The sequence below is a fragment of the Chiroxiphia lanceolata genome, chromosome 4 (assembly GCF_009829145.1).
Source record: "Chiroxiphia lanceolata isolate bChiLan1 chromosome 4, bChiLan1.pri, whole genome shotgun sequence".
NCBI lineage: Eukaryota > Metazoa > Chordata > Aves > Passeriformes > Pipridae > Chiroxiphia > Chiroxiphia lanceolata.
This window is the reverse complement of record NC_045640.1, coordinates 50,161,172-50,665,993: the sequence shown is the minus strand read 5'-3', so window position 1 is coordinate 50,665,993 and position 504,822 is coordinate 50,161,172. Positions and strand designations below refer to the sequence as shown.

The window sequence follows — 504,822 nt, the reverse complement described above, 5'->3', positions numbered from 1 at the left end:
ATGGAAATGGTGGCTCAGCTGTTTTCCATCCTCAAGAAGAAACACATTTCTGGCACAGCCTTTTTTTCTAGCACCAGTCTTGTGGGCACTCTGAATATATGGTCCTTCTCTTCTGAGACGGGGGTGAATTGAAGAACAGATGCAGAAGTTTTCTCCAAATTCCCAAACTAACTTCTTTTTTATTTCATAGGTGGAAGAAATACGTGAAAACATATGGAAATGTCTTGTACACATCCACAGCAATAAAAGCATACCTGCACCCCTTTGCCTGGAATCCCTCATAACCCTTTGACATCCTTTGAGCTACAAATTATTTCATGAATTCTCTAGGACCTGGGCTTCAATTTAACCTGAAAGCTGTCTGTTTGTACTGCCATGATACCAAATCCAGCTGCTCTGAGCTGCAGTTCATCTCTGTGACTTCCAGCAGTGCTAGGCACCCTCCTTCCTTCCTCTACAAATGGTCACCTTTCTGCTGGCACATATGTACCATTCCTCCTTCTCGTGGTTGCGGCCAGACACCTCCTGTTCACTCCCTCATATCTACCCCTGCTGCTTTCCACACATGCAGCCAGCCCATCCCAGCTATCTGATGAAGGGGGATGCCTCGCTACTTGCCAGCTACTCTGGAGTTCTCGCATCAGTAAAGGGATAGTCCAGGCACAAACTAGTTTTTGTGTGCTGCAAGAAAAGACACCCGAGAACTGCTGAAAAGCACTATCTGCCAGAAAAATCAGGATAAACCCATCCATTAGAATGCCTCTCTTTCACATTACTGAAAACTGCACTCCTTGCTTTTGTTTGAAAGGAAATGCAGCAATTACCCCTATTACAGACATCTACAAATATTTACTTAAATTATGTAGCAGAGGGATTTTTTAAAAAAGTTATCACAGCTTAAACATTCCCATCACTTTGAATCTGGCTTGATTCTGTGTCAGGTACAGCCACTTTCCTGATTCTTCGGGGGCAGGATTCCAGACTGCCGATCTCCAATTATGCCGACTCCCAGAGGGCTCGATCCGTCACTGATGCAAGTCAACGTTGCAGCTCTGCATTTGATAGAATGCTGCCAGATGAGGAACAGCAGTGCTTAGGAAAAACAAAACCCACAGTGATCCTTATACTGTTGATATCAGGATCCTGATAGGACAAAGAAGGGGAATTCTGAAACCTGGGTCTAAAGAGCTGGCTACTAAAACCACCTGAGTCTGTTTAGACCACCTCAGCATCTCTCTTCTCTCTGGCTGACAGCCCACGCATTGGTGCCACAGTTTCATTTCTTAACATTTCTTAAAAAACGCCCTTCATTGGACTGGAGCTGGAGTGGCTTTTACCCTGTGAATGCTGTATGAATCTAAATGTCAAGCCAGAGATGTCATGCCAGCAGCTATCAAGGGGGTTTAGAATAAGCATTCCCTGGCCAGTAGACAGTAAGCATGGGCTTGTTCACCTAATCAGCTTTTGGGCTCCTCAGTGCTAAGGCTGTATTCTGTTTTTGTCAAATGGCATTGTACCAACACTCCTCTGGGGCAGGTACTCAGAAAGTGTGTTTGTTCTTTCAGGGCTTGCATGTCCCAAAAAAACCTGTGAGAAAGGTTTGAATCATTGCAGCTAGTTCAGGATGGCTGACAGTTTTTCTTTCCTTTTGGGCCCTATTTTCAGATACTTCTCAATTTGTCAAGTTTCACCTCTTTGAACTAAAAGTTCCCTGTTTGAGAGGTATGCAGTCTCTAAAACCATTCAGCTGGTTTCCAGACTTCATTCTTAACTAACACATTTTCTGTGCTAAAATAATAACTATTTAAGAACTACTTTTCTAAGGAGCTGTAATGCCTTTGCACTTAGAAGCAAAAAGTTTAAAATTTGATCATTGTGAACATACCTCATTTGGCCAAATTGCACACATTTCTGAGCTATAAAAAAGAAATCTTAGTTCACACACAGGAATTGTTAGAAGTGCAAGAGGGAAAAATTCTCCGAAGTGTCTCTTTTTGGCCGATCTTTGAAAAAGATTCCCTCAGTAAACACATTCCCTGTACTGGAACTACTAAGTGATATGACAGTTGCAAAAGGTCACCATCAGCCACCGAGCATTCAAATTTAGTGATCTCTCTTATCAAATTATTAAAATGTGGATGATCTCACTTCTAGAATATGGAGACAGACTTGTTGATGCTTGAGAAATACATAGGTATCACAGAGATAACCTGTAGAAATTTTGGAATATGGAAGTGTGGAGCTGGGGAAACTCTATGAAGGAAGAAAAGGCTGATGGTGAGAAGGGACCATGGACTAAATAAGGAAACAATCCCATAGAGAGACTAGTATGCCACTAAATAAGGAAACAATCCTGTGGAGAGACTAGTATGCCACTAAATAAGGAAACAATCCTGTGGAGAGACTAGTATGCCATCAGGTGTATGTAGCAAGCTAGTAGAGTAAGGATTGCATGGATAAACTCAAGAGAGCATCTCCTAGCTTTTGAGCCCTTCAGTCTTTGATCTTTGCAAAGATTCTGGAGGTTTCTATCCCCTGGGCTTGGCTGCCTTCTGAATTGTGGTACTTGTCTTGGAAGTGACAGGTTTTGCTTTACCTCTGTATGTAAGTTTTTGATGAGATAGTTCCATTTTCATATTTAATAAATTGGAGAGAGTAAAGACTTAATTAGAAAGCAGAGTTTTGTCAATTTAACACCATCTTCAGATGAACAACAGCCATCTTGTGCCAGATTTTCATATCACCGTGATCAAACACCTCTGGTAGATAATAGCAGTGAGAAACCAAGCTCATACCACCATGACTTTGGCCCTGTAATGCCCAGGATGGCTACATCAAGCTATTCCATGTTCTATTAGTCTGAAAGAGCATCCAAAACCAAAATAGGAAGTACAGCAAACTTTTTTACTACCTCATAAAACAACAAAAGAAAACAATAGCAGATGCTTCAGTTAATTTCTATAGGAAGAGAAATTTGAGTAAGACTTTTTCTCTATAGAAAAGTCTTTTCTCTGTACTTGTGATGTTGTATAGCTTTGGTTACCTTCTCATTGAAATAGCCAGAGATTTTGTTATCTCCTCAGTTCTCACACTCTAAATATACACAAAAGACGTGTATATTTTACTATCCTGTTTTGTTAATGCTTTGCTCACCTCTTCTGTTGTCACATTTCCACTGTCAAGGCTCGTCTGGAATAAGCTTATGGTTTTTTAAATACTTGATTTCACACACTACTACTATTTATGGTTAAGGCTTCATTGGGAAGAATGACAATCAGTCATGACTCAAAGATGGTCTCAGTGCCAGAAGCACTTGTATCCTTCTACAGGCCATCATTCTGACTTACAATAAGCACTGGCAGGCAGTGGATGGTCATTTTCCTTACTGTTCCCTGAGGTCATGTTAATCAGCCCTTGCCTTTACTGTCAGAAGGCATAAAAATGGAACTCCACATGCTGCACAGCATAGGACTGATGGATGACCCCAGAGGAGTACTTCTGATCCTCTGCCGATGTCCCCAGAACTTCCTTCTTTCTCTAATTTCAGAGGTATCCACAGATGAATAGGGGTGCGGAGGGCAGCTGGCTGCTCCAGTTGTCAGGTGGTTTAAAAGATGCTGCAAGTAGCTGGAAGCTGACAGCACAGTGTCTGTCACTTGGATGACCACAACTAAGCACCTCCTTTGTAAGTCAGGACACTCAGCAGCAGGTATTGTCTCACAGAAAAGGTTATTGCTGTGGTTTAGATAATACCATTTTATCACTGTTACCCCAGTTATGGGTGCTTTCAATATTCACCTACTTACAGCTGTGGACACAGAGGTTGAAGAAAGAGTATGCTGGAAAAGGGAAATGATATCCCAGATGCCAGTGCATGGTCAGAAGAATACACTACAATCCCAAGAATGGCAACAAAATGTGAGCTACTGGACTTGGGAAGAACAAGAATAAACACAGTGAAAAGCAAACAATAAAAAGCTGGTAAGAGAGGAAGAAATGTGGATAAACTGTATTGTGAGGATTTAAAAGGAAAATCAGGGCAGAACAAAACACAGAAGGTGCCACAAGGGACATGAGCAAACTTTCTTGTTTCAACAAGATAGCTATTGTTTCTCATGCGTGTGCAGTCCTGTCCAAATGTGCCGTCACACAAATATTTTAAGTTGCTCTCTCCTGCCAGCAAGAGAGTTGTTATCATGGCAGCCGGTGCTGTGCTGCCGAGATGAGCCCCCAGAGAAAGCCCTCTCTCCTCTCACTCACGCACTGGCATGCCAGCCAATTCCCTGCACTCCTTCCTACGTGCTCGGAATGACGGTCACGTTTCAGTCAGTGCTTCAACCCTTTCTGGGTGTAACTTTAGCCCCCTTGAGCAGTGACATACCTGCTTTACACTGCATCTGGAGAACAGAAGAAACAAGGCCCTGAGCGCAGAGATCTTGTTAAAACATGCTATAGGCAGACCAAGAGATATTATCAACCAATTGAACAAGGACCAATACACCTCCATTCTTGAAATTCTGTTTGTTATCCCTGCTCTGCTGAATCTGCTTGATTTCAAGTTGCAAAAGCATTATCCTAAGCAGGATGACAGAAATGCCCATTGTTAATTAATGTTATTATTTTACTACTCTTGGTTCTTAATGGCCCAAGATATTTTAGCTGATAATTGGGATCAAGTAACAGGGTTATTTCTTTCGTACCTGTACCGTATGTAGTTATATATATATCTATGTGTATATATATGTATGTACGTATGTATGTAAGTATATAAAACCCCTATGCAAATACTTTAGGGTAGAGATCACTCGGTATGTGGAGTTTTCCTTAACACTTCTCAAGTCCATTTAATATTCATGTTTGCTGTTACACAAAGCAATAAACTGACCCAAAACCAATTGGCTTTATAAAGTGAACATTAAGACTTTAATCAACAATGCTGTCAAAGTATCTAGAAGAAATTAGTTTATCATGCATAGCAAAGATAGGTTTCTTGAGACTTCTAATGAAAGCTGATATAGCCATTATCTGATTACTGTAACATACACTCAATCATTAATACAAAAGTACTCTTTCATGATCTTCACTTTATGGCCACAGCCATCCTAGGAGGAAGCCAGGAGGTGGGAAGAGGAAAGTATTGCTTCCTGCTTTTGTTCATGCCAGTTCTAATGGGGTTGTGACACTGAAGAATGCTAATTCAAGACTGATGTGTATTTCTTGGCCCTGATCACAAGATGTGGGTCAGACTTATAGGGGGTCAGCAGTATTTGATGTCCTGAAGGCAAAACAATGCTATTCAAGATTAATACAGAGGCTGTGCCAGTACTCTCTAGTTCCAGTGACTGCCAGTTGGCCTGTTGAGAAGGTGTAAATCCATGTTCCCCATCGCAGCTGTGCTGAACCAAGTCCTGCTATGAGTAAGGAGCTGTGCCCTGGCACAGCAGTAGGACAAGAGGGCACGGCCTTAAGCTGCGCCAGGGGAGGTTTAGGTTAGACATTAGAAAGAAATTGTTTACAGAGAGGGTAATCAGCCATTGGAATGGGCTGCCCAGGGAAGTGGTGGATTCTCCGTCCCTGGAGGTTTTTAAGATGAGGCTGGACGTGGCACTTAGTGCCATGGTCTAGCAACTGTGGTGGTAGTGGATCAAGGGTTGGACTTGATGATCTCAGAGGTCCTTTCCAACCCATCTGATTCTATGATTCTATGATCTGCACAGAAGTGATGATACTGCTTTTCAGTAGCAAAACTATGGAGAAAGTAAAGATGCGTAAAGGGTCTGGTAATTATTTCTCAAGTTTGTTATAGCAAGCTGCACTCTGTTGTTATTTTGCTGCTGGCTTCTGCTAATAATTTGCTCTCAGTTTTTAAAGAATAGACCCCAAAAGAAATTTGTTGGCATCTGGCTCAATCAAAATGGAAAAAGTCATAATAAGGAAACTATCTTTCAAGAAGAGTGAAGACTGTGTTCTCTGAATGTAAATTTTTTTAAATTACTTTGGATTTTGCAGATTGTAGTCATTATACAGCTATTTATGGAGAAGTAATATTGTTGTCTTTGTCATGAAAAAAAGCCTTGAGAACACTGACTGTCACCTAGGATTAGTATTGCCACAAAATAAAGGTTCTCTCAATATTTTTGCAGACATTTTCACAGGATCATTGGAGAACCTGAGCCCCACTATTACTGAAAATTAAAATTACTTAATAGTGCTGCCTGTGATAGGGTGTTTGCTTTATAGTTGTCAAAAACCTCAAATATTGATCATTCTGTTTAATGATACATTATTTTTTTTTAGTACTTCCAGACATATTGCAAGTGTTATGATTCTTTAAATGTCTGTGTTATTGTAAAAGTAGTAGTAAGACTGAATAAACAGTTGCCTAAAATAGGTATTGATTTTGCATCTTTAAAAGCAAGATACTGAGAACACCAATTATATGTTTATCTCAGAAATATTAATGTCTTCATGTACCATTCAATTCATGCTGCAAGTTGTATCTTTTTGGAGAGAGTTCTTACTGCATATCATATAAGTTTCGTGTAAACTTGTAGGTTAAATGGTAGAACAGTTTGGTTCTGAACAGACATTAAAGGTATCCTTTGGGAATGTTTCTAAATATCTTGACTTTAATGACTGGAACATTTTAGTCTTTTTTTTTAGTTAAAGTCAGCCTCAGAATTAGCTTTTTGTTGCCCCTCTGCCTCCTTCACATCATTCCTTCTCTTATCTGGAGAATCTCAGCTGTTAAAACCCACCACTGCCAAATCTGCTCCCAACTGTGGACAAAACAGAATGTTCAATGAAACAGGAACACTCGAGCTTCCTGTTCATGCTATGCTGTGACTGTAAAACAATGGACTTGCAGCAGTCCTGTAGACTATGTAGAAGAAATGGACCTTTAAGGAATGTATGTATTCACACATTGACAGGGGTACTAAGCCCCCACGTTTTCCTACCATATGAAATTCATCACTGTGTATAATTCTGTGTACATTCCTGTGGTTCACTTCCTGCTGCAGCTATGACAAATGCCCTTTTATATTTAGGGATTTTAGGGTTATTCATCTTTCATTTCTGTTCTTATCAAATCTGTACTTCAAATATCTGTCTGCATCCTGCTCATTCCTGTGTGATGTATGAGTCTACAGATAATATATGCACCCCATGCTTAAACACATGCATAGAAGCCTCCAAAATTGAGTTCATGGTTCTCCCTGGCTGATATTCTTCTTTGGCCACCGCACCCACAACAATCACTCTAGTACCATCAGTTCACCTGACCTTCCTCTGCTTTTGATCCAACTCAACAAACCCATTCATTTTTCCTAACAGAACACTGGAAGTTTCCAAATGATTTTTGCTTCCTAGGGTAGACTTCAACATGAATACGTGCCTATACATATGTACATTTACATATGTATAATGCCATTTGGGGGAGACCAAAACTGAGCTGTCAATAATGTAATCTGCTGTAGAGTATAGCTCACAGATAAGTCTGAATGGCATCTCAAGGATTCTTATCCATCTCTCTTGACTCAGATTTATATGTTAGGAGGTAAAAACTGGTGATGTGAGTCCAAATGATAGTGACGAAATGGTCCATGTGCAATAACAAGGCTCATGCATCAGATACTGTAAGACATGCAGGGAAACAGGAGGTTTCCAAAGCACAATCCAAGACTGATCCAGAGAAGACCCAAAATTCAAAAACTGATCAGATTTATGGCAGACTTAATTTAAGATGCAATATGATTATGAAGGGTGGGAAGCAATGAAAAGGGCAAGACTGGAGAAGATCTGGGCATTAGTATTACAGTCATTTTTTCATAGCAACTATGCACAATGGGGTGAATCAAAGTAGCTTTGGTTACTACTAGGTCTGGTTTATGTATGAACTCTTTAACTATAAATAAAATCATCTCTCCTTAAATTACCAATCAAGCTAGGTACCTTTGGCAAGGTGTTTCTTTGAGGAATCGCAGTGAAAAGTTTGTTTGGAAGAAGGACTTAAAAGGTAGATGCAGCTGGCATGGATTAGAGATCCTTATGGAATGAAAGAAAATTAACACTGTCGTGGGAGGAAAAGGTGGACACAATTTACCTCACTGCTCTTCCTTCTGTCTAGCAGACACATCAGATCACTCTGTCACTGTAGAAGAGCCTGCTCCAGTTGTGGGATCGACCATATTACCCATTTCCAGGAATTTCTAGTATGTAAGTCTTACTTTTTTCCTCCATCAAACACCTGTGAGTATTTCCCTCATAGTAAATCTTGCGACCAAGATGAATAAATATATTAATAGTAATGTATAATTATTGCAAGTACTCTAGCTCAGCCTGTACATCGGCTCTTCAGGAAGTTTCACAACAACCCATTCATGTACAGTCACGGTGCATTCTCCATCAACCCTGACACATTCCTCACTCACAGCATTTAGGAGGGAGAAAGGGATTGAAAGAGGAAACATGCAGAAAAATGTGCTGGTCAGAGAAAGCAGTCAGGTTGCAGAAAAATACCCCAAAGAACTATTGTTTTTCTATTTTAACAGTTTCCTCTGGCTCAATTGAATTTTCTCTGTTCACTGTTTATTTTCTCTGTAGTGTTTAGTTTTTTACTATTCATTAACAGGTCATTCAACAAGTCAAGAGTTTGTCCTTGCTATGTTTCCACTTATTGAATTTAAAAAAAATATTACACTTAAAAGTTCACATTTACTGTTATATTTACGAAATCTCTCTTGCCTCTGAGCAGCTTAAATGCCTGGATGTTTCCTCCCTGGTTTATGCGATTCTAAGTGATTATCCAGTTTGCCAATAATGTAATTAAAAAGACAAAAATCACAGTTATTCCAGAGTGAGAAGCTGTCCTAGAGCTTTAGATCATCCTGATTTGGGGTGCTGGAGAATTCAGTGATGTAATTAAGAAAGTCCTGCAGTCTTCATAAAGATCCCAAGGTTATCCTCCCCAGACTTCTGCTTTTTCCTTTCCTTGCCACTCCAAGCCCAGTCCTTGCCTGTCCCATGCTACAGGGAAAACAGAACTCTCTCAACTTGTTTCTGCCATGCTTCCAGCAATCTCTGTCAGCTGGACAAAGGATACCGAGGGTGGCTTTAATTTATTCCTTCCCTTTTATTTGGTGTAAATGAGCAAAAGGGTTGAAACTCTCACCTTTTCTCCCTGTGTTAAGGATAATGTAGTCAGAACTCTCATAAGAGAAGCGTCTAGTACTGTACATGTGTCGTACCAGGGAAAGAGTGTTACCTCTTGCATTGCTGGAAAGTCTAAACACATTTAAGTCAAAGGCAACCAAATTTCCAACACCTCCTGCAGTCTCCATCTCGGAAGAGGAATTGCCTTAAGAGGTACTAATAAAGACTGCTCAATGAGCAATTTCTGGAGATCACTTCTGTACACTGGGTATATCTTTTAAAGGGTTTTTCAAATTGTTAGTAAGAGCCTTGAAATATATGGGAATCTGCATATACACGTATGTCTCTAATACCACTTAATTCCTTCAGTGATTTTTACCCAAAAGGATTTATCTTGTAGGCTGTGAAACAGACCTAGCGAGCAGGGAAGTCTGCTGGCTCAATAATAGCGATAAAAGTTAGATATCATAATGCTTCCATTTCATTAGGAAGCTATCTGCCTCCTGGTTATGACCCAGGAAAAAGTGGATACATGGCTTGATACAGCACAGAAAACATAAGGTATATATTAATGATCACATGCTGTTTCTCTCAAAAGGACATTTCTCTCTGTTCTAGCTGCATATTGTTTGACTTGGCAGTAGTAGGAAAGGGAATAGATGATTCAGTTGCTATAATTTGTAAAAAGCATCAACAATTTTAACCTGCATTTTCCCTTCAGTCATACTCTCATCTCAGCTAAAGCTTTTTGTTTCATGTTTTCCTCCACTCTGACCATTTTCTAAAACACTTGAGATGAAGTCAGGTAGGTAAGTAGAATATGGTACACTCTACACTCTGTGTACACTGTAACAGCATTAGCATACATCAGCGAAGGGAATGGGTTACTTCCCCATTCAACCTAAACTCATTTTTGTCCTTGAGTGCCATACACATATGGCAGACTAAGGACAAAGAGGATCCAGTGACATCAATTGCATAGTTTGGGGTACCATTTAGACAAGTCATAGCAGATAATTAGACAGATAAAGTTTTGGTTTAGATGTTTGTGTGTTGGTAGGAAAGTACAGTGTATCAGTTGGTCTAACGCAGTCTCCCCAGTATGCTTTTGGTGAGGGGGGTGTGACAACTGCAGTGCTTTACCTCAAGTTCATGGTTGAGAACCATTTCTTAATAAGACAAAAAAGCTTTCCCTGCAAAGCCTTGCTACTTTTTCCATATATAGAATCTATATTAATGTTCAGTCATATTGCTCAAGAAGAAAACAATACATCTAGCAGCTAATCCCACATATTCACTTTGCATTATACCTTGCTTCCCATTTATTATAAATTCCTCTCCCTCTGCAATGAATTGATCCATTTTTTTTCCTTTTCAGTTTTCCTGATTCCAAACCTCTCACTAAGCTTGATTTGCTGCTTCTGTTGGGCCACCTAAACTATGCCATGTGTATTATACCTCAGGGTAGATCATTAATTCCTACCTCTTTGATTTAGCTGCACTCTCAGTCAGATTCCTGCATCATTTTATCTCCCTCGATTTTTTCTGCCAGTTGGAAACTCGGCTTTGGTTCTGCCTCCTTAAACACTAGAAGAAAGTACATTTCTTTTTCTTTTGACCTCATTTTCTCACCTGACAACACTCGGCTTTTTTACTGATGTCGCCCCAAATCATGTTTTTTCCATTTAGTACTAAGGTTAGCATTTCTGTGTTTCAGCAAAAGCAGCTATTTGCGTTCCTATGATGCTCAGAGTCATCCTATGCGTCTGCCTGTGCAATTCTGAGTTCAGTGCCAAAACAATTTGGGAATTTGTATTAAAGCTAGAAAGCCTTCTTACTATCTTGATAGCTTAGCTGTATTTGCTGTCACAGTATTAATACAAGCCAGTTGATTCTGGATTCCTCAGTACATTTCTGCAGACTCTCTTGCGCTCTGGATCATGGCTGGCCACTGTTTTCTAATCAAACACGTTCATATGTAATGATACATTCATCAAATAGCTGGTAACATTTCTGCTACTATGCAAAAATTCAGGCTAAACTTTCTAAGTAACTTTCAGGCTAAATCTACAGTTAAACCATTTTCATATTTAATTCAATACTAACTTCCTTCAGATTCTACTCATTTAGTTTGAGTTCACATTCATACTCTCCTCAGAGTCACGTCCAATACTGCACAACATTAGCAGTCCTTTCAGCAAAGTTAGGGTAATGTATCTTTCTTTTATCAAATACTGCCACCAAAGCTTAATTGTTAATGCTCTTCAGCTTAGAGGGTCCACAATTGCTTGTCTCAGTAGTTTTAGCTCAGTGTTATACTCAACAAACCAACACATCCACTGCGGATTCATCAAAAAAAGCACCTGATTTAACAAAAGCGGAAGCTGGCTTGGCAGCCCTGGAGATCAAAGTACACTAATGTATTTACAGGAGCTGAACATGAAACCGTACAATCTTCGACCATATTTAACTCTGTAATGTGTATCACTTTTTATTCTGGAAGACTGCTTTTACAGGTCAGTCCTTCAGTTCCAGTACCCATTTAGTCCTTTTGAGTCCAAAAAGCAGATCATGTGCTAGCAGTTATGATTTAATTTCATTTTGTGCATACCTGCTCATCTTTAACCCTTATCAAGGCACACAAAACACATCAAAATATATAAATCTTCAGTTACCACTAAATGAAGCCACCACAATATTGATCTCCTCCATCTCCACAACCATCATCTGCTTTTTAAATTAATATATAAATCAGAAATTTTTTCTAATAAAAAAATATGACTATCTACTACATAGCAGGGACGACTTGGGAGTTCATTTTCACAGAAGTACTTTGAAACCCTCCTCAGCATGCACTGTAGAGATTTGTGCCTAGGAAGATTTTGTTCTCCTTGAGGAGTTTGCCTTGTGAATATGGCTTCAGTGCACAGACAAAACAGACTGTGATAGGGGACCAGAGGTAATAAATACAAAAGGGTTTAGTAGGACAGCAAATATCTCAACTTGCCATTTGGTCTAACCAAAGTCAAAGAGAAGCAGTTCAAAAGGTTCATGGCAGAGGATTTTTAAGGAGAGAGGTACAGGAAAATGAAATGCCATTTAGTTGTTTTGACTAAATGAGACAGTATTTACCAGAGCAGGCAATGGGCAGGTTATCATGAATGTCATTACCAGCACAGAGCAGGCAGAAGCTACTAGTTTTTGGCACGTGTAGTGTGACAGATGGGGTGACACCATCCTCTGGGCTGTAGAATACTTCTCCTATTCTGCCTCCCTTTCTGTCCCCAACACTTCTTCCTCAGTGTGGTTGGTTATGTTCTCATCACCAGTGCTCACAACCTCAGCTGAACAGGCATCCTGGCTCATGGGAGAATATCCCCTGTATTATCTTGGGCTTTGCATTACTGTAATGCACTAAGAGCTTTTATTTTATTTGTTTTGGCTGGAGAGTGGGTGTGGATTAACAGTGCATAATACTGATTTACTCCAAGGCTGTGATCTCCTGCTTTACAATCCAGATATTGGTAGGAATTTACCAAAAAGCCTTGTACCCCTTGCAGCTGGGATGAGATTTTCGGAAGATTTCTTCTCCTATGTAAGCATCTAAATAAATGTCAAGATTTTTCCAGACCTCTACATGTTCAGTTCTGTGTGGACTGGCACTGTGAGACTGTTTGTGATGCTTTTTAAAATGAGACTTAAAATTATTCTCAGTATTTTCAGTCATTAGAGATCATAAAGATCTATGTGCCATATAAGCAACTACATCTCTGCCTGTCCCCCCCTCTCTCTGCAACTCTCTGTAGATAGTTCCTTCTGACTCATCTGTGACACAGAATCCCTACATTTCATAAATGTTTCACCAGAGGTAGTGGGGAAGACTGTGGATCTATAATATAGCTGGCAGAAGTGTTTGAAGCAGTGGCTTCATTTCCACAGCTGACACTTTACTTGGGGATCCTTGCTAGTGAAGGATGCTGGGTTTGTATAGGTTATTATTTATGCCCTTATGTCAGTCATATTGTTCAAATAGATTCAAATAAATTAGTCTTTCTAAGACTTGAGCCAATTCCTGAATTACTACATAAATTATTAAGTAGTCTGCATTCAAACTTTTTACAGTATTGCCTGGTTCATAGTTTGTAGGAAGGATTCCATTATGTAGGAACTGCACATTAAGTTTACATTTAATAGTGTTATTTCATTGCTTCTAAAACTTTTCACACTATCTCATTTCTTGTAGCCATTCTTATTTCTTGTAGCCATTCCCAAGTCATGTTTTTATCTGCCAAGATGACATATTCAGAGAGCTTTAGCAAGGCTCCTATGAAAAACTTGTATGAAAAATAATACGTGGAGTAGCCCTCCCCAAATGTGAAAGAGATACAGCAGAGTGTTTTAGAGGCCCATCAATTATGGAATAATTCCTGCAAACTGTGGCAGTAATTAATGAGTGAGTAACATGCACTATTTAGAAGTGAAAAGCAGTTAGCAAACACTATGCATCGTTTTGTGACTGTAATACAAGACACAGTCCTGTACCCATTTACTGATTATGGGTATTAACAGATTCCTCTAGTTAATGATGTGTCTTGTACTTATATCACTGAGTTCTAATCTAAAATGTGACTACATTAGAAAAATAGCACTTTTTTGCACGCATTCACAGGAGAGAGAAAAAAGTTTCTGTAAGAATTTGCTTGGGTTGAGAAACCAGCTATGGTTAATTCAGAGGAGACAGTGGCAGGACCACACTGACTCAGAGAAATAAATCAACCACATCAGGAACAATGCATGATGTAACTGGAGGACTCAAGTGGCTTTCCTCTTACCTGTTCCCTGGGGGATACAGGGGACTACATCCTTTCTATAGCCTTTAAGCTTTGTGAAGCAGCTCACACACAGCCCTGAGAACAGAATGAGTGTCACCTGCTCCCATAGCATGTCGTGAGGAAGGTCTCCCTGGCTTCCACACACATCTCAGGCCCGGCTCTGATCTGGCACAGAATAAACTTTTGCAATTTGTGCACTGTCAATGAAATTTTCTGCTAGCTTGCTCAAGCAAATCCACCAGCCAAAATCTACTGACAACATCACTGACCTGCAAGGCCTATTTTAGTACATCTCCATCAGCTTCTTCTGGATTTAGATCATCCGGGAAGATCTTCAGGGAAGGCACTGTTTCTTTCACTATTTTTGTACAGCACTTAGGACTGGAGACAACCAGTATTAATTGGAAAGTCTATGAAATAGTTTACTACATCTTAAAAAAAAAAAGGTAATGATGAAAAATAAAAAGAAGAGGCAGGACAACAAGACCCCAACCAAATTTGGAGAACTGGACAAAGAAACGTAGTATTTTAACTTTTAAATGGAAGAAAGTTTATGGTTTACATCATTAGTAACATACAGAAAAAAACCCAGAGAATACTTTTACATAGAGTGTCACTATGCTTTAAAATTCAAGGTTGTTTTAGCATTGCCTTTGAAAGATCCCAAAGAGAATCAGCTTATTGAAATGCATTAAGACTGGTGGTTTTCCATTAACTACTTTCAGTCGGATGAAAAAGTAACAGAAGAAAGGCAGTCTTTTGTGAGGAAGCTTACACATTATCAATACAGGCTGGGGGATGAACAGACTGAGAGCAGCCCTGCTGAGAAGGGGTTGCTGGTGAAGGAGGGGCTGGACATGAGCCAACAATGTGCACTGGCAGCCCAGAAAGCCAACAGTGTCCTGGGCTGCATCAAAAGATACATGACCAGCAGGGCAAGGGAAGTGACTTCGCACCTCTACTCTGCTTTGGTGAGACCCCATCTGGAGTGCTGCATCCAGCTCTGGGGTACTCAGAACAGGAAAGACATTGATCCATTGGAGTAAGTCCAGAGGAGGTCCATCAAGATGATTAGAGGGATGGGGCACTTACCGGGAAAGGCTGAGAGAACTGGGTTTGTTCCGTTTGGAGAAGAGAAGGCTTCGGAGAAGCCTCATTGCAGCCTTCCAGTACCTAGAAGAACTAAGGAGCCTACAAGAAAGACAGAGACTATTTAGAAGGGTGTGTAGTGATAGGACAATGGGGAATTTTCAGACTGAAAGAGAGTAGGTTTAGATTAGATATTAGGAAGAAATTCTTTACTGTGAGGGTGGTGAGGCACTGGAACAGATTGCCCAGAGAAGCTGTGGATGCCCCATTCCTGTCTTCAAGGCCAGGTTGGATGGGGCTCTGAGCAACCTGGTCTAGTGGAAGCTGTCCCTGCCCATTGGAAGAAAGTGATCTCTAAGGTCCCATCCAACCTAAACCAATCTATAATTCTATGACCTGCTATCCAGGGTGCCTGTCAATCCACTGGAGAATGTTTAGGTGTGTTCAAACTGGAAAAATTGAAAAACACTGCTAGGACAGCACACCTATTCACCCAAGAAAGGTATGCAGAGATTTGTAAATGCACTATATATTCTTAATATTTACTTTTTTTAAGCCTTAAAGAGCTTAGAAAGATCAAAAGGTCCCACAAAGAGACTTAAAGATCATCTAGTTCCAAACCCCCAAAGCAGAGGAGTTGTAACTAGATGATCTTTAAGGTCCCTCCCAACCCAAACCAATCTATGATTCTATGAAAACTTTTGGGTTCTGACTTCTGTAATTTGTCTTACACCCTCCTTTTCCAAATTGAGAGCATCCAGAATTTTGCTAACAGTAGTGAGGACTTCAGCTCATCTGACTGTTCTGATTCTTCCTAACATGTCCTGAAATTTCTGTCGCATCAAGAAAGCAACCTTACTACAAAAATACTTTTAGATTGGAATGATGGACTCTTCAAGGTGCTCAAGTCACAGCAGACTTCAAGGCAACAAGCTCTCTTCCCAAGGACACCTGTGTTTTGCTCTTGTTTCATGGCTACAGCCTAGTGGCCTTGGAACTGGACAGGCAGCACTTGGCACCCCACTCTACATTGAAATGGGCCCAGTTTTCAGATATGAAGAACTGCAACAGTTCCACTGAAGTTGAATATTTAGGTGCTTGCCACTCTGGATGGGTGTTTTTAAGTAACTGAGACTGGTTATTTGGATTTTTTAAGACCCATGAATCAAGTGTTATGTGTACATTATTCAAAGCAAAACGTGATTCACGCAGTATTGTCAAAATATTTACCAGGCGACCACTAATGAATCTAAGTTCCCATCTATGTGTGTTTTTTTCTTAAGCATATTAACATTTGGCAGGAGGTGTCAATCTGAACCCAAAAGAAGGCTCCCAATTCCTTCTTGAATAGTGGAACCATCAAATATGAATTACTGACAGGTTAAGATTAATCTGTCACAAGGGCATTAGGAATTTATTGTTTATTTCTGTTAAAAAAAAAAAAGCAAGCTACTTCTATAGATACCCAAACTGCTTTTATTTTGTCAAAGAAGAAGGACAAATGCTACGTGTATGTAAAAAAAACCTGTGGGACTGAATTTCTTTTTCTTCACTTTATTATGGGAAGGAGAGTGTTAAGCTGCCATCCACTAAAAGCAGCGATTTTATGCTGAGGTCTCCAAGTCAGTGAATTTACATTTCGTAAGAACACCCTGAGGGGCTTTCAGCTACTTTGCTTAAAAGGTAGACAGATACATTTACAGCAGCACATGCAGAGCTCCATGTGCGAACATGGCCACAGAGCTGTAGATTCACTTTCTGGCACATGTGTGTTAGGGGTGACTTAGTTCTAAGCAGGTAATGCATCAGGACACTTTTATGGCTTGGCTGGGAATACAGATCAGTAAAGAATGTGACTGTAATTACCAGTAACGAGGGTATAAATTTCTGATCCCTTCTTTGTTGGTTGAAATTTGCTAGTGTTTCTAAGCATTTACATTTTACAATTGCCTTATTTATAGTCTGAAATTTGGTCACTAGTTTTTCATGCATGTGAAATGCTTTTTATTGCATGTCGTAGGAAACTACCGCCTTCACAAGCTAGCCTTTCATAAAAATATTACAACCTATTTAGTTTAAAATATTTTAACGATGTAATAATAGACTATTGGAGATTTTTAGTTGGAACACATGAATTCTATAGATATTATTATTATTATTTCAAACAAATAAAACCCCTGCATCATGTTCAAATTCATACAATTGCTACAAAGAATTAACTCGTAAATAAAAAAAGTATGCCACCTATATTATTATCCCCGAATAAGGCTATATCTGCTTTGTGGAGTTACAATAGGAAATCTGGCATATTAGTTCACCTATAGCTTCAACCACCCAATGTGCAAGACTGCAGTTTTTCATTTCTATTCCAACACCATTCAGGCAACTTGCCTGTGCAAATCATTCCATCCACTTCTTCATGTGGGTCAGGTTTGGGGCCAGGCTGCCATTCAGAGCAGGACATTTGGAAAAGTGTAGTTTTTTGACTGGTGAGCTTTCCAAGATGAGATACTTGGAAGGTCTGCATATTGCTGGCCTTGGACAACTGGGCACAAAACAAAGATCTCCTACAAGTACTGTAATTGTGAACTAATACCTGAATATTATATGGCCTCCCTGCACATGGAAAAGTGTCTGAGACAAAACTTGTCCTTATTCTCTGTTTTTTCAGCACCTATCATACTTGCATCACAGTCTGGGACTAGGCTGCCCAGTCATAATACATTCCAAAGATGTGCCCTTCTGCAGTTAGAGCAATGCCTGTCTTCAATAACATAACACTAAGAATAGTTGACTGAAATCAATGCTTTAGTGGGTCCCCTTGCCTCATCAGTCAAGTCCTAAATCAAATTATCAAATTAATATGAAGGTTTGGTGTTGACATGGCTTTCCTCCACAATGAATCAGGCCTTATTTCAGTTTTAGTTCTTGCTTTCAGTAGAGTTGCACTAGATTTATGCACGTATTGGGAAGAGCAGAGTTTTCTTCTTCATACTTTTCTTTGAAAACAACTTCAATGGAAATGTCTAAAGGTGAGTCTTAGATTCTGTGTTTAAGTGGTTTACCATGCCAGTGATACCTGATTCTCTTGGAAATACTTGCTGTGGGATAGGCTACAGCTGGCCACAAAGGGAGGAAGGAGAGGAAAAAGATGAGATCACAGCTTCTGTATGAGCTGTCCATGGAGCAGTCTCTTACAACAGCAGGACCCAAGAGGAGCCTGCTTGCCTCTTCCCACTTGCTTCAAAGATTAAATAGCATGAAAAGAGGCAAGAAGGAAGTAGACTACAGTCCTGCTTCCCTCTGCTTTGATACATAATTGAGTGAGAATGCAAGAGGGTGTTCTTGATCTGAAAATCTGGGTGAAAGCACAACTGGGCATTGTTCATGCTAACATTCTTTTCATTAGCATACTACACAACTCAAACATAGCAGTAGCCAGAACCCAGCACTGACTTCAGTCATCTCTTTCCTGTCTTCAAAGTGAGGCTAACTTTTGGCTTTTACTACAAACATCACAACAGCAGCTACACCTCATGGAAGAACCTGCACCATCTTCAAACTGTGGAGAAGAGCATGTGAGTACAAATGAAGATATTCCTTGGTAGGCAAGATTTCCCCCTCTGCTCATCCAAACACATAAAACCTTCTCCCTGACTCCTAGTAAAGTCTGCATATCAACCATGCGTGACTGGATCCAGCATCTACTGGACTACAGCCTTTTCATTTTGGTTTTACCTGATGGACAGTGTACTTGAGAAGTAATATCAGGAATATAACAATTTTGTTTCAGGGACAGGAGGGAAAGCTCAGTTTCAGAGCTGACTTTCATTCCACTGTTGAATAAAAATGTTTTTAAAGTGAAAAACTTAAGAGGGACATTTGGACATATCCACCACAGGAGTGCTAATAACAAGGTGACCAACTTGCAACCAAATTTGCTTGTTTACAAGTGGGAAAGGTGAGTTTAAATTCATTGTCCTGCCTTTATCCCTGTAGGGGACTTTGACCTCTGTCCTCTATGGTGGATAGCAGGGGGATACCACTGATCTACAGAGTAACTCTTTGGACTGGAGGGTGAATGATGCATGCAATGAAATACCTCTGACAAGGCTGGGAGAAAGTGGGAGAGGCAGGTAGGTAGGCAGACATGCAGTACAAATCATGTCTGCACCCAGGCTGGACAGTGCATGGTCACACTATTTCCCAGGTAGTCATTTTCTCCTCTCTTTTTTTTTTCCCCCTAAAAAATTCCAATCTAACCCTTAGAAATTTTCCCTGAGAAATTTCCATTGAAACTAACACACTTCCAGGAAACATTTTGTATTTTTGTAAAATGCTGTATTTTGACAGAAGAATGTTTTCTACAAGTTTTTTTTTTCTTCAAACAATTGTCATGACAAGCTCTAATGGAAGCTAGGGGTGGTTTTGACAATCTAGCTAATAGAAACATCAGCTCGAAAGCAACATCAAATCTTAAGGCCTGATTCTGGAAGAGCCCATTGCTCATACTGGCACTGTGACTGCCAAACTCAGTAGAACACCTCAGATCATTACCCTGCCATTACCATGGGATAACACAGAGCTTTTGGCAAACATGCCATCCTTCTATGCCATTGCACTACCTTTACAAGTAAAAACCTCCTTCTCAAAATATTTAACACAAAATAAAATGTAAAATTGATACAAAGAACAGAGAGCTAATGTCCCTGACCACATGGACTACCCATAGATACCATATCCTACTGATAACAGTTTCCTATGGTACCAACAGCTATGTTGGCCCAAAACTTAAGCCACAAGTCTGAGGACGTTTAGAAGGGATGACCTTTCGTGCAGTAAAGAACTTTTCAATGTAATAGTAGGAAAAGAAATCGTTTGCTTTACTCAAATCTCAGGACAGCAGCTTTTCATCCTATGTTCAATCAGGCTCAGCAGAAACATTTGAAAGGAGAGAAGAAAGGCTTTGTTTTCACATGGCCCTAAAGCTGCTTTTCCCTCCTCCTTCTCCTCCTCTCCTGTACTTCTGACAGAATTTTAGGCTCCGTAACATCAAGCAAATTTTATTAGACTTGGAATTACCATGATTTTATGGGCAGGTGTCTACCTGTAGAAAAACCTACCTTGTTCAACTTTGCATATTTAAGTAAATGTGACCTTCTTGAAAAGTCAGATTATTTTCTTATACTTGATTTCCATGTAGTTTACACCAGGAGAAGTGTGATCGAAGTGTAATTTGCAATATTCTGAGCTGCTTTTTAAAGGGGCAAAACCTGCCATATATGGGCTTCCCTGGATTTCAAGTTGACTTTTGATTAGCTTTTTTGTGCAGGTATTCCAGGTGTTGCCATTAGTTAGACATTCTGATTCTTGCTTTCTAATTATATAGTCCACAATTACTACCACCTTCCATTTCATTTTTGACATGACATAATCTATTTGTAGATACATTTTAGGTACTCCAGGAACTAGAGCTCCAGCTAGGTATGATGCGACACAAATTGCGTGTGGCAAATTATATGTTCAGGTCCCAGGAGCACAGCATCATTTGTCAGCCTCCCCTGGGGCTGGGAAGTGTAACAGTGACAGCCACTTACCTGTTCAGTGAGAAAAGAGTATTGAAGCAGCTGTCCCTCTTCTGCAACAAAAGATGGGTGGAAAGATGCAGCCCACGATTTGATGCTCTGGCTGCTACTGGAGAAGAAGGACACAGGGAACTCCTTGAGAAGGCACGTTAGCTGTAAAAATGAGGAAAAGCCAACTGTTCCAAGCTCAGCGTTGAGCTGAGTAGTAAGAGGACAACCAGGACCCTTTAAAATCTTTCTGGCTGCAGTGGTGGCAGGCTGGGGCAGGAACACAGGCAGACAGCGGTGTGGATACCTTGTCTAACTAGGATTCCAGTGTAAGTCAGCCACATAGAGAAGATTTTCAATGTCATTTCTACACAAACACTCAAAATACTTCCTTCCTCAGTAATCCTGACCAAACAAAATACGCTATAATCTCAGAGAATTTTGCTTGCTATTTTGGTTACTAAATAGCATCAGTTCTTGAGACAAAACACTGCTATTTCTTACACAGGCCCCTACCCACCTTCTTGAAACCAAACTACCAATGAAGCTGTATGTCTTCCAATGTGGAAAAGAAACAGTAGATGCTGCGCTAAAGTACAATCATGTAATGCTTGCACTTTAACATAAATACCATAACATAAATAACATAAATATTTAGTACCCTGTAGCCACTAAAAAACACCTACACTGGTTGGCAGAAAGACTTTTGATAGTCACACACCAAATCAAAGAAAAACACAGACAACAAAACTAAAAAAAACCGAAATGAGTATTTCTGTATTTCTTTTTCAGAGTAAGTTGGAAGCAGTTCGTGTCCTGAGATAGACCAACATACTTTAATCTCTAATGCTGTATAGTGACATTTCCACTACAGAACATGACTAAGAGCATCAGAATTTTTTTTCCCCTCAAGTGACATCATGTTTTACATTATTTATAGTTTTGCTGACTGAAAAAATTTAACTGGGAGTACAACTGTGTACAGTAGTACAACACCTTATTTCTATTTTGAAATAAATTTGGAACAATTTTAAATTTAAATTGAGAAAGACTTGGCTAGAGCTGAGCATGTCTTGTGCACAAAGAATCAGAAAAATATTTCTGGGTTTCCTTGCCTTCCTTTTTCAGTTCTAGATGTCTCTAATAGAGTGCACACATCCTAACAAAATGTTATAAACATCTTTAGGACATACTGTGAGACTACTGTTTACCAGGACTTAAAACATATGAAAGGACAGCTCCGCAAAGGTTAATGTCTAGATCTGACTCCACAGTTTCCAAAATTTTCTTTCTGGGTGCTAGTTAAAAGTGACAGCCATTCTGGCTAGCTAAAAGTGACAGCCGTTTTGTAGGAGCATGGACCATTCTGTTCATCTGTCCTGTTTGGCTTTGCTGCTGACATTGCTCAGGTATGTGGTGCTGGGTGTCCTAGGTAGAGCTGCAGTAAGGAGCAGAGCTGCAGAAGGCTCCTGCTCAAGCCTCACTGGCTTGCAGACCACTGCCTCACTGTGGTTTGTTTTGTAGCCAGTGTCACATGAGAGTGTACTGGTTCACTTTTGAGTCTTTTACTTGACAATTAAAGAGCTGGCTTTCAGTCTGAGTCTAAGGTTGAGCTCAAACTCAGGCCTTTCCTCTTAAAACATTCTAACTGCAGGTTCTTTTGGGATCAGGAGTGAAGTTGGGAAGTAAAAGAAGAGGAGGATATGAGGGCAAGCCCCCTGGGCCACTCTATGCAGACTGTCTTGATCTCCACCAAATCCAACCCAAGCTCTCCCCCAAGTTAACACCCACATCTAAATGGTGGCTTAAGAGAAGCAGGCAGGAACACAGCTACAGAATCTTAGTCATGTTTCCAAATGAGAATCTGACCCATATTGAAAAATGAAACCTGGGATAAACTAGGTTGTAGCAAAGTGATATGGACCTACACTGGAGATGTACTAAAAGGAATGTATTGTGCGCAATTTGACCGGGAAGGAGGTGTGAAGCACAGCATGTATGAAGCAAAACATATAAAAGACCACGGCAGTGATAGTGGGAGACTTTAATTATCTAGACCTCAGAGTGGATTATGTTAAGTGGAGGAAGCAAAGCTTGATCTGGTAGAGAACGGCTTTCTAATTTAATGTGTACATAAACCGACAAGGAAGGGAAAAACGCCAGATGAGGTATTAAGCAATACAGAGAATATGACTGAGCCATTAAGGTACAAAACCAAAACAAGGTAGAAGGAAAAGTGACTGCTAAGCTAAAACATCTTCTGCAGCAGCATTCTCTACTCCATCTAGAAGATGTACATAAGCCTCCCAAACAGAGGGCAGAGGTACAAGCTGTCATGCCTACACATCGTTGCTGGAGCAATAGCTGGTATCACAAAACCCCTCACCTCCCTACACAGCTCTGCTCCAGTGCAAGGCACTGGTACAGGTACTGTGCCTTCTGCAGCACCCTGGCAAACCTGCACATAAGCCATCTTTCAAGCAGGCTACGGAGACCTCACAGATAAACCATGGTTGTTTTATGTCACCTCTAGCCATTCTTGATCTGCTTAATAACCTGCAAAAGCGGGCGAGTGGTGCCTGCAGGCTTGGGGGCCTGTCTCTCAAAGGTGCTTTCCGGGTCACAGAGCTGTTGGGAGTCACCTTGGTTGCACATCAGAAACATCCCTCCCAAGGCAACTCCCTCTGTGCCCTCCCTGCATATGGAGAGCAGCTCTCTGACGTGTAACATCTGCATGCATGAAAGGAAGAAGTTTATCAGAAGGGGACTTGAGCTTGTAGTGACAGTGGAATGGAGCATGACACAGTAAATAGAACACAGCTATGTAATCAAACACAAAAATGTACAGAGGTGCCACAAAAAATCTAATATAGACATACAGCAGTTAAAACCTTCTAGGAAGAAAACGGGATTTACTTCAGAACCAGGTCAGATATTTTTCTTCATGAGGAAACACAAGCTTTCTTCCCAAAGGTGTTCTGGCAAGTTTCAGGTTTCCATGTGATTGCCCTACAAAATGTTGTTTAGAGCTATTAACATAGCCAGCATGGCTGCTATGCCGTGCTAAAAAGCCTCAGATAATTTATAAGCTATTTCACATACAAGGTCAGATTCTGGTCTCCTGCTACACACTGTAAAACTAGAGCCACTTCCACTTCAATATATCCAGATCCAGAGAAGTTTGTCACCCAGGTCCCTACCACTGGTTTCAGTTTCCTCTATTGCACTGTTATTATATTACTTAGCAGGTCTGCCGATGACATTGCTTTCAAATGGAGCAATTATAAACACTGGCAGGAAACGCTGGAGTAAAAAATGCTTTTTAAAAAAATGGCAAGGATGTGAAGAAACTCAATGGAGATCTTTCGTCTGATATATGAAAAGCAGATGACCAGGGACTGAATCAGTGGGGCCACGAAAGGGAATGAGTGAGAAGTCAGTGACAGATGAGACCAATGCCGCGCTGAGCCTGAATTAATATCCTTTGCCTGAGTATTTACAGAAGTTGAAGGTCACATCCCGGAAACAGGGATCCATTTTCATGAGGGGAAAAAATGAAATGTTAAAAGGCTTTATGATCCAATCTGGACAGGTAGTTAGTTAATTAGAACTATTAAAAGTTGACAGGACCTGAGACTTAGATTAACTGCATCTTCAAAGTTGGAAGGAAATAGCAAGGGAAATTGGCAAACCTGTAGTAATACTGCTTGATAGCTTCCTGAGGATAGTATATCTGGAGATGCCTAGAAAGTAACTACTTCAACTTTACTTCTTAAAAATAATAATAATATTTAAAAACAAAACCATTTTCTTTTTGTTTTTTTTTTTTATATCAAGGGAGGATTTAGGAATCCATTCACCAATAATCCCAACTGCAGCCACAGAATGGATATTGGAAACATTAATATGGGATGGGGTTATGCAACATGTAGAAACAGCCAGCCCAGGGAAGAAAAGGCAGCTGGATTCATGTCATGCCTGTCAAATGTGCTTTAAATTCTCTCAATACATTTCTCAACAGAGAGTCAAAAGTGAAGTGACGGGCATAATTTATCCAGATGGAAGAGATTCATTTGGTGCTGCACCCGACACAGAGAGATTGATCTGTAGAATCAGTAAAGACAGTACAGAAAAAGCACAATGGCAAATGGTTTCAGGATTATCTGTGGGACAAGAAGCAAGGTGTCAGCAAAACGGCATGGTTCAGGGTGACTAGAGGGACAGGAACAAGGCAGTAGTCCCAAATTTCAGCACCATACCCACATTTATTCAACTTTTATATAAATGGCCTGCAGGGGATATAATTTTTAAAGTGGAATTTTTTGCTGATAGCACATTAAGTGTAAAATGGTGCACAGAGCAAGCAAATTTAAAATTATTTGAATAAATTAGGCTTATGGACAGATAAAGGGCACATCCAGTTCAGTGCAGCAAAGTAAGACATAATGACTGCAAGGCACCAAATATAATCATAGGCAGGAAAAAGGAAGGAGAAGAGGGAATACTGTCCAGGGGAAAGGATATAAGATAATTACTGATCAAATACTAAGTGAATGCTTAGAATAACTGGGAAAAACAAAGATGGGCAAATTCTTCATGCTTAAAAAGACAAACAAATTCTTCATACTACATGCTGAGTTATCTCTTCCATAAAGCTGAATTGAGACACCTTTTTCAGCATTCTAAAAATGCTGAGATAAAAATCCAAGAGTTTTAAAGAGCTGCAAACAAACAAGCAAAATTACTTTCTTGCATTTTGAATGTTAATTTGGGGTCTATTTCTGTAAAAAAACCCTAGCATAAATAAATTGAAAGGTAGTTATTACCGGTGAAAACAGCCTTTTTACTGCAAAGGTTATGACATTAACCCAGGGAAAAATTCATGAATATTCACAATCACCATTTGTCATTAAGAATCATAAAATTAAATGTTGAGTAGGGCTTTAGAAAACTCCTCCAGCCTACTAAATTCCCTCTTCACTACTTGCTATTATGCTAGCATACATCCCAACTTTTTTTTTTTAGTGCATTTTAGAAACTGCAAGTTTTCCTTATCCATCTCTACAAAGAAAAGAAAATCAAGATAAGAATCATAAAGACCTGTAGAAACCTGATAAAAAATGAACAACTAAAAATTCAGCCAAGGACTTCTTCAGGTGTTTGTAACCAAAGAAAGGAATTCCCCCAAAGAAACACAAGTATTAAAAGAGGACAAAGTTACTGGATTTGCTCCTAAATATCTCAGAAACTATTTTGTTTTCACATTTGCACCTGTCAGGTTTGTTACAGCCACCAGGTGCTACGTAATGTGTGTGCAAACACAGTGGAGAGACTTTTGCAAGGGAATAAAAGGACTGGAAGCCTGACTGAGCGGGAAAAAACAAACAAGGAAGCAGATATTTCTCAACCAGTAGAAGCCATAGGCAGGTAAAAGGGTTGAATAAAAAGAAGAAATTAGGTGAGGTGCTTCAAATACAATTTCAATAGGCAAATGGCTTTGCCAATATTCTGCAAAGCAAAGAAATGGCACAGGCATGGAGCAGAAAACTGGGGGCCCGCTTACTGAGTAAGAGCAAATTCTGTGGAGGGCCACTCTAACGCTGGAGGGAAGTGAGGAAAAGCCATAAATGAAGAGCCATAGTTAAAACAGAAACCATATGCATTCGGTGAGCAAAGTGGTCTCCCACATGGAGCAAGAAGTCCATGTGTGGGTACAGACACAGAAACATACAATAGCTTCCGAAACATTTATGAAAGATTGGCTGTTTATCTACATATCCATTCATCCTCATACTACGAAAAGCAATGTGCCAGTGGAGGCCTGGCTGTCAATCAGCAAGGAAAATAGCTGTCCCCAGTGCTAAAACATCCCAGGCCATTTGCATGTTTGCTGTGCTCAGTGATTAACCCACTGAGAGGGTGACAGGGCCAGGATAATCCACAGAAAGAGAACAGCTACACTGCCAGAGAAATGGGGAAGGGTACCCAGGCATTTAGATGAAGGACAGGAAAAAGGGAGTGCATTCCCATCTGCCCCTGTGTTTTAGAAATAAGGGAAAGCACAAAGCAGGGAGTTTAAATCCTGGAAGACTGAGCCACGTCACTGAGCTGAGACTTGCTGCCACAGCAGCCTAGGTTTGTCCAGCGGGGGCAAGGGGTAACTCCCTGCCATGGAGAGCAGCTGGAGTTTTTGGAGTCTTCCATCTGTGGGCTGCTTTCTAACCCCAGTCAATAAAGGCCACCCTGATGATATGTTATAACGTGTCCCCAGCTGCTGCACAGGCAGAGCACTGCTGGTTATTTTTGCAATGTTAGCTGCATGTTACCTAGTCCCACCACCACCATTCCCTGCTACAACCTCAGAATACCTGGGCTGTCTTTGGGAGGCACATTTCCTAAATGCCTGAACAGCCCTCTCTCCCCAGAGAGAGCAAGCAATGCAATCAGATGTCAAAGTCTCATCCTACATCCACATATTGCTGATGATAGAGCTCACCTTCAGTAGCTAGCACTCCTGTTGCATTCACATCTTCCCTCTGGCCTATTAATATATACAGGCACTTGTGCTCATTGGCATGGTGACTGTGCTTATGTCAGTCATGCTTCTTTGTATTCTCCCTGCTTAGCCACTCACTGTTGTGCAAAGGATGTGTGCATCAGGCTCAACACCTGCTAGAAACCTCTGAGCTCTCTCTGCCTTTCCACTCTTCCCAAGCACTCTGTCCTCACATCAAATATTTTGTATTCTTTTTCCAATCTGATCTTCATTTTTATTACTTACCTCACTCTTATTTTCCAGCTATCCAGCCATCCCGGTATTTCTTTCTTTGTTACATTTGCTGTATCACTCAGGGTTTGCTGTGTTCAAGTTGCAGCCACTCAGTCACATTGAAGGACAAAAAATTAAAAAACACTTGAAAATCCCCTTCCTTTTTCACTACCTCCCTTACTTCCCAGAAAAAACAAAAAGCTAAAATCCTGCAATAGCAAAAAGGGAAAGACAAGTAAACTGAAATTGTTGTCTGTCCTGTCTGACTTATCAACATGATGAATCCTAAAAGCACTTCACACAATGGTAACCAGGAGTCCTTGCTGCTGCCACCTGGGCAGTAGTACCCTGCCCCCTCCAAGGTAGCCACTTGATCCCTCTCGCTGGGACCAGCATGCATGAGATGGCACAAACAAGCCTGAATCCTCTTCCAAAACCTGATCCAGCTTAAAAACAAACCTGGCTAAAATGGACACCTATTTCCAGCCGTATCCAACTCTTACTGCAGTATAGATCTAACTACAAATGTATTCTCAGTCATAGATAACCAGAACTGAGTATTTCAGTAAAAGAATTTTGGAACCCTGACAAAGCTTAAATGCTCTGCAGAGACATCCCAGATTTTGGCAGTGTTTAAACTGGGAAGGTTTCTGGGGTTCAGGGCAGAACCTTAGGTTACTTAGAGGAAGACTCTAATTGAAAACCTGGCCCTTGCTGCATAACACAGATGTTTTGATATGAAATAACATCAGGAAAACATTTGAAAAATGGGCTAACTACACAAAATACATTTCAAACCCTTACCAATTGTTTTGCCCCCTGAATTCTGTGTTCCTTTTTTTTTTTTCTGTATTCATTTAGATCCTAAATGGCACAGAGCTACTGGTATGGGTTTACACAGTATATATTATTATGATATGTAGTATTATTAATGTTTAAATATCTTATTAACTCTCAAATAGAATTTGCGTCCCCCCACAGGACTCCTTTCTCACAACAAAAAGTAGAAATGCCCTGCAGATATATCCATGCAAAGCTTCCCCCTGCATTGCCCTTCTGAATTGCCCAGAGAACAACATGGAGCCCTGAATCACAACACAGGGTTCAAAGCTTAACTTTAAGGAATTCACTTTGCACTGCTCCTATCACCTTGAGAAGAGCTGCACCAGGCCACCCGCCACCATTCATCATTTCCTTTTTTCTGAAAGATTTTTCTTTCCTCCATTCGCTTGCTGCGTTATTTCCCAGAGGACTGCTCCTGGATTGACTGGGCTTTAATTGCTCAGCCCTGCCAGGATCAGGGTGGAATTTCACCTTCGCTTCTCCCCCTCCCCTGCCTTCCGGAGCTGCTGCAGCTCCTGGTGATTTCCGAGGAACCGCGATTAGCAATTCACTAAGTTTGTCCCTTTATTGCCTTCATGTGGATACGCACGATGTAGGCCAGCTGATTTGCATTTATTCCTGCTATCCCCTCGATGCTTTCCAAGAGCTATCTTCCTGAGATCTGTATTACTTCCCAATCTTCCTTTACTCTAAAAGAAGTTCAGTAGTGTTATGACTTTACTCCTCATCCTTTCCTTCTCCTCCTCAGTTATTAATGGATCCACTTTTTGTAAGCATCAGTCCTCCTGATGATGCATTTGTACAGTCGGTTCTCATTCCCCAGACCAGCTTTAACCAACTTCACTACTTTTTCCCACCCTCACCCACACAGCTTTTTCCAGGCTGTGCTCTAGCTTTCATCTGCCTGCTTCTCTGTTGACAAAAGGGTACCTTATGCCCTCATATATACAAGTCATCCTTCATGTGTCTACAACAGGTAGAAATTTGCTGCCACATGAATCTTTGGCACAAAGCCGTCAGGAAAGCAGGTAAGGTGAACAAGGAGTATCTGCATTATCACAAGCCTTGATACCCCGACAGCATCCATCAGAAATTGCCTGTATCCTTTGCTATTAATCATTCCTCAGACTCCTCACAATGAGACTGAGTTGGAAGCAAAGGCTCTCCAATGGGCAAAACACAGCATTGTGAAGAGAGGCCCAGCTGCCTTCTTTCTGCCTCTTTCCTATCGTCTTAGAGCAGCTCAGCACTGTCAAGGGGCCAAAAACTGGGACCAGATTTCCTTGCACTTCCCTGTTTGTGACTGGTTCTAGTTATCCCTCCTTACCATTGCTCAATGGGCATTCATTTTGCCTGTGCTCACCCGTCCACCAGAAGGGTCTGGCCTGGACCCTTCTGCTCCAGGACACAAAGACTGCCCAGTCAGTCCCTTTTATCCTCCCAGTGCTACAGGCACAGCATCTCCAACACATGATCAAGTAGGTCCAAGCCAAAGGTACACCATTAGTATTTTATGTTTTCACATGGTCTCAAACTATGCAGCCTCTAGCTGGAAGCCCAACTTGAAATATAACTTTGGGAAGGCTTTCTAAGAGGGGGATTAGTTTCAGTGATTGTCTGTGAGAAAGTGAACTTCCCTTTGCCAGCTCTTGACTCCTCCTCTTAGTTTTCCTCGTTGCTTTACTCTCCCATGAAGGTATATCGCGCCTGCTAAGTACGTGGGAAAAACACAGGGATAAGCAACAAGAATGAGGGCACACCAAACAAAAGTCTAACATATGAGAAGACCAGAGCATGGACTAATATCTCATTCCCGAGTTCTATGAAGAGCTTATCAGCTTCCTGCTCTTTGTCTAAACCTGCAAGCTCCTTTATGAAAGAGGGAGGAGGCTAGACACACACTGCTCATCTCCAAGAGGTCTGCACTCTGAGGCCAGCCTTGCACAGAGCACCCTCACTTCCTCACAAGAACACAACAGTCTTACACGAGAACCTCAGGATGGCAGCAGGATAGCCAAAACCTGGTATCATCACATAAGGCTGCATCTGTTGTGTATGTTCAGTGGAGCAGGGGAAATAGCCAGTGAAGATAAGGAGTAAACATGAAAGAAAGGCATCTGCATGAAAGCAAAATTCAGCTGGAAAGACCTCCAGAAGGCAAAAAATACAGGCTTTGGCTGCATAGCCTCTGCTGATGGGCTTGCACAAAGGGCCTCAGCGTGCAGCAGGTATTCCAGCGCTGTCATTGTGCAGATAATTAAAAACAATAATGAAAGGGAGGTTTTCTATGCCTGCACTCTAGGCACAGCCACAGCTCCTGAGCTGCAGAAGCTGAGTGGTCCCACTGCAGCAACATTTGCATTACTGCTAATCTGTAATTGGGATCCCCACTTAGTTCTATGACTCTCTCTGACCATTTTCAGACCTTTACTATTCAAGTCAAGAGGCTTCTTCCTCTAGAAATTATATTAAGATTTGAAAGCATGTTTCCTAATTTGTTTTAACAGGCAGCAATGATTTCTGTTCATATCTACATGAGTGCATTGTTTTCCCAGCATGCAACTCAAAAATAAAAGAAGAATCATATCCATTTCATAATTCCTTCTAAAACCAGGTATATGTGAATTAAAATATGTTGATATTGTTACATCTGTCTCATTTAGCAACAGGAAATAATGATGAGGTCTTGCTTTCTCCCTAACGCACAGCAAGGACCAAACTCACAAACAAATCTAAGTGAATTTGAAGTATAAGTAAGCTACCACTTACTTTAATTTCTATCTTCTTACATCCTTCTGATTGCTGTCTTTATGGCTACACATCTCTTTCAGCCTCTCACCATGTAAATTATTCCATGTTAGACTACTTCAGATTCAGTAAGACCAAGAGGATTAATTTCAGAGCTGACGTGTAAGAAGGTGTAAATTCTACACTGGGGTGTGAGAAGGGACAAGATTTTCCCTGCAGGCTTTGGCTGTCCTCCTCCTGGATTTACATGAAAAAGAATCCCAATCCCTTTATCACTGTCATGAAGAGGCTGAGGAATCTAGAAGTACACAAGATAGCAGCTTAGACTTATTCAGGTTCATCTCTTAGTTTGAGCCTGATATTAGTATTGGACAGACTTGTCCCTTCCAAATTTAAGGCTTTGCCAGGAAATGGGGAGAGGGGTTGTCTCTTAGGGAGATAATTCTAGAGTTAAACAAAACCCCCAAAAGGACATACAAAGATACTCCACCCCCAGTATAATTTAGGATATCATCAGATCTCTAAATGTAAGCTACACAAAAGTTCACTGGCACCTAACTTCATTTTTATCCACTTAAAGGGGGAGCTCAATGACTAGAGCTGCTGTGTTGCTACAGCTTCCACTGAGCCCTGTCTGTTCACAACACACCTGGAAGAATAAAAATCAAGCCATTTATTTAGGTGACTTCTTACAGGTGGAGGTTTGTATTTTCAGTTTTGCAAGCCTGAATGCGAAATAGATATCGACTAAAATCACCTCAACATTTAGATAGTTCCTGAAAGTAATAAAATGCCCCTACCAGAATGATCAGTTTTTTACTGGTGCAGTTCAGCCTGCAGATAACAAGCATGACTTTAGAGATGCCAGTGTAGCTAGCCCCAAGATAAATTTGGACCTGTAAAATCCAGTCAGAACACAGAACCCCAAAAATATTTCAGCCTTGCTGAAAAGACCATTCCGTCTGCTCCTAAACTTTGCAAGAACGCAAAAGATGGATGGCAAACCCTCAGCCCGCTGTCTCAAGTGAAAATTCTCACTTGCAATTTTTTTGAACTTCAGAAACTTCAACCATTTAATATGCTGGAACCTTTCCCCACTGGGCAACTGAAAATTATCACCACCTAATGATTATTCAGTGACATCTGCAAAATAAGTTTGATGTTTTTGGGCCAGTTTCTCTTGGACAGATGTCAGTATCATAAACTATGCTATCACTGGCACTAATTGGTATCATTCTTGTCAAACAATCTGCAGTATGGCAAAAAAACAGAAGTAGAGCTTACATTAAATTTCCCTTTCGCCTATGCAAGTTTTTTTTCTTCATGTTGTGGACACTTTCTCTTACCCCAAACGTTCCTGTACCTTCAAAAAACAGAGGGCTCACCAAGGAAAAAGCTCAGGCTCTTCAAGCAGCATTAAACGCAGCATTCTGTGTGTGGATTTCTGCAGAGAAGACACAGACACTAAATCTCATTCTAAACTGTGTTTACTCTCAGTAAATATTTCTTCTTGCAAAAAGCATTGCCATGGCATTGTGCAAAGCTGTATAAACAGTTGTAATTTTGTCCTACTTCTTGATCCTTGCAGCTTGCGTCCAGGTTGCTGAATTGTTCAGTTGTCAAGGACAGGCTTAAAAATTTTATGCATCGGCATAGCATGTGATGTAAGCTCTCATGCACCTGACATCTCACACATGAATAAGTCAGGCATGGCTTGTGATTCACTGTTGAATTTAAAGACAAATAAGAGTAGCTTTTCTATGAGGATACAATGCAGTGAGCTCAGTTTTTCAATTAGGAATTAAAAAATATTTTAAATTGCAGATTTTGTTTTAAAAAATCTAATAATCACTGAAAAGCTGTGTAACTTTTACTGTGAAAATACATGCACATTGTGTCCTTTGCCTATCCTAGATGTGCTGTAATCTACTCCTGAGTGACTTAGTTTTTACTCGTCCCTATGCTAGTTACAGTGCTCCTTGTTCTTTCTGTGCTAGCCTCATATAATCCTCTTATGTCACACAGTAAAGTGCTGTCACAGTGATGAACTTATGATTTCTCTTAAGACCTTCTAGGTCTACAGTGGGTATGGTACTGCAGGACAGGTTAGAAATTTAAAAACACCAATGTTTTAGACCAGTCACAAACAACTCTTACTAGCTCTTGATGCATCCACAAGCAGCAGGCAGTTGCAGAGTAGTTAACAGCTGCAGAAAGTTATCAGTTTAATTTTGCCACATAAGCACAAGATCAAAACATGCAGAATAACTATCTACTGTCCAGAATTTCCTAGTTCACATTTGTCTACATCCCAAAGCTGCAAATAAAAGCATGAACTCACTTTCCATCTGCAAGCAGCACCCTTTCCACTGCTTTCACAGAAGGCATTCACATTTAACTGTGCAAGTTTGCAAAATTAGAGTCTTAATTTGGGAGCACTTGATAATTTTTCACAGACAGGCCTCAAATTTGCCCTTCCTAGCCTATTGGCTTCAGTGTGAATTATATATGAATTTCCAGGGGCAAGATAAGGGCCACAGTCATTTCTCTCTTCTTGGTTTCCAGTGATTTCATTTATTCCACACCAGCAGTTACAAAAAGTGGTCTGGGGATTGGAGTGCTGTTCTGGCAGTGAGTAATAGGGAGTCTGGGTTTGTTAATATGGATAGTCTTCAAAATAAACAGGTAAACTGAATGATACTGGAGGAAAATTATTATGAGGGGAAAAGAGGGATTTATGTCTAGCTTTGACAAACTGCTAATACCAGCTCTCTCAACCAACAGCTAGTTCACAGCACTTTGTTCCAAGTTCTTTTGCCAGGGAGACATTTCAAGGCAAAATTCCCAGAGAGACAATCACTCTCCCAGAATAAGAGACACGAAGTATATTAGAAAAACTGAAGGCTGACTGAAAGCAAAGATTTTAAAGGGCAGTCAAATTCCTTCCTATAGCAAACTGGGACATAGTTGTCATCTTGTGCCTTTTTTTTTTTTTTTTAAATCTCCTGGACTCATAGTTTAATACCTTCTTTTTTAAAAAATGGGGGTTTTTGGTCTAATCAGTGATTATGAGGTAAAGACACATTCATGTCCTTCAAAAAAGGTAATAAGCAAAGAGTTTCCAATTACCCTTTAATTAAAGTATTAATTAATTAACAAAGTGTATTTATGGAATAATTATATAATTTCACACACCATCGATTGTATTTTAAACAAATTCATTTAATTAAGTTGACATGTACACTGCATGCTCTCAGTAGAGTTATTCGGAGAAACCAGTGCACGTCTGCCTTTAAGGAGATTCAAACTGCATGGGGGAAGTTCACAATGGCCCACAGTGGTATTCAGCAGAGAAATGAAGGCACTTCATACTTTTAAGTAAATTTAATACCACTGACTGTATCCCCAAAGGCTAAAGTCCCCTATCTGCATAAAAGGCACTGGGAAGGCAAGAGCAGCACGAGCTTTCTCAATACCAATATCCCTCATTCTGACCTAGAGGGGCTGACTTTAATAAATGGTTAATCATTATCCTCTTCGCCAAGCCTGTTAAGCAGCTTAAGAAGCTTGGCATTTCTGTGGTGGGACTCAGCTAAGGCTACCAAATCATTTCATGCAGTCTGCTGAAAGCCATCACATGCAGATAGCACAGTGTGCTGGGGCAGCATTTAAAGAGAGCTCTGTGTATGTTTGGCACATTTCCCCTTGGAGTCATCGGTTTTGCTCTGCCGCCTGCACTCCCGTGGGCTTGTGATGGGCTGTGGCCCCAACTGAAGGGATCACCACCTTCGTTTTTCCTTCCAGAATCTGCAGTCTGGTCTGCCTCTGCACTGTGGCCTCCTCCATCCATCCTTACTGTTTCTTTAACTCGGGATAGCCGACAATTCCTATTCACAGTTTGGGTCTCTGATGCCCATTACAATCTGTTTCTGAAGGAAGGATTCCAAATTATCCATGTAACATAGTCTTAAATCTATACGTTTCAGGCGTCCCTCTTTGTTTTGGCCTCTCATAGAAAACTAATATTTGTATTACATGTAGTTGCATAGCTTCATGCTTTCCAACTGCAATATTCCTCACGTTTCTGCAGTGGCTTGCTAACAATTTCTTACTCCCTCATTGAGCTTAATGTTAGCTTGCTGAACAAGCCATATGAGTAAAGCTACCTGCCTATTGCTCATAGTTCCTTTCGACTTCATAGAAAAGTGTTTGCTGAGCTGCTTTTCAGGCATTCAGTGCTTTTCTGAGTACCTGTTTCCTCGGAGTCCTTAGCTGCTGTTTTGCAATGCTCTCCATGCACAAACTCCCTTCCTGCTCCTCCCCACAGGGGACACCTCAGAGAGTCCTTTGCTGCTTGGTCAAGGACTACTCTGCACTTGCAGCCATCTCCCCACGCAGCAGCCAGTACTTGCCACCAGATTCCAGTATATACCCACTGGTGACAGCACTCACATCTTGCTGTATGTATAACACAAACTTCACGAAATTCATCAAGCAAGTTCAAATCTGTGTAGAGATGTTGACTTTAACTGATATTAGTGAAGTAACAAGAATTTTACCCATAGGAATCTTGTCCCAGTAATGTCACCGAAATGGGCTATTCATGAATGTGTATATTAGAAGCTGAATCTGAGAAAAGACAATACAGTGTCTGGATGTTTACAGTCATATATTTCAATCCTTTATGTTTCCTTATGTCTTTAAAGTAATTTTTTAGGTCATCAGAATCTAAAAATTCAGCTGTCACTCTTTTACACTTTTGTTCTTATTAAGAGTTTATCTATAATTTAATGCAAGTTGCAAGGAATTGAAGAAAGGAAGAAAGGGAGCCCTCCAACTCCCTTAACCAGCCCCATTCACTTATCCCACTTCCAATTTCTCATGGCATCACTAGTCAGAATGAGGGGACTGGTGAAATTCTAAAGAGCCTCTTAATGTTGCCTGGATTCTTTAGTTTTTGTTTGGTCGTAGACAAATACAATAAAAACTTGCATTAAAATTGGTATTTAATACCATAGGTGGTATAGAATTTGAGTTCAATTTTAGGCTGTACATGTCTGAGGAAAGTAGCCAAACACAGAAACAAATTATGAGACTAACAACACAGATGAGAATATTATCAGTATAAAAGTGCTTCTCACAAATGGGCACTAGTTTTTAAATCATTCATTAGAAACCAAGATGAAGCTGATTCATAACTAAAAACATCCAGGAATATTCTGCATTAGCAAGGCTTGCAAGAGCTCCACCGACTTCTCTTTCCACTATCCCAGATTCTCCTGTTTTGAAGAGCGAAAATCTGAGTTGGTGACAATCTACTAAAACAACAGTAATCTGTGCCTTTTGCCACCCAGGCAAGTGTGATTTCCAGACATTTACACCAGCAACATAAGTAGACCAAGTTCCCTGCTCTGCTTCTCTTTCTTTCACACATGTAAAGTTGTGCCCTTAAATCCATGTTTAGACTCATATAAGTGGCCTGAGATTAAATTGTGGTAAGTGTCCAGCACTTACACAGTGCTGGACATGAATTAAATCACCACCCTTTTTACCTTGTTAAAAGTGATCTCTATGCAAAGCTCTTCACACTGCCTCTTTGCAAAAGGCCTTTTCTATCTCTCCTTGAAGATTTCTGAGCATTTTACCGACGACCAAATGCACCTTCCCAGCTGAACAATTCTCAGTCCCTCAAAAAGCATTTTCTTGCTGTCATGGCCAACCTCTTTCTCCCATCTCTCCCTTCTTTTCACAGCCTCTGCCTCCTGATTCCCAGCCAGCTCCTAGACTTTCCACATAGGCTGGTTGGGACTGGCCCAGCTTTTAATCTTAATATAGTAACCCAGAATTGCAATTACCCTTTTCCCCTTACTCTGTGTTTCAGCCCCTTTGTCTTCAGTCTGGGCCTGGGAGGTTGTTTCCCATCTCTCAATCTGTTCACTATATTCTCTCTCTCAGTTTTTTCCCTCTGTCTTCTCTGTAAGTCCTTAATCACACCTCTGTGTTCTCCCTGCTTCACCTCTTTCCCTTTCTCTTTCCCTCTCTCTTTTTCTCTCTCCTGTTACAACTCTGCAGGCAGGGTTTACGAGCAGGGATCTCTAGTGATGTCCTACAGGAATATGTCTTGGCACACTGTCTGGACTCTTCAAGCCCTACTGCACCCCTGAGTGCCACAAAAAGCTCTACACAGAGAGGCAGAGCAGAAAAGTAATGCTTTACAGCCACGTCCTTGTATGCTATTTTTTTCTTTCGGCACCTAAGGAAGATTTAGGGGGCGGGGAGGAGGGAAGAGCCTCTATTTACAAACAACAATTAGGCAGGTAAATATTCTGGAGCCAAGGGAATACGGAAAGAGGGTATTTAAGGAAGAACCAGCCAGAGTCCCTTATGCTTATAACTGAGCTAGCAATTTCAAATCCTTCTGGTGTGTCACCCAATTACCTCAGTACTAATAATATCATACCCAGAATCCACTTAGCCTTCTTTAGAATTAATTAGTATCATACAGCTCAGGCTGGGCTGGTGAGCTGAGTGCCTGCTGAGAGATGTTTTGAGTTAGGGCACTGATAGCATCAGGTCGCACCACTGAGATCACATATACGAGAGATCATAAACATAAAATAGCCTCAGCTACATTTTCTTTGCCAGTTGATTTTAGAAGAACACTGATGTCACTGTGATCAAAACTTCGAACGAATTTTTAGTACTGGTCATACCTTTGTAAGAGATAAGCACAGCTCCCCATCAGCTCCTGCAGAGCATATCCCTTGCTGTACCCAGTGGAAGAAGCTAGACTGGCGCAAGTGGAAATGGAGTACTTCACTGAGCTGTGTGGTCAAGTCTAGTCCACAAGGCCCAGAATCATGCTCAGGATCTTCCCTCCCTCCCTTGCTTCAGTGCTGATTCCTGATATGACAGAAATCAAGAAGGAAGGAGCATGTCTTTTCTGATGCATCACTGCATTCTGCATTACTGCCCAAAAGGCCTCTGTTATTAACGTTATGGTAGAGGCTTAACCCTCTCACAACTTCTTTTAACTTTCATCTATGAGCAGTGGTCTCCATTTAGACTTTGAAAGGAAGCAAACACCCATTTCTAAAGACTGAGACATGTCACTTATTTTATGCAGCTTCACAAAGCAGACAAAATGTTCAGCATCGAAGCGGAGAACGTCACAGAAAAATTTTGGCTCACAAGTAAACGCCAGTCAGAAAACAGAAACACTATTTACTGCCTCCCAAACTGAAATTTTGAAGTATGCTTTACACGGCACTACTTTGCTGTGAAGTAGTTTACATTGCACTGCAGAGACAGGCAGTACAGGAGTGCCACCTATAACTGAGTCCTTAACAAGTTACTGAAGCATCTAACCTTCCTCCCCTTTTAATCATACTCTTTGAAATCATTAAAGATTCGTATGGAGTGCAAAGAAGAGTGTTGTTTTGTGTTGCAAGAACCAACGCTGTTGCAACAGCCCAGAAACTGCAACTCCTAGTCACATATACCAATGCAGCAAAAATAACCTGTGTGTTTCCCTATGAAACTTGAGAGCCAGTGAGTTCTGACTGTCACTGAGGGTGGCAGTTCCTTCACTGAGCAGCTCTCCTCCCTGCCTGCATCCACAGTAATTGAGCATCTATCATAACAATTGATTACTGAGGTGAAGATACTGAATCTATTACTTCTCTCTCTCATAATGAATTCAACATTTCTCAGGACAATGAGCATTTAAACTGCTGATCATATAAATGGTGGAAAACAGTCCATAACTCATTAACATATGAAAAGAACAAAAAATACACCCAAGTCTATGAATTTTTTGTCAGTGACAATACAAGCCACTTGTACAAAGCTCCGAAGAAAAAAAAAATCTATCTGTACACTTAAAGGATTTTATTAAAGGATTTTTTTTTCCTTAGTAAGTCATGGTTAGTAAGAAAAAGAAAGTCCCAAAATCTAGTATTTTAATTAAACAGTGTACATTTCTCACTGGGTTTGTTTGCTTTTCTGCATATGGATTCCTCTAAGGTCCCTAAAGCTAGCAAACCTGAATGCTTTTAAAGATGTTCCCCTGCAATATGTAATTGAAATTCCTTAAAATATTTAGAGTTCTAGAAGGGAATGTTCTGCGCAATAAATTACTGTAGTGTCATGGTAGCAACATACCAAGAGGGTAGTTTTTAAATTCCTATTCTTAGTCACTTATGATTTTGTCTATATGTTGAAATTTTTTAGCATTAACTCAAATTTTACCCTTGGAATGCCTTTTTTTCTCCCCTCTATTTCAAAATTTGGTTCAGCATCATAAGCCAAAAGCAGATCTCTCCTAAAACTCCAAATTTGTCAGCCTAGGACTGAATGAAAAAGGTTGGGTTTGTCTTTTTAAAGGAATAGAAGACTGAAATACCTTCATTGGGTAGGAGTATTTCTGTACAGCTTGAATGCTTTTGCCCCAGCCTCTGAGATTTTCCAGGCTGAACCAGGATGTGCCTTGACCTCACAAGGGACATACACGTTCCCACCTAACCGAGCATGGGGATAGTCCTGTATAGCTCTACATGTGTTCAGAGCCAATCACTTCACAGGATACAACTTCCATTTACAAGATATTTAATTCATAAAGTAGGACCTCTAACATCCCTTCTCACTCTGTATTTCTCAGAATAAACCAGTACAGAGCCGTACAGAATTTAAATCTTTACTATAATTTCCTGGGTTTATGATTGATGAGACAAATCTTAAAGACATGGAGTGGAAAGTAACTGTTCATCCCACATTTTCATATCCTGAAACCGGAGATCACTTCCCTTTCCAGACTGCTTAAAATCTGAGTTATTTGAGATCATATTTTAAGATATTTAGGTTCTCAGTTCCTATGCAGCTGCTTAACGAGGTATTCAAATACGAGAGGCCTTCACAGCACTTGAGAGGCCATTCTGTGCTTTCCCTATTTTAACTGTGTTTCAAGCTGTATTTCTCCTTTTGCTCATTCTAGACTTTCCTTGCTTCTGTATGTAGGACTTTCCAGGACTTCCCAGAATGCCCCAGGGTCATTTCCACTCTTCCCTGCAATCTGATTTTGTGCATTTTAAAGAGTTATTGGGCAGACTGCTGCCCTTCCTAATGGGTAATGCCAGCAGATCCAATGTTGTAATAGGGTGTTGAAGCAAAGCCACAGCCTCTGTCTTGGGTGAACCAGTATCCCTGAGATACTGTTTCCCTGAATTCCCTGAATATATACTCACAGCAGAGACTGCTGCTCTGCTACCCTTTACTTTTCATTTAGGAGGAGTTAAAATACAGGGTGGGAGTTAAATGCCTGAGCAGAAACAAATATGTTATTTTCTGCCAATTTTTTAATGACTTCTTAAGAAACAAACCTGCTATAAAGTAAATTTACGTGTGTATATAGCTAACAGCACCTGCAGAGCCTTACTTTAGTATAGGCAATAGCAGTTGAAGCTACAGGGGGAAGAAAGGGGGGAAGTGGGAAAGGGGGGGTTTCCTCTCTAATCTGCTAGTCCTCTCTGAGGCTGTGAGCCAGAGCAAGCAGCGAACACCCAAGAGACACGCAGACTGTCATCCCGGCAAGAGAAGGTACCCGGCCCAGACGGCCCTGCCAATCCCAGAGCACGAACGATGCAGATGGTGGGGTCGGGAAGGTGCCCCGGACACAGGGGTAACCCCGGTGAGCCGTGTCCCTCCGGCAGCTCCAGGGATGCTCCGGCCGGAGTCCAGGGCAACGCCCCCTGGGCTGCGTTATAAGGAGCCGCCCTCCCGGGGGCAGTGGGTCAGGTTACCATCTTCTATTTCTCCTTCCTCAGTAACCCCTTGACATTTCTCAGCAAACTTAACAGTATCCATAATAACAACTATTCCTTGAGGAAATTTTAATTACAACATTGTTTGGAACTGTTGGTTGTTTATTGTGACAAGACAAAGAACATGGAAGGAGAAGGTTCGTTGAGAAACACGCTTCACACCGGGCTGAGGAAAAGGTTGCTTTACAATGACTTCTGATGCATAAATCCCCCACATTAGAGATAGGATGGAAAAGAGAGATCTAAAAAAAAAAAAAAAAAAGGTAATGTGCCTGCACCTAGTATTGCTGTCAGAAAAGTGTTCATGCTAAACAAATTACAAGGGAGTTGAGGAAGCTGGAAGGAAGATGCTCCAGTTCCAGACTAAAAAGGAAAGTAAAAGAAAAATCAACAGTGCTGGATTTTTCTGGCACCCTTAACCATACAGGCATTTATTTCAGGGGTGCAAATACTGAAAACAGGTATTAATGCAAATAAGAGTCAAGACTACATCACAACTTAAGAAGAGCAAACAGCAGTGCAGACTGGGATGTGTATTAAAGGAAAAAGAAACCAAGGAGGAAGGAAAGAGAAACTAATAATAAAAACATTTAAGGGTAAGGAATATCACTTAGAAAAATAGGAAAGAAAAGATGTGCACAGTTTAAAAGAATGTATGGATGATTATTCCTCCCCACTCCATTACCAGCATCTTGTACAGAGAATAAATCCAGTTCCTTTCTGTGAACAAGTGATGTAGACAGACATTCACATTGATTTTAACATGCTAATTCCATGTGTAGGAACAAGAGTGTATTCTTAATTAACCCTGTAAGGAGCAAATACAACAGACTGACAACAGCACAGACAGACTAGAGAAGCTACTTAAAGTTATATATGAAAACAACGAATGGTACTGAAGTCATTATTTGAGGATCAGCTACATTTTAAATAAACCCAGATTTTAGACAAGTCAATTTTATACCAGTTATGGAGTCCCTATTTCACGTAGTGACATCCAGAAGATCCAGACATGCTTCAGAAACTTCAGAATTGTGTCCTCTAACCACTGAGCCATTAAGCACAATCTGAAATTTTCAGGCTCTGTTTGCTCTAGCAAACTTTGACAACCATCCTACCAGGATACAAGTAGACAGGGCACAGCCATAAAAGAAGCAACCCTCAAATAGTCCAATATTTTATCATGCCTTATTTTGTCATTGTTAAAATCCTTTTAGGAGTATAATATACCATAGGATGCTTCCCAATTAAAGATCCCAGTTGGGGCTTTGATGTCAAGAATATCAACTCCCCATGCAAGAATCCAGAGTAAGAAATTTCAGAGGAGGAAAAAGCATGCTGCAGAAATCTCAGGAAACAGCCTTTCAAAGCGAGGTAAGATCACAGCTTTCTATTCTCCTCCAAGTTAATTACTTAACCTCCTAGAAAAAGCAGCAGAAAAAATTGCTTACACATGACCTACAAAGAGCAGGCAATATAGGAGTGAAAAAGCAAATAAAAACTGAGAGAATGGGTTTGTTTAGATGCTGGGCAATGGTGGTGGGAGACACAGAGTTACAGTGTTTTTACTGTTGCTGGCACAGTGGCACGCAGATTTCTGAACTGGACTTCTGGCATAAATATAAGGAAGATAAAGAACAGACAGATGCTGAGCTTCCATTTCAAAAACAGTTAATCCACTTTAATTTACCTGCACCATGTTATGTAGTTTAGCTCCCCTCTGCATGCTTCTTCGCACTCAGTTTATTTCCTTCGTCACACTCCAAATTTCTGTTACTTCTTCAACTACAGAGTCTTCTTCGCCTGCCCAGGAGCAGACACAGCATTATATTCAAATTCCTGTTCTCATTTCGTTTAGTATTTCAAGAAAGTACACCTCTTGTTTCCAGGCTGACAAGTGTGGAGGAGTGGGCAGTGCCATGGAACGCGGCCCACGTACCCAGTGATTTCAGGTAATTTGAAAAGAGAAAGCTATTTAAGGGAGGGGAGAGAGAGAGGGGAGGAGAAAAAGCAAAAGGCAAAAAAAAGAAAAAAACACCTTTCTTATATTTTTCTTCTCTGTCAAAACTGAAAAGCAAGAGTCAAAAGCTTAGCCTTGTGTTTTGTGTCAGCGCTAATTACACCCCTGCTGCTGCCGGCCAGTTCCCAGCACAGCATCCCACCGAGAGGGAAGGCCTCTGTCCCTGCAGTGGGCAGACCCTCCTCTCCCACACCAGGAATGCCTCCGAGGGGGAGTGTGCTGCTGTTTTGACAATCCCTTTCTTTGCTGCCTGGCAGAGCTCCATCTCATTTCAGCAAAAGCAGTATTTCCACGCTCTGTCCTATATTCGGCCCCAACTTCACAGCATCCCATGTTCTGACAGCCTTTCTCATTTTTGGTAATCTCTCTTTTTCAGCCTGTCTCACTGAAACAATGGAAATGTTAGACCCTATAAACATTGCAGAGTATGGACATAGCATCTTCACTTCCCTGACCCTCACTGAATATGAACAGAAAATAAGCAGAGTGACGTTCTCCTCCACACAAGTGAGAGTGGCAGATTCCAGCTCTTTGATAGCTGTCGATTTCAAGTAATCCTGGTGGGTACATTTAAATCCTTGTTAAGGGCTTCCACATTCATTCGGAATAAATCCAGTAGTTATTTGGCTCTGTAATTATTGGGGATAATTTGCAATTAAGCAATTGGCCTCTGACGAAGGGACAGATAATTGATCAGCTGGTCTGACATTTTAGAATGGGGTGGGGGCTAATTAAGTAAATCCAGTCAGCTAAATGTCTTCCTTCCCACTACGTCTTTTCCCACCTTTAAATGCAAACCAGACCTCATGCAGCTGTGCAGGCCATGGGAGTCTAAGCCTATTAAAGAAATCTTTTAATGACTGTAAAGCTACCACTAATTGAAATAAAAATATTTTCACACTATTTTCACATTGTGCAAATGGATCCAAAAATAATTCTTAATGCAATACATGGTGCACAAACTGCTCTGCCTGACAAGTGCAGCATTTAATTTGCACTAATTAGTCCAAAGCGGGGGCAGTGTGAAATTAACATGATTCATTAATTCTGTGGTTTATGTTTTACATACTGTGTGTTTACATTTCAAAACTATTAGGTTCTCTGATACCCAACATGCCACACTTCTGAAATTATCAGGTTCAAGAAGTTCTTCCCGCATCTCTTTGGGCACATTCAGATTTGATTTCTGGATTTGCAGCTTGTCTATTTGCTTCAAAACAATTGGTTGCTTTTATATTGCACTGTTCCTTCATTCATCCTAATCTCAGCCTCAGCTTCTTTCTGACTAAATACTCTTTTGGGTGGCTCAGGTCACTGTGGGATAAGCACGAACAGAGCAGCAGGTGAAGAAGCAATTTTCAAGAAGCAATTTTCAAACTACTCTATGAACTAAAAAAAATTTAATAAATCCTTCATATCAACAAAATCTGAAGTTTTCATGATGCTGTTCCAATATTTGCTCCCATAATGATATCAGGAGATGTTCATTAAAGATCTAATCCAGAGCCCTGTGAAAGTCAACACACAGACTTCCACTGGCTTCAGAAGGCATAAATATACCAGCTTCTCTTTATGCTGTAGAATATAGGACTCCAAGAATTTAGCATTGGTCAAGTTGTCTTACAAAATAAATTATCTTCAAGTGAATTATGTTGAAAAGCATTTTAAAATATATCAGATGTAGCTAAATACTACATTTCTGCAAATTAAGGTGCAACAGTTGTATTTACATTTTTGGACACACTTGCAATGTCAAACTTGGTCCATTGTTTCCCAGGATACAGGTTACATTTCTACAAAGACCCAGAGCTATTACAGCTAGAATTAGGTGTATTATGGAATACACTGTGACTTTGTTTACTTGTTATCATTAATGACGGGTAATGAAGAGAGCTCTAAAAATCCAGCAGACACTTCGTAAACATCTGTCCTCACAAAGAGGTGGTGGCTGGCCTACCCCTGCAAATACCTCTCCAGTAGTCTCAGAAATACAGCAAAAGGATGTGCTGAGATGTACCCGTCTCCTGCAATCAAGAAAAATTGAGGCTGTTTTCCATACCTGAAGGTGCTGTACAAGGTACCCTGAGGCATGAAAGAGCAGCTCCCATAACTGGTGGGAGAGTGGCAGGACAGTGCAGCAGAAAGGATGCCTGGACTGGGCTGTACAATGTACAACAAGCAGGCATTGAGCACTAAATGTCTGGCAGAGCCAGGAAGGCAGCACAGGCCGAAGCCTGGCCACTCAAGGAGTGAGAAGTACCTCAGCAAAGCTGTGGTGAAGCATTACAAACTGTGAGCTTGCTCAGCTGGGGTTCCTGGAGGTAGGGTAGGAAGTGGTCATTTGAGGTTCTTCACAAAAAAAGGGGAAATCAGGAGTGACATTCAAAGGGTAACAAAAGAGAAAGGAGACATTTTCAATTATATAAACCTGACAAAAACTAATGCCCTCCATAATACCTAAGTAACCTGCGAATGTAAGAACCAACTGAAGCAGAAAACAGTTAGATTTTGGAAGATTCACAGGTTCTACAGTTAAAAAAAAAAAAAAAGGCAAAAAAACTCTCAAAAAACCAAACCAACCAACCAACCAAAAAACCACTTAGCCGCTTTGAGGGCAGTTTTCATCTTCTGTTTGAGTCGTCTGATTTTTTTTCCCCAGTATAAAAACTGTGGTTTTTTGGTCAGTAACCAAAGTCAAATAAGGAGTAGGAGTAACAGGACTATTTTCTTTCTCATCGGGACAAATGAACCTCATGCTGGTCCCATGTTGCAGGTCAGAATATGGACATATCAGTTACCTTGTTGAGAATAACAGGGACAGACCAAATACATATACATAGCTTCATTGTTAGCACGTCTCATTAAGACAAAGCCATAATTTAAAAACATAGAAAACTGCTTATACACAAATCTTCCATTTAGCAAGATTTTCTGATTGGCTGTGCACCTTTAAATGACTTATTTGTGTCAGCCTGTTTCAGGATATATCTGGAGCACACAATGTCATCAAGAAGTGCTATTTGATTACAGTGCAGTACTTTGGGTGGCTTTCAGAAAGCAATAAATTATAGCATTACCATGTACCATGCATAACATCTCTATGCCACTTAGCAAGTATGAGGCCAAAATGAACACTCTAACCTTGAAAATACATGATTAAAGTGCTGCCTCGTGGATTGATATACAAAATGGCTAAGTTTAGTGATCCTTCAAATCCTGGTTCCCTGGTGAGCACAAAGGGTTCTGATGTACAAGGCTCTGCCAGCAATTGTATAGGACATAAAAGATGTGATACCTTCAGGAGTACCTGGGCTACTTAGAGTAAGAAAAGGCACTTAGAAGAAAATTGGTATCCTTTGGTAAGGTGCAGACACTTTCCAGCATAAATTTAAGCTGTTCTTAAAAGTTGTAGTCAGGCAAATGTCCCTACAGGTAAACAGTATGGTACTTGAGAAAGCTGGGCCAATACTGAAACAAGAGGTATCAGTTTAGAAGGTAGGCAGCTTCATTGCTACAATCAACTAAGTAAATGTCTTGTTATTTAAAATGGAGTTTCTGCACACCTTGAAATAAATAACACACAAAGATTTTTCTAGCACCATTAGGAGATTCAGCAGCCAGCATCTTTTAAGTAAAAGGAAGTACAAACTCAAAGCATTGTGTCATGTAAGAAAGCTACAGCTATTTAACACAGAAAATAGCACTTTTCCTGATATACTTTTATCAATACTTTTGCCAGAATAAGAAGTTCATTCACATTGTCTGTGTCCTTAAGTCACTTTCTGTTTGAGTGACTCAACCATCGCTGACTCCAGTGTGCTGTTTCTGTATTCTAAACATGACTGGCCTACAGCCAAACACTTTTGATATATATTAAATGAGTTACATGACCAAATGGTATTGGGTTTGTTTGTGTGTAGATAAGTTCAGACAACATTTGTGCACTGTTCTGATTCTATTTAAGTATGTGAAGAACTTAAATCTCTCTTGAGGTACCCTTTTACTTTTTCAAGTGCATCTTTTTAATTCCCCAAAGTGCCTGCTTAAAAACGTTCTTTTTTATCTGCATATGCAAGTGCACATTTGATGGGCAGTAGGGTCTTATTGTTACATCTGCACATCTATGGATGTGGGCGCCTGTCTATCTGACTACAAGCAATACACAGATGGTCTTGTGTCAGGGCCTGCTTGAGACTCAAACATGAGAAAAGGGGTATATTCAAATCTGGTATGTGACTGGGGGGCACGGGGGTATTTGTAATTCCACACTATCCCTTTCTGCTGGGAAACTTGTAAAATCTCACTTGCAGTCCTGGAAAGCATTTGCACAGCTCTAATAGAAATGCTCGACTAAGATAGATGGGTCTGGGAGTGTCACATGGCCTTCCTGAGCATAAGTTATGTTACTAAATCAGCATATTGATCTGGGAACAGAGCGTCCTGGAATTCTGAAAATGTCAGGCACAGTCTCAGTGCTTCACTTCTTTAAAATCAAATTAATTTAGCCAACTTACTCTGGAGAAGAAATGACGATGTCAGTTCCTTGCAAACAGCAGGGTGTCGGGCACTCCAAGTCCCACTGCCTTTGACCATTTTGAAAGGAAGCCCCTAAAAGAAAATAGCTGGGTTATCACCTAGCTCTCCCTTGGTGGAAAGAACCACCACCATAGGTAATGCGGGTCTCTGCTTATGTGAACTCGGGCATCCTGGGGCCTCACAACTCTCCATGGATCTTTGGGGATTCCCAAAGTGGGGATAATCAAGGGAGTTGAGAGGTAAAATTATATGGTTACATGTGATGATACTAATCATTCTACCTTACCCATGGGGTACATTTAAGATTAAAGGCTCAGACAGTCCATGGCCTTGCACTGTGATCTCCAGTTCTGTATGCATGTTTAATCAAGCGTGCTAATCCACAAATGCATGGTCAGGGTTGCAGCATTTGGTGTGAACAGAACACTTTCAGCAAGCAGGGCCCATCAGCATGAATAAATCTGTAGACATTAGCCATGTATATTTAGTTGGTAGAGTACTTACATATTGGCACAAATTGCTTCTGGGGAAAAAGGGACAGTCTGCCAAAACATATTATACAGTGTGGACTTTTTCTTCTTACCTGACTTGACAAAACATATAAGGCAAGTGTACAATGTATGCAAGGAAAAGGAGCAACTGGAAAGTTTCAAAGAACAAAACTGATCTATGTTCTTGACTAGAAGTACCAACACATCCTGTTCTGACCCCACAAGACATCGCATGGCTTTGATTCCTACACCACAGGGACCAGGAGCAGCACGGGAGCCCCAAAGAGATACAAATTTCAATCCTGCCCTGCCATACACAAAGAGTGGGGCTGGAGAAGCTCTGCTGGTAATCCACCCTGCAGAGCTTGGTTCAGCTCCCTGGCAAAGGAGAGGTCACTATGACAGAAGCCAGATGCAGACCACTCACTCTGACCTCCCACAGCTTCTTGTTCTGGTTCCCCAACCTACAGGCTTGTCTGATCAATGCTATTACAGACATCTCTTTCCGGGCTTTGATGTACTCGAGCTGATCACCCCTTTCCTATGTTGAAAAGCTCATTAAAACTAAAGGTGACATAGGCATCACTACAGGGATCTGAGGGTCACCAAGACAGAGCCAGATATATCAGGAAGCTGCAGCCAGAGAAAGAGACAGTAGGACCTTGTCTGACCTGTACCCTTTGAGGATGAGGTGGGTAGGCTGTTATCTACTGCAAGTGAAAAATGCACAGCCACAACTTGCTGATACTGTGAGCTAGGAAAAGAGGGGAGAAAAAAAATCTTGAATATGTTATCAAGACAACTACAGTTTCTTCACTAGATTTCAGCAGAGAAAATCTGTACAAAGGCATCCTGGCAGCAGCCCTGCCCTTCTTCTCTAAGGTAATGATGAAATATAACCACGCAAATTTCCTTGCTAGAATAAACTGGAGGATTCATATTATTCATATTTGAAACAGGATTATGCAAAGGAGAGTTGGATTGTAAATTGATTGGGAAGTGGGAAAAAGCAGTTCTAGGTCCCAGCAGGCCAAAAACTCCTTCAAAATAATATAACAAAAGGTGATGATGTTTTCTCTGGAAAACATTATATGTGGCAAAATTCTGTTTAGCATTTACAGAAACTGAGCAAAAGGGAATACAGACCCCAGGAACTTATAAGGTACAGTGAAGAGAGTGGGTAGTAGGCAATAATGGACAGCATAACATGCAGCACAAATGCCTGTGTCCACTGCAGCCAATAAAAACACCTCCCTCATACACAAGTTGCTTTTAATTTGTTCTTTTCCTCTCAGAATCACACCTTGGCTTCACTAAATACAGAAAAGCCTTGATGTGCATCAATAGCCAGCCTTAGTGTAAGCTTTCTGCTTCCCATTTCTCATGGAAGTGAGAGTGGTACATGACATTACTCAGGACCCTGAAATTTATGTCCTCCTCTTTTCCTGTGTGAGTAATTACCCATAGTCCCACCAACTCTGCTGTGCTTTGGAATATTTCTCCATGTCATGGTTTAACCCCAGTCAGCAATTAAGCTCCATGTAACCACTTGCTTACTCCCCTTCAGTGGGATGGGGGAAAGAATCAAAAAGTAAAAGCGAGAAAACTCATGGGTTGAGATAAAAACAGTTCATAGAATGGTTTGGGTTGGAAGGGACCTTAAAGATCATCTAGTTCCAACCCCTTGCCATGGGCAGGGACACCTTCCACTAGATCAGGTTGCTCAGAGCCCCATCCAACCTGGCTTTGAACATGCAGCACAAATGCAAAGGAGAGCTGGATTGTAGGTTGTTTGATGAGGAAGTGATAAAAGCAGTTCTAGGTCCCAGCAGGCCAAAATCTCATTCAAAAGAACATAACAAAGGGTGATGACATTTAACAGGTAAAGCTAAAGCTGAATGCAAGAAAGCAAAACAAGGAATTCATTCATCACTTTCCACAGGCAGGCAGGTGTTCAGCCATACCCAGGAAAGCATGGCTCCATCACAGTTAACACATCACAGTTATTTGGGAAGACAAACATGATCACTCTGAATGACCCTCACTTCCTTCTTCTTCCCCCAGCTTTTAGGCTAACCGTGATGCCATATGGTATGGGATATTCCTTGGGTCATTTGCAGTCAGCTGTCTTGGCTGTGTATCCACTTAATCACAGAATATTCTGAGTTAGAGGGGACCCACAGGGATGGATCACCAATTCCAACTCTTAAAGGAATGGCCCATATGGGGATCAAGCCCACAACCTTGGCATTATTAGCACCATGCTCCAACCAACCAAGCTAACCTCAGGGTACCTTCCCAAGTCCTTTTGCATCCCCAGTCTCCTTGCTGGTGGGGTGGGGTGAGGAACAGAAAAGGCCTTGAGACTCTGTGTAAGCACTGCTCAGCAGTAACGAAAACATCCCTGAGTTGTCAACACCATTCTCATACTAAATGCAAAACAAAGCACTGTACCAGCTACTAAGAAGAAAATTAACTCTATTCCAGCCAAAACCAGGACACTCCACATCTTCCCTTGGCTAAGACGAAGGCAATTCCCCAGAAGAGGTTTCATCTCCACCATCAGGAATTTTTTCAGTTCTGGCTGCTCATGCAAACAAAGATGTTCCAAAATATCATTAAATCAAAGCTAATCAGCTGGCTCCCTGTTTGTCTCAAGACACTGTTCAGACTTCTTTATTTAAAACCCCACATAGATTTGGCTTAATCTGCTTCGCAATTCTTTCCTTTCCAATTCCTCCACTTGCCTAAATAACGCTTTTTCTTTGTCATTTCCCTCGCCCTTCCAACACAGCCTTCCTGTAAGTTTTCACCTCATCTCACCATTGATTTTCAAGCCCTGTCTGAGGATGCATTCCTTTTCTCCTCTGTGTCTTAATTTCTCTCCTTGAAAAGCAAGATCTATTTCAGCTCTGCTGCCTCTGTGAAGACAGGGAACAACACAAGTGTGCTACAGCCACACTTGTGTCCTAGCCAATGAGGGCATTCCTTACAGGATAAATTGAGATGCCACAACACAGTCATTCTCCTCTGAAGCTTTATATGCTCCTCGGGTGGTCTTGTGCTGGACTCTCCACACAAACCTAGATTTTAAAAATTGCAAGTTGCTTTTGATGCTACATTGCTTAGATCTCACGTTGAATATGATAAATCATTCCCATTCCTTAGTCCTAATTATTTTCCCTCCTATATTGCAAAAAAATAAGCTGGTATTACCATAAAATACGAAATCCACAGAACTGTATTTAGTATTTCTTAATTTTCATGCCCTTCCCCCACCCACACTCGCACATTGAACCTCCTTTGTAGGTAGTCATGGATTTCTATCATCTGAGGATCAGAGCGCTGTGCATCCATCAAGAAGGGTAAAATATTCACAGGAAGAGACTACAATATGAGGAAGAGGTCCAGAATGCATAATATGTGTCAGAGGAACAGATGTACACAGAAAATAAAAGTTCTGCAAACCGCAATAAAAATTTCCTCCATGACAAGAACTGTGCATTTTTCCATGGCTGTCATAGATTTCACGGAACCCCTGAAATCCAGACATTTTCAGAAATCCCATGAAATTTACCTTTTCACCTGAATCCACATGAAATTGGAATTTTTCCGTAAGAGCCCCTATAAAATTGGCATATTTTCTTAGAACATCCCTTGAAATCATACAGAACATTGCAGTTTTTTTAGCCTAGCCTCTCATTGCACATCTTAAAACTACAACCGCAGCTATTGACTTTTTGCATTTCTTCCTTTCAGAATAATAGATTATACAAAAATACAATAGGAATGAAAATACTCTCCATAGGAAAGAAACTAGAAGCCCTCATAAATGTTTTATAATTAGCACAGAAAGTTTGAATTTATACACAGTGAATTTTTACCAGCTCAAGAGTAATCTCAATTGAACATTCTTCTTTTGACTACAGAAAAATTGACATCATGGAAACTGTTAGGTACAAAAATGTGCACAAGTTTCTAATGATGCTCCTTACTTCTTTTAGGGAAGCAGGTAAAGGATGAATCTACCATTGTGGCACTGACCAACGCTGAAGAACTGCAACTGAGAAAGTGCCACCACAAACGAGCCACAAACAAGAACTTCAGGAGGTAAATACAGTGCAGTCAATTTACTCTTTAAACATACTATTCACTAAAATAAATTCTTCATCTCTAACAAAGAGGAGCAGACACTGTGACATAAGCATTCACTAAGTTCCCCGAGTGACAGCTGAGCTATTTGTTCTATCTAAAACAAGTCAATACAGCAGCTCAAACCCCACCTTACACGAGTTGGTCAGCAGGCATCCCAAATCACAACCCAGGTCAGGTCCCATTATTGCAGTTAGTTAAATTCACACTTCAGCAAAACTACTGTCCAAGTAAGAACCACAAATCGAGGTTCTTTCCATAGTCTCCAATTAAGCCTTGATCAGGGAGCAACACACCAATTGATGATAGCAGGATTTAACTCTGGCAGTTGACCCAAACTCAAGAGATCTCATGGAAGGTAAAAATAAACAGTTTAGGAGAGATGGTAGTGCTGCTGAGAAACTTCTACAGGACATAGATTCCAGTGCAGACAAGGAACAGAAGACAAAGTAGCCATAAGATAATGGCCTAAAAAGAGCAGATTATAATGCCCTTAAATAAATCAGATGTCTTCAGATTGATTGGGTACAATGAATTTCAACTCATGATTCTTACATGGCCGCTTGCTCACTCTCTGAATCACTGGACAGTCACCTCTGAGAATACACGAATAGAAGAGGAGGTACCAAAAGGCTGGAAAAGAGCAAACAATATCTAGCTCTACAAAGAGGGGGGGAAAGAACTAAGGAGTTACAAGTCAGTCAATTTGCCTTCAATCCTCAGAAAACACCAGAACAAGTAATCAAACTATTTGTAAGTGTCTAGAAGATAACATGGAAATGAATAGCAGCTAGTGTGGATTTCTAGAGAATAAATCCTGTCAAATCAATGTAATTTCCTTCTGCCATATGGGAACAGGCCTTGTTGCAGAAGCAGAGCAGGAGATGTCACGTTTCTTGATTCAGTAAAGCTTTTGGTGCTGTCTCAAATGTCACTCACATGCACACTAAGAAAACATGGTCTGAACAAAATTGCAAGAAGGTACAAAAGTGGCTGGACAGAATGTATAGAGAAAGTTATCGCTTGCCCATAGTTGGAGTAAGGCAACCAGGGGGACAAGAGGATTAAAAAACACTGCTGTGGATATGATTCTGTTTAGTATTTGATAAATCATCTGGTCACGTCCATGGGTTTCAGCTGGGATAGAGTTAATTTTCCTCACAGTGGCTAGTGGAGGGCTACGTTTTGGATTTGTGCTGAACACAGGGTTGATAATACAGAGATGTTTTTGTTCCTGCTGAGCAGGGCTTACACAGAGCCAAGAACTTTTCTGCTCTTTGTACTGCCACACTGGCAAGGAAGTTGGGGATGCATGGGAGACTGGGAGGAGACACAGCCAGGACAGGTGACCCCAACTGACCAAAGGGATATTCCAGACCGTATGACATCATGCTCAGTATATCCCAACCCATGAGTTTTTTAGCTTTTACCCTTCCAGTTCTCCCCCCAGTCCTGCTGGAAGGGGAGTGAGCAAGCAGCTGCGTGGGGCTTGGCTGCTGTCTGGGGTTAAACCATGACATCATGAAGCAGTACACTTCCTGTTCTTGCAGATTGTACAAATGGAATGCACAGGACAACTGCAAGTATGAAGGCTCAGAGTCTGGAGAGCTGTGGACAAATAACATCAAGGTGTCAAGGAAAGGGCTGAAATTTAATGGCAGATGGAGAGGAGAAGAGTGCAAGGCAGAGATGGTCTAATTGGAGAGTCCCTGAAGAAAACAATGGAAGTGACCAGAGGTCCAGAAAATGTGCCCAAGGGAAAAGATTTGAAAAACTTTGGGGTCTTCAGAGAAAAGAAATCTTGGGAAGGTAATTTTAAGGCTTTGAATGCATAAAAGCTTGTCACACACAGGTTCTTGCATGTTAGAAAGTTTGAAGAATAACAGCTTTATTTTGCAGCAAGATGGATGCAGGTCAGACATTACGGAAAAACATTTATAATGAAGATAGTGAAGGATTAGGACAGAGCCTGAGAAAGCTATGGAATCTGGAATCTCTATCACCAGATGTTTTTAAGAACAGCCTAGAAAAAAATTCCGCAACGAATGACATAAATATAACCAATCCTGCAGACGGGGGATTTCTTGAGGTCCCTTCCAGCCCTATTTTTCTAAATGCCAAATGTCCTTCTATGTTTTAAGGCCTCAAAACACAGTGTATATAAATATACAAGTAATTCAATTGACTTCAAAGCAAGTATACATGGGATTTAAGAATGTGTATATATATATATATATAAAACTTGCCAGATCAGAGAAGCCAAAGGAAGTATCTTGCAAAAGTAGCTGCATTTGTTTAAACTGCCCTATATATATATATATATATATATCAGCATTATATTTAAAATCTGGTTTCCTGGATTTCAGTGACCGTCTGTAGGAGAACATGGATTTGTGCTACAGCCTTCTAAGCAACTGTTCATTAGCATGAACCTTGTAATACAGTGTCTGTATTCACTGAAGCTGGCTGGGGATGGGGAAAAGAAAAAAAAAGAAGAAACAGGCAAAAAAGGTCCAAATCGGAAATAACATGCTGAGAATGGCAGTATTTTCTATTCATAACAGCACTTTTTTTTTTTTTTTTTTTTTTTTGTAAGCCAGGTTGCATACAGACAGTCTCAATATGCAGTATCTATAATGTTATGGACACTAGGTTATAAACATGTACAGAAAAGGGGAAAGCTTCTTCAACTGTCTCTCACACCTCCTTCCATATGCTATCACCAAATGTTTTATTGTATGCCAATTTTCTGCAGATATCATTGGAAACAATATTTATTTAGCACAAAATTCAGTAAGACTTGCTATAAATTATTAACTATCCTCCTCCACTGTCTCTACCATATTTCTACTTTTTTTTAGGGAGGAGCAGTGTGTGTGAGTCTCACCCATCAGGTCCAAACAACATCAGGTTGTTCCACCGTGCAGGATAAGTGCGGCTCAATGCTAATTCATTTGACCATTGCATTGGAGTTGAGACTGACACATATGTTACAGAAGACTGAAGGATACTTTGCTATGCCTTAAGAACTCGTTGGGCAGGAAAAACTTATTACAAACTGAGCCCTTCCCTTGCCCTGGCTGTAACCATTGCCCTTGACCTGTTAACCATTTATTTTGTCCTTGATTCACACAATAAATCCACAAGGACATGTAGTGACAGGACAAGGGGGGATGGCCTCAAACTGATGGAGGGTAGGTTTAGATTAGATATAAGGAAGAAATTCTTCACTATGAGGGTGGCGAGTCACTGGAACAGGTTGCCCAGAGAAGCTTTGGATGCCCAGTCCCTAGAAGGGTTCGAGGTCAGGTGGGATGGGGCTTTGAGTGGAAAGTGTCCCTGTCCACGGTGGAAACTAGATGATCTTTAAGGTCCCTTCCAACCCAAGCCATTCTATGAAATTACACCCACTAGCAACAACATATCCCTTTCTAAACAAACACCTGACTAAAGACGAGGCACTTCTCTGCTCTCTGTAGCCCTATGCAAACCAGCTCTCTTGGATGGGGAGAGAAGTGGATTTTCAGAGTATGGGATCCTATAAATACACACATACAGGGAATACCTCCAACACTGCCTCCTCCAGCAGGCTGAACTCTTTAGTACTGTTAGAACCAAAGACACCAACATGCTGCTCCAGATTAGTAAGGATATCTCACAGCCAAAAGTCACATCACCTAAGACTGTGAAAGGAAAATGTGAAGTCTGGAACTGCGTCTGGAACTGCATCTGGAAACAGGCAGGTAGCCACCAGGGTTGCTGAAATACTGCTCTTGTGTATAGAGAAATTCCTGTAAAAACAGAAAAATCAATGCATTTTTGAAGTTTTTTCAGGTAGAGGTTAAGACAAGTTTCCCAGGAAACCATGAATTCCCATAAAGGCAGGAAGAATCTCAACTGCAAAGAACAACAAGCTGATTCAGGCACAAATAGAGTGCAAATGAAACAGGACATGGAGAAAAACCCCTGCCTGCATCCAGCTCTGCCAGGTTCCAAACAAACCACCAGTTCCTTCTACCTGGTCTACTAGCAGCTTCAACTTGGCTTCTTAATTCCCAGGAGGGGAAAACAAACAAACATAAAAAAATCTCCCCAACTCCTCCAAATGCAGAAAAAACCTTCAACACTTTTTTGTCAGGTTTATCTTCATCTGAAAATACTGACTGTGAAACGTGCAGCCCCACACAGAATGCCTTCTGCCACTCATGTCCCCCTCTTAAAAGATCTGGCATATACTTAAATGCTTGTGCTTGTGCCCTGACATAAGAATTTCTTGTTTGCTTCTAGAAATGATTTAAGGGTTTGCTATCCATTTTGGAGCAGTGTACTTTTAACATATTTTATTATTATGACTTACAGTCAAGATGCAGAAACAGAACAGCTCACAGAACTATCATCTAAATCATGATATTTCACGTTTCACACAGCTAATACAATCTTTTGACCTACCAATCCAAATAACGTTTAAAAGCTTGAATGGCAAGAGGATGGCTGCTTAGGGCTGCTGATACAGAAAGTCCCTGTATAAATCACAATATCACAGAAGTCACGAAAACTGTGATTTTTGGTGTCAGCTGTGAAAATATTCCATCTGGTTTCTGTCTTGTAGAAAAATGTTTTAAATCTGTCTAAGTACAGGAAGTTTATTTTTGCTTCCTCAGTGCAGCAGAAGTAAGCAGTGTAAAACTGGTGAATAGTACCTCAGAGTTCTGATATTTCTCCAGGTGCTTGTGAAATTTCCAAAACAACATTCTGGGTTTCATTCAGACATCCAACCGCACTATTGAATTTCATGCCTTTAATCCAGACTGAGCAACCCACCAAGTGCATTTCTAATAGTTCCACTTGAAAATATAACAAAAGCAATAATAGGCCCCATAATATAAATTATCTAAAGCCAACTCTGACAGCATATTCTGGGCAGGGGGGTGGTGTTGGGAATACGTCTACATCAGTATGCATTTGCTTCCCTTGTATGTTAGATCCCTACTAGTAGTAAGTCACTACTAAGCCAGTCAATCCACATGAACACCTACTTGCAGATTCTGGAGTTTAGGCAGCCCGTTTCAGAAGGCTGGGGCCCTGACCCTCTTTATGTAGCTCTTGACAGGGACTGATTTTGTGCTTTCACATTATTTCTCTTTTTCATTTAGGTCATTCATCTATTTAATGGAAACTGTATAGAAAAATTATTATAAAAAATTACACGAGAGATATATTACTTTTTAAATCCCCATCACTACCATTACCCCATCCCAGCCAGTGTGACATTCAGCAAAGAGCCCAATATTCATTTTATTTATACTGTGTCACCTCCTCAAGATCCCCAACAACTGGAATCTCTGTTAGTGTGAGTTAGATCCAGTATAAAAAAAGAACAAGAAGCCAACATGAGCAGGAAAGAAAAAACAGTGGAGCAAGAAAAATTCAAGTTTTCCAAGGACTAGGCTTTTCAAAAGTACTTAGAATGGACTCAGAGCTATTTTCAAAGGAGCTGAAAAAAGACCAGTGCCCAACAGGATTTAGCTTGCTTACCCCCTTTCACTTCCCCTCCACCAAAAGCCTCCCTTTTTCTCTGGCACCCCAGCAAAGGCTTTAAGCATGTAGTCAGGTGGAGGGATCATTTCATAGCTCACAGCGGTGGCGTTTGGATGGAAAAGCTTGATAATCCCTTCTAGGTCAAACACCTGTGAGGGGACTGTCTGGGATCAAGAGGAACTTTTGAAAGAGTTGATAATTTAACAAAAAAATAAATGACCTAGTTATCTAGTTACCTAAGCCTTGCCAGTCCTGGGTTCCTGCACCACAGCAAGACCTTTAAAACAAAGTATAAACTCCTCCTCTTCAATGCCACCCAGAGGAAAAACTCATTGTCACAAACATTTTAATCCAGGGATAGAGGCGCTGCTCCTGCAGCTCAGTACAGCCTATAACTCTCCTGTTTCAAATACTCTGTTATCTGGCTGTCTTGTTCCACACCTCCACCCACTCTAGCCGGTGCTTAGTTCTCCAGGGGATTGTGTTTGCAGAGGCCAAAGAGTGACTGGAGTAGGCAGGAAGCACCTACCACAGTTGCTTTTCTTTCCCAGGTGGCTCCCAGGTTTTTTCTTTTCCTACTGCACTTTGTGTGCAGGAGAAACACGGGTAAAGAGGCCTTTAAAAGATACTAGGGAACTGTCGTGGTGATTTCAAGATGGAACATGCAATTGCTATTTTTGATTGTGTTAACCCAGCCATAATTATGTAATTATCCACAAAAATTTAGTCAGAGTTCTGCATATCTAAATCATTAACTTTAACAATTGACAGGCTGCTTTGATTAGTATTTTCACAGTCTAGCATAGCATACATTTGTCAGCTTTCCTATGATTAGTTGCAATTTGGAATTTGTTTATGCAAAATGTTTTTATTGCTTGTTTGGGGGGGAGGAAAAAAAAGAAGGGTAGAGAAGACATGTTTATCCTGTCAGGAGATCCTACAGAACTTACTAGGGATGCTGCAAATGTATTTTTGCTGTGCTTTAATGTCATTAATTTGGTGAAATGATACAGCAAACATTGGCCTGTATTTGTTAATGGGAACATGAACTCTGGGTGAGCACCTTTTGCCATACAATGTCTTTGATTTTTTTAATCAAAATTTCAGTAAATGAATTCAGAACCACCTAGCACTTTATGCAACACCATTATTGCTTTCCAGAAACAACAACTGGTGCACCATGCAATCAGCATAAACATTTTAAAATGCTGCTTGTGTCAAATACTATAACACCAGCTCAGCCTTTTCATTCAGCATTGTAATCAATATCATAATTTAAGATGCAGTTTGTTAAGCTAAGCAATAATAAATGATTCCATCCCGCACCTGCTAGTGGATCAGTTTCTGTGTTAAGCACTCTGAAAGAGAAATCGAAAAGCCACACAGTTCATCCTTCACAAAGCAAACTCTACTATAACAGAATTGTGTTGACATGAGGTACCCCAATGACTGTGAAGTACTGTGGTGTGGAATCTGGTTACCCAAGAGAGGTAAAGTGACGGAAAAGTTCTCACTTTCTTACTCTGATTCCCAACTAACGGTCACATGTGACAAAATGCATCTTAAAACAGTGCAAATACTATTTCTAGACATTTTGACTGGATTAGTGCCACCACTTTTCAGTGGCTGGTGGGCACAGCTTTTTCTCTGCCTGGGGAGTTCAGGTACGATCACAGTTCTTGCCTCGCACCACAGTTAAGACTCCCACATCTTGAAGCACTAGTATGTTTTGTGTTATCCTCTTTCATACAAATCACTAAAACAACTGGGTAAACTCACTTCTTTTTTGAAAATTCTCCTATCCAGTAGCCTCCACCTGACCAGTTCATCAACATTTACACTATTTCTCAGAGAGGCAAGGGAAGCACGCTTTGACTTCATAACCAATGACAGATTATGATTTACAGCTTCATCTGCTCCATGGTAGCTGCAGTTTGGTAATTACAGTTTAAACTTGCCCACTTCCTACATAATCTTCAGAGACCACTGTGATGGGCACAGCATAAATCCTGGCTTTGCAGATCCCACATTTGTCTAATAACCTTGCCTAGTCAGGCTTCAGTTTTCTCCATCAGAAGGGGAAGTCTGCTTCAGAGACTCATGAACAATTAATGTGAAAGGCACATCAGATGATAATTTTTTTTTATCCCTAAATCATTTCATATATATATAAAAACTATCACGCTCTCATTAGTAGATTGTCTGAGCCCATCATCCAACGGTCTCTGCTCAGGCACCTGATGCTTGTTTTTAAAATCTTGCTTCCTAGGTATAGCTGACTGCTGGCATATTCACTGCATCAGCTCTCAAAAGGCTTGCTCGCTGTTTGGAATTCATGGGGAGCAGCCCCGTCTGTCTTCGTAGGAATTTTGGCTGCATGACTGAGTACATGAAAATCAGGGAAGCCAGAAGAAAAGAATGATCTGTTACCTGAGTTTCTTTCACCATTTGAAATCCACTGAAAGGGAGCCATCTTTGTAGCACAAGCTGTTGGTAACTTCTCTCTCCAGAGTGTATCATCAGTCCCAAGCTTGCAATCTTTTATTCTTCTAATTTTAATGGTAGCTCCTGCCTAGAAACCAGTTGGGAATTGAATTGCCTGTGTGTTCCCCATGCTCCAGAACAATTGCCTGTATATTCCATGTGCCTCCAAGCAGCTGCCACCCTGCTCCTCATTCTTCCTAGTAAATGCCAGTAATCTGTGCACTGGTGTGTAAAACTTACAGTACTTGATTACGTCAGGAAGAAGAACAGCACAAAATGTGGTGTATGCTGCTATTTTCACCTTACCTTAGTATACACACTCTGCCCCAGCCTTTGGCCTCAGTGCTGTGAGAGCTGTGAGAGCAGCTCATCTGGAGGGAGGGGAAACATCTCCAGATGACCTGCTTCTAGATTTGCACCAGCTTATGGATGGTCCAAAGGAATTTCCCGGAGTTCTATTCCCCATTCCTCACCTGTCCGTCCTGCTAACACTGACATTAAGACAGCTTTGCACTGCTTTCATCCTTACACCAGGATTAACATCCCACAGAGTGTTTGCTACTGCAGGGTCACTGTTTCCCCACGAAGCTGAACAGGTCTCAGGTTCTGCCTGGAAGGGAACAATATAGCACTACTGCCCTATCATCTCTTCTCCCTGAGCCAGGTAAAGGCAGAAGTAGGCTAGGCTGGGTGGCAGGGATGAATAGAAGCTGTTAATTAAATAGCTCCTCTGCCCCTTTTAGAGCCACTTGTTTATGAACCCCATTTCAAGATGAGTTGTTTGTCCTGCATTAAGCGGGATGAGTTAGCACAAGAGAGAAACATGTATAAGAAGGAAGGATAGCAAATTTGACTCTTCTATGATGTGCTCTTGCTACAAGCACAACTTTCAAGCAAATGAAAAGAAAGAGGAGTGACTCACTTGCTCCAAGAGAGAAGAAAATGTTACTCTCCGAATTGCCAATCTGTGCAGAGCTCCTGTCAAAGCTCCCGTTACACATCACTCTGGACTGAGCCTGCAGGCCAGACAAGCCATGCAGAATCAAAAGGAGATTTCTAATGTTTGATTATCAGGAGATGCAGTTGTTCACAAAATCCAAATTAAAATAGACTGCGTTAAGTACTTGTTCAGAGACTGATCACCGTATAGGAGTCTCTGTGCATCAGACACTTTTGCAGCCAAAATCAGAAAAGTTACCCAGAGCTCTTCAGTCTTTTTCTGGGTCATGAGGATACTTTCATCTGTTCCTCACTCCTTTGCATTCTTCTCTGCATGCTGCATTTTTCTGTGACTACTCCAACAGCTTATCCCTTCAGCAGACAACGGAAGAGCTACAGATATCATCCATGTGGACATTTCTCAGGCCTTTGACACAGTCTTCCATAACATTCTCCTCTCTAAACTGGAGATACAGATTTGATGGGTAGACTATTCAATGGGTAAGGAATTAGCTGAATGGTCATACTCAAAGAGTTGCAGTAAATGGCTCAATGTCTGCATGGAGATTGATGACAAGTGGTGCCCTCAGGGGTCCATACTGGGACCAGTACTGTTTAACACCTTCACTAATGACATAGACAAAGGGATTGAGTGCACCTTCAACCAGTTGGCACACGACACAAAGCTGAGTGGTGTGGTTGACACACCTGAGGAACGGGATGCCATCCAGTGGGACCTGGACAAGATGGATAAGTGGGCCCATGGGAATCTCACGCAATTTAACGAAGCCTAGTTTAAGGTCCTGCATGTGGCTCAGAGCAATGCCAAGCACAAATACAAGCTGGGCAGAGAATGGATTGAGAGCACCTCTGAGGAGAAAGACTCGGGAATGCTGGTTGATGAGAAACATAACAAGGCAATGAGTACTGGCAGCCTAGGAATCCAACCATATCCTGGGCTGCATCTAAAGGAGCGTGGCCAGTAGGTTGAGCAAAGTCATTTTGCCCCTCTAATCCCCTCTGGTGAGACCCTCCCCAGAGTGCTGTGTCCAGCTCTGGAGTACAGGAAAGACATGGCCTTGCTGGAGGGAGCCCAGAGTAGGGCCATCAAAATGATCAGATGGCTGGAGCACCTCTCCTATGAAGACACACTGAGAGAACTGGGAATATTCAGCCTGGAAAAGGGAATGCTCTGGGGAAAACTTATAGCAGCCTTCCAGTGCCTAAAGGATGCTTATAAGAAAGATGGGGACAGACTTTTTAATAGGGCCTGTAGTGATAGGATAAGGGGGAACAGTTTTCAATCAAAAAAGTTTAGATACAGACTAGATATATTAAAAAATAAAAATAAAATTTACTGTGAGGATGGTGAGACACTGGAACAGGTTTGCCTGGAGAAGCTGTAAATGCCTCATCCCTGGAAACATTCAAGGTCAGGTTAGATGTGGGTCTGAGCAACCTGATATAGGTGAAGATGACTCTGCTTATTATAGGGGGGTTGATCTATATGGCCTTCAAAGGTCCCTTCCAACCCAAACCATTCTATGATTCACTTTTCTCACCTCTAATTGAGTTGCCTCCTGACCTATCCTCAGTTCCTATGACATTAGCCTCCCCATAATGCAACCATTTTTTGACCTGATGATGAGGCAGCCACACACTGCCTAGTCTTATTCAGTTTAAAAACTGCCTGTTTCAAATCCTATTTTATCCTTCTGACACCCAGAGCCTTCCTACTTTAGTGTACTCAGAAGGCCTCAGAAGCAGCAGTTCTCTGCAGAGTTCTTCTCCCTGAAATGCCAGCTTCATAACATTGTTGGTTGTATTTTCCTTTATCAAGCAGCTCCAAAGGGGAATCTATATTTAAACAAAGATACTGTCATAAAGAGATATCCTAGTCAGACAGTAAATCTCAACTCTTAATGCAATCTGAAGCTTCTAGAGCCATTCATTAACTGTTATTTCTAGTGCAAGTCAAAATGCTTTCCCTTTAAACAATTTGGCTGTGGGCTTGGTTTAGGTTCAACAGTGTATAAAGATGGTAATTCTTCACTGTATCGAATTACTCAGTAGTTTCTTGAATAGGCTGGTATGGGTTTTGTGAATTACAGCTACTTCACCTCCCAGACTCCTTCCTTTTACAGAGTGAGGAGCTATTTCACCCTGCTTTGCAGAGCTCACTACCTCCCTGTATTCATCAGGATGAGGCGCCTTTCATTTCCTGCTGCTTCATCCCCCTTTGCGCAGAGAAGAGCATCTGGCATTTCTCTAGGTCTGCTGCTGTAATGTTCCTGCTGCTCCTCCCCGTGACATGAGTACAAGGCTTGCTGAGAAGAAGGGATGGTACAAAAACAGACTTACTTTCTTTCACCCATCTGCTTACCCAAGTAAAGACTAAGAGTGGCTCTCCTGTTAGACCTAATTTCAGAGTGACTAGGACAGCTCTGGCATTAAGTTACAGGATTCCTCTTCATTTTTGTGCAGTGTATTGCACACTAAACTAATTCAAATTTAATATCCTTTTTTAGCCATTCTTTTTAAAGGCAAACAACTTCTTTATGAATTTCTCACTCCAATTTCCTCCTTCCTGACCCCCAAATTCCCATTCAAGTAAACTGCAGCAGAGTTAAAACCTAAAGTAAGACACCTTCACAAAAGGTCCTGAGGTGGACCGGTATGGTACAAAATATCATTCTGTCAGTAATGCTGTTCAGTAGTCATCCAGTAGTTTCCATCAGTGGGAGTGCTTTATCTCAAGGAGAATCTGACCTCTGAAAGAGGCACATTGCCCATTTATATGGGAAACATACACTGTGTCCTATGAGCAAACTGGTAGACCAACTTCTGAACCACAAGCATGTCATAGGTGGAGAATGCAAACAGTGAGGGATTTACTTGGCACTGGCAGCCAAGCTGCCCTCAGATGAAGGAACACTGGGCTTTGAACCCTTCCTCCTAAGAGCCATGGTTGAATCTCCCAGTTTCTAACACACTGACAGAATTCTATGCTCTTTTCTCTTTCAGACATTTAAAAGGAACTGTGTTTTCTCTTCCATGAAATTTGGGAAAGGAGGGATATGTCTTTTCTTGCCAGCAGAAAAAGTGAGGGCTGTCAAGACATCTAAACCTGATCATCTTCGGTGCACTAGCAGGGCAGGGTTTCGTTGGGTGGTTGCAGTAACACTGTATAAAAACCACGTCAGAAGGAGCCATTTAAACCCATGTAAATCATGTTCATTGACGTATAACCACATCCATCACTCCTAAATGATATGCCAATCCAAAAAGTGGGGCACCAGATCCTTCCATCGTGCTCAAAATGAATACTAACTTACCCTCCTTGCCTCTTCAGGGAGTCATATGCTTCTCAGTTTAACACAGGTCATGGAATGTGACTCTCTGGTATTAAGCAGAGCCCACCACAGGACCGGGGCGGCAGTGTTTGCAACGTCGTTCAGATGTTCCTCACTTGACAGTGCCCTTCATTTATAGTTAACGATAATGTGACAGCCTATTCTCCTGGCATACCGTCTAACCACACGCAAAATTCTGCATGTGCCTCAGACTGGAATCCTATTTTTATCAGAATAGACATGTGCACTGAGGCTTTAACCAACAGCTGAGACAGGGTTTTAGCGTGAGATTTTCAAACCTGTCTCAGGTATTTAGAAGCACAAATTGCACTGAAAGACTAATTGAACTGTGCTTCTAAATCCCCCAGGTGCTACTGAAAATCTCTGCCTTAATAACTTGGAATCTCCTAAAGAATAAACCTCATCGAACTTAGATGGGTATGTAGATCCTAAGGTTAAGATTTTGAAAAACGCTCTGTACTGGCTTAACTCCCATTGACTTCAGTGGGAACAGAATTAAGTTGACATTGAGCCTTTTTGAAAATTCCCCTCCAGGTGTGTTTTCTGCCAATGAATTTGAATAATCTGTTAACTGCTGAGATTGCTTTTTGATTTATCAGTATGAAGAATTTTACAGGAGTTTCCCCCCTTAATTTTTGGTGAAATGAGACTCAAAAAACTGTAACGTACTTCCACAAAGACTCTATCTGCTAAATCTGTAGAAGGAACTATGCTTATTTTCTGTATGTGCTTACTATTATTATTATCATTATTATTATTATTATTATTTGTCCTTCAGCAGCAACACAGGAACTGAAGCCACAGACATTATTGTGGGAGGTGCTGTGCATGGTCTGTTAAAATATTTGTATGATACACAAGCAAGCCGTCTAACTTAATACTAATAGTCAGACTCCAGAGAAACCAAAGAATCATAATGAATATCCCCAGTAGGTGTAATTACACAGCAGCATTTCAGTTACTATTTCACCTCCTTGCAGATATTATCAGGAGACAGGGATTTCCTTCAACTCCCCTGAATATTTTAGTTTACCTTTTAAATTAGGCCTACATACAAGAATGAGTAAAGAGATTTCTTTTAATGCTGGTGTGTCCCTCACTACAGTTTTGCAGGCTGCACTCTTCTCTCTGAGATGCACAAAACATAAATTTTTAGGGGTACAAACCGTATTTGCTTTCAATTTGAATAACACATTAGGGCACCAACTTTGCTTCTGAGATGCAGGTTTTAACAATATGAATAAAAGGAAATAGACAGTAAGGAGCCCTCTATTTTGCAACAGCATCACTGAGGACAGACTCTCCATGGTCCAAATTCCTTTTGAGAAAAAATAGCTGCGTTAATGCCGCTTGCAAACAGCATGATAACCACTCCTTTGTTCCCACCAAAGATACAACAGCAGAATCCTGTAAGAGAAGTCATCTAATATGTCAGCTCATTAAATTAGTCAGAATGGGTGAATGGGGAAGAGGAATATACCACTGTAAATGTATGTTAATTAACAAATGCTATAAGAGAGACATTTAAATGTATGAAAATGAATATTAATGAGATGAAAACACCTAATTATTGTGCATCTAATGGTATTATCCAGAGCATCCAACAGAAAACACCTAATTGTCATGCATCTAAGGCAACAGTGCAAACCTTCAGACACAAAGATTCAGTGTACATATAGATCATGCTATGACATTAATTATGGACCTTGCAAAATATCTGCACTGAAACTTGAATTTGGAAGGATTTAAAGTTTTATCTATTTTTTTTAAAAAAAGTTAGATTTCACCTATTTCTTATATCATTCTTGCACTTCAAACCTACATTTCTTTGTAGTGTTTCTGAAACGTTACACTGAAGTGCTTCAGCATTTCTGCCTGCACATCTCCATTTTGCAAGAATATCATCAGAAACGGTGGGCTGCAAACTGCCCTGCAATGAAGTTCTGAGGAATTTTTCATGAAATTACATGAAGCCAAACTCCATCTGGATGAAATGTCTTCCTTTGCAGACAGCTACCAAAGGAGAATCCTGAGTTAAAAATAGTGTGAATTCCTGGAATTAAAGACTGCTTCATAATGCATATGCATTAGGAAGCTGAAATAAAATTATACAGGCCACTTGAATTCTATTATTTCCTAATTACTCAGTGGTTGGCTTTACAACTTTAATGTTCTTTTAATGTAAGTTTTTCAAGGTGCTTTTTTTTTTTTCTATTGTAACTGCAGATAGAGAGCCAATCTCTTGATCCCAGCTAGAAGGACAGAAGGAGTTTTGCTTTACAGAGAAATTCCAAAGTGGTACAGCTATGCATGTATTCCCTGTCCAAGACTCTAGGGTGTATGCCAGGGAAACATCCAGAGAAGGATATATTTTAATGACTACTCTCTGAATGGTATTTAAAGTCCCAACAAGACTAATATCATTCACAATGAAGTCTTAATCCTACCATCAAAGCAATTAATGAAACTAGACCGCCTTAGCCAGAATCGATTCCTGAAAGACAGCACTCTCCTCTCTCAAAACTGAGTCATTAATACGTATATAAGCACCAATGTGACAAGCACTTCAGATATACTCTGACATATATATTTACAGTCATTCAAAATGACTTACAATCCATCATATTTTATAAAATATTATATCTTATCCATGCTTCTAATTTTCTTACAAGACTGGAGTATGGAACTATATGAAAAATGTCCATGAAACGGAGCTACATGATTCTGGTGGATTACCTTATTCACTAAGCTTTTTATCCTATCAGAGAAAGAAATTAAGTTAGTTTGTATTATTTACTTTTAATAAATCCATGCTGCCATCTATTTACTGCTCGTATTGCTGTAATTGCTTCCGAACTGATTACTTTACTAATAACTCCAACAATGTGCTTGGTACTGAATTCAAGTTAAATGCACTTGTTTGAAATCATCAGATTGTCTCCCGTTCCCATTTGCAGGTAACTGCTGTTCACCTGAACAAACAAAAGTTCGAGTAACAGCACGGGTGTATTTTACACTACTGCATGTGTTAAATTTCTCAGAGGGATTTCCCAGCCTCATACATACAAACCATCAAAGCGCTTCTGCTACCACAATTAGCAGAGGGCAGAACAAATCTGTCAGCAGTATTTTGCACTGCCTGGAATACAGTCGGAATTACTAACAGGAATAAAAAAAAAAAAAAAAAAAGAGTTTCCCAGCAGCTACAGTTAACAGGGGGGTGAGTTTACAATCTTCAAGTTACAGCTACTGCAGGGAGGAGAGCCACGTTGTAGTGTCATGGCTAAGCTACAGGGGAAGTTGTATTAGCATCTGGTGTGTGGTACTAACTCAAGTTTTTGCCTATACTCTCTGGCTGTGCAGACTTCAGTAAAAGGCACCAGTGTGCTTCAGTTAAGCCAGCTCAAGTTAAAAATATTAATAGTAGTGTATTGGCTTGCAAATAGCTACACTTCTCATTATTTTTCTCTCGTGTCTGTTTGAATCTATAGCAATAAATTGTATCAATATGGGTTGGTGCATTTTTTACATGTGACTTTTTTGCAAGCAACCAGAGTAACCCTACAGTGAAGGCAAGGCCTCTTAAAAACTGAGAGCAAATCATTCATTTACTGGACTGTAAAACTGTTCACTATATGGGACAGAGACAGATGCCCTCAAAATGACAAACAACAATATCAGCTCCGTCAAAACTAAAATTTTGGATCCTGGGAAATTATCCATTTCATACACAGGAAGCAGTCCTGAGTGGTGGTTAGCACTTTGACCTGAATGGAAGCCAGTCATAAGCTGTGGTAGCCCAGATTTTACAGAAGAAATTTGGTTCCTCATTCTCCCACAGAGAGTAAAGAATCATAAATCACATTCTCTATAGAAAAACACACTGCAAATTCAATCTGACCAAACCAGAAATACATTTGTAAACATCTGACTCACACCAAAAAAAAAATAAAATTACCCCTTTTCAGAAGGTTTACATAGTCAATATTAAACTACTGAGCAAAAGAGCTGAAGATATTGGTAGCCAGTAATGCAGACAAGACTGCTGTTAATTGTTAACATCTTCTGGGCTACGCTTCCTATGCCCCTGCACAGATGATGAATAAAATTATTTACCCATTCAAGTAATGAGAGCTATGCATTTTGATATCCACATACACAGTAACTCAGGCCTCCTCTGAGACCCCTACCTGTAATTAGGAACAGATGTAGGATCTTGTTCCTGAATTGATAAAAACAAATTTCAGCCCTAAGATGATATATGGCTTAGTGGCACAGTTAATGGGAAGAATACCTCTACAGAAGGATTCCCCTTTAGGCACTGGATCTAATCAGCTCCCCTCTGCTCAAGAACCCTACTACTTTAGATGCAGTGTTTTTCCACCACTGATTTGGGACACTCACTAAAGCATTCACCGGTGACACAGCAAGGGCATAGCAAGAAAGTGATAAGCAGCGTTCATATGGCTTCACCCTGATGAAGAAAACCACATATCTTACCCTTCAAAACCACAGTAATTATCTAACACTTCTCCATGATGGAGTAATTTAAAATTAAGTATACACAACATTATGTGCTTTCAGCAACAATTCTCACAGTTCAGCATGGGCAGCTGGGGAACACTCTTCAAATTATTTCATGAGCGAAACTCAAGATGACATTCAGCATAACATATTCTATTCTCCAAATGTCACACTACTGCAGGAAAACATGCCCACCACAAAGGTTTCATGAACTGAAAGTAGCTGCATTTTTTACTTTGCATCAGCTGGCCAAAATAACCCAAGAGGAATAGGTACCTGCCCATTATCTTGCTCTCTCACATAGGCACCAATACCTATGTACTGGCCCAGCAGCAGTGAATGCCCTAAAGGGAATTTACCATCTATAGATGCTGCAGGCTGACCCTTCCCCAGTCAGATGCATCATTTGGTCTACCCCATGTGTGCTTCTGCTAACCCCACTGGATGCTCTGACAGCAACAAGAAGACACTGAGGGTCTGTGGCTGGCTCAACCATTCACAGCACTAGGCCTGGAGAGCTTCAAAGCAGCTGCTGTGCTCATTTTCCTCGAATGACAAGTAAAGCTGCCTTCTTTCATGTTCCTTTCTTGACCACTAAATGTCCCTCACTTGATTTACCCTCACCCAGCAAAGCTTATAATTCCCACTGGCTATTGGCATAGGTGACTAGAATTATGCCTTGTGAAAACCTAGAAGAGCTGCGGCTCCTCAAGTCTGTAGAATAGAGACAGAAATTTGTATTTACTGAGGTCATCTCAGTACAAGGAAGTTTCACCGGTTTCATTTAAGGTCTGACTGAAACAATTCCAGTTAAACTGATGCAAATGCCTTCATACATCTTTATTTAAAGATGTTAAATGGGGGTTTACTTGATTTCAAACCTAATCCAAATCTAAAAGAAGCAACCAGATGAAATAAGACTGTCCGTGCCGCATTTTCCATCAGTTTAACTAAGCAGGCTTACCAGTAATCTTAGTGCAACTCCCTCATGTATACAAGGTCTGAAAATACATTCACTCTCCAGCATTACCCTGTTTCATGCCAGGAGAATTTGCAGCTGGAAGGGGCTCAGGGGAACTTCAATGCCTAGAAATAAAAGAATTGTTGGGGAGAATCATAGCTGCTGTGCTCACCAGCCCTCCATGGACATTGCCTAAATTACAGTAATTAATATAGGGGAATATTTCTGGGCTCCTCAGCAGTTTATAAATGTTACAAAAAAAGGATTGCTTTATATGTCCCCTGATGGGTTTTAAATGTTAATAAATGATGTGCAAGAAGGTATTTTACATCTCTCTATTTAATAGTGAGCTGACAGCTGCAATTATAGGCCAGTCTCTGACCCTGATAATCCTTCCAGGAATCTGAGGAGTAAATGGAGTAACTTTCTTCCAGAATAAGAGAGTGCATTGGGATGCTGACTCAGCATTTAAACATCCAGACATAGAACCAAGGCAAGACTTTTCTGACACCCTCGGATCTCCCCTTCACTGCAGTATGCACTTGCCAGTCACTGGTACCTGCTTACTTTGTCACCAGAGACCCATTTCCACTCTTCCAGAGGTGGCAACAGCTCTTCATCTTACAGGTACAGGAGAGTGACAGGAGCAACCATCCAACTTGCTATATTGCTCCTCTGCTGTGGACTAGAAGAAGAGCTTGTCTGTAGCTGGCACATCCAGGACAGCACAGGTAACAGGGGTATCACATGTGTCACTGCATGCTCTTTCACTCTCTTTTTGGCACAAAATCTATTACCACTGAATCACTGCATCATTCTCACTAGTACGAGGTTTCTGTGGCTACACACCTATCCTCACTATGATGGAAAGTCTAGGACGGGCATGCCTACCCTTTCAAAAGGTAGTAAAGTCACTGCTCAATAATGCATGCCCCAGCAGAAAGCTCCATTAGTTTTTATTAAGCCCAAGTTACTACTCTTCCCTTCTGCTCTGTCCAGTCCTCACCAGCAGAACAGAGCCTCTGTGAAGTTTAAGGAAGTTTGAAGCAATATTTTAGCTAGGTGTGTTTCAGGTTACAACCTTTGTTGCAAGGTAATAGGAGAGGGAGAAGAATCCTCGCTTTGTACCAAGGCCCTAAACCTGCTCACAACACTGTATTCCTGCACACCTGTATATTTTCACCTTCTGTTTTCTCTTATCCAAAAATAACCTTTGGCCTTGATCTTTAAACTGGCTGTGTTCACAGTTGTACACAGTTGTGTACACATTCATTATCCCTTTTAACCACTGAGGTACTGCCTAAGGCAGCACACAGCTGTTTTGAGGCACTTCAGTCCATGCTATATGCGTTGCTTCACTCCATAGGAACTGCAACCCACTGACAACAAAAGGCAACTCTGACACTGAATGAAACCAAGCAGAACTGTGAGTAGCATCTTGCATTTCCACTACATCATTGCAAACACAGGGGAAGGGGGTTTACAATTCTATTAAAATCCAACAAGGTAGCATTTTTGCCAATGAAAACCTCTTGGGTTCTTTTATTTTAGAAGGACAGAAATTTAAAGCATAATATATCTGATTTATTAGAAAAACTACATTTTTCATTATTTACGACCCCTTTTTTTTCTGGTTTTTTTTTTTTTACATGCAGGGTTGTAACTAATTTCTTTCCTCCTTCACTTTCTAGTGTAGGATTAGAACAGGGCTTGTTCAGCTATTACAATTATAGTTTTCTCTCAATGAGTGGTTTCACAAGTGCACCTCTGCAAAATTAGAAGAAATCTTGGGTGGAAAGAGCAAAGCTTTTTTTTAAAATTTAGACAGAATTAGGTTAACATTTTCACAGCTTTTATGCTGTATCCAATTACAGACAAACACCATTTAACATTTTTAATTTATATATTCCTTCTGTTTTGCACAAAGGTTTCTCAACTGTGTCTTATGAATGGGTCTTGTTTATTCCTGTTAAAGTCTGGGTCTTTAGTACAGAATTTCTTGGACTAAGTTATAGCTATTCTTCAATTCCTGTCTGTATTTGGTTATACATTTCTTCTGGTTTGCATTAACTCATATATAAATGGCTATGACCACCCGTTCATTCTTCAGAACTTCACCATTATTGATTACGGCCAGGATCTCGGAGCTTTTGAACAACAAGGACCACATGCTACTACAGAGTTTTTCTTAGGCATCATGTTCATCTCATTCTTGATGGCATATGTCAAGCACATTCATATTAAGTCAAATAATATTGCTTTGGCTACTACTAGAGTCAGTATTTATGATGAAGCATGGCAGTACGTTATTGTATTTGTCTGTCTAGATATTATAATTGCCTGTTAATTAAATTTAGCTAATAAAACAGGGATAGAAGCAGGACTACCATATGGCTAGTCATGTCTCCATGGAACAATGGCTGTAGGTCCTGAAACTTAGCTTGAGAGTCAGCAGCCACAAGCATGTGGTAGAAGACTTCTGACCAGCGATACCAGAACTCAAGCAGAGACAGGCAGTGAAACGTGTGGCACCGGGAAGTACACCTACCTGGTTCTGCTGCCCTTCAAAGCCAAATTCCACAAGTGCTGGAAGCTACCCCCTCACAGGACCCCTCACTCAGCCCAGTCTCTGAGAAGCAGCACTTACAGCCCTTGCTACTTTTATAGTTCCAATTCAAGGTGGGGGAAAATAATATTGTGCACAGCTCCTTGAAAGATTGCCAATCCCTGCAGCCAGGAGATGAGGTAATACGATAAGGAAGGCCAACAGCAGTTCAGAGAGCTGGATCTTCTTAGCCCTCATTATTGTGCAGCCCCATCTAACCACTTGCTGTTCTGCTGTCAGCCACAGCCAACATTCAAGACCAAAGAACAGAGATTACACATCCCTTCTCAGTTTTTTGTGCTACAGTACTTCAATGACATTCACAGGGTATGTCCTAAAAGTGTCTCACTCCTGTATAATCACATCAGAGTCATTCAGCAATGGTTCATTTGCTGAAACATATAAACATTGCACATGTCTTGTATTTGAAAGAGTGGGATTTTTCTATAGGGAAAAGCTATTTGTCACAGACTTGCCTGATTTGGCAACTTCTCTGATTATTAATAAACCATAACCCTTTCACATTTACAAAATACAGTAAAATAATACTTACCACCTTACGGGCTGCTGTGAGGCATAAACCACTAATTCTCCTGAAGTGTCCAGGGATCCTCCAAAGAATGCAATCTGAAAATAAAATTGTCATTAGTACATGTGGGGGTTTTACCACATTCATCTTCATTCTCCATTACACAAATGACTGATTTGGGGGTTTCAAGTTTGCTCTTGCATGAGAGCAAAAGCCCACCACTTTTTGGTATACCTTAGGGATACCAGGAATCCCATTACTCTTAACAGTATTTCTGCTTTTTTACTCTTTTCTCTAAAACAATGTGTAAGACCTTCAATTAAATATAGAAGCCTCACTAGGCAAAATAAGTTTGTGGACTTGTCAAACACACAAAATTACGTAATTCCATAATAGGAAAGACATAACAAGCGAATTTACACATTCACAAAGCAGTATCAGGCCCTGCTAGACACACGCTGAAGGTGATCTGAACTATTGCTTGGACATAACTATTTCTTTCCATTGGATTTCAAGTGAATCCACAGTAATTAAGATCACTAGGTACATCACCAATATTAGGAGTATGTACACTCCACAGATGCAACAGAAACTTTAGATTCAAACTTACTTCGAACTAGACAGAGTGCCTTCAGACAAGTAGAATTCCCAAACTTTGCTCACTCTTGAAGGTGAGCACATTATAAATCAGGGGGGTTAAGTTGGATTCCCATGTCTGCTACAAGACTTCAGTATGACTCTGAGGCAACATCAGAAAAGGAATTTTCTGGCATCCCAACCACAGGTAGGGAGCTTGAGTCACCTGGAAATTTCCACTCCGATCTGCAGCTTTGAAAAACTTATTTTAATCCCTTTCTGCCCCTGTAAATTGGGGGTCATGGTTTTTCTCCTTTCCTTGCTTGCCATTTGCTTAGTCTGGGAATTCTCATGCATTGTTTCTGTCTCTTATATCATGTACAATTGGAGTGTCTAATACAGTGGGACACTGATCTTAGCCTTTATGCACTCAGTGAAAACAAGCACAATGATGACACCTCAACAGCGACAACTACGTATCTACATGCTGCTCACACAGACAGAGAAAAGCATCCCCCAATTTCATCCCCCAAATACACAGTCTGAAGTGCCAATCTTTGTTGAACAGGCTTGCAAGCTTAAAAAATGCCCTTCTGGGCCTCCCTGTTTCTTGTCCCTCAGTAATTTCAGCACATACATTCACTACAAGGAAATCAAGAGTAGAAAGAGAGGGCATTAATTAAGCTCTCCTGCTCCACAGTTTTTGCTAGAAACTTGACTCAAAATAGGCTTTTAGTCCAAGAATTGCATTATATTTTTTATTTCATGCTTTATGCATTCCTAGACCTCACCTAGATTAGAAGTGGATGAGCCAAAGCAAACACACATGTGCATACACACACACTGAGTGCTAGGTGCATTTTTCTGCGTGAGAGAGAGTTAGTTTGCTTTCCCAGTCTTTCTGCATCTGTAAGCAGGAAGGCTTAAAAACCTTGCAAAGAAAGTCTGTTCCCATGAGAATTCCTGCCTCACTCTCTGCAGATTAAAAGAAGCAATCTCTGCCTACTATGCATGGGAATCCCAGTATTTTGGCATGGTTTTAACATCAGCATCATTAGAAACATTGATTTATTTTAATTGTCACCTTATACCCTACACTGCCAAATGCAGTCGGAATGTCAATTCTTTATCAATGTGAGCTGTTGACATGGAAACAGATCTGCTGAAATGGAAGCAGTAAGAAAAAATGTGTTACTCCTCCAAGTTATACTTAGAAGTGGTAAATCTGTGTGTGCTACAACAGATTTAAATACTCAATAAACTACACAGAAGAAATAAACTATTTGGGGTGACAGTCATTTTCGTTGTTTACATCACAGACTGCATTTAGAAAATCTCCAGTGTTACTATGGTAACAGGTTTTGCTTAAACGTAGTTGTGGACGCACTTAAGGTATGATCTAAATTAACCGAAGATGGAGGAACAAAACTGGGCAGCAACTGCTGAAGGAGTGACTGGCTGCTTCCTATCAGCCCATCCTATCTGCAGCAGGCAAGGGTACAACCAGAGTGCTGTGTAGCATAGACACCTTGGCTCATCCCTGTCTGTGCTCTCAGAGAGCACCTGAAGCAGCTGACAGACCACACCAGGTAGGTTTTAAAGATAACAAAGAAAAACAGAACTCCTTATCATCCCCACACAGCTTGTAGTGCACCCCAGAGCTGCTTGTTCCCTCCCTCTGGTTACCAAATAGGTGATGGGAAGAGGAGGAAGGCAAGAAAAGGAGCCTAGAAGAGCAGCCGGAGGCCTTGTCTGCACCTCTGGCAGATTTTGTGGCTTTCCTCTTTGGGATCTTTCCCAGGGAAGAGAACAGAGCTACAAAAAGGCAAGTCTGTAGCACAAGCTTTCTGCCAAAATTCGTGACTTGGAACGGACACTGCCTCACAATTAACTTCACACAGCTAAGAAACTGTCCTAAAAGATGCAGTGCAGACCTTTGACCAGCACTACATTTCCACTAGAAAGATTAAATCTCTGTGCTGCTAAAGCTAGTTTCATAGTCATAGGGAACAAGGCCAGAGGGGCCACTGTGATCTGTTGTTCATAATAGGGATTAAAGGAACCTATGGTCTCCTGCACACCTGCCTCCAACCTGAAAGCAAACGACAGGGAGATGGAGATCACTCAGCAGAAAATGGAGGGAGAGGCTCCTCTGCCCTCTTGCCAGATGCCAGGGCAAGGGGCAACAGAAGGAACAGACACATTTGAAACAACTTCTCTGAAGAGGATCATGGAGGCGTTTGGAGCCAGAGACTGTTCAAAGCTTGTGGATCCCGGCAATGCTGTGAGGCAGTCCAGTTTTGAACCTGCTCAGAGCAAACCAGCCCTGCTCCCACTTCGACTGTGATAAGACAGCAAGGCAGGCAGATTTTTTTTCTTTTCTTCTCTTTTCTGCTTTTCACATTTCTGCATGATTACATTAGATAATGATACAAATCTCCCAAAAGCTTGTGCGTCAATTAACAAGGCAAGGAAGGACACACATCATTAATTACACACCGGCCTCTGAAACACGGACATAGGATATGGCATAACATTCTAAAAATAGCAGGAAGGCCTGCCTTGTTTAGGCAAGTTTTATTTGAATTCCCATAATAAAGCATTTGATATTAAACAACGGAGCGGAAGACGCACCACTGTTTAGCCTCAATGGGTGTTCCAGACAGATCTGTTATAACTTAATCTGCACAGTAAAAGGCAAAGCCAAGGAATGTAAGTTTATGTGAGTAGGAGACAAAATAGTGCTTTAAACTTCTACAGCATTTATCAACCCAAATTACTCTACAAACATATACTAACTTAAATGCTTCCATCTGTATTGTTATCTTATTCCATCTGTATTGTTATCTTGTGTTTGGGTGAGAGTCATGAAGTGCTGGGTTAGACACTGGGCCAAATTGCTGACAGAGCTCTATGCAGTCAGAGATGAGGAGACAGGTTGCTGGCTGTCACGGCTGTTCACAGAATTCTGCTTTTCTTAAATAGGGATGAAGAAAGGACCTGCAGTGCATGTCTCTAGGTACAACTGCTCTACATCAGCTTTGCCCTGTGAGAGAGATAGCATAGTATTTCTAGATAATTGAGGCATGGATATTGGTGGCACACATCCTCCTGGAAAGAAAGACATCCTCTGTCTCAATCTGCTTGTAGGGAAAGTGGAACAGACTGATGAAGGAGGCATAAAAGCATCTTGCTTATACCCAGTATTCACACAGGAAATAGTAATTTGCAGATGACGACTGTTGCAGACATTCACATGCACACACAAAAAACCCCCAACAAAACTAACCAACCAACAACAAAACGAAAAACACAAAACCCACAACTTCCCCCAGAATAAATCAAAAGACTTCACACGTGCATCCACAAAGCCTCCAACATTCTTCTTCATCCTCTGGAGTGAATTGTGGTTGCCAGAAATACATATTGCAAAGGGACAAGGAAAAAAGTATAGTGGAACTATTATTGCACGCTCATACTCTTTTGAAACATGCACCAGGGGCAACTTGGCTTGCAGTTAGAACATACAAGATCATTATATTCAAAGACTCATCTGAAAACATAAATTATCTTATCCTATACTAATAGCAACAGAAGTGGCAATCTTCTGTCTGTCTCCATCTTCAACATTAGAAACCAAAGGTATTGTTTTCTAATGTCCCTTATACATCTGAGGAGCAGATAATCCTGAAAGCCACAGTTTTTTGATCCTACATAAATTGGATGTTTTTGACAATGTCACCCAGAATTTTCATGTCAGTCCCAGGAAAACATAATCTAAAACAGAGGATCATTTTTATCTTCCTCCTGACTCAGCACCAGAGAGAGAATTATAAATGGAAAATGAGTGTTTCATGAGGGTAAATATACCTGCTGTAATCCTACTGCCAACAGAATTAAGATTTGCCTGCTGCAGCAAGGCATATGTTAGCTGGAGGAAAGGTAAGACTTGCCGGTTTTCAGAAGTCACTGGTGGTCCTTTCTGTGTTATAATTCAGTATTTTAGAGCATAAAAAACAATGGATGGATGGAAGAGGAGAGAGAGAAACAGAAGAGACAGAAGAAAGAAAAGTGTTTCTTGCCTGTGCCTGTGATTATAAGTGACAGCAATAAAGGAATCGAGTACCACCACAAGAAACTGGAGAGGGTGGATTCTCTTCACAGAACTACAGAACCATTGTGGCTGGAAGGGAAGATCATCTAGTCCAACTCACCTACTAAGGCAGGTTTACCTAGAATCCACCTTGGCATCAAATCCAAATGATTCTCTTACTGACTGGTAAGATGAAGCAGCTTATTTCCTCAGGTGCTCTTCAGACTAACCATGACTTCCACCTCTGGAACTGGAAGAATTCCATATGACAAGCAAGCATAGACAGGCTATCATTCGGCAGCAATAGCTCAATACTGACTGAAAGTTTCATTTGTCAGGGGGAAGAATTGTTGGTTTTCTTTTTAAATTAACACAGAAGAAGAAAAAGATATTTGTCCAGACCCAGGTGCTTTTTCATTCCTCCAGCAGCTGCTAGTTTGAGAGAATTTTAAATGGTTGGCTTTTATTAAATGAATTGGTAATCACAGCCCTCTGCCTCACACATAGCAGACTGAATGATTCAAGGGACTGGTAATAGGATAAAGCTTTTCACCTCAAAGGCTGCAGTTCAAATTCAGAATTCTTAACTTCATAAAAACCATCACTACATGATGGGCATTTGACTGTTGTCATACAATGAATCAGGTGTTTTTCCTAGCAGAAAAGTATTCATGCCACAGACAACATACTAATTATTGTCAATAATTAGCAGCTCTCTGGGCAGTGGCAGTAGAGGGACCTGCAGAAAATTACCCATTTGTTCATCCCTTGGGTGTTGTCATCTCAAGGCAGGGGGTCAAGCCCTTCAGGCAGTCACTGCTGTGATTCTTGTGGCTCTTTTCCACCCTGGCTACGTTTTGAGGATAAGCAGAGTTCAGCCTTAAGAGCTGCCGATCTACCACTTTTATTACCGCTAAATTACTTTTGTTTCAAACGCTGGAGGCAACTTTGAATGCCAGGTCTAATTAGATTGTAATTGTTTGGAGACCTGAGCAATTGTGGCAGATTTGGGTGGAGACTTTGGTGGCTTTTAATGCTTGTGCAAATAGGTTTCACAAGCACAAAACCTACAGTTGCTTATAACAGTGGGCATTTTCTTTGAAAAATTACACAACTAACCATCTAAGGCAGGCAGGAAAAATTTTGAATTTCTATATGCAAACTGAGTGATCTGCAAAAGCCTCTGTCCAAGGAGACAGCTTCATAGGTTAGGCGGTTTTCAGGAGCCCAAGATGTTTTGGTACAAACAGAAGAAGGTGAGTTTAATTAGGAACAAATATTTTTGTACAAACAGAACAAGGCACACCGACCTAAGCAAGAACCCATAGCAGAGAAGAGGTATATATGATACCATGTTTTCAGAACAATTAAAAAAAAAAAATCAAACTAAAAAGAAAATAAATTTCAAATATACATAGGAGTAAATCCTCCTATTTAGCACTAGAAGCCTTATCTTTCCCCTAGGGGAAAAATACTCATGAACAGTCCAGAAACTTCATGCCCTGTTGCTGAATACCATTATTCCTCTGCCTTCCTTTGGGAAAGCATAGACCCCGCAACACTTCAGCCCCCTCTAATATAACACAATCCAGAAATCTGCAGGGAATTCCTAAAGATGTGAGAGTGAACATTTAAAGGCCAAGGAGCTTCTGCTAGGAGACCCCATGCTTTTGTGTAATCTCCTGAGGTCTACCTGTCATAATGACAACATTACCTCTTTGTGCAGCTCCAGGGAGTGTTGTGCAAATATTGGATTATCTGGTTCAATGGCCAAGCAAAAAACAATCATGGGCACAAAAAATTTTCAGTTGAATCTACCTGAAATAAAAGCCAAAGGGGGTGGTTTGGCTACGGGAAAGGAGAAAAAAAACCAAACAAACCAAACTCACAGCAAAGGAGGAAATGTTTGCCTTTAAAATAGTAAATACTCTGCTCAGTATTTTTTACCTGAAAAGGAAAAAAATGCTCACAAAACAAAATCATTTTTGTAACATTTCCTTTCATCCTCTTCTTCGATTTTGGGGAGGTTTTGTAATAAACCTCATCAAATTTCATGTCACACCAAAGTAGATCTGTCTCCCTGAAAAATTTGTTTTCTTTAGCAAACCTACTACTTAAAACATTTTGGTGAGGTCTAACTCTAGGAAGAACTGTACAGTCTGAACTACAGAGATCCAGTGACCACGTTTTTGTTTAAGAAAAACCAAGTTTTTAAGTAAGAAAACTAATCAGTTCCATCACTATGGATCAAAAATGTGATTGATTGATTGACAATTTTTTTCCCACAAAGGCACAAGAGGACCAAATACCATCCTTGGAAGGAGAGACAAGCAGTCTCACTTACCATAAGTACTGACCCCATTGTTTTGCTTTCCTGTAAGCTCCTGCTGCAGTACCTATGTGAAATGAAAGGTACAGATGGATTCCACTGGCAGCAGTAAAGTCCATGAGATACCACTGGCACATTTCCATAAGTTTGTGTAGCTTGTTACATGTGTGGCTGGCAGTGAGCACGCTTGGAAACCATTCTAGTTACCTGTTATCCTACAGCTCTGTGAGGAGTGGTTGGCTTGGAAGTTGACTCCTCTACTTCCACAGAATAATCTAAATTGGATTCAAGAGCTTCTGCAGCTGAAATGACTTTGATAAATATTAAGAGATTCCCTCTACTACATACAGGAGTAAAATTAGAATGAACTTTGCTCAGGAAAACAAAAGAGAAAAAAAATCTTAAGTCTGTAGACTTATGAATTCAGCGTATACCAGAACTGCTGCTGGTAAATATGACCAATACTATTTACTAGAGAAAACAGATATTTAAATCTATATATGCCAAAACTGAAGCAAAATTTGCTCAGAATGGCAGAAGTGGGAAAGATTCAGAAGTGTTCAGGTCAATCCTAAATCATAAAGACTGGTGTCCCATACTTTATTAAGTTGCTGTTGAATATAGCAGGAGACAGGTAGAGCTTTAAAGTTCTTTCCTCCAGACCCATGTTATACGCACAACAAGGCACTGGCCAATATTTATGCTACATTCTACCAAGTACTGTCCACAAAAGATGGATCACAAGACCATGGATCACAAGACCACAATGCAAGTTGTTGTTTATCAACCCATCTTCACAGACCTTCCTTACACAGTCAAGGCTTCAAGGAACAAATTATTAAACCTAGAGAAAGACAGTTACTGAGTACAGCAGCCAGCACAGCACTTGCATACGTGTTAGAGGAATATGAGCCCACACCTCTGGGCAGCAATGCTACAGATGTCCCATTCACAGGATGACACTCAGCTTCTTCAGCATTTGCAAATGCGAACATTCAAAATTAAGAAACCTTTCACACTGCAGTGACCATCTCCAGGTGATGCTCAGCTCCAAACTGAAAAGGCAACAGGGCATGGGCAAATGAAACACCCTAGAAGGCACAACTAGAAGAGAGTCCAAAGCTCTTTCAAACTTTACCAGCAGCTTTGTGCAGGAGGGGAATGTTAAAAAGTGAAGCTGTGAAGGGGAACCTGACAGACAACACTAAGAAGCCAGAAGACACAATGGCAAAGCAGAACCAGGACTTCAAACAGCCAGAGAATGACAAAGAAGAAATTAGAAAAGAACTCCAGAAGGTAAAGGCAGAGGCTGGGTGGGAGGAAATAAAAACTTGATGGATTTTGAAAAGAGAATAGCTAAAAAGGTATTACAATGTGCAGGGGGTAGGAGCACAAGATCCAACAGTAAACACGCAAAACGGGAAAATAAAATTTTTGTTGGAGAATTCAGGGCGTTCTTTGATAGCATAACAGCAAAGATGAGTAAATACATTCTTCCTTTCCATTCTAGGTGACTGTAAGACACCAGAGAAGAAAGCATGAAGGTGTTATATGGGGAAGAAAGTTAATGGAAAGAACCAGAAAAGCTATTTAAATACAGAAAATAGCTAGAAACACCTGTAAAGCAAACCTCTTTAAAGCACGTTATAAGCAGTGTTTTCTGTAAGAAAAACAGAAGCAAGCATTTGAGAATGGAGTACTCTTAGACGACAGGTTTACCTCAAGTCCAAATGCACAAACAGAGGAGCAGACTAGGTAGTTTCTCCTCAAGCCTGTTCCAGGCTCATGTAAAGGTCAGAGAACCACTGTCCCAGTTCAATACACAGCTATTTGCTGGGATCAGGAAGCATGTTAAAGTGAAAGGACAGAAGAAAACTTCATCAATACTGCTAATACACAACAATAGCCCAGGCAGTGGTAGAGCTGCCCAGTTCTGTCGAAAATGGCACTCCTACCTGTTGTAAAGCACTGAAAGAGCTCTTTACACATTACACTATGGCACTAGCAATCAGCAGAAGGTGTAATGTATGGCACCAGTGATTACAGGACCCACCTAGAGATATAAATCTGCCCTGAAAAAAAGAGCTACCTAAGAATATGTCCATTAATCTTGCTTCAATAGGTTATGGCACACATCAAGAGACATGCAAAGGCAGGTCCCTGTAAAGCCAATCCATGTCTACAACATGTCTTGCAGTGTGTCTAATACTGTAATTCTACATCTAAGGATCAGATTGTGGGGGCTCTGAGACATCATTAAAACCTGTATGTACATTCATGCCTCACACTGGCTCAGGAGACCTCACTGCCTTCTCGGCCGTGTTCAGCCAGAGACCAGCAGTTGCAAGAGGAAGAACATCTGCTTCTCAGAAACTCTGCTTACTATGGCTGAAAGTAAGGTGCCTGCCTTATTCACCACTACTTCATTATTTTTATTTCTCCGACAGTCAGCTGCATCCGTTCACAGACATGCACAATGGTTTTGTGCCACATAACTCTTCTTTCAGTAGAGTTAACTCTAGATTTACATCTGTTTAAAACGAGTGTGAAAACAACCTGAGAGTCCAAATCTTTAAGACTGAGCTTGAACAATCCATATTTCTGCTTCTGGCCAACCTGCAGAAGCATGCAGCCCCCAGAAAAACTAATTTGTGTGCTCACATGGAGAGGAAAAAATGAGTGCTGACACAAATACAGAAACAGACAGTGGTCAGCTGATAATACAACCTGAGAGCAGGGCTGGGAGCCAGGTAAGCCCCAGTATTTCTGCCCCATTGTCCCAAACACACGCACACATTGCATTGGCTCTGGCACTTGAGGTCCAGGGGCCCTGCACAGCCCAGGAGCAAAATCAGTGTGCACCCTTTGTTCAGAGAGTGCATAGAGCGAAGAAACTCCACCTCTCAGACAGACCCCAGGCAGATGCTGTGAGAGGGAAGAAAGGACACTTGGCAGCTTCTCCTACTGACCAGGGCCATGCTGAACTCAACTGCCCTCCTACACCACAGGAAGAGCTCTGATGCAACCTCTAAAGTCACTGGTGTTATCATTGGAAGCACTGGTACCTGCACAAGCACGTATTTAGGGTCTGATCCAGTTGTTCCATGCTTTCCCCTCAAATAGCGCCTAGCCACAAACAGCCTCTCCAACAAAACACCGACTTCAACACAGCCTAGGAGCACAACCGGCCTGCCAGGCAGCGGCCAGGACACGACCAACCTTGCGTTTACTTAAAGCAGGCTCCTGCAGTGCCCCGAGCCCAGCCGCTGGCACACTCCGGCCAGCAGGGACCACATCCCAGGGATCCCCATCCTGCCCTGCGGGGGAGCCGCGAGGAGCCGAGGCATCCCTCGCCTCTGCGGGAATGACGCCAACGCTTGCATGCGCAGCGCCTGGTATACGTGCGCCAATTAAAAGGCACAAAGGAGCTTTTATCGCTTTATTATTAACCCCCGGGGGCGGCGGGCGCCTCTCCCGCACCGTTCCGCTCCGTCACCCTGCCAGGGGACAACATGGCGGCCGCGCCCCCCGCGGCGGGGAGGCGGGCGGGAGGCGGCGCGGCACAGCGCGACCCGCCCGGCGGCAACACCTGCCCGGCTGCGGCGGCGGCGGCTCCCCCGCAGAGCCGGCGGCCGCGCCCGCCCAGGAATTACGAGCCGGCGGGGGGATGTCGGAGGATTATGGAGGAGCCGCGCGTCGGCTCCAATTAGGATCAACGCTCCCGCCGCCCCCGCGCCGCCGCCGCAATGGCGGGGCCGCAGCGCCCCCTGCCGCCGCCCCGCCCGCAGCACCCGCTTGGAAAGCGGGGGGTGTTTGTTGTGGTTTTGAATGATTCTTAAATGGAAACCCCAGGGCGCCCCTCACACAATGGTTTGGATGGAAGGGAGCTCTGTTTCCAAACTCCCTGCCATGGGCAGGACACCTTCCACTAGAGCAAGTTGCTCAAAGCCCCAACCAACCTGGCCTTGAACGCTTCCAGGGATGGGGCATCCACAGCTTCTCCAGGCAACCTGTGCCAGTGCCTCACCACCCTGACAATGAAGCATTTCTTCCTTATGTCAAATCTAAACCTACCCTCTTCGAATTTAAAATTTGCCCCTTGCCCTATCGCTGCAGGTCTTCCTCCATCTTTCCTATATGCCCCTTTTATAGACTGAAAGGGGTCAAAAAGGTCTCCCTTGGCCTTGTTGAACATCATGAGGTTCATCCAGGCCCAGCCCTCCTGCCTGTCCAGGTCCCTCCATTCCCTCAAGCAAATCCACTGCATCACTTTGCTTGCCATCATCCACAAACCTGCCAAGGCAGCACTCACCACATTGGTAAAGATATTGAACAGAACCAGTCCCAGTACGAATCCCTGAGGGACACCCCTTGTTACTGATCCCCATGTGGACATTGAGTCATTGACTGCAATTACTGGATGCAGCCATCCAGCCAGTTCCTTGTCCAACGAATAGTCCATCCACCAAACTTATCTCTCTACAGTTTAGTGACAAGGATGTTGGCAGGGTCCTGGCCTGCCTGGCCATCGCTGATGGAGGAGGATGGTGCTTGTGGACAGGAATGACTGGCTTTGAAAGCATGAGTCTATTACCCCGAAAGCTTCATCTGGAGCATTTAACATGCTGGCCAGGGCCACTGCTGGCCAGGGCCACCACTGGCCAGGGCACAGCTGGTAGTGTGGGTGCAGGGTGGCCAGCCCCCACCAGCACTCATGCTCGCTCACTTTTTGTCTGCCTGCATTAGAAGAATGTGTTCCCCCCAAATTACTCAGCAAGTAACAAGCAGCAGCAGCAGCCGCTATAGCAATATAAATCCACATGAAAGGATTTTTCCCCTCCCTTTTCTGAGATAAAAATCTCAGAACAGCAGAGGCTACACCGTTGACTAGGCTATTAAAGTGGTATTTATGAGGCAATCACTTATTTTAACTGCCAGCTACATAAAATTTATCAGGGAAAAAAAAGACTCCGGGAATTTTATAATTATCATTTACATTTTCTTAAACCTATTTAACAAATCAAATTTGCAATCCCTCCACACAAAAATATATCAGAAGGAACAGAGGAAGAGAAGCAGCGAATGGGCAGTTGGCACATCTCCCATATACGGCTGCAGGGGTACTTCTCTGTTTGTCCAAAATGAGTCCCTTCTCTGCACAGGAAAGGCTCTTAAATGGGGCTAGAGAGCAGAGGGTACAAGTCTGATGCACCCCAAGCAGTACCTTACGGTGCCCCCAGCACTCAGAAACCCAAAGGAGGAGACTGTGATATGCAGAAGTAAGGAACAGATGCTCAAGTAGTCAACACAGTTGTTTTGCAGTGAAATACACTGTTTTGTTGCTGTCAAAAAGTATCTTCATTTCTGCAGGAGGGTTGTTAGAGAGGTGAGAGCAGGATCCTGACTGCTGGCCCAGGCCAGCTTGTGGCAAATGAGTAGGGGTGAGAAAGCTTCACTCAGGATCCTTCTGGGAGAGATTCAGGTCAGGACTTTCTTGGATCACTTTAGGTCTAATGGAAAAGAGATACTCATGGGGAGGCTCTGCAAGCCAGACATGAGGAAGGGCTCAATGCAACACAGAGGCTCTGCCAACCAGACAAGGGGCTTCCATACAACACCCCCACTCAACCACCCCTGAACACAGCAAATGTATGCAACATGTTTCAAGTGTAGATGTTGCTTGATAGCAGCACACCTACGCAATGCCGGATCATCTCATGTTATGCTCCTGGAGGGTATTACACCTCTGTGCTTACAGACAGGGAAAGGGGGGTGGAAAGTCATTGAGGGACACAGGTGCAGCCCCACAGGAGGTCACCAGCAGAGCAACGCTTACTGTCAAGATTTTGGCCAGTGATTGATTCTACACCAGATCCCTGACTATGTGCAGTTTAAGTCTGGCAGCTGATAGGCTGGGGCTAGGGACCCTCAACCTAGAGAAAGTGAAGGGAGGCCATGGCAACAAATGTGAGAGGGGGTCGAAGACCATTCAGTCAGCCAGCCAGCTATCCATTCATCCTCTCCAGGGACTACATGTTTTGTTCTGGTTTCTAGCTCTCTCTCCTTCATCCATGAACACTTTCACTGCCCCTCCCCGGGCCACTTGATCTCTCAGGCTTTGCAAGGGCGAGTTACAAAATAACCGATTAAAATGGAGGAAGGAAAAACAAACGTATCTCATGTCTTGCCTCAATGAGGATCTGTTACACTTTTGGATCTTCCCCCACACACACCTCATCTGCACAAAGTAGGCATACTGGATTGCACATTGGTTGTTGATAAGAAATTCATATTAATTCAGCAGGTCTGCAGAGCTAGAAGTTTGCTATGCCACATGCTTGATCATACTTTTAAATTAAAACTGAAAGAAAACAACTATCTCCCAACTATGCAAATCAGCTATTTAGAGTGCCAGGCTGCTTGTGGTAGTTCTCCGATGTTCTCAGTGTCGGAGCACATTTTTGTCTTTTTGGAAAGCATTACAATTATTTCTTGTACTTTTTAAATACACTTTGTTATCCTTTTGATTTTAGAAGGGCTTCCTGAGTATGCTGTGTAGGTAGCAGCATGCTGGAAAGCAAGAAGTTTTGATTTCAATATTACTAAATCAATTTAGTGTTTGCAGAAAAAACATGTAACTTCCATGTGTCTGTTTACATGTAAGCATCCAAACATTTCCTGCGGAGTTTAATGCCTGTGTGGCAGCAGGGCTCTTCAAGTTGAATGTGTCCTGTAGGGACAATCTATGGAAATGATGGCTTCAGTATGTGGTAGATTAGGCCATCAGTATGTGGTGGTGGTGGTGGAGTTTTGTCATTAATAAAAATACATCACCTGCAGTAGGTGAGCCTCCTTCAGGTACCAAACATTAGAAAGAACCTTATTTCATTCATTCATTCCTGCTTCTGCTGAAGTGTACATTTGTCACAAGACAAACTTTGCTGTTTTAAAGGACACTAAATCTTTGCAAAGGGGGATTTCATTCTGGAGGAAGGAAAATTGGGCAATACAGCTGTACGAGTCATAGAGCAGAGCGTATAATGACTCATTATTTATCAACAAAGACACAACCATGAGCAGGATGTGATGGTCTGGGATGGGCTGATGTCACAGCAAGGAGTGGGAAGATGGCAAAGACAATGAGACTATTATGACTATCTTTAACCACATAATACAATCAGACACTTTATTACTATTATTAGTCACTGCAATTCTGTAATTCTACAAACCCACTCCAGCTATGTAGGAAGTTGTGAAAAGTTTTTGTAGCAGATCATTATTTTTTCTTAAAAATTCCTTCTCATTTCTAAGAGATGTCTAAACTGGGCAAAGAAGTTTTGGAAGAAAAGCTCTGAAGTTATCCCTTGGGGAGAAAAAATACAGTATTGGCAGCACAATCCATTCAAAAGAATGAATCAGCCTCCTGGAGAAAGGAGTAGTTCAAAACAGAGGACTAAATGAAAAAAAAAACCCTCATACTCTTTATATTTGCTTCTCTTGCTTTGCATACTTTGGGCTCAGACTTTCAACCTTTTCTTTGCAATCACAGCAGCTGGAAACTTACTTTTTTCAATGGAAAATGAAAATCCAGCTTAATCACATGAGTCCTGGAGCTGGAGTTTCAAGGAAAGCTCTATTTCCCCTTCAGCTTGTGATTTGGCAGTGCTAAAGGTACAGACAGACAGCTCTGCGACTTACAGAGACAGTCCATAAGAGATAAGCATTTAATAAGCAATCTCTGGCAATACTAATGGCCTCCATAGGAGCAAATTTTCATCCCTCTAGGAAGAGCGAGCTGAGCACTACAATCTAACATTTTTTCCTTTTTGAATCACGTACTAGAAAAATGTGGCAGACTGTAAAAGCAGGCAGCTGGAGTATAAACATCTTGCAAGGCTTAGCCTTTAAAGAAAGAGGTGAAAGGCTGTCCAGGATCACTCTTGTGCCTTTGAAAAAGGGCCATCCCCAGCCCTCTGCTCATGCTCCAAACCTGGAGCACAGATGTCCTAATGCAACCCCTTTTCTGCCTTTGCCTGAGGGTCAACAAACCAACAAAGTCAGTGTCTGTCCAGGTTCCCCCTGGGCCATCATCTGGGTACCATCCCTTTACCTGGGTGGTCACACCACAGGGAAGCATGGGTGCTCCTAGTCTGTGAGGGACCTGACTCTTAAAGGCATGTGGGTGTTTGTTTTCCAAGTGAGTGTGGTACTGTCTCTCTGATGAAGAACGTTATCAGCTGTAAGTAATTTGTGCTGTCCATTGCAAAAATCTAAACGAGGTTATTACAATTCATTTTTTCAATTAATTTCTCCACAGTTTTTTTAGATTGCTGCTGTTATCTTTCATATTCATTTCAATAAGCTGCTTCCAAACAGTTAGGTGGCTGATATATACAAAGAAGTTAAAAACCAGTAACTCTTGCAAGGAAGTGGCCACAGAGGGTCCATAGCCCCCACTGTGCCGTAATCATGATTGAAATGAAGAACAAAATCTTTGATGCTTTTTACCCAGCAAACTGGAAATCAGTGGCACCATAAGCTTTAAAGCATGGCTTGTCAATGTGGCAAGATTTTCCCTTGTACATTACCCCAGTCACATCCCCAATAGAAAAATAAATCTGAAGCCTAACCTCAGGGGAGCACTCTAAATTCGGTGGTCAGTGCTGGGCATCAGGGAGAAAGCACAATGTCTGATTTTTCTCTTGTCTTTTCTTTCTGGGACCCAGCACATATTTCCATCCTCTCCTCTGCTTGGCTATCATTTTTTGACACAACTAAACTCTGTAAAAATGAAGCCATTTTTATTGACTTCTGGACCCACATACTATATGTGCTCTAAACTTTTCAATTAATCAGCACATCTCTTCATCACACCCACTTTAACCTCTACGTAATAAGTCACTGGCACCAAAATCTGTTTTACCATACTTTTCCCAGATTTCCCTGTCCCATCTGATTGCATGCTGGCACCGTTAGCCCCAAGTAGAAACTTAGGGCATTACGTGGGGCCCTGTACAGGGGATTTTCCATTGCCAGATGTTTGAGTCAGCACAGGGAATGCGTTATGTCAGGGGGACCTGGTGACCCTGTTTCTGCACAGCTGACCTAAGTGAGTCAAGGGAAGCTGTAATAGTGCATCAAAGCAGGTCTCTCCCATTGCCTCCCTTCTGAAGCACTTGGTCTAGTTAGCGGGGTGGGCAGCCCAGGACTGGGGTCGGCATGGAGGCTGGCTGGATCTGGTTTCAGCGAATTTTGCTTCATGAAGTGCTTGGGCTGTTTTACAGCACAGGTTCCTATCCCACACCAGTAATACGCCCCAGCCAGCAGTGAGCAGTGGTTTTTCTGCCCCCTGTAAAATTAACACATGGTGGCATGGCACACATTCCCAGGTAACAGCACACCCTGCCTCTGGAAGTCCCACGATCTGCTGCAAGGACAGAAACTGCTGCCTGCGCCTACCCTGCGGTAAAGCAGCAGGCACACAAAATGAGTTTTTTCCTCCTTTTCAATTTAATAGTCTCTTGGCACTACTCAGGTAATTATACCAGTGTGTCTCTTTGTAAGCTTTTTTTATTGTCCCTAGTATTCCCCCTGGCAAAGAACTAAGGAAAACGTCAATTTTCTAAAAGCACTCTGGCTTAAGCTGGCTGCCAGTGAAGTAATGTGGCCATCCCTAAAGTCCAGAGTGTATAACTATAACCAAAATGGAGTTCTTTCTTGTTTCCAGAGCAATTTCTTTAGCACTATTAAGAAAAAGTCTGCAGAATAGAAAACATACACTGAACCGCTTTTCTTTTTTTTTCCCCCATGAGTACGAGAAAACATTTTTGAGAGTCTATTCTAAAAAGTATTTTGGTAAAATGCTTATCTAACAAAACTCAGTGTCTATCTGGCCTCTGCCAGCAGGAAATGCATATTCTCAGCCTTAATGCTTCTAGCAGTAGTTTTGGATTGGTGATGAGGACAGTATTTTTGTCACAACAAGTCCCTTTAGCATTTATCTGCAAATGATGGACAAAAGGTTTTTGTAGTGAAAGGAGGGCAGCAGAGCAGCACTATTTAAGAGAGATGATGTCCAGTTTTGGAATGCTCAGTAAGATAACAATACAGGGTTTTTTTACTCATCTCTTAATAGATATTTGAAATTACAGAAACCAGTCCTTCCAGTACAGGTACTAATGTTAATGCTAAAGAATAAAATGCATCAAAGGGCTTCAGCTATTTGATTGCCAAAATATCTAATTTCACTCGTCTGAATGAAGCTTTTCTTTTTGGTTTTAAACAAGCCAGATATCAAGCTTTATAGTTCCCACAAATCCTCACCCCATCTTGGGACCACACATGGCTGGTATAGCCCCTGCCCTGGAATCTGCGGGTGAAATTATACCCTGCCTCTGCAATCCACCCCACTGCTCCTCCGATCCATCTGACCACCTCTCAACAGCCACCCTCCCCTACACAAATGGCACCAGCCTCACTCACACCAACTGAGAAATGGCATCACCTGCTCCCTCCACCTTTCTTGTTGTGCTGCTTATAAAACAAATGTCTGCCCTAAATAGGGTTCTATATTTTACCTATCGTGCTGCTCTTTGGTCTGGTTTACACTTATATATTACCACTTTGTGCCTATCAGCAGGAGACAATCTCCTTCAGTCCCAATTAACTCTGAGGGCAAACAGGCATATGGAGAAGTTACTGTGACAACCAGACAGCGTAAAACTCCTTATCTCTCCTTTCTGGGACACCTCAACAAGTTCATTTCTTTCAGACATACTCTAGAAATTTTTCTTTGACAGTCTCCCAGGCTTAACACCTCATGGTTTATTTTCACATTAACAGAATATGTAGAAAGTCAGCTCATCCATCCATGCCAGTAAAGGGGCTCAGGTTCTTCAGCTCCTTCTCTAAGGAGCATCCTCATTCTGAGCCATGGTCATCCATACACCCAGGTGTGTCCCAATCACCCTATCCCAAGCTTTTCCTAGATTACGGAGCAGTGATACCATTTTATTCACCACATGCAATGAGTTTTCAGTCAGTGTGCACACTAGCATTTGATACAGAGGTGCCTGGATGAAGCTGGGTCCTCTCAGCAGCAGAGATGAACTGGCACTGCACAACCGTGCTGTGCTCTTTCCTCTCTGACACATAAAGCTCCGCCCTATCAAAGCTGTATTGCACCTAAAGTGCCTTCAGGGACTGCCCTCAAGGCTGGGTCATGCTGTGCAGACATACACCATTTTTGCTGGTGTTTTACTCCATAAACATATTTGCTCTTGACCTGCATTTAAGAAACAACAAACAAACCAAAAAACCCCAAACAACGACAACAAAAACCGAAATAGGAAGGACGAATCACTATTTAGGTTTGTTAAAGGCTCAGTAGTATTTCCTCCTCTTAGCTGATTCTTGGTTTAAAAAAAAAAAAAAAAAAAAAAAAGAAGCAAACTGTGGTAGGCGTAATGTTTTTAGATGCTCTATTACCTCTTTATATTCTTTCTCACCAAGTTCTCATGGAAAATATAAGTCTTTAGGCACTCAAAATGCTTTCCAGCCAATGGTAGGAAAACAGCCTTTGCTGAGCTGCATTTTCTATAGCATTTGCATAAAAATACAGTTCAATTCTCAGTATATGCTGCAAAAATCTGACTCTTTTATTTCCATTAAGTTGGAAACTGTCCATATTGCCATATGTAGCCATTTTATCTTTCCTCATTCCTTTCTTATAAAGCACAATCCTTGATGCCAGCTTGCTTTATGTTTTTGCCATTCACGGGTAAGTGAAAAATAGCAGCATGATTCCTGAAGAGACAGCAGCAGAACAATAACTTTGCTTAAAATCTAGAACAGCAAAAATTCACCAAACCTAACCATTTAAACTACCCCATTGCAAAATCAAGGTTCAAACTCTGTTTTCCTAGTGACTGCTGATTTGCAAGTGAGCTCTTAAGATGTGATAGCAGTTTCCCAATATCTCACAAAGTGGGGTGTTTATGATAAATACTTGATATTCAGTCATTTAATAAAACAGAGCTTCCTATTTCTGGTTTTATGTGATACATTGTACTAAAAATTTGCACAACAGTGATGTGCTTCTGGTAGCGAAGTGGAATATTTGCAAACATTTACAATATTCTAGTATAAAGTTGGCTCCCTTGCTGTTAAGGCTGATTTCATTCATTCATACAGACAGAGATCATAGCATCAGCTTTAGTGAAGTTACAGGAAGGATAAATTCAGCTCTTTTACTTTGTGTTTACAGTCATGCATTTTTTATAGTTCTACAGGCAGAGAGATTTCTGTTTAAAGCAGCATTTTCCTGGAGAAGACTATGGCACCATCACATGTTTAAGGTGTTTATATATAAATGAAATAGAGTCAGAAATTCAGAAGGCAGCCCCTTATATTCCTCATGATGAGCGGGAGACAATGATAAAGACAGTGTTTGCAAAAACGTTGAGCTTAAGAGGAGAGTTGTTTTTACTAGTTGCACTGATTTTGGTCTGAATGCTGATTTTGTGTCCAGCTTTACCACTAACAGACCACACCGGCTCCTCAAAGAGATCCATTTTCCATGGTTTTACACATCTAATGGCACTCACTACTACTCAGGAATCATTAAGTCAGGTCCTGTGTCAGCCTTATGCCTTGCTTGCACTAAAAATTAATTATTTACACCTTAAAAACATCTGACCTCTTGTTTCTTTGCTTTGACCACACTGTGACATTAGAGAGCAGAGCTCAGACGAAAACACTTTCATTTGACTCATTTCATTGTAACACTCTGTCTCACGGGGTTTTGTTTGTTTGGGTTTTTTGGTTTGCTTTTTTTGGTTTTGTGTATTTGGTATTCTTTTTTTCCATTGGATTTTTGTTTGTTTGCTTTTTGGGGAGGCAGAGAGATGCCTCCTTAACACCACCGAGAGTGACTGGAAAAAGCAGGGGCTTGGTACAGCACTCTGCATGTGGCCAGGTGTGGGGCCACACTGACTTCAGCAGCATCACACCGAGATCCCCGCTTGGTTTTGGACAAGTCTCTACAAAATTACGGTTGCTTCCCTTGCACATCTGCAGGGGAGTCCCTGGCTCCTTGCTGCAGCCCCAAGCAAGCCACCAGCAGGCACAGGCAGGGAGGTAATCTAAGGCTGCCAGTAGTGCTGTGTGCTGAGATGGGGAACAGCCGAGCAGAGAGAGAGGGCATACCACTTTGGGAGAGAGTAATGGTTGGATGGAGAGGGAGGGAAAATGTTATTTCCTGAATAAGTCACCTCGAATTAAAGCCTCTGGGTTGTGTACAGCAGCTGGGGCTGGTGCTGTCACTCAGTGAGTAATAAAGGAGATGCCAGCTCCTGTCTGAGCTCATTTTTTATTCTGGCTTTCAGGTGACTCACTCATCTCAGTAGCTCTTTGCAGCTTTTGCTTGTCGCACATGCTGGGTGAGGGCTGTCTGTCCCAGAAAGGCAGATACCTTCGCAGCAAATGGGGAAGCAAAGCCAAGCCCAGAGGAGAGAGGTTTGCCCATGGTGTTTGTTCTGGAATCTCCTCTCTCAAGTCCCTGTACAGGTAACTCCCTGCTCAGCAAACCTTTCCCTCTTAGACTCTCACCCAGGCACAGACTCAAGCACAGGAGGCAACAGGAAGGATAATCTTTACCCATGCCAACTCTAAACTCTCATTTGCCAAGGGAAAAAGCCATTTGCCCTCTCAGGCAATAAATGGACATTAATTATTTTTTTTGTTGTTGCTCTTCAGCAGCTACCTACTTTCTCTGTAAGCAAGAGCCACCGCTTTTTAACATTTTTCAGTGTGTCATACAAGAATCAACAATCTGACACAGCCCTGCCCAGCTTCAACAAACACTGCTTGGATACAGTGTCACAATGTAAACAGGGAGCTGTAACCAATGCAATTTTGGCTCCAGTCATTTTGGCACACTGGAGTCCTGTGGGCAAGGTCCCCACTCCTGGTATATTTTTAATTTTTCAAACGAGAATAAAGAGAAACATCATCCAAATTGCAAAGCTTCCCAGGGAGGCACACTGCCAGTGCTCCTTATGGCCAAACTGGGCAGAGGAGCAGGAATTTCCCTACAGCAGCAAAGGCACCAAGACAGGCAGGGGCTGGATGAGATGGATTTCACTGAACAATAACAGATGAAAATGGAGATTTGTAGAAAGAAGGAAAAAAAAAAAAAAAGAAAAAAAAACAGGGAAAAAACCTAAAACCAAACAGAAATAGCTTTTGAACTTTGCTTTTAGCACCAAACACTTCAGCTGGGATTTTTATTTAAATGTGTTGATTACTTCTGCACTGAAATTGCAGCACAGCTACAAGAATGTCTTGCACTGACTTCTGCCACGGTGATGCTCCTGTCCTCCTTTAGCAGGCCTACCTGCATGCTGCCCCTGTTCTGGAAACTGGGTGAGAAATGTGAATCTCAGCACAAAGAAGTTGAAAGAGAGTTTCTGGTTGCTCAAAAAGTAATCAGAAAGCATTTTAAGGATATTTTGAACCTGTATTTTAAAGAGAGTGATCAAGATCCACAGCTGTACTATATCAGCTCAATGACAGCAGTATTAAAAGAGGTCAAGTTATGCCAGGCAGATCACTAACCCTGGATTTTAAATAAATGCAATATACAAGTACAGAGATCATTCATAGAGGGAGTGATGGAGTAAGAAATTGAAGTGCACCTTGTTTGCTTACATGTGTTTGTGCCCAGCAGAAGGTAAGTCAGCAAGCACTCCATTGAGGGTGCTGTCTCACGTGCTGAGAAACAGCTCGTGATTTTCATAATGGTAAAAGGATAAAGTCCTCCCTGAATGACGCTTGAAGTGACTGTGCAGCCTTGGAGACATCAAGCAGGTAAACCAGATTTTGCCACAGGGCTAAAGAATGAAGGTCAGTGCTGAGCAATTAACATAGGTGACAGCATCATCCATGTTTCTTTTTCATACAACAGAATTGACTCAGAAGAGTGAGGAAATGTAAACCGATTAATTTCCCCAGCTGTAGTTCGCTGACTTTGTCAGCCATGATCTAGATCCCTAAAATCTCCATGCAGAGTGCACCAAACTTGTTCCCCTGATGGCCACATGTGTGAGCACGCAGGGGATGCCATCAGCAAGGAAGGGTGAAGTAGGCAGTTGGAGGACATTACTCTCTGCTAGTGGGATGAGCCTGCACCTCCCCATGTTGCTGCCACAGCTCCAGCCTGCACCACAGATGCTCACTTCCTCTCCTCCAGCCACCCTGGCCTGCCACGCTTATGTCTTGTCTCCAGCATTTAAGGGGGAACATCCTCCCTCCTTCACCTCCTGGTGAGCTCTGGTCTCCTTCGCTTGTGTGTCACTATTCTTTGACCTAAGCATAGGCTGGGCAACTGCCTGGCAGCTTTGGGAAGCACAGGTTTCCTACTAAAGGCACTGGGTTGACAGGCTGTTTCTTCTTGTTTCCTTACCATTTCTTCCAACCAGGATATTTTTAAAGTTTGGGAAAGGATTCAAGTCAAATGAGGAAAAAACCCCAACCACTTCTAGGCATATTTATACAATATGTAGGTTTTTTGTTTTGTTTTGGGTTTTGGGGGTTTTTTTGTCTACTTGGTTATTTTTGCACCAGCTGTCCTTTCATAATGAGATCTTTTTGCTTGTTTTGAGAGTTTGTTTTGTTGTCTTTTTCTTTTTTTCAAAGGAAACCAATGAAAACAATCATCATCCTAGTGGCTAGTAGTTTTCAGGTTAGATATGAGATAAAACTAGAAGCAATGATACAACTTTTTGGAGAGCATACAGAAACAGAAACACAGCTCATTTTAGCTGCTGCACGGTTGCACATTTGTGGCAGGGGCTGTGGTCTTGCTGACCGCATGCAGGCCTAAGAGCCCATATCTTTGGTACGTAACTGGAGATCATACTCTAATGCTCTGCCTTCCTCTCCAGAGCCAACAGCATTTCTCTGCCACAGGCTGGATTCATTAGTAAATAAAGTTGGGATAAAGATTATATTTTCCACTCCAGGTTTTTATGTCAGTCCCTCTACTAGCGTTCAATGTACAAATTTACTTTCCTGAAAGCTTTGCTGATGAGCAGGTTCTCTGTTCCAGCCATAAAGCCCATCTGACAGCAAAAACCTGTGACCCTGCAGACCCTGGGAATGACCCAGCCATCCTTATTCAGACTGATTTCAACAAACCAGTCAGTCTGAATTTGCCCCCACCTGAAGCAGCTACACAGGACACCCCAAGCCCATCACTCAGGGGGTACCCTTGGCCACTGCGCTGTGCCTGGCTCCTGCCACCCTAATGCGCTGTCAAGGCTTGGGGCAACCTTTGACTGTCTTTGATGAACGTTACATGTATTTGCAGGCAACAAACCCCTGCTGTGACAAAAAATACAAAACAAGGGAAATAAAATTGCATAGGTTGTTGTTTCAGCTCAGGATAATGACTCCACCAGCATCTGCAGGCTGACACACTGCTTAGATTAATGTTGCTTTCAAGAACATGGCTTGATTTTTCTTTTAAACATTTGTCTTTACCAACAAGCCCCTCACCTTAGCACCAAATAATTTACTCTTCCTTGAAGATACTAGAGCTTGTCACAACACTTTAAATATTAGGCTGGCTGCAGCTCTCACAAAGTTAAGGGAAGCAGTCGAGGAGCCGACAACACTTCACCTCCCCGTGCCATGGTAAGGTTGGATGCCCTGAACCACCAGACACCCTGCCGGTGTGGCAAGCAGCTCCTCACCACTGCTCCCAGACTTGGCTGCTTAGGCTTGCCAAAGCATATCAAAGATCAAGCATTTCCCCCAGATCTGCCTGGAGAGACGATAAATGGGACGAAAATGACTGTTTGTCATCCTACTCCCCAACAATGCTAAGCCTGACAGCTCTTCATTGCTTTCTTGCTTTCTAGAAGTTTTTAATATTTCAATTAATAATTTAATTAATAATTTAAATACACTTCAAGTTCCCTCATAAAAGTGGCCAAGCGCAACCACTGTATAACAGAGCCATATATTCATTTTCAACCACACACCAACCATCTTTCCGTGCAGAAGAGAACCCACACCAACAAAAATTATCTTGGCTAAAAACTACCTTATCACTTTCTCAAAAGAGAGATTTTTCAGTGTTATTTAGAGCACGAAAATGAAAAAAGAGAGGAAACTCTTTAAAGTCAGCAACAGAAAGGTAAGATCTGTTCAGATAAACATAAACGTGACAGCACAATTTTCTTTGGTCTTCTTTCTATCAAATCTAAAAAATTATTTTTAATTGATTCTCGAGGCACTATTTGAAGTTCAATAAATGCTTCAGAAATCAGTTGGGAGTCCACAAATGTTAATAGTATTTAGCTCATTTCAATAAAAATGGCCTCATTAACATGCCAGCTGCTAAAACATGTGATACCAACTGTGTCCTTCTGCCAGCCTGCAGAGAAGCATTGCTACTTACTACTCAGTTTTGCTTTAAGAGACCATTTAGAAAACATACCAATTTTACTGTATGCATGCATCTAGATAATAATTACTTCACGAGTGCCTTACGCCCAATAATGGCTTTAAAAGTTGCTGGCAGCCCTTCCAATGAGCTGAGATCAGGCTGGCTTTCTTTATGGATTTTTTTTCTGCAGGCAAGTAAAACCTCATTCACTTTCCCATCCATCAGCACAGAAGGAGCCAGGTGAGCACTGCGCCCGTCTGAGGCAAGAAGTTTTTCATTATGGTTCTGCTATGTGGAAATAAATAATCTTCGCTCAGCTCTGCTGCTGTCAAGCCATAACCGGCATCTGCAGCTCGCTTGACTGTGTGTAAACACCCAACCTCCGTCTCCAAAATTTGAAAGTCATACTACAGTTAGCATTAGAGCAAGTGCCTGCTGCCTTCACCCATCTACGTGAACTAAGGATGACCCACATTTTGGCTTTATAAACATCTTTTCAACTAGTGTTTGTACACTGTGGTTAGCTTTCTGAGACCCCCTGGATGAGAGCCATTAGAAGCTTTCAGGAGTGGGGTAGTTGCCTGTGTTTGAATGGGCATAACATCCAACCCAGGTTTGGGGCACAAATAACATTTGGAAGCTCATTTTGAAAACTAATTTGCTGCTTAAGCTCCTTAAGCTAACTGCTGCTGCTGCCACCTTCCTGGCCAGCCCTGGCACGGTGAGGGCTTGAGACACCGCTGAGGTGCTTTGAGGGTACAGTAACAGTAGCAATAAAAACGATGTGCCAAATTACACCATGTCATTAGGTCACGAGGGAAGTAGTAGTACTAGGTAAGTATTTCCAGAGAAAATGTGGGACATTATTCAATAAAGTACTGATCAAGTCAATGAGATTGGCAAAATCCAACTCAGAAATGTCACCAACAGGTGGTAACACCAAAAATTTCTACATCTAATACATATCTCTGGCATAAAGCTGCATTAATAATTCAAGACCCCGGCTCAGGAAAAACAACACACTCTGGCCTTTGAGAACCAGGTTTTGATTTTCGGATTATGAGAATGCCTCTTCCTCGTGCTTACATTTGTAACTGTGCTTCCAGCTGGCGCCCTACCTGCCGAGCAAGCTGTTCACACAGTTAAACGAAGCTGGATGTGCCAAGCAATAGTCATGTTACCCAAACCAGCTTGGATGGCAATACACATGCCAGCCTGCCTGCAAAGCCCCGTCCCCTCTCCATTACAAATCAAAGGAGTATGTGACTGGCTGTGCCACAAGTGCCCCCCAGCACATACAAGGCCAGAGGAGATGCCAACAGCCATCCCAAAGAAGCCATTTCCTCAGTGTTTTAGAGCATCCCAAATGCCTTATTGTGACAATTCTTTCCCATAAGAGCCAGCATAGAGGCTGTGAAGCCATCATCATGCTCAGGTATGCCTTTGGTGAGAAATCACAGAGGGAACTCAGCCCCTGTGGCCACAGAGCAGCTCTCCAGGATGTGACCCTACAAAGCAGGCAAGGACCTGTGAAAGGCAGAGTAATGATAAGCAAAATTAAGCAGCAATCAGCAGCCTGCTACAGCAGCAGGTCCTACACATGGGTACTCAAAAGCTGGGCCCACAATCCCTTGTCATCCTGCAGCTCCTATCCCAGATGCTGGCCCAGCAGGATGCAGCTCAGACAAGTCAGTGCAAGAATCTGAACCTACATTACTGGTAGAAGTGGATTTAAATTAACCACGAGTCATGAAACGGGCTGATTTGGCTCTATTACTCATGCTGCAATGGGAAAGAGGGAAAACAGAGAGTCTTGAGCTCCTTGTGCAAGTGGAAACAGTGTCATATGCCTGCCTTCATCCTCTTTTCCACCTACTTCCATCTAGGACCATTAAAAAGGTGATACTCTGACATGGCTTTTCTACTGCTCACATTGACACCCTGCTGGGTCAGAGGTACAAGGAAAACCTCTCATCCCAGCACCTTCAGACCCACACAGCTGCAGGAGCCAGCAAGCACCACAGAGACATCCTACCTGCACCCCAGATGTGCCCCAGCCTCTGTGAAACCTTGCCAGTGAAAAGATAAAGTCAGTGCTTTGGCTCAGTGCATTGCCAAAATTTAGGCAAAGTACAGCAGTGAACAGCGCAGAAGAGAACTGGAAAGTGAAATGTGTCCTGGAACCATGGTGAGCATAAGGTCAACAAATCCCATCTGCAACTCCATGATTTTGGCCAGAGGCCACTGACTACTTGGTACCTTTCAGCAGAGGTCTGTGATTGCTGAATTAAATCCCACAGTCCTGTGGCAGGTGGGGTGAACACTGGGTGACTGGTGCCACTCTGTTGGCTGTCACCACCCTGGGCAGCCTGTGCAGGGGAGTTGAAGGTGTCAGCCCCTCCCGCAGTGATCAGAGCTTCTGAAATTACTCCACTGCCTTTTGGTAATCAGAAAGTCTCAGGGCACCTCAAGTTCACGTATAAAGCACAACTAAAATAGAAAGTGTGACAGACCACAAGCAGAAAAGGCCACAGTATGACTGTGATTAGAAATATGCAGTTCTTCTGAATCCACTGTGAGATGCTGAGCCCAAAGCCTGGCCAAGATCCTCCAAGGCCACACAAGGAATCAGAGGGTCTATTGGCACAGGTTTGATCCAAAGGTTAAAGCACAAGCAGCTCCAGAAAGTGCTTAGAGATGTTCACAGAAGGCCAGCCTACCTGAGATCATGGGGCATAAGTGCCTCTGTGTTGTCCTTGAGGACGTGTTTGATGACCAGAGCATGGCTGCATGTCCACACACTGGCTGGCAAAGACAGGCACCTCTAGCGTAGCACTTGGCAGCAACTGCCCGTGAAGCCAGGGGAGAGGGCACTGGAGAGGCCTCTCTGCCTCTGGTTGCCCTAACCACAGGCAGAAGGTGTTGACCTGAAGGTCACGGTGGTGTGTGGAGCACACTGGGGCTGTCCAACCTGGAATTTCAGCTGCAGAGGACAACTTCGCAGAGTTACAAACATTTTGCTCAACAACTAATTATATTTTTGTTAGATTTTCATTTACCAGGCTCTGTGAAAAAGGTGTCTCAATAGCTGGAGTACTTTCAAATTTCTCAGCTAAGTTTTTTTTAAAGTGTAGTTATGCTTTTTTGCCATTGCAGACTGACCCGAAGGCGCAGGCAGCAGGTTAGCGTTCTCCAGACCTACACATTCATAGACTTTGCCCTGCAAAGCATCACTCTCACCCCTGTCCCTGGGGCAGAAACCCCTCTCTGGGTGCCCACTATGGACCTACGAGTCCCGAGGGAGGGGCAAGCGCCCCTCTCCCCTTCTTCCCCTCTCGGTTTTGTTTCGGGTCACCCGTATTTCACTGGAGAGGTCAGAGTGTGGCAGCACAGCCGCGGCTGAGGCCCTTCCCGGAGGGAGGAAGGGAGCGCTCAGAGCTTTTGAAGCAATGATAAGAGAGAACACCGCAATTAGGGGCTCGCAGTTGCTCCAGCGAATTTGCATTTTAAATTACGCTTTGGTATAATTGTGTTTCATCTTTCTTTTCACTCTGACTTCTGTAACTTTCATTATTTCCTAAGGATGATTTGAAATGCTGTATAAGACTACAATTAAAAAAAAGAAAAAAACAATTTTATATCAATTTTTTTTCTCAAAATATTCCTTTGAGATTAATCACTGGGGGGAAGGGAAAAGTCATCTGAGATGAGGGGGAGCTAAATGAGGTGACACTGAAAGGCTCCCTCAGGAGGGAGCTGTGGGTTCTGGCTCATTACCCCAGACTCTGCAGAATGCAATGGGGGCTGTAACAAGGATTTCACCCCAGCCACCTCCTGGCTGGGCAGACACCCTGACCCCACCACAGGAGGTAATCCCAATTACCAGCTCCTTCACCCCAGGAGTTCACAGCTCGGCCTCAAGTGCTAAATCCAATTATTTCTAGGTCCCACTAAGGAAAGATACCTTGGCAGCTCTGCTGTCAGGATAGATTAACCCACAGCCAGATAGACCCCTGCATCCCCTCCACACTGTTGCTGATTGTCTGAAAAGTCAAACAGCACCAGTGTGGCCGATCTGTTGCACCTTCATTTCCCATCCCCTCCACACAGCTTCTTGCCACTCACCAGATACTCAATGCTGCCCTCAAATCTGGAGCAGGGGGCTCGGCTCCTGACAGCACTACAGAGATGCTGAGCCCCCACAGCTGCCTGCAGGGTACAGCCTATGCTGTGGGAAAGACAGCTTATGTAGGAGAATACCCTCAGCTCTCTTGATACATGAAAAAAAGCATATCTAGATCTCTCCAGCATGCTCTGAAGGGGAAAGGAAAGCTAGTCAAAGGAAAATGCGCTTCAATCTGTAATAAAACAACACCACTGCCGCTGTTAGGCACCTGAATGGAGATATGAAGGTTAGATGAGCCTATGTTATATTTAGTGCTGTCAAATACTGTTTGAACATGAAGTATGGCTTGTGTTATTGCCACACTCCCTGCCTGCAAGGCCATCCTGCAGTCTAAAAGGACTCCCAGCATGTAATGGGCTCATTTTTTCATATTTCCAGAATTCTAGTTATGAAAATGATGGGAACTTCATATTTGAATGTCACCTCTGATACGTTGTGTTAATTTTCCTCTTTTAATATCCTCATCTGGATGCTAATGCCAGACGATTATGTTGGTATATGAAATGAATACAAAGAGGTCTAAGTAATAGGCCACCAATTCATACGCCATCAGGACAGTGGTCGTGGGTTTATTGGCATACCAGTCCCAGTTTTGATCTGAGTTAAGCCGAAATAAATTAAAAGTAAAAAAACAAAATAATAAAAAAAAGAAATTTGGTGGCTGGTAAGGGGAGGTCCACGATTGGTATTAATCTGCATTTCTCCTCTGAAGGCAGTCCTTCTGCAGAGACTGACCCTGACTGTACATGCCTGTCGCAGCCAGGCCCTCTGAGGTCACGTAGGACGTCCCACGGCTGCTGCTGAGGCAGTGCTGAATGCTGCTTTCAGCCTTGTTTGCAGGGGTTTTTTGGTAAACTAGTTTAGCTGTTTTATACACACTATGGTCCTGGCAGAGGGAGGATGAGTTTTTCCTCCCTCTTCCCCCATCCTCCAGCACAAACAGCAGTTTCACTATGTCTAGATTTTGCCACTATAACACCCCCATTTGGGGGGTTTGGTTTTTTGGGTTTGGGCTTAGGTTTTTTGGTGGTGGGGGGAGTTTTTTCGAAGTCTTTTAAGGCAGGAAAAAGAAACAACTCAATAAATAAGTGCTCTGTTTTACTGCACTTGCTTAAGATAATATCCTTAGGATACTATTAATTAATGATCCAACTTTACAGCTTTTCCACAGTAGAATAAAAGTTGGCAGAACAGAGAAGCTCCAGATGGAGGAAATCTTCTGCATCAGACAAGGCTTTATGAGTGACAAGCCCCTACCACTCACGTTTAAGGCCACAGGCATAAACTGTTTGTTATGCTCCAAATCAGCTAAAAATACCCTAAATGCAAACCTTTTTCTTCTCAAAACCACCTGTTACATCAGAGGCTCTCAGAGTCTAACATTCAGATTTGTGTGTAGAGAGCACCTTTTTTATTATGAAAGAAAAAGTTTAGAGCAGTGCAAAATACAAGGGGAAAGGATGCACTGCAACTACAGCCCAGCTTCAAGCACATCCTGTTAAAAGTTCATGGAATAAAAAGTTACACAGCACTAGCAGAGCACCTGCAAGCTTGTACTGGGGGAAATTTTAATCAGATTGACTCACCTTTTCTCTTTTCTCCCGCAAAAACTGTAATTTATTCTCTCTTCTAAGCCCTTTGGAGAAAGCACCTCATGTAGGTTTGATGCCAAGTGCCCTGTAATACTACTAATAATACTAATCCAGAAGTCATAGGCAAGAGCACAGAACTCTTTACAAGAGCTCCAGTTCATGGGCGGGAGACCTCTAAGCCAGTACCTGAAGGGCTTCTTAAGAGAACCAGTAAAGTTGGCTGCAAAACCTTTACAAAAGAATTATTTTTAGCATTTTAATTTATGAGGGTGGTAAAACAGAATACAGAGCATGACTAGCAATCCACCACCACATGAGCCTTATCAACCAACCCACCTCCTTGCAGCACTTTGGACCCTGCTTCAGCATCACAGGGACATGCATCGCTTGTCCCATTCCTTCGAGTTATTGAAACATTTTGCGCTTTACCTGCATAAGTAGGGCCCTTTGTGAGCCAGGATCTCAACTTACATGGTCAGGTCCAGAATTCACATGCACTGAACCCCCCACCCCAATATTGAGTCAAACCCAAAACTCCTACTCACATCTTCTGTTGCCAGCTCTCACAATCCCAGTTTAGTTAGGTTGTAGTAACCACTTAAACTCTCTCCTCAAAGTTACGTAATCTTTTGTGTTATTGAAGTGGCCTTTTTTCAACTGATGAAGATTAAGTATTTCATTTTGCCTCTTAAAATCTGTGCTCTGTATCATCTCATGGTTTTAAAATGCCTAGTAGGATTAAACTCAAGATTTTTCTCTATTAGGACAACTAAAGCTTTTTCAGTTTGAATCTATGGGTTTTTGATAAGACAAGAGGATACCATATAAATCACTGGAGCCTGTTATTTTTAAACAGTGCCCTCAACCCCATCTTCAGAAAGGAAAGGATAATTTGAATTTTAGATTTTAAACACTGATCTCACTCGAGACTTCTTCTATCCCAGATAGTGATGTTATGCTTGCTGTCTAATTAAGGAAGAGATGGATTAAGTGATAGATTTATCACCTACCTTGGAAATTACCATAACCATTATTATAATAGTAATGTCTACATCCTGCAGGATCCAAAAGTGCTTAACCAGATGAAGAAATCCTGTTTTCACTACACACATGTAACAGCAGTGGCATCTGGAACGTCTCCAGGCTAAAAAAAAAAAAAAAAAAAAAGAAAAAAAAAAATCAAGCCAGAATTCACTCTAGTGTGTATTTGTGTTAGATGTTAAGCACACGTGAGGGGTCCTCACCCTTCTGAGTTTTCAGTGTAATTCATAGATTTAAATATAAATGTGTACATAAGAAACAATAGCAGCCCAACCCTCAGAAAGTAAAAAAAACCTAAGAAAATCACTTTGCTAGAGAGGATTTTAGATTATTTAAGTGCCTAAATCCACAGCCAGACTCTGAAATTCTCCCTTTAGATGTTGTGGAAGCTCTGCATGCATCTCTTAAAAAACTGCAGTGCTCGTCAAGAGTCTTCCAGAGAGACAGGAGTAGTTCAGCTGTGGCAGAGATCATGTTGGTGTCCTACATGCAGCAGGGCCCAAGTGGGGTAACGAAATAATAGCTGATAAAATCTCATGTGCCCCAAGATGATGGATGAGTATACCTTGTGAGGCAAAGAGAAGCCAGTGCTGGCAGCTCCTGTGACAAGGAGGGGGCTCAGAAATTGTTTCCCTCTAACCTCATCACTCCTCATCCTTCAGGCCAGGAGGCAGCTGCAGAAATACACCACCTTTGTCTGATGGTTTCTGGTTTTTTTTTCAGAGTCTGCATTCCCATCCCATTTCCAAAGATAATTTTAGAGATTCCTTAAGGCAGCAACTGTAAAACCTTACACCTCCAGGGCAACAGAGCCCTGTAACACGAGGCAGTAAGACAATACAGGCAGGGTAAGCTTGACAGGATGCAGGGCTCTCCACTAGAAAAGCAGTGCCTAAAAACTGCTGGCTGCACCTGGAAGACAGATGCTCAACAGGTGTCTGTTGTAAGGAAGAGGGAAAACCTAAACATTGCACTTAATCCTCTCAACTCAGAGGAACACAACAGAGAAGATGTTTTTTAGCAGAGCATGTAAATCACAGCAGTTTGCAACTGTAGCTAGCTTTATCAAATTGTGTGCTAAAATCAGTAATTCTTCCAGGCCAGGAGGAAGATTATCATCTGTTGTAAATTGTCATACTTCAAAATAGCACATTAATTGCTGTGATAATTTACACCAGCTGAGAATCTCCCCTGGGGACTGTGTTTATCACTCAGCTTTGTGTCTCAGACAATAGCGGTCTCTATCAGGGATTGGGTCCTCTGGTACTTTCATCATACCCATAATAATGGAAAGCGATATAAACCTTATGTCTTTCCATTTTGGATAACCAATGCATCAACTGAATTGGACTTAATTGCATAACAGCGGAAGTGGAGCCTGGAAACACTGATGGAAATCACCTATGGGGGTTTTATTCCCTTTCCCCCCGGTTACCTTTTAAAAAATGATCATCCATCAACCTATAATGCTGTGGAAAACAGAGCATTTTCTTCGTGTTTCAGTGAACAAATAGGCAAGCTACATTTTGTGCTTTACAAAACCAATTTTAAAAGGTGTGCAGGGAGCAGAAGAGGAGGGTGCTTTGGGGGTTAAACTGCTCAGCACTGAAATTTACCCAACTAAATAGTGAAAACATTTTTGGCTCACTTCTTTGAAATATGACCTGTCAGTTGTGTTCAACTTGCTAAGGTCTTTTAAAGCTAAAAGTAGTTGAGTGGGTAGGGCTGGCAACACCCTGCAAAGTTACTTTGGTTTTTCTTTTAAAAGTTGAGTGCTGCAAAACATTCTTTATTAATGCTGTACATGTCTTACAAAAAAAAAATTGCAACACAACTAACCAATCTGCAGTGATGCTCCAAGAAAAATGCAGTGGTTGGGGGGTCCCAGTCTGCCTCTCCATGCATTCTCTCCTCTGGGTCTCAAGCTTTGGCTCACTGCAGCCTGGGACAGGACCAGTTCAACGAGATATGCTCACAGAGCTGGCAAGTCCCACATACCCTTTTCATCTCCCAGGCACTGAGTAGAGGCTGCCCCATGCTTTTAGTCACACATGGTCCTGCATGTGTGTTTTCTGTAACCAGTCCACCTGCAGACAAGCTGAAGAGCACTGGAAGATTTGTAGGAGCTCTTTTGTTCAGTGCATGGCCCCTTTTCTCCTGCCCTAATGTAAACAGGCTCTTGATGATCTAAACAGCAGCTTGGGAATGTTTAGACCAAATGCATTCCCAGCAGCTGTCAGAACTGTCACCACCTGCCAGGCAGCTGTGGGGAGCAGGGAGGGGAGCCAGGTGGGCCTCCAGAGGATGGTCAGCACCTCCAGCTTTTAAAGATCTCCTGCTTTTCTGGAGTGATGGAGATGCCTTTCCTACAACTCATGCAGGTTGCACTTGGTCATCTGCATGCTGGCAACCAGCCCCCTCCAGAGAGAACCATTTCATCTGTGTTGTGTGTTCCCATTTCTGCAATGCTCCTGGATATCAAGAGCAAAACTGCTTCCTAGTGAAGTGGTATTACTCAGCTTCAGCATTATATTTGGACACAGCCCTAACTCAGCACTGTTACCAATCTAAACTCTGATGTCTGTATTTGGAAAAAAAGTTTTATTGCATAAAATTTGAAAAAAAGTTGGAGGAAGTTAGAGGTGTGCTATGAAACAGCTGATATTAAGATAATTTCCTTCCAAATCCAAAATGACGGTAGCAACCGTAATTTGGCTCACTCTGAGTTCCCTTCATTACCATGATAAAAAGCCTTCTCCACAGCCCCCAGCTTTTGGCAGGTTCATCCTTGCACTGTGCCAGGCTGAGGGAGAGGACACCATGGGGCAGTGTGGGGCATGAGGTATTACCATGACATCTTCCCCCACTTCCCACTGGTCCCATCTCCAGCTGTAGAGGCACGAAGTTGACCATGTTTCATGGAGGTGTCTTTTGTATATGTGGTGTCTTTTGGTTGAAGGTGGCCATGGTGGTTTGATACCTGGTGGTGACACGCTTCTGGCAAAACCAGTTTTTGGAGGCGCTTTGTACATCTTAGTCACAGTCACTGGCCCCTCGGCCCTGTGTGCAACTCCTCTATAGACCCAGTCCACAAAATGGTACCTCCAAAGGTACCTGCACTCTGCCAGAGCTTGCTCTCATAGTGGTATATGGGGGGGGGAGAGGGGTAGGTGTGTGGACAGGGGCAGGCTATAGGGGAAAGGCATGTTATCACAGCAGATACCTCAGGGTTTACCCCTGCTGCACCTCCAAGGACCAAAGTCAGACTGATGTTGCTGAAATAGCCAAGGGATATTGCAACTGATGAGAGCCTCCCCTGCTTTTTACTGCATGGGTTGCCCAGGCACCGTTCACTGTTCCTATTCGTAAAAAATGTCTCACTTGGAAAACATGCTGCAAGATAGCTTTGCTTTTAAAAAACTCAAGGCAAATGAATTAGCCAGGATCCATAAGTGGGTAATTGTCTCCAGAGACACCAACTACCCCAGAATGGACAATGTAAAGTCACTGTATAAATGGGAATGAATATTCATAGGAAGCATCACACTATATTCACCCACTTGCTATAGAGCAGGTCTTTCCACAAATCCTGAACTTGTTCCTGTGATGATGATCTCTCACCTTGCTCTGCAGGTGACAAGGACTAAGTTGCCCCACACCTTTATTTTCAGTAAGTGTTGGGTAATTATTAGAAGTTTCACTTATTGTTTCCAATGCAGCCCAGCCTGACAAGAAAACTGGAAATAGTGGTGACATTCCAAAGTTTAAAACTTTTAATTTTCAAGAGCATCTGCATCAGCTGGGATGGTTTGGACTGCCAAAGCAAGGAGGGTTGAGGCTGATGAGCGATGCAAAGGGCACGAGGCTGTGGGAGCAGCCATTCCCTCAGGTTTGTACATGCCTAATAACTAGTAAGCTGTTGCACTCAGCAAATTGTTGGTCTCAGGCTTTTTATTCCTGATTGTTGAAGCGCAAACGTCATTCCCCATGAAAACATGTGATTTTGCTCTCAACCTGTTGGTTCAGGTTTGTGCTCTCGGTACAGCCTTAGCAAAAAGCTAGGAGGGAAGTTGCTATTAAGCTGCAGGGGCCTTTGATCTGCTCTATTATGTTTTACAAGGCTTTGGAGCTGGACAAAAGTTAGGTGCTCACACCTCTCATCCACCACTGCCTTGGGAGGCAGAGGAGCAGCAAATGCAGATGGACAAGCTCCACCACCCTGTCCTACGTGGAACCTTTGGCCTCCCTGTTTTATTGGGGATGCATCACAGTCAACCTGGGGACCTGTGGTGGGAATTACCTCTGGGAGGACAGGGCAAATGACAACCCTGTTCCATCCCAGCTATGCAGCATTGCTGGCAGGACACCCTCACTCCCTCTGCAGAGGAAGTTTTTGGGGGCTGCAAGAGCAGGATGAGGCAGCAAGGATGACAAGCATCCCTCTCACTGGCCATTTTTTGCTTTTAAGGGTTTGCTTAGGTGGACTTTGCCACCACGTGGCTTATCTTGGAGCTTGGTTAAAAAAAGACAGCCTGTCTGACCTCGCCCCAGTGCAGTCCATTCCTCTCACGGTATGGATGACACATTTTGATACAAACTGAAGTGGTTCAATTGGGTGTTTTTAATACCTGGCAAGGTTTCCTTCTTGAGTATTCCTACAACACAAATCTCTTTGAGAAAACTTGTTTTCTATTTAGCAGAAAATTTAAATATATTCAGAAAAAAAATAATAGAAAATTGTCTTCAAAATAGCTCTGGCTACTGGGGGAGCTATTTGTGCACTTTAGAAAACACAGCCTCCTTTGGGCTGGGAGAAATAATATGGTGAGCACATTGCAGCAAAGAGGTCAGAGAATGTGGCTTTTTTCCTCCCTTTTGTTTTAAACATCTACAAAAGCAGCTGCTGTTTTTCTCACGCATCAGTTGTGGCGTGCTCATCCTGCGGACTTGTTTCAGAGCTGCAGAGGATCCTGCCAGGGCCCGGGGCAGCCAAAGCTCTGCACCTCTGCGAGCCAACACCAAAATGACTGGCCCTGATGGACACTGCACCACATGTTAGAGGCTGCTCCTGAAAGAGTGGGGCTAAAGGGATCAAGTTCTCTGCTGCAGAGAACCATAAAATCAGTCACAACAAGCTTGGAATGTATTATAGTGGCCTTATCCTAAAAAAAACCCTTATAATCTTTTGTACAAGGCAAGCCCTCTCTGCTCCAGGGAGACACACAGAGAAAGCTCAGTCTCTAGTATAACATGCTCACAGAGTTTCAGAGAGTTTTGTAGCATGCAAAAATATCCCAACTATGGTTATGTAATAAACGCCTGGAAAAGCAGATTAGATCGGTCTGATAAAATGCTTAAATAATATCCCAGGTTAATTTTAGTGCAGTGAAAATTTCCTGCAGCAGTCCATTAATGGAGATGTCAGTGACATTTTACTGTATGGTATGTCTTGCAACAGCTCTCAGTGACTGTCGTCAGCCCCTCTCTTACCAGTCCTTGTAATGGCAGCAAGTTTGCATTGAAGCATCCCTTCCCCTGCATCAAATCCCATAAAATAACAAGGAGAGCATCTGATAAAGGCCTGAGCTCTCTTTTATTTGACAGTCTCACATTAACATTAATGTGGATGACTCTTGCTCAGACTGTAAACCAAGTGGGTAAGCTGTGGAATTTAGCTATGGGCAGAGGCAAAGCAAGTCCTACAAACAATAAAAATCATGATCAGCTGTCAATTAAACTTAATAATGTAAAATAATAATAAGCCCTTTCATACATTAAGCATACTAGTCCTTCCTCATCATAAAGTCTTACAGACACATCCTGTGTCTGTACCTGCTCTGGCCAGTTTCCCTGGTGGAGAAATCCTCACCATGTCCCTAAGCTGCCCATCCCCAGAAAGGCAGCACGGGTGCCTGCCTGCAGTAAGTCATGATTCCTGTGCACCATGGTGCCCTGATGAGAGCATCCCCACCCCATCTGCACCTCCAACAGAAGGGATTTATGGTGCACCTGAAGACAAAGGCAGATGTAAGGAACAAAGACACTAAGCAGGAAATGCAGGTTACAGGTTACATTTGTTCCCTCAGGTTAACAGATGGGGATTTCAATGCATGAGAGAGGCAGAGAGGGTACAGAGTGTGGCCACCTCTTTCTTTCCCATGCTGGAGAAAAACAGAGCAGTGCCCTGTTCTCATTAGCACCTGTTCAACACCCCTTTCCATGCTCAGCTCTCAGCTCAACCCTCCCAGTGTCCTGGTAGAAAACTCCTTCTCCAGCATGGACCCCAAAGTAACCCATTTGCCCTACTTAATAATAAGGCAAAGGACATATTCTCCAATTGAAGGGAACTGATGTTGAAAGTCTTGCCATACATTCCAGGGAGGAAAGCTGAACTCTGCCTGTTTTCCATCTGAATTGCATCCATCAGAGCCAATTCTGCTGTGCCAGAGGTGGGGATGAGAGGTACAATTTGTTTCTGCTCAGTGTCAGTGAAAAAAAAATTCTCATATAAGTAAAGAACATTTCCCCATGTACAAATAAAGACTTGGGTGAAGTCTCCGGGTAAGATACATGTGTGGAAGTTGCTCCAGTGGATGTGGAAATTTGTTGAACATTTCCATCTGCTGAGGAGTCTGGCCATCAACTTGTCCTTCTAAATTCTTAAGTTGCATTGGACTTCCAGCATTGAAAAATGGGATACCATATTTGTGGGAATATCCAAACCCATAAATATTGCACAGACATGCACATACTCACACAGAAAAAAGTGTGGCAGGTAATGACCGGGATTGCTCTTTCCAATTAGTGTGAGGGCTTTAGGAGTACTCACAAACTCTTCATGAAAATGGCCTTTTAGGCAGGCTGACATCACCCAGATGTTTTTAATTACAATGACTCTGGGAATAATTTCTCAGCTTATCTGTTACTGCCCTCCAGCACTTGTTCCTGTTGATTAAATCTGCCTCAGTAACAGAGCACAACTTTGGCTGCAGTTATTCAGTTTCCTTGCTATTGGATGTTAAGGCTTTGCAGCGTTTTCACATGAATTAACAAAAATAGTGGAGAGCAGATCCATAACATGCTAACTTCAAAGTGTGTTCCTGTCCCTTTCTCTTCTCAAAAGTAGCCCTACGTATCTGATAACCCCACAGGTCAGAAGCCGGTGGCCATGGTCTCCAGAGGTGACCAGGACTTGCAGTTTCATGTTGAAGAGCAAGAAAATCACCTTTAAACACAAGGTCCTGTGTCCTGAATGGTGGAAATAGTTCATCCCACAAGTGCAAGCCCTCCTCTCTTCCACAGGTGGAAATCTCACAGGTTTCATAGTGAGTTTCATAGTTGGAGACTACATGTGTTGTTCTACTCAAGTCAGTGAAGGCATTGCTGTTGAGCTTAGCAGGGCTCCTTCCCTTGTTTAGGCTGTAGTGACAAGGGACAGGGAACATGCCCTGCTGTGAATGACATTCAGTGCTGTGGCTGTACTTTCAAAAGAGAGGTTTGCAGGAAGCAGATTGCCAATGCACACACTCATTCCATGTGGAAGGCAGTGCAACCCGCACAGATATCCCTAGATGCCGGCTGTGGGCAGGTACCTCAGCTCCCAGGGATTGCCTTCCAGCTGTAGCCAAGGGCTTCACACACATCACAGCCCTCTTCCAGACTGTGCCTGCTGGGAGAGGCTCCTCTTGTCGTGGGCAGTGCAACACTTCCATGGTGCAGAAAATGATCATTTCTCTAGGCAGATGGTTGCTGTGCTCAGAGGGAGGGAGAGAGAAAGTTTATGGACTGAGGCCCTGGCTCTGAAGTGGAGCAAAGCAGCCATACCAACATAGCCTGACAAGAAAGCAAAAGCAACGCGAATCACCAGCAGCCTAATGTGCCAGCAGTAGCCAACAAGTGGTAGTTTGTCTTCTAAACCCTTACTGAGTCTCCAAGTTTTGGAGCACTTTAAAAACCTTTATGAATGTGGACCGAGATTTCAGTTTATTAAATTAATGTCATTTTATTTTGTTTTAAATCTCTGAGAGGACATCACATCAAAACCTGATCTTGAGAGATATTTAGCATTATTAATTTACATAGGCTTCGGTGCAGAGGTGTATATTGCATACATCTTGGAAACAGTTTCTCTGAGCCACCTTAAGAAAGACACAGAGAAGAAATATCTCTCCTTCCACAGGTGACCCACCATGTAATGGTCCCACTACGTGGGATCTAGGGTAGTCTCTATCTCTGTTTTAGTCCAAGAATTTCCTTTCCAGAGCAACATGATTGGCTTTTATGAACTTCTCTTTACATATTTAAAGTGACTGTAGTTCCACTAATGACTATAATTGGTCCAGACACCCATTAATTTTGATTTATTAACTTATTCAATTTCCCGTATTGTAGTCTTGCCCACTCTGTAAGTAATTTACTGTTTTAATATTGTGGGTCAATACTAATCATATCATCCGTAAGTTGTTTAATTAATAACAATTAGCACCTCCCATCAAGAGCTCATTTTCCTGCATGAACACTGTTAATGTGATTTTTCAGAATCATTACCTGTACCCACTCCCAACTGACTATTCAACTTGTTTCACCAGAAAAGATGCTTTAAGCAGCTACAGTAGCTTGCCATCTCCCATGATTTTATCAAGAATTTCATCATATTTACTTTCCTTAAAGCCTTGGCCCTCCAGCTGAGTAATATCATGTGAACCTGGTTTTCAATATAATAAAAAAGTGTTGATACAGCATATGAGTGTAGGAAAAGACCTTGCAAGCATAAACAGCAGTCTCAAAATCCGAAGGGTAAATAAGAACTAAAATGGTGTCTATATATATATGTATGTGTATATATATATGTGTGTGTGTGTATCTATCTATTTATCTATCTATCTATCTTACATTCATTCTTATGATTTTAAGCTGGCTTCTGTTTTTTCTGAATCTACTATTATTTTTTATTGGCCACTAGTATTACTGCAGTATTTAACAAGGAAGACACCAGTATAACAGTACTTAAATTCCTTTCATAAAGATCTCTGCAACCCCTCTACGGCATGGCCACTTAGTCTTTCATGTCAGCACAGCAATAAACACAGAAATTAATATTCAAATTAGTCAATATCTATTTGCAAACAAAATACTAAGCTTCTAGCAGTTTTTCCCCAGGAAAAAAAAAGAACAAAAACAAAACCAAAAACAAACAACAAAAAACACACAAGCCAACCAAACTTAAATATGGCTTCTGAAGTTAAACTGAAACTAAACCCCCAAAAGCCTCCACATTAATATGAAGTGACACAGCACAGGCAATGAGCTGGTACACATCAACAGGCAGGAATTGTTCACACTCATTTTAACATAGGAGCTAAGTGGGAATGGAAAGGAACCAGCAGCAGTGTGTTGAAAATGGGAAAGATACTCCTCTGCACAGTGGCTGGCCAAACCTGGCAGCAATCTCTTGTGTGCCAAAAGCTTACATAGGCTTGAAAAAGGATCAGATGAGCTCCTACAAGAGAAATCCTTCCAGCACCATTATGGAGCACTTTTACTGGGGAAGTTTTTGCTGGAAAAGCCCATTGTAGCTCTGCTTTCCCCTGGGTGCCTTGTCCAGAGGACTGCCGCTGTTATGCCCTCACCTATTGCTGGCTGTGATTCCCACCAGCAGGTCCTCTCTTGCATGGCTTTTAAATCCAGAAGTATAGGCAAGGGATCAAAGATCCTCCCGGAGGGTAGGCACTACCTGAGGGGCTCAAACAAGCACTGCTAGCACCAAAAAAACCCCTAGCATCAACAGAAGCAAAATAAAGCACAAAATATACATACAGCAAATTTATACAACATGTTTGAAACCAAAGCAATTGTTTCTCATCTGACTTCCTACCAGTATTGCACTATGGGGAAGGTATCTGCAAGGTGTAACCAGCTTAAGTCGCTCACAAACCACACACTGCTTTGGTTGCCACATTAGCATAAACCGAGACTTTCCATGTGGTCAACAGAAATGCACACAGGACAGCACACACAGCAGCTCTTACGTTCTCTGCACCTCCTGAGCCACCCCAGGAAATGTGGTTAACCCTACACGTGGTACGGCAACGCTAGCAGTGGCATAGCAAATGAAGCAACATGGAAAAAAGATCAATATTACTATTTTTAAACAGATAAAGTAATGTAAAGAGAGGTGAATGAAGAGCTTGAGCACCATGGAGAACCCACAACAGACCTGAGCCAGATCCTCAGAAGACTGGTTCAGAGGGTACCTTGGGAAATAGCCCTTGAAAACAAAGGTGTCCAGGAGGGATGGACATGCTTCAAGAAGGAAGTCTTGAACGCGCAGGAGCAGGTTGCCCCAATGGGCCGAAAGGCAAGCTGGTGGGGAAGACGACCAGCCTGGCTGAACAGGGAGATTTTGAAGGAAATTAGGTAAAAAAGAGAGCTTATCGACTATGGAAAAAAGGGCTAGCTACTCATGAAGAGTTTAGGAATGTAGTTAGGTCATGCAGAAAGAAAATTAGAGAGACAAAGGCACAATGTGAATTCAATCTAGCCACTTCTGTCAGCAAGAAGTGTTTCTGCAAATACATCAAGCAAAAGGATGGACAAGGAAAACCTCCATTCTTTATTGGACATGGGCGGGAACATAGTCACCGAAGATGAGGAAAAGGCTGAGGTACTTAACACCTTCTTTACCTCAGTTTTCAACAGCAAGACAGATTGTCCTCAGGACAACTGGCCTCCAGAGATGGTAGACAGAGACAGGAAGCCAAATTTCCTCTGTAATCCAGGAGGAAACAGTTAGTGACCTGCTGAGCCACTTGGATCCTCAAAAGTCTATGGGACCAGATGGGATCCACTCAAGGGTGATGAGGGAGCTGGCAGAAGAGCTCGCCAAGACACTCTCCATCCTTTACCAACAGTCCTGGCTCACTGGAGAGGTCCCAAATGACTGGAAGTTGGCAAATATCATGCTGATCCACAAAAAGGGCAGCAAGGAGGACCTGGGAAGCTACAGGCCTGTCAGCCTGACCTCAGTGCCTGGCAAGGTGATGGAGTAAACCATCCTAAGTGCAACCACACGACAACTACAGGATGGACAAGGGATCAGACCCAGCCAGCACTAGTTTAGGAGGGACAGGTTCTGTATTACCAACCTGATCTCCTTTTATGATCAGGTGACCCACCTGGTGGATGAGGGGAAGGGTGTGGATGTGGTCTATCTGGACTTCGGCAAAGCCTTTGACACCATCTCCCACAGCATTCTCCTGAAAAAGCTGCAATCCATGGTTTGGACAGGGGCACTCTGTGCTGGGTTAGGAACTGGCTGGAGGGCTGGGCCCAGAGAGTGGTGGTGAACGGTGCTGCATCCAGTTGGCAGCACCACCAACTAGTGGTGTCCCCCAGGGATCAGTGTTGGGCCCAGTTCTATTTAATATCTTTATTGATGATCTGAATGAGGGGATCGAGTGCACCATTAGCAAATTCGCAGATGACACCAAGCGGGGGGGGCATGTTGATCTGCTGGAAGGCAGGAGGGCTCTGCAGAGGGACCTGGACAAGCTGGAGAGATGGTCTGATTCCAACATAAGGATAAGGTTCAACAAGGCCAAGTGCCGGGTCCTGCACTTTGGCCGCAACAACCCCCTGCAGCGCTACAGGCTGGGCACAGAGTGGCTGAAGAGCAGCCAGGCTGAAAGGGATCTGGGAGTTTGGATTGACAGGAAGCTGAACATGAGCCAGCAGTGTGCCCAGGTGGCCAAGAAGGCCAATGGCATCCTGGCCTGGATCAGGAACAGTGTGGCCAACAGATCCAGGAAAGTGATTCTTCCCCTGTACTCAGTGCTGGTGAGGCCGCATTTGGAGTACTGTGTCCAGTTCTGGACCCCTCAGTTCAGGAAGGATATTGAGGTGCTGGAGCAGGTCCAGAGAAGAGCAACAAGGCTGGTGAAGGGACTCGACAAGTCCTATGAGGAGAGGGTGAGGGAGCTGGGATTGTTCAGCCTGGATAAGAAGAGGCTCAGGGGAGACCTCATCACTCTCCACAACTACCTGAAAGGAGGTTGTAGCCAGGTGGAGGTTGGTCTCTTCTCCCAGGCAGCTATCAGTAAGACAAGAGGGTACAGACTTGAGCTGTGCCAGGGGATGTTTAGGTTGGGTATCAGGAAGAAATTTTTTACAGAGAGAGTAATCAGGCATTGGAATGGACTGCTCAGGGAGGTGGTGGATTCACCATCCCTGGAGGTTTTTAAGATGAGACTGAATGTGGCACTTAGTCTAGTAACCACGGTGTTGGATCAAGGGTTGAACTTGATGATCTCAGAGGTCTTTTCCAACCTGGTTGATTCTATGGTTCTATGATTTGCGTGCTTCCTCCTTGTGCTCTCATGCATGGGAAGTCACCACTCCTCACCATGTCCTCACCTTTCCTCCCCTAAAACTGGCTCTTCTGCAGCAGGTACCCATTCCCAGTTTGCTCTTTCCCAAAGGAAAGGGAGGCAAGGGAGCAGTTAATACAAATACGAGTTTTCAGAAAAATACCAGACATGGGGGTTAACATTAACTGCTCCCAGAAAGCTTTAACACTGTCAAAAAGATATTTACCCCAACATAGCTGGAAAAGGTGTTACAATGTGATCCTTGGCAGTTGCTTTATCTTCATCTTTCATGTTAAAAATTAAAGACTGTATAAATACAATGTCAGACTTACTTAATAGTACTCTTTTATCAAGTTGATATGATGGTAGCTAATTATTAAATGAGTTAATGTATGTTTTGTTATTTAATCTACCATGACTGATAGTGAACTGTGTCAAATACTTATTAGACACTCATTCCCTCTACACCTAGCTGACACTAACATGGCCCACAATTAAACACTTGCACTCTCTCACTGCCAGGCACAATCATGCTGTCAAACTTGATCTCACCAGATATTCCTTGCTCCTAAATGGGAGATGTGTCATTCTCCATTTGTCTGGTCCTAGAAATTGCCCAAGAAAGGAAAAAGCAGAGAAAATATGATGAGAATTCGTCAAACTGGCTTTGGTATGCCCAGAAATAGCCAAAACCATCAGTGAAGGGTCAGTGTCAAAAGTGACATGGAGAAAAGTCACCCTTGTTGGGTTGGAGGTTTCTGCTACACATTGTTCTTAAGGGGATGTTGAGGTGATATCCGGGCTAGTAAATGGATGGACCAATGGCAAAAAGCTTGCAAGCCTGCGAGCTGAGCTCTCCTTCCCACCAGGCAGCATGGATTTCTGCTCCATGGGCGCTGTCTCAGGGACCACAGATGGGCACAGACAAGGGTTGAACCCAGGAAACTCACTGCAATTCAACATTGTCTGGGAGCAGTGACACTTGGCTATATGGTGCACATATCCTTGTCACGCTGCAGTGACTATCCTTCAAAGACCCCCTGTTCTCAGACAGCATGGGGAGCCCCCAGAAGCAATTGTCTCTGCTCCTGTCCCCATGTCCCAGCAGCTGAGAAACTTCCTCTTGGAGGTCCTTCACTGTCCAACCAAGAGAATGGCAACAAACACAGCAATTTTGCCTTATATTGATGTTTCTTCATCCAGTTCAATATCAGCTTTTTCATTAAGGTGGTAGCAGCAACCCAAACACAGAGAAGATGCTTAAGAAACTCTAGGGTTCATCAGGCCCTAGAAACTTCATTGAAACATTCTTGAAGCTTCATTGCAAGCAGAGCTGCAACCCATTCAGATGTGGCTTTCAGTCACAGCACTGCCAAGATAGATGTTTCCTTTCACCACAAGAGGTCTTGCCTTGCCAAGGGATGACTGCCCCTCATCAAGGGGCAGCTACCACACGGCCACAAAGGACTTCTCAGAGCAAGAAAATTTCTTCCCCATTCCTGGAAGTGTTCAAGGCAAGGTTAGACAGGGTGTTGAGCAACCTGGTCCAGTGGCAGGTTGGAACAAGATGGTCTTTAGGGTCCCTTCCAACACAAACCATTCTATGATTCTGTGATTCTTGGACCACACTCCCATTGCCTTTCTGCACCACCATTTAGTCCACCCTTACTCCCAGCATCAGCTAGACACAAAAACCCCCAGAATTAAGCCACCCACCTAGCCTCTACTTCAGCCAGACCCACTGGCCACCCCTTTCGAGGTTGCCATTAGGGCCAAATTGAGCCTTGAGGTATGAGTGGTGAATGCTGTTGCACTGAAGCAAGACTACTGCTCTCAGGGCCAGAAAGAATGGAGAAGAGGAAGAGCAAGATGCAAAGCTCAACATACCTGGTTTGCTTTAGACCTTCTCAAATTACTGCTCTCTGACCACTAAAAGAACAATTTCCAGTCAAGCTGGCAAGCCACCTCCTATTGCGTTCACTTCACACATCAAAAAATACGTCCTTCTCTAGATGAAGCCTCTGAAATTTCTCACAATCACCTCAACCCACCAATACAGCTGAGAGATTTCAGACAGGCGAGTGTTTTCTGAACACCTGCATGAGCCATCCTGCTGGCTCATGAACCTGTCCCATCACTTCCACTTTGTTTCAGGGAGCTGAAGCTGGGATGTCAAAACTCTTGGCTTCATCACTCCGTAGTGGAGCTGGCTTTGACTCATGCCCACTTTCAAACATCCTGGCCAGGGAAATGTTTCTGCAAGCAGCCTTGAAGTTCTGCTTGTGTGTTAGCCTGCTAAGCACGCGGGGTGCATGGGGTTTAGCAAGGCATCTGTGTGTCTGTTTATACCTCTGGAAAACATCCCAGTGGGCTTTCATAGGAATCTGAAGGCTGGGAAATCGAAGGTTTTGAGTTATTTTCACACTACTCTCACTTCTCTGGAGAAGTTTGCATAGCATCTAGCAGACTTAGGACAAATCTTTGCCAGGGCTTTTGGCATCCAAGTTCTAAGAAGGCCTTGTATGATGCTAGGGCATGTTGAAGTTCTTTTTACTGTGGAAAATCAAGGATGAAACAATGGGGTATTTTATTTTATTTTATTTGCTGACTTACTTGAAAGAAAGGGTAGAACTCAGAAAGTATAATATTAAATAAATTCAGCTAATACAAAGTCTCAGGAAAAGGTTTAGTCCTAAAAATGGAAGAAAGTTGTTTGCTCATAAAAAAGTCAGTTGAAAATACATTAAAATACAGACTGTATAAGAACAGCTTTCTACCTGCTTGTGAACGCCTAAGGGAAATTACCTGAAAATGCAGAAATTGTTATACAGATCAAACAAAAGCACTTATCTATAATTACTGGACTTATCTGTTTGTCTCAGGACTAGCAGCAACAGCTCTCGTCGTCAGGAATAAATGTGGTGCTGTGATTCATATTCTCTTCTTCTATCTCTTCCACCAAGATCACTCAAGAAGGATTAGTTTTATTTAAAATGTTATTTTATTTTAAAAAATTGTTTCCTTAACTTTACTAAATAAAGGCAGATTGAAGAGATTTGGCCAGGTAAATGAGGGAGAGAAAGAGAGCAAGAAGGATAGTGAAAAGCTCTTTACAGAAGATTTTCTTTACTTTTAATAACTTTGGAGCTGGACCTGCTAGTATCTCAAAGACTTCGGAAAATCACCTGAGAAACTCCTCATGTTTCTGCTATGTCCTGGCTCTCATCCTACCTATTCAATAAATAATTATTAAAGTTTTAAGCATTCACAGAGGAAACTTCCTGTTGCTTAGACTGAGCAGGCTGCTGCCAGCTTGATGAGCCAACACTGCACTGATGATACCAGCATTAAAGCCAAAGGATAATTATATGGTTTATATGAAGCTGAAGGAAGTGAGCGCCCCTGCTAGTTTGTAATTATACCCTGTTGGCCAGTGGCCACAGGGATTTGCCTCCATTGTACGCCCTCAAGTTTACAGCTTTCTTCTGGGAAAAGATGTGCCAGTGCAGCTCCCACTCAAGGATGGACCAAGTGGATAATCATGCTCTATTAACTGTATTAGAGTTAGAGAGGCAGTTTTAAATAAAATACAGTAGCAGAAATCTGTCTGCTGTCTCCTAGGTATGCTGAAAATACACCTTGAAACAGAGCAGCATGGACAGTGCACAACACTGGCATCCAGACAACCCTTTTGCATCACACTTGGCCCTACACATAGTTAAAGACCCTTCCTTCATGAGTTGTTGCACTTCCAAGTGAAAACACTCATGACCCTACAGTTGCTGAAAGAGAACAGGTGACTCCTGCCTGAGCTACTGCACAGCATCACTGGATCCCCAGTGTCAGCAAATGCTGAGGTTCCTGGCGAGAAATGAGATGCCTGTGCCCCAACTCCTGGACTCACCAGCCACTCCAGCATCTGCCAAAACCTCCCTTCTTGCCTCGAATGCCTTAGCATGCAGTGTCAGACCAGGCACGGTCCTTGTGCTGGGGCAAGGGTGTGAGCTGTTTACCCTGTCTTTATATCACATTTACAGATGTTACAATGAGCTTCTCACGTGCAAGCAGGCAGCTCCAAGGATGGAGCGTGGGGCTCAAGCCTGGGGGACAGCCAGGGCTGAGAGGGATGGGGATGTTAGAGGGATGGGGTGGGAGTGGCCCCGAGGTGTAATCTGCACAGGCAGTGTAATCAGAGCTGCTCCCAGTAACTTCTAAGCCATGAAACTGTCATTTCAGAAAGGATACAATTGTTAGAGGAATTAGTTAATCATTGGGGGACAGATGAAATGGAACTGCTGTTGGCTTAACTGATTATTTCTAATTTAATGCATATCACACACTCCCCCTCACACTTTCATCCACTCTCTTGCTGGAGGTGAACATGATGCCTGTGCCTGGATGAAATATTCGATGAATCCCAAATCAGTGTTGCTGCAGCCTTTCAGGGATGAGAATTTAGCTATTAGATATTTCTAAGGACTTCATTATACCTTTAGGTGCAGCACTGACCTCGTCCTCCAGCCCTCTGGACAAGAGCAGGTTCCAGAAAATGCTGATCCCATTATCTATTTCCAAGGATAGCTCCTCCATCTTTCTTCCTTTTTCCACAAAGGTAGATAGAAAGTGCACTGAGGTGCATCAACAGTGAAGTGTGGTGCTCCTTCTTGGAGAAAAGTCCAAGCTCCGTTCATCTTCCTCCCACTCACTTCTCAGAGGAAAGGTGTAAGTAGATAAACACATGCATCTTGGCACTGCAAGTCTTCAGACAAGGGTTAGGATGAATTGCTGAATCAAACACAGTTTGAGGATAAAATTATATTTTCCACTAAGCAATTTTTTGCAAACATTTGGCAAGCTTGCTTTTTCAATAAAACATCTAAATGAGAATCCTTGGATGAGGAGGAGGGAGAAAGTGAGAAATTTGGGCTATAAAGGTTTATATTTTAAATCTATCTCTCTCAGGAGCTGAAAGCCCATCCCAGGTTCCCTGGGCAGATATTTCTGTGTTTTCCATCACAAACTGTCTCACACATCCCACCAGTAACGCTGGAGGTGGTGCTTGAAGGAGGTGCACCTGCTTAGCAATGCAACACTGTATGACAGACACACAACAGCCTGTGGAGATCAAGGAGGTGAACTCCACAGGTCAGTTTCCCAGGATACAGCCACCATCTCCCCTTGCCTTCACCAGCATTGAGCCCAGCCTCAGCTGCTAAGGAGGAGCACTTCCTCATGCACTACAGTCAGGGAGCTGACAGGGAAAAAACATATGGGAAGAAAACCTGGATCCTGATAGCTCTGGAGACTTTCTAGGCAAGTATTTTTATATTTGTAAGAAAACTCGCTTCTGTCTGATGCAGCTGTAATGGTTATTTGGGCCAAGTTATGGCAGATGTAAAAACTATCAGTTTGCCTCTGCACTCTCCCATCCCATGGATTTCAGCCACTCCCCATCAGCCTTCTCACCTTGCTTTTCTCCAGCCTCACTGCAATTTCTTACAAAACAAAATGGTGCACACTGTGAAACAATTATCAAAATTTAGCCTTTTCTGTTTGTTTTTTTTTAACAATGGCTACGTTCACCAGCCAGATGTATTTGTACAGTAAGAGTGCAGTAGACTGTGCGATGTCAACATTTTCCCTTTCGAAGGCGAGTGATACTGAAACTAGCCTTTTCTTCTTAACTTCATCTATTTTTTGCTAGCTTTGTTGGTTTTTTTTAATATGCAGTAGAGAGTATTTTAGGAAATGTTTTATCTTCCTAGCTTTTTTTTTGTCCTATAGTAACCCTGTTTAAAATGCTGAGTATATGCTTGCTCAGATAAATGTGTATCTGAACACACAAGCAATTATCCTATTTTCATATAATTAATTTTTTCAAGTTTCTATATGCATTTCCTGCTCATTTGACCATGCAATAATTAATTAGCATTAATTATCTTAGATTGTACCTTCTCCATCTACACACACACTCAATTAGGCAGGCTTTTCACAGCACACTTCAGAGGGAACACCACAAGCAGTGAAAACGTATCTGTGGTGAGGACACATTTCACACCTGCTAGAGTATTCTGAGAAACTATTACTATTTTTTGAGAAATGCTAAAGCCAAAATCTAAGCCAGAAAACCACCTAGTCTCTACCACATCCATGCTAGAGTCTGGTCTTTCCACCCTCTCCCTCATCCTTCTCCACATCCATGCAGATATTTCCTTCCTGGAAGAGAAGATATTTCCTTCCACTGGATACATCTGTACTTTCGAAGTCTTCTCGCTCTCTGGTCCAATTTCATGGCTCTTTGATGTCCACTTGCCCATTTCCCATCATCTTCCGTCATCTCCCATATCCAGCCAGTGCTTGCAAACACTCAGTTTAAAGCCCTTATGCGCCTCACCCTACTTATCTCCAGAAGCTCTTTCTTTCCACCTCGGGAGCCGAGGACCAATATCTAGCTAGCTTTACTGCTGGTAGCTGAAAGGGTTTCACCTCTGTGCTGCTAAAAGCTGACTATGTGTTTTGTCACTCTGGGTGAGCACTTTGATTTCCTACAGCGGGGGCGTGCCCGCTCAATCCAGGGAGAGGTGTCTGGAGAGACTTTTCTGGTAGTATAAGACATTTGCAGCAAAACCATTTTACCACCTTCAGCCAAGTCCTGCAGCAGTGAGACTGAAGGATGCTGTGGTTATCCTCATCCTCACTCCTCATGGCTAGGCTTTGTGAACAAAGACTTGGGAAGGGCTCTACCCATGATTGTTACAAGCACGCTGGTGGCTAAAAAGGCCAGTATGAGATAGACATGTCCGGCTGTAAAAGGCACAGCAGAAAGACTCTTTAGGTGGTATATCCTGCAAGACATGATTCTTTCTGCGTTGTCTTTCCTCCTCAAGAGTGATCCTGCGTGCTTTCTCAAAAGCATCAGCAGCGTTACAGATGGTGTGTCTCCAGACCTCCCGATTGGAGGCCAGAGTAGACCAGTTATGATGATCAATGTGGCCAAGGCTGAGATATTGTTTCAGGTAGTCCTTGTATCTCCTCTTCAGGGCTCCTCTCTTGTGGCAGCTGGTGGCAAGTTCACCATAAAGCAGGATCTTAGGGAGGTGGTGGTCCTTCAACCTTGAGACGTGCCCTGTGCAGTGCGGTGGTGTTCTCAGCAACATGGCCTCAATACTTGTGACTGCTGCTTGTTCTAGAACAGATGTATTGGTCACATAATCTGTCCAGTGGATGTTTAGGATTGTACGGAGACAGCGTTGATGGAAGTGTTCTAGGAGTCGCAGGTGGTGGTGGTAGATGACCCATGATTCAGATCCGTATAAGAGAGCAGACAGCACAATGGCTCTGTAAACACTGATCTTTGTACTTTTCTTCAAGTGTTTATTTCGCCAAACTCTTTTATGAAGCTTTCCAAAGGCACTATATGCCTTAGCTAACCTGTTGTCTATCTCTCCGTCAATCTTGCTGTCCGAGGAGATGAGGCTACCTAGGTAATTAAACTGCTGGACTGATTTGAGCTCTGATTGGCCAATGGTGATATGGGGATGAAGGAAGACTTCTTTCCAGGTGTGGGGCCAGGCGGCACCGTGTGCACGCTTTCGGGCGCGGGGCTGTGGTTATCACTGCCCTCCTAAATTATTAGGGCAAGGAAATTTTCTTGCCAAGGAAATGGCAAGGAAAATTGTCACTCCTGGATAGCTAATGCTATCTGGATGCCACAAAAAAACAACCATAAGTCAATATGAAAGGAAAGAGCAAAGAGTGCAAAAAGCCCAGATAGTGCAGCTCAGCATGGAGGAAGGGAAGCGGTGGCACGATTTTCCTGGAAGACTGACTATGGAAGACAGCGTTCCTGGGACTGAAACTTTTGAAGCACCAGCATGAGGAGTTTAATCATCTGGGCATTGGGAAAAAAAAAAAAAAAAAAAAACAACCAAAAAACCAAAAACCAAAACAAAACAGAAAAAAACCCAGTCTAACCTGCGACTGTGCAGATGAGCGTCATACTGATGCTGGAGATGAATCATCTGCTACCTGCGCTGACTCAGGGCCGTGCCATGGAAGCAGCCAGTGCCAAAGGCAGTGCTGCTGAGCCCCTGCACCTACACACTGGAGGAAAGTGCCCTAAAGCACCGAGGAGGGAGGGAGGGAGCCAGGGATGGTGGGGCACGTGTGCTTTGACGTGACATCTGTGTATCACTGAGTCAGACACTGTTCACTGATAAAAGCTTTGGGCACACATGCTATACACATGCATATGTGTGTGCACATAAATCTGCATATATGCAAGTATATGCATGTATATTGGTGTGACTGCCTATGCAGTCATACATATACCCATAGACAGCATGCATAATTAGGCAGCTATTGGCACTGAGACTTCTGAGAAACTAAGCATCCTTAAGCTACATGTCATAAACCTGTCACTCAGAGGATGGAGAGGAGTTCTCCTCAGGGCACACAAGCAGCTTCCCATCCCTAGCCTTCCTGGGAGGGCTTGGTCCAGCCACCCTCCCCTGCCCTCTCTCTGCACGGGGGATTAATTTCCCTGGCAGAGTTTTGTGGTGCTCCTGAGGTATCTGCTTCCTTGGAGAGGAGCTGGCAGTGAGGTAAAGCCCCTTCCTTCTGGGAGATGGGCCCCTTCCTGTGGCAGGAGCCATTTCCTTCCCAAACAGATGCTGCAAGGAATGAGCCTGGCCTCTAGGCACAGCTGCAGGTGTGAAGCCCCCACACCTGCCCACGCAGCCAGAGACTCAGCTGTGGCAGTGAGGGCACCACTAGCACCCCTCTCCCCCAGCAACACTACAAGGAGATGGGAAGGAACGGGGAAGAGAGGTGCAGGGGCTGCCATTTCAGTGTTTCAGTCCAGTCCTTTGTGGAGCAGAGTGAGGAAGCCCAAGGAGCCCAAGAAGTAAGAAAAAGGAAACACTGAGGAGGGCTCCATGTGGCAAATCCCTTCATTGAAGAGATTTTTTCTAATATTCAATCTAAACCTCCCCGGTGTAACTTGAGGCCATTTCCCCTTGTCCTATCACTAGCTGCCTGGGAGAAGAGACCAACCCCCACCTGGCTACAACCTCCTTTCAGGTAGTTGTAGAGATTTGTAAGGTCCCCCCTGAGCCTCGTTTTTCACAGGCTAAACAACCCCAGTTCCTTCAGCTTCTCCCCGTAGGACTTGTCCTCCAGCCTCTTCACCAGCTTTGTTGCCCTTCTCTGGACATGATTGAGCACCGCAACATCTTTCTTTTGGTAAGGGGCCTAGAATACATGTGTATTTTTATATACATCTATACCTGCACTGTTCTTGCTTGAGTTACCTTCATGTTCCCCATTGCCAACACCGCAAGCATGCAACCCTTCCCTCCTGATGGTTCCATTAGCTTCTTCTCCTCCCCAGAGAGCTGCTATGGGGAGGAAAAGTAAGAGCTGTTGTCACTGCTGGTGTCCTCAAGCAGGGAGGTGCAAAACTGGCAAGAGGGGGAGAGTACAGCCAGCTCCCTTTCTGTCCCTCCCTGGAGTACATCCCTGGGCCCACACCTCTCCTGCTGGCCCTGGGACACTGCAGTCCTGACAGGAGGGCTGCCTCTTTTTCAGGTGGTGTTGTTCTTTGATGCTTTCCTGGAGGAAAGTCATCTAACTTCTGCAGCTTTTCCTTTCCAGTTTCCCCTCCCCACACTGCCAATAACAGCCTTCTTAAAAATAGCAGGCATTTCTTCCTTGATGTCACTGATGGCTAGGCTAGTTGGCATGGCAGCACCTGTGGCAGAGGACCCCCATATCTCACATCAACTTCTGCTTTGGGTAAAAACGATGCAGTCCCACCCTCATGAAGATGGGGGATCTCTGCTGATCCTGGGGGGGATCCCTGACTGCCCTCCGTCACCCTGATTGATTTTTCACAAGCTGAGAGATCAAATCTACTTCTCATGTTTCCATGTAACAGAGAGATGAAGAGGCTGACCCTGCAGGAAATTTGTGGTCTGGCTGAGGAAGAGCATATTGAGGCTGTATCTTGGAAGTCATTAGCCTTATATTCAACTGGTGGTCTTAACTTTGCTCCTGGAGCACTTCAGAGCATCTACCAAAATGCCCTTTGGTTCTCCCAGGCTTCCTACATCTACCTGAGGATTTTTAGTGGATGCCCCCCTGTGAGTACAGCCATTAGGCAAGCCCAGCACTCATTTGTCCCCTCAGCCTCCCTTGAGACCATTTTTGGTAGATGATATTAAACCAAACTGCCCCTAAACCGCCCAGCAGTTCTCCATCCCACCATGCATGTGGGAACGAGTCCCCAGGCCAGGCCCATCCCCAGTGCACAGAACTGAAGAAATGAGGGAGGATAGTTTTCACATGTTGGTGGGAAGTAGGTCATAGCATGTATCTGCATTTTGTGGCTTCCCAAACCCCTTCAGAAAAAGTGTCTTCCATGGAAGAAATATACTCACCAAAGCATCCTGCAAGTCCTCAAGCACGACTTAGGCATATACGATGGTTCTCCTCAACCAGGGATGTGTGCAGCCCTCTCTCAGGAGGCTGTCAAGAGAATAACTGTGGTTCATTACTGGGATGTGGCCCTGAGGGTCAAGATTTCACCAGTGGTTGCAGGAGGGGCTGATGGGAAGAGGGGGTTCTCCCTGTTCCCCTTGTTTTATGTCAAGAGGAGGAGCGCAATAGTTTGAGGAGGAAGAATCTCACTGTTCATCTTAGAAAAACACCTTCTCTTCACCTCACTTTCCCCAGGAAGATTTAAGTTTATCCTTGTGCCTAACCCAAACCCCAGCTCCATGAGAGGGAGCACCCTGCTGTGTCCCTCGTGCTGTCCCCTTGCACCAGGAAACCCCCCCAAAAAAAAGCTTGTGCCTCCCTCAGCTGCGGGAATGCTGGCATCTCCTTCTGCCATGTATCCTTGGAAAACAACAAGGGACAAGGACAGAGGATGAGGAGGGTGGTGGGAGCAGCACACTGATGTCTCCCACACATAACAAGGCTCACCCTTCCTCTTGGTTGTCCTTGCTGTGGACTACACCAGCCCAAAATCAGACTGCTGTTTCTCAGCCCCAAGGGAGATCAAGCTCTTCTCCAATCTGCCCTCTGGGAACCACGACGTTCTTGTCAGAGCAAAAAAAAAGCCAGAGAAATAACCAAAATGTCCCAACCCAAGCACTCTCAGACTTGTCTAGATGAGAATTTAAATGTCTGCTAGCCTATCTGCTAATAGCAGAAAGCAGATTGCAAGTGTAACAGAATGCAGTCTAGTCAGACAATTCCAGGGAGAGCACCAGAAGGCTTAATATTAGGACTACTGGCATTCACAGCCTTTGCTAATGACTTAACAACTGTTTGCACTGATTTGGGTTGGCTTCGATGTGTGTAGAGAACAATACTTTCTGTTCAAAACTGGGAGAGACCATCAGGGCTTTTACTGACTATCTGATGGCTTCTTTCTAGTGTATTTTCAACACTTTAATGTTAAATGAATGCATCAACAAAATGAACAAACACTCCCTCCTCCCCCAAAAAAGTCAACTCCCTCAATTGCCCTCTCAAAGGATGGGCATTTTATAGGCAATTTTCCACCCAGTAGTATTACTATGAAAGAAAAAACACACCTGCAGGACTCAGTGGGATTTAGTGCAATTGAAATCCCACAAAAAGCACCAAAAGAAGAGGTTTCTGCTGCCTAGGGCTACCTCTCTCTGCAGGGAAATCCTTCTCTAAATTGCCCATCTTACAACTCTTGCAGTGCAGGCAGGCTGGGCCACACTGCTACTCTCTGAGATTGCTCCCCTGACTTTGAAGTGCCCGTGTATTTAAACTAAAAGCATTTCTCCACCCTTGGGATGTCAGTTTGGTTGCTCACTGAGCTGCACCATTTGGTGTCTGTCTTTTCTCAGGATGCTCTGCCTTTAAGGTTTATCCTGTGCCAGCACAGAGGTGCTTTGGAAAGAGGTCCCAAACCCTCACCTCCGGAGAAGGAGCACCAAACACAGTAGGCACGTGGGGGTGGCCACCACATGTGTGTACACTCCCAGCACATGTATGAGACTAATTAGCATGCAAAAGGCAAGTAAAGACAGCTCAGTGCCTATTGTTTAGCACCTAACAGCAGGAGGAGTGTCAACATCTTTTTGGGGAGGCTTGGAAATAGATGTTAATTGTTAATTCTCATTTAGCACTTCCCTTGGGATGAGGCCTGGCATACTGCGAGTATATTTTCAAAATCCGCTGGCAGAAAGAAAACCCAAAATTTAAGTAGGGAAAAGTGCATGGGGGGGGGGGGAGGGATTAAACCCCTTGAAAACCTTGAAAATAACACAGCATGCAATAAAATAAATCTATTAGGGGGGACAACCCTAGCTCCTCAGAAGCCTGCCGCATCCTGCCCAGAGCAGGTTTGCTTCTCCTCCCCTCACTGGGCAGTAGTGCTGACAGCATCTTATTTTCCCCACGCTCAGCCCAGCCAAAATTTGTGGTATCTTAAAACAGGGATGGTTTTAGAGCATGAGGAAAAGGAGATGGATGCAGGCCTCCTGCTTTCCCAACTGCCCTGGGGAGGATATGCCTTAAAAAGAAGCTTTCCATAGCTTGCAGCCTGTGGATGCTGCTACAGCTGTGGTGATGGATGCCAACCATCTCCACAGAAAGAAAAGGTTGTTGCTTTTTTGTGGGACCAGAGGGTGGACTGGAAAGGTGACTGGGAAAGGGAGGAAGGGATGAGAAGGAGGGAGGTCCAAAGGAAAATGGGTCCAGGACAAGCTCTTTACCTGGTAGGTTTCATTACACCTCACCCTTCATACCCAGTCTGTACAACCTCGGGACCAACCCTGACCCACCTCTGATCCGCACTTACCCCAAGAGCTAAACCTTTGGAGTCATCTGGTTTCCCAGCATCTTCTCCTTTGAAGGGGGCCCAGAAAGCTGCAACTCAAGATGCCAGTTTTGGAGAAAATTCAAGCAGTCCCAAACCCCAGATGCTCAAATCCCAGATGGTTCAACACAAAAGTGCAAAAGGACAAAATAACATTTTTTAAACAAATCTCACAGGCCTTTGTTGACCAGATCATGGAGGTTTGTACTATTTTAATACCCGACAGGGCATTCGTACACTCCCTCGCTAGTGGGAGTGTACAGCTAGGAGGAAATAACACTCTATTCAACATGCCTCTGCAAAACCCTCCCAGAGCAGATATATCATGCTCCAGGCTACTACCAGGCTTCCTGGTGGCCTCTGCCATGGGCAGTCCCACCAGGAGCACACACAGGATCAGCCTCTAGGGCACTGGACCATCCATGGAGAGAATGGGGAAACCACTTGGAGCAGGAAAATGCTTCTTCCAGGCCCCAAAGGATGAGGAGACAGCCAATGCTTCCCTTCAAATTGTCTTCAACTACTAAACAGAAGCAAACCATGCCTACACACTTCCCTCTCATGCTGACAGGTGAGTTTTTGCCTTTTGTCTTTCTGTCCAGCACTGTTCTATACCCAGTACTATCACCCAGAGAGCACCAGCCAGGAGCTGAGGCTGCATCCCCGAGTGTGGCACCGCTCCCGCTCTCTGCCCCTCAGTGCTCTGCCAAGGGGCAGCTCTCTGCCTTCACTGCTGCCATACCTGAGAACTGAAAACAAGCCGGGAAAGCAAGACAGGACGTAATGAGGGAATTGTTAAAAAAATGCAAACTCCTTGCAGCTGTTGGATCAAGAGAACATGCATACAAAGTCTCTGCGTTCCCATATTGCTCTTCTCCACACTTCCTCATACACAGGTACTGCCAACAGACGTGCATGAGCCAAAAGGGGTTGGAGGTATCACTAAAACACTGTCCCCTCCATGCACCAGGTGATGCACTTCAGGCACAGGGATAGCATGAGGAGAGAATAGGGATTTTTACCTCCCCATTGCTGCTGATTTGCACATAGCAAAACCATGGACTTGGGAGAAAAGTCGCAATGAGTTTAAATGGACTGAAATACAAACAATATTATTACTGAGTGATGTTCAGCTCCCAGATTCTGCCCTCCTTGCCTTGGTAAAGCTTCTCTTCAGTGAGACTCACAGACTCCCACCCGCACTGAAGCCTCCATTGACAAGACATGATTTGTTGCTCAAGAGCTTTGCCAAAGCAGATCAGTATGAAAGAGCCAGTACATTATGTGGGACAGCATTAATGTTATCTTCTGGGCAAAGATTGCGCTTGAAATGCAAGAGGAGCAAATGAGAAATTAAGAGCTTGTTTGTCGACATGCAAAGTGTGAGTCTCACCTAAGTTTGGGGTGAAGGAGTATTATGTTCATCAACTGAAAATTTTTAAGCTAAGATATCTTTCCTGAGAGTATATGTATACACTCCTGGCACTAATCTAATATAGACACATATGTACATATACGGTGTCCGCCTTCATTTGAGAGAAGTGTCTTTGCCTTCAGTGCAGCTGACCTGGCAAAATCTCCCAACAGATGCCCAGAGCTGTTACAGGCATTTGCTTCAGCAAACATCAGCTCTGTTGCCTGTTCATTCTCTCTAATGCAATTAGAACAGATTAACATGGGTGACTAGAAGTGAAAGACAAATGCATCTCACCATTTCTGTCCCACCCACATTTATTAATTTGAGTCCTACCCTTTTCATAAACTTATTGCTCTCTTGACCTCCATCAGATGGAATACTCTTTTCTTTGTTGCTTGAAAATCAAGAAGAGCTCTGGCAGAGAGGGACAGCCAGCTGAAATACTCAAAGCCACAGGAGTTTTGCAGCAATAGCCCACAAAATTTCTTTTACAAGCAAGATATGGGTGGAAGCTTCATGAGCTCACTAGTGGGCTAGCAGCTGCCTCTCTTGACTCCTACATCAATCTCTGGCTTCCAAAGCCCTGAAAGGACTGTGAAAGTAATACTGTTACAATTCTTTTGCATGGGACATCTTGCATTTTATCTCTTCACTCTCGAATGCCAGATGTCTGCTCACTGGATAGACCTCCAGCAACAGGGCAGACATCTTCAGGTTAACTGCTTGTGTCATGCACAGGAACAGCACAAATGAACTTAAAAGCATGATCTACAGACTAAATTGGACCACACAATCATCTTTTCTGACTTCTCATAGAGCACAGCCTGTAGGTAACCACCTGAAGCATCATGATATGTCTTTTAGACAAATCCTTGATGGAAAGGCTCTGCAACTTTCCACAGTTTAGGAAAAGAATGCCACTTGCTCTTAAAAATGAGAACCTTTTGTACTGAACTTCTCTAGCTTTAGCCCCATCTTCAGTGTTTTGTTTTGTCTTTGTCCAATCGATTAAAGAACTTGCAGCTACTGAGAATGTTTCCCTTTGTAGACATTTGAGGACTGTATCTTAACCTTGCCTTTATTAAGATAAATGGGTTGAACTTATTTGCATCTTTCAGAGGGAGACAAGCTTTTCTGACCTCGAAAAAATAAAGGTCAGAAACTGATGGGGAGTTTGCAGGTCCTCTGTGAACCCTTTCCAACCTGTTAGCATCATTTGGATGTACATCGCCCGCCTTCAAATGCGTATAACTTTCCAGTGATTACTTTGAATTTCCCTGCTTCCCTGTGTAATTCCCATCAGAATTTTATTTCCTTAATCTGACTTTACATCTATTATTTTTTTTTTTGTATTGAAGTAATTTAAAATACTTCTGAAGCTTAGCTTTGTTGGACTGCCATCTCTATACATCAAAGAACCTTCTCTATTCAAGTCACTCCTCAGTTTACAACCAGTCATATTTTTTTAATGTATAGGTTAATATTCCATGTTCACTTCACTCCTCGGCATCCTAGAAAAGAACAATGAAAGTTCTGCCCCCTCCTTCACCTATGACAATGTGTCCTGTAATTCTGTAAGTATGGACAGCCCAGCAAATGGCACATTTCCACTATTTGTCTTACTTTGAGCAACTAGATTTTATTTTCTGCGTGGTCTCCAAGTAGGATTCTGTTGCTCTTCCTGAGACCCCTAAAAAAGTCTGTTATTTTCTTGGCATGATGGAAACATGGGTCTGAGAAGGACTGATGCACCCTTGGCCTGTGTGGGTGGATGTTTCCTGACCGGTCCTTGTCCTGCTGAGCCTCTGGTGCAATATCTTCTCCAGGCAACTTTTTTAAGTGCAGAACAATCTTTACAGTCAGAAATTACTACCTTGGCAATAGATGTGCATTGCTGACAATTAGCACAGGTTTTCCTTGTTTTATTTCCAGTGGATGTGAAGGGCAGTCGACACTCAGCATTTTAACAGAATTTAACATGGACCAGATGACTTACCATGTCCTTGCAGCTGCCAAAATCCCAATACAGCAGTTCCAAACCCTTCTGCTCAGGGGAGAGCCTCGCTGTATAAGCTGTCATTCCTGCAGACCATCTCTGAACTCCCTCATCTAATGTATTACTGGAAGCACGGCTCTCCAGCTGGCTACATTTCTCCATCTGAAGCTTCACCAAGCTGTGAACAACAGAGGATACCTCCCAATGGCAAACACCACAGGGCACACTTAGCCCTTGGACAGCACCATCTGGCTGCTGGCCCCAGAGCAGCCTGTTCTGCTGATGCTGAGCATGTGCTCAGGGGGACTCTGTTGACCCGCAGGCTGGGGTCCTTCATTACCAGTGGGTGACTGCTTAGCACCTGCTTATGCAGCACCTTCATAAACATCTCCCTTCCAACCAAGTGGGCTGTAACAAGCCTCCTCTTGACAGCCTCCTCTCTTCCCTCTTCATCTGTCTCCGAACAAATTCAATAAATCTTCCTCTTGCTTTCTTGTGAATGTCAGATGAAGAACAGCTTTTTCCAGCATTTGTCGCAAAATTTAACCCCTGTTTTCTCTGCTTGGTTTTCCTAAATCATCCTTGCCCTTCATATCCATCTTTCCGAGCTGTAATCTGCCCCCAGAGTCTCTGTGGTGCCTGTTAAATCCTGGTTTGCTTCTGTGCTGAGCGTCCAAATACTTCCTGTTTATTTTCTGTACTTCTGGCATGATTTCTGAAGGAATTAAAACCAAATCTGTTTATCTTTGCTAAATCCCTCTGCTGATAAGGGTATTAGTGTTCTTATTTACAAACAGAAAAGCAAAGCAAAGTGGGACTGGAAGTAAAAATTCCTCATCTGAGATGTCCTAAAAGCATCCAGCAGATGAATTTTCTGAAAATGCCAAGTAAGTGTCCCCTAAAATTCGTGCCCTTTAAGCTGCTTCACTTTAGGAACTTCTGAGCAGTGGCCCCCCCACTTCCTTCATCCTGAGGATGCTGTCACAGAGATTGGGAGCTCATCCTCAGCTTTTTCCTGGAACAAAATAAGATAATACATTGCAGGTTATGTGGCAATCAGAGTCCATGGTCACAGACAGTCTACTTCTATCACAGCAATTGCTTTTTAATATATCTCCTATTTTTTCAGAGATGGAATTAGCAAGGCAGAGATCATCCCAATAGCTATATTTTTTTGTTTTGTTTTGTTTTACCAGCTTCATAAAATCCTTTTTTCCTTGTCTCTCAACATCCCATTAAAGGAAGGAGAAGACAGGGCAGGTTTTCACCACCAAGAAGCACTGCGGCTATTTTTCATTTTGACAGCCAGTGGCATGTTGCATTGAAAGCTGTGGCTGCATGGAAAGGTGCACAGCGTCAGTTTAAGGCTGACCACCCAACACATTTTGGCCTCGAGGCCTCAGCCCTGTCCCGAAGGACCCGCTGATTCCAGCAACCAAAAGCCAGTCCCATCTGCATCACCCCACTGCCATTCAAATATAGACACAGGTTGGTACGTTTTGATGACAGAGTAAACCTTGCAGGAGTGAAAACTTCTCCAATGAGCCAGGAAAGGCAGCTTCCTTTTCTTCACTGTCCAAATATCCTGATAGAAGAAAGAATTTGTGGGGTTTTGTAAGCTGCTCAGGGTGTCAAGGGCTTCTGCTGGTGCCTCAGAGCTGCTGAGCCCTGTCAGTCTACACTTCTTGTTCTTCAAATCCTCAGATAAAAATGTAATTCTTAATATAATGTGGCAACTGTGTGTCTGATGTATGTTTGCATCTTTCAGTAGAGCTTTCCTATAGCTTTTTGAAGAAGGGCGTAAAGGCAGCTGTATATAACAACCCCACATTCACCCAAAGAAAAAGGACTGAATGCATAGCTCCTTCCTTGAGCTGCAAAACCTCGGGCTATTGCCAGGTCATATCCAAACGTGTCTTGCCCCCATGGAGCTACGGTGCCAACTCCCTGCCTGAAACAGTAGCAGCAGGTAAGAAAAAATCAAAGCAAGCTGACAGCTCAGCTAGGACCATGTATGAATTGCTCTGTCACAGAAGGAAATCAAAAGAGACAAAGACAGCTATAGCATTTCTCTTCTTTATACATTGCTTCTAGATCAGAAAATCCGCACTAACGAGACCACGGGTATGCGTGCATCTTCATTGCTTTTGAATGCTATTTAGCTGCTTAAATGCATATTGCAAAGCAGTTAGCTTTGCACATAGCTTTTATTTATAGGATAAAATTGATTTAAGTAGAATTTAACTCAATATAATTGTGCCTGCACTAAGGGTACAAATGCAGAAATGGTATGCTTCTGCTCAGGGGCTGAGAATTTCTGAATCACGGCGGCGATGACAACCCCATGATTAGGTTTGGGCTCTCATCTGGATTTACTGTGAGAAAGGAAAGCAACAAGCAGAGTCCCACTGAGCTTTTTAAAAAGGCAAATGATTAAAAATTAAAAGGTAAAGCTCTTTGAGTCACACAGCCTTGCAGCCCCTGCCTTTCCTAGATCCTGCCCAGACACACAGCTAAGGCTCCTTCCAAAGGCAGGCATTTGCTGCATCGCAGCCCAGGTCCCTGTGTATCACCCCATTTACTGTTTCATCAGTCCCTGCTGGTTTTCCCTTGGTGCTTTGCCCTTTGCAAGACTTTCTTATAAGCCAGCTTTCATTATATGCCAGGAAATCACAGGCAGCACTGCAAAAAGTGGCACATCTTCTTGACTTCTCTGAGTCAACAGCAAGACCTCTTCCCTCCTACTTGAGAGATAAACCATAGAAAATGACCAAATTCCTGATATCTAAAGTTGTATGTGATTATATATATATATACATGAAAATATCTAACTAAAAAGGACCAGTACTGATCCCTGAGACTGTCACATAGGTCACCAGTGGACATCAAGCTCACCTGAAACAAAGCCACCTTCCTCAGTGCTACAGGTACAGGAAGCCTTTGTTCAGATGCCTAATTTGAAAGTGTGGTTTCAGGACATCAGTGCTCAGTCACTCCTTCATCTTCTACCCTGATTTTTCTGAGGAATTCGGAATCAGTTTCCAAGGAGAAAAGACACTGAGCCCCTGTCAGGGAACTGCATCCATAGGAATTTAGACCTCCATCCTTTCCCTTCAATTCATAGTCAACAAAAAGCCATGTTCAGTGTCAGAGGATAGAGTGGGCCCTGAAAACAAACCAAACTGGGACACTTCATGGTAAAGCTGAGAAGGCAGAGCCTGAGAGCAACACTGTGTTGGCTCAAGCCAACGCTACTGATTTCTGTATTCACAAGTCGCACTAATGCCTCCTGCACCCATCCCTGCTTTACACGGGCTCTGTTTATGCAGCTACTGAGGGCTCATATGCAAGTGATCCCCCTCCATCACTACTACTAGCAGAGATCAGGAGACTCCATAGCCTTGTCTGTTTGCCTGCTCCCTTAACACTGGTGTGGAGCCATAGGGAAAGGGCTGCCGGTGAGCGAGGTGATGCTGGGCAGCAGGCAGTATGGAAAGATGCATGCCAGAATGCTGATTGCAAGGATGTGGAAGGCTTTAAAGATAAGGAGAAAACCAAACATCAGTAGAGAAGGCAGGGAAAAAACATCAGTAAAGGGATTTGGCAGCTGTAGGCTGCCTCTTCTGCCCAGTCCACCAGAGCCCTTAGCTATTCATGCAGCAGTAAAATGCTCACAGTTCAGGGGTTATCAAAAGATTTTAATTCCTCCAACAATCAGAGAATCGACGGATAGAGCTACCAAATGTTGCTCTAGCCCAGAAAGGCAGGGAGAGATACACACTGTCACATACAGAACCTGACACTGGTGGAGCACTCCTGGTCTCACGTCATTGCTTTAACAATTCTACAGAGGGCTAATGGTGCATCTTTCCTCCCCAGAGCTGGATTGGCTGATGGTGCGGCTTCAAGCCACCTGATGGCTGCGTAATGTACTTGACAGAAACACAGCACAGCTCACCACACTTTGCCATGACAGAGATTTCAGACACAGCAAGCCTGACTGATGGAGCAAGAGCAGTTGCCCTCTGCTCATGGAGGTAGGTCATGAGGAAGGGAAACCACACATTCTGTTCTTGTGTGGTCTGTTCTGCATATTTTGGTCTGTGGCACTGGGTTTATGCATTTGGCTCCCTTACCCCTGCTCCTCTGCCAGGGGCTTCCTTGCCCTGGGGCATTAATCCCAACCACAGACCTGGGGGCAGGAGTTGCCCAGTGGGTGTCTGGAGTGCCCAGATTCAGGCTTTCCAGCCATAAGTGCCTGAGCAGTCACAAGGCTACAGTCACCTGCAGAGCCATAAACACTGAAGAGCAGCATAAAGACATCTACATCTATTGGCAAAAGCCAAGGGCTTAAAAGTTGAACCGTCTACAGCTCTTCCCCATCACCAAGAGACACACATCTCCCACCAACAGAATGACAGCACTGGCAGATAACACACCGCAGTATTGATATCATCCCAACAGGCACCTCGCTCCCAAAACTCCTGCAAACAGACTGGGCTCCCCATGTGTTCCTGCACTTATCTGCGTGGCCTTGGAACAGCCCCCTCCTGTCCAGGATGGGAATGCAAAGAAATGACAAATAGTGATCTTTGATGAATTCAGGAGAAAAAAATGAAGTGGTGTCCTGTCATCAACATGAGACTGACTCATGCCAGACATGAGTCTCTCAGGACCACCCCCAGTTGCCTCTTCACACGGCAGCAGCCCCAGCATCAGTGTGATCCCTCAGCTCTGAGGCTGGGCTCTTGAGCTCATGGACAAGCAGATGTCTCGGGACCTGAAAAAGTCCTGCTGAAAATATAAGCCAAAGCAAAACCATAGATCACTGAACAGATTGTGTTGCCTTTCACACACCTAGGGCTTCTGGTGGATGACGCTGTGATGCAGATGGCCCCATGAGAAATCAGTGTACCTCATGACAGAGTAAAATGCCCATGTGGAGAAAGGACATGAGAGATTTTCTGCAGGCCCATCATGTCACAGTGGACTTTGGACTCCAGAGGTTTCCTGAGGAGGTGAAATGGGCTATCTAGCACATTTCTTTCCTCTCATCTCACATAGCTGTTCCTACTTTATCATGGGGGAAGAAAACATGAATAAAACAATACAAAGAGTTGCAGTCTCAGTAGAAGCAATTTAATTATGGCTCTGAACTGGTTTTTGCACAGAAATTCTAAGTCGGAGTTCAAGTTGGTCCAGCAAGCTATGTGAAGCGGGTAGTTAATACAAACCCCCTTATTCTTCAATGCAGGGTACAGGATGAAATATTATTTGCACTGTACATCTCTCTGAATGTTTCACGTGGGGCTTTGAGGGGGCCAAGTACACTACATTCCTTCAGTAAGTCAATCAGGTTTGCTCACTGCAGCTTTAGGAGGAAACTGGCAGCCACTCGTGCCCTGACACTCTTCATGGGGAGCAAGCTTTCCCTCTAGTAGAGGGGCAGGACCCACACTCTTTGAAACCACTGGACTAATTGTGTGTAATTAAACACTGTACACACAAATGCTCTGATTGCCAAGTGGCAGGAATCTTTTTACCTATCATTTTGCCCATGAAGTGTTTCCCCTGCTGCAGTGCCTATTGGGCAAGTACAAAACAGTGCTCCAGTCATGAGCTTCAGTGACCCCCCCAAAACACAGTCCTGCAACCACACCATGTGATGATCAGCCTCTGGACTGTCCTGCTATTAACTCTCTGCAGGTTATTCTGTTCCCAACAGATCTTGAAAGGAGCAAAAGCTTTTCCTGAAAAGAATAGCAGTAAACACACATAGTCTGGAGTGGGCTTTTTTTTGGTAGGATTCTTAACTCCATGCATTTAAATCAGTTGAGATGTCTTTTTTTTTTCATTGCTTACAGATGCAAAGACCAGCCAAGAAGAAAAATGGTGTCACTGGGATAGCTCTAGAAACAGATCCAAAACACCACCTGAGCTAACTGCATTTCAGCACATTTCCGAGGAAGCCGCATATCTGTTTCTTTACAGCAGATACTTGTTTTGAAAAATGCATACAACTTAAGGCTGGGAATAGCATGTGTCAGAGGTAAAAGGCTTTCCCCCCCTCTCCCCCCAAATCTTTAAGGGTGAAAGGGTGTGGGGGATTTTAAGCCACTTTTCGCTTGGGTCATGTTCAGTCATTTTTTCTCCCCATTTAATAGATACAGCAAAGCAAAATGGATCAAAATTTCTCATTCAACAAATACATTGAAGCCAACGCAACTACTCCAAGGGAGAAATTATGTCCATGTCCCTCTCATTAGGCTGCTAACAGATACCAAGAGACGTGCTTTGTAGAGGAAGCTGCATTTGACAGAGAAGCGCAACAGAAAGCCAATGATTTGGAAGCCAAAAGATCCTGCGTTTTGTCAAAATGTGGCAGGACTATGGGATGGCACCAGGTCAATTAGGAGGCTTGTAGGTCAAGATAGCTGAGCACAACCCCGCAGATCAGGGGAGGCTCCGGTAAATGTGCCTTATGCTCCGGGAGGCAAGACAGTACTGCTGGTTCAGCAAGACTGCTCCTGGGTTTATTGAGCCTGGTGATTACAACAGGCTGACATTAGGGTAGTAAAGTTTTAAAGAGAGAGAGAGAGAACCACACCTATGACAGGAAGCATTTAAAAAATGCACCCGTCTCTCACATTCATACGTGCAGATCGCATATGCATGAGTGGTCCCTTATCTTCAGCACAGTAGCACAATCAGAAAACAAAAGAATCCCAGCTCAGTTTCACACTCCTGCTTGTGGCTTTCGGGTTAGTGGTTGTTGGAAGTTTTTTTTTTTCTTTTTTTCCATTTTACCCACCCAGTCGGTTACCCAGGTCTGCAGCTTGCTCATGCAAAGGGAAGAGAAAAATGTGCTCCTGCTGAAACCGAGAGCTGGTGCGGCACGGTCCTGCCAAAACTAGCCACCTGCTTTTTCCAGACGGAAAGGGCGCGCGGGCACGAGAGGGATTTGAGTCATGCAAAGGAGGGTCACCTCTCCCAGTGCAATGCAAATACTGGAGAAAAGCACGGAGAGAGAGCTCTGGTTAAGCAGAACAAGACGGTGCAGAGGACGGAGGTGTCTCTGAAGGTGCTATAAGAGCAGCTCAAGGACAAGGCAGCACTTCGAACCCGCTGAGAGGTTGAGCATGCTCATTCCTTGTAATGTCAGTTGGATGCGCCACACCAGTGGAACAAGCAACCCCAGGCTTTAATAAATTCACAGACTTAAAAGAGTTTGAAATACTGATTAAAGCCTGCTGGAAATCAAGCAAGTGCTGTGAAAGTACAAAAAAACCTAGCAAAATTGAGACAGACCTTGACCATTCTTTGCATCTTTTGCATTTCTTTTGCATTTACTCTTCCAAAAACAGACGGAGACCTGAGACTACTTGCACAGATTTAGGCTGCACAAAATGATGCTGAAGTCAGCTCTGCAGAAGTAAATGCAACGATCTTTGTCAGAAAACCCATGCATTTTCCTACAGGATAGGGCTGGAGAGAGCGAGCTGCCTGGTACAGGTACAGAAGTGACTCTGCCATCAGCGCAGAACTATTTTAGCAAGCCATAAGCGCTTTTATCTCCATCATGCTTCTGAAAAGTTTCACAGAAATTAAAGTAAAACCAAAACTCAGAGAACAACCTGTGATGTGAAAAACAAATTACTCAGTGATGACCTGAACTTCCTAGAAATCACTCTGCTCTGCATCGAATGCACTGGATTTGTCATCTTTCTGAAATCCCTTTTTCACCAGCCTGCCTTTGCCGGGCAGGTGACAGATGGGGATTCAGCATCTCCCGGGCACCACTGATGAACCCAGAGCTTGCCACCCCTGGGGTGAAGGACCCGGGTCATGCCGGGAAGCTAATGCTCTCCTGAAATCGCCCCCAGCCCCGTACACGTCCCGGGCAGGCCGGAGTAACTTCGTGCAGAGCGGACGGCGCGGCGCAGGGGATGCCCCCGGGTCAGTCCGGCGCTCGGGGCTCCGGGCAGTGTCTCGGCGGTGTGAAAGCCCAGCACCGATTCCCAGAGAGGTGGGTTTGTATACTCTTACTTCTGCTCCCCGCAGCTGCCCGGCTGGAAAAGTTCCAGCTCCTTCGAAGAAGGGCGGCGAGCGGTGGGGATGGCAGCGGGACGCTGTTCCCCGCTGGCGAGAGTGGAGGGATGGGGGACACCGAACGCCGCTCCCGGGGCTGCGGCGCTGAGATCGGTAGCCAGACCGCCTTCTGGGGCTCCAGCTGCCGCGGGCACGAAACCGCAGGATGGTGAACGGTGCCGTGAGTCCCGCTCGTCACGCACCGAGCCGCGGCGCCGCGGGCGCTTCCCGGGATGGGTGTCCAGCCGGCGCCGCGCTGAGCAACCCCCGCTGGCGGCCCGGTGTCTGCGGGCACGGGACTTCGTTTTGGAGAAACCTGGGGAGATTTTGTCGATTTTTCTTTCACGCTGTCAGCTGGCTACCGAACATCACCGAGCCGCTCCCCCAGTCCCCCCGCCTCAGCCGGGGGAGAGCGCAGCCCAGGGACAGCAGGGCCGTGGGAAAGCGCCGCCGGGCCGCGGGCACGGGCAGGACGCGGGACGCGGGGTGTCCCACGGGGGGCGGCGGGGGCTGGCGCTGACGGGCGCTACCCCGCGCCCCGCGGCACCGCGCGGACCCGCCGGCGAAAGCAGGAAAGGCGGGGGGGAACCCCCAAAAGACCAAAAAAAGGCGTCAGCAGCCGGGAAGAAAGCCCCGCGCGGCGGGGGCCGGCGCTGCCCGCGGTGACGGGGCCGCTGACGGGGCCGGGGGCGCCCCCGCGCCGCGTGCCGGGGGGAGCCGGGGGGGGGGGCCGTGCCGCGCGCGCGGGGCGGTGCGCGGGGCGGGCGCCGACGTCAGGGCGCCGCGCGCATATTGATGCGGGGGCCCGGCCGCGCTCGCCAAGGAGCAGAAGGAAGCAAGATGGCGGCGCAGTAGGAGCGGGGAGCGCGGCGCCCGGGCTGTGCGTGCTGGATGTCGGCGAGGCTGAGGGACGCGGCTGAGGTCAGAGCGGGCTTCCCCGCGCCGGCCGCCTTCTCCGGCGCGCATCCCCGCGAGGTGTCGCGGGGACCGTGCCGCGCGGCGCCGCCGGGGATGGGCGAGGAGGGGGCGCCGCCGCGGGTCCCTCAACATGGCTGACTGACAGGGCCCCCTCCCCGCGGGGCCGGACCCGGGCTTCGCCTCGCCGCCCCTCCCCGCGCCTTTGTCTGCGCACGGGGACGGCGGCCGGAGGCGTCCCGGCTTTGTGCCGCTCCCCGGCCCCCGGCGGACACAAAGGCGGGCGCAGCCCCGGGGAGAGGGGGAGAGAGGCGAGGGTCGTGTGGGGCTTGGCGGGGGCGAGGCGGCGGGAAGCGGAGCGCGGTCCCGGGGGGCTCGGGAGGGAGAAGTGCGGGCTCGGCGGGGGACTCGGTGCGGGGCCTCCCTTTTTCCGTGCAGTTATCCAACACGCGCGTTTTGTCCGCGTTGCTGAACCCCGCCGTCGGGGCCACTTGCACGATGTGGCCGCGGGATGAAAAGGAGAAATCACTTTCCCGAGCGTGTTCCCCTAAAATAACGCTGTCGGCGAGGTCGAACTTGTTCCCCGCCAGATGACAGACAAGAGCAACAACCTCCCCACGCCTGAGTCGGACGCGGCGGTGTGTGCTTGTGCTCGCTCGCATCGTGGCGTGGATCGGCGTTAAATCACCCCTTAGACACCGGCAGCCCCGGGTTTAAAGGAGGCTTTTCGGCTCGCGGTTTGAATCTTGGAAATTCGGCAGACTCTTTTCTGCTAAGTAATTTTCCTTTTCGGAGCGAGGTGAAGGGAGAAGTGATGTGCTCTAGCGTGCTTTTATCGCAGCCGAAAATCTCATCACAAGATTTGTTTTCCATGATGAGCGGCATGCCAATGTGCGGGCTTTGAGCAGTGATCAGAAGCACTGAATATCAGTCCGGCATCATTTTCTTTTTTGTTTCTTCTTTTCGCTGTGAAGTTTAAGAGTTTCAGAGATGAGGAGATACTGTCCCTAGTGAAAGCAGGTCAGTGGGTGTTGTTTGTCGGCTAATGAGGCCATTCTATTCGCATGTTAATGGCAGGTTGACTTACTGCAGCAGGGGGTGAGTGCAGTCACACGTACATTCACTCGTGTATCTGCATGTGTATTCCACTACGGCACTTTCTCTGGAGGTTGTAAAGTGCAAAACAGGACGTGGTTGCCGAAGATACTCAACGGAGAGATGTCAATGGTCTTAGTCTTGTATAAACTCATGTCTAATAGTCATGCATAAATTGGAGTTGTAGCGGGATCTATCTGACTGCTGCTGTTAACACTCTGAAAGAATGTACCCATTTTGGATTTTATCCCGCAGAAAAAAAAGCAGCTTGGAACCAATGAAGATAAATCACTGTTGGGCAGTATTTTGTCTCTTTTTCTCACTGAAAGTGAATCCTGCCAGTGAAGTCAGAAAACATTTAAGTCGAGCAACCAGGGTGTAGGGAGGAGGAAAAAAAGGGAGGGCAAAGATGTGGAAAATAAGAGTGCTTTGGTGATAGGACTAAACTGTTCACGTGAAATGAAGAACTCAAGTCATCCTTCAGTGGAAATAGTTCATTTTGGGAAGTGACTTAAAAAAAAACACCTCAGCGAATGCATCCAGGGAACCTCAGAAAGTGGTTTTCTATTGCTCATTTCAAAACTAATTCTTAACAAATCTTCAGAAGAAGAAAAGGTTGAACGGGAGACACTGAGGCTCCGAAATTTGCCGAACTGTCACTCTTTGTAGTAAGGCTTTTAACGAGAACTTTGGCATTGTGCTGATTCCTGGCTTTTAGCCAGGAAACTGGTATTGTTTTGATATAGTATGCGTGGTCCTAGATTTTGCCATGTCAACATTGTTTAAAGAACAAGAAACGTGTGCTTGCTGAGGAGTTATTATGACGGACATCAGATATCCAAGGTCTCTCGTTGGCACCAGTGCTGCACTGGGTAACAGAAACAGGAGGTTGTAAATGTTTTGGCTTCTGCATGCAGAATCGGGAGACCCTGTAGCTGCTGCTGGAACGGGGATTTCAGCTGCCAGAGTTGGATGGGACTGTTCCTTCTTGCCCCAGGCACTTCAGATGCTGCTGGGACTCTGTCTTCCATACAGTTCCTTTAAATATTAGCAACAGCCAGACAGTGCTAAAGAAAAGAAAAGAAAAAAAGACCAACCAAAACCATCTCATCAGTTTTTTGAACAAGTCTGCTGCTCAGATGTTGAAAAATGTGAAGTTTGGGTTGGATTAATGCTTCCAACCCTGTTCAGGATTACAGGGAATGCTTCGCTTCTAAGTTACTTGCATGGACAGTTTGTTTCAGTGTGCCAAAGCACTGACTTTAAATCCCTTGCTCCATTTTAAGTCTGAGGGGGAGATGTTTTGTGCTTTTATAGGAGCCAAATAAGGTCTTTTTTAAAAAGCTGATAATTTTTCAAGGTGGAATTTCAGAAGAGCTGTCAAATTTGGCTTGTCATAGTGAGTGACCCCTCTACCTCTCTCACTGGGCTGCTGCACAGCAGCACTAGGCATGGTAGCAGCATCTGTAAGCCAGCTTCACAACTGGAGCCTGAAAGAGGTAGAACAAAGTTGCCAAGTTTCAAGTAGAATTGGTGGTTATATTGGAAACTGTGCTGGAGAACACAACCACAAATGATTTTGCCAAATAATATACAGTATTTATTTAGTCCAGCTCTCTGATTGCTGTTAAGGCAGTCAGCCAGCAGCAGTAAGTGTTGTGACATCATTTTGAAAGGAAATGTGCTGGTTCTGAAATGGAGTGGGATGTACTATGATTCATTATTAAAAAAAAAAAAAAGAGCTGTAGTCTGAACAGAGATAAAGCATATGACTGCATCATGGCTGAAAGCCAAAAAGAGAATTATATGAATCAATCACACTTGAAGCATTTTTCTCATCCCTTACTCCATAAGGCAGTGAATACCATCTTACTCATTTAATGATATTCTGCAGCAAAAATATGCTTTTGAGCACTGAACAAGTAACTAGTAACAAGTTGCCATAGTTCCGGTTGTTAGACTTTCAGATCATCACTGCTTGCACATTCAATTTGCATAGCTTGTCCCAATATCCTAGATAATAAAACCTTACAAATGGAAAGCACCATGAGTAACCACCCTCTCAGTCACCCATTGAAAAGAAGTCACTTCTACCTTCCCTTAGGATAGATAAGTCTGTTTAAAAAAAAAAAATTATATATGGAAAAATTAGTCATTTTGTCAAGGAGTTGCTCTGTGGGTGGACACAGTGGTGGTGGGGTTAAGGAATAAAATTCTGAACCTCCAGCATCAGCTGGACTAATCCCAAGGACAGCTGATGACTGACCCAAAAAGGTTGTTTTGATTAAAATATTGAGAATGTGCCTTGCATTACGTAGCAGGGAGTAACAGAAGGAAGGCAGAAAAAAATAAGGTTTGAGAAATAGAACAGCTAACTAATTTCACCCACATATCTAACACTGTTCTTGAAATGAAGAAAAAAATATGCTCTAATTTATAGGAGGATCAGAAAGAGTGTTCCACTAGTTTTTCATAGTAAAGGATTTTAAATCTGGGGTCAGTTTAAAGAAAGTTGCCATGCTTTGAAAAAATTGAGAGAAAACATTAACGGATAAAAGCCATAAAGATTTAAATTCCTATCTGTCTTTTCAAGGCTTGTTCATCTCTGTCAAACACCTTCCAGAACTCTGACTCATCTTAGGAACCTGAACAAAATTCAGGCTGTCCTTAAAAAGCAAAGTTTTCTGTGGAGGTGTGGATTCCAAGTTGGAGTGCTGTTACCCTGTAACATACATATGGCAAGAAATCCCAGTAGGATTATTCTGACAGATAAATAAAGGCTTCCAGTATTTGACATAATTCCAGGTGTGTGTGCTTTTCTTCTTGCTAAAAAACAAAAGCAAACAAACAAGGCATTTCTATTGCAGTGTGGAAAGGAATAGGCTCGTTCTATGCTCAAGTTAAGCAAAAAGGGATAATTCAGCATTTTAACCCTAATCGAGTACAGAGATTTGTTAAACCACAACAGACAGTTTCAAAGAAGTAGCAGAGAAGTGAGCAGGTGAGTGTTTAGATAGCTAAGATAACCAGGAGTAGCTCAATAACCAAATACCCCTTGGAAGTGTCTTCCCCAGGTACAGGGCAGTAGCCCCCGCACTCTGAGTAATTACTGTGATGCAATTTAGACAACTTGAAATAACCTTCACGTGTTCTACAGCGTTATCTCTAACCTCAAATATATTCCACGTGGTTTCCCAGCATATGAATATTGGTTTCACCAGGTGTGTGCATGGTGAAGGAGAAATTTCTAGGTTTAAGCTGAATTTTTTGCAGATGTATAAAGAATGACTTCTTTATGTGAGCTACCTTGTCCTTAAATTTACATTTCAATGACTAAAGTTTAACCAACTTCTCTGCCTAATTTCCTTTCTAATAATGCATAAGCAGTCCAAGTTTGTCTTCCAGTGTCCTGGCGTGAGCTACTTTAAATCACGTCGTGTTGGGAAAGGATTTGGCTTCATTGCAGTAAAACCCCGGCTTACCAAGTGGGTAGACGTTTAGGTCAGGACGATGACTCTCCATGTGGTTGCGCGCACGTGGTTACAGTGTTTACAAACAGTGTCCCAGCATCCTCGGCAGCTGCCTTGACGCAGCCAGTGAGGACAGAGTTCTAGGAATGTCCCTGGTCCTCACAAGCGGCGGAGGAGGGGAAAAGAAATAAAAAAATGCACAGTTTTAAGAACCCATATCGCAGTTTGGTTTTTGGCTGAGCTTTCTGCATCTGTGTTGCATTCTGGATCTCTGGGTCCTTTGTCGGATGCCGTTGTTTTTTCCCTCAGCACTCGAGCGCAATCTGGGCTGTGTTGACGTGTTTGTCTGGAACGGACTGACCCGAACTATGAGATGGGGGTTAAGGGAATTGTTGCAAAGGTTTCAAATTATTTTTGTGCCCCTCCTTTCCTTTTAAAAAATTTTATAATTCAATCCCCAAAAGCTTTTATGACAAAACAGCTCTTTGCAATACAAGAATCCCACTGTAAATGGTTATATATTTTTTCCTTAATTAGGCATGACTCACTGCCTGTTAGGGTACTAGAACAATTCCCTTTTTAAAGAACAAAAAAGAAATCATGAATCCTACTAACTTTATAAGTAAAATCAAATAGGTGAAAGTCTTTACTACTTAATTAGACATGTTGACACAAAGAGGCGTTGCTGTTACGAAAGCTGATACCACTGTAAGGCAAGTTTTGGATCTCCATTAGACACAAGAAGCTTGCTGGAGATTTCTTCATTTGCTCATCCAAATGAATAACGCCACCAATCTCTTGTTCAAAAAAAACCCCAAAGGATCAGGGCCAAGTGGTAGTAGTTACCGGGGATGCCTTGCACAGATGAAAATTCTGTGATTCTGTGAAAACACATTGTAGCTGGTCAGAAGCACTCAAGTGGCAACATGTTTCATGCTCTCCCCTGTGGACCTAAACCAAAGCTGTCAGACAGGTTTTAGTCTCCAGAGACACTTGAAGCCTGTGCTCTTGCATGCACTGTGGGACCTCGTTGTCAGATGTTCTGCTCCTCATCCAGTTTCATGAACATTTTTCAGACTTTCTTAAGCAGCTTTGCAGCAAGTGCTCGGAACAGTGTGCAAAGCACATCACTTGCCTTACAAAATGAATCCTAAGATCTGTTTTTAGCTCACAGGGAGGAAGCAGTTGGTACAAATGTCTCTTCCATATTCTGAATTTGTCTAGATGAATCACAGTATTCAGTCATGCAACAGAGTATGAAGGCTGATCCACAGATCTTGTTATACCCATGGCTTCTGCCAGCAGTGGTATTCACATTGGTTGCTTCCATTTTATGTTAATATCTATTACATCACTGTATTGTTGGTATTACATTGCAGCGTTTTCTTGCTCACCTGTTGTCTCATTTGTGAGACACAATTTTTGTGTCATATCCATATCCATTGTTTCCTTACTGCCTTTCCTTTTCTTTTCTGACTTCTTTTTGACCCACAGTTCCCATTACTCTTGCAGCAGCTGTGTAGCAGAAGGTAGCAAGCGAGAGTAAAGAATATATGATAGAATATGTGACAAAGGTATTCCTGAGTTTGTATTGAGTATTTGTTCCTTCTCTTGCCACTTCTGGTGCTGTTGGAGAGATCAAAGGGTAGACATTAACCCTGGGCCTGATGCTGGAGGAGAGTTTTGCCCTCAACTTCAGTGTCCTTTAGTATCTTTCCATATTTGTCCTTTTGCATGAGAGACAACAACTGTTCATGCTGCACTCACCCCCATTTCATGCCCCTGGTGGTGTTTTTCATCTTTGTTTAATCTGTTTGTTCTTTCAATGCTACTTCACTTGTGTTTGAAGTCACATTCTTTGAAGTTATACAATTTTTATACTTGCCAAAGGACACAAAACTCTTTCAGCTCTTGTGTAAGCAAAAAGGAGAAAAGAATGATTGCATATTTCCTCTTGTGTGCAAGTAGCATTACTGTCCTGCTCACGGTAAAATGAGGAAAAGGAATTGTTGCAGTAAAGCAGGAGTTTCTTCCATTCTCCCAAACTTAAAGTTCACAGAAGTGAGATATTTCTGTGAAGCTTGAAGTGCATGTACAGCTTAATAAAAGGAATGCCATTTATTCCTAAAAGCGAGCATATGAAATCTGGAAAATACATTGGACTCTCCTCTCCCTGGGGTATGGAGAAGTTGGGGTGAGTGTATGCATGTATTACAGACTTTAACATACTTTCAAGTTACCAAATTTTTGTTCCCTCTGTACTCCTTTGCTTGCTTGTCTGATTTCAAGTTTGTCTGCCCAGAAAGCTCTGAATTATTACTAAAATGGCAATAGTAAAAATCAAAAACATGAAAGCTGAACAACTGGAAGGGGTCAGATTTAACACTTATTTAACTTAGTGGAACTAGTAGACATTTTGGGGGAAAGAAAATCTGTGCTAGTGAGTTTCCATTCCATGCACAGTTAGTTGCAAGTGTACACATTACATACCCAGAGGCAAGTGAAAATACTGACCAAATAGGGGAAAACACTCCTTATAAAGACAAAAAGTGCAAAAACCAGAAAAATACAGCCTTTCAGTTCTCTGTTGTTTCTATGGTGCTCTCCGTATTCTACATGGAACATTTGTTTTCCTAAAGTAAGTTTAGACCTGTGCTTTTCTGCTTCCCTATAATCCTTTATGCAGAGAAGAAACTTCTGTAGGTGTGAGAAGGCAGTACAAAAAGAAAAATTGTGCTGATCTGGGTTTTTTTCTCTCTGTTACTGTGTGTAGTGCCTGAAAAGTGAGAGACCATGCAGGAAGACAGATTTCTATCAATTTTCCCACTATGCCTGTGTGTGCAGCTGACAATATGTTAAGTATAGGTGGCTTTTCCCCCCCCCACCCAGTGTTGTGAGCTGGGTTGTGATCCTGCAAACTGATGGCAGCCCCTGCCATTTTCACAAAGCCCTGTTCATTTTCCTTGGGCTCAGAGAACTGTAACAGAGACACTTGTAGAAGTGAGGCACCTAGTCAGCCTATATTTTGTAGTAACTGGGAAAAAAAAAAGTATTTTTGGAGCTATTCTTTTCTTCTTTGAGGGGACAGGGAGAGGAAGTGGATGGAAAGGCTAAGAGGCAGGTATAGAAGCTAAAAACTGATTTTTATGTTTAAAAAAACCCCAAGTTTTCAAAGCAGTTGCAAGTTGACATGTATTTTCCAATAAAATATAAAGTCTAGCTGATGGATTAGAAAGAAGTTTTGCCTCTGAAAGAGCGAATCTAACTACTATGCTTTTTCTTGAAACAACTAGCTCATTGAAGATACTCTGTTGGACAAGCTGAAGCATGAGTCTAATTCAGGATGGCAACTCTGCTGCTTCTAAATATAAGGAGAGTGGATGGAGTGAAATTAATTATTGCACATTAGGAGGCACCTCATATCCCAGCCATGAAACAGAATCCCACTGTGCTTGGGGCTGTACAAACATAAGCCATTTTTGTTCCATTTTGCTGTTTAATTCAGTAAAGGAGGCAGGGAAAAGGGGTCTGGCAGCACACAAGGGGTCAGAGTGTTAGTAACTCTTGCGTATAGCAGAGGCAGGCAGCTCCCTTCAAAAAAACTAAATATTTGCGGTAAATAAAGCAAAGCTGCTATTACTGCCTGCTCTGTATATGTGTGTAAGAGGAGTTCCTCACCAGCACTGCTGCAGTCTTTTCCCAAGGGTGCTAATGTTAATGAGCAGGCAAAACACGAAAAGAGTAAGAGAAAGGGTACAAAATTAATAAGAAACAACTGAGAGCCAAAGCACACAGAGATCATGCATTGTAGTACAAACCCTGCTGGAGTAATTCATTTCAGTGTCTTTTTTTTTTAACCCTAAAAGACCTACAGGAAAGCTGTGGTATAGCTAGGAACTGAACCCATATCTCCTAAACCCCAGTGCTTTACCCATGATATCCTCCTTCCTGCTCATTCAGAGGTTTACAGATAGTTTTCTCTGCTTACTAAGATAACAGAAGTATCAATTTTAAGAAACAGAAACTAGACACTTTTCACTTTTTTTCAGAAGTTGGTTTTCAGTAGCATTTTCTGTTTATTGAGGTGTTCTCTTTTTGCTGCACAAACCTTCAGACCTTTAAATCAGCAGTGCTCATCCAAAACAACCCAGCATATTAAAATTAAATAAATCTCCTCAGGGAAGAGGATGGCTCCTTTTGTGCACTGCTTTGCAGCATTGTTTAAACCCCACTCCAAGTGAGAAAGGGTGCAGGAAAGGATGTTATCTCCATTTTACTGGCACTGTAGATGTCTCCATGCACCTCCAAACAAATAATTAAAGTAACAATAATTTAAAATAGTATGTTGTGTCAGTTAATCACACTGTGTGAAAGAGTTATGTAATGTCATTTTAATAAGTAGGTATTCTAATAACTCCCTTTAATGCCCTCAGGCCTCCTAATCATTCAGGCAAGATTTCCCACAGTCTGTAAACTGTTCACGTACATCAGCTCCAGCCTAGGACACAACTCCCATTTGATCTGTTTTACCAATTAAAGGTGTGTCAGGGTTCACAAGCCCTCATGTTGACATCACACTTGGTAGCAGAGCTCAAAGGAGGGGAAAAACCAAAACAAACTTTAATTTGTTGTCAGAAATCTCTCTGCTGGAGATGGGATGCAGAAACCTGTGCAGGTGCCACAACCTTAGAAGCACTCATACCTTTCTGTGCAACAGTCACCTGTTATCTCCTAGACCTGAAATGGAGATGGTGAGTTTTAATGTCTCCCTCTGGCCTCTGAGAGTTCCTGTGCTGGGGGTGATAGTCACAAGCTCAGCCTGCCTGGTGCAGAGTGCGTTTCACCAAGAGCCTACCCTATTTAACTTCAGCACATTCACAGTCTTGTGATACAATCCATGATAAAATGCATTTGGAAATAAAATCCGATTGGTAATTTAGCTCGTGCACCATCTCTGGATGCTGGCAGAGCCAGCTGACCATGAAGGACAGATGGATTTTCCCCTGCTATGTTTAGGGATCCAATAGCACTGCAAACTACTTTGGAAGATGCCGGAGTGGGGGCATTCGCACTTGCCTCCGCCGTTGCTCCCCTCCCTAGGTTTGGAGGTTCAGCCCTGCTGAACATGGCCCTGCTGTTTACAAACACTCTCCCAGGTGTCCCGAGGCACAGCGATGAGCTGAGGGTGCCCCGCTGCAGGGCCGGGTTCCCTTCGTGCAGCTTGCGAGAGCTCCTCTTTGAGCTCCTGTTTCTCACCCATGCTCGTGGCTGCTCGTAGCAGGGCTGTGACGGTGGAGAGTGCTGGCTTGTTTGGGTTTGCTCATTTTACATTCAAGCAATATTCAGGCCAGGGGTTTAGAGCAAGGTTGTCCACAGTGAGTCAAAAATAGAAACTTTATTGCTCGATAGAGTCGAGGCACTGGGGAGCGCTAGCTAGATATACACGCAGCAGCGAGGAAGGTACTTTTCTGCTTTCCAGAGACACTGCTAGGGAATTGGGTAACATTTACAGTAGGGCAGGATTTCAAAAAGCCTGTGGAAATGAATGGGCACATTTTTTTTTCATTTCCCACTAACAAACCAGGGACCGCTTTTTGTCCAGGTTTAAGAGATGGGGCTTAATGAAACACAAGTAGTTTGGAGCAGCTAGTATTTGAAACCACAGTTGCATTATCACTCGGAGAAGACTGCCTTGGTTTTGCTTTGTTTTAGCAGGCCATTGGCATACAGCAAGAAAGAGGTTTGAACAGCTGTGCATTGCTGCATTAAATGGCCTCCCATAGCTGAGGCACAAAAGACAAAGCCTGCTTCTTTCCAGCCGCTCAGCTAAAATTGTATTGACTTACTTTTGCTGCTCTCCTCACCAGTTCAGAGTTCAAGGACTCATATATCTACTGTACCTTGAGTCCAGATAACAAGATATAACTACATGGAGGGAAACAAACAGAAAAGTTCCTGTTCTTCAAAGACGATCATTTTTCTGTACTTGTTCCCCTGTTTTGTTTCGGGGTGTGCACAGTTTATTTTTCTCCTTTTGTTTTACTCTCCTCCCTGCTCACCCTCCCTCTCACCCTCTGCTGTGTGCACACCCTCTCCGAGCCGCCTCTCTGGCCTGCCTGGCTGAGAAATGCAGACTCAGCAGGGACTGGTAACACTTTAACTCTTTGTCCTATTCTCAGCTCTCTCAGCAAAGGTCAAAGCAAATGAGACAGCTGCACTTGAGACAGAGCTGCTATAGGAGAGAGAGATGTTGACCACAGACTGTATCCCCTATCCCACTTTTTTTTTTCTTGAAGCATATAAAGTATATGGCCAGGGTGATATGAAACTTTGCACAGGTTTGGGTGGCTGGATCTGCTCATTTCTCATTAAGAGGAAATGAAAGACTCGTGACTTTGTTTGTACTGGCCGTATCGTGCAACCTCTGCTGATAAACAGAAATAATTTAGGAGCTACTTCCTCAAACGCCTGAAACGTGGTCTTAATTTCATCAATGCAAAGCCAGCAAAAAGCTATTACAGACATGAAGTCTCGGTTATGTGTCTTTGAAGTAATTTTGGAAACTGTGGCAGTATGCCCTTATACGGTTCTTTTCCCTAATAGCCAGAGCTTTGCATTGTGTTGTGGGACCATGTGGACTCCAATTTCAGTGACTTAGGACAGAAATCGGTTTTACTTTTCTCGAGAACAATTCAGCACTGCCATTTGCTTACCACTGAGAGATGGACCTGCTGGGCCATCACCAACATTAGCGCATGTCCACATGTGCCACGAACAGGAAGAAGGTTCCCCTTTGCCCTTCAAACCACCCGCCGCGGTGTTCCACAGGGCTGTGAGGGGTGCGCGCCAGCGGGAGAGTCGGCGCTAGTTGGCTTAGCGACATCGACACTGGCGCCAAGATTTACCTCCCGTCTTGGCACTCCAGGTCATGCTGGTGTCTCGCCACGTGCTTACGCGCACATGGCAGCAGTGTTTACAAACATGACCCCAGAACTCTTACGGGCAGTTATGAAAGAGCCAGCAAATGCCACATCCCGCGCGCCAGGGTGACCTAGATTGCCAGTGCTGGGAGTGAATAGCGAGGCACTCATACTGAACACAGGCTGAGAGACGTTCAGGGCAGATGATTTGCTCCCAAACTCTTTTGAAATATCATTGCCACCATGAGAGCGTTTTATACCATAAACTAAAAATAGCTAGCAGGAGCAGCGGATAAGTGATTCAGCAGCTTGGGGATAGAACTGACTGGGTTCTTTAGCACCGTAAGTCTGTTGAACTAACTCAGAAAGTACGTAAAATTTTCGAAACGGGAAGGAACTGCAAAGCTGACTTACTTTGGCTAAAAGAAAAGAACGCTGCATGATTGCGTGGTTCCTGATTGACCGTTCCTTTTTTATTCCTTTATTAACACTTGCACTTGGGCACTAATGAATGCTTTGTAGTCAGGATATAACCATCCATTTAGGAAAAAGATGACTTAGTAGTTTCAAAATAAACACCTCCATCTACAAAATATGAATACCACTCTATGACTGACTTGGTTTTTTTGACATGGGCCTTAGGGGAAAAAATCATAGCTGGAACTCTCCTTTAGCAAACCAAGGACTGTATGCTCAACTGGCACATGTCCATTATCTTCACATGTATATTTTTTACAGTAGATATCTACTTCAAAAAAAAAAAAAATCCCTTCTTTACCCTTGAAGTTCTGTAAAGACATTTGCATTCTATGCCAAATTACTCCAAAGCAGTTTGCTTCCTAGAAGTTAGCAGTTTATACTAAAGTGGAGTATATGGTCAGACAACTAGTTTTTGACAGATTCTAGCATTCTTGGTAGTTGTCTCAGAAATACATTTATGTGGAGGAAGACAGATTCTATAACTGTGAGTAGTTTCCAAAGATAAACAGAGCTTTCTTTAAAAAGCTGCTAAATGAGCAAAAATAACCAACACTTGTTAATAAATCAGTTCCAGGTTCCACTTTTGGAATCAAAGAATTTAATCTCAGCTTTGCAAAAGCCTACTAAATGGTGAAAAATTCTTTTTCCCTTCTCAAGTAGAAAGTTTGACCTTTCAGAAGCAGATGAGATGGTAAAAAGATGGTAGTTCTATTTTATATTAGTTGCTATAATACATCTCAGTGTTTGTAAATAATCATAATGACAAAGCCCATGGGAAAGACACACTATGAGCTTCTCCATCCCTCTCCTCCAATACAGTTCAATCCCGTTATTGAATAAAACTTGTAAGTATAAAGCTAGTCCACAGTCTTCATCTTTTCCAACCATACCTATGGCAGGTCTGCATTGGAGTTGTCAGAGTTTATGCAGACTTTTTTTGCTATGTAAACAAAACAAAACAAAACTAGAGAGGCTGACACATGTCCACTCTGGCCTGGTCACTAACTCATTTCTTGTGGTCAGGCAGCTCTACTCCGAGCAGATGAAGTGCTCTGCAGGTCAGCCTCTAACCCGTCACTGGTTTTGCCCAGTCTCCTAGCTACTTTTAATCTTGCATTGAGAATGTGAGCAAATGTACTCGGTCAGTTATTGATGTCTTTTCACAGCTGAATGTTCATTACAATGTTCATTACACTGTATATAATGGACCTAGAAATAAGAATGGAAGTACTGAAAATAGGTCACTGCCATGTTCCTATTTTAAGAGCTCTTTGTAGCATTTCTCCTGCCTAAGGAAAGCAAATCCACCTTACTGTGAAACTGTACAAGTATGGGCAGACTTGGAGAAAGGAGAATTAGAGCCTTAAAGTAAAATCATCCCTTAATGTTTATAGCTTTCTCTTGGATATGTCGTTGTACATCTTCTGGAGTCTTTCTTCAGAAGCCCTGAAGCACTTTTTAAATTGTTCTTAATCAGAAAGTACTGAGGTTTATAAGGACTGGATTATTAGTATTTATGATGTCTGTGGGCTTCACCAGTACGTTTAACTTAACCAGTGTAAGGTCCGTACAGATACACAAATTCTATCTGGTGCATCTTTGACTCAGAGAATCTTCTTACTGTTACTGTTTATGATACTTTCTTATGTTATACAAAGATCTTCTTTTAGCCACCCAGTGAAGAGAATATAAGGGAAGAAATGCTGCTTATGATAAAGATTATTTTATCCCATGCTTTCAGTTGGATCAGGAGGGAAGGAACACTGTAAGATTACCATTGTATGCTACAGGGTGAATACTGCCATTGTGTCAGTTTAGATGAGTATCTCAAAATAAATACAGACTCTGTCATGGGTTTGTCCTCTAGGTAAAAAAGCAATGGAAATCTTGTTTAACAAGTTCAGCGAAAGGCACACCTAAAGTTTAATTACGTCTTCAGATGCATGGGTGCAAGTCTTACTAAAGAGTTTTACAACTCCCAAAGAACAGACTTGGGACTTTTGATTTTTCTTATACTGAGATTTGGTGATCAACAGTCATGACAGTGCATAGTTTGGGGAAGAAAATCCCTTGGCATAATAAACAACTATTCCTGGCCATAGCTTTCTCTGGCATATGTGTGTGTGAGAGTGAGATTATTCACCAGTTTATAATTTGCTGCCAATCTCCCTCTTCCCTCACCCTTTTGAAAAGCCAATCTGCCAAAATAGCAGGGGAAGTGGAGAAGAGATGAAACAGCACCTTGGTATTTACCTGAGGGATTTGTCATTAATGTCTTTTGGAGCTGGGAATCTTGGATAGGATCTGAATTGCGCTACCAAAATTTGCAGCACTGAGTGAGGCAGTGGGAGGACTTCCTGACCCGAGAGCTACACAGTCTGGGGTCACACTGTTCCTCTATCTCTGTTACTCATTGTTTTCTCAGCAGAAGATGGCTCCTTAACAGAGCAATTGCTTATTGCTCTTGTGCAGAGAGAAGACAACTTACAAAACACCCTGCTTGACAGTACATTAAGTCACATTAACAACTGCCCACAGCACTCAAAGGAAAGGTGGGAACATGCAACCAACCTGTAGAATATCTGCTCAGCACAAACCACAGGCAGAAAATGTTTCGCATCACCTTAAAAACATAACAAGTCCTGTTAATTCAAGAGTTACAAGAACTATGATATGTGCAAAAGAGAATAGAAACAATGAAAAAAAAAAGGCAGCATTTTAGATTTTTACAGTACTGGGGAATGTAGAGGGGAAAATGCCCAGAGATGTTCTCAGGAAAGCAAGAAAATAACACCTTACAGAGTAAGTTTAAAAAAAAAAAAAGTTGTCTGAGCCATACCAGCAATGGCTTCTTCATGTTCACAGGATTAAGCCAATGTGGTGCTGAGGTTTCTTCCTCTGTCTTTCAGTCCTACAAGAAACACTACTGTGCTTTGCCCACCAGCCTGACTTTGGCCATGGCCAACCTCCAAAGCTTCAAAATAGAATGAAACCTCCATTTCTAATAGTCAAATTATACATCAATAAAAGAAAACAGCCTTTACTATTTAACAGGCAAGCTGCAGAAATACTGATTTATGAATTCAATAGAGATACACTGGAAGCAGCAAAATCAGACCTTCTCTTCTACTCATGTTCCACTATCCTAGCAGCCTTTTTTTTTCCTAATTATTTATCCTTGCTGAAGGCCCACAAATGTGGAGAGAGTATGGTTGTCTCAAGCACAGCAAATACCATGAAATTCCATGTAAAAGAATGTCATGCTCCAGTGTAAAGTTTTGATGTGGAAAATTTAGGTTAGTTTAATTTTGAGGGGAAGAGTGGCCAGCATGTTTCCTTTGTGAACCTCTTTATGGTCTGTGCAAACTTGCTTGCACCCTTATCCAGGAAAATTCTCATCAGGATATACTAAATAGTATTTCCCTGTACCAGTGCACAGCAGTGAGAAAGATGGACAAGTTGTTCCTAAAAGTTGTATGAAATAGCCATGGAAGAGACCATTTATTCCATCTTCTTCTCCCAAGTCAGCCAAATCATAACTGTCATTTTGACAAATAGTTGGATAATCTGCTCTAGAAGCCCTCTGCTAAAGGAGATTCTGTACTCTGCCAAGTCTTCTCATTTTGATGAACATTTTTTCCTTTTGGACAGATATAGCATTCCAGTTGAAGCCCTGCCAAGGCTTGAGAAGAAAGGTAACAATGTCTGACAAAGCCACACAAAGAGGACTTACAGCCTGTGCAAAAATTGCCTTTTTTTCTCAAAAGGACTCACGTAACTGTTCAGCTTGATGTTTAGTGTAACTCCAGGAACTCCTGTTCCTCATTCAGTGTTTGTGCTTACAATTGTTCCTGCCTTTTGAGATACTGCCCTTGGGTTTTGTATTCGAGAGACCTCAGAAGAACTTCAGAAAAAAAGCTGGTGTGTGAAACAGAGAAGTTGGCGTCATCAAGGAGGAGGAACTGCATACTGGGGGAATCTTAAAATAAGTAATTACACATTTTTGTGAGGGTCTGGTGATCCATTAGACTGTGAATTTTTTGGCCAAGGACCATGTCAGTGTTATCTGGGCACACTGCCGCTATTCCGTGCATGATGCAAATGCTCTCTGCTGCAGAAGATCTGGACAACATAACGAACAGCTTAAGTGTAGGCACTTGCTCAATGTGGCAGTTACGAGAAGTTGGAAAAACAAATCCAGTACAGTACTTAATCTTAGTATTATTTATGGGTTTGTTAAGCTGTCTTTGTGGATGAAGATAGAAACATGTTTGAGAGAATGCAAAATACTAGAAAATATTTCTCTTGAGCTGTAGTGCCAGAGGTGTGTGGTTTGTCCATGGGAAAATCTGAGTTCTCCTATTCTTTCTTGTTCCAGTGAAATTTTCAGATGTTCCCATGTATTCTGACTCCGGGGTCCAGGCCTCAAAAGGGAGAGCAATAGTATGAGGGAGTAAGAAGTGGAACACAGTGAAAATAACTCTGGAGTGTGAGCTAGATACCATGGGCTAAAGGCAGAGAAGGGGGCTCAGGAGCTTACCTTTGGCTCTCTAGCACAGTTTGAAGAAAGACAGTATTTGAAGAAGGTAACAGCCAACGGATTTCAAATTGCTTAAAGGAAACAAATATGACGGGTGTGCTTAATCTAAGGACCTTGCTGTCACAACCTGCTGCTGATGCAGGTTCTTTTGAAGGTGGCAGGCATTTCTGTGAATTAGGACCGTGTCTAGGCACCTGCTCCTTGGGATACAAGTGATAGGGGGTTTAAGTCTCATGGTTCTGGCTGTGAGCTGGAGGTTGCTGAATGCATTACTGAGCGATTATACATTTCTCTGAGGCATTTGCCCTTTAGCAGACTATGATAAAAACAGACAGTTATTTGCTTCAGTGTGGCACCTCTCAGCTGCTGCTGGCTCTCCCCCTGCGTGCTCCCTCCTCCAAAGACTTCGTATGTCTGAAAGTACTGCTACAAAAACGGGGTCCAGAAAATCTGTTATTAGGAACATACACAAACTGAACACCTACCCCAGGAAGCTGTACTCTTCATTTGTTTGTAATTGCAACATCCCGGAAAGTTGTAGTTTATGCCACTAGCAGCTAGTGTGGTCACAGTTCTTTCTAAAGCAGTGGCACGAACTGTTAAATTATCTAAAAAGAGCAAATAAGTGTGGGTTTTTTTTCAAAGATTAGATTGAAGGAACAGGGAAAAGCTCTCTCCTGTAGTTCTCTCTTCTTGTCCTCTTGTTTCTAGTTTTAATATTTAATGAACATGTGATATTGTTTTAAGCTAGTCCTGATGGTCTTATGAAGTTAGTATTTAAAGCAGATGGCTGCAGTTCTTTAATAAGATGGTTACTATAGAAACACAGCACTGTGAAAGCAATAGTTTCTGTATTGCATGGTTTCCTCACTAAACATTTTAAAGACTTCTGATCTACATGTAGCAGGCCCAAAGAGGACTCACCAAGAAATGGAAAAGATAGTATGCCTGTATGGAGTATTTACTTCAGCTGGGGTCCACTTAAACCTAGCTGGATAGCTAACATTTTTGTGGATTGCTAAAGAGCTGCTTTGAAACAACATGAAACATGAGAAGAGAGATAAGCAAAAATATCGATGAAGAGATGACTGTGGGCAGGAGACAGATCGTTGCAGTTATCTTTTTTAAGAAGGTGAGTTGGATTTAAACATTAATACAAACAAATTTAAAAGTGGAAAAAAACCCCACAAACAGTTAGCTAATACACCCAAATATTTACTTTGCAATCCCAGGCTTTTTGTTTACATCATCCTTGCATATCCGATGCTGGCTATCAACACACTTGTTGCAGCCTAGTGCATGGGGAAGGACACATTGTGTACTTTCAGGGATTTGGGTTTTCTTTATTCTGCCAAAACTGTTTTAACCTCAAAGTACCTAAATTCCTCTGCATTTGCCAAAGAATTTTATAGGCTATGACACACACTTTATAATCCTTTTAAAATGTTAATTATATATATGAATGTGAGTTTGCACTAAATCGGGATATTCAGGGGGGTACATGAGAGTCTTTTTGAAAGAGTTACTAGCTCTGCTGTGCAGAACTGGGCAGGAAAGTGCTGCCTCATCTGGCTGTGTCTCTCCCTCCAGGAAATTTAGAAGTAGTTTTCAGCAGTCACAGAGGATGAGTACATGGAGATACTGTTTGTAGAACTGTGGAAACTATGAAGCAAAGAAGGTTTCAAAGTAACACTAACCTCAGGTAAAGATAGCACTTGTGAGAAATAAAATCTGTTCCATAAAATGTGGGCATCCTGCAGAAATTCATATATTGCAGTATAGCCAGCACAACAGTGCTGACCTGGACTAGGTTCTGAGGGAACTGGAGATAACCTGGGCATTTTCTTTGTTTTATCCTTTCTTTTGTTTCTTTCTGTTCTCCTGAACTCAGCAGGTGTTTGTGCTTGCATGTTTTTGCACTTTAGAACACCTAAACTGGGCAGGTTCAGTTGCAGGGTTTGCCTGTGTTATGAAGCTGAACACATCATCATTTCAAAAGAAAGAAGGGGAAAAAAGCTGTGAGAAATGCTCAACTAATAGGGTTTTCCTCTACCCCAAGACTTAATTTCTTTCGTCGGTTCCTGTTTCTGTATGGTCATATCTGAATCCTTTATGGGCTTTTTCTATGACTTAAAACTTTCAAAGAAGGAAAACCACATATGATCTAAAACACCTCCCACCTTTGTGCTTTGTCACTGTGGCCCTCACCACTGTCATTCTCTACACACCAAAGTACATCTTACCTACTTTGCACTGCCCTTTAGTTTCCTTCCTTGGAAACATTCAAATATTATACCTCATCTCACTTGTGAGGCTTAGCCTGCCTCATTGCTCATTGTATTTCTCTCACGCCTGCAAAGTATTACTGCGAGCAGCACTGCCCACAGCTTTGCAAGTTTAGCAAGTCTAGAAGTCAGAGGTATTCCCTGCCCTGCTTTACATACCGTCTGCTTTGGTTTAGATGTATTTATAGTGCAGTAGTAGAGCTAGAGACAGATATTCAGAAACGAGTATCAAGCCCTTATTCATGACACTATGACATTAGATGATCCTTCAGTACAGCGTTCACGCTCCGTGGAGGAGGAAGCTCACCCTCAGACTTACTCCACATGCACTTGCACATACATTAAACACACAGGCACAGCACACAAAACCAGACATCTCTGTCTCTGTTTTCATAACAGGAATATTTTTAGGCATGACAGATACTATGAAGGAACTCTGCTCAGCTGCACTCAGGATGGATGAGGCAGGCTATTTTAGGTTATTACATAACAGTTCTTAAAAAAGAAAGCTTTGTAACATTCAGGCAAAAGCTTAGCGGGGAAATCTGTCCCTCGGACACCAGCAAGAAGAGCTATAGGGGAATGGGTAGCCCTGTGGTCTGTATGAAGATTAAGCCCTGGACCCACTCAATGGCCTCAGGAGGGCTTGCTTGATCCATGAGCACGTGTTTCTAGTCCTAGCCTGTGACTGCTGCTCCACGCAGGATTGTGGTCCTTGCACTGAAAAGCTCTTTTCCCCTTTTGCCTTTATGAACAATAACACAAACATGAGCACTTTTACACAGTGCTCATTAGTTAATCTCAGAAATAATGTCATTGGCTGCAGTGAGATCACATGTATGATCTTACATGCATCCATATATGAAACTCAGAATATAGCCCTTTAGGAAGAAACAGATAATAGTGAGGGGAATCATAAGCCCATTACATTTCCTTACAATGTCTGAAGACATTACTGTGGTGCATAAATACCACATAATTATTTTTTCTGTATGGACTTAAATTATTTGTAAGTGCAAATACTGGGTAGAGGCACAAAGCTGAGGTTCTGCACCAAGTGAGACAGTGTAAAGTTGAGAAAATCCTTGCACCCTAGACCTTAATATTCTGCTTTTATAGTAGAATGTAAGAGTTGGAAGAGGCAGAAAGTTCTTTGTAAGACGATAACAATAAAATACTCCCCAAACCTAGGCTTAGCATGGCTTGTAATAGGGACATTTTGCCACTTGTCTGTGGTGACATTGGCTTTTTCTTCACACAAGCAGAAGTAGAAAATAAGTCTGGTGATCACAACCCCTGGGAGATTATCTCATAGCACTATCAGCGTTATTCCTAAAGGGCTGGAAACCTTTTACATTGATGTAGTCATAATTAAATGTGATCCACTGCAGACAGTGGAGCTATTTGTGGAATTAACTAATCATTGGTATGAGTAAGGGGCTCACAAGTCAGCCAGAAGTTACTGTGGGAAAACCTCTGTGGGTTAAACTGAAAGATGTTGAGAAATGTTGATATTTAAAGGGCAGACACAGTAGCTCAAGAACATGGGGAATAAGCAACTCTGCTTCTAACATTTCCTGGCATATGACAGTTTTGATAAGGGGATTACTCTAAACAAAATTCTCAGTCTCACATATGTTCATAACTTTAATTAGACCAAGCATAGATGGAAATTTACAGTCTGCTTAACTTTCTATTTAAATCTCTCTGATATGTTCCCTTTGCACACCTGTTTGAAATAAAGTGTGAGCGGAAAGAACAACCTCATGGTGCTCCTTCAGGCTTTCATTATACAAGATAGGTGGCTGTCTCTGCTTAATTTGCCTTAGTTACTTAGAATTTAGAGTAATTTTTTACTAGACAACTGGTATTAGTGGGTACAGTGGGAAACTGCAGGGAGGGGGCTACAAGAGGATACTGTAACCTAAGTAGCGTGAAGACTCTCCACTAGCTAAATCTCATAAATTGCTATGATAATGTGCATACATAATCCTGTCGCAGTTCCATCTGTAAATTATATTTTCTTCAGTAAAACTATACTGTTCACTCTTCTAAAACCACAATTTTGAATGTTACAAGCTAAGGGGGTTACTGCTGGTAAGCAGGACCTACCCTCATAGGTGAAAGTGTGAATATCAAGTCTCTAAATGTGATTTCACATTACTTTTTCAATATATTCTGTGTTTGATTTCACATTAACTTTTCAATATATTCTATGTTTGATAAAGGGGTCTTAAGTTTGTTTAATTTTGAAAAAACTACATGTAAGGGGGCCGAAGATCCTTACTATGAAAGAAAGAATTACTATCGTGTGGTAAAATTAAAGGCCTGAAGTGGCAGCTGACAGATTCCGGCATCACAAGGATTACACAGCTGTACCCACCACACCTATCAGCCTGATCGAGTAGACCACAACCCACCAGCTATGTTCTAAATTACAGGCATTGCATATGTGCTGACACTCTTTTTTTTTACAAAAATTCTAAAAAGACCTTCTCACAAGAAGATGTAACCACATGAGAAGACTCTATTAAAAAAAGAAAAAAGTATGCTCTGTAAATGACCCTGCCACACCCCCAGTAAAATGGTGCTTTTTTGAACTTAATCGTAAACCCACTTAAGTGACTGAAACAAATCTGATTTCAGTGGTCTTGGAATCAAATCATTAAGTTTCATTAAGCAAATGCTGCCTGAGTGCCCAGGTGCAAGTATATGAAGAACTCTATCGACTTCTCAGTAGAAGGCTCTCATTAAATTCCCACCTGAGTTGTGTTTGTAATGAGCCCAACAACCTTTGCGATCAAAGTTTCTGATTATTTTTATTTTAGCAGGAAGCTTGCCTGGACACTGAGTATTCTGGTTTTTCTGCCTGCTCAGTTCTCCCCTTCTCCTTCCCCCTTTTACTCTTCTTTTCCTATCAGTATGTGCCAGTGTACTGTACACTGTGCAGTTCAGTTGCCATTTATCTGATGGAGCTGAAAGCCTAGATCTTTCTCTGTAACTTTTATGAGCCAAGCTTTAAAAGCTTCTCCTTCTCCTCCCCCTTCCAGATCCCTTCAGGGAAGAAGCAATATGAACAAGAACATGCACAGATCTCTCAAGAATACAAATTATGTTCTGAACAGAAAGTTGGCTCATGCATGTCAATTACTTGTTACAAAGAATAAAACATTCACCTATAGTTAACCTTTAGAGGGAATGAAAAACATAAAGTTGTTGGTTGCTATATGCTTTTTACTAAAGTGGCAACTGGCAGGATGAACTGTGGAGGGGAAAAAAAAGTTGCTCTAGAGAATTCTGGGAGAGTAATTTTGAGCCATCAGAGAGAGGGAGAGAGAAAAAGTCTCACAGCAAAGGACAAAATTGATTTGTTGCCAGGGTGTGCAACATGGGAAGAAGAGACATGCTCAGCAGTGGTGTTTAATTGTCCTTTTTATACTCACTGCACTGTTTGTAGTCAGGAAAAAAAAAAAGCCCAATCCTGAGTCAACTAATGCAAATGCAGAGGAGTTTGTCCTGCCTGATCTGATGGCCCTGCTTAAGCTCAGTGCCTTTGTGTGTTAATAAAACACCTGTGGTTTTGGTTCCTAGGACATGTGCTGTAAATTATTTGCCTCTGAGCATGCTTGTTTCTGGTGTATCTATTAGTACGTTACTTTTCAAAACTCTTTTGTGTATTCATTTTTGCCCTTTATTGCATGCTCTCAAAGCAGTAGTATCTTCAGGAGAAGACTGCATTGGCCTGTAGTGGCACAACTGATGGTCTGTCACTCTCATTAGACAGGATTAGCATACTCCATGACTTACTAATGTAAACATCTGGAAAAGTAATAATTAGGAGACCAGGGGGAATAGAAGTTGCCTGGCCAGAGTTGAAAGCATCAGAGCTGATGGACAAGGCAGTGAAACATACTGCCAGCAGAAATCAGATAAACATTTTTTATGAAGATGCAAAAATACAATTGCAGTACATAAGTCTGAAACCTTTTTTTTGGTCCAGTATTAATGAAAAACTGAGCTTCAGTTCTCTCCTTGCCTTGAACTCATGCTGCTCCACAGTGCTGGGGAGAACAGACTGATATCCTTTGCACTGAAGGGTTGTGCTGTAGACCTCTTCATACGTGGCAAGGACCAAAACATCCATTGCAGTTTAGTGGATAAAATAAAACCTCTTAGAGCACATCAGAAGCTACAAATAGTGATTTAAATTTTATTTTTTTTTAATAATAGAAATACTTCCTTGGGATCTCTCTGGTGTCTGTGTATGGGTATAAAGCTGGCTTAATAACAGAAGCCAAAGGCTTCTGTGTTCACAGTTCAGACCCAAATGGGAAGTTGACATGTGAGGTAATTTAGTAGTCTAGATCCTGATCTGATGATGTGTACCTAAAAGGCACGAGGAATAGTTCAGTTCCACACTTGCTCCAGACACTCACATTCCTGACAGAGAGAGGCTAGTGCATAACTGTAACACTACCCATGGTGACAGTCAGGTGATGGGGTTGTGGCTGGGATTGCTCAGGTCTTTATATTACTCTTGACTTATGGTCACCTTCTGGAGGTGAAAGCAGAGCACTTGAGCCAGGCATCCAGCTAGACCACTGGGATACCAAGGGGTATAGAAACTATGATAAGTCATTCCTGGTTTGTCTGGGGTGGAAGGTGTTAAACGAGGGCATTTCCTTCTTCGGGAAATGGGTACTTGCAATAGAAAGTTATTTTTAGTCACTCTGTGCTGCAGGAGCTGATACACAGAGCCCTGACCTGTCTGCTGATAACACATTACCTCATTTGCAGCTCCACTGTTGACGTGTGCTCCACTGTGTCCTTGCTTGAACCTGGCAGGCACTGTATGGTACAGCTGTCGTGGCATCGTTTGAAGGAGTACACTGCAGCAAGGAGGTTGTTACTTTTCAAGCTGACGCAGAAACCCCAAACAAACGCTCAATAACAACGTCTCTTAGCAGTAAGGCACGAGGGGACAGGCTTACTTCTGTGTTACACCAGGAATATCTGGAACGGTACCATTTTACAGCAGCACAGTCACACCGTCTCACTGTGCTAATGCCACTGCTCAGACCTTGAGCTAAAACTCAACCAGCGGGGCTCTGCTGAAATCAGTGGATCTACCCTCATCTATAGCAGTGCAACATCTGCCCTTGTCTCCCCATTTCTTCCAAAATTACCAGATATTTTTGGCAAAGCAAACAGGGCATCTTTAGCAAGTGTTCAGTCTCTTTATGAAGCTTGGCGCAAACACCAACGACTACCCCACCGACTCCCTTCCTTCTCCCTGCCAGGCTTTCACTGCTGCCAGCACAGCGCCACATCCATCTGGACAGCCAGACAAGTTACTCCCTTCGAAGGCAGCCCGGTTGCCTTTCCACGAATTGGCACAGGGATGGCATGGCGCCGTGCCGATGGACTGGAAGCCTTCCGCCGGGAGTACGCGCGTCACCTCTGTGGCACGTTCGACATCCCTTGGCCCGAGGCCCATGGCCTGCAATCCCGAGTCAATGCTCAAACTAGGTTTGTCACCCAGCTGACAGCGTAGTGACCTTACTCCATGACACAGATTTGGTTCCATGGGTCACAGAAGAGATATCGTATAAGCCATTTGATCATTTTGAATGGGGCATTCAGAGCAGCTATTATGAACTAACTAGATGGGTAAATTCATCCTCATGTGTATTTTTGCCTGTATAGTCACTAGAGATGTTTTTGTCATCATGTCCATCACTGTTACCATTTGGTCACACCACGCTAGCTCTAGAAGGAAGTAAGAGCAAGAATGTCATTCACAGAAAGCTGTACTTTACAATTTTGTTAATGTTTAGCTTTAAAAGGAAGAAATCAGAAGGTCTTATTTTCTTGCCTGTATAAACTTTGTTTCACCTCTCGCTTGCTATGTTCACTTTCTGCAACTTGAAAAATATCACTGCTTTATTTCAAAACTTGCTTTTGTAAGCTTTTTCTTCCACTACCCAGAACCTCTTTTTTCATATCTAGCCTTCCCCATTTCACATTCTTACTCATCTATTCTTGCCCTCCTTTAACATCCTTCCTTTGATCTCACTGCTTTTTTTCCCAAAGAAGGCCAGCCATCTGATTAATCTAACCAAGGACTGCATCTGTGTCTGGATACCTACAGCACTCTCCATACTCGATTCTTGGCAGCCTGCTTGTGTGACGACCCTGCTTCCCTTCGTGTCCTTCAAATTTCTCTTTCCAGTTCCCACCAACAAACTTTGCAACTATCTTCAACTGTTTCCAAAACAGTTCTCTTCCCAAATTAAATATTAGGCAGGGACTTCTAACACATTCCCAGCTGCCTGCCCCTTTTGGTTCTGAGGCTTTCCAGCCTTTCACATATATGTCACTTTGATGTGTGTGAAATGTTCCCTGGGAAAACTTGTTGACTGGCACGAAATTCTTAGCATGACTTAGCATGCATTAAAACAACACAGAATTTTTCTAAACTGCACCACCTCTCTGCCCTACCCCTTTCTGAAGCATTGCTCTGGGCTTTACTTCTGATTTACTGTCCCCAAAACATCACTTACTAAGTTTTTCTCCATAGAAGACAAAAAAGCTGTCAATACAAAGTACTGTCCTCTAGCCAGTCCCAAATTACAGTAAGTCTGTCACTTCAAAAAGGCTTGCTTGGTTTTACTTCTTACCTTTTCACCTCCTTCTGTGAACCCAAACAGGGAGTGTCTTCTGTGAACCTGTTCCACTTGCCTCCAGAAGAGCTCCTCACATAATCCTCACTGGGGATTGTGGGGTCCAGGAGTCAACTACTGTCCAGGCTTGTTTAAAAACTGGCTTTCTCTGTTGTCTCCTCTCCACTTCCAACTCTTACAGATAGTGTTCCGTGGTGTCCTCAGACTTGTGGTTAAGGTGGTATGTCTGACAGCTTTCTGCTTTTTAGTTTGAACATATTTCCCTCACCCATGAATACCAGCAACCATTCTGCTCACTACCACAAGCTACTGCAGTCATATATCCCTTGTGTGTCTAGAAAAATACATATTAAGCTAGTGTCCCAGCAAAATGGGTAATATGGGATGATACTGTGCATATGCACCTGCCCATCCCCCACAAAGAGAGTCCAGTGCAACTGTCAGTTTTCAGCCATATGTGACAGATTTAGTGCTCCAACTGTTGTGAAGATCGGAAGCTGGGCAAAGGGAAAAAACCCTGTAAACATCCCAGCAATGGAACAACCAATACATAACTTCCCATGTTATTAAACGCCAGAGAACCCTCATGAGAGAGAGCCTCTAAACATGTTCCAGCCACAGGAGAAGTTTCCCGGAAGCAGGAGAGTTTCACTGCTGAAACTCCCAGTCACTCAAGGAAAGCAAACCCAGCCTTCCTAATCTCAGCCTTCCTAAGGCTTGCTGCTCCTGAAACTACCTCCTTGGAAAGCATGACCTGGGTCCCAAATCAGAAATAGTTCCCATTCCAGTCAGAATCATTTAGCATTTGCATTTCTGCTCAGGAGTAACAAATACTGGTCCACAACATGTGTTCTTATATCTCAGAATACAAGTAATGGTATTGAAACCCCTTGGAAAGATGTTATCTCTTAGGTTAGTGTTTAGGTATAAAAAGCTCTGTAAGGAATTCTGGATAATGACAGATATGTACCAATTCTGGAGAAACCATCAGCCTGTTGGGGTTTGATCTACTAATTTCCACATCATAGCACTTCTTCAGCATAGCATTTATACTTCTTCAGCACAGAGGTTTTTGTATAACCTGCTCACTGCAGAATAACCTACTTCAGTGGGATAGAGGTACAGCTTTATAGCATCCTAATAAAGGTATTTATTCAATAGAAATTGCAAGACAATCTGAGAGGTCTTGAGGAAGTCTCAGACTATGTATTCATACTGAAACAACTACCATAAAAGGCAAGAAAAAATTCTTTTACATAGTGCTGAAGTGATTTAGAATAACCTATGCAAGGCTCAAGGGAGGAAGGAAAGCACATGGCTGAAAACACTCAGGAATATTTTGGCTTGCACACAGTGTCATGCCCACTAGTACAGTTATTCACATTTCTATATATAGCTCTGTGTATCCCCAGGATTGTCAAGGTGTTTTGTACAGTTTATATAAATAAAAACCCAACATGTAAAGATCACTCCCTTCAGTTCCTGCCCTTTCCTTACTCTGAACAAAAATGTAGTTAACTATTTCAGAGCAAGACAGATTTTGTGCCTGTAAATCAAGTTACTTCATCTTTTTGTGTTGAGGGTTTGGTGCTGACATAAAGGGAAGGTGGTTTTACACCTGGAAATATGAGTCCCACTTCCTGCTGCATTTGGCTTTTCCTTGTAACAAAGTTAATTTATCTGCTTAGCAAGGGAGGTCCAGTATTGCAGCTCAAGGTGGAATTGTACTTTTTGGAATGACTGCACTTTTTTTTTTTTTGCATAACACTTTGACCTCAGTTTCATAAGGCTGATTCTGGCGACTGTCCACATATTGGCAGGATCTCGTGAAGGTCAGCAGCAGTCCCACGAGCCACGTATGGGACTGCCAATCAAATGCCACAGGCTGGCATTACAGGGAGCAGGCTACCAAAACACCAGCTACCAAAACACCAGTGCTACACACAGAGGTCAGGTGCCCTGCGGGAGAGCTGCATCCAGGCATCTGATCTGTGCATCCTGTGGTCACCAAACCTGCACACCTGACTTCTGATAAAACAGGCCCTAAGGACCATCTCTCCAGAGGTGTTTAGAAGTCTGGAGAGTCAGATGGGTGCTTCTGTAATTCCACAAAGTTTCCAGTTACCTTTGTAAATCCCCATGACGTGCCTCTCTGCATGTCTTATGTGCTTAAACACCACTGCACGTTTTGGCCCGTCTTTTGATAATTTCTTCAGTCTCACACTCAAGTTTTGCTGAGTGCCACACTGTTGCCCCTTTGTAGCCTCAACAGGAATAAACGTGGCTTCTCCTCCATGTCCCTGCACGTTTCAGGTGCTCAACCAGCAGCCTGGCTGCATGTGGAGTGGAGAGCTGCTTCCTCAGCAAGTTCCTATCAGGCAGCTGGCTCAGACCCAGCGAGGAGGCTGCCTCCAAAGCACGTGGATGCACATGCAGCTTTTTCCAGCACAGCAGAGCTATTCCTCTCCAAGTCTAGAGATCAAGGTCCTCACAAGGAGCCAACTCCTTTCTCCCTTAGGGATTTCTCCATTCTGCCTAAAGAAAACTCTTATGCGCTTGAAAGTTTCACAGTGATTATTCCCAGGTTTAGACAACAATGAATCCACATGCAGTGGAGTGACAGTGAAAGCAGTTCCTCAGCGCTCCATGTACGCACAGAGCTGCTGTTAGTCACGCACAACAGCTAGATAAAAATCCAGCCTGTTGCCTCACGATCTCTGATCACTGTGGAAATCGTTCTGTTGCCTGGTTTGCAGCAGTCACCTCACCATTGCATTCTTCTGCATTTGCTGGTTTTCCCCATTACACAACCCGGTTAGCTATTTTTCCTGAATTAAAGTTACTCCCATTCCTTGCATGCTTCCATGATTACCCCACGATTATCTATGATGTAATTAAGAGCTCTGCCCATTTGGCATCATGTGTGCACTCTGGAGTAATGCACTTGGTGCCTTCTGGTTTCCAAGCAAGGCCATGGGAGGACAGACATTCAGCTGAGTGGAACCCAAAGGGTTTTCTCACTGAGACCTACCTTCCTGGCTTCATGGAAAATCTGTTTATTCTCCTTACAAATACCCAAAATACTTTTGGGACAACAGAAACAGAATTCTTATGCTTAAGCATAGTTCCTCCTTTTTCACTATAATTAAGAGTTGCCTGGAATGACTCACCTTTCCCCATACACCCCCTCTTAATGACTTCCTCTTGGATTGTACCCTCCCAGCAATGCAGCCATCAGGGTGAGAGAAGAAAGGGACAACCACCCTTGGTATTTTCTTCAGACAAAACTGTTCCTGAAGTGTTCTTTCCTTAGTGTGTTCGTTATTGTTGTCCAAAAAATAATGAAAGGAAAAACGTGCCTATGTTAACTTGTCAGGGGAAGGAAGCAGGGCAAGAGGCTTGTTTTTAATTAGTCATTTTGTGAACATTTGTGCAAGGACAGAGTCTGCTACCAAACAGCATCTCAATTAGCATGTCCCTGTGGGCAGACCTTGCTTGGGCTGATCTGTGGTTTACAAAGGTGGCAGAGAGAGAATCTTCTTTTATGTGTTGCTAGGATAGGAGACTGGTACAGTGGGTGCTGTCTAACTGGGAGCAGTGACCCAGTTCAGTAAACCTGGCTTGGCTTCTGTGGGACTGCAGTGGGGCTGTGCACAGGAGCAGGCTGTGGGACCCCACCAGGCATGGAGCAGGAAGCTGTTTCTAGTGCTTTGTTAGGGAAGAGAGGTGAAATGTGAAGCAGTAAGACATGGATGAGGCAGGATTTGAGAAAGTAAAAGTACACTGAGCAAAGGCATGCAAACCCAGACAGCAGTTTTTGTCACCGCCTGGTATTTCTTTGCAAAGACCACTGTTTTTATCAAGTTCTCCAAACTTGGAGGGAATATTGGACAGGGGAGGGCTGAAGGAGAATTGAAGGAATATTTTTTTATTCAGAAAATTAATGAAGAGTATTTTTTCCTGGTGAAAACAAGGTATGCATCCAGGCTTCAAAAAACACAGGATATTTTACCACAGAAATATTTTAAAAGTTTTGGCATTTTTGTCACACAGCAGAAGCGTGTTTTGCATCACTGAAACTCCCTGAGGAGTGCAGTAGCATTTCTCAGCATGTTAATTGTCACACAGTGCAGCGGGTAGCTTCTGCTCAGGAGAAGGGGTTGGCAGTAAAGAGATTAAAATGATGATTCAATCAGGAGACTCTCAGAAATCTGCCTAGTGACTATTTTTTTTTATAAGGACTCAGGCTCTGTGGCATAGTTACAAAGGAGGAGTCTTAATTAAAATTAGCAGGCAGAAGAAGCATTTGAATGGGCATCTTTCAATTCTTTTTCCCTTTCAGCTCACAGTAAACCCTCTTCTCCTTTTCTGTCTTTTCTCACAACAGCTTAAGTTTGCTTGAACAGTTTTGCTTGTCCATTTTCTTTCCGTCACAAAAAAAAATCCCTTAAATTATACTCACTCTAGAACGTGATGCAAATAACTTGCATTTCTGTGATTCCTTTCAGGCAGGAACAATTTAGAGGCAGTTCTGCCTCTTATCAGCCTGTGAGTTAGTCTGTGTATCACTCACTATCCCCCGTTACAGCTTGCGAAACAGGCACAGACATTAACTTAGGGTCTGCATCATAATTAGCTTTTGCTGGGTGTCCATAACAGAAGTTACATGTGGTTTATCTGCACGTTTATCAGATCAGAACAGAAATGTTGCTCAGCTCTGGCTTCAGCTGCTTCTGTTTCTGACACCTGTTGACAGTTAGGAATAAATTTTTATGCACTAGGAAAGGCAAGCAAAAACTCTAACTGTGAAGATCTTAAAGCTAAAATAAGCCCTTGAGCTTTCCTGTATACATATACATATGTATAAAACATGCAAGATTTCACTGCCACTAGCAAAAATCATGTCATACTACATGAATTCAGATATAGGTGTTATAAATAAGGGTAATCAACAATTTAATTTGCACCTTCTGTTTCACTACCCATTCATCATGCAGGAAAAGCAGGCAAAGCTCCATTGCCTGCTTTCACCAGAGAAAACTCAAACCCATTTCATGTGTACGGTGTCACTTCCTTAAACCAGATTTTCCTGACAGAGCAGATAGCAAAGAAAGCACATGCTCTTGAGTAAGTGACAACATTTAAAGGACTGACAAATGAAATTTATTTTTTTGATTATCATCATCATACAGTTAAACAGAGCACAAAGCCAGGTAACTTAGCTATTAAGTTCATTACATTCCTAGATTTTGGAACAACTTTCAGCTCAGCAACTTGCTATGTGTGTACTTTGCCAGGCAGAGCAAGCCAGCTCGCTGTATTTCTTGCTGGGGTTTGGAATTAAAATGTAGATTCAAAGCAGATGGGGATGTTTCTGCAGCAGCTGAATAGAAATACACAGAAAATGAGAAAACTCCTTCCCTTCCCCCTCCCAATTAAAGTCAGCGATCATCTCGTTCGGACAAAGGCCTGTTCTTCTGCAGACCACATAAAATTATCTATCTGGTGAAGCTCTGACTTTCCGTGGTATCGGGGCCGTTTGTGAAGTGCCGGCGAGCCCCCGGGCCAGCGGCACCCACAGTGCTCGCAATTCCGCTGGTAGAGAGGAGCAGAGCGACCTCTGTTCAGGAACTGCTGCAACGCTTGCTTTACATACAAAGGGAGAGGAACACAAAACAACGAGAACCAAAATCAGCGAAACAGAAAATTATTTCCTGGATGGCTGGTACCTCATCGGCATTCAGTCTAACCTGTTCTGTACTGGAGCAGCACAACAAAGCCATCCTCCTGGATTAGAGGTTAGTAAGTACAGACAGCTGGTCTCCCCCTGGATCTCTCCCGTACACTGACCTTGCATAGGGAATCCCTTCCTCCTTTATCCTTAGATAAACTCCCATCGTCCCTGAAACTGGAATAACTGTGCCATCTCACAGTCACATTGCTTCTGCATCTGTCATGCTTCATTGTGAACCACCTTTGTTTTCAGCAGGGAGTTTCAAGCCATTACCTGCCTAAAACAGGATTCATTCAATGTGTTAGTGACTCTGAGGGTTTTCTTAACCCAGGCACAGGAAGATTTCTTGTATTTGCATTTTTCTTCTCTATTAACTGACCATTAAAAAAAAACCAACAACAAACCCTCATCTCACCCTTTTTTCTCTAGAAGGCCAGTAGTTTCATATCTGAATGGTGATTTATGCCATTCTACCCCTGGTGGGTGCACTTTTTTTTCTACAAACTTTGGATCCCCCCTTCACTCTTGCTGTTTCTTTTTCTTAGTCTTTTTGGTGTAATTGGTCTCAGCTTTGATACTATATCCCCCCCAAAGAGTTTCGTTCCTTCTCTCCTTAAAGAGTAATTTACCTTTTAGGAAAACACAACTGCCTCCCCCTGTGATACTGTCCTTATCTCCTCCATGCACAGTTAAGAACTAGAATTTCTACTTCTTGAGAAAACACCCATAAGCTCAAGGAGAGAAAAGGTCAGCTGTGACAAGGATTATGCATTTCTGTAACTCCTTCTCCTGTCTAAAAAGATTCCTATTCTATGTCTGAACTACAGAACTAGGGTTTACCCTTTCAGAAACAAAAATCTTGCTACACCACTTGTATCGCCTGCTACAAGGTGAAGATACTGCTCTTTATTATGACAGAGGCCTGTTTTTCTGAATTGCTGAAATGCCATTGAAAGCTAAGAAATAATCTCTTTCTCTCACCCCTTAAGATAGCCAAGAAAAATCTTAGCTCTGTTTTAAAATTGGGAAGAATAAAAGAAAAAGGAATATAGAACTTTTTCTGTAGGACAAGAAGTAGAAGCATGAGATTTGCCTAGATTTTTTTTCTTCCTCAGCAGCTCTCAAATACAGCTAATGTTGAAATGAAAACAATAAAGCAACCAGCTGTGAGGACTGTAGAATGGAGGAAAGAAATATTTTTGCCCATCCATTACTGATTCAGTTTCCCACTGTAAAGCATTTTGCAATTCTGCTTGTAAGACAGACACTGATCATGGACCGGAGTCAGATGGGGTATGAATATACATATCTTTCTGGGTGTGGGGAATCTTTCAGGAATATCTCTCTTATCTAAGACCCTGTGCTGTCATTTTGACTTTCCGGGGCTTTGAGTCAAATGCTCAGATGCTAAATTGTCATGAGCAAAAATGCAGCAACACAGATGAGCAGGATTTCAGAATGTGCATTCAGGAGCAACATTGCGGAGGGCAGGAAACTAATGCAACTACTTTGTGCATTTAAAAGTCACCGAAGATTTTAAGTGAAAAAGCACAGTTTCTCATTTGTCATCTTGGGTGACTTGACTTTAGCTGAGTGTTGTGTCATGACTAGGAGATAACAAGTGACAGAACTGTGTAAATCTTCCCAGCAGATGATCTATTTGACAGTGTAACTTTGTCAAATGCACTAACTGTAACACTGAAAGAGAAAGCTGATGATCTTTGCTCTTTGGAGGTGTCAGGTACTTAATATTATCTGTCTTCTTCATTCAGCTACTATAAATCTGGTTTTTTCCCTTTAAGAGAAGATTAGAATGAGATGAGAAGATGAGAAATACATAAACTAGACTTCAAAAATAAAGGTTTGGTGTTTTTCGTTATTTTTTAAAAAGGCTCACAGAAGAGCTTCCCTTCAAGCAAAAAACACAAAGAATGCAAATAAACATTGTCAAACCATGAAAGACTCAGTATTACAAAAGAAGAGCTCTGTGGGAGTTACTGGGGCATGACCAATATACAAAATACCACCGACTACTTTTCCTGTTACTGCTTGTAGCACCTCTGAGTTACTAGAGTCTGTAATGTTTCTGTGTAAAATCTGGTCTGTGGTCCAGACAGTGTCAGTTTTCCAGTCCATTGCAATGGATGCAAAAGTTTATGGTCCTCTTTTCCATGCAACTGTAAGCAAAGTAGCAAATCACTTTGCACTTATTAGAGTAGTTGCACCTAAAACTAAAACTAAATTATAAGGCCACAAGTAAGTACAAAAAGTTAACAGATGTTACAGCTGCTCCTCTTTTCAGTCTGCTTATTGTAAACCCACTAAGTCTCAAGCCGAGAAAGTTCATTTAAAACTTAGAAGTATAGCTATTGCTTTTACAGTGCCTATGAATAGTTTATCCCCGAACTTCTGGTCAGAAAAAAAACACCTTATATACTGTACTGTGTGCTCTACATGTTGCCATGCCAAGCTGTACACAGTTCACTGCCTGTGGCCACTCCTTTACAGACACACAAGCAGCAATTTGAACAGGCAAATGCACAGCCTCTCACTTCTCATGTTACTCCTAAGTCTCCTAAGTATTCAAATGAAGAATGGTGCACAGATACAGACATAGTGCCCAAAGAGGAACCAAAGGTGGGAATAGCATTTTGCAAGCTGCATTCCCCGAGGATGGAAAGGTGCTGGGGTTTCCCAGCCATGTCAGTCTGGGATGTGGTGGCAGTCTGGCTACCCTGAATCCTTCAGGGAGAGTTATTGCTCAGCCTAACATGCACTAGTTACTGTTCTCATGTCTTCTGTGTCTTCTGCTTCTGAAACATAATGTTGGGAGTACTTGCCTTAATTAATCTGTTTCCGTATATTATAAATATGTATCTGTACCTTAACAGAAAGAGGCAACAATGATACTCAGAATGCTTAAAAAATGTGTTCCCTGCATTTCGTACATTGTTATGTATTGGTTACTGTAGTTCCTTGTGAATCTGTATCTGTGGCTGTGACCTGTATAAGCAAAATAAATGGTAAGGGCTGCTGCCTTGTTCAAGCTGGAAAGTAAATGAAGGCAAAGTGGTGTCACATGCAAGCCCCAGTATCATTCAGTAGCACACTACTCACTGCAGGGAAGGGGAAGGCTCTCCAGAGTGTTAGCCTTAAAGATGTGGTTTTGTAAATGCAATAGCTGGAATCTCAGGTCAGATGAGTAAGTCTGCTGGTACCAGGCTAGACGGAAGGAGAGGATTTTAGTGCAAGTTGGCAGAATCAAGAAAGCATACAGAGCTGCTCTGCACTGGGAGATACAGAGGGTCATGCGGGCAACTTCCTATAAAGACTGATTTGAATCAGATCAGCTGACTGATCAAGGGGGAGCCTCTGTAATAAACACCTCACAAAGGTCACTGCCTGCCAATTCCAGGGTGCACATGCCAATCCCAGCAGGTGCCGCAGGAACATCCCAACAAGGGGAGACTCGAAGATCGTGTCTGTTGGCAGTCCTTGGTAATTTCATCTCCAAACACTACTTTTGGTGTTTGTACCCATTAAAATCTTTAGCTCTAATCTCTAGGTGCTGCACTGCCTTCCTCCAGCTTCAACTTCCTGCAGTTCTGTGGAACACATTCCCTCATCCCCATCCACTTCCTCTAGTTAACCTTGTAATGGAAAATCTCTCTCTAAACCTCTCTTTTCTTCCCTGTTGCTACCTGAAGTACATCGATCTTTCCTCCAACACAAATACAGTCTGAGACAACAAAAATCTGAGACAAAAAAAAAAAAACAAGCAGAGGGAGAATTATTACTGCTGACTGCATATTTTAATCTTTTCTAGCAATTTCCTTTGTAATCCTGATTGAGCTTTTTAGTATTCGGTAGACGCAGGTTGTCCGCAATGGGTCTGTTGTAAAGGGGACTGCAAATCCTTGAGCTTTCTATTTTCCCTCCTCAAAATTTAAAGCAATAGCAATACTTACTACCATTTAGTTATTTCCATAATAGCCTGTTTGATAAGTCAGGATTTAAAACCAAACATCAAAGAAGCATCTTCTATATCATGGAGGTTTGATTCATTTGCAAGGCAGTGTACATTGTTAGAAAGCAGTTCGTCAGCCCACAATACCAGACTGGTTTTAGCATAATCTCAGGATCATTTCTCAAGCTCATTGGCAGCAGCACCGCTAGAGTTAAAATGTTTTGGTGTTCTGTTTTTGCTCTAACATCTTTTTGCTGATTTCCGAGTATCTTGTTTTACAATAGCCTCCTTCAGGCAATAGAGTCCAGAGCAAAACTTAATCTTCAGAGAACGTAACAAAAGAAATCAGCCTTAGTTACCAAAAGATCATTAAGTAGTACCAGCTGTTTTCAAGACATTGAATTTTTTCAATGAAGCCAGAAAAAATGAAGCATAGACTAAGACTTTTGTGCTGCCTGGTTATATTGCAGTGTATGAGGAAACTTATGACAGGTCTGAAGACATATCTGCCTCCACAGCTCTAGGAACAAGGGCTGGGGCAAGGAGCTCAGGCAGGGGGAGGTCAGGAGCTGCTGGGATTCCCATCAGTTTCCAGGATAGGACTGGGGCCCTGCAGGATGGTGCTGACACACGCCCTGTATCCACTGCATGCCCAGCCAGCCCCTTTGTTTGAAGAGAGGAGCATGGTTTTATTTGGATTGGTCAGTGAAAGGACTTAGAAGTGCTAGAGGGAGAAGGCAGGAAACAGGATGGGCTTGGAGGCATCAGCCCCCTGAACACAAACTCCAAACAGCTTCCTGCCATAGTTTCTGTGATGGACAAGACATGCTGCAGAGTTGGTGCACAGCAGTATGGCAACACAGCCTGTCTCTAGCATTCACCTCATTTGCTTTAGTCCTTCACATGCTTTTTTTAAAGGTTAACTGGAGGTACTCCAGCATATTTGTTTCTGCTTATCTCATTTTTAGTTCTAATTTTACGTGCAACTAACTTTTCAGAACATTTGCATAATCATCAATACTTATCATAGACTTTTAAGACAGTTTTGATTTGGGGAACTGAGGCATGCATCTGATTTTTTAAACATCATTTCCGTGCAAGCTTTTGTGAGCTAGATGAGGATGTTAGGAAGGTTTGTTTGCTGGTGAATGTAATGAGCAGATAAACTTTGCCATTCACCATTGTCCCCCACCCTTTCCACAGTAAAACTGTTAGCTCATTTTCTCATAATCAACCTGGCTGACCCTCAAATGTTAACAAACCAAAACTAAAATGCCCTTATATGCATTTTGACAGTGGCATGCATGTTAGCTTAAATGACTGCATTAGACATATAGTATCCTGATAGCTGTGTCCTTGCTTCTCCCAACCCTGCCACTTTTTTTTTAAGAAAAAGCAGCTGTCCATTGCCCCCAAAGGCTGTGTAGAAGTAATACTACCAATCCCAGACTGTGCTTTATTTTCTTCTGAGCAAAAATGGTTGCATATATCAGAGCTTAATGCCTATCAGCCTTGATTTGCCCCCAAAACTGTTCTCTCCCTGGTGTGTTTTGGGGAAGGCAGGGGTGAAAGAGGGAGTGTAGGTTTGTGTTGGCAAGAAAAGCAGCGACTGCACTGTGCAATCACACTTCACCTACAATGACACGCATACGCTTACGGGAACTCAACCAGCGCAACGCAAGGTGTTCTTACCTACACCTGCGTTCCTCAGCTTAAGACCACTGCAGCTGTTAGGCTGCTGGCTGAAGGACTAGCCTGGCAAACACTTTGCATAACCTTGCCAGCTAGGAGCAGTTCTAGAGGACCTGTGGGATCAGGTCCTCATTGCTAGAGGTGTGGATTTAAAGAACAAAAACTCACCTGACCCTTTTGAGGAGAGTTCACCTGCTTAGGTCTTCTTAGGAAGACTGAAGGGAGGCATTTAAAAGGCTTCCATTAATTTTCATTATCTGGAGTAAATACGTTTACTTAAGCTGAAAAAAAAGTCTCAGCTATGATTTATCAGTTTCATTCAAAGTAGTCCCATATCTTAATATTTGTCTGTAGTTCCCAGCTTTCTAAATCCAGTTGAGTGTGTACTTTATAATGGCGAGCTTTTCATCCACAGTGCTTTTTTTGTGCACTAAGAGCATGACTGTGTTGTGGACAGACAATAATCAATTAGTGAAACAGTATCTCGTGACTGGGAATATGAAGTGGGCTTTGCGGGAACTGACAACAGCTCTTTTAGCTCACATGTTTCTGTATGTCTCTTAAATATCCCAGAATATCAAAGGTCTTTCATTAGAGCTTCAAACTCTCTCAAATCCATGCAGGCCACTGGATACCTCAGAAGACCATGAACTGATGTGAGCCGGCAGCAAATGGCGCGTTGCCAGAATGAAGAACAACCGACTGTTTTCAAAGCTTTGAAAATATTTGAAAAGGAAGGACAGAGAGAGAAGTGTTGCAGTTCCCTTCAGGACTGCTCAAACACCGCTCTTCCAAGTGTCAGCTGTGGGAGTCTAAAAGTCTTAGTGAGAGTTAAAACACAATCTGCCAGTTCCTCCCGCTCCTTTTAGCTTGGCAGCAGTGAATTTTCTGCCTCTTCATGTTGAATCTCGCCACAAGGAAGAAAATTTAAACAGGAGAAACAATGTTGCTTTGAATTATTGGAAATTAAAGCAGGGATGCCTGCATGTTCTGAGATCCCAACTGTTTCTTGGCACAGGAATCCCAAGTTTCTATCCAGTCTTTTATTTTGGTTAAAGGGAGAAACTTCCATGTTAGAGCTGTGTTTTTAAGCAAACATCCCATTCAAAACATCTAGGCTTGTTACTGGTTTCCAGTTTCCCTGAAACACTGAAGGGAGATTCCATAGAAAGGAAAAAGCCTGTCTCCCTGTAATAAGCTTTTTTCTCTAGTAGTTCTCTTAAATGTTTTTTTGCCACAAAATACATAAAACTCCCCATACACTGCCCATTTATACTTAAATATTATGAAGTTTTAAATGGCTATACATTAACCCCACATTCTTTGGAAGCGAGGATATAACAAAAAGGAACTTGGAAATGGCCTCAGTTGTGTGGAAGCATGAACTGGAGCCTATCACTTAGTTCTCAGAACAAGATTAATAGTGGCCTAAAGAAAAACCTGAAAACTCTCTTGCACGTGATACAAAGCTAAAATTAGAAAGGGGGGGGAACTTACTGTAGCCAAGATGGTAACTACAGAAAATCTGTTTTTCAAGGCAGTCTTAAGAAGCTAGGCTCAATAAATGCTAGCATGGTGTGAATTGGGTGTCTTCTTGACTTAAAATTTATTTGGGCCTGGGCCCTTTTGTCTGAGATTAGCCAATGACCAAGTTCTTTCCAAGTTTCTATGCTGACTATTCAAAGTGAAAAGTTGTCCCACGTCTTCAACCTAAAACTGAAGGGGATGTCAACAGTACCCATGCCAAGCTCTCTTGTGTGCTTAGAACTGCGGCAAGGCAGTGCCGGCTCCCATGTTTCAGTTCTCTCCCAGGGTTGTGCTTTTATCCAGGTTAGACCTCGACTGCTCTTAGGTTGTCAGCTGGCTCTGGTCATCAAAAGCACCTTGTCTTTCATCTCTTTAACATCTGGAGAGGCAACTGCAACTATTTTCTCAGATCTGGGTTTCAGCACAATCCATGCCATTGTTGCATGTAGATTGCAATAACCCACATGAAGACTGCTCCTGAAGACCACACACGAATGCAGAAAGAAGCTGAATGGCAACCATAGCTCCAGGGAGCACCTTCTAATAGACCTCTAAAAATGCATTAGATTCTTATCTTCTGTGGTTCCTCAGCAGCAGTGGGAGTCAGAAGATATGTTTGTGCTAGTAGCTCACAGGCCTCAGCATACGGAAGTCAGGTTTTGAGGAAAAAACCTCCTCTGTAATGCTCTGTTAGAAGTAACAAGCCTGTTCTTTTGATTTCAGTGATTTACACAGTGAAGGAATAAAACTGATCTTAGTTACTGGGGGGAAAGCCAAGGTAATTCATACAGGTATTTGGAAGATTATATAGGCACATATTATAGTTGCTTGTATATCAAACATCTGAATTTGGAGAAAATCTAGCAGACTGTGGCATGTGCATAATGCCTCCAAAGAACAGACTGTGGATTTGCTTTGTGACCTCTGTGCATCTGGTCAGGGAACAAACGGTATGGATATAGATCCACCCAGGGAGGAGATCGGATGTCACGAACCGGGTTGTTTATTGTGTCTAAGAGGGGAGCATTAATGACAGTCTTCAGTTACATAGGGAGAAAGAAGCTGTAGCACAGAAGGAAAAAAACCTGCTCCGCATGTCTGTGGCAGATGGGATGAGCCGGTCTAAGCTTATGTTTTAAATGGTAGAAGCTTTCTAATAAGCAAGATTAATAAAGTACTGCGTGTAACTGTGTGTTATTATGCAACCCTCATCATTAGAGACTTTTGAAAACAGGTTGGAGTGGACTGGTACATGTCTGGCTGGTGTTGCCCTGAAGCCAAGGAACAGGGCACCAACAAACCTATATTTTCCATGTGTTTATGAGCAGTTGGTCTGGTTTGTAAGTCGTGAAAGGCACAAATTGGAAGGAATAAAACTAAATCACAAGTGGGCATGAAAACACATTTTTAAATCAAATCATGCAAAAATTAAAACAGCACAAGATCTTTCAAAAGCAGGTACCCTTGTTTTGGCTCAACTTCTCCACCTTCACTGTCTGGAAGCAAATCCCCAGAAGGACATGCAGTGGCATGCAGCATTTCGCATATGGACACGAGGTATCTCGTGGCTCACCGCCCCTGGCAGGGATCCCCAGCACCTGCCCCTGGGGCACGTAGGCATGCACAGTGTACAGTGTGTAGTGTGGGAGCTGCCTCTGTGCTACCTCTCATTTCCCAAAGCATAGTTGCCGAAAATTGAGTTCACTACAGGATCTCAGCCTAGGTGTGGCAGAAGCATGAGAAAAACAGAGGAGGAATGTGTAGAGGGGTGTAAAGGCTACTACCATAGTGAGGCCAGTGAAGGGGCTGAAAGCTATGCTTTATCATCTGGATGTGCAGGAGCACCAGTCAGAGTAATCTTTGGAGTCATCAACCCTTCTCTTTGCATTCTCCTCCCTCTCCTCTCAGCACGACCTTCAACTTTTGGAGAAGAAATTTAAGAAAACTGCATTTCATCAAAAATTCTGTTTTCAACAGAACTGGGAGACCTACAGGATTTGAAGTTCAAAGGATAATGGAAAACAGAGCTGTGTAAACAGGTTTTCTGAGGACACTGCAGCGCACAACATTTTACTCCCTTCTATCAGTTCTTCCACTCATATGCCAAACAGGACCGTTTTTGTTCCTGTTTTCTAATGTTACTGTCCCAACACGATGAAACCCTGAAATCTTCAGCTTGACAGTGGTTTTTCCTTTTCCTTCCAGTGGCTTTTCACTCTGCCAAAAGCTGTGATGAAATCATCATGGATAACTGACCTTTGACTGGTGTTAGGAAGTCATCAACCCAAGAAATCCATGATGTATCCAGGTCTGAAGCCAGATGGACAAAGATTACAGAAACTGGAAGATAATGATGACACTGACCTCTTGGTGACCTTCCCTAAACAGCAGGTTGATAAAATCAAGTGTGTCTTGAAGGACGGTTCAGCCACCAACGCTTGTTTATCCTGGCGTGCTCACCAGAGGCTCATGCACTGCGGAGCTCAGCTGGGATAGCGAGAGCCGTCAGCTATTGCTCTCGGGGAGCTGATGTTAATTGGTGGCCAGTATCATCGTTACCATTTGATACATGAGGTAGCTGAGTACCGAGAGGAAAATCATCCCTCAAATTACAGCATTTCTCCAGAAATCAAAAACAGGTCTAAGCACCAGTCGTACACTGACAACACTGCCCAGCCTTTCCAGAACACACCTAACCTACACAGTAACTGACTGAGATGAAAAAAAGAGACTTGGTTCTGTTTTCCAGCCCCAGCATGTTTGCTGATGTTGAATCCGTAGGCACTGGGGAATTACCCAAATGAAACCCTTTGTGGGTCACAATTTGAAACAGTCTTGATGGTCCAAATGTCACAGGCATATGAGAGAAGTTTCTCATTATACGCAAGCATAGAAGGATCTCACTCAGCACACATTTATTTGAGCACCCCTGGGATTTACAGCAGTAACTCCCATTCCCACAGCCTTCATATTACAATCATCAGATACAAAGACTCTCAAAACCAGCAAAGACAAAAGGGTGTTTTAGTTCAGCTTCCCTGAACATTTGTTAAAGATGTCTAATAGTCAAGGTGGTGCTCAAGAAATTGAGCAATACTGGTCTTAGAGTATGCTGGCATACCAGCACCCAAGATAATGTCAAACAGGTTAACTGGGAGAGCAAATCCATCTGAATCCACCACATTTCTAACCCAAACTACTGAAAACAGCTTAGAACTGGCAAGAACAAGCATAGGTGCCAAACTCATCTTGAATGATCTGCTTATTACAGTGCTTTTGTCTCTTAAATCCAACCTGGTGCTAAAGTTTCGCCTTTTGGGAAACATTTCTGATTTAGTCATACTATGGTGGCATTACAAGCAAATACTTGAAGAGTTGTGTTCTTCTGTTGGAAGTGCTACATTTTACAGTTAGGTACAAAGTTTGTATAGGGCATAAATCACAAAAAATAGGAATTGGAGAGCTGTGTGATGCATCATTATTATTTCTATTTACTGCATTTTATATTCCTGAATTAATTTCCTTTGCATAATTGTTTTTTTCACCCGTATTGTAGAGGTATTTAATTTTTACTTCTCTTGATTTTATGCTGTTGTTAAAATAGTGCCATTTTTCACATCTGAGTAGATATTATGCAGTATCCAGTCTTGTTGATGGTTATATAAGGTAGCAAAGGGAAATCACTGTGCAGAGCAATTTATCTTTACTATGATGCCCTCTGTATTAAGGTCAAAAATCTAACTGATTCAAGTGCTTTTGCAGTTAGACCATTGTATCACTGAAATGCAAGAACTGATGTCAGTAAATTGAGGGGGGGTTAGCACTAGTTGATTTTAAAATGCATGAATTATGAAGCTTCTGGCTTGGATAAGATTTAATGAATTATTAATCCTCATATGTCACAAATCCCATGCTCTTCATTCCCTTATGTCTGCTTATATCTATATTTGCTAGTCACCATTTTCCCCTGTAAATTAAGGTTAAATTAGCCATAAATTAGATAACAAATTTTATCCATCCCACATTTTCTTTTGTTTGACACAGATTATCATAGATCTAAATGCCAGAGAAGACAATTATATTCATGTAATATGACCTCCTGCAGAATACAGTCACAGTTTCCTTCAGGAATTTCTAGATTAACCCCTTAACTACTCTTTGGAGCTACAATAAGAAGTTTAGATATTTTAGATATTTCAGATATTTAGATATTTTTGAAAGAAATATAGCCTTAGCTAAAAATCTTCAAGGGACAGGCAAGGCATGGCATCCTTATGCAAGTTTTTTCCAAAGTATTGCTAATGCCCTGAATAAATAAACTGTCCAAATGAAGAAACAGCTGAATGTAGTGCAAAAAGACTCTATTGTAAGCCACATAGCCCAGCTAACAACAGAGTGTCCTTGTCCTTCTGGGGCCTCCTTTACATCTGCCTTGAAGTTTCACTGTGTTTTCCTAAGCCACCACACTTGCAGCGGGGCAGCAGTGATGCTGGTAAGGAGCAGAGCACATCCTTAGGGCATGTTATGGGGTTTAGAGCCTCAATTCACCTTGGGTATGAATGCAATGTCTCTTGAATCTGTCCTCCTCTTGCCTCTGCCCTAAAGTTTCCACGTGGAAGCTTGTATTGTTTTTCAGTATATAAACTTGGAGTACCTTAAGTGCAAAACATACAGGAAATCCTTAAACTATATCCCAGTTTTCAACTTTTTATCCCAGCAATAATAGGAATGTCTCATTAATAAGGAGGTTTGATGTGTTATGTCACCCATCAGCTATCTGAGTAACCTGCTCATCTTTTCTCCTCTAGGGACACTGGCAGCTGCTTACAGGTGTTAACCTGGGGCACAGCTGCAGCAGCTGGTACTTAGATAGGCCAGAGAAAAATTACATTCCACAATAACCATGTGGCCACAAATCATTGTGCTGAGCATCATTATAACTTCTTACACATGTTGTTCCAATTTTAAATTAGAGAAAACTTTGACACAGAGTTAATCAGAAACAATTTCACATTGAGCTTTCTGATAATATCATATATGAGTGTCCTTACTTAGAAATAACCATTCATGCCTTTTCTCAAATTTTCAGTGATTAATTAAATAGGAAAAGAAAACCCCTTAACTCCACGTGTCAGAAGTTTAGGATTTAGAACTCTTTGCCAGAGGCATAAGCTTCAGAGGAGAGATGCAACTGCACAAGAGCACATAACAATACACAGCAAATCAAGCCACAAGTGAACCCAGCTATTCTACACAGATGATAGGAGCAGGAGAGTGTAAGCAGAAAGTACGACTTGCCAAACTGGAGTCTGGCAAGACATAAAGATAAATTCACCTCCTGTCTAGAAAGTGCTACAGAGGTTTCTTGTCTGGAAGCAGTTTAGACCTCTGTGCCATCCGGCAGTGGCAGAAGGGTGCCAGCAGGATGGAGGCTGTGGCAGCACTCCAGGAACAACCCAGTGAGCCATCAACAAGCTTCCAGGTGTCTTGACTATTGCTTTCCTGAGTCTCATCCTGATAATCAGTTGAGCACAAGTCAGCTGAAGGCATGATCTGAGGAGGTGTATTTCTGCTGGGAAGAAAAACCTCTGAGGAGATAAATGTCTATCTGAGCTAACCCCAGAAGGGGAAACAACCCATCTGACATCCCACCTTTTGATCATTTCAGGGCCACAAGTGCTCTACCACAGCATCCCCCCACCTACTTTTTCTCCTGGGAATCTTGCCTAGTTTTGCAGAAGACCGTACTCCCCTGCAGTGGGTCTGTTTGTCCATTCATTCATCTGAGCTGCTTTGCATTCACAAACTCCCCACATACGGGTGCTATAGAAAATAAGGTATGAACCTCTAGAACTGGCTAAAAGTAAAGGATTTTCCATGAAAGAAAATGATGACTTAGAGTATGTTTGTTGCTGCAGAAATGTATGGTGCTCTCTTAACGACACGTTCCGCACTATTGTACTGGTAAGAGGTGGTAAAAATATGCCAAACTTGCCCATAAAACAAACAATGAAAAAATCTCAAACTCTTGCTCAGTACCTGATTTCCAGTTTGTGCCCCATATGTGGCAAGAAATAAATGTACATACATCAATTGCATCTGAAAAAGTCAAAGAGTGGTAGTCTGAATTATAACTTCAATGCATATTGGTGGGATGAGATGCTGATCCATTTGCACAGTAATGTGCTATATTTAAGTCACGCATCGTGGCGTCTTCAAAGAGGCCAGTCATAATTATGATGGATTAGACTGCAGAGTCAGTCCTAGATGCAGTAATTGTTTCACAGATGCTGCTGATGTGACTTGAATTTCTAATGGATTATAGCTGAAGAAAAATATGTGAAGCTTCCAAATGGTCTGGATAAAATACGGTTATGGGAAAGAGAAAAAAGACTAACTGCTACATTTAGGGAAAGGTAGATTTACTTTGAGAGGCAGAGAGTTCACCCCACAATAATTATCAGGAAGGCTACAAAGATTTAAGGAGCAGCCAGGTCTACTTAGTAGTAAGCTGTAAGAATATCTCCATGGTGTCCCCGTTAAAACCAGTAATAAAGGTATCATTGCCATTTATCTTTTTCCAGTTCTATATTACAAATTATTGCTGTGATTTGTAGCTGTTTGAGGAAGATTTGTACTCAGGTGTCACATAAGGATAGTGATACTTGAGTGTAGAGAGAGAGAGAAAGAAGTGTAATGCAAAGTCACCCTAATCCTAGATGCATTTTAAAGAATGCAAATCTGGCACTTTAATGGAAGAATGGACTTTGTATTTTAACCAAATTATTCCCGTGATGTTAGCAATACCTAATGCCAGTGCCTTTTACAGGAGATGGTCAGAATTTGGGGGAACTGGTTGACTCATACCATCAAGTCTTTGAGAATACTGTGAATAATAGTCCATGTCACACACTGAAGATAACCTTGTGGGTTTTGAGGACAGCATGAACCTAAGACTCTTTTCTGGACCACAGATGTGCTCCTTAGAGGGATTTGCAAGCTAAGTTTAGAGAAGTTGGGGAGCCCCCACTTCTAAACAAAAAGATATTTTTACCTCTCAGTAAGAAGTTGAAAAGAAAGATTGCCTGGGAATTATCAGAAGGAATTTAGTTGCAACCCACAGGATACACCAGAACACAAGCAGCAAGGCAGACTTTGAGGGCCAGAGAAAGTTTGTCATGGCTCACTTGCACAGACTAAAACTTTTTAAAAGGGACTAAATCTTGTAGAAGCAGCTTGACAGCACAGTGTTAATTACTATGGTGCCCTTTATTTCATTTCATAGTTGCAAAATACAGCAGCCCACACACTCGTGTCTGAGTTGCGCTTCACCTGCAATTTTTAGGTATGAAAGGTGTGAAGGCAAAGAATGGCTTCCAAATTAGGCTGACATTTTATTTTTGAGATACTCTGGGAGCATCATTCTGCTGCCTGGCCTAGAATGACACATCAGAGGAATCCTTTTCACACTGCTTTCTGCTAAACACGAAACATCATCTCCCTGGGAAAGCTCCAAGGGCTCATGTCTTGTGGTACTATAAAGCTAGGATGGGAAATATACTGAAATATATCTAGAAGGGAAGAAGCCTTCCTTACTTTGTCAAAAAAATAGGCCAGGTTGACAAACATTCTTTTCCATCTCCCTGTTCTTAGCTTTCCCTGCAAAAACTCTATTTTAGAGTACTTTTACTTGCAGAGAGAACTTCTCTATTTCTGTCTTACAAAATATAAATTGAGTAAAAGAAGAAAACAAAAAAAGAACTTCGGGAGGTCAAAAGTAGATCTAAAAGCAAGTTTGGGATCTGGAGGAAGGGAGTACAGGTCATTGTATAGGTGCTTGCCAGTCAAAATGTACATTTGAATTATCCTGCTACTGAAATCAGAGCTGCAAGCAGAGGGGAGTCTGCTGGATGAAATGAATTTCATTAATTAGTATTACTTTTAAAAGCATTTTAAAATCATATTACTCAACTGACTAAAGCAATATTGCACTGAAAACGGTATAAATTACATTTAAATAACATTTAAAATTACATGTTAATAACATAAAAATGTTAATGTAGGATAAATACATAAGCAGAGCAACCATGATGGGAGAATTTTTTCAGTTTAGTAGCTCTTCCTATGTAGTGGCAATACCAGCCACATGTAGTGTTTCTTCTGACTTGACAGTCCAACCAGGGATGTGGTAATGGAGGACCATTCAGATTCCCCTTTATGCAAACTAAAAATAAAAGCTTCAGAACAAAGCCATTCACATGTCCAAATTTTTTCTGTGCAACCTCACATCTACAAGCCCCACTGTTAGTCTGTCTTCTGTCATTTGTGACTGGTTGAGAGTCATAAAGCCAACAATGAATAAATTACAAGCAGAGTCAAACAAGGGCTTTATCTATGTTAACTGAGACTGTGAATCCTGGGAAGATCCATGTGAACAGGATTAGCTTGTCATTATATGGAATTTGTTGACTGTACATTGTCAGTACTTCTATCCAGCTAAAACCTTCACTTTGTAAATAAAATATAAAGAGTATATGAGAAAATGGGTTTTCCCATCCAAACAAAGAAGAAAGAAATGCTAGCTTCACAGCTGTTCAAAACCCAAATGCATAGTTTAAGCCATGCGTGATGTCTATATGTAAATGTTAAAGGATATTAATGCCTGAAAAAATACCACTTCCACCAAACCTTTCAGAAATCACTCAGCTTGTTTCTGCCAACACTACCAAGGTGTTGATGAACTGTAAGAGTTCCTATGGACAGCAGTCAAGCATGGCTTTTTCTAATGTGTACTGTGCCACTTACATGCTCTTTAGGAATGCCAGTTTTAAAAGACCCTGTCAGACAGCTGAGGACATTAAAAGAAGGACATTTTCGCCTCTAACTGACAAACTCGGTGGCAATAATCCTTCAAGTCACACAAAAGAGGTTTGGCACACTTAATCAAACGAAGGGATTAGCACCAAGTCTGGGAACCATGGTTTCAGCATGACTTTCTGCCTTACCAAGGGCAAAATGTGATGACAGATGAGTCTGTGCAAATCATTCAAAAGCAGAGAATATTTTTTGCACCATTATGAGATATTTTTTCTGGTAAAATGTCTGCTTGTGTGTTAAATGGGGGTAAGGAAGCCTCTGTGTATTTTCACTCTTTATCTTCAAGAATAGGCCTTTAAGAAAAAGGGAGACATGGGGCTGCAAAATGCAATAGGATAGTGAAACACTATTGCAGGTGAGCCTGCAAGCTCACGTTGTGTATGGGAGCTGGTCGGGGCATCGGGTGCTTGAATGCTGCAGGAATTGTTGGTAACTAGCTGTCCATCAGTGGAAACTAAAATTGACTTGGATTCTCTCCCGTTTCTTTTCTCCCTCAGATACATTTGGAGGGTAGCCTTGTGGATGGCCCCGGAGCAGGCCAGATGGAACAGGACAGAACCAACCATGTTGACGGCAATAGATTGAGTCCATTTCTAATACCGCAGCCTTCTCACGTGTGCCAGCCAGAGCCTTCTGCGGTGAAGCTACAGAATGGAAGTCCAGCAGCAGAGAGGCCTGGAGTTGAAGTAAACGGAGACCACAAGCCACTATTCATTAAAAGCAACTACGGAGTGTCTCACCCGAAGGGAAGTCCAAACAACCGTGTGAGCCCCGACCTTTTACAAGACAAGAAAGTATATTCCAAATATATGCAAAATGGTGGGATAAAACGCACTTTTAGTGAGCCCTCTCTGTATGGACTTCATGAGAGCAAAAAAGTGAAACAAGACAAGGAGGTAAACGGAGAAAAAGCTGAGCCAGAGGATAACAGTGAAAAACCAAGTGTCTCCAATTCTTACAGTGAGAAGAAACCTGAGAGCTTTACAAGACAAGAAAATGAAGCTTCAGATTTGATACCGTCTACAAGATACAACAGTGGTGGTTCAGAAAACTCTCATGACCTCCTGATTCAGGATGAGCAGGAGCAGGAAAACATTCATTGCCACAACAGGGACATTGTTTTACTACTTAAGAACAAGGCAGTGCCAATGCCTAATGGTGCTACAGTTTCTGCCTCTTCCATGGAAAGCATGCATGGTGAACTCCTGGAGAAAACACTGTCTCAATATTATCCAGAACATGTTTCCATAGCAATGCAGAAGAACACATCTCATATCAATGCCATTACCAGTCAGGCTACTAATGAGTTGTCCTATCAGACAACGCATTCATCCCATACCTCAGGGCAGATCACTTCCCCACAGACCTCAAACTCTGAGCTGCCTCAAGTGCCAGCTGTAGTGGTTACTGAGGTCTACAACACAGAAGACTCCAGTAAACCACCTGTATTGCCAGGAAGCTGTTTGCTTCAGAAACCAGAACTACAGCTACAGCAACAGATTCCAGGCTATGATCCACACCAGTTACCCGTAGGAAGCAGTAACGTTCATGGAAGCATAGGGCAGGTTCCCAACCAAGACCTCTCTCTAAGTTCCAGCAGTAACCTGCAAGCTCAGAGCACTGCTCTGGAAAGGTACTCTGAGCAAGCAGAAAATAATGGTGCTTTCTTTACACAGAACTCAACGTTTCACAAAGATTCCTCCACTCCTCCTGCTCCAGAAATGAACAGTGCACTGTCTGCTGTGGTGCAAGAAGGACACCATTCCTATGACAGCAGATGTGAAACTCTTCCTGGGAAGATAAAGAATGAAGGACAACAGGAGGGACCAATGTCAGAAAGTCCCAGCCTCAGCCAACAACAACTTCACCCTCAGCAGAGACTTCTGCAGCAGGCACAAACATCACAACAAGGTGTCAGTGAAAGCAACCCGCAAGCTGCTGTGGCCTCCTCAATTCAGCAGCGCCCTGAAGAAGTGACGCTGGCGTCAGAACCTCCCCTCCAAAACCTGCATGTGCGCGGAAGTGAGGGTGAGTTGCAACAACACTATCAGCATTTCCCAGGACAGAGAGAACCTGAGACTCCTCCCGACAAAGAAAAGGACCAAGTGAAAGAGCCTGTCCAACAGGCTCAACATTATTCAAAACCAGCCTGGATAGAACTGGTTTCCACGCAGTTCCGCCAGAGAGAGCCTCCCCAAAAGCCCAGTGAAGCATTACTGCGATCAATTCTTCAGTGCCAGCCAAACACAGCCCAAACAGTCTACACAAAACAGTATGCTGGAAGTCCTGATTCATTAAAGGGGCCTTCAGGACAGCCCCGGAGCCAGAAGATAATGCAACAGGAACAACTTCCTTCGCTGTACAAAAGTGAGAGCTCCCAGCTGCAGCCGCATCCCCCAGCTGACCAGCAGCTGCCGTTCCAGAAACACTCACCACAGCCACAGCTCACAAAGGTGGATTCCCTAGTCAAGTCCCAAGTGCAGCAACACCCTCCGCAGCAGCTCCGTTTCCAGGAAAGACCAGAAAAATCACAAGCTGAACAGTCTTTAGGAGCCCCCTTGAAACAGCAGCACTTGAATCCCCAGCCAGGGGAAAATGGACAGTTCTTGCATTCACACATTTTGCAACAGATGCTTCAAAAACAGACACATCGGGTGCAATTGCCATGCAGTCCACAGGTAACCTCAAACCATCAGCAGTCTCTGCAAATGAAAAATAAAGACCTGCCCCGAACTGTATCCCACTCCCAAACCAATGCTGAGCAGCTTCTAGACAGGACATCCTTCAATCAGCTTAAAGTAGAGGAATGTTTCCAAGCTGGGAATAAGTACCTGAAATCAAGTGCATTCCCACTGCCTCACCCTCAGCTAGGCCTAGAGCAGGTGCGTACCATGAACAACAAAGCTCCCCTGTACACTCAGAAGGCAAAGGCTAGTCTCCAGCACCCATGCCCAAACAACATGCACTCAGTTTCCGAGAAGAAAGGAAGCGCCGCCAATATAGAACGCTTTGGAGCCAACAAAATGCAGGACTTGCAACATGTTCAGTATTTTTCAAATGACTTGACCACAAAGCAAGATGTGAATCACTGTTTTCAAGAACAAGAGCAACGGACACAACAAGCCTCAGTTTTACAGCTACCGCCACTCCAGCCATCACAATGCTATGGTGCTAGTCTGAACCAAGACCTTCCGAGCAAACAAGCTCCACAGATTCCTCAGCAGTACTTACCACACAGCCAAACTGCCCCACCCTCCCAAGATCAGAGAGGTTGTCATTTGCAGTCCCAGACTCCTAAGGATTTTCAAAAGCATGCTGCTCTAAGGTGGCACCTCTTGCAAAAACAGGAGCAGCAAGCATACCAGCAGCCCAAAACTGAGATTGGTCCCAGTGCAGCACGCAAGCCTATCAAAACTGAGGCTGGCACAAAGTCTAATGTCTGCATGCGCCCATCAGCTGGACAGCTGGAAAACAAAATGTGGAAAAAAACAATTAAACAAGAGAATCAGCACTTTGGCTGCGAGAACATGCAACAAAAGAGCATCATTGAGACAATGGAACAGCAGCTAAAACAGATACAGGTCAAATCACTGTTTGATCATAAGACTTTTACTCTCAAATCACCCAAACATGTGAAGGTTGAAACAGCAGGCCCTATTACCATTCTGTCAAGAAATACCAGTGCTGCAGATTTTGACACTCAGACTCCAAACTTAGATCAGCAAGCAAACTTGTCTGCTGAGAAAACTCCGACCAAAAGAACAGCTGGAACTGTTCTCAATAATTTTTTAGACTCACCTTCCAAGTTATTGGATACTCCTGTAAAAAATTTATTGGACACACCTGCCAAAACCCAGTATGATTTCCCATCTTGCAGCTGTGTTGGTAAGTGCTGAGATGTACTAAAAACATACTAGTTCACAGGAAGGAAATGAACCTTCAATTTGGGATCATGGGGTTAGTTGGATGTTTTTGTTGCAAGATTTTTTAGAACAGTAATTAGGGAAGACTTACAAAACTAGAATTTTATACACTTATGCCTACTCCACTTACCAACCGAAGGGCATGGGCCCTTTCTTGTTTCATAAAGGAAATACCTATTTGATTTTTCAGTCAGAATGCTTATGGCCTCACATCCATTCTCCTTGAGCAGTAGACACATAATAACAACATACTGATAAAAAGTAGGTCATAACTTTATAACCTAATTTATTTGTCAAGGTTAGAGATAGCATTTATAAACATATCCTGGATCCAAAACTTGAGATCCTTATGCCATTTTTTGCTCTAATAGTGAAATTGCTGAAGTTTCCCTCAGTAAAGCCTAAGCAAAAAAACAGATGTCAGATTATTCCTCACTTGTTGCAAGAGTTTATCCTCCCTTTCATGCACTTTCATGTCTCCTGTAAGGCTAAAGAGATCAGCAGTTCTTAGAGAAGCTACACAAGCAGCACCAAAGAAAGCAGTAAGGGGGACCCTCAGTGTTTCTTCATAGGCATACCCAGTCTCCAAAAGCTGGAAAAATAAACCAGAGGGAAGCAAAGTAGAGTGATAGGCATGGCCCCATAGCCTGAGCTTCCATACAGTACTGACACTGCACACAGCCAGGTCTAACAGGCACTTTCAGACTCTAGTGGATAAACTATTCAGGCTGAGACAAAAGGTTCAGCAACAAAAAGGGGCGGGGGGGGGGGGAAGGAAATAAAAATCCTTGTTATACTTTCAGTTATTTGGATTTTGTACCAACTATAAAAGAGGAAAGTTGAATCAATGCTCCTCCAGAATTGCAAAATGGACCTTGCTTGGGGCTATGTCTCAGAGATGATCCGTGGGAACAAAAATAGGAGATAGTGTATTTCCAAAGCTACCAGGAAGAAAACTAGAAGCCAGTTCCTTGCTGTTCCTTGTTGTTTTATAAGAAACAACCTCTAAAATTTAGGTTTTTTGAAAACATAATTGTTTGTTGGTTGTTTTTTTTTATATAATTTCTCCCATATAGTTGGCACAAGTTTTCTGGGAATCATTTCTATTGCTCTTTCCTATCAATACTTGCCCTTAGGAAGATTAAATTAAGCCATCCCCCCACTGACATGTTCAAGTTTATAGCATGCCTTTGTCATGCTTCCCGAGGCTGTATATCAAAAGCAGCACCGCCTCGTCCGGCTCTTGGAGTTAGCACGGTAGAAAACATAAAGGCAACATTCAGACATCAGGCAGCACAGCTCCACCATCTCCTGTTCCCAAGCAGAGCCTGGCCATTTCTTTCTCACTGCTGGAGCCTGCCTCCTGGTATCAGACCAAACATGTAGCATGTATTGTGGCATGGTCCTACCTACACATAGAAAACTGAGGCCACATTCTTAGTATATAAGCATTTTGACCAAGCCTTGTGCAGGATTTCTTTCAGCAAACTTTGTTTTTTTCATTTCACAGTCTTTCTGTGGGTGGCAGGAATTCACTATGTAACCTTACTGGCCACTTTCTCAAGCTGTAGGTTCCTACGCTGTAACATGTCTGCTGAAAAACAAGTACTGTACAGCTCAGTAACGTCAATATTTACCATTGGTATCCCATTTATCCTCCTTTTTAGATACTGGGAGAGGAGGAAGTGGGAGAAGGAGAAACAATTGTTTGTTGATAACAGGAAAACGCCTTTTGAATTTCAGTGTAGAGCCTGAGACATGAAATGACTGTTTGTGCTGGCAAAGGGCACACAGTCCCTATCACGGCTATTTGCACGATTAGCCATGTGCTTTGCATGTCTTGTACAAATTGCATGGGCATACTTTAGACCTTAGTGTTTGAAAACTTTGACCCCAGACCCATTCAGCAGTATTCCAACAAGCTAGGTGTAAGCTTTGCAATGTGACATTTTACCTTAAAGAATTAAGCTTCAAAGTAATAACCCTTTATTTTGTTTTAAACAGAGCAAATTATTGAAAAAGATGAAGGTCCTTTCTATACCCATCTAGGAGCCGGTCCTAATGTGGCAGCTATTAGAGAAATCATGGAAGAAAGGTAATTAGTGCAAAGGCACAGAGCAGATTAACATTTATCCTTTTGTGGATGTCAGAATTTTTCCAGCTTTTGCACATAAAGAAATAAACAACTGCAAATCAAGTAATTACTTGTAGGCTTAGCTACTCCAGTGTTGCCAACATGACGCACTGTGCTATTCACCAGAGAGTCACAATATTTGACAGGGCTAATAGTCTGCTGGCTGGCACAGGCTGCACACTTTGAGACAGACGCCAGCAAAGCCAAGCCGGAACAAGTATTCACCAGTCTGCCAAGCAGGACGGTTGGCACTGGCTGCAAAAGCAGGCATGGAGCTGGTGGTTCCCTCTGGGCAGGAGAATGCCAGAATGTAGAAGGAGGATGAAGAGCAGAACACCAAACTTCAACATTAGTTCCCCCTCACTGAATTACTAAATATATAGTAATATAAATCCCTAAAGGGCTAAATCTGACTTGGTCACGTCCAGAGGAGTGCTACAAAATTGTTGGATAGGATTTCAGCCCAAGAATCGATAAGCGGTTTTGTGAAAAAACATCCCCCTTCCTTGTAGTATCGCACAAACCCAGTCTTATCTTGATTAAGGACAATCCCTGTTATCATGTTTCATCCCGTGGTGTATTTATTACATCAATGCCAACCAAATCAGGAATTTTTAAAGGCACAGAATAGATACATGATCTGTGCTATTTAAAAACACACGTAAGTGCAAAAACCACCAGCCTTTCTAAGGTATTTAAATTAAAAGCTTTCAGAAAAGTGACTTCTGCCCTGTGAATTCTGCATTACTTGTAGCTTTTGGTGGGCACACAGTAATGACCAGATTTTTAGAGGTATCTGGGAACTCAGTTCCCCCCTGAACAAAGAAGCAAACAAAAAATTTCAGTAAGTCAGAGACAGATGGAAACCTGTACCTTAAAAATTTGGACTCCAGAACTGCAATGAAGCTGCAGCTAATTGCAGAACCAGAAGCAAGTGGGCATTATTGCAGTGCTGTGTCTGAGCTAAGAAGCACCATTTCTTAGCAAAGTCTGTTGGCTTGGCTCATCACTGTACAACCATGGGCCACTTGGAGCCTATTAAACCCTTCAGATTACCTTTAAGTTCTAAAGTCCTTTCTCTTTCTTAGTACTTCCTTCCCTGTGACTCCTGGGCAGGGCTTGCCCCAATAATTGTTTTTAGCTTTGAGAGCAGCTCAGATGCATGTAAGCTACATAAATCAGCTTCTTTCTGTGAAAGGAGAGTGAACACCGACTCTCTGGAGAAGCTCTTTACAATTTGTTATCTCCAGAGCTCCCACTGACTGGTTCATTCTTTAGTATTTACAAATAATAAATAAGAGGAAAGTCATTCCTGTCATAACATCAATTATTAGAGATGAAACTCTTTCATTTTTTTTTACTTTGGAATGTAATTTTTCATCCTTAATATTGACTTCACTTTTTTCTTTTTTTTTTTTTTCCATTTCATTTCATGTTGGCAGAAGGAAATCCTGAGAGATTGTAGATAGCATGCATCTTCTCAGCCAGGTTCAGGAGAGTATAGCGGCTGCCACTTGAACAATGGCTAATTTTCAACTGTTCACATGGTATGAACTGTGTAATTCCCTGACTGAAGAGCTCCAGAACTCTTCAACAGTTAATTTTGTATCCCTGAGTAAAAAAAAAAAAAAAAAAAAAAAAAGCCTTCATTATAAAGATATGTGTGCATTTGGTGACACTAATCACAACTGAAGTGCTTTTCACCTGGCTTCCCTTGAATATGGATTGACTTCTAAGGTATCAGCATTGCTAAACAAACCAGGATTTGGATTTAGACTTATAATTAATATTTTAGTTATACCAGAATTAATTTCTTACAGAATCCACAGTGGATACATACATTTTACCTCTTCCTTCTCCCAGTTCCTACTTCATGCTCAGTGAGTTTTGCTCCAGTTTTAAAGCCAGTCAGCTTTTGCCTGAAAGCAAGCATGACAAACATCAGGCACAAATTCCTTTGTGACAGCTGAAAATATCTGAGACAAAGTCCATTTCATTTCTAGTCTGTAATGTACAACATGTTTCTATAGAGGCATCTGCACAGTTGTCCTGCAATCCAGATGAGAAAACTGATAGAAAATGTTAAGATTTAAAGATGTTTTTTTTAATGTGGTTAATTAAAGAAGCAAATAAATACTAACATGCAAGCCTAAGTAGGAAAAAGTGACCTGGCCTGCAGAACATGTGTACTACAACTAGATTTTATTTGTATAATTTCCTGTGACACTGAAACTTCACAATGAGATCACATCTAAAAATAAGCATTTTTCATTTCCTTGACAGGACAAAACTTTAAATACAAATACTGACCCTTAAATATGTCACCAAGATTTTAGTGCAAAAACAAGAGGGAAAAAAGGTCAGAAGTTCCCAAGGCATCATTAAATGGCTGCATAACAGGAAGGAACTATCTTGACCGCTCTATAGGTAACAGGCAAAGAACAAGGAGACTGTGATTTAGTCCCCACTCTTGGCTATTAAAAAGAAAAAGGTAATGCCAATGAGAGTGGCAGAATTCAAGAAATGGTGATGGAAGTGCAGTTTGCCCAGTCCTCAACATGCAGCTGAGTCTGTAACACTCAGTAATTCACAGCTCAGTCTGTAATGCTGCAGTCACTGCAGTTTCTCTCTTGGCCTCCCCTGAGACCTGAGATGCAAACGGCCTAACAGGTCTGACACTTGTTACTGAGTCAAGATTTGCTTCACTTGGTGTTTGCCACATATTTCCACCTGGTCCATTAGAGGACATGGAAAGCAGATCCCATTTGCTCTGGGTAACAGCATTCCTTGCACATGGAGCTGGATTCTGCCTCGACAGCATAATCACCTTGACTAAATGCTTCAGCAAGAACTGAGCTTGCCCACTTGGGTCACTAAAAGACACACGCAAATGGGATCATTTGAGGGCACCTTGTGATCCTAACTGAAGTATAGAAGTCGGGTAGAAGTAAATAAGTAACAATTTATGAGCAGATGATGAAGTAAATAGATATGATGCAAATTAATAATGATTTAACTGATTCACACTTTATCTAAGCCAGAAACAAGCACAGAAAATCAGTAGAGTGACTATTGCATGCCAGCTGTTCCATGACAACTTAATTATGTACATTTCAGAGAAAAAACTTTCACCCAGAAATAAAAGAAAAATATAAAATTCCTCACCAAAATAATTTTTTTTTTTTTTAAATCCACTTTTCAAAATGTCATCTATAACAAATGCTCTAAAGAAATGGTTAAAAAGTTTGGGAATATTAATGTAATATTGAAAATTTTTACCCATGCATGTGATATGTAAAGACATTTGCCTCTCTTAATATATCAATACACTAGTCTAATAAAATCAGCAAAATAAACCACACTGCACACCTTTCCCTGTAATTCATAGTTTATTTTTTTAAGATAAGACTGGCAAATGTGCTCCATCTTTTCAGTGTTCATGCAGAACCAAATGAATCTGCTTACTGTACATATTTTTATTTGTTTAAGATTTGGACAGAAGGGTAAAGCTATAAGGATTGAGAGAGTTGTCTACACTGGGAAAGAAGGCAAAAGTTCTCAAGGATGTCCAATTGCTAAATGGGTAAGTGATGTACACAAGTTCAGTATGATGGTTTATGTAAGCTGAAAGCAGTGACATGTCCTTCTGTGCGCTGACACCACGAAACTTAAAATAGCTCAATGGCAGCAGTACTACAGGGTGCCTGTAGCCTGCTCCCACCCATCTCTCACTTCATTTACTTGTTGCACGGTGAATAGCGAGACTAAAATTTGGCTTAAAGGTATGAAAACCTAAGAAGAAAGGCACTTTTGCTTAGATTTAAGATTCACAACACCAGACATTTGCATTGCTGTTTAATTTTAGATTACAAGTATGTCCAGTAAGTGCACACTGCAATGTTTTTAAAATAGGGTATTTTAAAATACTCCGAGTTTGAGAGAGGTGTTAGGGCATCCTCTTGTCAAACACTGTTGTACTTTGGCACAAATTACTGAGTGGTTTGGATCGGCTGGGGAAAGACAAGATGAGGAAAAACTGATACATTATTATAATCTTTATGCAAGACAGACCGCACCTTTTTTTTCAGAAATGCTCTTACTGCTTATGCTACTGGAAGGATCCTGTCTTACTTAAAAATTATCTACTGCTTTCCTCTCATCACTGTAATGTCTATATGTAGTAAGAGCGAGTCACAAAACAGTGAGGTTGATTACAAATTTAGCTGCTTAAGTTTGGAAGGGGAGAGAGCTTCCATGTCCAGTTCCTGCCCTAAGAACAGGTGTCCACAATCCAGTTCTGTGCGGGGAGACATCTCACTGCTCACTTCCTTTTGCTCACCAATCAAACTGGGCCACAACCATAACACAGATTCAGGAGAGTATTCCTGCTGAATCAGAGCACAGGGAATACCTTTACAAAGCTGTTTTCCACCACCATGGCTTTCCATGCCATCGGTCAACCTCTTAAGAGTCAGCTTCATTAAACAGAAAGGGTAGCCATGGCCTACATCACAAAGTGCCAGAAACAAAGAGGAAGACAAAAGTAGAAGTAACCTCCACGCACACGCACTAATGCTGAGGTTTCCAATTCTCCTGCTCTACCCATTAAGAAATGCACTGTTTGTGTTGGGGCTCTGGGGTGTGTGTTGCTGTGCATGCAGGTAGTCCGCAGAAGCAGTCAGGAGGAAAAGCTGCTCTGCTTGGTGCGCGAGCGAGCAGGCCACACGTGTGAGACAGCCGTGATCGTGATTCTCATCCTGGTCTGGGAGGGAATCCCAACAAGCCTGGCTGACAAGCTCTACTCCGAACTCACCGACACCCTGAGGAAGTACGGCACGCTCACGAACCGGCGGTGCGCCCTAAACGAAGAGTAAGTGGAGCAAAGGGGGTGCTCACCAAACTTGCAGCCCCATCGTCAGCCCCGGACCCAGCACCTCTGCTCATGCTGTTACCCTGAAACATGTATAACCTTCTCAGCTATTTCAGGTGGTTTGGAAGCCCACAAACCTTGTAAGGAAAGCAAAATAAACATTGCTATAAATAGGAAAAAACATCTTCCCAGAGTTGTGAAGCATCTCAGCAGGGGCCAGGATAGCAGATACTTCAACCCTGAAATAAAAGCTAGATGCATTGAATCATACTGTAAGCCTAGAGAAGCCAGCCTCAGTCTAAGCAAATTGCATTGTATCATTTTCCCATGCCTTTCTGAGAGAGAAGAACATTTAGACCAAAATTACCATAGCTGTCACTGTGTGTTACTTTGACTTCATGGGTAGAGTCATATTTCAAAAATTATTGCTCAGCCCCTGCCAGAGGGCTCCCACATTCTTGCAGTGCTGTCAGCATAAGCCCCTCAGGTGCCATGAATATCAGTACCTAACAAGGCACCACACAAACATATCCTCTTCCAAGCAAAGCCGAGTTTCTCACAGAAGTGTACAAACCCCATAGACCCTGCTTTGTAACCATGAAATTATTCACTATGATAAATTTTTCTGCTATAGTGTGTAAACCTCCCTTTTCCATTTCTTCATTTTTTACTGATGGAAGATGATCTGTACCCCTGATTCCCCGCAGAGCTGGCAGAACGCCGATGCCCACTGCGGGAATGCTCCAGGGTGACCTGTCTGCTGCTAACAGCTGTATTCTCTTCTAGACGGACTTGTGCATGTCAAGGGCTGGACCCTGAAACTTGTGGTGCTTCATTTTCCTTTGGTTGCTCCTGGAGCATGTACTACAATGGTTGTAAGTTTGCCAGAAGCAAGATTCCAAGAAAGTTTAAGCTGATGGGGGACGACCCAAAAGAGGTTGGTGTCTATTTCCAAAATGAGCCTCATTTGCAAGGAAATGTTTTCTGTCACTCTGTAAATAGAGATACAGTACAAGAGAGCAGGGGCCAGAGGCCTCCCTGGATGGTGTACAAGTAGGACAATTAAATAACTGCCAGTCAAAACCAATTGATTTCAGTCACTGAGCCAGCTGAATTGACTGTCCAAATTCTGACAGCTGGTAAAAGCCCTGAGACTTGAAACTATGTTTGCAGGCTTTCACAGTTAGAGGAGAGGGCACGGCCTGAATAATTCTGGCTGTATTAGGCCTGCAATTGGGCGTTCCCCAGTGGCACCGTGGAAGGTTTACCAGCTAATGGCACATAACACTGCCACTGGGAACCAGAGCAGACTGGTTCAATGGAGACAAACATGATGAAACTCTGAGAGGACAATAGGAAGAAGAAGATGGGAAGACTCATTCCACATACAGTCCTGCCCTATTGAATGTTTCCAGACTGGACTCTGTGTTACAGCAAACTGGCAGATGTTTAAAATGAGTCAGAGTAACAAACATTGACCTTAGCCTGGACACAATATACCTCTAAACTTATGACTGCAGCAACTCCTGGACACCTCCAGCGATTCATGTGAAGCTCCAGTGGCCCAGTCTGGTTTCTGGAAAACACATGCAAATTTAGTCAGCCCAAATAGGAGTCTCACCACTAAAAACTAGAAGTTATGTTAACAAATGGTAACCTACAGGCCATACAAAAGCTCAAATTCCTGCAGCAGCCACAAGGTCACAGCAAGATATTTTTTGACAATTTCATAATGTCATTTTAGACTCACAAACTGGGATATAGTCCCATGGTAGGAACTACAAACCAAACACGTGCCTCTCTGAAACCTGTTTTTTCACAGTTCTTCACACCCTCCTAAAATACAAACACTCCTAAAAACAAGTATATCACTCCAGTATGCCACTGTTCTTTATGCACTTGAAATTAAAAATAAGGGCCTCGCAATGTGAGGGTTTGAATTTGGGATTCTCATCCTGAGAGGACAGGGAAAAACTCTGGAGTATGTTATTAGATTTCTTTATTTTTAAAGAGTCTTTTATTTTGAAAGTGTACATCTTATAGAAAAAAAGAAATGTGGTAATTCCTACCTCCATATCAACAATTACTAGATGCATCCATGATTCTTCATTGCTTAAGAACTGGGAAGGTTTTGAAGGCTGAAATATTACAATATTTTTAAATTGCTGCACATACAGATATTTCAGGGTTTCAAAGTGCTGTCATTGCAATGTGCAAAACTCTTAAATTAGCTGGATTTACTTGATGGACCGTTCTGATGTTATATCTCTCAAGCTTTCTGAAGGATATTATTTTTCCCAAAACTCCAATAGGGAAAATAATGAGGATTACCACAGTTAGATCTAAAACACCTTCATGATGAAGAATGTGATTCTTCTTAATACAGAACAAATTATGATTACAGTATACGATATCCTCTTGCAAAGATCCTACTACTCTGCTTTAATTGCTTCATTCCTTTAAGGGCTGTGGAACAATAAAATTAAAAGGAGATTCACAACAGTTACTGTCTAATCAAGAATGATAATGGTCTAGGCCTTTGCACAAGCATCAGTGTAAACATAATTGTGTAAAGAGCCTAACTGCTTAGATCCCAGGCATACAGTATGGAAATGTCATTGAATTCTATTTCATCTCCTAACAGGAAGAAAAACTAGAATCCAATTTGCAGAATCTGTCAACCCTGATGGCACCCACCTACAAGAAGCTTGCACCTGATGCATATAACAACCAGGTATGATAGGGGAAAAAAGGAAACGGAGAAGTCATGGAAATAACCTGATTTTTACCACACTTCCTAGTGCTTCAGCCTTGCAACAAACCATTATGTATATTTTGTGCCAGCATTTCTTTGTCATGAGGGAAAAGACAAATGGAAATGAACAATTCCACTTAAAATGCCTTCACAAGTAAAACTAGCAGAATTCGGTCCACTAAATAGAACTAATCATTTTGCTACATCAACACAGTAAAATTACTTCAGTCTTCAGCTCTAACACACAAATTTTTGGATTTAGCAGGAGTTACCACCTAAACTAGCAAAACTGCCATGAACATGGTGTGAGATTGGCAACAGCGCCAGAAGGCAGCGTATCATACTGCACTCCAGTCCTGAAGCCACAGTTTAACTTCTGCTCTCTCAAGCAGCAGATGAATTTAGTTTTCACCAAAATAGCCATGATAAACATGCTTTTTAAGGGAAGTTTTATATTTGAACACACTGAGCCCTGTGTACGCACACAAGTGCCTGTACCAGCCTTGTTGCGTGAGGGGATTGTGCACGCGTATTTTCTGTGTATCAGCTGTTTGCAGACACAAGCACATTCAGAGCCTTGATGATGTTACCAGTGTGGCTGTGTCTCATCTACATTTCATTACCAAATGCCTTTCAGATAGTTACATCAAAATTTGACAACATACCACTTGCAAACATAAAACTGCTAGCCTTCGTTTTCATTGCTCGTGTTCCCTACTATTATGAACATTCACAGAATTTACAGTTTCCAAACTATCAACATCTACTGCAACCTGTGACATCATCTTGCTTCCCTGTTGACAGCATTATGCAACCAGCACAAGACAGATTTTCAACTGTAACAGAAACAGTAAATGAACATAGAACTGTCCATTATTATCTACTGTAAAATTCACTCCTTTACTGCATATTTAGTAGCAGTTAGACAGGGTAAGCAGATTCAGTACAGACTTACCCAGCTTTACTTACCTGATCAGATAATATTTGAAGACTCACTATGGAGAAAACTATGGCTGTGTGCCCACTAGCTGTGGTTATCTGTCCAAATATCTGAGAGACATTCTGCAAGAGAAAAAAGGAAGAGGAAGAAGAAAAAATGAAGGGGTGGTGAACAATAAAATGGTTCTTTGCTTGGGCTGCTTTTCTTTTCCCAGAAAAATTCACAAAAGAACTTTTGTCCAAGTAAGCTGTGGTCCTCCCCAGCATTTGTTGAAAATACATGTTTTTACAAGCTTCAATTTTTACCTTATGTAATAAGGCATGTATATAGTTTGGCCTATTTCAGAAGATTCCCATAGACCTTGTATTTTTGGGGAAACCGTCATCCAGCTATGGTCAGTGGTTTTAAAGAGAGATTATCAAGTTTTAATTTGTATGATATTGTAAAAGGTTCTAAAAATGAAAAGCTCTAAAACCAATCACTCTTCAAATTCTGAAATTTCAAATTCTGGGATATATTCTAATCCAAATCTGGACCGCTTCTGGATTAAAGGGTCTGCTTTCCCAACTGGACCCAACAGAACATCTCAGAGAGCAGTTGCACCAGTATAGTATAATCAGACAATTATAGTCTGGCTAACATTTCAGACCACTCACTTTTAATTCCAAAGAAGTTTACACATTTCAAGTTTTGCTCTGCTTTTATTTTCAAATTCCAGGGAAGTAAATAATTCAAATTTAAAAATTAAATGTGTGTGAGCAAACGATGTATTTTTAGTGATGTTGAATCAAGACTTGGCAAAACTTCTAATTTAACCTTAACTTAAAATGGATCCACTAAGTTCCACTAAGTGTAGATGTTTTGTGTATTCACTTGAAAGATTCAGGAATTTCAGCAAAGCATTTTACAAATGTGGTTTCATTTTTTTAATTTTCTAAATAAAATATGAAACCATCATTTTTCTAAGGCTTGATCTTCCATCAAAAAATCCTTTCTTTTTATGTTAGATTTATTGTTGCATTATGAATTCTTTATAAATCTCCTTAATAATGAGTGCATGGGTACAAAATACTGTCTGGACTGAATTCTCTCTCTTTTTAGTCAGGGGTTAGAGCTGTACTTAAGCTAATGAAATACATGTTTAGCATGCCAAAATATTACAATTCAAAAAGCAAATTATTATTCTTCATGAAGTAATTCTGAAGTCAGTTTTCTACAGCCATTTTCTCTTAATAGCTTGGTATACTTCCAGTCTACACTCATATCACTCTCACAGTGCCAGTCACGGAAACTTTGTTCTGCATTTGTCATGTAAAAACACCAACCACTGGCAGAAAATCAAAAGTAATACATGAGGAAAAGTATTATTGGCTAATTTCACAATCATGCCAGAGAAGGTAATAGGGAACAAAGCAGTGAGGAATAAAGCATGGATACGAAATTGCCATCAAATTATTCATTTGATGTGCCTTCAAGATCTGTTTGTTGTCACGTCCAAGACGTTAGGGAGACCTGCACGTTGTCACCGTGGAGCATTCATTGCTAGTTGGGTGCTAATACTGGGGCATCCAGCTCGGCTGCAGTGAAACCTGTCCTGTCTCTCCAGATCGAGTACGAACACAGAGCACCTGAGTGTCGCCTGGGTTTAAAAGAAGGTCGCCCATTCTCAGGGGTCACTGCCTGCCTGGACTTCTGTGCTCATGCTCACAGAGACTTGCACAACATGCAGAACGGGAGCACACTGGTAAGTCTGTGACGTGTAACAGCCTCCTTACTCCAGCACTCACCTCGTGTCTTCAATACGTTATCTCCCGCCTGTTTAAATTTACGCCTGCCTAATGCAGATTGCTAAAAAACCCAGAAACATTAAGCAGTAACTGAGCTAGCTTATTATCCCCTACACAATTTTTCTTTCAACTGAGATAGTGTATTAAAGAAAGGTTTAATACAGAACTGGTGAAAGAGGAACTGTGAAGACAATGGAAAGAAGATCCCAACAGGGCTGAAATGCCTGTTTCTGTGTTGCTGGCACAAAATGGTTTATATTTGTCCCCTTGAAATACTTCTTTTCTAACAACTTTGGATTATATCTTCTAATAAAGTGGAAACAAACAATTTCTTTCCAAGAGGGTTTTGAAAGTTTTGAATTTTATTCCTGCTTGGGATGAGCAGAAAGTCTGCAAGACTTGCCATCCTTTGCATTGTACATGCACTCTTTACTCTCTTCAGTTCTGAGTTGTAGCATGTAGAGCAAAGGTTGTAGAAGATACTAGAAAAACAAGCTGGTTTTCAATGTATACTGGATTATTTCTGTTCCTTGCCTGCTATCTCTGTGACAATACAGTTGGGGCAAATAAGAGAAAGAATACTCTTCAGTTTTGAATAATCATCATAGTTGTAGTTTGAAGCAACTACCTAGATTCACAGTGCAGCTCTTATTACAATCAAATAGAGCATCTGCCTCTTTAATTCCAACTAATTTTTTCCTGTTTCCAGGGTCTGACTTAATTGTCAAGTTAATCACCACCAATACAATATACATTTCCAGCTGAGCTTTCCTCCTAAAACCAGCTGATGTAATGATTTTGCTGCAGAATATGTCCATCAGCATCTTATTCCACCAAGATCCACCCAACACCTGTTTTAGCTGGAACTAACACAATGAGCTTGCTGCATGACACAACAGTAACTTTCTTAAATCTTATTATTAACATTACAGTAGTTGGCTCCTTCACAAAGTCTTGGAAGCTACCACTGACTGGGAATGAAATACAATACAATGTTATATTGCACACTATCTCTAATAGGTAGCTACGTCATGTATTGTAGTGAAAAAATCTTCAGGTGAGTACAAAGTCCCAGGTCCCACTGCTTTAGCTCTCTGGCCACAGCACAGTGGATCACAGTTTATTTCACATTAGGGCAGTCCCTAACTATAATGTCCATTTCAGCACAAGTAAAAGAAATAGATACATATACCTTCTGTTTCTCTTAACACCATCCAACAGAGTAATGGAAGGAATGAAACTGCAGGCTTGTGATATGCATAAATTGCACAGAAACTTGTAGTTTACAAATAACTTGCCAGATGCCGATGCTGACAGTGGCAGGGCAAGGCAAAATGCAGAGACAGTGTTTCAGATCTCTAATACACCCTTCCTACAGGTTTGCACACTAACTAGAGAAGACAATCGTGAAATTGGCCAAACACCAGAAGATGAGCAGCTCCACGTGCTCCCGTTATACAAAGTCTCTGATGTGGATGAGTTTGGAAGTGCTGAAGGCCAGGAGGAGAAGAAGAGGAACGGCAGCATCCAGGTCCTTACCTCCTTTCGCCGAAAAGTAAGGATGTTAGCAGAGCCCGTTAAGACCTGTCGGCAAAGGAAGCTGGAAGCAAAGAAAGCAGCTGCAGAAAAGCTTTCCTCCTTGGAGAATGGGTCTAGCAAAGCTGAGAGAGAGAAGTCTGCTGCAGTACGCAACAAGCAAGGCAACTCTGAAGTGGGAGGTCATGCAAAGCAGCTAGCAGGTAAACACGTGAATATGGTCAGGATCTTTATCAACAGCGGTAAGCTTCCTAGAAACCAGGGCCATTTGTAATCAATCTCAAGAAAACCATTATTCAGCCCAAGAACGTATTGAAGTAAAAAGGCAAGAGAATTCTTGAAAGTGAATATCAATAATGTATATTTATAAATACTAGAGTACTGAATTTGGTGCAACTCCGGAGAAGAAAAAAAAAAAAAAAGAAAAGTTGCAATGAAAAATCCTTTACTGTTGGATAGTTAACACCTGTAGAAATCTGGAAGCAAACTCTGCTTGTCATCCAGTGTATTGTAAAGTATCTTTAAAAGACTAGTAGTGCTAGAAGCCGTGAAGAGAAGTGTGTGATGCTGCTGCCAAAGAAAGAATGACCTACACATCACTCAATGTCTGCCACTGTAATGGAGAACCTCCTAATTTGAGGGGATTCAAGCGTAACCTCTTTACCAGTATTTATACTCTGCCTCAAGACCAAAAGCAAAACAGGTTTTCCGTAGTGGAGTAAGAGTTTAAAAATCCACTCAACGATCCCTGGCAGTTTTCATCAGTAGATTTGAGAGTCCTGAGCAAAGGGGTTCATCAGGACTAATTTATTGTTACAGCAGTTTTCTCAGAGAGGAAAAAAGCAATACATCCAAGGCCACCCAGAAGGTCACTGAAATACCTATGAATAGAAGTCAGCTGTCCCATGACCCAGGATAGGGTTGTGACCATTAAACAATGGCATTGCACTTTAATGAATTATATTTTTGCTCTTACAACTTCAGTTAATCTCACCTATTACTGCACTGTTCTGTCTATCAGTGAATGTTGCTTTTTTACATAAAGCTAGGGACATATTTTGAAGACAGTTCTATTCATATAGATGAGAAGAATTAGATATTCTTGGGGAAAATGAAGTAATTTTGTGCACAGCTGTTTGGGAGCACTTTGATGCCCCCTTTCATGGACTTAAAAGATGATTCAACTCTTTGGATTTTGTGCATGTGACTCTGAACAGATTGCACTGTCCTCTTTTCCCCGTTGCCACTAACATCTGATCTCACTGGATATTTGCCAAAAAAGAAGAGTAGACTTAGTATTTATTCGGCTTTTTAATTAAAGGATTGTGTTTGAGGTCTGAGAAAGGGAGTCTCTGTTAATGCATCATATGATATACTTTTCTTAGATATTTCATAGATACATGTCATGAAAAGTCTTATAAAGTATGTTATTTGTTGGGTTGTTGTTTGGGTTTTTGGTGGGGTTTTTTTCCTAAAGCTGTTTGTTGTGTGGTTGTTTGTTTTTTCCTTTTCACATCTACAGATCTTTTACGTCTTTCAGGACCAGCCACACAACAACAGCAGCAGCAGCAGCATCAACATCCACAGCGCACTCTCCCTAACAACTCTCAGTCAAATCCTATTAATTCTTACTCGGGTTCAGGTTCTGCAAATCTCTATGTAAGGTTGCCTAATCCAGCCAATGCTTATCCAAACTCATCATACACTTCAGATCCCTACAGAGGGTCCAGTCCCATGAACCTCTATACAACCTCATCACAGCCTGTGGGGTCTTATTTGAATTCTTCCAGTCCCATGAACCCTTATTCGGGATCATTAAGTCAAAATAACCAATATCCACCCTACCAATGCAATGGAAACATACCTATGGACAACTGCCCCTCTTACTTGGGCTCCTACCCTTCCCAGCATCAGCACATGGACTTCTATAGTTGCCAGAGCCAAGACTATATGTCTAAACTAAGTCTACCACCCATTCAAACATTATACCAGCACAGGTTTGGGAATAACCAGAGTTTTGGTCCCAAGTACTTGAATTATGGAAACCAAAATATGGAGGTAGACTCCTTCAGTAATTGCTCCATTAGACCTAATGTACACCACGTAGGGTCTTTTTCCTCTTACTCCACCCATGAGGCCAATGGTCATTTTATGGAGGTTGCCTCAAGGTTAAAATCTAATCTGAGTAACCCGAGCATGGATTATGCCTCCACGAGTAAAACAAGTGAACATCATCACGTGCAACCCCCTCCTCATTTACCACACGACTACCATTCTGCTCCAAGTATGTTTAGTAGTCCTCCTAATTCACTGCACCTCCAAAATAAGGATAATGAAATTATTTCACATGCAGTTAATGGTTTGTCTAACATGCTTCCAGGTCAAAACCATGACAGGACTACTCCCCAGGGTGGTTTAGATAAAACTGATGTGCTGAATCCAGAAAAAACAGAGGATCCCGATGAAGTCTGGTCAGATAGTGAGCAGAACTTTCTGGATCCAGAAATTGGAGGAGTGGCAGTTGCTCCATCTCATGGGTCAATTCTCATAGAGTGTGCAAAACGTGAGCTCCACGCAACAACTCCCTTAAAAAACCCCAACAGGAACCATCCCACCAGAATATCCCTTGTCTTTTACCAGCACAAGAGCATGAATGAGCCAAAACACGGTCTGGCTCTGTGGGAGGCAAAGATGGCTGAGAAGGCAAGAGAGAAGGAAGAGGAATGTGAGAAGTACGGTCCAGACTATGTGCCTCAGAAATCTTACGGCAAAAAAGCGAAGCGGGAGCCTGCGGAGCCACACGAACCCTCTGAGCCAACGTACGTGCGCTTCATCAAGTCTCTTGCACAAAGGACACTGTCGGTCACCACAGACTCCACAGTAACTACATCTCCATATGCCTTTACACGGGTTACAGGGCCTTACAACCGATATATCTGACTTCACACCTTTGCTGGTTACCTCATTCGAAAAAATACCTTGTCAGTAGGGTAGTAGTTCTTTAGGTTTTGGGGAGGGCAAGGGTGGAGAAGAAAACAGTGTTTTTATGGAACTCATCGGTGGAAAAAGCCTCACCACACCAGCAAAAAGAGGTAATCTCACTAGCGCACTTATTTTCCACTGATTTTTAAGTGGTCACAGATGGCACGTAGGAAACAAGACCAAAGCATCCTATGCAAAAAACAAAAACAAAAAAACAAACAACAAAAAAGTGTTTCACAATTTACATTTGAAAACACTGGCTCCATTACTGAAAGAGAAAATCTGCAAATGGATTTTTTTTTCTTACAGTTTTGCACATCTGTGGCCACTTTTAATGTCATCAAGTTTGCGTAGTCATGAAACAGGAGCAAAAAAAAAACCCTAAAAAAAAATACTGTAGTATTACAACTGCAGGAATCTTAAAATAACATCTGGTGCTGAATCTATGATGTACTGAAATACTGGAATTATGGCTTTTTAACATGCAGTTTTTACTGTAATCTTATTAGTCTTTTGATTTTATTTAACAAAGTAGATAAGTATAAAACATAACTAATAGACAGCAAAACACTGAATTTGTTCGAATATTCTAAAACCATGGTGCTATCTAAGAGAATGGTGTCTTTATTTTATCAGTCAAACAGTTAATGCCTTTTAACAAAATGTCAATGATGTAGTCAAATGTTCTTCAGCAACAGGGAGGACCTTTTCATTCATGTATGTATTGAATTTACCTGGTGTTAAAATAAGCTTACTTTTTAACATATGGGAATTACAAAGACCTCTGGATTTTGCTCATCCAGTCAAGTCCTAGAAAAGGACAATAAAATATAGAGAGAGATATTTTTTTTTAAATAGTGTTTCAAAAGCACTTTGTCTACCTAAGCTTGGCAACTTGAACAATGCTAAGGTACTAAGACATTAAAAAAAAAAAAAAGAGTTTACTTTGATTTTAAAATGCAAAGATAATTTTTTTAAACTAAAAAAAGCTTTTAAATACTTTTGGTTTAGCCATGCATCTGCTAGTGGGCTACATATCCATTTTTAATACAGTCAGTTATGATAAAAATGGGGCTTACTGGATATAAGGGAATACTTTAGTACACAAAACACATCTTTTTCTGGTGCTCATCTCACACAGCTATACTGTAAACTGTTTTCTACAATTATTATGACAAGTTCATTGCTCAAATATGTACAGTTTTAAGGAAAGAATTTTATATTAACCACAGGTAATAATTAGCAGCATGCGACAAACTACAACTAGTTAGCTTGGGCTTCTGCTGTTTTTAGAGATCTGTACGCTCCCCAAATATCGAATGGCAGATTGCTTTTGTGTTGATAATTATGTACATTGTGGTGCAAGTCATTTCTCGGTGCAAGTGTCCTCTTTTCCAGGAAGATTGAGCAGACCGATGCCTACACAAGATGAATGAAACAGGGTTAGTTCTGCGTGATTCCGTTGATTAAATAGAAAAAAAAAATAGGCAGCTGGCTTGCTGTGGTGGTTTTAAATCATTAATTTCTATTAAAAAAAAAAAGCAGGAGAGTTGTATAGTAAATTAAATTGTAAACAAAACTTTTTTTAACGCAATGCTTTAGTATTTTAGTACTGTAAAAATATTAAATCTATATATATTTGGGTTTTGAGCTGAATTCACATCATGGTGCTACTCAGCCTGCTACAAATATATCATAATGTGAGCTAAAAATACATTAAAAGGTTTGAGTGATGTTCCTACTTGTCATATACCTCAACACTAGTTTGGCAATAGGATATTGAACTGAGTGTGAAAGTTTATATATTGTATACCATCTTTTTCCCCCAATAGCCTTTGAAAAAACAAACAAACAAAAAACTAAACAAAAAAAACTCTCAATACTTGACATTTTAGCAAGTATAACTTGAATTTCAACTGTTTTTTTTTTTTTACTTTTTTTTTGGTTCTAAAAATTCAGGGATATTTCAGCTCATGTTCTCCTATGCCAATGTGTCACCTGTGTGTATGTAAAGTTGTTGTAGGTTAAATATATTATTCTTGGGTTTTTTGTTTTGTTTTGTTCTTTTTTTCAGGGATTTAATGTTTTTCTTTTGAATCCCTTCTCTTATTTTTCCTGTACATGTATTGTGTAACTAAAACTAATTTTGTAAATTCGTTAGCTCTTTTTATTGTAATGGAAGTGTTTAAGAGATTTAGAATGTTTTGACTGTTTCAAATGAATAAACAAAAAGAAAGTAGAATGCACTGAGCTGATTAAAGGGAAAAATGTAAGGCAGGGGTTTGGCAAGTGACTGTTTGCTAGAGTTGTTCAAGTCACTCTCTAAACAAGGCTTCTTGGATACTGTAATAAATAAAATAAAATATAAAAAGGTACAGTCTGTACAAGGGCTTCCCTAAACATGCAAACCTCCATGTCCCAGATATATCTTGTGCAATATACTGTAAGATAAAGTTTGGTCGAAAGAAATTCTAACTAAAAGAATCACAACCTGACTCAAGTAAATCAAAGGAGGCCTTTGGGTTTAACGGTCAAATATTTATTATGGCAATTTTGGTTTTTAATTCTCACTCTGTGACTCTACCCACTGCATTGAAACAAAAGTTTCGCCTTTTTTTTTTTTTAAAAATAACAATGATTATATGTCAGATTAATTAAATCATTATATATCTTCATCTTTTGGTGATTTCTTTTAAAGTCCTGTATACGTCACATAATCCATAGCAGATGTTTGGTTAATATGCCGTGCACCGTCATTTGCCAAACTGCTGGCAGCAGGAGCAGGAAGCTTGGTTGGTGAATCGGTTTTGTATTGTACATACGTGAGCTGTAATTTGTGGTGTACAGAACCCTGCCTCAGTTGGAACGAATGACAAAGCAGACAGAGTTGCTTGTATAGGATTATCAGGTTGACTATAGCCATACTTGAAGATGCTTCTGAGTGGTGTCAACTTTACTTGAATGAATTTTTCATCTTGATTGACGCACAGCGGTATAAAGTTCACTTCTAAAGCTAGTGGTTAACTTGTGTAGGAAACTTTAGCAGTTTGACACTAAGGTAATGAACTTCTGTGTGCATTTTCTATGCTTATGTTCTACTTTTTTTTTTTTTTTTACTTTAGTTTCATTCATTTTCATGAGATGTTTGGTATGTCTATAAAAAGAATCTGAGGATGGTTATAAATACTGTAAGTATTGTAATGTAATGCAGGTTATTTGAAAGCTGTTTATTATTATATCATTCCTGATAACGCTGAGATGTGGGTGTTTTTAATAAAATTTATATTTATTTAATGCACTCTAAGTCTGTCTTGCAGAAACTTGTCTTTCCTTGTAATTTTTATCAGCTAACAACAAAGCAGGTCCACCCCCCCACATCAGTTTCTCCCACCTCCATCTCCCTCAACTCAATCATCACAGTCAAACAAAATGCATCACTCGGGACTCCAAAACAGGCAGTCTAGGCATCACCTTTACTCCTAGTTCTGCTTTGACTCTTACAGGTTGGGATGCAGGCTACCTAGCCCAGGCTACTGCTCCTTAAAATCTGTGTTTACCGTGAAGGAGGGAGGTATTTTTGTGAGTAGGAAGAGGGAGTAGAGTGTCACTACTGGTTTTCTATCGGTGTTTGTGTACACAAATGAATGTGGCGTATTTGCTGATGAATTGCCCCACTGCTCAAGTAACAGCCACACATACACACTTGGCAGAGCCAGGACAAAGGGGAGACTCTAGGGATTCACTGTTGGTTTGGGGTATTTATCTCTACCCGGTTATGCATTTTTCTGCTTGATTTCAAATTACTCCCAAATGGCAGGATGCTCCAACAAACAGAACTAGGGAAGGGTTAGATTGGATATTAGGAAAAATTTCTTCACCAGAAGGGTTGTAAAGCATTGGAAGAGGCTGCCCAGGGAAGTGTTTGAGTCACCATCCATGGAGGTATTCAAAAGACATGTAGATGTGGCACTTGGGGACATTGTTTAGTGGTGGACTTGGCAGTGCAGGTTTACAGTTGGACTTATTGACCTTAAGAGTCTTTTCCAACCTAAGTTATTCTGTGATTAAGAAAAAAAAAAAAAATTATAAAAGCCTAAAACCTCAGGTATAATCTAAATCACACATAAGCTAAAAGAAAGCAGAAGCAATAGGAAAGCGTGTCTGAATCAACACCAGGACATACATTCTTGCAGGCATCAGACAAAAGCTTGTTTTCATGGTCCCATTGTTTAGCTTCAAGGAATATCAGGACTGAATACTGAAATATCCTATTCTGTGGGAATAGACAGAAATTACTCTCCACAGTAGCAAAATGTTTCTGCGACAATTGGTACTTAAAAGCCTCTCAAGCTTTCTTTTTTAACAGCCCGAGTTTGTTGTCAGCCCCTGTTACCGCATCCATCAATGCCACGCACCTCGGGAAAAGCCCCCCTGCTACGCGCATTCATGTGCTAAGTGTCTTGGGGACAAGGGGATTTAAAACTCAGCGATCTGTAATGTTCACCCCTGGCTCTCAGCATATTCCCAGATGGAAATGTCTTGAGGCAGGCGAGCACACTGCAGCAGCCAAGTGTTGCTCTTTTCTGTGCACAGGTGCACTTTCATGCACTAGACAGCTGGAACCGACAGATGCACAAGCTTTAACAGAGGTCTCGCACCCCTTTACCCTTCCTTGGAAAAGAATCCTGCCATTAATGAACATTCCCATCGGCTGCCTTTCAACATAATTTCCTCAGTGCACTTCGACAGATCTCATTTCAGAGGTGCTGCTGACACAGGCACAACACGCTCACACCCAAGACCACTGAGGAGCCAAATGTGCCCACTGTGCTCCTCCCACGAGCACGGGCTCTCCCCCGGACAGGGGCAGTTCGCTCGTGTGCCGCCGGTGGCCGTGACCAAGGCACCGCCTACAGTCACTACCCGAACCACCGCACGTCAGTAACAACTGGGGATTGCCCGGCCGAGCGTTCAGGCAGCTTCTGCCTCACCTTCGCTCCTCACTTCCCAGTCTGTTCTGTCATTTTCTGCCTTTTGTCACCTCACAAAAGACCATGGAGGGGTTTTTTATGGGAATAACTGACAAGTCTCTGGTGACAAGCCAAACCAGGGTGAACAAACTCCAAGAGCAACAGGTGATGATACTCAGAGATACAGGAAAGCATCCAAGACGGAAGAGGGAGCAAAGGAAAAACAAACAGATTTCTCTTGAAGCCGCAAAGCATCTTCCAGAAGAAGGTGGGGATTGACTAGTGGGTAATGGTGGTTTCTTCATATGTACACTTTCAACACACTTTCAAATTGGAAATATTTAAAAACCAAATCTTTTCATTCAGGTAAAACTCAAAGCAGAGGAACAAAACCTTGGATTTAAACATGAACCCTGTGGTTTACACCTGGCTGCAAAACAGATTCTAGGAGCACACACACTTGCCCAGAGGCTGTTCACAAGAACACGGCCCTCCAGCAGAGCTCTCCTTACTCCTACACTTGCACGACAAATGTCACACCAAACGTGTAAAAGCTGATGATAGTCCAGCAGCACAGATACTAGAACTGGCACATATGAGCATCTCAGCAGTAAATTAATACTCTGCTATTTAACTGACACAGTAACTTCTTTTTTTTCCTGAAAAACATGCATCTGTCAAGTTTCTGTTACGCTCAAGTATGTTTACCTCATGCAGACACAACTGCTAATTTTGAGACACTCAGGAAACGCCCAATTTGTCTCAGAGGACTGGCAGTTTCACCCCCACCACCCCATGAGCTACAATTAACAGCTCTCCCTTCTCCCTCCATCACTCTCTGAGACATTCTGCTATGTTTATGCACTAAGTGGGTCCCTTTACTTTGACCTGTAAATGATTCCCTAAGTTAGTTTAATTAGTGCAAATGTTGTGCTAGAAGAGATTCTTGCAGACCTTAAGAGGTAAGTCAGTCAGCTCTATGTTTTATTTGCCCCACCTCTAATCCGTGAAGGGAATATCTGACACACATGAAGTGAACACAGAAAGTGTCACTGATTTAAAAAAAAAAAATAATAATAAAAAGAAGCTTGTTTTTAGGGGGAAGGAAAACCTTGCACTGGGGTACGAAAGTGAGAAAGCAGGGAAAGGTCTGTTAAAGATCTACTGCTGTCCTTTCTGCTCTTTCTGATCAACAGAGAACACTAAAGGTTGAAGTTACATACTTGACCTGCATGTTGCAACATGAGGCACTTGAGCCCCAGGTGAGCCCCACGCTCACTGCAGCCCCCCTGCAGCAGAGCAGGGGCTGGTGGCCCCATCCGCACAGGGGAACACAAAGGAGGGAACCCCAGATACCAGGCCATGGAGAAAGGAATTACATACTTCCTACAGCATGGTGTAAAAACATTCCCAAAGTGTTTCTGTTGAGAAATCTCCTCCTTCCTTCCAAGCTTGGAGCCTGCACCTGTTTCTTTCAGATGCAGGAGCAAGGCACCATTCTTTCTCCCCCACACCATTTTGCCATTAGTTCTGATGTTTGGAGTACTCAAAACCTTGGCATTCAGGTCCTCAATGCCTGAACAGATTCAGAGCATCATCTTCCAGGATGTAAAAGGCTTAAAGTACTCTGGGGTACACACAGGCACATCACATCACCCAAGCCTTCTCATGCCACATAAAGAAGTACTTCCCATCATTATATGAAGGAGTGGGGGAAGGAAGAGCCTGCTGCTCCGCTTCCTTTTAAGATGGGGTTTATTTCTCAGTGTTCAGACCAGGGCCATCCTCTTGAGTCATAACCCCAGAGCTCTTACCCCAGAGCAGAACCAGAGCTCTTACTGCTGAAGGTGGCCATGGGAGAGTTTTCAGGGGTTTTTTCTTTTACAACCCAGCCAAGCTAATCTAGGTTAACCTGTTTCTTCCACTCGAGGTTTGCTTCAACTAACACATCAAGTACTTTGTCTTCATAGTATTTTACACAAGGAAAACCATCCCGGGATAAGTACACTTCCTTATAATGTCATGGCAACACAGCTGTACACTCCTAAATCACAGCAGAAAAACCAGCCTAGTGACTGGCAAGAACAGCTTGGGATTGTTGTTCAGCTTCCTTTTAGTTTCCACTGCATTAGCTACTGGAACTTCATTTGGATTTTCAGGCGTAATCATCTTCCTCTTATTTTTCTGCTCCCGTTGTGATTATTTGTAAAAATGACAGCACCATTATTATCATCTTGTATGTAAGCCTTCATACAGACCACTTTGGTAAAGAGATTTAACTGGAGGGGAGGGCTTAAAGTGCAGTTTGCTCTGAAAAGGAATGGGGAAAGTGGCATCCTGGGGCTCCCAGTCTGCATTTCAAGTATTGTTGTAGGCTGTCTAGGCTAATGTGCCTGATTTGGAAAGCGGGGGGGTGGGGGGTGGCATTTCCCCCCATCTATTCCTCCCCAAACAGATGCAACAGATCTCCTCTGACTAGCCCTTCTCCCCACCTGTGTAGTCCTGGCTCTGTTGATATTTGTACAGGCATAAAGCTGGTCAGATGGCAGGAATCCAGTTCTAATTAATGGGAGCAAATGGTTTGCTATAAACAGAGGAAGGGTTGGCATGGGGGGAGGTGACAGATGTCAAGCAAGGGGAAAACATCTATTAGCTGTTCCCTCCTCCACCACCCCCCGGGGTACATTTGCTTTGCATGACAGTCCTTCAGTTCAGGCCCTGGTTTAAAATATCCAGACTCCACATATCGGATCTGTATTTGAACCTTTGCAGCATCCACGTAGCCTTTCTAAGGCAGGACAGGATACTGGAAGGGACCATATAAGGCAGAATTTTAAAACCTTGGGCTTGCCTGCTCTTCAAGGAATTATACTCTTACAATCAGTAACCCTGGCAAATCTCCCCTTCTGTCTCTCAGCTGTTAACACTCTCCATACCAGAAACAAACAGGCATTTTGTCAGAGGGCTGCAGTTTACAGGCATTTATTCTTCCAGCTCCAAAGATGAAAATGATTGCTCATTTGCACCACAGCATTCCAACATCTCTGGTGCAGGATGCAACTAAGAGCAGCCTGTTTCCACCTTGACCCAGCTCCTGTAGCACCCTTAGGCAAGCTGCAGAAACTCCTCAGCTGAGCTGCTCCAGTGAAGACAGGGACTAAGTCCACGGCACACCGCGCATGCTTCGCAGAGGACATTCTGGGCTCGTCTTGTCCAAAATGCCAGGCAATAAATACTAGCACAGAGGAAACTCATCTGTACCAGGTCAATGACACTGTGAGGAGATGCCAGGAGATACCAGCCAAACCAAAGCACTAAAAGGAGGAGAAGGGAGTCTGACAGTTCCTGGACCACTCGAATGCCAGGCACAAATCCCAGCCATGTAAGGTGACAAGACAAAGATAAGCCTCTCTCATAGGACTACTGAGAAGAAATTTTTTAGATCTGCTCTCTTGATAATTTTCCCAGCAGCAACACACTGGCATTTTACAGAAGGATTTGCGTCTCAGGGCTCCTGGCCCCAGTGCAGGCAGAGCACAGCTTCCAGGTTAAATCAAATTGAAAACCAGATGTGCTTCTGACAAGGAAACCAGGTCAAGTGCAGCCACGAGGTTTCAGATCTCCTGCAGCTGTGCCAGTTACATGAAGAAATAAGTGCTGCCTCCTCCTCCAGCACATTCTCTATTGCTGCACAGCAGCAGCTGCTTCCTTGGGAAAGGCAGGCAAGCAGCTTAGTTACACATTCTTAGACTCCTCCCAAAAAAACACATTTTAAACGCGAGGGAAAAAAAAAAACTTCAAAAAGTCTGAAGAGGACAAGTTTCCATGAATCCAACAAGTATCCCAATGTGCTCTCTTCATGCATTTGCAGTTAAGTGCTATAGAACTACCCAAATACACAGCTAAGTACAGGTATCACAGAATCACAGAGTGGGTCAGTTTGGAAGGGATCACAGTGGGTCACCTGGTCCAACCTCCCTGCCCAAGCAGGGTCTTAGAACACATGACACATCAGACTCTTGCATCAGACTCTTCGTGAATATATCCAGCGAGGGAGAACCCACAACCTCTCTGGGCAGCCTGCTCCAGTGCTTGGTCACCTGCACAGTCAAGTTCTTCACGTTCAGGTAGAATTTCCCGTACATCAGTTTCTCATGTCCTATTGCTTGGCACCACCAAGAAGAGCCTGGCTCCATCCTCTTGACACCCTCCCTTCAGACATTTGTAGGCATTGATGAGGTCCCCTCTCAGTCGTCTCTTCTCGAGGCTGAACAGACCCAGTTTCCTCAGCCTTTCCTTGTAAGAGATGCTCTACTCCCCTCATCATCCTTGTTGTCCTCCCCTGGACCCACTTCAGGAGCTCCACGTCCCCCTTGTACTGAGGAGCTCAGAACTGGACACAGTACTCCAGATGTGGCCTCACTGGGGCTGAGTAGAGGGGCAGGATCACCTCCCTCGACCTACTGGCAACACTCTTCCTAATCCACTCCAGGATACCATTGGCCTTCTTGGCCACAGGGGAACACAGCTGGCTCACGGACAGTTTGTTGTCCACCAGGTCCTTCTCTGCAGAGCTGCTTTCCAGCAGGTCAGCCCCCAGCCTGTGCTGGTGCAGGGGGTTATTCCTCCCCCTGCATATAGTCAGGTACAGCTGACATTTGACCACCTGGGAACATCAGCAGCCATTTTATTCCTCCTCCTAAGAAAGTAGTTTGCTGCCAGTTGATAGTCACAAGTTACACGTGGCTGTTAAATGACATTGTGGAGATCTACCTAAAGAGAAAGCCATGGACTGTCACCCTAGAAAAGCCAGTGCCCTCTTCCAGAAGGGTTATGTGTTATACTTGTGCTAATAAAACACTAACCAAAGATCTGCTGCATATGTGATGCATGCCTGCTTGGCTCTAGAGCACAGACTAAGCAATGAGCAGACACTGTTTGATCCATGGAGGGCCCTGCTGCTAGTAAGTATTCCCAAACTCCTGGAGAAGAGCAAACAAAGTTCTTGCTTGTTCAGTTAACACTGATCAATTACAGATAAGAAGAGAGATTATACATTACACAACTTCTTGCCACAGAGGCTGGAAAGAGATCTCTCCCTTGCCACACGCACAAACATCTTCCAAAACACATCTGGGTTCCTTTTAAGAAGCGTGGTTACCATTTTTAAATGACTGCCAGAAGAGAGTCAAGCCTTCAGTGCAGGGGAGAGCATGGAAGCGTTAGTCCGAGACATGCCCATCCTCAAGGAAGGGGATTCCTCCTGTCACTCAATCCAAATTATAATAATGCATGTGCTGGGCCAGAGGGAGACAACTACGCCTAAGGAGAAGCATGACTTGGTAGTAGAGAAGAGCTCTGCTGCCTGTTCTTATTTCTGCATCTGGATGTGATGTTAATATTAAACAACACATTAAAAGACAGTGCTCAGAGACAGCACTTGATCCCTGCCCTTTCCCTTCACAGGCAAGCACCTTCCCCAGTAGGCTCTCTCCTTCCCCAGCTACAATTTAAAAGTGGCCCAAACAGAGGTGTGATGCTTGTCAGGAGCTCGGTTTCCCCAAGAAATGAGTGTGCTTTGATCAGAACTTAGGCAGAGGAACTCTTTGCTTTGGGGTCAGGTCACACTGTCCACATTGTCCACAGCTGTGCTGTGGGACTCCCATTCTGAGCAGCCCTGGGCAGGTACAAAAGCAGAATCCATCTGTTCATAGATGTCAGGGAGATTCATCACCTCCAGGGGTAAGTAGTGACTGAGCAGGGAATATACGGATTGCAGTCATAGATTTCAGCATCTAAACTCTGCTTAGAACCTACTTTAGGTATCCAAGCCCCTAAACTCAGTTTCTGGGTCAGAGTTCCCTTCCAAAAGGGTCTCCTCCAAACCACACAGGAATGTTACAGCAATAAATACATTAATAATTTAAGTGTTCAGATACTGTGGTAACAGCACCCCAATTTCATATGCTTGAATGGGGAAAGCTCAGCTGCTTTTCTTTTTTCCTGTTTATGTTAACTTTCTTCTTTCCTGCTTTAAACTTCCACCCCTATGAGATAAGCTCTACTAAAACACTTGGCTCTTCCTCATCTTTGCTTTAAAAATACCTCCCTTTACAGAATTGTTCCACTGTCAATCTGAAGTTTACTTAAAAAAAAAAGAGAAGAAAAAGAAAAAAGGGGGGTGAGGGAGAAGGAATGAAAGAGATGGCTTTCTATAAAATCTTCCAGTTCATCTAGCCCATCTCAAAGCAGGTATAGGCAAGAATAGCTGCTCAGCACACGTGTAAAATTGTTTTACTAAATGTGGAAGGAGAAGCATTGATTCAATCTCATGGACACGAGAAGTCAAAATTGCACAGAGTTGCCATTAGTGCTCTCACTGCTGTGAAATCTGAAAGGAGGAGAACGGCCACTCGTTCAGAGGCCAACATAAAGGCAATGAAGGAAGCCAAAATTACTCTTCTGAATTTCCTCTCACTGCTGCTATAATTGGGCACCCCAAGGCATTCTCTTCTCATTCACAATGGTGAGCAGTCAAACCTGCCAGTGCACACAGAGTAGGCAGCACAAAATTGACAGCCAGGGCAACTTTTTAATTGATTTTTCATAATATGATCAATAAAATATTTCGTTCTGACTCATAAAATCCTATGTGCAGCATCAAAAGATGGGAAAGGTTCTGTAAGGTCTGGAGCAAGAAAAAAAAAAGCCCAAAACACTAAAAAAAAGCAAAAACAGAGATGCAGATCTGCTTACTGCTTTTTCCCAGTAAAAGTCCATACAAAATGGTTTCCTTTTCAATTCTAATCGCATCAAGTAATAGCTAGCTGCAAGGGGAAAAAACCAAAATCCACCAGCCAGAATCAACTTTCAGGTGGAGAAGTGACACCCAATTCAACAACCATGCTTCTAGTTGTCTGGGACAGCAGGAGCAATGCAAAAGGATTAGCTCTCAGCGTTACAGACATGCTGTATTGCCTTGTTCAGAAATAATGGCACAAAACACTAAACAAAACAGTCTGCAACCAAACTCTACCAACTTTCAGTGAACTGTCCCAAATGTAAAGCCAACATGTGCATCTTGCTGTTGGTTTACAGAAGGGCCCTATCCCAAACTAATCACCCACGATCTATAATGAGCTGATGACCCTGGGGCAAAGGGTATTTTCTACTCAAATGCATTCTGTTGTCCACTGGGGGTAAGATAATTGGAGTTGAAGATACTGAAATTCTCTTCCTTTAGTGTAAGTCCATATATGCAGAAAGCAAACACTTTCACTTCCCCCTTTGTCACGGTCGTTTAAGGGCCATTCACTTAAGATGATCCTTGTGGGTCCCTTCAACTCAGAATATTCTGTGATTTTTCTGTGAAAGAATGAAGCAAATCTTTAAGACTATAGAAGGTACATGGCCAGAAATGCTGCAAACTCTTGGAGCCTTCCCAGGTTTTCAGCGTGCACAGCTTGAAACCTTTTAAAGCCACCTGATTCTTGGAATATAAGCAGGTACTTCAGCTTCTTTTTAACATCTCACATTAACTATCCAACACTCAGCTGGCCACTTTGAAAAGTATTTGAGTGCAGACTAACTGTGGATCAGACTACAGTAACATCTATTTCCATACTTATTAAAACTTTTTTTTTAATTTCCCAAATTACAGATTTACAATAATAGACCTTGTTTATACAATTTTTGATTGCTCACAAAATAGTCTAGATACACTGCAAAACCTGGGATTTAAGTAGTACAGATTCTGGGAAATGGTTTATGAAATGAACAATTTTCTCAGAGCACTGCTTACAAGGCTGAGCTCAGCCTGCGAGAGCTATTTAGGATGGTGCTGCCCTGACCCTCTTGCCCTTTCAAGACTCCAAGAAACTCTCACAACAGCTTAGTTCTTCAAAGGTTCTTCCCAAAAGGCAATTAATAACCTTTTAAAGCACTAAGACCACAGTGGATATAGGACTTGTGGGAAAGTTCAAGGCAAGACAGTGCAGCCATTCTGCAGAGTGCTACAGAGTAACCAGGAAGGTAGGAGAACTTGCACAAAAGCGAGTGAACCGCACTCACCCTTGCCTATTTGTCAGCAGTACAACAACCAGGCAAACTTTGCAGAACTCCAGCCAGGTTCACCACAGTTTTTACTCCAAGATGCACACAAGCTGTACTGAACTAGAAGCACCATCTGGTAACTGCTACCAATAAAAGCCAGATATGGACTGGGGATTTCTGAACGGATCATATGTGACAGAGGAAAGATTGGCTCGAGAGAGAAAAAAAAAGGAAAATGTTCCATCTCAACTTTCCCCTTATAGAAAAAGAAAAAAAAAAACATAACAGAAAAAGTGAAAATCAGCATAATCCTGCCATAATACAGAAAAGGAAGGAGTGGAAGGACAGGCAGAGAAATTGTAACTGTGTTTTGCTGTGGATGCCATTTTACAGTTGCCTGTTGCGATGCAGGAGTCAGGCCAAGACAAAGAGGATCATTTACGCAAAGGTAATCTACTGAGTGTCTGTTTCTCCTTCATACCATGGGCCTCCATGAGCAGGGACCTGAACACAAGCTGTGACCAGACAGGGCTACCTCCAGAGCATGCCCCTGGGAACAGAGCAGGAGGAGGTTGGGTGGAAAGTGAATCCACGGGAATGGCACAGAAATTGATCCAGGCAACCAGAAGACAGTTTTCAGACCTGGCACCACGTGCAGCATGGGAGTACCAAGACACCAACAATGACTGCAAAAAGTCTCAGTTTTCTTCAGGGTCCCATGAGTTTCTGTAGCTTCCAACTTCCCCTAGGGATTTGAAGATTTGCTTCTCTGCATCCCTCTTTAGGTGCTGAAGAGATCTATCTGCCCAACATGTTAGAAACAGATTTCTTCTAATAGAGAAGATAACCAGGGTCTTTAGTCAGCACCATTACTCAGACTTTTATGCATCAGTTACAAGACCTCTTCCATCTACTAAGAAATCATGTTTTCCTCATCCCTCAGTAGTCTCAGACCTTCAAACCTCAGTGTATGCTGACTGGAACTTTACAGGAGCTAAGCACCCTTTCAGAGCTCTCCCCTCTGAACCTATCAGGTTCACCACTCAGACTCAACACATCAGCTGGCAAAGAAACTTTAAGAGGAAAAACAAAAAGCCATTCTGAGAATTATTTGGTGATTTCTACTTGTCTTTACGTTATTTCTGTTCATAGAGGGTTATTTTAATAAACTGTATGCTTGTGCACTGCCCTCCGTCAGTCAAAAACCGAACAAAACCAAAAAAACCTGCTTATGCCTTCGTGATACTTTCCTGTTTATTACTATGACCATCCATGCTAATTCCAAAAAATTAACAAAAAACTTCAACAGGAGCTCACATAGGACCCTGGAAGGGAACATCATACCACGTTCTGCAGCCACTGAAATGCCAATCTCTTGGTGCTTGTAGCTCAAAGTGTTTCCAAAAGATCACAAATTATACCTACAGGTGTTCTTTATTCTCCTCCTCTTTTTTTTTCTTTCAATCCTCTCTACCTCTGTTCATAGCAACTCAACCTGTTTACCATGCCTACAGAAACCAGTATTATAAAAAAACAGTTGTAACCTGTAAGAATATTAATAGAAAAGCTTTTCTCACAAAGTGGCAAGGAACAGGATGTAAATCAAGATGCTATATAAGACTCAAAATTCACTGATATGCATTGTGACCCTTTCACTTCTTTCATTTTAAGAGAAGCAAAACATATGAATTAAAGCCCCTCACTTTGGATACTTCGAAAGGGAAGTCAGTGAACAATCTCTTCAAGTACTCTCACATGGGAGCCACACCCAAACCAGGGGGTCATTTTTGATTAAGGCACCTTGAAAATAAGAAAGGAAAAATGGAGCTGGGGATGACTAATTCCCTTAGGCTGGAAAGATGGCATGATAACTGCACAGCTAATAAAAATAAATTTTATGCAGAAAATCTGGGGGAAAAAGTAATACACTGTAAGGTAACAAGCAAACAAGAGGTAAGGAAACCCCAGGAGTGAATGCCAGAACTTCCACACACATTAGAAGCAAGTCAGTCTCACTCTTTTTTGAAGTCTTTCACAAGAAGAAAACACCTGCACTTCTGTAGCCAAAACAGACATCTTGTAAAATGGCCTGACTTATTCTGGATACAGGCAGCATACAAGCTTATTTGTTTGGTTGGTAAACTGTCAGTAAGTTGTGTAAACAGGTTAAGATCGTCTTGTTCCTTCACCTGCTCTGTGCCAGCCTTACTCCTGCTGGGCTTGTCCCCATCGGAACGGGGACATACCATTGCTAATGAGCACTCCAAAGCCTCCACCCTGCACAACTGGGAGCTGTGTCTCGCACTCCTAACACAGTTTGCTCCTTATCAGCTGAAGGGAGGGGCTTCATGCTGCTAAGTAAATGCTTGCCAGCTCCACAGGAAGAGAGTGTAAGCTGTGATTTCTTCTGTAATGCACAGAAAGCATTAGCAACATGAGTAAACAGAGAGAAAGGTCAGTAACAGCCAATTAATAAGCCGATTCCTGCTTCTTAGTAGGAACGTGGTCTCTTAAAGTTAGTAAAAAATCTAGCTGAAGCCTGAAACTTTTACAGATGCAGGCAGTGCTGTTTGCTTACTATCTCAAATTTCTGTTTGCTAACCCAGGATTAAACCATATCATTCCTCTTGACAGGTGGTTTTACCTGTTTTCTTGGGCCCCAAGACACTGACTTAACTTGGACATACAAGCTCTTGTGCTCAATCACATATTTACTACCAAAATGTGTTACTTATTACACTAACAAAAGTCTTACCAATGCTTTATTAAAAAAATCAGACAATCATTAGCTGTAAGAGCATTTAATCACAGCCTGAAAATGGTTCAATGAAGGAGCAGACTTGTCCAAACGTCACAAAACTTTTATTTTTCCACCGAAAACCCAACAAGGTTCACACACCTTTTACTGTCTCACAGTGCTTCACAATAACTTTAATCAGAGCCTCTCACACCCTCCCTTGCTTCACCAACGTAACAGATGACAAACCTCACATCACAGCTCATCTCTGGGTTTGCTTATGGAACACCTCCAGGCAAGAAGGCTGGGACGGTATCACAGACACCCTATCCTCCCCCAGGTCATTTTATCACATGTGGAACACAGAAAAAATGTGGACAGTTACACCACAGCACAACAAAGCAGCATAACCCAGAGTGGTTTTATCATTTCCCAACTGGGTTATGTTTTTACTTAATAATTTTTTTTAATTTACTTTTTTAGAAGTTATGCAGTAAAAACAAGGGGGGAAAAAAAATCAAATACCCCATCAGTTGCCAGGTACTTTATGTCAAAGTACTTTCATATGTTTCAGTGTTTTCTTTCCTAACAGTGCTGAGGGCTAACAGCAAGTAATTCAGCCCACAGAGGGACTCAAGTAGCTCCACAGGCAGCACTCCTTGAGTGCAGCTTGGGACTGTGTTAACAGAATCATTGAGCTTATGCAAAGTCCAAAGACAATCAGGTTCCTCAGAAGGAGATGCAGGGGCAGACAAGTGGCACAGCCCAGGATCCCTGGCAGAAGCTTCTACAGCCTCCCTGGGACCTTCAGGCATTTACTAAGAAGCAGCATCATTGGTCCACAATGCACATCCTCTGCTTAAAAGAAAACGCCTCTAGTCCTACTTTAAGAGGAGGAGTCATTGCCTTCAGACCACAACTAGCTTGGCATTTAGCTGAGATGTAGTAGATTATGCCTTAAACCCCCTCTGTTCTGGAAGGGATTCAAATTTATAATTCTTAGTTCCCAAGAAAGCATCTTAACACTTAAGCCAACAGTATCCCAGAGCCTGAGTTTTCTTTTCTCTCCCAGCAGCTGCTCATGCATTTATCATTATATGGAGAAGAGCATGAAACACTAGAGCCTCCCTCTCCACTTGAGATACAGGCACTCAGACTGTAAGTCTCTGAGGTTGCAAGATTAATTCAAAAGGTTGTATGAAGGCTGCTCCCACTGAACAACTACCCATTTGCACCTTACTGGAGAACTCCACTGAGATGCACTAGGTGGGGACTCCAAGCCCTGAGCCCATGGAAGGAGTTGCACTTACTGCCTCACATTATCACAATCTGCTTTCTCCTTCTGTTAAGTTTTGCATTTCAGCCACAGCTGCCCTTTCATGAAGGGAATTATTCTTCCACTGTACCAGAGCAATGATACCCAAGATGACTGTAAAGAACAACAGTTCTGCTAAATCTTGTTGGTCCAGTTGCACTACAAAGAAAAATAACTTGTACTCTAAGGTGAAAACATGGTGGGAGGGCCAAGAGGCAATAAAAAGGACAGTTCTTAGTGGTCTCCAACACACACTTGAACTCCTTCAAAGTTTAAGCTTCAGAATTTCTTGCCAGTTACACTACTCAGTGCTTTCCAGACTTTCTAGTAGTAGGTACTAAACCAAACTCACCTCCTTACCTTGTTTTCCCCTAGAAGCTACTATGATCTACCTTGAAAAGAGTCCTCCTTTCCTTTGCTTTTGTTTTGCAACCTCACTTCAGAGGCAGCCAATGAACCCTGGGAAGGCAAAACCGTCTCCTCACTCCTGGAAAGCAGCCCCCACCCCAGTGCTGGACTAGCCCCAGTCACACCCACTCTGCCCAGCTGCAAACACTCTCAACCAGCCCAAGCCAACAGAGAGCAGGTGAACACATTACTAAATAGCTGTAGTATGGTGTCGAAACCAGAGCAGTTTCAGCTGGATGCTTTCCTCTGCAACACTGACTGTCATTTTCACCTATAAACTGAAATGCCTATAAACTGTGCCCTTGACTGATTCTGTCTCATAGGTGTGCCAATTTACCTTTAAAAAAGTGGAAATGACAGAACCTGTTTTTTGCATTCCTACCAGTTAATTGAATTTAACTGGGTGGGGAGGAAGGGAAATCTCTCTCCACTGGTTTGGTTACTTTCTGTGTAATGCTGTAATTCAGCTTTTCCCTGACACTACAGAACCCAGCCATCTCTTGCTTAACTCCATTCAGGGAGTCCAGACAGTTTCTGTGGCTCCACAGCAGTCTGTCTGAGACTGCTGTCTGGGGCACAGAAGCATAATTATAATAATTATGAAAGAGAAAAGATAATAGATACAGAAGTTCTTTTCCCTAATCAGCTCTAGGTCAAAGCTTTACCTACAGCTAACAACGAAATAATCTATTAATGAGCCCACATCAGGAACCAGCATAGTCACAGCAGTGCAAACAAAGAAAGTCATAATTTGCAACAAATGGGTTAGAGCTACATTTAAATGGCAGTCTTAGGTTTATTTAACTAAAGACATTATTATCTTTAAACTATAACTGCCTCAGTGCTTGGTCTTAGCTTAGAAAGAAAGAAGGCATCCATCCAAAGCAAGTAATGCAACACACTGAAATTTCAGAGTTAAGGCTACCAGAGTAAATGCTGGAAGTCCAGATCCACCTTTGAAAATGCCAGTGCATTATACAAGGCATTTGGAAAGGTACTTTTTTCTTATTTCTACTGCTACGCATGCTGCTTATTCAAGAGAAAGATACCATCCATTCCTGAATGATGCTAATGCATAGATCACCAGGACTTAGGGTGTTAGACCATCCCAGAGAGCTTCGAGCTTTCTAGAGAAACTGGACCTTTTTTTTTTTCTTGTACAACTATTTTATTATGTACTTTATATACAAATGGAAGACTAAGAAATTGATTGTTAGATCCACACAAATACCAGTGCACGCTTTGCTTATGCTACAGCTGGATTTTTTTAGTAACAGCTGGTAGACATCCCAGCAGCAGCAGAAGTGCAACAAGATGCAAGGAGCTGACTGTCAGCACTGTCATCGATGCTTCTGAGAGCAAAGCGATGCACACGTTAGAAGCGCTCCTCGCTATGCCTCTGCTGTCGCTGTGACTGATAAGCTTTTCAGGGTAGCGGGCTGGAATGGAAGTAAGGCTGCTTTTTGTTTTTTTTTCTTCCAGGAAAGAAACCACTGCACAGATGCAAATCACGACTGACAGGTGCTCTGCCAGCAGCCTGAGGTGCAGGTGGGACACGGAGTCTGGCTTTATGTTAGCTCCTCTAATTCTGTTTCAACTGTCATAATTGTGTAGTTATTGGGGGGGGAGGGGTTAATGTATATTTAATATAGAGCCTGCTGGGAGGAGGGTTTGGGAAGAAAGCAGTGCCAAATGCTACTTTTCCTCTGTACAAGCACATACGTCCAGGGTATTGTGGTGTTAATGTCCCCTAAGGAACAAGCTATTAATCTATTTGTGGACCTAGGTTTTTGGCACAGCAGGGCTACACAAAAGGACATGAACTACTGCAGTCTCTAGATTTTGCAGCAAAAGCAACAGTTATGATTTCGGCAAGTAGGTTCCCCATGCAACGCGCAGGAAAGGGCTTGATGCTCCAGAGCACAATCCATGCAAACTGCTCACTGCACCAGAAGCTGGCTCAATCAGCACCAGGGAGCACCAGGGAGGAAGGAGCTCCTTAAACTCACCTCTTCAGGGGGCTCAGGCTCTTCATGAAGGGCAACAAGAGGCCCTTCTTTTCATCTGCAGTTCAGCACATTTTGCTCTGCCCTGCCTACCTCTTTGCTCTCATGAGGAAGGGCAACATCCTTAACACACGGCGTGACCAGAGGAAGCAGCAGTTTCCTTGCCCTTCCTTAGCGGTTAGAGCACTCGCTCAGGATGTGGGAATAAAACACAGTTCCGCGTCTACTTGCTGGAACTCAGATCCATCTGTTCAGTTTCGCAAGGGCTGAATTTCCTCAGAAATTGGGGAACTGAACACCAGGAGCTATTGTGTAAAAAGACCACTCTGGAAGCTGCTTGGATCGAGCACTGCAGGGAGAGCAGCCTGTCTATGGCTCAGGTGAGACAGACGTGCCACGCCACTTAGCCCCGAAGAAAACAAAGGTGTTTCTGAGAATGGCAATAGCAGGATTGTCCAAGTCCAAGGATTTATGTACAAAAACTTAGGATCGTATAGTTTCCAAGTTTAGATGATCACAGCTGGCTGCAACAGCTGTACTAGTTCCTCCTTCAGACCAGTGCCTGCAACACCCGTGCTCCAGATCAGAGGCAGGAGAGACGGCATCTCTTCTCTATGATAATCAGACCCACCAGAAGAGTCCAAGCACAGTGCTTCCCAACAACTGAGAAATAAATAAATCCTAGGACTATCAGCCCCATCAGAAAATTAAACAAACAATATCCAAGGCCATGCTTGCTTGTTACTTACTAAAATCTCTCAACAAAAAATGAAGCTAAAACTCTGTACATTTGCTATTTTGATTTGCCCATTTTCTCCCACTTCGTTGACTTGCTGAAATGTGTGAGAGCACACACATGGTACAAATTTAGTGTTTTACTTTCCATCCTTCCTGGGATAATGCCCTATGTTTTATGGCTGACCAGCGATCCAGGATTGCAGCCTGAGAAACACTGACAGTTCTTCAGATACTACCATACTTTTCTAAAAAGATGATTTCATTTCTGAAGGTAATGGGGAACAGCTATCCAAAGCCAGGCAAGGCAGTACTCCCTGTCTTGTGTTAAGAAAAGTCTGACAACCTCATGTCAAAGCCAGAGGTCATAGCTGTTTTGTTTGTGATCACAGTTAAGAGTTCAGAGACAAATAAGGAAAGCAGTCACTGTAACGGAATTGTTAGGTTCAGTTGCAGGAATGGGAGAACTAGCTTACACTCTAAACAGGATAAACCAGCTCATACTGGTTTACATAAAACACCCTAAATAACAATGCCAACACAGTGTGTCAAATCACTGAACCAACAGACCACGAGATCAAGTTGCTGTTGGATAATCAACAAGTCCTCTGAGACAGACTGTGCTTATCTTCAAAGAACTGGTATTCACCTACTGATTCTTTAAGGTGTCTCATGCTCTTACACTCCAATTTTCTTTATAAAAACTTAGAATGCCAGAAAGATGGTAAAGTATAAGCATACTATGGAGACTATCTAATCTTCTCTGTTCAAATGCACCTTTTTTGGCTACGGCTATCACACAATCCTCAACATACAGGATGGTGCTAAGCACTATGCTCCTTCCAAGTCCCCATTACATGACCCTGCACTTCTCATATTATCTTCTAGACTCTCACCCAGCTGAAGTGGCCTTGGCTGATGTACATGTATAAACATCATCCAGAAATTGCTTTGTATTGCTGCGTACCGAATTTAAACCTACCTGCAGTGCACTGGGTTTCTGGTCTGTCTGGCTCTGGCAACTCTACCTCAGTTATGTCCCTGTGCTTTTATTTCTGCAACACAGCAACAATTCAATCACTGTACAATTCTCAAATATGATTCTAGAAATCTGACATAACAAAAGTCCATTTTTATTTGTCCCAGCACTTACAAATCACAGCTGCCTGCTTCTCAGCGTCTGGGGTGGTTTGCTTGTTCCTGATGTTTTGGTGCTTTTCAGGGATAGGATTCTGTTTTGATTTGAATACAGGAGAAAAGAAGGGAAAGTAACTGCTAACCTTAAAAATCTGTGAACATGAAGGCTATGTGTTCTTTTTCAAGTAATGCATGTTATTTCCTGCCCTTTTATTTGTGATTGCAATTATTCTTATGTTGATATTGTAGGAGTCATAAGGCAATCTGCTTGCTTTTAACTATGTTGACCATGCAAAGCAGATTTTAGTCTAAACAATAAGCAGATTCAAGCCAGAAATAAACATGTTGGTGTCCAAGTAAAGTAAGCCTACAGGATGTTCTCAGAGTAAGATTTTTCAGGATTGGTTCCACTGATATTTCTGAAGAGAATTAAACAGTCCTTTTATTGACACTAACAACAGAAAGCACAGTAATTCCAATCTTGATTTCCATTTCTTAACATTTATACAGGCTACCAGGTTTTTTTGCTTTTTGGCTTTATTTTTTTTTAAGTGATTACACAGCATAGATGTAGTTAAACCAAATCCAAAATGCATCTGCCCACACTTTTGTCAGTGCTGCATTTCCCCTGACCTATTTACTAAGGAAAAAATTACACTGCAGATTTATGGGGTCTGAAAAAAGCCATTAGTGAGAATTTGATTTGCATAATTAAAGTATCACAGTTGAAAGTAAATGTTATTTATTATCAGAAAAAAGCAGCAACGTTGAAGTGGTGTTATTAGGTGGTCACTTGCATTGCAACAGGGAGAAAGGTCAAAAGCATTTAGCATTTTGAAAAAAGGAAAAGTATCTTCAAAGTAGGTCACTTCCAAACACCTAATTCATTCCTAACAACAATTCACTGTAGCTCCCATAATTTATGAATCCCAAGGATGCACTTAAACATCTGCAATTTCATTATTTTGCATTTCATACCATTAGCTTAACATTTTGACGAATCATTGTGCAGGTAACAAGTCGAGAAGTTGAAGATTACAGTTGCAGGAGAAGCAATGAACCCAGCTGTTCAGCATGATCAAGAAAGGATTATTTCTAATGACAGGTCATAGCAGAGGATTTTCTTGCTGTTGTTTAATACCTGCAACAGCTGAAAAAACAGCTGCTTGGTTTGAACATTTCAAAATTCTCCAATGTTTTCAGGGTTTTTGGTTTTTAGGGGGTTTTCTTGTGTTTTGGGGAGGTTTGTTTGGTGTGGTTCTTTCAAGAAAGAAGAAAAAAACCTGCAGAGCTCACAACCAACTTGTTTGAGATCTTTCAATTTCATAGAATCCCCCTCCTCTTTTACCAAAGCATAACAGCCTTTCATGAAAACTAGCACGGTAGACATACCATAACAGCCTCATGAAAGAACCAGCGCTGTTTTAAATACATTCAACATAAGGTCATGAAGTCTTGGAGCATTTCCAGAATGGCAGAGAAATATTATGCAGCCTCTCTCTCCTGCCCTTCCATAGAAGCGGCCATGGCCGCCAGTAGGGCAGCATCCCTTGAGGATATCCTTTGTCTCACAGGACTTGCCTTTAGCCAGGGTCTGACCCCTTGTTCCAGTTTCCTCTCTCCTTGTAATTACAGGAAGTGATGTCTCAACTATTCCGTGACTTTCAGATTCACACACTTTCTCCAAGAGTTGCTCCATCACGACATCCAGCCATACATGCCTCTTCCATCCTTTTCTGATGCATCCCATGAGGCAAAAGGATTACAGCAACAATGTCTGCTTTTCCCTCCTCTACCTGCATTCTACATTTAGTGTTGGACTGAGCTTAGAGAATGCAAACAGCATGTCTGATTCAGCAGTTCTCAAATAATCAGACAAGGAATACCACTGCAAACTTCCTGCACCTTACTGATAACAACTCCTTTTAGAGTTCAGCACTTGTGGCACTGTAGTTTCAAACAGGCTAAGAGCAGTAATTTCACTGGCTTTCCTTCATCTAGGTCAGGACTTCCCAAGCCGTGGTTTCCACACCATGCACGATGTGCAAAGCCAATTTGAAGAGATATGCCCTAAAACCAGACCCGCCCACAGTTGTTTCTCTGGAGGAAATGGAGACGGTAAACACTGCCCATGCAGCTGAATGCTTCCTCCTGTGCCTGCCAGCAGCCCCAGGCCTGCCACCACATCTCTTTGTGTGATAAAAGTCAATGCAGAAGGTGGAAATTAGCAATCTTCGAGCATTTACTCATCTGCAGAAGAATTCTTTTGCTGCTTTGCCCTCTCAGCCTGGGTTTTCACAGAATCAGGCTCTGTGCACAAAGGTATCTGTTTCACTATTCACTAATTTCACTTCCCAGCATGAAGTACAGCACCAGAGACTCTCCTGTGTCACATGACAGTGGGTCCCAGCAGTCTCTCTGCCTTCCCTTTCCCTGACTTGTCCTGAAGTAACCAACAGCTATTTAGTGAAGATGTGGGTAATGTGACTGTGCAGCCATGCAGCTGTGCGGAGTCATCTGACTGCCATGTGGCACTAACTTGGAAGCTAATCTGGATGAAGCTGTCATTTCCCTCATCTTACCTTCCTTCTTTCCATTTCTCATGGAAGTCTCACAGATATTCAAATGGCATTTTTCCATTCAGAGTAATGCAGCATTTGCCACCATCTCATTCCAACATCAAGAAAGCAAACTTCAGGACATTCAACCAAGTTTTGCATGGGGGGGGGGGGGGGAAGAAAAAGCAATGACAGCAACTCCCATCTCCATGCACACTTCCAGAGGAAGCAGCATGCTTCCAGGAAAGCAGTCCTCTGAGCTGACACACTACACCACTTCCCCTTTCCTGTCCTGATCCCCGTGTAGGCAGCGAGGGGGAGAACCTCTGTGGTTACTGCCTTGGCCCCTTCTGCCAGGCAAGCAAGAACGAGGAAAGTAGGGAAGAGGACTGCCCGGGCAGCAGCGGCTTAGCTACCCCTGCTGATGGCAGGCAGAAGTGCGGGGCGCCAGCTCTGCCCTCTGCCCGGGTCTTGGCCAAGCTCAGGGCAAGCCCAGGGAAGCGGCTGCCATTCCTCACTGCTCAAGACCAAGCTTGCAGGTGTTTAACAAGAGTCACCCAAAGGTCACTAAATGATTCGGTCTGCAATAAAACTTGAAAGTCGTGATGCTGTAAATCTGCCACTTGCTGTAACCACTAAATCACGTATAGAAATCAACATCTGTAATGCGTCTTCAGTTTCACAAAGCACGACCACACTTTAAATTTGGGACCTGGAATGCAAGAGACAATTTCCCACCTACTTCAAGAGGGAAAATTAACTCAGGCTGAAGCTCACTGTTTGTTGCGGATAATGTTTTCATTTTAACTTAATCTTTCTGCAGCTCCCTCCCCCCCAACCTATTTCCTTAAGGAATGAGCTTCTTTTCATTTGCCTGCACCACTGAACTGTGCTCTTCAACCAATTTCCACATGTCACTACTTTAAGGAAATAAAGCATTGTCTCGATACAAGGAATTGGGCAAACTCACTGAATACAGGGGGAAATAAACATCTAAAAAAATTGGAAAACCATGGTTTCTGCAAACATGGAAGTACTACTTCTGTTTCTCCCAACATTTCCAACTACTGTTTTTCTTCTTGGGTCAGTGCTTGCATCATACAGGATCTTTTCTTGAGAAGACACCATAACTAGGAAAGTAACACAAGATTCCTTGAGAGCTGGATGGCTTTAAGCAGTGAATTAATCAATAGTTCCCCCTAAGAACATCCTTCTTTCAGAAGTGGTTGGAACCTAAAGTAACTAGGGAGGTTGAGGATACCACCTCCCTAACCCCTCACCACAGTCTCCTCATGTTCTCAGAATGAGAAACAAGCTGCTGTGGTCAGTGTGTGTCACAGGGTTTCGCAAATAATACAGAAAAACTGATACAGAAACAAACCAGGGAAAGAGAGACCTCTTTCATTCATTCATGCTCACAAATATAAAATCAGAGCAGTAACACACAAGGTGGGAAAAAATATCCCTCACAATCTACTTGTTTCCTTCAACTCCACAGTTGTCTTAGAACCCTGATCTCTCTCACGTTTTCATCAGTATCACCTCCATAGTGCATATCAACTCCTCTCACCTGGAACACCCAGATAATTCCAGTTCAAACACTCTTCCTAAAAATCTGTGCTCTACAAAAATGAGTGCACAAGCCCTCACCCTGCCTGAACACTCACTGTCCCCGGCCCCAGAAACATAAGCTCAGCAAGGAGAAAACAGTCTAGAGCTCTATTGCTGTCTAATCCACATGGCAGATCAAATTTTCCTTTGTGCAAGTTCCTCAGCTTTTCATTCTCCACTGTACATCCCTTCTGCTGCCTTCTTGTCTCAATAAAAAAAGTCAAAATGCCTCTAAAGGCAGACATATTTCACACAAGATACACATGGGATGCCAAAGGTTCATCTTCTGCTGGAATCACTTGTGGCTTGATCATACTATGGTGTTAAGTTCCTGTCAGCCCTCTCCCAGAACATCTGAAATGGGCCTACTAGAATTAACAACTTCAGAATGGGAAAAGAAAGGGGGTGGAGGGGGGGAAGAAGGAAAAAAAATGACCAAGTGTTTGCCAATAAACCAACCATAAAAGTTCCGTTGAACTTCTCCTTTCTGTGCTTCTCAGATAGTTCTCTTTTTCAGATGGAAAGGGGAACTGTAAAAAGAAAGACTTTTCTGATCCTCTTTCCAAACTGGCATTTTGGTCATCCAGGGTTTGAGGTTGTTGTTAGTGGGTTGGTTTTTGGTGTTTTTTTGAAGGCTGAGTGCTTATTCAAATTCTGCATTTCATGGTCACATCATCCTACCACTAGCAGCGACTCCACTAGGTAACACCCTGTTCCTTAATGCTTAAAACAAAGTACAGAGCTTTTACTCCTGCATGGCAGTCCCAGTTCTGACAGGATCTATGAACAGACCATTTTCCCCTGCTGCAACAGAGCAGAAGAGATGTCCATCACTAACTGTTCACACCATGCCTTGCTCAGAGTTACCACTTCCTCAAATCTGCTGATTTGTTTACTCTAGTTATCCCTCTGTTAGCCATTTCTATCAAAATGCCCTTGCTTCAGTTATACAATCAAAAAACTGTAAATCTCTGAAAGCCTGATCTGAGAGGTGGAAAGCTCATGAGACATTTGCTACAGTTAGATACTGTGCATCCACAGCCTTTTGGGGACAGTCTACTCAACTGTCTCAATCTTACCCATAAAATCTCTCTTCCAGAACTACTGCTTAATTTAACATAGCTAAATTGTGCATGGTCAAAAGAAAGACATGTAACATTTTCTAATCCTCTGACAAGAGGGAGGATGGAATAAAATTCTGCATATACTTACCTTCCTATCCCTCCTTCTCAAGAGCTTCAGGTTCAAGCAGAATACCTCTTGGCATTCCCCCTCTACCCTGCTGCACTAGGGCTTAAAATGGTAATTAGAGCACAACTTCCAAAAAGGGCAGATCTGCCTCAGCCTGTTTGAAAAATGAAAGAGGAAAAAAAGCAAGATATCACAGCTATTTTTTGCTGGTAACACTGTAATCCAGTGAATAAAGTTGCAATTGAGTTTAACTTGGCTCCATATCCTTTAATGTAAATATTCTGCTGCTGGCATTAAACATGTTAACATTTGAGCATATGGTCCAAACACCACACTTTTACTGAAGCAAACATCATCAGCTTGAATAAAAACCTAAATACACAGACTCCTACAACAGAATTTCTTATTAATGGAAAACTGCTAAAAAATATAGTTAATTATTTGGACTCTATGAATAGTTCAACTTAGATGGCTACAGTCCCATCATCCAAATTATTTTCAGTCACCCTGCCAAAGGAATTGTCTCTAGTTTATACTTTCATCAACATGCAAGATTGAAAGTAAGAAGAAAGGACCGCAGTAGGTCTGTGTTATGTGCAGAAGTTTCTTCATGTAATAAAAGATTACATGAGAGGTGTAAGGTGTGAGGTGAGAGTTCTGTGTCAGTGATGTAGGAGTGTTTTACAGTAACACAGGGTAGGTCAGCAATCTCCAAACGCCAGCTCAAAGGGTTTGCAGAAGCAATTCCAGTGGTGCTACTTAATTCCTGGAAGGCAGTAGCTCTTCACGGTTTGGTTCCGTGTCAGAGAACTACATGTTGGTTGGTGTTGTTCATGAATGCTCTAGGATTCAGCTGACAAAAGGACACAAGAGGGTTTAGTTCCAGGGAAAAGTACTTCCTCAAGGTGAGTCACAATTTTATGTCCTTTGGAAACACAAGGCTCGCTTTTCTGCACCTCAGCAACATGGGGTACGTAGATCAGCAAGACTTGAAGATACAACAGCATGGATTTAAGGTCCCAATATCCTACATTTTTACTATTTAGGGCATGCTAATTTAACACTTAAACTTGAGTCCTGCTTACATGACTGTGTTACCAGCAGCCACTCTCCTCCACATAACACATAACTGTCAAAACAATAGCACCATGACACAGTAGCATAGAAGTTGGTAAGGTAAGTCTCTGGAGTTCACCTCCTTCACATACCAGCCACTGCCCCTCAGTAACCCACTAATATTCACTGCTCCTCAAGTTCTCTCAGTGGCAGAACAGGAATAGCATTTAATTTTTCTCCCATATCTGATCTTTTTTTAATACTTAAAATGTTAGCTCTTTGAGGTGCTATATATATTTTGATGTACCTACTACAATGCCCTCTGATCGTGATTATAAGTTCTCATAGATGCAGAAAATGGTTATGGCTGCAAAATTAGTTTCTTTCATTATTCATATTCTAGAAAACAGCATCTTTAAAATCAGAAAAAATAGCTTCCTAGTTTTGTTATACAGAATAAGCATTTCATTTTTATGCATTACTCTGTGTCATCTGATGGGTCAGAAGACTTCAGTGCAACATGGTTTTGAAACGAATAATTTAAAAATAGAAATTTTTAAATAGGAAAATTTATAATTTAAAAATTCAGAAAGCAAACCCCAATTATTACAGAAGAGAACTGGGAATGAGTCAGCTACATCTACTCACTATACAACTAACCATCATAAAGAAACCATTTTTGCTACACTTATTTTAATAAGCTTATATTTAGAAAGGGATTAGGCTTTTAAGTTAAAATGAAAAAAAAACCCTGAAGTTTTTAGGTGCTGGTGTGCATATGTTCACTAACTGCTACAGTTTGCTTGGTCCCTTCTTGGTAAAGGGTACATCTCCCCATATCTATTTCTCTTCCTTCTCTGAAAAAATTTCTTTTACATGAGATCACTAGATCACATGTTCAGTGAAAAATATCACATGCTGTGCAACTTGCATACATTACACTTTCAGGCAGACCATAAGCACATTGGTATGATTCAGAGTAGCTATACTATATATATAACAAAGAGCTTGTACGTCACAGAAACATCATTATGATATTTTCAAGAATTGTGTCACTTCTTCCAAGAAGTATGAATTGAAAAGAGACATCTAAGGCTAATTTGCATTTCAGTTGGAGGTCTCTCCAACCATTCCAGCTCAAGATAGAGTGCTAAGTGAATCAGAGAGCTACATTTACAAAGCAGATTATCAAAATCGGGGAGGAACACCTTTACAGGCTTTGTAGATAACAGACAAAGGTGTTCCAATGACACTAAGGTCCACAGAAACACAAATCTCAAATTTCTTTTTGAATTAGGACAGGAGATGCCATTTTCTTTCCCACAGTTGTGTCTCCTTGTTCTCTCTTCTTGCTCTCCCAGTTGCATGACTAGCTACAACTTTCTTTTCATATGCACTTCACAATAGCTCTTACTCTGACTCTTTTCTCTTCCAGGATTTCCCTTCCAAATACATAGAGCTATAGAAACTTTTTCTTGACAGGATTCCAAAACTCCTCTTGTCTGAACACTTAGAAGCGTTGTGCTGCCAACCTACAGGGTCAGACAGACATCTGTCAGTAATAAGACTTCCCTGACCTTTAAAGGGCACTAATGCCCACAACACTACTGTAACATAAACAGATACTATCCCTACTTATAGACACAAAAAGGGAGAGAGGTTAGTGTGGTTTGTCAGTCAGAAAATTGCCCAACTAAAGAGCTAGGAATTCCTAAACTCTCTGTTCCCAAATTGTCACAGGCAAGGAATAAATAATCTAGTTAAATCAAGGCAATAATGAGACAAGAAGTAAATTTCAGTGAACAGCTCTGTCAGGGGAATTTTGTCCTCACCTGACTGTGCCTTCCCTCTCACCTCAGCTCTCCATGGAGAGCAGGCTGCCAAATGCCACTCAGCTAGACGTGATTTTTTTACTACATAGTAGGTTTCTGAATAGCAGGATATTTTCACTTTGACTCTTAAACCAGTTTTGTTCCGAGGCCTCCTATGATTTACAGTTAAAATGTTCAGAACTCCCAGGTGGTCACAAGTTACACTTTGAAACTGGCTTTTCTGCACTCTAAAACCACCATGAATAGGTCCATTAGGGGACTTTAAGGCCTGCTTAAGAATTGAGTCTAGTCTCCCAAAGAACTCACAAGGACAAAGATGCCAATTTATACCTTGAACTTTTACCACCCCTGATGCTCTTTTCACTCCTAAGATAATTACCCCATCAAACAACCCTTGGCAGATCAGTCTGACTAGAAAAGCCTGAGTCTTCAGTCAATCCTTCAGAAAGCCTGTTAGTATAGCTAACCTCATTGTAAACAAAGCTGGATGTATCCTATGTTTTTCTCCCCTCTTCAGTGCTGGGACAAGTCTTTGCTAGAAATCAGACCACTGATAAAAGAAACTTTTCTACTCATTTTACATGTACAATAAAGATTACGTGGCCTGCCCAAGGCCACAGGATACCCTAAGGAGAAGCAGAATTTACAGTTAATTCTTTGTATTCCAACCCAAGGCTTTTGACACCAGATGGATGTTTACTCTTTATCATACTTAAAATGTGAAATACAAAACGCTTAAGAAAATCCCCAAACCTGTAGTTGGTATAATAGCAGCAGGCAGCAGGCAGCAGGCATTCATAGACAAATCAGTTTCCTAACATTCTGATATCCCTATCCTGATATACACATCAATAAATGAGCATAAAGCCAATAACAGCTGTGAAGTGCAACCATTTCAGTAACTACACTTACTCTCTTCATCCCAAAAGAGAAGCTTATAGGACCATACACTGATCTATTAGAATTGAACACTGCACACAAAACTAGATCTTCAGGTCTGAAAAAAACCCCTAATTTCCAGGCCAGTATTAATACATACACAGAAGCAAACCACAAGGTGTGCAACTGAACACATAAATTTGCACATGTGTAGTAACACTTGGGTAATGCAAGTATTATTCTTCCAAAGATAATGAACAAAAAAAGCTAGAATTTAATTTGGTGACATCTGTGAAGAATCCACAAACTTTATGGGAAAAAGCTGATGGGCAGCAGTGTTCTGGCACATAAGACATATTCTTCATGAAATTATTTTTGGCTTCTGCATTTTCCCTTACAAAACGAAACCCTTTTTTGACCTTTGCAAGTAGACCAAATCATCAACAAAAATCTTTCTTTTGACTCAGCATACTGAATCACTGACAAGACTGAATCATTTTTAACTTAGCAGATCAAGAATGAAAACAAAAAAAAAAAAACAAACATGCAGCACTACTCGAATTCTGCCTATAGCAGCAGAACACTTAAACTTCTGCCACAAGAATTAGCAAAGAGTTAATTAGCCAAAGGTGACAAATTATCACAAAGCAACAATCTACTGCAGTGAGCTTGGCTTTTTTCAGTCTACCATCTAGCCCCCATCTGTAGTTTCAGGAAGAGAGGACTTGCTGCACAGAACAGTAACAGTAAGCTGTGAGAAATCATCAACTGTGTGTGGATCAGTCGTCAGCACTGCTGAGCACCCACGTCATCTCTGCATAACCCAAGAGACTCTCAGAAAGTCAACTTAACAATAAATGCAATTGCTGCTTTCCATTATTTTCCCTCACTCAAAAGAGTAAAGATTAAAGTACTATTTCTGAGCACTTATGGGATGCAATTTCAACTTTTGTATGGTAGGTAAGTGTTCTTCTTCCTTGGCAAATGCATCCTATTGACCTCTCCAGTCACATGTAATCAGCATTATTACATGTTGCTCTAGCATTTAGACATAACTGTTTTAAAGCATTTCAGTCACTCCTCTTTAGTTTTCTATTCATTACTTTTATTCACCTGACCCTCCTAGATCTGCCTTATATTCTTTCTGTCCTCTTCGAGCCAACTTTTTTCCTATTCGTTGTCTAAGTCCCAGAACTCCTGTCTGCAGAGAGCGGAACCCCGGTTGTCAAACCTGGCAGGAAATCATCTTACACTTCATAGCAAGGGCAGAAAAACAACCTTTGCACCCTACTGACTTAATATTGGGGTTGAATTCTCACTAGACTAAAACTGAACTACAAGCCATTAAAAAGATTCAATCCCAGTAAAAGCAAAGAGAAGCATGAAATAATACTTCAGTCAGTTTAAGACTGCTTTCTGCTGTGGTTCTCAAGCGTTAACACAAATGGTAACCACAGACAAGTTATGGTAAGGCATAACATCTCCTTGCATAACATCTATGAACAGTTCTCCCAAACATATTTCAGAATTACTTCCTATTCTTTTGGGGGTTTTCAGAGGATGTCCATTGTTACTAACAGCATGAAAATATCATCCTAACAAGGACAATATCACACTATTTTCACAGTCCTTTTATTTTCACACTTTATAAAGAATAATGAACATTATTTCCACATAAGTAATACCCAAACCCCACTTTCCACTGGGGGGATTGATGTGTGGACTCCATGCCAGTAAAAGGTAATACTTTGAGCAGCAGCTAATTATATAAGTAAAAAGAACCTTCACTGTCACAATAGTGAGGAGGAAAAAAGGTAACCTCTCCTTTCTCTCCAAAACACACAAAAAGAGGAAAGCAAGATGAAAAATTATCCTTGAAAGAAATATGTGTATTATATGTTCAACACAGAAAAAAATACAGTTAAGATGGATTTATTTCCTGGAGGAAAAAAATAATGCTTCTCTCCATGTTCTTATTTACAGAAGATATTAGTATCAGATATTAAAAAGTTCTTTTCATAAAACTATTGCTACACTTAGCTTCCTGCTACAGTGAAACCAATTTTAAATACAACAATATAGGCATATAAATACAAACATACAAATACAAAACAGCCAAAATAAAAGAATGTGTTTATTGCACAGACTGTTCTTTTTCCTGAGGAGATCTGAAAAATAATATTCTAATTTCTCTGTCCCATTCCTCTAATCCTCTTATAAGCAGACATTCTCTCCACAGCTATTTAATTACGCTGAATTTCTGAGATCCACATTAGTAGCATGCAGTACATTCTAGCAGCAAGGCTAAGTGTAACAGCACATCTTTATATCCCACTTGGGAAAAATCTTCAGAAAATGTACACAAACACTTGTCTTCAGACTACTTTCAGCATGACAGTCATCTATTTACATACTCTACATGTAAGAAATATTTTAACATTTTCAAATTTATGGTAGTATTAGGCATTTCCAATCACTTCAATTTTCAGCTTTCCCAAGTACTCCTTGTCATTTTCTTGCACAAAGCCTAATCTGATTTAGAAATCTATTTTTCCTTCTGAATTCATAACCACATTCCAGCAATACACTTAGAAATTAAAAACCACTACTAAAATTATTTGAAGTAAAAATTAAGTAACTTCAAAAAAAAAAAAAAGGAAAAAAAGGAAAAAAAGGACAGCAGTGACCACTGTATAGGGAAGATAATTTGATTTTACACAGTGCCCTTTATTGTCCAGCTGTCTTTAGGTACTTTATAAAACAGTATGCCTCGAAGGTGTAGTGCCATACAGGCAAATGCAGCAGCTGTTGTGCAAGCTACAAGAGCTCACCTCTAACAAGAGGAAACTCATCCTGAGAGGCTCGATGTGAACAAAAGGCACTCAAGAAACATTTACTCTATTTAAGAAACACTGTACCTATAATGCTGCATGCACATAGAATTCTAAGCTATAAAATAAACACAGAAAATCAGTACTGTAAAGGTACGTTGGATGCAACATATCCCTTGACTACAAAAAATGAAAGTAGTCCTTAATATCTGAGATTTATGTTGTGTTTTTCATACCACACCTGAACTCTTGTGTATAAAACAATGCAGAGCTCTATGCAGATGGGAGAACTTCATCTGCTCCTAAGTGCTGTGGCCCAAACTGAGAACTCTGAAGTGACTGGTGCTTATACACTAGACAGTATACTAGAGGAGTCTCTAAACCAGGGATATCGTATCCTAATATCAAAGAAACATTTCCAAAGGTGAAAGCTTTCTTACTAAAAACTTATTCTTTGTATAGGAAAAGTTAGTCCTCCATGGCAAGCCACAGCATAACTTTTTCAGTTCTTTATCTTCCACTTCCCTCCTATGTCAGTAGGATTAACCTTTTGTTTCCGACACTGTACCAAGCAGACAATGCTCACCTTTGGTCTCAGTAACAAGCTGGATGAAGCTGTCTGTCTATATTATCATTTCCTCTCTTTCTACTTAACAGCTGGCTTTTTTTGTCTTTAATGAACACTGTCGTACAGACAAGTCAGATATAATCCTGCAGTAGGAAAAAATGGCAGATATTTTTACCAAGAAAGTACAAAACTTAGTTCTGTACATTTTATTAATCTTGTCTCATTGAATGAATAACTAACTGTCAAAAGCATACACAATTCTAAAAATGGAAGCTTTCCATAAGGAAAATCCTTCCTGTATGATGAAACACACAAGTTATCAAAACAGGATGCTGAACAGAGAGCCATGTGCATCCTTACTTCAATTGTTATGGCGTTAGCCCTTCCCAGTTGAATTAATCTTTGGAATGATGTTGTGTTTGTTTTTTTTTAAAGCAAGTATGCTCTGCTCATAACTCTACAAAGCATGCAGAGACAACTGGGCACAAAAGTAAATATAACTCAGGAAACAGTCACCTATCAAAGAACATGGTAAACTCCTAAGCCTATTACATAAAGATTACTGTCTACTTGAAACAGATTAAAGTCAGGGTGGCCAGAAAAGCCCTAAGATATAAATTAACAGTCTTCTATGCACTCGATGGCTGGATTATTCCAAAATCTGGAGAACAAGGTTGAAGACAACTTATCTCCCATCTCATTCAATACTACACTTCATGAGTGGATACAAGCAATTCTGGAGTTCTGAGATGCAGAAATAAACAAACAAGCAAGCCCTCCTCTTCCCTCTGTTCCACCCTACACAAAGACAGACATGGAAAGGAAACATTTATTGTAATGGCAGTGTTTATTTACAAGAGAGAAGGTTTACACAAGTTGAAAAGTTGTTTCAACAGGAATCCAACAATTAGTGCTCTTGCCCATCTTCAAAAAAAGGGATGACTTTAAGATTTGATGATGCACCTCCAGAAGACTTTGATGATCACTTGGGACAAAAGTACCAGAAATCAACTAAAACAACAGAAAAAAAAAGTACATCAAGAGTGATATGAGTTCTATACAACCAGCCTGACACAAACACTTGAAAAAGCAATATTCTCCACTTTCAGCTACCTCCTCTCCCATAACAATCCCTCTGGGTGAGCTCCATCCCCAGCCTGTGCAAAGCAGGGCCCCAAAATAATATCTGTTCACTCTAACAATTAGTTTGGCTGAAACAATCCTGCAACAAGTTACAACATTGTTGTGACCATCTCTGGAAAACATCAAAGACCAGGCAGATTATATTCAGTTGTCTGTCAGAGGTCTGAGATGTAATACTTTGGTAAATAAATGCTATTTATTGGCATGCCATATAAAAACAAATGGAATGCAACTTGTTTTCCATGACATGGAGTAGTACACAGATGTTACTCTGTACACAATCTGGAACTCAGCTCATGACTAAGTTTGAGTTACTGTTTTCATAATTCCCTCCATCTCAAAAAGAATGTATGCCTTCTCTATAGTTCCTGACAGTGGAAAAAATTTTTTTAAAGTAGTTAAGAATGAAAATGTAGGATGCCTTCTTATTTCCTAAAGAAAAACACATGTTCTGTTAACAAGAAAAATAATCATAACAGTGAAAAGATAAAGTTTTGTCTTTAGAACTTTCACTTGAAAAGTAGGTATGGTTATGTCAATTTTGGGAAAAGGAGCTGTTCATTTGATTACTTACCTACTGTGAGGTGTGACAAAAACTAAGGCAAAGCAACCTATCTCCTCTGCTTTAAAAAGGATGAATGTCATGCATTTGCCTTGCATAATCAGTGACAGAAAAATTTTGTCTTCTCATCTTTTTATGTGGACTACACTTTCACTCAAAAGGAAACTCCTGCAAACCATCCATGAATTTCTGTTACGTTCTATTTAACAGGGGACAGGCGATATGATATGATAGGATATAACTATTATCATTTTCATATACACAAAACCACCTTTTTTCAACAAAACAGTTATGTCAATTTTTAAAGCAAGCAGTTAGAGAAATAGTATGGTATCTGGGAAAAAAGGTACCTTCTGGGGAAACAGAATCTCCATTCACATGCACTGGTGCCTAAAAATAAAACAAACCATACCAAGGTATCAGTATTTAGTTAAGGTTTTACAGGTAGCACCCAAACTCCAAGTTATTTTACTCCTCAAGGCAAGAGGTATTAACAAAACCAGAACTTTCTCTTGCTCCCACAGGACAATATTCCACCTTACAGATTTCTCACCCCCACTCTACAAATTTCTTTGTTGCTCATAAACGACAAAACAAGCACATGAATAATTAGTGACAGATTAACGCCTTACCTAATGTAAAGGGGATTTTCCTACTCTATCATCTTTAAGGATAATAGGATTTGTTTTTTACATATGAAAGGGTAAAAATGCCTTTCCATATTCCACTGTAAAATATACACGCACACGCACACAATTTGCATTACATATATGAAAACAATTTAAAATAAATATGTGATGATACTCTTTTACAACCACACTTTGCAAGAGTAGGATTCAGTTCTGCAGAAAAGTGACAATTTCTTTTAAAATTTAGGTCTGACATTTCAAAGCTGGATATGCCATTATTCAATCACAGTATTACACAGCATGTCTTGTTCTGTAATGTTAAAGACAAAATTAAAGCCAGTTTTAACACTGTCTGGAAGCAACCTGCCTCGTGATGAGGATGCAGCCATCCTCCACTGCCCTTCCTTAGCACAGCGCAGCACTTGGACTGAGCTGCACTGATTAACATTCCCTGAGCAGGCACAAGGCTCTACACACTGAGGAGTGGATTGAAGCCTATGAGGAGGGAAGGGAGAAGAATTCTTCTTTCCACTTCAGGTAGGAAGGGGGGATTATGTGACTGGTCTGAAAGGATGTACCAGTAAGACAAACGTAACCCAGGGCTTCCAGGTCATACCACCAGACTATTGCCTCTCTTTCCAGTAAAACCCAAGCTTTACCTCATAAGGCAGGGAGAACCAGTGGTCACCACGTATAAGCAGATGCCTGCCACTTCTCAAAAGTGCTCAATTGTTCTAATTGCTCAAAAGGTTTGAGATAAGGACTCGGCACCTTTCCCCCAGGATCAGATCAAAACCTCATCTCACTGAACCAGGATTCTCTTCACTACACAAGACTTTCAACTGGAACACCATTTAAAAACCAAATAAATTAATAAAAAACAAACTCCAGAGTAAAAAACCCACCAATCTTTTGTTTCACAACTGAAAAATGTACAGAAAATTCTGCCTCTAGTAAGTCCCAAATGGAAATGTCCACACAGAAAGCATGTAGGGAGAAAGGCAATTAAAAGACTTTCCTGCTTAGATCTGAATTATTCAAAACACACTAGTAAACATACAGATTCAAATTTGTTTGGAGATTTTTTTAAATTATCAGGAAAAGTCAAATATTTTCCCCTGTAAAACACTGTTCTGCATTTTATCAAAAGAGACATCATCTAGCAAAGCTTTCCTAGCTCACTTTCCAATATTATAAGGGAAGAATTATGTGATATGTCTGAGAAACACTGCTCTACTAACTATATATAGATTGTCTTGGAGATTTTCCAACTTGCAAAGTCCTCAGCAGCTTCTTCAGAGAGCAAGCAGTTCTTAGGATTAATGTTAAACAAAGGGTTGGCGGTCCTGGTCAGTTTTACAGATGGCAACACTTAAAAGCCTCAAATAAACAGTATATCTTAGCACTAACAGGTTCATCTACAAAGCTCTATTCCCCCTGAGTTTAGTTTTCAACATATACTGACAGTGAAGCTGAGAAGGAGATGAAACAACTTTCAGAGGCTAGAGAACACTAGAAATTTTCACTGCGTAGTGTTAAAATTCAGCTAGGTTTGTTGTTGCAGGGGTCTGGTGCATTTTTGGCTGGTTCAAGTGAAGAGTACATGTGCTTATACGCACAGATTATCTTCCAAATCTTTGGAATTGACTGAACATGGCAACTTCATCTGCTGTGGAATCATTCCTAGTTGGCCACCAATACAGATGACAGTACGCATGCCGGGAACTAACTCAATGGAGTGGAAATTCTCCAATGCAGACAAGCCATTTTAACCCCCATCAGCAAAATACTGAAAGGTCAAACAATTCTGAAATCAACTGTGTGAACTTGGGAATTACCTAATCAAAATCTATATGAAATTCTGATTAGTGCACAATTTGGTAAACATTTGATAAGGATCTGAATGTTTTCCATTTGATTTTTAGTTATAGTTCTCCTGCTTGCCATGAAAACAGTTCCATAACAATACTGAGTGTTGCCTTTTGGGTTTTGGTGTCTTCTTTCAGGTTTTGTTTGTTTTGGGGTTTTTTTGAGAACATATATCTGATTTAAGGCAATTATCACCCACTCAAAATGCCACAATTGGAGTCTGACCCTGGAAACAGAATTGCAGGGAACCAGCTCTCACTGAACAAAGAAGTTTTGCAGTAGCTAAAATATGTTTCTCACTGTACTTGCATACAAAATCTCTTCCTCAGCTTTCATATTTTATTTTTATCCAGGAGTTAATAGACGGATATAAATTAGAAGGAAATGTATCTGCTTTTAGTTTATATAAAAAACTCAACAAAAAGCACAAACACCCCTGCAGACAGACACAGGCAGTTTTCATTTAAAAATCACCACAGCCATTAAAATTCTGCAGCCAACACTCACGTACTTTCACTTCAGTGTGAAAGAGATGAATGTCTGACAACCAAAGCATGCAGTACAGTGTACCAGACAAAAAGATACCTGCTTAAAATGTGCAAGTCAACCTCCCAGCTTATATTTAGAGTTCAACTGTTCACTATTCCTATTTCAAGGTCACTTAAATTTTTTTAGTTAGCGTTATTTTTAGTTATCGTAGATTGGCAATTGCATGCAGCATGAACAGTATTTAATAGAGTATTGCATATTTTCCCAGTCTGGAAAGTGCCAAGAGACAGCACCCATCAAAGACATAATTAAAGACTTAGACTGACCTGAAACAGAATCATGCAATGGAGTATGTGGAGACAACTTCGCAAAAACATTATCACTTAAAGAAAGAAATGTGAGGCACAAAGAAGCCAGGAAATGATACTATTTGATAAGAGGGCAAGCTTTCATAATAATAAAAGCATTAAAGTTTGATACAAGGTGCCTGTTTTATGAACTGGTTTTATTAACGTCCTCCCCTCCCCTCAAAACAAGAAAAAATTTGATTTGTTATTAAGAGACCAAGTAAGGCATACTGATGATTTAATAATTATTTACCCTACGTGCTTCAAAATACAAAGAGCACAGAACGCAAAAGGAAATATTCCTTTGCAGGTGTGTCACCATTCAAATATGTTGGGACTTGAAGTTTTGGTTGCATTTGAAGACTCACTAAAAGTTATTGCAAATTTGAAAGTACAGAGGAGGTAAATATTTGCTTACAGCTGTGACTGACATGTCTAAAAACATACCTGAATTCCAAAATGTGTTTTTCTTTCATTTAAAACTTACAGTCCCATTAATCAGCATTCACAAATGCAACGATAAAGGTACTTTTAAAGAAATGCTGAAAGCAAGAGACCTCTATTAAGAAAAAGTTTGGTTTGATACTTCTTTATAACTTAAACCAACTTTTCTTTACAACTAACAGTCTTATTTGCTGGTGACAAAACAGCACCCAGGACAACACATTCTTCCTAGAAATGCTGTTGGAATGTTAACTGCACAGACAGTGGATGGCGTGTCCTCTGACACCTGAACTTGCATAATTACTGTGACTATTGAGGCAAAACACTGGGTGCCCTGGCAACCATGCACATGTGCAAAATACCTGCTGCACTCATGTGGTCACAAGCACAGGCTCAGTCACAGTACATATTAAAAAAGAAAAAGTAATACTTGGGGGCACTTTTCTCCATGTAATTTCTGGTAACTTTGCTTAATTTCTGCCATCCAAACTAGCATATTTTGAAATGGAAAAAATTCTCCTCCACTAACATTTGCACATGAAAGCATCAGACCTGCAGGACATTTTTCTTGCCCGAACAAGAAACCTGCATGTTTTAATTTTATGTTAATTTTCAGAATATGACAGGCAATCTCTAAGAAACATTCAAAAAAGCATCCCACTCTCTTACAGCATTGCATTTAATTATACCAGTAGACAAACAAAGGGTCTGTTTAGTGATTAGGGACTATAGTCAGCTAGTCAATGACTTCTAACACTGAGTTGTAACTCATGGCAACAGGGAGACAGAGAAGACAGCAGACTAGATACAAATAGCAGTCCATCTTGCTATTCAGGATCAGAAGAAACAGAACTGCAGAGGGATGAAAAAAAATAAAAAAACAAAACCAAAAAAACCCCACCAGAACAGTAATGAACCTGCCAGAAAGCACAATTGGATCACTGCAATGATAGTTTTATATAGCAAAGCCTACTCTTCCCCCACAGCCTTTGTGCTCCTGCTTTTACTTTATGCCTTAAATTTTTGCTTAAGGACCATTTCAGTTTAGCTACTTTATTTCAGTTTTGGAGTTCTGAATCTTCTTTTCCCATTAATCATTAAAAAAAAAGGGGGAGGGGGGAGGGGAGTAAATACCCTTACCGACTGAACAATTGACCGGGCATCCTCCTCACTGCAACAAAATGGGCTGCCACTCACCAGAACATTTGTGCTGAAAAATTAAATTAAAAACATGCTTTATCAATCAGTGGAAAAAAGCCACACACAATTAAGAACCTATGGAAAAAAAAAAAACACACACCTTCACATAGAGAGCTCAGAACTGTGTATCTGTAAGAAATGAGGAAGTTAAAAACACTAAGTAACCAGTAAGGCTCAAAGGAACAGGCGTGTGGAAGGGTTCGTTGTTCCTTTGGGTTTGAGGGGGGTTTTAAGCTCTATGTTCTACATTAGTGCAAGCAGTACTCACACTCAGTGCTTCTGGCTGCTAACTTGGGTACAGTTCAGAGGACCACAGTGAAGAAACCAAATCCCCCCAAAAAAGTCAGCAGAGATAAGCTGACACTTCCTGAGGCAGTTGAAGAACATCTAGATGGCCAGCACAGACGATGGGAATATCCCCCATCTCTTATGCCTTGAAGGATGGACAGATTCTGTGGCAGGTCACAGAAGTAACAGCAGGTTACTTCAGTAACCTATCTGCAGCATCTAACAGGAAGGAAAAGCAGGCCAAAATTCTACTCCTACATAAAGGAGGAGATACCTATAGTACTTCCAGACAGCAGACAAACTCTGGGGCCAAATCCCTTGAAGAAATGTTTCCCTATGAATCTGTATCCTTTCACACAGAAAGTGAGTTTGGTCATGAGTTTTAATGTCCTACAGAGTAAACTGCAAGAACTTCAATTACTCAAAGTAAGACTGCAATTTAAATTTTTTTTTTTTTAATTTTATCAACATGAGCTCAAAGTGCCTCTTAAATGATAAAGACCAAAATTTGAATATTATCCTACAGTATTCTTGCCATGCAAAAGTAAAATTAACAACCTGTCCAACTGCTAAGGTGTTGGGCAATTGCTGGACAATCAGCTCCAAGAAAGAGAGAGAAAGTCACATTTCCCCAAAGCAGAAGACAACAATAACTACCTGAGAACAGCTTTTCCCACAGCCTTTGCCCTCTGGTTTAGCCAATGACAATCTACAGTCTTTGGAAAGCATCAGCCCTACTATTCAGGGCCTCTAGTGCCAGAACTGCCAATGCAAACCAGTCCAGAGAGTTTAATAAAGTCCATTTTAATTCAGACCAGGCCAAAGACTAGTAAAGAACAATAGTTTGGTTCTCTCACTCCAGAGAGCAACTAAAAAATATGGAATGCAAAGCTGCCAAAGAATTTTGCAACAGAGCAGTGCAGCAGTGAAGGATAGAATAAACAGTGACAAGAGGACTGGTACAGGATACCAAGATTCTCCCCAGATGATCTCGAACAAACACTCTGGGGTCATTCCTCGAAAGCCAAAGTAATCTATGCCACTTTTATGTAATGCCACTTACCAGTAAATCATCATCATACAAGGTGCAATTAATCAGTCATGCTCTATTATCAATTAATTATCAATCAAACCCACGAGTATTCCTGTTATCTCAAACAAAAAAAAATTTAAGCAGTTCATGGACAGCTGCAACATGTTGAATAGCACCAGCACAACACAAAGAGCAAGAGACACGACTGGATACTTACCAATTAATAGTACCTCCATCAGCTTTTTTATGAAGCAAAGCTTTCCAGTGTTCATGAGTGGATTTAATAATTTCAACAGCAAAATCCTAGTTTACATGAAGGAAAGTTTTATGAATTAAACTGTTAGTTAACACAAAAAAAGCCAAAGAACTAGTTTATTACAACATACTATTTCATGTGGTATTTTAAGGGGCCTCCTTTGAGGCCTCATTAAATTTCTGGAGAATATAACATACTTTTTATGAAAAGAAACAAACTTCATTATCTTTCAAATATACCCATTCAGAAGTTCCCTTAGTCCTCAGCCAGAAAATATGAGTGCTGCATGAAAGAAATGAAATCAGCACTAGATGCTAAGCAGACCCCTACTGCTGCAGAGTTGTACCAGGTCCTAAATGGGACAAAGTGTGTGAGCTATGACTTTGCTGCTACATGTGAGCATCAGGGTCAGAATTAGGGTTTCCCCTCCAGTAACAAAATTTGCATTTACTTCATTAATTGCCCAATCGTATACTTAAGCATTTGCAAGAACGTAACATGTCAGCTGCTTAACAGTTTCTGTTTGTTTGAAACAAGACTAAGCTTAAAAAAAAAATAAAGTAAAATAAGCCCTCAGTATCCAGATGATGATAGCTAGACTGGCTTGCAAAAAAGCTGCCAACAGAACATTCACATTTCCTAACAAGGAGTGACTTGGAAAAGTGCCACTGGAACATTGTGAACTTCACCAGAGCTGCTGGAGCACAGCCACAGCCGCTTGGCCACATCCTGGGTCTCTAGAAATGCTTGAGAATTATTCAAGTGCTCCAAACCAGCTATCTCAGAGCATTTAGTGCCTCCAGGCTGAACTCCAATGGCCTGACAGGGGATATGCCATTCAACTGTGGCTACAGAGCCACACTCTGCTTTACAGCGCAGAAAATCTCTAAGAGCTGTTCTGGGAGAACAGAGGAGAGGTCAGGTTACCAAACCTTACAACACCACACTTGATTGATTTTAAAGACAGTTTTAGTGCAAAAGGGAGTCAGGGCATCTCTTTAATCAGCCAATACATGTCAAGTTGCCTGTGCTAGTTAGAAGACATTATATAACTTAGATAGCACCCTGCAAGGTGAACTAGCTGACACATGGACATCATTCATTAGAAACCTGTGATTCTTTGCCAAGAATAATCTACAGAGTGTGCAATATACAAGTTGCAAAGCAATTTTACTGAAATCACATCCAATTTCCTCTGGAAAAATTCAGGTATTTTCCTCAACAAGGTCTACTCCTGGGTCCATTTCCCTTTCAAACACCAGCCATTTTAACTGTAGGTAGTTTAAAAAGCCATTCATATTTTCTAAAAAAAAAAAGGGGGAAATATTTTTTCAGCCTTCAAGCCAAACAGTTCAAATGTTTTTACACAGAATTACCAGGAAAAAGTATATCTCGAGAAAATACCTAATATGAAAAAATCTGCAACCCATTGTCTGCATAGCCTTAATAAAAGTCAGAAATATTATCAAACAGGACTGAAAAAACACCTGAAAAGACAATCTGTTCATTACTCTGACAGAATTAAAAATGCCTTGAAAAACGCCTACAAACACACAGATGTGTGTGTAAGTCTCATCAGCATTAGGCCTGAATATTTTTTGCAGACTTCCTTTAGTGACCTATGCATTTTCCCTGATAAAATGGACAGCAGCAAATATTATTTAATCGTAGCCTAATAAATTGTATTCAGAAGTCCCTCATATCAAAATTCTTTTCATTAAACCTCTTCCTTCACAATTCCAAAAATTCTAGGAGGTATTATAGAGGCCACATGACAGAATGATGCATCTTTGATTTTGCATTATCTTTACCTTGTCTTTAAATTCTCCATTAAAAGCAAAATGATTTTCTGGTTTATCATCAGGGACTTTATATAATCGGAACCAGTCAACTGTAGCCTCAAGGTAACCTGGTTTGTGCTTCTTGACATCATCAATATCTGTAGGTTGAAAAGAAAAAAAAAAAAAAAGACTGGATCATTTTTAATCATTTTTAATCATAGGTTTTGTAACATTCATTTTTTAAAATTTCCTAGAGGATCTGCAAGCAATTTGATTGCACTGAGCACTTTCAAAGTCATTGGGGAATGACTTATTACACTTGCTGCCCAGAGTTGAATATCTTACGATTTCACAACCACACTAAGCAGGTAAACCAGTTGCCTCCTGACATTCGTTAATTAAGACTCAAAGGGACAATGAATAAAAGGACGATATTTGTGACAGGAGAAGAAGAAAATTCCATATTTATAGACTTTCATCTTAGTAGGTATCTCTTGCAATACTTAGATTATTCACTGAGGTAATTTTTTTCCCCAGCAACTGCAAGGGCTACAAGCATTTTTTGGTAATGAAAGAATAGCTAGTAAAAACAATTTCAACACGTGGATTTTTAAACTAGCACCTCAAAACAAAATACAGGCATGACTTCTCAAAGTTGTAGTAAAGGCATCCCTTTGCTCTTCTGGATTTATGACTTCCAAATTCAGCTCCTTCAATAAATGATAGGTATGTGCCAGGAGCACTAAACACTAACTTTACTGATAATGCCTTGGTATCTGCATATGATAAGCACATCGCAATGATAAACAAGTCTACCTCTACCTCTATAATCCCAATGTGCAAACAGGACACAAAGGGGAACATATGCCATTTGTAGGACACCCTTGTGAGGCAAAGATGAACACTGCCACAGTGTGTACACAGAGATTAAACACTCACACAGTAATTCTGCTTGAAGACTACACTGCTGTATCAAAGATGCAGCTCATGATCTTAAAATGCTTACTTGCAATGGGGTGGTCCTATTAACCCATGGGCAAATTAATTCTCTGTCAATATGTTTACGCGGTAAAGCCTTCAATACTTTTCTAATTGATTTTTATACAATAAAGGATTTCGTCCTTTCCAGAAACCAAGTACTTTGTATCTGGTGTAATCTTTCTATTTCCCTTTTACAGTCACTTCTGAGGGAAATGGGAGCTGACTTTTTATTGCTGTAGTCTTCCAGTTATTTCATAACTTCGCTCTGCTCAGGCCACCTTCCATAGTGTTACTCTCCTTCTCTACCGTTTTGCAAGTCACTCACTCGTGTCTCCCTTCCTTATTCCCTCTTGCTCTCTCTCAATACTGCTTGGCTACTTCATTCTCTTCTCCCATAGATATGCCTCATTTAATGACATCTGCTGATTAGCAGTGATTCCCGATAAGATACTCTTCCGTCTACCCAGTCCTAAAAACCAGATTTTCAGAGTTGTTTAGTCCATGGAATTGACACCTACTCATGTGCTTTCCATCTTGAAGTGCCTAAATGTCCTTTCAAAATTTCATTGTGAACCTGAACAAAGACATTAAAGTATTTCTAAAGAGAGTAGTAAGAGACGAGGAAAGGTCTTGTGCTACAGACCATTCAGTTCTCAGTAGACCACCATAAGAGATGACATGTGGACTGAGCTGCCAGGCCAAACCTCAGTGCGAAGATATGCTGAGTATTCATAAGCATCTGATAGATGCCACTCCCAAATTCCACTGCATTACACACTACCCAGAGAATAAAGCATAAAACCTTGAAGAACCCCATGTAAATTTTTGCTTTTGCACACACTTAATAGGGCTACGTGTTTACGGACTTAGAGTAAAACACATTTTGAACTTGGCTGCTGGCCATCTGTCTATAGGAGATTAGGGAGTTGCATTGGCAGAATCCCAGAAAAAAGCAAGGGCATGTAAGGCTGTGCTAGAGGCAGGTCTTCTAGCTGGAATACGTGTATAAGAGCACAAGAGGCATTTGACTAGGATGGGTGGGCAAGACCAACCAGAAGGAATGATTTAGAAAAGGGTGGGATCTTAGTTGGAGCCAGAATGCTTCATCTGGGCACTAAAAAAACTGCAGCTTCAAATCGCTTTCAGGGCTCCAGTGTATCTTCCTGTTCTCATCAAGCAAAAGAATATCCCTCCTCCAACTTGAACCCTTGTCATCTCCTCCTCTTTTGAGGTCTGAATTCACAATTTATAGCATCTGTTGAAGAGACAGTATCTCCTCAAGTCTGTAAAGCAAACCAGGCTGCTGCAGCAATGTCCTTGGCTCCCAGCAGTGGACAAACTCCAGATCTCTGTCTCCAGACACTACTTAAATTCGAGCATGCTTTCTCACACTGCTGCTCCTTTTTTCTGGTTCCTGTTCCAGCAAATCTCTCTCCTAACTCTGCTTCTCCATTCCCCCTACTTGGTTATTTGCTTCCCATTCCCATAAAAACTGTTCATCAAAAATGCTTTACTGTCTACTAACTGACACTTGGTCCTTCTCAACTGCTGTCCCTTATTTATAAGTTTTATTTAAATTTCTTTAAAGGACCTAAAGATCAGGATAGGCTTTGGGACAGACTTTACTTCCTTATGATAGGGATGACCATCTTCATGGATAGAATTATCTCCCTGAATTTCATGCTCTCTCTTACCAGAAAATACCTTGCCTAGGTAAAATGACTAAAGAGAATCAGGCTACAGCATTATATGGCTGCTGAATACTCTGAGGACTTAAGAAGACAGGCATTGGCTGCTTTTATTTCCTTGGTTCCCGGCAAGTTATTCTCCTTCATCCCTATGCTTCACTTCACTACGCTATATTATAAAGGACAGCTACTGAGCATCAAATGAAGCTTAAATGCTTGAGAAAAAAAAAAAAAAAGACCCAAAACATCTGTATTATAGTGGGAGTTGGTGGCAAGAAACAGAATAAAGTGCAACAATGCAATAAAACAAACAAACAAAAAAATTGATCCTGTTGCTGTGGAGTCAGCACATAGTACAACATATAAGGAAAACAGCAGCTCTTGCATCACTCAACAGCCACCTGATCAGTTCATTAAAAGTCACCACAGAAAAACTTTAAAGACAGCTCATCTTCCACTCTGAAATCCAAACAGCCTCTTTGGGACATCAGGGGGAAAAGGAGAAAAACATACTCAGAAAACAGAAGAGCAAGCAAACAAAGGTGAAAGAAAAGATCACAATAAGCAGTACCATGATTTACCACACTAATATCTATAGAAGATAGCTGCAAATTATTTTAATTAAAAAAAAAAAACAAACAAAAACAAGTTAGATGTCGTTTCTACAGCAAACACTGTTAAGACACTTTTTTCTGACCCTGACTGCTTACCTTCCCTCAGAGCTATATACTTACAAAATGTCAAAACGGGCTAGGCAGGTTTGGGAGTAGCAAGCATATACATGGCCCGTGAAACTATGGCAGTTCATCTCTGCAAGCAAGCCCTGCTCAAAATGACAGAGTAGAAAGGCCAGGCTGCCGCAGGTACCAGCCAGCAGGTACCCACTGGGCTCTGGGTGCTTATTTCTTTATACTGTCTACATAAAACCACAGGTCTCATTTTTCTGGGTACCAAAGTTAAGCACCAAGGGTTAAAAAGAGATGGCTAATCACATTAAGGGTTGCAGTTTAGTCTCAATAAGGAAAATCTCTAGAGGCTGGCACAAAGAACTACTGCTAGCTGTCTGTCAAGGGAGTGAGCCAATGTGAACACAGATCCCACTTCTATCTGGCTTTACAAAAGAAAGCAACAAAAGCATTTGTACAAAACTACCATTTTTAGTACAACAGATGCTGCTTCTTACAAGCAAAGCTAAAACAACATGCTTGCAGCAAGCTTTCTAAACAAGGTCTGTGGGAAGAGAGGACATATGTTTTTAATAACATCTTATAAACATTTACAGGAAGAAGCAGCTACATTCCATATAAAGGCATTTGGTGTATTTTGAGCAGGGGGTAGGAGAGGAGCCTTGGTACATATAATTAATTTCTTTATACTGAGTGCTTACACAAATCCACAACAAAGGTTTTATGGGCCTCTGCTGCTTCTCTGCATATAAATACACTCATATGCAAGGAAGGGTCTGTAACAATATATACAATATACTTTGGTTTTGCCATTTAGGGTTTGATTGCTTAACCCTATCTTGAGACGCACTTTATAAAAGCAGCATGGCAACATCATGGCTAGGCTTCATGACAGTACAGTTAACTACACCAGTGCCAGCAAAAGGCAGAGCAAGAAAGTCAGCAGACATCAGCAACTGCTGCTGAATACATCCAGGCACCTTTCCAGTGAGCAATAGCAAAAAATGGCTGCTAAGATTCCAGGCCGGTAAAACACGTCCCAAATGCCACCCAGCATACATGACTAGTCCAATTTGCTGAAGGAAGGAGAGCTGACCTTTTGAGAGTCAGACTCTTCATAAGCTGCTTCAAACACAATTCCTGCTTCAGCTGCCAGTGACTTTTAAAACCTCTTGGCCAACATGAAGAGGCACATACATTTAGACCAAATCACAGCACGAAAATATCACTCCTCCTTTACGGCCTCAACCTAGTAAAGCACATCAGACACGCATGTAAACTCCAATATATTAAGTTCAATCCAAACTATGAGGTAAGCAGACAAGCAGCCTTTCTACTCCTGGCTACTATTTCACTGAAAAAAAAAAAAACAAACAAGAAAAAACCAACCAAAATGCAACAACAACAATAATAATAATAATAATAAAAAAATCAACCAGGCCTATTACATCACCAAGATTTAGTGTTTCAGTCTGCAAGGAGCTTTAGGTCCTTTCTCAGAGTTGCTTGATCTAAAGTTACTTTGCTGGTCCACTAATGGCCATCTGCCTAGCAACTGCCTGAGCACAAAGACAATAGCCAATAAATAAATCTGAAGATGTCTAGTTTTAGTCTAAAAAAAACTTTCACACACAGTTACCTGCATCTGACATACAGTTTATATTTGGTGTGAGATTGTCCCCACTTCCACCAGAATTAAATGCTATTATTTCAAAGACATTGCCTTCCAAAGTCAGTCCAAAAAGACACTAAGCCCTTGCTATTCTCACTGATGACACAGTTCCCACTTGAATAGGTGCTAAGCATTGCTAATCATTCCTGGGTATTGTCACTGTAAATTAGAGTTTCTCATTGCTCTGTGTGAAAGAGAGAGTTCTAGGCAGGGTCTTCAATTTAAACCAGTATTTATCAATAAATGCCTGCAGGACACAGTACAGCCGAGTGCTATGAATGAACAATGAGAACCACTGAGAAGTTGGGACTGCTCAGTTCTAAGTTCAGTGAAGTCTCAGAAAAATCAATGGCACTTATGAGAACATTCACGATCCCAGAAGGAGAATATACAGAGTACCTGGGGTGTGCTTAAAGCGGCAAGAGGAGTTAACACACTGCGCGGGCTCAGGATGGGGCTTGCGAGTAATCACCACTCTGGTGTCTCGGAATTATCTTTTCCAAATGTTCACTGGGGGCTGTGCACATACTGAGCTGAAAGCAAATGTGATGATTCTCAGTCCAATTGGAAATGTTTAACAAACTATACAAAAGTGACTGGACAGGACTAGAAGGCAACACTTAGCCTCATCTTCTCCAGGAGGCCACCTCTGTAACAGCAGCACATGAACTACCGAGAAGAGACCAGTTATATCTGTAGCTGCCATCCCTTTACGCTGAAATAATTAACAACTTGGAAAGGGGGAAAAACAAGTATAAAAGGACATATTGTACTGCTGGCTCCAACAGATTTGTTTGTTTTCAGACAGGAGAATGATTGCTGTTAAACGCTGCAAGCCAGTCGTGCTTTGTGAAAGCAGATGGGGGCTTTTCCCCCCTTTTCTTTCTTTTGTAAATCCTAGGCTGCAACTCCAATCCCAAAGGGAAATCATATTAAATTGGATAAATATTTCTGCACTTCTCTGTATTTCAGGGCAGTTCTCGAAGTTTTGCACATATTCTCTGATAAGAAAGTAGGCACTCAGGAACCAACTACAGGCAATGGTTTGCCCATACTCCCCCCTTCTTTTTCTTTTAAAAAAGATTAAAGCTCCTACTCCCCCACTCCCAAACAAACTAAAGCTGTAACAGAAGTGAAGTAAATCATTACCTGGGGGGGGGGGGTTGGTACAAAACAAAAACCAACCAACCAACCAACAAACTAGCAGAGGACTTTCAAAGAGAGATAGTTAATCCAAAATAATAAATAATACTGGAATAAACTGCCACAGTTTTGCCCCGACTTAGTAGACTCCTTTTAAATTCTTTCATCCATTTTTCTGACTACACTCTCTCAAAAACTGTTAAGCAAAAAATGTAAGACTTTAAACAGAAGAGTGTCTAGAAATGAAGGACCAATTACTGGTGTTTTAACTACTGACACTTATGCATTTTGCTGCACATCACAGAGTGGTTTAAATTGATACTAACATTAACAGCAAACTATTACTTACTATTTCCTTAAGCTGAACTTCTTAATCTCTATCAAAGTAGTTAAAGAGTCATAAACACTATGTAGTAATTCATCTCCCAATGATTTAAATCAGCATCAACCCAAGAGTTTCCTTTTCCTCATCTCCTCTTCTCCCCTTCTTTCCCCACAAGTCAAGTATTCTCCATGCGAAAGCAACCTGCAAGAAAACTGAGAATGAAGGGCCAGTCCAGCGACATACTTACTTTATGTTCAGAAACCAGGACAAAGCCTCAATGGCTGAGGAACATAACTGCTTAAAAAACTACTGGATAGCCCTACTCCTACAGAAAGGCCACTCTGTGCCTTGGTGCTCCCAACCAACAAAGAGCTCTGATTGTACATACCTGATGGGTATTGATTGTGTGTGTATATATATATGTATATATATACACATGGGGTTTGATCTCATAACAATCACTTTTAGACAAACCTCCTCACTTAATTCTCATGATTCTCAAACACTGCATTTGAGGAAGAGAACCTCCATTTATCCAGAGAAAAGCTGCACTTCACCTGTGCTGTAAAAACCTACTTCCCTAGAGCTTCAACACATCTTCAAGTAAAATTAGATCTCACCTGCTATTCACGTAGACACATTTCAGTATTTGAATTTCATTTGCCTACCAGAAGAATGGTAACAGGGAATATAAGTCTGAACAGGATATTTCCCCCTGCACAGCTAGGGGGATATTAGGGTGATACTAGGGTGAGCTGCACTAGCAGTTTACTTTGCAAATTTTCAGGCTAAAAGGGGAAACACACTAAGCAACAAACCCTGGAAGTAACACACTTACAAGTGACAAAGTACTGGAAATATACAGCCTTTTCAGAATGCAACATAACAGGCACAAACACTTTCAACAAGGAAAATAGCAGTGTGCTATATAACGCAAGTGGGTAAATATTCACTATTACACAGGAGATAAGCCTGTAATTTTAGGAGGTCACTTTCTAAGGCAGTTGTGTTTCAGAAGTCAAAAGACTTTCTGTATGACAGGTCCTCTTGAAAATCCAAGTGAACCATTTCAAAAAAGTTTACTGTGAAAGCACACATACGCTCCTTGAAGGAAGCACCTGACTTAAACAGAACAATAAAAGAAAAGTCTTGCCTTTCCACTGTGTGCCTCTTCTTGTCCTGGGGTGGCCTAAACTCAGGTACCATTCTACTGCGCAAGTTGCAGACCTAACTGGCATTAAGAAAGACAAAAATACTTGCCATGGATTTTATGAGCTTCTGGGTCATCCACACTGATAGCAATTATCTTCCAATCTGTCTCTCCTTCATCAACAAGAGCTAAAACACCCAAAACCTTCACTTGAACAATCTCACCAGAAGAACGAACCTGAAACAGAACACATTACAAAGATTTGGAAAACACCATAAAGAATTTCTCCTTTACCTTACAAAAAAAATAGTTTTACTACATTTTTGACTAGCAGTTATAGCACTATTGCAAGATAGATCTGCAAACCTAGCACACATGTATTTAACATTTCTAGCCTTTCTCCTACTATTACTATTTGTCAACCCTCAATCCTCTAGTCAGCATTCAAGTACACAAGAAGCTAGAAAATATTTCCTTCCTTTTCACCCTAGTTCCTCTCCACTTTCTTGATCGTCACTCCAAACTGCAAGTCAAAAGTAGCTCATACTCATTTTTTAACTTATTCCTGTCTCTTGACTCTCTACTTTTCTCAACTCGTGGTCGTAATTTATCTCTTGTTATTCCTTCCTCTAGACTCCAATATACACACATAAACACAGCCCTTCCCCAGAAATAACAGCACAACTATTTTTCCATCATCTTAGGAACCTTTTCCCTACCAGAAGATACTCCCTTTGTAACTCCTTCTGGATCCCTTGAAATTCATCTTTAGGCTCCTCACCTCAAATAGTCAGTTATCACCTTCACTGAGGTCACCAATTAAATTTCCCCTTACCTAAAATATCCCAAGAAATCTCTCTTCCAAACTCATTCATTTCATAACCTCATTTTTGATACCACAGAACATTGCTCCATTCTTCACTGCCTCTAGATATGTACATTTTTCTTTCAGTGAGCTAAACCTTTTCTTTATACCTACTAATGGTGTTTTCTGCACCTCTTTTTCATCCATCCACTTTGTGACTCATAAGTCTGCAACACTGCAACAGGTTCCTGTCTTCTCTAGAAGAGGATCTACTTCTGTTTGCACCCATGAGTAAACTCAATCTTACCTCCTTTGTGGGTCTGACCTTGTAATTTTAATGTGCTAAGGCTGTCATACTTCCTCATCTTTCAACAACCTGTTCACAGCTACAATACTGCTAATAGGAGGAAAAGAAATAAATCTTTTCCTTCCCCAAAAATCTTAACTCCCTCCTACCTCATACAAAACTAAACGTCCAGCCACAGAACTTCAGGACGGTGGTTTTTTTTATTTTCCCTTTTATCAACTACAAAGACTTTACCAAATCCTTCTTTTTTTCCTCCTTTTTAAAAATCCACAATTTCCTTACTTATTCTCTCCTTAGATCCTGTTTATACTTTCATCAGCCCCTAATACTATTACCAATTTTTTTGTTTTCCATCTGACCTTCTCTTCCAGAAGTTGTTACCAAATTATTAAGTTAACCTTGATAAATTAAATTAATCTCAATAAAGACAAACCTTTGAACCTATTTCACAAACATCAATAGGATCATTATCCCCACAACATCCTGTAATGGTATCTGTATGGTTTGGATCTTCCCAGGTCTGCCAAAGGAAAGAGAACTATCAGTTATCAACTAAACTGCAATCATAACTTGTCTTACCACTAAATTACTAAGATTAATAAAAACATCAGCTTTCTGAGAACAGGCTTGCTCAATGGGAGAAGAAAAAACAAACAAACAAACAACAGCCAATGGACTGACCTTGAGTAACTTACACTCAGGACAAGTAACATGAGGATTACTGAGTACACAGAAACAAAAATATTAACTGCATCCATGACTCAGCAGATACACTTTACCCAATTGCAGTGATTAAGGCATCAGAGGATGCTGAATACGGATTTTTGTAGTTACTAATGGTTATGGGATCAAGCTAGGACATCTTACAATTACGTTTTCATTATACTCTTCAAATACCATGACACTAACACTTATTGCTTTCAAAAATATGGAGGCTTTGAGCTAACTACCCTCCTAGGCATGGATTTGTCAGAATCCAATAAGTTTTTTAAAGTTTTCAGATTTGGGTATGAAGTATTTCTTAATATTTTGAGATGTGTACCTTCCCAAGAACAGCAAACTGCTTAAGACCAAAGAAGCTTCTCCAAGGGCAAGTTTAAACCCCTGCTCTGAGCACTGTACAAGCAAGGAGTCCTAGCCAAGTTATACTAATTTAATTACTAGACCAGTACTTGTTCTTACTCTTACTGGCAAGTAACTCATTCTACAGTTGAGAAGTTTTTCTGTTAACAATTTTAAGTCCAATGAAGTTTCGTTGAAAAGATTTTAGAAAGCTTTGGTTTTTTTTTGAAGGAGCTATGCTGTTAGCTCCTCCTGTCCATGATCATAACTCCACCTCAAAATTGTTTATTTTTCCAAAACTCTTCCAAAGGGCTTTTTATTTAAGACTACATTATATCAGTGTTACTTTTCTGCCCAATTTCATCTCTTCACATCTAGGTTAAAAGGAAAGCTCACTAGCTGTTCTCTGGACAGTAGAGCAGCTTCTGCTATGATAGCAAATATTCTAATATATTAAAAAATAAAAATTACAATTATTTCCAGCCCTCTCCGATTTCAGGGCTCAACATTCAGTGCTTATACAGTTAAATGTAAAGAAAATAAACTACTCTTTTCAAGCTCCATCATGTTCTTCAGTACTAATTTAAGTCCAATGGGTTATTCATAGAAATGAAAAAAGTTTAAAACTTTTCATTATGCTCAAAATTTCATGCATTAGTTGGGCTTTTCAAGGCTTGAAGCTTTGAATGCCTCCTGATCAGTAAAGTCTCACAGTTCAGAGAAAAGTTAAGAAAGGCAGTTGAGGTTTAATCTAAAAAAGAGCAGCCCTTGTGTTCTTCTTAGTTAAAGATATTAAGAAATCCCAATTAGAATTTATGCTGCAGTACATGAAAATCCTAAATGAGTTTTTTAAAAAATGCCTTGTTTAAGCAGGAAAGAGCTACTTGACAAAGTATTCTTGAATGGCAGACCATGACAGTTTAAGTCTTTCACTACAGCACAGAGACAGACTAAAGATTTGAGATTTCTTGACCATTTAACTCCTTCCTAAAACATAGCTCAGATTTACTTTCACACCCAAATTCTGATCAAAATTTATGGACACAATAAAGTTCAACATAAAAAAAATCCTAATTTACAAATGTATCCAAGAGAAGCATCCCTCTTGCAGCTGATTTGCATTCAGGCAGTATCCCAGATTTACAAGGCAATTTACACAGAAGACAGAAAACTTTCACCATTATAACAAAAATGTTACCTGTGGGAGGGCACCATAATTCCATATATAACCCTTGTGAGGAAAGATATTTGCCACATATCGAAGCTTCCCTTTCTTTATATCTTGTTTAATGGGATTCAACGGCTCCTCGGTGGCAATCTAAGCAGATCGTGAAAAAGGGTGGGAGTGGAAAGGGGGAGAGAGAGAGAAGGAGAACGATAAAATGGAAAGCAATTCATTCCATATCGAAGCAATTAGAAAAATTCATCTGGCAGGCACATGCTTGTGGTTTGAGAATTATTAAAAGCACAATAGCCTCAGTCTGAATCTCAAGGGTCATATTCAAAAAGCAGCTTATTAAGGTTTTAAATAATGCTGTAAAGTGTGCAAGAAAAAAAATGAAATCTAGAAGAGAAAGTAATAAATTTATAAGGAGACTGTCATGGTCAAACATAAATACTGAAAGGAACTTAAGTCAGAAGCTCTTGCACTTTATAGTACAAGTTCAACAGACAGGCAAATGGTGGCACAAGTTCTTCTGACAACAGGGACTTTGACACTCACAGAGGAAATCTTTCATGTTCTTCTTGCCCTCTGTTCCTTGCTCTCCTATTGCACACATCCCTTATTTCCAACACCTTTCAGCATACAAATGCTTTTTAGCAAGCACGAATTCTCTGTAGTCACCAAATGCCAACTTAACGCAGATTTGGAACAAGTTAAACTGGCATTAGAAGAGGGCATTCTTAATCCCAAAGAAGCACTCTCAGAAGGACAGAAGCTGAACAGTATCATCCTCCCCAAAACCTCAACTACAAACCCACTGCCATATGAATTACCTACCACAGCTAATTCACTGTAACCATCCTTTTGACACTACATACCACAATCCAATCCATGTTAGCTTGGCTCTTGCCTATGAACACTCATCTGAATGGCAAAACATTGGTTACCAGCTGAAGTGGTTATACTGACTCAGGTGGTGCACAGCTTCCATGCATAAGCACACAGCCCTTAGTCCATATTCATTTTACATCCCTGTCATTTACCTAAATCACCTCTCTCTGGTTACAAATCCATCCCCAAGGAATTCCTCCTTTCTGAACCACAGCAACCTGTCAATAAATAGCACATACTTATTCTGCAAGTAAACCCTCCCCAACAGCTGAGATGATGGTTCACACATTTCTGGTTTCACACTGGATTCTATTTGCTTCTGGTCACAACTTAACACTGAAGACCTTAAATGTGCCACCTGGGACACTGACAGAAGCAGAGCTCAGCAATGGAAACTGGGACAAAGAAGAGTGACTGCCAGCAGCAGACAAAAGTTTCATGAAAAGCCCCTTCAGTAAAATGGAAGAACAACAGAAACACAACAAGGTGATGAGTAGAAGATCTGTCACTAGGGATGTAACAGCAGGTAACATTCACTCTAAGGCAAGGTTTAATTTCCTACAATCTCCATTCCACGAGAGGGAATCTCAGCACAGAGATGCAGACAAGGTATTAGCAGGTATTAGCAGCTTACCACAGTCTGGACTGAAGGAGTGCCAGAACACAATGGCATGGCAAGACAACTGCTTTAACGACTGATGCAGGAAATTTCAGCTATATTAGAAGTTAAATGTTAGAGAACTACATCTAGTCTCCTCTATCAAGCCAGAAGAGTCTACACACTACAGATTTCTGAACCTACCAGGACAGTAAACTTTTCTACCCCTGACATAATGTGCCAAGAGAAGAGGAGGGAGAGTAACCTTAGCTTTAGGCAAAGAGTTCAAGTAGAACTGTCAAAGGAAAAGTCTAAGAAAGAAAACTCAGCTTCCACAATAAATCATCAGTTTAAAATACAAGGTAAATATCTAAGGTAACCCTGGTTGCAGAATAACAACTGTGAAGGTAAACACAGTTCAAATAATTTTCTATAATCAGGGAAAGGAGAAAACAAAATTCTGAAATAACAGGCTGGGGAGGTTCTTTGGTATTATTTTCAATAATTAAAATAGTTAACAGCTCAACCCCAAGCTTCCTTTAAAGCAGCTGGAAAACATCCCTAAGATTAATACAAGTGTTCAGAAAGATAGGACATATCCTGGTGAGATGTGCTGTTTCACAGACACTACAGATGAAGCGCTATTTGTAAAATATCTCCCTGCAGGAGATACTTTCAATCAGTGAGGCCCCCAAGTAATTTTTTTTTTTTTTGTCACAAGGAAATGCTTTTTTATTTGCAACTGTATTTGTCAGGATTTGGCCTAGCATCCTATAGAGTGGAAACGATTAATTAAATTCTCTGAGTGGAATGCTCCATAAGCAAGAAAAAGTAAGACTAAAATGCTGGACAACATCCTGAATATCAGTACTTCCGGACTCTGCTGCAGGTATGCTGCACCCTCCAGTCAGATGGTTGAAAAGAAGACACTTTTTATAATTGCAAGGAAAGTGTCTGTATGCACCACTTCAAATCAATTTTTTAACAGAGATTTTATGTGTAAAGAGTAATCCACACTGTGATTAAACTCAGGTTATTGAAAGCCACTTCATTGTCATAACTTCCATAAATACCTATATAATCAAGGTATTTTTCTTAATTACCTCCATTTTTGCATTAGTCCAACGAGGTACTTCTACAATCATATTATATAGGACCTAAAACAAAAAACAGTGTCAAAACTGAAAATAAATTCCTCTTGGTAATTAGTATTTTACAGTAACACAAATTCTCTCCTCTGCATTCAGCAGCAACACACATCACATTTCTCTGTTCCAGCTGCTTTTACTTGTAGTTCCACATAGTGATATTCAACCTCCTTGGTTCATCCTTTCCCCACCCCACTCCTTTGAGAATACAAACAACAAAAAGTAATGGAAATACACATGATGTTTTTTATGCCCATATCGATATTACTCTTCACAAAATGTTCAGAATTTCCATGGAATGGTTTGCCACATGGCAGTGATTCAGACTACTAGTCAAAGAGGATTGGATGTTTCTATAGAAAAGAGTTAGCTTCCCTTAAGCAGTGGAAAGGACAATGCTTCTGGTTTTTTCCCCCTAAGGATTTATTTCTTTAAGGCCCTCCTCTTTTGACTCATTAATTTTTTTTAAAAACCCATGCAAATGCAACAACCACTGCCATTTCTCATTCTCAGTCAAATCTAGTTGAAGCGAGGTGATACTAATCCAAAAGCGATGGCTGAGGAAGGACATGGACACAGATACCTCACATTTGTGTTAGCCTTCTTCCTGAGTGAAAGCTGTTTTGAGAAGGGGATGTGGGAGGAATAAACCCAAAACATGTAAACTTGCATGCTTTTAGAAGAAAAATAAGTAGTCTACACCTTTCTTACTGAGGAAGTTAAAGCAGTATTTTCCAAAGAGAAAAACTTTGTGTAACTGCCATAAGATTTCTTCTTCTGAAGCTGTCAGAGGTAAGCACTACCAAGGAGTGGAGTATTAACTGAATTGGGTAACTAGACCAAACCATCAAGCAATGTCTACAACCTATTTTAGATTACTAAAATAACCCCAAAAGTATCACATTGCCTGGGACACCTCTTCATAGCCAAAGAAAACTTACATTGGTATTAACAATCACAACAGTTCAGGAAAGGTAAAGTATGTTTTTGCAGAAAAATAGGAAAAATAGGAAAAAAATATAAAGTTACACCAACTGAAGACTTGCACTGACTCTTTAACAACATTGCAACTAAGGCTCCAGTGGACCTTTAAATATTTGTATTTTTGCTCCTTGCATCTTGCAGCTGCAACAAACAAATACCATTACCAGGGTCAATGTCACAGTCTGATTAAAGTAATTCCAATGGTTCTATGATCATGTCCTCCCAAACAAATCTGGAATGTGGAAAGCAAGAAAGCAAAGGAAAATCCCAACTGTCACTCAGCATTTCTATCATGAGATCACAAGCTATGCACAATCCTAACAGCAGATTCCCAACAAATTTAAATTATATTTGCCATCCGTAAGTACTGTGCCCATACTGCAATCCATGGTACATCAGATGGAATCACTTTTCCCAACCAGGTCATGACCAAATAAAAAAAGATTTACAAAAAAAAAACAAAGAAGAAAGGTGCTTCAGATAAGTTTCAGTTACATAAAGTACACCTTATGTATATAAGAATAGTTGAAACAAAAGTAATCAGAACAAGGGCTCAAAAATGTCAACACTGAGGAAGGAGATAGAACAAAGCAACACACATGCACCAGCAGGTAAGAGAAGGGTTGGAAGAGTGCCCAATAATGTCTGCACATCCATCTGGGAAACATGTGGCAAACAGAAATGCTCAGCATGAAAGCCAGTGCTGACAAGAAACCCTTATGGAACTGCCAAGCAGGTCGAAGAACTGTTCTGACTGGTAGCTACAGGTAGAAAACTTACCAATTACTCCTGGAATTATATATGATGTCTTCTCCTCTACCACGATCCTGTATTTTTCTTGTTTAGATGCAGCTATACACTTTTCTGACTGTGTCAAATATAATGGCTTCAGCAACCTCCAAACTTGGTTTTGAGCTTTAATTAGTCAACAGTTAGTCCAGGTCTTCACCAAATCAACCCTCGGGGCTGGACAACAACTGGACTGAAATGAACACAATGTTGCTCTCATAAACAAACAAAAAAAAAACCAGCTCAAAGACCAGGCCCTCAAAATTTGTGGTATCAGTCAAATGTGAGTTGTCAAGAGTCTTAAATGTGACAGCCTGACAGATTAATTTGTACGCAAAAAAAATCCCTGAAATACTCTCTCTAATTCTAAGTTGCCACAAGCATTTACAAGAGATTAATGACTTCATACGGTGTTTACATTTAAAAATAAAAAGTTTTATTTATAGGACAATCAAATTTTCACAGTGGTGAGACTAGATCCACTGGTGTGGAAAGAAGAGCATATATTCTGACAGACAGAGAGAAGTAGACTCCTCTGGTTTTTTAGGGGTTTTTTTCCTCCTCTTCCTATCTTGTTTCCCTCCTTGCCTAAGTATCACCCAGGAATATTTCCATCACTCTTATTTTCCCAGACCAAGCACCTATTCCTTCTAACCACTAGAATGTTGTCTCCCATCCCTTGCTGAAAACTGTTCCCGCCTCAACTGAAAACAGAAATGCAAGTGTCAGACACCACTTGTCTTCACAGATTACCATCTGCATATGTCATTCATGGTTAGTTTTGGCTGAGGAATGCATATGGTAACTGATATTTTTATCTTTATTTTAAATCAGTAAAACAAAAAATTCCACCCCACAAAACCCCCAAGTAAGCACTTCTACCCCCACAAGCAATGGTGAGACTGCTTCAATAGCCCATTTGACACACCTTCAAATGACAGAAAAAGATCTCTCATCAAACAAAAACTATTGCTTACAAAGTTTACCATTTAACTGCCTTAGTACAATAGCAGTCACCTGGCCTGCCTGAGATCATTGCTAGCTGCAGACCAGATTTAATCCCACTCTGCAAGCGCCTGATGTAGAAGGGACTCCAGGAGAGCCAACTGTACAACAGGCCAGATGGAGCAGCCTCATGCCAACTCTGCTGGCTGACAGTCTCCTCAGGACAGTATTCCTGGAGCATGCAAGAAAAAAGGAGGAAACAGTTTCCCAGATTCAGAGAAAGGGACAGAACTCATCTGCTAGGGAAAGAGCACTGACAGAGCCCAGAGGGACTTTCAACCCAGGGTATTACGCAGCTTTTTTGACTTTGAGTCAATATGAACACGAGACAGACATTTGTACTTTTGTTCTATTATACCTTGAAGAGGTGATGGGGGCCGGGGGGGTGTGGAATCTATTTGCTCAACACAGAGAAGTCAAAAGTGCATTTCCTAATTCCTAAAACTGAATAAGCAAATCAGCAGAAAATGACAACAGTAGGAACAACCAGCATGTCTAAATGATGCCCTTTATTTCCTAAGAACTACACACTAAGTACATCACATGGGAACTCCCATAGGTTGTAACTGTTCGCTTTATCAGGGTGTTGTCTTTAACACTGCTTGGCAACTTACTGCATTCCATTTCAGCTGAACATCATTTTTTATGTATCGTGATATAGTTTTTGCTGAGACAAGCAAAAATGTCTCTCTATCATACAGACAACAGAAATGGGTTTTATTTTTTGGAATTAGAAAACCAGAGAAAGATAAAAAATACACAAAACTACTTCGGCACATTTGTACATCAAGTATCAAGAAAAAAAAGCAAAATACAGACTGCTGTATGCAGGTAAACTATTAGTCATCATTCTCTACTCCAAGACTGATAGCCAAAAATAACTGCTAGTTCTGGCTGTACAGATTCTTACAGAAGATAGCTCATTTTGATCAGAGTTTGTCATTAGAAATCTGAATATCAGAAGAGAAAAAAAATAAAAATACCTTTCTGACACTATTTTTACAATCTGCCTTTCTGGAAAGCCCTATATCCATCTCAAAAACAATTCTTCCTTACCTAACTTTCCCTTTGTTGTTCAACTATTTCCTTTCCCAGTCATTCCAAGTTCCTTAGCTCGTGCAGTTGAGGAAAGGGTTTTGAATAAGCATGATTTTGCTCAAGGGTTGCAACCCTTAATGCTGAACTTTGAAGGTTCAGCTAATTTGAAGCAGAAGTGGAGCAACCTCTGTAGAGCGAGGAAAGTGATGAGGTAAAGAGACGAACAGAAACTCAGTACAATTTCATAAAATGACAAACATCACCACTTTTTAAGACCTGATCGTGATTCACCATCACCTTGCATGACAAGAAGAAAAGATATGCTAAAGCTGACAATTATTTTAGTAGTTTTTATAGAAAAGTACTTAAAAAAATCTGAAAGCACTAGAGGCAGCTGGTCACTCTTTGTCACAGTGAAGTTCTGAGCTCAGAAGAAAGAGAGAAGAAAAGGCAGCTATCATTTCCTTTTATTTTCTGTCTGCTAATTTGTAATCTTGCAGGGATTCTCATCAACCATCAACTGAACACGGCAGCATCCACCTGAGGACTAATGAGAATGAAAGTGATGAGCTGCAATCCAGCAGCAGTGTGAACAAAGGATGATGTTTGAAAGAAAGAAAAAAAAAAGGAAAACAAGAAGGAAAATATGGACTGTCATTAAATATACCCAGAAATAAATGGAGTGGGGTTTCTTTATAAAATGAGTACCCATGTTATAAGCATTCCCAGTGTAACACTTCCTGTAAGGTATCTGCCAATGAAAACAAGAAACCAGATGCCAGCAACATCTGGACACCAAATAGACTGTATCTAAATGAGAAGGCAGTGGAACTTTTCCAACATAAATTAACATGCCACAGAGTAAAAAAAGGAATGCAGTGCCCAGCATAAATGCAAAGTGCCTGCAGTCTCTTCATAGTGTACTTCTCTCATGTTAATACTGAAAAGGGAATCACAAACACTACATTTAGGTTTTTACACACAGGTATCTCACTGGTGTCAGGCATACTCTCTGATCACCCAGTTACAGGACACAGTCATCTGCAGAACTACAGTGTACAACCATGACATGAATAAAAATGAAACATTGGCTTTCTCAAGTTTAAGGAACCATTTATTTGAAGTTAAGTTTGATCAAATCACTGATGTAACTTTCTCAGTAAACCAACTCTACTCTGGGTAGATTTCAGCTGGACTGATGAGTGGAGACTACTTCTACTCTCAGTATTTGTCCCTCTACAAGAACACAAAGCAAGGCTGCAGCTAATGGACACATCCTCAGAAAAGAGCTGGGCAAGTTCAAGCATCAAAGTGAAAGATTCACTGATAATCTAAAATTCAGAATACAAATCTCTGACCACATAATGGATGCATTATAGCCCAAGTTACATGTATTGAAAAAAGGTCTAACATCAGCAAGAACTGTAACAGAGGCTGTAGTTAAAGCAGAATACAAAGTCAGTACAAAGTGTGCACCTGTTCTGCACAGAAAATGATGACAGCTTTTCCTTTCTTAAGAAACATACTGACTTTATCATAAGACAACTCTGACACCAGTTTTGAACACTGAAGCATAAAGTCCTCTATCAGATCATCTATTCAGACAGCATGACCACTCTGATAACCGTTTATATCTCACCTGACTAGTTAATTTATTAGAAATTTCTGCCTCACAGAAGCAACTCAGCTGAAGTTCACAAGGGCATTCCAGCACTGTGCAACCCACAGGATGCAACAAAACAAAAGCTATCTTGTTTCTTTCTTTCTACTTTTTTTCAGATGCTCTTGTGTCTGCAAGTTAGAGAACTATAATCTCTACAAGCTTGGACAGATTCCTTACCAGGACCTACACCTGAAATAAAACTTTGTATTCAAGAACACCTGGGTCCTCTGAATGATGTGACATGTGAATACTTTACCAAGGATATACAATGACAAGCAGATTAGAAACGCTTTCACTACAGCAGGAAAGCAACACGTCACATTAGTCTTGAAAAGAAAACGATGACCTCTTCAAACCTTCTTCCTGCCAGACATGGAAGACCATATTCAACAATCAGGCTCTGACAGTTTTGACTGTAACCACAGTGGAAACATCCGCTCTTCCAGACAGAGATGTGAAACTTTTGAAACCTTTCACAGAGATTTACTTGGGCAGGAATGGATTCCAAGTGCTTGCAATGCTTAAGGCAATGCAGGAGTTCAGACTGCAAACTGCTAATAATTTTGAGACCGGAGCTGAATATGATTTCTTTCAGCATAGTTTCTCCCTCAAAATAACTTCTCTCTAGTCTTCAAATGGTCAAAAATCATCTGCGAAAGCAAAAAGTCAGTTATCAGCAGTGTCTTCAAAGCTAAATTTAACTGAGATTTGGGAAGATCTAAAATGTTACGTGAAATGGTTGCATTATTGAAAACAGCTCCTACAGAAACAGCACGTTTCCCTTAGAACTACAAACAGACTGCAAAATAGTGAGTTGTAGGATGTGCATTCCCCTACCCCATGACTGCTGAAAGCTGAAACTCCTCTATTTTGAGACTTTCTTTTCTGGCATCAGGAACACCTAGGCCAATTTAAAGTAGATTAGATAGACTGAAGAGACTCTTGCAGAATTATCTTCAGTTTCCACAGCTAGACTGCCATCTGATGAACAGCAGCTCAGCATAATTTAACACACACTCTTAAGAGAGTTTGCCCTTGTCCAGAGTAACAAATTACTGTCACCCTAAAAGCACAAGTTTTAAAGATGTCAGTGTGTTTCCAGGTTAAGAACAAGTATCACCTTTGAATTCTGGTCAAATTCAGTGCAAGGATCAACTGAACACCAGGTATCAATAGCAACCTTTGCATCCCTAGACAAGAGGAAGGAGTACAGTGCTTCAAAGGTCTTCTGAAATCAGTACATGACAATCAATTCCTGATTTTCCTGTTATACCCTGATTAAGCTACACTTTCCCTGCATACACACACACAAGGATGCATTTCTCACCAGGACAAGGCAAAGAGAGCTGCTGAAGAGTCCAGTGTAGAAGAAACTGCTTTCCTGAACACAAAGATTTCTGTTTTCTCTCTCTTCCCCAACTCCCAAAGATCATGATGAAAAAGGGTTTTCTAAATGATTTGTGTTCTTGCATCTCACCATCTAAGTAAAGAGCAAGAACGTTTGGGAAGCCTGTAGTCTGTGCATTTGCTTACTTGCATCAGAAACCCACTAAGATTGAAATGTACATTTGCCTTTGCTCATTTTCTGTAGCTCTATTAAATCACAGTCCAGAGCTCTCTAACGGGAAGAATTATGTGAAGCAGCTCTGGATGCTACACTGTCCCAGAAAGCAAGAGCTGCTCATCCTCACTGGCATTTTCCAGCCACCTCTCCCCAGACTACAAGAAACATGGTTTTCAACAAGCTAACATGCTTCTCACTGCACAGACAAATGCAGTTTTGAACATTTTTAGATGCTGCATAAAACATATTTGCACCTGGCAGGTATTGTCACAGTATTTATAAGCAAGGAAGAAACAGAATACTTGACTTGCAGCAAGAGCGGTAAATAAAAACTGATGTTGCAAGACAATGATTTTTCAAAAAAGTCAACTGGCACATACTCTTTGTCCTGAATAATTCCTCTTTCAGACATGATTCTACACCCACTAGACTGTACTTAAATGGGCATCAAGCTACAGGAAATCTAAAATGCATTACTTAGGTATTGTAGCTTGAATGAATGACAGAGCAAAGGGAGAGGAAATACACAGGGCAGGATTGTGTGGGGACTGTTGCACAGCAGAAGAACCAGTGTACCACACACTAGTTGCAAAACTATGAGAACCCAGACAGTTAGAGCAGTTCTTTCACATCGGATGGGCAGTTACAGTTTTGCAATATGACTGGCCGAACAGATATGAGGAGATAAAGCTTGGGACACACACCTACCCACACATATACATACACCATGGCCTTAAAACATAGTTTGGTTCATTTTTTTTTCTTTCACATTCTTCTACTAACTTTTAGATGAGCCTGTGTCAGCCAAAGCAGAGCAAAAAGTGTTACGTTTTGGAAAAGACACTTGCATAAACAAATCTTGTTTCACAGAAAAAGCTTGAGCAGATCTTCCATGTTTTTTGGGCTTCTGTTAGGCTTAAATTCAGTGCTGGACAATGCTGAACTATTAGCAGATGTGATTTTTCTCCCTTTGGGCTTCCCAGATGAGTATAGAAAACAACATATCCTCAGTTTTGAGAGGCAGATACTTAGTATAATTTCTGCCCTAACATACTTAGGACTTTTGAAGTTCTGTATATATAACAAAGATTATCCCAGAGCATAATGAATATTTCATTAACGGAGGTTTAACTGCAAATGTTTCTGAATGCAGTAGTAAAAAAGATCTACACATCTACACTGTACTAGTCACAACAAACCTTTGAAACAGTGGTATAAGTGTTTGCCTTTGAGAACATCTTGATGAATAAAAGAATTCTGACGTTTCCGGTCCATTCAAAGAGGAGAATATTAAATCCCTCTAAGCCTTTTCCTCCTAAAAGACTTGCATTTGAAGACATGTCAACTTTATTCACTGAGAGCAAGTTCACTTTGCAGAATAGTGAACTGGTGTTGGAAAGGAAATAGATGACATAGTTAAAAAAAACCCCAACCCAAAACTTAGCAGTACCTCAGATCCAGTAGTCTTTGCCCTCTTTGCAGGAATTTCTTTATCCTATAGGGAAAGAGTGAAGTAAAAAAGTGTATCAAGAACATCAGAGAGGAATACCGTATTCACATAACTATAGACAACAGTAGTTTGCAATGCAATTGAAACACCCCTTTTTGAGCATAAAGGCCTAAACTATAACTTTTAAAAGTACTCAGTTCTGTTTCATTGTGACATTTTAACCTTCAAGATGTTAACAGAAGAAGATAAAAAATGTACATGGATACATCAACCGTCTCCCAACTACTAAGAAATTTAAGCAGCAATTTAGGCCTGTCCTCAACTGATTAAAAACACAGTCATCCTTCTCTACAGTCGAAGAAGAAAAAAAAAAATCCCAAATAAACAAAACAAGTATGGAAAATAAGGCTGGAGTTATCCATCATGAAGTCCACAAAGCTTAGACCACAGGGTGGAAAGCCTGTAACATACAACTCTTTAAGTCCTCCTCTGACAAAGAAGGCAAAACTAAGGGAGAGCTTCACAATGACTCCCCTTCTTGCCACCCCCCACCCTGCCCCGCCCAGGCTCTCTGTCAGATGGAATGCTATTTTCCTGCTCACATACCAAAATGAAAGTCTCTCCACATTGATCAGATACTGCTGTACTCTAATTTAATCTACTGAAAAATTACAGACTATAGCCTGCTCCTACAAACTCTAAACTCTACATACATGAACAGCAAGGCCAACAGAGAACATGTGATGAAAATGCCCATTAATTTTCCAGCACTAGCACCCACTGAACAGGGCATCTTATAATGACACTCTGAATGACTTACCTCTTCCATTGACTAGCACTTGGGTCTCCTGATCAAAAAAGGTTTCATTCATATTTTAAATCTCTCGGTTTTAATAATTCACAAGATTGGCTCATCAGTTCAGAAGTCTCCATCTGAACACGTTAAAACTACTGACCTTTCACACCATTCATATCATCCATAGAGACTCGGCAACAGATCAAGAAAACAGCTAAAACCCTCCCAACCTGTTTGTGTAACAACCACACCATGATAAGCAAACCTAAACCTAAACTGAAGACTGGCAGTTCTCCCACCAGTGACAGACAAAACAGGTGTTTCATTATTGCTATAACGAAGCCCCAGGGAGGGTGGCTAACAAGACGTGAAAGTGCTCAGCTGCACCTCACGCACTGCCATTCTCCAAAGGTGTGATTACCACTTCTCTCTTGGGCATTAGCGGTGCCTTACAATTATAACACTCCTTCTGGGAATTAAAGACGTACACCGTAAGTTGTGCAAGCATGTGCTGTACATATACTACAAAGAAATGTACACTTTTAATTGTAGATGTAGGAAACCACCCATTTAAAAAGAGTAGCAACAGAAAATTAATTCAAGCACACATAAACACAAACCTAAACACAGAGAATAATCACAAGGTACAGTGAGGGTTCCTCCTGCCCTCAGTCACTTGAGGGCTTAGAGAGACACCTAGGCTTGCCTACACAGCAGTCATTATGTTTCATTGTAAGTTACTGAAGTCGGCAGAGAAAATTTGGTGGAGTTATTGTGCCTTTATTACATAAGGAATCAGCCTGGGTTAGACTGGTCCTTTCCGGCACGATACATCCCTCCACTGATTATCCAAAAATCTTGAAATTAATTGTGTTTCAAGGCATAAATACATACCTCTTTAGATGCAGCAAACAGTGGAATGTCATGAAATGGGGAAATATATTTACCATCTGCATTCTCTGAAAGAGAGAACAAAGAAGCAGCATCGCAAACCTAAAGATGTGCCATATGATGTTGGTGTTGCTAAATATCATGCAACACAGAAATGTATATATGCTACGATTATGCATCAGTTAAACTTTTTCCGAAGTTCAATTTCAAGTACTAAAAATTAACCTACATGCAGGACAAGGAATTTGATTGTTTTGATAAGGATTCACTAGAATCAATTTTATTGCTTTAGTATTCAACACTATGCTCCTCTTCTGACTACCTGGCAATACAAGCTATGTAAAGACGAAAAGATCCTTTCATTCTCTTTTCTTCTCACTGGCCATACACAACCATTAACAGAGAAAAAAAAACAAACAAAGGAACTTCATGTCCATCAGCAATAAATGAATTAATCTGGGTTTCTAGCAATGTCTCTAGAACAGTGTGATTTCACTGTATTTCTAATAAACCGGGTTTCAGGACCACAAAGAGAAAATCCTCCGACATAGCAGGCCAAAGTTTGATCAGAAGAGTGAGGGATAGGACAATTGCTCAGGCCCTAGATGTGAAATACCACAGAAACTGACATTAATTTAAACGGGGCCCAATCCGCACTTCAGCCTGGCTCCCACCCGAGAAAGAAACAAAATTCATTGGAGAGGATGCTTAAGTTTTTCCAACTACTCCACTGAATTTTTTTCAACATACTAAAAGCCCAAGTACCACGTCAAAACAGTGCAAACACTAACTCAAACCTCAAGGAATTTCTCCTCTGCTAGCACCTCTATTCACAGTAAAGGGAAAAGCAGACAAGGAACGTCACTTAGCTTTGGACTTAACTTTGACCACCTCAGCAAAGAGAAGTGAATGGAGTTGATTTGCAACTCCTGGAAGCCTCCCAGATCCTTCCCCCAAACAAAACAAAGTTTAGTGCTAGGCTGTTTATTCCCACTAAAGAAAGTGACTTTCCTAGAGGAGCTCGTGGGCTGGCAGCCCCAGGGACTGAGCACAAGGGAGCTCTGGCAGGACGCTGCCAACCGGGTACGCGACGCCTCCGCTTCTCCCACACCAGCGGACGTCAGAATTGACTGCTTATAGGTCAATGGACCAAAAACGTACAAAACCACTGCTAGAGATTTGGCACCCAGATAGACAACACTGTTTCAAAAACCACTGCCAGAGAACTGGCACACAAGCAGACAACATCGTTACGAAAATGGGTAATACTGAACACGGCACACCCTCAGCTCTCAGCGGGCCTTGAGAAGCCTCCTGGAGCACTGCCCGTGTCTTCGCCGTGCCACTGGCTGGCCCCCCCTCGAGGCCGGAGCCCCGCGTTTTGGATGCCAGCCTCCCGTCTCAGTGACGTGTATGGAGGGAGGGGGGGGTACCCTGGTCACAAGGGACAGGCTGCGCCGTCACACCGCAGAGGCTCCCATGGCTGCCCCCAGGGTACCACAGCCTCCCGTACCCAGGCTCCCACAACACGGAGGCGCTTCACCCCCGGCGCCCTTCGTCCTCCGGGGCTGGGGAAGGGCACGGCAGAGCCGGGGCTGAGCAGGCCCAGCATCCCCTCCAAAAGCCGGGATCCGCCCCCACACTCTAGAAAACACTGCTCCCTCCCTGCAGCAAAGGGGGGGAGGCTCAGGGGCGACGCTTCACCGAGCCCGATGAGCCTCCGCGGGAGCGGGGACCCGCCGCCGCCTCTCCCCCTCCGTGCGCCCCGCGGGACGGGGAAGGAAGGGGTTTACGGAGCCCGGGAGCTGCTACTTACTAAAGTAGAGGCGGTAATCGGGCGAGTTGGGCCGGCCTCGCTGCTCCGTGCTGTAGCGGGCCATGGCGCCCAGGCGCCCCCACCCCCGCGCCACCAGCAGCAGCCGCGACAGCCCCCGCGGCGCCCGCATGATGGCGGCGGCCGCCCTCCCCTTCCTGCGGCCGCCGTGGCTGCGCCGGCCCCTGCCCCGCCTGCCCCCGCCGGCACGGAGGCCGCGGGGCCGCCGGGGACGGGGGGAGCACCTCTGGCGGAGGGGGAGGCTGTGGGGTACCCGGCCTCAACGGAGAGCTCCATCGAGTTGAAAATAATAATAATAATAATAATAATAATAATAATAATAATAAAACCCCAACCCCTACTTGAGGTTGCAGGTGACTCCCAGCGGGAGCCAGGAAAGCCTGGGCAGGGTCGTACCCCAGCTGTGCCCAGGCTGAGGTGTTCTCAGGCCACCAGCACTGCTACATGGAAGGGGTTGCCAAGAAGATGGAGCCAGGCTCTTCTCCGTGGTGCCAAGCAATGGGACATGAGGCAACGGGCAGAAACTGTTGCACAGGAAGCTCTACCTGAATATGGGGAAGAACTTCTTTACTGTATGGGTGACCGAGCACTGGAACAGGCTGCCCAGAGAGGCTGTGGAGTCTTTCTCACTGAAGATATTCAAGAACTGTCTGGGTGTAATTCTGTGCAATGTGCAGGGAAGTTGGAGCAGATGACCCACTTCCAAACACTGATTCTGTGATTCTGTGTAAAGTGCGGATGCAAAATTAGGGGTGATGTTAGTAGGGTTGCTATCCCTACCTGAGGCCCATGGCAGTGTGAGGACCCTACCATGCTGCTCCCTAGTTTGTTTGTTTGTTCTTGGCACATGGTTTTATGTCACTCAAGCCGGTCTGTCTGCACTGCTTATGGCTGGGCTATTTGCATGGGTTGCCAATGGCAGGTGAATTTTTATGTTGAATGGTGCTGATACTTAAATTAGATTCTCATCTGTATTCATGTTGTGCTGGTTTTAAAGCTTAATACCTCTACATATGATCTGATTCCTTTGAATTCCCTTTTCATTGATCCTTGAGGGCAATTTCAAATTAATTTCCTCTGTCGATAAGAGTGATAGTTCTTGGAGTAGTGCTCCTTATTTGTGGATCTTTCAAAAATTCCTGAAAAGGGGCAGATACCACTATTTGCATTTCATCGACGGAGAAAATGAGACAACAACTTTTGTTGTATCATCACTTAAATCCGAAGCCAATTATCTTGTGTATTCACCGTTAAAGGTGGTCAATATTAGCTTTGAATTTTAGCTGTTTCAATTTGAATTATCTTGAAAGATTTCTGCAGGGTAACTCCATGTTACCCTCATTATTTTATACAGTATTTTAAATGTTACTGGGAATTATTAATTTGCAGCAGAAAGCCTTAGTCCAATCAGATTTAAACAGCATATAACTACTTCTTCCCATTATTTCTTCCCTCTACTACTTTGGTAGATCAGGAAAGAGTCAGGATTGTATATTCAGCATGTGCAGAAAGGACAAAGAATTATTTTACACTGGAGCAGAATGATGGCCTCAGTCACTGTTCCCCCATGTACTACATTGAAATATGTTAGTTGCTGCTCTGGATCTTTAGGGAATCTGTATTCTAGTATGTAGATTTTTCCATTACAAGAAGGCTCTGGGGAAAAAAAAAAAAGCTGTGGTCTTCTCTGATTTGTGCCACTGCTTGCTGTATTTATGACAATAGACTTGTCTCCATGCTATTTTGCAGGCCCATTGCCCACTTCTGCAGAAGCTGCAAAATAGTAGTTCATGTTCCACTAGAGGAGTTGGCATCTTTCTTCACTGAGTTCATCAAATGCAAGGTTATCAGGCTAATCCCCTCCATTTGACATGTAGGGATGAAATTTTTCATAGAATCATAGAATGGCCTGGGTGAAAGGGACCTTAAAGACCATCTAGTTCCACCCCCCTTGTCATGGACAGGGACATCTTTCACCAGACCAGGTTGCTTAGAGCTCCGTCCAACCTGGCCTTGAACACTTCCAGGGATGGAGCATCCACAACTTCTCAATTCCAGTGTCTCACCACCCCCACAGTAAAGAATTTCTTCCTAATATTTTCCTAATCTAAACCTACTCTCTTTCAGTTTGAAGCCATTCCCCCTTCTCCCTTGTCCTGTCACTGCATGGGCTTATAAAAAGCCCCTTTCCATTTTTCTTGTAGGCTCCCTTCAGGTAATAGAAGGTCTCTGAAGTTACTGATATTGTAAGTTTATCAAGAGGGCAAATAATCTGCTTTTCATATGGAATAGTTAAAAAAGAGAAAACCTGGATTTTTTTTTTTCTATTAAAATAAAATCTATTATTACGTGCTTTCTTTGAGTTGACCTGCTGCTGAAATGGGCAAGGTTAAAAGGAAACATGCCACAGGCCTAGCCTTCCACCTCTGCTTAGTTCTGAGGAATCTGGATTTCATTTATGGAACGTCAGAACCTTTGAAAATCACTTACTGAGCACGCACACAGTACTTTTACACTTGCAAAGCTAGCAGTTGGGTGCAAGGTTATTGTAGTCGGAGTCCAATACATATTTATTTCCCTATACAAGCTTGAAAGTGAAATACGTTGCAGTGGCCAGAAGTCCCTGTAAGATGCACAAAGTCTGAGCACAGAGTTCTCCATTGCTTTGTGTTGTGAACATGGTCTTACCTAAAGCTCTCTCATCTGTAATGGGAAATGGGCTGTGAAGCACTTCATTTTTAATTTATAAAATATAAACAAGTTTCTGTGCAGGTACTGTTTAGATGCATAGATTGATGCCATCATGTTACCTAGCAAGGGTAGATGATACAGCAGAAAACCACACAGAAACCTTATTAATGCTGCCAGAGCAGAGAACATGACATTTTAGGACTCTGATGTATCCAAAATTACCCTACTACTGAAGAAATAATAATGATTTAAATAGGTTTAACTGTATTTTTCAGTATCATGCATTGTATTACACAGAATATGGCAGAAGTATGCACACAACTCCTCAAGTCATATTTGGGTAAGACAGCTTCCTGATTAGAATAATATTACCTAACATCCTTGAATCTTTGAAACAGATCAATGTTTTTGTTCCAGTATTTACCTTAAGCAAATTGTCCAGAATTACCAAGTCTTTTACTACCAAGGGATTTTTTCACATTCATTCCCAAGCATTTTACATCCAGATCCTTGTAGTATGATTCCAATTGGGCCAGCAGTAGGCATTTATAGGACTAATCCCATTTGTTGACCTTGAAACAGCTCCCACTGACAAACAATAAAAATATTGCTATTTATTTCAATGGAATTAGAACAAGATCCTTAAGACTTAAGTAGGACTTACATGGTACTTAGGTTTTATGCTTGCCCTCTGCACAGGGGTGAATCTCATTCCAGCAAAACGCCACTGGAGTATAGCAAAAACTCAGCAACAATATAATCATCTAAGCCTGAAGGACATGCTTTCTTTAAAAGTTTGTACTCTGCAGTGTACATTTACATTTATTTTAGATAAATTTTTATATACATACCTATATATTTTAAAATTAAGGGTTTTGCCCATGAAAATGCTGTACAAATTAAATACAGAAAACATTGTATTATAATTTAAAGACACCCATCCTCCTGAATGAAAATAATTTTCATCTCTTCAGCTAATAAGGCTTTGAAGAATTTCGTTAGTACCACTATGTGCTATTTCAGTGCATTCACTCTTGACTGGTGATCACATCATTATCGTTAAATTTTGCTGTAATAGAACTTCTATCTCCATGGCTTATAAGACCATTAATCTGAAGGAATCAATTCCTGCCAGCCTTCTGTTGTGCTGCTCTGTGTGTGCAAGAGGCCAGCAGGACGATAGCCATCCTCCCTGTCCAGCCACCTCTGTGGAACAGGTCGCTGTTTGCACTTGCTTGCCAGTGTTTCCTTGTTCAGCCATCACCATCTCACCAAGGTGCCGATGGATCAGCTCGTACCAGTGCTCCCTAGATCAGACCAAGACAAGCAAGGCCAGCTGAGGCAGCTTAGAGACATCAGGCTAAGTTAGTCAGGCTGCTTTACAGCCAAAGCAAGTTAAGGAGCATGAACAACTCCTCCTGCAGATCTGTGCACTGACAGTCTGCAGCAGGAGGAGGAGGATGAGTTGTGGGAGTCAGTAACCTCTTTCACTGGCACAGCTGGATCTGGGAGAGGACATCTAGAGAGGATGTCTACGCGCAGCCTACTCACACACGTATTTGCATTTTGCTCACGGATGAATACCTGATGGCAACAAAACACTACATCATCTTGCTAAGAGGAATAATCTTCTATTTCAGTAACTAGAATTAGGTTTGTCAAGTTATGTTACTTTCTCTCTCAATGTGAATAAAAACACAGATTCCTATCCCAAAGAAACTAAGTACCCTGGGTCAGACTGCGAACCCTTTTTTTTTTCTAGGGGTGAATTCACTTCAGCAACCCAATTGCTTTAAAGAGACTGATGCTCTGTATTTATGCGAAATTTGGATTTACATTACCATGTGTAGGAAGACGTCAAGTTTACATCCTGGATTTTTTCTGAATAAATTGTTTATCTGAGATGTTTGTTTATTTTTTAACCATGCTTTTTGTTTAGGCTCCCTGTAATGTATGTTAGGATTCACTTGCCAGACTTAGCTTCTCTGGACCTCTGCCTAGGAAGCAATTTGGCTATCCTGAGGCCAAGACACCATAGTTGAGTCACATTTTTTAGGCTATGCCAGTTTTTTTCCTGTTAGACATCTGTATTAAGTTCATTTTAAGCTCTGTGAACCAAGGATTTTCAGCCTACCTTAACTCTCATCAAAACTTGTTTGTGAGTAAAAACTAAAACTTATTTTTTTAAGACTCTTATCTTCGATACCCAAGGCAGCTTCCCCACCACAAAACAGAAATCACAAAATAGTATCTTTTCCTGTTCATTCTTTCATTGATTCTTTCACATAAGTGCACAAACACAAATAAAGAGAGGGGAAAAAAGGCTCCAGTTCATGATATAAAAATACTGTCTGGAAATATGAAGTTTTATTGTGAAGCTGCAAATCTATAATCATTCAAAATAGGGACTTAAAAGGAAAATCTTGCCTGTTGTTCGTAATAGTTTTTTGGCTCCATTCCCATCTTGATTTGTAAATTGCCAGACGTAAGGTTCTCAAAGATTCCTAGAGAAAATATTTCACCTTTGGTAATTTCTACGCCCCCCTATTTTACATTGAAACATAACAATAACAAAGATTCATCTTCCTGTTCTTTTACCTGTGCCTCACTCGGTTGCTTGTCTTTCCTTATTAGCTTTGATATCACAGTGCCATCTACTTGATCAACAGAGTCAGTTTATTTTCCTTAGAAAATAACTACGCAACTGTAACTCTGAAGAAATCAAAGGGCTGCTCAGTTTCCTAGCAAGTTCCTTCTCCTTCTCACCTCCTAGCCCTTTCAAAGCAGCACTGCCCTTAGATGTCCGCCTTTGGGAGCTGGCCCAGCTCCGAGACTGTTTCACAGACCTACACAAAGCCCAGCTGGATAGTGACAGATCCACAGGCACTGCAAGGACAATGCAAGCCCTGCCGACCCTTCTCTCAGCATCCCTTCTCCTCTCTGGCAGGTGTTTTGATTTGAGAGACGGGTCCCGCTCTATAGGCAGAAAACGTGTCAGCCTTTTGTATGTGTAAACTGGAGCAGAGGCTTTGTTTGGAGTAAAAAAGCATCACAGCAGTTGGAGAAGATGGATTGCATAGCTTGAAAGGTTGAGCCATCCCTTCTTAGAAATATCAGCAGCCTAGCCTGAGCCCCGGCAGGCATGTACCTTATGAATTTTTCCTACAAATATTTAGACAAGAAATACTGTAGACGGGGCTAAAAGAAATTATCGCTGTGCACTTACTTCTAAAGACCTGTTTCTCTACAGGAATCACCAGTCTGGCAAGATCAACAGTAAGAGTGAAGGTGAGACTGCCACACTAAATAACTTTTCACCTACAAGACAGGCTTTTTTCTCTTTTTGTACTGTTGAAAGGTGTTTGAAGTGTTTTTTTTCTATGTATATTTCAAAGTAATTTTGATTCATTCATTGTGAAAAATCAGTGTGTAGACTCCAGTTTTACCTGTCCTTAAGCCTTCTCTTTTTATTGCTTTTATCCCCACCTGTCACACTCTCTTATCTTACCGGTATGGTTGCAAGCAGGTAGGGTGTACGTACCAGCAACTTTCCAGTGCTCAAAGTCCTCGGTGGGCCTTACGCATGATTGTTCTTATCAAAGCCTAAACGTTTTGTCCCTCAGAAGACATCTTTGCTATGACTCGTGCAGAGTGACAAGAGATACAGGCTTGCTTTTATAGGCACTTTGGCTTCTCTGTATGGAGGCAGGCAGCTGTAGAGACATCTGCGTTCTTTGCTGTTGAGCTCCATCTGTGAGGAGGGTAGGACAGCTTTCTGCAACAGTACCATGGTACCTTTCTGCTTCTCCACTGCCTGTTAAATGTTATCTCTTTACCTGAGCAATACTGGTACTGGCTGGTGAATTCACCCTGCAGCTGCAGATTGAGGCTGTCTTTTCACTTGATGGCTGTGCTGGCCATTGCAGTGAACAAACTTGAAAATGCCAGTCCTGTCCTATTACCACAGGACTCCAGCAGTGGTCTGTGCCTCCCCTCTAAGGGAACAGGCACAATAGTCAACCCACACCAGCAGTTTTCATGTATCCTTGGGGATACTAAGTTATAAAGAAATCTTTTGTAACAGCTGTGAGGCATTACAAGAAAACAAATAATTGTTTGCTTACTTAATGGCCATCAGTCTTGATGGCGCTCCTGGTTCATTTATAGCTCAGGACTGAGATAAAGGTTAGCACTACTGTGCAACAATAAGCTCTTGTATGTGCCTAATACAGTTGCTTGGGAACGCAATGCCAATATTTTCTGTGTTGACACCAGCACCTGTTCTGTCTCCTAAGCAGGGTGGCTTCCATGCAAATAACTCCTATGTGAGTGCTCGCATCAACTGGATTCCAGGTTGCTTTGTAGAATTAAATGAGCGCAACATAGAGTGGTTAAAGAGATTTTCACATTAATTGTAAAATGAGCATTTTGTCCACACAGATGTCAAATATTCCTTCTTGTCTTATGGATTACTGACTTTGATACTGCTTGCCCATCAGTTGTCACTGGGACCAGAAGAGAGCGGGAATAACTTGAAATTGAGAGAGGGTTGTTAATACTATTGTGCATGGCAGCTATGGCAGCTGAAGTCAAGTATTTCACATGCAGTTCTTACTGTGCTTTCTGTGGCATGTTGTTATAGCCCAAATAAAGTTTGGTAAACACTAATAAGAGTTTATAGGGGTACCTTACTCAAATGCACATCTGATTGTTTTTACATATTTCTCCTGCTGACCGCACAGGCACAATCCACTAGTGTAAAAGAATGATGGGATTTAATGTGAAGATGGATAAGTCATGTCTCAAACCTCCCTCTGTCCAGAGGGGATAGGGAAGCCACTGGTCCTGAATGTGCCCCCTTCATTTGGAATATTACAGAAGACATGCTATTTTCAGCCTTTTCCATGCTGAGTGGCACAGAGGAGGTATTTTGAATTTTGCAGAAAGTACTTATGTACGTTTCTAAATTGTTTTGTAAGCCTGCTCTGGGCTCCTGGCTGCCTCTGAAATAATGCTGCTCTCTGAAGCCAGGTAAACCATTGCAAGTACAACAGCAGCAGCAAACTACAGCTGGTTTTCCCCATAATAATTGCCTTGCTGAATGAACACACACCTTTTCACACCTTGTGACTGAGCTGAGGAGGAAGAGGAAGACCACTTTTGCATGTGGGTAGGTTGCTGTCGTAATAAACACCTGAGCAAACTTTACTATATCCTATCTTGGCTGTAGCACTGCATATTGTGGCAGAGCCTACAAAGGCAAGACTTTAATAAAGTTTGTTTTTCCACCTCCACCCGGCCAAAATACATTCCTCAGTTCTCCCCCAAACCATCTCAATTTAAATAAATATGATGAAATCTCATGTAAATGATGGGACCTGTGTCTTCCGAAATGTATGACACTGTAAAATCCTGGTAGGGGAAGATACTTTCTCTGGGTGACTCTGGTTTAAGCAACCATTAGTCCTACCCACAGCTGCTCAGATCCCTGCGTCATCCCCTGCCTCAAGCTGCCACAACTTCTTTCGTAGCTGGGTGATGAACTAATCAGGAGCACAGATCCAGATGGAAAATAGCCCCAGGAAAAGGGGTGAGGGAGGGAGTTTTCTGCCAGATCAGTTCCTCCATCTCGTCTCAAGTTGGTGTGTTTACACCCTGCAGCAAGAATGGGAACAAAATCATCTGGGGAAGAGGGGCAATCAGGGTGGTGACTGTTTAAACCAGTTTTACCACCCTCAATGAATGCCAAGCCATTGCTTCAAAAAAAGCTCCTCCCTAAGTCCCAGCATAAGGAAATGGGGTGGTTGATTTTCCTCAACTCACATCTTAATCTACGTACTACTTGTTGCTGGGGCTTTGATGCTTGTCAGAAGTGTGTCACCAGCCTGTCCCTGCCTGCGCCTCTCCCTGCTGTCACCACTGCGCTGCCTTTCAAGGAACTTTTGTGGTCTGACTTGCAGAATAAAGAGTTTCTTAGAAAATATCAGAGAGGAGGCAAGACGTAACACATGAATTGCCTATGTAATATGTGACTTCTCTGTGTGAGCACAAAGTCTTCCAAGTATTTCCCTCACATTTTATTCCTCTGCCAGATTGTGTTTGGGCTGGACACTTTGTGCAGCACTGGCATGGTGCTGCAATTTGACGTAGTAAATTGCTTAACAGTTTCATAACCTTTTCCTTTCACTGCTGGGTAGAAATGAAGGTCTTTGATCAGGAGGTTGCATCACAGGACCAGCTTTGTAAAGAAAAATAAAAGTTGGAAACGAGGTTACACTACTACGTTTCATTGCCACTTGTTTTTTACTAGACACTCCTTCAGGGACGCAGTGTGGCAGTGCTAAAGCCATAAGCTCTGCCAGCATCTGTCAGAGGGACATTAGTTTGTCCCCTGGCAGATGCTGTGGCAATGACTGTGTGTGAGACTGACAACGATTAGGTTGCACCACGGGGCTCCCACCAGGCGTTTCCTGTGGCAGCGAGGGCCACAGGGTTGGGTATCACAGCAGCAGCAGTGATTGCTACTGATGGCTGTTGGGGCTCTTTCCAGGATAAGTCCAGTCCAAGCTTAGATGCCAGCAACTCCTGCTGTTTTGACATGAGCTTGATTAGACCAGCACTACAGAGGATCACTAGACAGTACGTGTGTGCCAGAGGCCATTGCTAACAGACAGGATAATAAGATCTCTTCCAGGGTCTGATCCAGAGGTATGACAAGGAAGTGTTTTGGTGTCCAGTTCCTCAGCCATCAGAGCACAGTGGTTTGTTACAGCAACCTTCACAGGTCCGTGGCAGGCATTGCCTTGGCTCTGCCCTCTCTGTGCGTAGTGTAAAGCAGGACAAAACCTGGTTTGAGACAAGTGTCAGCTCCACACTGCTTGCCACCTTCCAGAGGGGCTTTTGTCTCCCTCTCAGCCCTTCTCTTCATTAGCCTGAGGGATTGGTCTCCTTTCAAACCTGTAGATCCGGAGTTTCCAGCCCAAAAGCTACACCTCTCAGTGGGATTGAGGGACTGGCAGATGCAACTCAATTTGGGGGCCTGACCAGGCTGCCGGTTGGGCATTAACCCAGGGGAAGGAGGAGTGAGGGTGAAGGTGGTGACTGACCTCCCCTTCCCATTTGCCTTGCCTCTGCTTCCCAATGCCCCTGCAGTGCACAGAGGGAAGGGGTCCGGTGAAAGCATGGCAGTGCTCTGTTGCACTCGGGCATCTCTCAGCTAGAAAGCCAGGAGGATGCAATTCCCTCTTCGGGGTGCGGGCACCCACGGCCCTGCGGCAGGGCGAGGAGGGTGCCCTGAAGCAGGAAAGGATCCATGAATGGCTGCGGTTTGGGGCTGGCCCTGAAAGCGGCCCCGCCAGGCGTGCTTGAACACAAGGCAGGTGAATGCAAACGCTGCCTGGGGCGTCACCTTCCCGGGGGTGGAGCTGCTCCGGCACAGGTGGCAGGGCTGAGCCCGGGGCCCTGCGGAGCCTGGGGAGCCCTACTCCAAAACCAAGCCTAAAGCAACCAGCCTTCACCTGGGCGGTGAGTTCACCTCCCTGAAAATCAAGCTGTTGCCCACCCTGCCACCACCACCAAGCAAGGCTGTCCGCGGCGAGCATGGACTGTCCGGGGAAGGAAGGCGTGGGGGGAAGGAACAGGAATTTGGCCCTGCTGAAGAACAAGCTGTACATGGGGGAGAGGAGGAGGACAGAGCCCGTGGTGGAGAGCACCGCCACCGCCGGGGACCATGGCACCTTGAGGAGGAGTCAGTCCGACAGGACAGAGTACAGCCAGAAACTACAAGGTACTGAAACTACAAGCCTGTTTGGTGCTAGGGATGCTCTGAGCTGGGGTGGTATCTCAGTGCCCTCCAGGCTGCAGCCTGGAGATAAAGAAGGGAATGGTCATCTCTGCCCCCATGCACTCACAGTCGGAATAAGCAATGGCCTCTCTCACCTTTGCCCCTCACCTCCAGGGTGTGAAATATTTCCCCTAATTTTTCTAAATAGTGTTGTGTAGACAGGACACAAAATATAATCTAAGGTTTTGCTGAGTTCTGCAAAACGCATAGGCAACAAAGATCTTTGTTCATCACCAGGATGCATTTGCAGCACAAACTGTTATGTGAAAATAGGATTCCTCTGTCCTATCCGTCATTGGCTGTTGTACCAAGTGGATTTTGTGCCAAGTCATTAGAATCATCAAGGGCATTTTTTTTTCTCAGTTAAAAATATCAGGATTTATAATGTGTTTATCCGTTGCATAGTTTGTACAAGCCTGAACTAAGTATGTCCAAATACATGTTTGGATGGATATACTGATTCAAATTACACCATTATGGAGAGGGTTTCTTTTCAAATAACCAAATTGCATCTGGACTACAAATTGTAGTAAAGTATGCCAGTATTGGGCTTGTCAATCAAAAATTAAATGTGATGCCACAAATTGAGGAAAAACATGAAGAATGTGAATGGCTATTTCTGAGAGTGCTCTGGAACACGAACCGATGAATTCCTGTGGGTTTCCAGGGTCTTTTAACAACAGGGTCCCCTCACAAATGCAAGGTTTGAGTATTATTATGCTGTGTGTATTACTAATAGTCATATAACTATCTAGTGACAGTTACTCTTGCGACCATAATCCTTTATGGGGAAATAAAATAGAAAAATACTTGTATTGTGGTTTTGATGCACTTAATTAGGAAGTAGCATTGCTTCAGAAAGACAACAAAAGCAGAAAATAAAGTAATAAGCCTGAAAATAATAGGTTTTCTATGGGGGCTGCATATGCTGAGAACAATAGAGTGGTTCATCAATTATGCTGTTCCCTCCTCTTGATAGCTAATCAATGAGGAGATGAAAAATATTCAGCTAAGTCAGGCCTGTGCTTCAGGGATCTGGTGGAGGTGTTTCAGGGCACAGGCATGGATTGCTGTGGCTGAGCAGGCAAGTTCCTGGCAAACATCCTACCAAAACAGTTTGTAAGTCATGAATGGGGTTGTCCAGGTGAGGTCAAGGTTATCAGAGCAGTATCCAACAAAAAGTGTGAGATCTTTCTGTCTCATGATGGCTGTACTCATGCCATGAATGTCTCCTGTTTAAAATCTGAAGCAAAGGAGGTGGGGAAGCCTAGGAAGTCATGGCAGAATGTGAGGTTATGTTTATGGCAGCATTCCAAGGAGACGGTAAATCCAGCTTTACAGCTCCTGCCACCAGCTGAGACTGCCGCAGCCACATATTGCGAAGCACTGGTCCGGTATCGGCTCACTCCGCTTGCTTCTTTTTGTTCGAGAAAAACGATGATGGGTTAACAAGGTACCTGCAGGCTTTATATTGGATTAGAGGTTGCCTGTCCTCAGAGTGAAAATACAAAGGCAGTAGAAATTCCCATGAAGTATATTTACAGTTGCCATAGAAAGAAATGCAGCTGTGTGCCAAGGCCTGACCTGGATCAAATTTTCCTGAGCTAGATGTGCCTGAATCTGATAACGATCACGGATCCCGGACCTAATGTACTGCCTACCAATGCTGAAAATGTGCTATGATCCTACACCTTTATTTTCTTCGTTTTTCTCAGTAGCACTTGAATGCAAAGCAGCTCACTTGAGGGTGAGGGAAGTGGTTTTGTTGGCACAAAGCTTTTGAGTTTTCCATTCCTGTTAAGAAAACCCAGGTTCTGTTGGTGACAGGTAGTCTGTTGTGTATCACCAGGTCAGGACTTTCTGATCACCCATGAATGGTAAATACTTTGTAAAAACAAACAAACAAACAAATGGTAATTTGCACTTGCTTCCCATACAAATTGGGGGGAAAACTCAGTGTTTAGTTGCCTCTCCCTCCTATAGTCTCCTGTTAATATCTTCTCTAACACATAGTCTGCAGAGCTGAGGTTGGTATTAGCACAGATAAGGAGGTGTAAGAGAAAGAGATGCAACAGCAGCAAACTCTGCAGAAGGGAATCTTTTCTGAGTGGGACAGGTTTCCACGGCTAAAAGTCAGAGGCTTCAGGACCCTCACCTATGCTCGTGGCAGGCAGCCTTGGCAGAGCAGGAGAACCAAGGTGTCCTTACACATCCTAGTGCCTACTTCAGCATTGCAGTACGTTTGTGCAAGGTGAAGCATGGGCGAGACATCTCTCAAGGGCCCTTCCAGCCCTTTGTGCGCTTTAAAGGGTTCCCTGAGTAAGAACTAGGCTGTTGCCCCCTACAGCCATTTCCAGCAGCTCTGAAGTATATGTTCAAAGTACTGCTTAGTCTGTTGGAAACATAGGTCCCCAAATAAAAGCCTTTAAACCAAACCAAACCCAAACAAAAAGAAGAGAGCAAGAAGACAAGCATAAAAACTCCTGAGAATTCAGTTTCTGCCCTTGGATTTTACTGAAGTTTTGCTATTTTATGCAGAATCCAAAATATTTTCTATAAAGAATGAGAAAGAGAGCCTACTACCCAGATCTCCAGGGTAATCCAGGTGGTTTGCTCTGTCAGTCTACAAACACAAGTACAAAGGCGTCGTCAAAGGTGAAAACTTCTGCAAGTGTTTTTCACTTTAAAATTAAGGAATCATTAGAACACAAGAAAGCATTTTCATGGTTAATTACTATACTGGATACATCTATTCAATACCTTATCTGGTGTGAGTGGCTATGCAACACCTCCTGACTTTTCTCTTTTTAAAAAGGAAATAAGATGCAAAGTAACTATTATATTCTCAAGGAGCTTGGCAAGCATTAGTGCCTCTACTTCAGCTCATCCTGTGAGATAACCACATGCCTGCAGCCCCATTTTAGATAGAGGAAAATAAGGTGATTGCTATCAAATGTCAGGTTCATGATACAACCATGCAGGCATTTAGAACCCAGGTTGTAGTTGCAGTCTTAGGTGAGTCCAGGAATACCTTGATCGAGCCATATACATTTTTTTTCTTCCATTAGCTGGACAGAAGCATCAGTTTTCTGAAGAGGAAAGAATGGGGTTAAGGAAGATATATTTACTAGCATTTGTGGTGGATGCAGAAATAGTATTATAAGTGCTAAGACAGAGCTCCTGTGACATTTCTATGCATTGCTCTGCTCTGCATTCACTAGAAAATTCTGCACATTTGTATTTTCCAGAGGAATGAAGAACTAGCTGGTCTCCATAAGCAGTGGCACAAAGTGGTATTTAGCACCTCTATATTCAAATGTATTATCTATAGCTGTTTAGTTGGTAAGAGTTGTTCTCTTTTCCGCAGAGAAAATCCGTCAGCAGCAGCTTTAAAAGTAGCTATATTAATATTTATGTATTCTATTAATGTTGGGATCAGTCTTTGAATTAATCTAAATCTTCCAGTCTGTGAGTACCTATGTATTTTGGTAAAAGGGGTTTACTGGCACATAAATGTTTGCAAGATCAGGGCAGATTAACATACAATGTGTCATGGGGATAGATACTAATAAACAAAGAGGGCAGTCCACAAAAAGGAATTTAAAGCATAGTTCACTGTCTGTTAGGTTTTAGACAGATTGCTGGTTTTTGCTAATAATCATATGCCAAACTTGTGCTTGCTGTGGAAAATGAACAGTAGAAAATGGTGGGTTTCCTGAAAGAATCAATCACATTTACAGTGTTCAGTAAGACAATGCCTGCCTTGATAATACTCCTTGTCTTACAAATTATTACATATTAACTCCTTTATAACTGTAGCTGTGAATGGATCAACTGCCCTGGTAAATGATTTACACACATTTCATTTTAAAATGCATCAGTGACATACCAGTAATAGACAGTGATTCAAATCACACAGCTATCATAGTATACTGCCTCAGAGCTTGTATCTGAATCCAGAATGCCATGTGTTTTCTGTGTCTAATGTAGTTATGAGAAATAACCAACTCCAGAAATGAAGCAGAAACCTGCAAAATTATACAAATTCCTGAAAAGGTGCTATCCCTTGCTATACAAAAGCCCCGTCAGAGGCAACTCATCCCCCTTTGCTCCTTCTCGAGCAGGGCAACTTTCTCCATCCCATCCTCCTCCCTGCTTGCAGAGCTCACCACTCCTTCCTGCATGGGCTGCTCATGCACTCAGCTTCTGGTACCTCCCACTAGAAATAAAGATCCTCTGCGCCTCTTTTCAGTTCCTTATTTGCTTTGTGCTGTACTTACTGATTAATTTTCTATGGACTGCAATGTAGATAATGAAATATCCTATTTCACTGCAAAATATATGCATCCAATGATCTTTGGAGCAGCTGGTTTACTAAAGTACAGTAAGGAGTAAAAGTCCGGATTATTTCCTGAAGCGCAGGAGATGGTTCAATGAAAATACTCCCTTGTGCCCTGTGATGAGAAGTCACGATCTAACAAATACTTTTATTTTCTCCCATGCAAATTTGAGCTTGGAGAATCTTATTCTGCTAACTTGCTCTGCAATAAAGCTGGAGTTATTCCTTGAATTTATTGCAGTGGCGGTCAGGCTGGGAAATGAGCTCATCTTTTCAGAGCAGAATCCATTTTGTACCACTGTGTTTGCACAGCACTTAGCACAACCAAGCCATGCCCTGTGGCTCAGGACTCTTAGGAGCTACCACAGCATAACTGGTAACAGCAGCCCAGGTAAAGGAGTGAAGACTAGGACCCAAGGAGGTTTACAGATCCTCCTCTGAGCATATTAGCAAACGTTTTATTAATTGGGATAATTTGCATTGTGGGCCACACAGCTCACAGTTTGTACAGCTAATCAACCCCAAATCTTGAGGTATGTTTGTCCCAGGGGAAGAGGTTCAGATATAACCCTTCCTCAGTTCTTACTTTATTAATATACTAGCTCAGTGCTGCAGGAGTGGTATATTTATGCTGGTATATGACACACTGGAAAGGTTTATTTGTAAGTATTGGCACTAACAATGAGGGCATTCTTCTGTCACCTGATGATAAGCTTTCTTCCCTTCCACAGTGGTCACATGGGAGCTCTCTGTAGTCCTGTCAGCACACACATAATTAAAGCAGTCTGCTGTCAAAGAATTGAAGAAAGAACCTGCACATTGAATGTAAATATTTTCTGTACTTTATGGAACAGAAAAATGATCAAAGATCAAATGACCTAATTGCAAGGAAGTCTCTGATGCAGATTTTATAAGCAAACCTGTTGCCCAGGAATACAGGTGCAAGGTCATTCTGGTCCTGCAGTGCTTTCCTGCTGGGTTCAGAAAAGGGGCTTTTTGCATGTGTAGCTCACAGCCTGTACACAACAAACCTGTTTCTGAACAATGCTGCTGTTATACACCTCTCTGAGTCAGAAAAAAAAAAAAGAGGTTTTCCACAAACCTCTCTCAGTCCTTTCCTATTTCAATGCCCAACTTAGAGTTCAGCAGTCTAATTCACACCATGTTTGCACTGTAACAACTCCAGTGCGAAACTGTGAGGACAGCCCTTATGAAGTGATCCCTCACAAGGGGAGGGGCATCTGAAGTAAAACTCCTTTTTTGTTGGCTCATGTGATGCACTTCTCCTGCACACAGTGGGACACTTAATCCTTCCCCACTGCTTGTCCTATTTCAGGCTCCCTCACTTCCAAGGATCCCAATGTCCCTGTGGCCCGCAGCCTTCCCAGCATCTCCAGCAGAAGCAGGGATGTAGAGGGCAGAGCCGGAGAGACGGTGTGAGGAGGGAGAGGAAAGCTGCCACAGCAGCAGTCTCTAAACTTGGCTGCCTGCATCTCATTCCCAAATCCAGCTGATAAAAGCCGGTGTACATTCCTGTGTGTAATAGTTAGGTTATCTGAGGGTACAGGCTATCTGAGGACTTGCTTTCACAGAGGAATAATTTTATCCAGGGTGATACGAGCCTCATGTTTTACACGTGAAAACACAGTAGTGCTATAATTTGTTTGTTATACCTTGATAACTTGTACCTTCACCACTCCCTTGTGCCAGGTAAAATCCCCATATCTGTGCAGTGCAAGTGTGGCATCCTCCGAATGCTGCCTAAGGAATGGAAAGACCTGTTAGTCACTCCATTCACTGACATCACCATACTCATTCTTGTATTTTGTGCCAGTACCATCAGTTCCACATGGGAAGCATTCGATAGGGAGAAACCTGGGTTCCCTCCCCAAGGGTGGATGTAATACCAACCAGACCATCTAACCTGGAAGGATGGATAGAGGAGACCTCTAGAAGCTTCTCACTCTCTAGGCGTGGAAACCAGGGAAATTTGCTTGCATAGGTCTTGCAAACCTGCTATGGCTGTTCCTCCAGTCACTTGCTGTGAGTCTCCCAATACCTCCCCTGAGCCTAGAGAAGGGCTGCTGCGTTTGCACATTGCAAGCTCTGTTCCTCCATGCTCTCGCTGCATTGTGGCATGTCTCCATCTGGGGGATATCTTTAGACTTCACACTTGCAAGAAACTGCTTTTGTAAGACGTGTGGCTGCTTTGTCCATGTCATCACATAGTGAACCTCTTGTTGAGTGCAACTAAAGCCATGTACTTTGATGTGCAGCTGGAAAACCAAAGTCATCACCTTCCTCTCCAAAGCAAAGTCCTCCAGAAAGGTGACTCCTGCAGATAGCTGACATCACAAAGCAACAATTCAAACATTGCATTCTACTTTTTATGCCTACTAAAAGTACCACCTAGTTTTTTGTAAACTGGGCTTAAGGTGTGACTGTTTAATATACCATTCAATGGACTATTTTTTCATTTTTCTCAACCTGGCATCTCTAAGGATGAATGAGTCAAATTCTTAATGTAATAGTTAATCCTCAGTGATATCTCTTCCTGCTAATCCTCTCTCTTCAGCTGTTCCAGGGCTGGTACACATTACCAGGTAGAAATGAATGTGCTTATATTCCAGATATGCACTTGCTGTTTGTGCATTCATTAAACTTTCACTTACTCCACAAGGATTTCAGCAAGATACTAATGGTCTCAAACTGGTCAAAAGCAATCAGCTGAACATGAAATCATACGTTTGGGCTGTAATCATCACTTCAGGATCTTGCTGTTGCATTCTATAGAGACAGATATGCCTGAAATGAAAAACTGAACATATTGAGTGAAAATGGAAAATTATATTACATTTAACAAAAGGAAACATTTATTAAAAAACATGTTTTCTATAAGGAAACAGCATTTAACTGATATTTCTCATGATTATTTCTTCCTGTTGAGGATAGCTTTTCTTTCCTCACATTATTATCTATCATGCAATAAAGATAATAGATGAGCCCTGACATAATTCAAGAATCAAATTTGATCAGGGAGATCTAATGGCATAAACTGAAAGAACAGCCTCTCAAGGGATTGTGACTTCCAGCCTGAAGTCACATGCCCTCCCCTGTCACCAGAATAAGAGATTAGAAAATTCTTTTGTACACCATCTTGTGCTTACCTTAAAATTCCATCTGATACCATAACTGTTCTGTATCAGAGAGCAAACAACACGTCTGAGATCTTGTAGGATGTCTGGTTCTCTCTGTACTTTCTCAGGAGCTGCCCCAAACTCACACATACGGCTACATGCATGCTAACATTTTCACAGCCAATCTCAAGAAAAGTCCTGATTTTGGTGCAGAACTGGAATAGAAATGTACTGTTCACGTGGTTCCTTGTGAATTTATAAGTGTGGTTACATACTATGAGTTTTTGGAGGAAAAAGTATCTGCTGGTTTAGCACATCAGCAGCAGCAAGGTGGTCTCATTCTGCAACCCTAGCAGAAACTTTCTCAGAGGGAGCTGTGAAGTGATACTGGTACCAGTTTTACTCTCCTCACTAACATAAGGGCAGAGTTTGTTTTATCCAGCACACAGCACCTTTGGTGTATGAGCTCTGCAGCAGCACAAGCTCCTGTGCAGCTCATGCACTCACACCAGCACAGACTCACGGGGGCAAAATTCAGCTTAAAATTCTTTTGATAGGCAAGACCTTGTGGAGGGGAGACATCTTCTTCATGTTTCCATTTTATTGTCTGAGGACAAACTGTTCATGCCTATTATATACAGACTTCAAGGCTAAAAACTCAGACCTGAAAAGTACATCTAAACACAAAAAGGTTTTAAAAAAATCAGCCCGCCTCTGCCCCAGTTTCTTTGGGTTCTTTGTCCTCACTGTTTAAAACTAGTGGTATAGAGACAGAGGTGCAGTCCCAGAGCAGCTATTTGAAAAGAACTGTGCTCACATCAGTCTCACTACAAAACCTGGTGAGAGAAGCATTAATAACAAACCTGTCTTTTCTGAATATCAGTGGTCGGTATAATTGTAGAAAGAGTTGGGGAAGATGATGCACTGGATTTATTATATTTTACACCTCTTGTTGGAAGATGGCTCGAGGCTCTCTGTCCTGAAAGCTGATTGGCTTTCCCACAAGTCCAGCTCCAGGTTATCATCTACAGCCTTGGCTGGTGTTGTACTGGTGAGCTCATGCTGTTCAATGCTCACTTGAGTGCTCATGACCTCGCCCTTGACCATCAGTTCAAACAACTGTAGTATTGGCTGTCAGTGAGCAAAGCACCTGATACTGCTTGCTGTTTCCTCATTCGTTCCACTCCCTACAAGAAGTTGACACAAAGGTGTAGCAGTCTGATCCTCAGCGGAGATTCCCATCCTTTGCCGTTGAGCAATAAAAGCACATGTTGTCAAAGCTCGACCTGGGTAATGCAGACTTGAGCACCTAATGATATGTGCATCTTTGTTGGTACTCTGCACCATCTTGTGGCTAGCAGAAAAACACCAGAATAGCCTCTGAAGTATTTCACTTGTTTTTTTAATGTTTTGATTTTGTGTGTGTATGTGTGTTTCCTCATGAAAAATACAGATTATATTGTCAGCGTACAGAGATAAAACTCAGTGCCCTTTTCACAGCTGACGTGGATCTCTGCAGGTTGGCTTACAAACCAGAAAATGGGAAAACCATCATTACAGATAAGTAGGTTGTGTGTAGGTCCTGTAGTGTACGTAAATTACCCATCTGTAGAAAACTAGCTTGCATTTTCATGTATTTGAAACAAATCAGATATTCTAGGTGCTAAGTATTGAAAAACAGTTAAGAATGTCCTGATCTTAGTGATCTCTGTTGTTCCAAGAAATGTTTGTTATTGATCATTAAAGGTTTTCTCATATTGTCCTTTAATTCCTTTGCCTCTTTCAAAAGATTATTTTTAAAGAGAATTAGAGGATTCATCATTATTGTTACTAACATTGCCTTCATTTGAAAGTTTGTCTTCCAGTACTTGCTGCCCTCAATTTCCCATGAATAGACTCAATGTTACATTGTACAAAACAAAGGTTATTATTGTGAAGCTTTTTTATGGTAAACAGCCTTTTTCTTTCACAGAGTATATTTTTCCCGTCCTCCAAATCATAATAGATGTCAGACCAAGACTGTGTTTTCAAAGGAGTAGAAGGGCATCAGCTATCCTTGAATTTCAGTGTAACAAACATCAGGCTTTCCTGGGCTCCATAGAAAATTTCTGCCCAATACATAACATCTAAGCTGGGGGAGCTGGTGATGGGTTATCCTCTTAATGCCAAAGGAACAGTTTCCTTCCCCAAATCCATGTCCACTTTTAGAGGAAGGAGGTGGAATGACACTCAGTCTGATTTGGGTTTGCCACTTCTTATGCTTCTTTTCCTGCTCTCCATGGTGATTTGGGAATTTCCAGCAGGCACCAGATATGTTTCCCCACCCATGGTTGTGCAGGGCAAGCTTTGTACACTCTTACAAATTTCTCTCTCTTTTAAACAGAAAAAATGGCCCCACAGGTGGCCACCTCACCACAGGAGGATGAAGAACAAGTCAGTAGACGCATGATGGCCAAGAGGGTGAAAATCATCGCAGAACTCATGCAGACGGAGGAAGACTATATCAGCAATTTGGATCTTTGCATCAAGGAAGTGATTCAGCCCCTGAGAAACAAGCAGGTGAGTGCTGGGGGTGGAGGACAAGGCAGTGATGTCAAGGTCTCAACTCACCCACGTTCTGCTTTTGGACAGTCTTAATGCAAGCACAGGTGCCAGCACGAGAGTGACGTGGTGCTGGAGCTGGCGCTCCAGAAAGTGATATGTCAGGGCTCTGGTGAGGAGAGAGGAAGGTCAGATATGCTCCTGACACTTGTGCTGCCCTTGCATAAAGCCTGCATTGAGGTACTCGCCCAGAGGCCAGCTTGGATGCTATATACCTTCCTGTGGGCTGCAACAGCATCTTCCAGCTCTCTCTACAGCTCTGTAGTTATAACTTTTCTTACATGCTCTGGTAGACCTTTACTGGTACCTCAAAAAGCAGTAACAACGAATAAAACCAAGTTTTTTTCTACAATAGAAACTGGAATGGAATGAACCTCTGCATCAAGTTTAAATTCAGTTGTTAGGATAACTTTATCCATCCTTTCAGACAGCTGTGGTGGATAAACACCATGCTTGAGAGGCCATCGACCACTTGGGAAATTTGCACTCTACACGGAAAAGGTACATTTAAGAAGGAAGGCTCATAAACTATCTTTCAGGCAAAAGATCTCATTAGGCCAATGATAACCATTTTCTTTTTTAGCTGAGACTTCAAAGAGCACCTTTTCCTTGACAGTATTTCAATTTGTAGGAAACTGGTGAAGCTGAAAGCTGGGAATAGAAGAGATTGTGAAGAGAAAGATTTGTATTTTTGGGGCCTGAAATATAGCATTCAGAGAGGCTACACTAATTATATCTGCTGCAAATATGGAATAAAAATAATTTTAAAAAGACCTTAACTCAGGTTCTCTTTATGTAGGGTTTCTTATGAAACTGGTGATAAAATACAGGTGCAGATGCCAAAGTGTCTTTAGATGACATTAACAATGCCTCTTCGGGAAACACTGTGGTCAGCTGAACTCTGTGCTGCTTAAACTCCTGCAGGACCTTTTTTCATTCCTAAAACTCTGTTGGAATTTGTTCCAACCCATTTTTGGAAGAATAACCCATTTTCAGAAGAGCTGGCCTCTGATGACATAACTTTAAGGAGTTCTTGACTTCTTCCTCCTCACTTGTTCATCTACTTAGTAGTCTCTACTGGACTCCCTCCCCAACCTGGCCAGCACTGAACAAGAGTATTACCTGGCTGAACTTGAGATTTTTGACAAATGTGCTGTATTCTTTTGCTCATTTTCAGTCAACTGAAACCATTCATTCTGTGTTAACCTGTGTAAGTGTCCACGCACAACATAGTTTGGATATATGTAGATATAGTTCTGGGGAATAGGTCAGAAGTCCTGTGCTAGATGTATACAGGAAAAGTAATGTAGAGATTATAACTCTTTTAATGTAATAACGTCTGCATTTTTGAAAGGTTTTTAAGAATGTTATATGGTTTTAAGGCTAGTTCTCAGATAAACTACCATATTGAAAGTTTAAAATGTGTTTAGAGAAGGATAGCTTTTAGAAAATTGGCCTAACAATGACTTTGTTTCATATTTCCAAATGGATAAAACATGTTTTAGCCTCTATAATATTTCTAAAGAAATTAACTACATTAGCACTGGAAGTATTTTTCTGATTCTGTTACAATAGCATCCAATTTGATCCTCCTGGCATCTGCTAAGCTGCTATGTAAATCAGCAATTCTGTTCCAAATGGAGAGGTAGGTTTCGAGGGTATTAATATGGATGATGAAATTGGTCTTGTCTTTGTTCTCAATATTAGCAAATTACCGCTGGCTATCTCCAGTTGTCCCCAGACAGTAACTATTGCCCTGCTGTGCAATGAAAAATATGTGTCCTGGAAATTTTTTACTTCCTCTAAAATGGGTAGGGACACAGTACCAAATTTTCTGTTGGTATAAATTGATACAGTTCATTGAAATCCATGTTGTATGCCTAGGCTCTGTAGGAAGCTCATTAGGTTATATTAATACGCAAAATGGTAAACGTGTTTGTTTTAGTGGAAATTATATGATCTTGACTGTATTTTTGGATTTATAGGACAACTAACTTAAAATGATACCGGCTTTCTAGAAGTCATTGTACCTGTTAGCTGGAACCAAAGTGCTAAGGTCTGAGTTTATGTAACAGCCTCTGTTAATGAGTGGTAATCAGAGAGTAAAACCCATTGTCAACTATTGTTTTCCTCAGTGGGAAAGTAAACAAACATTTCAAAGCCAGCTAAGGATCTTTTCTTTATTCAGATGATAATATTTATTTCCTTCCTAGGTAAACACTTTCAGATTAGGGATAGTTCAAAATAAAGGTTAAAAGCACTTGATAACATACCCTTTGTTAACTGCGTCAACCGTATTATACTAATCTGAAAACTGTATATGTGTCCTTGAAATCACAAGGAGGATGTTTATATGAGGTTTTACAGAAGTGGTGCTTCCTGGAGCGTTGAACAGTCAGGGCATAGCAAGAGAAGGTCTGTAATACACAATGTCCTTCTTTATCCTTTGTCAGTAGCTGCTTAATATTTGTATTCCATTAGATTGCTCGCTTTGACGTGGATGGCTTGTTTAGCAACATTGAATTGGTCCATCAAGTATCAGCCAAACTGCTGTCATTGTTGGAAGAAGCCACAACAGATGTGGAGCCACCCATGCAAATAATCGGTATGTTTACCGTCCTCTTGAGTTCTACAAAGCTACGTGAAAGAATAAACATAACTCTCTCCTGTTGTCCATTCTCATCAGACTTGACTTCCTCCCCAGTATCCCTCCCAGAAGCTGGCATACTAGAAGCTGTCCATAACGACACAGGAAAAATGACATGTGAAACCTGTCCAGTTGTTCTACTGTACTTGTAGGATTATGATGCTCTTTTTTCCATCCATCTGGATGTTGAAGGGGAGGGAAGGAAAGAGAAAATGAGTTTAGAATGAGTAAAACCTGCAGCACTGAGTTATACAACTTACTGATGAGATCCTTTTCATTGAGTTTGATATTGCCTTCCTAAATCCACTCATGCTTATACCAACTCTTGTAATGCATACTCATTGTTATGCCATTCAGGAAAAGCATTAAAAATGATTGGAATAGCAAGCATGTCTTATGACACTACCACCCCCTCCCCTGCCCCAACACTGTAAACATGTATCCACTGGAGACACAGTTCATGTAAGAGGTGGTTAAGTGTACTTAGTAGGGACTTGGACAGTAAAGAAAGCTGTAATGAATCTGAAGTTTGTGGGATTCTGTGTAGGAATGTCTGTGGGGATTATGGGTATTTTCAGCAAACGGATTGGCCCTGGATATGTCACAGCAGTCACAAGTTCTACAGGTCAGGCCATGAATGTTAAGGCTATGATTCACTTGACATTCTGGTACAGCTGGAGAGATTTAAGAAGTTACCACTCATTAGGTCTCCTATAACTGCTTCTTCAGTGCAGAGGCCCTAAGTGAGCCATCTTAAGGGATCAGGTGAGAATATTTAATTTACTTTAGTGAAAACTCAGACAGTTTAGTTTAAAAAACTTCCAGCTGTGATTCAGAGGTCAGAGAGGTTCTTTCTTCTCTAAACTGACCACATACCACAGGTAACACATTATAGAAAGTACCCCTCTTCTCATGAATAAGGGGGCAAAAAATACTGGTTGCCACTTGACTAAGAAACATGATATTAAAGCGTTATGAGGCTTGGGAAAAGTATTAATCCTAGCACGTCTCAACCAGGTTTGCCAAGGCAACAGCTTAACGTAGTTCGACACGTCTCTTGTTTGGCAGTATTTCAGTGAAAGTGCATCATGATGAGTCATACTCTTAATAAGCAATGTTCTATTCTAGCAGGAAGTGCCTTTCTCACAGCCAAGAGAATCATCCTATTAGTTCCCTGTCACATCCAGAAGTAAAGACAAACAATTTCATCCATCTATTAGGTGTATTTCTCCAGAATCAGACAAAGAACCACGAAAATGTATGGTATTGTGGATCTCAGAGTTGGCTAAGCTATGGCAGGGAAAAAGCTGTCAAGTAAGGTGTGAGACATTCTTTCAAAGGCTGAGACAAAAGCAGGGAGAATAACTGCATCACTATAAGCAGTAAGTTAGTAGGCTTATTGTCCTGTAAAACTACATCAAGGTAATTTTTTGGGGGGATCTTAACAATCAGTGTAAAAGTTGTTGAAGCCAGCCTATAGAAAAACCAGGCCGAGAATGTTTTAACGCATCCATCATATTCCCTCATGTTTAATGTTTTTAAATATCTTGCACTGAAGTATCATACTTTGGAAGGCAACCCAATCATGGTGAGATTGAGGAGAACTGCTAATACAGTGCTTTGAAACCAAAACAATGTGGTTGCTCATATTCATGTCTTATTTTAGTCTATGTTCTCCACACTTAGGCTATGTCCACACTGACAAGTATTAATGTCCAATAGGAGCAGACTTGCAGATTTAAAGAGTTTCTGCTAAGGAGCTGGTACCCATACTAACATTTCAAGAGGCCTTACTTCAGACTGGCTGTAGCCTGTTCCTGTGGTTTGAGAGATGCCCTTTGTGGTTGGACTGCATAAAATGTGTCCTTGGAGTGTGTCTTCCGGTAATTACCACCCCAAAAGAGATCCAGTTTGTGTCTCTATGACTGCTCCACCACACATACAAGGCATGGGAGATGAGGACTAATGAGTGATTGGCTTCAGAAGCCCTCTCCTAATCTGAGCTAAAGTGCTAATGTAGGCAGACCTTTTGTGGTGCTTGGTCTTCTCATGCTAAATGCCTCTGAGGTTAAATACCCTTTACAGTTCTCCCCTGAATTTTTTCTCCTCCCTGTTTTGGATGCTGTATATAGAGGAATATGAAGACTTAGTAACCTTGACTCAGCTGTAGCTATTAAACCCCCTCTTCTTCTCTCTGCTGCTGCTGTCCATACAGGAAGAGCCACTGAAAGCCGTGGGGAGAAACTGTTTCTGTTACTGTTACTCAAGCCTTCCTCCTAGGATTTTATCTTTCACACTGATGACCACCATACTCCAGAAGAGGCATCAGGCAGATTTGCATCTGTCAGAGTATTTTTAAATTTGTGCCCAAATACAGTGTAGTTTTGATCCATAAAGCAAGCTCCCACAGTGATATGCCCAAAACTCATCTGGTTCGGTCCATATGGCTCAGAACCAAGAAGGGCTTTAGGCTAAGAAATCCATCTGCTTTTAAAAGGCCCTATCCATGAAATCAGCACATAATTTTTCTCATCACTGAGCATCAATGAAAGTATCTGTCATTGTGGCACAATACTTCAGTGAACAGAACTTGCTCATCTCTTTCATCTTGGGGAAGATAATTTCCAGCCTCTAGTATATACTGAAAGGAGCTGTAAGTCTACAGCTTGCATTTTTTCCACTGAAAACGGAACCTCACTTGAGTGCTTAGCACAGTACAGGCCGTCCTAAGCACTGTGAGAGCTCATGGTCTCTGGGAATCAAGCACCAAGTGCTCAGGATCAAGAGGAAGCTTGTTACATTGTTAGCTAATAAAGACCTGCATGGAGAGTTCATTGGAAAGTCAGGATGCAATGTGCATTGGTACCGTTCAACACTAGCAGTAAGCACAAGACAGAGAAGACAGCTAAAGAGCATTAACTATAGGATGCTGGTGCTTTTCTAACTGTGCCCTTACAGTAACTGCAATGAACTCTGGTGGTCTTGGATGCTGGTGCTTTTCTAACTGTGCCCTTACAGTAACTGCAATGAACTCTGGTGGTCTTAGCTCTTCATTGTTTTTCCCTTATTCACACCTTGAAACCAACATGCATTAGACAGCCCAGTTAACCTTCGCTGCCAGGGGGAAAAACCCAGAGCTGTGTTACTGTGGTAACTGAATCATTTTTCACTTTAAGACGGAGCAGTTCAATGCAATGTATTATGAAACAGCGCTCTCTGGTCAGGATGGAACTTGCAGGATGCATGACAGCTCAGCGCTTGCTCTGTGGATGAATAGAGAGCTCCCAATTAATGTGGTGTTCAGCTTTTAACTTTAATAATCATTGCTATAACTCAAAAGGAATGTTTATAAAATGTTGGACTTGTTGCCACATAGATGTAATTTTCAGTAAATGCCCAAGACAGGAGTTTCTAGCATTGCTGTTTTTTATTATATGTATTTCCAAGGACTCTGATCAGGGCACTGCTACGTGAGGGTGTAAGAACCAAAATAATATCTCGGCAGAAGAGATGAAGCATGCCTTCTCCACCTGGATAGTATTTCTTACGTACATAGAAACTGACACAGGAGTCTTAAGCTGAGAGAATTAGGCTCCAGAATTAAATGGAAAATGAGTGTAAGACTACTTTAGTGCCTCTAAAATTCCCACCTGTTCTTTGGGGGGAAATGGTGGTGTGGAGGACTTGAAATGGAAGTGTTTTCCCCCTCTTCAGTTTTATATAAGCCTAGATACTATATAAAAATGGCTGTAATCCATTGTGGGTTTACTTAATGAGGGGAGAGGTGGAGATTGTCCCTCTGTCATGAGAAGAAAATTCTCTATTCTAGGCTATAACAATTGCCATTTCAGGATTTTGCAAAACAAATAAAGTTGAAATGGCTAATGTAAGATAGAATCATTATTCCTGTTATAACTGAATTAAGTTCATATTCAGTTGAAAAAAAAGTCAAAAAGGAAAACTAACAGGCTTACATTCATCCCTCCTGCCAGCCCATGACACAAAAATGGTCTCCCTTTATCAGTTAAGCTCTGCTGTGTGTTTTCCAATGCAGGGGCATTAAGCTGGGGCAGTGAATTAGGAGTTTGTGTTTGAAGGGGTGCGAGGTATAGAGATTTCATGCTTTTTCCTGAGGGAATTTTTTGCATTAACACTGATATAATGATGCCTGGCTATGACAAAGATGAGCAGCTGAGAAATACATGTAATAAATAATGCACATAAACACGCAAGATCGTTTCTAAGGGAAGTAAAGTGCAAGCCAGCCTTTTTAGCTCACGGCTAATGTGGTGGAATAATAAAACTCCTTCTGAGATGCTGTTGTCTGACTTGACATGCTTTGTTTTTCTCCTTAACAGGGGAAGTGTTCTTGCAGATTAAAGGCCCACTAGAAGACACATATAAAATCTATTGCTATCACCATGATGATGCACACACCATGCTGGAATCCTATGAAAAGGATGAAGAACTGAAGCAGCATTTAAGAGACTGTGTACAGTCCTTAAAGTAAGATCTTTTCAAATGATGATTTCCGTCCATAGTCAGTTTGCCTGGCAGGGAACATTTTAAATGGATGTAGATGAAAGGTCCCCTGTAAATCTGCAGTTCTATAAGGCTTGCTGGGAGCTCTAGCTTATGCTGCTTTCATGAAAAGATGACAAGCCAGGGGCCATGATTAGATTTCTTTCTCTCTAAGATGGCCAAAAATAGCACAAGAAAGGTTGCTCTTCCCTTAGTTTCAGTGCCCCATACTGGCAAATAAAAAAAATGCTGCATCATATCATGGGCTATTGGAAACACCTTGCCCAACTCCCAGGAAACTTGCTGTCCCCCTGTCTTCAGCAGTTCTATTGCTTGAATTTAAATAGCGTGTAATGGAGCTACTTAAACGCACTGGTGTTTCTGGGCCCCTGTTGCAAGGCCCCAGGGGTCTGGAGCTGCTGTGTGGTGCTGAACCCCTCATGATGGGGGTGTTTGAGAGTGAGCAGTGATGGAGCAAGCTGCCAGGTCCCACCAGTGGGAGGTGCTTTATTCCATCAGCTTCAGCGCCAGCCCCTCGGGGAAATGTGTCAAGAACTGGGGATGCCTCAGAATAAAAGATCCATCTTTCCTTCACCACAGCTTCCTCCTGCAGCCAGTCACTGGAACCTGCTCATCCTGTCCATGGAGAGTGCTTCTCCTTCCACCCATAAATTCTCTTGCCCCCTTGCTTTCCCAAAAGCATCACACAGAGGTGTCAGGAGGGAACATGCCACAATTTCAGAGCAGAGATGTGTTAAGACTTAGGAGGTGGGAAGTATGTCCAAGTGAAATCTGGAAAGAGTGGTGGAGGAAAATATCAACAACATTGAAAGAGAAATGTTTACTTTGAAAACAGTTTATGTTGAAAATGACGTTATTTTGTGCAATATACCTGGTTATTAAATACATAACAAACTATATGTGCAGGGCACTCAGGTTTTAGCTACCCTGGAAGTTGAAAGAGATAGATTTTCATATAAACTCAGGCTTTCAGGCTAATGGATGACCAGGTATCTCCCCTAAGGGAATGTTTTAGTTGCTGATGCCTGCAATATTCTTTCCTGGCTAATCAAGAGAAGCTGCTACTGTCATTCATCCCTGCTGCTGAAGCAAGGGGGCATGGAAGAAAATAAAGATAAAAAATAGAATCCATGTACATGCTAGGGTGGAGGCTGTCACTTGAATTCCAGAGCCAGCAAGAGGTGCTCCTGTTCCAACATCTCAGCTGAGCTTTCTGAAGAGAAAGGATATTTTGTGCTGAGCTACTGTATCTTTGCTAGCAGGAAGTGACAAAGACTTCCTTACAATGAAGCCTTGTTTTGTCTTGTTCTTTCCTGATTAGCCTTTAAACAGGAACCAACGATAAAAGCCCTGGTGTGTGTATACTATGTTGTGCTTTTTCCCAGTGCCTAAAGATTGCAGTCAATGAAGACCTGAAAGTGCACACTCAAATGCTAAAATGCAGAACTGTGGTCATTTAAACCTGTTACTACCCATTGGAAAATATTTGCCCTAGGAAGAAAATTATGAAGGATTGTTACCAAATAAGTTATAGGCTGTTTTCCATTGTGAGACATAACAAATGCAGGCAGTGGGGGGGTGGGGGGTGGGTGGTGGGGTCGGGGTGTGTGGGTGTGGGCTGGTGATGACTGCTCTTGAAAAATGTTTACTTGTTAAATATTTTTTTTTCCTTGCAAATAATACTGTTCCATTTTAAAAAATCTTAAATTAGCTGACATTACTAGGGACTTCTGTTCCTCAGCTGAGTAATATCTGACATGTAAAAAACAAGTTCTATATCAGGAGCAATTTAAGAGTGGCACTCTGCACATCTGTACAGACAAATCAGATTTAATTAGCTATGCTGAGATTCCTATTCCTTTTGACTGAAGAGGAAAAAAATTCATCCCAAAATGTAGGTGTCTGCATTGGAGACGTGCAAATCCAAATTCTGTAGAGTCTCATGTTTCAGCTGTGATTATACAAACTGGGGATATTGTTTGCTAGTTTAGCCAAGGAAATGCAGCTGGTAGAAATGAAAGGATGCTGGCAACTACCTGCTCAGCTTTCAGCCTGGAGTAGCTCGGTCACATATTACAGGGACAGAGGGACGTCCTAAGCACACAAAATGCTGACAGTGCAAAAGCTATGAAAGCACCAGCTTCCAGATGCTCAGCTAGACAGTGGTGGGCAAGGAGATGAGAGTGCAGGCTGTCAAAAAAAGAAGTGGCTGAGGATGTGATGTCAGGAAAGATTAATGCAGAGATGGGGGGACATTTGGTTCTCTCGCATTTGAGTGAATTCATACCACAAGGAAAGCATTCTGTGCATGTGTTTGCATGTTTGCAAATTACGATTGTAAGTCCCTGCTGCTTTCAGTATATAAATCTACTCCATCCTACTCTGGAGAGGTTTCATTTGATGTGTAGTCTGCAAAAAGCTTAACAGCTTCATTGATTCTATATGCTAAAAGGCTAAAAGGTATTCTTTCTCATTTAGAAATACATTTCTTTTTAAAGAGAGAAGACAGGAATGTATGTAAAGTATAGGAATGACATATTTAATTTTACTTTTTGTATTAATGACTTAATATTTCTCACAATTGCTAGCAGAGTGATCCAAACTTCCTTCTCTTAACAGTGGGAGGACTAGGCTGGCTCTCATAGCCAAAGCCAGGTTTCTGACAATCCTTTCTCGTTTGGGTCTGTCCTTTCAAAAAGTTGTAGGGCCAGATTAACCGATACTCTCTGGCTGTTTTGTACAGCTCTGCTGACACATAGCAGTCATAAACCTAAGTTAACTGGCCAGTTACAGCTGCTCTGTGTCACTGAAATGTATCTGAGAATCTGGCTCCTGATCTGTATAAATCCTTTTAGGAGGAATCTAATACATGTTTTGTTTTCTTCTCTTTTGCAGAAAGATATATGAAGAAGAGTAAGTACTTTGCCTTTCTTACATGTAAAATAATCTTTAAAATACCTTTAATTTATCTTTAGTATGTTTAAAACTGTACAGGTGGAACTTTTAAGAAGACAAGCTTTTATGTCAGTATAAGCCAAAGATTTTTCTAGGACACATGTAGAGGGCTCTGAAGTCTGCAAGACTGCTTGTCAACAACATAGCATCAATTTTTGAAATTCAGACATTCTGAAATCTTTCTGCATAGGCTGCTGTAGACCTGCTACAATACAGACAGATTTGCAGGTAAAGGTATTTTTAACCCGATGACCCCTTCAGTAGCCTTATATGAGAAGCCCACCTTAGGATTTTCCTTCTGACAGTGACAATGATGAGCTCATTGCAACGCTTAGCCAGAAAACTCCTCCAGCCACTGGTGAGTTGTGGTTAAGGGACTTCTGTGCAAAATGTGATATCTTTGAAAAGCTATAAAGGAGAATTTATCACAGCTGCAGTTTCTGGACATCCAGCAGGTTGGGATCATTGAAATGCAGCAATGCCTGTAGTTACCTGCAGTGAGAGGTCAGAGGAGGGGGTGTCTGAACGGAAGGAAAAGATTACAACTTCAGATGAAATGTTAAGAGAAGAGAGGCACAAGTGTGGTCTATATTGGTAGAAGAGGAACAGACCTACCTGTAAAATCAGAGAATTTGTTAGTCAGTCATTCGCATGTCATAATTATGATTTGCGTAAAATACACTTCAAAGGATTTGCATGTTGAAACTCTAAAGTTAGGGGTTCCAAGCTTTACTCTATGATAGGAAATACTTTTCCTGCCTTTTGTTTTGATAAAGGCCATTCCTGTATACTCCTGTCCCTGAGCTCGGCTACCTCACATGGTGTGGTGACGTTTGCCTTCCCTGTTGACCGGCAGAGCGCTCAGAAATTCTATCACCTGCAACTCAGCTTAGAGGTTGCAGAGCTGTGGCAGGACTGCACCCAAAAATCCAATTGATGTTGAACTGAAAAATACAGCCTAACTCACTCCAAATGGTCTGTGATGTTGTTGCTTCCAGATTGCTTTTCATTCAAGCATGATCAAGAAAACAATTACATAAATACCAGACAGTGCTGCCCTTTGCTAGCAGCTCGATAGGTTAAAAACTCTGCTTGGCTTAACAAGTGTGTGACCTCAGTGAATTCCCTGGGTTTGCATGAGAGGCTTACGGCACGGTGAATTATTTGTCCTACATGCCTTGTACTAAAATGAAGCCGCACAGCAAACCACGAACCCCGAGACTTTAAGTTGGCTCTGCAGCCTGATGCCTGCACACTATTACAAAACTGGCAAGCTGCATATCCCACCAGCCTCAGCCTGGCTGTACGACACTGGCTGTTGCGTTTGCCACTGGAACAAGCTGCTGGGTAATGAGACCAAATGAAATTAAATCCTGCATCACCTGCCTTTGTGTACCTCACCACCACGGGTTTTTTAAGCAGGTGGGAATCTTTCTGTATGTGTGACTTTGGGAGGCAGGAGGAAGGATATGTCATGAAGCTCACTGCAGTTATACCAGCTGCATTTACTGCAGAGCTACAGTAATAATTTGTGATGAGATTAGTAAAGCTATGTATGATCTAGAATACTTGCTAAATTCACAATAACACGGAGGGAAGGCTGAAGTAGCATCACAAATGAATTATCAACTTAATTTTCTGCACAATAGATGTCACAAGCCATTACTCTCCTGCTTGGGTTGCATGGCAATGCCATGTCCTGCCCAGTGGTCGGGTGTGTCCTACCAGGATGCATTGCAAATGGGACTTGTCCAGGAAGAGTGGCTATCTCAGTTAATAGTGCTGGGGAGAATCAGATGAGTTGAACTTTGTGGCATTTTGTGCCCCTGGGAGTCATTATCTTATAACAAACCTGCTATCTCTCACACCATACTGCAAGACTGTGTCATGCAGATACTAAACAGAGGACTGTTTATCACTTAGGCAGCTGTCCAAAGAGCAACTATATAAAGAGAAGACACTTGAAGATTTTTCCATTCATGAGGCAGCTTTTATAGATTTGCATTCATGGGGCTTTTCAGAGAAAACAATAACAATTTAAGATTTTTTTTTTTTCATTATTGCCACCAGAAGCTGAAAGAAGGGAAAATAGCTCTCTGTTTAATGTAGGGTATAGGGAAAATGAGGGGGATTGAAATGATGAGAAGGTTTCAGGATATCAAGAAGCCTTAAAAGGTATCTACTGTTAATTTTTTTCATGCAGAACTTTTTTACAGATAATGTTTGAGATGGTTTAAATATGCAGATGTCTCTTCTCAAAGACATTCAAATTGTTAGTTAATTAGTCAGCAGTAAGGATTGGCTCTTGTACTTTTTACACATATAAAAATGGGAATGAAGGCTTTTTTTTCTTTTACTCTTTCTGCTGCACAAAACAATAGATGTCAGCCTGCAAAACCAAGTGGCTGTTCCCTGTTCTTTGTACTTTCCTACATTGTGTTATTTCATCTTTCCACGTGCAGAAATCCTTCTTTGCCTACCCTTAACTCCTGCATAGTTAATGTCAAACAACTTTTTCTGCTCCAAAGCAGCCTTTTGGCCATGCAAATGGAAAGCTTGCTCTGCTTTATTGCCCTCCACATGGTTACCAGTAGCTCATGCTGAGTTTCAAGAGAGAGGTCCCAGGGAGCTCGTGCTGGAGCTTTGTCTGGTTTGCTGAGGAGCACTGCAGTGAGGAGAGGCCACGGACATGTCTGTCCTGCTGCTGGCGGTTCAGCAGTGGCTGGGCCTGGTCTTAGGACTTGACCACCTGGTGTTACTTGTTCTGGGGAGACCCCATGTTTCTACCAGCCACACAGAAGGTAATGAAGGCACGTATGGCTCGGTCTTGCCCTTCTCTGTTTCCTTCCAGGCTCTTGTGACAGCCTGCATGCTGCACAGCCTCTTCCATTCAAGCCTGGAGAGTGTAAGCAAAGGCTTTTGTCCAGAGCAGGGCTGGAGCATGAGTTCAGCTGGCTTGGGGCCCAAGAGCTCGGGTGGTCTTCATGGCCTGAGGCACTTGGATGCCTGGGGAAGCTGCTCTGCTGCCCTTGCCCAGCCTGTGGGGGTTTACCCTAGATCCACAAAGCACCCCTTTTTGCCTGTGCTGGAAACTGTGACTCCCCTACTCTTGTCCTTCTGCCACCCTGACCAGCTGCCTGCTTTGCCTTTGTGTAAGGAGTCTTCCAGCAGGTTGGATCAAGCCTGGGTGAATATCCTGTGTGTTCAACATTTCCCCAGGCCCAATCTGGTACCCTTTGGAAGCTCAGGCATCATTAGAAATAACTAGCTGGCAGCCAGCAAAGAAAAGCCACAAGTAAAAGAGAGTAAAGCTTAAGGGTCAGGTCACGGTGGCAAGTCAGAGATGTTGTGAGAAGGGATGCATTTTGAGCAGGCATCCCAGTTACTCACAGCATGTAGATGTTGAAATTTTAAGCCTGAGGCACCAGAGCAGGATGTAACAGCCCTGCTCACATGCATTTCTCAAACTTCCTGTTATTTGTTCTTCCACCTACTTCTCCCTTCCTGGGTGTTGTGATGTGTAAGTTATACCACACGCACCCTCAGACTGAGTGGGACAATTTCAGAAGTAATGTCTAAGCAATAGTCTGGTAGGTTGCTGAAAATACAGAAAATTCTGGGTGTGTATCACATTGAGGGGGCAACAGGAGAGTTTCGTTTGCAACAGGCTCCATTCCCTGACAGATGTGTCTTATTTTTTTACTTAAATGGTAGTTGCACTTAAGTGACTATTACTCAGTGCAAAGGATTGCTCTGGTTTTGATATTTTCTGTAGGTGAAAGCTCAGCTGAAGGATATAAAAGGCAGCAGCTTCAATCACTAGACAGAAATAATAACAAGGTTTTGCCTTCAAGGAATTTCTTATTTTGTGACAATTTTTTTTGGTATAAATTATAGAGGAAAGCCAAATCTAATGGACATGGGATCTCTGATGATTAAACCAGTGCAACGGGTGATGAAATATCCCTTGTTACTCCATGAACTCTTGAATTCAACTCCTACCTCTCACCCTGACCACAAGGCGCTACAAGATGCCCTTTTTGTCATGAAAAACATTAATGTGAACATCAATGAACTTAAAAGGAGGAAAGATTTAGGTAAGAAAAAAGCACAGTAAGTCTTTGTAGGTTTGGGCTGTCCATTACAAGAGAGGTTTCAACTCCAGGTATTTCACTACAACAGTTTTGGCTGGTGCCACCCACACTGTCTAATACACCGAGTTTCAAGAAGGTGACAGTTGCCCTAATGTCACTTATCCTCAGCCAGCTATGTTATCTGCCTGGTAACTCCAGTATCAAAACTATGAAAGAATTCATGTTATATTGTCTGTAATGCAGTTGCAAACACTGATAATAATTAAGATGCAGTAATAGTAATATTTCTTATAGACTTGCCACATTGAAGCCCTAACTTCACTCTTCCCAAGGTTAGTGTTGATAACAGGGTTTTCATCCTCTCAAGCATTTTCACACAAGATTACAGCAAGTGACATCAAAGTGTCTGCTCTCAAATGGTTTCATATTTGTGTGCCTGTCCCTTTGAAAAGTCCTGCGAATACAGATTATTAATGTAGTGAAATTCTCTGTCTGCAGTGCTGAAGTATAGGAAGAATGATGATGATGAAACCCTTAAAGAAAAGTTTTCCCGACTGAATATTCACTCCATCAGCAAGAAATCCAAGAGGGTCACCAGCCATCTGAAAATACTGACAGGGGGAGAACCTCAGGTACTTACTCATCCCACTGCAGATTTGCATCAACGGGTTCAGTTCTGCTTTTGCACTGGACATTTTTCAAAACATGTTGGAAATGGAGTTTGTGGTGTTGCGCTTTTTTTCTGCGTAATTTGTAAAGTAATTTTCTGACTGTCAGAGAAGACAGGAAAGATCTTTGTGATTGAAATAGAAAATAATGTAATGTGTTCTCCACCTTTTCCTTTTTTACACAAGAGTTTCTCAAACTTCTGATCTTCAGTAGAGAGGAAGTGAGTGGTAGTTTTGTAAAACTAAGCCTGAGGTCAGCATTTGGCAGATAAACTGGCAATAGTTATTGTTGGTGCTGAGAACATGTTCAGTCCGTCTTGCTCCGTGTTGTAGCATTCAGGTTCGGAACCCATCAAAGAAGATGAGCAATACCTCTAATTAGGAAAGGCCATGGGGTTTGCCTCTACATGTGTAAAGACCTGGAACCATCAAAACTACCAGAGACAAAGAACTCTGTGATGAGTCTGATGGGTGTTGGGCAGCCAAAATTAAAATGCTCCTTCATAATTTCAAAGTTGTAATTCAAAACCTAGCAGGATAAACATTTTCAGGAAAGCTTAAATCTGAATCTCAAAGAAAATCAATTGCAACTGACCTTGAAAATTATATCCAGTACACCTCACTGCATGAGATGGCTGATCACACAAGGTCACTTGCCTTTCTAGATGTGACTTTACAAGGTACATGCCATTTTTTCCTGTTTTGTTTTTTATCAGTGGTTTCCCCCTTTCTCTGATGCAAACTACCCACATTTTTTTTTTCTGTTCATTTATTTGTACAGTGGAAATTTTTGTATTCAGAATGTGACAGGCACCAGCAAGGCTATAAAATGAGAAAAAAAACCCCGGAATTAAATTTGATTAAGAGGATATGTGATTTTTTTTTTTTTCCTTTAGAAGCTTCTGGTTTATGTTTTTTGGTTTTGTTTCTCATTAAGCTTGAAACATTTGAGAATCATTTTAGAATCAGAATACATCTGTTAAAGATTCATCCTTCTCTGCTGCTTAATTAAACTAAGAAAGTTTCCAATTCACATGTTGAAGCACGCTGTGACCCTTACAGCGAGACCCTTAAGACGAGCCTTGAGATTTCTCAGGCTTCTAAAGTGAGAGGTAGGCAGAAATAAACGTGTTTTCAGGGTGTTTCCAGCTGGCGCACAGAAGCAGCACAAGCCCCATTCCCAGCTGCCGGCGTTTCCAGGGAAGGGCTGGCACGGCTCTGGGGTAACAGCGCCACCTACAGCCCACCAAAGGGAAAGCGCCCCATCACCCACGGACCGGCACCCGGGCAAGTGATGCCACGACACCAAAACATCTCACCATCTTCCCGGTCCTCGCCTCAAACGGAGCAACAATAAGAGTTTTGTCGGCACGCGCTGGTGTGCTCGTGAAAAAGCAGCTCCACGAGGATTTAAAAATTAAATTCTCTGTCATGTTGCCATGTGGTTTTGACTTCTCTTGAATTAGAACTGGAGTTTGGGAGAATTAAGGGTTGATCTGTTTTCAAAGGGAGGAGTCCAGGGAAGGTTTGGGATTTTTTTAGCAGCACTCTGGATGTTTCTTCCGTTAGCCAGGCTCCTTTGGGCTGCCAAAATAACAGTGGAAATGTCTATTTTAGGTGAAAGATCAAACCTTTAATAGGGAAGAAAAATTGTTTCGAAGTTTAGAGAAAACTGTGAAATTGTGTGTGAAGAACATTTCACTCTCTTCACAACATCTACAGGTGGGTACAAGCCTTTTTGAAATCTGTGGCCACAAAATCCTGACCATAACCAGTCTGACACAGATTTCTGCCACTGGTTAGGCAACACCAAAATTATTTATAAGCAGGCCTGTCTACATCAGAGTATTAAATAAATAAGCTGTGCTGCTGCTACATTGCTGAGCCCATGGTAAAGAAGTGTTGAAGCCACCTCTTTTGCATTTTTACCGTGACAGAAGCAGGCTTTGTGGAGATCCACAGGTGCAGTGCAGAGAAGAAGGTGCTGTCTGGTGGCACAGTTAGGACTTTCAATCACTGTGTGAAGCTGTCGCGCCCATCTGCTGCAGTAGAGCACAAACTGCTTCTCATTAAAAATGGAAGAACTGAGTTGCAGCCATATGAGTTAAAATGTCCTATAATATGTATTTTGGATGTGAGGACTCCTTCCTTTTTCCTGTTGCTAAGTTGTGTTGAGGCCTAGCATTAGATGTAAAGAGTGCTCAAGTTCTGTAAATGTCTTTGCTTCAACTCTCCAAAGTTGAGAGTTGGCTTGTGACTTATCAACCTCTCCCTCTCATGGACTACTTGCCAACTTTGGCATGAGGCCAAAGCGTAAGTGTGCCCTAACCAAAACTCAAAAGTTGTTTGAGAGGTGGGTAAGATCAAAAGCCAGCTGGCTGGGGCTTATTACAAATACACCTTGTTTGGTTCAGCAAACAGGGTGAGGCCGGTGAGCTCAGCCCGCAAGGGTTGATGCCTGGAATGGTGCTGACAGTTCCTTATCCAAATGGATCCACACTTCATTAAGATTAAAATTCTGAGAAAGTGAAATACACCACTTTAGTTCTACTTAGTCCGCTAAAAGAGGCTTTTGAGGATGCATGGGTCTTGAGCTGGCTTCTTGTTGAGGAGTAGCTGATTTCCAGTGGGACATTCATTAGTTTAGGGCATAGTTTTTCAGATGAACATTAACAACTTAATTCTTAAGTAGTTTACATTGAAAATAGACAAACCACAGGAAAATATTATCACAGTAAACAACCCCACAATGGCTGGAAACTGCACAGCAACTGCATGAGTGTCAGAGATGGAAAATTCCATCAGTATTATTGCAGTATCTGTCCGAGCAAACACAGTATATTAAAATAGATTGTAATACTGTTTCATCTTCCTACCATCTTCTTTTTTAGGATTCTATACATCTGGCTGCCCAGAATATAGTTGGGCTTCAGGAAATCTTGCAAGATAAAGATGACAAAGTCAATGACTGTTTGAAAAAAGGGAACAACACTGCAAATCTCTGTGAAGACCTTGTAAGTTTATACAATGTCCAGTGTTACACAGCTGTCTGTATGTGTGAGAAAACAGGTGTATGTGAGGAAGACTAGGACTGAAGGGAACCAACCCCCCCCCCCCCCCCCCCTTAGGAATCCATTGGGAAAGATGAGTGGGGTTTTTGGTTGAGTTTCTGTAAAAAATAAGATAAAATTCTGTGTAAATGCATTGCATTTTCCCTAAAAGAACTAAAGAAAACTTTTCAAGCTCAATTCCTGGGTTTAAACTAAAATCTTTGTGCTAAATTTGTATGTCTTCAGACAAGAGCAGCAGACTTTGCCTTTGTACTTTCATTACCAGCACTTGCAGTTTAAGAGTGAATTTTGTGATCTCTGTTGTGCTCATGTACTGTTAGCTCTAGAATTGCAGATCTGTGAAAATCTCAGATTTATTGACTTTTCAAGTAAGTTATTACCTTTAGAGTCATAGAATCACAGAACGGTTTGGGTTAGGAAAGGTCTGTAAGATCAGTCCAGATATTAACACAGCACTGTCAAGTGCTCCACATAGGTAAACCATGAAAAATCTGAATATACCCCATAGTAATTAATAAAGCAATTTAAAAAAAAAAAAAAAAGTGAAAGCTTTTCAACTAGTCTTTTGCTTTCAAAATTCAAATAAACTCTAATGTCTGGGTCTAATAAGATAGCTAAAATGTCTCTTCAAAATGGGACAGGCTGCTTCTTCAAAGTGCTGCTCAAGCTGGAAAAATTTAGAGGTGAAGGTTTTCTTACACTTTCCTAGCTCTGTGCTGACTAAAATATAGCCATTCAATCCTTTCCAAAACACTCAGTCTGCAAGAAAAAGTATGCTATTTGGCAGACCCCAGCCTTCAGGATAATGACAGGGAAGTAAGATGATGTATATCTTTTCCTCTGAAATTTGCACCTTTAAAAATTATCTCAAAAATTAATCTCAAAAATATCTCAAAGAAAGATATTTTCAATGTCTTTACAATGAAAGAGTGCATGAAGTGCAAAAGAGTACCCCTCTATCATTGCAATGGTGAGTGTGTTCATTATGGAAGCTGCCTTCATACTCAGAAACATAAAAGAGAAGTAAAAGTAATTCCACAAGAGCTGAAACAAAATACTTCTTTTTAGAAAAAAAATTGTAACACCTATCAGCTCATGATCCAGTTATTCTGAAGGTCTGTGTTAATTAAGAAAACCCCAAACAACTTAATCTTATTTATTTTAACTGTGGACATTGTTATTAACCATGTTAAATTATCTGTTTATTTCTGTGTCTTGGATTTACAAGATTACAAGGATTCTCTATCCTATGTGTAAGGTTTTTTTAAAAACAGGCTTTTGTCTTGCCATTGCACAATGGGTAGATGTTCTCACTGAACAACCCATAGGGTTATTCACATGTTTTCCTGAAACACTTTTATCAAGGTAGATCTCAGTACTGGGCTTGGGTTAATTTTTTTTTCCCTTTGTGCAATAATTAATACCTTTCTATCTCATTAGATTTTTGGGAAAATTTTCAAGTAGAAATAAAATAGGAGCTATCTAGCGAGTGTATGTCATCTTGGCCTTGGGAGAGCAATTCTGGGGATAAAATGGATGTGTCCCCAACTGTGATGTGTTTTGGAGGGTACAGAGACAGCTGATTGTGTTCTCACATTCAACCCAAGAACTTAATTCACATAGAATGTCCAAGAGCTTTAATATGATGATGAGTTTCACTCACTACAAACCTGTGCTGTATCTGAACAAGTGACTTACAAAAATTTATTTCATGCAATATTAATCCCTTGAGACAATTAGAGACTAATGGAAAAGTCTGAGACTTTTTTTTACCAGGTGTCTAATTTTGTTGATTACTAGAGATAAAACCAACAAGCATAACCTAATTTAATCAAATCAAGTGATTGTTTGTGTTTGCTTAAACAGGAATTGAGTTACAGCTGTTTCCAGGAAAAAAAAAAAAAAAAAAAAAAAGGCAAAAAAGACTGCCACTTCACAAGACCTCATTGCCTTTAGGCTGTATATTGGTATGGGCCTTTCAGTTAAGGAAATCCCGGTTTTATTGGACCACTGTACCAATCCTTGCTGTTTTCCCCAGTGGTAACACCCTATGGTCAGTACCACAGGCTGCATCCTCCAAGGGACCACTGCCATTACCAGACACTGCAAAACTGATATCCCTCCTTTGCAGTGTTATGAAGGAGATTCTAAGTCATGCTGGACACTGCTCAAGGCCCACTGATGGCAATGTTTTGTGAAGAGTAATTAGCAGGTTGCTTGACAGGCTGTCATCAGGCTCAACCTGTTACAGGGTCTGAAGGACTGTACGAATACAGTAATGAGTAGGTCTGTTTTATACCTTTCCAGATGGCTCAACTGGACAAGCTTATTTTGACTCCTCTCTCAGCACTACAAGCCTTGTTTTCAGGCCCTCAGAAGCTCATCCAGAAGCGCTATGACAAGTTGTTGGACTACAACAGCTGCCTTCAGAGATCAACCGGAGAAGAGCTGAACCTGGCAAAGAAAGACTATGAGGCTCTAAATGCACAGCTAGTGGAAGAACTTCAGGTATTCAACAGAGCAGCCAAAAAGATTGTGTTGAACTGCCTACATTGCTTCATCACCTTCCTCAGGAATATTATGTCTGCAGCACTTCAATCAAATTCTGCTGTGGTAGTGCCTGTTCCAGTAAGTACATTAGAAACAGGTATAGCTCTGACTTAATTTGTCTTTTTTTCTTTCTGTATGCTTTCGTTAAAGTTATGTAGGACACACATCTACAAGCTACACTGATTTTGTTTGTTCTGCTGAGCACAGTCAGGTGGTTCTGCTGAGCACAATCAGCAAAGGTTAAATTCATATAATCACAGAATTATTTGGGTTGGAAGGGACCTTAAAATTCATCTAGTTTCAACCCCGCTGCTGTGGGCAGGGACACCTTTCACTAGACCAAGGTGCTCAGAGCCCTATCCAACCTCACCTTGAACACTTCCAGGGATAGGGAATCCACAAGTTCTCTGGGCAACCTGTTCCAGTACCTCCTGACACCACCCTGACAGTAAAGCATTTCTTCCTGATATATAATCTAAACTTACCTTCTCTCAGTTTGAAGCCATTCAACCTTGTCCTATCACTACATACCCCGATGAATAGTCCCTCTCCAGCTCTCCTTTAGGTACTGGAAGGCCACAATAAGGTCACCCCACAGACCTGAGTTCTGAGGAACTTATGTTCTGAGCTCAAGTTTTTTCAGACCTGGACTTTTCGTAGAGAACGATCCTAATGGACCTGTTCCAGCTGTTCCAGTGATAGTAATGGCAAGAACATTACAGTAAGGCAAAAAGGAGGCAGCTGCTAGCATTTTAATCTTGTTTCTTAGCATCTACCCTAAATGGCCAAGAAAACGCAGGAAAGAGAAATTCTAAGAAAGTACATGAACATTTCTGTGACTGCTAGAGTTGCAGTCACAGATGACTGCAAAAGAGAAACAAATTAGGAGATCTGATGAAATAATTTTTATGGAAAGCAAGTTGCTTTTAAACCCAAATATGCTGCAGAAGCTCCTGCAGACATCTCTCGGCAGTAAGGAATAGCTTTGTCTATGCTGGCATAGAAAGTCCAAATCATTTCATTTATGTAGCCAAAAGTACCAAAGAAGCCTGTGTGGGCTACACAGGAGGGCATTAGTTCCTCCAGCCCCCTCTACTCTTTCTGGGCACTATGGTCATTACCTGAAGATTGAAATTGAAAAACTATTCTCAATTTGTGTGAAAATCATACTGTGTTTCAGTTATGTCATACTTTTGCCTGGAGGACTTGAACCCCCTGAGAAGCATAGCTGCAACAGTGCCTTCCACACATCCAAATCCACTCACCTGAACCAGAGCAAGACTCTGTATAGGAAACACATTGTAGTAAGGCAGTTCTAGAGTATTCCTTCCCATCAAGGCTTGAACAGAGCACGTTATAGTCAGGGGTAGTTGAAAAAAATTAAGAAAGCAAGGTCAGGATCAAAACAGAGCTATGTTTTTAATGGCAAAATGAAGACTTTTCCCACATGAAGAAATTACATCCCTGTAATTTGACATTTTCATGTTTTGAAAGCTGTTATATCAAGCATTGTTTTCTGTGAAGGTCTGGCTACAAAATCAAATTCTTTTTCTTTCTTTTCTGTTTACATCAGCAGATACATTTGGGGTAAGGCATAGACCAAAAGCACTTACCCAGTGCCACAGACAGAGACTCAGCTTACCCAATGATTTTTAACCTATTGGCACCCAGTTGCACAAACACACAGCTGCGGGGTAAGCTACTCCAAGCCATGCAGCACATTGGCCACACTGATAGCTGCTGAGATGCACATTTGCATCTGAAAGCAGGTGGCTCAGTAGCATAAGTACAAGACTGTTCATTTTCAGCACCATTCAGAATATTTTTAATGATTTAACTTCAATGGCCATGTCTTTTAAATCTAATAGCAATTACTAGAAACTTTCTTTAAGCAAGACCCTTTCTTCTCTCTATGTCCTGTATGTAGAGAGTACACTGCACTATGGGCTCTGCAGAAAATTGGCACAACTTCTCAGATTTCCTGACTCCTAGCATTCAGCCCATTAAGCCAAATCTGCTCTCTCTCAAATCTCCTTACCATTTTGTACATGATATCTAACCCACATTTGTGTTTGCAGCTGTCCTCCTCAAGCATCTGTGAAGTGCAGAATCAATTGATAGAGGAGGTTCACAAGCTGAATTTTGTGAAAGAAAACAGCAGTGCAACATTTATTGAGAGAAAATTGAGCTTGGAAAGAAAGAAACCTGTCCCTTCTCCTGTGAGTACCATACATCTGGATCGTGTATGAAGCATCCTCTTTTGATCACTTTTGAAACAAATCCATTTTTATGCAACCTAAAGGTTTGGGCTTGGTCTCTTCCTGAATCAGGTTGTTGGAGTGAAGCTATTTCACTGACTAGTAACTAGAAGATTTTTCACTTTTTTCATGTATTATCTTGAAAATCTACTTGAAATTAGCTCGGATTACCCTTAGGCCTTTAAGCACATGTTAAGTCTGAAGTTGTATAAATAACTTGGGTTACTTCTTTTGTTAAATACTCTTATAGTTCATCTTAATCTTGTAATTCAGATGATTTTTTCCCCCATGCTCAGCTGTGGTTATATGTACTGATGTTTACACACATATGCACACACGTACACCCCGACAGCAGATTTTAAAAATCCACCAGGAAATCTATGTCCCCCTGGTTCCGAATCTTATAAGACATTTCCAGAGCTTTTAGGAGTCTAGTTTACAGTAAAGACTCAAGTGCAGATTTTACAGGAGAACCTGAGGAAGCTGTAGGATTCCTTTTAGCATCAGTAAGGCAAATGTGTTCTTGCTTCTGTGGTATGTTAAGATAATACTGATGTGCAGCACCTCCCTCTCTGCCCTCTGACCAAACTGTGAAACAAATATGCTTCCAGCAATTAATAGCTCCTTGCCTCATTTAGGGAGGTAATTTCACCCAAAAAGCAGACAGTTTGGGTACCACTGATTTTTTTTTGACTAGTGCCTTATCATGCAAGTTGTTATGTGATCTTAGCACACCTCAGCCCATTTTTAGATTGTGCTTTTTTTGGTGATATTACATAGGAATACAAAGATCATTGCTTCAGAAAAACAATTACGCAAGAGGCAGTTCATATACAAAACACAATCCCTTTGAGAGCAGAGGACAGACTTAAGAGGTCTTTAATTAGTGAAATTTCTGCATTTATTTAAAATCTGCCCTTTACTGCTGACCTATTAATATAGCAGTTGGACAGGTCCTTTCTGCATATGCAAAGGCCATTTGGTCACATATAGCTGTCTAAGTAACTCCTTGGTCTATATGTAAAAACGTGGGGTCCGTTGGCAGCACACACAGATTTTTCCGCATCTAAGTTGCTCTAGAAATGACCTCAGCATTATTGAGTCTGAATATTTTTTTTTTGCTTTTCAGCTGGAGTCCCCACGTCAAACAGAAGGCCACAGGTCCAAGCTGTTGTCTACGTACAGCCCCGAATCGCTGTACCAAGCTAAGCGCAAGTGCAATGCCACTCAGGAATTCGATATTGATTTACATGGAGGAGAACTGGTGGCTGTTGTGGAGCAAAAGGACCCCTTCGGAAGTACAAGCAGATGGCTTGTTGACACAGGAAGTAAGTTCTCTGCACAAAGATCCCAATGACAGCTTCCCTTTGGGATATTGATTTCTTTTCATTCTGGCCCCATCTGTTTGCCTCTATCATACTGACAGCTGCATAAAATGGCTGGTTTTGAAATGATTTTAGCAGAGTTTTGCTGTTTGTTTATTTTCTGTCTCTTTATTCTGTTTCTAGTCCTTAAAGGGTATGCGTATTCCTCCTTCCTGAGGCCTTACAATCCAGCCAAAGCACAGAAGGATGTCACAGAAAACGGCTTTAGTGATGATGATTTTGATAATATCAGCCTCTTTGTCTCTTCACGGCCCTCTACTGACAGCAGCATAAGAAGTCCAGGGCACAAGAAGAGTGACAGCAGCTCTTCTCTTCAAATCTGTGAAAACCCCACAATTAATGGCACAGGGACTGATGCTCTTCAGGATATGGATGATCAGCATGTAAGTATGATACACACTGTGCCTGTCTTCTTGTTGCTCCTATTTCAAATCTAGAATTATACTGTTTATAACTTAAATGGTTTCATTTTACACCGTAAAAAACTGGCACTAATCTATCAGTGTGACACGAGAATTTGTTATCCTCTGTTCTTAAGTAGCTATGAGGGAAGAAAAGATAATCAGTTAAACTGTGAATTGCAGTCCCGTGTCACAGAAAATAGACTGTTGCATTATCCCATGTACAATGCCTCATGGTTCTTCTATGGAGCAGGAACCTGCAAAATAGCTCAGTTTGGGGCATTTTTAGACTTACCATTGACAAGAAAGCTGTGGCAATGCTGATCAGCACAGCACAGAAGTGACCCATGTACCACATTTGAATACAAGAGCTTTGTGAAAGGTGATTTTCCCTGAGAAAACCTTGCTGGAAAATTCTTCATGCAATCCATGTCCACTTGGTGTGAGCTGAAAACCAGCATAGTAAAGTGAAGAGATCTTGGCATTTGGTTCGTTCCTCCTCATGCAGAATTCCCCAGAACCTTCAATTTTACTTTTTATTTTGGCCCTGTCCAGCAATCCCAGGCACTGGTTGTGCACTGATTTGTATATGTTATTACATGTTTTCTGTACACAGAAATCATACCAATACACAATGACAGGGTAAGATGTAGCTACATTTTTTAATTCCGATTTTGGTCTGTGTGGCTTTCGTTTTTCAGACCTTCTATGCTGTTTACGCATTTCAAGCAAGAAATGACCAAGAACTCAGTCTTCAGGAGTACCAGAAGGTTAGGATACTTCGTTTTTCTGACCTGAGCGGCAATAAAGAATGGTGGCTGGCCGAAGCAAAAGGTCAGAAAGGATATGTACCATCGAATTATCTCGGGAAGATGACATACGCTTAGGAAGAGAAGGGCCCATTGAGCCAGTCTCTCTGAAGCAAACACAATAATCATCTGTTACATTTTGCAGCAAGCAAGGCAAACGCAGAGGTGATTGACAGATGCCATGGTATCCAGCACACAAATGATATTGAGAACCTCCATCCTCCAAAAGCTATCACCTTGTCAAGATCTGAGTGAAGAATGATTTAACAGAAAGACTGATCCTGATTAACATCCTGAAGAGCTTGCTTTTCTATTACCCCATAATTTTCTCTTTTGTCAAAGCATCCTGTGTCAAGAGTCAACCTACAAGTACAAATCACAGCTGAAATTATGTTTTTCTTCCATAATATTTAGCAAATAATATTCAAGATGAAGAGAATTAGCCTTGAAAAAGGACAAATTCAATCATCAGGGATACTGTAGGCTGAATTGTTCCTTAACTGCTATTTCAATGAACATAGATGGATCTTAAAACTTGAACTTTTTGACTGTCTGTTTTTATCCTCAGTCACTTTTGTAATGAACTTTTTCCTCAGTGGAGATTATTGGATTGAGAAAAGAAAAGGAGTTTCATTTTTTAGAAACATTTCAACTTACAATATACCAAGCGTGGTGGTATGAGTGACTGGTCCCAGGGAAGAAGGTATGTTTAGTTAAATATGGAAATGCAGGGGGGAAAAGAGGGGACACAAGAAACAGCTACTGTGAATTAAAGAAGTTACAGTTTTCAAAAGAATTACACAACTGCTTTGTATGGTATAAACAGTTTGTAGCAATATGGAATTACCCCAGATTTGAAATACCACATATATCTACACACTAAGCAGTTAGTGCAAAATCTGTGTAGTGAAATGAAACCTGTATTATTAGTCTTGGGAAATTTATTAATTAAAAAAAAAAGAAGAAGAAGAAGAAGAGTCAAGCGGTGCCTTTGAATGAATATTTAGTGCCTATCTGATTCCTTAAGTCAGATACAGGGATCATATTGTCTAGTGAATAAGCTGGGAGTTAAGATTCATCAAAATTTCTCTTCCAGGAAAAAAAAAATCATTCTCCAAGTGTCTGATGTTAGATTGAACAGTGAAGAATGTATCAATGAGCTCATTCATTGTTTGCAGATTTCAGAGTCAAAAGACATATTTTGCTAAACTATCCTCAAAACAGATGAGGCCAGTTTTACAAGTTAATATAGTCCACATTGCATCCTCAATGAGCATAGAAAACAAGACATCCCAAGGAAGGAGCTGAATGTCAAGTAGTACTTCTTCGTTCCACTGACTACAGCGATCCTTAAGTCAGGCTGGTGTCCTGCACTTAAGCAAGACTGAGTAGTGATAAAAAATATCTCTTTGGGATTACGAGTGATAACTAAGTGTTTGTCACAATGTATTTCAATACAGCAATGCCAAGGTCCTCTAGTGATAACTGAACACCTTCTTGTGCTAAGCACTGCAACAAGGAAACAAAAAAGTGATTATGTCTGCAGCAAATAATGTAATTGAAGGTAAACTCCTGTCAGGTATTTTCTGTATTGCATAATTTCTTACACTGACCATTAAAATGACAACACTATTAAAATCAAGGTGAGGGTGGGATTATTGCTGGTTGAGGGTACACAGAAAGTGTTCTAAAGTTTTGTGTAAATTTCTACTTCCTATAGTTGAAATGTGAGGTTTGAAGATGAACTGATTCAAAATGCTTAGCAAGATCTAATAGGAAATAACCTGTCAACAAAGAAAGGATAAGAAAAGTTAAGGCAGTTGATGCAAACAATATTTTTTGCTATGCTAATGAACCTACCTTCATTTTCTTTGATGTCCTCAATTTTCAGATTATTTTCATAAAAGGGTAGAAAAAGTTGTCAGTCTTGCTCAGAGGATGAATGCAGTGGATCACAGAGATTAGAACCTGAAATTTGTGCTGGATTAAATCATATAATAGAGAGAATTTTAGAGTTCTCTGAGATGGACATTCAGAATCTGGTATGGGAATCTCTGTGAATTACTGCTATCCAGTGAGCAGTAACAATAGATAAAGCATTATTTTGCCTTATTGTACTTATGCTTTGGGCACTGTAATCTTGCCATTTCCATAGTAAGAAAAAAGGGTTCTCATTCATTTTATGAATGGATGTAGGTGCTTTTACGGAAAACTTCACCTTTAGTTAAATGAAGTAAATGAAGTGGAGAGGGAGTATCAGCTTGGAAAGATTGAACTGAAAGACTCACCCCTACTTTGGCTTTCATATTTTGAGATTATGGGGAAGATACACACAAGAAGCTTTGCAGTTATGTTTTACAATTTAGAGTCTTTTATTTGGAGATGATCTATACTTTGCACTAGTTGAAACAGTTTTAGAAATTACACAATTGTACTTAATAGGCTTAATGCAGTCATGTAAGCACAATGATGAAGTTTTGTATGTCAGACAGTGAAATTAATTAAGGGAAAGAGTCAGTAAAAAAAGATTTCTTAAGTCTTAGCTCTGAGAACTCCGCTTGAGTCATAGGGAGAGCTCTGATTTTGAGTCTTAATGTACATTCCCCATGAAAAATCAGGCTCTGTGAAGGTGTCTCAAAGCGTACTTAAATGCTGCTCTCCAAAATACTCACTAGGAATCCTGATCCTGAAGTAACAAGGAATGAAGGATGAAATATACTGGAGCTGACCACCTAAATTTCATTGAATTTCTAGGGGACTTGGGAACTCCTCACAGGTCAAATGAAACCCCAGTGTTTGGTTAGGACCCATAATAATTTTTATATTGTGGGATAATATGACTTTATTTTAGCCTCACAACTTGGGATCCAGAAAAAGTAATTCATTAGGTACACAAGTGGATTGGCTTATGCCATTTCAGAAATTCAAAGTTTTAGCTGTTATCATTTGATGTTATGAATATATTGCAAACTTTCATTTTTGTTTAAAATAGATGAATGCAAACAACAATTGTAAAAAATTAAGAGATGTTCCTTGAATCTAAAGCTGTTTGACATTAAGGAGATTTACAATACTTCATATTAGACTTGTTCAGTCACATTTTTGTTAAGATAGTGCTTTAAATACTAGAAACTGAGCTAAGTTGGGGCTCCAGAAATTCCTAAGAATACATAATGCTTTTGCCGCTGTTTTTTTAAATGTAGGGAAGGGTACAGTATTCTACATTAATGACAAAACTAATTTATTTTGATTGAAGCAGGAACAGGCTGCAGTTTAATGGACTGGTTTTGTGTTGTTCAAATGTGCATTTTACTTACTTGAACTGTTGTGACAGTAAACATGTACAAGTACTTCCAAGACTGGGTCCACTCACACTGAAGGGTTTCTCCATTTAGGGAGTATTTTTAAGCATTTCTGGAACCCAGAAAATGCCCAGTCCAGTGAACAGCAGAGTCCTAGGCTCTGACCTCCGGCACCTATGTGCTTTACCATCTTCCCTTTGTTTGGATGGTGCTGTGAACTTTAAGTAGGAGTTCACCTCTTCAATGCAAACACAGATTGAAGAATTATTCCTTCTGAATTTTCATCTTTGGAAGCTTCACTGAGTAATTACCTCCTTCAAACACTTAAGTATACTTCTGCTGTCATTTTAAGATAGCTTTTAAACATGAAGAAAAGTGAAGTGGACCTAACACCTGCACTAGGAAGCACAGCCATGACAATCCTTGTTCCCACAGATCTATTACTGATAATTCCTCTTACAATATTGTTTGTTCAGAAATAGTGACAAAGTTCTTCTTTAAATTATTGCAATAATAAAAATCTATTTTTGTAAAGATGTTTCTTCTTATTTATTTTTTTTAAACAAGATGTTTTCCAGAAGCAAAATGCTTTATATGCTATCCAACATCTGCCTGCAAAATTAGCAGAGGAAACAAGAGTTGCCTCAGACAAAATGCTCCATTTCTACTATGCATCCTAGCTTATCTATAAAAAGTTCTAAGATAAAAATATTAGAACTTGTCAAACACTCAAAACACTAAGCCAGTTTAAAAATACACTTCAAGGTTCCAAATATCAGTATAGTTCTTTTCTAGCTGTTCCTGAGGTTGTGACCGTTACTTACTGCTCTGTCCAGCCAGAGGTCTGTCATGACTTGTAGTAGATAAAAGCTTGTAAATTACAGAGCTTTGTGTCAGACCTTTCTTTTTAGATGCAGATATCACCAGCATCCCCTAGTCCAGCCAGAAGGAACATTTATGGAACCAGAGTAACCTATCATTTCACGTTACAGACGGTATCAAATTTTGGGCATCTATTAAAAAAACATCATATTTAAGTAGAAGTAAAATACTACCACAAATTTATAAAATGTTTAAGGAAAGTTATGTAGCTGTTTTTATAGTAAATCACAGGGCAATTTGTATTGGGGACAGAAAAATCGCAGGACTATTTTCCAGTTATTTTTTCTAAATAAGAGGTATGCTTCTCAAAATTCAGACAGGCCTTCCTTCTTTCTGCCCTACACTGTGTTCCTCAACCTGACGTACGACTTCAGTCAAACAATCCTGTAGAACAGACTCCTTTCCTGAAAATACAGTTGTTAATTCCATCCTAACTATAACATCAAAGCAGAAAGCAACTGTTCCCTTCAATCTACTCTGTTTTTCAGCAGTGCCTATCTTACATATTCAAGCTAAACACTTGATTTAGAAGACCTGGTCTCTGCTATAAATCCTTTCTGATATAATACTTCAAAGAATCACAATCCTAACTGACACTTTTATACCAGCAGAAGGAGACTTTATATTTCATTTAAGAAGCTGGGAAAGTTACAGTGGAAGAAAGTCTTTCACTGATACAAATTGTAGCTGTATTGCAGATTTTGCTAATACAGGGATAGTGACAAGTCCAGCTAGAATTGCCCTTATTAGAGGGAAAAGACCAGCATGCACTAAAGGTACAGCCTAAGTTATTTTATTCTGAATGGAGATACCCTACAGTCAATCCATGCCAGAGTTATAGACATAAAAACATCAGGATATATTTGAATCAGGTCTCAGAAGTATTTTAAATGGCATCAGCTACCACAACTTAAAAACAAGGATCAATTTTGTTCTGCCTGTGTTTACCCCACAGGTGGCACCTAAAGTAATCTGCACAGTTCAGCTGTAACCTCCTGAATTCTCATGAGCAAAGCTACATGTATGTTCAGAGGCAAGACAGAGGCAGCTAGCACCTTGAACATTCCTCTGGGAGCAGGTTTTACTACTGGAATGAACACTTTACATAGCAGCATTCCAGCCATTTAAAGAATCTATCTTCACACTACTACTTAGATCTAGGCAACAGTCTTCTGATTAACACTTAGGAAGAAAATATGCCTTCTGCTTGCTAATGGAAACTGCTTCAGGGTCTTTTCCTAGTATACCACCATTAAAAACCCTCTATTGGAAAGGAAGAAGGATGGGCTGATCAAAAAGCAGTAAAAGTTCTGGATTCCTCCTGCTCATGTTGTTATTTTTACATAGCCCTGGAAGCCACAGGCACTACAAAGTCTTTTTAACTCCGAAGGAAAAAATAGTTGAAAAAATGTGCAAATTTGCCAGGTAGCTGAGGCAATCCCGAGTAAATGAAACTATTCCTTCCAACGTTTAAGGAACGTTAGCCTAAATCTTAATTGTGGAGAAGGGAAATGAGGCATGGGAAATAGCTGCATGTACCACCTTTACACATACCTAAAATACAGGATGGATAAAAATGGATGCCTATGAAAGTCTGCATGGTGGGTTGACCATGGATAAATGCTAGGTGCCCACCAAAGCCACTCTGCCACTCCCCTCCACAGCTGGGCAGGGGGGGCTGGAAAATAAGGTGGAAGCTTAGTGGGTCAAGTTAAAGGCAGGGGGAGATCACACCAAGTACCATTACTGGCACAACAGATTCAGCTTTGGGAAGATTAATGTGACTTATTACCCATCAGAGTATGATAAGGAGAAAATAAAACACTCCTCCCTTATTTCCAGGCTTTACTCACGAATTCACCATCTCCTTTCCCAGCAGTGTGGGGAGACAGGGAATGGGGGTTGTGGTCAGTTCACCACACATCATTTCTGCTGTCCCCTCCTCCTCAGGGGGAGGACTCCTCACACTGTGAGGTCCCTCCCAAAAGAGACAGTCTTCCACCAACCTCTCTAGCACAAGTCGTTTTCACAGGCTGCAATTCTTCATGAACTGCTCCAGCATGGGTCCCTTCCACAGGGTGTAGTCCTTCAGGAACAGACTGCTCCAGCATGGATATCCACAGTGTCACCAGTCTTGCCAGCAAACCTGCTCCAGTGTGGTCTTCTCTCTCCATGAGGCCACAAGTCCTGCCAGGAGTCTGCTCCAGCACAGGATTACCATGGGGTCACAGCTTTCTTCTGGGCATCCACCTGTTCCACCATGGGGTCCTCCATGGGCTACAGGTGGATCTCTGCTCCTCCACGGACCTTGATGGGCTGCAGGGGTCAGCCTGCCTCACAATGGTCTGCACCACAGACTGCAGGGGAACCTCAGCTCCTGGAGCACCTCCTCCCCCTCCTTCTCCACTGACCTGGTTGCCTGTAGAGTTGTTGATCTCACATATTCTCACTACTCTCTCTGGCTACACTTGCTGTTACACAGGTTTTTTCCCCTTAATATATTACCTCGAAGGCTGATGAGCTTGGCCTTGGCCAGTGGCAGGTCCATCCTAGAGCCAGCTGGCAGCAGCTCTGTCAGATACAGGGGAAGCTTCTGGTAGCTTCTCACAGAACCAACTCCTATAGCCCCCTCACTACCAAAACCTGGCCATGCAAATCCAATACAGTCAGAGATGTTTTGACATCTAGAGATGCTCCCCTCATAGAGAGGGAATAGAGAGAAATTGCCAAATGCCAGTCACAGAGAGCAAGACTCAAGATCATTTCCCAGTGCCCAACTTGAACCAGTTCTGGAGAGCTGAACACAACCTGGACCAGCTGGGACAAAGAGAAGGACCACAAACTGTGAAGAAGAGCTCAGAGGTAGGAGTGGAGAGCTGGAAGACGTGATACTTCCCAACTACCTGTCTTGGGTGGGTGGTAAAGCATTAATCCACACATGGCTGTAACAGAGTCTGGCAGGATATGTAGAAACAACTGAAGGGACGCTTGTGGGTGTAAAAACTAGGTCTAGTTAAGAAAAAGTCAGGAATGCCTCCATAGGAAGCTCCCAAGAGCTCTCAAATCTCCTTCGTAACAGTAGCTGGGCTAAGTGCAAGACCATGCTCAGGCAGGGAAGTAGAGGGGACTCACGCTCTGAAAAATGAAGAGAGACAAACTCATCCCTCTATTCCTTCTGTGTATGAGAAAGCAGTAAGTGTAGGTAACAATCATATAGCCTGTGGCAGAACAGTGGAGAGACCAGAAGCTTCATTTTCCAGACCAGCTGGTAGGCAATTCTTCTTTGGCACATGCCAGGCTCATGAGTTTTACAGCAATACTTTGGAGCAAGGAATACTTAGGTAATCAAAAAGTCTTCTGTGTTTCAGGTGTGCCAGAAAGGAAGCAAACTTACTAACACTCAAGACAATTCCCTCCATTTTCTTCTATTTTTTCCCCTCTCTCACATCATACAACAATGTTGTTCAATTAAAATATACACTAGTTTCCACTTATTTTCCATTCCTATTCAATAGGACAATATTAAGGCCCTCTACAGTTTAAGAAAGCTTGAGAACACTGCCTTGACTCTTTTCCGCTCTTTTTGCATGAAGTTTCTCACTGTATAAAACCAAAATAGGCCAGTTAACCAAACTACCAACCAAAAACTCGCCATTTAAATATACTGTTGTTTAACAGTTAATTTTTGAAAATGTTTAAAAGAAAATGCATTTTTTTTCCATGATGAATCTGATAATTTGAGATAATTAACTCTGCATAATATAGAGAACTCTGAACACCTCAAGCATTTTAAGTGTTGGAATACGAGGTGAAAGAAAAGTGGCAATGACTTCCCAGATTAATAATCCTTTTATTATTAACATTTAAGAATGATGGTTTCAGAAAGTTCATTTTATTAAGTGTCCCCATAAATGTGGGGTTTTTAATATTTAAAAATACCCAACTTTTACAATTTTAAGTTTCAGTGCTTTGAGCTACAGAAACAGGAGCATATAATAGTGAATTCCTCCAACATACTCAGTTCACAGATTTACAAGGCAGAAGGAATATCAGAATTATTGAAGTTTGACCTCCTGTATAACATGAGTTTTGGGCTTCCCTGATTTAACCTCCATTTCAGTCCAGTAACTGGGGGATTTCCTTTAACAAAAACACCAATGCTGCTGTTTCACAGAACATAACCAACAAAATTAGCAAGCAGACGTACTACTTCTTGAGTTTCTTTTGAGCAGCCTTTTTCTTGACCATCTGTAACCTTTTCATAGCATTGAGCTGAGATTCCTGAGAAGTTGGGCCCTTTAGGGAGGCTGACTGATTACCAGTATCTGCGGTGGTTTTACTCGTGCTGCCCCCGCTGTTCCCTGAATTCCCGCTGTTGCCGTTCCCGCTGCTCCCCTGGCTGCTGGTGCTCGGCGCGGCACTGCTGGGACTCGGGAGACCCACTTTGCTGACGTTGTCACTGCTCACTGAGCGGCTCAGGGTGGTTTTCCCCAGTGTCAGAGGTGGAGGAGGTTTCAGCTGAACAGGGTTTGTGCTGTTGTTGGTAGAAGCTATTTTTGACCCTAGTCCTGTTTTTGAGGTTGCCAACCCTGACAAACCCACAGGTTTCTGGTTATTTGAAGAAGTTGCCGGTTTCCCACTGGCACTCTGTGCTGTTGATCCCAGTTTGGCAGTGGATGGATTGGCAGAGGAGGTTTTGGCTGCAAAAGCAGCCCATCCTGTAAGGCCACTTGTTGCTGAAGAGGAAACACTTGTACTGGCAGAGTTCCCCGAAACTGCTGCTGAGGTCTAAAATAAAAAAGCATTCTTATTATAGTAGCATCTATTTGTGCAACACATCACAGTAGGAATACATTGAGCCTCTGTTTCAATTCTTTTCCCAGGATCATCCAATGGACAACATTTCATCACTGCTTACTGCAGTCGAAAGTACTAACACGAACAAGAAAGGATGCCAGGTGCAGCCAACTTTTAATCTCCCAGCCACATGGAACAAATAATACCTTTTCTCCCCTTCCTTCTATACAGTTAGCAGGCTACCATACAGCATTGTGATCCCTCCATGAACGCTAAAAGCCCAAATTTGTGAACTATATAAAAGGTGGTGGCTTGCCTTCCTTTTTTTTTTTTTTTACTGTTGTTACCCGGTGTCACTTGTTAACAAGATGACAGATGCTTGGACAAAAATCAGACATTGAACAATTTACTATTGCATTTATTACAGCCTTTTGGTCAAAGTAGCAGTATCTAAACTGTTTCCTTTCTCTCCCTTGGTTCTTAAAAGCCTGTACCACAGAGAGAATTAAAAAAAAAAAAAAAAAAAGAAGTCACTGCACTTCTTTTCTGTAGGTCTCTTCCCATTCAGGTACTGCAAAACACAAACCTTCTGCACACATGCTTGCACTTCCCCTGCTTGCAAAGTGCTATACACGTTACCTGAGTTCCCACACCTTAAACCCTATAACCCCCAGGTTTCAGATGGGGATGATATGCTGCGTTATTAAACCAGAGTTACAGCAAATGGCAGAGTTAAAATGAAAACTAAACCCCTCTATTTAAGTAATATCCCTTTTACAGTATTTCCAGAGAGTTTCTAAACAGTAAAGATGATGGATGAAATCAGGCCTCAGGTCTAACAACCCATTTAGGCAAATAAATAAGTCTGCTGAGGTGAAAAAAGTATTCTCAAGTATAAGAGCTTGAGCAATACCCATCATATTATTCATGATGGTTTGCATCCAGGTAGAGCAATGGCAAACATAACTCTGAGCACATGAACAGTTGCTTTGATTTTGAGTTAAAGCTGTGTTTTCCTAGGTAAGGGTCACGCTTTATTAGACTGCTATGTTTTTTACTATACTGCCTCTGGTTTACCACCTTTGAGCAACTTGTGACAGTATTTTAACTTTGGAAAAACAGAAATAGAAGCAACATAGAATCATGGAATAGAATCACAGAATGGTTTGGGTTGGAAGGGACCTTGAAGGTCATCTAGTTCCAACACCCTCGCCCACGCTACCCACTAGATCAAATTATGTGTAAGAAGCAGCAGTCTCCTAAATTAGATCTCAGAGTCAGCTAGAGTCAGCTAGAGTTTCCCTATTGTAGACTCATAGAACTGTCTAGGCCAGAAAAGACCTTCAAGATCATCAACTCAAAGTGTAAAGCCAGCATGTCCAAGTCCACTGTTCTCAGGAAGAAAAGCCTAACTGTTAAAATACACATGTTACTTGACCACAGAGACCAAATAATATATTTTCTATGATTCACAGAATCATAGAATGGTTTGGGTTGGAAGGGACTTTAAAGATCACCTAGTTCCAACCTCCCTGCTGTGGGCAGGGACACCTCCTACTAGACCAGGTTGCTCAAAGCCCCATCCAACCTGACCTTGAAAAAATGCAGGGATGGAGCACCCACACGTTCTCTGGGCAACCTGTTCCAGTGTCTCACCACCCTCACAATACAGAATTTCTTCCTAACATATAACCTAAATTTATCCTCTTGCAGTTTAAAACCATTCCCCCTTGTCCCATCACTACATATCCTTGTGAAAAGCCCCTCTCCAGCCTTCCTGTAGGTCCCTTTTAGGTACTGGAAGGCCCCCTGGAGCCTTCTCTTCTCCATGCTGAACAACCCCAGATCTCTGAGTCTGTTTTCATAGGAGAGGCTCCAGCCCTTCCCAGCTCCTTCCAGCAGTCCCCTTTGGACCTGGCTCTAACAGGTCCATGTCTTTCCTGCACTGAGACAGCTGGACACAGTAGTTCAGGCAGGGGCTCACAAAAGTGGAGCAGAGGTGCAGAATCACCTCCCTCAACCTGCTGCTGGGCCAGCTTCTTATGATGCAGCCCAGGATATGGCTGGCCTTTTAGGCTGCCAGGGCACATTTATAAAGATTTCTACTTGTATAAAACATCATTAAAAAACTTCATAGCGTCAGTTCTGTTCTTTCCCTTGTAACACAAAAATACAGTCAAGAGCTGGATGTTTTAGGGACTTACTGGTCAAGTGAGGGTTTTTTCCCCGTTCTTTCAGTGTTAATGCTATGGTGCTGCTCAGTCTGCATAGTATAGCAGACTGTTTTCATTCATGATTCTTGTGAGAAAAGATTATAATCTATGCAGTGAAACGTAAACTTTTCCTCTGGCAAATTTAAACTACATTACCTTGACTTCTGTTCTCTTGAATGCTAGAAAAGCTGGTGGGGTCTCAGGTTTTAACTTAATTTCTGGCTTCTTGACCAATGGATCCTTCAAAGCTGGTGCAACTGAAACCACTGCAGGAGCTGGTTTTTGAGGTGGCTTTTGTGTCTTCTGAGCCTGTGTAAGTGGTAGGAAAAAACCATGCCAAATTAGTTACAGACCCTATAACAGTGACTGTTTTGAATGTTAACAAAAAGCATGAGCATTTTAAGATTGCAATCTAGTCTTTACAACTTCAAGTTTAATGGTCCATGAGAAATGAGGTAATAGGGGATGTGGAGATAGTGCTGGTTATGGTATTGGAGACAGGGTCCAGCCACAAAGCATCCTGAATAGAACTTGCTATTTCAGCGTGGAAAGAGCTGCAGTGGTGACACTTAGAGAACAGGAAAGCACTGGGCCTTTACAGGAATAAGGCAAAGGAAGGTGAACTTGCAGAAGAAAGGGACATAGTCCAGCAGCACTGGGATGTGGGCTGCAAGAGCCTGCTAAGAAGTGGCAGGCAAAATGGCAGAATTCATGCCAAAAAAGAAAAAAGGAAAGGTCATATTGAAGGCAACTATTGAATGGCTGCAATCGCTATCCTGTGCAGGAACTGACCTTCAGCAAACACTCCTCTGAGTTCAAAGGCCTGATGATCATCAGAATAATCATGTATTTCAGTCAGTGATGATAATTCCTAGGCCAGGATCTTACATTGCCTTTTTTTCTTGTTTCTTAGTAGAGCCATTTCAAAAGATAACAACTTGCTAAGTTATCACAGAGCAGTTTCAAAACACACTTTCTGCTGTATAAAAGGGTGTGATTTTAAAACGTTGGAACTAAAGTCACTAATGTTTCATGCACCCAAGGTGCTGTCTTACTCTCATATTCATTTCTCATAATGAGATGAGTGCAATTCCAGTGGGATCCTGTTTAGTCAAGAAATTAACATGCAGATCAATCAAAATAAAGATTTTAATTTTATTTTTTTTTTACTGGAATGTGCTACCCTCAGCTTGTTTTTGAGCCTGAGAAAACTCAATGCTTGAGATCTGGACTGAAATTTGCAGTCTTGTCCTACAGGAAAGCAACCATTAATGTCCAAAGCTGAGAAGAAAACTATAACTGTAGGGCTATTTGGTAGACATATGCTAAAAACTGAGTATCACCCAAAATAAAGAAAATAAAAAGTTTCAACTGCTGCCTGCCAAGAAGGAAATAATCCTATTTCACTCCTCTTCACTCAACTTTGCATTTTTAAAAAACGTTTTTTAAGAAGCACATTACAGAATCCTCTTTGAGATGCTACATTAAAAAACACACCTGCAGCAAGGGAAGCACTGCTGAGAAAAACAGTTTTCCAACACGCTTCCAAAGATTTCTCTAACCCATAAAATACCCTCGCGTAGTAGAAATAGCCTGCTGTATTCAAATAGGGCTCACACGAGACAAAAAACTGACTCCTACCATTCTCTTCATCTGCCTGGTACAGCGGGCACAATACCATACAAGTCGAGGATCATTCACTTCCTTGTCTGTCACCTGAGGTTTATGGCAATCCTGGTGGTAGAGATTATGGCACTCCTGACACTCCACTAGCTGATTCACAAAAGTAACTGTCATTTGCCTGCAGAGCAAATAGTTAAGAACAGATTACGGAAGAAAGCACTTAGAGGATTATCCAATTGTTGAAAATTTTGCAAGGCTTAAGATAAAAATTAAAAATATTTTTGCTTTCACATATATTTCCTACCTTTGGCAAATGAAATGTATTCCTTTTCTTCCTGTATCAGCTCTTCCTAGCTAATATTTTAGAAACTTGATATTTTTAAAAGGTAATTTTTTTCAAGAACATCTAAAACTTCCACAATATTAAACGTGTATGACAGTTTTGATTTCTCTGTTTGACTTTTATATTAGAAATATAAGTCTTGCCTGCTTTGCTTCACCTGGGCGTTTATGGATACATCACTCTATAACAAACATGACTTCCTCATTATATTAGTATATGAAAGGCCTAGTCTCCATTTGTACAATTTTGCTGTAAGCTTTAGAGCAATACAGTTCAAGAACAAATAACTTCACAATGACAAGCCGGTAAGAGTGCTTTCTGCTGCAGGATTTGAAAGCATCATCATCATCCAAGCTCTACACTACTTTGAAGATGTTTTATTAGCCATCCTTTTGGTCCCTACTACATAAACAGACACGTGGAATTTGAGATAATACCAGAATCATGGAAAGATGGAATAGAAAGGATTAATTGTGCAGTCCTGCCTTGAAGCAAACATGCAAGCTGGTGATGAGGACTTCATTTTGCATGGGCCTCTGTTGAAAGTAATCATGCTGTATAAATGACAAATTAGTGATATATACGTGACTGGGAGTCTGCCTGTGAATTAGCCGAATACCATTTTCTTAACGATTTCTTCTTTCAGAGGACAAATCAAGCTATTTAATTGCTAAGCTGCTTTTGCTCATATCCCTGAGGAGCAGGTACCCAGGTAACCATGGAAACTCTATTTGTAGATGGGTGGGGAAAGGTAATCCCTTATTTCTTTATATAACAGAAAAATGAAGTCTGATACTACAACATTTTCTAAGAAATATTTCTCTTTTACACAGGCAATTTAAAAACAGAGGGAGAAAACTTTCTGAAATTCCAGGGTCCATTATTCTACATGCAGGATATTTGAAAGACATTTTGTTTGTTTTTCATTCCTAAATAAAGTGGATCAGAACAAAGCAGTGATTTTTTAACCTCATGTGTCAAGGCAGGAGACTCGTCCTATTTTAAAATTACAAAGAACAATCCCAGACTGATTAAAAAGTTAGGAACTCTTCATGATCAGAAACAAGTTAAACCATTTACTTTTAAATTATAAGATAACTAAGAAACAAGCCTAACAATTTTTTACCATCAAAAAACAAACAAAAAGGTATTAACAAAAAATTTGAAATTTTGTTATTTCGAACCCAGTGCTTTTTAAAGATTTTTTCTGGGATGAAAACTTCACAATCATCTACAAACTGCATACAGTATTTCCTCTTCATATAACTGAGGAGCCATGTAACTGCTGGGTCCTGTTTTTGCAAGACCTACAGGTACTGGAGAAGTTGAACTTATTTTAATATTCTCTCCCTCCTTACGCCTAAGTTGGCATAACAGAACAAGAAGAAAAACACAATAGGCATCAACGTGCAATACTCGTAATCACTGTGAAAATACATTTGACACTTGGCAAATCTTGAAGAAACATTTCATGTCTCTGCTTTAGTTTTTACATCTATAAAAAGGAATAGTTAATATTCGAATGCACTTTTTGCATTTGTGAACCCACAGCTGGGTTCTTGCCAACTTGTCTTCTTAAGCAATGTAAATATAAACTCTTTTGCTATGAACTCCACCTACTCTGCAATTGGACACGATGTTTTCATTCACAACTGGTTGAACAACTGAGTTATTAGAAGATGCCATTTTAAAAATACTATTCATACTTGAGTTATTTTACAAAGTATCCAGCGCTTTTATTCTTCATATGTATGGGGATATAATTATTTTGGCTCAAGATGGCCACCCCAAAAACAGTGCACATATTGAAAGTGAGCAGTAAATAGAGGAATACTATCTGACCAATGTGTTGGAGTCAGAACTCCGAAGCACAAATCCTCTGAAAAGCGTCTGGTTCAGCACAAGCTGGAGGTGCAGAACCACGTGACACCAGTCTCAGCAAGTTCTGTGTAAAATGAAAGTGATCCTGAGTGTCAGGGTGACTGTTGCCACCCCCTCTCTAACGGGTTGTTTCTTTCCCTGCAGTACTTCTCCCTCCTGCTGGCATCAGTTAATGAGAGCTACTTTAGTTAGCCAGGGCAGAAAAGTCTTTTGCAAGAACAATTGAGTTGGTGACCATGAGCATGTAGAAGCAACACCTTCAGCAGCCACATTAAACGTTGATTGTGGAACAGCTAATGGAACCACATACCCAGCCTGTGCTTTTCAAAGCAAAGTCTTGGCCATGCTGGGCACAGGAGTTGCATTTTCTTTAGTTTCTTTACTTTGCAGGCATTTCTCATTATGCCTGTATGTGTTTTTTTTTGCCAGGGAAGACAGAAAATTAATAATCCACAACAGCTCAAGACTGTCTAAAAAAAACCTTTTTGTTATCCCTTCCTGCCCAATAACTTAATACTATACTATTCTTAGTAGCATTTTAACATACCACCAAATGGGGATTTGCCCCTTTTAGGGGACAGAAAAAGTGGAATTTGAAGGAAAAAAAGGTAAAATTGAAATATTTATTTCATACTTCTTCCTTTTTCAGTGTCTCTATTAAGAAACTAAACATTTGAGCTAACATATGGAAATAATGTGACATGAAATCTCATCAGTCCACAATTGGTTACCAGTATAATTAGCTGCAACAACAGAAATCTATCATCCCTGGACTGCAGTTGCCTCTTTACCTACACAACCAGAATGATCATGAAAATGATGGAACAACGAAGTTATAAAGCCCAGTTTCACAAATGACTTAAGCTGAGCTGAAATACATACTTGCTACCGAAAGGCCAGTTCCAACCCCTTCTCTGTCCTGGCTCTACATTCTTGTATCCACACATGTGCCAACACAAGCATTTACTCTCACTAAGCTGACTGAAACCTAAACCTACTGAAAAACCCAAGTGGAAAGCTGATCCAGAAGCTGATTCAGCTCATCACAAAACTCTGTGTGCAATACACCCCCTAAACAGTACAGGGAAGGAGGTACAATTGGGAGAGCCAAACTGCTCCTTTTGGAAGCAGTGGAGGCTTAACAAGGACATAAATCATCTGTGAAACCAAATCCTGGTTTGAGTGATTTGATCCTAGGGTAGATATTCAAAAGTGAATTTTATACTTCTGTTAACACTAAATGTACTGCTAGCACAATGTTAATAAATCCAATTTTAGAGCCCTTACTGGAAAGTAAAAAGAACCTGTCTTCACTGCCAGATATATTTACTGAGAAAACATGGCTATGTGTAAATTAATGTCAAATGATTAGGAAAAGAGGAGCAACACATATACATCTCATAATAGTGCCACTTACAAATGCTTTCAGGAGAGAAGTGATTTTTTAAAATGCTTATCATTAGCCGTTAATACTTTAACTTGCTTTCCAATAATTAAAAACTGGTATTTGTCATGATAGGTTTTGCATCATGATTAGTTTTATTTTTCACTTGCCTTTTCCTGAAGAAAAGCTGTTTTTCTCATTAAAGGTTCTATTTTCAAGAAACTATTCTTATTCATGAAGGATGCTTAAATCTATTGTCAACTTTGGATATGTGCTTAAGTGATTTCCAGAATAAAAACTAAAAGCAGCATTAACTCAATGGTACACATTAAAAAAAAAGGTAACTACCTAGCAATGAAGACGTTGACTTACCTGCAAACCACACAGGCCAATCCCATTTCCATAGCAAAGTCATCAGCACTGGTTTCCTCAAAGCTAGATAAATCAGGCATGGATAAATCCTTGCTCGTCTGAACTGTAATAGGAGAGGAACGAGCCTCTTGCTTCTCTACTTTGGGCTTCTTTGGTGCATCAGCTCCTTCAGCAGTATCCCCTTTTGTCTATTAAACACATACAGAATGTGAAAACTCAAAATGCTAGTAGATATTATTAAAATGAGAAAATAATTGGCACAATTAGATTAGAAGTATAAGAAGGTATGCTTTACAGAGGACACATACAATGTATTTTCTTTAATTACATATTTTCTTCAAAATATTTAAGAACTAGAAGCTCAAGCCCACTTTTTGTACTTCACCTCAAAATCCTTGAAAAAGCTTTGGGAAACCCACATTTCAATTTGCTACATTTTAGTACCTTGTTATTATCAGGATGATTCAAAACAGAGAATCACAGAGTGATTTGGCTTGGAAGAGACCTTTAAAGGTCATGAAATCCAACTCCCCCTGCACTGAGAAGGGAAAACAATCACAGAAAAATTATAACAAGGCTTTTGTTGGAGTGCCTAAAGACATGATTGGCTAATGCAGCTCACAGGTTACGCACCACTAGATGAGCTGAGCTACAGAGACTGAAAAGGGAACCTTCTGTCTAAAACACCTTCCAGGTTATATACCAAGTTATTTCATTAGAGAACAAAAATCACTTACTTTATCAGCAGATCTCTTTTCTGTTTCTTTTTTCACCTTTTCTGATGCAGTGGGCTTGCCATTGTTGTTGCCAGAGGGCAAACTAGAAGAAGTTTTAGGCTCTTGCTTAATAGGTTTGGTAACAGATACTTTTGGTTGCTCAGCTTCCTAAAAACAGAAACAAAAATTGAAGGCAAACCCTACACTTGAGATACTTCCCAGTTTGCAATTAGTTAGATACCAGGATAGGCAAACAACATATAACACCAATAATTTACACACACACTTTTCAAAAAAAAATTTCTTCAATATCTTCATACCACGTCAATAAATTAGTGTGTATAAGTTGCAGACAATTAGTAAAACCTCCCCTTACCACTCACCTTCCAGAGTGAAAGGTGCTCCTTTTCCAAAGACAGATCCTCTTTGGAACATTAATTAAAAAGGAAGACATTTCTGCTTTTAAAATTCAAAGAGATAATGAACACAAATTTTCAGATAATTCTGAGGACAAAATTCAATATAAGCTGAAAACACAACCTGACATCTGATGTAACCAGACACCAATACTTCAATCCTTCATGGAGAAAAACATTGACCTCTGCTGAATCTCAGTCCATATTCATCTAGCAGATGAATAAATTTAGATCTCAACAGGAATCAACAGTTCTCATCAATGACGCCTTAAGGTCGGCAATGGACAATAACCAAGAGAGTCTGTAAATGAGTGATTAATCACACTAACGCACAGGAGCAAGGTACCCCCTCTCAGCTGGTAAGAAGGCAGTAATTCTCTGCTCTGTACTGGGACAGGTCCTAAGCCCTGAGCTTCAGCTCTCTGAAGTTTGTTGACTTCCTGTTGCATCCAGGGTCAGGTTGCATCCTCATCTGACTGACTGTGGTAACTGTGCTCCCTACTCTGTTCTTGGATGTCATGGTCAACCATAAATTAATCCTGCAGCCTTATAAGAATGCAAGGAAAGAAACCATTACATTTTTTTTCATTTCTGAGCTTTGCAATCTAGCTGATACTGGAGACATACTAAAAAGAAGAGAACAAAAGATTTCTTCCTCTGCCCTGAGCTTCAGTTTCACCTGAGGGCAGGTGACTGCCAGCCAAGCTGTTATTAGAATTGGCTTCCCAAGCCTCTTTGCACTATTATTGATCTCTCTGCTTCCTCTTTAAACCACAAATTGCGTCTTTGAGCTCTGAGGGCACTCGAGAGTTTTGAGACCTGTGTTAGGGGGAACTGCAGTTTAGGTTTCAGGGAGCTGAACAGAAAAGAGTTAGACAACACCGTACAAGCATGATATATGCTGAGCAGTGCCTTTTAGTTATTTGGAACCACATAGATGTAGAAATGAAATATTACTGATGTATCAGCATACAGATCATTATTATAACATACCAGGCTGACTTCCAGGCATCCTAGGGGAGAACACTACCTCATTATCCATATGGCAATATGCAGCAGTACGAGGATGTCCCCGCTTGGTTATTTCCATTCACTAATTTGGATTCAAATAGTCCCTCTAGCAGGTGTTCAGTGATTTTCGGTAGATGAAAAATAATGTTTGTCCATTGGACGGCAATGGTTCCAGACTGCAAATCATTTCTGCTTTGAACCATTTCGTGTTTTTCATTCTCATATGACTTCATCAACAGAATTTCACAGAAAGAGACCCAGCTTTATCAGTAAATAGCTTGTTCTGTTTCATATTTATCTGTGGCAAAAGTAATTGGCATTTTAAAGACCTTTTAGCTCTGAAATGTAACTGCAGAAATATGTAAGTTTGGGCTCACCTTACACAGCATGTCTGATATAATGTAGAATATCTCTTTTAAAGGTCTTGGTATATCAACAAGGTAGATTTTTTTTCCCCATTAACTTCTGTTAATTGAATAGATTATGTTGCATAAAAGGGAAATGATGAATATGAACATTCCATAATTACTTTTTCTTTTTCCTAAACTTCTGATTCTCTTTTAACTTTCCAGCTATAAAAGAGGAACTAGGAATAGAAGGAGCTCTGTAAAGGCATACAAAAATGACCCATGCTCTCTAACACCAATACCTTCTGAGATGGACGATAGCTTGACTCAGTTCCTCTGGCCAAAGACTCATCAAGAAGTGCTTTCAGCTTTTCTGCAGAGTCCTTACTCTTTGAATGCAAGAAGCCCAGGGCTTTCAGAAAAATGGGATCAAGCTCCAAGTTCACTGTAGCAGCCATAGTGGTGTCTTCAGAGGGAGTTTGAATGAAAAAAAACCAAAAAACAAACAAATAAAGAAAATCAATGACAACTTTATTCATTTGGAGCATAACTCAAACAGCATGGGGCTAACAGAAGACCTATTTTTTTTGCAAAATGGAATGACATCAAATCACAGGAAGGATGATATGTGAATTAATTATCACTAGAAGATGACTGATTGTGAACTCTTGAGTTGCAAAACTTGAATTTGACTTTACATCTGAAATTATGTCAAATTAATTCTTTGGCATATCTGATATTCAGAAACTAAACTCATCACACTCAGGTAAATGAAACAAATATTTCATATTCTTGATATTCCATACATAAAGAATATTGAAAAGTATGCAAAACAAGCGTTAACTTCAAGGAAAGCAATTACTACCCTTCTCCTCAACATTATTTGCACATACAGTTATTTCTAACTCATGGCTTGTTTAAGAGTAACTAAAACATCTTACTTGCAGAAAAATTAACTTTTGAAACTTCTGACAAAAACCCAGCTCATTGTAGCATACAATATAAGATACAAACAGCTAGTGTATTATTTTATTCAAATACCTGAAAAAACACCCTATCCATTTTTAAATTTAGCTGGAACAGTGAGCAAATTTATAACTTAGACTATGACTTAACCACACCCCCATGTGACAGTCTGAGTTTTAATGTCAAGTAATGACCACCCACAGCTTCAATATGCCACAGTGACAATGTAAATGGAACAAAGTGAGAAAAAGGTTAGAACTAATTTAAAAAAATTATGTTTGCTTCAGAGCAATACATTCTGGCACTCTGGAGCCTTCTCGGTTCATTTCTTTAACAAAAGCTCTAAGGAACTGCATTTACATTGGAAATTGTACTTAAAAAGATCTAACTTAATCAGTAATTGACAATTAATAATTTAAGAAATAACATGGGAAGTTATGGGAACACATCAGGATGCTTTATGGTTTTGTTTGGTTTTGATTTTTTTGGTTTTTTTACACAATAATCTAGAAGATGTTCTTGAAAAGCCTTTCATCAGTTCTGCTCAAAAGCACTGGACAGCCTTTTTAGTTGGAGCTTCCAAGCTTTTGTCTGATTAATTCCTTTTGATATTCATGGCAGTGAACTTTTACCTCTCTGGTCAAAACACCAGCAGTGGTAGCCTGCTCCCTTAACACTTGCCTAGAAGTCCCTAGGAACCTTTATCTCATGCTGAGCTTTCACGAGACACCAGAGAATCACTTGACTGAGATCATCAAGGAGTTCAACATACAGTAGACTTCATAGGGATTTTATCAATGGACCCAGCAGAGAGTTAAGAATCCTCTTCAAGAGTCTCTTCTCTCTTCCTTAATCTTTGCTACTTGACAAATCATTTTCTGGTGGCCACAGAACTTCTGCTAGTAATACCACACACCAGTTACTCTGCTTTTTCACTGATCAAGCAGAGACTGCAGTGAAAGCCCCATCCAGACAATTCAGTCTCTCTCTGATGATTACAAAAAGTGAATTCACAGTGCATGGAAAGCAGATACCCTTTTTTTAATGCATCTACCTCTAACAGATGCTCAAGCTGCTCTCAAGATCTGTGGGTAGGTTATCTCCTCCATTTCTTTGTTCTGTGAATATGCCTTTTACAAGAGTCAGTACCACATACTCTTAAACTAGGACTCTGCTAAACCCTCTGTTGAATGAAAGTAGAATCAAAACACTAATTTCAAAAATTTTGTAGAATCCCCTGCTAAAAAACAATACTTTCAGTTCTTCTCTGAGGCTTCTACTAGGAGTACACACTTGTCTAGAGGAAGAACAGGTAGCCAAACAGTCATTAGCAGCCAATTCAGGATGCCTGTAATATTTAGAGAACAAGTATAAGCACACTAATTCAATTTTCATCTAGCTGAAGATTTCTTTCTAGCTCTAGCTTTTTAAAGACATATATTGAAAGGAACTGTTAACCCCCAAATTTCAAGAGGGTTCTCTGTATTTATTCTTTTATTTGCTATGAAATTGCAGCAATTCTACTTCTATTCTCATATTTCTTTATTCTCTTAATGTCATAGGCTACTTCAGTTACAACTAATATCACAAGAAATTTCTCAAGAGAGGGGAAGGAACTGGGCTTGTTAAACAGTTCAAGAATGCTCAGCTTAGGCATGTATTTTCAAATTAAAAAAGAAATCTATTTGTGATTTAGAGGAAGTCTATTCAATGGGAAGATGAACACATCAATAGCTGCCTTAAAAACAGCATCACCTGAAAAAGTAAATTGATAATTATGCTCTCCTTACTGGACCATAACAACACAACTGCCAAACAGACTAATACCAGTAACTGACCTGGTCCAAAAGGCAAATTACTGCTTCTGGTAGTAGCCCTTTCCAGATGTTTACAGATCAAACAGTTTTTAAGTATAAAACAGTGGTTTGACACTTAAAAACCTAAGATCCAACTACATTCATTCATGTTTTCATTCATAAACTGCTCCTCTGGCAGCGGAAGCAGCATACAGCAATGTGATAGCCTTGAGATAAGGACAGCAGAGTGTTCTAACAGTGATGCCACAGGCTGTTCTGCAAGACAGACCTTGACTTTCTTCTTGAAGGGGAATCTTTGTACAAGAAATAATTCAAATGCTGTTTAGGAAAAAAAAGTATAGCACTGTCTTTTCCTTAGCAGTTTGATAACTCAGCTGTGAAATTAGATGACTGTGCTAAAAAAACCCCCAGAGCAGAACTGGTTTTGCTCAAAGCAAAAGCACCCTTCTTGCGACTCAGCATTCAGCCATCAGCCTAGCCCTAAAAGCACCTTTCTCAGCTTAGGTCTCTGTTTGGTACTTCTTCACTATTATATAAGAACTGTTTGATGATGGATACACAAGACCAAACATAAGGCAACAAAACTCCCTGAAGTATCGGAGATTATATTAAGAATCCTACAAGGAACAATCATGGAGTAGCCTCCCAACGTGTACTATTCGAAGTGGTTTAAATCCCTGTGGGGAAGAATAATGCTAATTAGTAGGCTGTTATTTTTAAAACATCCAAGAATTTTTGGATTCTCTCATTTCTTGAGCATACTTTGTTCTTCTGCCAAATACATACAAGTTTAATGGAGCACTATACAGAATATATGGTCCTCCAATTTAATAGAGTTATTAGATTTCTAGGATCTTAAGGAAAAAAGAGCCCTCTTTTTTTTATTTATTTGCCATCTACTATGTTGCATACCTACATATCTATTATCTTATTCATTATAACTTGCAGTTAAAGGGATCTACTTCCATTACATTTTCAGATATGGTCGTATTTTTATCCATCTGTTTCTGAACTCCTGTTTCTATTATTTTCTGAGACAACTGTACTACTGAAGATATTTTTCCAAGAAAGCACACACCTTCAATTTATATTGCAATGCTATTATCAAACCCATTCTTTTATAAACTCGGAAATATTTTTATTTTTCACTGACACTGATGATTAAAAGGACTTCCACTCACATATCCTTTTCAGCTACCTTCAACATATGTAGCAGTAAACTTAAAACCTAGTCACATGAAACAACAGCACATAATTCCTGCCAACACACTCACTTCACTGTGTTTATCAATAATTAATTTATCATGATAACATCAATTCACTTTCTCCCTCCCCTTCAGATTCTTCCGTTCCTCAGAACTTACTCTCTTCCTGACTAATCAGTGACAGTGGCAGATTTTGCTTATTTACCAATAATACCTTTTCCAGATCACTTCCAGATGTAATGTAAATCTTAAGAAAGTAGATCAAGGAAAATCTTAAAAGCAGGAAAAAACAAACTTCTGTTTTCAGTTTTTGCTTTTGCATCTTAATCAGGACTTGATTCATGACAGCATAATTTCTCAGTTACCTTCCACAAGGGACATTTCAAAACTCACACACTTCAGTAGTCTGGAAAACTGTATTAATCAGTTCTCATTTATCTGTTATCTTCTGCAAAGAATCTTCTAAGACTAGAGTAAAATTTCCTGCTATGTAGTTACTAGTACTGGTATCCTTAATTTTACATTCTATTCCACACCATATTTTATAATATACTTCTAAATTATTATCTCAATCAATATCACTGTAATCCATTTATCCAAAATGTCTAAGAATACACTATTTGCCGTTTTCTCCTCAGAAATAGTGAATTATTTAAGAATCACAGAATCATTTAGTGTGGAAGGGATGTCACATGGTCACCCTGTGCAATCTCCTGTTCAAAGTGAAGTCAACACTGAATTCAGACCAATTTGCCCAGGACGTTTCCAGTTGGATCCTGAAAACCTCCAAATACAGGAATGTGAAAAACCTTACGGGCAACCTGTCCCAACGCCTCACTACCCCATTTCCTTGTTTGGAATTGGAAGTTCTAACTTGTGCTGTCTCTCATTCCCCCTCAAAGGATCTGACTACAAAGACTAGCTCTATCTTTTCAAAAATCTCCTTAGGTTTATAAAGGCTTCCATTAGGTCCCCTTAAGCCCCCGGCAGATGGCATCCAGCACTTCCTTCAGATCTAGCTATTTTGCCACAGGGGACAAGCCAGGTAGTCAGTAATGACTTATCCTTGGTAGATCACGAGATGGCTATCCCTAGTGTCCACCAGCTCCTCCTTATGCCTACAAATGGCCTCCTCCATGATCTTTCCAGATGGAAGCAGCAAGGCCTGTAGTTGTCTTGCTAGTCCCTCTTGCCTTTTTTGGAGATGAGCATAAAATTTGCCTTTCTCCAGTCTTTGGGATCTCCCTAGTCTCATGGCCTTTAAAAGATGACAAAAAGCAGCTCTGTGAAGATGGACCTGAAGATGGTGTTTCAACACATGCCATTGCTCATTGGTTTAAGTCACTGGCAAATTGAGTTTACCTGCACTACTGTTTTCACCTTTCCTTAATCCAGTGTATACTGAAATTTATCAAGCTCACAAATTCCTGGGTATCATCCTCCTGGAAACTTCTTGGTGACAAAATCAAACCTTAGTTAAAACGGAATTTCTGAAATAGTTACACCAAAGCCACAACACGACCCTCTGCAACCTACTTGCTGCAAATCTCTCCCTGAGATTTCCCTTTAGGAATGCACAAACGCCTCTCCCCTGAAAGTAACACCTTAAAATGTTTAAGATAATAAAAAGCCACTCCCCGTTAGCGCCCTGCACCGAGTTGCTCAGGGCAGCGGCGCCGGGGGTGCCCTGTGCCCGGGAGAGACCGTCCGGGCACCCACCGGGACAGCGCGGCGCCCGCCGCCCCTCCCAGCCCCACAGGAGACCCACAGCTCACCCCGGGGCGAGGGTAAAAGCCGCCAAGGTGGTGCGGGCTCCACTCTTCCTCCTCCCCAAACCCTTCTTCCTCCCTCACCCCCAAACCCCCTCTTCCTTCCTCCTTCTCCCCAAACCCCCCTCTTCCCCGCTCCTCCTAAATCCCTCTTCCTCTTCCCAACCCCCTCTCTTCCCCCATTCCAACCTCCTTTCTTCCTCCTCCCAAAACGCCTCTTCCTCCTTCCTCCTCCCAACCCCCCCCTTCCTCTTCCCAAACATCTTCTCCACCGTTTTCCTGCTTCCCAAACCCTTCTTCCTCCCTCTTCCCGAGCCCTTTCTTCCTCCTCCCAAACCCCTCCTCCTCCTCCCAAACCCCTTCTTCCCCTCCCAAACTCCTTCTTCCCCTCCCAAACCCCTTCTTCCCCTCCCAAACCCCTTCTTCCCCTCCCAAACCCCTTCTTCCGCCCTCCAACCCCCTTCTTTCTCCTCCCTCTTCCTCCTCCCCAAACCCGTCCTCCTCTCTCCTCCCAAACCCCCCTTTCTTTCTCCCACCCCACTCTTTTCTCCTCCCAGACCCCCTCTTCCCGATCCCCGCAGAGCCGCCCGCTGGGGTCTCACCGGCGGCGAGGAGGAGGAGGAAGGCGGAGGAAGGCGCACAGGCGGGTCCGCCGCCACGCCGGTCCCCCCGCGCCCGGAGTCCGGCGGGTGGCAGTTCCGGGCGGTGCGCGGGGCCGGGGCAGGAAGGGGCGGAGCCGGGGCGGACGCGGCCGGGCCGGGTAAGGAAAATAGAAGGAAAACGGGGAAAGCAGTCGGAGTTAAATCCCCGGGTCCGGTTTTGGTGGGGTGGCAGAGCGCTGAGAGGAGCTGGGAGCAGAGGTTTTGTGGAGCGGGTCTGTGAGAGAGTTCTAGCTCGGCCGTGTTGTTCTCTGCGACCACCGAGTTCCAGCGCGCTGCCTCCCTGAGTTCTAATTCTGTTCTTCGTAACCAGTGTCCTGCCTTCTTGAACCATCCACAACTTCCACTTTATTGGTAGACCTCTCTGAAGGTCTTCATGAAAAGCTTCTGGGCTCCCGCGCGGGTGCAGTGGTGGCTCTGGACTCATACAGCAAATGGATCGTCTGAATAGAAATATATCCTCCAAAGTTATGTGCCTTAAGGCACACATATTGCTTTGCACTAATTTAAATATTTGTTGCGTTTTTAAATTTCATTATATTGAGCGTTTCTCAAGCCTTAATGCATCTGCTTTAGCAAAAGTTCTGTGTTACCCTGTAGTAATCATCAAATGAATGATATCTTTTTCATTCTGAAAGGAATTTCATTCAAACTGAAAGGAAGAGGATGCTTATGTACTTACTTATTAATTTTGAATTTTTTAGTTTTTCATTTTCACAGGAAACGCTTGTTTTTAAAGCAGTGATTTTCTTTATTACATTGTTAACGTGGCAGCTGAGTGAAACTAATTAATCTGTCGTTTAGTGCATGTTGAAAGGGATGAGAAAATAGTAAAAACCAATACAGTTAGCAAGCATTATACTTACATAGTGTTTATTGCTTTAAATAGCCACGGTGACTTTTATACCAAAGATAGACAACATTATTTATCTTGTCTTTACATTATTATGCAAATCCTGTATTAGTCATTGCTTCTCGTTTCCCCTCTTTCAAATAGTGGCTATTGTAAATAAGGCCAGTAGAATAAAAAGCCACCTCTTCCCACAGAATTTATAGTCTAATTAGAGAAAAAAGTGCTGGGAAAAATGTTTTGAGCAAATAGTGCAATGTCGTGTTAGATTTTGTCAGTTCTGTGTTGGATGTTTTGTTTTTCTGTGTGTGTCTATGTCTGCTGTTGTCTTAGTAAGCTGCCAAGGGATTAATCAATGTATCACATTTAATGGAAGGGTAGCAGTTATGTGAAAACACTTAAGTGAGAACAGGCAGCCAGGTAGGCTATTGAGACGAAAGGCTGTGCATTAATTCACAAGGAAGGTAGACTCTGCAGAGTCAAAACAGTGTGGAAAAACACCTGTCTTGGGAACAAAAAATATAGGGAACAACTTTATAAATGTCAGTGCTTAGAGTCAAGATGTTAGGAGGAATTCTCTGAAGTAAAAGATGGGAGAGGGGTAGGATATGGCAGTGTAAGGGTGTACAGTTCAGTTGAGGTGACAATTTAAAGTGGCCTTATCTTCTCACAGGAAACAATATGGAAACACAGGTAAAGTCACTTATAGACAGAACTCCTGGGCAGATTAATATAGTTTCTCTTCTGTGAGACTTGAGAATAAAATTAGCTTGATTGTAATTTTCATTGTCACAGACTGGCCTTAAAAAAACCCAAAATCTCACAACCAACCGAAAAACAAATCCTTTAAGAAAAATGTTTAATTTTTAGGTTTCCCTGTGTGAAAGTGAACTAAAAATTCTCTTTGTGCTTCTATTTTTTCACATGTATAATGGTAACACAGGCAACTTGTACCTTGCAAGGCTTTTTGGGAGATGTTCAATCACTGTTGTGATTGAAGGGACATGGAAGTTTTTACAAATAAATACATACTGAATGCTTTGCTATTCTAATGAAATATGTAAGGAGACATGACAGAAGCCCATTTTGTTAAAATTACTTTTTAAAGTTCTTGTGGAAATTAAAGAATTAAAGTATTAGCTCTGTTGGTATTGAAAAGCTCAATGCAAAACGCAGAGTGGGGTTTTCCAATGCTTGCTCTCCTTACCTTTTAAAGTTTACTCTCCTGGTCTGAAAAGTATGTAGCTTTAAACATCCCTGTAGTTGATATTTCCTGTTCTTTGGGGCTTTGAGAATCAAAAATGCAGTAGTATAGTGTATGAGAAGAATTTAGGACTATATTTTAAAATAGCAGAACAGTATATTGCAAAGACGCCTTCAGGTCAGGTACCATAAGAACTTGCAGGATCAGGGCCTTTAGCTGAGAGAGATCTGATTGCCTGTACAAACCAAAATGAATTGCTGTCATATAAATGATGAGAGATTAATTTGTTCAGGTCTGGAAATCGTTTGTGTATGTAAGTACCTATTCTCAGATTTAAGCCTGATATTGTGAAATGTGCCATGTTCTTAATTCTCCCTGAAAACCAAAGAAACGAGACATTTGTATTTTTGCAATGAGAGCTGGAGTTGTCACCTCCTCTGGAATCTTTTCCACTGTTAAGTGTAAGATACTAGTTGCTTGCACTTTTTTTTTTTAGAACTTAACAATTTACAGTTTGTTCTTATTTGATTCAGAATTACTAAATGGAATAATTAATTGTTGCTGTATTGATGCTGTCACTGTTTATGTGACTCCTTAAAAAAAAAATTCTCATAATATTGACCATAATACTAATCTTTGGATTTTCCCTTACTCCTCCTATGTGAGGAGAGTTTAATTAACTGAAACAGCAGTCTTAGCTTAACCCTTCTTCTCTCCCTTCACCTTGAATTAAATCAATCTCTAAAATTTTTATGAGTGCTTTACTGAGTAAGTAGATCATAAATATCACTGTTTCTGTGTTCTTTATAGGAGTTCATTTAGGTTCAGAAAAATAATTCAGTCTCTCTCTCATGTCGTACTCAGCTCATGTTGCAGCTGAATAGTGGTAAATGACTGTGTATATTTACAGAAGTTAGTCTGAGTTTTGAGGAGGTTAGTAACCACCCTCAAACTGTCTAGTGCAGCTGTCTCCCAGAGGTTCTCTCTTCAAGGCATTTGGAAGAACAGACCTTTGCTGAATGTACCTTTTCTTCAGTACAAAATCCAGAGCTTTACCTAAAATGGTTGAGAGAAGTAACTTGAAGTTACGATACTACAGACTAAATGAAATGGCCTGAATTCATATTCCCATTTTCTGACCCTGTAAAGAGAATGGAGTGGGTGGTTCTGGACTACATCTGCATATCCTGCTTCAGCAAGATCCTAGTATTGGTTTATATGGTTTGCATGACTTTTGATAGTTGTATACCTGAGGATGAGAATGGTTTAATTTGACCAGATATATTTCAAACTTAAAGAATACAGGTAGATTAATAGGATAGCATCAGCTGCGTTTACTGGGCCAATGACCAACAAGTCATTATTTCCAGTAAGTTACTGTCTCTGAGACTGTCTGACAGCTGCTGTCTGTTACTCATTGCTACTGAGTAGAAGTAATTTTGTTCAACAGATTGGAGGAGAATTTACACTGAGGCTGTTTACCCCTTCGTCTACTAGTTTTCAAGCAGTAGTACCTCTACTGGGTATCTTTTAAATACTTATGTTTTATTTTTAGTCTAATGACACATTACCCTTTGTGGTGAGACAGTGCTTCAGAGCTGCTACTCTGGATGAAAGTGGGCAAGGGTCAGTGTACCTGTTGAGAGTACCTATGTGGTGAAAAGATTAATGTTTTATTTGGGCAGTCCTGAGTGATGGATGTGGAATAATTTGTAACAACAGGTTACAGTAGTTGGAAACCATAGAATAATATACTTTGGAAATAGAAACCTTATCAGAATTTACCAAAGTATTTATCAGTTCTATATAGCATGATAATGACCAAAATAACTGATTGTGTCCAGTAAGGTCAACCAGAAGAAAACGTTCATCACTGAAGTGATTGGTAAGATGTATGTGTATGTCTGAGTGGCCAGAGTGGCCAGGAAAAGATGGACTTGTGTGCTCCTTGAGTTCCTGTGGAAAATGAAAATAATAACCCAAATACATATGAGGGTACTGTTTAATATTGAAAGTAGTACTGTAGTCAAGAATAGGAGTTTAAGTGCTGGTGACTGTGGATTTGAAAGGTAAGACTAACTCTTCTGACTTGCCTCCTTAGCAGTGCCTTCACTATGTAATTTCTGCCACAGAGCTGTACTTAGGATATTTAGTCTGTCTTGACTTAAGTGCTGTCAAGATTTATCCAACTTAAATAGCTTCTGGGAAAGTAGGTATTTCATTATGTATTGTCTTGTTCTTTGTGTGGCAGGTGTATTAATTAAAGAAAAGCAACAGTACTCATAGTAGAGCCACTGTTCTTGTGAGACAATAACATGTCATGTAATAGTTTAAAAATACTTTGCTATAACAGTCATTAGTATGATCTTAGTGTCAGGTGGATGTGGTTTTATTCTTCCACTGCCTTCTTTTAGGCAGTTGATTTGGCCCCATGATAGATAATATGAAGTAGTAAATTTGATGTACATGTCTACATGAAGAAAAAATAATCAAATAATCAGCATATATCAAATGAAAACCCTTTTCTGCTTTTTAAATAATTCCATCATATTCATGTAACTGCACAAAGACCTTATTAATCCAGGCAGTTATTTGAAAGACTCATGTTTTTCCAGTGTCACCGATGCTTTGTATATATGTATATAAAAAACATTCTGGCCTTCCTTAGCAACATTTAAATTTCTTTCTCTTGCTGCGCTAGAGTTGTCTTCTGTAACGCTTGCTGTAAGAGCCCCATCTAGTGTCTAAGGCTTTTCAATGCGAGAGGTGATTTGTAGGTTAATGGACGATTCCACTGAGGAATGGAGCATTCAAATTATTGCATCAGTGCTTTATGTTAAACTGGTATGGAATATTGTAATAGGAAAAATGTAGTTTTTCCACCCACAATGAGGATAATTAATTTTAGCTTTTAATATATTGAGAAGATATTAATTTCAGCTATGCTACTGTTATATTCAACTGCTTAAAGTAGTTAGGTGCTTGAGGTGTTCATGTAGCATTCATGAGAGAAATGTTTATTTTCCTATGTGTCCTTCAGTTATTATGTCACCAGGCTCTAGATTAATTTTTAATACAGAAACCAACATTATTTCCCATGGCCTAAATACCCTCTATAAATGCCTTTTAGCAGTTACAGAAAGACAAGTGTGTGTATTACAGAACTGACTGTTGTAGATATGTGCTCAGGAACTTGCTTTTTCAATAATACATGGTTAATGTTGTGGGAGATTTTGAGTCAAAAAAAGCAAAAAACCTTGCTAAAAATGTTTATGCACTTAAAAATTGAAAAGAAAACGTTTTCTTGTTTGTTTTGTTTGATGTCAGAAATATGCTAAAATGTAAAAAAAAAAATACACAAATACTTTTCCTATCCATGTTCTGTATGTGAAGAGACAATGTATATGTGAAACTGTTCTTTTCTCTCAAAAAGGGCCTGCAGTCCAAATATACAGGCAGGATGTCTGTAGTAGTGTCTTATGTTAAAATCAGTTGTAGCAGATAGTGGAAGAACCAGTGTTTTAAACCTTTTTTTGTTCTAAGTTCTGTATTCTTTTATGAATGTCGTGCTCTGATTCCTATTTCAGGAACTTCAACTCAGGAGGAAGATGAAAGATTGCGTCACTGAAGAACATTTATATTTGGCTTTTTCTCATCAGTACAGAGAGAGTATCTTTCCTCTTCATACATCTATCTCCCTGTTTTTGCTATCCTACTGTGACTGCAAATTATTTAAAATTTTCTTAGTGCCAACTGGCGAAGATGTGGGTGATCAGTGTGTGACGAAAAACCTCCCTGGCGATCTTGAGGTGCATTAATCTCCAGGTGTCAGCTTCCAGACGTTGTGCAGAGCTGCAGTTTACCTGCAGTTGTCGTGAAAGATGGCAAATTCTGCCGAGCTGGGCTTTCTGTTGTCTTAAGACATATAATACAGAAAACGTACGAGGCAGATCCATCTAAAAAGGATGTTTTGGAACTCTTGGGCTTTAAGAAGACTTGCTTAAAAGCTTGTGCTGAAGTGAGTGCCTTTCTTTCTCTTAGATACATTAAAATATTTTTTTATTAGCATTAAGTACTCTGAAGTAGACTCTTAATATTGATGTAAACTAACTTCTCTTAGTGAGAAATTAAATTTGCTTAGAAAATGAAATTTCCTTAATAGAGAAATATCTGTACTTTGGCATAAAGATGAAAATAATTATTTTTGAAGATACTACTTACCAGCACAAAAACCCCTTAAAATTCAATAAGTATGTTAGATCTCTGTTTCATGACTAGCAGTATAAATGAGTTCTGAAGTTTGAAGTAAACTAAAAACTATCTAATTTATTTTTAATTTTGATTTCAAGAGCACCACAGTACTGTTAGCCTTCACTGCCAGGGTGCACTGCTGGCTTATGTTTAGCTTATCCTCGTCAAGTTGTCCACTGACTTTTCAGCAGAGTGGCTAACGTGGCCAGGCAGCCAGTCCCTAGCCTGTACCATTCCAGGAGTTTAGTCCCTCCTAGGTGTGGAATATTCTATTCCTGTCAGCCCATTCTCTAGCCTGTGCGGGCCCATGTGAACAGCAGCTCTTTCATGGAGTTTGTTGACTGCTCTGCTCAACTCACTGTTGTCCTTGATGTGAGTGTAATCCATCACCCCCCTCCAGGTAAAGATGATCAAATAGGATGGGCCCCAGCATAGACCCTTAAAGATTTCCACTGCTAACTGACCTTCAGGTAGCACGTGAACCATTAACCAACACTACCCTTGGAGCTGAGATTTCAGTCTGTTTATCACATAGCAGTTTACTCATCTGACAGCTCATCCATCTAGACTTGCCTTCCTCAATCTCTCAGGAGGTTGAGCTCCAGCCCGTCAGGATTGCTACATCCATGGTTGCCACTGATTACTGTGTCTCCAACCTGGTTCATCCCTGTTGGTGTGTAGCAGATCTGGAGGAGCACATCTCTGTGTTAGTGCACACAGTGCTGGTGTAAAGGAGTTGCCCCTGACATACTCAAGAAACCTCTGTAATCTTTTGGAACTGCTGGAGAGCTTCATTCTGTATTTCAGAGGGCTGCAAAGTCAGTGAACTGAATAAGAAAAGAGTTTAAAAACTGTAAAACCTTTAAGTACAGGTAATAAGAAAAAGAGGACAAGGATAACAGTGTCAAAAAACATAAGTCATTTTTTTGAAGTGCTGTTCAGTTAGGCAAAAGTTTTTTTTGATGTTGCATATTAAAACCCCACTAATAATATAATGCATTTCTGAAAATAAATATGCTCAAAATCTGTTTGGTGTAATTGGATCTTATTACCATTGGTAGAGATGACATATAGAAATTGATCACAGCTTTCCTTGTCATGAGTTATGCAGCCACCCTAATATTACATCAATAATAAGGAATAAAAATATGCTATACTGGATAACTGTTCATTCTGTTATATATAAGGTTTAGCTTCCTAATTCTGCTGTAGCAAAAGTAATAGAGAATATCTGAGTTTCTAAGATTACCAAAGAAATCTGGAATTTCTTTCCTTAAAGTGAACAAAAATGTATCCTGGATTTTGTTTCTCTTTCTGTAGAGACATTAATTACATAAATTTATTTGACAGGTTAGCCAGTGGACCAGACTTTGTGAGATCAGCATTCCTCTGGCTGTGGAAAGGTTTTTGACGGCATCTCCTGAGCGCTGTCAGGCTATTCCTCCTGACATTTTACAGTTTGAAAGGAAGCTTGGAGAACCTGTCCGAGTACATAATGATGACAAAATTCGTAGGCAAAAACTTCAACAGCAGAAGGCAGGTGCCAAGGCTGCAGTGCCCATACTTGGTGAAGAAGCAGAAAGGGAATTAAAAGCAGGGGAAGTGCATGAGCATCCACCCCCAAGTTTGGAACTGAGTTTAGCTTTCTCCAAGCTGCTTGTCCAGGAAGCATCAGATGCAGTCAACAGAGAGGCCTCCCACATCAGGAGAACAAAAACTTCTGACCTTCCGCTCTTGGACCACATCTTTGCAGAAGGACTTTATTTTACTGTGGCAGATATAGTGCTATTGCCATGCATCCATCAGTTCTTGGTAAGATGACAAATTCTGCAAATATTAACTAGTGTGTATGTATGTTTTTTAAGAACTCGAAAGTTGTAAAATATGTTATTTAAAAGGTATTATGGCATTTACAGTGTGACCTTCACCCAAAACAGAGGATATGTCTTTGTTTTTGTACAAACACAAAAACCAGGGATTGGTGAGATTACTTTTAAATACATAGCATATAAATACTTAGTAAACACTGTTAACTGTTAAAATATTATACTGAAATATTTTGGTACCAAGTTGACCAGAAAATAGTAATTTTAGAATACTGGTACAAGTGACTTGAGCTCAACTTCAATTCTAGAGTGGGAAAAACTTCTGTGGCAAGACTATGCAAGAATCTTACTCAGCACAATCTGTGTACTTAGTTTTATAAGGATATACACACAGGAATGATTTAAGGAAATGACAGCTATGTCTTTATTTCCCATTACAATGAAATGATACAGTGAGTTTGCCTGCTACCAGAATTCCTGCAGTTATGCTATGAGACTTATAGCTAAGCTGGTGTCTCTTGCCAGGAAGAGCTCTGAGTGAGGTTGGTATTGACATTTTGATTTTGCAAGTTGCTTTGCCGAATTTGCCTTATGGTGTTTGAAAACAAAGGGAATTCCTGAAGAAGATGCTGCTGGTCAGATTGAGAGAAACAATCTCTAAAATCAAGATCGGGACTATCGAACATTAATAATGTAATAAACGTCCACTTTATAACTTCTTTAGCCAATATCATAATCCTCAGTGGATTGATGATAGCAATATTGGAGTCCAGAAGTAGGTTAATATGGCTGCCTCTGAATTAGGATGATGAATTATTTTACAGAAATGGTTCTTAATTCACATCTGCTTTGTTTGTTTTATGAACCACGTAATTGAAGATGAACGGCAACTTCTGCATGGATGATACTAAACAAAAGTATTAAGACAAAATAAGACAAAATGCTTTCCTACTATTTAAAAATCTTTAAAGTATTTCAATCTTTGTTTTTCCAAGACCTTTTTAAATAAGAAGACCATAACTTTTTATAGTAATTTTTTGATTTACTGATGCTGGGCATGCGAAGATTTTTGGATCAGATGCTTAATTGATTTCAGCAATGCAATTGAGATTGTTCTGTAGGTGTACTGTGAGCAGCTGAGAATGATGTATTTATTTTGTATGTGTGACCCTTAAGCCCTGGTCAGCAGTTTATGAACTATATATTTTATAATACAGTTGTGTAGATCATGCCAAGGATTGCCCTAAAAACCTGGCTTTCAGTTTCATTTTTTTCTGAATTACAAGAGCTCTCAGATAATGTTACTTTATTTCTCTTCTCTGATAAGTGATCATTTTCTAAGAAATTATACCTTGATTCCTACAGTTATCATTGAAATTGAATAACATGCATCTGAAAGCTTCTTGCAAGCAGTGAGTTGAAACTGCTCTTGATGGAAGTGCCAGAGTTTAATTCCGTATTAAAATGTAATTTGTCACTTGTATAACTGGACTTCCTGGATTGTGTTTAAAAAAATCACTGTAGTTGCATTTCCATTGATTTAAGGGTGTGAATAATAATGAAGTCTTCAGTGAGTGTGTGTCTGGAAAGTAACACACCATAAATGTGAGCGGACCTGACTAGCTGATTGTAGTTATAATTACCAAAAGTAAGATAATGAAGCTGAAGAGTTGTTTTTCATTACCTCGTTCCAATTCAGTTATCTTCCTGAGGTTAGCTTTGGTACACTTTCTATTAGTTGTAACTGTTGAAAATTAATAAAAGTGTAACAGAAGCTCAGTTCTTCATCTGGCAGACACCACTCTTCAGTTTTTAAAATACAATTTAGAACACTTGATAACAAGTGTAACAATGCCTCTTAGAATTGCTTTCCAAAAGACTTCTTCCTTAACTGAATTATTGTATCTTTGCCTGTGTTACTGTTAGAGTATTAAATTAGATGCTAAAATCACACAGTTCATCCTTCCTTTGCTCCTTTAGCTATTGCTAATTACTTCTGATTATCCTAAGCGTGTTATAAACACAGCATGCAAGAGAGCTGCTTGAAATTTCACGTCATTTCAAGTGTTCTTTACCAATTTCTACTTCCATACTGCGGACAGATACGTGGAAGAATGCTGGTTTTGCATGGCCTTTTCTACCTTTTCCTGTAATCGTGATTTTTAATTTTATGTTTAAAACAGGCACACCATCACAAAGTAGTTCAGGTTGGAATAATTAAGATTGGAGGGCACCTCTGGAGCTCATCTTGTCTAACCCCCCTACTTGAAGAAGGGTCAGCTAGAGCCCAGGATCATGTCCAGTCATGTTTTGAGTGTGTTTCGAAGGATGGAGACTTCACAACCTCTCCTGTTAAGAGGACAATCTTCACTGTTTTGAAAAATTTGGGAATCTAAAGAAAGTGATTTAATTTCATCAAATGCATCCTTTTTAAAAGTAACTGGACTTCATGTAAATTGTGATGTGGTGTAATTTTTTTAATATGTGCAACATATTCTTACTAAAGAAATTTTTTATTTTATTTTTTACACTTAAAATTCTAATTTCTATTAAAGGCCACATCAACTCATAATCATATACACTTAATTCACAAAAGAAATATACTGGTTACCATTATTGTATAAAATATGTAATTAAGATTGTAAAAAGTCTGAATAAATACATGACTTTAAAAAAAAAAGAAATAAATTTGATTCACTACTACTAGAAAAAGTTGCAGATGTAGTGAAAAGACTTTAGTAAAGAAGGAGGATAATGTATGCCTGTTTCTGTTTTGCTGTTGCCACATAGTGTAAGGTATTTCAGGCTTGCAGATCCTAGCAAAACAGCTGTTGGTGGATGAGCTTTTAAGAACTTCAGGCTACTTGTGGGAAAGAACAACATTCAGATGGTCTTGCTTTGAGTTCAGTATTCATGGCAAATTACTGCACTGGGTTTTTTTCTCTGACTGCCAACCAAAATGAATCATTCCTATGTTAGGAAATGGCATGCAGTTAAGAACATTATTTAAATTGATCTTTTTTGTTACTGATTGAAATTATGAATAACATTGGTCATGTAAATCTTTTCATCTTATTAAGCAAACAGGGATTGCAGATGAAGTCTAAATGGCCAACTGGCAATTCCACCTGCAGTTTTATTACCATCATGCTATGAATACACATGCCTGGCATGGAGCTGAGCTCACTTCTGTAGTTCATGCCTTCTAGTGGCTTGTAGGAAGAAACCCTCCCATTTTAATTTTTTAGGTTTCCAGCAAGAAACAAGGCAGAAACCTGGTAAATTTACCACTGATATCCACTTGGTATCGAAGAGTTCAAGAAGTACCCGGAGTAAAGAAAGCTGCTGGCAAATGCAATATGGAGCTTCTCCAGCTTCCAGAGTTGATGTCTGCTCCAGAGGAACAGGCACAGGACTTCTCTTCAGTTCCTGATGAGTTAGAAGAGGAGAACGAAGACAGTCATTTTATAGGTGGTCCAAGGCCAACTATGACTAAATTAATGGTAATTTAAGCTTTTTAATGAGTTATCTTTAGTAGCAATATTCTGCTTGATTTGTAGTAGGTAAAATTTTATTGGAATTGTAGAAGCTAATTCTGACAGCCTTGAGCAGTTTAATACATCTTGCTTTTCTTATATCTGATATGCATTGACTTAGAATTGATTTTACTTTTTCTTTTTTTTCTGATATTTGATAAATTCAGGAATTGAGGAAAGATAGGACTGCTGAAAGCCCTGTCAATAATTCAGAATAATCAAAGTGACTTTTTGTTTACATTTTCATATTGTATTCATCTTTTAAAGATATTCATGTAAAGGATGACAAAAAACCCTGTTGCTTTTATGTTTGGCTTCATTATACAACTCTTTCTGTTTTTTTTTTTTTGCTATTTGTTAGAACTTTGAACATCTGGGAACTCTAATGAGTTTTGTTAAAGAAAACTGTCCATCATGTTCCATAACTCTCAGTATTTTTTGCATAGAGGTTGACAGCATTTCCTAAAAAATTAACAGGACTTTCTTGTGAAAATGAGAGAAATACATGATTTGAATCTCATATAATTTGACTTTCATATAATGTAGAGTCATCTGCCTATTTAGTTTCAATTAGGCTGAAGGTGTTGTTGATCTGATACCATTAAATTCAGTGAGAATTTTGATACGAACTTTAGTGGTAAAGGATCAGGGTCTTAACTTATTTTTTTCTTACTTTCATGTAGGGAAAATGGATTGAAGCAAAGTTTTTTCCACATCCGTGCCCCAACTGGACCCTAGACTGGACCAGTCTACCGTCTGCAGTCAGTCCTGGGGAAGGTAAGGGGTTTTATGTACGTGTGTGCATATTTAACAGTGCCTTCTTCTGGTGAAGCCATTTAACTGTTTCCTAGGAAAATATGTAGATTTTCAATGTGTTTCAGAGCTCTGTGGAACAGGTAAGCAATTTTAAATCTGTTGTAAAATTCAGTCTGTTTCTGACACATGGTGACAGGACTTCCCTCACAGGTCATCAACAGCTGATGACCAAACTGGGAACAAAAAATTGACCTTGAATTCTGAACCATATTTTCCTCCACTGTTTCCTACTTTCATAAACTTTTCTTTATACCTAGAATAGTAAACTACATGATGTTAATGTCATTGGCACAAAAGTTGTACATGGACTGTGTCTCCCAAAGCAGCACGATGATGATGATTTTATTGTGATGAAAATAATAGTAATTAGCAAAGTTTGGTAGCTACATACTGAGTGGCACTTTTCCCTGCCCTATAGGGGCAGTTTGCTTTGCTGGATTGCAGGGCAGTTCTGTTGCCCAAGGGCTGTGGTTCTACAGAAAAAAACCCCCCTGATTTATCACATTTATTGTTTTCATCACTGTTGTGAATATTGAATACCTCTTCCACCGTGCTGTAGAGTGTCCTCTAAAATGTCTCATGCATACTGCCAGACAGTAAGAAGTTAGTGAAGAGCTATACGTTTACAAAAAATAATTCAAAATTACCTAACTGAATACAATCATGTATTCTTGTCTATGATATAAAAGCTGTAAAAATAAGGTAAAATTTCAAGTTGATTTCGTCTGGTTTGGATCTATGTGTAGTTCACAAGGCTGTGACAAAACTCACATGTGTACCATTAGTAGATTTATATTTTATAGAAAGTGTCCATCCTTCTAACGCTGTTTTCCTCTGGTTTTGTCCTGAGAGAAATGTTTACTGGGATGTTGCACACCCTGCTTTAGTTATAGATTCTTTCCTTTAGCATGGAAGAAAAAAAAAGCCCAGAACAAAACCAAACTTAGATTTGCTTCTGTCTATATTACATCATGCTTCTTCAGACTTATGTGGATGTTTTGGATTTATTTCTTGTGTTAAAATAGCCTTTGTAGTCTGCTGAAATGCTTGGGAGGATTATTTGTCTTGAATTTCTGTGACAAGTTCCAGTATTTTGTCCGAAGTGAATGAACACTTTCCAACGTTCAGGGTTTGGGCTAAAGTTTTAGTTCATGCTTTTGTCAAGATCTCTTCTCTTCTGTTTGAAAGAAAATTGTGAAAAAGATGCATAACATACAAAACCACATAATGAATATATATTTGGAAATTTTTTGTTGTAAGGAGGCTCTTGGACTTGGTTAAACTGTGAAGAAAACTCAGCTTCTGCTGTTTCCTGCCTGTGTTTCCTGCTTGCTTTCTCTTTTCTTCATGTTTCCTGAAATGGTTACTAATGACATTGATCTATGAAATTGATTTTCAGTACAATTTTTGGGAGTTTTTGCTAGCTTAACAAGATGCTGAGAGAGATATTTTGGCTTCCTTCACTCAAGATCACAATAATGCTGATGCCATTTTCTGATTTAGGGAAACTTCAAATGGTTGTCCATTTAGCCTGGAAGCAACAGTCACACAGGACAAAAAGACATTTCCTGATATGAAAATTGATTTTACTTTTCAGTTGGATACATCTGCATGCTTGCCTCTGCTGTTCTAAGTGCTACTGTCCTCTGTTTTGTAATTCTTTTCCTACTGCAGCCTAATCATTGTTATATCAGTTGAATTCTCAATATTTTACTACTAAATCCTACCTGGCATGCTCAGAAAATAGTCACTGGTTCTCTCAGGGTTTTAAACTGGATCTGAGAAATGCAATTCAAGCTTTCAAACAGATTACCCCTATAAGTGGTAAATAAATTTCCTCTTACTAACGTTGATAGACAAAGTAGAGAATGTTTCAGTTAAAAACTCCCTTTGTTTTTTTTATCCACAGTAAATTTAATTTGCCAGCGAATCTTAATTTAATAGCATGCGTGGTATACTTTCTTTGCTCACAGTTTGTGTTATATGTATGTAGAAGTTCTGTTTGTAAGTCTAATTAGACCACCTTGCTGTCACAGCTATTTACTACAGAAAAGAATTACAGATGATTGCAGTTTTAATGTATTATTTAGATTATACATTTAAGATGGTTCAGTTTTTTTGATGAGGATTATTTACTCTTGCAGAACTAAAGATTTTCACATCATGACTTGCATTTCATTTGCTTAGTCATATTTCTGAAGCGGAATGAGATAGAATAGAATAGACTATTTCAGTTTGAAGGGACCTGTCATAATTGTCAAGGCCAACTACCATACCACTTCAGGGCTGACCAAGTTAAATTAGGTTGTTGTTAAGGCATTGCCCAAATGCCTCTTAAACTGGCAGGCCTGAGGCATCACCACCTCTCTAGGAAGCCTCTTTCTTTTTTGACCACCCTCTCAGTAATGAAATGCTTCCTAATGTCCAGTCTATACCTTCCTTGGTGCAGCTTTGAACCACTTCCATGTACAAACCTCTGTTAGTTCTAGTCCTGATGCAATTTATAAAAGGTATGTGATTGACCAAAATGGAATCATGTTTACATTTTAGATATCCTCCAACTTTTTAAATTTCTGCTGTTACTTCCAAAATGTATGGCTTTTACAGTTGTGTGTATTGAGACATGAGTCTATAAGCCTCTGTGAGCATCTGGACTGTATTTGAAAGAATATATCCCGTTGTATAGTATCTTCATGCCTTCTGTAACTGTTGATGTTCTAGGATATTGTAGTCGTTGAGTTGTTTTTACAAACTTTCCCATTTTTAAGGAATCTAACACAAAATATTTCATTTATTTAAAAATGTATTGTAAATGCTGTTTTGTCTCTAGTTGACTGTATAAAACTTGACCAGTACTTTATTTTTCCAAATCTATGTTTAGGTCAGAAATATGTTGTTATTGTTTATTAAATACAGAAGCCAAAATGCCTCAGCACTTTGTTGTTTCTTCCAAATCACGTAGTATGTAAAGACTTACCCCAAGCACACAAATCAAGTCTGTCTGGCTAAATATATATCTTGATATTGAAAAAATAATTTGTGTAAAATCTCAAAAGAATTTCTAAGTTATGTTAGAGGCAAATACTTGTATGCCATTAATATATTTATTGAAATACTTACTTGCAATAAATACTTCAGTTGGCAGTAGACACAATCCAGAAGTCCTAACCAAACTCAGTACTTGGTTGTGTTGAGTTTTCCATAGAAGTAAAGGTACATATTGTTGTCAATATGTACAAACAATAAAAAGAGGGTGGCAGGTCAGAATATGTAAATATAGGTGGTCACAGGAAAGGAGGGAAAGAGAGACAGAGAAAATGAGACAGAAGGAAAATGAGATACATCAGTACAAGGAAATAATTGCAGGATGTATGTAATTATAGAAAGTGTTTTCACTTTTTTCCCTGGCAAGGCAGTGGCTGAAATTTTGGGAAGAGGTGCTTGTTGAAATAATAATGAATGGAAATAGTGTGCTACTGCTGATTAAATGTGAGGTCTGGGAAAGAGGGGATTATATTTAATTAGATTTGTGAGCAATAAAGAAATGCAACATCTTTTCTGTGGTTTCACTGTTCATATTAGGCAGCAGTAGAAAGAGGGTTTTTAATCCTTTTTGGAACTTCAGTCAATTGTGCAGTCTTTGCTTGTGTTCCTGGTCCTAAGTGTATGAAATCATTCATTGTCTTCAGGTTAATTTCCTACCAGCTTCAAAGACTTTGTGGATATTAAGATCAGTTTGACTGGTTATGATTAGGGGTGCTTCCTTTAGGCTCACCCAAAGCACATTAAAGGGAGTGGGAAAGTGTGTCAGTGTGGGGTTGGACAGTGATAATCCTTGTCACTGCTTTATTATTCTGATGATATATGGACTCTTTGGTACTGTCATGTTTTTTCATCAAACATTGTGTTCATTGTGAAACAAAGAAGAAAGATTTTTTCCACAGGAATCTATTTTTTTCTCTAAAACAGCTTTTTATTTACCGATGTGAAATTCAAGAATGAGAAATAACTGACCCTTACTTCTTTTCTCACGAGTTGAAGTACTTGTTAAGCAGAAAGTACTTTATGTTCTTTGTTTGTAGTATCTCGTTCTGAAATTAACCATCTAGACTGACAGTATGCATGTGGTGCTATTTACTTATGAAGGTAGTGGTTAGTTGTGAACAAATTCATGCTATTCTTTCCAAAGAAACTGCTCACAGAATGAATGTAGCAAGTAGGAAACTACATTCTGTCAGCTTGTAGATGATGCTCTCTTCCTCATGAAAATATTTTTTCTTAATGAAGGCATTTAGTAGGTCAGAAAAAGATCTCCTTAGCTGAACTATGACTTACTGTCAGGTGAAACTGGAAAGACCACTGTGCTTGCACAGTAGGAGATAGAGGGGTCAGTTACAAAACGTGTGAAGACTTTGAGGTGAAGGAAGTCTGTTTAAAAAACTGTAGGCAGATAAATAAAGTTAGATCAAAATAAGTGATTGCATTTTACTAATGCAGCTTGCTCTTATCAATCAATGGAACACACGTAGCCCTTTATGGTTTTAAACAAATTCAGTGGTTTATATATAAATACAGTTCCCAGTGAATCATGTCAAGTATATAACATGCTTCAGTATTTTTAGTAAGAAATGGATTCCTAGTATTGAATTGACTGGGACAAGTGTTTTGACTTGTGGAGGTGAAATTTTCTATGTACAAATTTTAAAAAGCCCATATGGAAAATGGAAAGGCCTTACATGTTCTGTGTCCAGCACATAGGAAAGGGTGTTAATCCATTGCAAGGCAATGCATCTTTGCCTAGCTGAAGACAGAATGATTCTGATCAAGTTTGTTTGATTTGTCCTTGCTTTGTGATCAGTAGCAAGTTGATGGTCAAATTAAATTGCTATATAAAGCTGTCACAGAAAGGTTGGCCTGAATGAAATGATACCCTGACTGATGCATGCCCCTTATTTGCATTCCAGTCTCCAGACTTTTGAGAAAGTTGCTAGGTTTTTAGAATGCTTAGCTTTTAAAATGAGACAAAATTTGGAAAGCCCAACATCTACTTTCAGTGAAAAGGCTGTCCCTTAAATCATTGTTGTGAAGAGACTTGTTACCTTGATTTATAAGCCACAGAATAATTAATACTATACTGTAAATATGAGTTGTTGTGTTGTTTTTTTTTTTCTCTTTGGAGGGGGAGGTGGAAGGAAGCAGCATTCAGGAAATAGAGATATATAAGATTGAAAAAGTTGCCTTTCTGTTGTCTTCTTTTTCTAAATAATTTATGTCAGCTGAGAATTTGTTCTTCTAGTGTGCATAACTTATGAATTAAGGCATCAGCTGATTTGTCTACAATTGAGATAAGGTCTCTGGTCTTTCTTTGAAGACTAAATATACAAGTAGTTGTGAGGCTATTTTTAAAATTCATTTACCTGTTTAGTAGGGTGTTGTTTTGTAAAATGACTTCTCAGGTCCCCAAACTCTCCCCAGCTCCTCCTACCCTCCTGCCTTTCCCAATAACTCTTATTTTCTTTTATCTGTTCAGGATCTGAAATACTCATCTAGTAATGCCTCTGCACTGTTTCTTTATATCGGTAACACTCGTTCATACATTTTAAAGCTAGATAGATGGTATGATCATCTGTACCTGTCTCCTATCTGATTCTGGCTATAAACTGAGTTTGTAATTGCTTGAATATTAATGTTAAAAAGATACCTGGTTGAAGGAAGAGTAGCAGGTTCACATTATGACTTTAGTTCTCCAGAATGGAGATTAAACTAGATAAAATTAGATATTAGAGACTTAATCTAGATAAACTAGATGAAGTTAGATATTGTAAAGTGAAAGAATAATTTAGGAAGGATACCAGTTTTTAAAAAGAGCTTCTGTTAAATTTATCAGGTGGACCAACAAGAATAAAACAAAGTTTACACTTATAGTTTAGAAACATCTTCAAAACTGAAGTACCTTTGAATAACACAGGCTGGAACAATAACACAGAACAGTGTTACAGTTCTGTGGAATTAACTGGATTAAACAGTCTTAGTGGTGTACCAGACAACAACCCTGAAGGATCAGTGTTAGCTTCAGCTTCCAGAACTGGTATTAAGTAAAGGATACTTTAATATAGTGTGGCCTCTCAACAGGGAAAGAAGAAAATTTTGAAAATTTTCTAACCCTCGTCATAAGCAAAATTAGTTTTAATTAAAGGAACAGCACTTAATGATGTAATTATCTTCTAACCAATTTAAAAGTTTGTGACTTGGTGTCCATGTTAAAGTTGTTTGTAATTGCTCATAGAACGAACTAACATAATAACTGTGGAATAAATGCTGTATTAGATGCAGTTATATGATAAGAAATTGTTGTCAAAATTGATTCAATATATTCAAGTTGTTTCTAGGATTGTTTTGTGAGGATAGGTCATTGGTATTTTATTTTGTTCTGCTTTTTATGTTTGTATTATCTTTTGAATATTTAGACTTGAGAGGCTTTCTGAGTTGAGAATACATGGTGCTTAAAAATCACAGCTGGTTTAGGGAATCTGATAGTTTATTAACATTTTTGCTAATCAAGAGATGCAAATTACGTGTTTTACTTTAAATGTTAAAAGCAACTGTATTTTTTAAAATTAGATCCAGACAGTCATTTATTCTGTAAAACAAAAAGAGTTAAAAGAAACACTTTAAAGTTCTCTATTTCCCTTTCAAGCCTGTCAGAACTTTTTAAAAGACTTTGAAGATTTTTTTTTAAGAGTTTTTGTAGCCTATTTCAGTATCTCAGGCATCCTGAAGCAGGAACCCATCCTTCTTCTTCAACTGATTTTTCCATATCAGACAGCTCTTTGCCTGCAAGCCACATGGGTAACAATCCAAGGGAATCTTAACTGAAGCTGCTTCTCATTATCTCCTTAAAGTTACAGTTTTGCTGCACTCATTTAAATAAGTTTAAACCACATTTATGCGTGTATTATATTTTGCAGTTCAAGATCTGGAAAAACTTGTGATGGCAGTAGAGTCAGGTTGCCTCATATTCTTGATAAACACTTGAGAGGTAAATAATTTTCAGTAACAAAGAGAAAGGAAAATGCTTATTTTTAAGTATAGATAACGTGGGTGTTTGAGGTGATAAATATAAGACAATGGAAGTTTATTACTTTGATTTCACTCTTCTTTTACATGGCTTGTTGAGGATTCTTGAAAAACTTCAGATTTCATATGTGACTTCTTTGGATCTTTTGACTGTTCAGGAATATAAGATTGTACAGTTGGCCTGAGGACAATTTTGATGGAAGTTTGAATGCAATTACTAATTTTTGGACAAAAAATTCTTTATGTGTAGCTGGAAGTAATAACTTAGACATGCCACCAAACCAGATAACTCATCCATGACAAGGTACACTGTTTCTCCTGCTCTGTGCTCTTCCTCCATTTTTCGTTTGTGATTGTCTCAGTTACCAAGCACAACAAGGGAAGGGAATTAATTATTTTATATTTTTAAGATGCCTATTTGGAGATAGAAGGCAAAGCTGTTATATGAGTAAGTTAAATTAGTATGAATAATGATTTTTAGACACAATGTTTTACTAAAATGAATACTTTTCTTTGAAAATATAGATGGTAGTTTGATCTAAATGACATGCTCACAGCCTCTGAAATATTCAAAATCTGCAAAGGAAAAACAACAGTTGCTAGTGTTATTGAAAATCATACTAGAATAATACCAAGTTCTAACAGCTGCATTTTGATTCAGCTAGGACACATTCTCCTTGGTGTTTGACCTATTCTGTAAAATATTGTTGTGCTGAGGGTGATTGGTGGACTTTCCTAAGACTGATAATCATACTGAAAAATGTCACATTTGTTTTTAGTGCCTTGCTTTGTGGAATAAGTGTTAGCCCTCAGAGAATTTCTGAAGCCTTAATGCTTCATATTGAATATCCCCTACAACAGGAGTTTAGGGTTTGATGAAGTCTAATTCCTAGAGGTATGATTTTACAGTTCACAAGTCCTTGTTAATTGTGAGTTTATTAGGTTTCTGAGAGATTTGTTTTGTAAAATACAGTATATAAAGTTCAATGCATGCTTTTTTTAGTTCTGTTATGGTTTGTGTTTGTTTTCTGAACATAAATAAAGATTAAAATTAAATACTGCACTTGCCAGTTGAAATGTTTTACAGATTTATGATTTTGGTACTGAGGGCAATTCTTAATGATTAGTTTTTGTGAATTCACAGTAGTCTTAGGTCTGACGGTTAAATTGAAGCATGTTCTTGATTAATCCAGAGTGAACTTTTATGAAGTGTCTACACTTGACAGTCATTGACCTAAACTTGACTGTATCTAGATAGAGTTTGAGTGTGATCTGCCTGAGAGAGAAAAAGTAGTTTTATTCGTTAGACTATGAGGGTTTTTTTCTTCGTTTGTCTCTAAAATTCTCAAACACATGGAAAGACATAAGACCCAAAACCACTAACTCATAGATGCCTAGAGATATTTTTTAACAGAATTGTTAAATTAATTTTCCATATCTTAATCAGAAATCTTTAATGAATGTTAAATAGCCTGCTATGTAACTCTGGTCTTTGTTTCATTTGAACTATTTAATCTTTCTTTTCCTCCTGATATCATTGTAGTGGAGTTTACTAGTTTCTTTCTCTCTTTTAAATTTCTATATTCCTTGTTCATGGGATAGCAGAGCACCAAAGTTGTATTATTTATCTCTTAAACCAGAGGTTTAGAGATTAAGTTTGTGCTTAGTACTCCATAGTGTAGAGGTGCAGGTCATTGGAATATTACTACTGAGGAATGAAGGAATGACGATCCATTCTAGCAATTATGGTTTGGAACAATGTCCGGCAAAAATCCAGGACAGATGATTAATGTGATTCAGAATGACATTTTCTGCTGAACCTGGCTCAAAATCAGTGTATTTCGAGGGAAGAGGAATTATATAGAAATTTATCTCCTTTAATAGTCAATAAGGTGTACTCAGGAGTGATGCTGTGATACAAAGTGTCACTTCATAGGGAAGACAGTGATGACACATTTCTTTCTCCTTTTTGTGCCTATTGCAGGCCCTCAGAAGGTCCTCATGGCAGCTGAATAACTAGTTGTCAAAAAATTTACCCGTTTCAGCGAAATATAAACAGTTAATTAGATGGAGGAATTCTGTGGATTTTGTTAATGTTCTCTTGCTTGCCTGTGGTGTGGTCAAAATTGACTTTGTCTGCCACTGTGAGGAAGAGCTAAATGCCTGTTCCAGGAGTTTTGCTCTTTGCACTAGCAGATGTAAACTTTCCAACTAAGTGTATCAGGTGTTCAAACTTCCAACCTATTTATTTTTGTACCTCATCCAGTTTTAATTCTGTATGCACCTAATCTTTTATCATGCTTTTGTAATGATGTCCTTGTTTTGAAATATAAATTCCTTTAACAACTTTTGGATACCATCTAAAAAATTGTAAGGATGTGTAAAGAAATCCTGTCCTGTTTCCACATGCAGAAGTGAAAGAGATTGCTTTTACCTCTATTTGGGCAATATTTCACTTTTTGAAAGATGTATTAACTTTCTAAATATTTTAATTAAATGTTGTAGTAATTAATTCCATATGTATTATCATACTTCTATTAATTAGAAAGATTTAGGAGGAGAAGGAGTTAACACCCATGTGTCTCCAAATATTCTGAATATGCTATTTGATAAAAAGTCAAATTGTTGATGACATTAGTCTTCATAATTTTTTCCCAGAATATACTAATGTCTTAGTATTTCCAGTTGCTATATGATTTAAATTGATCTTCTGTAGCGAAAGAGGTACTTAATCTGCTTCAATATTCTGGTATTTCTGGCCGTAAAATGTCTTCTCTGCTTACTTGAAGGTTGTTCTTTAAGTTTTCTCATTAGATTTAAATCCCAGCTACATCGATGATTGGTTGTACAGCTTGTGTCCTTTAGGTCTTTTGTGTGTTGTCCATTTGCCTCTTGCCAGGATATGGGGATTCATAATTCACATAGTTATGTAGCATAATGAACTCAAAGACTTAAAGTTAGGGATTGTTTTTACTTTTCTTTGCAGTATTTTTATAGGTCACTTACATCGTTGTTTTGTACCCACTGTAATTGAGAGATGGCTGAGTTTTAAATTTGTCAGCTCAACTGTTAAGTGAGCAGGACTGTTGTGTTTCTGCTACAAAGTCGAAGCAGTCCTTTCAAACAGAGGCATCAAGAGACCTTCAATAGCTCTGCAACAGCATTTTGACTTTTTTACTTTCTTCAAAGTGTAATGTTGAGCTGTGCAATCTATCTTTCAAGAGCAGAATGAGAATTTTTTCTTAGCTCTTTCACCACTGAACTCGTGTGTGACTTCTGAAGGTTAAAATCTTCACAGGCCACAGGAGGGCAGCAGAATGTCTTTGGATGTGGAGCGGTACTTGGATGGATGGAGCTGTGCTCTGCGACTAAGGGGTCACCCAAGAGAAAGGTGCTTTTTAAATGGCAATTCTCAGCTCAGTAACCTCTAATCCCAAACTTTGGGATGACCTTTTGGAAAAAGTGATTTACAGCATTTTTTTTAACTCTTCAAATTAGAGTTGATGATTTAACAGTTGATGTATTAAATTGTTAGAATACACCTAAAAGCAAAAATTGCAGAGTCTGTTGTGCTAGGTGCTATGTAAACACCTTCTACCTTGGATGTTTTCAAGTCTAAGAAAAGATGTAACAGCTGAGCAGAAAGTGAGGGAGGGAGAAAGTTGATCAGCTCAACTTCTGCTGGAGTTTTATATTCTTTGGGATAAAGGAATAATACCGAGAAGATATTTGTAAGAAAATGAGGAGCTTAATGGAAATTTCCAGCAATTTTTTCCTGGCTTACAAGTAACAACATGAGAAGATTTATGCAAGGGATTAAATTTTTTTTTTTTTTTTAGTTGATCAATAAAGCCCACCGTAGTTCAAGGGCCAATGTTTGGTTAATTAAAAAACATGGTAGCTTTGAAGGTTGGGTTATGGCTGGAATTCATTGGAAAGGGAAATAATTTATTTAATATGTTAGAAGAAAAAATAGACAAATGAAAGGATGTAAAGCAACTAACTAGTAATTTACTAATTTTTTGTTGTGTAGCAACACAGTGAGCCCATAAGAATATGTGACCCTCTTCATTAGGAAGTGAGAAAAGTAGTCAGAATGCGAAGAGCTGTCTAGCCTAAACAAGCGTCTGAAAATGAATGCCAGAAACAAGTCACAAAAGATTCTCTCTCTTAATTGAACCTCTTATGACTTCTCTTCCTGATGTAATCTTGCTTTCAAAAATATAGTCACTGGGAAATTACACAGAAGTTAAGATCAGAAGATTAGCTAAATGTAAGAAGGAAGGTATAATTTCTGTACTTGAGCACAGAAAAGACTGCAGCCTAAAAAACAAATGAAACTGAGCCTGAATGCGTCTCTTTCTCCTCTTCCTCAGTAACAAAATGCTGCAAACCCTTCAAATAAATTTATATAATGTTCTCACTTAAGTTTATTGACACGCATATTTTGTTGTGGAAATAAGTTCTTTAAAAGCATTATTTCTTACTTATTTGTGAGGGAAGTAGAAGAGAACTTGCTGGAAGTAGAAATGCTTCATAGATGATTTAATTTTTTTTTTTATAATGGTCTTTGGAGAACCCGTTAGATTATTTGTAGATTATTTGTGAAAAAATAATCCAAGCTGTATTCTATATTCAAAGTTTCTTGTTTTACTTGATTATTGAAACTCTATTCATCTCTCTTACTTAGTATTTAATATCCTTAAGAAGTTATTGCTCAGGCTACTGGTTGTTTCCAGAGTTTGTGATTAGCCAGATTTTTGTGCAGAGTTGAGGTACAGAATTTGTTTCCAATCCGTAAATCACTCGTGACAAAATACGAGTTAGGGAGGAATTTTTCTGTGTCTTGAAGTTACTTATGGCTTCCATCTGCATTTCCACTGTTTTTAGATATCCATGTTAAGAACCATGAATGCATTACTTGATTTGGATACAATTTTACATTGGGTAAGGTTAGGAGTTTTACTTTGGCTCTTCCTTACAGTGAGTTTTTATACACAGTCATTCATCTAATCAGCAGTTTCAAGGAAGACAGCACCACTGTGTTTAGGAAAAAAAACTTAGTAGTGTTAAAAAAATAAGGTAAAATTACTTTGTTAAGAATGATTTGTAATCTGTTCTGAATAGCTTGATAGTTTCAAAGCTTTTAATTACACAAAGGAAAGGCCAGATTACTGTACATTTAGTGTTTTAATGAAGGTGGAATTCATTATTTTGTGCTTGAAATGCATCCTCTCCAGATGGTCTGGAAATGCTTCTAAAAAGTTAATTTTTGGTGAATGTCTCATGTCAAATTTCTGGCATCCTACCATAGCAATATCAAAAGGAATTCACATCCTTTAAAAGCTTTCAAAGTATTGAAGAGCAAAGGCAAGTAGGAAATTCATCTGTTCATAGAATTATTTTGTAAGTGTAGAAGAACTGGAGAATAATCTCAGAATTAAAATCAGTTAAACCTAATCTGAAGTAATAAAATTTGTCCCCTCTTAGTTTGGAACATTGATCTAAAAATCAAGATACAATGGAGAGAGATATGATGCTTTTATTTTATTTTATTTCAGTATGTGCTTTAAAACTTTTGCAAGTCTATCACAGAGATGTTGGTCTTTGTGTGGATGTTTAAATGGCTTAGGTAAGTATTGCGAGCAGACCAGTTGAGGTATTATTCTTGTAGTCACTCCATCAACACACCCTACCTGGAACTTTCTAATGTGTCTAATTGGTGAAGTGCTCTTAAGTCTGCTTAAATGCTTTTGAATATCCCATCTGCAGATCTTTTGTGTGTTCTTGCATTTTTAGAGAGAAGACATAAGAAAAAAAAGAACATCCCCACACCCCAAAGAGTAAGATACTTCTTACCAGTATAAACTGTTCTGGGTGCTTCCCTGAAGCTCAAGTGGACAAAGTTCTTATCTTGGCTCTTGGTTGCATTGCATGTCTTCTGCAGAATTTCATTTGTTAGGAACTAGAGTATACTGAACAAAAGTAAAAATGCACTCTTAAACCTCTCTCTGTTTTATACAAACACTCCTTGCTGTCCTAAACTTGATATTTTTAAGGCTGCACTGAACGTCAGATCAGGTTGTAAATGGTTCTAGGCTGGATGTGTGATGTTCAGGACTGCATTTGGAAACTGGCTTTCTTTCCCTATCCTTCCTCACTTAAGACATGGGGAAATATTGGTATGCGTGACAGACTTTCATGAGCTGGCATTTCATGCTGAATCCTGGATGGTACGTGTGTTTCAGTACAAGTTCAGCGGAATTTAATTCACTGGTGTCTTTAGGAAAGAAGACAGTGCTGTTACTTGTGCCATATTTACTAACTTTGTGAAAGAAATAAGTCAATTTGTAGATATAATACCTATGAATACCTCATATTTCTATTGTGTCTTACAGTAATAATGGGTATATTTTGCTTGAAATTTTATTTGTTTATCTAATTCTGATGTTTCTGTATCATCAACAGAAACTACTTGTATGTTTCAATAATGTAACTAGGGATTTGGTGTTTGTAGCTCATTTCCCCCTCATGCAGGGCAAAGGATGTAATTAAATCTTTGTTTAGAAGTAGTAACATGAAAAATCAACCAGGGTATCAAATATATATATAGGTAAGTTTGAGAAACCAGACTTGCTGCATAAGGTAAATTTTTTGGACTTAAATGACAAATTTGACATTAATATGGATAAATTTCTAATGTTTTTAATATTTTAAGCTGATGATTTGGGCTTTTTTTAACTTTAATTCTTTAGACCTTCTCAACTATTACAGACAGGATTACTAGTTTTACTTTTAACAAGCTTCATGTTACTGTTACAAAACTGTTTGAGTTTTCTTATCATAGTAGTTGTCTATTGGTCTTCAGAGTTCTAAGGCCGGGGCTTCCCTGTTGTTTGTATTCTTTCAGCACTTCAATTTAACAACATAAGCAATGGCCTTACTGCCAGATCTCTTTGCAGTACAAGTCTAATCTGAATTAGACATTGGCATGCTACTGTATCTGCAACAAATTAGCACACAGTTTGGAACTTGTGCTTAGATACTGCTGTGCTAGTCGTGAAAGGACACCTGAAACCTGACTTGGCTTGAAAACAGTGCTGTAGAGAGAATGTTGGCTAAGTTAAAGCTGTTTCAGCACAAGGTTAATGTAAAAAAAAAAAAAAAAAGAGGGGTGGAGAGGTGTGGCATTAGAACTGTTATTTGAGTCCCCGGGGGGATATTGAATCAATGCTTTGCCATATGAGGAACCTTCAATTTTGGTCCAGTAGCAGTAGCACACAAGCATGATTTAGTAACTTGTTTAGCTTCCACCTGATCTTGAATCCTTCCTTTTGCTTAATGCTGTGTGTACCTGTATTAAGAATCCTTGTCCCAGAAGAACTTGTTTCCAGGAGAATCTGTCCCTTGTTCTTCCTAGGGTTGTCTTATTCCGCCACTTGGTTAATTTCCAAAGTAATTTCCTGAGGAAGAAAAGATAAGGATATAAAATGTAACAGAGAGTTATGGGTATCTTGGTTCTAATACGAACTTCACTTCTCGTATTGAACATCAGAAAGGTTGTATGACAAGTCTGTCCATTACACCATTTCATTACTATCAAATTTGTTTCCCACAAACTCTATGAAAACATTTTCAGCCCAAGTCTGGACTAATGTAAAACCAATGTACTGTTTTGTTTCTTTTGAGAATAATTCAGTACTATGACCGATATTGAAATAATTTCATTGAGAAGACTGCATCTTTGATCAGTAAATTTACTGTAAATCAGTAAATAAGGAAACCCAAGGTCGTACTAAGGGATTTTATTTTTTGGTTTTGTTTTTTCTTTTGAACCAAATTGTAGGTATTATGACATCAAGTCTTAGTTCTGTCTTTATCCAGGTAGTTGCAATTTTTTGCAAGCCAATTACCTGGATATGTCTGTACATATTCAATTAATATAATCACAGGACTGTATATTTTTAACATTTCTTATTACTGACTTCTGTTTTTCAGAAAATCCTGATTGTATTTGACCTAGTAATATTTAGTGGTTTTTAGTAGAAGAAGGAGGAAGAGGTTGCAGAACAGAAGGAGGTGGATTAATATATGTTTAGTCTTTTAGCATACGTTGACACTAAAAATAAAGTAAAAAACACCACAAGAAAGCACACGTAATGCTCATCTCAATCTCTTTTCCTGTTTGCTTTTTATAATCAAATTGTTGTATGTTTTTCCCCCCCTTGTATTTCAGCCTCTGAAATACTTTAATTGTCTGTACCTTTAAAATCTGTGCTGATGAGTGCGTTGTTGCAGTGTGATTGTTCCTTGGTTGTTCTTTTCCAACATAGCTCTTTTTCACAAGTTTCTTCCAGAAGTGGAACACTTTTAGTTGTATCCTTTTAATCGTAGGTGTTTATGTTGCTGCTGTTACGGTGCTATGTAGTTTACAGCTTCTCAGATGTTAAAATTCAGAGCTGACTTGTGACATGGGACTGTAGTAATACCCACATAACAGCAGAGGCACTGGGCTTAGCTGATGTGCCCTGAGAAGGTCCACAGGAGAAATGAGAAATAACTGAAACCCGGCTTCCGTGTTAGCATACAAGCCAATTACCCATCTTTTTCTCCTCAAACAAAACTGAAAGTTTAGATATGATGTGTAATAATGTAAGAATGAACACATTTTAATCATGCTGGACTCTGAATATTGTAGCTGGGCTGAAATGTGGGATTTAACTGGTTTTAGAATAATTTTTCCTCTCCCAATTTTTCATCTTTAAAGTTTCAGGGAAAGAGGAAAATCCAGGGAGACATGGGCAGCCCAAATAAATTCGGTAAATAGCTTAATCTGAAATGTGCAACTGTGTAATATTGGAATTTATAGATCTATCTTTATAATAACACACATATAAGAATTTATGCCTTGCTTTTTGAAGACTGTGGAGTCCTGATAATAATTTTAATGGTTTCCAAAACAATGAGTTGGGATTTCCAGGCCTAATTTACCTGTAATCCAGAAACCTGTTACTGACCTGGGTGGTGTCATATTAAGCAAGTAGCAAGAATGTATTTTTAGTCTAAAAGTATATTGTAGGATATTTATGACATCTTTTAAAATAATTATATTTATGGATTATTATATATGGATATGTTTCATTCTTCTTATAATGGAAAGATGAAGCTATAAGCAAGTATTGCGAAAAGTCTTGTAACTAGGAGGTTTAGAGTAATTTTTTTATGTTACTTTTAGAATGAAGGGCTAAGAAAGACTATTTACTCTTGAACATCTTCTGAGTTTATTCTTGTAGGTGATTTGGCCCTTTACTTTAACCATAAAGTAACTGTATAGCTCTTCTATGTGGGCTAATCCTGAATATTCAGGAATATGAAAGCCAACATAAATGGATATATAGCCATCTTTCAAAATTGTTAGTGTCCCTATGTTCTCTAAATTATTTTTTGAGCTGAGTCTATTGCTGTACAATTTTTTTGAAGCATTGCCGTTATTTCTTCAGTATACTCTTATCATTTTTGAAAGACTGGAAATGATTTCTTAATTAAAATAATCTGTTTCTATAAAAACAAACTCCCAAAAAACCCATCTGAGCTGAGACAGAATGCTTCTTAATCCTCTGTTCTATGCTATTCAGAAACATCTGCCAAATGGATTACTTTCCATCTTATCTGCAGCACGTACTTGACATTCCTCTGCTTGTGCTTGTTACAGGATGCTCTGGCCCAGTTGTGATCTCACTTGATGTATATTGGCTTTACAAGCTCTGTAACTTATTTGTATGATGTTAGGTAGGACGTGGTGCAGAAAATAAATCATTCCTTCAATCAAGCTGTCTTGACATTTTGGATCTTAATTGTTTTGTAAACAAAGGTTGGATCGTTCCTTCTGTGCTTGTGCCCCCCATTTTCTTCTTGTTTGTGGTTAATACATGCATTTTACATCTCTGTATATTTTTAACTGTGGCATGAAGATTACAGTCACAGTTGATTTTCACTTATAGGGAGCAAGTAAAACATATGGCAAAGATTATCAGTGTCGAGCTCCTATTTGACCCATAAATCAAAAATTTTATATAAAGATAGGTTTGTAGCTGTTGCAATGGCAAATAGTGGGGCTGAAAATCTGCAGTATCTTTCTGCAAAACATGGTAGTTGTTTGTAGATTCCACTTCACCTGGTTTTGAGTCAAGTTCAAAACATGCAGGTTTATGTGAACATACTTGTTCATGATTTTGCTATCAGAGAGATGAGCAGATTTTGTGGTATATTTTTTTTCTGAAGGTCCTGCAAGGATAAATTAATCTCTAATAATTAGAAAATATGTCATATCTAGTTCAAGACACTTTATGAATGTAGAACTTTTTTTGTGTAAGTTGTTAATTTTAATAAATGCCATCAGGAAATACTTGTTTCTCAAGTTACTTAAATAGGCATAAGGAAACTTCCTTTTGGTTTTGTTTTTAATTCAGTAAATTTAATTTTTACGGCGGCTGTTAGAGCTTGCTCTTCCTCCTTGTGTACCAATGTGTACCTTGTTTCAGGATAGAAATAGTCCTGTTGAGGTCATGTGTAAAAACTGAGCAGCAAGAGTTCCGGTAGAATCACAGTTTTATTTTACATTAGGGTGACTCAGTTAGGTCTGCTACTGTGCAGTATACACAGTGCCAAAGAAATAAATGTTAAGAATCTTAATGTATTTTTTTTTTGTTTTATATCACAAATATGCTGCATAGTCGAGTGTTGCCTACTGCATTAATTTTCCGTTGGATTTAATTTTGCTGTGTGTCCGAGAGGGACTGAGCACAGTGCTCAACGAATTTTTTTAAAGTTAATTTTCTGAAGTATTTTCAACTCAGTACTAATTAATTAATGGATACTCCTATACTCATGCATAGGGAGTTTTTTGTTCTGTTGTAATAAAATCTTTTCCCTGTAATTACAATATAATTTTTTAATACAGAGATGCTTGTTCTAGGTTTGTGTCTTTTGAGCTTGGTTTACTCAAGAAGTGGTTTAATCTAAATAAAATAATCCCATCAAATAGCCCCAAAACAATCCCACTCTTAAACCAGAAACATCCATTTTAAGGATTGTATTTGTATAACACTATTGATCTGACTGATGGCCCTTTTCACTGTAGGTTAGGCTTTGTGCTATGCTGTATTAGTTACTGTCAAAACAGTTTTGTGTCTTTGGCCTCAAGGCGAAATTGTGCACAACGTCAATACCCCCACAGCTTGCTCTTCTCTGAATGCTTACTTTGCTCTCTGGGTTTATGAGGGCTCGAGCATCTGCAGAACATCTGTGTCAGAACTATCAGCAGGAGTGTGCATGTTCCTTGCTCTCAAAGGTGGGCCCATGCAAAGGTGAAGGATCCCTATGTTTCTCAGTTCCTTTTAGCTACTTAGAGGAGCCTTGATTTCTTTGAGACTGGTGTTATTGGGATATTTCCTTCTCAATTCCCCACACAGTTACAAGTCCAGAGAAATCATGCTGGCTGTCAGTGCATACAGTGTACGTAGAATGGGATGCAGTAGGAATCTTGCAGATTCTTCTGTGTGGAGTTTAACAAAACATGCAAACTATTAATCCCACTCTGAAGAAGGTGACGACTGCATTGCTGTCTGAGCTTCAGCGTTTGCTTAGGCCCAGTTTGTGTGTGGACACGTGTGACAGGCAAACTTTGTTCAAAAATACCAAACAACCCTTGCAGTATAGAGTCTTTGTATATCTTGTTTTGCTACTGGTCTGGGTTCTTTATTTGTCTTGATAGTGTGAATGTTGTTGAGCTTGGTATACTGAGTCATTTATATTCTCATCTTTCTAGCAGCAGTGGTTCTTGATTTGGTTAGAATAGTAATGAGCACTAATGACTGTGCTTGCTTGCCTGAGAAAATAAAAACCTATTAATTCTACATTATATATATAAAAGAAGAAATTTTAAGGAGGAAGTGATGCTAAAGTGGCTTAAGTTTTGTATATGTACATTTTTAAAAGTTAAATAATTTCAAAAATAATATCTTCAATTTTCCACTTTTATGTAGTGATTTTAGTGTCCTCATTTGTAAATGATGTGAAGCATTCCTATAGTCATTTATCAGAAATATGTATACTTGTAAATATTAGAATAGATTTTATGTTTAAGAACTACTAGCTGAGGGACTGCCTAGCAGATGCACTAATGAGGCATTTCTTAGACAGGTACTTCTATAAAGTCCATAAACTATTCATTTTTTTTCAATACTGGAACATCCCCTATCAGTTTATTAGATGGTGAGGGGGTCTGTAGCCACAGATACTATGATGGTGACAGAGTAAATGTGTCTGTATGATCTCCAGTACCACAACTCCACAGCTGATGATGATGATGAAGAAAAAAGAACACTGAGATGGTTTTTTCACTAGAAGGGCAGTATGGCCTCCGGAGGTCTTATCCAAAAAAAAACATTGCTGTGATGACTTGTTGCTATGGGGTTTTTTTTATTGTTTTCCAGCTTTTTTGTCTCCTTTGACATTACACTGGCACATAAAGTTGGTGACAGAGACCATCTTCTACATATTGCACTACAAATAATGGCCTGTTTTTTAAAAATCTCAGGTTTATATTCTATAATACTCTTCAACTATCTCATGTTTTTACTATTTGTTTGTGTTTAGTTGTCTATTTTTTCATTAAGAAAGATGTTTTGATGAACCTGCCTCCTGGCAATTAGTGGGAGATATATTTTCTTTTTATATTTCTGAAGGCAGATGTTTCTTTAGCCTGAGTGTTTAGTTGACGGAGTTGATTAATTTTTGTTGGAAAAGAGTTCATAATTTTTCATTTCTATTGGCTTCAATTTATAGAAATTCAGCAGACTGTTTGAATGACTTTGGTCCACACTACACAGTTTCTCTGTTTCTCTCCATCCCCTCAAAACTGTTTGTCTAATTTTGTTCAAGTATAATAAAGTAATGAAAAGGGAGAACATGAAAAGCAAGAGGATACCATCATTCATTTCCTCCTCTAAATTAATTAATACTGAGTTTTTGTGTTGGAGATAAGATTATGGATGACCCTTCTGTTTAGTTAGATGGACTTAAGTATGCTTGTTGTTTGTACAGTAAACAGAAGTGATGTGTAAAGTTGAGCTGAAAATGCTGCTCTTTGTCTAGCAGGCAGCTGTTCCAAGTCCCTTGCTATGGAAGGGCCAAATGAAGTCATGTCTTTGTTTCCTAATGCTTTTTACTTGTAGAGCCTGGGGAACTGGAGTGCAGTACTGGGCTTATGCTACAGTTTCATTAACTTTTTTTTCCATTTAAATCCAGTTCTCTGTATCAAAGATGGTTGAAGGGATTTATGGATTTTCCTGATTACTTGCTTTCATAAACTATGTAAGAAAAATACAAAGCAAAAAGCTGCTTAAAATACAAGTAAAAGGAGCCTTTTGTTATTAGAACCATTGATTGGGCAACAAGTGCCAATTGTATATATTTATTGTCTTGGAAACTCAGTTTTGGTTGAGTTGAGAAATCCAACTCTGCTTTGTATTTCAGGAAAGTAAGTTAACCTTTGACAACCTTCTCAAGCTTTTATTTCTTATAATATCAATAAGAGAAGACCTTCTTTTGCTCTTTTGTCAGGCATATATGTAGTGGAGAACTGTATGCACAATTAGCTTTTCAGCAGTGTTTCTGAGGTGATCTTACATTGGAATTAGCAAGAACTAAAATAAAAAAAATCCATCTTCAGGCAGCTTTCCGAATTGATACACTCAAATTGTCTCTAACTGGTATTTTATACATGTTCTGAAAATCTTCTAGGAATGTATTTATTTGTGAAGTGTTGTATAGCATAAGCTGACAGTTCTATTGAGAGGCATTTCCACCTTTTTCATTTGTAATCTTTCAGAAATGCATTAAAACATGTTGAAATTTTATTTCATTTTTCTCTTCTAAACTTGATGTAAAAGGTTATTGTCTGCACACTGCAGGTTCTTGACTTGTCATGAAAAATTTCTTTTGATGGCAGGATTGTTTAACTTCATAATCTTTCTGACATAAAGGGTGAAATAAAGTAGCATTTGTTTATAATGGGTGATTATCGCTATGTAGTGTGATCCAGATAATACCACCATTATTTTTATATATTAAAAGGAAAGGAGTGGACATTTATCCTTTTCATTTCATTGGGTTGTCCTCTACTGCATCATAATTTGCTTGTGCTGATTATAGTCAATTTGTGCTTTGCCTAACTCGGCAGAATTTGTATGAGTGCTTTGGATAGCTGGCAACAATGTAAAGGAGCACTTTGAACAGGAGCGTTCTGCAAAGTGCCCTGATTCTGTTAGTGTGAATAAATGTCTATGACAACTGTAAAGGTGGAAGGGGTACCAAAGGACTGACTGTCTTTATATTTGTTACAAAGCCTGGGGTTTTTTTCATGATAGTAAATGCGACGTTGATTAGCAAGTGATCTGGTTTTACATAGTTACAGAACTCCTCAAAGCTGAGAATGCTGAGATACCTGTTGGGTTTGACCCAAATTGGTTACCAAGAGCACTGTAAACATATCAAAGGACTACTTAGTAACCCTACTTGGCTGCGGTATGCCACCTGCAAAATTGCACAGCAGGCACTATTTAACAGGTACTTAATTATGGCTGAAGGACTGCTGTCTCAGCCAGTGATGGCTTACTCATTTTGCCTCCTTAGTATGAGAAAGCACTGAAGGGAAAAGACTACGGAAAGAGAAATGCTAATTGAAATGGTTTTGTTGTTGTTGTTTGGGGGTTTTAATCTGTCGTGTGTACTACTTACAACAAAAGTTTATTTATTATAGAATGAACTCTGGAGGTTATACAAACTTAAATGCTGATCATCAGTATTTACAGTGGCAGACTGGTAACATGGCAGAAGCAGATACTGACCTTCAACATCAGAGGTTAAAAGTGCACTTATCCAAAGCTGGTGACTCACTTAAACTGTAGACAGCAAAGACAATTAATTCCTTTAATTAATGATAAACTGCGGTTCATTTTGATTCTCTCCTGCCCCCACTTTGCTTAGAAAATTAATTGGAAAAATAAGAAATGAAAGGAAAACAATTAAGTAGTCAAACAGTTACTATTAGTGAATTAAAAGCTTATGATGGAGTTCTGTAACTCTTATATTTCCTCTGAACTCTTGAATGTTTTTTCAGCCCTTTTGACTAACGTAAACCACATGAATACCAGAGACGCTCATTTAATGCAGCAAATCTGATTGAATTTACTAAAATCTTCATAAACTGCAGATTTATACAGGATGAAGCTGTAAGTGCTGTGGTAATTGCAGTGTAGATCAGACAATACAGAAATGTGTAACCTTGTTCTTTCTGTGTGCAACTAAAATGCCTTTGTTTGGAAGTTATATACAGCCATTGTGAAATAATGTTGTTATTTGCATATTAAAATGTCAATGAATTATTAATCAGTCATTGTACCTTTGCAATGTGGGATTTAATTTTTGTAATGACTGAAATGCAGGATGAAATTTCAAGGACGAAATTCCTTTTCATCAGGGTAAGTGTTTTGGAGGGATTCCTCCAGCCAGTAACCCTTGTAAAGTAAACAGGCATAAGGTGTGAAGTTAAGCTGAAAGTACTGCTGTTTGTCCTGCAGCCAGCTGTTCAATTGCTTGACATCTAAGGGCCAAATGAAACCTCTGCCTTGTGAACCAGCTTTTCTTGTTTCTGGATGATTAGTTCAGGCTCTCTTACTCTAATTGATAAGTAAATCAAGACAGGAATCTTCTAAATTATTAATATACCTAATATTTAATTTTTTATTATTTAGATGGGAATTGATGAGATGGTATATTTATCAAAAGATGGATCTTTTGGTCTTTCCTTCAACTCCTTGTGATTCACTACTCCTTACTGTACAGAGGCATTTAGCCCTTACCTTTTCCTTAACATTCAGTTATAAACAATTCAGCATTCAGAGCTCAGGAAGGAAAATCTCTGTTCCTGCTGCCTCTTAACTACTGAGAGCTGGTCCCCTGGAGGCAACCTGCTGCTGAACAGCTGTGAGTGTGAATGGCAGGGGCTTCTGGCCCTTATTCTGACCTCAGTAGTAGCTGTCTCTGGTTCCTGCTGGGGAAGGAGCTCTCCTGTTTTTGCAGGAGACAAGCACTCAGCCCCTGGTGAGCACTGAATTCAGCAGGAATTAGTTGTTCCCCTTTCTCAGCAAGACAGTAGCAGTTAATCAGTATATTAGGCTTGTGAGAGGTTAAGAAACCTCTTCGATTCTTGTTTCATTGTCAGACAGTGACATCTTCATCTGAAGAAATTTTGCAGAAAGTGAGCAACCCCTGCCTCATAAGCCTGGATGTTGCTGACATTTGGTATAGCATTGTGTGTAGGTAGAACAGCACTCCTTTTAGAGATCTTTTAGATCTTTTCCAACATTTAGTACTGCAGAGGTTGCTTTTTCCTTTCTTTTATTCTTCCCCAAATGTTTTATCATCTTTCACTTTTTAAGGTTTGTTTTGCTGTGCTTTCCTCCTCACATCTTACTTAAACACTTCACTGTAAGTGATAGGTGGGTTTGGGCACATGAGGTACAGGCAAAAGGGCTGTAGGTAGCAGCAACTGAGGAGGCAAGGTGAGGACAGGAGGTGAAAACTGAAAGGAACACCACTGCAGTAAAGCTGTTAGAAACCTGTCTGCTGTGTTGTCACTGCTCTGACACCTGCTTTTTGAGCAAGATGTTTAACATTCTTACTACCTGTAACACATCCATTGTTGAATGATAAGATAATTCAGATTGGAAGGGAACTCATGAGGTCCTGCAGCTGCTCATGAATTCTGAACGCATTGCCTTCACTTTACAGTATCTTGACCCTAAAGGAGTGAAGGTAAGGGAGAAATGTGAAGAAAAAGAGAGAGGAATGGAAGAGAAGCAGTATATGAATTATGTGCAAAAATGTGAAAGAAGGGTAAATGCAAATCTTTTTTTTTTCCCTCTTGTAGTTCTGTCATGACATTTAAAAACAAAATAATTCCCTGATCTTTGGGATTCTAGAAAAAGGCTTAAAAATGAGAAGGATAAACTGACATTGTCAGTTAGCTGAAATGTGTAGTAGCTCAGAATTTTAGAACTAATCTAGTGTTTTGGGAAATGTGCTGATGCATGATTTCTCTGAAGATTGCTGTTGGCAGTATTATAATGTGAAAAACTTGGAAGAGCATGGCTAGCAGATACATATTCATGTGGATAGCGCTCATTAAGTACCTATAGAGGCTTCATAATCTAGTACAAAATAGTTTAAAAGTAGCATAAGCAGTAAATTAATGTGAAAACATTATGTTAGCTGTTTGTGCCTGGCTTGGTGTTTGTTGAATATTCCGAAGATGAGTTTTGAAGATAAGCAATTGGAAAAAAACCCAAAGAACAAATCTCTTTTTAGTAGAATATAGTTACATTCAGGGGGACCCCAACATTAATTTTGATTTGTTTTTACTGGCATCTGTTGATCTTTGTTTTTTAAAGGTGACTTATTCTTTGCTTGCTTAAAATCCTCTAATGCGAAAAAAGAAAAGAGGCCAAATTCCTGCTTAGGTTGTCAAGAGGGTCAGTTTTCATAGCTGTCTGACCTTTTTAGACTACACTAAGATAGTGTATGTGAGATGAAGGGGGGTTTTATGCCTGAAGTGATAAAGCTATTTTGCACAGCTTGCCTTAATAAAGAGCAGATTGGTTAGTAAGATCTGGAGGGACTTCTATCTAAAAAAAACCCCCAATAAATTGCTCTCATGGAGTTCAGTTGTCTTTCCTGTCCTTTTGATTATTGCCCCATTTATTTTAAACTAGGCGTTGTAGCATTCTCTTCTCCTATTCCCTTGACTGCAGCTAAAACATGATCACATTTCATCATAAAAACCTTTATGTTGTAAAAAATAACGTAGACTCTGAGATTTTCTCTTCTGGCCTTACCTGTTGACTGACAGTGCATGCTACACATTCCCCAGAAGGGTAGTTTATAGGCTTTATTCGTAATGATTGGGAAGTTTTGTTTGTTTGTTTTCCCCCACCCCAGTGACTGCTAAGGCTGTTTTTACATATGTGTGTACGAGTAACTTTGTGCATGCTGTTTGTTCCCTTAGACCTCTCAGTAACATTCAAGTGTTTGAAGTCTGGTCTTTGCAGAATGTAGACTGGTGCATCCTGAAGTGCAAAGTGCAGGGCAGTCTTGTGTTCTTGGCTGCAAGGGGGCTCTGGGCAACAAATGCTGGCTTTTGTCAACCCATTTGTAGGTCCCATCCTCCTCAGAGGTTCATTAAAAACCAAAATAACACAACTTCCCTGAAAATCTAATAATTGTCGTGATTAACGAAATTAGTGCAGTGCTCTGATAGGAAATGGTGAATAGACTCTGTGCCAAGACAACTTAATAGTAAGTTTGTTCATTTAGTAGAGATTGCTGCTTTTAGAAATACATGAAGCTGCAGAATTGGCATATTGTGTCTGTTACTTCTTTTAAAAAGTAGGCATTTACATGCCCTTTTGCCAACAAGTAGATCCAAACCTCATACTTCCAGAATATATTTTGATAAACATCCACTCAGGGTGAAAAAAACCCTACAAAACAAACAAACAACAACAACAAAAAAACCCCAACCACCTTTCTCTGAACTGTTTGGATAAATGTGGCTGCTGATTACTTCTATTCATAAAAATACACTCTGGGCAGCAGGCTGTGTTTGTTTCTACTTCAAACAGGCATTTTATAAAACAGGTTATTTCATAAAATGTAAAATAAAGGAAAATGAGGGTTTCTCTGTTGCAACTTGATCTATATAACAGTGTTTTCACTGAATCTTTAGCTCATGCTTTCATTTTCAAGGAGTGAATGGAGAGAGAGCTTAAAAATGGGAGGAGGTGAGGTGTGGAGGACAGTAATAAAAGCATAGTCCTTCAGTTAATGTTGCTGCAGTTTGTTACTCAGTTATTCTGTTTTATAATGTCTATGTAGTATGTTTCATGATAGGACTAAGGCATTAAAATTCTGATGCAGAAATAAGGAAATATCGATACAATCAAAACTAGTTCATTTGTTGGTTGTTTTTTTTTTAATTTGACCCAACTCTGTTACTTTTGAAATTAGATCAGAAAACTGTTTTAAGAGAAAATCGAGTTAAGCCAATGCAGGAAGCCCAAGCTGAAAAGAAAGCATATTTCTAGTGTACTTCTATGATACTAATTTTTTGTATCTACATAGTTGTTTAAAACATGTAATACTTTCATATATATGTGTGTGTATATATATACACACACACGTATATATGTGCATATATATTTTCGCAGCCACTGTGATTAAGGGAGATCAGAATAGCAATTTCCAAATGTAAAGGAAGAGCAAATGAGTCAATAATAACCCTGAGCTATCTCCTCTTGTATGTGATTGAACAAATGTTTTAGCCTCTGTAAACAAACCCATCGATCAATTGTAATATAACAGACTCTTCTTTCTCTGAGAACTAAAAAATAATGATAGCTTGTCATGAAGCAAGTGACTGCTCATCATAGGTGCTATTCTGCCTTACACTACATTTTCTCATGAGAATTGTTTAGTGAGCAAGCTTCCTTTTGTACCTTACAATTCTTTTAATATTATATCCAAAATCAGGGAAAAAGAAAAGGATGGCTAATGTTGTCTCTTGATGACACAAATATTAAAGCTTATCCTCTAGTCTGGTTTTTGCATAAGAATTTATACGTGGTTAAAGAGAAGAAGTGATACACACTTCAAGGGCTTCAGTCGTGGACACAGGCATTAGAAAACCTACAAGAACTATCACAAGCAGTCTTTGTAAGTACAAAACAATTCTGTTCAGTGCTAAAAGCTTTTCAGCTTTCTGGGGCAAAGTCACAGGGCATAGAGGAGGCCAGTGAGGAAGCTGAAGTGTGCATATACCAAGTAAATGTGGAGTGGAGCACTAGAACATGCTTGAATAAGCAGTGAGAGACCTATGTCCTATGGCAGTGTAGCACTTTACAGAGAAACATATTGAGGATCTCTAGAAGTAGGAGTAGAGACAAAGGAATTTTTGTCTAACACTGCAGTCATAGGACTCAAACCACTCAAAAAACCAGTACAGACACATCATTTTGTGCAGACACATCATCTGCACTTTCCAATGCACCTTGTAGGATATATCTCTTGAAAAGCCTTGAGCATTGAGTTGTCCTGGTGGTCTTTGGAGATCTCTTGCCCCTCTGTCTTTATAGAACATTATAACTTTATGTGATGGTCTGCAGAGCCAGAAAGCATATACTTGCCCCGTCTACCTTTTGGGTATACTGTGGGACTAAGGTCTTGGAAAGGCAATGAGATGAGAAGACTAAAAAAGAAAAAAATTAAGGTTTTCTGTAGTTTTCTCTACAATAAAATATAAACTCCAGCATAGAGCTTTGGCTGCAGAGATACTTGATACTTTGAGATCCTTCAAAGTAGTTTTTTTTGTTTCTGGTGATTCTCTTTCCTGGCCTTCCAAAATGTGAATTAAATTTTTACATTCCTGCAGGTAGGATGATGGAGAAATATCTCCTTAATATAATGAAGATGCTGATTAAATACCTTCTTTAACCTTCTTAACTGTTCCAAGTTAAATGTTTCTGTTTGCTTTTCAATGAGAGTGATTTTGAAAATTCACCTATTGTGTAAATTAATTGTATTAGATTTTAGAAGGAACTGATATAGAAGAAAATGCAAAAGCAATGAAACTTCTTTGACAATTTGACTGATTTTTTTCTTTTTTTTTTTTTGTAAATTTCAGCAGATTCAGTGGAATTTCTTATAATAAGAAATACTTTCATCATCAAATTCATCAGGTTTTGTGTTTCTTGAGTATTTTCAGCTTTGCTTCTCAGTCTATTTTATATCTTCATCAGCTTCTAAAATTTCTTCATAAGAAGGATGTGGACCTATTGAAGTGAATCCAGAGGAGGGTCACAGAGATCACATCTCATATGGGGACATGCTGAGGGAGTTGGGTTTGTTCATCCTGGAGAAGAGGATGCTCTGGGGAGACCTTATGGCATCTTTCAGTTCCTTAAGGGAGCCTTACAGGAAAGCTGGAAAGGGACTTCTTACAAGGGCATGTAGTGATATGACGAGGGGGAATGGCTTTAAACTAATAAAAGGTTGGTTTAGTTTAGATAATAGGAAGAAACTCTTTACAGTGAGGGTGGTGAGGCACTGAAACAGGTTGCTCAGAGAAGTTGTGGATACCCCATCCTTGGAAGTGTTCAAGGCCAAGTTGGATGGGGCTTTGAGTAGTGTGGTCTAGTAGAATGTGTCCCTGCCTATGGATTTTAAGGTACCTTCCATAATTTTATGATTCTGAGATTTTAACATGTCAAATGACTTGTTTTAGCATTGGTCTGGATCAGGCTTCCTTTTCCGGGTGGACTCAGACTTATTTTTTACATTTAGGTCTTCCTTAATATTTTACTTATGCATTTTGTAAAGGAGAGCATTCTCTGTAGCTAAGAGGCAGACTTCCAGTGACAGATACTTTTTAGTCCATTATCACTCAAACAGCCAGACTGAATTATTTCACAACTATAAGGGAGTTGGACATAAGGAAAACAATTTATACTGAGCCTGAAAAGTGGAGAGCCAAGGTCAGTGTCATTCTATGATCTAGACTGCCTTGAGGAATTGGTTAGGGACGTTTCTTGGTGTTAATTGTTTTACAGCTACTCTGGAGTGAAAGCCTGCTTTATTCCCAAAGCTGAAACCATACTCTGAAGAATGTAGCTTTTTGCTTTTAAACAGACAGATTTTTATCAATTAGGAGATATTCAAGTCCCAGTACAGGATGTAGTCAGAATTCTCTCTGAACAGCCGCATTTTCTTTTCTGGGTCCCCTACTTTGAGTTATACCCAAGTGTAAAAATCTCAAACACACTGTTCGCTGTATTGAATTCAAATAGTGTTCATTCAATTTGCCTGATCAAAGTTGCCTCTCCCCACCATTATAAAAGGGGAGTGGGAGGTGGAGGAGAATTGAGGTATGTTTGCCTCTATGCCTTTTGTTGGAGTGCGTATTTCAAACTGCAGTTTGACTGGGCCTTTACCGTGGCATACTTGTAGATGATGCTGAGACTGGCTGGCCCATCTCCTGATGCTTCTCCTCTCTTCTCTGGTGTGGTCATGCAATAAGAGTAGGAAACAGATGTTGCTGAAAGCTAACAGTTTGCTGCTTGGGAGGGAGGGGAAGGGAGACAGGTCAATGCAGTGAAAGGGGGCAGCTGGAAGGTGGCCTCAGGCTGCAGAATGGGAGGGCAGATCTTCAGCTTTCAGGACTGGCCCACACAGATTGAATAAAAGCACCTAAAGTTGAAGAAGGATATTGTTCAAGTAACCAAGGTGATCAATGGACCACAGCAAACTTATTGTCTTTGCTAATTGTATTTATTGTAAGATTTGGCAAAGCCCTTTAAAAGAAGGTAGTACTATTTTTGACTGTTAAGAGTATATCTTTGTAAATAAATGTCAGCTGAACTTTTATTTTTTGAATTCTGCTTTTTCTAGTGGTTGCATGAAAACCACTGTACAGCTATATCTGACCAATACTGTATGTAAACAGAAAAAAACCACCGATAACACACAACTACAACAACCACCCACAAAACCAAGAAGCAAATACCCCCCCAAACAGTTATCAAAAACAGTTTAGAAGGACATATTGTGAGTATTAAGAATAATTAGAATATGCTGAATTATCATAAGGAACTACCTGAAGAAAAAAAAAGCAGTGGACCATTGGTTTCAGAAAAACTTCTTCAGCTTAGTATAAAGTAATAAAACTGTTACTGTTCCTTTGTAGTTACTGAGTCTTTTTTGCTGTATTTATTTTTGTCTTTAATCAATATAGCAATAAATATACTTTCCCTGAATTTCCATGAAAAGTAGAGTCATGTTATCATTTTAATTAGTTAACTGCAGCTTATGGAAAACTTAATATAAAGATACTTGTGCTAAGTATGCAATTGAACTCTGGAATAGGAGAATGCACATATTGTGTGTTTTGTGTGTGTGTTGGTAGCAGTGTTCAGATGTACTGTGTTAGGACTTCAAAGTTGAAAAGGGTTAAATTCTTAGAGGTGATATTTGGGGTTTGCTTTTTTTTAAGGATACTTTAATGACTTTTCAAGTTTAACTTGGGAAATATGAAAGTATTATTTCAGGACTAAAGGATTATATGAACTTGAACACTGACCAAGGTAATACAAAAATAAAGGGGGGGTTGCCTTCTGAAAAGTTAATATTTATTTGTGCCAAAATGCAAGACCTCTAAGTGCCACAGTGACTTTAAAGTTCTGCTTGACAAGGGCTAAATTAACAGTAATGTTGGAATTGTGAAGCCAAATAAAATATTTTTGTTGTGACCATTTATTGAAAATTAATCTTACTGGGACTGTATTGCAGTCTGTCAGTTGGGTTCTTACAAAAGGAGCAAATCATTTTATGGGGGCCTTTCAGTGTACTGCAGGAAAAGGTCACATTCTTCAAGGTTCTGCCTGCTAGGGCTAAATTTCAAGCTACTCTTTGTCTTACTGTTCTTGCAGACAACAATTAACATTATTTGCTATCACAGGGCTTGAGAAATGAGAAGTGAGCTGTAGTATTTTTAGGTACAGAAGTTTTAGCTGAATTTATTGCCTGTTTGCTGTAATGAAGTACTAGTTAGCCATGCTAACTAACATTCTCTCCAGGCAATGTGTGAGAGCTTGCTGTGTTTCTGTAATTCTAGCTACTGAGCTCAAAATACAGAGGTAGAGCAGACAAAAGACCTATTGATTCAAGCTTGATTTTATCCATCTTTCAAGGGAGTGTTTACTCCTTATTGCCTGCACATTAAGGGAGGATGAAACCTTGTTGGTTTGTGATCACGAAGAGTTAATTTCCAGAGTTTTTAAAGGCTGTAGGCTAATTTTTTACAAAAGTATTTCTTATTAATTTAGTATTCATGAGATCAACTAACTGAATACTAAGCAGTGGATCTGTTTTTGCTGATGAAACTTGTTACTATTTTACTTTCTGATTTTTAGTGACTGTATAATCTATTTGCTAACTTTGCTCAGTATGAAAATTTGATGGTGCTTTTCAGGATTTGGACTTGATACTAATACATCCCAGACCTCTTGGGAAAACCTTAGTGTTGGAGAATAAGAACAGAGAAGCTGGATAAGGAAGTATGAGCATTTCCATACGTGAATTTTTGTGCTGTTTGAGGCATGACAGGTGTGTTCTGTCCTTCAGTGTTGTGCAGGAAAATGACTCAGAACATTTGTGTTAATGCCTGTTGAGAGATAGGATTGGAAACAAAATTGTTGACCTGGTCCCTCTCATAATTAGGAAGATTGAAGTTGAAAGTGGATATAAGGGAGCGATACAAAAGTTATCAGGAAAAAAACCATTTACACCAGTCCCAGTAAATTTATTGTGACAGTTACTTGAGCTCAGGAAGTCTTGAATTCTGAAGGCTTTCTACCGAGGGAGCTTGCAACTTTATATCATGAATGAGCTTTAAGTACTTATATTACTTGTTTTCACCAAATAGAAAATTTGTGAAGGTTGAAGTTATTTTTTTAAGATAATGCTCGTGAGAACCAACCCCTGTTAAAAATGAGTTATAGTATAAATTAAGCTACCTAAACTTATGAGGTAAGTTTTATTGTGTTCAAAGTCATTTTGGAGAACAGAGTTCACCTTTTATCTTCATGGTGTATTTCTAGCTAAGGGATTCTGTGTGCTTTGGCAATCTTGAGATTATTAAAAGGGCAAGTCCATACTGAATTCTGTCAAAGGGAAACCTCTGTTTATGCTTTTGCTGTGTTTTTGAAAGACCCATTTTTCTGTTTTTAGCTGAACTTGAAATTCTGTCCAGGATAATATCCAGGATATATCCCTGCTTACTTCTTGCTATGTAGGCCTGCTACTGCTGCTGCTGTCCATTAGTTTTGGACCTGCAAAACCACAAGAACAGGCTTATGCTGCACTTAGAAGTGTGCTTTCAGTTTATAGACATAAGCTGAGCTAATTTTAAGATGATATCTTGGTTTTTAACAGCATAGGAGCTGAACAGATTTTTGAAAGACTAGGTTGCCCTAAATGCAGGGCTGTCATAGCAGGGTTGCTGTTGGTGTCCAAACTGGGTTGTTTAAAGCAAGCTCAGATTTACCGCGCTGAGCTGCAGTCACACCTCTTAGAGCTGTGTAATCGTAGTCAGATGTAGATACTGTGCACAGACAGCTTCTAGTGGGCTGCAGCAGTAAGATATGTTGATTGATGAGAACAAACCCAAGTAGTAGCCTGTATTATCCTGATAAAAGTCCCCGTTAATTGTGTTCCCCTTGCCACAGCTCTATTTCAGGTCTGGGGCATATAACAGACAAGTATGAATTAGATTTCTTGAGTCTTTATTACCCAGGTAGCCTCAGTGGGATTAACATTATGTTCAGGACAACTGCTCCTTTTTAGAACTCAGACAATCCATTGTGATTGTGCGTGCAGGTATGTGAACGTACACGTGTACATGTGTACAGAGAACATACTTGTGTGAGGTTTAGGTGTAGGATTTTCTGGGTATTAATAATCACAACACCTGTCTACCTAAAAAATTACAGGTTTGACCTCAGAAACTGAATTTCTAGCTCAAACATCATGACAGCACTTGATTTTACACTTGCTGGAATTCCTGCATCTTCAGTGACTACAGTTAGAACTGTAGGTGTTGAAAACATTTGAACATTAGTTTATCAGATGGAAGCATGGAAATTAGAGACAAGCTATGGAGCAGTTCACGTAGATACTTGACACACACACACAAGGAATTAGGGTTTCCAGTATATCTTTCATAAAAGCTTTTTTTCCAAGGGTCTACTACTCATGTGTAAGTGATGATTCCTAAAAATGTATTTATCATTTTATGTAATATGGTAAAGGTTTCATATCTATAGTCCTTGTATACATTTTTATCATTGAAAAGATAAAATTTCTGGGACTCTTCTTTATGGTAACTTTCACAGAGTCTGAAAAATGTTTGAAATATAACCACGTTTTTATTTTTATAAAATGCACAGTTTTATACGTGGAGAGTTGATAAGTGAGGAGGTTGTGTTCAGTCTCTTATTTCCATTAAGAACTAGTACACATTTTAATATGTCACCATGCAGTGGCCTAGGAATATATTTTAAAAATGTCATTACTCTGTTTTTAAAAAGTGTGCAGTAACTGCACATAATGAAGTCTGCCCTACTTCCTCTGCCTCTTCTTGACAGTTTTTCTCTTTTCTTTGCCTTGACAGTATAGAATGTAGTATCTTGAAAAGTGATTTTTTTTCTCAGTCTGTGTAGAGCAATGTAGTAATAATTTTATCTGTTTGTTGGATTTGATGGTTTATTTGTAAAGTGAAATGTTATTTATGATAAAATATACAAAAGTATACATTTTCAGGATAGAGTTTTAAACAATAAACTATTTAATAAATGCAATTGATGATGATGATGAGTATTGAACTGCTCCTATTTACAGTAACTAGGAAACTTCACTGATTTGTGGATTTTATTCTAAACTACACCTTGGTACTGGGAAACACAAATTTTTAGTAGAAAAATATAAGGAATTTTATATGAAACTGAAGAGTGTCCATACTCTCATATAGTGTGATGCTCCAAGTAAGAAAAATGTTCTTATTTCAGAGAACATTTGTATTGTTTGGCACACCTAAACCTCCTTTGTGAAAACTCATTCAAGAGAGTTGTTTCAGTACCTTTTTTCTTATTGTAAAGATGAGCTGTCAATCTCTCTGCCAAACTCTGCTTTCTAAACAAACAAAAGGAGTATTAAATAGGTCTGTCAGCACTCAGCCCCACTGAGACAAAATGCATCTTTACAAATACGTAAGTGATGACTAAACAAATTCATTATATCTGAAGCAACTGGATGTTGGACTTTACCAAGCACATTTGAAAGAAATAAGTCGTTTTTCCATTTCTGGTTGTGTTACAGATGGGATGGAAAGCCAGACTTCACTATGTAAGAATAGTTGCTTTGAAAAGTACCTCCTTGCACACACAGTCATTTAAATAAACAGGTCTGGTTATTAGGGAAAGTTTGAGCTCTGTTTCTGAGAATGAATCACAGGATTAGAGTATAGTCAGGCTAGAGCTTACATTGATTTGATTGCTTTACATTAAGTTTATGTGAGTCTATTCCTAAGGATACATTAACAGCAACAAGTGGAAGGTTAATTTTAGAGAAAGCTCTACCAGATATGTGAATTTAGTTTTAAGTGGATTAAGATGCACAAGTGTTTCAGCCAGTTTTAACCTCAAACTTCACTTGGAGTCCTTTGCAGTTAAGGATTTAAACTGTTGAGAACTGCTGGTCTCTACTTAAGCATTTTCTCTTGTCATTCCCAGGAAAGATGTCTAGAGACCGGGCTCTCAGGAAGCAGCAGCAACTGAACAATTTGGTAGCAGTGGTGACAAAGCTTGCAAAGCCTGGAGATGTGATTGTGGATTTTTGCAGTGGAGGGGTAATGTATATTTCTGTTTATGTGGTACCATTTATTTCAGCTTTCACCTTTGCAGTTCTAGGTGGTTGCTGCAGAAGTACAAATGCCGAAATTTTACCTGCTTTCAAAGATTCTGTCAACTGTTTGTGGGATGCTCATCATGTAATGAGTGAACAGCTGGGAACACCGAAAAGTGATTCAAATCATGTCATTTGTTTTTGTTTTCACAGGGCCATGTTGGAATTGTTCTTGCTCACATGATGCCATCATGTCAGGTAAATTCTCAATAAAAAGTACAGATAGTACGAGCTTTTGATCTCTGATGATCCCCTTAAAAAGATATGCATATAGGGAGGGCACATGACATCACAGTTGTCTCAGCAGAGGACTTAGGTTTGAAACATGGAAATTTTTAGTGTAACTCCCAAATGTGTGTGGTGCTTTCCTGAGAAGACAAAAGTTGTAGGAAAATATAAAATATTTGAAAGCTGATCAATATTGGCAAGTATTAAATGCCTTCAATTGTTATTGGGTTTCCAGATAATCATTTTATAGATCACAAACTCTATCACAAGTAATTCAGAGGTTTTCTCAACTAAGCTAGAAAGTTTTCTGCTTGGTAATGTTGTACTTTGATTTCTCAGTATTATTTTGCCTTTCTCCTATGTGTGAAATCTAGGTGGTACTCATAGAAAATAAGGAGTTGTCTCTGATCCGTGCTAAAGACAGAAGTGATGAACTAGGTTTAAACAACATTTGGTTCATTCAAGCAAATTTGGACTATTTTAATGGGACTTTTAACATTGGGGTAAGTGATTATAACTTTTCCAGTTCAAAACTTCAGTGCCTGGTTCATTATTCTTAGAATAAGTAAAATAGCTGAGAGAAGAAAGTTCTCTATATCCTTACAGACCTTGAAAATAAATGAGATGAACGTTCTCTAGAGCTCTGCAGCCCTAGTGAAGAATAAGGCATAAATAGTATTTTGTAACTCTCTAAATATTCCTGTCTTCTACTTTTTTTATTCTGTTACTAGAATATGAATTTCTGTGGCAAGGCTCAAGCTTTCCATGCAAGACTGACTGTTCTTTAAATCATCCATCTAAGGGCCTGTTTTGGCTGTAGCTGAGGACATTTAACGCTGAAGGTTTATGGTACATGAACAGTGCTGTTTAACTATTCGGTTGGTTTATTTGATAAAGGAAAAGAAACACAGTGTGGGAGAAAGAGGAGAGAATAAATGGTTTTAGCCCAGTCCTTCCAAGTGTAAATTTTCAATTCTCTGGCTTTAGCTTTTGTGCTAGAGTGTCATATAAATCTCAGTGGATGAACTAAAGATCTATTTCAGGAATATCAGGATCTTGTGAATAATTTACTGAACTGTGTGTGTGAAATGTTTAATAGTTTTTCTGTGAAATGTGTCTCCAGTTTTGTGATCATTGAAATTCCTGTCTTAATTTTTGGGGGTCTATTTTAAAGGTTAGTACTATGTTAAATATTTCTGTAGAGTTTTTATTTAATAAAACAGTGTTATACTCTCTCTTTCAAGTTTTGTGACAAGGAAAATACTGAAGTATATGTCAGAAGAATTCACTTGGAAATGCTTAATTTCTGGGCCTGTGATTTCAGTTTCTGTGACTTGATTTGTCTATTCAACAGACAAACCTGGAGCTTTCCTTTTTTGGGAGACCTGTATCAATGTCAGCTTCAGAATTAGTTTGCATCATACCATGATTCACTCTTCAGGATTAGCTCATTAATTTAGGATTAACTTTCCTTGGCATATTTAAGATGGGAGCTGTCTGGTTTGCTGACCTATGTTTGAACATAAAAATATAAAGTTTATACTTTTATATAAAGCTACTTTTGCCTCGTTATGTCATAAACACTGGTCTGATACAAAAATGGATAGAGATACCATAATACATAGATAAATAAAAAGTTTATCAATGTACCATATTTAAACCCATCTTCTGAGACTTGTAAAGCTATTCACTCATTGCATGACTTCACCATTTTCTGTAAAACAATAGTGTAAATGTGAGGAAGGACACAATGACGAATTCACTGGTTATAGTACTTGAAATTTAGAGAGGTATAGAAAAATGAAGGTGACTGAAGTCACCGTCTCTGGGTTTGGTATTAGTTTAAAATAGGTTTATATGCATTTTAGTTACCTTGATCAAATGTATGTTATTTAGCTATTTTTTATCTGTCAGGAGTTCAAAAGCAGGTTAAAAAACTCTGTGTGAACCACTTCCCTTTTGGTCTGCATGAAATTTCTGCCCTTATGAACTCTCGGGATAATGATGGTCAAGGTTCTGAAACAACATGTTTGAGTGCCAAATGTACTGGTGCATTGTACTATTACATGTTGTAGTACAACCACCTACCACAATAAATTATTTCAGTCTTAAAGTGAAAGCTTCCAAATACTTGCGTGCAGTGTTCATTTACATGCCAACACCCAGAGGAGTCTGAGATCTCAGCTGTTTTTAATATTTCTATAATACTCACAGTATCTCAGCTAATTTGTGAGAACAAGTTGAAAAGTTTAACATTTGGTTGGAGAGCAGGGATATTTTTGAGCGTGTTGAGTACTCTTATTTTTAAGATCACTAAAGTAAACCTGAAGTTTCAGGAAACATTCTTTTCCCTTTGCTTTTCTGTGTGCACTGGACTGTTCTGGGCAGTTGCAGTACCAGAGGGCTAATACAGGACAATGGTCTCACACTGCATTAGCTCTGTTGCTCTCATCAGGGGCCACTTTGCTTTCCTGTGTTTACAGGTGTTTGGATTTGTGGAACAAATATCTGCGTATCTGCTTTAGTCTTCACAGTTTATTTTGTTTCGGACAGTGAGTTGGATATACAGGATATCCTGAGAAAGCTTTGTTAATTTTGTAATTTTTTTTTTCCTTAAGTAAATTGGTTCTGAGAAACACGAAGAAATCAGTTGGTGTAACAGGTCATATGGGCTCAGCAATGCAACTGGTTTTATCTGCTGCTGTTTTACGGTCTCTTTCAGATGTGGAAGCAAAATAAAGATCTTTGTTTTCTGCTTGGATAGATGAGGAAGTAACTATAATTACATTCCGTGCTAATCTGATAGCTGTGATATTAAGACTCTATTTCTGATGTTAAACTAGTTTTATTCTTGTTAAATTCATATGAGCAGAAAACTTTCATTGTGAAATTATTTTCTTGTTAATTTTGTAATGTTCTGCTTGAGAAAAAAATAGTTGTTTCCGTCTGTATGCAGTTACATTTCAGTTGAAGATTAATGGTCTGCTCAGCTGAGCTTACAGCAAGCAGAGTGCAAACAAAAAAAGACTTTGTTTTAATCTATATCTGAGAGCAAAGGTTTTATCTTCCAATTGCTCTACCTTGAAAAACAACTTTGAATCCTGAAATCTGAGCTGTGCAGCTTTAAAGCTTTTCCCTTTAAAGCTTTACAGTGAACCAAAAGCAAAGAAAACAATGTAGTTTTATAAATCCACACTGCTGCATAAAATTACAAATGTCTCAAAAATGTCCTTAGTTCAATGAAAACACAGAGCAATATCTATGCACCAGGCCTACTCTTTGGGGTACAGAGTACATGGGAGGAGGCAGAGTAAGTAATGTCTTCATTTCACCTGGCCTGTTTGTCATCACAGAGATGAGAGAGCTGCTTGCCTTTCCTTGCACTTTATTGAGTACTGCAGTAACTTGCCTTGCAGTAACTTGCCTTTTTGTAGGAGAGTATGAAGAATTTGGGTGCAACCTGTGCATTGCCCAAACACATGTCAGGGTTCACAGGTAGTTGTGATGAAATGTTATTCTAGTTTTAGCTGAAGAGCCCATCACTAAGAAGAAGAAAGAAAACATTAAGGAGAAGAAAAAAAAAAGGAGGGCAAGTTGTGTTTGATGCTTCGCCCCACCTCCATTGTTAAATTTTCTCCTTTGAATGTGACCTTCAGGTATATGTGTTACTTCTCTTACTGCTAAGTTGAAATCCAGTTTTGAAATAGTTCTTTGTGTTTCTAAGTCCTTTTTGCTTGACAAAAACCTTTGCCTAATTACCACAAATAGTTTCTCTGTAACTATTTTTCTGGAACTTTGTTTTTAATTTATTTGATATCACAATGTTGTGCACTTCCATCTGAGTACTTTTGGTGAGTGACGCTTCTTCGGTGTTGATGCTCAACAGGATTGTATTTAAAATGTTGCTGTAAGGAATTTTCTTGTTTCCTTGGTTTTTGTTTTTACTGCTGTAGGTGGCTCTGCACGCCTGTGGTGTGGCCACAGACATGGTGATTGAGCACTGCATCCGGGCACGGGCAGCCTTTGTCATCTCCCCGTGCTGTTATGGCTTCATTCAAAACACAGTCAAGTTCAAATATCCACGAAGGTAAACGAAAGCTAACAAGATAAACCTTAAAATATCAACTTAAGTAATGGGATAAAATACTAAGAGAGTATAGAATTAATCAGTTGAGGATCATTGTGAGTTTCTGGGCTAAGCTGATTCACACTTAGAATGAAACTGTTTTCTCCTTTGTCTGTGCCAACCCATCACGAAAGGGAGGCAGATTGGTAATTGCTGGATTATTTTTTTCTGGATTTATCTTTCATAGTTCAGGAGACTTTGTGCAAGGAGCATAGTAGATACAGTATGTAATATGCAGACCTTTTTCCTTTAAATCACAAAGTTAATAGAAAACTCACAAAAATTACTGTAAGAAGGGGAATTGACATTTTAATGTTGCAGAAAGATGTAAGCAATCAGCTTAAGAAGTGAATCTGCTTTATACCACAGTTTACTGCTTGTGAAACTTCTCTGATTTATTCCCAAGTAGACAAGCTCTCCTATATTTCAGTTCATATTTTTAGTACTTTTTCAATGGACTGTGTACATATTTTGTCTTCAAATCCGCCATGTGGGAGATACTAATGTATCTTATGCTTAAGAATTTTAATGCCTTTGCTATAAGTAAAATGTAAAAGATAAGCATAAAGTGGCAGAAGATAAGAGGATACAGCCTTCTGAATCAGAACTAGGTGGCAGAAGAGGGTTGTGTTTTGGTTGGCTTTTTTTTTTTTTTCATAAAGCTGAGCTTTGCATTTTTGATGTCCAAGATTTAATTCTGCTAGGAATTGACAGAAGTATATATTTGCTAAAATAACAAACTGAAACATGCAGTCTGACAAGAAATCAATAAATCTAAAAAATCTTATGCATCTATGTTAAATATTTGTCATATTTTCATATTCTTCTGTAATACCCAAGTGTGCTAGCACAGAAATGTAGAGAGTAAATATTTAGAATTTGTCAGTTTGATAAGCTTTGGATTTAACCGTGTTTTCTTAGTTCATCTGATTCTTCCATCTCTTTGTGTGTGTCCATTTTTGTTTTCTCTTCAAACACAATAAAACAAATAAGTTTTCCTAAGGAAGCGGCTATAAAATTTTAAGTCTTCTAAAACTAGCAGGCATATAGTTTTCTCAGTTGACTTGTTTTAAAATTGACTATATAATGTTGGACCTTTGACCAGTTACGTTTTTGGACCACTAAGACTAAAAATGCTCCCTATGTTAGAAAAGTTTTGTTGCTATAGATGCTGCAAGAATATAAATTAGGGTTTTGTGTTTGATAAAATTCTGAATCTAACGTCACAAGCCTCTGTAGAAAATTATTAACCCTATTTCGAGCTGCATTTTAGGGTTTGCTTTTTCTTTTTTTCCTTATGTTATATGATCATAAAACATGATAGTCTACCCATATCCCCGTAGTGTCTGTGTTCTGTAGTCCATTCCTTTGTAGAGGCTCCTTACTTTTGTGATACAAACAAAATATATGCTTGTCTAGAGTATTATTAAATATATATAAAGTATTTATATGACAATGAGGAAAGAACAGTAAATCTGTGTTAGTATTTATAATGATTTAGAGAGAGAATATTTTTATGATTAACATAATAGGGAAAAAAAGACACCATCAGGTACACTTTTCCTTTTCTAGTGAATGGGAGCTGCAATGGGGTTTGGTATTTTTGAAAGCCTTTCTGTAGCATACAGATACTGCTACTTTGTTTAAAATGTGTTCAAGTATTAAATAATTGCTCCTACTTTCCACCTTTGCTGGTTTTAGATGTTAATTAAATTGGTCTATTTATTTTTTTTTCAGTCATCAGTTCAAAGAAATTTTGTCCTACAAGGTATGTAAAATGGCAGGGTGGGAAGGTTTATGGGCAGTTTCCTGTGTTTCACTGGGTCATCTTGTCGAATGAAATATAGGTGGTTATCTTTTAATTGCAAGGAGTGGCATGTGTTATGTGCAATGTTCATTAATAGTGCAGATGTCATTGTGTTTTCTCTCCACCATCCATGTTTTAAGGCTTTTTTTCTTCAATAAAATTAAATAGTTTCTCTACAAAAACCCCCTTATTTTATCATAATGTATAAGTGAGCCATTCCTAAAGTACTTCAGCATGTATCCATTAAGAATTACAAGGTGCCAATTTATTTAAGCCTTAAATAGAGCTGTTATTTTCTAAAAATCATTAGATTTTTCCCTCTAATTTATGTCTAAAAGATTAGACATACCAAGCAGGAAAAGCTTGTACTGATCAGCGAGAATTTTATGGAGGATTGTTTTAAAAATGTTTTTCAAAGTTATTTTGAAAGTATTCAAGTGCATTTTGACCCTGCAAAGGAAGGGTCTGTGGAGATAGTCGGAGAGAAATGTGGGAGAAAGAATCAATGAAGCACACAGATCTGACAGAGTGAAGATAACAGGGGAGTGAAAAAGGACAAGAGCAGAGAGGTGGACAGCAGAAAACTGGTACTGATCTTTAAACTTTGTCATGAGCGTTTAGATGCACTTAATGTGGCATGGAAAGAAAATGTTTCCTTTTGAGAGAAGCAAGGTTATAGAGAAACTTTACTAAATGTACATGTCAAACCTAGACAGAGGTCTTGGTGTTTACAATGTAGAAATGAATTTTGGAGATGCAGAATAATTCTTTATAACAGAAATATGAAAGCAAAGGAAGGTATTTGTAATATCCAAATTTTTTTTGGGACAGTGAGCAGTGCAAAGATGCTGTATGTGGCAGGAAAATGGAGATTATCCTTTTTAATCCTCAAATGGGGGGGAGTTTTAAAAGTAAGAAAATTTCCAGCTATCTTCTAGGGGAAATTCACTTATCTGCTAATACACTAATCTTACATTCATGACAGTCTGGTTTATGTACACTTTGCTAATTTACATGGAAATAAATGCCCACGGGTTGAGATGACAAAAGCCACACAATGGATTTAGACCTGTCATTGTTTCCCCTTGTTTAAATTTATGTGTTTCTAACACATAATCACAAAGAACTTTGGTTTCAGTTCAGAAGAAATTCATTTACTAACATTATTAAAATAAACTAGTTAACAGTACAGAGGGAGATGGTGACAGTATAAAGTCAGGGATGCCTAGTTTAGAACAGTGTGTATAACTTCATTACAACTCAGTGAATTTTTTTCTTAATTTGTTAATCCATGGAGATTTAAATCACAGGGTTTGTCAACACTGTAGATTCCAGCATTTTATTATTTGTGTTGCAGAGGGCACAGGAGTCAAAGACAAGGCTAGAAAATATTGCTGCTCTTAATAACATAAGAGTCTATACAAATGGTCTAGGCTGGTTGGTGCCTCCAATAATCCTAGTTATAAATAACTTTTGTTATGCAGCTAGCTGTATGCATTTTTATATTTCATATTAATAAATTGTTACAGGTTATTGGCTAGCAGCCAAAGTTGCCATGTGTTAGCCAGACATTGTTTGTGTCACCCCCTCCAGTTCCCATTTTAAATTAATTTCTCTTATCTTTTATTTTCGTGAGATCTAAAAAGACATCCAGCAGTCTGGCATTTCCAAAACTTTTTTGATGAGAACATTATGTTGTAATTCATTATTTTATAGTTGCAAAGAATAAGGTATCTGTAGATTTCTACCATGATATATTTTGAAACTGTTTCTCAAGACACAAGGAGAATTAGAAAATAGAACTGTATAACTTTGCATATACTTTTTGCTTTGGAAATTTAATAGGAATTGAAGGTAAGGGTGTTCTAGTAAGCAAGTTAACTGTTTATGCACACACAAAGTTTGGGCAGTTTATAACCTTCATTATTTTAGAAATGCTTTTCTTCTTATTTCTGAAAATTTAATGTATGTCATGGGTAAACAATGTAGTCATAACATGCTCTAATTTATCTCTTTGGATCACCTCTCTAAGAAGCCAAGGCATTGGAGTCAGTCCAGATTTTCAGGTTAAGTGATAAGGCTCACCTTGGCTCTGGTCTGGTCCAAAGAGCTGGAACATTGATGTTGCAAAGAGCCAAGTTGTATTGGGTGCCTGAAGGCTGGTGAGGAGTTGTGTGCTAAGACGGATCTTTTCCCTCTCCTGTAAATCCCTGTTTTTCTCCCCAGGCTGCCTATCACTGCTGCTTCTGTCCTAGTAGTGGCCATGGCTCTTTTTGTCCTTTGTTCTCCAGTACTCATGTCTGGGTTAACATTTTCAACTCTTTTGTGCTACAAAAATAGCCACATTTGAATGGAACTGGGTGGGTGGAGTGCGTGTAAGTCCTAAATGTATTATAACACGTTCTCATTTTGCTTCTATATCTTTTCTGAAGCTGTGAGCTGGAAACCTTCATGCCAATGAGCTGTACTAGGGAACAAATATCCTTGCCTCAAGATAGTGTAAATTTGTTTAAATGAGTAATATTTGAGTATCAAATGGTGATAATATTTTATTTTATAATATATAAGAAAATTTTTTGCAGTCAGGTGTCTATTAAATTTATGAGTTGGATGGAGTGTACTGTGGGGTAGTTACCATCTTGATTTAATATGAAGCTTTTTAGTGGAATAGAAACTGCTGGATGTTTATGTCCCTCTGATAAAAAGGTGGAGTAAGTATTCTTATTTCAGAATACTGAAAGAACCTGAAGTGTCCTTAGGTGAAGTTGCTCTCTCCATCTGGTACAAGAACCAACTCTTTAATGTCATAATTTTATATCAGGCAAGAATTAAAAAAAAATGTTTTTGATGCAAGACACATGCCTTTTTTTCAGAACTATAGCTCTGGAAGTTTTGCTTTGGAGAGCACTTTTTGTTGTTGTCCATTTCTGTTTTCTCCTTGTGACATTGTAGGAGACTTGGGAACGCTGTACAATTCTAAGATGGTTCTGATTTACACTGTCCTGTACTTAATATTGCAGCTGTCCTAAAGAGCACAGTGGTCATCAGAGCATTCATTTCATTGCTACACCTGCAAGGCTTTTTCTTTCACCATCTGGCTGACTTGCATTCCTTGGCTTCGCTGGTCTTTGAGCAATCATAATGCTGACATAGGTGGTGGGATTTGAAGGCAAATGAGGATATAGGGTTCTGCCTGCTTGTGTAGTGATCTAAACAGGGAATGAAATGCATCTTCCACTGCACCATCCTCCTGGGTGACAGGATAGGAAGAAATCAACTGCAGCTGTTGTAGAAGCCTTTGCAAAAACTTCTAGTGGAACAGGGATAGGTTGAAATTGCATTATGATAATTTTGATGGAGGAGACTTTCCTATTCACAGCCAGGTATTTTTTGCTTTCAGGATCTTTTGAGTTGATCCGGACTGGATTTGGCAGGGCAGAGGAAGTTTGACCATGAGGCTGTTCTTCTGGGATTCAAAATCACTGCTTGGAGAAGTGTGCAGTAGTTCAAATCACCTGTTTAAGAATTTTATCTTGGCTGCTTATTGATGCAGAGGTGCAGCCCTATGATGACTGTGCTAAAAGAAGACTGTGTTGCTTATCAGTTATTGAAGGCAAAATTAGTCTGCAGTATGTCTTTGAAGAATGCTCTCTTGTATACACTGCATCCAATTCAAGTGCTGAAAAGAATTAGAAAGTTTAGCAAGGAACTGATGAGTAGAAATGAGATAGTGATTTCAAAATCTTGATTTACACACATATTTGCAGAATAAAAATTGGGATTTGCACACAGATAAATTTTCTAGAAATACAGTCTTCAGTGTAATAGCACTTTTAATACTTTTAAACATTTAATTAGATTTTTCTTGCTTTATCTTCTTTTTTTTTTTTTAGGAGCACATGATTCTTTGCAGATTTGCAGATCAGACAGCTGTTCAGCTTCCACCTGAACGCAGGCTAATTGGTATGAATTTCTGCAGCTTCTGTGTAAACCATCTCAGTAATGATTTCTCTTGATATATAAAGGAAGAAGTAGACCTTTATGAATGGGGCATTAAGTTGCTGTCTTCACATAAAAATTGAAAAATTTTAGTTTTGTCACATTTCACTCTTACTCTTCCATTCTATGGTATAGAAACACTTCCCCTATGTCAAAATCGCCAATACAAGATAGAGAGTTTGCATTTTACTGATATTTTATTTTATTTTATTTTATTTTAATTGCTTGACCTTTTTTTTCCCCCTACCATTTTATGAAAAGCATGAGATCTTAGTAAAGTTCACTGATGTCCTGCTACTGCCAGTTCATCTTCCATTAAAACCACAGACTATTCGTAGTAGTGACTTTCAGTGTGCCCCCTTTGTCCTGCTCCTAGTCACTGGGGATAACTCTCTTAGGAGGGTAGACATCTAATGCCAGCTGCAAACAATAAGGGTAAATTGCAGAGGTTGGGCTGGCTTTGGTCAGAAGGACAGCAAAATACAAATTACTTCAAATATGTGGCGTAAGCTTTGACTTACAAAAGCGTGGTCCTTGTTCTGATGGAAGCTGTAAATGAGCTTCCAGGTCAGAAAAGACAGATGAGGCTTGGAACTCTAAGAACATAACTCTGCATTATTGGCTTAGAAGAAGTACTTACGAACTACATTGAAGCAGTAGTAGCAAATAATCATAATGTTTTTTAAAAGCTTAATTTGAAGCATTCAAGAGATTTCTTATGCTCACTGCACAAAAAGAAAGTTATACAGATTCTGTATACAAGCTGATGAGAAATTTTACAGCTTCTTTTGTTATCATCACAGTATTTGAAAAAAAGAAATTAAAAAGGGCAGTGTTCAGTTACCAGTGTAGCACCCCACGCTGTGGACTGAAAATTGAAATAGGACCCAAATTTTTTTTTTTTAATTTTTTGAAAGATTGTAATTTTTATCTGTTGACTGTGTCTGAAACTGCAGGGTTTTTTTTCACAAATGTAACTTTCATGTGTTTTGTTCTGACAAAAAACCATAAATATAAATTTTATTCTCCTCTTCCCCTACATCATTGCTTTTTCTGTTTTCAAGAATTACTTTTTCTTTAAGTTCCCTGTAATTCTAGTCTGTTTCATTGAAGATGGTTCCCATTTCCCTGTTCTGTTTCAGCTTTGAAACTGATTTTGTGGGAATCTTGTTTAGCAGTATTTTTAAGTTTTCCTTGCAAACAATTGCATGAGATCAGTGTTACAGTCATGGTGAGAATGTTTTTGGTGAATGCATGAGCAGGTATTGAGAAAACTGTGTATTTCAATTAATGAGAGTATTCCTGAACAGGTGGAGGCTTTTTCTTCTCTTGTAAATGGTGGCAAAAATCACTTATTCTGCTACTTTTTTAATATTTTAGGATTATATTGTAAACTACATTTTATAAATTACCACTGAATTTATGTAGCTTCAGATAAGTGACAAATCATTTGCTTTCATTACCTGTAAGTTAAAATACAGCATTTGTCTGTGACTGTCATTGCTGAAACAACACATTTGTCGAAGGAGTTATCACCGATTTCTATAGTATCTGTGTAGGTAAAAATATGCAGTTGACCCCAGTTCTGCTGCACACAGCAGTTCCCTTTTAAATGAACGAAGTTCTGTGTAATCATTTTCACTGGACATGTGGTTTTTACACACTATATACAGGAGTGCAGACTGAATGGTTAAATGGCTTTGTGGACATTGCTACAGCCCACCTGCTCACACAGAACTGCTCCATGCATTTCACACAGTCTTACTGAGAGCACCCAGGGAACCAGGCCCCAGTTGTGACAATCCCAGCTGCCCTTTAGTGTGTACACATGGAATAATAAGGATGTTGCTGTCAGTGGCAGGAATGTGTACATGCCATTTTGTTCAACCAGCCACAGAAGGGGATTTTCTATGAAGCCACAAATGTGGGAAGAATAGTGCCACAAACAGTAATTTGCAGAGTTGTGTCCTGGGTTTATAAACTGCTAATTTCTCCCTGCAACGTATAGATCCATACAGAACTGAGTTGCAAAGTTCTTTTTCAGGCCCTCCCTTAATATTTTGTCTCTAAATTGTCTCCTACCCAATTACTACCCCTCTCAAATTCCAAACCACCAACAGAACAGAGTCCAAATGTCATAATGTTGGTGAATTCAAAGTGGTGAAATTATTTTGTAACTCAGGAATTCAGCTGAGAAGGAGAAGATAGTTCTGGCCGTCAGCTCACTGTAGAAGGACAGAATAGATTGGATTGAGTACTGTATTAAAGTGTGATGTGCACCAGCTGTTCTGAAATACAAGGATTCTGAGGAGCATTTGTGCCACCCACCAAAACTTCTGCAGGCACCTAACCAAGGTGCGTAACAGGGCCTATAATGGTGCAGGTGCAAAAGCTCTGTGTACGTTCAGGGAAGAGGTAAGCAGTTCCAGAGGAGCTCCAGAGGAATATGCCAGACTCATATCCTGATGGTAAACATGATGTGCTCCTGTTTCTTCCCTTGGTCGCAGACCCCAAATATATTTAACTATACAATTTTGTCAGGAGCAGGAAAAGAGGCAGGATCATTGGCTTTGAGACCAACGGAGGATTGTGCCCTGTTCAGGACTTGAGACTGTATGACTATTAGTCATAAAACGTTTCAGGGAAGTGTTAAATCTTTCTTGCAATAGCATTTCAAACTGCTGAAATACAATCTGACAAGTCAATTCAGTATTTCAGAACATAATAATCAATTATAATGAGTAAATAAGTAAAGACAAATGGTCCCATCATCTTGGCATGGCTGTATCGTAATACAAATGTCTAAGCTGAAAAACTCCATTTATCCTTCCTATTTTTCTGCGGATAAATCTGAGATAAACTTAATTTGCATTACCAATGTAGTATTCTTGTTTACAAGTAGTTACATTAATATGTCTCAAATCAATTAGACTGGATAACTTTTTTGTATTGTAGTCTTTTGTTGAAGTTCAATAATCAGAGATTTTCAGATTTTAGATAAAAGTACAGGAGGAAAACAGTTATGGTCATAAAGGGAGTAGAAGTTTGGAAATTCAGAGAGCTAAGGGGTAAACAAAGCATTTTTCTTCCTCCTGTGGCTTTTACATTAAAGTATGGATTTTTCTGTACATTTTAAGAAAGGCACGACTGTTTTTAAGCTTTTTCCATAGATAAAGAGTTAATAATCTTCTCAAGATCTTTGCTAAATGAGGGTTACAAGTCACAGATGTGATTTGGAACTATTAAAGAGTGTCTATTTGAAGTAAAACAGATTAAGATGGTTTTTAAAGTAGATGTGGATTTTTAGATGGCTTACTGATGTGTTTTCCTAACATTAAATATTGAAGTGCACGTTTCTGATAACGTTTCTACATTCTGAGTTTCCATGCTCTCCCTTGCTCTCCTTTTAGGAAAACAGTGTATGGGGCTTGTGGATCTGGATCGGGCATGGGCTGCAGAAGAACAGAACTACTCTGTCCAAGTTATATCTATGGAGCCAGAGAGTTGTTCTCCAAAGAACAATATGTTTGTGGGCACCCCTACTTAGAGTGTGAAACTTGCATTCGATTCGAAATAGAACATAAATCTTCAGTGCATAATGACATCCAGCAGATAGAAGCAGAGCTGGGAACCAGACATCACGCATCTTGAATGCATTGCGCTCGGAAAAGGAAGCAGCCCAAAAAGTCTTAAAAAGCAAACTGCATGCAGAGCATCACAAATCAACTTGCGATGTGTCATTAAGCAACTTTTGGTTCTCTTCTGAGAAGTTTCTGGATCTAATGACTGTGCATGGAATTATATCCATCTGTAAAGATTTAGAAAAAAGTTGGTCTCATTGAAGGGAAGGTGGTTTCCTTTTCAGTAAAGCTGTTTCTTGGCTGCTTGAAAATTGCGTTCATGGTCAAAAACTGCGTTTGGATTTATAAGCAGAGCAGTTATCAGCCAGAAGTGCTGATCACTAGAGGAACAGAAAAGATCAGATTTACGGTGTTAGTGAAGAAGGATGTGGAACAGGTGGTGGCTTGACTTTGCTAAAGAATTCCATACTACTGTAGGAAGATTATTTTTAATAAAAGTTCATCAGATTACTTTGGGCCTCATTCTGTTTATTAAAAATGTATTCAAACTTGCTAGTCATTTTTTAACAAGATTTAAGTATTACACAAGAATTCTGTTAGCAGGTATTTGAAATTGTGTTTGAAGAAATCAAGCCCCTAGTTATCCATTGACCAGAGAGTGGGAGCTAGTGATGATGTCAGCAAATGCATACTTCATTATCACCTTTGCTAATTGAAGTGTATTGTTTCCTATTTGTAAGAAACTCTGCTGTCAGAAGAAATTTTTAAGAATAGTTCCTGTGTCTATATACTCTATCTTCATTGATTTTGTATTCAGTTTAAAATTTGGTCCAAGTTGCGATTGTGGAACAATTTGAAAAGATCAGTCACAGTCATGTTACTCTAAAATGAAAATAAGCCTTCTGTGTTCAGTTTTCTACCCTAATTTAAAATCATCCGTTGACACTAACACAATGGAAAATAGCTCCTAATGAAATTTTTGCTGCATGTTTAAGGGTTTTACATCTTTATGAATTCTGCCATGTTTTAATTTAAATGATTGTAAGGTTGAAAACTGTGAACATAGCTTCAGTGCATGTGGCAAGCTGAATTACAAACAGTAGATATTAGAGAGGAAAAAAGGATCCTGAAATATTTTATTCTTCATAGATACTTAGATATCTAAAAGATCTAAATGCTTGGGGGTTTTTTCATGTGAAAAACTGAAGGATGCTGCCCACTTATTTAGAAGCATAAAAGTGAGCAAGTAGGAGTGAATTCATACCTTTAGCCTGAGTTCTGCAACTTTTTATAGTTACAGGAGTAACTAGAGGTTGGTATGGCAATGGTATAAATGGCAGGTATAAAATACATGGTGATACCAATTATCTCCAGGGTTTTCTTTCATACTTGCCCAAAGAGAACTTGCTTTCTGAGATGGTGGTGTGTCAATCTGAACATGTTAAATTACTTTTCTGGAGTGAGAAAATGTTTCTTCATGGCCTTTTTGTGCTGAAGGAAGAACTCATCAAGATGAGATACCTGTTGGAAACTTTGATGCTGTTTACAGTAAGGATTTTCATACTGCTCTGCTCCAGGCAATGGGTAGCAATATCAATGTTTTAATTATGGTGATGTTGAATATTTGGCATGATCTGATGTTATGCAGTAATAAATGGCTTTCAGTAGAGCAAAGATCTGTGCTGTTACATGCTTCACAGTTTCTACAATACCTATATCAATAGTCTATAATAGTTTTTGGATCTCCCTGAAAAGAAAGAATATGGGATGTGCCACAGGGAGCATGTGTGTTACTGAATAAAGGATAAAAATTTCAATATTTCTTAGAAAGAGAGTTGGAAAAGGAGCCTTATTTGAACAAATAGTCTTAAGAGGTTATTAGGTGCTTTGAATGGTCAAGAAAAATAATTAGTCACACAAGAATCCGAATACCAATCTCTGTTTCATGTGGTGGATTTTTTCCCCCATTTTTTTAAAGTACCTGTTTTCATGTTGATGACAGTTTCCCACAGGTGTTTCTTATTTGTGACTTAAGTAAATTATTTTATATCTGCTGCCCCACATAGAAATAGGCTTCACAGGAGGAAAAGGTTTATAGAAGCAAGGGAGTAAAAGTAGAGCTGCGTTTATATGCATCATGACATCCCATTTTTCTTGGATAAGCCAAACTATAGAAAGTGAGTTTGTGGCATTTTTTTTTTTCCCCCTAGAGATTGGGAATATTTTGATGGCATCTCACAGTATCCGTCATCTTGATGGTTTACAGGATTAGTGAGACTGCATTCCATTTGTAATACTGCTTTGTGACTTTGTTGCTATTGGCATCAATGGGCTCTGGTTTCTTTTCTTCTCAGAACAGAATCCTCCTTATATCTAAGGATGGAGCTATATTAGTATGAATAATAAAGAATGATACTTGAGATGAAATGATGTTTATTGAAAACTGAAGAGGAGCAGATGAAAAAAAAGCATAAAAAAGCAGAAGATAATTGCAACAACTGATAATACCTAATTTACCACAGAGTAAATTGCTACTCTGCCATGTACTTTTCTCTAGAAATGTGAACACAATTTTTAGGTATGTTACTTTGCTCTATGTTTCTGTATACATAAATGGTGAGGAATTAATAGAGCCTAGGCTTCCCCAAACAAGGTGACTAGACAGCGTGGTCCTGGTGAGTGAACAGCTGTTGTTCTTCTAGCTGCTTGCTATGCAAGGAGCTAGTTTGATGTCCAAGGTGCATACCTAAATACTATTTGTGTTTGTTTTGTGTCTGGCCCCACTGGGACCAGCTATAGGATGAACAAAATGTTGTCCTAGCACAGTCATAATTTTCAATCATTTTGACAGTCTTCTTCTATGTTACCCTTGTAGCCTGTAATCCTGGAAAAAGTAAGCTTGTAACAGGAACAGATGACCAAACTGAACTGAGCTCCTCTGTCTGTTAAAATGAGTTGTCTGTGTGTACATGTATCTTTATTTTTGGTTTTTCATTTTTGTCTTTAGTGTGTTAATGATCTGCTTCCTTAGTTCTGTTGCCATATTTAGGCAGGGGTAGTAATAAACAAGGGACATTCCTAGTAGATAAATTACAAGTTGTCAAAATTACTCAATTATCATTCTTAGAAAGACACATACAAAATGATTTATTCATAGAATGGCCATAAATTTTAGACTGATGTTTTCCATTCCTCATTATTGCTTGACTTTTAGCTACCTGGTGGATGCAATGACAATAAGCAGAAATGTTGTTTTAAATAGCTGTATTCCTAGGTGACATGATGTGCCAGGTATTCTCATTGAAAAGAACAATTAAAAAACCTTTTAGGTCAAGTCAATTTGAGCTTTAAGTAACCTGCAATGAAATGGCATACAGCTGATTTTATAATGGGTTTAAATAGATGGTAGTTTGGCTAGACACCAGCTGCGGCTATTTTCTTTAAGATTTTGATTTAGCGTTAGTAATTTACCCTTTCAATGAATATATATATAATTTGAAAAAAGTATTGAGCTAGAAAAGCATTGATTAGCAAAAAGTAACTGAACAGTTGAAGTTGTTTTCAGTCTTAGTGCTCAGTTGTCAGCACAACGAAAAACACATTTTCCTTTAAGCCAGATACTATTTTCAGTGTTTTTGCCTGGGAGCATTTTCCTGTCATAACAAATTCCTGAAATACAGTCTCAGTCTAAGTTCCCGTGATTTTATTACCGTTCTTTTCTAACAAAAGGAAAACTTAGGTACTGTACGTTTACCTCTCTATATGTCTGGTATTACTTACATACCTCTAATAAAATAAAGACAACCTCCAAACTTTCCATGCTCAGACTTGCACTTAAACTACCTGGCTGTCATGGTTTCGGTTCAGTAGCTTATGCTTAGCAAGTTTCAGCTTATTACAATTATCATAAAAAGAAATTAAACTTTCTACATTAATATATTAAGATGCTACACAAAGAATAAAACTGAAACCAAAATAATTTTCTCTTTGCTTATAGCTTTTATTTAATGAGGAATTGAATGAAATATCCTGCTCTGCAGTCTTCTCCTCAAAGTGAATTTAAGAAAATACCTGTATTTTTGAAATAGGTAAGGGTATTGAGGATAGTTTTATAATAAACTATCAGGTCAATTAAAAAAATAAAAGGAGAGGAGTTAACATTATCCCAATATTAGCCTCTAAAAAGCTGATCAGAAGTTGCAACCTCCCTTGGTTTCTGTTTCACTTGCAGTATTTCAGGCCTGAAATGTGTTTTCCTGGACATGAAACCTGCAGAGCAGAACAGGAGTGAGCCTTCCTGAATGTTGGTAAGCTGCTGTCCCTGTCCCCATCACGGGCACGTGTTATGCCGTGCGAACGTGATGCCTTTTCACTTTCATTTTTTCCGCTTGGGAATAATGTTACTCATTTTCACTTAGAAAACACAGACTCCAAGTATTAACACTACCTGAGGGAGCAGCTGGAAGCAGCATCTCTCAAAAGCGAAGGAACACAGCTATAGGACAATAACAATTTTCACCTGACAGGCTGTAGTTACTCAGTGAGACCCATCATCATCCCGTGCCAAGGACCAGGGACTGAGATTTGCTGAAATACCACCCAGACCCCCAGCAAACCACTCCTTCCAGTGCTAAGCCTTCCTACTCCTCAGCTGGCAGCCAAGCCTGGGCAACTGGAGGAGGCCCAAGCATATCCAGGTTTTTGGAGGATGGAAGATGCTGCGAAGCCTCCATCCTTTGCCAAGAGAAGTACTAGGAAGGTATTAAGGAAGGTGCAAAGCAGCCCCAGCAAAAAGAAACCTACCTGGGTTTTAGTTCTGCAGAACAAGCCACTCACTACTGACTACCATCAGGGGAGGTCAGAAATGTTTTTACTTACTCTGAACAGCCTTAATATATATTTCTCTAATAGGTTGAGTTTCCTTAGCCGTGGAAAGGCTACAGTGTTACTCAGGCTGAAGGTGGAGGGAGGTGAATGTCTCCCTCTGCTCTGCCCTCGGAAGGCCCCATCTGGAGTGCTGCATCCAGGCAGGATATGCCTGTTAGAGTGGGGCTGGAGGAGGCCACAGAGATGCTCAGGTGGCTGGAGCAGCTCTCCTCTGCAGCCAGGCTGGGAGAGCCGGGGCTGTCCAGCCTGGAGAAGAGCAGGCTCTGGGAAGGCCTCATTGCAGCCTTCCAGTGTCTAAAGGAGGCAGAGAGTCATAGGAGAAAGGGGAAATGGTTTCAAATAGAAGAGGGGAGATTTGGATCGGATGTTAGGAAGAACTGTGAGGGTGGTGATACACTGGAACAGGCTACCCAGAGAAGCTGTGGATGTCCCGTCCTTGGAAGGCCCCATTCCAGGCCAAGGTGGACAGGGCCCTGAGCATCCTGATCCAGCCGGTGGCATCCCTGCCCATGGTAAGGGGTTGGAACTAGGTGATCTTCAAGGTGCCTTCCAAGGCAAGGCATTCTGGAACTCTATGAAGGTGCAAAGTGCACTCCTGCTACCTGGGCATGAAATGTTACCAAGCCATGGGGAGTCCTACTCCGAGGGCTCTGGTGACTGGGAGTTTGTTAACTTGAAGCACAGACCTTGCTTTGATGCTCCAGTTAGCATGACCCTCCATGTCACTTCTTGGTGGTGTACATTGAGGGGGAAATCCTTGCCAAGATGACACTGGCAGATCTTATAGTTCCTTATAGTTCCAGCAGTGACTGACAATTTGCAGGTACTTCAAGTCCTGTTTGCCTGGTGCCAACAGAGCAACAAACTGTAATTCTTTATTGGGGTAGAGGGTTTCCAAGAGACCAAGAAAGAGTGACCTCCATGTAGTTACCTGTGTTGTCCTTCTTGCTGAAATGATTGGGGAACCTCTCCAGGCTTCACAACCTTTCAAAGACAGTAAACAGCAGCCTCATGATGATGCCAGTCAGCTCTCCAAATACTCTCAGATGGGTCCTGTCTACTCCTATGGATTTATATGAGTTAGAGAACTGCGTCCAAGTCGGGGAAACAGGTTGTGGCTGTAGTAAGATGGGAAGTCTTAAACATGGAAGAAACAGGTAAACAGGTAAGTTTTCTGACCTCTGAAATAAACATGAACAAGTCTAAAATGCAACTGTTAACTTACTTGAGTAAAAAAAAAAAAAAAAAAAAAAAAAAAGAGGAAAACCTCACACAGTGGCTACTCCAATGACCAGATGTTCTAACCTGATATTTTCAAGAGAGCTGGGGTACTTCTGGTGCAGGCATATGGAGAGGAGCAGTGAGGTATAAATGTGGAGAGGGAAGCATGAGTCGAATGGAGGATGGGTATTTGACATACCCTAGCTGTGGAACTCTCTCCCTCTAGCAATTTTGTTTCCCTACCTTGCTATATGTTAGTAGAAAGGTTTTTAATCTGGTATTTCCTGGACTGTGGACCATTTCTGGCTTATCTGTGGCTGTTTGAACTCATAGAGGTAAGAGCTGCTTATGGGTTTTTTTGTGGGTTTTTTTTTGTGACAAGCTGATCTCCAATCTGGTTGCATTCAGTATATATAAAAATACATATTAAAACACAAGCATCAGCTGAAGAAAATCATATAGGTGATTTTTTACAAAGAATACTATTATTTTGCAAAGAAAATACAAAAATGGTGGTCTGGGATAACATAGCCATCTTTGTGTAGCACTCTAGAGGTGCCGGTAAGTTTGCAAACTCAAAGCCAAGTGACTGTATTTATAATGTGCATGTTTCTTTGTGGCATCTGTATTTAGCCAGTGAAATTTCCTATGACAAACTACCATTGTGCTAGGTTTTAAATCAAGAATTTAAATAGAGGGGTTTTTAAATAAGGATAATGAAGTTACACATAGTTTTAACGGATGATAGGGAAGGATCATGAGGGATAGAAGCCTCATGGTTTAGAACTTAGGCCAAGATTTTTCAGCTAACTGCTATTCATTAAAAACTTTGTTGCTCCTTTCTCAGAGGCCTTCAGTTCAGCCCACTGTTGGCAACCAGAAGAATCAGAGTTCCGATTCACTACTGCAAATCCCAGGCACCTTCCTTTAATTGAGGTCTGCAGTGGCTGACTTCCTAAAATTAACTTTTATTCAATTTTATTCTGCAACTACAAAAAAGCTGTTGAATTGCACAGCTTCTGGTTATTATGGGTTTTGTCCAGCTAACATTACTTTTCAGCATAAAGTGTAGATTTCTTTCATGAATAGATAACCATTTTTATACTCCTGCTGTGCCACAGTTCCTGAGCTATAATGCATATATATTGCTGTGGTTCAACATAAGCTTTGATGATGACATAATGGGCTGGTAGTAACTCCTGGTGTATTTTATTGGCATTGCTTTCTTAAAATCACATCAGCAATAGACTTCTGAGTTGCCTAAGAGGCCAGCACTTATAATAGGTGTGTGTAATTTTGCAAACTTTAGCTAATTTTGTAGAAATAGCTAATGTTTGGCACCCATGAAGGCTGTTTTTATTCATCTGGCATATTTCCATTCAAATACCCATTTAATGTGGTCACCAACATAGAAATAGTTAAACAATACTGTAAATGGACATGTTTTCTTTGTTGGAATGATCACTGACACACTGAATTCTTTTCATTAAGTAATTTGACCACAGGCATCTCTTTACTTTGGAAAAAAGGAGGAAAAAAGCTGTAGCAAATAGTCTTTTGGTTTTCATATTTGCAGTGTTTATATAGGGGGATATAATTAGAATTTCAGGACAAATTACACAAGGTATTGGAAGAAAATCAAGACTAAAATAAACATTCAATTCCTCTTCTTTTGCATTTGACCACTACACAGAAACATTTGGTTATAAATAGATACCTCATCCCTGTTGGAATAACATTTCACGTTCAAAGTAGGATTCTGGAAAATAAAATCCTTTTTAAAGGGATTTTAAGCAATTATGCAAGTTGGTTGGTTTATGAATCTTTACTACAATTGGATCGCTTTTATGTGCTCTGTAGTAAATACCAAATAGCCCTCTGAAGTGAAACATGTTCCAGCTGAATAATCCTTACTGAGGGAATTTGTAACTGCAGTTGTTTTTAATTCTTGGTAAGTTTGCATTTGCAGGGTATCTGTGTACTATTGGTATACACAAAAGCTACTGTTACAAGAATAAATGCCATTGACATGTACACTGCCTACCTGACAGACATAAATAATCTAATTAATTTGATGTTAGCACTTACCTTGCCTAAAAGAAGTGGGAGCATTCAAATTCTGAGGATAACACAGCACCATTTCTACCATCCTTACACAGAATTTCCTGTGCTGTGTGGAAATCACTATAGAATATAGTTTTAAAATTTGTCTTATGAATGTAACCTTGAAGAATGTTAATGTCTCTCTGAAGTTTGTCTGTTAACCATGAAAATCTAGGCACACATATGCACAAAATGCACTAAACAGGAATCTTCTCTTGGAAATAAGACAAAAAAGGAAGGTGTATGCCCAGTGGAAGCAAGGTCAAGTGACATGGGAAGAATACAGAGATGCTGCTTACCACTGTAGGGAAGAAATTTGTGTGGCCTGTGGCCAAAGCTCAGCTGAAGTTGAAGCTGCCAGAAGTGTGGCAGGAATTAAAAAGAGTTTTTTCAAATATATTAATGGCAATAGGCAGTACAGAACTATCATTGGCCCATTTACAGGATGAGGATGGTCACCTTACAAACAGGGACAGAGACAAAGCCAAGGTGTTTAACACTTTCTTTGCCTCTGTCTTCAACACAGATGATGGGTCAAGGGGGTCTCAGTGCCCTGAGCTGGAGGACCATGACTGTGAGAACGATCAACTCCCAGTCAACCCTGAAATTCTGTTGGAACTGCTGTTCCAGCTGGATCCCTACAAATCTATGGGGCCTGACAGAATCCACCCAAGAATCCTCAAAGAGCTGGCTGATGTCATCACAAAACCTCTCTTGATGATTTTTGAGTGGTCTTGGGAATCCAGAGATGTCCCAGTTGACTGGAAACTGGCAAATGTTGTATCAATTTTCAAGGAGGGCAAGAAGAAGGACCCTGGAAACTACAGACCTGTCAGTCAGTGCCTGGTAAAGTTATGGAGAAAATTATTCTGGGAAATACTGAAAAACACCTGAAAGACAACGTAGTCATTGGTCACAGCCAGCATGGCTTCGTGAGAGGAAAGTCCTGCTCATCAAACCTGATTTTCTTCTATGACAAGGTAACCCACCTAGCTGATCAAGGGAAGCCAGTTGATGTAATCTTTTTGAATTTCAGTAAAGGTTTTGATACTGTCTCTCACAGGATCCTTCTGGACAAACTGTCCAGCACACAGCTGGATAAACACATCATGTGGTGAGTGAGCAATTGGCTCAGGGGTCGAGCACAGAGGGTAACAGTGAATGGGGTGACATCAGACTGGTGACCTGTCACTAGTGGGATTCTAGAGGGCTCCATCTTAGGCCCTGTGCTCTTCAACAGCTTCATAAATTACTTGGATGCAGGACTGGAAGGGATACTGAGCAAGTTTACAGACAATACAAAAGTGGGAAGAGCTGTTGACTCCCTCAAAGACAGGGAGGCCCTGCAGAGAGACCTCGACAAATTACAGGACTGGGCAATCAACCAGCTGTATGAAGTTCAACAAGGAGAAGTGCAGGATTCTGCACCTGGGCTGGGGAAATCCTGGATGTACGGACAGACTGGGGAATGAGATGCTGGAAAGCAGTGCTGTGGAAAGGGACCTGGGGGTCCTGGTTGATGGCAAGTTGAATATGAGTCAGCAGTGCCCTGGCAGCCAGGAGGGCCAACTGTGTCCAGGGGGGCATCAGGCAAAGCATCGACAGCCAGTTGAGGGAGGGGATTGTCCTGCTCTGCTCTGCACTGGTCTGGCCTCACCTTGAATATTGGGGCAGTTTGGGGCACTGCAATGTAAGAAAGATATTAAGCCATTAGAGAGCATCCAGTGGAGGGCAATGAAGATGGTGAAGGGCCTTGAGGGGAAGCTGTATGAGGAGCGGCTGAGGTCACTTGGCCTGTTCAGCCTGGAGGAGACTCAGAGGAGACATCATTGCAGTCACAACTTCCTTGTGAAGGGAAGAGGAGAGCAGAGGAAGGAAATGATCTCTTCTCTGTGATGACCAGTGACCAGAGGGAATGGCCTGAAGTTGTGTCAAGGGAGGTTTAGGTTGGATATTAGAGAGAGGTTTTTCATCCAGAGGGTGGTTGGATACTGGAACAGGCTCCACAGGGAAGTGACCACAGCACCAAGCCTGCCAGAGTTCAAGAAGTGTTTGAATGATGCTCTTGGGCACACGGTATAACTCTTGGGGAGAGTCCTGTGCAAGGCTAAGAGTTGGACTTGACGATCCTTGTGGGTCCCTTCCAACTCAGCATATTCTGTTATTCTGTGAAAATTGCTAGGACTTACTAGCTACCTACATCTACAGAGAAGAGTCAACTCAGTGCAGAAGGCAGTAAGATGAAGATTTTAGCTATTGCTCTCAAGCTGTACTTTCGAACAGTAGCACTTTATGCCTGGGTGATCAAGTCTGCTAGACTCATTCCCTACAGCAGATTTCTCTAAGTGCTGTTTGACTCTCCTAATTGTATGTATGCACCTTCCATATACTGAAAAACAGTAGAAAATACCTTTATTTGGTAATTTGCTGGTTTGAACCAAGAAAATCAAAGCTCAGTTTGACACCCATGGAGCAAAATAGGAAGAAATTACTAAAAGCAGTAAATGCCAGGAGATGCTAGTTTAATTCTAATCAATACTCCAGACCCTGTTGTGCTGCCGCTGTATGAGGAGTGAGAAAATCAGTCAGGTTTTGAGATACAGGAGGAATCTTCAGAAACTTCTATGACCTGTCTGCTTAGTGAAAGATGTCCCTAGTGCACATTGGTACGGTGTTCCTTGGGGTTGCATACAGTGTGTAGAGTTGCCCTAAAAGTGAGCACATCTAACTTTTTACTCATGTCAGTAAGGCTACTGATTTTAGAGAAATGATTCATAAACTAAATGAACTAAAAGTTTAGGACAACTAGGTTTGGATTCAAGTGTTGGTTGTTTGAATCCCAAAATAGTAATCTCGAGGCAAGAGCCAGAGATTAGCATCTTCAGTGTCATTTACAGTACAAACAAACCTGACCCTTTAAATGGATTTCTTTTGATTGCTTCCTGATTTAACATGCTTAAAATGTATTCCTTTTTTCTTAGGTGATCATTGCCTTTCATTTCAGCATAAGTAGAAACTGAGTACTATTGCAAGCTTGACAGTCTAATTTTCTGATGGGCAGCTGCCATTCTTTAACTGTACTTAAAGGTAAAATTACACCTCATTTATCTGTATAGTTTCACTCTGCCTTTGCAGTTTTTCAGTTTAAACTTGTAGCTTTTACACTATTCAGATTATTGCAAAATATTTTAGAGTGGTTCAGGTTATGGTTCTTGGAAGAAGGTAGGTCTTTTTTTACAGACACTTTCCTGTCTACCTTTTCAACTCTAATAGTTCCCCTAGTGACCAAGCATAGTTCTCAGTCATGGTTGGTTGCTAAGGGAAGAACAACTGTCATCAGCTACCTAGACTTGTGCAAAGCATCTGACACTCTCTCACATGACATCCTTGTTCTAAACTGGACAGACATGGATTTGATGAATGGACCACTTGGTGGAAAAGGAATTGGCTGCATGGTTGCACTCAAAGGGTTGTGGTCAACAGATCGATGCCCAAGTGGAGAGCAGTGGTGAGTGGTGCCCCTCAGGGGTCAGTATTGGGACCAGCATTGTTTAACAACTTTGTTGGTGTAATGAACAGTGGGATTTTAGTGCATCCTCTGACAATTTGACAATGACACCAAGCTGTGTGGTGCAGTCAACATGGTGGAGGGAAGGAATGACATCCAGAAGGACCGTGACAGGCTTGAGGGGTTGCCTGTTCAACCTGAAGTTCAACATGGCCAAGTGCAAGGTCCTACAACTGGGTCAGAGCGATCCTGAGCACACATACTCACTAGGATAAGAATGGATTGAGAGCAGCCCTGAGGAGAAGGACTTCTGCCTGTTGGTGTATGAGAAGCTCCACATCTCATCAATGTGCACCTGCAGCCCAGAAAGCCAACTATATCCTGGGCTGCATCAAAAGCAGAGTGGCCAGCAGGGTGAGGGAGAGGATTCTGCCCCTCTGCTTGGCTCTTGTGAACCACAAAGATGATCAGAGGGCTGGAGCACCTCTTCTGTGAGGACAGGCTGAGAGAGTTGAGGTTCTTCAGCCTGGAGAAGAGTAGGCTCCAGGGAGATCTTACAGCAGCCTTCCAGTGCCTGAAGCAGGCCTAAAGGAAAGCTGGAGAGGGACTTTTTACAAGGGCATGTAGGGATAGGACAAGGGGGAATGGCTTCAAACATTATATATTAGGAAGAAATTCTTTACTGTCGGTGTGGTGAGGCACTGGAACAGGTTGCCCAGAGAAATTGTGGATGCCCCATCCCTGGAAGTGTTCATGATCAGGTTGGACAGGGCTCTGAGCAACTTGGTCTGGTGGAAGGTGTCCCTGCTCATGGTCAGAGAGGGTTGAAACTAGATGATCTTTAAGGTCCCTTCCAACCCAAGCCATTCTATGATCTTATGGCTGTTTATGTATTAAAACTAAAAAGACAGGAATAAAATGTGCTTTCTGAAATGTGACGTGAACCAACTTTTATTGCTTTGCCCTAGTTCCATCTTCTGTCTGTCCATAGAACTGTTCATTAATTCTGCCATTAAGTCTGTTACCTGTGGATTCTGTAGAGCTTTACAGGACTGGTTTTAATTCATCTAAGAACATTTTGGTATCATCTGAAAACCAGTTTTTAAAATTGTCAATAGATTTGCTGCAGTCTCTTCCTTAGATTTCCCTTTTCCTTTCATGCTAGCCATTACTAATTTTTTTTCTATTTTTTTAAATTTTCTCACTTTGTCTCCTGCAGAGTCTCTTCATTACTGATGGAGACAGCTTCTAGTCTGGTGCTCCCAGTCTAGAACTGTTTTATTTCTCTGCCTTATGAAAATCACAATTCAGGAGAATTGTGGTTTATTCCAACACTTCAGGAATGTGTTGAATTACATTTTAAAACAAGCACAGTAGTTATTGTCTCATCTCAAAAGATATCCATAAAACACATAAAAGTCTTCAAAAGTGTTAGTTGTACTTTTTGGGTTTGAATATATAGCTTCAAAAAGAACATAATACAAAGTAAAATTGAATGCTACTGGATTGTTGTAGCAGAATATAGAAGAATCAGTAACTGTCTACCAAAACCTGTAGATAACCCTGGAACTGCTTAATTTCCTTTCATATTGAGCACTTAAATCCATCTTAAATCTTTTGTATCCTCAAGTCTCTCACAGTGTATTCTGAAGACATGAAGTTCATGCACAACTTTGTCTCTCAAATCCTACCTAATGAAAACCACAAACAAAATTTGTAATGCTGAAAGGCATTAAAAGACTCCCAAGCAACTGTCTACTTATCATCATACCAGTCACATGCTTTATGTGACTATTACTACACTATATTCCTATGAGAGATTTTTGTTTGTTTGTTTTGACTTAAAACATATGAAAACTTTATTGGTATAAATTGCTAGTTTCACAGAGGTCAGTACTGAGTTGTGATCTGTTTAACAGCTTCATTGATGAACTGGATAATGGGGCACAGCATGCCCTCAGCAAGTCTGCTGATGAGATCAAATGGGGAGAGTAGCTGACAAGCCAGAGGGTCGTGCTGCCATCCAAAGGGACCCTGACAGGCTGGAGCAAAAGCCAGACAAGGACCACATGAGGTTTAATAAAGGAAAGTGCAAAGTTCTGCACCTGCAGAGGAACAAGCCCATGCACTGAATGTTGACAGCTGCCTGTCTGGAAAGCAGCTTTGCAGAAAAGAGCCTGGGGGTCCTGGTTGACACTAAGTTGAACATGAGCCAGTAGTGTGCCCTCACTGCAAAGGCAGATAACGGTATCCTGGGCTGCATTTGGGGGATTTTTGCCAACAGGTCTAGGGAGGTGATCCTTCCCCTCTACTCAGCACTGCTAAGGCCATACCTGCAGTGCTGGGTCCAGCTCTGGACTCCCACATACAAGAGAGATGCAAAGTTACTGGAGAGGAGTTGAGCAAAAGGCCATTAAGGTGCTTAAAGGACAAGAGCATTTCTCCTAAGAGGAAGGGCTGAGAGAACCAGGATCACTTAGCCTGGAGAAGAGAAGGATTTGGGGAATTTCAGCAATGTGGACAAATACCAGAAAGGAAGTTTTAAAGCAGATGGAGCCAGGCATTTGTCAGTGGTGTCCGACAAGAAGCAATGGACACAAAAGGAGATTCCACCTGAACATGAGGAAACACTTTTTCATTGTGAGGATGACTGAGTACTGGCATGGGTTGCCCAGAAAGGTCGAGGAGTTTCTATCCTTGGAGCTATTCAAGAGCTACCTGGACATGGTCTTGGTGTATTATTGGAACAGTAGGACCTTACACAGACTAAGTGAGGTGAAATTTTACTGAGCTTTGAAAGGTAGATTATTGTTTATTTATGGGGGAAAATAACTTCTTTACACTGTAATGAAATGCAGTAAACTTCAAAACAAATACCACTCACAGTTTTTAAAAAGGGATCAAGTATGTGTGGAAGAAACTTTTTAGAAAAAGCAAATTAATTTGGAAGACCTGATGCAGGAAAAGCATTTGGAAGCTTTTGAACTAGTATCTAAAGCACAGGGTTTATCTGTTTAGAAGGTAAGGGGATGCTACAGTGTCTGACAGGCTTGATGACTTTTTTACCCTTTTAAGAACATTTACTAAGAGGGAGGTGGAGTACCAAGATTGATTTAGCTGATTGGATTGCTGTGTTTTCCTGATGCCTCATAGTTTTCTTATTAGGATGAGACTGATAGAGATTTTTACCTAGCATATGAGAGACATAATATTTACCTTATAAATACTACTTTTAAATATACCACATATAAAGCTGGTTGAAAACCAGAATTGCATAACCCCAGAGAAAAAGTAATGACACTGAAAGTCTCATAGATAATTTGGACTTGGATTCTTTTCTTCTGTTCCATTTTGCAAGAAATATACATGTTACTTTAGCACCACAAATGCAGACTATGATCATGCTTGCCATTAACTACAAATCAAGTGTTTTCTACACATATCATAGTGTGATTTAGTGACTTGGAGTAGTGTGGGATTTGTGGTCAACTTTTGTAGCCTGAATGTGGGTGAAATACTTAGAAGGGAGGAAGGATGGATTTGTGGTCTAAGTATGAAATTGGAAAACAGGAGATCTGCTTCTAGTTTGATGACAGATTATTTGATTTGTGGAAAAGTAATTTTCTGTTCCTTAATTTCTGTTTATGTAAATGTGAGTGTTACAAAAGTATTGCTTGATTCTGCTGAATAGAGGACTTAATTTATTAATATTCATATTGTGTTTTAGGACAACAAGGAGAAAGTTAATATTAAAAAAGTGGATTTGAAAGAAGTTACTCATTTAATGCCTCCCTCAAAGAAAAGTTACTTGGCAGTAGAATACCCTGAAAACAATGTCTTCTGTGTGTTTGTCCAATTCACAGCTGCCTGAAACAATGAAGATAAATTTTAAAGTTGTTTCTGTGTGATTTCTGTCATATCTACCATATTCTATCATCTACTGTATTTACCAATATCTGTCAGCCTAATATATCTGCCACTTGTATCTTTTCAGGTCTTTTTTCTTAATATTGCCTGTCCAGTTGATGCCAAAGAGTATTCCAGAAACTGCTTTTGTTCTGTTGGTTTTCCCTCTTGGGAATGGTTATAGCAACAAAGAGCTTTTAAAAACCTGTACTTAGCCCTGCAGCTGAAGTTTGAAACACTTGAGACCGCTGGGCACAGTCTACCCCATGTGAAGTAAAAGTAAGTAGTGTTGTTCAAGAGGAGCAGATCTCATGCATACAAGAAAGGTTTGTTTCACTAGAGAAAACTGTAGGCAAGCTTCACTTCATTAGAACTGGCATTTCTTCACCCTCTGCCACCTTATCACCAAAATTCAGTTTTGTGTGCAGTCACATATGCCTGTATCACTTATGGTGTAGAATAACACCAACAGAATATATACCTCTGACGTCATCCCCTGGGAAATTATAGATAATTCAGAACCTAATGGGCTTGCTAATGGCTGCAAGTATTTTAGACTCTTCCTCTGCTCTCAACCAACACAGCATATCTTTACAAGTTTAAGTCTTGACATGCATAGAAGGGTCTTGAACTGAGCTCAATATATCCATGAGACTGAAAGTAAGACAAGGATTGTGGCCGATAGTGTGGCTTCTTTGGTACCAAGTATGTAAAGATCTTTATGGGGAAATGAAGAAGAGTAAAATAAGCAGGAAGGATCACTATGCTTGCATAAAATTAACACCTTTTCAGTGAAAATTTACCTTTCTATGTGTTTTGACATTTTTTATGCACAAGAGTAGCAGCAGTGCTGTACAAAATACTGCCTTCCTCTGTGTTTCTGTTTCATTGTTGCTAATTTGCAGCTAAAACCCTGACTATCATGTTGTGCTCAATCAAGTGTCTTATCAGTACTTTTGAAAAAACTTTCTTGGACTCTCGTTCTGCTCATTCATCTGAGCACTTGATGCACAGCTTGTGGACTTTTACTGTTGTGAGATAAGTCTTGCTGAACATCAGGACAGCCCACCCCATGGCTTCAACATTTTTCCAGACTTTCATACTGCTTCACTAAACATAAGGCATGAAAGTGCTCCTAGTAATACTGCCAACAATTTCTGCATCTTCTGTATAGTACCTTGATGTATACCCACACGACTTTATACACCTTTAACTTGTCAAGAGATTTGGTTCTCTGACAGTTCACTCAGTAATCCTTCTACTGTCACGGGTATGAGAAACTGCCTTGTTAAAAAAGCTCCACTAGTATTGATAAAGCATTGCCAAAGTAAATGAATTCGTAAATGACTGGATGTTCCGTCCCACTGATGGGTATGGAAGTGCAGTATATGATCTTTCAGTGAGTGGTTAACTGTTTTTTTCAGGCTTATGTTCCAAAACAAATTGTAGAGGCAGCAAAAGTTAACCAAGAGCAGACAGTCTTAATTGCAGTAGGCACCACATCTGACCAGCACACTAGTATTAACATACAAGACTGCCAAAGAGGCTGCTGAGGAAATCTTAAATACTCAGTGCAGTCTGGAGGGATTAAGTGATCTTACTGTCATTTGTGAGTGTACATGCTTTAAAGCAGAAGCGTGTGCTTTAAAGTTGCTGTGTACATAAGTACCATTTATGCAGCATTGCATGAAAAGAATTGACTTTATGACGTGGACATCAGAAGTAAAGTGTCACGTTGCCCTAGACCTTAATTCACAGTGATGTTGCTTTTGTCACTCGTCCTGAACTTGGCTGTGGTGTAATTTGTGGACACTTTTTTCTACAAGTTGGAGAAATGCAGGCAGATGCTGTTACTAGAAAGAAATCCTTGTGGTTATCACAAATAGGGTTCCTCCCCTTTTGCCCATTAAATCTTGACAGTGATTTCATTTTGTATAGTCTGTTATACCACAACACAAAAACAAGTGAAAAAAAAAGTGATCAGTCAAGAACTGGAAATCAATTCTATATTTCAGCAAGGATCTAATATGACCCAGATGCTCTTCTGTCTTTCCCAAATGTCACTGTGTTGTTGCCTTCACTGATTTGCTATTAGCTTCTCATGTGAATGAAGGGAACCAGGTTTGGTCCTCAGTGCAGTTTTTATATCTATCTGAATCCTATAAGGGGGCTTGCTTGTTACCTGAGCATAGGTAATAAGCACCTTGCAGAATCATCACCTTGTAGCTTTTACAATTGTTTTTTTCCTCTGTGTCTGAAAAGTTCTGGGTTGAGGCTGTGGACAGAATGCTTAGCATGGGATCATATGGTCATGAAAAGATGACAAGAAGAGGGGAAGGAGCATTAGAGGGGGTTTTCTGTTCAAACGTGAGCAGAAAGTGTTAAAACCACTCCGGGGAGGGCTTAACTTTTGAAAGCTTAATGGCACAATTTGTATTTTGTGCAAAAAGTTGTTACCTTTGTGCAGTGTTGCTTGAATTATCTGTGAAGTGTTTTGGAGGTGGAAAATGTTCTGTATAGAACGACCAGCTCAAATCTGAAGCTTTAAGCTGTGTTTGGCATCCAAATGCTTCCTCAAGGATTTGGCTTTGTGCTACAACACAACCCAGAGAAGATCTTTGTTTTCTGCTTCTAAGCTACTGCCAGACTCTTAGAGGAACAGCTGATGAGCTTTAGCCTTGATTTAGGCGCAAATCAAAACCAATTCTGCAACCCAGTCCAAGTTGTTGACCCTATCTGTCTGTAATCTGGGATCTCAGAGCAGCTCTGACCCTAAATTGGTGACAGACTGTTATTAAAAGTGTGCCTTGGTAAGTCCCGAGAACGGTAGTTCATAGAAACCAAACAAAAATAACGGCTGTATTTTAACATGTTAATGTAGGGTACAGATGCAGTCCTTGCTGTCGGTAGTGGTGCAAGGATGTCCTTACACACTGTGTGGTTAGTGTTTAAACTTGTCACTTTTTCTTCTGGACAAGGGCTGGGACATCTAATGTCGCACATGCCAGCACCTGAGAGCTATTTAATAGGAGTGTTTGAGCCGAAAAGAACCCCATGTACACCTTGTAATTCTTTCAAAAAGCTTTGTTCTGAGGGAGGTTTGGTTGGTTAGAAGACCAAATCTTAACGCTCTTGACTTTAGATGGGGACTTCGCTTGCAAAGAAGAGGGCGTAGCCGTCCTACTTCAGGAAGTTCAAGCTAGAAAAGTTTATCATAACAAAGCCCACCCTTCTTAGCGCCCTCAGACTGCGGATTTCTGCCTCGCGGGGCCCTCGTCCGAAGGCGCGGGGGCTCCTTCCCACTGCCTCCTGCCCCAGGTGTCTCCAGGTGCCCCTCGGCGGGAGGGCGGCCCGGCCGCGGGCGCCTCTGCCGGGGGCGGGCGGCGCTGCCGCTCCCCGTGCGGCGCCTCCTCCGCCCGGCAGCCAGGCGGGCGGGCGGGCGGGCAGGGAGAGCGAGAGCGCGGAGCTGCCGCCGCCGCCCCGGAGCCGCGGCAGCTCAACGGCGTGGGCGGCAGCCGTACCCCGATCCGCCCGGCAGCGGGAGCGCCCCGGCCACCGCCGCCCGCTGGCCATGGAGCTCTCCCTGAGGCTGCTCCTGGCGTCCTGCCTCTCCCTGGGGGCGGCCGGCGAGTTTGACAGAAGGTAGGCGCTGGGCGAGCGGGGGCGGCGGCCGGGACCGGCCGGGCAGGGAGAGAAGCCGGTGTTTCCTCGGGCAGGTCGGAGCCCCCGCGGGGAGAGCGGAGGGAGCCCGGGCTCTTTCCCGGGCGGGCGGGGGGGCTTCGACGGCGGGCGCTGTGATGGCCCTCGGGCTCCTGCCTGGCACCGGCCCCCGGAGCCCTCCGGCGGGACGTGTCCCGGCGCTCCCGTCCCCCCACGGTCGGGAAGAAGTGCCCGCGGGCACGGCCGCGGTGGAGGCGCGGTGCCGGCGGTGCCGCTCCCGGGGCTCACCAGGACGGGCTCTCTCGGCCCCCGTTGCTCGGCAGCCTAAACTCGGGCTTAGGTGTAAAAAAGTTTATTGCGCCGCCAGGGCCGCGAATTGAAAAAAAAAAAAACCAGAGCGCTTCGCACGCTGTAAAGGTAAAATTAGCTTATTGACGCCGGGAGGCACTTGCAGCAGACGACGGCGAAGATCGCGACTCAAGTTTTAACACGAAGTTCGGGGCGCGCGTGCCCGCCGGGCCTCGCCGTGTCGTGACAGGTGTCGCGATCGGCGGCGCTGCGGGGAGCGGACACTGCCGTGTGCGTGGGAATCGGCCAGAGCGACCCCCTCCGTCTCCAGGGATTTCTTTCTGAGATTTGTTCAAGTGCAGCGCTCACGGGGTTTCAGCTTGTCGTTAAGAAACGTTACTGATTCCTGTCAATATTTTAGAACTACTTGAAGACGTGGTATCAGTTCCTTGGGACAAGGGAAGACTACAGCTCTTCCTTTGTATTTGATTTCTGCTTAACTGTCCAGGAAGCTTTTGGTTTGAATTTTTCCCATGACGTTCCAGTGCGAAAATTTGGCCATATCAGTCAGAAAATTTGGCTGTATATTGTGAAATAAACCAATGCCGAAACTTTATGATGGTGTTTAATCCATATTATAAATTCTGTTTCAGACTTCTGAATCTGTTTAATGCCAGCCTGGGAGTGGCAGCAGTGAGCATACTGCGAAGCATGTCAGTTTTTTCAAGCTTTGCTGAGTTACTCTAATTATCTTTTCGCCTCTTCTCCTATAGTCATTTACATTTTTTGAACTAAACAAAGTATTAATAATAGAAATATTATCGGCTCAGCTCTACTGAGCAGTTACTCTTTTTTTTTATTTTTCTTTTAAAAGGATTATATATCTCCATGCAGGAGAGGCTGTTGCTGGTCACTGTCTTTGTTTGTTTAATTGGTTATTTGTTTGTTTGGTTGGTTTTGTTTTGGTTTTGGAGTGTTTCTTTTTTTTTAACTCTAGGATGATTTTAGCTACTTTCAAAATATTTCACCAGACCTTTTTGAACTGTGTTGTTCAGGTGGCCCAGACACATGGTCTCCTCTGCAGGACTCTGTCGGTTTGGAAGCAGAATTGACTGCTGCTGGGGCTGGGCCCGAGTGTCCTGGGGACAATGCCAGCGTGAGTATCATTGCTGCTGGGGCTTCTAGTCACTTGTAGAAAAGGCTTGGACACACCTAGTCACGTCTTTCACATGTTCATACACATTCTTACAACACAGGGCTTAGGCTTTTGCATGTGTGAGTCTGACTTACTTAGAAGGATGTTGTCATGTTGAAATTCTGTTTGTTTTCAACTAAAAACGATTGCAATCAAGTAAGGTGAACTTGAGTTAGGGCAATGAGAATTTGGGAAGTTTGGTTCGGTTTCTGCTTCATTTCATGCTCTGATCTGATAACCTGATGTAACTATGCTGTGTCATGTTACAAGCACTGTGGAGCAAGAGTATTTGCATCCAAGAAGGAAACCGAAATTATTGATATTTCTCTTAAAAAATCGATGTTGCAATTAGTATTAAGTTCAAACATACTTTTGGTAACCCCAAACTAAGGGAGTAAATCTGCCTGACAGCATCCTTTTATTGGGTCATACGTGAAGAGGAGCATCTCTGAGATTCTTTCATCTATTTAGAATCTTTGATATAATAGTGGGATAAACAAGTAGAGAAGTCTTCATCATTAACTACGTCTTCAAAAGGTGTTTTGGGGTGGCAGCTAGTGCTGTGTAGAAGTTAAAATTGTTAGGAGTGTTATAGAGACCTCAGCTTGTTACAGCCTTTGATACTAGGAACGCTTGCTCATGTGTTTAACAATGCATACATGAGTGACATCCCTGAAATTTATGCAGGAGCAAACCTATAGACACTGGTCCTTAGCCTTTTTTGTTTAGATACAAACATATGCAGACTAGATTATTTTCTGCCAAGCCATTTTTAAAGGAAAACAGATGTTAAATGCTTAAGTTGCTTAGTCTGCAGGGCGGTGACTGTAGGTGGCAAATATTAGGCAAAAGATAGATACAGCATCGGCAATGCAACTCTCAGCAAAGGTTTTGTTCAAATCTGTAAACAGCAAGACTGGCTTCTTTCTTCCCAAATGTGTTAAAAGCCCACAATGTTTAATACGTATATAAGATTACTTGTAAAAGCTATGTAAAGTGCTTCTGGAATGTAACATCCCTGATACTATTTCTTTGATGCAGAGTTCTCAGGTTGATACCTCTCAGGCCATACCATGAATCATTTTGATTTTTAGGGCTCTAATTGGTAACAGGTAGTCCTTTCCTTGAGGTGGATATTTATAAAGAAGGAAGGACAAGGAGTAGTAGATTGATTGAGACAACAGAATCTATGCCCACCTTTCATAATACAGATTTATTTGAGGATCATTGTGCATTTAAATATTTGAGGCTATGGAGGCTTAACTGGCAAATATCAGTAATTTGCATTGTTTATAAAAACCAAACCAAACCCAAAAAAGCCCAGACCACTGTCTCACTGTGGCCCTTTTCTTGGGCAAGTTGTCTCCTGTGTTGTGACCATAAATTGCAGCTTATGTTTAGGTGGAAGTTTATTTCTCATTATTGCCAATTCTGATTTTTGGTTGCATTTTTATGATCTTGGGAGACAGGAATAGTATGAAGTGATACTATCAAAAGATTCATAACTGAAAATTGAAAATGAGATAGAAGTAATAATACACCAAAAGTATTTTTTATTTTTTGCTCTTTCAATTTGTCAATAAGGTAATTTTTAGTATTTTTAGTGCCAGCTTTTCCAGGTACTATAAATGCTCTTTTTTTTTTCTTTTTTTTTAAGGGTAAAGCCAGGTGAATTCTCTCACCTCCTTCCCCTGCATTGTAGTCCATTATTCACAGATTTGTTTTCCATGCACATTTAGAAGACGTATAGAGGTGTATTTTCTGTGATCATCTCCAATAGCTGGGACCAGACTTTCAAAAGAATACGTTTATCACTTAGGTGTCTAAAGGCATTTTTTCCTCTTTTTCATACTGGGTGCTGATAATTTTTAATTGCTGATTCAGAAAAGACTCAAGTATCTGGGTGAAAACTTTACCAAAACCATGACAGCTCCTTCTTAGTTTTAAATGGGAGCCAACCTCTTAGCAAAATAAAGCAAGAAAATCTGCCCCACTTGTGGATGGTGAAAATTCCAGACATATCACAATGTGAGAGATTACACTAAGTGAAAGTGAATCGTTCTAATGCTTACAGCCAAATAGAAAATCTGTAGTCAACTCTCCACCTGGAAATGTGGCACCCAGTATGAAGGATTAACCTGGCACAGAAAGCAGCATTCCTGGCCTCAAAGGAAAACTTGGGTATTTAACTGTACAAAGGAATATCACTGAAAATTTTCCAAAAAGCCAAGTACGTGATTGCTTCTTCAGCTTTCTCTATGGATAAAGGCAAACCTTTGAGTCCTGTCCGTGAAATGAGTGGCATAAATAGATGTCAGGCTTTCTGTACTAGATGTACGTTTTCTTTGTTGTTTCTAGAATAAGTTGTATTTGCACAATGAAAGCAAGTATAGAGTCAGGCTTAAAAATTAGTAGTGAGACCCAGTTTACAAATGACTCCAAAAAAGAAGCTTTAAATATTCCAGCAATAGTACTGAGCTCTTTATTAGTGAGCTTGAACTGCTTTTTTTTCAGACTAGTTTGAGCCATCCTTGGTATGCCTGAAAGTGCTACAGCACCTTTGGACTCTCACCTGCTTACTCGTGCGTAATTTACTGTGTGGGCACTAATTACCTCTGAATTTATCCTTCTGACAATAAGTATAAGGTGAGAGCCATGCTGGAGCCAGAGTGTAGCAGGCATATAGGCTCTGATACATGATAGTGTACCTGCCATGGGCAAGTGATCGCTAACATACCTGGATACCTTTTCTGCTGTCCAACTTAGCTGCTCCACCAAAAGCATGTGGCATGGCCTCTGCCCACAGCTATTGAGAAAAAAACGTGTTAGTTTAAACCAACTGTGTGATTTAAGGTAAAGGTTTAATTGTGACAAGTGTTTAAGCCTGTATTATATCAGCTCTAACGGGGCAGGAGTGTGGCATAGCTGACAAGTGGTAATTTATTAAGCCTTGGTGATTCCATGCTCCTGATCTTTCATCCATAATCCATCCATACAGTTGCAAATGGAAACTGAACTGTGTTAGCTAAACTTGCTTTTGTGAAGTGTGGAGTTATTCCTTTTATGTCCCTTTGACTGACAAAGGAGTGCACACAGAGCATAGTCGTGCTTACTGCTGCTTAGTAATGCAAGTCAGCATAACTCGACTCCCTTCTGCTCTTATAAACATGTAGGAAGAAGCTGAAATAGGGCCCCTCCTTTAATTTACACTCTTCCTTTACAACCTCCTCTGTCTCCTCTTAATAAATTAAACCAATCAAGACTTGTGCCTGTAGGTCTGATCTGTCTGTAAACTTGCTTCCAAAGCCTGTCAGTGGCAGCTGTAATATCTGAACTAGTGGAAATATTCACTCTGCAGTGACATGAAATTCCCTTCCCCAGTGCCCTTTCCAGTTCCAGCAAAGGCACTTAGAAGGTGTCCTTCCAACTGAAATAATCAAGAACTTTGAAACAGGTTGGATTTTTTTTTCTTTCTTGCAGGTTGTGAATACCAAAGTAAGATCAAGGTTTAGGCAGCTAGATGCATTTTGAGATTTTCAAAGGAGCTGAACAAATGTAACTCATATTCATTGGCATTTCTCAGTCTTTGTAAATTAAAAATCTATCCACAGTTATTTAGTGGCCTAGATTTAGAACTGTGGATATATTTGATTATTAACGTAACTAAGTAGCTTTTCTGAGGTTTGGGTTTGATATATAAACCAGTTTCATTAGTTAAACCTGGTGTGTAGAAAGGCTAATTTGGAAGCAGCAGAAATGTTGTTTAAGCACTATTAGTTCACATGAAGTGCCCTCATCATTGCTAGAGCTGATCCTCCTTTACACTGAGGGATTCACAGCATCAGTGCTTTAAAGTTAGATATTATATACCCCAGTTGAAATTAGTCCAAAAATCCCATGTTGTTGCCCAGCCTGTGGGATTTCCTTGCACCTTAATTAGTAGAAGTGGGAGTAATAGCTGTTAAGTGGGAGTAATCACACAAAAGCCTACCTGTGTGTAAGATGGTATGTTGATAAAGTAGCTGATGAGACGTGTGTAAAAAGAAGGTGGTTGTTTTTTATCTGTTATTGTTGTGCACACAGCAAAACTATAGGCCAGAGCAAAAGTGAGGATAGAAAGAATTTCTTCTGGATTTCTTTTCTCAGAGTAGGGGAGATGACTTCCTGTGACAGAGTGTTTCTGGTGAGAGCAGGTATCAATAGTTGCATTTTTATTTCCTAAATAAAAGTAAGGCAACTGCATCTGTGGTACTGAGTGTGTTGTCCTAACCCAAAACCCATTCAGTGGGTTTTAAAGGACACAGTGAAACGAAGTTGGGACATGAATCGTTGCATGCATCTTGTACAAATGTATTTCTGCATGCCAGCAGCAAGAATTGCCTTAGGAAATTCATTAAAGTTTTTTTTTTAATGTGTTATTCAGCACTGATTTTCATTGTTTGAAATATCTGAGGGAAGAGAATTTCCAGCAGTGGTAGGGTTGGAGCTCAGTTCTTTGAACTGGATGAGAAATGTCAACTGCAGAATAGAAAATAGTCATGTCCATTCCTCTATTTTAGGTACTGTAGTCTGGGAAACCTGCTGCATGCAGCCTGTTATATTATCCCCCTAATAAGATGTCTGTGGCAGTGTTCTGCTGTCAGGGATGGGTGTTTTTCTGAGTGTTTCTGAAGAAAAGAATAACCTGGACCTTGTTTTCCAAGTGCCTCTGTTAGGTCGGAGATAGACAAAGCAGCAGGAAAGTCCTTGGAACCAGTGCTGATTGACCCTTGCTGATAATCCGGTGTAGAGAAATCAACTGTGAATGTATATTCACATGCTGCACTCGGTTGGCCTATCAGAAAACTAAAATACGAGATAAGAAATGCCTTGAGTTCATGCAGAGACTTGTGTGAGAAGCAGTATGATGCTTTTTATTTTCCACTATGAAAGTGGAAGATCTTCCCTTCAGTTTCTGACAGGCCATGCTAGGAGTTATCTGAAAAATAATTCTTTGTGGATGTTTCTGCCCCTAATCTGATCTGGTTTCCTGAAAATTATTCTTAGAACTAATGTTCTGCCTGCCTTGCTTTTAGCTGGCTTACAAATATCCATGTAGTTCTTTCAAAAGCTGTACAAATTGTTTCCATTCGTGTGTGTCTTTTGTGAAGGAAATACACCTGCTTTGTACATGGTTGTGTGTCTGTTTGTAATTGATTTGTATGATAGTTGCGTACAGTCAAGGTACACTAAAGATGTAAAGACTGCTCCAAAATTTTAACTGCAGTTTAACAGCCAATAACCTAGTAGAAAGAGATAATACTTTAACATAGATTTAAAAGGTTAAGCAAGAATTTTTAAAGAAAAGCAATATAAAACGCCTTGAATTATCATTCTGGTTTACGGTTTGGACAACTCCTTTGCTAGAGGTGATAGCAAAATGGTTCCTTTTGCTGTGTTCATTTATGTACAGAATACAAGGTTAGATCTGCAGCTGCTATAAACAGATGCAGATCTACTGTTGGATCCTCTGTTGTCAGGAGTCTACGTGGCTGTTGGAGTCAGCAGATTTTGTCTGATAGCAGCAAGTTTGACCAACAGAAGTTTCTTAACAGGAATAAAATCCCACTGAACATGGATTTTACACACAGTGATGTTATTTGATTACTTAACTCATTTCTATGTGTAATTCTTCTTAGACGATAACAAAGTCTATGAAGTCTGTCTTGAGAAGGTGAAGATGAGTGTGTCATTTCAGAGCACCCATCTGTTGTAACTCCATCTGGTTATCTCCCTGTGCTGAGATTTGTGTGTTACTTAGGGAGCAAACCCAGAAAAGGTCAGCAAAGTAGTTTCCCGCCACCTTGCACTAAACCCTTGAAAATTGGTTTAAAAGCCTAGGGACCGAGCAATCAGGAGGTATACAGTAAAGTCAAACCATCAGTTTACACCTCCCCTTAGCGTAGCATCATTAAAAAATGTTAATTGAAGGATGTCAGGTTAGCATGTAGATTTAGTCAAGCCCTAGTAGAAAGTATCCAATTTCAGGAAGTTCTTAAAAGGACTTGCAAGCGCAAGAGGGGAGCTTTTACAAGCTGATACATAACAGATGCAGGCGTAACTGAGTGCTTTGCTGGGAACTGTGCATGCTGCTGCCTTTTATAACAGTTGTGAAGAAACTTCGTGTCTATCCTGCTGCTCCTGTCCTAATGAGCTTAAAGACTGTGCAAATCTATTTGTGGAGATGCAAGGTAGTGGGAGGGGGAGGAAGAGGTGGCTGTGCTCTCATTGATGCATAGAAGGAGATTTTGTATAACTAATGTTAATGGGAGTTTACCCCCATAAATCATCCCACGCATCAATGGGAGAAGAGGCCACGAGCTGCTTAGGACTTCTGTTTCTTGCACATAACAATGCTTTCAGTGGGAACGGCAATTCTGTATAGTCCACGATGCACAAAAATAAAACCATGATTGTGCCCATAATGAGCTGTGAAAATATTGGCTTCTAGGATGCTGATCAGCAGAAACATCCTTAGTCAGTAAGAGTTTTGCTGCTGAATTTGTGACTGCAAGAACACAGTCTGTATTAATACATTGTATTGACAATGTTTAATGAATATTGATGTGCAGAATATCTCCTTCTTATAAAATGACCAATATTTTTGTGCATCCCTGGTACTTTTCAAAGAAAAGACATTTTATACAGAATTGCAGTACTGCTTTATGCTGCTATGGAAGAAAAAAAAATGAGGTTTTGCTATTTTTATTCAGTTGGTCTTTTTTTTTTCAGTTTAGAACCTTTATGCTTTTAAAGCAGTTATGACTTTACTATGTTAAAGATATAGTATCCTTTTCTACTTCCCTGCTGCATCCCTCCTGCACTTCATATATGAAGTAATAGTTTTGCAGCCCATTTTTTCCCAAGAAAATGTCAACACATACGTGATTTGTCTGTTTACAGCTTTAGTATATTTGTATCTGGAGCTTCTCTCAAAGCCCAGCAACAACCTGGGGAGACTCTCTCCACTGTAACAAATGCTAAGGGACTTTCTAGTTAAAACTTATTTAAATCAGTAGAAGTTGCAATCATAGAAAATCCATAAGTGTGGGTAAAATACTCCTTAAAATACAAAGAGCTGCTGTTGCTTAACTCCCAGTCTTCTTTAATAAGGCTATGTAACCTAACAAGTTATCCTGCTAATGTTAAATTTATTGGCAAATATTTTCATTTAAAGTAGCCTAAACATATATCTGTTTCCATCTTATTTAAATTTTGTAGCATATCTTTTTTCATGTGGTAGTAAGAGCTGAAAAGGTCTTTAAGTATTAGTTTTAATTTAGATGACATTAAATTTTTAAACATTATAAAAATGACCAGTAAATTTATTTACCAACAGGTTTATTGGTTGCAGATGTTCAGATACTTATAAATGAGTGTAATTTTAATTGCTCTCAAATTAGCATCCAGATGCTAAGCCTTCATGTTTGCTCTGGAGATGCAGCATTAAATTAAAAATATATACCTATTTTTAAATGAAAGGATACTGTTTCTTTAAGAAAAGCATTTGTGTTCTGTTGATGGAAGCATTGAACCTAAACCATGAAACATGAGAATTTTTACAACTATGTTCCATATGAAACATGACAAAGTGTAGCTCCTTAGTTGATTGAATAAGAATAGCATCACATCATTATATTTAATTACTCATATATCAGAATGTATTTATTAAATTTCATAATGAAATACTGATGTAAGGTATTTCCACTTTTAAATGTGTACTAGAATTTTTTTTATTCCAGAAAAGCTCTGAATGTTGAATGTGTGTAATTCTCCAGGAATGTAACAAGTTGATAAAAACCCCAACCAAGTCCATCCTCCTTACAGGAAAAAAAAAAAAAAGCTGGAATTTCTTTTTTGGATATTTGTTTTGCAGCGTTCTACGTCTTAAGGCAGAGAATAGCCAGCCTAAGGTGCCAGCCTAAAGGTTAGCTGAATATATTTCTTGAAATAACTTTGGCGAGGTTATGACTTGGAGTTATGGCCTCTAAGTCATCAGTTTACATAAAAATTATATGACAAGAAGATATAGATTTTTTTAAAAAAAATATTTGATTTGGGGAAGATAAGGCGGGAAGAAAATTAACAGGGCTATTTTATCCCAGACACGTAATGAGATACTTATTTTCTAAACTATTATACTTTTCCCTTTTCACTCTTGTTCTTTTTCTTTATTTTACCCTCAAGCCCTGGGCAATATTTTTTCCTTCCTGCAAATTGTTTATACTCTTCACATCATATTTACAAGTGGTCAGATTTAGGAAGCCTAATTTGCTCTCAGAGTATTGAATCATGAACAACGCGAGGTTAATTTGGGATGCCTGAGGCACTTATTGCCCCCCATTGCCTGCTTTGCACTTCCACTACAGGTTGTCGTTCCCAGAACAGGGAGACTTTACAGCCCCAGGGCTGCAGCAGTGTGCAGCCTGGCATGCCAGAGCAAAATGAAATCAACACTAGTTTGCATTGGTATCCAGGGCTGTAGTCTCTTGCTGCTCAGGAATTAATATGTCTTGTTTGCTTACCCCTGTGGCAGGGGTGCCGGTCTTCAGATTGGGGGGAGAACGTCAGTCAGCTATTCATCTGTCTGGGAAAGTCAGCTTTGTTACTGTGATACAGGAGTTACTCTGTTGAAGCCAGGGGATTGTGTATTTGAATAAACAAAATACCAAGAGGGCCCAGTTTGTCTTCTGCCACCAGGCATAGAGACACATGCTAGCCTGCTTCTTCTACCTGTCGGAATTCAGTAGACACATAGAAGGATTTCAGGTAATGAACAGACATTTGAGATGATAGAGCACCATTCTTTAGGCAGTTGTAGTGAACGACTTGAAATGCAAACATGGAAAGATTGACAAAGCATGAAATATTTCTTGCTTTTCTAATTTTACATGTATTAGATCAGATGTATTTAAGTATATAAGCATTAGATTAACTTCCACTGACTTCATTAAATCCAGTTGATTTAGCCCATGCTTAAGTTATGCATGCTTTTTAGTGCTGTTCTGAATAGGAAGGCATTCATGAACCAGGGTCTGGATTTGTCCATGCGGTTCAGAAACATATTTGGCAGCAGTCATAGCCAAGCAAAGAATTCAGTGCAATGAATAGCCCACACTGGTTGCAGTTTGTCATGTTAATGTGCTGTTACCGGAATCATATGTGCAAATGGAGTAACTGATTTACCCAGCCAAATGTAGTAGTTGTGCATGAAAAATTAGGAGCTGCATATGTAATGGAACTGTATGTTTTAGATGGAAACTTTAGCATGCCTTTTGACAACATTTGGTGTCATAGATGGCACAAAAAAAGGCAAGTAATTAGTGAAAAATATTCAGGCATTAGATATTACCATTTTATCTGATGATATTATCGGTTTCTAATTATAGAAATTGTTCAAGAACATTTATTATCTCCACAAAAAATAGAGTAAGGAATGTTGTGCAGATGAAATTATCTGAAAATTAATACCCAGTTGCCCTAGTCAGGCTTAATAAGGTCTGCAGAGATATATATTGTGACTACTAATACACTTATTTGGGAAGCAAAGTCACTTTTTTGGAAGTAATTCTGTAATGTGAGTTGTGGGTATGATGCATTTTTACCACCTACTGGTAACTCTGAGGTGGGTTAAACTTTATGCATTCTCCTGCATTTGTGAGTAGTTGAAGTATATAGTTGAACAAAAAAGAAATATGTAACTCTGAAAGAGTTACAGTGATTTATTTTACAAATTGGCTCATACCTTTGGGATCCTCGATCAAAATTACTGTGAGGAAGGCAGATTAATTTTCCTGAATGTGTGTTTATGCAATTGCATAATTTACAAAGAACTGCAAAAAGTAAAATAGACGGAGACAGGTGTGAGCTGAAGAAAAGTATGATAGAACTTGAGGTTGTGCTCTGTTAGCACCATGGGAGAAAGGCAGCCAGGTTCAGTTGAGGGAGGCAGCAGAGAGGAAAGTTTCTTTCATCAGCATGCAAGTCTTGTTATAAAATTGGCACCAGGGGAATGTAAGTAGCAATCTTAAGATTGGAAGTTCTGCAATCATCAGTGTAAGAGGATCCAATAAAAGTTTGTGGAACTAAATAGTATATAATCATTTCTGGGCTGCTGCACAAATTGCTTTCTGTATTTGAGCAAACTGAATGTTAAGGAGCTGGGATCTGGAGTCAGAATAAATAAGGGGGTATATCTTACTTGGGAAGAGAGGGCAGAAACAAGATTGTTCAGGCAGATGGTCAGCATAGGTTGTTTCAGATGCAGGTATTTTGTGTATATTTTTAGATTCAGGGAGGTGAAAACAGAAGTTCAAGGATAGGCTGGACATCTGCAGCTTGGCATTTTGAGGCAGATTTCAGTGGAGGGATGCAAAAAGCAATGAAAGGCTCTGAGGGCAACTTCTGGCAAAGAAACCCTCTATTAAGGAACAGAAGTTAAGAGGCAAAGCACAGAAAAAGAACATAAGAATTACACTCAATGCTGTTTTGATGAAACATAGCTAGGAGTGTTGGGAAAAAAACAATGAAAAGTTAAATTGCTAGAGATACTCCACTAAGAAAACTCAGGGATTTCCATTGCTGGCCAAAAATGAAGAGGAGGAGCTAGGCAGGTATGAACCAGGCATTGCAACCATGTGGTTAGGACTCCACCAAACAGCGTTTAGTAATCAAGAACTAAGTCATTAACGTTAAAATTCTAGATGAAAAGGAACAGAGGGGGACAGCATGTGGTAGTCACCCATGCCATCAAAAGGTGGATAGCTTAGTGCAGAGGAACTAACAAAGCCTGAGGGGTACTTCCAAAGCTGTTCTGAGGGAACTGTGTGCAAGGAGAAAATACAGGTGAAATTTTAAAAAACAGCATTATAGACTCGTAATGAATAGGTTGAATGTGTTTTTCATTTGTTTTATTTATGCAGCAATTAAAAAATAATTCAGAATGGTTGAGTCATACTCAAATACCACCAGCAGCAGTCAGTGGCTGGGAAGATTGGTGGCTTCTGGCTTTTACACAAGCATAACACATGCTAACAGCATATGTATTTCACCAGAAATTCTTCCTTCCTCTCTTCCACAGTTGAAAAGAAACCCAAAAACATAGTTATAAGCCTAAACCACTCATTCACATTTCAATTCCTTGTGTTATTTTTACAGAAAGTTTAATTTGTCCTGAAGTTTAAGTGAGACTTAAAATGTGGTATTTTTCACCTTATTTTGGAGGAAAAAGGTAGTTCTTGTCAACCTTTAAAATGGGTACCCTATTAGATTTATGGCCAGATAAAAGACTTCAGGATACCTCCTTGACTCCATTGAAGTTAGTGGGAACTGAGAAGGAGCAAATCTTCACATCCAGCCCAACAAAAAGAATTTAAAATGATCAAACTGAAATGAATACTCTTGAGTGCAGAGTTTATTTGCTGATGTCTCTTGAATGGATGGGTCAACAAAATGAAAAGGGAAGTTTGGTTATTGTTTATTCAGTGGCAGAGATAAAATAAGCAACATTTGACTGAAGTCAAAACCAGCTGTGCTTAGGAATTTTTTTCTGTCTATCTCAGCCCACACTACTACCCAATGGGAGTACAGTTTAACACTTTTCAGAGAGGAATGCTTGGAGAAGTGATAGGTCTATCTTGATACTGATTCAAAAATAAATTAGCAATCTTATTTTTAGTGGCACTTTTCTATACAAGCGTAAATTTAACTTTTGTTTAAAACAGTTGCTGTTATTGAGTAGAAAGAGAGTGACGTTCTCAGCCTGGTGTACCTCTCCACTGTCTACATTTCCTTTTTGCCTAGTAGGGAAACAAACATTACATAACAGGCTGAAGTCAATCGACATGGCTTATTTCAGTCATTGTAAATGTGGGTTGATTGAAGGGAAATGATGGTTTCTTGGTTGTGGAGGAATTTTTTACGTGTTAAGATGCAGAAAATACTAATTGGGAGACTTTTTTCCCTGCTACTTGGGAGTCTACTTCTGTTTAAAAAATGGATAAACTCCATGTGTCTGTGTATGAGCAGAGCAACTGAAGTATTCTGGTCTGTTGTATCTGGAATTTTTCAAGAAAACAAGTAGAGTGGAAAAACTAAAAGAAAACACCCAGTCACATGGGCACACATAGTATATGCTCAGACTCATACCAAACAGCTGAAATAGTTGTTTGCTATTAAAAGAAATGCTGAAAGTCAGGCTTAAGCTTATTTTTTATACCTGGATCTCATTGTTTAGAGTGTTTAAATAGAACCCGTTGTGAGTCAGTGAGTGTATCTGCTGCCGTGCAAGGGCATCTCTTCCTTTGGAGAAGGGAGGGAATATTTGCAGGATGCAGATGGCAGAGCTGGAGCTGGCCCACCTCTCTGGGTCTGGTCACTCTGGTAGGGATCAGTGGGGAGGGCATGCAGATGTCCCTGGTGGAACCCTAGCCAGGCATGCAGGCTTGCTTGAACACCATCTGATTCTTAAGTCCTGAGCACCCTACAAAGCCTCATTACAGTTAATGGGAGGATATACAAGACCTTTTGTGAGAGTGGCTTGATTCCTCATAGGAAATGCCATGAGATTTATCTATGGTGTTGGCTGAGTTACAGGTCTTGCTATGTTAACTCTAAAACTGTGTATAGAAATATACAGTTTTCTGTATATATTTATCCTGTATATAGAAATTCTTCAGTTGTAACACTGTATTGAATGTCAGCTGTGTGTAAATAAGATGCATAATGCTTAAGTAGCCAAATTGCATAGAATGTACTCTAATAAGCAGGATTTCTTCAAGTACAGTGTTTGGCAGCACACAAAGGTTTCCAAATACCTGTTTAATATGCAAAAAAAAGCATTTTATGATGACTTTGACTTTCTGGATAGTGGTTTTCTAATCATTAGGAAGCTTTCCTTGGAGTAGTAGAGATTCTTGAGCTGCAGACTGTTGAGGGGCTGAGATCTCCTTTAACTGAGACTTCTAAAAACAGAAGAGACATATCTGTCATGTGATTTAAGTGCATTTCTAAATTATATCTTGAAACTAGGAGGTAGACTAGATCAACAGTTACCCACCTGTATGTAATACAAGACATTATATCATGCATAAAGTGGAACTACATTTGTTGAGATGTGTTGGACTGGATTTTGGAGATCCCATAGATCCAATTCCATGATGTAATAACATGGCCTGTATTGCATGTTTCATATCTGTAGAAGTTGTTTTAAACAAATGCTAATACATAATTTTTATTCATTACAATATATGACCTGCTTGGGTAACTGAGAGAATTAAGCAAAACATCTGATTCCTAATACAAATGTATTTGACCTTTAGAATTAGAGGAACATTTTAATTAAGCATGAGGGTTTTTTCCTCTATCTGAGCTGCTGCTAATGTACAATTTATGCAATTGAGGGAGAAACATAGGCTTTAAAGTCAGCTAAACTGAAGTTGCCACAGGTTAAGCTATTGAACTGTTATACTTCACACCAAGCTGATCCCATGGTACTTCGCGTTTTTTAAAAGGAATTATTTAAATAAGTGTATCCCACTTCTTTGAAGTGCAGTTGAAATTTAATGGAAACTTTCAAAAACATATTTATAGTAATTTCTTTTTTTTCTCTTGTGGTTTAGATCATGTTTTCCTTTTCCCTAGTGACTTTGAAGTTGGTCTTCACAGTTTTCATTTTGCCACCATCACCTCTAATTGGACTTGGGTCTGTGATGTCAGGAAGATGAGTCTCAGTGTCTAAATGAGCTCTTGCACAAAGATACTTTTTTGTGTTTATGATCATCGTGATTAAAAAAAGCAGTAAATGTTTCCAAGTACAATGTTCTAGAATTTTCTCATGATGTAGCAGTTGCTCTTCAGTCAGATCTGTCCATTCCATAAGGGCATAGCATACTTTTTGAAACATACCTTTTAGTAGTCTAAGAAGCCCCTTTCCTTTACACTGTCAGTGAGAGGTGTTTCTGAATCTAAATCCCATTTATTTTTTTCTGGACAGTGTGTATTGGAGAAAAAAAAAATCTTACATTAATTAAGAAACATCCTTTTCTGTTGCCTTCTAAGATATTCCTTAACACAATTTTCTGGAAAGAGACCTCACCATCATATTAGAAAGATCTGTCAAGAGCAGTGCTGTAGATTTAAAACAAGGGTTTATGTTCTCAGTGGATATCACTGACTATATGTATATAATATGTTTAAACAAAAATGATAATAAAAGGCAAATGTAGTCCTAAAACTGGAGCAAACTCCTTCTATGCGAACAATTGCTTCTGTATATGTATTTGAGGGAATTGCTGATTCTGGATGCTTTGAATCTTTATGGAAAAGATTTTAAAAGGTCAGAGATGTATTTGCATGGTTCTTCCACAACCAAAACTAATCTCTTGTTTCTATTTTAATTTTGTTTAATTCAACCCTGTTGAACAGCTTGGCTAGAATGCAAGCTACATTTTTGAGTGTGTTGTGGAGATTTCTGTTAAATTACATCCTTAATGCATCCAGTTTTGTGATACAGCCTGTTGTCAAATTAATTAATATTACAGCTGGATCTAGTTAGTTACTTTGCAAATTCCAAATGATACTGTTACTTTATGAAATGAACTTAAAGCCAGGGTAAATAGATAAATCCTGATTACTGATTACAGGCTAATAAAGTTATGCCACCCTCTGATTGCTGTCTATTTTGTGTCTGTCTTGCTTAAATAGTGAGCTCACCAGAACTTTGCATCTGCATTTTATCATATAATGATAAACAATATTACAGAGCATAGTAAATACTTTACTTTTCCACTAGATTGAAACAGTATGTTTTGTAACAGAAAAACATTTCTAGTAAAGAGAACTTGGAAATGTTTAAAATTTTCATCTGTCAAATGGTTTCTGGAGCTCTGCAGAATTCATTGCACTCTGATAATACTCCTGTTAGCTAATCCTACATCAGTAGAACTAAATTTGTGCATGAATTGTCGTATTTCTTCAAAAGCAATGCTTATCTTTGTGTTATTGAAGTTCTAAAAGTTTGCTTTAAGAATTTTGTTTGTGTTATATTTAGAGAGGTACCAAAAAATGGCTTCCTAACTACTATTTCTTGGAGTTCTGTGTTTATTTGACTCTGGAAGCAGAATAGGCCATAATTTCTGAGCTATGGTCTGTACATTCTGAGGCTGTATCTAAACAGCAGGGTGGATAATAAATGCTTGAAATGTTCAGAGAAGCGAGTTGGATGTGCGCAGTGACAAAGTGGCGTATTACAGTCAGTGTTGCTTTTGCCCAGTTCTTTTTTTCCTCCAAAACAAAAGAGAGAGAAAAAAAAAAGCAATTCCTATACCAGAATCCAAGCACCCAAAAGGAAGAGGTTCAGGCAAAATTTTGCTCAATGAGAGGGTAAAGAGTGTTGCCTTCTGGTCATAGAGGAAGGCAGTGAATACTGGGATCTCTGCTACTGCCTACTAATAACTGCACAAGGGCTTTTGGTGTTGCCAGTGACATTGATGTACACATTTTCTATGTAGCTGGGGCATATTCCAGGTTTATCAAATTTAATGTCTTGAATCATAGAACATACATACATACACAGAGCAAGTGAAGGCATAGTGCCTGCTTGCTGATTAGGTATTAAAAGAGTTTAATATGCCAGAAAGAGCATGATGTAGTGTTGTACAAAAATAGACTACTTACAAGTATCTCCCTCTTCCCACAAGTATTGGGGTGGTGGTTGGTTTTGAAAGTGCACCTGATGTTAACAGTGGTATTTGAAGCATATAATGTTGCTGATGGGAGGAACATAAACAGTACTATTTGTTAGGTCATTGCCATTTGTTTCAAAGTAAAAGCACTGTCAGCTGTAACTGGAGTGGAAAAATAATGAATATTCCTCTATTTGCAGCTATATGCCAGCCAGGGTGCAAACATGGTGAATGCATTGGGCCAAACAAGTGTAAGTGCCACCCAGGTTACACTGGAAAAACCTGCAACCAAGGTAAGAAATAGTTTATTTTTGAAGTTATGGAAGTATTGTTGATCCCTCTACCCCCTTCTGCCAATGCTGTGTGTGTCACCTATGTTTATAGGGTAATGAACTCATATACCAGGTCTGTTACTGCTGTAGCTAATCTGATTGGGACTGACATTTGTAGACAGAATGACATCTGCAGTGGGACGACACAGGGGAAAAATGGCTTTCATTAAGCTGAAATCAATGTGAATAATATATAGTATGTATTTACATGCTCTCCTGAATCTGAAACAAATTATTTAAAACTTGTGGTCAGGATTGTTATTTTACAAGGTCACAATTTTCAGTTTTGGATAGTGAAATAGTATTTGTTTAATTAAAAAACCCTATCATTCATACATTCTCATTTTTGTTTTTCTAATCGTGAACTAACTAGGTAGCAACAAATTGTACTACATACTGAAGAGTTGGTATAAAGATTAAGTGTTGTTTTACTGAATTATCCATATAGTTTCATTGTTTGTTTTTTTCCTGAAAATTACTTCCAAAACATGTCATGGTATAAAGATCATAGAGTATAAACCAGAATTGTAATACATGATTTATTAGATTTTGTTGGCCAAGCATCAAACATACAAACAAAGATATCTCAGTGAGACTGTTCTCTTTTTCAGTTGTCTCAGCCTTCAGGGAAGGTTAATGCATTTTCTGAGTGCTGAGGAAGTATGGTAGAAGAGTGTGATATTTAGAACGGTTTTGTTGTTGAAAAATGTACCCTGATGTTGGCTAACTTCCTTATGATGTGTTGAATTTTAGAGTTATTTTCTTTAAAAATAGATACATATTTATTTTTGGATTTACTAATCCCTCCTGAACTGATGTGGAAATGAATGTTCTGTTTTTTCAGGTTTTTTACAAGTTTGTCATCTGTCAAATTATCCTGTCTTCTTATCCCCTTACTTTGGGCTGGCATCTTAAAGGATGGGTTGTTATGATTTTATTCTATACGTGTTTTAGTCAGTCTAGAACATTTTTAGAAAACAGTGCAGTGAACTAGCAGTTGTTATATGTATATGGAACAGGTTTTATATGTACTAATTACTTTAATAATATAAAAAAAATGCTGTGCAAGTTGCTGGAGGCTGCAATCTTGAACTAAACTATGTGCTTGCCACTAAATGCTATGGAAGGCAAAAAGGAAAAAACTGTGTTGATAAATGATTAAAGGCAGTCTTTTAGGCAGTATTGATCAAATATTCTTGCATGGTATTGGTGACAAAGTTGCCGCAACTGAGGTGCATGAGGTTTCTGAGATGCCTACTGACTGTGGTGCCCCAAATGTACACCAGTTCAGGTGACTACTGCTATTGTATTACATGATGGGACCCTTGAGCTGTTCCTGGGATCAGGGTATGTGTTCTTGCCACGTGAAACACTTCTATTCCACCCCCTGGGATCATCATGCAAGAAATATGGTGTCAAGGGGTGAGGTGGTCCTGTGTGTCAGGTGGTGTGATCCTTCTACCTGCACGGCTTGAAGCAGTAGTACAATTTCTTGCAAAGGGGATGGAGGCTAATAGACTGATGGCTGTGAAGAGAAAGCTGAACCTGCAGTACCATTAGCATGCAGAGCAAATAACTGATTGTGTTACCTTGATGTTCTGTGCCTGTATTCTGGAGAGTATTGACTCTCCACCACACTCATGGTTGTCACTGGCATTTGTTTCTTTCCTCTGCTCTTCTTTCAAGGCCTGCCTTTTTTATTTTTTTCTGAGTTCCTTTGTAAAGTGAGAGCAATGGAAATTGATTATCAGGTTAGATTAAGATGAAACTGATTTAGATAAAGCTGGAAGTTGAAGAAAATGAGGGTTAACTTCTGCATTTGGCAGCTGTTGATTAATCACACTAAGTGATGTGAACAAAACTCTCTTCGGGGGTTACAGATCTCTCGATTTTGACATGGTAGTGTGATGGTAGTTGCTGAAAATGAAAGCTGATCTACTGTTTATAGCATGGTGATAACAGTTTAATTTTTGTACTTGGTCTCTGGTCTTTTGTTTTCTATTGTCAAAGTTGAGTGAATGAGCTACTGAATATTTGACTTTTGTGTTGCTTGATCCAAGTTAGCTAATAGATAGAAAAAGGCAGGAAAACTGAGTGCTGGAGTCTGCAGAAGCTAATTAAAAATAGCAGTGTGTTGTATCTTGCTAGGGATAAACGCCCCATTGTTAAATGTTCACTGAAGTTGGTCCAAGATCGTGTGTGGCGCCACACAGCAACCAAAGAATTCACATCCGGATTTGCCAGAAAAAGGCACTTGTCCTTTCCTTGTACTCATATTTTCATTTCACTTCTTTAAAAATCTTTAAAAAATAAAATACTTGTGCTCAGCAACCTGTGTTTGTTATGAACCTGCTTTCCATAGTGCTCAAAACTGTCAGTCTGTTTTTATATGCAGTACTGTCTTATGTTATTTTGAAATTAAGAACGCTGGTTTTGCATTGACTGTACAATTGTAGGCAATGTGGGAAATTAAATGGCTGATCAATGAAATTTCCCAGGTATAGGACAGTGAGTGGACATCCCACAAGAAAATAAAAGAGATTTGTTAAACTTTTTAATAGTCTTACACTTTATATTTTAAATGCTGGTATGAGATTATAAGTGACTAAAAGAAATTACTGTATTTTATTAAAATAAAAAACAATATAAAAATGTTATTTTTATTACCCTTTGAGTTTATACATTTTAGCTTTCAATTTTTTTAGAGGCAACTTCTGCTGTTTTCTTATTTCCTCTTTTGATGCATAGACATTTCTACTGTGATGTCTTTATAGAGGTTGCTTGAAATATACAATTGATAAGTAACTGGCATTTCTTCAAGAGCCATGTTGCTATGGCTGATTTTTTTTGGCTGCTGACATTTGCCTGAGCCTGTTCTTGAAAAGTAGCCTTTACTTAAGGAAAAAGAAACACTCAAACAGATCTAAATAGCAGTATATAAATAGCAGGAATACTCCCTGTCCCTGTGCAGCACATCCGGATGTTTCTTAGGGAAGTATACTGCTGCAGATTATGGGTGCATGGAGGTGAATCAGGGCAGCTGTCAGCATATTCATACAGGCCTTTATGTAGAACTAGTAGGACCTGATAGGAATTGTACAGTATGCCTCCTAGGGAACTGTGTGATGCTTGTCATGTGGTTTCTGAGTATGTGCCTGTCTGCACTGCTGAAAAGAAGAAAAGTTGCATTTTGGGAAAAATTAGATGGGCTGAGCAGTATGCTCTAACACACCTAATCTGTTTGCAGGCTGGCTTTTCTCTTGAGCAACCATAGCACTGCCAGTACTTGTTTTCCTGAACAGTAGCATTCATTTTGACTCCATAAGGTTAAAAACATCTTTCTCTCAATAACCAGTTTCAAAGGCAAAAGTGAAGACAAATGACATATGAGATTTAGGTTTAAGTGGAGTTGTGCTAACAGCCTGTTTTTGCTGTCTGGTGACCTTAGGTTTCTGTTACATCAGCCAAACTTAAAATTTTTAATTTTTCAAGGTGTTTTTTTAAGATGTGAATCAGAGGAGTCGGACAGCATTTGTTCATAGACAGAAATATAATGAAATGAAGGCAATAGAAATAATTAAGAGCCAAAATTCCACAAATAGAAAGCATGTGATATGATATCGTAATACAGTTGGTTGTGCCTGCTTTATAATACCAGGTTATTCTCAGAGTATGTTACTAATAGCTGTCTATTTGTCAGTACCAGAGCTTTCATTTCTGTACTAAGAATATTTTGTACCAAATGGTGGTGTAGAATTCCTGCAGGAAGATCCAATTATTTAAGGCTCATAATGTAATCTGTACTTTATTCAAGATGGTAAACTGGGAACAGTCATAAATTTTTATGATTTTCAACTTTGAGTCTGTGGTCATAACTCTGGAAGTAAGTGCAAGACACTTCTTAAGTCTTCAGGAGTAACTAAACTTAGGAGCTGAATTGCAGGGGGATTTAAGCACTAAAAGTTAACACAAGGCACTGTTAAAATCCTGCTCTGTCAACTTAATTTCAATGTTACCTTTCCTTGTTCTGCCCCTACTTCTAGTTAAGTATTTTATACTTAGTTCTGTTACGCATTTGTTTTGTGAAGTCATGCCTTTTGTACAAAAGAGGAAAAATACACGTATCTTACACATGGAGGACTCTTTTTTTTCCCTCTTACTTTTTACTTTCTCTTACTTTACATCTCAAAATGATGGTTGTGAGTGAACTGCTGCATTCCCATTTAACCTAGGCACATATGCTATCCTGCAGGTCTGTTTCCACATGACTAAATGTACATTCTTCTAGAGCTGTTTCTCTCAAACCTAGCAGGTGCATTTTTTTTTTTTTTTTTGGTGATTGGGGCATTGGTGCCTGTTTGGAGAAGTATTTTCTCCTAGCAACTACTGAAACTCCCAAAGAGTGAGAGTTGAAATGGAGTGCTCTTTGTGCAGCACATGATCCACAGGAGGACTGTGGGGATGGTCATCACTCCTTGTTTATCAGGCATAGGTCTAGCCCTTATTTTGGCAACCTTTCCTCAGTGAAGTCCAGTGTATGCTCACCTGATCTTCCTTACCACTTGAGGAGCAAATATTCCCCTTCAGGTTTCCTAGAAACATCTCAGTCAGCCTTCCACAGGAAGAAAGAGAAAATTCTATCCCTTACCACTACCCTTCTGTGGAAGAGGGGAACAGGAATTATTCTTGTCTCTAAACATGCTGCTCTTCCCGTGGCCTTGGAAAATGAAGTAAAGTAGGTCATATCCATCAGTTAGGGGAAGGGTTGAGGGGAAGGGCAAATACCTCACTCGCTATTCCTTGACCCCATGAAGATGAAAACAAAGTAGGTCAGAAGACAACAGATTTTATGATACACATAAACACTGTTAGGAGCTCTCAGGAGCAGCAGTGATGTAACAGGCAACATCCTTCTGGATTACGTCAGTGACTTTTAGTCTGATACATTTATTTTTCTCTTGGTGGCTCTGCATTTTATCAGTCAAAATGAAAGGGAAAGTATTTCTCAGTTTTAGAATGCCATTTAAAAATATTTTGACCTGAAAAGAATAAGAGGAAGAATCTTGCTCTCTAAAACTAAGTGATTACAGTGTTTCAGGATTAATTTAAAATCCAAACATCAGGAACTTGAAAAATTCCAGGCATAGTTGTCTATAAGCAATGTTTTCTCTAATTTCTTCTCCACAGTGAATGTAACTTTTTTCACTCCATTTACTATGTAGACCCTGTTAAGTTTTCTACTTTAGTCTGAAAAGCAGTCAACTCATTACTGACTTTATTCTAACAAGAGGTAAATTTATCTTTCTGTTTTAACATCTTAACCCTGAGCCTTCACCTCTAGCCTGCAGAAAGTATGTGTCGCCTCCTCAGTTATTTTATGAAGTGGCTACTGTGTGTGTGGGTCTACCACATGGTGGGAGCTCTAAGGCTTGCTTTTCTGGTACATGGATGAGGGATTGACACTTGATGAGATAGTGCTTAATAGTGGGAGATGGCTCTTTGAAAAATTCTGGAAATAATGGCAGTTTTCCTTCTGTGACAGAGTTCCAGAGAGAATTGTGCAATATTAAGGATGGTCGGTAACTCAGTTTTTTAAGTACTCACTGGCTGGATTTGTGAATAGATTAATACTTTCACCTTTGTTGTCATCTTTGTTTATCACTATACAAATAACTAAGTAACAAATTATTCTGGTTTACTCAGTTAATATCAACACATTCTTGGAAGAGAATTCTGAAGGAAATCACTCAATCTTTACTTCTTGTTTAAAGCCCTGTCTACTAATATGGAAATTGTAGGCTGAATATTTTGTATTAAATTCTGTATTAAGTTGTAAATCTGAAATACAGGCCTTCATGGACAGCCCTTGACAAATATAACTGATGTCAGATACTTTTTTTTTCAGTATTTTTTAGATAGTAAATAAAAAATTTTCTCTTTGAGATTGTTTAAAGTAGGTTAGCATCATCTCTCCTACCTTCCTCTGCAACTAATTTTGAAGCATGGTAGTGAATCACTGAATTGCTATCAGAATTGCTGATAGTGATTACAGAGTGACGTTTGCTTTCTTCTTCTTCCTCCTGCTCCTTCAGAGTGCTGGCTGGTCCTGGACATGGCATCAACATGAATAGCGGCATCGTGAGCTTGTGCGATCCCTAATGAAATGGTTGGCACTTCATCTAATACTAATGCTATCATTTCTAAAAAGATATCAATGAAACCAAAGAAAATAAGCCACTTGGCAGGAGGGAGGAACAGTGCTTCACACAGAACGTTCTGGACACTTGCTATCAGCTGAACTGCATATAAAAAGCTAATTGCCATATTTTTCCTTCTTTCATCAGCAACTTGAGCTAGTGGTTTTGTCACGCACGCTTTGTGTGTTTTCTTTTCCCACCCTCTTCCCTTGTGCCGTTCATTTCAGATCTGAATGAGTGTGGACTAAAGCCACGGCCGTGCAAACACCGCTGTATGAATACCTACGGCAGCTACAAGTGCTACTGTCTGAACGGCTACATGCTTATGCCAGATGGAACGTGCTCGAGTACGGCAAGGCTTGTTGCTTGCTTTTTTTTCAAGCTTCTCAAAATCCCTACTTGAGTTTCCCTGGGAAACTTTTATGAAACGAAGACGGGTTCCAAAGTAAAAGATTAATCTTCCTGGAAATTAGGCAGTTGCGCAAGATGAGTTTCTTTTTTTTTTTGCCTAATAAAATTAGGCTGAAAAAAAAACTAAGAGCAATTATTTTGATTTTATTAGTTTTATTACAAGTTTCCCCAGAAGCATTCTTCAGTGCTGTAAATCACTGTTAATTGGCCTTCAAGGACAAGTGCTTGCAGTTTTCATTGCAGCGAGACACCTGCAGTTCTGCTGTATTATGGCCTTATGAATGTAAAATATTTAATGCTGCAGATGTTGGTTGTTTGACTGGTATAAAACTGTACTGTTGTCTCTCTGGAGATCAGGTTCCTACTCGCTCCCATAAAAGTGGTTATTTTGAATGCCTGGACAGAGGGAAGGGAAGAGAAATTACCTTTAACTAGAGATGCTCCTATTTTAAAATGGCAGTATTGTCCAGGAGAGTTTGATACATACTGGGCTTTATATTCCTCATGGGGGCTGTGTTCTATGGCATGACTTGCTACAGTTGTGGTGGTTTTCTCTACTTTTTTCTCCCCTACCCCCCCCCCCCGAGATGCAGTTTTTGAGGAGAAGAAGTTTACTAGCAGATGCATTTGCTCTTTGAAGCCTGAAAGGATACCTGTCAAATTCAACAAGCATTTTTTCCACTTCTATCATAACTATGTGACATCTTAATTCTCCAAAGTTTTCTGTAATTTTCTAGTACTGATCAGAGCCTTTATCTAAATATGTCCAATTATTTTTCTCTAGATGCCCTTTCTTGCTTGATGGCAAATTGTCAGTATGGCTGTGATGTGCTGAAAGGGGAAGTGCGCTGCCGCTGTCCTTCTCCAGGGCTGCAGCTTGGACCTGATGGCAGGACTTGCATAGGTAGGTGATCAAATGTAGATTTAATTTTTTTTTTTCTCCAAAATGTTTTTATCCTTACACTGAATGGAGTTCAAGAGAGTTTCAGATTAAATTAGAATGCATTGTACATCCAATTTAAAGATTTAATGAGAATTATAATAAGGCATGTTGCTCAAGTGGTCTGTGTCAGAGATTGCCAGTGTTTTCCTACAGTCCTACAAGTTTCATTGTCTGCTTAAAGCCCATACAGACTGCTTGGTATCCAGACCCTTGGGCCCAAGACTCCAAAATACCTGCCTGCATAAAAAAAGGAATGGGAGGTCAGCTCTCCCTCATACCCAACAAGGTGGTGCCTAGGTCAGGGGCTAGAGGGATAATTTGTAAAAGTCATTGAGATTACAGTGGAACAAGGCAGAGGTCTATGCATGCTCCAGTATTAATGTAATTGAATCTACTATCTTTCTGCCATACTGTGAAAACTCCAGGTTAAAATAAATTCAGGAATTCAGAGTGTATAAAAGTGAAATGTTTTGTTTCCCTGTTTGTGGACATGGAAAAGGTTCTTATGGTTAATCAGATTCTACTGTGGTCTGAACAGTGTGACATGTGATTTTATTAGTCATTAACTATACATCCTGAGTGTATATAATGCTCCAGTGATTTTATTATTTATAACCTATGCAGTGCTACAGTTCCATAACCAGTAACAACCCCGAAAGAATGCAAGAAAATGTGGATGTCCTAATCATCCATTAGGGTGTCTTGGCTGTTTACAGGGCAGGTAGTTCTCAAAGTGCCTGACCTATGCTGACCAAGAATTTTTTGGCAGAGAAAGGGACAGATTTCAGATCTTCTGATGTGAAGAGCAGGCTCCACACTAAGTTGGGGGTTTCTAGAGTACATCATTGGCATATTTATGTATGGAAAAGAATGGAAAGAAGGAGGAAAAATCTCCACCGTTGTTACGTGCTGAAGGGATTAAATTATGATTAATCGCATTTTGGACATTATGGCAGACAGAGATCTTTGGAAGATATTTGTGCCATGCCATAGTGAGCTGAGTGATTTTAAGTACAAATTCAAGGGAGTTATGCCAAGTAGAGAAATTTTCTAGAAAAAATGCTTGCAACATTCTCCTAGTGTGCATTTTTATAATTGGGCAAACTTCATACTTGGAGATAAATAAAGTGTACTTTAATGCCAAAGACTAGCACTCAAACCAGCCATATGAAGCTCTTTCAGTTCTTCAGAGTAGTTTTAAAAAAAACCCACTTTTTTTCCCAGAAAGGTGAAGAACTGTGTACCCACATTTCAGTTGGGTGTGCATCATTCAGATTGATCTCATAACCCATTTCTAAAATTTCCAGGAAAAATTTCAGAACAGGCTCATACAATACAGAGAAAGTAGTTACAGCTGGAGATGTCTGTTCTTTCCACTTCATAACATAATGTACTCCCCTTTTTTGGTATGAAGTAAGTGATTGTAACGTGTACCCTTTTTGTGCCATTTCTCTATCAAGTTTGATTTGTATTAAATACTTGCAAAAACTGTAGTTGTTGGGGACTAGGGCTGTGCCTTTTCCTCACATGTGTACAAGTCCATCACTGCTGGGAGGTTCTCAGCTCCAGCAAGGGTCCAGATAATGCTGCAGTACAAATAGAAGCGTAGATGATGGTAAGAAAATTGAACTGTGCATTGGCTACATCTCAGGAAGTCCTTGTTTGAGGAGAGTTTGAAGAACAGCTGGGAATGTAATGCCATTTTTTAGCACAGGTGGAAATTCCTCTAGGCACTATTTTATTCTTAGTTTAACCCATGCTGATCATTCTCTTGTTAAAATGTTCCTTCCAGAGAGTCATGAAAAAAACACGAATTTGACTGTGAAGGTAAATCATATAAACTAAATGACAACAAAGTGAAAAATAAATCAGCAAAGTATTCAGTGAAAATGTGGATTAAACAACTAATTAATTGATTAATGACTGTTGAATCAATAAATCAATCAGTGTTGCCAGATTTTTGAACTGGGATTTTCATTTAATGAAAGCAGGATACATTTCAGCCTCAGAAGGTCTGAAACTATTTGAGGACTGAAAATAGTGATTTTCACTATAAAATAAATTATTTCCCCTTTTCTTTTGTGTGTGTTTGTATAGAAATTTGAAAATATGTCATTGTAAACTTAAAAATCATACTGTTTTTAAATCAGTCTCCTAGTTGTTTTGTGCTTGAGTTGGTAATATGGTCATCCTCACAGCAAGAGAGAAACAAGACTGTAATTCTGCTTCTCTGTTCAGCACTAACCATCACACTCATTAGATGCTGTCTGCATTATGTGCCTTTGAAGCAGCTCCCTGGCACTGACATGAGAATACAACTCACCCCTTCATCCTTGCTTTTCTTAGGAAGCAGGTATGAACCACAACATGTTGTAGCAGGCAAAGGGAAACAGCCTTACACCGTTTGGTCCACGTGTGAATAGACTTGAAAGAAGCCACTGTCACTGTACTATTTGAGAACTGCAGGAAAGTAATCATAAACACTCACACATCATCTTCTAGCTAATGTTCAAAACCTGGTTTTCCTCCCAGTAATGAGCATCCATGCATCTCTTATTAAATGCATGTGGAAGACTTATATTTTTCCATTATTTTTGTGTCAGTTTTCAAAAGTGTATTGATTAGCAGTTCAGTCCTGTATCTTTAAGAGTTATAACTGCCTAGAAAATGAAACAATACCACGACACTGTTCTCATCATCTAACATACTACTTGCCTGATGTGAATGTGTGGAGAGGGAAAAGCAGGACAAGCTACATTAAGTTTTAAAGATCATAATCCATTCTGAGATATATTCAATGGCTAATCTTTTCCTTATTGAATTATTTTCTGAAGTTGTGGTTTAAAGATTGAAAAAACCCAACCAAAACCAACAAAGAACACGACTAACAGTAATCAAGAGTCTGAAACTTGCAGCCTTGAAATAATATTTTAATAGAGTAAAAAACTGTGACTTGTAAATAAAATTCTAGTGAAAAATGTGGTAGAGTAAAACTTAATAATGTACTCAAAACCTAAAACATTAATAATAGATTCAAATCAAGAAGAGATTTATAGGAAGATTCAGGCTTGTGGAGAGATGCCCAGTATTGGTCTTGTTTTCTTTCTCATTCAAGCCTTTACTGCACCATTCCAGCAGTGCTCTCCATGGTGAGTGGAGGTTTGCAGCTATGTCAGAACAGTCTGACAGGCCAGGATTGTGGGGATTCAGGGGTTGAATCCCTCCTGTCCTCAGTAATTCTTCATGCAGAGTGGGACAGTGCCAGATGGAGCTACTGGGAGAATCCATCTGGCCAGTAATTTCATGGTTGTAAGTCACTTCTTTTGGCTGTGGGAAACAACACATCTTGGAGAATTTGAAGGTACCTCTCCCCTGCCTCAGGTGGCTGCCCTAACTAACCAGCGGCTTTGTGGTAACATTTTTTTCTCTGTGGTAGAAGAGACTCCTGCTTCTCTTTGCCCTGTTCAGGCCTCTTTTACAAGCAGCAGGGCATCAATCAGTCGGCTTTGTTTTGCACTCTTGACATCTGCAGCTGAAGTGCTCCTTTTGGGACAACAATTGCATGGAGAGCAAAATCCTGCTTTCCCATAGATCAAGAGCCTGATAGAGCTGCAGAGCAAAGGCTTGAACTGTGCCCTGTAGATAACCAAGAAACATCAGGAGCTGCGTGCGTCAGAGGCAGCCATGCATGGCAGGTCTCTGCCTCAGTGAAGAATTAGTGTTCTAGCACTCAGCAGGCTTCAGTTCAGTATCCAAGGACTACAGAATGAGTGGTAGTAGCGCAAGCAGCTTTTGTGTGTCAGCCTGACCTCGCCTGAGAGTTTCTCAGGCAGTGAAAGCAGCCTTGGGTGAGCATCAGCTGCTCCCTGGGCGTCTGCTTGTCTTGTTAGTCAGCATGCAGAACAGCAGCACTGCTTCAGGTCTTGCTGGGAGCCATGTATCTCAGCACTTCAGAGACATGTTAAGGTCACTTAAGTAACCAGCTTCTCTATGAAAGAGGCCTCAGCTACAGCACTGGGGCTGTGCAGCATAAAAGATTGAAAAGAACGGGTACTCAAAAAACGTTTGGCCTGTGGCAGCTAACTGGTAGGAGGGTCAGAAATGCTGCAGCCCCAGCATTAGCTTGAACTCCCTTTGTTTAGAGCAAGTCCTGAACAGATGAAGATACCCTGATAGGCTCAAAGGGCAGGTCATGGATTAGGGACACCTGTGATTTTAAGAAAACAAGCCAGTTCCAACTGTGTACTTTGAATGTGCACGTATGACCTGTGCTACAGGAACAATATTTCAGGTGTGTTTCAGAAAAAGAATTACTGGGGTAGTTTTAGTTATTATTCCTTGCCTGTAAATCCAGGTGCTGTCTTTATAACCAGGCAGGGCTTAGCAGGGCAAATGAAAGTTATACAAATAACATGAAATAGATTTTCTTCAGACAAATACCATTAGAGTCTCAAAGATGAGTGCTTTGAGGCCTTGAGGAAGCTGTCATGCCACTCTGTGGGGAATTAGAAAACGTCTCTTCTCCAAGGGGAAGGGTACCAGGATAGCAAGTGCATAGAGCAAGCATTCAAAATTCAGTAACACTGCTTGTTTTGCCAGTGCATCTCTTGTTACTCACAGCAGCATTTGAAAAGGCTCCTCGCATAGGAGGCGTAAAAATTTGGGCATGTGACCAAGAGCTGAAGTAAGATGGCAGTCAGAAGTAGTGCTCAGGTATTACTGCTGGCTGACCAAGGCACTTTATGAAAAATATTTTGGTTATTCTTTAGCTTTCCATTATATGAAATCAGTTTAATTTAGACAGCATAAACTGTATTTTAACTGCTATTGAGAATAACACAGTTCCTTTGTTTCCACAGATATTGATGAATGTGCTACTGGGAGAGTTATCTGTCCGAGATTTAGGCACTGTGTCAATACTTTTGGAAGCTACATTTGCAGGTGTCACCAAGGCTTCGATCTGATGTACATTGGAGGCAAATACCAATGCCATGGTAAAAACAAGTTATTTCTTATATGTTTGTAATAGAGCTTCATATTCTAAAATGAAATTAGTGGTTTAAAGAGGAATTTTTATTTCTTGTGGCTGAAATATTGAAGCAGGTTGGTTTACACTGCATCAGTATTTTAAGAAAGGGTGGATTCCAGAAATAGACTGTGAAAGAGAAAGCATATATTTGGCCCACATTCTCCGAGCTGGTTCTTGTGTGGAAGCTAGTGAGAGAGCAGAGCTGATGACCCCAGGAATTCCTTTCCAAAGCCTTTGTCCCTGCAGGGTTCACTGTGCACAGGCGGTTGTAGGCTTGGAGCAGCGTATGAGCTTAGGCTGTGTCTGAGCTGTAACACCGGTCTGCTCCATGGCATGCCCCAAGATCCAAGATAAGGAAATGTGCACACCCCAACTACTTCCATCCCAGACTGCCCAACTTTCCTTCCCCTGAAGACAGGTGGGGAGAAGGCAGGAGTTGGGAAATAACCTGTCTGTGTCTGGACATGAGACTGGAATGCAGTTCATGTATGCCCTTCAACGAAGATATTCCCAGGTCCCACTGCCTTAATTTCACAGGATCTCAACTGGTTGTGATTCTTTCACTGAAAAAATGATCATGTGGAGATAATGAGGCATTGCTCTATGTTTGTTTAAGTATATTTTTTTTTAGAGAAATTTCTATGCAGAGCACTGGAATATTCCTGTACTGGTTTTCTTTTCTTATTATGTCACCTGTAAGAAGTGGTTAGTAAAATTGTGACCTTCATGATCTCAATTTCAGTCTGTCCCAAGCCATGTCTGAAGCTGATGCTTAGGTATAAGCTGAACAATATGAAAGTTACCCAGTAGTCCCTTTTATCCTAATGTTTGTATCACCACATTATTTGTGACTATCTACCTTCCTTTTCCCACTGGCAATTAGTTTTATTACTTTTTTAAAATAATCATAATAATGTTTATGTTTTTGCAGGGATAAGCAGAAAGTCAAGTTTCTTTGAAGCAAATGATTTTTTTTTTAATGTAAATCTCTGTTGCAGATATAGATGAATGTTCCCTTGGCCACCATCAGTGTGGTAGTTTTTCGCACTGTTACAATATTCCAGGATCCTACAAATGCAAATGTAAAGAAGGTTACAGAGACAATGGAACAAACTGCATACGTATGTAATGCTCCTTTTGAAAAAGAGATTCTGAAAGTTAATGTATCCCATTTTGTAAACGTTAAGGTACTGCACTATCAGGCTCAGTTTCTCTAAGCTATTTTTAAAACTTAACAAGGGGCTGGGGAATGTAGTTGGAGTTTTCTAAGTCTTAGCATGCCTTGGTAAAAATACCTTTCCCTGAGACATTTTCATAATTAGAAAGAAATTCACCTCTCCCTATTCACAGCTTGATTCTAGAGATTGCTTCAGGATGAGAACAACTGAGTAAGCAGGGTAGGTCTGATCAAACAGTATGTATTACTCATACCCTGTTGTTGTGTATGGTCCACAACTGACCCATTTCAGCAGCTCACCCCATCCACTCCCTGCTGCTTCCCAGATGTGAGCAGAGCTGAGAGGAAGGGTTTCTCTAAAAGGATTCACTGTTGGAGAATTTGCTTCCTCACCTTATTCTTGGGAGAAGCAGCCATTCCCTCTGGTACTGAATAGGCCCCACATTTGGCATCCCACAGGACTGTGCAGCTCTGACATCTGCTGAATGTTTTCAAGGACCCTGTGTTCATTTGTGGGATCTGGTCTTTGACACTCTGGTTTTTTTAAAGGCCAATACCATTTTTTCCTTTGGCTGTAGCTATCATGGTAAAAGGTGACCTTTCACAACTGGAGTGCTTGCAATTATATGTGGTCACATTCCACGTGTGTTACTGGGACATTGTCCTATGGTATGTTTTATATTTTAATATATACAAGTGGCCAGAGGGAAAACTTTTTTACCTGCTATCATCAAACAGTTCATTGCTTAACAAACAGTAGTTCTTCATTTTAAATGTGTGTTATACTTGAAACACTTGTAAACAAAATATGAGACTAGAGTTCTCATTGGACCTTTTAAGATCTCCACTGAGATATAAAAGGCTTATTAACAAATAGAAAATTATAAGTAGCAAAACAGATGTTCTTGTGTTTCATGTCTGCAGAAACTCCCCTTGTGAAACCAAATTAAAATTTGTTGTCCTTTCTTTATGAAATAGTGGAGGAGATGTGGCGTAGGTGATGCTCAGTTCATCTCATTTTTGTGGAGCCTGAAAAAATGTAATTTACTCAGTTTCCTGATGCTTGACAAAGGTAAAGATTTAAATGAAGGCTGGCTTAGGTTCAATCTTTGTAAAATGATTACTGCTTATTGACAAGGAGAAGAGTTTAGAAGAAGAGGTCTGAAAGATAATTTTCTTAAACCAAAGGTATCTGCCCATCTGTGACCAAAATGGTTGTAACACTGGAATCTTACTAAACTTGCTTCCACACCTGATTATGAACTTGTCTAGTTTAGAGGTCTGCTTAACCCACGGCTTCCTACCTGTGCTTTTTTAACCAGCAGTGCTTTTGGGTAAGTTTTACTAACTCTGAAAGAGATGTAGTGCTTGGGAGGAGGTGGGGATGGAAGTCTCTTGGCCTTCAGTCATTCTAAATGATCTCTAAACTGCTGCAATGAGAAGTACTATCTAAAGGGATGTGATAACTCAGCAGTGCTGATGCTGAAGTATGTTTCTAAATGATGGAAACATTCAGAAGAAAAAAGTTATTTCAGCAAAGTCTCTCTGTCTCATAATGAAATAGTTTATTAAGTTTCTGGAGTGAGAGGCTCAGATGTCCATTATGGTCCCATTTTGATTCTCTTTGCAGTTATTCCTAGTGTTTTCCTGTTGAACCACCTGGTCCATATCATATATTCAATGGCAACTGCACTCCCCCTAAAGGAGACGGTGGTATAACGAATAGGATTCTTGATGCTGGAGGCACAAGGCAACCCCTCAGACCATCATATGTACCTGCTTTTGTTACAGAAAAGCCAGTGACCAGGCCAACGGCTCGACCTACACCTGAACCAACAACTCGACCTACGCCCAGACCAACGACCCGACCTACACCTAGACCGACAACTTGGCTGACACCAAAGCCAACCACTAGATATGTGCCAGTGACAACAAGACCAACCACTAGATATGTGCCAGTGACAACAAGGCCAGTAACGACACCAGTAACGAGGCCTCCACCACCACCTCAACCTACAACGATAAGATCTACACTACCACCACAAAGACCTCCTCTTGTAATAACTGAAGAACCTTCACAAGTTCCCATTGAAACTACATCTTTGCAAGGAATTATAGATGACAACAGGATTCAACCAGATCCTCAGAAACCCCGAGGAGATGTGTTCAGTAAGTGATTTTACATATCCTTTAATTTATCAGACCTGTAGATGCAGTGAGGTGAAAGCATGCATTATACTGTTTGGTTTGTTTGGAACACTGTACTAATGAGAACAAAGGCATGAAATGGTCATGTGGTAAAGCTGCGCAAATAGTTGATTTTATTACCTAACAAAAAGTGTGGGAAGTAAGTTCTGAATCAATTAATCTAAAAATTTCTCTTTTTTTTTTTCTTTCTGAAATTATTGAGTATATTGTCCTATATAAGTACTAAATTATGCTTTCAGGTGAAAGTTTTAGGGAAATGAAAGACATTTTATTGAAAAGTATTGAAATGCAACATAACTCATAAATAGTCAATGGATTCAAATTCAGGGAGTTGAGGATCACTCTTAGCATATTTCCGTAGCTTTAAGAATGGTAAGAAATGGGACCATATCTGATTACCTAAAGACTTTTATGTGACCTATATTGTGTGAATTCAAATAGTCTCAGATGTTCATGACTAAGCAGTGGGAAGATTGCATAAAAATAACAGGGTAGTTTTATGGACTGCGTCTATGAGAAGGGATACATGAAAAGCTGAAGATAGTAAAGATTCTCATAGAATGAACACGTGTCATTTTAAGAGCTTCTCTGAAATGTACAGCACTAACATGCCAGCTTTAGTGCATACCACAGCAGACATTACTGGCACTTACAGAGCTATGCGTATCTGCCAAGAAATACTCAACACCTGATTTCATCTCTAGTTCTGCCGCTAATTTTAGAGATGGGGAGGGTGTGTTGGATCAGACCTTCTCCTTCAGCTTGTTGTACAATAAAGCTGCTGAAGCAATGTTGTAGGAGGAGAAGTTTGCTGTCTCCGAGCAGGTGCACAAGCAACTTGGGAGTTTTTTTCCCAATTACTTCGTCATCTGTGTGGTATCTTCTTGGGCTTTGCTGCTGTAGGTCATTACATAGAGAAATATTTTGTTCCTTGTAAAAAAGTTTTCCCTGTGGCATTTTATCTGTTATGGACAGTTAGATAAATTTAAAATGGAGACAGAAGCTGGCTTAAAATTTAGAAGACAAATCCTGGTACTACTTAGTAGAGTGTGGTTTTGACTTTTTCAAGATTATGTTTTAAACAATCTATATTCAGTTAAAAATATTAAAGCACGCTTATGTAACATTCTAAAAGGAAATATAGTAAAGACTCCCAAAACTTGTGTAATGTGAACTGATAGTTAAAAATAAAGAGTTTTATGGAAATTACTCTAGATTCTAGCATTGCGCTTCTTAGGTGTTTTGTGTTGCAAGTGTTCTCTGGAATTCTAAAGCAGAGGGATAGTTTTCAGCTATTTTCATGAAGTCATAACAATCCTCTATTTAAAGCTCATTATTTACTATTAGTTTTTCCGTATTGTCCCTAGAGGCTAGATTTTGAAGCTAATGCTTTCAAGAGATATACTTTAGATACAGGGGTTTGGAAAGCAGGAAAGTAAAAGCATTTTAAGTTGGGTTTGATCTGACTGCAAGCTTATATTATGGTACATATAACAAACACAGGACCTTTGCAAAGTGTTTATCAACTATTTGTTTAGGTCAGCTGCCACCCTTTGAAGTTTGTGATATACATACATAGCTTCAAAGGCTTAAGTGAACAACACCGCAGGACTGCAATGGGTCAAGCACCATCAGCTCTTACTGGCCCCAGTATGTAATGTGGAGACAGACAGCTCCTCAGATAGGTCAACAGATGTCTGTCTTTAATCCCATATCTTTTTCTCCTATCTCCTGCCAGAGATATAGTTGATATACATATGTGTGTGACATAACTGTGTGACTGCAAACATACTCCACTTGTGCTTTAGATGATGCTAGTAGTGTAATCATTAACAAAGCTGGTGTCTTTTTTATCCTCTCTCTTTGATCTTTTTCTCTCCTTTCCACTCTCCTTTTTGCTCTTTTTTCTTTCTTTTATCTTCTGGACACCTCAAAAGTATCTTCTAGGTAGTGGTCACTGGTGTCTCCTCCTGCCTTCTCTCTGCTCAGAGGCATTTGTGTAGGGAGTGCACGAAAGCATTTGTCAGGGATTTGAAACCTACTGCTCAGTGTGAGGCAGCTGCTCAGTGTGAGGCACTGCAAGCTCAGGATGGCAGAGCTCCCACCCAGTGTAAGCCAGTGCCTCTCAAAAAGTGTTCCTTGCAGCCAAACACAGTTAGAAACCTTGATGTTGAGACAATACAGAATTTCAAACTGGGATAACTAGTAACATTTAGCTAACCTTTGACTTGCTTCTTATCTGCTATATGGATGTGCGAAATCCTCCCCACCTCCAAAAACATATGTGGATTTTTCACTTGGCTCTGTATTTCCTCAGGGAAGGGGAGTTTTGAACTACTTCCTTCAGCTTCTTTAAAGCTGTTGCTGTTTTAGTCTCACCTACGTCAGACATCTTTGCAGCACTCCTGGGTTGTGGATATGAGCTAATTTCATTTGGCTTATGCTGAGCTTCTTTGGGTTCATTTCCACACATCATCTGCTTCTCCAGTCAAGGCAGCAAAGAAGCTAGTTCTCAAAAATGAATTCACACTCTGGTTCCCATATGCCTCCCTGAAAAGAGAAGAAAAAGCCTCACTCTTACTGCCTTGATCCCCACTGGAGAATGCAGGCAACATCTCAGTGGTCTTGTAACTCTTACTGTCTTGGAAAACAGGGGAAAACTGGTATTAGGTCCACTCAGATAATGAAGTAGGATTTTACTGTTCAGTTTTGGAAAGTCGTCAGAAGAATTACTGTCTCATCTTTGATGGCTGCTTCCTGCTGTGTTGCCAAGGGCTGTGGTATCCCAAACAGTCACAAAAGGTGATGTTTTATCACACAGGGGTGGGCAGAACCCAACACAGAGAGCACTGTACCCAGCAACCACTGGCAGTTCTGATCTTCCAGCCAGTAGCATCTGCTGAAGACCTCAGTATTTAAAGTTGTGTTTTCAGCTAGGTTATCTTGTGATGCATGGACATTTTCCATCCGTTTTCCCCTCTGGGCCTCTGAAGCCTTAGCCAGGCTTTGACAAAGCAGCACGACAGTAAATAGATGGTACTTCTGTTAGGCAGTCTGTGGCAAAGGGGTCATTGGTTGCTGTACAGTGATAGATGTCCCAGTGTACCAGACTAAATCCTGCAAATTGTGGTGGTCTAGGATTGGTCCACATGAGGACAGGAAGCATGCCAGGGCAAGGGTACTTTTTTTTCTGTATCTCTCAAATTCCAATTTTTCATTAGTTAATCTTTTCCTGGGCTGACCCTTGGTGACTCGTTGCTGCCTGTTTCCTCCCTGTGTTGTTATTTGACCTGCTATCCCACATAGTGAGTAAATTTGTTCTAGGCTTTCACTTCAGAGCTCTCTTGAATGCATTGCTCAGCTTGAAATCAGCTGAGGACCAGTGAAATTGGTCTGTTTGGTGGTGACAATGAGCATATATTATAAAAATGCTGATAATGTTATTTAAATGCCTTTGCAATTTGTGAAAGGTATTGGGTTGTTGCTTTTCTTAAGATGCTTTACCCCTTTTCTAAGAATGCCTGCAGTGACTTCGGGGAGCTGCTTTTTTAGAGCACAAAAAATTAGTATTTTTTAAAACAGAATTCCTACACTTGGCCTTTGAACCACTTAGTCTGATGCAGACAGTGGAATCTGGCACCAGGGATAATCTTCTCCTGATATGGATATGGGAGGAATGGCAATGAGGGAGGAATGCAGTGATGGCTTAATATTTAACTATTTCAGGACTGATACAAACTACAGTGAAGTACAGAGGAATCTTTTCTAGTTACTCAGATGGATAAGTCTCTAACAAATAGGACAAACTTCTCAATAGGACTATGAATTTCTGCTACCAGTGGGATCTGGGTGATAACCATTAAAAGCATAAACTTAAAGCATAATCCTAGATATCAGCAGAGCAAGAACAAAACCCCTTATCTGTATTAAGAGACAGTTCAGCAGTTTTCCTTCTTAGCCCTTAGTGAAGCTGGAAAGATTGGAATTAGGAAACTTTTCTCATAACAGCTATTAAAAAATTTAAAGATTAAAACTTGATTCTTTCTGTTCCTCCTTTCAGTGACAGAAAAGTCCTTAGTGCGGTAAATGCAGTTGTGTGATCCTTGAAGCTGTTGAAAAAAGGGAAATGCTAAAAGAAAAGAATGGGAGGGTTGTTATTCCTTTATATCATTAGAGTAGCATTTCATTTGTCTTCACTGTTCTGGCACCTTTTAAAATGTTTTAATATTTAAGCATTTAAGATAGGCACTTTGTTCCTGTTGATACCCTGGAGTTCAGTCATAAAATCTAGGAGTCTTAGAAATCATACCCTCAATCAGTCTTCCAACTACTTTTATCCCTGGATCTGATATACAAGCTTCTGTAGACTACTTGTTTTAGCTGAGTTTCAGGGAAACTCAGTTGGCGTTCTGCGCCTCCTGAATGGATGCTCATTGAAAAACAGGCAGGTTACTTTGCAGAAAATCTGGAAAGATATATAGTAAGATGCTTGACTGTGGTCAAAGTTAACGAGCCTCTTAACTGCCTGAGAAATGCAAGATTGGACTTCAGAGTGGTAGCATCTCTCCCCTTGTATGCAAATGGTGCTGTAGAGGGTGGGACAGTCCATGAAAGCCCTTCCTGAGATAAATCTTACTGCAAAATTTGATTTTACAGAGTTGTAGGAAACATGTCTTGGACACTGTGGGTGTCCAGACAAAAGGGTGAAGTGTACCTCTCTGTTGCCTCTTCCTTTTAGCCCAGCATATATCAAAATCTTCCCTGGAGGAAAACTGGATTTATTCTTGTTTTCTCAGTCTAACTGACCTCTGGACTACCCTTACTTTTAGCTGTTTTCTACTGGTTCTGTGTGAGACCTCATTTCTTGTGGGGATTTTTTGGAAGTGGGATTTAACACTTTCAGTCATAACAATTCAATCAAAAAATTCCTTGTCCTTTTTTGTTGTTATCTGGGAAGCTTGATCATGATTATTGTGTACTTACAGTGCAAAACCAGTGTTTATTGTAAGCCAGAGAACTGCATAATTAATAGTAATAACAATTACTAATAACATGAAGTTGCACTCTCTTTTTTGTTTTGTAACACCAAAACAGCAATTATTCTGTTTATTATGAACAAGCCGATATATGTACATGCAATTTTTTATACTCCTAAACTCAGCAATTAGCAAGTAAATAGAAAAAAAAAGCCCTGTTGTTTTCCCAAAGGTTTGAAAAGCTGGAAAGAAATAATTCTTATGCAGTTATTTAATATTTTCCCCCAGACTCATGCATCTGTGAAGAACTTAGCTCATGAACTTTGAGAATATGGTAGTGTTGATGTATTGGCTCACTCAGCTTATAAAATTCTCCAAGAGAAAAAGAAGCCAAGTTTATATTTAACAAGCTTTATCAAACCATTGAAGTTAAGTGAAAAGCACACTGATACACTATATAAAGTACACAGAAAGGGCTTGGAAAGCTTGCAGAAAATACTTTCTCCCACGATCGCCACTCAACATATTAGTTGTTGTAGCAAAAAGAAGTGTACACCTGGATCATATTTAGCATCCTGAATCTCTTATGATAACTCTTGTTTCAAATTGAGTGCACATTCCTCTAATTGGGTCTGACGACTGAAGTGACTGGTTTAATGCACTGCAACACATTCTTCTAGAAGTTCATAAAAACAGTGTTTGGAAATGACTTAAGGGAAATTTTTGAAGGAATATTTTTTTAGAGCTTTAATCATAGGCAAATATATCAACTTTTATTAGGAGAATGCTTGTATGTGTGCACAAATGTCACTCAAGTTTGTATAAAATAGCAGTGCATTAGAAATGGTAAACTGTAGTAGTTTGCAAAATAAATTCATAATATTTCTTGCAATATTTTCCATAAACCAAGGCTATAGACTTGGTTTATGGAAATAGACTTCCCATAGACTGGGAAGAGGGTACACAGGGCAAGCACATACCCTGAAACTGTGACCGCCTGAGTATCCTACAAATCTTAAAGCATGGCAGTGGGTTTCCTCAATGCTCTTTGCCACAGTGCTCATTTGGAACCCTGTAACTACCTGTCTGTGAGCCTGTGGCCTCAGCCTTTGATCCCTCAGAAAAATCATAAGGTGCAGGGGAAGAACAGGAAGATATGGAGGTTCAGTGTGTTGTTCTGTGTTTCCCTAGATAAGAGGAGCATCCCATTGCTGGTGAGTGCGTGGGGGATCGTGAGTGATGTCTGTGAGGTTCTTTGAAGTCTGGAGTCATCCTACAACCCAGGGAGAGGACAACTTGCTTTTCTATCTGCTCGCATGGACTGACCTCTTTCCATCCCTGTGTCCTGTGGATGCAGCAGATGTAAAGACACTTCAATGTGTCTGTTCCAGATTAGCAGCTACTGTATCTACTGATGCTGTGCTCCGCAGTTTTGAAGCTAATTGCCAACTTGTTCTTCACAGTATAGAAAATAAATAGTATCTTTTGCCCTCAGTGCAGCCTGAGATGAGGAAAGGCAAGGTGGTAGTCCTTGGGTGTGCAGTGGGGAGTGCTGCATTTCATAGGGAGCAGCAGCCTGCAATGTGGTTGTAATGTGAGGTGAAACTCCCCTGTGAGGGCTTGTCTAAAGTAAAGTTTCAGTCACAGCTCTGCCCTGCCAGAAATGACAGTAAGTGACTGACAGGGTGCTGTTAGTTTAGCAGACTTTGTAACTACATGCTCCCACAAAATTTGCTGTCCCAGCTGGCTGGCCGCAGTAAGTCCAAAAAATGCAATTATCAGGTTTTAACATTCCTGAGAAAACCCACTGCAGCTGAATTTAAAAGGTGCCGACAGCTGCTGTGTGTGCCATAGTGGCGGTGGTCTGGGTACTCACAGACAGTTCATACAGGTGTCTACTCCATAAGCTACTGCTCATGGCTGTCCATGACTGTAACAATGTAAGAGTGTGCTTGCTGTAATGTGTCAGGACAGCCTGTGTCACCATCAGCACCTTGGTGCAGATGTGACTGCCACTGTAGGATGTGCTCGTTCAGCTGTCCCACCTTCATATTAGACAGAGCTCCAAGGAAATACAGCAGTATACTGCTGGGAGAGATTCTTTGCTGCCTGAGGTAATGGATATTTTTTTTTCTTTATATAATTGAATATAGTATTTGTGTGTCAATGTACTGCAGGGCAATTATTGGCCTAGGTGGTGTGGACTGTGCACATTTGTAAGGTTTCTTTCATGTTAAATCTCAAAGTTTTTAATAATATAAGCAAAAAATCCCAGATGAAACAAAGCAGCAAAAATACTATTAAAAACAAGATATCTTTTAAAAATTAACAGTCCTCTACTACCCAAGTCAACCTTAAAAAATTTCAATTCAAGATCTTTAGCCTAGAATAGTACTTTTAAAATACATTAGTGTTTGCTTATTTTGTCCTGATTTCAAAAATCATTTGCTTTTCTGTCTTCTGGATTTAGAGGAACTTGTGCAGCAGTACTAGTACATGTTGTCCTAGCGCAAAAGGAGTTCCTTCTTACCTTTTGATTTGATTTTCTGAAAACAACAGTACTTTATTTCAGTTGTCTCAATTTTTCTTGTTCTCCCTTGCCTCAGAAGTCTATTGAGACATTAAGATAGTTATTTTAGCACTGCAAATGGAAAATGTGTCAAGTTTTTAATAGATAAGGCCCTTACAAATACCTTAGGTGTCAGAGGTACCTATGACATCTAAGGACATGTCTGAAACACATTACTACTGTTATGAATTATGCACTAGACCTGCCTCTAAAAGAGGAATTTTCCAAGACAGCTCTATTCAGTGCAGTCTGTTTAGCTGACAGCTGTCCATCAGGCAAGACAACTGCGTGTTATTTGTGGAGACTTACACAGACTGGCACAGCATCTTCAGAACTATGTGGGAGTCTTTGCAGCCACCTGACTTTGGCAGCCATCATTCCCACAAAGACCTCTTAAATTTCAGGTTGTCCTGGATGCTGAATGTCTGATAACCTCCGGGCCTGTTAATCACCAAGAGCTGTTCCTTGTCCTTGCAGCTGGGAACAACAGCTGAAGGACAGACTGTGCTGGAAAGCAAAAAGTATAATTACAGTTGAATTCCAGCTTCCACTAGAGATCCTCCTTCTCAACTTTCAGTACAATCCTGATAATTGTGTAGGGAGCTCTACTTCTTTGCAAATAGATGGATGTACCTTCAGCTGTATTTCAAAGGTTAAGTGCCTTTTCCAAGTACTGCTGCCTCCTGTTGAGGGTCTCCTGTAATTGTCTGTGGAAGGGTTGAGCAAGAGCTTTAATGTGGCTTTATTTTACTGAGAAACTATTTGGCGAGCAATAGTGTGCTTCAAGGTTAAAGCTTTCCCCCCTGGTTAAAAAGGAGCTTTCATTCAAAGAGCCTTTAGGAGACATGGGATCACCTCTTACAGTGCTCAGATAAATGTTATGACATAAATCATAAATCACATAGGCATAAAGATTATGAGTCTTCATGTCTGATATAATTAAATATATTGAAATCTCGAAGAAAAGCACAATGTCTAGAGCTGCTCTGCTGGTTTTTGTTAAAGTTAGTGACCTACTTCCTTATCTCGTTCATTTTTCTCACAGTTCCACGCCAGCCCGGAGTGAGCAATAATCTGTTAGAAATACTTGAAATTGAAAGAGGGATTACTGCTGATGAATTTGAAGCAAATGATGACCCAGGTAAAGACCATGTCTCCTATTCAGGGCCTAGGGTTTAGGATTTTCTTATTTCTTGGGGGTTGAAACATTTTTACATGACTCCTACATCTTAAGCCGCTTGTTTTAACTATGTGTTGTAAAAAGAAAAAAAAACCCAAACCACTGCCTATGTGAACCTTTATAGTAAGTTTTATTTCCTAACAGATTTAGCACAAAAATAGTATGAAGTGTTAATAATAAAAGTGTCCTTTTTGTTGTTTTAGTATTTTTTTCAGATTCTTTTTCTGGGGCTCCTTCTTCTACATTTAATTTTCATATTTACTTGCTAGTGTCAACCATATGGGAAATTAAAAACCAAAACAATCCAAACACTTTTTTTTTTTGTGACCTCCTGCTCTGTTCTGCCAGATGTGCTGGTACACAGCTGTAATTTTGATAGTGGACTGTGTGGATGGATCAAGGACAAAGATGATGACTTGCACTGGGAACCAGTGCGAGATGGGTCAGGTAAGTTGACTGTATATGATCACTGTGTATGATCCTGCAGTTGCAGAACCACCCAGGCTTAAGGTTGATGACGGTTCCTGCATTAGAACAAATTACACAACTTCTGTTCCCTTTAGTTCCGGGATGCATTTCACACCCCTTCTGTGTATAAAAATCAAAAATTGAGGATTCCAAGCAGGAAAGAGCAATTGAAAACTTGCACTTTTATCATACCTGCTATCTTTAAAGTAGGAATGTCTCTGAAGGAGTAGTAAATGTATTCAGCAAAAGTCTATCTTAAAGGAATATGAAAGAACAAAAACATGAACTTGAGAACAATTTTTATTTATGGTGAAACAAAGCTTATTTTTCAAATTACCATGTTATATAATAACAAATTATTTCTCTATCACTAGCAAAATTATAGAAAGTGCTAGAAATAGTCCTTGTTCTGTTGCCAAATATAATGTTCTAGATTAACCTCTCAGTTTGATTTTATTGAATTTTACTCCAAGCCACAGCAATCTGTATGTAGAAAAAAATGTTAAGTAACTGGAACGCAGAGAAGTTAAATGCTCATATGCAGAGGCTTCTAAAGATGGGATTATTTGAGATAGTAAAAAATGACCTTACAAAGAATATTAGAGAGGAGTGTGTACTAGCGGTTTGCAGAGTTGGAGAGAACTGGCATCAGCGCTGCTGGTCAGCTGAAGCAACAACCCTTCCCCTCACACACCTCTGCTGTCCCAGGAGAAGTGCACATCCACACTGCTGGAAGCTGCGTGTATTCTGTCCCCTGTTGACTTTACTGTATAGCACTGAGAGGTTGGCTGTCCTTGCCTGCGTACCCTTCCCCCAGCAGTGCTTGCCCCACGGTGCCGGGGATTAGACACACATCCCTGGCTCCCCGTAATGATGGGATTACTTCATACCCAGAAGAGCAGCCTTTGAAGTGCACAATGCTCACATTATGTGAGGGGATGGCAGACTGAGGAAGGAACCACGCTCTCAGGCGGTAAAATGTTATAGGTTAAGATGAGGGAGGGTGAGGGCACTGAGAGCCATTTTCCTTATGCACCACCTCGTCACAGATGTCTGTCCTTATGCTGCCATTGATGAGACAGTCATTTGTCACCGCAGCAGGTGACCTGGCACCTTTTCCAGGCTGTTTAGCTCGCTAAGTGGAAGTGCTGTCTTCACTTGCTGGGCAGGCCCCCTCCCCACACACAGGCATGCTCTGGTATTTTGGGTGCTCCTTACGACACTTATAATGTCTTGTGAGTGACTCGGAGAGCAGAGCACCTTCCTCCTGTAGATGAGAAAACACGTAGCTGTCTCCTGCTTGGAGACTGACATTTAAAAAATGATCACACGTAATTCATACCTTTTTTTTTAAACAATGGCTTTAAAAGTGCTTTCTTTCTAAATCAGTCATTCAAAGCATAGTCATTATCTGTACTCATAAATTGCTATTAATATATATTAAGTTCCAAAACTATGATTTTTAACTGGCTTTTTTTGTCACACTTTTCTCTTGTGTTGCTTTCCAGTAGTCAGGGACAAGCTCAGCTTTTTGTTTCCTGTATATGTTCTGCTGCTGTTGACATAACCTGTTAAAACTAGTCCCTTGAAGTCACCCACCCACTCCCTCCTGTCTGGAATACCTTGTTGCAAGGATTTATTTTCACAGCTTGTTCCTGAGTGTTTGCTTTCACCTTTCAAAGTCTGCTATTTATGGGTTTATCAGAATCTGCATTTTAAAAGGTGCTGTGCTGAAGCCTTATAAGCTTATCTTGCATGCAGAAAATGCTGATTTGAGTGGACCTTTTCCTGCAGGGGCTTGCCTACAGCTACGTTTGCTTTGTGCTTACCTAAATCTGTTTCCTATTGATTGGATTCAGTCACAGTAACTATCTGAAACCAATGCAGTTAATGAGTCAAGTCAATACTTTTATAGTGATATAATTGTATCTTCAACAAACAGGTACAGTTACTTAAACTCTATTATGCTTATTTTAGCAGTTAGTGACCTTGATGCAAAAACAATACTAAAAAAAAAAAATCTGAAAGAATACCCACCAAAAGGCTTTAACAGATGCTGATCTAGGGGCCCAGACAGCAGCATAATACTTTGCTTTGTTAAATCTCATTGAGACCAAAATACTTTAAAACCTACGTAGAAGTAGTGAATTGGAGACAAGGTTGGCTTTCCTTTTAAGTGTGTGACAAGCCCTGGTTTAATTGTCATTAAACCTCACAGCTTTTGAGGGAAATCATTGTGACTTCCAAAGAAAAGCTTTTAAAAAGTACAGCTCAGGTTGAATAGTAGTAGGGAGACAATTTAAATAGAAAATATTTTTTTATCCTATAATTGAGTGAAGACTGTGTATGTCAACAATATTACAGACTCCAAATATTTCTACATCATCGGTTTCAACTAAGGAGGCTAAATGCCACCTTTACCCTAAGTTCATTAAAACACTTGGATTTTCTGATTAAGTTCATTAAACTTGGATTTTTGATTAAAAAAAAAATCTAAAATCTGATCTCATAAAAAAAAGGATTCTTAGGTTCACTGTAAGATAAGAATTCTTTTACTATTATTTTTTAAAAGTGAACTTTCCTCCATTTAGTAATTTCAGATTTTGAAGTTATCATCCACCTTGCAAACGTTTTAATGAAAAGTGCAAAGAACAAATGCCGGTCTGGGTTTCCTCCAAGATGTGAAGTCTCATTTAGTGCAGTTCTGAGTGCCAGTGTGAAGGGTGCCTTTTTTTTATATTTGATGGATGTTGCCATGTCTGAGATCCTCAGCTTCTCGTGTTCCAAGTGTTTTCTGCAAGGGATCTTTACTTCATACATGGTCAGAGATAACGATAGGGTTTTGAATTAAGATGTTTGTTCACTGACAACTTCCCACTGTTAGAGTAGACTTCAGGGTTAACAGCCATGTTGAAATCATTACTTCTTCTAGTTTTCCGTATCTAAATCCAGATCAAGAATTTATATTACGGTTAAATAAAAAACGCTATCCATGGTTGCAAATGGATATGCTTTGAGACTTAACCTGTTAACACAGCTCCCAAACAAAAGGAAAGGGACAGAATCATAGCTCAGTTATATGATAGCATTTATTCAGGCCTTTTCCTTCATCTATTCGAGAACAAAACACTGCAGCTTGAAAGGTGCGTAAATTCACACGGTGGCTTTAATGTCACTGTGGGTTTAAAATCATGCAGTCACCAAGGGGTTGTCAGAAATTTAGGAATACATGAAATTTTAGTTTTCAAGAGAAGTATTATTTGCCTTGTCAAAAGGAATTAGATGGGCAACACCTAGCCAGGTACTAATATAAAGAGAAGAGCAGCACTGTAAATCTTACCCTGCAGGGGGCAGATGCACCAATCTTGGTTCTCTATACCTTATTTAACACTCACTTGTGGAGCCCTTTTTTATTATTTTTTTTTAATGTTTTAATAACTGCTCTGCATTTGGTCCTGCAAGCTAGTAGCATAAAAACAAACAAACAAACAAACAAAAAAAACCCATGCAAAAAACACCCCAAAAAACAACTAACTCTTTTTTCCACGGCAGGGGGACAATATCTTACCATCTCTGATCCCAAAGGCCAAGAAGGAAGAGCAGCACATCTTATCCTCCCCTTGGATCACATGGCTCAGGCCAGAGACTTGTGCCTGTCGTTCAGGCATAAGGTGCCTGGACTGCATTCTGGTGCCCTCCAAGTCTTTGTAAGGAAAAATGGTGCTCATGGACCAGCTGTTTGGGGAAGAAATGGTGGCCATGGCTGGAGACAGACACACATAACTTTACAAGGACTAGGCATCAAGAGTGTAAGTACTGATGCTTGTGCTGCCTTTTGGTTTTTTGCATGAGAAGCTGAAGACACTTAAATGGTGTAGCGCTGGTTTCTTTGTCTTCTGCGTCCAATTTCAGTCTGTGTTTTACTACTTTGATCCCTGTCAGTGGAATCACGTTAAGGATATGAGACTCATTGTGCATATTTTTCAATTAGTTTTATGCAAAAAAAAAAAAAGAAATCCCACCTACAGCAATAGGCTCATAGTACAGGCTATTTTGTGATTTCCTGAGCTACCTTGCACAGTCCATTTTAAGGGAATCACTATATGGGAAAGAGCAGCCTAATGGACAGAGCCATACTGTACAAAGACTTCAAAAAAACCTGTATCAAGATTCCTTGTGAACAATGCTTTGAATAACGCAGTGCCCCGAGAAAGGAAGCATCATCTTCTGTGGATTAGTGGTAACTGGCTAAACCAAGGGAAAGATATTCAAAATAAGTCGGTTTTGGTAATGCAGGGAGGTAACATGTGCAGTCACATGTGGGTTTATGATCTTCAGCATACCTGCAGCTGATCTGGCCAAGGAGGTAAATGATGACCTAACTATGCCCATAACACAAAATGTGCAATCAAAAGAAGATGTCTGAAGTGCCGTGGAGAATCTTTTAATACCTGGAAATCTTAGTAACATTTGGGGATAAACTGATATCAAAAGCTCAGTGTTATTCTTCAACCTCTGCTTACCTTTGAAGGTAGTTTCTATTTCAGATCTGAAGAACTGGCTTGGGTGCTTCAGGGCCTGTTTTATTCTGACTATTTTATCAGGTAGTGTGAAAAGTTCACACATCATAATGTTCATGGTATGAGCAGACTACGAGACACACACAGTATATAGTCCTAAAATTAATATTAAGGCTGTAATTACTACAGATAATTTTCTGAAAACTTTACCTCAGCAACAGTAACAAAGATACCTGAGTTTGTAAGTGAGTGTCAGACTGAGAGTATGGACAATTGTAACAGCTAAACAATATATTTGCCATATTTTTACCTTTTTTTCTTGCTAAGTTTCACGTTTCTGGCAGTATTAACTCTTTCCAGCTCAGTGATAACAGGAGACTCTTACGACGTTTTGTTGTAGGCATCAAATAATTTCTAAGCCCTGGTCAGACACGCTGACCATATTAAACAATTCAGGCTTCGGAATCTACAGAAGGAGCACAGGTGAGCAGTACTGATTTATGGGAAGTGTTTTTCAAAGTCAGCTGGCCATTCTGAATATTTAATCTATGCTCCAGTCCTTTTAGTCAGGCTTTCTATGTGCTGAATTTCTTCTGCTCAGGCTAAATGTGGACTGCTGATGATCTGTGTAAATCCATGCCCAAAGTTCTGCCACTATTTCACAAGGAATCAGTGCTTCATCATGAGACTGCAGGACCCAGAACTGGTTAAATAAAAGATGGGTGTTTCTAGTTCCCACAACTAAGGTAGATGCAATGTGCTTTTGCAATGGAAAGCTCCCTTTTAGGCAGCATTTTTGAGAACACAGAGGATTTTACATGTTTTCATGAGGGACAGTGAAGACAGTGCAGAGATGATATGTGGAAAGCCCTCAAGATCCTCTTCTGTAGAAGTTCATCTCACCTCAGCAGATGGTCCCAATGGAGCAAGTCTGTCCTGAACTGCAGGTTCTTCACAAAGATCTTGCCAAAGAGAAGGAGGAAGAGGATCAAAAGTAGGAAAATGCAGCCATAATTCTAAGCAGAATAAATAGGCTTTTGTGAGTCAGTTATGATTGCCTGAGCTTTCTTAGGCTTTTGCTTCCTTATTGTTGAGGCTTTCTAAACCAATGCTTCTTTCGATTTACTTCCCCCCCCCCCCACCTCAAAGTGTTCTATTTCTCTTCCTAGGTTATTTTCAAAGGAGAGAAAGGGAAAGGAAGAACTGGGGATATTGGGCTAGATGATGTGATCTTGAGGAGAGGACGCTGCTCTGAAGAGCATTAGCAAAGACAGTGGACCAGCACGGTCATCTCCTCTAGCCCTTCTTATGGAATTCCTACCAAGCTTTGAAACAGAACTGCATGAAAAAGTGGGAGAGCAACAACTTCTTAGTGGTCTTCCAAGTGGAATCTCATGGAAACTTCCCTTAAATACATGAAGAGCACCTCCCAGGATTCAGGATATCCAATCTTAGGCTGGTTCTTTCTATTAATCCTTACCCTTAAATCATAGTTTCTATGTAATAACTTTATCCCCTATTAAGCGTGGTGAGTGTTCACAGAAAGAGCACTCATGAAAAAGGGAGAATTAATTACAAATGGTGGCAAAAGAAAGCTCCAGCTCAAAGTTTAAGTGTTAATTGACAATCCCATAGTGCTACTCTTTCAATGATTAGATTTAACAGACAGTGGGATTGAAGTAGCTTGAGTCACACTGGATCAGTGAAAGCCTGGACCTGAACTTTGGCTTACTGCCACTGACCTTTAAAGAAGGGTTTGCTTTATATCAAATAGCATTTATTTTGCTGTTGCATCTGTATTAACAAAAACCATTTATATAGAGTAGGCATTGCATCCTGTAATATTGCTACTGCTGTGTTTTGTGTATATGTGTATGGTTAACATATTTATGTTTTTTAATATTTACAGACTCTAGTTCCAAGGTATTTGGCAGCTGTACTTTCTTATTGTACAAGACAGGAGTTCAGCATATTCTTCAATACCGCTGGTCATGCCAAGTTACCAAAGTCAGTTAATGGTGCTCATTGAAAAACGCTGGTGCAGTTTTTCATCTTGTAATGTCCTGAAGGCAAAAGACCAAACACTCACCTGCTATAAACTGGCAAATGATAACGGTGTACAAGTTGCATCTAGCTCAGATGCAAGGCTCTCAGTCCTGCAAGAATCTCCTGGTTCAGTCAAAGACTGAGCAGCCAGGAGAAGATGAACTTGGATCTCGTAAGGTGGAGCCTGTTGATGCCACCAGGAATGTTCCCTTCCCACAGGTGGCACAAGCCTACACATAAGCAAAAAGGGCAGCTGCATTAGCACTGTACGAACAATTCAGACCGTGAAATGCCTTGAGTGATCTTTGTCAAATGTCCATATTCCATCCAATCTTCTGTATATAATAAACATTTTATCCTTTAGAACTAGAACAACTATTAGCTCTAGTTGGAAATAAGTATTTATCAAAACTTTGGATTAATTTTTTAGTTATGTATCATGCACATGGTGTGCAGTTTCCCAGGGAATTCTTTTGTTTGGTTTGGGATTTTTTAAATTGGCATCATCATCATCACTGCTAACAATTCTAAATTTGACAAAGTAATTGTAACATTTAAGAAAATGATAAGAGTGGTAAAATGTCATTAGTGGTGCAGCCTTAAAGCTTCAAAATGTATATATAGAAAAAATAGGTCTCAGATCTTTTGAATATTTAAATACAGTGTAAAATAAATGTCGGCTGCATATCATGTTATAAAACCATCATTAAAAAAATACATGTAAAGTCTCACACAAAGTCCACAGAGAACCATTAGATGTCATATTAGACGTTTCAGATGAAGTACCACTTTGAAAATACTTTTCCCATTTCTCCCCTAGGACAAAGCACAGTGTGTATAGCAGAAATGTACATGACCAAACAGAGAGTTTCCTGCAAAACTGTACCAGCAAACATTTTGAAAAGGAAAAAACCCAAGGCATTTGTAAACATTAAATTTTAAACTATTTTGCTTCAAATATGATCATGATCTTTTTTCTCTTACATTACTTTGCGATATGTCAGAAATATTTGTGAATAGTTGAAATACCTTGTCTTTATTTTAAAGTAATCAGTAAAGGAGACTGTTACTTGCTACTAATTGGAAATCTTGTTTTCATTTTTAGATTGAAATGAACCAAAAGATGATAATACAACCAAAGTGAAATAGGTCTCTCAAAATACATTTCACTATCGTATGATGAGAGAATTATATGTATTATTCAAAAGGAAGAATGACAATTTTCAACCTAACTTTTTTAAAGAGAAATTTCACAGGTAATTTAAGAGCTTCTGCTTCATTTTACAAGAAGCAGCTCTCGTAGTTCTCACACTACTGAACTTGTACAAACTGTTACATTCATTGGAATCTAAGAAGATTAACACATTTTGGTCTGGTTCATGTACAGTGGATGAAGATGGTCTTTACCACATCTTCACACATTACTACATCTTTCTGAGATTAAGATTCCCTGGTTAAAATAGAAACCTATCTCCTATCTATGCAACACTGTCAGAGTTTTTTGCCTCTTTTACAAATGGTACCTAGAACCCAGAATCTGAATTAATTCAGAAAGTAGGCAGAAATAAGGTATCTGAGACTTGGAGGTCAAAACCTTGGTTTTACTGTAGTTGCAGAATTCAATAACCACCCTAATAAGAGTAAGATAATCATGAGAAGACAAACCTTAGCAGCAGAATGTTGTTGACAGCAGCCTTCCATCATCCTGCTCTGTTCTCATAAAGAAAAGGTGCCACAGTAGCACCTGTTTCCAACCCATGGACCAGCTCTCTCTATATACACATAGCCTATTAGAGGTTATTTCTCCCTGCAGATGAGGCACTGTAATTGTCAGAAACATTGCTAAAATTATACACTTTGGATCAAGCTATGCATTGTGACAGTCACCTTGAAATCTATTCATTCTGCATTTAAAGATATGCAACAAGATAAACCATGGCTGTCAGCCTTTAAAATTTGAATTCTGAATGTAAGATGTATAGAGTTATTAATTAGCAAGTGAGGCCCAGTTAAATCTTACGCAATTTTTATTTATATAGATCTATATCTCAAATAAAAAAATATCAGAGTTTTCCTGGTGGTTAAAATATTTTCTTACCTGCTATTTTATCCTGATGTCCTATAGTCACACAGTGTTTTATGACATTTCAGATTGTCAACATCAATTAAAAAAAAAAAAAAGAAGTTGAGTGATGTATTGGTATAAACCTGCAACTTTAGAAATAAATATGAGATATTTTAGTGGTAAGTTTCAGGAGTCGTTTGAAAGATCACAGAAATCTCCTCAAGATCTGAAAGTTAATGCATGGTCAGACCTCATCTACTGCATTAAACTGACCTAGCAATACATGAAGAAATGCATTTGGAATATCTGTAATGCTCCATTTGTTTGAGAGGAAGATGCCAACAGACTAAAGACCATCAGGGACCACAAAGACAACTATAACAGTACAGACTGAAGCACCTCTAGAGTTCAAAAACCATCTTGGTGTGGGTTTTCAGGACTATACAACCAAAATGAATCAAATCACATTCTAGCTGGTCTGCTCTTACCAATTCTCCTTGTGCACTTGTGTGACCTCTTCCAAAACCTGGTCCTTTGATTTGAAACAAATTGTCCTCTAGACAGTGTTCTATGCTGATTGCTCTAAGCTGACATGGCCTGTTTTGGGGGGGGGGGGGGGAAAGTGGGTTATATTTTATTTATCTCTCGTCTATAAGTTGAAAAACAGCCCGGATAACATTACTGGATTACAGGATAGTTGATCCAATTACTTGGATGCGAGTGCTTCTTGGACTGTGGGTTCATGTTAGGTTGCCTTTTTTCTTCCAAGAAATGTCTAGTTTAACAGCAGAGAGCCAGGTGGGATATCATGCTTCCATGTGCTTGATATATGTCAAAAGCATAGATTTATCCCTCAATTTCTTAATAACATGTCAAACAACAGAGCAAATTGGACCTGAATTTTCTGGATAAAGACAAATAATTCTTAGCTCTACAGATCAGACACTCCATCATTACTTTTCCTCAGTTTGCTTCCCAAGATATGTTCAGAATCAACCAGTCTTCTGTTTAAGAAATATTTAAGCTCATTCTGTACATATGGTCAAATTTTTGCCACTTCACTGTTTTCCTGCAATCCCGCTGTTAAAGATCTCCTCAAGATTCAGGAACAAGCCTCCACTGCCATGAAATGACTCTTCTGCGGGTATCACGGACATCACACGCAAAGGGGCCATCTCCACAGCATCTCATCTTCTACGTATTCTAAGTGGGGAACTCATGTATGATGGCATATACTCTGTCTGTGCACACACATGCATATCATGCCCACTAGGCTGAGGCCTGTATTAAGTGTTTGAGCAAGGAAGCCAGGATGTATCTGGCACACAGGATAAGGATGCTTCTCTCCATGATACAGCCAAATCCTGCCTTCCTCTGACCATGAGTTACTACAGCACATTTACAGTAGCTTTTGTTAGCCTTCTAATTTATGACTTTTTACCTCCTGTTCAGGTGGTGAAGTCCTCTGTCACATCTTTGTCCCAGGTTTTTCTTTGCCATGCATTTCAACAGCCCATGTTCTCATTTCAGACTCTCATCCTGAATAGTTTTTATGTTTATTTTGGGTGTGGCAAATACCTGGAAAGACAAAGTACAGCATGTACACAGAGAATGATTTTACTGCATTTGTATGCAACACAAGCACTAAAGTTTGAGATTGACACTCACAAGAATTTCAGGAAGACACCATCATTGCTCTGATACCGCTGCTGCCCCAGCAGAAGGGAGGGACCACATCACCCTTACCTTTTGCCCCTGCCCCTGCTTTAGGTCAAAAACTTGAAGAAATGGACTCAGCAGACTTTCCCCCTGTTAGGATGGTTCAAGACAGAATTCCCCTACGTATGAAGCAGGATTACTGTGGCATGCATGCGCTCCAGTTCCGTACCAGCATCTTTGAACTGCAAAGAACAGAAAAAAGCGCCTTTCAATAAAAATTGTCTTCAAAACAACAAAAGGACTGGGTGTGTATCTTAGTGAGTGCCCATCTTTTCCTCTCCAAGGAAGCTGGTAACGTTAAGCTTCCATAGACAGTGCAAAACCCCTTGGGTTTGGTGGTATAGTCATGTAATATTCCACTTGATTTAAGAAAGATTCTCCTTTCAAAATGGTTCAGTTTGTAATAACATCAACTTTAACAGAAATTAATTCTCCAGGAACTCCGTGGAGAGTGTCCATGCAGACACTCCTGCTTGAAACGCTGGACAGTCCACTCCTAAAGCACATTTTTCTCAGATCCTATGTCTCAGGTTGTCACACAGCTGCTCCACAGCAGGTCTGCCAAAAAAGAAACCACTGCAACTTAAAGTGTGTTTTTATATGATTTTGTTCACAGATGAGCACAATAATAGCAGAAGTGCTGAGAGGAAAAAAAGACAAACAGCCAAAAGTATACCCTGGTAACATATATATAACATATATAACCATAGGTAACATATCAAAGGCAACATCCAAATTTTAAATCAAGGAAAAAATAGCTGGCTGTCTTAAAAGAATAAGGTTCTTGCCTATTATTTCATACCAGCAAATGTTGGAACTTACTCATTGGATTTTAATACCATTTTGGAATGCCAAGTGCAATTAAACTTCCTCCCCCTTTTCCAGACCTTTCTGTCTAGATAAAATACTGAGAGTGGCACAGTGAAATGCATTCTTACACCCCTGGATTCAGGTCTAATTCAGGTCTAGCACAAAAGCAAGAGCTTCTCATCTGGCAGCTCACACAACGTGTGCCACCTCAGCTGGTGATGACACCACTAGAATTCTCAGCAAAGATCATCCTGATATCCAGCACAATGTAACAGAGAACTAAACCCAAATTAGCATAACTGCCAGTTATGCTTTTAAATTAGGAAAATAATGATAAGACTGTCTAGGGCAAGAAATTTGATTAGCAGAATTCAGAGGGGTGTCCTAGAGAGACACTTTGACTTCTATCTCTCTGAGATTCTGAGTTAGTTCAGAGAAGTTATCATCTTACCACAGTTTCCTGGATCAGTTGGAGGATAGAAGTTGTGATTTCATGGGGCTCTTCAAAGTTTCTGTTTCCCAATGTTTAGCCTTCTCTCTCAAACATCAAATATGCATGATTCTTGCTAATATTCTTTAGCCATTTGTGCCTTAAAGTGTGCACACAGGGTTCAAATATGCTGAAACTGCTCACTAATATTAAACTCCACAACTCTGTCATGACAATTTACATAGAAACTAGGAACTTTCATTAAAGGTGTCATTAAACTGTGAGCCACTGGTTCTATCTTGCTTTTAAAGATACTGCAGTTGACTGAACTCAGTTACTGAAGGCTGCCTCTCAGATCTGAGTGATGCTTAATTACAAGGTACATCTGGCAGTTTTGTGGGGTGTTAGGAGACCTTGTTATTCTAGCAGCTCTGGCACACACAGTCACAAGGAAACTGGTCTGCCAGCTTTTTATTAGAGTAATTTGTTTGCCAAATTAAGGTATGTGATTGGGGCATGGAAAAATATTACATTAATATGGAAAATAGGCAGAGAAAGTACATGGTACACCAAGGGATGCCTTCATCACCAGATGGCCTTTGATCAGCAGTTAGAGAGCTAGACAAAAATTGTAAGGGTTCAGGTACGGCTTGGCCACAGAGCTTCAGCCCACAGGTCTCTCACTCAAGCTCTTAATAGCACTGTTCTTCATCTTTCATTCAGCCATCCCCTCCCAGGTTAGTCCAAAGAGTGTGTTTATCATGATGACTACCCCTCTCTGTGGCTGGATGGGACTGGGTGGTCCCTAATGAGTGCAATTGTCTTCGTTTTTCTCTTAAGTTTTGTCAGAGGTATCACCTGTGCTACTAAAGACATTGGGCAAACTCAAACTTTCATGTCCTCTGATGAAAGTAAGGAGCTTTTCCTTCCCTGGCATGGAAGTCTGCTTCTTTCCTAATGAGAGACCCTCAACAGAGGAAACCCATTCAGAACCACCCTCTGCACTAGCTGCTCCAACCAAAATCTCCTGTGTACTGCAAGTAGGTCCTAAAGCACAGGTAGCAAACTGCACAAAAAAACCCCAAATAGGGCAATATCCTGAGCATGTGGCAAACAGATCCAAACTATGACCGTTCAAGAGACAACTACAGGAAAAACTACAGGAGAACAAATGGAGAATGCAAGCAATCCTGCAACTCATCAGAACGCAATTGCAAAACAACTGGACTCCATTTCTGGCCCTGAAATGCACTGACAAAAACTGGTGAGTTTTCCAACAGCCAGTCTGCCTGGAATAGCCTGGGAACACAGCATCTCTAAACCACATGAGGCTGCCAACAGCAACTATTAGGTAATCCTGCAGCATGCAAAATAATACGTGTGGGGGATTTTCAAACCTCGCTATTAAAAACATCCTTGGAATGATGACTCTGTCCTGACACTCAATACAGGCAACCCATGCTTCCCATTTCAGTGGCAATGACTCCTTTGGGGAAGAGAAACATCTTGCACATAAGGGAACTGAACAGAGCTGCAGCAGAACAGGCACAGGCTGCTGCAGTGGTATCAGGCTTTGCCCACTGATCTTTCAGTCAAGGAGTGAGACTGCCTGTGAGCTCCCTGAATACATTGAAGGGATGGTGTGTGCACCTCTCCACACCACTATTAATACTGTGGTAAGTAAGGTGAGTAAACTCACCCATGTGATAGGTAAGAGAAGTGAGCAAATGCTTATATTGTGCGCCCAGACGTAGGCAAACACCATTTACTTGAACTTACTCACAAATCCCACTGCTACACACTGTCCTCTTGATACACACCCACAGCAGACTCAAGTCAACAAGCCTAACCTGCAACAGCAGCTAGATAAAAGCAACAATACAATTAAAAGCTTCCATTAAGCAGCATTATTGAAGGGGAGAAATTTACAAGCAAATTTAATTTGTCTTTAACTTCCAGAAGCTTGGACCTCTGACTTGGCCCTTTTGCCACCACCACAGTCAGGCAACACACTTCAGATACCTCTGTCCTAAGCTTCTGTGGCACAAGCTCAGGCCCTTCATTAATACCATAAAAAACACCATGCTTCTGATTGAAATGAATCCTCTTAGCTGCTCACACAAACGCATCTGACATTCTCTCCTGAAGGAACTGTGGAACAGGGCATCTAGAAAGCTGCTGTACAGAAAGCTAAGAAAATCAAAACACATTACAGAGGAACTTGGGGACTCATGAGACAAACAAGTATATTAGATACCGATGAATTCACCATGCTCCCTGAGCTATTTGTATGTGATTTATCTCAGTTTCTAGTTAATTTTTAATAGGCATTTCCCCTGTCCCTTGCCAAGCAGTTGGCAAACTCACTGCATGTGCTCCAGCAACAAAAATCCAAGCAGTGGTTCGAGGCAGATGTAGTAAATGGAGTTTTTACTCAAAGTAAGAACTATCATTTAAAATCTTATTTCTCCTGCATCTGAAAATGAACAAACTCTTTTGCCTACTTCAAAGAACTGAAATGCACTTTCCTCCTTTCTCCACCACATTCTACTTCATGCTACAGCTGGTTTTCTTCCTCTCTAGGTACAATATGTCATTCCTGTCTCCTATGCAGAATGCTCTACAAGGCTACAAAGTAGATTCTTAAGTTAAACAACAGCTACCAACATTCAAGGTCCTTTATAAAGTGCAGTTGCACTGACACTAAACCAGGGCAGCATCAGGATAAGACAAAGCTCTTGCAGCCTCACATTTCAGCACACTCCTGTTTTGCTGCAGAGCTTCCAGTCTAGCCCACAGTGACACCAACCTGTCAAAAGCTCTTCAACAGACCTACCAGCAATTGTATAAGCACTATACTTGAAATACCGGCACTCTCACCTGTAAAATGCAAACCCTCAAGCTGCCTCCTCCGGTTTCAGTCATTCCAACCCTTTGGGCTGTTGGACAGGTTGTACTGCTCGCTACCAGTTCCAGCTGAGGGCTTTAACTCCTGGGCAAAGTGCAAAGGCTATGCCTGCAGCCCCCACAGCTAATGGTGCTCCTGCACCAGCAGACCTAGTGCCAAGCCAGCATCACTCTGGATGGGCCCTAGACATGCCATTTTCTCCCACTGGGAGCTGAGGTCTCCAGGGTGATAAACCAGGATGAGCACAGCCTGCATTAACCCAGCCGTGCTGCCTCATGCACACATGCTGGCTCTCTCGGGTGCCTCAGATGCACAGCATGATGGCAAGCAGCCATGGGCATCACACACCAGCACACCCTGCTGCTGTGGTGTTTCTAATTCCTGGTGGGACCCACTGCAGCTGCCACTGTCCCAGCTTCAGTGAGGGCTGGAGCCCCAACTGTGAACAGATTCAAACCAAGTAGCTACAAATTAAACTGGAATAAGCCCCATTGGCCCCTGAGCCTTCACACTTGGGCAGTCCACAAAGAACAATCACCTGAATTTATACAGCCTATCAAGCCTGTACTACCCACCCCACAGTGCCAAGGCAGCCCTAACAGCTGAGATCCTGACAGGTACACTCCACCAACAGAAGAGCATTGGTATTGCTTCTCAGCATAACCAAACCTTTGATTAAGCAGCAAGTAGCTAAGGCTGTGAATTCAGAACTTCAGAGTGTTTCTTTATCTTGCCCATGGTAAGTGTGTGTGTGTGCTTTGGAGTTGCATGTGCTCACCAGAGCACACCATGTGGGGATACAGCTTCCCACCCTCTGTACAGGTTGCTGCCTCCCATCCGCCTTCCTTTTTCTCTTCTTCCTCCTCACACACCTCTTGAAGTTTCTTCAGCTGCATTTTTACCCCCTCCAGTTTGTTCCAAGACCCCCGACTTTTTTCTCTCTATCTTTCAGCTCTGTATTGCTGCTGTGGTCTTGAGCTTTTGATGAAAAACAGGCTATCAAAGCCTTTGTCCTCAGCTGCATACTTTTAAGTTTAGGCCTCCTGTCTACCAGGAAGATTCAATTTAGGTATAAAGCACTGCACCTGGCAGTGTTTGCCAGCTCCTGCCCAAACAATAATAAAGTTTCTTTGCCTCAGGACCTGCTGAACCCAAACACTGTTTTCTCTGGCACAAGAGGCCAATTTACTCCTCAAGATAAATATTAAGCAAACAGGATTTTTTTTTTTACTTTAGGAACTAAGCAGCTACAACTTTTTCCTGCAGCCACAGTCACACCCCTTGTGCCTGCAACACTGAGCTATTTTTAAAAAATTCATTCCTGTGGTGTTTTCCTAATAGCCACAAAGCAGTAGGGCATTCTCTTAAATACACTTTGCTATTATTACTCGGTCTATGCCTCCTGACTGACTATGATCTTCCAAATTCAGATAGATTAGCCATCTGTCAAAAGAAAAAAAAATAAATTATTCTATTTGTACCCTTTCCTCTATCACTTGTTTTTCCTGGGCAGCAGCTCAGACCTGGCAGGAAACCATCTTAGTTCCTGCCCTAAGACTCCATCACATGCCCTGAAGGTTGCAACTTGGACCTTCTGCATACTAAAAAAAGAAAAGAAAAACTTTTACCTCTTGCCAATGTTTCAAAAAGCAAAAAGAGTGAACCAAAACCCAAGTGAAGTAGTTACCTATCCATGTAATAACAACACTCTCAGTACCCAGAAAAATAAGATTAGTAGCTTAAATTTACCAAGGGGCACCAACTTCAGCCATTTTGACAATCATACCATTCCCTTCATCTCAGCAGATGACAGGTAAAGTGAGTTTGCGACTTAACTAGTAATTTTAAAAGAAGCACAAAGTCCATAGTAAATGATGATACAACCCTTATCGGCTTGGGGACGTCTTGTTAAAATAGCAGGCAGAGACACAGAGCACTTAGCTGTTCTCTCTCCTCTGTACTTATTCTGCAGTATAAAATACAGAACATTTTTTCTAAGAATATGTAAATATAAACAAAGATTAAATTAGGACAAATACCTCCTTCCCCTGATTTCATCGTCTGAACCCTCACTTAAGCTGCTCAGAAAGTAAGAAGCATCTATTTTCTATTCACACACTATTTATTTCTGCTTGCCCATGGTCTGTGCTAGAGGAGAACACTCCCAAGAAATCAACCTTTCACTCCCAGCTCCTGACCCCATTTCTTTTGTCCCATCCTTTGATATGTTCCAGCCTTTTGGCCATCTCCTATTGGTGAAATCAGCTTTTTGCTGCCTGAGCCAAGAGAAGAGCCAGTGGCAATGTGCTCTTATGAAGAAGGGATTGTCTCATGCCATATTCTCTACCTGCCAGAGCAAGTCTGCAGCCATCTGTCCTCCTTGCCCTAACCTGCTCTGTTGCTGCTGCCCTCAGCAATGTTTGCGAGGCCACAAGACGTGCCAAGCTCCAGAGGAACCCCTCATGGCTCTGGTTTGCCTCTTGTCACACTCCTGCTACTGCAAACGCACCCTTAGACAAAAGCCTCTTTCAAGTCAATAGCTAACTTACTGACACACAATGAGTCCAGCAACTGGCAATGGCGGATTTTGAAATTTAGGATTTTCCCCCTGCATGTTAATATGCTCTTTTCCCTCTACTCGATGAGTCCATCTTCAAACTACTCTGTTCTAGAGAGGTGATGAACATAAGATATTGTGAGATATGTGCAGGTCAGAGCTTCACCCATCAGTACAGCCCATCTGTGCCACCTCCCTCCTGGGGCTCAGCTACTGACTTCAGAGACAGCACGACTATGCCTGGTGTTACTGCTGTGCTAGGAAAGGACACTCACACAAATGCAGCTGACAGCAACGTTACAATAAAGGTTTTAGTTCAAACAGAACTGTGCTGTTTTTCATCAGCTAATTTTCTGTCTCATGAATTCTGGCATCATTCATTTACTGAGAAATAATATTCAATTCTCATGTATGTCAGAATCACAAAATTTACTTTGCTTCTTCCACATCAAACTTAAGGAAAAAAAAGGTGATGGGTTGCAGAGCTCTCTAAAGCCAAATATTAACAATTTCTGGATGGAAAACAACAGAAAAATGTTATCAACAACTTATACCTGTTTCAGAACGCAAACAGGAAGGACTTCAACAAAAAAGAGAAAAATTCCATGAGGAAAAAAAGTAAGCATTTTTTTCCTCTAGTCCATATTGCTTGCAATAACTCCAGTGGTTTATCTACATTTCTAGACTCTTTCTTTGTTCTCACAGACATTGGAAATGAAAAATAAAATCAACTTCCAACCTCTTCTGAATAATCTACAATGAAGTACAACAGATAAGTTGAACAGGCAGCCAATTCCAGTACACACATTTATTGATATAGAAGAAACAGTATATATACTTTTTATCTATCTATCTATCTATCTATCTATCTATCTATCTATCTATCTATCACATATATACATAAAAAATACATACTTATTTATGCATTTAGATAAAAACATGTAACAAGATTGCATGAGAAACGCTGCCAAAGCTGGCCAGTGCTGGGAAAGCAGGACCTCTCAAACCCCTCCCTGGGCCTTCCTGTGGCAGCAAGCACTACCTAAGAAGGAAAAACCTCCCCTAGTGCCAGGTTTTTCCCATTTCACAGGTGCAAATCCTCAGCAGTTTGTCAGGCTCTGTTTGCTATAACAAAAGCCTTCAGTCTCCTGACGTTTTAAAAGGGTTCAAAGAAACATAACATGAGCTAGTTAAAAATACCACGTGGAGTGTGTATACACGCCCACCGTGCTCTAAGCCAAAATCACAGAAAGCAAAGTTTGTTTAGCCTAACAGTTCATCCTACCTATCCTCCCTCTCCTGCAGAACTCCTCTGAAACAGTATCTGCTGTGTTGCCTTGCCTGATGTGCTTTGAAAGCCCCAAGTGACTCCCTCTTCAGAGCAGGCAAACAGACTGTACCTCTGTGTACACCCAATCTGTGCCTGGCACAGAGAGGCAGAGCCTGGCACTTCCAGGTGGTACCTGATGTAAACACATGCTGGAGAGCTCACTTTTCCTGACCTTCAGCCAGAAGGTTTGTTTTAGCTAATTTAAAGCTCCTCCTCTTGGGAGACCACCCAAAATGTCTTTGTACAGTTCAGGTTGTGTCTTAATCACCTGGCCAAACTTAAGTCCTGCAGCGCTTTTGATCTTTCTTGGTTATTCAAACTGCTCGGTCGCTCTGCCACTGTTGATGCTGCTCTCAGCGTTCCTCTAACCTACAGTGATCTCCTACTTCAGACAGCTGCAGAGATTCAGGCAGCATGGTAATTGCAGACAGTGGTGTGTTCCCAAAGCTGACACCAGTAAGATCAGCTCAACACTCAGACAGGCTCACCAGCAGAGCACTGCAGAGCAATGCTACCAAGCTCCCTGTTGCTATTGCTAGACTGGCTTTGAAACTGGAACAACATAAAGTCTGTCTGCAACATCTTGCAGCATGGATGCACAGTTTTATTACCAAATCCATTCCCAAACATCAATTGACAGTTGTCTACTTGGTTTGTTCATGGCACAGGCAACATCTTCCTGCAATTGCTTCTACAGCAACTGAAATATCAGAGGACTTAAGTGCACCCAGTGCCCACTGCCAAGCCCTCAGTTACAGCCCTTTCTCCTCTTTCAGGCTGAAATCAATCTATTTCCCACAGCAGGAATCAGATACAGGGACTGCTACAGAGATAAAAAATGATCAAGAAATAAATGATAAGTAACAAAATCCAGGTAATGCAGGTAAACCACCATTACCAATATTCTGTCTTGTTGCTGGGAAAACTCTACATGTCCCAGATTTCCACTAACACTGAACAATTACACAGTGTCATTTTATATTAAAAAATAATGTAAACTATATCATAAATCCTACTGTATAAAATAACAGAAGGCTACAGACTGTGCAATGAGTAGTCAGGCAATGAGGCTTCTTACATGACATTTCTGGGATATTTTGATACTGTGCCAAAGCCTGACAGCAGCTCTGGATTACTGTCTCTTAGAGATGCCTCTTGGCTGCTCTTCCTATCACGCAATTCATCACTGTTCTACTGTGAGCATCAGCATGCCAAGTTTTGGGTCAGGGTGTATTTCATGCCACCTTTGTGCTGATGCAAAAGTGATGCCACAAAGCGGCAGGAAAGAAAGTATTGGGTTCTCTGACTAGAAAATATCTAAAGAATTAGTGGGGAAAATCCTGTGCCATTGTAAGGGACAGATTGCTTTTGGAAAGTCAACAGTGCCCAAATAGGTGATTTTACAATAATCAATACTTTTATACTGTGCCATTGTGATCCATGAGAGATCTTACACTAGATGCTCTGTGAACAGGGAGGTTTCCATTCAGAGGAATCCCACCTATTGAGTCATTTGCTTTGACAGACAAAACCCCCCAAATGGTCTTTTCATCCGTTCTTCAGGATATTTTTTATCTGAACAGATCCTTTTCAATGAAAAAATGATCTGAGCCTCGCAACACCCTCCTGACTGGTACAGTGCCATCATCCAAAAGAAACCTCACTCAGATGAATTCAGCATGGCCTGCTAACAACACTTAAAGCTCTGCAATTCAGCATTATAGAATTGTTTGTCTCCTGAGTGTAAGAGTTTCACTTTAGACCCTGCCAAGGTCAATATGCAAGATAAACACTCTCCCAGTCATGGCCTAGTGGGAGGTCTCTTAAGCACCTCAGGTTTGCTATGCAATACCTAGGGAAATCTGACAACATTTCACATGCTAAATTATGTCAGAATTCAGAATGCAAGCAGGATTTTGCTTCAGGTACGCTGTTCTTACCTTCTCTGATAGAGAAAAGAAGGGATCCTCTTTAAATCTGAGATACGTTGACTCATGACAATAGAAAATAAAGAAATCAGTATTTCTTATCTGAATCACTATGAGCAAAGCTTTATCTGAGCAAGAGCTGTCACACCAACCTCCTCCATGAAAAGTTAAGTGCCTAGAACGGAGGAAAAGGGAGATTGGAGAGGGTGGCTGGGAGAGAAATACCATCACTCACTCACTCCCAAAACAGGAAGAGATCTGGTTTAAGAATTATCTCTCTCAGAATACCTTCTCTAGAAATCACTTTCCCCCCCTTAAAAATTGATATATCTTTAATAATAACATTAGCAGTATTTATTTTTGTTGTTGTTTTGCCAGTGAAAGTCTAGGCCACTTTGAACAATCTTTTCTCTAAATGAACCCTTAAGTTTCCGTAGTTTTCATAGTTTTCATAGTGTTTGGCCTGGAATGAATTTATGCCCTGGTAAAGCACATCTCTCTGAAATGTAACTACTGTACACTTCATTTGGCAAAAAGATGGAATCTCCTTCTGGAAATTTTTTATAATCCTGAAATCTACATATTCCTCAAAATGTCTCGATTATTCAATTAAGTTCATAATGAAAGAGAAGCCATTCATAGGAATAATCTGTTAAGCCCAAAAAATTTATGACTGAGGACACACAGCAACACATGCATGAAACAATTATATGTGAGTTTATCTTGGTTGGACTCTATCTGTATAGTTTGTGTCAATCTGCAGAGTTTCACTGTCAGTACAGCTACTGCTCTCTGCGCTACCAAGCTAGAACAGACTAATTAAATGTAGTTAACTCCAAATCCTGACCCCAATGTGTCCAACAAACCTCCAGACAGTTAAGGAAAAACTTGCCCTTTTTAATTTTCAGCAACAGTATGAGCTATTGAGACTTGTCAGAGATGCTGACATCTAAATATGCTTCACAAACTTCTGAGTTTTGACTGCTTCGCTGTATTTCCCGAATCCATTATGCCTGCAATTTTCCTCCTCTGAATCACACAGCTCATCTGTGTCAAAATAAATTTATCACCTATTAATTTCCATTCTTCTGCTCAGGCAGTTATTTCACACCTCCAGCAGACAAGGGCAGTGCAATGGCAGGGCATCAGGTTGCTAACCCTTCATCACAGAGGAGGTTACAGCACTTCCACCCTCTTCAGTGTGTACAACTGGCAGTCTCCTGACCAGATTTCCGGCAAAATATAAACCAGATATATTTTTTCAGTTTTGAGAGCTCTCTTCCCTCAGTTCATGGACTTAGGTGTCCACTTTGCCTCTTTCAGTTTAAAGAGATAATTTTTCTTGTTCTGCTGTAATTGATGAAGGCTTTTTTTCAAAAAACATTTCACAGGGAATTTAAACCCTGCAGAGAAAACATTTCATAAATGATGAAAAGTTGTCACCTTTGATAATTCCCTTTTCAAGAGAAAAACAACAAAACAGAAAACAAGTAGGTTTTAAAGGGGCAAGAGACAATTCTTAAAGGAAACTAAATCCATGGATCTGACACAGCAGTGGTATAGCTGGATAGAGCTCCATTTCTTGACCATCCATGGATAACATTAAAAAATAAAGCAAATCAAGATATTTTCTAGTGTGGAGTAACTCAAACTCCCACAGAAAAGCTCACCATTTAATTAAAACACTACATCCTGTCTCTCACTCAAATTAAACTCAGTTTTGCTTTAACCATAATTCTGCTCTACGATGCCTCCTTGCTACAAGCAGAGCGGGTGTATTTTTCCACAGGAAACTACTGGAAAAATGGCAAAGGAAACATACTTATTATCATACTTCCACCCTAACGCCCAATTAAAGCAAAAGCTGAACAAAGTAGTCATTTTCACATTTGGTAAATCAGGTGGTCAGCACCAGCTCTCTCCCATCCAAACATCATTTGACACTGATGCCACTTGCCACCGGGAAGCACAACCGCTCTGTCAGCACGGCACTACAGTCTCTCATTAAGAAGACGTTAATTTAATTAAGAATATTTTTAAACAGGCAGAAGGCAACTGAAAAGCCTGTCAGTCATTGTATACAGTTTCCCAGCTTCTGTTCTTTGAATGTATGAGCTCATCACAAACCTGCCGCTGATATAACATGCAAGTTATCAGTCCTCTTGACGGCACAACGCCTGTAGCACACAATGAACTACCTCTGCACCTCATACATTTACTCAGCTCAGTGGCAGCATCTTCTTGTCCCCAAACTACTTTTGAAAGCCTCACCAGTGCTGAGTACAGAGGGACAATTACTTCCTGAGTCCTGCTGGCCACACTATTTCTGATACAGGCCAGGATGCCATTGGCCTTCTTGGCCACCTAGGCACGCTGCTAGCTTACATTCAGCCTGGTGTCAACCAATGCCTCCAGGTCCTTTCCAGCCACTTTTCCACAAGCCTGTAGCATTGCATGGGGTCATTTAGTTCTGGATCCCCATACAAACAACAGGATGACTTAATGAGCAATATCCTATTTCTCTGTATACAAACTACATTACTGATGCAGTACTGAGGTACAGTCCTCATAGGCTCCATTTGCTGGACATATTAAAAACAGGTTTATCTCAGAAAAAATAATTTAATGAAGGCTTTTCAAATATTGGTATTAAATACCTAGTAACTGCAATATATTCATCATTTGAACAACAACAGCATCCAGAAAACCAAGCACAGTTGAATCTCACATAAGCATATAGGAAAATACATTTCTCTCCCAAATGACAAATGATCTAGAGTCAGTCAAATCTGGCACACAGTGGAAAAAGTAAAAAAGTTCTAATTAAGCTAAAAAAAGTTCTAACAAAGTTAACTGAGCAACCTCAACTGAGTGAAAGAGGCAGGAATAAACTTTCAGTCTCCCCAAACCAGTTTGGTATCCATATACTCCTGGTGTCTCACTGATGGTTAAAAGAAACAGCAGTGAAGCCAACCATCCCCAGCTCAGCTTAGCTTGAGAAATATGATTCTCACAGCTCACGCTAACATCAGCTCATAGCACATTAGGAAATGTCAACATTGCCCTTTAATGCCCAGTTTGGTAAAGTTTAATGTTCAGATAGTTCTGCCAAAATCATGCTATCAAGTGACAAATTATTGTATCATCCCAGTGACCTGCACTGGAATACACTCCCTGAAATGCATTCAAGAAATGCCACAAAAGCACACACCTAGAAGTGGCAAAAATAATAACCCCGGAAAACAAAGAGAGGAGATACAATAAGTGAATTCATTGCAGGAACAGCAGCATATCAGAACAATGACAGAAAATCAAGCCCTAACAATGTACAGAAGTCATGCGGAACAAACGTGACTGCTATCATTGTATTAAAGAGCTGGAAAGACAGACAAATCAAACACTGGAGCACAGTCAAGTTTTATCCTACAGTTCAGATGGAAGTTTCTAGCCAAACCAGTGTTATTTACTACCGGCTTCAGTATCTCACCTCAGTGTTCATTTGGGGGCAGATCAGATTCAAATGGTTTTCTTTCTAGCTGACAATTTTTTACTCACCACAAATTCTAATCAAAGACATAGGGTATGAGATGCATCCAGAAAACATCCAGTATGGATTGCTTCATTTTACTTTTCTTCTTCTGTGTCTACATTGCTGCTCTTGACAGATGCATTTAAGAACAGGAGACAGTGCCCAGCTTGATTCTCAGCTAAAAATGCATTATGATCTTTGCTGAGTAGGAGTATTGCATTTGCTACACTGTTTGAGCAGTTGTCTGAGTTACTGCTGTAAATGTTTTGGGATTTTTTTTGCAGCTATTCACTATCAAGCTTGCTGCATTAAAGTCAGAAGATTTCTTGTGTTCAATTTTAACTGTAAAGAAATCATGAGGCCTGATCACAGGCTGAGTGAGAATAACATTTATACCCCCAGAGATGGTAAAAGGAAAGAGAAGAGAGACAATAACTGGCTGGCATGAAACAGAACCTGTGTCACAGGGGAAAAACGGACACTTGCATCCCTCAGGATTCTAGTTAGCACCCTGCCTTTCCACTCCAAGCTGAATGACTGCCACTTGAAGACACTGAAGTCCTGTTCAACAGCTGTATACAAATCCCAAAGACATTAAGGGAAAGAGCAGGATATGAAAGCTGGCTAAAACCAAAAACCCTGGGCTTGAAAAAACAACACAATGCTGCCATCAGTGATAGATCTGGTAAACAATAACTGAAATACCTGACAGTTGTAAAAAAAGGGGGCAAAGAAACTCAAAGAGAGAATCTTCTACCTTACATAAAACATACTCTTTATTTCTCAGGATACCCATATGTCATGAGTGTACTATCACTTGTCATGTGAAATGACTGTCCACAAGACAGAAGTGTACATCTGGTAATTTTTTCTTTTGCACAGAATATTCTGCACATCATGTTTTGAATGTCTTCCATGAAAAGTGTACCTCATTTACACATGACTCTGCCTTAGATTTCACAAAGGGGCCAGACCTACCTGTGGGTCTCTGCAAAGCAAACACCAGCTTCAGTAAAGGCAGTAAACATGTGAATACCTCTTAAACAAATAATTACACAAGCGCAATACTGGGAGAACGGATGCATTCCAGACGTGCACTAGTTTAGAGTTTCTGGATAACAAATTACTTCAGCAACACTTGACATTAATCCCTTTGTTCTCCGTACATATTAACTTGCTCCCATATGTTTTCTGTGGTTAATAGATGGGGAGCTGTCTGTTACCTGGAAGTACTCTGAATACTGAAGAAAGACTACAATTTCTACGCTGTTTTTAATGGTAAAACCCCTTCCAGGCTGGCAGTACATTCTGAATGCCTACACAAACATTTTATTTAACTTCATAGGTCTCCCAGGTTTCCCGTAGCCCTTCTTTCCCCTCTGAATGGGTCTGAAGTTCAAAAACTCTTCCAGTAAATACCTGACTGTAACTCCCACCTCCACTGCCAGTATTCTCCAGCCCTACTGATATCTGAAGAGGCCCACTTGGAGACTGAAGACTCTGGATTTTTTGATTAAGCCACATTAAAATATTTCTTTTAATTAGCATAATTTGGTATAATTAATCTGCACAGAAAGCATTAATTTACCTTGCTATCTCAGCTTTCCTCAGAGAAAAACTTCACAGTTCAAATGATCCCTACATCTATTGTCATAAATCATAGTACCTTAATAATGCAGCCTGCAAGTACAAAGAACTTCCCACACACTCATTCTGTCAAAACAGAATATATATGTCATGTACAGCATACACACAAATTCCAGCCTTCAGCAAAACAAATCCTGCTCTATAGGGCCAATCTGTCAGCACCACCAAGGCTCTCTCCCTTCACAGCTCTGGTGTTTCACATATGTCAACAACCCAGGAATCATCAGTATGAGCCAGCTCAACAACAACCTAGTGATGAGGCAGTACAGTTTCCCAGACTTGCCCCTCTCTGGAAAGCTGTTCCCTAAAGTCAAGTTCTTATCTTTTAAAATGAAGGCTGTCTCCCACTTTCATTAAAGCTGTGCAGGATTTTGCTTGGTGTACTTAGAGATGTACACAAGGATGTCCCTTTGAGCACCAGCTTTGTTAATCTGCCTTGGAGAAGGGAATAAGTGCTTCACTGTGGTAGCAACTTGGGGATTCATTTCATGCAGCATCAGCAGCTCTCACCTGCCCTCCCAGTCCTGCTGTTGTGTTGAGAATAATTGCACCAGAGAGGGAGGATTCAGGAGGAAACATTTAAAATTGAAATGAAAAAGACATTTCAGGCCTTAAGCCTATTATGGGCACCACACACTAGTGCATTTTTAAGTCATCTCTACCCTGTAGTCAAAGCTGGGTACACACACACAAGATGGTCACAGTTTTGCCCAGTGTCACAAGCAATGTTTCCCAAGCAGCAACTCTGTATGAGGTGTCAACTGGAAATCCATAAGTATGCTTTTGTTTTTTTTATGAACTTTGGTCTATGCTAAAATACTTTGTTTTCACCTCCTGACTAATCAGTCATGAGTTCTGAATAACCCTATACCATCTTTCCACAAAATCAGTCTAGTCTATTTTATAGGGCACAGGGGCATTATGAAATAACTTTTCTGTGCAGCAATTTGGGCTAAAAAAAAAAATTGTAGAAGTTGCTGTCTATTTGGCCAACATTTTCTCATATGAACTGCCATTTGTACAGGTGAGAGCAGCATCTTTTAGCAGGACTGTGTGTGTAAGGCTTGTTGCTTTCAGAGAATGGTAACAACCTGCCATCCACAGCTATGCTGCTGTAACACAGGGGCAGCTGCATTAGAAAGGTTGTATTAGGAATAGTTTTATACACCACTACCTGATTTGGCAATGACACCACTATATCAGAGATTGGAAGATTCCTCCAGAAAATGGAGTTCCAGCATGGAGTGGACAATCCTGAAGAAATGCAGGGAATATTAAGTTCATATTTTTCTTCTCCCTCTTTCAAACTGTTCTCTGATTTCAGAGAAATTGCCATTATATAATTATTTGCTATGTCATTAGGTTTGGAAGCACTCACTTTAAAACAAACCTTAGCTATGCACTTGGAATAACAGATAACACAATGTACTATTTAGACTCTAGAAAGATCATCTCTGCTTTCAGGAGCATAGATGCATCTGGGAAGTTAGGCAGGGGAAGGAGGCAGGCGAAGACAGCCTGTGCTCATATACAAGGAGAAAACTGGGAGCATGCAGGACAACCCTAAGAAGGTATCAGGCTTAGAGACTGAGCACTTGCTGAATGATTTTGATTGACTGATGGACAAATCTGGGTAGAACATCCATTCTACTCAGTATCTCTGTCTTCTGCACACTCATTTGTTCTCACTGACATGAGATTTCCAAACTTTTAATCACCTTGATGACCACAATGTAATTGCAATTTCCTTAGTATTTCAATTTTAAAAGCTACAATAAATAATGGCGTTTGGTCCAAATACTGTTTGTCTTCTAATTATTCCAAAATATGCTTGGATAATTGTTACTGCTTGACTGCAAGCAAGAACAACTCTATAATGGATGCACTTACGTATGAGAAATTCCATGGTATCCCAAGACCCACAATGAACATTTAAAAAAACACCCCAAAAAAAATCTCCCCAAACACCAGCCACTCAAATATGTTGTAAAAAAAATAAAAATAAAAAAGGGAGAGAAAAAAACCACTTCGGAAATGTATTATGTACATGTGCACTCACACGCAAAACTTACTGACAGTATGATCCTTCTGGAATTTCATTCACAGTTTTGGAGAGCTGTATATGATCAGAGGTCATGAGCCTTTCTTGCACCAAGACTTCTGTAAAGCTCACGCTGAATTAGGCTGGAGGTGGGGGAGGATGATTACTTACTGTTTTGCTCTCTAGGTGGGGATTGACACGCAGGCTTTCAACATCAGTCAAAAAGTAATCAGCAATTACAAATTGTATTACGTGACAAAGACCATGCTGTGCACATGTTGAGCGTTCTGGCTGCAAACCTCTGCTTGCCAAGAGCTAATGAGATAATTTTTTTCCTTGGAAGCTCTAAATCTATGAGTAAAGGCAGCCTTCACACAAGCAGTGCTGGTCTCCCTTAAACAAAACATTACCTAATTGTAGGCTGCAACAGCAACAACTACAGCTGAGAAAGGCTCCTCCTACCTCTGACAATAACTGCTCACACTTGGGGTGTGCTATTTGAACGTGAGAAGTTCCAGGATTGGTGGGTACTCTCGAGGTTGTTTACATCCCTTCAAAACGTCTTTGGTGGGTGGCCTTTCACCATTTTGTTTTTTATTGTTTCTACCCACTCCTCTTTCCCTCAAAGTACTGTCCTTCCTATTATTCTAACAGCTATTCCTTAGTGTGATTAAGACTCTCTGGCTATAGGAGGTATTTTTAATTTTGGTTTAACGAAAAAAAGCAACGCAGCAAAAGACCCTCAGGTCTTTAAGTGGATTCAGGCAAAGCTTGACATTTCGATTGTCCCTGCTAATTTTTTCTGTTGCCAGATCAGAATAAAGTATTGAAGGAATTTAAGCCTACTTCTAACTTAAAACTGGGAGTCATGACATTATCTTCAACCTGATGGTGCCTGTGATCATCTTTGTAAGTATCTTGCTGAATCAGTAAAACAGTGCAGGAAAACAGCCTTCATGCCTGCTAATATTTGAACTTCTTAAAGTTTCTTATTAAAAAGCACTCCCCTGAAAATGAAGTCTGAAGCAGGGTCAGCAGAGACTTTAAGAGGATTTTGTAGTCAGTCTAAGATTTCACAAGGAAAACAGGTACAGGAGATATTTCTTTTTTTTCGTTTAATCAAGTAAATGAAATCAGGACAAATTTTGTTAACAAATGCCTCAGTTAGGCTTGTTCTATTGCACAAGCAGAATGGGTGGTCTGCAAAACTGGTTATTAACACTAGAGGGATGGCTCTGCCAGCATTTCCCACTGGAACCACTTACAGGCTATGTAAATCCTCATCCTTATGAAGACGAATTTTCCAAGCTCAAATCCAAATTTTTAAATGTTTAGTAGTGAGCGTGGAGGTCGCTCCTGATTTTCAGGAACTTAGGTCCCACTTAGACATTTAACAAAGGGTTCAGATTTTTGCAAGACCTTTGTGTAACTGAAGATTTCTGAAAACTGGTCATGTGTTACAAGAAGCAGTTTCTATTGCATGAAATAACCTTTACTTAACCTGGCTCATACCTTGTGGCACAGACACAAGTCTGATATGTTTCTGCACAAAACTGCAGAAGTCCAATGCTGTAGTAATTTATCAAGATGCTGCACATCATGAAGAGGTTAAGGCTGCAAGTGAACAAGTATACAATGGAGATTACCCTCACCCTTAATGGAGCAGGACAATAGAGTCAACATGCAATTATAACCACCAGCTGGCTGCAGCAAGCATTCAGTCCTTTTTGTCTTGTCCCTACATCAGTAATGACAGCCAGGGAGACAAAAATTTATAATAAGGTGAATTTCTCCCTGTACCTCAAGCAAATATAGGCTTAAGCCTAGCTCAGTGTAAGAGCACAGGAATCATTACTTCCTGATCCCTGGGACAGCCTGCTTGGCCCAAGTTTTAGATAAAAATTTACACAGATAAAAAAGCATACCTTGAACTTCCTCATTCTGAGTCAAAATTCCCAGTCCCTTCTGCTCAGTTTCCCATCCAAATTGGTGACTCATCCACTGCTGCACTTTTCATATAAATTGCTTGCTATGGATGACCAATCACCCCATAAATGCTTATGCATTAAGGATATAACGCTTAGGAGCTTCTCCAGCATAATTTTTGTTCTCATAATACATGTTTATCTGTACTAAAAAAACAAAGTCCTGAAAACATCAAGCTGAACTCAGAAAAATTGCTGGGCATATTCTCTTGTAATTTGTAACTCAGAACTACTGAATACTTTTATTGCTTCTACTACAGCAGAAGCTGAAGGTCATAGAAAGAAATTAGGGTCCTATGTGCTAGCGACAAAAGGTTAGGCAGGGTACATGTTAACATCACTGCTTGTAGACAAGAGCTTTTTAGCAGTTTATCACTCCCCCAATTGTGGTTCTGCAGTGATCTTTCTGAGTTCCTGACTGAAGTTAACAACAGTTCTGAAAAAGTTTAGAAACTCTTACCTTTTACAGAATGTTTAACAATGGATTTAAGGAGCAGTTCCTACTTCTATTCTGGATTCAGTCACAGTTCCTTATAAACATTTAAAATAAACAAACAAAACAAACCAACCAAACAAACAGCGTAAAGGGCTGCAATCTAGAGGACTAACACCTCTTCCCAATTTTTTTTAGACAGACTTCACCTCATTTTTAGAGACTTCCTCTTGACTATACACGCATATATTTGAATTTCTATATTTATAGAGAAATAGATACATATGCTGCATTACTTGTACCAGCTAAGGGTTTCTCAATGTTCTCAGACATTTAATCCTATCACCTAGGAGAATAAAAAGCCTGGTTGGGGGCCACCTGCCATGGAAACTGGAGAAGAAGGGCTGCAGCTGCAATGTAAAGCTGACTTCAGAAATGCTCCAGGAGAGCCAGGCCTTTCATCCTCACTTCCTCAGGGGACCAGAGATAGCCCATGATGCTTCAAGGAAGACCTGAGAGTAAGGGCAGTCCTGGGCTTCCAAGAGTAGCAGAGGGTATGTGGTGATTTTTCCTGGCCAATGACTTCTGCACTTCAGAATGCCCTCTCCCTTCTGGAACAC

At 40.7% G+C, this 504,822-nt stretch overlaps 6 protein-coding genes and 1 long non-coding RNA gene across 22 annotated transcripts; 4 read left to right on the top strand and 3 right to left on the bottom strand.

Annotated features, from left to right (window-relative positions):
- The first annotated feature begins 141,783 nt into the window (after positions 1-141,783).
- On the top strand, positions 141,784-212,708 carry TET2 (tet methylcytosine dioxygenase 2). 4 transcript variants are annotated; one of them, XM_032686596.1, is made up of 11 exons: positions 141,784-141,896; positions 159,986-160,097; positions 189,658-193,045; positions 195,088-195,178; positions 198,707-198,800; positions 199,879-200,087; positions 200,874-201,024; positions 202,732-202,821; positions 205,389-205,526; positions 206,948-207,308; positions 208,628-210,288. In XM_032686596.1, the coding sequence occupies exons 3-11, from the start codon at positions 189,703-189,705 to the stop codon at positions 210,043-210,045; spliced, it is 5,895 nt and encodes a 1,964-aa protein (XP_032542487.1). In that variant the 5' UTR covers positions 141,784-141,896; positions 159,986-160,097; positions 189,658-189,702; the 3' UTR covers positions 210,046-210,288. The 4 variants fall into 4 exon arrangements, with proteins under 4 accessions (XP_032542487.1, XP_032542484.1, XP_032542486.1 ...); XM_032686593.1 differs by lacking the exon at positions 159,986-160,097 and having other exon boundaries at positions 141,790-141,896; positions 208,628-212,708; XM_032686595.1 differs by lacking the exon at positions 159,986-160,097 and having other exon boundaries at positions 141,790-141,896; positions 208,646-210,288.
- A 24,100-nt stretch (positions 212,709-236,808) lies between these two features.
- LOC116786198 lies at positions 236,809-240,269 on the bottom strand. The gene is made up of 3 exons (XR_004356857.1): positions 240,163-240,269; positions 239,278-239,395; positions 236,809-237,660 (listed from the first exon to the last, which is right to left on the bottom strand). It is a non-coding gene; the product is annotated as an uncharacterized LOC116786198 (long non-coding RNA).
- A 4,531-nt stretch (positions 240,270-244,800) lies between these two features.
- On the bottom strand, positions 244,801-279,788 carry PPA2 (inorganic pyrophosphatase 2). Of its 4 annotated transcripts, none has more exons than XM_032686598.1 (12): positions 279,632-279,788; positions 277,819-277,883; positions 276,129-276,173; positions 267,591-267,644; positions 265,032-265,151; positions 263,205-263,291; positions 261,770-261,896; positions 254,045-254,172; positions 252,195-252,280; positions 250,597-250,666; positions 246,029-246,068; positions 244,801-244,984 (listed from the first exon to the last, which is right to left on the bottom strand). In XM_032686598.1, the coding sequence occupies exons 1-12, from the start codon at positions 279,759-279,761 to the stop codon at positions 244,956-244,958; spliced, it is 981 nt and encodes a 326-aa protein (XP_032542489.1). In that variant the 5' UTR covers positions 279,762-279,788; the 3' UTR covers positions 244,801-244,955. The 4 variants fall into 4 exon arrangements, with proteins under 4 accessions (XP_032542489.1, XP_032542492.1, XP_032542490.1 ...); XM_032686600.1 differs by lacking the exon at positions 244,801-244,984 and adding an exon at positions 249,153-249,191 and having other exon boundaries at positions 279,632-279,747; XM_032686601.1 differs by lacking the exon at positions 267,591-267,644 and having other exon boundaries at positions 279,632-279,747.
- Positions 279,789-289,939: 10,151 nt separating this feature from the next.
- On the top strand, positions 289,940-326,730 carry ARHGEF38 (Rho guanine nucleotide exchange factor 38). The gene is made up of 14 exons (XM_032686119.1): positions 289,940-290,126; positions 300,043-300,218; positions 302,742-302,865; positions 307,266-307,413; positions 310,345-310,362; positions 314,302-314,501; positions 314,997-315,130; positions 316,784-316,888; positions 318,058-318,180; positions 320,545-320,865; positions 322,866-323,006; positions 324,175-324,373; positions 324,554-324,813; positions 325,533-326,730. The coding sequence occupies exons 1-14, from the start codon at positions 289,940-289,942 to the stop codon at positions 325,716-325,718; spliced, it is 2,322 nt and encodes a 773-aa protein (XP_032542010.1). The 3' UTR covers positions 325,719-326,730.
- A 6,924-nt stretch (positions 326,731-333,654) lies between these two features.
- Positions 333,655-351,386, bottom strand: INTS12 (integrator complex subunit 12). 7 transcript variants are annotated; one of them, XM_032685207.1, is made up of 8 exons: positions 351,287-351,337; positions 346,948-347,076; positions 345,230-345,393; positions 343,175-343,321; positions 342,438-342,625; positions 338,476-338,635; positions 336,991-337,143; positions 333,655-334,612 (listed from the first exon to the last, which is right to left on the bottom strand). In XM_032685207.1, the coding sequence occupies exons 3-8, from the start codon at positions 345,383-345,385 to the stop codon at positions 334,031-334,033; spliced, it is 1,386 nt and encodes a 461-aa protein (XP_032541098.1). In that variant the 5' UTR covers positions 345,386-345,393; positions 346,948-347,076; positions 351,287-351,337; the 3' UTR covers positions 333,655-334,030. The 7 variants fall into 7 exon arrangements, with proteins under 7 accessions (XP_032541098.1, XP_032541095.1, XP_032541097.1 ...); XM_032685204.1 differs by lacking the exon at positions 351,287-351,337 and adding an exon at positions 350,278-350,429 and having other exon boundaries at positions 346,948-350,173; XM_032685206.1 differs by lacking the exon at positions 351,287-351,337 and adding an exon at positions 350,278-350,429.
- Positions 351,387-351,458: 72 nt separating this feature from the next.
- On the top strand, positions 351,459-412,784 carry GSTCD (glutathione S-transferase C-terminal domain containing). Its single transcript, XM_032685210.1, is given in 13 exon segments — positions 351,459-352,886; positions 356,985-357,210; positions 357,213-357,415; positions 358,999-359,460; positions 362,723-362,977; positions 363,694-363,787; positions 398,362-398,477; positions 398,687-398,731; positions 399,136-399,264; positions 402,715-402,848; positions 404,625-404,655; positions 408,588-408,657; positions 412,104-412,784. Coding segments are annotated over 13 exon segments (1,914 nt in total). The 5' UTR covers positions 351,459-352,874; the 3' UTR covers positions 412,241-412,784.
- An 18,659-nt stretch (positions 412,785-431,443) lies between these two features.
- Positions 431,444-483,462, top strand: NPNT (nephronectin). Of its 4 annotated transcripts, XM_032686737.1 has the most exons (13): positions 431,444-431,541; positions 432,903-433,003; positions 440,958-441,008; positions 448,965-449,057; positions 455,521-455,640; positions 456,489-456,608; positions 461,507-461,641; positions 462,675-462,797; positions 464,645-465,022; positions 473,652-473,747; positions 474,135-474,233; positions 477,807-478,063; positions 479,944-483,462. In XM_032686737.1, the coding sequence occupies exons 1-13, from the start codon at positions 431,471-431,473 to the stop codon at positions 480,037-480,039; spliced, it is 1,740 nt and encodes a 579-aa protein (XP_032542628.1). In that variant the 5' UTR covers positions 431,444-431,470; the 3' UTR covers positions 480,040-483,462. The 4 variants fall into 4 exon arrangements, with proteins under 4 accessions (XP_032542628.1, XP_032542629.1, XP_032542630.1 ...); XM_032686738.1 differs by lacking the exon at positions 440,958-441,008; XM_032686739.1 differs by lacking the exon at positions 455,521-455,640.
- Positions 483,463-504,822: the final 21,360 nt, after the last annotated feature.

Bases quoted from the DNA above. Each gene is read 5' to 3' on its own strand.
- TET2 (XM_032686593.1), top strand. From the start codon at position 141,867: ATGTCGGCGAGGCTGAGGGACGCGGCTGAG. The intron at 195,179-198,706 runs GTAATTAGTGCA...TATTTGTTTAAG, and splicing joins AGAGAAATCATGGAAGAAAG to ATTTGGACAGAAGGGTAAAG. The intron at 198,801-199,878 runs GTAAGTGATGTA...CTGTGCATGCAG, and splicing joins GATGTCCAATTGCTAAATGG to GTAGTCCGCAGAAGCAGTCA.
- INTS12 (XM_032685202.1), bottom strand. From the start codon at position 345,385: ATGGCTGCTACAGTGAACTTGGAGCTTGATCCCATTTTTCTGAAAGCC. The intron at 342,626-343,174 runs GTAAGTGATTTT...TGTGTTTAATAG, and splicing joins AAAAGAGATCTGCTGATAAA to ACAAAAGGGGATACTGCTGA. The intron at 337,144-338,475 runs GTAGGAGTCAGT...CCACTTACACAG, and splicing joins CCAGGCAGATGAAGAGAATG to GCTCAGAAGACACAAAAGCC.
- PPA2 (XM_032686598.1), bottom strand. From the start codon at position 279,761: ATGCGGGCGCCGCGGGGGCTGTCGCGGCTGCTGCTGGTGGCGCGGGGG. The intron at 263,292-265,031 runs GTAACATTTTTG...TTCCTTTGGCAG, and splicing joins ATTATGGTGCCCTCCCACAG to ACCTGGGAAGATCCAAACCA. The intron at 261,897-263,204 runs GTTTGTCTTTAT...GTTCTGTTTCAG, and splicing joins TTTGTGAAATAGGTTCAAAG to GTTCGTTCTTCTGGTGAGAT.
- NPNT (XM_032686737.1), top strand. From the start codon at position 431,471: ATGGAGCTCTCCCTGAGGCTGCTCCTGGCGTCCTGCCTCTCCCTGGGG. The intron at 441,009-448,964 runs GTTAGCTGAATA...CTCTATTTGCAG, and splicing joins CCTAAGGTGCCAGCCTAAAG to CTATATGCCAGCCAGGGTGC. The intron at 462,798-464,644 runs GTATGTAATGCT...CTTTTGTTACAG, and splicing joins CAATGGAACAAACTGCATAC to AAAAGCCAGTGACCAGGCCA.
- ARHGEF38 (XM_032686119.1), top strand. From the start codon at position 289,940: ATGGACTGTCCGGGGAAGGAAGGCGTGGGGGGAAGGAACAGGAATTTG. The intron at 316,889-318,057 runs GTGGGTACAAGC...CTTCTTTTTTAG, and splicing joins TCTCTTCACAACATCTACAG to GATTCTATACATCTGGCTGC. The intron at 324,814-325,532 runs GTAAGTATGATA...TTCGTTTTTCAG, and splicing joins AGGATATGGATGATCAGCAT to ACCTTCTATGCTGTTTACGC.